This window comes from Hippopotamus amphibius, chromosome 8 (assembly GCF_030028045.1).
Source record: "Hippopotamus amphibius kiboko isolate mHipAmp2 chromosome 8, mHipAmp2.hap2, whole genome shotgun sequence".
NCBI classification, from domain to species: Eukaryota; Metazoa; Chordata; class Mammalia; order Artiodactyla; family Hippopotamidae; genus Hippopotamus; species Hippopotamus amphibius.
The window spans coordinates 134,989,742-135,565,037 of record NC_080193.1 but is presented as its reverse complement, the minus strand read 5'-3'; the positions used below and the strand labels follow the sequence as shown (position 1 = coordinate 135,565,037).

At 35.9% G+C, this 575,296-nt stretch overlaps 5 protein-coding genes and 1 pseudogene across 32 annotated transcripts; 4 read left to right on the top strand and 2 right to left on the bottom strand.

Moving 5' to 3' along the window:
- Nucleotides 1-29,793: 29,793 nt before the first annotated feature.
- LY75 (lymphocyte antigen 75) lies at nt 29,794-118,709 on the top strand. The gene is made up of 35 exons (XM_057745106.1): nt 29,794-29,980; nt 34,920-35,291; nt 40,169-40,339; nt 43,259-43,423; nt 50,638-50,748; nt 51,864-52,004; nt 54,205-54,399; nt 55,337-55,494; nt 57,319-57,429; nt 57,986-58,074; nt 58,223-58,392; nt 60,440-60,639; nt 61,209-61,351; nt 72,841-72,922; nt 73,840-73,908; nt 76,602-76,716; nt 79,889-79,924; nt 80,315-80,490; nt 81,175-81,242; nt 81,523-81,593; nt 82,183-82,322; nt 84,030-84,135; nt 84,352-84,512; nt 89,727-89,856; nt 91,008-91,234; nt 96,096-96,261; nt 97,705-97,872; nt 99,217-99,333; nt 103,487-103,681; nt 105,999-106,225; nt 107,484-107,652; nt 111,438-111,587; nt 113,721-113,843; nt 115,082-115,249; nt 117,019-118,709. Exons 1-35 carry the CDS (start codon nt 29,887-29,889, stop codon nt 117,195-117,197), a joined length of 5,163 nt encoding a protein of 1,720 aa, XP_057601089.1. The 5' UTR covers nt 29,794-29,886; the 3' UTR covers nt 117,198-118,709.
- Nucleotides 118,710-126,338: 7,629 nt separating this feature from the next.
- Nucleotides 126,339-154,481, top strand: CD302 (CD302 molecule). 4 transcript variants are annotated; one of them, XM_057745103.1, is made up of 7 exons: nt 126,397-126,408; nt 127,164-127,283; nt 139,976-140,086; nt 146,142-146,258; nt 147,087-147,260; nt 148,537-148,563; nt 151,678-154,481. In XM_057745103.1, exons 4-7 carry the CDS (start codon nt 146,150-146,152, stop codon nt 151,878-151,880), a joined length of 513 nt encoding a protein of 170 aa, XP_057601086.1. In that variant the 5' UTR covers nt 126,397-126,408; nt 127,164-127,283; nt 139,976-140,086; nt 146,142-146,149; the 3' UTR covers nt 151,881-154,481. The 4 variants fall into 4 exon arrangements, with proteins under 4 accessions (XP_057601088.1, XP_057601086.1, XP_057601084.1 ...); XM_057745105.1 differs by lacking the exon at nt 127,164-127,283 and having other exon boundaries at nt 126,339-126,408; XM_057745101.1 differs by lacking the exon at nt 126,397-126,408 and having other exon boundaries at nt 126,430-127,283.
- A 70-nt stretch (nt 154,482-154,551) lies between these two features.
- Nucleotides 154,552-201,550, bottom strand: MARCHF7 (membrane associated ring-CH-type finger 7). The gene is made up of 10 exons (XM_057745094.1): nt 201,358-201,550; nt 187,465-187,629; nt 175,595-175,790; nt 173,831-173,983; nt 171,113-172,217; nt 168,610-168,779; nt 163,153-163,262; nt 160,316-160,429; nt 158,787-158,835; nt 154,552-155,866 (listed from the first exon to the last, which is right to left on the bottom strand). Exons 2-10 carry the CDS (start codon nt 187,615-187,617, stop codon nt 155,808-155,810), a joined length of 2,109 nt encoding a protein of 702 aa, XP_057601077.1. The 5' UTR covers nt 187,618-187,629; nt 201,358-201,550; the 3' UTR covers nt 154,552-155,807.
- A 6-nt stretch (nt 201,551-201,556) lies between these two features.
- On the top strand, nt 201,557-566,587 carry BAZ2B (bromodomain adjacent to zinc finger domain 2B). 25 transcript variants are annotated; one of them, XM_057745056.1, is made up of 42 exons: nt 201,557-201,703; nt 203,089-203,276; nt 257,690-257,792; nt 285,960-286,323; nt 362,466-362,508; nt 439,765-439,911; nt 456,905-457,093; nt 461,480-461,647; nt 462,583-462,776; nt 468,944-469,141; nt 469,464-469,859; nt 473,587-474,193; nt 475,826-476,119; nt 477,331-477,391; nt 478,198-478,306; nt 478,576-478,677; nt 487,244-487,454; nt 493,037-493,129; nt 493,240-493,301; nt 497,744-497,809; nt 499,775-499,840; nt 501,160-501,204; nt 501,424-501,456; nt 502,704-502,769; nt 513,264-513,404; nt 516,121-516,375; nt 517,343-517,557; nt 518,392-518,466; nt 519,456-519,699; nt 525,735-525,797; nt 526,786-526,930; nt 539,871-540,526; nt 540,917-541,190; nt 541,371-541,526; nt 542,042-542,202; nt 546,507-546,817; nt 547,207-547,342; nt 550,816-550,962; nt 558,171-558,433; nt 558,695-558,838; nt 562,098-562,242; nt 566,159-566,525. In XM_057745056.1, the coding sequence occupies exons 6-42, from the start codon at nt 439,767-439,769 to the stop codon at nt 566,171-566,173; spliced, it is 6,651 nt and encodes a 2,216-aa protein (XP_057601039.1). In that variant the 5' UTR covers nt 201,557-201,703; nt 203,089-203,276; nt 257,690-257,792; nt 285,960-286,323; nt 362,466-362,508; nt 439,765-439,766; the 3' UTR covers nt 566,174-566,525. The 25 variants fall into 25 exon arrangements, 24 of the variants coding, with proteins under 24 accessions (XP_057601039.1, XP_057601042.1, XP_057601047.1 ...); XM_057745059.1 differs by lacking the exons at nt 201,557-201,703; nt 203,089-203,276; nt 257,690-257,792; nt 285,960-286,323 and adding an exon at nt 287,044-287,059; XR_009055068.1 differs by lacking the exons at nt 201,557-201,703; nt 203,089-203,276; nt 257,690-257,792; nt 285,960-286,323 and adding an exon at nt 564,599-564,696 and having other exon boundaries at nt 566,159-566,526.
- LOC130859252 (WAS/WASL-interacting protein family member 3-like) lies at nt 285,053-295,026 on the bottom strand. Its single transcript, XM_057746518.1, has 2 exons — nt 294,991-295,026; nt 285,053-287,346 (listed from the first exon to the last, which is right to left on the bottom strand). The coding sequence occupies exons 1-2, from the start codon at nt 295,024-295,026 to the stop codon at nt 286,498-286,500; spliced, it is 885 nt and encodes a 294-aa protein (XP_057602501.1). The 3' UTR covers nt 285,053-286,497.
- Nucleotides 312,878-313,768, top strand: LOC130858520 (oligosaccharyltransferase complex subunit OSTC-like; annotated as a pseudogene).
- Nucleotides 566,588-575,296: the final 8,709 nt, after the last annotated feature.

Genomic DNA, 575,296 nt, shown 5'->3' with positions numbered 1-575,296 from the left:
TGAGGGTGGTGGCAGACACACATAACTGAACTGGCCGAAGCTGCAGAACTACTGTCAAATACGCAGTGACCTGCTGATTCTGTGCCCAAAGGCTGTGGCTGTGGAGTCCTCTGCTATAATTTATGCATTGCTTTTACTGTGCAGTCTCTGAACCACTCAGCGATTCTGTGAGCTGCCTAATATCTCATAAGTTGCTTTTCTGCTTAAGCTAGAGTAGGTTCACTTTTTGCATTTCAGAATCCTAGCTATACCAAGAATTAAATTAGCATTATCTTAAAAGTGTTGGGTCAGGGACTCTCCTGGCGGTTCAGCAGTTAAGACTCCACACTTCCACTGCAAGGGGTGTGGGTTTGATACCTGGTCAGGGAACTAAGATCTCACATGCCGTGATGTGGCCAAAAAAAAAAAAAATGTTAATTCATCCTCACCTACAGCAAATCACATATGGAGCACCTCCTTCTTCCCACACATTTATCCACCTGAAACCCAATTAAACTAAGAGGTGATGGTAAACATGGAGTGGAAAAGAAAAGAAGGTGATGATATCAGAAGCATATTCCATTCAAAAAAATTGATCGAGTTACTGTATTCAACCAGAATAACAATGGGCCAAGCCCAATCCCTATCTTTGAGGAGGCAAAATGGGTACTTTAAAAATTGTAGAATAGTACAAAGTAAATAATATACAGTTCCCGTCTTGGTATGTTGCCCTATGGTTGAGTGAAAGAACAGGAGTCTCTCCAGGGCCTTGCTACTCCATGTGTGGCCCAGGGGCCTTCAGCATCAACACAGAGCTTGTTAGAAGTACAGAATCCAACACCTTACCTGAGACCTACGGAACCAGAACCTGCATTCTGACATGATGCCCAGTGGTGCACACGCATGTTAAAGGTTGAGAAGCACTTTGCAAGAGGACAAGGAGGAGGACTTCATGGAGGAGACGGCATTTAGTTTGGCACTTAAGTGGACTCTTGGGTTGAGCTACACAGAGAAGGAGACTCCGTGTAAAGGAAACACTCTAAGCAAAGGTATGAGGGTGGGCAAGTATGGAACATGATTGTGGGTCATAAAGTGTTTTTAAAAGTCCTACACATAGGACAGACAGGGCCGCCGGGGGCCTCCGGGGATGGAGAACAGCCGGCCGCCCAGGGAGGAGGGAACTCGGCGGGGTCGCGGGGGGTGGGCGGGGGAGCAGGACCCTGAGGCCCGGCCGGCGTCGCGGGCTTCTCGCCTCACTTCCTAGCTCATCTGGCGGTGCCGAGCGACGCGCCCCGGCGCTGAACGCCATGTGGTCGGAGAGGTTGCTCGCGCGCCTGCGCCCGCCGCCCGCAGCCAGGGTTCCAGCCGAGAGCCCGGGGCCCCTCGCGCCTGCGTGCCGCGGACCCCGCGGTCCTCCCCGCGCCCTGGGAGGATGACTTCCGGCCTCTCGGGACCGGAATTCCAGGGCACCGAGGACGCTCCTTGTTTGTATGAACTTCAGGCCTCGCAGAACCGAGTTCCTTGCTGCTGGTTGCCAATAAGAAAGCTATCACATCCCGCGATTTCCTGGAGTTTCTCCTGCAATAGAAACAAACTCTCTGTGGCATCTAAGCAGAACACCAGGTCATGAAGGGGTCTTGAGGTCCAATAACAAGATGACCGGGACTCTAGACCAAAGGGTGGAGCAGGATCCACGTCAAATCTGTGGTCTGGTGCCTGGAGATTAGCACCCATGAATGTCACCCATAGAAAATGTTATGGGAATTAAGCGATGGAACCTGATTTGTGTTCTGAGATGTATATAGAGCAGCCAGTCTTACTTTTGTTACCGTAATAATGGCTACTCTGTGAACCAAGGAAATAGAAATACGCAGACAGAGATTTTGGAGGAAGAGAAAGATGGCTTTATTTTTCTGCCACACAGAAGGGAAGACAACAGCAGGCTAGCGCCTCAAGAACTGTGCCCCTCTCCTCGGGAGTCGGGGAAGATTTTATATGTGGGGCTCGCACTCCGGGTAAATGATAAGAGTCCAGGTGGTGAGGATCTTGCATTGTTTTCTTCTGCAAATTCATGGCCAAAGCTGGCATCAGGCAGCACAGCAACCGGGTCTGGTGTCCCTGAAGTTATTGGCCCATGACCTTTCTGAAATGAAGAGTGCTACAAGGTGGGGGTGGGGAGGAAATGCCAGGTGCAAAGTGTAATTCGTATGGAGTCAGAGAGTAATCACCTTTGTGAAGGACAAGTCTAGCTACAGTGTTTGTTAGTAGTAACAGCTAAAGAATAACCAAGATTGTTTAATTCTTTCAGTCCAGGTTATCTTTCTCCTCTAGCCTGTTCGATGTTCTCTTTGTTTTCCTTGCTCTCAAGAGGAAAAAGAACAGTCACTTCTATTTGCATTGCAACACTTTGTGACGTTCCCTAGTTTCACTTGACAGATTCATTCTGTTTATTCCATGACCTTGGGTTGAGAAATGGTTTACACCATGCTCATCATCAGACAACACCTTAGCGGCAGCCAGCATTCTCTCATAGCTGCCTTGGTTGCCCTCACTCTGCAGTGCCTGGGATCTGAGCTGCTTGCGGATGCCAGACAGCCTTCCCACATGCTCACTGGGCTGGAAATGCAGGATCTCCAAGGTCTTCCAGTACTCAGGACGAGGTAGGAAGTGCTATGTTCCTCCCAGCTTCTCAGGAGACACACCAGACAAAAGCCGTGCCCACCCTCAGTGGTCACTGGGCTGGTGAAATAATCCAAGCAGACGAAACAGGTCAGTTCCTCCCTGAGATTCTCCATCAAATCGGCTGTAGACATTTTCTCAAAGAAGGACATCAGAGCAAGTTCACACCTCTGTTCTGGGATTAGAAAATCCTCCCCAGGGGTCTATTGTTTTGAGTAACAACTGGGCAATCTGTTGCTATGTTGTTATCATACGGAATTCTTACTCTCCTCTGTGACTGATTTCACCAGTTGACACAAAGTCAATTATGACTTAATGTGGAACTTCTGTACACAGGATTCCTCATCAGCCTCAAACTTTTAAGGGTGCTCATCGTGCAAGCCACATGCTGGGTACTGAGGATACTTGCTCCTAACAGCTGTCATTTCAAGAGGTGGTTACTGTATACAAATAGCACTGTGAAACCACTGAAACACATTGGTTTTAGGCTGGAGGGTTGGGTAATTTGATGTAAGCCAGTACGAGATTTAAAGTATGATGATCTCTGATAATATTTGAATTGGAGTCTCCTCCAAATCTTTCCACTAATGGAATCTAGTTGAGAAACTGAAGGAAGAAAACTATAATATATATTCCTTCACTCATTAGGCCCTTTTCTTTCTTTGACCAAAGCCTCCAAGCTTTTTGCTCCTTTATCAGGTACTGTGTCCTTTGATTTAATTTTATTCATCCCCAAAATGAGAATAATTCCACTGAAGTATTCCCTGACTTCAGATGTACAATGGATTACTAGCGTTATGTTTATTGCTCTGCCCTGTAGACTGTGATACTCACCTCTCTGCCACCAGAGAAAGCATGGAAAACCTCATTGTCATTGAAAGTTGCCGCAAGGAGCCATTACACTATGGAGTGGATGGAAAGAATTATATTTTCGAATAAATATAATTTTGCTCACTTATTTTCACTCTTTGAAAACATTTAAACTAGGCCTTCTTAAACCTCTTATCACTTCTTACTGGACAGAAGTTAAATGTGCAGATATTATCTTTAGACCGAAGAAAATATGTGTACAGCATGGAGACCATGTACAATGACCTCTGAGATTAGTGCCAAATCCTATAAATGTGCTGTCTTATAAAAAAAAAATTCCTACATATAGGATAAAGAAGGATGAAGTAGGTTAGGATCTGATTGTGGATGGCTTGAGAGTCAAGATTCTAAAGTTTTCACTTTAGCCTGGAGCACAGAAGATGCGTGAAGGAGCAGGAGAGAGGGTGCTGTGTCCAGAACTGTATTCTAGGAAATTTAATCTGACCACACATGTCAGATTGATTCAGAGGGACAACTACAGGTAGGAGCTCTGTGGGGAGCGTGTGACAATTGTTCAGGCAACGACAAGGTCATGACAGTACGAGGGGGAAAAAGGATTTGAGAGGTACTGGTCCACAAAAAATAAAAAGAATTTGGTAATATTGGGGGATGTGAGGGAGACATAGAAAGAACAATCCAAAGTCTGGGTGTTCGGCAAGAAAAATAAATTTGGAGAAGTTGGTTTATTAACGAGATGAAAATTGGTGAGTGTGACCTTTAGTCTTACTGGTTTGGATGCATCAGGACAGGCAGTGGGTGTGCATGCGGAAACATGAGATTAGATTCCAGCTCAGGAAAGAGGTGGAACCTGGAAAAAAGATTTGGGAAAAGTCATCATAAAGGTGATAACTGATACCTGGGAAATAGGTGAGCTTACCAGTGTTAACAAAAATGCGGACGGTGAAAAAAAAAACAGACAAGGAAAGAGCTGGGAGGTATACCTTCACTTAGGGGTCAGAAAGAGAAAGAAAAGAAAATGTCCTAGCCAGGGATCTTGGGCGCAAACCACAGAACCCAACTCTAGCTCAGCGAAGAAGAAAAGGAATGTATTGATAGGATATGGGCTCAGCCACAGGAAATGAGAAGGGGAAAACCAGGCCCAGGAAACAATGACCAAATGAGGCCAGCAACTGTGAAGCGGGACGAGTTCACACAGGCCAAGGGAGCGGTTTGGTGAGAAAGGGACTGCAGTGCTGCCTGCAGGGCACGCCCTGCAGAGGCTTTTAGTGTTGCCTCCACCTGCAGAAAACCTTCTGTCTCGGGCAGGAGCCTCTGACTGGCAGGGCACAGGCCCCGTGCCAGCAGACCAGCAGCCGGGCTGGGGGAGGGGAGGAAGAGGGGAGCAAAGGGCGAGAAAGGCGGCAGAGGAATCAGGTGTGCAGTCTCTCAGGAGAGAAGAGCAGTGGTCACGTGATCACCAGGGGCACACAACCAGGAAGCCAAAGAGGATGCGGGCAAACGGTTCCTGGATCAGTCCATTGCGGTCCCTGGCAACTTCAAGAGGAAACAAACCAGACTTTAAGAAAAAGAAGTGAGCAGATGAGAGGGGTGACAGCAGAGTGGCTGTATATAAACTTTTTTTAAAAGTGTGGGGTGGAAAGAAGGATAGCCAAGAAAGGTTATTTTAGGACAAGGGACGTTTGAAGATATTTCAGGCCACTGGGCAGGAACCTGTAGAAGGTGATTGAAACTTCCAGAAGAAGAAAAGGAGGGGGAAAAGATCCTAGAGAGTGTAAGAGGGGTTGAGATCAAATACCAGCAAGTGGTGGTGGAGGGAGGTGGCTGGAAGAGAGAGTGGAAATGGGGACGATCAAATCTTGGTGTGGTTCCTTTAATTCAATGTAACTAATATCTATGAAGTGTCTACCATAAGCAAGTACTCTGCTGGGAACGGAGGGTTTACAAATTTTGATAAGACAAGCCATGACCTCAATGAGCTGATAAGCTAGCCATATTAGACGACCTCTAATGTTCAGTCAACCTTACATATGCCATAACTTTAACATTTTTAACTGAAAGTATCAATAATGACGAGTTCGAATTTAATAAGGTCAAACAAGATACAAATTGCTATAGGAGTTCAGGGCAGGAAGCAGACCCTTGCAGCTGGGAAGGTTTCTAGGAGGAAGCTGGATCTTAAAGGATAAATATACACAGTGGGGATGATGCGCATTAGGAGGTTTTGCCAGAGAAGACAAAAGGCATAAACAAGGGCGCGCGCACACACACACACAAATCGGATGTTAGAGAAGATACGCATCAGCTTTGAGGCTTCCCAGCATTTGACTCTCTTGCCTAAGGCTCTTCTGAATGATGAGGCAGAGCTATCACTCTAAAAGCGGAAAGGTCAGATTCTCAATTGCCCTACCACCTGTAAGCCTAGGACAGAGGGGCATGGGTTAGATTCATCAATTCGGCACACCCACCACTGGCTGTAGCAGTGGCAGTCACTGCAGTGGCTCTGAGACACGATTGTATCCATGGTTTCCCATCCACTGCCTAGATTCATCTTCAGAGCCTGGTTTTCCAGCCCTCCCAGCAATTCCACATGCTCTCTGAATCCATTCAAGAAATTTCTTTTCTTTTTAAACCGCCTGTATTTTCTTTATCTTGCTTGCAACTAGCAATTCTGACAGATATGAACATCCTGACCAATATCGATGTGATCGTGGAAAAGCTTGTAATCCAGCTTACATGAAGAAGTGGGGGGGTGTATTAGCCAGGGCTATGTCAGGAAAACAAAAAGCTCTCTAAACACATCAAGTTAAAGGAGATTTAACACAGAAAATTAGAGGATTACTCAGTCTCTAGGAAGTCCAGGGAAAAGGTCAGAGCAAAGGTCAAGAAAGGCACTGTTGGAATTCAAGAAATTTAGAAATGCATACATTGTAGAAACCACTGCTGAGAACCTCAGCTCTCTGTAGCATCTCAGGAGGAAGCCTGGGGAGATCTTGGCATGTCTGCGCAGATGTCTGCCATCCACAGATGCTTGTGCACTTCCGTGTTCCTGCCGCTGGAGAACAATGGTTTCTCCTCTTCTACCTTGCAGATATCAAACCAGTGCCTCTCATATGAAGATTCTAAACTGAAACTCCACTGGCAAGGGAATCTGAGAAATGCAATTTACAAATTTCGAATCCTGCCATTAAGGAGAGCATTTAGAAGGATGGTCACTGGGGAGATGGGAGATAACTGTGCCCATTCTGAAGGCTCAAATGCCTGGATCCAACTCTCTCCTCTCCTTCAGCTTCCTCACTCTCCTGCTCCCCCTACATCTGCCAAACCAATAACCTCATTAAGACTTCCAAGACTCTGATACCTCGATTTTATCCATCTATTAGCTCCCTCCACTTTTCTTACAATCTTTGATTCCCTTGCCTCCTTGTCTTCAACCATTGCCTCTCTAAACAGTGTAAAATCCTAACATTGTACCAATGCAACTGTCAGGTTCTTAGGTCCAAGCTGGCAGACATCACTGGGGAAAAAGCTTTTATACCATGCAGATTGGTGTCATGAGTAGTTTATAGCCTCTGACAAGTCCCAAGTGAGCTGTAACTCCCATTCCCCACAGCTACTATTTAAAGCTTAATAATACTCCTATCAGGTCTGGCTATTACCCACTTGCTCTCTACACCACACACACTCTAAGCAATGGGCTTGTCTCCTATTCCACAGAGTAAAATAAATAACATAAACTTGGAATGTCCTTGTCTTCCCTTCCTCCTTCCCACATAAAACTTCCATACGTATCCTGTCTCTGTTTCCAGTTCCTACCACTTTTCTCCCCTTAGTGGGGGAGGCAACCTCCTCCTGCTTAAGACTGAACTTACCACCTAGATCCTCAGGGATTTTGTTATCAGTTATCATGTCTTGCCTAATTGCTTCAAATTTTCTCTCCTGCCTAATTCCCTTCACCGTATAAGAATGCTCAATTCTCACCCATCTGTAAAGAAGAAAGACCTTTCTTAGCCGTACGTTTAGCCATTTCCCTTTCTTTCTGCTCTTGTCTATAGGCAAGACACCTGGCTACCTGGAAGAGCAGTTGTCTGTACTCAGTCTCCATCTCTGCTAAACAACCTCACACTGAGAGATGTTATAACATACTATTATGGAGCTCAGCTTTTGAGATGGCCAAGATGGGTTCAAATTTTGCTAAAACCAAGCACTTAGCTGTGTGACCTAGTCCAAGTCACTTACATTCTGTAAGTCTCTGATTATACCTTAAATCAGGGGTAATCACAACCTCTTCTCAGGTTTATATGAAAATGCTTAGTTAGCGCAGTCCGGCATGCAGTGAGTACGTCGTATTGCACGTAACCTGTTACTGCTTACACCTTGAACCTCCATGATCTGGCTGCCCCCCTTCTAGTAATGACACTGCCCCCATCAAGGCCCCCAGTGACCTAGTTGTAAAAGGTGATAAACATTTTTCCATTTTTTTAAAGACAGCACTTTATTTAATTTCTTCAAGGTGTTCCACACTGTGGACCCCTGTCTCTTAATTAAAACCCAGTTTCCAAAGTGGTGGATACAGGGTGATTCACTTGGGTGGGAAAAGAAAATGTTGCAACTTCCATGGATTACAAGATGCACCATTATTTTGTGTATCAGTAAGAAGGAAAAACAATGCCAATTAAACATACAGTTTTCTTGTCATTTACAAGTTTAGTTAATATTTCTTACAAGAACTTTTAGATTTATGTAAACTTATACATTTACTTAAACTTACAAATAATACTGGTATGATTTGTTGTGACTAAATTCATATATGTGTGGACATTGATGGCATTTCAGCTCCCTGATGGACAGACATTAAAATGGGCAAAATATGCATCTTTTGCTAAGTAGAATATATTTAGTTTATATCTAAAACTTAGAGAAATTAAGTTTTACTAATAGTTAATTATGGATTGAAAATGTTATATGTATATAATGCATAAGTAAATATACACATATGGGTATTGTTCAAAAAAAGCTATCAATTGGCTACACACTTTTAAAAGTTTGGAGACCACTGATTGAAACCATCTCCAATAAGTAATAGCCTTGTGGTTTTCTTCCTTCATCTTTTCTGTTTGATGGTCTTCATGCATCCTCTCTCCCCTTCCTCTCTCCTTTCCCTTTCATGTTAGTATTCCCTAGAATTCTTCATCATTTAGACACTCCTATAACTCCTCTGTATGTTGATGACTCTCAAATCTCTGCCTCCAATGTAGATCCCTCCTGAATTCCAGACTCAGTGAATTTCCCCACATCCATACCATGAATACCTCAAATTCACCAAATCTAAAACAATTTGTCTTCCCCTTAAAACATCCCCCTCCTCCTGTTTCCCTTATCACAGCCAATGGTACCACTATTTGAGTTGCCCACTTTAGAAGCTTGGGAATTTATTCTTTCAACTCTCCCACTGTCAGATATCATACCTTCCAAATGACTCTAGAATGTGTCACCTGCTCTCCTTCTCCACTGTTACTGTTCTAATTTAGGCCCTGGCTGCAACATAAAATATGTTAAAGGCCAATAGCTTCATCCACAATGTAAAATTAAAATGAAAAAATAATTTGCATCATTAGTTTATCATGCTAGAGTTACTGAGATCATCAAAATGGTCCAAAACAAAGACATCTGCTGCTAAAGGGTGTATGCCAGGACTCAACACAATATTGTTTTAAGCCGATAATTAACTGGGATGCTGAATTGATTTTTTTCATCCCATAATTTGGTGTCTAGTGACTTAAGTATCTGGCTGTTAGAGAAAATCCCATTATTACTTGGCAAACGATTTTAGACTGGATTGATTAGCCATGAAATGAATGCAAGTGATTTGCACAGCTTAAATATGCACTTAATAGTTTAAATATGACATTGACGGCTTTCCAAATAGTGCTGATATTCTAATAGAGTATTCACTAACATATACCAATATAATCCTTACATAGTACCATTACCATCCCACTTTTTTCTTTACACCTCCAGAATTTTCCATTTTTATCTTGACTAAATTCCTAAATTCTTCATTCTGACACCTTTTAGTGACAATGGACTGTGGCAGATACAAGATAAGCTATACTGATGATTGTAGCTTTAGGGCTGATTTCATTTTCTTCTTCCAATATTTACAGTTTAAAATCATACAAGTTTGGTTGGAAAGTACAAAACCCCAGACCATAGTATACAGATTGGAGAGAAATGCAAAGAATCACAATTGTACATGGATTGAGAGTCATTTAAGTAAGTTTCTTTAGAATGGCTGGGAAACCGAATTGTACTATAAATAACAACTATTTCTCACCCTTTCAATAGCAGCTTAGAATATTCTATTTCCCTGCATGGTCTCCCCTATCTCTCATCTCCTCTCTACTCCCATCACTACTGTCCTAGTTAATACTTTCCTGTCTCTTGTCGGACTTTGCTAAGAGCTCTTCCAGGCTTAGCAAATTTAAATGTATCCACAGCTATCACAGTCATCTTGTCATCTTTTTAAAATGTAAATCTTGTTACATCTTTTGTTGTTGATGTTTTTGGTCAAAACCTTTCAATGGTCTGCAGTTCACAGAGGATAAAGTCCGAGCTCCTGCATGTTGCACACAGAACCTTCTCTTGACATGGCTCCACCTTCCCATCCAGCATCACCCGAGGCCACTTCCACGCCCACAGACCATGCTCCACTCCTGGGTATCCACTCAAGCTCCCAAATGCTCTGTACTGTGTCATGTCTTCATGACGCTGCATATACAAGTCTCACTACTAGAAAGCCCTTTAACCCCCTCCCATATGGCAATCTCTCTCAGCCTCCAGGGCCTCCTACTCTGGAAAATCTTCCACTACTTATCTCAGCAAAATTAACTGCACCCTCTTTTAAGCCAGGACCCTGGTGTTAACATGTCTCTACTATTGCACTGAGTCCTCCTAAATCATAAATGCTTCTTCACGTCTCATTTTCTATTAGGCTCAGAGCTACTTGAAGAGAAGGCCTGTATCTTATCTATTGTTTATATATCCAACACTGACTTGAGTAACTAGCAATAATAATAAATATTAGTGATTACACACTAAAACTGTCGCAGGTGCTAATCTAACTGCTTCCCTCATTTAATTCTTACAATGCCTTTATGGAGTGGGTAACATTACTAGCCCCATTTTATAGATAAGAAAAGTAAACCACCAAGTAGGTGCTCAATAACATTAATTAATATTGTTTCTTTTTAAAAAATTTAATGTAGTTGTATCATCATTACTCCTGAGAGCTCCTAGATACTATTACAACTGGAAGTGGACACCTAGGTGCAGCAGGGCATATGCAATGGCACGAGGATAGCTATTTGGTTTGGGAAGACCTAGATTATCTGCCATTCTGAATTCAACTCCACATATAATGGGCTTCAAAATTAACTGCTTTGTTTTCATTTTTATTTTTGTTTTCACATGCTATACTGGCTTTGTAAATCATTTTCCCCTTCCCTGATCTCATGTGTACCTAACCAACATGAATCATTGGCATTGGTATTTCTTGTATATTTCCTTAACACGTCCATTGCAGAGAAAAGGTTGCCAGGCCTCGGAAGAAAAAAATGCCCACCTCAGTACCACTAAGTGAGAAGTTCTTGTGCTGATTTAATATTTATCTGGTTTAAGTCCTCTCTCCAGCAAGTCTCATTATTAAGACGGATTTGAGACTTATCCTAGATCAAGGGTCCCCAACCCCCAGGCCGCAGACCAGGACTGATCTGCGGCCTGTTAGGAACTGGGCTGCCACAGCAGGAGGTGAGTGGCAGGCGAGGGGGGGGAGAGAGAGAGAGAGAAGCTTCATCTGCAGCTCCCCATCGCTCCCCATTGCTCACATTACTGCCTGAACCATCCCCCCCAACCCCACCCCGTTCGTGGAAAAATTTTCTTCCACGAAACCGGTCCTTGGTGCCAAAAAGGTGGGGGACCACCGTCCTAGATTATAAGAAACAGTTGTTCTATGAAACTAGAATTTTGCAATTCTTCAGCTACATCACTGCACATGAGCACATGAACGTAGACTGTTAACCAATATGGGTTATTTCCAGAAAACATTTCATTTTAACAACTCCAATATGCTGAACTCAAATGCATAATAAATGGGGGGCTGGTGCTTGGGTGGCTGAGGTATTTATAGTCCAAGGATTGGTGCCAAATCACATAGTTTGTAGCAACTGCCTACGGCCCACCATGAAGCTGGTCCCGCCAGTGAGGTAGATAAGTGTTACAAAAACACCTTCATTTTCTAGACTAATTCATCAGAGATACCCACGACCCATATTAAAAATCACAGAAGGATAAGTTCAGTAATAATCTAGTTAGTCCTTCCAGGTGGAATCCACATCTCACCTGACATAGACACGTGAGGAAAAGGGAAACCAGAAGCAGAATAATAAAGAAGTTGAACCCAAGGATTTGACTCTCTGGTTCTTCTGTTGGCGGAGTCATGCCTGTTATCTTTATGCTTAAGGTATTCTGTCATTACAAAAAGTAGTGATGGGGGAGTTCCCTGGTGGTTCAGCGGTTAGGATTCGGCACTTTCACTGCAGAGGCCCAGGTTCAATCCCTGGTTGGGGAATTGAGATCCTGTAAGTCACACAACATGGCGAAAAAAATTTTTTAATTACTTGAATTAACAAAAAAAAGCAGTGATAGAATCATGAGAAACTACTTCCCCAGGGGAATGAGAGAGTTCAGCTGAGTGAAACCAGGGCACATGCCCACATACAAAGAATTCTGTACACTTTTACATCTATTCCTTTCAACTCTCTCTGCTTTTTCTTGTTCCTGGATCCTGCTGCCTCATGCATTCTTATTAACTCTCTGTGTGTGTCACCCCCAGATCCCTAAGAGAGAGGATCTGATTAGTTCCAGGAATCACAATTGTCCCTGCTGAGCAGCCTCTCACACCAGGCCTGTAGCACCCAACAATAGTGCTCTGTGCAGATGCCCTCAGGTGGTTCTGCTGTCAGTGTATTTCAGTCCTGGAGTGCTGTCACTCCCAACAGTCAGCACCTGCATCTCTTTGCCAAGGGGCTGCCCTCAGGTTGCATGAGACCAAGCTTTTTCTGCGTGCACAGAGAGCAGACAGTGCCTGGGAACTTATATCCCCACCTCAGCTTCAGCTCTCAGCCAGACTGATGAGTATGGGAGTATAAATACCCCAGCTCCCTCATCCCTGAAGGTATTGTCTGTGATGAGACCCACATGTCTCCAAACCTCTCTACAGAATAGTTACAGTCACTTTCTGTGGGGCTTTGCTTGACATCCCACTCTTGTTTGTCTAACTTTTATCCTTGTTCCATGTTCCCATTGCTCTAGATTTTTCTGGGAATACTTCCTATCTCAAGAGTCCTATGACAGCAAGACAAACTCTACCTTCTATTTGAAGGTTCTTTTCACCGAGGCACTTTCACACAATTATCCCATCCCAGAAAAGGCCATTTCATTTTTTTTTTTTTTCTTGAGAGTTTTCAATCTGCCCTTCTTAGTAAACTGCCTTATGGATTTTGGCTTATGTTCATAGAAATGTATATTTCATATCCTGCTAAACTATGTAGAAATTGGCTATCTTTGAGGCAGAAGCCCATCTTAGATCTAATCAGCTGTGATCAAGGCTGAAGGGTCATGTGGAACAGAGTGCATCACAACCTGTGCATACCCTTTATCAGGGGCTTTGGCCATAGGTCTTGGCAGCCTCTGAGTACGAGAAGCAGAATCCCAGAGTCAGAGAGCTCCCCTGAGAACACATTCATATTTATATGGATAATGCCCGCTGGGCATAAATATGCCAAGGTGATAACAAGTGAAGGCAATAATTGTGAACCTTGTATGTCAAATTAAAGAGACCAAAGTGCTCTCTGTAGTGGAAATGATGAAAAAGTGTGGAAATGATGATGTGTCATTTGCGATCATAAAGCAGTACCTTAAAATGTGAAAGACAGAGATGTAAGAGACAAACTTGGGAGTAGCGGGTCAAGAGGGAAAGCACACCTACAGGTATGCTCATGCCTGCATGGTGCACGGGCGCACATACACACACACACACACACACACACACATCAACTCTTTTCACTAAGAGCATGAGGTTGAACCACATTTAAGAAACTTAACAGTATCTTCTTAGTTTTCCATTAACTCACTCACAGGGGAAGTCTGACCACCCATGGGGCAGAAACTGATTACAGCTATTTACAAGGTAGCAAGAGTGTATCTTTATTTATGGCTGTATTCTGCTTTTAATTTTTGAATTGTTAGGTATCTATCTTTCATTCTGTAAATTGCATAGAGCAACCTGGTAGGTGATTTACGGATTAAATCATTTAACTGTAAGAATAATAAAACACTAAAAAAATCCTTTAGACTTGATAACTACTTACCTTAACTCACACAGACATCACAATACAACAGTAACACTATAAAACAGCCATAAAATGAAAGAAATCACAAAATATATAAGGTACTTTTGAAGGAAATGAGAAGAGAAAGGTCCACAAATATTCCATGCCCCCCCAAAAAAATTCTACCCAAATTTGTTTGTGGTGACCCCACATAGCACAGTGGTCCAAACTCTACCCAGAAAAGGGAGGAAAAAACCCCAGTATTCATTATGGAACAAGAAAAGTTTTAATTTTTATTCTTGAATTATCATCTTGGTGCCTGACAGGATTTTTTCTTTGCATTAAAGGGAATTGTGGGACTTCCCTGGTGGTGCAGTGGTTAAGAATCCGCCTGCCAATGCAAGGGACATGGGTTCAAGCCCTGGTCAAGGAAGATCCCACATGCCGATGGAGCAACTAAGCCCATGAGCCACAACTACTTAGCCTGTGCTCAGAGCCCATGAGCCACAACTATTGAGCCCTCGAGCCATAACTACTGAAGCCCGCGCACCTAGAGCCTATGCTTCACAACAAGAGAAGCCTTTGCAATGAGAAGCCTGTGCACCGCAACAAAGAATAGCCTCCCTGCTCGGCACAAGTAGAGAAAGCCCACATGCAGCAACGAAGACCCAACACAGCCAATAAATAAAAAATTAATAAAAAAAAAAAAAAGAAAGAAAGAAAGAAAAAGAAAGGAAGGAAGAAAGAAATTGTGCCAGAAAGCAAGGAATAAAAACCATTAAGACTTGGGATTTCCCTGGTGGTCCAGTGGGTAAGACTCTGTGCTCCCAATGCCGAAGGCCCGAGTTCCATCCCTAGTCGGGGAACTAGATCCCGCATGCATACTGCAACTAAGAGTTCAGATGCTGCAACGAAGATCCCACATGCCACAACTAAGACCCAGTGCAGCCTAAATAAATAAATATTCTAAAATTAAAAAAAAAAAAAACAGTTAAAAAGAAAACCATTTAGACTTGGTACCAGCTCCTATGGAGATGGTGAACGTGCACGTAAGCATAATACCAAGGAAAACATGTCACATATTTTCATTCTAGCTGATTCTCATTTAGCTGATGTACTCAGGGTTAGCCTCAAGGAAGACGTCTACATATTTGAACTAGACTTCAGAGAAGGATAAGCTTTCAAAAGAAGAGGCATGGAACAGGAAACTCGACGGACTCATTCCTGTGGTTTTTCACTACCACAGGTTAAATTACCCCCTGCAAGTCTTAGCTTCTTTCTCTTTCAGAGCTTCTTATTCACCTGTCCTTAAGAAGAGTAGCAGGAAGCCCAACTGGGTCTTTTTCTTTCAAAAGGGAGTGGTTATTTGTTTCTGAAAAGTCTCTCACATTTATCTTAATCTCCATTACCACTTTTAGCACTGAAGTTCAGGCTTGTATTATTGTTCCCCTTGACCTTTGCAAGACTCCTGATGGATTTCTCTATTTCTAGTCTCAAAACGTTGCTACCAATCTCAGACCAGTATTACCAAAGCAAGGCTCTAATCACGTCCGCCTTTTCACTCAGAACCCTTCAGTGCAACCCAAACAACTGCCAAATCAAATACATATCCCTCAGTTTAGCAGTCAGACAGACGTAAATGAAGACCAAACTGAAGAAAGGGCAATACCATATTCACAAAGTAGGAAGACCAGCATCCAGAAGATGTTCTTTCTCTCCAAATTAGTCCTTAAATTAAGTGCAGTTGCAATGAAAAGCCAAATAAGGTTTTTTGTGAAACTTGACAAGCTGGTTCTAAAGTTCATATGGAAGAGCAAAAGGGAAGGAATAGCTAGGATAGTTTTGAAGAGGTAAAACAAGTGAAATATCTCTCCTGCCAGAAATTGAAACCTATTCTAAAGGTATAATATATAAAAAGAGTGTGCTACTATTGGTGCAAAGAGGGAGAAAATTTTTTTACATGAAGCTGTATTCACAGTCCACACATTGTTCCATGAATTTATGGAAATGTCTATATATGACAGAGGTGGCACTGTGAATCAATGCAAAAAACATAATGTTGAGACAATTAATTAAATTTAGGGGGAAAGTGATTCCTATTTCTCACCACTTACTTAACTGTACCCCAGGTGGATTAAATATTTAAATGTGTTAAGGAAAAAAAATTTGTGTGTACAAGAAAATATAGACTAATTTTATGATCTTTAAGTAGGAAAGGACTTCTTAAACAAGAGTGAAAAGTATTCATCATAAAGGAAAAGATTTATATATTTGACTAAGTTAAAGTTTAAAACATCTGGAAGGCACCTTAAAGAAAAAAGATATACATCAAATTTGTAAAAGACATATGTAATACATATGGTTTGGTATCCAGAATATATAAAGAACTTCTAAAAATCAATAAGAAAAATACAAACAAGTCAGTAGAAAGACAGCAAAACAATGACTATCTACTCACAAAGGAAGAAAAAGGTAGTAAACATAGAATGCTCAATCAATTGCTGACAACAATATAGAGTAGTGAAAACTGAGAGTTCACATTGATACAGTTTTGGTGAGCAACTGACAACATTAAAACTAGTTGAATACACATACCTTAATATCTAGCAATTTCTCTCCTAGCTGTATATTTTAGAAAAAGTTTCACACATGTACCCAAGGAGTTACACGGCCACAAGTTTCCTCATCATGTGTTCATCAAATATTAATTTACCTCCACTGTTTTCTCTGGAGTGGAGTTTCTCTAGTCCTCACGCATCTTTTGGGATGAGGGCAATGCAGTGTGAAAGGTGTGAGGGGAACCCTCCAGGTTGCTCTACACATAAGTATTACAGTTAAGAAAGATGCTTTGTTACTCATACCGTATACAAAATATAATCTCAAAAATAAGCTCAAAATGGCTTAAAGATCTAAATGTAAGACCTGAAACCATAAACTCCTTGAAGAGAACATAGGCAGGACACTCTTTGACATAAATCATAGCAATATTTTTTTGGATCTGCCTCCTAAGGCAAAAGAAACAAAAGCAAAAATAAACAAATGGGACCTAATTGAATGCAGAAGTTTTTGCACAGCACAGGAAAACATTGACAAATCAGCCTACTGAATGGGAGAAATATTTAAAAATGATATGACTGATAAGGAATTAATATCCAAAATATATAAACAGCTCATACAAATCAATCAAAACAACAACTTAATTTTTACAATGGGCAATAGAGCTAAATAGATATTTTTCCAAAGAAGACACCGATGGTTAACAGGCACATGAAAAGCACTCGGCACCGCCAATTATTAGAGAAATGCAAATCAAAACTACAATGAGATATCACCTCACACCTCTCACAATGGCTATCATCAAAAGATCTACAAATATATTACAAATATTGTCAAGGAGGTGGAGAAAAGGGAACCCTTGTATCAATACACTGTTGGTGGAAATGTAAACTGGTACAGCCACGATGTAAAACCTCCACTATGGATGTTCTTCAAAAAACTAAAAATAGAACTACCATATCATCCAGCAATTCCACTCTTGGGTATATATCCAAAAAAATCCAAAAACAAAAACATTAACTCAAAAAGACATGCACCCCAATGTTCATAGCAGCATTATTTACAATAGCCAAGACATGGAAGTAACACGCGTCCATCAATAGATGAGGACTATTACTCAGCCATAAAAAAAAAAAAAGAATGAAATTCTGCTATTTGCAACAATATGGATGGACCTAGAAAATATCATGCTTTGTGAAATGTCAGACAGAGAAAGACTAATACTGTATGTTATCATTTATATGTGGAATCTAAAAAATAAGACAAAGAAATATATATAACAAAACAGAAAAAAAAAAAGTTTTGCAGTGGCTCTTACCTGACTTTGAGTCATAGCTTTGCCATTTGCTAAGCATCTAGCCTTGGGCAAATTTTTAATATAAGTCTCAATTTCCCCATCTGTTAAGAAGGGCTAATAAAATCCACCTCGAAACCAAAAAACTAACATTGGTGCAATACTGATAACTAAACTACAGATTTTATTTAGATTTCCCCAGTTTTCTCACTAATATCCTTTTCCCCAAATCCAATCCAGGATACCACATTATATTCAGTTGTCCTATCTCCTTAGTATTCTCCTCTCTGAGACAATTCCTCAATCATTCTCTATCTTTCACAACCTAGACACTTTAGAAGAGTAATGGTCAAGTATTTTGCAGAATATCCTTCAACGTGGGTTTGCCTGATGTCTTCACATGATTAGACTAAAGTTATGGATTTTGAGAAAAAAAAAAACCACAAAATTAATGTCATTCATTACATCATACAGAAGGCACATGGTATCAACATGCCTTATTACTGGTGATATTTGGATATTTGGTGATATTTGATATAACTATATAGTTATATATGTATTATACATCACACATATATGTTATATAACAAAAACATATAAATAATTTAAATGTTTTTAAAGCTTAAAAACATAAACTACAGAATAGGGAAAGATATTTGTAGTATTTATAATTGAGAAAGAACTAATTTCTAAAATATGCAAAAGAGTTTCTACAAATCAATAATAAAAAGATACACAACTAATTTTTTTTCAATGGCCAAAACACTCAAACACATATTTCACAAGAGTAGATATCCAGTCAGCCATGGAAGGGTGCACAATCTCTTTAGTCATCACGGAAAAGCAAATTAAAACCACAGTAAAATACCACCACACATACACCAAACTGGCAAAATTTAAGTCAGAAAGTATAAGTGTTGGTTTGATTGCAGAGCTACTAAATCCTTCTATACTGCTGGTAAGAGAGTAAATTGGCAAAAAAAACTTTGGAAAATAGCATGACGTCATCTGTTAAAGTTTGATATATGCAAACCCTGTGACCAAGCAATTCCACTTTTGCAACATACTGAAAACAAACATATGCACTTGTACGTTAGAATATTTGTGCAACAGTGCTCAAAGTGCCTTATTTGTATTTGTCAAAAACTGGAAACATCATCAAATGGATAAACAAATTGTGGTATATTCATACAATGTGGATATACACAGCAACGAAAATGAAAAAAAGCACAGCTACACATAACAATGTGAATAAATTTTACAAATATAGAATTGAATGAAAGAAATCAGGTATAAAAGAATACATAGGTCATGAACTCATCCATATGTAGTTCAAAAACAGGCAGCACCTAAGGGGGTCTATTTGTAAGAGTTCCAACTGTAAAGTAAATCAAGAACATTGTTACCATGAAAATGCAAATAGTGGCTACCTTTAGAGAGGAGGGAGGGGTGTGTGATAAAAAAAAAAAGGGTGGGGGGACACAGAGAGAGCTTCTGGAGTACTGGAAATATATAATTTTTGCCTGAGTAATGGTTACATGAATATTCACTTTGTAATTTATTATACTGTACACTTATGCTTTATATACTTTTTCATATATATTATGTTTCAAAATAAAAAATAACAAGGCATCTCTGCCATCAGTGATGTGACAGTATTTCTGGGGAGAAGACATACGTATACGGAAAAGTTACTGAGACAATACAAAACATATGATCAGATACCAAAGATAAGAGGTATTGCTATAAGAGGCCAAAGAGAATAGGCTTTGAAGGATCAAAATCTGCACAGAAGGGAAAGGACAGTCCAGGATGGAGGAACATGAACAAACTTGCATATTCAAATTTCTGGTGCTTCGTATGGAAAAGTAATGAACGATAAGGTTGAACGGTGTCATTGGATCAGTGTAGTGAGACCCCTCTATTTGATAACACGCACACCTGTGTTAATGAAGACATGAAATGTTAAATTAATAGCTACTATTTATTGGTTGCTTATTTTGTGCTAGGCAACTTAAGGCTTGCAATAATCTTATGACTAAGTATCATTATCTATTCTTTTTTCAAATGAGGAAGCTGAGGCTCAAGTTAAGAACAGTGGGCCAGCTGTATGCATGGGTTCTGCATCCAAGGATTCAACCAACCAGGAATCGAAAATATTAAAAAAAATTCCATAAAGTTCCAAAAAGTAAAACTTGAATTTGTCATGTACTCCAGCAACTATTTACATAGCATTTAGATTGTATTAGGTATTATAAGTAATCTAGAGATCATTTAATGTATACAGGAGGATATGCATAGGTTATATGCAAATATTACACCATTTTATATTAGGAACTTGAGCATCCATGGATTTTGGTATTCAAGGCGGGTCCTGGAACCGATTCCCTGCAGATACCAAGGGAAGACTGTATCTTGCCTAAGCACACAGCTAGCAAGTAGTAGGGTGAGGACTCAGGTTCACATGTTGTGATTTCAAAGCCCATGATGGAAATAAGGGCAACCTATCAGGAATGAGTACTTCTAGTACATAGTTGTGATCTCTAAATACCATTTCCTATTTAAGGAAGCAAAGATCTTTAGAGAAGTGGATGATTCCAGCTCTGAGACAGGAAATGTACAGGTTAAAGCTGAAATATCTTGTCATTCCAGATCACAGGGAAACTATGAAAGGTTCCTATGGCCATGACTCTGCTGGTCAAAGTAGAACATGAATAAATATAATAACTGCAAAGGATTGAAACATAAAATATGACTAAATGATTAAAAAAGAAACTAAAATCTCATTGGTCGCCTTTGGAGAATGCTAGGGAACCACCTCCTTATTTTCAAAACTGATAAAGGGAAAGAATGAAGCATTTTCCTGCCTTTCCTGTGTGATCTGTAGCTCTGGGTAACCAGATAGTTGATATGGGAAAGTCTCTCTTTAAAGAAGCACCCAGTTAATAAGTGAAGAGAAAATAATAGAATTAGAACATCTCCCTTTTCTAATCCTTAATACACTAAAGGTTCCAGGTAATGATCATCAGTAGCTGATAATATCACCAAACAACAAGAAAAAACATGATATTATGTGCTTCCTGACAGAAAAGTACAACACATATGAATCTGAATCTTATAAAGCTACTAGTTTATAGGAAATATGAGGGATAATGGAACATGTTAAACACAATAGTGATGCGATAATAAAAAGCCAGGCTGTGAGAAGTTCTACAAATGAGCTGGCTCTTCCTCACACAAGTACAAGGGAAAAAAGAATGGAAAGACAGGGTGCGCAGAGATTAAGAGATCCTTAAGAGATATATCAACCGGTGTCAGTGTGAAAACAAAAAACATTTATCAACTGATTGGGGAAATGTGAACACCAATTGGATATTTAACAGTATTAAGGAATTGTTGTCAATGTTTTTAGGTTGCGTATTTTATGTGACCTTATCTTTTAGAGATGTATGCTGACATATTTACAGATGAAATACTTGATGTCTGAGATTTGAGTCAAAATAATCTGTGAAAAGTGGAGAATGGGTCACAGTACAGATGAAACAAGACTGGTCACATATTGATAGTTGTTGAAGGAGGAAAATGGGAACAGCAATTTTCTCTACTTTGGGTGTAGTTTTTACATTCTATAGTAAATGTTTTTTTTAAAATTTTAAACACGCTCAGAGTCTCTCTTCCTCTGATTCATGGAGAGGAAGAGACAAAAAATCTTAAAGAGTGGAGAAGTATGATTGGGAACATGGAGAAGGAAAGGGGGACTGGCTTTTCCTCAAAGGCTGAGACAAAAGATAAGTTTACAGAGAGAAAAGTAGAGACCCAGTGAACCCACATCGGGTGGCCTCTAGCCTATCAGTAAAGTGAGAGGAATGTTCCTCTCCACGGAGGAAGCCCAGGGGGAGATGGAACTGGGTCCTGAAGAGGAAATGGTTTGGACTATCTGCTTTATGGAGATATTAGTGAGTTGACAAAAGGCAAGGAAATGGTAAAATTGGTAAATATGGTAATATCATAGTGTCATACCTCTTGGTACTAGAATTTCTTAGTAGGATTCTCACTATTATACTTCATAAATATTTCTAAAAATTAACTATTCTGCATTCTTAACTTCACCCTTAACTAACAGGTTAGGTGGTCCTGAACTTTGCCCCTGGGTTATGAGTCAGCTTTGGTATACAGTCACATCACCTCTGATTTCCAAAGCTGGAAAACCTGACCTTCATCTTCTGCTAAAGTTGGGGGAAATAACTGTTCTACAGTGTAAACCTGATCAGTTTCCCCGAGGAGCAAGGACTCCTGAGCTTTGGTTATTTATCATTTGAACTGCTATTTTCTTGGAACAGATTTAGGCAATGGATTTAGTTAATCTGAGGAAATAGCCTCCAATTACATAAGTAAAAAGCATACACATCACCTCAGTTCTGGCCTCTTTGACAAAACGTAGTGAACGCATGTCTCTGGTAAAGTCAAAACTTATCCCTTCATCACATTTCCCACATCCAGAAAATCATCTGTGCCACTACAATTATTTCCTTATTCTTCAAAACATGCTCCTTTGATGAAAATGTTTCCTAGAGAATTCCCACCATGCTTGAGATACTGCACTCCTATCTGAATCACATCACTGATCTTTGCAACACACTCCTACCAACTACACAACTCCTACCAACATCAGCATCCTCTTGATCTGTGACCCACCCTCGCACCATAACCTCACACTCAAATTTTGCCTCTCCCCCCAGTCAGAAGTAGCTTGCTAGCCCTAAGTTGCTCTCATTGGTGTTTTGGACTCTTCCCATGAATATCAGGGGTCTACAGCTAACCCCTTTAATGTTTCTCATATCCACGATGGTCACTGAACCTTCTGAGCCTCAGTTTCCTCATCTATAAAGTGAGAGGGCAGATAATGGACCCCAAGATTTCTCTGAGCTCTGTAATTCCACAGTTCCTTGGTGCCTGTGCACAAAGCTAAGCCCAGCAAGTGAATAAGTCAGCCACACTGACTCCTTGACCAGTCTCTTGCATCACTATTCTGTAGACATCCTAACAGAACATTTCCTCATCTGAGAATTCTACAATTTAAAGTCTGTGAAGGAAGTTCAGTTTACTTTAACAAGATGAGTTTAATTTTGTTTTTTACGTGGATAGATTACAATCTTATCTTTGCCCTTTGGGGTGTATGGCCATGACTATAGTTCTCATGAGTTTAGTTATGACCAGGAATAAGCGCAGATCTTTATTGTCATAGTGTAGTGGGAGTTATTTAAAATTTATTCTTAGACCAAGCCCTTGCCTGGGCCTCCTGGGTCCTCCTTACTACACCTGGGACCATCTTTGGGCATCATCAGTTTAAACACATCCCACGCCGGCTCTCCTTATGCCACAACTCCTTGTGCGGTTGAGTACGCTCCACTTGCGGGTTTTCTTGTTTACATCCTACTCAATTTTAAGTAGGTACGATTTTTTGTAAGTTGAATCAGTATCACCAAGGTCCAATAAGGAGAACAAAACCAGTTCCATAGAAGAAAGTTAATGAGGGGAAAGAACTAGTTGCAGAGGTGTTGGAAGAGCTAAAAACAAGTGCTAATGAGGCTAGGGAGAAAGTAACAACTACAAGACGCTACAACTCCCCATGGGGCCTGAGGGACAGAAAAGGGCTGGTGTTATCAGCATAGAGCCAGGGCTACCCTGTGGGAGCTAGAATCTTGGAGGAGGAACCGTCCAAAAGGAGCTGGAAACAAAACAGGGGTTAGCTGGTGGGAACTGGACCACAAATGGTGAGGCCTCCAGGCAGGAGCTGGAACCACAGAAGGGACACAGCACTGCTAGACATACTTGCAAAGCAGAGAGGAGAGACACGCCTCGGGGCCTGCCCTTCTCAAACTTCCATCTCCTGCCAGGATCTCCCACTAGCTGCACCTAAGCAGAAGGCAGTGGGTGAGGGAGCCTACGAAATGCAGAGCGGCCCCTTGGGAGTCAAGGCAGGGAAGGGCAGGGAATGGATCCAAGAGAAAACAGACAACCTGCACAAGAATTGGGAAAGGAAATACCAATGACCAATCACCATAGGAAAACGTGTTCAACCTCATTAGCAATCAGGGAAATGAAACTTTAAACCGTGATCAGACATCATGTTGCCTCCCGCCAAAAATGTTAAAATGCCAGGGGTTGAGGGAGATGTTCAGCAGTGGGAACGTGTGCACATCACCGGGCATGCAGATTGCAAAGCCTTTTGACATCACCCAATAGTCTTTTTATTTTTTATTTATTTTTTTAAGAACTTTCATTGAGATCTAGTTAATAGACAATAAACTGCATATATTTAGAGCGTACAATTTGGTGTTTTTTTTCTTATTAGTAATGTATATATGGCAATCCCAATCTCCCAATTCATTCCCCCCCAACCCTCCCCGATTTTCCCACTTGGTGTCCATATGTTTGTTCTCTACATCTGTTTCTGCCTTGCAAACCAGTTGATCTGTACCATTTTTCTATATTCCGCATATGTGTTAATATACGATATTTGTTTTTCTCTTTGACTCACTTTACTCTGTATGACAGTCTCTAGGTCCATCCATGTCTCTACAAATGTCCCAGTTTCATTGCTTTTTACAGCTGAGTAATATTCCACTGTATATATGTACCACATCTTCTTTATCCATTCATCTGTTGATGGACATGTAGGTTGCTTCCATGTCCTGGCTATTGTAAATAGTGCTGCAATGAATATTGGAGTGCATGTGTCTTTTTGAATTATGGTGTTCTCTGGGTATATGCCCAGCAGTGGGGTTGCTGGGTCATATGGTAGTTCTATTTTTAGTTTTGCAAAGAACCTCCATACTGTTCTCCATAGTGGCTGTATCAATTTACATTCCCACCAGCAATGCAAGAGCGTTCCCTTTTCTCCACACCCTCTGCAGCATTTACTGTGTGTAGACTTTCTGATGATGCCCAGTCTAACTGGTGTGAGGTGATACCTCATTGTAGTTTTGATTTGCATTTCTCTAATAATGAGTGATGTTGAGCAGCTTTTCATGTGTCTCTTGGCCATGCGTGTGTCCTCTTTGGAGAAATGCCTATTTAGGTCTTCTTCCCATTTTTGGATTGAGTTGTTTGTTTTTTTGATATTGAGCTGGATGAACTGTTTATATATTTTGGAGATTAATCCTTTTTCTGTTGATTTGTTTGCAAATATTTTCTCCCATTCTGGGGGTTGTCTTTTCATCTTGCTTATAATTTCCTTTGCTGTGCAGAAGCTTTGAAGTTTCATTAGGTCCCACTTATTTATTTTTGTTTTTATTTCCATTACTCTAGGGGGTGGATCAAAAAAGATCTTGCTGTGATTTATGTCGACGAGTGTTCTTCCTATGTTTTCTTCTAGGAGTTTTATAGTGCCTGGCCTTCCATGTAGGTCTTTAATCCATTTTGAGTTTATTTTTGTGTCTGGTGTTAGGGAGTGTTCTAATTTCATGCTTTTACATGTGGCTGTCCAGTTTTCCCATCACAACTTATTGAAGAGGCTGCCTTTTCTCCATTGTATATCCTTGCCTACTTTGTCATAGATTAGTTGACCATGGTTTATCTCTGGGCTTTCTATCGTGTTCCATTGATCTATATTTCTGTTTTTGTGCCAGTACCATACTGTCTTGATCACTAGCCTTGTAGTATAGTTTGAAGTCAGGGAGCCCGATTCCACCAACCCCATTTTTCCTTCTCAAGATTGCTTTGACTATTCAGGGTCTTTTGCATTTCCATACAAATCGTAAAATTTCTCATTCTAGTTCTGTGAAAAATGCCATTGGTAATTTGATAGGGATTGCATTGACTCTGTAAATGGCTTTGGGTAGTATAGTCATTTTCACAATGTTGATTCTTCCAATCCAAGAGCATGGTATATTTCTCCATCTGTTTGGACATTACCTAATAATCTTGATGCTGAACATACCCTATGCTCCAGGAGTTCCTCTTCTAAGAACTCACCCTCAGGAAAATCCAGCAATGTGCACAGGAGATGTGTACAAAAATGCTCACAGAAGCGTTGCTAAGGACAGCAAACCACCCAACTGGAACCTACCCAAATGGCTACCAACAAGAGAATGGATAAAGTGTGCTTTATTCTTATAATGGAATACTACATAAAAACAAATGAAACATACACATGCCAACACAGATGAATGTCACAGGTGTAATTTTAAGCAAAAAGGATAAGTAGGAAAAAAACTTGAAATGATTCCATTTACATAAAATTCAAAAACATGCAAAGTTACATATACTGTTTAAAAAATGAATCATATATGGGAAACTGTAAAGAATGAATGATAATTCAGAGGAGTATTATTTCTATATGGGTGTAAGGTGGATATCATCAGGAGGTGGCCCACAAGCATAGCTGCTCTTTTTTAGGTATGACATACTTTATAATTAAAAATATGACTTTAGAGGTTCAAAAAGTTCATACTCCCTCTCCCTAATTATAGCTGGGAATAAAATAACAGTAACAACTATACACACTCATGCAAATTCTTGGTATCTTCACTTATGGCTACTGACCATTGCCAAGCCGTAGATACTGTTTGTGTTTCAGTTTCCCCAATGAGTAAAGCAGTAATAAAAAGTACTGAAATGAGGATAATAGTAGTACCTTCATAGAATGATTGTTAGATAACAGAGCTCACAGGAAATGCTCCATGAAATGGCCTGGCACCCAGCAGATGGCAGGTGTCTGTTATTTTGCTCACACGATTGCCTCAGCTCGAAGTGTCCTCCACACCACCTCTATCTACTGAATGTTACCCATCCAAGGCCTGAAGACCCTACCTTTCACCCTAGCTGATTTCTCCCTTTTTTAAATATCTAGACTTCCTGTTGCCTGCACCATTTATGAGGCATTTACCACGTATATATTTATTCATTCATCCCTTACAAGGCATTTACCATGTATTAATGCTTTTATTCTTCCAGCAACTCATGGACTAGGTACTGGGAACACAGAAGTGACTAAAACAGATACAGTCACCACATCTGTGGATCCTGTGGTCTGGGGAGGGAGACAGACGTTCAACAAATGCGCAAGCACATAATTATTTAATCCAGCTGTGTTAAGTGCTATCAAGACAAAGTGTGGGATGCACTGAGAGCCTGTCGCAGAGGAAGCTCACCTAGCCTGCAGAGTTAAGAAAGATTTTTTTGAGGAAGCGATATTCAAGTTGAGACTTAAAGGATACACTGCTTTCTACTATCACCAGGGACAATAAATATTTATTTAGGATCTATAACCTAGGTGGCACATCAGGGCACATGTATTTACAGAAAAAACAGCCACAGGAGGTAGCAGTACGAAGTGGACAGAATATATCTTATACAGATGATTGGACTCTTCAAGGTTAGACACTGTCAGAAATATTTTATATAAAACATGAGTTTGAGCAGGGCCTTAACTGGAAAGATGGAACTAAGACAAGGGTGGGGGGAAAAGAGAAATTCTTGATAGGGGAAAATATAAATATCTGGGCAGAGACAGGAAAAGGCAAGACAGATTTAGACAGTTTGCTTGAATCAAGGAGTGACATAGGAAGGTAATTAAAGACAAAGGGTCTGGTCGTAGAGGGGCTTGCTTTACCTTACATGGAATTTTCTTCCATGTAAACAAGGAAGGAAGGAAGGAGGAAAGAAACAAAGAAAGAAAGAAAAGTGCATTCATAAACCTGCATACAATTTCAGGGGTTCACAGTCCCTCTGGACTCCCATTTAGGAACCCCTGCTACAAGCAGGTAGCACTGAAAGGATGTGAATGAAGGAAAGGTGGCATGTTTCAAACCGTGTTTAGAAGGTTTCCCTTGCCTGAGAGGCTAACTGCTGTTGGCAGTGGGGTCAATTGAGAAACTACTGCAATACATTGCAAGCTGGAGCTCATACCGCCCTATGCTAAGGTAGCGGCTCTAGGCATTCAATAATTAAGTAAACTAATATTTATTGAGAGCTCACTCAGGGACAGGCCTGGTGCTCAGCGTTAATGAAGAAGATAAGATCGCTGCTCTCAAAGAGCTCCAAGCTGGGCAGGATCGGAAAGGTAAGCAGCCACAGATGTGGAGGGAATCAGAGCAGCAGCACATTGTCTTACCCGGAACTTTCCACTGCCCGTTCCCTAGAGAATCAAGTCAAAGTCTTTAATATCTGTTCAAGGCACTGCACAAAATAGCCACATCTCACCCTTCTGCTGTCATTTCCACTTAGGACCCCACAACAGTTTCTTTCAACGTGCACCTGCACCCTGCAGGGTGGCCACACTGGCCTCTTGACTGTCTTCTGACACTGCTTTGCCTTTTCCTGCCTCCGTTCTGTCACTATTTTCCTCCCACCAGCTGTGCCTGGTCAAATGCCTACCCATTACTTCAGGACCCACTTAAGGTGTTGCCTTCCTTAAAGCTTTGTGGAGTCTCCCCATTCATTCTGCCCTGAGTTACTTTGTGTGCCTCAGTGTCCTCTAGGACTCAGTAATCTGGACAGGGCAGGTTGTCATCCTCCAGTCTCATCAGGAGAAGTGCCCAGTTCCTGTGCTGACAGGTGCTCAATATATACTCCGAACCGAAAGGCAGGGCCCTGGGGAGAGAACAGGGCCAAGGGAGATTTGGGAGCCACCAGCCAAGCCTTGGTGGTTGGAATCAGAAAAGGTAAACTTCCTGTCCACCTCCTCCTGGAAGAATTCACCCTAGGGGAGGGCACATAATATGTGCTCAGTAAACAGGGGTTTAAAAATATAGGACATTCACTGTCCATCAACAGATGAATGGATAAAGAGGATGTGGCATATATATACAATGGAATATTACTCAGCCATAAAAAGGAATGAAATCGAGTTATTTGTAGTGAGGTCGATGGACCTAGAGTCTGTCATACAGAGTGAAGTAAGTCAGAAAGAGAAAAACAAATACCGTATGCTAACACATATGTATGGAATCTAAATTATGGTACTGATGAACTCAGTGTCAGGGGAAGAATAAAGTTGCAGATGAAGAGAACAGACTTGAGGGGGCAGGATGGGGGAGAAGCTGGGACAAAATGAGAGAGTATTGACATTTATACACTATCAAATGTAAAATAGATAGCTAGTGGGAAGCAACTGCATAACACAGGAGTATCAACTTGATGACCGGTACCGACCTAGAGGGGAGGGATAGGGAGGGTGGGAGGGAGCCTAAAGAGAGGGGGGATATGGCTGTATATGTATAAATACAGCTGGTTCACTTTGTTGTACAGTGGAAACTAGCACAATAGTGTAAAGCAATTATACTCCAATAAAGATCTGGAAAAAAAAAGTCAGGGAAAAAAATATATAGGGTATTCATATCCAGGTAACTTAGATCACCCTATTTATAATGATAGCAGTTCCCACAGGCTGAGAATAAATTCTACTCTCACAATTATTAGTTTGGATGCAGTCTTCCACATTTCTACTGGATTATTATTATTGCTGTTTAATTATTGATAAAAGAGCTTACTTGCAAAGGCCAAATGGTTATAAAGCCTAATCACCCTTGGAAGTATTATAGGGTCACCAGAACAGCTCTTGCTTTTAATTCTTTAACAACTACGGGTGGAACGTCGTTGTGCCATGACCTCACCTTTGTGTGCACTATCAAAATACGCAAGACGTTGCCAAAGACGACTGAATTCTTTGGCTCCACCGTAACCGAAACAGGATGGGTGTACTTTTCCCTCTCTGGGGTACCAGGGGATGTGGGTGCCTCTCCAGGCCAGCCGGGCAAAAGGAAGAAGTCGTGCCTGACGGAGATGCCAACTCCGAGCACTCAGTCTTACAGAAGAAACGAGGCGGCCCACGACCGCCCCCCGCGCCGCAGGGCCGCTGGTCTGCGCGCACCACCCGCCTTCTCGCGGGGCCGCGCGTCGCAGGTGCGCAGAGCTTCTTAGGTTTCGCATCCCGCCTAGTATCCCGCCTAGTATCCCGCCCCCCTCCCGGCCCCGCCCCGCCCCGCCCCGGGACCGAGGACGTGCCGAGCCGATTGGCCGAGGGCGGCGGGGGCGGGCCCGGGGCGACCCGAGAGGCCGGGGGCAGAGGCGCCCGCGGGGCTGACCGGGCGTACCGGGAGGGGTGCGTGCCGCGTGCCCCCGAGGACCCGGCTGACCCGCCTCGGCAGGCTCGGGATGAGGACGCGCCGGGCGACCCCGCGCCGCGCGGCGGAGCTGCTCGTGCTGCTCCTCCCGTGCTTCGGGCTGACGGAGCCCTCTGGCCGCTCAGGTAACCGCGGGCGCGTCCGCCCGCCGGCCGGCTAGGCACCTCGACGCTGCCAGGTCCGCCGACTTGTCTCGGTTCGGGTTAGCGCTGCGCTCCGAGGTCACGTCACCTCTGCTTTGCTCGGGGCCGGAGCCCAAGGGAGGTCTGGGGAGTAGGCGCCCCGTTGCCCCCTGGGGTCCGGGAGGAGGGCGGCGCGGGGCGTGGAAGCGCGGGGCTTTTCTCGCGCTGAGGGCCAGGAGCCCACTGCAGGGGAGGCACCCAGACTCTCTTCTGAACGAGCCTTCCGCTCCTTCCTCGTCCTCTCTCCTCTAAAATCTTGCTTCCCTCGAGTATAGGGCTCTTCATCCCCCCTTCCCGCCCCCCCCCCCCCACGCCCCATCCCGCTCATCTCGTCGCTTGGTCACCTTGGCCACTCAAGGTCAAAGAGGCGCTTTCCACCCACAGCGCCAGAATAAGTAACGTGTCCCTGACTTCACTGCGCTCGTGGTGCACATCAAAAAGCCATGTATCCTACAGTGACTATGGCCATGACTCTTATGATGCCCTCCCCCAGTGCCCTGAGCAGCGACCCTTTGTTCTGATCGACTTATCGGCTCCAAACGACTCCCGAGAGGCCGAAGGTCCGGAGGTGCAGCTCAAGTTGCTTGCCGGGAGACCTGCTGCCTCAGTTCAGAAGCAGGACCAGGAACAGACACCCTTCACTGATGCTCTGGGTGGTGGTGCCTGCCCCACCCTACCCCCCCACTAGCGGCACCCGGAGTTTGCTTTTACTTTCTCTTTTTGCCTTGGCAAAAAGTGTGCAGAGGACTTTGTTTCTTAGTCTGACTGCTGAATGGGCAATCAGTGAGCCGTCCCCACCTACCACTCCTGTCATCTTATCTGAATGAGGAAGTAAAAGATGTTCAGGGGAGTTTTTGAAACCCTTCAGTTTGCTTGCACTTACTTTCTTTGCAGTTAAACTAAGTTACTGTCAGATTTACGCTTTCTTCAGAGTGTGAGTGGCATCATCTTATTTACATCAAGAACCTTTTAGTTGACCCTGTCCTGAATCTCACTTCTGCCTTCTTTTTTGGTCCTCCATGTTGGAAACTACCAAAAGGCCTTTATTGCTGTGAGAATTCTGTTCTGCCTGCCCCATGATCCAGGGAGAAATTTTTCACTGTAGCAGCTAAGTATAGTCAAAACACACTAGCCTTTCAATCACTAAACTCTTGGTTTCCATCTACATTTGCTTTAGTTTTATCTGTTTTGTCTCTCCCGTAGAACTCAAGATTTCCTTAATTTTTGCATTTTCTGCAATCCCTGGCCTTTCTTACCAACCCAAAGCAAAGAGCACCAGCTTCACGCCACTCTTCTTGCACTAGGTCCCCGCAGGTATTTGTTTTCCTGCATCCTGCCCCACCCTGAGCAGCTGCTCTGGTGAGTTTACACATGTCCTCAAACCAGACTTGTGGCCCCGTTAAGAGAAGCACTGGAATTTTGAAACCCCAGCCATTTGGGTAGCTTGTTTGGCAGTGTGTCAGCTTCATGATGCTGGTGATGGCATGCACTTCATCACATGTAGGCAGGTGGTCTCCATTGGTCCGATGCTGGAGGAGTGCCTCGGTGTCCTTGGGGAAGTGCCAATTGCTTAGTTAACTTTCTTGCCTCCTTGGAGAGCTAACAGCTTGAAGTAAACGAATTCTTCAGAGACTCCTGAGGTTCTGACCAGCCCACACCCAATCTGAACCCCATGACTCTCTAACTCCTGGCACACATGTTGTGGACCCAGCTGTCACTTCAGGACCTGTTTTTGAACTGGCAAATCCAGACTTCTGAGTCTCTCCTCGTGTGCACTTTGCACACATGGTAGCAGCTCCACCATATGCTTAACAGTGTGTTTATGGAAGTTCCCCTGAAACTGAAAAAGCTGCAGTCTTCATCCTGCTTGACTTCCCAAGCCATCTCCTCTCCATTTGTCTGTAGTTGCAAAATGTTGAGGTCCAGCTTCTCTTTGGAATGTGCAAAGCTGTTTGGTATTACTTAACAATTAGACAATAAGAAATAGTTTTCCTGTGATGGTCTAAAAATTCGTTTTCAATTTATGAAATGCTGTGTAGCCATTTCCTCTCAAACACCAGTATAATGTTTATATAAAATGAAACATTTAGAAAGTGCTGCCAGGGATGATGAGGCTTCTTTTCATCAATCTCTGTCTTTAGACTTGTCCCAACATTGTAGGTAAATATTAAAGTTCCATTTAGGGCCAATATAAAGTGAATATGATGCAATATAAGGCTATTAGTAAAGAATCTTTTTTATAAATTGCTGTACAATCACCTTCTCAAAGTTTAATACATTTCTGAAATATTTCATAGACCCTTATTTAACAAATTTTCTAAATAAATTATTTTCACACTTAGTCCTTCTTCCTACGCTTCAGCCTACCCTCCCAGTAGGGTCACGAGACTGGGGCAGACTAAACAGCTTCCTCTTAAGGGTAAAGAAAGATATGGGGAAACATCATGAGACTATAAGACTCTCTCTAGATATTTTATATGAATGCTTACACATACATTATGTATGAAGGCTAGGAACAAGTTTCCTTAAATAATATCAGTAAAGTATTTGCTAAATGACCACTGTAGGTGTCAAGCATTGATCTTACATACTTGGTTAAAAGGCGAATTTAGAATGAGGCAAGTATCTACAATCATAGATGTCTGGAATTAGGTAAGAAGCTTGGCAACTCCTCTTCAACATAGCTACTCCACACCTCTCCTGTAGTCTTTTAGAGTTCCTACAAGCTTGCGAAGTCCATAGGTGTTCTAAAAGTTAGACATATAGTAAATGGGAAAGGATAAATTGTTTTTCTCTTCCAAAGAGTCCTTATAAAGCAGCACTGTCACCTAAGTGCACATGCCCAATACAGATGGAATTCAGATGACCTAAAATGCTGCTAGCATGACATAATAAAGGTATGGACATCTGTTTAAGAACAATATGCAGTGACCTTAGCAGAGACCTGTAAAGCCTACAAGGCTAGGAAAACTGAATTAGTGGAAGCATAGGATGTTTGTACTGGAAGTGAGCTAGATATCTTACATCCACTGCTTTCAAAGTGCCCAGGAAGGAGAGCGGGGAGATTACAGTGCAGGAGAGGGGAAGGTTCCAGCAGGGGTGGCTGCTGCCTCCTCTCCTGCAGAAGCAGACTTCTTTTTTTCTGCAGTAATTCCTGATACTTTGAAACACAGGAGAGGTGAAAGGGAAAGAGGTACATCACGGTCTGATAATCTTCTAAGATAGTACATTTTCCTTTTTTTTGTTAACTATCTTCCCAAACTGTGTCTGTAAAATAGAGAATGGCAGAGTGATATCAAAGAAGAGTGAGGGACGGAAGCTGCTATCCAAACAGATCTAGCTGCGACCCTAGGCAGTAATTTCAAATACCAATTTGAAAGCAGAGATAAAGTTTTAAGGAGTTTTATTCTTGTTGTTCCTGTTGTTTCTCTTGGTGCTGCTACTGCTATTTGAGACAAACAAGAAAAAATTCCGTCCAAAGTTCAAGCTAGAACTGGACTTAATTTTGTAGTTATTATTTGCATGGTGAAATTTCCCTGCAGGTCCTTAATATGAGAATTTTTAACTCTGCAAGCCTGTGAATTATTATTAGAAAAGGTGTTTAGTGTTAGTAAAACCACTGAATGTGAAGCTGGCATCAAAATGAAAGTGCCTTTTGCGAACTAAAATTTTATAGCTTCTTCTGCTGAACCCTTTGATTCATTGACAATGATTGCTTACGTTTGTCTAAACAATTTCAGCTTTACGTGTTCCTCAGTGTGAGGCTCTGTACTATACCTTCAAAAAATGTTTCTTTGTAAAAGCACTGACCACATTGTTCAATTGTAGTTTGCTGTAACAGATGTGAATCTTGCCCCACAAACTCAGGTGTGCAAGGAACAGGGCACTTTTTTATTTTCATAAAATCAAAGTAAATTTTGTTTTGAGGTCCCATTCTACCAGGTTAACAGATCTGCAGTGTCTGTCCTTCCTGAAGTCTTCCCCAGCTCGTGCAAAACTGCCAGGGGAACATTCAGGGGGATCCTTCCCTTTGCTCTTAGCTCACAGTGGTTACTTCTGGGTTTCCTGTTGTGCAGACCTACTGAGTCTTGCATGCCATGGCTCGCTCAGGTGATTCCTGGAGCTCAAGTTTGACCTTCCTGGGTAATCCAGAGGGTCAGTCCCCATGGCCCCTCCCCAGGGGCTTCCTGTCACTTTCCTGGAGGTGCGACAGTAGAGCTTGCCACAGGTCTCCCCCTACCCTCAGAACCCAGACCTGCATTGCCTCTCATTCCTTTATCCCGCTATTCCACTTCTAGCCCATCTCCTCTCCGACACATTAGTGTCAGATAAGAATTGACCCTACTGTAGTAGCCAGAGTGTAAGCAAGACAGCATTGTAGTCCTGAGTCAGCTCAGGATATTTTTTCACTGACTACATTGCACTTATCTAAAGAAGGTGAAAACTAAGGCACTTCTTCATCTCATTCAATGAGGGGGGAACATGTTTTGCTGAACGGCAGTAACAAATATGCATACTATTCTGAGTGCTTTGCATGTGTGAGCTCATTTTATCCTCACATCTACCCTGTGCAGTCCTGTTTTACAAAGGAGGAAGCTAGGCACAGCAGGTAAATAACACCCTGCTTGCGTGGCCAGTAAGTAGCAGAGGCAAACTATAAACCCAGGCAGACTGGCTCCAGAGCCCAGGCTCTTACCCAACACTGAACTGGCTCTCTGGCTGTCACTGTCCTCCAACCCTGTGCAGAACATTACAGTTTATACAGCTTGGAGAGTGCGAAGAGTCCAGGGGTGCTCAGACTTTCCTCAGCAAGCAGGGGCCCAGGCACGTTGACCACGTAGTCCTGAATCCTGAAATGTCTTTTCTGCCCGTCTTGTCTTAGGTGATGGTTCATTCACCATCGTCAGTGAAGACACTGGCAAGTGCATCACGCCACTGAACGACTGGTTAGTAGCAAAGGACTGTGACGAAACCAAGGACATGTTGTGGAAGTGGGTGTCCCAACATCGACTCTTTCATTTGCAATCCCAGAAGTGCCTTGGCCTAGACATTACCAAATCCACAGGTTCCTTGAGAATGTTCAGCTGTGACTCCAGTGCCATGCTGTGGTGGAAATGTGACCACTACTCTCTGTATGGAGCTGCCCAGTACCGGGTGGCTCTGAAGGGTGGACATGCCATAGCGAGTACCAATTCGTCTGATGTCTGGAAGAAGGGGGGCTCAGAGGAAAGCCTCTGTGCCCGGCCTTACCATGGTGAGTATTGGAGAAGGACGTCAACTCACTTGCTGCTGTATGTGGTGAAAGGGGCCTTGAACGTGTACCACTAACCACAGGCAGTCATACGCTGGTGCTGAAAGTGAGCCGGCTCTGAGGTCAGTGCTATTGCTCCCTTTCACAGGTGAGTCTGGGAGAGGTTAGGTGCCTGTCAGAGGTGTCACAGCCATTCTCCGGCACCCTGGGATTTGAAATCCCTCTGATGTGTGAGCATATGTACTTCCTGTGATTACATCCTGAACTCCAGAGAAAAGGAAACGTTAGAGTAACAGGAAGTCCTCTATATAGGATAAAAGTCATATGATCTAGTCAAGTTGTACCTATTCTAAGTTAAAAAGGAAGAAAAAGAAAGAAAAGGAATTTTTTCTTGTCTGCAGATTTAGATGTAATGGAAAAACTTTGAGTCTCGTGTGGCTTTATTTATTTTTATATTTGGCATGGCTATCACACTTTGATGTTTGTATTTCTAATTGAGCATTTTAAGAGGGAATTTAAAGTTCAACATTTTTTCCCCAATTGCGTCCAAAAATAAGTATATGAATACAGATCTTCCTCTACTTACAGTGGGGTTATGTCCCGATAAAGCCATCCTAAGTTGAAAATGCACTTAATACACTTCTAGTGAACTTCATAGTTCAGCCTGACCTACCTTAAATGTGCTCAGAACATTGACATTAGCCTACAATTGGGAAAAATCATCTAACGCAAAGCCTATTTTATAAACGTGTTGAATATCTCATGTAGTTTCTTGAATACTGTACTGAACGTGGAAAACAGAATGGTTGTGTGTGAGCTGTTTGCTCTCGTGGCCGCTACTGCCCAGCATCGTGAGAGAGGATTGTACCATATACTGATAGACCAGGGAGAGGTCAAAACTCAAAGCAGAGTTTCCGCTGAATGAGTATTGCTTTCACACCATCACAGAGGCGAAAATCATAAGTCAAACCGTCTGGCACTGTCTGCATTGCCTTTGTGGGAACTGATCATGAAATTTGTTTTGAGTCTAGAGACTCAATCATAACAAATTTCTGAGTTTAAAAAGAAAGAGTAGATTTATTTTTTCAACCTCTAAATGTAAACTAGCTATCACCCAAGCAAATCTTTTTTCCTTACGTTGCTCTAAATTACATCAAATGTTGTTGCATATATATATTTATCCAAGTCTTTATTATCTGGGCTCTTCTCTGTAAATTTACATAGCTTTACAGAGATTTTCCTTTTCTCTTAAGCTAAATTTGGCCTCCCATCCTTCTTGTTATCTGTACAAGTTTTTCTCCTGGAGGAATCTCTTTCTGTTTCCTAGTGAAGAGGCAGCAGCTTCTAAGATGTCAGGTTCTGTTGTTATAGGAAATCTTAGAGAATCAGAGATGGGGTTTTCCTTTCCTTCAGTCCTCAACCCTTAAATAGTTGAAAAGTCTGCTTCTGTTAGCCACCTTCCTCCTAACCTTAAAAAGCAATTGCTTTCTGGATATCACTTAATGCAAGCTTAAATTTGTGCTATAAAAACCTTGCTATAACTTGGCAGCTGAGAGGAAACATGGAACCGAACAAATTGCCTTTTGAACTGGATTTGACTTGTTTCATTGTATTTTTTCAAGGATCAGAAAAGATCATTTTCTTGTCAGGGCTCTTTCTGTCTCCTCCTAATTCTTTTGAGGGACATAGTTGTAATTATAAATTCCCTCAGTCCCCAAAAGGCCTTCATTTTAATATAATTCGTTTTCTTTGTAATCCTATGTGTTTTATTTTATGCATTTATAATATTCTCCTGAGAAAGGGGTTCGTGTGCTTCACATGGCTGCCAAAGTGATCTGTAGCACAAAAAAGGTTAAGAACCCACCTAAGACGTCACCCAGAGAAAGCTAAACAGTGCTCACCAGCAAGAGCCCACAGGCATAGAATGTTTCTTGGCCTTACCAAATTCAGTATTTGGAACACTAAATTTCCAAATAAGAAACTTAGAAATTTCTAAGAAAAGACGCGCATAGTTCTGACTTAACAACATATACCTAGAGTTTTAATTTGCACAAAGGCCAGGGCCAAACCTGCCTCTTCTCCATTCCTCTCCAGGTGACTTGTACCATCCAAGTTGCATATGTCAGAAATCTACAAGTCATCCTAGCGTCGCCCTGCTTTCTTCTCCCACCACTCATAAAATTTAATCAAATATCAAGTCCTGGCAATTTTACTCTTAAATTTATGCAGTCCCTTCCTGTTCTTGGGTTGGAGACTGCTGTCTTAAGTTAGGGACTTCCTCTAGGACTGTTCTCTCAGACCCTTCATATTGGTCCCTGCCCCCTGCTTCTTATTTAATTGTACAGAATAACAAAGATAAGACACCTGAGTCCAGCAAAGTGATGCTCCGGGTAACCCAGCTTGTTACACCAAAGCTAAGGCTCAAAACCTGGATTGTGTTCCCCAAATTTAGCTTCTTTATTTCTCCCTCGGCTTTTGCTATATGATTTATTTTCTTGCTTCTAACACAAGAACACTTATCAATTGTCATGTCCTGCGTTGCCTCTCTCCCAGCCCCCATCCTGTGTGAGTCGTGTTCCTCTCAGAGAACATTTCAGAACATACACATTTTATGAATAAACTGCTCTTGACTCGCATCCAGATATGCATTTATATCATGAAGATATCTTGACCTCCCTAGCATGCTTCGAGAGTTGAATGTTTGGTGAATCATGCAAAGGAAATAGACTTTTAGCGGAGGGGTGGCTCTACAAGTGTCTGAACTCTGAGCAGCTCAGAAGCCTGCCAAGCTCTTTAAACACTGAAGCTATCCTGTCTTATGTTACCAAAGAGCTTAATGTTAGTTTTCCGGGACTTTCCTGGCAGTCCAGTGGTTAAGACTCTGCACTGTAAATGCAGGGGCCACGGGTTCAGTCCCAGGTGGGAGAACTAAATCCCACATGCCACAGGATGTGGCCCCCCAAAATTTTTAAAAAATGTTAGTTTTCCACGTAAGCATCTCATCTCACAAATTTGTGCCCATTGCAGAATAAGCTGTTGTTTTTAGGCTGCCATCACCCTAAATTCATACGTTCAGAGAAGATTCTTCTCAGGAAAGCCTGTGTCTCTGGGGAGACCCTTGGGACTTAAGAGGTCCAGTGGCATCGAAGACTGTGTAAGAATAAAACTCTTAGTGAATAGTTAGCATAATTTAGTCGCTGCTCTTGTAGTGGTTGTTATATGCTTCTCATTCTTCAAATGAACAGGAGAGCTTTTTAGCTGAAGCCCTGCTTTGAGCTATGACACTAACTTGGAACCTGAGAAGGCAGCCGTTGAGGTCACAAATTGTCCTTTTATGTCAAGGCCTCTAATCAGAGAGTCAGTTCTCATCCCTGTCACAGCTGAGGGACTGAATGTTTCACTTAACGCCTCTGCAAAAAAGGGGATTTCACAAACAACTGTAATATTTGCCTTCCTGCTCTTGTGAGCTTATGAGAAAGAGCAAGTAAAAGTACTCTGTATTACAGAAACACGAGATTTTACCAAAAAAACCCTGATGGTTTTACAAATAATAGTTGTGTTCAGGGACTCTCCTTTTAAGTGTTGTAATTTAGGAAGAGAAATTGATCATGAGCTGTTGGGAGTTTTGGTATGGTTAAAAATAAAACGTAAGTAATAAGCAAGATCCTTATAAAATATAAGGTCAAATTACTCTTTAACAAATGTACACTGTTCAAAACCATTTATGTGTCAGAGGAAAACAAGGCCAACGTTCCTTAAAAGAGCATTTGCAAATAAAAGCATCTAAATTATTCTTCCTTTTGCTGTACTGCTGCTTAATACATTCTAAACTGTTGTCTCACACTTAAGTGAACATTTGAGAATAATAAAGGATGTGGAATCAAATTCTATCTTAAGCACCCTTTTAAGCAAATCTATGAGACAGTCTGAAGGGCCCTACTAGCCTGGTAGATGATGATAAGGTCTGATTACTATGCTTTACCTAATAGTCATTATTTGGTCTGGTAACAACCACGGTTTTAAACAAATTAAGGTTACTGAGAAAGGTGACTGAAATAGTTACAGGGTTAACTGTTCTATAAGACATCTCTGCAAAAGAACTGTTATCTACGTAAGTATTCAGCATGTCCTCTCGCATTTCCGGGCATATTTGAGGTTGGAATAATTTTTCAGTTCCTCTCCATATACCAGGAGAAATTGTTAAAAGGAAAAGCTAGTTCTGCTACCTTGCTGGCCAGCCGCTGGTTCTTCTTTCACACCCTAAATTACTGTGTCCCGCCCCTCTCCAAGGGACTGCTGAGAGATTCAGCAGTCCTTCCTCCTACTTCCTCAAAACCCACAGGGGCTTTGGTGCATCTCATTAACTCCACAGTGGGTTTCAAAGTCCACACTCAGCCTCAGTGATTCCAAGGTATTTTGCTGGCTTCACTCTTACTGAAGAAAATAGAGGGCAAGTTTAGTCTCAAGTGGGGCACCCCGTCTGGTGACGCGCTCTGCTACCCACAGTAGTCAGTTGGTCTTTACTTGATAAAAGCGGGGTCTTTTAGCTCTATCACAGCACAGCACACGCAGCTTCACACGGATCAGCTCACTGGGTCTCATGAACAACACTAGGAGCCACATATCATTATTCCTGATTTGCAGAAGCTGAAGCTGAGACTGGTAGAGGTTGGAGAGCGTGCCCACAGCCACACAAGTGGTCAGTGGGGGAGCCAGCATCCATGTCCTGAATGTCCACACTGTGCAGCCTGCCCAGAAACTATATTCTTCTAAGTGTGAAAACATAATCTTTCTTTCAACACAGTTTTAGAATTTAGTTAACTAAAGCTGATTATCCAGTTTTTAACTCTTCTTTCCTCTATTTTCTCCCCAACCTACAGAGATCTATACTAGAGATGGGAACTCCTATGGGAGACCTTGTGAGTTTCCATTCGTAGTTAATGGGACCTGGCATCATGAGTGCATTTATGATGGAGATCGCAGTGGGCCATGGTGTGCAACCACCTTAAATTATGAATATGATCAAAAGTGGGGCATCTGCTTACATCCAGGTATGTACGGGCTGGTACACATCATATGTGGAAAGAAAAGGATACTATTCCTATGACGCAAAGGGAGAAGGAAGAGTCCATGGGGAGTCAAAAGTGACAGCAGCAACTATCCTGGAGAAGGAGTATATATATGAGGAAAGTAAGAGAAGTTGTGTGTAGCTGAGAACTTACTTTCAGATGTAGGCCAGGAAGAGAACCAAATTAGCGTGCTGTCATGGAAGACAAAAGATGAGGAAGTGTTCTGTAGCACAGACACCTCAGGAAGAGGAAGTGGACCAGGCAGGAGCAGTCAGGAAGTTGCTGTTGGCCTCTAATAGAGCAGTTTCCAAAAAACCAGTGGTCAAAGAAGCTGGGTTATAGCGGACTGAAGAAGAGTAGGCTTCTTTTAAAATGATGGAGACTTAAGTATGTTTATAGCCTAATCAAAGAGCAGTGAACAAGAGACAGATATCCCTATCCCTCTCAAAATCAGCGACGTTGTGCCCTCTGCTGTACCTGTGCATTGGTCAAAGCATTTTTTTTAATTGCTTCTTATGTGAAGCAAACTCTTCAGGGTGTGCTAAAAAATTCATTGTTCTTTAGAAAGAGAGACCAAAGCAGCAGCTGCATCACTATATAACTGAGACGTCTTTTCTCGATAATCTGGTGGGAGTTACAGGGGATCACGGTACCTGACATGTGCTTAAGAAATATTTTTTAATGGGCAGTAAGTTAAAAGTATCTACAGTAAATAGAAGAGGAAAAGCTCCAGACCTAAGTAGTAATAGTTACTACTTGGCCCTGCCAAGTGTCAGGTACTATTCTAAACACTCAACCTTTCTTAACTCATTTGATCCTCATACAGTTCTCTAAGATAGGTACCATCATTTATCCCCATTTTACAGATGAGCAAAGTGAGGCACAGGGGAGTTAAATCACTTGCCTAAGGTCACACAGCTAATAAATTTCATAGCTAGGATTCAAACCCAGGACGTCTGGCTCTGAAATCCTTCCTTGCCTCAAACAACTGTGCTATTTTGCCTTATCCGGTAGCCCATCTGGTGGTATTGGTAATACTGATCTCTCTTTAAGGGAAGCTGAGCTTCCAAATGCAGAGTCCTAAACAACTTGAAAAGATTATATCAAGCCAGTGGTTCTCAAACTTCAGGTTGCAACAGAATCACTTGGAGAGTTTGTTAAAATGCAGGTTCCTGGGGCCCACCTCCAGAAATTGTAATTCGGTAGATTTGGAATGGGGCCCAAGAATTTGCGGTTTAGCGGCTTCACAGATGCTGCTGCTGCTGCTCTGGGGACCACACTTTGAGAATGACTTTTCTAGGTAGAGGCACACGCTTTTCAACACTCAAATCTCCTGAAAGATAAAAAGCCAATATTTACTTCAGCTATAATTGGTAACAAGAAGGGTTTGGTCACCCAGGCACCAATTTTGTTTAAATCTTACTGTAGTCTGGATCAGAAACTTTAAGGATTGTGAAAGGGAGCTAAGAGGTTGTCCAGAGCAAGCCCTCATTTCTCAGGTGAGGAGCAGCGGACCTGGATTGAGGAAATAGCCTGTCAGGGTCAGACCATATTTGTGTGGAGCCGGGTGGAGATCCCAGGCTTCCTGACCCTCATCCCCCAGTGTATTTATCCCATTCTGCCCTGCTGCCTTGACTGACATGTGTCTCGGTGCCTTTAGCCTACTTTGGATGCAAGGAGGGATTGGCAGTGCTTTCATGTGCCTCCCTTTCTACAGAAGAAGCAAGATTGTGAGTTTTTCAAACCTGAGGACTGCTAAACCATGGAGATTGTATTTTATAGCAAACACACTGCCATCCTGCTGGAAGGTTTTACAAGTGTTTGGCCTTAGTGGTAATAAGGAACCTTTAGGCAATGCACTTGCAAATCCACCTATTTTGTTTTTGCCAAATATCACAACAACCTCTGCTGTTATTTAGGACATTGAGAAGTGGCTGAAGAAGCAGCCTATGCCATTCAGAAGATCAACAAACCAGACTTAGGCAACAGTACTCTGGTTGCAGCTCTGCCACAAACACCTGTAGATCTTTGTTCCTATCTGTGAAATGAAGACATTACACAAAATGATCTCTAGGGGACCTTCTAGCTTGAGAGACCATAAGTTTGACTGGTTATGGGAGACCCTTTGGAAAAACCCCAAGTGAAGCCTGGGATACACTTGACATAAGCTATGTTGGTTTTTTCTTCTTGTTGGGAACACATGGGAGGCTCTGAGTATATTTTTGAACTAGTTGTATCAAGACCTACATATCTTGTCCCGGAAGGAGCTTGAAGGTTCTTCATCTGATATTGTACATGCTTTTTAGATATTTGTTAAAGAAAATGATGTTCACATGTGTACATGTATGTTTATATACATATATATGTACACACATGTACATATAGACATACAATGTGTATATAATGTTAGTTATATATTAGTCATATATTAAATCATCTATGAAAATATTAAGGAGAAACTGGACTGAGTTTCCCAAATAAGGTATCACTAGGCTTTAAATCTTGGGCACTTAAGCAGCATGTCTAAACACACACACATACACATCCAGTGGTTTCACCGCAGGCCATAGGCAAACCCCTCTGCAGTCTGCCACCATCTTTAAGTGAGCACAGTTGAAGACTCACACCTTTAGGCAGAGGGTAGGCATGGGCTAAAACATAGCATTGTAATTGATGGGGATAGGAGAGTGGAAGCTTTAACCAGCCTAAGTCATTTCCTGTCCTATGACTTCAGCTTTTCCTTAACCAAAGAATCAAAAAGTTGTCTAGTAGAACAATGACAGCTTCAATTTTAGCATATCCTAAGAGTATGTAAATTGAATGGCAGTATTTGTAAGCATTCTAAGTAATAGACAATATTATGCCCTTACTTTATGATCACTATCATCATTTTATCAACAGAAAATGGCTGTGAAGATAATTGGGAAAAGAAAGAGGAGATTGGAGGTTGCTACCAATTTAATACTCAGGCAACTCTTTCTTGGAAAGAAGCTTATGTTTCATGTCAGAATCAAGGAGCTGACTTACTGAGCATCAACAATGCTGCTGAGTTAACTTATCTTAAAGGTAGGTTTAAGTTGCATGTGGTAGAGCAAATTGTTGAGATTGTAAAGGTGCTGTCTGTCTTCTGTTTTCATATCTAGGTATGTTGTTTTCTGCATATGTTTAGCTTTTCTTGGGATTTAAACTTCAACACCAAAGCCCACAAGTAAAAATACTTAATATAATCCTATTTTGTCCACTGAAAATGCATCTCATGGGACTTCCCTGGTGGCGCAGTGGTTAAGAATGTGCCTGCCAGTGCAGGGGACGTGGGTTTGATCCCTGGTCCAGGAAGATCCCACATGCCGAGGAGCAACTAAGTCCATGCACCACAACTACTGAGCCTGCGCTCTAGAGTCCGCTAGCAACAGTTATTGAGCCTGTGTGCCACAACTACTGAAACCCGCACACGCCTAGAGCGTATGCTCCACAGCAAGAAAAGCCACCACAATGAGAAGCCTGTGCACTGCAATGTAGAATAGCCCCGGCTCGCTGCAACTAGAGAAAGCCCATGAACAGCAACGAAGACCCAACTCAGCCAATAAATAAATGAATAAATAAATTAAAAAAAAAAAAAGAAAATGCATCTCATGATAGAGACCAAGAGAGGTTAATATTCAGAAAATGTGGTGAGGTAGCAAGATTAAACTGCTACCTGAAGCCTAAGTGAAAGGTTGAAAAAAGGTAAACATTAAACTCTTTGAACATTGAACAGTAGAGAACTTGAGGAGGGTGGAGAAGATGGCTGTCATAGATTGCCTCAGTAAAAAATCTTCACATTTGAATACATGAATGCAATTCCACATCCATAGATTCAACCAACCATAGATTGTATAGTTCTGTAGTATGTATTTAGTGAAAAAAATCAACATATAAGTGAACCTGCATTGTTCAAACCCATATTATTCAAGGGTCAACTATAATGTAATCATCATTACAATGCCATTTTTATCCCCACTTACAGACTAGGAAGTGATGTTTAGAAATAATATACCCAACATCCCAGAGCTATAAAGTACCAGAATTGGGATTTGAATCTCAACATATGTAACTCCAGAGCCCTTACTTTTTTTTATAATCATACTTACTCCTCTTACATATCTTTCTTTCGTTGTTTTCATCATTAAAAGTCTACTGGACTTTTACATTCCCCCCAGCAGTGTATGAAGGTTCCCATTTCTCCACATCCTCTTCAACATTTTTTATTTTTTGCCCTTTTGATAACAGACATTCTACCAGGCATGAGGTGATGTCTTATTGTAGCTTTGATTTGCATTTCCCTAATAACTGCTGATGTCGAACATCTTTTCATATGTCTGTTGGCCATCGGTATGTCTTCTTTGGAAAAATGTCAATTCAGATCCTCTGCACATTTTTAGCTTGAGTTGTTTTTTTGTTATTGAAATGTGTGAGTACTTTGTATATTTTGAATATTAACCCCTTATAGGATAAATGATATGCAAATATCTTCTCCCATTTGGTAGGTTGTCTTTTGTTTTGTTGATGGTTTCCTTTGCTGTATAGAAGCTTTTGGTTTTATAGAGGCCAATTTGTTTACTTTTGTTTTTGTTTCTCTTGCCTAAGGAAACATATCCAGAAACATTGCTAAGACTGATGTAGAAGAACATACTGCCTGTGTTTTCTTCTAGGAGTTTTATGGTTTCAGGTCTTACATTCAAGTCTTCAGTCCATTTTGAATTGATTTTTTTGTGTGTGTGGTACAAGATGCTGGTTTAGTTTCAGTCTTTTGCACATGGCTGCCTGGTTTTCCCAATACCATTTATTGAAGAGACTATCCTTTATCCATTGTACGTTCTTTGCCCCTTTGTTATAAATCAGTTGTCCATATGTGCATGGTTTTATTTCTGGGCTCTCAATTCTGTTCTTTTGATCTGTTTTTCCTGCCAATGCTATACTGTTTTAATTACTATAGCTTTGTGGTATAATTTGCAACCAGGGAGTGGCTACCTCCAGCTTAGGTCTTCTTTCTTAGGATTTCTTTGGTTATTTGGGGTCTTTTATGGTTCCATATAAATCTTGTTTATATAAAATTTTGTTCTATTCCTGTGGAAAACATCATCGGAAAAATCTGAGAGTATTGTGTTAAATGAATTTAGTCAAACAGAGACAAATACTGTATGGGTCCAGTCATGTGAAATATTTAAATAAATAAATGCACAAACCAAACCAAACAAAAACAAACACATAGGTACAGAGAACAGAGTAATGGTTACCAGAGGGGAAGCAGGGAGAGAAGTGGGTGAAATGGGTAAAAGGGGTCAACTGTATAGTGAGGGATGGAAACTAAAATTTGGTGGTGAGCACGCTGTAGTGTATACAGAAGTTGAAATATGTTGCACACGTGAAACTTACATAATATTATAAACCAGTATAATCTCAAAAGATTCTACTGGTCTTCTGTCATGATTTTGGTTTAAGCTTTATTCAGACCTCTTTCTTATAACCTTTTAACCTTTTCCTGTGTTGCTCAGGACTTATAATAGTCAGACTTCTTGAATGGAAATCTGTCAAAGAAGCATAATGGGCCAGTGTTTGGCAATGGAATTCTATTCCAGACCCCGCTGAAACCTTACAAAAATACTGTTGAGAGTAGAAAGGGCCAATAAATTTAAGTCTCTCAAAATACTGACATTTGGAAACTGTTGGCTTCAGTGAAGGAAAAGGTGTCAAAGTGACTGTCACCATACCCAACAACCTAATGATGCTTTTGGAGGAATAAATGTTGCAGGATTTCTTTATGCATCAATTTCTTTAACAACACAAAAGAGTGAGATAATGTGTTAAAGGACCCGGTTGTCCCCTATCCCTGGCCAGACACTCCCCACATTTTTTGCCTATCAGTAATTTTAAAGGTACAGCCCTTTCTAATGATCCAAGCTTCCCTTTCACTGTGAGTGCTCTTTAGGGATATCAGTGTGCCTAATTATGATTGCTGGTTTCCTAAGACCTAAGAAAGCTATGCTTTAACACCTGAAACTCAGAGTATCCGAATCTGGAACATTCTTGAAGTCTCTATCAATGTTGTGTCCCTTCCCTAAAAGCTACCACATGTAAACAGTGGGCTAGAAACAGTGAGGCCCACAAAAGTGAACCAGAGATTTTGTGATCAAAGTGCTTGATCTAGTCAGGGAAATAAGAGCTGTATGTACGCAGAGGACAGTGGAGAATGTTATTCCCAAACGACCTCTGGGTTTGGTAGCTAGTGACTGGGTGGGGCTAGGGAATTTGCTGACAGAAATAAAGCAGAATCAGCCCTCTTGAAGATAAATCACACGAAGTCTAAAAGAGCTTTCTTTCTCTTTTGTGCCTGCCCTGCACCTAATTAGTTTTTGATTCTGTTTTACTAATACAGGGGCCTACCATGGGGGATTTGGTTTCCTCAGACTCACTGGATTTGTTTGGGTGCCAAATTTCCTATGCCTCTGGCCTTCCCAGGGACCTGTAACAGCAGATTCAACCCCAGAGCTCAAAGGAGGACCGACAGTCCCCAGAGCAGGAACAGCACATTTCAGTTCTTCCTAATTTGTCTCTGGCCTGAGGGGCTGCTCGCTTTGAACTACCTTGATAGTGGACCCAAGGCTGGAACACTCCTAGGTCAGGGCCTCTGCTGGCTGTGGCCTTTCTGGTGTTCATCCCAGGTGCACGACCATTATCAGGGCTTGCAGTCTCTCATTGTGGGGAGAGGAATAGAAATACAGGGTCGTGTCTGAATAGGGGTGTTAGGGACGGTCAAGAATAGCTAGATCAATGGACTCACCCATTTGATTAGATACAGGAACTTATGCTAAAAGTCATCTGATTCTTGATGGCAAAGATGGGCATAAATAGAGTTTCAGATTGGTCAATACCCTACCAAACAATCTAATGATGCACTTGGAGGAAAGCATCATAGCATTCCTCGCCTGGACTATATGAAGGAAAAAAGTCCAGCTCCAAATTGTCCAGGCCACATAAGAAATGTCTGCCCTTTGCATCTGCCCAACCGGGACCTTTAAAATTTATCACAGCCACCTGGCACAAGACGCATACAGAGCGTTTGCATTTACCAATACAGTCACAATTTTAAGCTCTCATGATTCTAGTGAGGAATAAGTCATCAAGTCAAATGAAACAGATCTTCAGATGAAGACTAAATTGTAGTTGGTGATCAAAAATGAGATTAAAATGTGCTCTATGCATACTTATTTTTGGTATAAGTATCACTTGCTATTAATAATGTTATCAAAAGTTTTAAGAACAACAGATACAGTCAAGATTGCCTGTTTCACTTTTTTTTTTAATTTAATTTAATTTTATTTTTTTATTATTTTTGGGGGGTACACCAAGTTCAATCATCTGTTTTTATACACATATCCCCGTATTCCCTCCCTTCCTCGACTCCCCCCCTTGAGTCCCCCCCACCCTCCCCGCCCCAGTCCTCTAAGGCGTCTTCCATCCTCGAGTTGGACTCCCTTTGTTATACAACAACTTCCCACTGACTATCTATTTTACAGTTGGTAGTATATATATGTCTGTGCTACTCTCTCGCTTTGACTCAGTTTCCCCTTCACCCCCCGCCCCCTCCCATACCTCGAGTTCTCCAGTCCATTCTCTGTATCTGCATCCTTGTTCTTGTCACTGAGTTCATCAGTACCATTTTTAGATTCCGTATATGTGAGTTAGCGTACAATATTTGTCCTTCTCTTTCTGACTTACTTCACTCTGTATGACAGATTGTAGTTCTATCCACCTCATTACATATAGCTCCATCTCATCCCTTTTTATAGCTGAGTAATGTTCCATTGTGTATATTTCACTTTTTAAAGAATTAAATTTTTAAAGAATTAAAAATACTTTTTTAACTTAAAAAAAAAAAAGAAGTCATCAATACAGATCACAAATAGAAGACTGTGATGACGTAAATAGGAGTCTGATACCCTCCAAACACCTCTTCCTCCCGTTGTAAATGTGTACTTGTCATGTGCAGGTGGACAATAGGATTATTTAGAGGATGCAATAGGATTATTCAGACGTCCTGCTAAGGGATATCTGAAAAGGCTTCATGGAAAAGAGGACATTGAATTTGGGATAGAAGGGAAGGATTGGTCCTCTGTCGTATCCCTGTTCAGAAATGAATGAATGAGAGGAATTCTGAATGTAAGGTATGGCTGAGTCTGGAGTACCGTAAATATGTCACGGTTTCCAGGACTGCTTTAGGAATGCTGGAAAATCAATCACATTTACTAAAAAGATTTGCATTAGATTAATTCCTCAAGGTCTTGCTATACCAGGGCTGGCAGCCCTTGCTTATGCTAACAAGGTGAAAGAAAAGGATAAATCCAGAGTTCCCTTCAGCATTCTCCTCAATCCATCTACCAAAACACCCACTTTCTCCTTCCTTAGTAGGGAGAGTATCCTTATCATTATCTCCTTGAGAAAAGTGAGACGAACCCTCACACTTATAAATTTATCTCTGTCTGTACTGTTATTCCTCCAGCTTGCTCAAGGTTAACTACTTCCCTCAAGCTCTTTGTGTCCACATCAACTGCTTCTTCTCTTCTATTTTCATCGACACTAACTCTATTGACTCTTCCCCAATAGTCTATAAACTTGTTTAAACTTCTACCATTAAAATTTTATTTTCCTAGATCCTGAAGCCCTGTTTCTAGCTTTCACAATGAAGCTCCTGGAACGTGCAGTGGAACCTTACAATTCACTCTTAACCTCACATTTATTCCTCAGCGGAGTGATAATTGGGCCTCTGTTCCTACCACCCTCTTGCCAGACTCCTGCCCACCCCTTGCATGTTGGTTCCCAGGCTACTGCTCTTGGCCCCTTTTGTCTTTGCTGGTGCTGTTTCTGCCCTACCCAGGGAATCTCCTCCACTCCCAGTGTCAGTTCCAGTGAAGTTAGTTGTTTTAGGCATTTGGGTTCTAAAGTGTGTAAGTAAGGCAAAAATTACTCTCAAAGAGCCCTTAAAGTATGGATATGGTTTTCTACATGCAGATCACACAGATATATCTGATATATACAGTGGAACAAAATCCATACTTTAAGAATTATTCATATTTATATAGTATAATATACTTATAAATTAATATAGAATTGTATTTTATATTTATATAGAGAAATACATGAATTATATATATAATACTATAATACATCATACATAATTCTCTGGGAGGAATTAAGAAACTGTTGTCATGTTTTTTACTGCGGGGAATATGTCAGCAAATTTTTAGAGATTCCAACCTGCTAGCTCTTCCTGTCATCAACATCATCCTTGTCTTCTGTAGATCATTTCAGTGGTTGCTTTATCTCTTCTACCTGGCCCTCAGTGTCTTCAGATTCTTCATGGTATTGATAAAGTCTTATCAGGTTCTTGAATCATGGGGTTGACTTTGTTGACAGTGGTGTGAAATTCCTTACACAGTTATTTGCGCATTCTTTTTTCAGTACACATGGACCTATACAGTAGGCATGAATTGCACCCATTGCTTGTGGGCATGTGCCCATTGAGTGGTATATCAGCAATTAGCTTCTCTACTTAAGTTATTTCTGCTTCTCTTTTTCTTTTATGCTAATGTCATCTGTTGTCAAATAATAAATTTAAATGATGCATCTCAGCTGTCACACGAGTGCGTGTGTGTGTCCCCCATTCTGTGTCTACAGCCTTAATGTCTCCTCTGGACTCTAGAGTTGTATATCCCTTGCCTGGCTCCGCACACATTTATGAAACAGTACTGGTTACCTTTCATCATTTGGGGCTCTATATGTGTGTCCTACTAGATTGAAATCCTCATGAGGTCAGGACTTTGTTGTTTTGGTTTTTATGTCCTTAGTACCTGGCAAATGATACGTACTTAATGAATTTAAACTGTCAGTCTAGAATGTAATTAGACCTTCAAAATTTAGATATGTAGTGGCAACTACTTTTTCTATATCAGTACAAGAGGGTTAAAAAAAGTGAGACAACTACTCCGAGAAGATTCTGTTCTTACCTTAGAAGAAAGGGAATTGGACAAGCTACTGGGAAAGCAGAACTGAATTCACTTAGCAGCCTCTGGGTTTCTCAGACGGAAGTTTTGTTGCCTCTCAGCATCTCCTGCCTTTGTTTGGATAGACAGCCTCCCACAGGGTTCCTGCCTTCAGATATTTTCCCTGTTAGTATAAACGTAAGTCTGACTTAGATAATAGCAGGTACTTTTGTCACTTTTTAAAATGTCTAATTCTTACAGAAAAAGAAGGCATTCCGAGGATTTTCTGGATTGGTTTAAATCAGCTGTACTCTGCCAGAGGCTGGGAATGGTCAGACCACAAGCCCTTAAACTTTCTCAGCTGGGACCCAGGTAACTGCTCCATCTTCCACTTACTCTGCACAGAGCACGGGCTTCAAAAAAAATCACAGCTCCCCGTCCCCTGAACGCTTACACAGATCTCACACCTTGACAACTCTTGTTACGGTTACCTCTCAGAAGAATTTTTTTCCCTATACCCTTCTTTATTGTGAGACCATTATAGGCAAGTTGACCCCCGCCGTGAGCAACTGAGCATCTGTCCCGAAGCTTTAGCGTGACCCTGCATTTTTAGGTAGGAGCAGAATGAGCCCCTCCACATGGCCCCAGGAACCATTCTGTGTCCCTGAGAGGACTTGACATGTCCATGACCAACCCATGTTGTGTTTCATCTGCAGCTTAATTCTAATATGGAAATAGTTCCCCATTCTCAAGCTATTGGGGTCTTCCACTGCAGCACCCAAGTACTGACAACATAATGGTTATGTTTTAATACAAAAAAAGAAAATTTTGTAGTACATAAAATAAGCAGAACCTAACTCACTAACTAGCCAAAAGGTCTTTTTTTCCCCTGGAAAGACGGTTTAGATACATTTTAAAAAAATAAAACCATAGGCGTCTGATGAATGTAGAATGTAAAAGTTAGCACTAACTTCAGTACCAAATTATTCCGCATACGTATAAGAAAAACAAGCTAATTGCAAAAAAAATACCAATACGTAGAGTATTTTAGTTAACGGAATTTTATTAGTAGTAAATAAATTTTCTATTATCTCAGTACATAGAATCTTTAGAGTTTAATCATAAAGCCTTAAAGGCATGGCAGAATCATAAATTAGTATTTTTACTGTGTAGAATAGCAAATTAAGAGCTGCCAACCACAAGCTATGACATGCAGAGGGGCAGAGGTTTGGTGTTCGGTTTTGTTTTTTTAAATTAACTACAACATATCAGAGTATTCCCCGCCACCCCACCCCACCCCCACATCCTATATTTAAGCACAGGTAAGCATGATTGTCCATTGCAGCTTATACATTTCAATTTAAAGCTTTAACTATTTTATGAGTTCCCATAAATGTAGAAAATTAGGAATATGAATTATTTTTTCTAACCACCACCCTTGCCCCCAACCTTCTTCTTTTAAATCCTTGAAAATCCTACCATTTAAGATGTGCCAAGTGCACCTATAATTGGTGGATCAAGCTGTGCAAGAATGGACGCCGAATCGGGTCTGTGGCAGAGTTTTTCCTGTGAGGCTCAACTGCCCTACGTCTGCAAGAAACTGCTAAATAACACAGTGGAGTTGACAGGTACCTTTCTCGCTTCCTCTGACAAAAAGGTCCCAAAATTACAGTTTTGTGAAGTCAAGTAAATCCATTTCCGGTACCTGTTTCCCCCTTTTCTTCACCGGATACTGCTAATGCAGGGAAGTATTTGATTTTGAACTTGTGGTTAGATATTATCAACTACACATGAATAAAGCTTTGATTTGGTATATGCCCATAAGAAGGCAGGGATATTCTAGATAGGAAATATATTTCTGTTCACAGGTGGCTCTTCTTTCTCTAGAGCCAGCGGGTCCCCAGACCAAGAGCATCAGCTTCACCTGTACCTGTAAGAAATGCAGATTCTCAGGACCTAGCCCAGACTTACTGAATCAGAAACTCTGAGGGTGGGAACCAGCGATCTGTTTTTTAAAAAGTCTTCCAGGTGATTCTGATACATGCTCAAGTTTGAGAGCCACTGCTCTAAGGCCAGGTCTTACATATTACCTGCCTCTGTGGGAAGTAAAAAATGATGGATACGGGAATGTTCCCACCCTCTTCCCCACAATGCCCATCCACCTCTCTCCTTCTTTGCCAGGCTGATTCTTTGTGTTGATAAATCAGGTAGAAAGGAGAGACGCAGATGGACAAAATATGTACACAGAGTGGGGTTTCTCCAGGGAGTCTGGGAATAAGAGAGATATAGGACAGGTGAAACTTCTGAGGTGCAGACAAGTTTGAAAATTTGAAAGAAAAGCCTTTGAAAGATTGGAGAAGAGAAATGCCTTTACAGTCTTTCACAGGGCCCACCGTGTACCTGGTATTTGATTAAATCCTCACTGAATAAGAAAAACTAATACTTAACGCTGGGAGGAGAAGAAGAGATTTTAAAATGTCTTGCTTTAAGGAATGTTGGGGGAAGAGACTAAACCATAAAATTTCTTATCATCCAAATAGGAGCATAAAGCTACTTTTTAAGATAAAAAATAATAGGGGAAAATGAACATTCATCTTCCAAGTTGATTCAAACTAAATTTAGTCCATACAACAAAAGGCATAGCAGAAAAGATAGCACAAATGAAAATAAACTGGGAAGACTAATGATAGATCAAATGAATATCCTGCAGTAGCAGTTATTAAGTAAATCAAGATGCTTCCACGTGATGGAACAATATGCATTTATTAAAATAACTGTCAGCAGGGAAATACAAAAAGCAGGACAAAATCATATGCCTACTTAATCATTTTAATCTTGTAAAAATATGTACTCATAGAGACAAAGACTAGAATATGAAAATACTTATTTTAAGTTCAATTATGGGTGTTTTCCCCTCTGTTCTTTTATAATAATTATTAAATATAATCATAAGAGTAAGTGCTATTTCAGAACCTTAAAGCTGAGTTATTTTACAAGTGGGAGAAGCTAAACTGAATTTTATCCTTTAGTAAAAAGCAAACTGTCCACATTTTTAAGATGCTGTGTTTTCATATAGTAAACTTTCCAGATGGTCCAAACGCATGAAGCCTGAATAGCCAAGCTGTTTTCTAGTCCTGTTAAGAGGAGTAGACGTATTTTGTATGATTTATACATTGCTCTTTTCCCCTGATCTTTCTTGACCATCACTTGAGTGAGTTTTACTATAGTCCAAACAAAGAATCCCTCATTCCGTGAGTACTGTAGGACTAGCAGAGGGGAGGGAAAAAGAGGTACAGAGACGCCCTTTGCCCTTTCCCTCCACTACTGCCGTTTCTTGGGTGCGAAGTGAGTAAATGTCTTATTCTGTTCCTTAAACCTCTGCCTGTTCTTTGTTCAACAGTGAGCGTTAATGCACATTCCCTCACTAAGCTGACCATACATGAAAAGAAGGCTCAACTTCATAATCTCTCAAAGGCAGAGACTGGAGGGGAACCTCACAGATCCCATACCCGGGAAGAGATGTGTCGCAACTGGCTTACCCTACACTTTTCTTCTGTCTACTAGGACTAAGGGCAGTCCCTCTTTAAATAGTCTGTGGCCAGCCATGTAGCGCGGTTGTATCACTTTACAGTCACATCTGAATCCCTACAGTCACGCTTATGATGCTATGTATACATTAGGCACCACATAAATTCATGTCACTGTACTATCTGACATCACAGTCTCCAGTTTTCCAGAAGCATTATGATTCAAAAGAAGAATTTGCAATGTTATTGATTCAAAATAGATGTATCTTTTCTGGAACATAAATAGCTTCTTTTCCTCTAGATGTTTGGACATACTCGGATACTCACTGTGATGCAGCAGGCTGGCTGCCAAATGATGGATTTTGCTATCTGCTGGTGAATGAAAGTGATTCCTGGGATGATGCACATATGAAATGCAAAAACATCAGCAGTGACCTCATCAGCATTCATTCTTTAGCAGATATAGAGGTGGTTGTCACAAAACTCCATGGTGGGGGTAAGTTTTTAAGATATCCCCTTTGAAAGGTTTAAAACATTTTAAAGTATCCTTATTCTCACTCTTAGTGAGAATGGAAAGCTCACAGTTTGATCCTGTACATCAGCATAGTCCAATAGAATTTTCTGCAGTGAGGGAACTGTTCTATTACCTGTGCTGTCCAATTCAGTAGCCACCAGCCACTTGCAGCTTTTGAGTCCTTGAAATGTAGCTAGGGCGACTGGAGAACTGAATTTTTACTTTCATTTCCTTTTAATTGATTTGCAGTTTTAAACAGCCACATGTAGCCAGTGGCTACCGGTCTGACAGTACAACCATTGATGGAATAATTTCCCTCTTCTCATGAGCTAAATGCTATTTAAATTGCTTCCAACACTTAAGTGATGATTATTTCACTTTTGTAATTATTTGAAAGCTGAGAATTGAAGAGAAAAACACCAGAGAGCCAGTAGTAAGACCTCCTCCCGGGATTCACCAGCAGTAATAGCAAACACCAGGTACCTGTTCTGTGCCATCATGGTGCCAATTGTTTTCCCTGGGGAAGCAGGATAGACATTCTGTGGCAGTGACGGACAATATTCTTATTCTAATTGGAATATCTATGACTGTATTTGTACAGTTTCATTATTTCTCATAAAGCAAGGTTTATCTAAACCAAGTATCAGCAACATCCAGCCTACGGCTCATAGGACAGCTATTCCACCTGTGTCCCCTACCTGCATAAATGACCTGAAGAGCCCTCATCATCAGGCCTGCCTAACTTAGCAACATTTGGACAGGTTAATTAAGAGTATCATTTTCTGAATTAAAATTCTAAGAGGAAAAGAAATACCATCAAGGCTCTTAAGACTTCGTATCAGAATGTAAGAATCAGTGGTAGTGTGTATATTGAAATATGTAATTGAGTAACCAAACAAATAAAGCATTTTTCTTTTAGATACCAAAGAAGAAATATGGACAGGCCTCAGGAACGTAAATACACCGACTCTATTTCAGTGGTCAGATGGCACCGAAGTTACTCTAACTTATTGGGATGAGAACGAGCCATATGTTCCCTACAATAAGACTCCCAACTGCGTCTCCTATTTAGGAAAGGTAGGAAAACTCCTCACCTTTACTTATATCCTTGTTGTTATACTTGATAATCTAATAATAAGGAGAAGATGACTTTTGTTGAGATATTTGTGTTTGAGCTGGGAAAGGAAAGGGTAACAGCACTGTGGATGGTCTTTCCAGTAGCTGCTGAAAAAAAGGTAAATAAAGCAATTTCTAAAGAAGCAATCCAATTCCTGTCTGAGAGTATCTGCTCTGGTGTGAAATAGATCAGGAGAATCCCTTTGGAGCTCAGAATCTTGCACCCAGTTGGTTCTGATAAGCTGCTTTCTCTCAGGACCACCAGTGTGATATTTAGCAGATAGCCACAGTTTAACCTGGAAAATCCCATCTTCTCATGTTCAGATCAAGTATTATATTAATCGTACTTTGAGAAGTGAAAAAGTAGTTATATTAAAAAATTAGGTCTGACTTTGTTCAGAGACTATCTTACTCCTATAGAATACGTAAATGTTTATCGAACATGCTTCAGTTAAGAGTCCAAAATAAACTATTTTGAGTCGAAAGGACATATGTGTCTCTGTATTTTTGTGTGTAGCACTTTCCTGTGGACCTCTAATTATTTAGGAGGCCTATTGTGTCACCCAAACTTCTAGAGACTTAAGTGGAAGCAAAAAACGGTAGGGCTATTTAGAAATGTTTCAGTAGGGACTTCCCTGGTGGCTCAGTGGTTAAGAATCTGCCTGCTAATGCAGGGGACACAGGTTCGTTCTCTGGTCAGGGACTATCCCACATGCCGCGGAGCAACGAAGCCCGTGTGCCACAACTACTGATGCTGCACTCTAGAGCCTGAGAGCCACAACTGTTGAGCCTGCGTGCTGCAACTACTGAAGCCCGCGTGCCTGCAGCCCATGCTCCACAACAAGAGAAGCCACCACAATGAGAAGCCTGCTCACCACAATGAAGAGCAGCCCCCACTCGCCATAACTAGAGAAAGCTCACGTGCAGCAACAAAGACCCAAGACAGCCAATAAATAAATAAATAAATTTATTTTTTAAAAAAGAAATGTTTCAATAGTAAAGCTGTAAAGCTGAATTTAGAAGGGTGTCACATTTAATGCTCTATTTAAAAGGATACACAGGATATCTTTAAAAGAGAATCAGAGAGAGAAATGAGGTCCCATAGATCAGAGTGAACTGATGGGACACCTAGACAGCTTCCAAAATTCAGAACTGACCCATATCACAATTGACTTAACTAAAATTTAATTCAAAGAAAACAGAGTGACTTAAGCAAAATAAGTAAGTAGCATGTTTGAAAAATAGAACTTTGACGTCTCAACTGGAGTAGAGTTGGAAGAAATTTTGATTCTACAATTCTTAGAGAGTAGCTCTTCTAATCACCTTCATCATCTTACATATGAGGAAACTGAGACAGGGAGGTTAGGTGACCGGCCCCAAAGTTTTTAACCTATGAACAAACTTTGGCTGTGTCACATGGAAGAAGACTAGCATGCTGGCAACTGTGTGGGCTGGGTCCTTCTCTCTTCAACTTCTATATAAGTGTCCTTTGGTGGTTTTATTGTTACACGTACAAGAAAATGAAATTCATCCCCACTGTGACCTTGAGGTGATGCTGAAATAACAGGCTTGCAGGCTTGTTGGGTAGCATTTTCTAGGACTATGTTCTCAGATTTAACCATTCATTTCTATTCATTTTCTTCCCCTCCCTTTCCTCCTCCCCCTCCTCTCCTTCTCCCTCCCTGATTGTGAGAAGGAACTGTCTTAATTTAAAACAACAGTTCAGTGCTAAGCATATGGCACATAATTTCTTGGGTGGGAAAATTATTTTCTGTTTTTTAAAAGCTAGGTCAGTGGAAGGTCCAATCATGTGACAAGAAACTTAAATATGTATGTAAGAAAAAGGGAGAAAACCTGAATGATACACGATCTGATAAGATGTGTCCTCCAGATGAGGTATGTAAAACCCCTGTGTAAATTTTTCTAAGCAATACTACACCTTCTTGATTAGAGGTGGTAGTTGAGACATAAATAATTTAGACTTGGAAAATAGAAGAAATTAATAGCTTCTGTTCATTTATACATTAGAGCAAGCCAGAAGGTGGTGAATCATAGCATATCAGCATTCTTACAGAAGAAAAAAAGTTATAGGAGAAAAGAATTACCTATTCATGAATTTCTAAAAATGTATATGATTATATCCTCAAAGCTGATTTTTTACTTCTCCTACTCATATAATTCTTGTTAAAAAATAATTGAACTAACAACTGTTACATTTTTATGATGAGCTAGGCATTAGGGATAAAGAAAGTGATTTAAGACATACTTTTTGTCTCGCACAGGCTCATAGGCTTATGCAGGTTTTATGTGAAATTGTATCCTGCCCTCATCATGTATTTGAATTCCCTGTCCATGTCCTTAGTTTCCATTAGTTTTAAGATGTTGCTTATGTAGCAGAACCTTGCTTGTCATCAAGTCCAGAAGACACTGTGATATTTTTCCTCTGATTTAGGGCTGGAAGAGACACGGAGAAACCTGTTACAAGATTTACAAGGATGAGGTCCCCTTTGGAACCAACTGCAATCTGACTATAACTAGCAGGTGTGACCATCAGTAAATTTGTACTAGTGCACCTTTAACTCTGGGTTCCTTTGCTAAATAACCTTCCTAAGCAAAAAGTACATCTTCAATTTATACAGTATTTCAGTCATTGTAAAAAACACCTACTAATTTGACTCTCATTTTGTAGATTTGAGCAAGAATACCTGAATGATATGATTAAAAAGCATACTCAGTCTCCAGAAAAATACTTCTGGACTGGCCTGAGAGATGCAGATGCAAGGGGAGAGTATACCTGGGCGAGTGTTGGTGGAATAAAGCGGGCTGTAACCTTTTCCAACTGGAATTTTCTTGAGCCAGGTGAGTGCCTTAGCCTTTAAAGCAATAGGATACAGTGACTTGTGAGATGCAGCATTCCTCCCAAATCTGTGCTTCACTTACCTTTGAAATATGAAGGAGATGATGATCTTCAGGGGTGGAGCCTATCTATGGAATCGTAAATAGATGCAGCGACTACGTCTTCCCTATGAAATCCTTGGGAATGACCCAATGCAAGCTAGAAAGCTCAGTTGTCAGAAACCACCATCTAATGGCACAGAGCTAGAAGCATCAGTGTGAGTTCGTTCTTTTCCATGTGAGTCTCAAACAGAACCTGGAAGCATCATTGTAGAGCACATTACATTTTCACCTCTCTGCTTCTTACTTAACTTCTTTCTCCAAAATTGAATGTGTTTATTTCTATTATTGTCAATGGGTGAGAATTAAGGAGGCAGTGTATTATAGGTATTGTTTATTCTGAAATGTAGTTTATCCTTCTTTAGCCTAAAGCATTGACCATAATTAGCCATAGAGTCAGAACATTTGAGCCAGAAAAGGCCTCAGACGTCCCTTCTGATTTTAGAGTTGAGAAAACAGAGGCTTCGAAAGGTGACTTACTTGACAAAGTAAGTTTACCTAGTTATTGAGTTGCTAAAATCCAGATCTGACTTCTAATCCAATGCTTTTTAGAGGATTTTGGCTTTTTATGAGACAGCATTTGACTTTTCTTCCTTTGAATTATTTATATTTTCTTATATTTGTATAATGGAATCATGAAGGTCATTTTTATGGCATAGAAATTGAAACATGAGTGTATAGTTAAACACAATATTTGAAATAGAGAATGCCCACAAAATTTGTAATACATGATCATCAGTATAAATCTGAGTGGTGTTGATAATAACAAGGTCATCTTTTTACTCGTAGAAGATGGAGGATGCAGTTGCTAATCCTGCTTAAATTTCATCTTAGATTAGAATGATCGAATATACAAAACACATGATTTCTTTTATAGACACTAAGACATTTTAGAGTCAATGTCACATTCTTCATGGATAAGCCTCAGTGGTCGGAGGGGTGCTCAGAAAGTAGCTATAATGGCTATTCTTTCAGTCTGTTGCCAGAAAGTCCTTTAAGTCCTCTCTATCATTATTACTCCCAGATTCAGCCAGTTTGATCTGCATTGGGCAAGCCATGGATGGGGGGTAGAAAAGTGGAAAATAGGACACCCATCCAGGGTAACACAGCATTATCTTTCCCAGTTCCTTGTTCCTCTTGCTGTCCCTGTGTAATGAGGCTTCTCTGTGTAATGGAATGGAAGTTGTCCTTATTACTTTGCAATTTATGCTTTTCTTGTCCTCTGCCCATTTTAAGCAGTGTGATGTAATGGGAAAGGGAGTGTGGCATTTTACCAGACAAATCTGGGTTCAATTTCTGACTCCGCCACTCACTAACTATGATTGTGGGCAAGTCACTAATTCTTCTTCTGGAAATGGATCTGGGAATACAGACTATCTTTTAATGTTGTAGTGAGTAGATAAAATTCTGGCTGCCATAAAATAAATAGTAAACAAATGTATGTTACCACACACCTCCTTTTACCTTTACTGTACCAGCTCTTCATTTGGATCTGAATCTGGGAGTGTTTTGCTTTGAGATTTACTATGTTGCTTAAAAACTGTGGAAGGCTACTAGGCAAATGTGAGCAATTTAAACTCTTCTGAGCATCACAGTGGTTTAGGGTACAGCTCTACACACACACCGCCTGGATTCCAGTTCTGGATCAACAACGTACTCACATGTGACCTTGGACAAATCACTAATCCTCACTGTACCACAGTATGACAATCGAATCCACTCTGTGAGGATCAATTCATTTAATCCTCTTAGACTAGTACCTGGCAAGTAGTAATCCCTTCTCTGTATTATTGTTATCATTATTATTGTGGACAACACATTTAATTTCCTCCATTTTCTTTCCTATTCTCTCTCCCCACCTTGAATCAAATAAAGAGTATAGGCACTCGGAGATGTTTGCACTTTAATTTTTTAATGTTATTCTTAACTAAACTTTTCCGTTCAACCCCAGCTTCTCCAGGAGGGTGCGTGGCTATGGCTACTGGAAAGTCTCTTGGAAAGTGGGAGGTAAAAGACTGCAGAAGCTTCAGAGCACTTTCAATTTGCAAGAAAATGAGTGAGTCCCCTCAGCCTGAAAAAGCAGTCCCCCAGCCTGAAGACTCCTGTCCTGAAGGCTGGCATAGTTTCCAGTCAGGTCTTTCTTGTTATAAGGTAAAGTAATGTTCTCATTCAGTCCCTCACTGAAGTTATCTCTCTACTATCCTAGTCCATGTCTTTGTACAAACTATGCTTCTCCCCAGACATATACATCACCTACCAAAGTATTTGGGAGCTCAGAGTCCTTGTCAGGGTATCTTGGAACCTCTGGTATCAGATAACTCATTCCCATGTGAACTCACATGCTACCCAAAAGAGCAGGGCCAGAGCCAGGAATGCCTCTTTCCTAGGGTTCTTTCATTTTGGGAAGTTGGGTGAGCTGGATGCCATGCTTATACTTTGCTTATAATTCTCATATCCCTCTAATTATTGTTGTTAAATGAAGAGTTCTGTCACTTCTTACAGGTCAAAACATTTATTTTAGGGTCCTTGTCATTCTGGCCTCTAGTTGACACCTTCAGCAGGACCTGTCTATATCACAGTATATGGGCCTTTTACCTCTACCTTTATTACACTTCTAAGAATCTATTTCAGGGGTCCTCACATTTGACTGCAATCAACTTTGAAATTATGAATACTTTATGATTATACCAGAAAACAAATTACTATTATATTTTGTTAAGCTATTTCATATAGAAAGAATTGTAAGAAAGAGGAACTGGGAAGAAGCTGAGAGATTCTGCCAAGCATTTGGAGGACACCTTCCTAGCATCAGTCACGTGGATGAAATAAAGGAATTTCTTCACTTTTTAATGGACCAATTCAGGTAATACTTTCAGAATGAGATCTTCTGTGCTAAATTTGATGTCCTCTACTTATTCAGAATTGACATGTTTTATTATCTAAAAGGGGTATTCAATACTTTAACAGTCATTCCACATCAAGCATTTTTATGTGCAAGACACTATGAGGGATTCAGAGATGAAAGAGACAGAGTTCCCACCCTTTGTGTAGTGTAATAACGTCCAGCAGTGCGGATAAGGAATGTATGGTGGAAAAATCTAGAACATTGGTAAGGAGAGGCCATGGGAATTCAGAGGAGGAAGGAAGTGTTTTGGGGAGGTGTAATTGGGGAAAATGTTATGAAGAAGGGTGGTTCTCAGCAAGTAAGGTAATATTTGAAAGTTAACATGGGAGAAAAAGCCAGGGAAAACAGAGCATAAGCAAAGAATATACAGATACGGTCAAGGAGAAATGAGCCATACAACTTAGATAGAAAATGGAATTTGGATATGAAATTGGAACATCCTTTCTTGCCAGGGAAGGAGTTTAATAGTAAGTCAATAAGCAAAAAACAAGCAAAAACAAAGTGTGTGAGTGTGTGTAGAGAGACAGACAGACAGACAGACAGACAGACAGGCAGACATGGTAGGTAGATGCAGAACAACTAATTATAAGGCTATTACAGCCCTTTTAGTAGAAAACTACATTGAAGAGGGGCAGTAAGATGGGACAATAAGGAAGTGATCAGAGATGTTACAAGGATGGAGTCAATCAGTCACTGTGATTTTGATGTTATGTAGAAGGAGGATTCCTGAACAGTTTTCCCGCTGTCCTTAAGGACAGTGTGGAAAAATATGGGCCACTTGTTGCTGTCATAGGAGGAAATTTTTTTCTGAAACTTTGGGGACAATCATGGGTATGAGGGACTTCTACTTCACTATTTTTCCCCTCACTTTTTGAATTGAAAAGAAGACCAAAATTTGTAAATCAAGGATTCAGGATATACCAGGCAAAATTATGGAAAAGAAATCACCACCTGGACATATCCTACAGAATACTTTCCTGATCATTTTGAATCAAAAAAACAAAGATTTCCAAGAAAAACAGCAAAAATAAAACAGGTACCAAAACACAAAATCCACCTAGCCTTATTTATATAAGAAGGCATTTTAAAAACTGACATCTGAAGAGTTTTGAGGTGGAAAATGTTTGCAACGTGTTGATTTTAGTTCCCAATTGTGTGGTTTTTCATTTGTGAAGATAGTAACGGGTAATGCTTCCTACTTGAAAAAAAATTCAAAGACATATTCCAGTTGAAAGATGAATAAAAATCAAAATACATGAGCTGTTATTTTGTTTTTAAAGAATAAGGAGGAAGAATACATAACATGAAAACATAGCCCCAGTCTAAATAATGCAATATATTTAATTATAAAATTAGGTTAAATTGTCCTAAGTTTAGAATGACATTATCCTAAATTCTGAAAGAGAAACAAGAATATTTTAATAAAACCAGATGTTAACTCTGGTTAATACTAGAGTTCATAACTCTATTTATAAATAAAAACTGGGATATAAAGAGAGAAAATTGTTGTGAAAAATGGAAAGTATAATAAATTCCTCATTTTACCTGGAAATCATATCTAGAAACATATATTTTGTATTTTTTAAAACTGTAAAGAGTATATTTGTCTACTGAATATGTAATGGGTTAAAAAAAAAAGGCCCATACAGCAAATTATAAAGTAATAAAATAACAAAGCATAAATTCCAGCATAAAGCAAAATGGCAGAAGACCAAATGTATCCATTATCAGTTATGTTTAAGTCCAAGTTTGCAAATATGTTCCGAAATGAAACCCAACTGTATGCTGTTGAAAGATACCTAAAATAAGTTTTGCCAATTAGTACCTTTCCAGCCAAAAGAGTGTTATGTTCTTTTTTTTTTTTTATTTTTTTTTTTATTTTTTTGGGGGTACACCAGGTTCAATCATCTGTTTTTATACACATATCCCCGTATGAGTGTTATGTTCTTTTCCTGGAAGAAAGAGGCCACAAAGTGCTTCAGCAAAACATTTTGATAAAAGTCCATATTTTTGACACTCCTTTTAAAATTAAAACAACTGGCAGCATTTTCATATTGCAGCAGTAATTAGTGCTGAGTAGCCAGTGACCCACTAAATTGGGGCACCACTCTCCAATTTGTTATGGTCTCCAATTTATTACTCCTTGCCCACTTCACTTGCTTATCTAATGTGCTTGTTCACCCAAGTTGCATTGAGTTAATAGTCACAAACTTAATACAAAAATTAGAATGGGAAAATGAAGATAATGGGCAAAATTGTATTGTGCAAATGTGAACCAAAAAGCTAGAGTCACAGTATTAATATTAGATAAAATACAATTGAAGTAAAAAGACATTAAATGGGAAAATGAGATCTACTTATTATTGATTAAAGGTACAATCTATATTGAAGTTATAATAGTTAAGAGCCTTTACAAACTTAAATAGCATCAAAATATATAAAGCAAAAATATTAATTATATTAGTAAAATTTTCCAATAAAAAATAGTAATAGGAGACATTAACACTCATCTCATTTATTGACAAATGAGACAGGCAAAATAGAAATAATATAGAACATATGAATAGTATAATTAAGGTTGGTTTAATAATATCCTCTTTATTTATAGATTAAAAAGTCTAGGGGCTTCTTAGGTGGCGCAGTGGTTAAGAATCTGCCTGCCAATGCAGGGGACATGGGTTTGATCCCTGCCCCAGGAAGATCCCACATGCCACGAAGCAACTAAGCCCGTGTGCCACAACTATTGAGCCTATGCTTTAGAACCTGTGAGCCACAACTGTTGAGCCCATGTACTGCAACTACTGAAGCCCACGCGCCTAAAGCCCATGCTCCACAACAAGAGAAGCCATGACAATGAGGAACCCGCGTACCACAACGAATAGTAGCCCCTGCTCACCACAACTAGAGAAAGCCCATGTGCAGCAATGAAGACCCAACACAGCCAGTAAATAAATAAGTAAATAAATTTAAATTTTAAAAAAGTCTATATATACTTCCTCTTTAAGCTCTTTGCCTGGGTCACTTAAAATAATGGATCTATTAGGCCAAAAAAAAACCAAAAAACCCTAACATTCCAAAGTGGTAAAATTATACAAGTTACATTAGAAGTGAAATCAAATCCCCTCTACCTAAAAATTCAGTGTTTTTAAAAATTTTTTATTGGCATACAGTTGATTTACAATGTTGTATTAGTTTCAGGTGTACAGCAAAGTGAATCAGTTAACACGTACACATAATCCACTCTTTTTTAGATTCTTTTCCCATATAGGTCATTACAGAGTATTGAGTAGAGTTCCCTGTGCTATACAGTGTGTCCTTATTAGTTATCCATTTTACACATAGTAGTACGAATATGTCAATCCCAGTCTCCCAGTTTATCCCTCTCCCTGCCCTTTCCCCCCGGAAACCATAAGTTTGTTTTCTACATCTGTGATTCTTATTTATGAAACAAACATTTAGTATTTTTAAGAACTCTTTTGGCAAGTAAATCAAAACTGTGTAGATGGTAATAAAAACATTCATTCTGAAATTCATGAGATATAGCCAAAGCTATAGTTGGAGGTACATTAATAGCTTTAAGGACTTTAGTTATTAAATAAAAATAATGAAAATAAGCATTCACCTAAAAGTGAAAATATCAATATAAATACAAGGAAACCATAAGAAAGAACCTAATATAGATAAAAGTGAATATAAATACAAGGAAACCATAAGAAAGAACCTAATATAGATAAAAGTGAAATGAATGAATTAGAAATTAGAAAAGCAGTAGAATTGACAAATCCTAGAGATTTATCTCTAGAAATAAAACTACAAAACAGAAGAAAACTATCTCCTGATGACTAAATCATAAAAACAAAAAAGAAAACAGATACTTCAAATGAAATCTAAGAGATTATAAAATCCATTCAATGGAGAATTTTCTTAATTGGTAAGAATCCTATGCATAATTCTGTTATTATAATTAAATTATTAAAGTGAACAATTTCTGGGGAAATATAAACTAGTACGTAATTGATTTAATAAGTGGAAAGCCTGTAGTACAATAGCCATGGAAAAAATAGAAAACGTTAACAAAGAATTTCTTCGAAGAAAGAGATAGGAATTACATATATGGTTCTATATGTGAATTCCGTCATATTTTAAAAAAGAGATCATTACCGTGTATTTCAGTAGTACAACCAAGAGATTGTATTTCATTACATAGAAACTGGTGCAAGCATTTAGTTCATTTCACAAATAGTCTAATTCTGATATCACAACCTGTCAAAGGTAGCACAAAGAACTATAGCCAACCTCATATCTAGACTTGAAAAAGTAAATACTAACAAAAGCCACAATACAAAACACTGATATAGTGCTTATTATGTGCCAGATAATGTCCTAAGTATTTTCTACTAACTAATCCTCACAACGGCCCATGAGGTACGTACTGTTACTATGCCTATCTTATCTAAATGGGGAGATAGAAACACAGAGAAGTAAAATAACTTGCCCAAGGTTATATAGTTAGTAAGTAAAGGATCCAATATGTGAACCCATTAGAGCCCACTTTCTTAACCCACTGTGTTATACTACCTCAAAATAACATGCCTTGATCATGTAGGATTTCTTCCAAGAGTACAAGGTTGGGTCAGTATTAGGAACTCTGTATATCTAGTCAAATATGTGATCATATTAATAGGTGCTGAAAATGCATCTGGTAAAATTCACTATTCATTCCTGATTTAATATATAAATATGTACTTAGCATATTTAATTAATATAGTTAACATATAATTTCTTATTAAATTAAGAAGTGTAGTTCAACCAATAGCCATGTCACACTTAATGATTAAACATTAAATGCATTTCCATGAAAGTCAGAAAAAAGATAAAGATTCCTAGTATCATCACTTTTATTGATCTTTGTTTGGAATTTGTCCTCTGTGCATTAAAATTTTTTAAAAAAAGAACATTATAACATGCAAATATTTATAATATATTAAGTGGGAAGGAGGGCAAATTATAAAAGAGTAAAAAATACACTATTTACATCAAAAAGTAGACTGCAAAAATACATCAAAAAAGATAATCGTTGTTACCTCTGGAAGATAAGATTTTGAATGGGAATTTAAATATTTGAACATCCCACACTTTCCAGATTTGCATTAATATACTCACTATTCATTAAAGCAAGTAAAGTCTCACTACAGTGTGCTTGGACTCTGATGAAAAATGCAATACATGTGTTCCATAAATAATCATCTATTAAGCATCTATTATATAGTTTCTAGTATTTGAGACTTCATTTTCTAGCATTAGAAATTAATACACAAAATTTCATTGCACTCTAAGCTAATTTGAATATACAAACCCTTAAGTTCTTTTTAAGGTGAGTGTTTCTCAGATACTCCCCACAACCTTGAGAGTAGAGTATAATGAATGCAAAATTCAGACTGAATCTTTCCAGACATACATTTATTAAAGTCATTGAAGCAGGCACAAAACATGTTATATAACCTGTCTTGTATGCTTACAACATCCTGGTAGTCGGTCCTTTTAGGTGTTCCAGTGACCATCTTCGGTGGAAGGTTCATTTGAGGTAAATGTGACAATGTTCCAGAGGCAGGATTCATTCTGTTCCCACTCTAGTTGGCATCAGGCAGTCCCGGTCACCTGACCCAGTGACTGGACATGGGAGCATTTAGAGATCAGGTCCCAGATCCATTTCCAGTGGTGCAGGCTGCCAGCCTCACCCGATTCTAAACACCCTTTCGTGAGGACCGAGAGGGTCTCTCAGTATTTTTAGCTGTTCCTCCTATCTTGAATAACTTCAGTTTTACCAATGAGAGCCTGTTTCTAACATCAAGCTGATTAACAAGCTACTGAGTTTGCTGAAATTAACCTATTTCTGACATTCACACCACAGCAACCAAAGCCTCGGGTATGGCTTTTGGACCACAGACTCCCTTGTGGTGGCCGCCTCTGAAGCATAACCTTTCTGATATGCTGCTGCTCCTCCCTGAAGAGAGAACCTCAGCATGGCAACTTAGACGCCCCTAGATCTCAAGCTTGACACACACAATATCATACTGTCTAGGCTTAAGTATTTTTAAGGAAAATACTGACATAACCAAACTGGATTTTGAATCAGATTCCTAGGGAAGCAAGAGGTTAGAAACCTTTATGTGGTTCAAGGAGCCATGAGGTTATGCATGCAGTCAGCCCTCCATAGCCACACATTTCACATCCGCAGATTCAATCAACTTCAAGCAGAAAATATTTGAAAAAGAATTCCGGAAATTTCTGAAAAGTAAAATTTGAATTCACCTTGTGTTGGCAACGATTTACATAGTATTGACACTGTTTTAAGTATTATAAGTCATCTAAAGATAATTTAAAATATGTGTGAGGTTATATGCAAATACTACATCATTTTATATAAGGGACTTGAGCATCTGTGGTTGTTGGTATGGGAGGGGGGGTCCTGGAACCAGTCCCCCCTGGATACCAAGGGACAGCTGTATTTGTAGGAGTCAATTGATGAAAAATGGAATATCATATATGATATAAATGATGATTAAGAGCTTCTATATACAGAATAGATTACACTAGAAAACAAAACTAAAGTCGGAGAGGTAATTAAGAACTCTTTCTTGATTTCTTTATTTCTGATCATGCTTGCTGGGTCCCCCCCAATTAAAAATTAATACAAGTTCATTATGTAAAATTTGGGAAATATAAGAAATCATAATGAAAAAAATTAAGATCACCTCAAACCCTAGTTATAAACATAGTCAACATTTAGTGCAAACCTTTTCCATTTTCTTCTGTTCCTATTCATATAGTTTATTTTCTGCAGAATATACGATGTTTAATTTTTTTTCTGATCACAGAAGCAATGCATAGTGAATTTAGAAAACAGGAAAGCACAAAGAAAGAACAAATCACCATAACCCTTTCACTCGTAGAGACCATATTTTGTTTGTACTCACCCCAGCAGCTATTACAGTGCCATGTTAAGTAGACTGTAACGTTTCTCCATTAATAGAGAGATCATTTGCCCATGTCATACTTAGACAACATATTCTAAAACCTATCCAATATTATAACCATGGCTTGAAGGGAAGAAAGGAAGCCAGCCCATTTATATCAGAAAATGATTCTAAAGCTTATTTCTTGAACACCTTAGCCTTTTATTGCAGGGATTGACCTTTCTCAGCAAGATGTCCGTTGCCCAAATTGTGTTTTGCCTGCCAAGGAATGAAATCAGATTACTGCTCTACTTCTCACAATCTAAGTTCCACATCTCTGTTTGTATTTCAATGAAAAGGGTTCGTGGTGCACCAGATCATTAAGGCTGTAAGATCTTTGCAACTCTTAACAGCAGCCTACCAGGGAAAGCCATTGCAGAACAAAAATGGTTTTGGGATTATGGAAGAAAGCCTTGTTTGCAGTGCGACTGCTGCTGTGTGCACTACCTCCAATGATGTGGCATGAATGGATTTGGATATAAATCTAAGGCTTTGCAGACTAAGTGCCCTCATCAAATAGTGTTTATTGGGGGTTATGGCTGAGATACTGGTTTCCTTAGGAAGAAGATGCAGCAGGAAATTTGATTGAGATTAGAAATTTTAACACAAATATACATAGTAATCTTTCATGCATTGCCTTTTTAACCTCATAGCCTTAAAACCACATACTTAGTGCTTGGAATAGAAGAAATTTATATACAAGAGAGATTTGCAGTTTGATTTCATTCCTCAGTTATGATCCATTTCTTCCCACAAATTTTTTTTCTTCCCTCAAATTTTAAAAAATCTACATTAGAGGTGTGCAACAATTAGTGTGATTTCCAATTTCTTCTTCTCTTTATCTACCTACAGATAGATCAGGCCAAATCAGGAATAAGTTACAAATGAGGAAGTATTTTCTACCTCTTACCACATCCACAAAAAAAAAAAAAGAAAAAAACCCACAAGTAGCTAATACTTTCTATATTTATAACACTAATAAATCTCTTGAAATGGAAGCTGAAAACTGTAAAGGTCTGAGTTGAAATAAAATTCAATGTCAAAAAGCAGTGAAGATTAGAAATTTTGGACAATAGGGCCAACTTCTCTCTAGGAACCTGCTCTCTGAGATGCAGCAGAGGAAGCAGAAATGGGCTTGAAAGCAGAGGCTTCTAAGGGAAGATGGGAAACTAAGAGCAGACTGGGTGGAAATGCTGCAGACAGACCTCTAAAGAGGCTTTTAGTGGGAGCTGACTATAGAATAAATGCAGATGGCAAACGATCTTTGATCGCCTTCCGGGTCATGCTGTTGATTGCATAAAGAAGATAAAATATCTAGTGCTTACCTTAGGGAGACACAAAATTCTACACACATTCTCCTGGCCCAAATACATAATCTACAAAAGTTAGAAAGATATGAAGTATGAGGAAGCAAACTTGACCTCCTCTTTATTTTAGCCATCTGACTTTAATTATAATATATATGGCCATTATCTAGACCTGGTGGTTTAGAAGTTCAACAATCGGGAAGTATGACACATTTGGAAGTCTATAGGAAAGCTCTGGTTAGTTGAAGACACAAACTGCAAAATCCTTTTTTAGCCGGTAAATTCAAACTAGACTTAATTGTCTCCACTGGATTTATCTTAGCTCTACAGATTGGTAACCTTTCTTGCTGAGAGAAAACAGTATAACAATAAGAACTGAAAAGGGACTGTCATATGCCATTGCAATAAGTTGAAAAACTTGAGGTTGGCAAGATAAAAAACATGCTTATTGATGTTAAAATATGAGGGAATGTTGAACAGGGGAGAGAGACGAAGAAGAGCAATTATTTTTAATAAAAAGTGTAAAATTAAGTTTGTTCCTGCCTTGGATTCACTAGCAAATATTTTTAAATGCAGACTTACTATATTTCCCAGCAGTCTTATAACTATACATTCCATATATTCCATATATTCTACTAAACTTGAGAGTAGGGATTAACATTAAATTAAAAATATTTTTTTATTTGTTTATTTATATTTCTTTATTTTTATTTATTGGCTGTGTTGGGTCTTCATTGCTGCACGCAGGCTTTTTTTTTTTTTAAAGCTCTTTATTGGAATATAATTGCTTTACACTGTTGTGCCAGTTTTTTCTGTACACCAAAGTGAATCAGCTGTATTTATACATATATCCCCATATCCCCTCTCTCCCGCGACTCCCTCCCACCCTCCCTATCCCAGCCCTCTAAGGCATCACCCGTCATTGAATTGATCTCCCTATGTTACGCAGCAACTTCCCACTAGTCATCTATTTTACATTTGGTGGTATACATATGTCAATGCTGCTCTCTCACTTTGTCCCAGCTTCCCTTTCGCCCCACCCACCAACCTCGTGTCCTCAAGTCCATTCTCTGCATCTGCATCTTTATTCTTGCCCTGTCTCTGGCTTCATCAGTACCATTTTTTTTTTTTAGATTCCATATATATGAGTTAGCATACAGTATTTGTTTTTCTCTTTCTGGCCTACTTTGCTCTGTATGACAGACTCTAGGTCTATCCGCCTCATTACATATAGCTCCATTTCATTCCTTTTTATGGCTGAGTAACATTCTGTTGTATACATGTGCCACATCTTCTTTATCCATTCATCTGTTGATGGGCATTTAGGTTGCTTCCACATCCTGGCTATTGTAAATAGTGCTGCAAAGAACATTATGGTACATGTTTCTTTTCAGATTATGGTTTTCTCTGGGAAACCCAGTAGTGGGATTACTGGATCATATGGTAGTTCTGTTTTTAGTTTTTTAAGGAACCACCAAACTGTTTTCCATAGTGGCTGTACCAACTTACATTCCCACCAACAGTGCAGGAGAGTTCCCTTTTCTCCACACCCTCTCCAGCATTTATTGTTTCTAGATTTTTTGATGATGGCCATTCTGACAGGTGTGAGGTGATACCTCATTGTGCTTTGACTTGCATTTCTCCAATGATCAGTGATGTTGAGCATCTTTTCATGTGTTTGTTGGCCATGTGCATGTCATCTTTGGAGAAATGTCTATTTAGGTCTTCCACCCATTTGTAGATTGAGTTATTTGCTTTTCTGGTATTAAGCTGCATGAGCCGCTTGTATATTTTGGAGATTAATCCTTTGTCAGTTGCTTCATTGGGAAGTACTTTCTCCCATTCTGAGGGTTGCCTTCTTGTCTTGTTTATGGTTTCTTTCACTGTGCAAAAGCTTTTAAATTTCATTAGGTCCCATTTGTTTATTCTTGATTTTATTTCCATTATCCTGGGAGGTTGGTCGAAAAGGATCTTGCTTTGATATATGTCTTAGAGTGTTCTGCCTATGTTTTCCTCGAGGAGTTTTATAGTGTCTGGCCTTACATTTAGGTGTTTCATCCATTTTGAGTTTATTTTTGTGTATGGTGTTAGGAAGTGTTCTAATTTCATTCTTTTACATGTTGCTGTCCAGTTTTCCCAGCACCACTTATTGAAGAGGCTGTCTTTTTTCCATTGTATATTCTTGCCTCCTTTGTCAAAGATGAGGTGCCCATATGTGTGTGGGTTTACCTCTGGGTTCTCTATTCTGTTCCATTGGTCTTCCTTTCTATTTTTGTGCCAGTACCATATTGTCTTGATCACTGTGGCCTTATAGTACGGTTTGAAGTCAGGAAGCCTAATTCCACCAACTCCGTCTTTCTGGTGTTTTTTAAAAATGGCCTCATATTTTCTTTGTTCATGTGTATCTTGTCTCCCTGACTAGTTTACATGCCACTTGAGGGTAGATATTATGTCTTGTACTTCTCTGTATCATCATTGCACATAGCTCAGTGTTTTGTACATAAAAGTATAATAGTTATGAGTGTTAAATATATTCACTTAAGTGATTGCTTAATTATATTGCTCTGGTATAACCCATGGAGTTTGGTATTTAGAAAATATTGATACTTGAATGCTTATTTTACTTTAAACTTAATGGGCAGGGGGAATTAGATTTAAAAAAAAAAATCTTGTTTAACAAAAGGTTAGTCAAGTGGTTTGTTCTTCATTTTAAAGAAAAGATATTTGATAGTTTTAGACAAATGCTTTTAGGAAATGCTATTGTTGTTTTTGTATCTGAAAACATTATCTAATATTGAAGCTCTTCAGTAAAAGTTTTGACATAATTATATGCTTTTTTTTTCCTCTTAAGTTCCTCTAAGCAGAATAGTTTTTGCTGTTCATACGAAGAAAATGACCCTAAATTTAGTTTTAAAAAGTCTGGTACTTTTTTGATAGCTACCCCATAATTAGGGTTCAGTTTCATTTCAGAAGACTTGTTTATATAGCTTGAAACTGTGTTTCTCAGTTAGTGACAAGGTCTTCCGAATAAACTTACATGTCTTAAGCATTTGAGACATGTGAATGCTAAATGTTTTCACCAAATGTTGTGCTCAAATTTTCTTAACACTTCTTTTTTACATAGTGGCCAGCGTTGGCTTTGGATGGGTTTGAATAAAAGGAGCCCTGATTTACAAGGATCCTGGCAATGGAGTGATCATACACCAGTAAGTTTAATCTTTCTTATTTGGGATAATATGGAAAGAGCATTTGCTTCAATAACAAGTAAGTTGATTGTTAATTAATATAGCCATACAACCATTAAAATTATGTGGAAGTATCTTTACTGAAGTGGAAATAGATTCACATATATGAAGTGGGGAAAATATAAGTTACTAATCTCATTTTTACTTAAAAAAATAACCATACTTGCAGTCTCTCTACATATAGTCCAAAAAACATAAAAATATAGATATATAAACAGAGCAGTCATTTTGGGGTAGTAAAAGTGATTTTTTTTCCTTTTTTTTCCTTTCATAATGAGCAGCTTTTATTTTTATTATTTAAAAATATGAGTTATGTAAAGAAGAAAAGAATCTTAATTGGTGGAAACAATTTTGGAGAACCCTAAGAAGTCCTTAAATATTATTTCAAATGTTTACATTATCCTAAGGAGAGGTTTTAGGTAACACTTAGAGGAGCAAATTATTCTCAAATATTAAATATTTGCTCCACATTACCATTGTGTCAAGTCATTGTGTATTCTTTCAAAAAGTAAAATTCCTTTACTTCATTTTCAAATTGGAGCATATCTGAGAATAGTTAATCGAATAACTAACATTTCCACACATGCAAAAAAAAGTATTTTGCAAGCTCCTGATTCTTTATGACTCAAACTGTGAACTTAATACATGATTAACCTCCACTTCTGAAACTGTAGCTTCCTTTGTTTGGAAACTGATGACATCATGACATTTTATAAGTCCTCTCATGCTTTAGCATCCTGACATAAAAAAAGAAATGAAAAAGTTTTCCTCCCTTGGCATATGAACGCACTTGAGTTATTAAAGCTGCCTAAATTACATCTAAATTGCAAATATTTATACATCAGTCTTAAATTCTCAAGCCTCTCTTGTCTTTTAAGGTGTCTACTGTTATCATGGTAAATGAGTTTCAGCAGGATTATGATATCAGAGACTGTGCTGCTGTCAAGGTCAGTACAATGCTGGGAAATCTGCATATTTAAAAAATAAATCTGGTAGTATGTGCAGTCAGGCAACAGATCCAGGGAGTGCCTTTTGCGCGTGGAGCATGCTATTAGGATTAGTGGGAAGTTAGAAGTACACCCATGGCCCAGCCCTCAAGCAGCCTGACACTTAATTTGAGAAGATAAAATTCGTATTCAAGAAAGACGACTCTTGTTACTGTGCAGTAATAAGTTCCAAATGAGTGGGCTGAGGAGGGCTAATGAAATTTAGAAGAGGAAGTGATTTCTCTTGCCTGTTTCCAGAAAGAGGTGAGACCTGAATTGGACTTTTAAGGATGGATAGAGTTTGTACAGGTAGGATAGGGTAAGGCATAATAGAAAGTGGGAGTGGAAAAGAGAGGTTAAGACGGTGAGGGGAACAGAGTGCAGATCAAGAATTTTATTTGGTGCTGTGGCTGAAAACAAAGGTGGGAAGTTAGATCGATGCCAGGTGAAGGAGTTTGTGCATTTTTTTGGTAGGCAGCAGAGCATGATGAGTGGTTTTTGACATGAACTAAGAAGGGTGTGAGAAGATTCATCTTGAGACAGATTTCAAAATGCAACAGAAAGGACCAGAAAACATGGAAGAACAGTGAGGCCTCTTCCTTCGCAGACTCCATTCATTTTTCATTCCATAAGTAGTATGTCCAAGCACCCTGCGATGCTCTGGAGGGTCAACAATGACAAGATATAAGACAGTTGTTGTCTTCACAGAATCTTAGAATCTAGTAGGAGATAAAGACAAGTAAACAAACAATTACAAGGGCAATGATAGACAAAGTCTAAGTTTTATGCAAGAACAAGAGTGCTATAGGAAAGTAGCAATGATGGTGATGATGGTGATGATGCAGTAGCTAGCACTTGATGTCTCGTGAGCTAGAAACAGTCATGTCACATGTATTATCTCACTTAACACTTAAGCAACCTTGTCAGATAGGTGCTGTTACGATATCCATCTCACGAGGAAGAAATGGGAGCTCTGAGTAACTTACATGATTACAGAACTGAAATTGAAACCCAGGTGTCTGGGTCTGCTATACTGTATGGCATTTATAGAACCAGTCAAAAGGGGTATTTGTTTATGGAGAAAATAGTGGTACATTTTAGTTTAACTGATGTTTTGAATCCAAGCTTGCAGTAAGAAGTATTCTGTAGTAAGTTAGAATCAAGGAACTGGAGTCAAAAGAAAAGTGTTCATTAAAAAGAGTTCTCTAAGTGAGAGAGTAGCATAGACATATATACACTACCAACTGTAAAATAGATAGCTAGTAGGAAGTTGCTGTATAACAAAGGGAGATCAACTTGATGATGGGTGATGCCTTAGAGGGCCAGGACAGGGAAGGTGAAAGGGAGTCACGGGAGGGAGGAGATATGGGGATATATGTATAAATACAGCTGATTCACTTTGGTGTACCTCAAAATCTTGTACAAAAGTGTAAAGCAGTTATATTCCAATAAAGAGCTTAAAAAAAAAAAAAAGAGTTCTCTGGTTGCCTAGTGGTTAGGATTCTGGGCTTTCACTGCCAGGGTCCAAGTTCAATCCCTGGTTGGGAAACTGAGATCTCGCAAGCCACACAGCGCAGCCAAGAAGAAAAAAGAAAAAAAATAGCGCAGAGGGCCAAGAAGTGGATTTGGCATGATTACCAACGTTATAAAATGTAAGGAGATGTGGAGGGAAGAGACATCTAGAAAATATCTTTGCTACGTAAGCCCAAGAAAGAGATTCAAGAAGCTGATTGACCAGATATATTGCAAAAAAAGTTGAGACAAACTACTGAGACCATTGGAAAGCATTATTTCAAAGTAACTGTTTTAGTAAAACACTCTTGTAGTATCATGCTATTTTTATAGAATTCCCATTTCAACACATGAAAGAGTGAAAACTTAATAGGTTTGTGAAGTTTCCAGTACACTGATGCAGTAAACCACATTTGCTGTAAGTTGAGACCCTATGTGTGAAGAGATTGGAAAAATCTGCCAAAAAAAAAACTAAATAGAAGAAACACTGATCAGGAGCAAGGCCATCTAGGGCAGTGTCTGGAAGGAGAATCTTACCTCACCTGCCACCATACCCTGCAGAATCTTCCCCTTGAGAAAAAACAGTCCAAAAACCAATGGATGCTCCTACCAGGTCTTGTCCTCCCCTTTCCTTTCCCTGTTGCTTGCTGCCTGGAATTTGCAGAGAGCCGTCTTAGACCACACAGAGGAGGGCAGTATCCCAGAAACGCAAAGCAACACCAAAGATGGAACTTGGGCCCCTGATGCCAGACTTTTATGTCACTTTTCACAGATCTGCTGTGATCACAGGCTGGTGTTTGGAAACCTCCGAACTAAATATTCTTTTTCTAGCTTGATCTTCCCAAAATTTAAAGTTGCAAAATTCTACAATTTCATATCAACAAAAACAGGGGGAAAAAAACAGTAATTTGCATTTTGGACGTAAACATGACCCTATGCTGTATTTTCTTTATCAGTCCCTTTGAAGGCTCTTGCTTAGACTGTTACTGCTTAAACACTGAATTCTTTCATGTCTTCATTCATAAAAATATATCTTAGGTGCTAGAGCTAAAGCAGAGTTAAAGACCATAGGGCTTACCATTCAGTGTTGTATAAGGGCTGCATCAACTTGAGAATATTCTACAATCCCCTTCTTCCTTTAGGTCGTTCACAGGCCATGGCGAAGAAGCTGGCATTTCTATGATGACAAAGAGCTTATTTATTTAAGGCCTGTTGCTTGTGATACAAAACTTGAATGGATGTGCCAGATTCCAAAAGGTAAGTGGTAGTTATTCCTTTTCACAGTCTTCTTATATAAACATTGTGAATTCTGAGCCAAAGTACCTAAGAGAGCATTTTAGTCTGTAATTATGATTTTAAAAGGCTTTGACGCTACAGTTAATATATTAAGCTCCATCCTGCCTGACTTCTACCCCTAGCAAAAGGCTGCCTTATTGAAATTAGATACTACCTGCCTCTTCTGTCATGAAATAATTTGTAGAGGGGATAAAATTTAAGGCTAATTTAGGGAGATTAGGTATTGGAGTGAAAGATTATTTCGAGTGAAAGGAGAGATGAAGTAAAGGCAATCATTTTAATTTTCATTTTGTTGCAAAATGAAGGACAATATGAAGACAGACTTGGGAAGAATGAAGCAAAAGTCAGGAAATCAAATTTGGGCAGGTCTCAAATCTAAATTTTACAATTTAGAAACAATTTTCAGTGCGCTCGAAATTACTGATAGTTTATCTGAAATTCAGGAAACCAGTTAGCTTGATAGTAGAGCCTTTGGTGACAAAAAAAGAGAGAAAGGGTAATAAATAGATACTTTACTTTTTCGTAGGAAAATGTCAAGGGTATATTAAGGAAAATGTTTAAAAGATTTTAACTCCCAAATTATTTTTAAGCAGATATTAGACATGTTAATTAGTATAATGGTAAATGCACAGAAAGTTCCAAAAGGAATTTCTGAACTGAATGTAAACAGATCATTGAAACTAAAGGGAATTCCTCTTACAAGTTCTCAAAGAACCCAAAGATTATCGCATGGAACTACCCATTAGAAGATTGCTCTTCTTTCCTAAAAAAAGGACACCATCTTGCCTTTAAAAGAGCTTCAGATGCAACATCCAGTACAGTAACTGGCAAGCCTCTTTCACAAAGGCAAACTGAGGGGGTCATTAATAAAAGGGGAGTTGTGTGTGTGTGTGTGTGTGTGTGTGTGTGTGTGTGTTGATGGAGTTTTTCTAAAGGAGAAATTATACCTGAGTTAGTCCTGATTATCGATTAAACCTGAAAGAGGAAAAAGGGAAATACCAGTTTGGACACCTTTCAAAGAGGTGGCAAAGTAACAAATATATAGTAAACTTGGACAGTGTCTCTGGCTTGAGGCATTAGTTGTGACACTCCTATTATTCTTTGACAGCTGGTATGCTGCAGACAGTGTCATTGCTGCTCCAAAGTATGCTCTACTGGTAGCTGTTTCCCTGCCTCATGTTTGAGTGGTGAGGCAGACCCTAGAGTTTACACCAGGAAAACCTTGGAAATGACAAACCAGTAACCACAGGAAATATTATGAAGAACATGTGGTTTTCTTTTGTCTTTTTAATATGTTTTTTATTTTAAACAAAAGAGAAGGGAATTAACTAGCTTAGCAAACATAAATCAAGTAACCAAATAAATCTTTTAAATAATTGCACCCCTGCTCTCTCCAATGCAGAAACAAAATTAAAAACTAAAGAACTTCCTGCCTCAGCCTATTTTGCAGTCGTTTGAAGGTTTGATCCAGGGTTTAAATGTTATATTAACTCCCCTTTGACAGTCCCTAAATTTCTGAGTTACAATGTGTCACATTCGCTAGTTGGATATTTTCTCAGTTATTAGAACAGCCAAAGCTTGCTCAACTGGATACTTCTGTATTAATCTGTGTTTTCTGGTTTTCTTAAAGTAGCTCACCTCTTTAGTAGCCCAAATCACCAAACTTTTTCTCTAGCTCTTGCCTTTTTTGTTACCTCATCCAATTGGTTCTAATTAGTCCCCTCCTTTCTAAAAGGGATATTTGACCACCTAATTTTTTTTAATTATCATAATCACCATGGATATATACCTTTTTAAATATTTTCCAGTTGACAAAACAGTATCAAAAATAAGGTTCATAAAAATATTTTTAGGAAAATAACCTATAAACAAAACTTTTTATATTGTATTTCTTGATACCTTGTATACACATGTATAAACGTTTGTAATCTTGTATAAAAAGACACCTTTTATTTTGCTTTTCTCACTAATTTAAAGAAATTTAAAGGTTAGACATAGCTTTCCCTCCACGTACAAATGAACAGAATTCTTTGACAAGATTACAAGCAAGAAACTATGTCCTTTTTTTAACTAATTTGCAGCATTGTTAATGGAAATTATCCAATATACAGAGGACTGAGTCAGAGAGAAAAAACATAGATGCTAGAATGTAGGCAGTCCTCTGAGTAGGGTTTTCTTATGCATTGGCCCTAAAACAATAGCAAAATTAAGAGCAGATATTTTACCCTGTAATTTCTAAAATTCATCAGATTACATTTTTGACTTGAAACCAGTGTGACCTACAACCAGAATGAAAAGGGAGAAGAAAGCAACCAGCATCCTGAGAGGAGCTTCTCTGTGCCTGGCACTGTGCAGGGTGCTTGCATGGGGCAATCTTATGTGATCTTCACACTGTCTTTGTGAGTTAGGTGGGAGAGTTTCATTTTTATAGACTAGAAAGTTGAGGCTCAGGGAGCTAAGAAGCTGATCCCAAGTAGCACAGCAGCAAAGAGTCTTAGGGCGTTTGGACACTGACTCACCCAACTTCAAAGACTGTAATTCTTTGCTCAGTACGATATTTCCTGCTGGGTGAATTTTATTATTTTCCTCCCAGATTTGTCTCTCATCCTCTCAAAAGTTTCTATACTGGATCACTGAAAAATTTTTTCCAGGGATATCTTGGGAGACAATAAACTCTACCAACCTAGGTGTATTCAAATTGCGTTAGATGGAGACATGGTTCCTGAATAACTTCATCCTACAGTGGTGATTATCTTGGTGCATATTCCTTAGTGCTTCTATATAATATATACAGTGTATTAATTTGCTTATTTGTACTTTCCAATTATTAGCTGTATTTTTTCCATCTAGTTTTCCTTTGTGACTTCCATGATATAAGGTAGAGAACTGCTAGTAATACTGTATTAATATTTAACAAATCTGCCTTTTTAGTTGTCACAAAAACAGCTTTAGCATAGGCCCCACAGAACTCAAATTGAAATGATCATAACATGAAAGGACATGATTTGGCCAGAAATGGACGAATTTCAGCAATACTGCAAGTCCTCTTGAGCTAGACTAAAGTCAGTTACTTGTTAGTATGCCATGGTCTATAATTGGATACTAAACTTAAGCCACTTCCTTTCTTATACAGGTCATAATCCAAAAATACCAGACTGGTACAATCCAGGTGAGTTAAGAAAACTAAAGTTTATTCAAAGCTGCTTTTACCTTTTCAGTGATGTATTTAGTTAATTATTTAAGCCCACGCCTAAGTGCCAGCTTCTTCTCTATCACGTCTTCAAATGAGATGCAATATCTCCAGGTAACGAAGGTGACTGGCTGGTATGGGATGAGATTTTGAGGCTGGATTTATCCTTCCCTGTGAGTACAGGTAGGTAACACAGTCACTCACTGGCTCAGAAATTCTTGGATCCTTCCAGGCAGCACTGCCCTGGCCACAGAGAGCCAGTAATCTAGATGAGTTATTATTTATAAATAGTTTTGAACATTAAAGCATGCGGAGAGGGTGCAGTTTGATTTACACAGCCATAATCCTGCTATTCTTTTTCTTCTTTAGAGCGTGCTGGAATTCACGGACCTCCAGTTGTAATAGAAGGGAGTGAATATTGGTTTGTTGCTGATCCCCGCTTAAACCATGAAGAAGCTGTCCTGTATTGTGCTAGCAATCACAGCTCTCTGGCTAGTATAACATCTTTTGCAGGACTAAGAGCCATCAAAAACAAAATAGCAAATGTAATTTAAAAGAATGCATTTTTTAAATATTTTCTTATTTTTACATTTATTCAGTTAAAAAAATTTTTTAAATCTACAAAAGTTAAATGTTCCTCTCAAGTAAAATTTGCCTAACCACATATAAGTTCATTGCTTCATGTTAGAAAAGTTAAATAGAATTGCTTAATGTTTTAAAATATTCAAGATTGATTATAAATGTCAGTTGATAAGATGAGCATCAGTAGATAATATAAATTCGTCTAATTCCATGTCACATTTTTTACTAAAAGTTGACTTTGTAGTTAGCTTGAGATTCTGTTTCTAATACTAACTACCTTTGCAAAATAGTTTTTTGGAGGAAAAATAATTTGTATATTTTAAAATTTATAATTAGTGGCAATAGGATACTATGTGTCCAATTAATGTATGCCCATAATTACAATGACCATATTTTCTATATGCAAAATTGGGCCTATGACTATAAAAAAGAGTTTCTAAACCACTTTTATCAGTGAAAGGACCTGCTTTATGTAATTTAGAGAACAAAGTAATGAATATCCGGAAATTTTAGTGGTTTGTGGTTATGATGGGCCAGGGTATTTAAATTAACACTCTTCTAGAAAAGTCAGCACATGTAAGGATAGGTGTTTAGTTGTTTTCTGTTTTGTTTTGTCTTTGTGGTGTTTTTTTTTTTTTTTTTTTCAGATATCTGGTGATGAGGAGAAATGGTGGGTGAGAACTACTGAACAACTAATGGAGCGTCGTTTTATGCAGTATGTGACATCCTTGATGGTGCCTCTGTAAAGTTATTGTTTAAGAGAAGCAGTCCCAAATCTCCTTTGAATAAATGGAGTACTATTTATAATTAGTTTTGAACATTAATCTGTAAACTACCTAGAGATACCAAATCCTTTTGCAAATGAGCATAAAGAAAAAAGTAGTATAAAATAATGGCCCAATGTTACATTTCAAATTGAAATGACTTACAGTAAAAGAACCAGAATGGAACATGTAACTACATAGTGAGCTGCCACCTCTCTCATTTTCTTTCAGCCCATGGCATCACTTTCCTATAACATTTGGAGAGGAATGTTTTTACCTGTCTGCCAAGACTTGGTTTAGCGGTAAGGTTAATTCCCAATCCTTTAATGTTGATTATGTCATACATGAACTTCAGCTTCAATTACTAGCTTAATCTTGCTTTCCTTTTGATTATATGTTTGGTAGCTTCATCTTATTCTGATTTATCGCTAATGACAGTAGGTCAAGTTCCAAATGCAAATAAGGGTGCTTTTCACTGTGAATATTTTGACTTCCTTTATCCTAATGTGGTTACTTAGAAATAAACTTGTCACTTTCATAACTGATAAGGATATAAGCAAATTCACAAAGATGAACAGGCAGCAGTTCTAAAATATAGTTTATGACCCATTCCCCTTCACTAGCCTTTTTCAGCTCTCTATTTCCTGACATCAGGAACCATGGTAACTGTGTGTACCAAGTGTGTGCATTTTTATAGACAGTATTTGTATGCTACAACCTACTGATATGAGTAATAATAATAGAAGACAAAAATAGCTAGGGAAGAAAAGGAATATATTCTAACCGTTTGGGAAAGATTGATTTAAAGAAACTTTCTTCACTACTGGATTGTTTTTAAAATGTGCTGAATAGAAAATTCTCACCGCAGTAATCCTGCTTTTCATTTCTCAGACTTAAGTAAACCAGCAGACTGTAGTACCAAGTTGCCCTTCGTCTGTGAAAAATACAATGTATCTTCATTAGAGAAATATAGTCCAGATTCTGCAGCTAAAATACAGTGCTCTGGAGATTGGATTGCTTTTCAGAATAAGGTAAAAAGAGAATGGCTACATTGTGCAAACGATGCTTGCTTTCATGATAGTTATATGGCCTGTGGCAGAATGGCATCCCACCAAATAACTTCACTAAGATAGACTCTGCATATTTCAATATCTCACCTGATTCTCCGCATTTTCAGAAACCATGTTAACTCTCAAGTTAGTCATGCCTACGGGTCTTTCAGAGTACCCTGTTCCTGTTCTGTTGCTACTAACACTTAAATTGCCTAAGTTGATCTTTCAATGAATGGTAATACATTGACTAGTTAGGACTATCTCTTTGGCATGTAGGAAACTGACTTAATTTCTGGCTGATAAATATTCCCCCTTAAGGAAAACATCCAAGCAGCATTTCCCAATCAAATTAAAGCAGCATTTCCCAAACTGCTTTTCGGGAACAAAATGTTCATCATTGATCTTGCTTCTAGAGCAGGGTTTCTGATTAAATAGATTTGAGGAAGGCCACATTCTATATTTGCTTCCTTAAGATGCACAATAGATATTGGTATATGTATCTGTTAGGAAATGCTTTTGGCTGTAAAAAGAGAGATTACTACAGTATGCTAAAACACTTATTCTCTCAGATAAAAGAAGTTTGAAGATAAGCAGGCTGCGGTTGGCATGGAAGCTCTGTGGTTTTCTGAACCAGGCTTCCTTTGTCTTTCTGCTCTGCCATCCTTAACTTAAGGCTCCCAAGCTCAAGGTCAGGGTATTCTCTCTAGAGTCTTTTCTAGAAGCCACACGGTGACTTTATATCTCTCTGGCCACTCCAATCTGTAAGGAGGCTGAAAAGAAGCCAATTTTATAGAATGTTTCAAGGAACACAATTTAGGACATACTACTGCACACTAACATGATCATAATATCAAAAAGAAAAAGGAAGAGAGATGTGTCTGACAGCTGAAAGTGTCTGTAGTAAAGTTAAAATATTAGGGGTATATGCTGACTTTTTAAAATTTGGATGATCTTTTTTTCCCCCAAGGTACTAGGACTAGATTAATTTACATAGTTGATGTAAATTTGTGGTTTTGTTTGTTTGTTTGTTTTTCCTGAAGTATAGTTGGCTAAAAATGTTATATTAGTTTCAGGTGTACAACATAGTGATCTGATATTTCTATAGATTACACAGCATACAAAGTTATTATAAAGTTATTCACTCTATTCCCTTTGCTGTACATTACATCCCTGTGACTTATTTATTTTATAACTGATAGTTTGTATTTCTTAACCCCATTTGAATTAAAATATCCTGCCAAGAGACAGGGGGATGATTTCTTTAAAGATGTGGGGTTTTTTTTAAATATAAGGTAATGACAAAGAATACGTATTTGAAATCAAATGGAGCAGAGTCTAAATGCTGACTATACCATGCTATGGCTATTTCACTTATGGGTAAAGTTACTTAATGTCCTTGTGCCTCAGTTTCCCCATTTGGTGTGAGAATTAAATGAGATAATACTGTGCACTGTTTAGCACAAGGAATCACTCAATAAATGGGAGATTTAAAAAAAATAGTTCAAGGACTACTCTTCAGTTGCTTAGATTAAGAGTGTAGGTCTGCCTTCTTGTGGTGCTACTTTGTAAATATCTATATCTCACAAACAGAAAATTAGCAGCCTTCTAAAAGATGAGGCATTTACTTCCTATGTCAGCTTTCCTGTGTCTGGAACCTTATACTTCATATGTGTTCTTTGTCTGCAGTGTTTTTTAAGGATCAAACCCAAGTCTCTCACATTTTCTGAAGCCAGTGATACGTGTCATACCTATGGGGGAACCCTTCCTTCAGTGTTGAGCCAGAGAGAACAAGGTAGCAGAATGTTTTATTCTGATCTGGGGGCCAAGTTCGTGTTGGGAGGCTGTGGGGAATTAACATATGCAAAGAATCTTATTAAGTTACTTTTTACAGAGTAGGTGAAAAATGATCTTGGTAGTTACATAAGCAAGAGCTGTTCATTGACATTTTTAGTATATCTTTAATTTGAATAAGTCAAATGCTTTTTTAAAATAAATATCTTTCTGACAGATTTTATTACATCATTGTTTCCGGATATGGAAGCTACCTTATGGATTGGTTTGCGCTGGACTAACTATGAAAAGATAAAGAAATGGGTGGATAACAGAGAGCTGACATACAGTAACTTTCACCCATTATTGGTTGGTCGGAGGCTGAGAATACCACCAAATGTAAGGTGTTGTTTTTTTTTTCGTTTGTTTAATCAGTAAACTATGTAGCTCTATGAAATACCCGAGTCTTCCACAAATTATTGGGTTTAGAACAAAGGTCTATTTTGTGAGTCCATTTATATCTAACATCCATATAGGCAAATTTATAAAGATAGAAAGTAGGTTACTGGTTGCCAGAGGCTAAGGAGGCTAGAAGGATTGGCAGTGATGGCTTAAAGCATGTGGGGGTTCTTTCTGAGATGGTGAAAGTGTTCTAAAATTGATTAGGGGTGATGGTTGCTCAACTCTGTGAATGTACTAAAAACTGTAGAATATATGCTTCAAATGAATGAATTATACCATCTATGAATTATATCAATAAAGCTGTCACAAGAAGAACAACAGAGCTTCCCCAGCTTTCATGTAGATGCTCTACTTTTTCATAGTAGCATCAGATTCCATAGCACTTATTTCATAACCATGTAAAACCATCAATAGTGAGTTGCAAATAAAAGCTAATATACATGCTTTACTTATCATCTTGGAATTTGGAGCTGTCGGCCTCAGTTTCCTGAGGTAAAGAGTATGACATTGTTGATCAGTGATCATTTTTCCCCTAAGATCTAAATGTAAAGAAGCTATAGAAGGGAAGAAGGCATTATATTAACAGTCGTTACCCTGTACCATGACATTGCTGCCTGCTGCTTCTGTCTTCCTTATTTGCTGGATACGAGCTACCTCTGGCACAAAAGGCAAAGATTAAGAGATTAAGGTTGAATTCCAAAAGTACATCCTAGACAACATCAACTCATATTCCCGATGCTGTGGGACTTTGCTTAAGGTCAATGCTGGTGGCAAAGGCAACTCTGAAACGTGTGTAATTATGTCAAAGTAAATATCAAAATACTGCTTGCTTGTTATAGAAAATGTGGAAGCTATAGAAGAGTAAACAAAATAAAGAAAAATATCAGCCCTTATCCTGCTTATACTTAGGCTGGTAGCTTTTAAACTTTTATCTCATGACCCCATAGTAAGAAATACTTTGAAATTACCATTCAGCACATAGATATAAATATAATATTGAATTGAAACAGAAGTTGCAGGAAACGATACTTACCCTTAGAGCTTATGTTTCTCTCCATTCTCTTCTAGTCTGGTCAAGTCTAGTCTAGTCAATCTATTCTCTGTATTCTATCCTATTCTATTTCATTATCACAAATGAGAATCAGGATCCACCGAACGGATTTCATGACCTACTAAATTTGTCTCAAACCGTATTTGAATCCTGATCTGGGAAATCACAATGAACATTTCAGCATTTTTCTTCTAGGGCCTTTCTATACATTGTTTTCTTCACATAGATAAGATCATAGTATATATATTATTGTATCTGCTTTTCTCACTTGGTATTTTATCATAGGTAGTTTCTTATGCCATTAAAAGACGGACTTGATAAGCATATTTGATGGTTGCACAATATTTCTTGATAGATATGCCCTCAGTTACCTGAACAGTGCTGGGTGTTTTGGTTGTTTCCAGTTTTGCATAATCCTAAATAGTTCTGCAATTAATATCTTTGTGCATAACCTTTGCTGTGTATTTCAGGTTACCTCCTTAAATTAGATTTAGGAAGTAATATAGCCAGATCAAAAAAATGTAAGTAGTTATAAAACTCTGGTTACCAAATTGCTTTCCAGAAAGGTTTATGAGTTTATATTTTTTGTCAGCAATATATTGTGATTACTCTTCTATTCATACCAGTATATTAATAATTTCCAACACTTATTGAGCAGCGAATATATGTCAGACACTCTGCTAATGCATCACATGCATTATTTCATTTAATCTGCACAATAGACGTGAAACCGTCTGCACTCCTCTCCTATCTTAGAAGTGTAGAGACAAGTGGAAAGTGTCCTGTAAGTGGCCAGACATCATGCAGGGTGTGCGTGCAGAGTCGACATTTAAACCCAAGTGTGCAGAGTCGGCATTCCTAGCTTCTCTTCTGCCTTCCTCTACTGCAGTGCTCTAAGGAGCAGTATCTTTTAAAACTTCTTGCTAATTTGGAAGTTTAAATGATATATTTTCATTTGTTGCTCTGATTTCTAACAAATTCGGTAATAATTTGAATTTCATCAAATGTGAATTTCTTATTCTTTGACAGTTTATCAAAGCCTTCATGTATCTCGTTGGTTTTATGACTGTAAATATTAAGTATGCTAACCCTGTTAGCATACTTATTTACATATTTATTGCAAATAGTTTCATAGTGTTTTTTTCTTTAGGCCTAAATACCAAAAATATTACAGAAATAAGTTTTGATTTTTTTGGTATGTGTTCAACTCTATTTCTTTTTTTCCCTCCATTGCTTTTAGGTTAGAAAGTCCCTCATGTAAATGTTAGTTAAATGTATGCCTTTATTTTCTTCATTTTGTTTTATATGAGGGTAAGTCAAAAATTAGCTGCACTCAGGCTATAGAACTTACAGTTTTAATATAACCAGAGTGCGGGCAATTTTTGACTCACCCTCATAGCTTGCCATTTTGTTCTGACAGCATGACCCATCCATGGTATATGGTACATGTTGTCAAGGGGTACTTAATCCTTTTCCCTAATCCTGGCCTATTGTCTAGCATCATTTATTGCATATACTTCCATCTGTTAAAACAAATATCAAATGCCTTGTTTATGGTATGTGGCGTGTACATGGGTGTGTATGTATGAGATATGCTGTTGTATAGCTCCCACACTGATCTAAATACTATATAATGTTGCCATATTTCAAAAAATATAATAGGATTAGTTATCCTTTATTATATGCCTTTTAAAAATAGTTTTAGCTATTTTTGTCTGTTCTTTAAGACAAACTGAATTATTTAGTTAATTTCCAATCTAAACAGTTAAGTAGAAAACTTCTGGTAAGAATTTGACAACATTTTAGGAAGAATTGACATCTTTTTATTAATCTTCCCTCAAGAGTATGGTATAACATATTTCTCCATTGATTCAAGTCTTCCTTTTAAATTCCTCAGTGAAGTTTTTATAGAAGTTCTCTTTCTTATTGCCATTGAGAATGGCAGCTTTTTAAAATTTTCTTATTGATATGTAGGAAACCTATTATTTGGGGATATTTGTATATTTATTTCATAGGCATCCATCTTACTAAAAGCTCTTATTACTTCTCAGAGTTTTTCACTAGATTTTCTTGGGTTTTCTGATTAAATAATTATAATTTGCAAGTAACAATTCATGCCTCACTGCATGTGGTAAGACTCGAGAACCATGGTAAGTACCAGGAGTAATAAGTAACATCCTAGACTTGATCTAGACTTTAGTGGGACTGTCTGCAGTCTTTCATTATTGTACTTGATATGGACTTTTTGTTTAAGATATATCTTTCTATAACTAGTTTGTTTAGAATTTTTATTCAGGAATAAGTAGTGGATTTTCTAAAACTTGTTTTCAACATCTGTTGAATTTGTCATATAGTTTTTCCCATTAGGCCTATGGATATGTGGTATAATACATGCAAAGATGTTATATTAAACCATTTTTGTCTCCTTATCATAAAATCTAGTTGCTGAGAGTAGGTTATTATTTTACTATTGTACGGAATTAGATTTGTTAGAATTTTATTTGGGAATGTTTTCATCTCTGTTCATAGAGTTAATTTTTTTATGCCATACTGTCAGAGTTTTCTGTTCTGATCATGTCAGCTTCATCAGATGAACTGGGTAGTGTTCTGCCTTTGTGTTTTGAAATTATGACTCAGTCTGGGGAATTATCTTTCCCCGAAAGTTTGAAGGAACTATGTACAAAACCATGTGATATTAGAACCCTGTTCAGAGATCATTCTTTAGTATTAAAGGGATTTGGTACAGTAGTTGAGGGCTGAACTCTAGAGTCAGATTGTCTGGGTTTGAATTCCATTCAGCCATTTAGTATGCCTTAGGAAGTTCACTTAATTTCTCTTAAGCCTCAATTTTTCATCTTTGAGTTCTGATACTGTTGCACCTACGACACAATGTGAGGATTACCTAAGATAATTCATTTAAAGCTTTAAAGCACAGGACCTGACATAGAGTTTTTAAAATGAGCATTATTATTCATTTTTAATTTCCTCCAAAGTTACTGGTACATTTTGGTGTTTCTACTTCTCCTTATAAGAATTATACTAATTTATATTTTTCAAGGAAGTTGTCTATTTCATTTAGATATTCAAATATATTAGAATAAAGTTGTGTATGCTACTATCTTTTAAAATCTCTATATCTTATTTTAATTGTTTTTACTTTTTTAATTTAGATTTTTACAAAAACTAATATATGTTACTTGTTTTTCCTTCCCCCTTCTCCACCCACTACTCCTATAGCTTGAGATATACGAATAGTACTACATTTTTCTATCCTGTTTTTCTTGGAGTTGTATTTTTGCTGATTTTCTAATCTCATATTGAATTCTTAGTTCATCTTTCCTTTTGAAATCAGAATGCATTTAATAATACATGTTTGCCTTCACATAAAGTTTTACTCATATCTCGTGTAATATTTCTCATACTAGTCTTTCCTGTAATTATTTCCTTCCTGTTTTGATGTTTATTGAATAGCATGTGAGTATGTAGTTTTTTTTTTTAAATTTGTAGCTCCTGGGTTAAGCTTATTTTTCTAAGTGTGATATGTTTCAAACATACAAAAAAATATAGGGACAATATACTTTGAATAAATTTTCATGTCTAATGTTATTGATTTGTGGTCAGAAAATGAAATCTAGATAGATACTTTCATTTATGGATGTTTTATAGTGACAAGTATAGGATCAAAGCTTTAAGGTGAGTTCTCTATTGTGTGGTACACCATTTGTCATTATAAAAAGTTTATAAACATCTAATAAGTTGAATTAACAGTCATTACTTTTTTGCTTACTTGCAATGTCAAGAATGAGAGCAGAGTGTTAAATGTGACTATAATTGTGTTTTTGTCTTCTAATAGTTTTTCTTTATCTGTTTTGAAGGTATATTTATCAATATTGCCAGTATTTTTTTATAATTTCTAAAGTTAATTGCCCTTTTCCCATGTGTTGAAAGTTTATCAGGATTTTCTTAGTGATTTCATAGTCAGGTCCTTAATGGATTTTTTTAGAGGAAGAAAAATCCAGTTTGGAATATAAGGTTCTCTTGCTGGGATCTTCAGACCCTTAGTTTCATGATTGCTTGTACATATTTGCCTTTTTGTTTAGATTTTTGATGAAGAGTCATCCTACCACTGTGCTCTAATGCTCAACCTCCAAAAGTCACCTTTTACTGGAACGTGGAATTTTACTTCCTGCAGTGAACACCATACTTTGTCTCTCTGTCAGAAATATTCAGGTATAGATTATTATTTAGATAACTATGATACTTTATGCTTTTAGATATGTACAGTACTTTTTCACAAAAAAAATCTTATAAATTAATTAATATTAATTTGTAATCATACAGCTTCCTTAAAATTTTAGCATGACTAAATCCATACTGGCTCAGTGAGTCAAATTAGCTCAAATAGAATGTGATTTTTTTTCAAGATCGTTGCCATAATTAAATATCAAAATTAAGTATCCAGTGGAATTTGTTAATCAGAGTTGTCTAATGACAGTAAATTATGGTTGCATTTTATTCTTGTTTCTACTATGGAATTTTTCAGATTTTACTTTCTATCATGAGGAAATGAGGAGAAAAAAATGTTTTTAATTGAGTTCGGTATAAACATTCATGGTTAGTTAAATTTAGCACTCAAAAAAAAAAAAAAGCTTGTGAATCATTATAAATGGACCCCTGTCTATACCTTCCTATAATCCAAATAAAAATAAAATGTCTGCTTAAAAATAGGAATCATCTATATTTTCAAAAAGATATTTTTAAAGGTATTAAATTGTTTTCATTGGTCACAGTGTTTTTAACAAATGATTAAAAAAAAAAACACCCTTTGTCACGTAATGAGAACCTCAAGTAGCTAATCCATGTGCTTCTGAAGAACGTTGTGCTAAATTAATCTTTGCTCATTTGTCTCATACTTTTTAGTAACTGCCTTACTCAGAGAAGTACTGTAAATCAATAATTCAAATATATACTCTTGGGGTGGTTTTATACATTTTCTGTGGGTTCTCCCAGATGAAAACTTGTAAGGGGACACCCAACACCTTCTCTTGTTGACGGTGTTCAAACAAAGGAAATATTTGACAGCAATCTGAAATGATAATCTTACTGCAGTCTACTTTTATCTATAGCTTTTCTCCTTCCTAAATCAGATCAGCTAAAACAGAATTTTGTTCTAATTTTAGAAAACAAATTTGTGGGTCACACATTTTACCTAAGGTATACAGCAAAACATGCCCAGTTCTCCCACCCAAAGTCTAAAATAAATGAATAGATAAGTAATATCTAAAGTGCATTATTACAGGGAGAAATTTGAAAAAAAGGTGCCATGACTTTCCAAGTCGGTGGTTTTGTGGTTTCTTTTTTTCTTTTCCTTTCACACACAGAAATTGAAAGCAAACAGACCTTGAAGAATGCTTCAGAAACTATGAAGTATCAAAATAATCTGTACAAAATAATCCTGAAGACTCTGACTTGGACCGATGCTCTAATGGAATGTCAGAAGGAAAACATGCACCTAGTGAGCATCACAGACCCCTACCAGCAGGCCTTCCTGACTGTGCAGGCGGCCCTTCATAACTCGTCTCTGTGGATTGGACTCTCCAGTCATGACGTAAGTTTTCGGTCCCAACTGCCAGGATTGGGTGACATTTTTTATTGCACACGGCATCTCTCATGTCAGCCTAAAAGAAACCAGAGATCATAAAATCTTACTCCAGTGAACGAATTTCATGAGGTATGTAATTTTTAGTGGCAGTCATCTTTCCACTGTTGAAAGATCTGGTGCTTTATCATTTAGCATAAGGAAATTGTCTAATGGACATCGGTAGCTGAGCACTTCTTTTCATTTATTCCAATCAAAGACTGAGCTGGAATCAGGAGCTGCCACGTCTCCTCAGCCAATGAAAAGAAGAGAGGGAGGGAAGAATTAAAAAGTCAGATGTGGTTGGGTGAGTGGAAGCCCGTGGGCGTTATTAAAGGGCTTTTTATCCCTTTCCAAGTCGGCAGGGTGAAATTAAGTCAACTCTACCAAGGGATTAGAATAGCATTTTGCCACATCTCAAGCCCTGATCTTGGGTACTTCTCATCCTTTTCATAGCCCAGCAAAGAATGCTTGTCTCCTATTAATTCCCAACACTAAACTACATACATGTAGCACAAACAGGAATATTTATGCTACTATAGCTTTTGGCTATAATTAATAGGGGGTCTTTTTTTTTAACAAAGCGGTAGCATTCCTCTCAGCATTGTAGGCCATTTTTGCCTCTTTTCTGAGCCTTATATGTAACAAGCTGATACGCTGCCCACAGAGGTGGATTGAAAGGTAAGATAGAGGGCTGGTGTATAAAGCTGCATACATTGTGCCATTTATTTACAAAGACTGTGATGTGAATTTTGCTTCCTGCATCTCTGCAGGGTGTGCCCCATAAAGCCCTAGTTAGAGAAGTGTCACCTAAACCAGTATTCCTAATGCAGTCTTGGAGGGAAGGTAATAGGAAGAGTAGGAGAGCAGTATCCGTTGCATCATGAAGCAAACCTGAGTTATGTAGACCATAGGCTAATCCTCAGTATACCAGGATGGTTTTAGGGCTGCATGGAGAGAATGTGATTGAAGACAATTGAAGTCCCTGCACAAACCCTAAGTTGAACTGGAGAATGGCTGAAAAACTTAAAATAGACTCAGAAGTAAACATTATCTTTGACAAATTTTGGGTGTATTACCACCAGCATTTGTCAGAAGCTCAGTTTTAAAAAAAAAGAAAAAGCAGTATTTAGACAATGCTTGAAGAATAGTTTCTCCAAAATTCTGGGTTTTGAAATGTACCGTCCGGTCAAGCCAGATTGTCAGCTTGAACTGCTTCCGTAGACCTCACAGTATCAATTCCTTCATAACATTGCTTTTACTTCCTTTCTCTCTTTTTTTTAAATAAATTTATTTATTTATTTTTTGGCTGTGTTGGGTCTTCACAGGCTTTCTCTAGCTGCGGCGAGCAGGGGCTACTCTTCATTGCAGTGTGTGGGCTTCTCATTGCTGTGGCTTCTCTTGTTGCCGAGCAAGGCCTCTAGGTGCATGGGCTTCAGTAGTTGTGGCATATGGGCTCAATAATTGTGGCTCGCAGGCTCTAGAACACAGCCTCAATAGTTGTGGTGCATGGGCTTAGTTGCTCCATAGCATGTGGGATCTTCCCAGACCAGGGCTTGAACCCATGTCCCCTGCATTGGGCAGGCGGATTCTTAACCACTGCGCCACCAGGGAAGCCCCCTTTCTGTTTTGTGTTTGGCATTATGTGTCTCTTGTGAGGATGGTAGTAAGTTATTACATTTCCTAGTTTTAATTACCTTAAACCTTTTTAAACAAAAGTGATATTGTCACTATAGAAAAATCATAAAGGTAGAATAAATTAAAAGAATGAAATTGAAATCACCTGTAATCCCAGTATCTAGTGATAAATGTGGTTTAAATATTTGGTATATATCCTTCAAATTATTTTTCTGTGTACATGTATTTACTTATTTATTTATTTTTATTTATTTATTTATTTATTGGCTGCATTGAGTCTTCATTGCTGCACATGGGCTTTCTCTAGTTGTGGCGAGCGGGGGCTACTCTTCATTGTGGTGTGTGGGCTCCTCATTGTGGTGGCTTCTCTTGTTGCAGAGCATGGGCTCTAGGCATAAGAGCTTCAGTGGTTGTGGCACACAGGCTCAATAGTTGTGGCTTGTGGGTTCTAGAGTGCAAGTTCAATAGTTGTGGTGCATGGGCTTAGTTGCTCTGCGGCATGTGGTACCTTCCTGGGGCAGGGATCGAACCCGTGTCCCCTGCATTGGCAGGTGGATTCTTAACCACTGTGCCACCTAGGAAGTCCTGTATTTATTTTTAAGACACTTGGGATCATACAGTTTTGTAACTTTTTTCCCTACTTGATGATTTTGGTCTTCTTTCTTATCCTATTTTCAATCTTCACCTGTGTTTCTCTTTTCCCTTTTGCTCTTTAATATATTATATTTTACATAGCTTTTTATTGTGTATCTTCATAAGCTGCCTTAAATCTTTGGAACATGGCAGGGGAATAAATAAATAAAATTTCACATTGAAAGCAATGGGAAGGTTTTGAAAGATTTTAGACTTGGTAGTAACGATATCAGATTTTGACTTGAGAAAAATTATGCTGGGCAGAAACCGAGGAAGGAAGTGAGCAGTCTAGAGATAGAAGACCAGTCAGAGTTTCTTATAGACATTTATGCAGGAAATGATGTTGGTCTGGACTGAGGCATGTTTACCATGTCTGCAGTGCAGCAGTCCCGGGTTATAGAAAGTTCAGAGTGTGGCTGTGACAGCAGGTCACTCGAGTACATAGAAGTGAAAGTCTGTAGAAGAGGAAGTGAAGAAGGCTTGGGACCGGGGCACATCATCTACACAAACATAGACATCCCTAAGTCGGTGGTAGGACATGAGGCATCTCCTTAGTGAATGTCAGGGTGGAACAAGGGGGCCAAGACCTCAGTGTCAGAGGGAAGCTAGGACTCTGAGAGTTTGCAGTGACAAAGGGGTATAAACCTCAAAGGAAATGACTGAAAGAGAGAAAAATACCCACTACCTCATTCTCACGGCTCTGTGGTTTGAGACTAAAAAAACAAACAGCCTTCCTTTATGGGTGCTGAAATGAACTCATTCTGTTGGAAAAGGTCAATCAAGGTCTAGAATTTATTGAAGAGAACCATAGTTTTAATAAAGAAATTCAGTATTCAGTAAAGAGATGGCGGCAGTGGGATGACTTACTTACAAGGAACAGAAGTTCCAGAGGCCCAGGGACCTGGATTAGTTGGTAGTGCAGCAAGGGGGAAGGAATGCAGGTTACTACTCAGTACAGGCAACATCACAGGGGCAAAAGGCCACATTTGAGGCCCCTTGATTCAGAGATTAACTGGCCGTACATTTACAACTGGAACGCTGGTGGAGAACAATTCTGAATGAAACAGTTGGTGGTGTTGAGGTTTGACCACATTTAGTATTTTTGGTTCACTAAGGAGACTTTGTGTGACCTTTGCCCAATGTTCCAAATAAACCAGTGATGCAAAATTGCCCCGGACCTCAGGAAAGCATAGCTCAGTGGGTCAAGGTGTAAGACCTGGTGCTCTGGCAGCACCGTGGGAAAGCTCAGGCAGGGCTGTACTTCACAATCCATCCCCTGCACGTCTGTACCTACCTTGTAAAGCCTCTCTCAAGACAGGTGGGTGGTCGGGCCCTTGTCAGGATGTGATAGATATTCACAGACTTCGGGTGCACCATAGAATGTAGTGAAAATGGGGGACTTCCCTGGTGGCGCAGTGGTTAAGAATCCACCTGCCAACGCAGGGGACACGGCTTCAATCCCTGGTCCAGGAAGATCCCACATGCCGCAGAGCAACTAAGCCCGTGTACCACAACGACTGAGCCTGCGCTGTAGAGCCTGAGAGCCACAACTATTGAGCCTACGTGCCACAACTACTGAAGCCTACATGCCTAGAGCCCATGCTCCGCAACAAGAAATGCCATCATACTGAGAAGCCCGCACACCACAACAAAGAGTAGCCCCTGCTCGCCGCAACTGGAGAGAAGCCCACACACAGCAACAAAGACCCAACACAGCCAATAAATAAATAAATAAATGTTTTAAAAACTAAACAGAAAAACAAAACAGACAAAAAGACCCATTTCTTTCTTGATAAAACCTTTAAACAACATATAGTGAATAAGGAAGTTTCTCTTCAAAGACAAGTGTGAAAAGAGTGGTATGAGATCCACAGGGCCGGAGGATTTAAGAGGAAGGGAGCCAACGTCTATGTAGTTCTTCTTGTGTACCAGCTAGCTACTGACTTGTGTCTTACATGTTACCCCATTAATTCCAACCCCATGAGATGAAGTGTCACATCCATTTAATAGATGAGGGAATGGGAAAGTGGCAAGGTAATATGACAATTGAAAGCTAATAAGTGACCAAACCAGAATTCAAAGCTAGGTATGCTTAGCTCCAAAGGCCATGTTCTTTCCACTACTACGTATTATCTCTAAGTTAAGCAGGGCTTACAGCGGTCCTCACTCCATTTTAGCTGATTTCCAACCACCAATGGTTCCAGTTATGTGTAAGGCAGCAAAGCATAAGGGTTCAGACCATGGACTCCAGGGCCTAATGGCCTGGATTTGAATCCCAGTACTGTGGTTTACATTCTGTGTGACTGCATATTACGTGGCTTCAGTTTCCTCATCTGTAAAATGGGTATAATAATAGTATCTATCTCATATGGTTGTTATGAGGATTATATAATATTTGCAAAGTACTTAAAACAATGCCTGACGTATAGTAAGTGCTATGTAAATATGTGCTAAACATAAGGTAAAATTAAAAATTGTTAGATTGACCACAAGGGTCAAAATCATACAGTAGGGATAATATGAAGTATTGCCACTTAAGATAAATTTCTGCTCCTTACAGGATGAACTCAACTTTGTTTGGTCAGATGGCAAACATCTTCAATTTAGTCGCTGGGCTGAAAATAATGAACAACTTGAAGACTGTGTAGTATTAGGCACTGATGGATTCTGGAAAACATCTGATTGTGATAATAATCAGCCCGGTGCTATTTGCTATTATTCAGGAAGTATGCTAACTTCAAGTATTTTAACTCTTACATTGTTATCGGTCTCATGAGTAGTGGAATTTTGAGGAAATGGTTCTGTAAAATCTGGTCTTAAAATTATAAAGCAATTATAATCATGTCCCTTTTACCGCAAAATTTGTTGTGAAACTTTGTATTCGAGGACAATTATTATGTGTTAAATATTTTGTCATTAATTTGTTATTTTGGATATGTTTTATCTTTATTTTTTTCAAGTGACGATAGTAATTGACCTTTGAGTCTGAGTCCTTGGTAGCCTCATTCTGCAGACGTTTTGTGTTTATATTCTTATGGAAAACTTACATTTGTGGGAATTCTTTTGTAATTCTTACCATCAATGCTTAACATTTCCTTTATGAGTCACTGTTAAGATTCATTTGTTTGCCAACAGTAATTAGCTCACTCTAGCTTAAGCCAAAAGGGGTATTTAGATCCTCGGAAATGGGAATAGAGCTGAGCCAGAGATGCTGTCTTCCACCTCTCCTTCCTGTTTCTCTCTGTGGATCTTCACTCTCCTCTTTAGGTTCTTTCTGCTTCTCTCTGCACATGGTGAAGCATGGCGGCTCTGCAGCTTTCAATTTTAGCCGTAACTGGAGATGAATTGACTCTCTCTTAATTCCACTTTTCAAATTTGTAGAGAGAATCTGATACACTCAGCTTAAGTCAGATATGCAGTCTCTAGCCCAGTCAGAGGAAAGTGGTTTTATCAATACAACTTCCAGGGGCCCACGTTTGTGGGTTTGTGGTTCAAGAAAAAAAGACTACTTCACAAAGGGAGCTGCTGTGAGTTGGCAGAAATACTGAATGGTCTCTACCACATATTAAGTCAGTTTGATTGGCTCTGAGTAGAGCATATCTCTATTTGTATCTTTTTGACTCTATGGCCTTTTCATAAAAAGAAAAAAAAAAAGCTGAATTCAGATTTTCTAGATGTCAGATTTTAAATTATTTCTGTTTGCTTTGGTTAAAGCAGTAACTTATTTAGAACATCAAGTATTTCATAAAATGTTCTTTTAAAGTTAGAAAGATATCAGTAACCAGAAAATTGAAGGTGAATTCTCCAAGTTAAATTTAGGGTGCCTATTATTAATCTTTGTACAGTTTCTCTGAAGTGGCCCCTTGTATTTGAAGTTTGGCAATACAGGAAGACAGAAACTGCATTTAACCTAATAACACCTCATTTTCCACGTTCTTCTACTCATTCCACATCAGGGGAAAGAAAATTGTATTAAATAATTTCCTTTCTACAGAAAGCCAGTTAAGAGGTGGAGCTCACATTTTATTTGAGCGTAAACAGAACAAACATCACCAGGCTATCATTTCTTGGCTTCCTGAATATTTCCTACAAATCAAGTCTAATTACTATGAACAAGATTTAACGTTTATATCTGAAATTAGAATTCTTACTGTTAATTCTTTTTCTAGATGAGACCGAAGAAGGGGTCAAACCAGTTACCAGTGTTCAATGTCCATCTCCTGTTCTACATACGCCATGGATACCATTTCAGAACTCTTGCTACAATTTCATGATAGCAAAGGACAGATATATGGTAACAACACAAGGTGAAGTTCATTCTGAATGCCAGACACTGAGTAAGTATGTTATATGGCCATTATATGTTGCGTTATGTTCTTTAGGAAACATATCTCACCCGAGTGTATTATATTCAGTAAATATTTCTAATTAGCACTAGTGACTAGAACTCAAAAATATCCATCTCCTAATTTCTGCGTTATCAATGACAAAGTATTAAAATCTGTGTCTAGTTAAAATGGAAAATATAGGAGTTACCTCCTTTTTTACCCATCCATTAGGGAACCAGTCTGTCTTTACATGTATAAATGGGTTCTACTTAAAAAGGAAAAGAAATGACACTAGAGAGCTGGATATTAAATCAAGTTAGGCTGCGGGCAAAGAGAAAATAGGTCCGTTTGAGTGGCTGAAAACTCAGATAAGCCAAAAGGAAGCAGCTGTGCTTAAAAGAAATCCATATTTCACACTTTCAGCTCTTGAGACTCTCCAGATATTTCCCATGAGATCCTCTGAGGATTTGTGACTTTTGAACAATGGACCCATCAACTCTGTAGAAAGTTCCTATGGAAAACATTAAACCATTATTCCCCAAAGTGTGCTCTGTGGAACACTACCCTTGAGAGATGTTCTACCAAAAAGAGATCCTTACAAGGTCGAGAAATACTGCACATCTTCACTTCCTGTTAAACATTATCAAGTGTACATCAGCATATACTTTAAGAAATACTGGCATGAATGAACTAGTTTAACTTTGGTTAACCAATGTTTGTAAAGTTTTTTTCAGTGTAGCTCTTTTCTGAGGAGCCCCTGAGGAACACACTTTGGAAAATATTAAACTTTTTAAATCCTGTTATAACCATGATCTCTAAGGAAAAGGAAGGTCTGTCTTTTAGCCCATCTCAGAGGTTTTTGTGCTTTTGGTTTTTTTTTTGTTGTTGTTTTAATTAATTAATTTGGTTGCACCGGGTCTTAGTTGCGGCATGCAGGCTCCTTAGTTGCAGCTCACGGCTCCTTAGTTGTGGTGTGTGTGCTCCTTAGCTGTGGCCAGCAACCAATAAGAGGTTTTATTTATTATAGTCTTTGACAGTGTATCATTAATATAGGTGGATTTGTACCAACTCAAGCCTTAAGTGAAGAAAAGTAGAGTGAATCAATGTTTCAAATTCTCTACTCAGCTACTAGTTTTCTACCATTCTGTGAGACCAAATTTAAGATCAAAATGTTTGAAAACTTCTTAACCTATTAATTTTAGTACAACAAGATAGTTTTAATTTATATGTCTTTCTTATTTTCTACTATTGTTTTAAGTTTTGAAGTGTATTAAACTGGGAAATAAAAATTACTAAATCTATCAAAGAGTTCTAAATAATTATTTAAATTATTGACTATTTTTTATCTAACAGATCCAAAATCACATATTTTGAGTATTCGAGATGAAAGAGAGAATAACTTTGTTCTTGAGCAGCTTCTACACTACAATTACATGGCCTCATGGGTCATGTTAGGTATAACTTATGAAAGTAAGTTGTAAATCTACTGGTTTTCTCTATTTATATTCATAGCTCATTATACACTACTTGTTTATCAAGCTGTAAAAGTATAGTTCTTCAGAGTATATGTTTATCAGTAATTATGCACTTAGCATAACTTAGACAAATACCCAGACAGTTTTTATGTCTCTGCTCTGCAGCTAAAATGCTTTTACCACCAAGCTTAGAGTAAATGGCAGAAAATAATTTCCTTTTTTCGCTCCCGTTTCTAGCAGTATAAGACTAACTAAAAATGACTGCGCTCCCGCATAAATCTCCAATACTTTCTTTGTATCTCTGTGTATGTGGGATGAGTGAGAACAGAAATATACTTTTTTTTAAAGCTCTTTATTGGAATATAATTGCTTTACCCTCTTGTGCCAGTTTTTGAGGTACACCAAAGTGAATTAGCTGTATTTATGCACATATCCCCATATCCCCTCCCTCCCGCAACTCCCTCCCACCCTCCCTATCCTGGCCCTCTAAGTCATCACCCATCATCGAGTTGATCTCCCTATGTTATGCAGCAACTTCCCACTAGCTATCTGTTTTACAGTTGGTGGTGTATATATGTCAATGCTACTCTCTCACTTGTCCCAGCTTCCCCTTTGCCCCCCCACCAACCCCGTGTCCTCAAGTCCATTCTCTACATCTGCATCTTTATTCTAGCCCTGTCACTGGGTTCATCAGTACCATTTTTTTAGATTCCATATGTATGAGTAAGGATACGGTATTTGTTTTTCTCTTTCTGGCTTACTTTGCTCTGTCAGAAATATACTTCTACTAATGTTGCATCTTTGGGTTTATATCATTGGCTTGGGTATACATTAGAAAAACGAGATACATAGTCTGCCAATATTTGATAGACTATTTGAGATTGTAAATGCCACAAATCCAAGATATAATTGCTATTAATTTTTTTTTATAACACAGACTCTAATAATAGGGGAAATAAGACCAATTTAGAAAGATACTCAATTCGAGGTGTCCTGAAAATCATAAAGTTTTGGAATTGGAAAAAAATCACGCTGTGGGTATAAAGCATCAAAAGCATATATTTACGCCAAAAAGGGGCTTAATAAGGGGCACAGGACAATGATAGCTAGAGGTAGGGTAGGCAAAGATGCTAAATTACTCAAATCTGACCATTTTAAAAATAGGCTTTTCTTTGCTATCTAACCTGTCTCTTTCTTAGAATTACTCAGGTTTTTCTTAAATGTTTATGGCTTGCAGATGAGTTTACAAAAATTAAGCCATCAAGTAATGGCTAAGATTTGGGTTGCCAGCTGAAGATGAGTTCATCATGGTAGGACTTAGTTGCCCAAGTCTTTTCTCTAATGATGCTTGAACACTCTTAAATTTAGGGGTGGAAAAAAAATGGAGAGGAACTAGGCAGAAAGTTTCCAGGCTTTACCTGAAAGTGACTGAGGAAACAGTGATCCCACGTTGAGCTGCAGAAACAAGACCCAGGATATAGTTAGAGATTGTAATTGTACCCTCTGCTGCATTTTGTTAGTTACATTATCAGAAACAACTGAAAATGTATTCTGTATTCTGAAAAGCATTTTTAGATCTCAGGTTTTCTTTTAATCCTCTTAACTTCTTTTATAAAATGCAGTTGTAACAAAACTTCTAATAAAATATACAGACATATGAAAGACATATAGAAAGATATTTCAAGCAAATAGTAAATTTGGTTTAAATCTAATTCTTACTGGCTTAATTTATATCCATAGGGTTTTTTATTACTTAAATGTACTTAAATAATATTTAATTGTATATACCACCTATACAAAGGATCCTATTTTTTTTTTAAATTCTGACTTTTCAAAAGTAGAGCCACGAATAGAAATTACTAAGAGAAGCCACATGTCAACTGAGAGATATTTCAAACCAAGTGAAAAAGTGACTGTTATAGCAACTTTAGAAATATACCATTGCCCATCGCATTGGCCAGAAAATTGTAACTTTATTAACATTTGGGAAGAGGGAAAGAGGGACTAGAAGACATGAGGTGATATAAAGCAACAAGCAAGAACCAATACGGTATCTCTAGTGTATCATGACTGCAGGCAGATGTTTAGGTAGAACGCCTTGGGAGATGGTAATCAGTGAATAGGAGAAATAACCAGGACAACAAGGAGTATGTGTAGGTAATAATGACATCACTCTTCAAACCAATTCATAATTTTAATAGGCCTAGCAACTTGGGTTTTTTTTTCCCATAAATTTATTTATTTATTTATTGGCTGCATTGGGTCTTTGATGCTGCACACGGGCTTTCTCTAGTTGCGGCGAGCAGGGGATACTCTTCTTTGCAGTGCGTGGGCTCCTCATTGTGGTGGCTTCACTTGTTGTGAGGCTCTAGGTGTGTGGGCTTCAGTAGGTGCGGCACACAGGCTCAATAGTTGTGGCACACGGGCTTAATTGCTCCACGGCATGTGGAATCTTCTTGGAGCAGGGATCGAACCCATGTCCCCTGCATTAGCAGGCTGATTCTTAAGCACTGTGCCACCTAGGAAGTCCCCTAGCAACTTGTTTTACCAAAAACTTTAATAAGGTATATTCACATAGCATACAATTCAGCCATTTAAGAAGTACAATTTAGTAGCTTTTAGTATAGTCACAGAGTTGTGCAACTATCGCTACCCCTCAAAGAAACATCATACCCATTAGCAGTCCTTCCTCATTCCCCATCCCCTCTCCCAACCCTCAGCAACCAATGATCTGTTTTCTGTCTCTGCAGATTGCATACTCTAGACAGTTCATGTAAGTGAGGTCATATAATATGTGACTATTTTGTGACTGGCTTATTCCACTTAGCTTAATGGTTTCAGGGTTTATGCATGTGGCACTGTAGCAAGTACCATTCCTGTTTTGGCTGAACAATATCCCATTGTATGGATATACTACATTTACTTATCCATTCGTTAGTTGATAGGTATTTAGGTTTTCACTTTTTTGGTTGTTATGAATAACATTCATATACAAGTTCTTATGTGGATATATGTTTTCGTTTCTCTTGGGTATATACGTAGGGGTGGAATTGCTGAGTCTTTGTGAAACCCTTTAAAGAACTAACAGACTGTTTTCCAAAGCTGCTGTACCATCTTCCATTGCCGGTTCCAGTTTCTTCATATCATGTCAACAGTTGCTTTTATCTGCTGTGTTGATTGTAGCTATTTCAGGGGTATGAAGTGGTATCTCACTCAGGTTTTTATTTCATGTCCCTATTGAGTAATGATATTAAGCATCGTTTCATGTGCTTATTGGCTATTTGTATATTGTATTTGGAGAAATCTCTATTCAGATCCTTTTTCCATTTTTAAATAGTCTTTTTTATTGTTGAGTTTTAAGTATTTTTATGAATTCTGGGTATAAGTCCCTTGTCAAAGAAATGATTTCTAAATACTCTCTCCCATCACTTTCTTGGTAGTATAATTTGTAGCACAAAACTTAAAATTGTAATGAAACCCAGTTTATTTTTTATTTTATTGCTTGTGCTTACCAAAGACTTTGCCTATCCTAGGCAGGAGTATGAAGACATACTCCTGTGTCCTCTTCTAAGAGTTTAATAGTTTCAGCTCTTATATGTAAGTCTTTGATGAATTTAGAGTTTTTTGTATGGTGAAAGGAGAGGATCCATCTTCCCTTTTTTTGCAGGTAGATATCCTGTTGTCCCAGGAACTATTCTTTCCCCCACTGAATTGTCTCGGCACCCTTGTCAAGATCAATTGACATAAATTGTGCACAGTTCAGTTCCAGAGAAGAGGTTTCTATCCCTAGTTTTATAATATGTTAATTTTTTAAATAAAATAGTTGTTAATTTACATCACAATTAAACATGTGTAGGGAAAAATGAATATGGGATGAAAAAAATAACAAAATGTTAAGTTATTTCAGGATGGTAGAATTATAAGTAAATTTTAATTTTCATGTTTATAATGTGTATTTTCTATATTAAATATAAGCATGGTTTACTGTTATAATTAGAAAATATTTTAGAGGGATACACATAATCATACAACCTTTTAGAAGGAGGGGAAAGAAGAAAGAACATTAGTTGAGTTTGAAATAGTAACCTTATAACTGTAATTCAAGTGGATTTAATCTTTAAGCATAGAAAAAAATGTTTCTTTTCTAGATAATGCTCTTGTGTGGTATGATAAGACCCCACTGTCATATACACACTGGAGATCAGGAAGACCAGCTATAAAAAGTGGCAAGTTTTTTGCTGGCTTAAGTACTGATGGCTTCTGGGATATTCAAACCTTTAATGTTGCTGAAGAAGTACGTTACTTTCACCAGCACAGTATTCTGGCTTGCAAAATTGAAATGGGTAAGTATGTTAATGTAGCATTTCTACTCCAGGGAAAGAGAATATAAAGCTATTACCTTTACTAGCGGGAATCATGCAATTGCATTTTTTGAGTGACTCCCCTGTATTCAGCCCTATGAGACGCGCTATAGAAGTTACAGAGGAAGGAAAAGACACACTCCCTGGTGTCATGGTCTTGATCTCACGGAATAAAATGTAGTTGGGGAGATAGCATTAAATGTTTATCATTGTTTTATGCAGGTTAGTATTAGGTTATTTGGTACAGGCTTACATTTGCTGGGAAGTCAAAAGAGACCAATGAAAACAGGAATAAAGAAAACGGAGGATGTATTGAGGAGGAGGAAAAACGTGGTTGAGCCTTGAAGGATGGGTAAGATTTCTATAAATAAGAAAGTGTGTTTGGATAGAGTCTTGACATTCCAGGCTGGAAGTGAATGTCTCTCCACCTTGCCTAATTCCTTAAATAAGTCTATTTTTAAATGCATGTCAGTTTTTAATTTTTCACAGCTTAAAAACTGTGATGACAGCCACACTGCTCTAAGCCCTCTGCTGACATGGAACCCATCTCAGTCGTCCAGGCCCATCTTCTCCCTTCACAGTCCTGCAGAGTAACTTTCTGATGTACCGTGTCCATCAACAATCTCCAAGGATTCCCTACTGTTAATTACTTTGAGTTCATGTAGGCTTTTGAGGCTTTTTAGAAACCAGAGTCTCTTCTAAAATTCTAAGCTTTCTGCCAGTCTCCATTTTTTCCCCCATTTTTGGTTCAGTAAGGATCTTTTCCTGTCAGGCTGATCTCTTAATTGTCCCCTGTTACAGTGTACACCCATTCTCATTTGCACCTTTAGTTATGTTTTCTTTTGTCCTGCCACGATGTCTTTTACCCTCTTTCTTATTTTTTGCCCATTTTTTAATAAAATTTTCATTTTAGAATAGTTTTAGATTTACGTAAAAGTTGCAAGGATGGTACAAGAGAGTTCCCATATACACGGTAACCAGTTTCCCCTGTTGTTGACATCTAACACTGGTATGGTGCACTTGTCACAACAGATTAACCATTTTCAGTAGATTATTACTACCTGATGTCCATACATTGTTCAGATTTTCTTAGTTTTTACTTTATGTCATTTTTCTGTTCAGGAATCCATCCAGCCATACCACATTACACTTACTCATCATGTCTCCTTAGGTTCTTCTTGGCTGTGATAGTTTCGCAGACTTTCTTGCTTTTCTTGACAATCTGGAGGAGCACTGGTCATGTATTTTGTAGAATGTCCCTCAGTTTGGGTTGGCTGATGTTTTTCTCATGATTAAACTGGGGTTATGGGTTTGGGGTTTAGGGAAAAAAACCACAGAGGTAAAGTGTCATTCTCATCACACCCTATGAAGGGTATGTGCTGTCAACATGATGTACTCATATCACTGCTGATTTTAACCTTAATCACCTGGGTCTAGTGTTTGTTAGCTTTCTCAGCTGCAGTTACTCTTCTTCCCCCTTTCCATATTGTACTCTTTGTAAGGAAGTTACCATACTCAGTCCTTACTTATGGAATGAGAGTCATTCTCTACCTTCCTGAGGTGGGGAGTATTTATATAAATTACTTGGAATTCTACACCAAAGATTTGCCTATTCTGTCCCATTTAAAAAGAATTATTTCATCATTTATTTATATCCATGTGGGCTCATGGTTATTTATGTTAGACTTTGGGTTATAATTTAATAGAGTGTATTAGTTAATATTTTGCTCGAATTGTTTCAGATTTGGCCATTGAGAGCTCTTTTACTTGGCTTCTGTGTCCCTTTGAAACACCTTCATCATTGGGGTTCTGTTATTGTTGTTGTTGTTTGCTTGTTTGTTTTTAGCTGACTTTCTGGTTACCTCATTTCTTTTTAGTCCTAATTTCAGCTAACCTGAAGTCTGGAGATCTAATTTATCAAGCAGGTGTTCTGACTCCCTTAATTCAGATGAGTGTTTCTCTCTCTAGGCAGTCACACATATTTTAGTGGTTAATTGCTTTGCCCTCTTTTCAGGTGTTGTTGTTTTCTGTGCCCGACTCATATGTGAGCCTCTTAAATAAAAGACAGTGTTTTTAATCACAAAGCCTTTTCTTAATCACTCAGACAATTGTAATAGTTAAGAGCCTATTATATATGCTGTGGCTGTAAGAACAAGGAAGCATGCATTTGACTTCCCTCATCAATAAGAAGCCCAGTTGTATTTACCTTTTGAAATGATTGCATGTCCAGCCTTACCCAAAATATGTATTTTAAATAATTTAAATGTAATCACTAACACTTCTAATTTAAACATTATAGTTGCCTACAAGGAAGACTATAACACAACTCTGCCACAGTCTATTCCACATGAAGATGGTATTTATAATGTTATTCAAAAAAAGGTAACATGGTATGAAGCATTAAATACATGTTCTCAAAGTGGAGGTTATTTGGCAAGTGTTCATGACCAAAATGGCCAGCTTTTTCTGGAAGATATCGTAAAGCGTGATGGATTTCCACTATGGGTTGGGCTCTCAAGTCATGATGTAAGTCTTGTTTTGTTTTCCAGAAATTTTCCAAATATGTTGGAGGGTTGGAAATTTAAGCATAAAATATTAATTCAAAGTATAACATCAGAATAAGTCCTGGGATTGTAGTTGCATACCATAGTGCTTTCTATCTTTTCACAACATAGAACAAATAGAAAATTATATTTGTAAAGTGCACCAGGGCAAATGGCCAGGACTGCAGATGCCCTAGACACTGCCAAGCCGTCCCAAGGACTCAGTAGATTAACATCTCAACAACATCTCTGTAATCTGTTGGAGATAGAGCAGTTGGAGAGCTGGTGAAAAGGGAATAGCACAGGATTGGGAAACCCTGAGTTCCAGTAGGAGTGGCAGGTCTTCTGTTTACGTGTTTGGTGATCACAAACAAGTTATTAAACCTTTGCAAGCCTGCTTCCTCATCTGTAAAATTGTGGTGATAATATTTTCCTTAATAGAGGATTATTAGCACAAAATTTATACTGTATAAAGGTGCCAGGTAAAACTCTTAACATTAGGACTAATAGATGTATATTTTCTTCCCACTTTCCCCCTAGAAATTAACACTATTTGAAAATAGTCTTCTGTTGGTAAACATCTTTTGTACCACTATTTGAATCTATTAATTAGCATATTCATGTACTGATAATGATGTCTACTATACAAAAAATAGACTTCTACTGAGATTAGAATTGAAGGCCTAATTTAAATAATCTTTAGAACAATATAAAAGAATGGCAAATTAGGATTATAGAAGCGAGGACAAATCAAAAGTAATCTTCCCATGTGAGTTTATTGGAAAGTATTTTTCTCTTCCAGCCCCCTGTTGGTTGATGACTTCCATAATATGAAAAAAATCTAGCCAGAGACACAAACCACAAAACTATAAAACACAAAAAACAATATTTAGAATAATGTGAAGTTTGGGATTGTAACTCTGTAATTGTAACAAATGGAAGCCGTTTGCATGTCATTTAATTTCAAGTGTTATATAAACTCATCTTTAAAAAAAATCTAGAGATAGAGTATAGTAACTGTCTAAATTTAAAGTGCTATTTAAATTATGCAAGAGCAAATGTCTCAAATCAATGCATCAAATGTAAATCCCTGATTTTATAAGTAGGTCCAGGTCTACAATACCTGTAAGCAAATAATTAACACTCTATTCCTATATTTCTTAAAGCATACATGTTCTTCTTAATGTTCTTTTTGAAGTCATACATCTGCATTCAGGTTATCTCTATTATTCTTAACACAGGGAAGTGAATCAAGTTTTGAATGGTCTGATGGCAGTGCCTTTGACTATATCCCATGGAAAGATAAAAAATCTGCTGGAAATTGTGTTGTCTTGGATCCAAAAGGAATTTGGAAACGTGAAAAATGCAACTCTGTTAAGGATGGTGCTATTTGTTATAAACCTACAAAACGTAAGACTTGATTTCAGATGGCTGTATATTTACTAAAACATGACATTTACTTTATGCACATGACTAAATACTCAAAGGAATTTTTTGTAGATTTCAAATAAGGTTTATTCACAAATCCTATCAAAATAATTTTGATACTTTGTGAAGAGAAACAAATATGATATGCCCATTCAAGGAATTTTTTCTCAAAGACTTTCAATTGTTCTGTCATTAGATGAGTTTTACTCTGGAATTTGTGAATTTTATTTTCACTTAGCAATGTTTTTCAAAGGCTGAGATGCTCCTTTTAAAAAAGGGTTCCACAGCATATAAATTTGGGAAAAAACCTTTGGTGGTTTACCATATTGATGGCTCTGAAAGTTTCTACAGTAAAGAGTTTCTGTAGTAAAGAAATGTTTTGTGTAACTAAACATTTTCCAAACTTACAGGATCCTTAAAATCTAAGGAAAGAGCCCCTTCCATCAGGGGCTGGACGTGGGGTCACCCCTGGTGGGTGGAGCATGAATCTTGAGGAAGAGCACAAGAACCCAGACCCTCCAGCGCTGCAGAGGTCCACTGGGCAGGCCACGAGATGCTGGCTGTGTGGCGTCTGAAGCTTCTGGTTCTCAGTGCTTACCCTATTGTCTGCTCTGAAGAATCCTCTGAAGAAGATTTAACATTTGGAATTCAGCAGATTTAAGCAGAAGAAAATGTGAACACCTTATGTAGAGATATAAGTGGATACAAGAAAAGGAGAATGATATAGAGAGTGAGGAATACAGACCCAATCAAGAACTGACATCTTAGTTGTTAGGTATAGAAAATGAATTTAATCTTTTAAAAAAACAATTGAAATACATGAGAAATATGATAAGGCATGTAGAGATGCAGAGGACATCTGTGTTAGAGAAACAGACTTTATAGGATGAAGGAGAATGACAACAGCTCAGACACAAATTCAGTGATGTACTGCAGTGGTCCCCAACCTTTTTGGCCATGGGGAGTGACAGATGAAGCTTCTCTCCTTCATCTGACCCTCACCTCCTGCTGTGCGGCCGGGTTCCTAACAGGCCTCAGGCCGGTACCAGTCCACGGCTCCAGGGTTGGAGACCCCTGATGTACTGGGTTCAATGGTATCCCCCAAAATGCATGTCCACCCAGAACCTCAGAATGGGACCTTATATAAAAATAGTCTTTGCAGATGTCGTTAGTTAAGATGAGATCATACTGGGTTAGGATGGGCCCTAAACCCAGTGAGCGATTTAAGAGGAGGGACGCAGACACACAGGAAGAAGGCAATTTGGTGACAGAGGCAGAGATTGTAGTGATGCAGCTACAAGCCAAGGATTGGCAGTAGCCACGAGAAGCGAGGAGAGAGGCGTGAAACAGGTTCTTCCTCTGAGCCTCCAGAAAGACCCAACCCTGCTGACACCTTATTTTCAGATTTCTAGTCTCCAGGACTGTGAGAGAATAAATTTCTGTCATTTTATGTCACCAAGTTTGTGCTAATTTATTATGGCAGCCCTGGGAAATGAATACAAGTGCAAACTTAAACTGGATCTAAAAAAAAAAAAAAGAAAATAACAGGTATTGGTGAGGATGTGGAGAAACTGGAACCCTTGTGCATTGCTGGTGGGACTATAAAATGGTGTGTAGCCACTGTGGAAAATGATATGACAACTCCTCAAAAAATTTAACTTAGAATTACCATATGATCCAGCAGTTCCACATCTGGGTATGTACCCAAAAGTGAAAACAGGGACTCCAACAGATATTTGTACAACCGTGTTCATAGCAGCACTATTCACGATAGCCCAAAGGTAGAAGCAAGGCAAGTGTCCATTGACAGATGAATGGACAAGCAAAATGTGCTGTGTACACACTGTGGAATATTATTCAGCCTTAAAAAGAAAGGAAATTCTGACACCTAATGCCACATGGATGAACCTTGAAGACCTTATGCTTAGTGAAATAAGCCACTCACAAAAGGACAAATACTGCATGATTCCACTTATACAAGGTACTTAGAGTTGTCAAATTCATAGAGACGTCAAGCAGAAGGGTGGTTGCTGGGGGGAGGGAGGAATGAGGAGTTATTATTTAATGGGAACAGAGTTTCAATTTTGAAGATGAAAGAGTTCTGGAGGTGGATGTTGATGAGGTTTGCACAATAATGTGAATGTACTTAATGACACTGAACTGTGCAGTTAAAAATAGTTACAATCGTACATTTTACTTTGTGTGTATTTTACCCTTTTCAAAAAAACTGAACCTTCTTGACAGGAACATAACAAACTTACCACAGTGGTGGCCCTTGCAGGGAAAAAAAAAATGCAAGTGTTAGAAGCAAAACTTCATGAAGAACAATAAGGAAGGATAATGTATGCAGTCTAAAACAGCCCAGTTGCAGCCCGGACTAGAAACAGACTTTGAAGATAAAGCATTTTCCTATGTTCCCAGTGTAAGAAGAGTTTTCTTAAGGCAGCACGTTCATAAAAGTCCACTAGTCCTAGCCATGCATTGGTGGCCAGTGTTCAACATGTCTTGCATCTAATGAAGCAAAACACATATCACTGCCTGTGGGTTGATGGAGTAGAAGCTGTGTATTTTTGGCAAAGAAACTATTTTCACAATGTGGTAGAATCAAGAGCTTGCTAGTAATGTCTTCCTCCTCCAGCAGCATTAATGAAGAATTGTCACAAATCTTACAGACTTTGCAGATGAATTTGCAGATGACCAAAAATTCATCTGCAACTAGGAAACTTACCCAGGAGTAATCAATTGTCAAACTGAAGGAAGACGATTTAGAGCTCAAACCAGTGGCATTAGTGGGAAGTGTGGAGGCAGAAGCCAATCAAATAACTAGATTTCAAAAAAGAACAAGCCCAAGTGGAGAAACAGAGGATGGAGAAGCAGTAGAAGGAATGGAGAGCCATCCTGAAGTCTCTTGATGAAGAAGGAAAGGGCAGCGCCGTTCTTCTGGAATCATAGGGATCATAAAAAGAATTCTACCAAAATGCGATGGGGGAGGAAAAGCCTTCAGTGACTGAAGCACAATGCAGGCCATACATCGTGCATACAGCGCAGTAGTTTGGGTTGAGATTACTGGCCATACAAGGTCAGATATTTGATTCAGAGAATCTGAATTCTGCCACAGGATGTTGGCAGTGTACTTTCCAGTTCTCATACTCACTTCTGTTGGAATTAACAGTGGTGTTAAGGAGCACGGGCTTCATTTCACAGGCTTCTTGTGTTTTACAGCACAATTAAACAGTTTCATTGGAAGCCAGGAGAATTGTTAAGAGCTCAGAAGCCACACCTACTTTTTTTGTTTGAGACAGATTTTGCTGTGCTAATGCATTGTGTTTTGTAAACAAATTACCAAAGTTTCACTTGTGGGTGTGATTTTTTTTTTCTTTATGTCAAGGTACAGCTATGTTTTTATTATCAGTATAAAAAGGAATCCAAAGACATAAAGAATTTTAATTATTATTTCAAAGTAGTTACAGGTCTACCCAGCCTGTCTTTTCTTCTTCTCCTATTATGTTTTTCCAGTTGTTTTCACTTTAGTCTGAATTCATCTTAGAGGGCTAAGTACTTCCCTCTGTATCCTCAGTTTTAAATGTGATGAGAATGCATACTTACAGTGTGTGGGCTGTAGCTCTCTCTGATATGTATTGACTTGAAGGCTTCTTACCCACAGGAACCACAGTGTCAACCACAGTGTCAGTGACATTTAATGAGATTTTAAAAGTCAGTGATTTTTTTTCTGTACATTTTCGCAGTTATATCTAACATTTTTACAGCTAAAGAGGTATCCTCTCATACATACTCGTCGAGATGTCCGGCAGTAAAAGGGAATGAGTCACGGTGGATTCAGTACAGGGACCACTGTTACACATCTGACCAGGCATTGCACAGTTTCTCAGAAGCCAGACAGTTTTGTTCAGAGCTTGGTGAGTTAAAATGTGTTGATTTTCTTTGAGTCAATAATTTAATCATTGGCATTTTTTCTTAAGGAAACCCTTTAAAACAAAGATTATATTTTTGGAAATATTTCTAAAGCAGTCACTAATAATAATAGCATTATAATCTAATTGCCCAGTGCTGGGGAAATGGTTAAGTATTTTATGATATATGAGCTCAGTGGAATATTGAAATAGCCATTAAAAATGATAAATGTAAGAATAAGTACATGGTAAATAAAAGTAAGTGGAAAGAAGTAGAATAAAAAATTGCTAAGTGAACTGTCATGAGAAAATACTGACAAATGAAACTGTTTTAAATATAGTTAGCTATGCTTAGATAAAAGGATTAAGAAGCTGATTTTTTTTGTAAAATTGGTTAAGCAGTAAATACAAAATTGTAAATTTTTCATTACTTAGTCATTAATAAGTACGCTTAGCCTGACCAGGGCAACAAAGTCTAAGAAGCATGGGTTGTTCCTCCATTCTGCAAAAGGGATGGCCCACATCTCTGGACACTCTAAGGACCCTTTGTCTTCAGATTTAACTAAAATGAAAGAGTAGCAATGATCCACTCCCTCCATGAGAAACTTGGCCTGTAGTCAAACTGTGAAACGGCTTCTAGGAAGACCACCTAGAGTAGCTAAACTGCTACCCAAAGACCTTCATCCTTGGGTAGCAGTTTAGCCAGACAGATGATGTTTATCTTATTTATTTTGCTAACTTGTGGAGGCACTTTACTGATGTAAAAATCTCCTTGTTACTGCTTAACTATATGATAGAAAGTTTTGTGTGGGAACTGTTGTGTGTTGTACATGTTACACGTGATGGGAACTGTTATGCGCTCTCTCTGTATATATGTTCTGAAAGTCAGAAGCCTCTTGCTCCTAAAGGAGTAAAGAGAAAGGTTTACTGTCATTGAAGTGTAGGGTTTGAGCACTTAAGCCTTGGAGACAGACAGGTCTGGGTTCAAACCCCAGCTTCCATACTAACTAAGCTAAATGATATTGTGGAAGCTACATAATTGTTTCTCTTTCTCATCTGAATGATGAGAATGAAAATACTATTCACTTCAAAGTTTGGCTAAAGTTTGGGTTGTTGTAGGATTCGAAATGGGATAATGGGTGCTAATATAGCACAGAGCTCTGCAAATAGAGAGCATTCAAAACTATTCTTATCATTAGAAAGATTAAGATTGACTTTCTGTTTCTAAAGTTGGCTAGCTATGAAAGCCTGACAAATTTAATCTTCTTGCCCCTCAATTTCCACATCTGTAAAATAGCGATAATACCTTTTCTGCAGGATTATGTAGTATTAAACAAGGTAAAGTACATGCACACTGTGGTGATCTGTAAAGGAGAAAAGGCTTTCCTTTGCCCTTCTTTAAATACTTCATACCACAAAAGAAATGCTTTAGTTCAAGTATGGATAAGCTTGTTTGGGTTCAAGACTGTTTGATTTCACATAGGATGGATTTCAAGTCTAGTTATTATTTTACTTCTATCCGTTGCCTGCTGCTGGTGACTGCTCTATTATCTCTGCGGGTTTAGGGCAACCTATCAAACTTCAAGAATACTCCGTATAGAATGCCATACTCTATTTAGGAACTTACAATGGATGACTAAGTACACTTATCTATCAAATAATATTAAAAGGAAGGCTAATGCTCTCCGATATCCCAAACCTATTCGTTTTTATTTTCATTTTAACAGAAGCAAATTTAAAGCTGAGTTATGATACAGAACTGGTTGAGGAGGAGGGAGTGTGGGAAATCTATAGGGGAGCACAGACGTCAACCATTTACATACCCCACTTCTTACAACTAGCTGTTGGTTAGGTAGTTCCAAGATCCAAAGATATTACCAGGTAAACATTTTGAGGAAACGTAAAATTTCTGTACATACAAAGTTTCAATCTAGAATATTTCTAACTTTTTTGGAAGCTGTGAATGCTATATTTTTAAAAACCTGAAATAAATATCAGATTTTAAGAACATTCTGTGTCAAGTTTGAATATCTTCGTGAGCTTGATCATGACAATTTTTTTCAAATGGCTGGTTGAGAATAAACCACTTCCCTAGTTTGCATAAAGCTAATTGGTTTGGGATTTGTTTTCCTTCAACAGATCATTCTGCAACTATCGTTACCATAAAGGATGAAGATGAGAATAAATTTGTGAGCAGACTGATGAGGGAAAATAATAACATCACTATGAGAGTTTGGCTTGGATTATCTCAACTTTCTGCCGGTAAATGACATGTCTGTGTGTGCAGTGTGCAAAGAGAGTTCTGACTGGTCCTAAGTACCAAGTCAGCCTCACTAAAGAATGTCAAGTGATGGCTAATTCGAATACTTCTTAGTGATGAATAAGCTAGGTCTGCTGTTTGAGAGGCTTATAAATTCCCAGTGAATAAACGAGGAACGTGTTAGTAACGACGGAGACACTAATGAAACAAAATCAGGTTAAATCAACTAGAATTGTTTTAGAGTCTTAAGATACTTGGGTAAACAGGATATTTTTTTTCCTCCTGGCAATATCTGTGTCCCTCGTGCCCCGCCCCAACCAAGAACGCTTAGAGTTCTAGGGTCTATCACCCAGTGTTTTTGAAGCTTTTTAACTCTGTTATTCAGAAAGTTCTCTTCTTATTGTTCCCTTCCCTCTTGGAATGTTTTCTACCATAGAGCAAAATTAAGTCTTCATGGTGATTTTTTTCACACTAGCTTAGTAAAACTGCAAAAATTTGGTTCAAAAGGTTTGTGGAAGAATTTTTCAATAAGGCATGATAGATATAGGGTTTCAGTGCACTTGGAATTGATCAAGAATGAATTAAGCGTACAAATTTGATAGAATAGGAAGTCTGCTTCACATTTTATGCAAATTTTAATTCTAAATAATTGAAGTAAATGTGAATTCCCAAGTATTAAGTATGTGTCAAAAAGTAAATAAATTTGAAATTGGCCATGTGATGAATTACAAATTGTGTTTATATTGTCACCACTAGGTGGTGCTACCTTAGCCGGAAAGCAAAAATGGAGTCATGGTGGGGAGGCCTTCTTGGACTCTGCTGGACCTTCTTCCCCCACTAGCACATTATGAACGATTTTTAATGGGGGGGTGGGGGGGAAGAAGGGAGAAGGGATATAGGTCTTTAAAAGTCTATCTGCCACACAATAAGGCATTCTGCACTTTAATCAAAACACCATATTCTACATCAATGCTGTCTGACAGAACGTTCTGCAAAGATGAAATTGTTCTATATCTGTGCTGTCTGACGTAGTAGTCACTAGCCATATTTAGCTATTGAACACTTGAAATGTGACAAGTGCAGCTGATGGGCTGCTTTTAATTTTTTCATTTTCAATAAATTTCATTTTAAAATAGTGACACAGCACAGTTCTAAGTAAATACATTATATGGGCCATGTGCCTTTTTACCTTAGTAATGTAGTTGCAATAAAAATACTTGTACTTAATTTCTTTCTTTAGATCATTCCTGGAATTGGTTAGATGGATCAAAAGTGACATTTGTCAAATGGGCAAATAAAATTAAGAGTGGCAGCGGACAATGTAGCATTTTGTTAGCTTCAAATGAAACCTGGATAAAAGTTGAATGTCCACGTGGCTCTGGAAGAGTTCTCTGCAAAGTCCCCTTGGGTAAGTATGTAACCTGTCCTTAAAGGAACATTTTTGCAGAACAGGTCAGGAAATAAATGTATAATTCAATTATGTGCAAAGTTTTATACTTTGTCCTAAAGTACTTTGTCCTTAGAGTATATGCAAAATCTTGATTAACTCATAGATTCTTTCTCTTGAAAAAATAGATTACAAATGACAGTAAATGCACAAGATGTCTAGGACTCCCAGAGGAAAGTGCTAAACTGTCCAAACTTTGTATATTCTTTCCTAAGAAAAATGGAAGCTGCCAGAGTATCAGGGAGGTTATTTCTTTGAAAATGTTAAGATGTATTTTCTTCTATAGTTCAAATATGTAAAAACTCAAAGGTTAATTCTGTAGTTAGTTTGTTTCCTTTCTCCTCATTCCCATAAAACTCGTAATTAATTTAACAACAATACAAAACTAATTACTTAAAATGTCCTGAGTATCTATAGGAGATTGTAATTTGAACTTCTGTTTCATCATAGTTGATACATAAAATAACGACAAAAATCTTATCTTAATAAGCTCTAAAATTTTCACATCAACATTTTTTATAGATTCGCATAAAATGTCCATTTTGGTGTATAAATATTAAAAATAAAACCACAATTCTAGGTGATCAGTGTCTATATTTATGCGTTGATTAAGCAAATATTTAGAGTATCTGTTTTATGTGTGGGGGTGCACCTGTGAACAAGACAGATAAGATTCCTTTTCTTACAGAGCTTACAAGCTAATGGGGGAAGACAGATAATAAGTAACCACGCAGGTCCATTTTTAAAGGAGAGGAAAATATCAAATAGTTATGAACTCTATATAATTGAGACTAGGGGTTCACTACTCTAAATCAGGTTATCAGGGAAGACATCCTAGAGCAAGAGATATTGAAGCTGAAATCTGAAAGGCCAGCCAAGGCTTTTGGGAAAGGTCTTGGGGACCAGGGGAGGAGTCACACCAGACAGAGGTACCAGTTGGAGCAAAGAGCCTAAGACAGAACAACTTGATGTGGGCTCAAGGAAGAGCTGGAAAGTAGACAGGTGCCAGACACTTGGGGCTTGGGAATGCTGAGTCAAGAGTTCAGGTTCTGTTCTGAGTGGAATTTTGGGGGTGGGTGGGAACAGGGTTAGCGTGGTATACACCAAGAGTTCTGTTTTGGTATTTTGAGCCATCCGTGTAGAGATGAGCTGTCCACACGGCATGCCTAGTGTGTGTCTGGACATATGAGAGAGAAGGGAGGTCAAGACAGAGATGATATTAAAGCCGTGGGGCAAAATGTGTCCATCTCAGCAGCATGTAGACGGGGGCCTGGGACAGTGCGTGAAGCTCAATAGAAGGAACTAAATGAGGTCATCCTAAAGGCTTAAATTCCTTTAAAGCAAATAAGACATTATTTGGCACTAGGTAAGTCAAACACAAACATTTACAACTTTTAGCAATTTGCTATCAAAGGAAGGTAACGTACTGGGAATGGTAATCTCCAAAGGGTGTCGGGAAGGGAAAGTAAGAATAATGATAGCACTTTTATTTCTTTGGAAGAAAATTGCTATAGCAATTAAGAGGATTTGAATGAAAACAGTGAAATTGGAAAAGAACGCATTTAAGAGTTTGATGAGGACTTTGAATTCTGTGTTAACACTGAAACAGTCAGGTATTTACTGTATCTAATTTGTACAGTGTTTATGTATGTGACACGGAGCCTAATGTATAATATAAATAACGATCACTTATATTCTCTCCTCCACTGTCAAACTTTTCTCTGTTCTAGGCCCTGATTACAGAGGAATAGGTATCACATTTGCTGTGCTGTGTGTCTTAGCTCTCATCAGCGCATTGATTTGGTCACTCTTCCAAAGGAACCGTTTGCACTGGGTGAGCTTCTCTTCAGTTCGGTATCAACAAGGAGCGAATGAAGATGAAATTATGCTTCCTTCTTTCCATGACTAAACTCTTCTAAAGGTTTGCTAATTTGCACTGATGGTTTAGGAAAAATGAGCCATTGAAAATTTTCCCAGTGTCAGTATTTACTCTGTTTCAATGTGGAAGTCTTAAGTACTTTTTCTTTTTTGTTTAATTGCTATGCTGGTATCTACAATTACCCACAAAATGCCATGTTTATAACTCTACTTAATAGAATGAAAAGGAACCAAGCTGGAAATACACTCCAAATTGTTCATAAGATAATAAGTTTAATGTGCATTTTCTCTGTAAGACTGTGGTTCGTAACTAGGATATGTACATTTTAGCGCAACGTCTTAGGAAATCAAAATTGCCATATTACTAGGTCACACATCTACCTTTTAATTTTTAAGAACATCCAAGCCAAATGCAAAATTAGTACCTCAAGGTAAAAACACAACTGTAAATAATATCCACATTGTTTTAAAATAGTCATTTGTAGCATTTGGGGGGAAGTTATTGAACAATGCAACATGCAAACAGCAAAATGGTGCCTGTTGGCAAGATTTTCTTACATTTATTCCAAAGATATTTCACACCAAAATGATTTCAATGCAAATGTTTTGTTCTGTTCATGGTTATTTTTTAAAGGCTTTTAAAGAAGATTTAGTACTTAATATTTTTCTAAAGTGTGGAAACATTTTTAGATTGATGACATACCTTGTAGCAGTGTGGTTTTTTGTTTTATGTACAACATATAATTGTTTTATTTTTAAAGGGAATCAGCTAAGGATAAGATTTTTTGGAAATTTCACAATTTATATACTTACATAATATGGCAACTTCTAAGAAATTTTTATTATTAATAATTTGTTGCCTTTTTACATAAGCTAAAGAGAGGTCTGTGAAGATAACTGTGCATCTTACATTTGTAAAAATTAAAATTTTACAATGAAACTCTAAACCTTGTGATTACTCCTAAAATATTTAAAATTGTGAATGGTTTAGGAAACACTGTTTTGTGGTTATCGTTTTGAATTTTACCACCTAGAATATATTCTTAACAATAGCTTCTACTGGATATGGTGAATGTTTCATTCAGTGTTTAACTTATATTTGTACTTTAGAATATTTTTATATAAAATCCACAGATTTATTTTTAAAATTTAGTGTTTATACTGTGATAACATTGTAAATAATTTTCTAAGACAATTTTAGCATAGTCTAAAACTCCATAGTACAGTTGTCCTGAAATATTTTTTATTGAATTTGTTAATAAACTAATTCTCTTGCTCTATGATCTGTACAATTTTAGTTGTTAAGACTTTCTTCAAAGAAATAAACTTGATGCAAAAAGGACAGGTATATATAGTAGTGATGCCATAATAAAGTCATTTTCTTTTATTTTGTAAGTAAAAGTATTGATCCTTGTTGAAAAAAATCTCTAGATTGGGCTTTTTTATGTTAGGCATATAGCATGACAAGAAATAAAGTGTCCAGATATTGTAAAGCAAGGCATCATTAATATTTTGTGTGCATTTTTAAAAGAATAAATGTAATCATCCCTACGTCTCTGAATGTTTGATTTTAGGCTCCTTTTTTGGATTCCTCTGACTCAGCGTTTCTTTCAATGACTGGATCAGTGGGGGTTCCACATATGATCCACTTGCTTCTCCCCCTTTGTTCCCCCCCTCAGGAGATCCTGTGAACCACCTCCCACTCCAGGGCATTCATCAGCCTCTTCTAAGTCGGTAGTTCAAGTCTCTAGTTCCAGGTTCACATGTCTAACTCCCCCTGAACAATCTCCATGAAAATCCTCAACGTGACCAAAACTGCCCATATTGTGTTCCCGTCCTTATTTCCCCTGTTCCAGATGTCTCAGAAGAGCTGAAGACAGTCTTCCTAACAAATCCAACCCCCACATGTGGTTTGACAAAATTGATCTTTCAAAACCAGGTGCCTAAAAAAGCAGGCAAATACACCTAGTGATCACTAGGGGACACATTTAGAAGTGATACCAGTGACTATCCCCTCAAAGCATGTTCCCTTCCCTGATCCCAGGGAAAGATGTTTCGTTATCTAGGCCATCTCCCCTGCTGAAGGCTGCTGCAGTGTGGGCAACCCCCAGTCCTGACCACTGCTGAGTTGAATCTAGCGGAAGCCAGAGATTCAGGTTCCTTTCTCTTAGGTTCATTTAATCCTAAAACCCTCTTGGAGAAACAAAGACCTAATTGTTATTAGCTCAACAACTTTTTACCTAAAAAGACAAATTTTAACTATGTATCAAAGACTTTTTTTTTTAAACTAGACCTCATGCTCTGTACAAAGTTAACTCCGATTTCCTGTATATTCTAAATTGACATTTTCACAATATTACATCTCAACAAATTTAGTATACATCTATTTCTCTTTTTTCTCCCAAGCTAACTTAATCACAAGCAGAATTTGAGACTTTTTTCCTATTCTCCCAAATAGCTCTTCTTATATTCTCCTTGAATTAATATGAAGACAGTTTACCCCTTGTTTCCCAAGCTTGAAACTCAGAAGTCATCCTTAAATTCTCTCTCATCTCTCTAATCCAACAATTCTGTCAGTTTCCCCCCACACTTCCATGGACTGGTTATCTCCATTGCCAGCTGTCTTAATTCAGACCTTTATCCTTCTTTTCTTCCTAGATTACCTGCACCAGCCTCTTCACTAGTCTTCCTCATCAGCTTTTCCTCTTCATCCCGTTCTTCCCATTCCTGGGCCTAGGGGGACGCCCCCTCTGTTTTGGTCTAAAGTTATCTAGGCCTAACTTATCTCAGGACAAAGGGAGCTCAGCAATGCCCAGCCCAGGACCCTCCCCAGGGACCTTATGTGCATTGATGTCAGTCCTGAGAAGTCCTAGGGTTTTGGTTCCCTGGCCAAATACCCTCTTAATACAACACAGGGTCAAGTCAATATTGTTCCAATTGCTAAACAACAAAGAGGCAAAGTGAGACAAAACTGAAATTCAGGAATCGGAAAGACATTGGTGATCTTAACCAACAGAAATGCAGATCACCAGAATCCAGATGGGAGTGGGCTGAAAAGTGAAAGCGAAATTAGCAAATAGAGAACATGAAATTTTGAGAAGTATGTAGAGATAGGCCATAGCTAGAGAGAGAAGGAGGGTTGAAGAAGATTTTTTCCCGAAGGAGGGGAGAAAGAGATTCACAGATTTAGAAGCTAAGAGGAAAGAAAACAAAACAAATCAAAAACCGAAAACAGTGGACAGAGAGACGTTGATGATGCAGGGGAGAGATGGGGAGTCATTAATGGGAGAAGATCTTGGAGAGGATGGGATAAGAGCGGCAGTTCTAAACCCACATAAAGAAGATCTAGGTTTGGATGCAATAGGAGGAAGCTTGCCTCCCTTTCTGAGGACAAAAGAGAAAGAGCTGTGTGCAAGAGAAGGGGAGAACGGATAAGTATTTGAAAATGTTTGTCTACACCTGATGGCCCCTATTTTCCTATTGAGTAGAAGGTGAGGTCTTCTGCTGAGAAAGACAAGTATCAAATGGGGTTTCAGCTTGACGAGCATAACACAAAATTGAAAAATTCTGTGTGGGGAAAGAGAGATGAGAATGACCAAGACAGAACAGTTAAAAGCCATATATTAGTAGTGACAACCATCAGGAGAATTAATAGATTTCCTCTACCTGTCGTCAGCTACTTCACTAACATTTAGGGAAAGGAGACTAAGAAGAAGAAAGAAGAGACCCCATCCTCAACAAATTAAAAATAGAACTACCATGTGACCCAGCAATCCCAATTCTGGGTGTATATCCAAAGGAAATGGAAACAGGATCTTGAAGAGATAACAGCACTCCCAAGTTCACTGCAGCATTATTCCCAGTAGCCAAGATAGGGAAACAACCTAAGTATCCATCAGTGGGTGAATGGATAAAGAAGATGTGATCACACACGTGCGCACGCACACACACACACAATGGAATATTGTTTAGCCATGAGAAAGAAATTCTGCCATTTGCAACAACATGGGTGAATCTGCAGGGTGTTATACTAAGTGAAGTAAGTCAGACAAAGAAAGACAAGTATTTATATCACTCATATACAGAATTGAAAGGAGCCAAACTCATAGGAACAGAGAGTAGAATGCTTGTTACCAGGGGTGGGAGGGTGGAGGGAAAAAGAGATGTGGTTTAAGGGTACAAACTTCCAGTTATAAGATGAATAAGTTCTGAGGGTCAAATATCCAGCATGGTGACTATAGTTAACAATACTGGGTAATATACTTAAAAGTTGGTAAGACAGTAGATCTGAAATGTTCTCACCACAAAAAACAAATGGTAGTTATGTGACAGGATGGAATGCTATGGTGGCAATCATTTTGTAATATATAAGTGTATCAAGTCAACACATTGTGCACCTTAAATTTACACAATGTTATATGTCAATTATATTTAAATAAAGCTGGAAATTTAAAACTTTTTTTAATTTTAAAAAGAGAAAAAAGGAAGAGACCCCAGGATTCAGAGTTGGCCAGGTGGCTGCAACAGAGGAACAAGAGAGGGTATGATATCCAGGCTGGGTGAAGAAGAGAGAAATAAAAGGCCAGGAAAAATGAAGTCAAGGGATTCAGGTCTGGAATGAGGTCCAAGAGGAAGTAAGCTGGAGTGAAAGAGATGGAAAAATAGAAAGTATGAGGCGTGATTGGAAAGCAGGATATCATAGTGAGAGATTTTGATGAAACACTGTATTATTCCATTCAGAGGGGGTAAGTAGTCTGTTTTGTCATATTAGCATAAAAAATGAGGAAGTGTGCACCAGAGTTAACAGTGGGGAAAATACGCCTTCCCTTAGTTAAAATGACTTAAAAATAAAAGACTGCTGAAATGGGTTATTTGCCTAAATTAAGGGTTGATTCGTTAAGATGCTACTTCTATTGTAAATCTAACCATTTTTGAAAATTAGTTTAACGCAAAGTAATCCACATTGATACAAGGGTGAGTCAAAAATTATCTGCACTCTGGTTATATTAAAACTTCTGTTGCCCACACTGTCTTATCAGTGCTTTTTGTTCAAGTCTACTGTCTCCCCAGTCACTGCTGTGCAGGTGTGAACGTGTTACATCAGTTCATTTGTAGCTGCGGTGCGAGCAAAAATGGATGCCCCACTTGTGATTTGCACAAAAGAAGAGCAGCATGCAGTGATTTGTTTTTTGTGGTCTGAGGATGTACCTAGTGCCCTTACTTATCAAAGCCTTTGTGTGCAGTATGAAGAAAGTGTTTTGTCGCAAAGAAGTATGTGCGAATGGATAGAAAAGTTCAAGGAAGGTCACACAAATGTTAGCCATCATGAAGGAGTCGGATGGACTTCCCTGGTGGCGCAGTGGTTAAGAATCTGCCCGCCAATGCAGGGGACACGGGTTTGATCCCTGGTCCCCAGATCCCACATGCCACGGAGCAACTAAGCCCATGTGCCACAGCTACTGAAGCCTGTGTGCCTAGAGCCCCGTGCTCTGCAACAAGAGAAGCCATTGCAACGAGAAGCCTGCACACCACAACAAAGTGTAGCCCCCACTAGCCACAACTAGAGAAAGCCCGCACGCAGCAAAGAAGACCCAATGCAGCCAATAAATAAATAATAAATAAGAAGCGGGAGAGTAGTACAGACATATATATACTACCAACTGTAAAATAGTCAGTGGGAAGTTGTTGTATAACAAAGGGAGTCCAACTCGAGGATGGAAGATGCCTTAGAGGACTGGGGCAGGGAGGGTGGGGGGGAATCGAGGGGGGGGCGTCAAGGAAGGGAGGGAATATGGGGATATGTGTATAAAAACAGTTGATTGAACCTGGTGTACCCCCCAAAAAAATAAAATAAAATAATAATAATAAAAAAAATAATAATAAATAAATAAAATTTACAAAAAACAAAAAAAGGAGCTGGATACCCATCCACATCTGATGACAACATTGAGTGTACACGTGAAATGATTCTGTCGAATAAATGAGTGACCGGATTATGTGACAAATCATTTGCAAATCAGCCATGGCTCTGCCTATGAAATAATCCAGGACGGACCTAGGTTTCAAAAAGTTTGTGCTGAAGCCTAAACTTTGGGTTAAATGCAGAGGACTGCTATCCAAGGGCCTTGTGATCTTGCATGACAATGCTTCTGCGCACACTGTCGGCACTCTGCAAAAACTTCACTTTGAGGTGTCAAAGCATCCTCCCTATCCTCCCTTGCTTCATTGGCCTTTCGCCTGTTTGATCCCCTGAAAGCAGCCCTACCAGGACAAAGATTCACTTCTGATGAAGTGAAGACAGCGGTGCATTTGTGGCTCACAGCTCAGCCTAAAACATTTCTTAATGAGGGAATATGAAAACTTGTTGACAGATAAAGTATTGAAAAGCAAGGAGATTATGTCAAAGAATGATGTATTTGTCTTTTCTAAAAGTTAATTAAAATTTATTCTACTGCCAGAGTGCGGATAATTTTTGACTCACCCGTGTACTTTGGTGCCTGAGGTGGGGTGGAGATAACTTTTTCAAATACATGACTTCATAGAACTGTTCATTTTACTTGTGTGGTCAGCAGGACAGAAGTGTCCAGAATCAAGATGTGTGAATATTTACACATTGTGTATTACATTTGGAAAGATTTGGTTTGGGTTTAGTATACAAACCCATCACTGAAAGTCTGAGAGCAGTGATGGAAATAAATTGAGCAAGACCTTGATACTTTGGCAAAGAGACTGAACCTGCAGAGGGTGGGAGAGTCCAGAGGAAGACCCGGGCTCTGGTTCATTTTTTGGTATTCTCTGTGTGCCCATGGCTAAGTCATGTCCCTTCTTTGGGCCTCAGTTTCCTTATCAGTAAATGAAGGTGGCCCCTACCACCTCTAACATTCTGTGACTCTCCTTATAGACGCCTTTGGTCAGATAGCTTTCCTTGGTGCAATCACTCCTTTTCCAATTGGACTATCAGAGGCATGGAAAGGGTTAGAAAAGATTGGAAAAGGTTAGACTTTTTTTTTCTTTTTTTGTTAGGATAGACTTTAATTTTTGAGCAATCAGGTTAAAAATTAAACAGAAAGTATAGAGAGTTCCCATATACCTCCTTACCTCTCCCCACCTTTCCCTCATTAGCATCTTGCCTTAGTGTGGTACATGTGGTAAAATTGATGATCCAATATGGATACATTATTATTAACTAAAATCCATAGTTTACATTAGGATTCATCTTTATGTTGTATATTGTATGGATTTTGACAGCTATAACATGATATGTATCTACCATTACAGTATCATAGAGAAAAGTTTCACTGCCCTAAAATTTCTCTGTTTCACCTATTCATGCCTTCCTTCCCCCTCCCGCCCCCAAACCTTGGCAACCACTGATCTTTTTTACTGTCACCAGTTTTACCTTCTGCAAAATAAAGTCGAAATTATAGGGTATGTAGCCCTTTCACATTGGTTTCTATCACTTAGAAGTATGTATTTAAGGTTCCTCCATGTCTTTTCATGGCTTGATAGCTCATTTCTTTTGAGTGCTGAATAATATTCCATTGTCAGGATGTACCACACTTTATCCATTCACCTATTGAAGGACATCTGGGTTGCTTCCAGGTTTTGGCAGTTATGAATAAAGCCACTATGAATATTTATGTGGAAATTCTTGTGTGTAAGTTTTCAGCTTGTTTGGATAAATACCAAGGAGCATGATCACTGAATAATTGTATGGAAAGAGCGTATTTAGTCTTGTGAGAAGCTACAGACTGCCTTCTAAAGTAGCTGCACCCTTTCACATTCTTACCCGCAATGGCTCAGAGTTCCTTTTGCTCTTCACCTTCATCAAGGTTGGGTGTTATCAGTGTTTTGGATTTTAAAAGCCATTCTGATAGGTGTGTAGTGGTATCTCATTGTTTTAATTTGCAATTTCCTAATGACATATGATGTTGCATGTGCTTTCATGTGCTTTTTGCCATCTGTATATCTTCTTTGTCAAAGTGTCTGTTCAACTCATTCGTACATTTTAAAAGTGAGTTGTTTGTGCTTGTATTGTTGACTTTAGACTCAATTTTACAGCACTCTTTTGCTAATGACATGAGCAGATGTCAGGGTTTGAACAAGAAGCCTGCATGGCCCTGATTGGTTCCAGTGGCCCTCCCTAGTGGAGCTGTAGTTGCATAGTTTATACATATAATAACAAGCATGGTTGTTTTTTGTTTTCTTAAACAACAGAAATTTATCGTGTCACAGTTCTGAAGACCAGAAGTTCAAGATCAAGGTATGCATCAGAGTTGGCTCCTTCCAAGGGGTCTGCAAGCATAGTTTAAAGACCCTTAATCCAGCAGCTGGTGACAGAGGAAAGCTGTCTGAGGGCCACAGTCCACTGAGCGCGGAGCCTTTGAAAAGGTTTCTAGCCGCCATTGGGTCCAAAGAACAAACACCATTTTAACCAAGTTATCAAAGTTAACATCACCAGTGATGACACACAATGACACGGTCTTCCTGGACTGGGCATATCACTTCTGTGGTGCTCTTGCCAAAAAAACAAACAAAACAACCAAACCCAAACCAAACACAACAACAAAAACCCCAAACCAAACAAAAACCCACGAACCACAAAACGAAAACGAAAACATAACCCGAATCCTGTTCTTCCACCCTTCCCTCGAGAGGAAACATCAGACTGAAACGAAAGGACATTCTGCACAGCGACCGGCGGCACTCTCCACACCTGTGTGAGAGACAGGCCGTGGCCCAGGAGCCGTCCCACAGTAAAGAGACCGAGGCGACGTGACCGGAGCGTGCGGTGCAGGGTTCTGGATGGGACTGTGGAACCGAAAAGGCATCAGAGGGGCAACTGGTGACGTGCTCAGGGCTGTGGAGGAGTCCACAGTATTACACCCGCGTTAACGTGCCGGCTTTGACCTTGGCCCTGGGGTTACACACGACGTTCGTATGTAGGAAAGCTGGCTGAAGGGGTACGGAAATCCCTTGTACGACTCGGGCAAGATTTTTGAGAGGCTGAATGTATTTCGGCTCAGAGGAAAAGTCTGCAGCATCACGGAGAGCCGGCCGGAAGGCCGCGCGGGGCGGGGGGGGCTCTCGGGCCGCGGGGGGAGGGGAGGCGTCGGGCGGCGGCTCCGCACTTCCGAGCAGCGCGCGCCCGGCCCGCAGCGCCGTCATGCCGCGCGCCGCGCCGCCCGCTCTCCTGCTGCCGCTGCTGGGCTTCGCCGCCGCCGCCGCCGCCGCCGCCGCGGGTAAGCCGGCCCCCTGCCTCGCCCCCTCCTCGGCCTGGGAACCCCGGGCCCGGAGCGGCCGCTTCCAGCCCGCGCCCGGCGGAGACCCTCCCGCCCCGCCGCGGCCGAGGGCTGCGTCCCGACGGGCCCGGGGCGCTCGCCGGCACGCCCACCGCCTGTGCCCCCGAGCGCCCCGGGGTCTGCTCGTGCCCCCTCTCCTCCGCGTCCGGTGGGTTCCGAGAGAGCGGCCCCAGGGAGGGGGTCGCCGGGGACCCGAGATCGCCGTCCGTCTCCCACCGCGTCCACATCCTCGCGCGGACCCCCGCTCGCGGGCAGGGGTCCCCACGCGCGGGCTGATTGACAGGAGAGCGGAAGGACCCCGAGTCACAGGATGAGCCCAGTGTCAGGGTCATGTGGGGCTGAAAGGAGAAGAGGGGAAGCTGGCTGCGGAGACTTCCCCCGGCCCGTGCGGCGGGGGCGGGGGAGGAAGCGGCCCCTCTTTTGCGCTCAGCACGGTTTGTCCAGTTGGTGGGTGTTCAAGTTGTCGAAACAGGGAGACAGTTCAGCCGGATAACCCCTGAGCGGAAGTGGGATGAGAACAAGCGAGGCTTGGATTCCACTTCAGTCGTGTGCTTTAGAAAATCTAAATTTAAAAGTCCAGTCTGCTGTTGAGCAAGTGACATCTGAAAAATTATTCTTGATTAGTCAGTCATTTCCCAAATGAGGAAAATAGACATTTCTCTTGAATATGTTTTGTGTTTTGTTTTTTGAACAAGTTTCTCTTGCAAGCATGTCACAAATGTTGATGGGGGAAAACTCTGGGGAAAGACTTCCATCCAAACCCACTATTGATTGAACAATTCCAGGAATTAAGGAGCAAAATAAACAAGGACCAAGTGAGTACTTGCGTGGGTTTGAATAAAGTGATTATGCAAGAGTTTGGCTTTTCTCTTGCCCCTGAATTTCACTGCTCTTTTATAAATGCCTGCTGGAAGCCTGCTGACAGGCAGGAACATATTAAAGGATCTCACTGTTGGAGGCAGCAGTAGGGTAAACCGCTCAGAACTTGCTTACAAACTCAAAGCTCCTATCCTGACACCTTTTGTCAACCAGCATTTATGACCAGTTATGCCATCTGCTGCCTGTGGAGGAGCAGAAACAAGAGTTTCACACTGTTGAGACTGAGCACATTAGGTTTATCCAAAACAAGGCTGGACTAGAGATTCTGCCAAGCCTTCCTTATGCACGCCCTCATTATGTTTGCCAGGAACATCCAAACACCCAGTTAAGCCACCCTCTGGGTTGCCATGCCTTCATATGTCAGGCTAAGTAAAAAAAATATTTTTCTTGTCAGATATTTGTTAAAGTTCGTTTCTAGATTTTGATATCTCTCTTCTTCAGAGAAGCTGTTTGGATCAGCAATAGAGGACAGGCTGTTACCCACTTGGGTTCTTGGGCTCCCTAATAGAAATTGATGAGGCATTCCTGCAAGGCTTTATGGGACTCCTGCTGCAGCGGGAGGGAGGGAGAACAAGTAACAGGTGCCTTTGCTTGCTCCCTAAATGGGGCTGGCTGGTCCCTTAAATGGGGTGAGGGTGGGGGTCTTCGTGGGTGGCTGGAGAGGTGGCTCAGGTGGGCTGCCCGCCCCCTGGGTGGTGCTGTGTGCAGGGATCAGGCGAAGTGCCCCACTTTTGCTCCTGATAGCTCAGAAGCGGCCAGTTGGGTTTTGATCTTTTTGTATCTTGTGGCTCATGATTTGCCCCAGGTGCCCCCGAGTGCAGTTATTTTTAGTCTCTTGTAGTTTCTTTGTATTCTGTTTCTGGAGGCGCCCGTTTGTACAGGTGCAAGCACTGCAGCAAAGGGTCCCAGGTCCAAGGTCCCAGCCTGTCTCCAAACTATGGTTGGAAAGTTTTGTTCTTTTTCCTTTTATAAGTCCAGTATGGTTAAATAGACTTTTCAAGAGCTGAAGAAGTGCTTGTTGAATAAATTAATGCTGTTAATTAATCAGCTTCTCTCAGGAGGTTTTTAAGGATTAATTTCGAAGGAGCATGAGCTTTGGAGTTAGGTACGGACTGTGTGGCCTTGATCGAATGGCCCAACTCACTGCATTTCAGTAAAATGGAGATAATACCCATAGGACTATCATGAATATTCAGTGGGAACTCGGTGTCCAGCACCTATTCCAGGCATGGTGAATCTTGGTTTCCCCTTTGTTCCCTTCACACGAAATGAAGGGTAATTATTGCAATTAGAAAATGTCACGAGTGCCGCTGTGTGTGCTGGATGTGTGTGGTTACTGAGCACATTCCCATACGTGTTGATAACATCGAGCTGAAAAACTGTGTCTCTGTTGTATCGTAACACTTCACAAATCTATCCAGACAAGAGCAGGAATCATACTTGGCTTTGAACTAAGTCAAGACAGAGCTTTTCAAGGTTATCGTGGAATTTGCTGAATGGCAAGATCTTAACAGAAGAGCTCCTGTGATGTGACATAAAGTATAAATGTAATATTGAAATGGAAATTATTGTTATTGTTTCCTGTTGTTTTGGAGTTTATTAGTGTAAATGATCTTATGTTGTTCTTAGCTGTTATCTTGAAAAATCACAATGAACGAAACATTCTTCAAATTCCTGAGTAAGGTTCCATGGCATCTCTTTTAAAAAGATCTTCTGTAACGGCACTTTTTGTACGTAGTAAATGATCGGTGTATGTTTCCTGGGTCAGTGATTTCCTGTGGGCAGCATGAATATAAGAGAACATCAGCATGTTAGAGTAAACCCCATTCTGTGGCCATTACGTGGATCTGAATCTAGGTTACTAATTTTGAATTACCATAGCCTACAAGCCCCTGCCTTCTTCCCTGACATCACCTCTTACCACCCATCCTGCCATTCACTCTGTTCATCCACACTGACCTCTGGGGGACTCAGCCACCTTCTGGCTCTTCTGCCCAGACCACCCCCCCTTCCCCAGTCCGTGGCATGGCTGCCCCCTCCCAGATCAGATCTCTGTTTACATTCCTCTCCTCAGGCCTTCCCTGAACACCCCACCTTCTCTATCACGTCCCCATGTTTTCTCTTCTTCAGAGCATTGAATTCTCAGAATAAATCTTGTTTATTCACTGACTTCTTGTTTTTCACTCCCCTTACCAGAGAAGCTCCATAACAGCAGAAACTTTACTGTCTTGTGGATTTTTGTTTTGCTTTAAAATGTGTCTCTGTGCTTTATTCTAATTTATAATAAAAGGACAAAAATTTAGATGAATGATTTAAAAAGTAGGGGGGATAGTGGGATTGTAATGTCTTTCAAATTATTTTTACTTCTGCGCATGAGCTCATCTCATAATTGAATTCAAAACATTACATCACCTTAATCTATTGATGTGACTTTTTCTGACCTCTGTGGATGGCACAGTGATGTTTCAGGGGAACTATTTCAGATTGTAAAATTTTAAATGTTAATAAGTGTTTATTTTTCTTCCAATGAAAAAGTGAAATTGTAATTAGGTATTCTCCAAGGACTTATTTCATCGTTGAGAAGCTTTTAAAAATGTGCTTATGTGCTGAAAATTAGTTTTGCAACAGGGTTGTCCACAATTTTTTATTATACATATCAAGTATTTGAGATTATTTTAGATTTGGAGGACACATCTTGAGATTGCATCTATAAGAAAATGGACCAGTAGTGCCCAGTGAGAAAGATGTAGAAAAACACTGGCACCCTCACTCTATGAATAAAAGTCATGACAGCTTTTCTGAAAAGGGACTTGAAGGGAGAAGATGGTGGTGGACATCTTGGAAGCTAGGTTGGGTGATGTGGTGAGGGGACAGAGTGTCCAAGTGGCTGAATTTCCTTGCAGTTAAGGGAAATCTTGCAGCCCAGGCCCTCTGGATCATCAGGGGCCTGGAACACCATATCCTCCTCCATGCTTAATACAGGTAATAACCAGAGCCTCTTTCTTCCTTTGCGTCTGCCACAGTTGCCCTTGTGGAAGGTAAGTGACTGACTCATATGTTAATGGCGGAGGGGCAAAGGTCTTCTTATTGACAAGGAAAAAAAATACAATCTTGCCTCCTTTATTAACATTTAGAATCAGTATGTCCCAAAGATCACTTCCTCTTATGCTGTGCCTGGTTCTTTAAAAAATTAATTACAAGGGAACAGAGAGTTACATTAGAACTGACTGGTAATGCATACTATTCCTGTGGCTATACCATTTTATTCTTTTAGCACATGATAATTTTAAGCAGAGGATCTAGTTGGAAACTTTTGGAGTTAAGTACAAGCTTTTTAAATTTTCATCAGGCTCCTAAATTTCTGCATATATTAAATCAATGGAATTATAAAATTATACAATCCATGAAGAGTCATTTAGATGCATTACTAATAACAACCTATCTTTCAGGAGCTGTGAAGAAGCAAGAGTAACAGAAAAGCACTTTGGAGAGAGCATTGTGGGCAGGATTTTTTTTTTTTTTTTTTGAGAAGTATATTTATTGAAATATATTTTCTAGAAATCATTGCAAAACCTGTAAGTGAAAACTTACGGCAGTAGTTTGGGGAGGCAGGTTTTTCATTGTAACGGGATTATGGCAAAGATGCTTAGCGTTGCAAAACACTAGTTTAGCCTTTCTGCTGCGAAAGGGGGTGAACCTCAGTAAGTTCGCTCACAGGAGGTATCAGCCTCTATTTGAGCACTCTTCTTCTCAAAATAAAAATGTATCTCTTGAGTAGTGCTTAAAGCTTGTTTCTGGGGCACACACTCTGGTAGCATGAGAAGAAGTGTTCAGTGCTACATTAACTGGAGTTATTGCTAATGCTGAAATGAGCCTAAGGCAAAGGCAGTTGAAAGTTTTAAGGATGTGAAGTTCACAGGTTTTCCACTTTTCTGCCTATAGCTTCTTGTTTTTATTTTTGGTTTTTTATTTTTTGGTCTTATCACGTATTGCTTATCTCATTATTCAACAAGCGTCTTTGTCAGTCAGTTATCATCACACTCACTCCCATCTCAGAGGCCTGTGTGACCTAGATAACCACTTGGCTCTTTTCCTTCAGCTCCTTCAGGTCTCTTTTATACATGTCACCTTTATAATCAGATCTTTCTTGGACACCTTTCTAAAACTTCAATCCCAGCCCCCACCCTGCACTTAGGATCTTGCATATCTTACCTGTGGTTGCTGGCCTCCAAGATGGCCCTAATGATTCTTGCCTTCTGGTGTTCATACTCTTTACTGAATAGGGCTGACCTGTGTCCTGTGTAACCAATAGGATACCGTGGGAATAATGGAGAGTGACTCCCAAGGCTGGATTGCAAAAGACATCGCACTTCCTCCTTGTTCTCATTTGAATCACTGGCGCTTAGGGAGGCCACCTGCCATGTCGTAAGGACCCTCGAGCTGCCCTGTGGAGAAGTCCACACGGTGAGGAACTGAGGCCTCCTGCCCACACCCAGCACCAGCTCAGTTGGTGGCTGATCCTTCAGCCCCAGTTCACTTTTCAGATAGATGAGGCCCTGACTGAAACTTTATGAGAGATGCCAAACCCAAATCACCCAGCTAAGCAGCTGCTTGTGAATTCCTGATCCAAAGAAATTGTGTGAGATAATAAAGGTTTTTATTGTCTTAAGTTGCTAATTTGTTACATAGCAATAGATTGCTAATGTACTATCTAAATAAAACAGCATCGAACATTATTTTACCTGTTTCTCTTGCCTTTTTGTATCTGTCTCAACTAGAATATAAACTCCAGGATGGCAGGATTTTTGTTCCTTTTTGTTCACTGTGGAATCCCTAGCACCTAAAACAACTTTCTCACAACAACCCCCCGACATAGGTACTTTTATTATCCCCATTTAACAAACAGGGAAATTGGAGCACAGTTAAGGTTAAGTAACATACCCGAGGTCATGTAGTCAGAGCCAGACGTTTCTCCACAGCTGGATGTGCTTCCTCAGCACGCTGCGCTGTTGCATGTCTCTGCAGGCTGTGTTACGTATAACACTCTATCATAGTTATTATTGGGGATACAAGTTAGGTTTCAGACATGATCTCTGTTGTCACGCAGTTAACAGTCCAATGGGGAAAACAGGGTAAGTATCAGGTAGCTACCATACAGAAGAGCAGGGTTTGATTGTTGCACGCGAATGTGTGCTGGTCATCAGAGGGTAACGCAGGCCCTCTTCCAGGAAGAATGACTGCCTGTGGTTCTCACACGTGGAGCCGCGCTTTGTGCCGTATTGTGTTCATCGTCCAGGCCACAGCTAATCAACATAAGGATAATCCCTAAATCAAAGGCTGGCTACTGTGAGCTAGGTAGCAACCCAAGCGGGTGGGTGCCTGGTATAAGAACCCTAGGAGGCCTATTTGACTGCTGGGATAGCATCCTCGGATTTCTTACTACCCTATATATCTTTGCAAAAAACCTCTATCATTTGGGGTAACCTGAACAAGTCTTTATAGTCTTTATAACCAGAAAAGCTTCTCACATGTTGTATAGTGAAAGTCCTGTAGAAGATCAGAGGGATCAGAGGTTATGGGAAAGTGAGGGTTGGATACTTCATGGAGAATTAACACATGAGCTGCCATTGAAAAAAGAATATATATAGATGGTTTGGAGATCAGAGTTCATTGTAATTATAAAGCTTAAGAACTACAAGTGTACAAAGAAATCGTTTATAAATTTCACTTGGTGTTGATTATATTTTTGTATACTCAATAGGTATGCTTTATTCCATTTAAACAGTACTTCAAAATTATTTTTGTATAATCTTGAGTTGTTATCAGTACAAAATCCTGTGTGTAGGTTTGACTGGAAACAATACTGGAGAGCATTTCTCAACCCATGGTTCAAGAACTTCCAGTGTTTCACTTCATAAAGGTGTTTCAGGTGTCGTTAAATGTGGTAATGGAGTCTGTTTCCATTTCCATTTCCTTTTTTTTTTTTAATTCCATAAGGCTAAAGAAAAAGCAATAAAGGGAACCAGAAAAAAATAGAAGAAAAAAAAGTCAAAAGTTTGCAATTCACTCAAAGGTTGCCCTTGTGAACTTTCAATTTGAGTTTCATTCTAGAAATGATTGCTTATTTTTTCTCTATGTGTCTTAATACATAAAACATCTGGTGGGAAGAGTGGGGGGAGGGAGAGACCCGCCTCGTTCACCCATGCAACAGATATTTGACTCCTTACTAGATGGTTGTCATTGTGCTTTTTATGGTGTTCCCTTTGCCTGGGATTTCTTTTTCTTCTTTCTTTTCCACCTGGTAAACTCATTTATCCTGTGACTTTGCAGCTCCAATATTGTCTGCTTTTTGAAATGTTTCCTTACTCTACCAGTTACTTACTCTTTCTTCTATATCTTATAGCATGTAACCTCGCATACCTTTGTTGTATATGTGTGTCTGACTCTCCTATCAGACTGAGCACTTGAAATGTAGGACCCATTCCCCTTAGATCCTTTTATCCTTACCCCTTAGCCCTAGCAGCTGTATCTGACGTGGGAGTTGCTCAGCAAATGATTGTTCGATGGATGATGGTAAGAGCAGCTATTGATAATTTGTTCAAAAGTGTGAAAGACGGACTTCTGCTTCTGGCTAGAGTGGAGTGGGATAGTAACGCTCCCACTAAGAACAACTAGAAAATCTAGATACAATTCTGTAATAATGGTATTTGCAGGCATCAGAGAGCTACTAAGGCAGCTTGTTAATGTGAGCCCAATATTTTGTGTATTACTTTTCCCTGTAGAAGAGTTGCCCAAATTTTAAGCAGCTACAAGCAGAGCAGAGTTTTTGGCATTCTCATGGTGTTTAGGAGACAAAAATTTGAGTTTTTACTTCCCCAAAGAGGAGGAACCTGAGCTAATATCCAGGCTTTGGGTTGGAATCCATGGATATTGTGCCTCACAAAGGCTGTAGCGCCCCCCTCAGGTGGACTCCACCCTTGATTGTATTAAGATAATCTTCCAAACTCCGGCTTCCTACCATGCTCCCTTTCTAGGGGAGAATGACATCATCTGGAGCCTCTGCAGTTTTTTTATTTTAAATATCAAATACCAGATACCGTGCAATTTTTCCTGCCAGGCATAACAAGAAACAGGCCAAAGTGGGGGAAATAAAACAGACCAACAGGTGACCCAGAAATTAGAATTTTCAAAAATGAACTTTAAAATAATTGTAATAAGTTTGAGAATATTTATAATATTGAGAATTTCACCAGAGACTCAGAATCTATAAAAATACAAACAAGTTGAAATTCTTTAACTGAAAAATAGCTGACATTATGAACTCAGTAGATGGGTTTAAAGCAGATTTCTTAACACTGAAGAGTAGATTAGTACACCAGAAGGAAGATTATGATATGGAGAGCCAAAAGTATTAAAAAAAGAAAAGAGCAAAGTGAACATATTGAACATGGTGAGAAATCTAGCATATATGTATTTTGAGTCCCAGAAAGGGAGAAGGAAAATGGAGGAGGAGAATTATTTGAAGTGATGATGGCCAAGAACTTTCCAAAAGTGACCAGTGAAAATAAACCCACAGGGACGTCCCTGGTGGTGCAGTGGTTAAGAATCCGCCTGCCAATGCAGGGGACACAGGTTCAATCCCTGGTCCAGGAAGATCCCACGTGCCATGGAGCAACTAAGCCCACACGCCACAGCTGCTGAGCCTGTGCTCTAAAGCCCACGAGCCACAACTGCTGAGCCCACGTCCCACGACTACTGAAGCCCGCATGCTCAAGAGCCCATGCTCCGCAACAAGAGGAGCCACCGCAGTGAGAAGCCCATGCACCGCAACGAAGAGTAGCCCCTGCCACCCCAACTACAGAGAGCCTGCGTGCAGCAACGAGGACCCAACACAGCCAAAGGAAGAAATAAATGTTTTAAAAAAGAGAAAATAAACCCACAGATTCAATAATTGCATTACATTATTAGCAGGATTAAAAAATATACTAGGCATACCACTGTCAAACTACTAAAAGCCAAAGACAAAGAAAATCTTGAAAGCAGCCATTAAAGAGCAATGATCAGACTGACAGCTGATTTCTCAATAGGAATGATGGAAGCCAAAACAATAAAATTATATACATCTTCAATGAAAGATAAGCTGCCACTTGAATTTTGTATTTGCAAAAATATCTTTCAAACAGGAAGGCAGTATAAAGACATTTACAGAAAATCAAGAATTGAGGGAATTTGTAGTAGACCTACTGTTAAAGAAACATCAAAGGGGTTTATTCAGGCAAACAGAAAATTATTGCAATTACTAATATAGAAATGTAAGAAGGAGTGAAAAGCAACAGAGAAGGTAAATATGTGTTTAAAATTAAATGGACATTGAGCATGCAAAATAGTAATACAACAATAATACAAAGGAAGGGAAGTTAAACTATTGTAACATCCTAGCATTGTCTAGGAAGTGGTAAAAGTACTAATTTACTTTAGGTACTAATAAATCAAGGTTCCATACTGTAATTTGCATAGAAATGAAATTAAAGAATATATAATTAATAAGCTAAAAGCAAAATGGAATATAAAATTGTTTAAGAATCCAAAAAAAAACAGTAAAGGGAAAAAAAGCATAAAATAAATAGGGCAAATAGAAAACAGTAAGATGGTAGGTGTAAACTCAAATACATCAATAACTATGTTAAATATTAATGGAAATACTCAAAAGACAAAGGTTATCAAACTGGGTTTAGTTTTTTAAACCTGCTTGCTATAAGGATTATAACCACTTTGGAAAAATGTTTGGCAGTATTTGCCAAAGCTGGACATATGTAAACTCTGTGGCCCAGCGATCTACTTCTAGAAATATACCCACAAGAAGGCGTGCATATGTTCACCAAAACATATGCATAGGATATTTATAGCATTATATATTGTAATGGCCACGAACTAGAAACTACTCATTCATCAACAGAAGAATGAATAAATTCATACAATATTATATAGCAATGAGAAAGAACAACCTACAGCTACACACTACAACATAAAAGAATCTCATAAAAGTAATGTTTATCAAAAGAAGCCAGATACAGAAGAGTGCATACTGTATGTATTAATAACTATAGAGTCCAAAAACAGGCAAAACTAACCTGTGGTGTTAGAAGTTAGGCGTGATTACCTTTGGAAGGGAGTGGACCGAAAGGGTTTGGTTAATGGTCTGTTTCTTCATCGCACTGATGAGTACATGGATATGTTCATTCTATGCAGATTCACCAAGCTGTATATATATATATGATTTGCACATTGAATGTTGTACTTCCATTAAAATAGTTTAATTTTTTCAAAGTATACTCTCTTGGTATCTGCAGGGAACTGGTACCAGGACCCTCTACGAATACCAAAATCCGAGGATGCTCAAGTACTCTAAAGTGGCATAGTACAGTCGGTCCTTTGTATCTGAGGGTTCCACATCCGCAGATACCGAGGGCCAACTGTACCAGTAAAAGTATTAGAACTGGCTGCAAGGTCAATCCAGTTATATTCCAGGATATAAGAAACAGCATGCTTCTAGAAGGAAAAGATGAATACACTGCAAAGGTAGTGTTTGAAGATGCTGAAGGGATGATAAATTAAGCTATTTAAGGATGAAGGGGGGGATAGGATTCATTCATTCATTTAGCACAATATTTTGGTCCCTATTATAGTCCAAGGAGCTGTCTGAGCTGTTGGGGATTCAAAAATAAGGCTCAGGTCCTATTTTCAGAGAGGTCACTGTCTCTAGAGATGGATACGGAGAATGGTAGAGTTAATAAAAGCTACAATATTTTGAGCACCTTCCTTGTGTTAGGCACCATGATGTGCAGTTTTGTTGCTTCTTAATGTTCACAACAACAACCCGATGAGGTTATTATCCCTTTTTGCCTGAGGGAACACAGGAAATAATCTGTCCAAGGTCTCACCACCAAGATAAAAATATCTTGACTGACTTCAAAGCCGTGTTCCTTCTGGTACTTTACATGGCCATTGGATGGTGGTTTAGAAGAGAAAGAACTGTGTGATGAAATTATAAGTAGAAGTTAAAATACATTCCAGTGGTGGTATCTTAGAGGAAGTGGTGTAGCTAAATGGCCTGGATCTCAAAGGATGAGGAGAGATTCATGTTTGATGGTCTGGAAGTGGAAGTGGAGGAATCAGTCTTTTCCTCTGAGTAAGGGCCAGACTTTCAAAGAAGGCAGCAGAGGTGTACAGAGAAACCGTGCTGTCTGAGTACTGTTTCTCATGAAGAGGATCTAAGGGTCTGCTCCACATACAGACTTTCAACCCAAGAACCTTGTTTTTAGGCCCTTCCTGAGCCTTCTTCCTACAAAGTGCTGGCCTTTCCAATTCCTCAACTTTTCTAAACTAACTAGCTTTTTTAAAATTGAATTTTACTTTATTTTTAAAAAATTTTTATTGGAGTATAGCTGATTTACAATGTTGTGTTAGTTTCAGGTGTACAGCAAAATGAGTCAGTCATAGATACACATATACCTGCTCTTTTTTAGATTCTTTTCCCATATAGGCCATTACAGAGTATTGAGTAGAGTTCCCTGTGCTATACAGTATTTCCTTATTAGCTATCTATTTTATATATAGTAGTATGTATATGTCAATCCCAATCTCCCAGTTTATCCCTCCCCCCATTACTCCCGGTATCCCAAGTTTATTTTCTACATCTATAACTCTGTTTTGTAGATAAGTTCATTTGTATCCTTTTTTTAGATTCCACATATAAGCGATATCATATGTTTTAGACTTCCTTGCTTTTTAAACATTGGAATCATACTGCAGATATATTTTTATAGTGAGACTTTTAAAAATTAATGGTTTATTGTGAGCATTTTCCCAAAGCAAAGTGCTTGTTGCTAAAACATCCCTATCCAACTTTAAGCCACCATTATGGGGAAGTTCTAGCTTCCTACCAGAGTTCAAAGCAAGGTAGTCATATGTGTAAGACAAGTACTTATAAACAGCACAAAGGAAAAATTAAATTGTGTCTTGGGACGCCAACCCTCATGCTAGTACATCTTGGATGGTTTAAGGACTAAATGTAGCAGCATGAGGCCAGGGAAAAACTCATGACTCACACATTGTGATAATTTTAAGTAGCCCATTGTATTAATTAGGTTATTGATTCAGCTGTTATAACAAGGACCTGAATTAACAATGGCTTAACAAAGATAGAAGTATATTTTCTCTCCCTTTACAGTCTGAGTGTGATATGTTGGCTTCACTTAGGATCCTTTTATCTTGTTGCTCTGTTATTCCTAGGCCATTTCCATTGTTTACATGATTGAAGATGGCTAACTACATTTTAGCCAGAGGGAAAGAGGAAATGTGGTCCAGGGAGCACACTCCTTCCTTTTAAAGGCATATTTTTGCACCTTTCACTTGTGCTTGCACCTCATTATACAGGAGCCACCAGAAGCCTGGGAGACAGTGTAGCTTGGTGCCTGTGCTCTGTGCTGTAGGTATATAAGAAGCTGAGGTCGGGTACTGGTGACAGGTGGTCTCTGCCATGTTCTGGGCTTAGTAAAGTAGAGGTTGTTGAATTTAGACTAACATAGCTGATAGATCTTTGTTGGAAGCCATTCTTCTACTTGTTTATATTAAAATTGTAATTCAGCGAGTTCCCTGGTGCTAGCTAGGTTGGTTTGGTGCTTTCACTGCTGTGGCCTGGGTTCAATCCCTGGTTGAGGAAATGAGGTCCCGCAAAAATAAAACCAGGTAAATCTTAGTGATTTTCCCTATACAGACCTAAGAGAATATGCAGTATTACGGTCTTATGTTCCTTTATTCACTGGAATTCAATAAAATCTTCACATCCTTTCTCCATTCTGGCCAGTGAAATCAAGCCCTTACAGGCCTACTTTTGCTTCTAATGCTAACTAATGAAATTCCAGCGCCAAGGCTGAAAAATACACACCTTTATGATGAACAACACCAAAAGGTAGAGATGGAAGGAGATGACCCTTACTCTGCAGCAAAAGAGGAAGAAATGTGGTTCTGTTTCACAAAACTAGTTCAAAGAATCTGCTTTGATGAAGTGTTCAAACATTCATGAAGACAAATCTTGTTTTCTTGTGCAATAGGAAACTTGTCTGAATATTCATAATCTAGTATATTGTTTTCTTCTCTGTTCTTGAAAGTATATTTTGAACAAAAAGATCTTGTAAGACTCTTTAAGACTTTCGAAATTGAATTGCTCCTATATACTGCAAAGATAACCTTGAAAGGAAACTTGTAATTCTGATTGGTTGTCTTCCTTGATAGTTTATTGCCTTGGTTATTAGCGTAGGTAATGCATGATAATTTACACGTCTGAGCTACTAAACACCTAAAAACTTGTAACTTTGGTCTGTCAAATCAGAAGGGGATCAGTGGCACATTTTCCTTTTCCCACATGTACAATGGCGAAAAATAAATTGCTATCACACTAGTCAGTTTATTTTAACAAAGACCAGGAGCCTTATGGCTGAAAAGCAAGGGAAATTGCCATTCTTTTTTTCTTTTTTTTTTCCCTGTGAAAATTTAATATCTAATATCTTTATCTTTAGGAATTCATGAAATTAAAGTTATTTAACAGTGTCTCTCTTTTGCCACATAGACTGCCCTTCATCCACCTGGGTTCAGTTCCAAGAGAGTTGTTACATTTTTCTTCAAGAAGCCATCAAAGTAGAAAGCATAGAGGATGTCAGAAATCAGTGTACTGACCATGGTAAGGAGCTTATTCTATTTTGTTTTTTCACAGATCAGTAAAGAGTGTTCACTAATTTTTTTAAAAAAATGGTTTTGTCGTGTCTCACTTTCACCTTGGTCCTTGCACTAAATGGGCTACATTCATTCTGTGATACACAAGACACAGGCAGTGGAATCGGGGTAAACCCTTGAGCTGGAAGACAGTTGTTGGGCAACACGGCCCAGAGCAGAGAGGCAGAACCCTAGCAAGGACAGTGTGTTTAATGTGAGAGCTCTGCGTCAGGCACTGTTGTTAAGCACGTATTGTACTTTAACTGGCTTTAATTAGTACAGCAAACCTATCAGGTGGTTTATTATTAGCCTCCTTTTATCAAGAGAATAAAACTAGTTCAGTTATTTGTTCAAGGTCACACAAGAAATAATTGGCAGAGCCAGGATTCAAACCAGGGCCTGTCTGATTTTAGGACCAGCATCCTTCATCACGCTGTTATTCTGCCCTGAAGGTACTGTCGCAGGCATACAGTGTGGGCAGAAGTCAGATTACATGGGGCTGTGACGTACGGTAGAGAAGTATATATACCGTTAAATAAAAATGAGGAAAAGGCTGTGTATTTGGTACATAATATGCTCAGCATTCTCTGGGAAATAGAACTTCACATGTTGAAATATTTTAAATAAAAATGTCATTTTAAAAAAAGGTGTGCTTGGGTGCTCTTTATATATTTGGCTGTTTGGCCCAAAGTGCATCCTTGTTGTTAAGCCTCTGATTGTTGTTGATACTCATCAGCTCAAACTAAAACTGTGGTGTGAGTTAGCATCTTTTTCAACTGAGATATCTATGATGGTGATGTGAGAGTCCTTGATTATGTAAAGGTGCTTTTTATTACGGTGTGAGATCTAAAAATCTCTTATTTCATTAAATTTCGTTACAAGCATATTCATAACACCAGCATTTAAAAATGTGCTGTACTGAATGAATTGGGAGATTGGGATTGCCATATATACATTACTAATAAGAGAAAACTAAGATCCTGAGTGCCGCAGGGTGCAGCCAAAAAATACATAAATAAAAAATAAATAAAAATAAAAATGCCCTTTACCTAAAAAACACAATTTCTAACAACCCACCAATATAACATTTTGGAAGAATATCAAATTGCATTAAGATGCTTTAATTAAAATCACATTCACTTATTATTGAAGGAATAAATATAAGCACAGAAGTTTTAAATCCTAAGAAGTGCCACGTACCACTCAATACATATTGTTTTCCTTGGGAATAAATGTAGGCAAAGCAGTTTTAAATCCTATGGAGTGCCATGTGATACTCAGTATGTATGTTCTTTACTTGCTAAATGGTGTTGAACATTGGCTCTTGGAAAACAAGACATTTTCAACATGCCAATATGGTTTCACTCTGAGGAAGCTGAGTAATAGGAATTTTGCTGGTCTTACAAGATTTTTTAAATGGCGTTACCCCTACAATTATTTTCTGTCTCTTTTTAAAAAACCATTTATATCAGGTATACTTAGACATGAACACAGATTTCAATGAACAAATTATATTGGAGGCTCGGGGCCAAAAAAGATATGTTCCTGTACTCCTGCTAGCCTGTGTGAACCACAGCGTCAGATTTCATTGTCCAGCTTTAATGCTTACCTTCAGCAGTTAAGCAACTGTATACTCCACAGAGGCATAGTTAATATTTGTTGACTGACTTCCTCTACAACTAAACTGCAGTTAATTGTATTTGCTTTTTTTTTTTTTAAGCAAGTGAAGCAAAACGAAATTGAAAACACCCAGCAACTTTGAGGCCTGATTTTTGATTACTTGTTTTGAAGTCCATTAACTCTACTTGTTCAAGCAGAGTAGCCTTTTAGGAATTTTTAATTGTTGTATATAGATTTGCTTATAAAGTTTATATTGTGTCTAAGAAAAATGGCTTTTTTCCCAGTTAAAAATCTATAAATTCAGTTTGTCTTACTGATTTCATTTTTAAAAACTTTCTCATACATTTCTGATAACCTCATCATTTATTTGATAATCCTCTACATTTGCTTCCAGTCTGGAAATATCCATTTCATTGATGAATCAGAAAATGAGCTAAGATTAGTTAATATTACCATTACTTTTTTTGGCTCGGGTAATGTTTTGGCTTACAACAGTAGGTAGACGTGAATTCAGTGTTTGCTATATATGAAGAAGGAAAAACATGGGGAATACTAGGATATTTACATATGGATGTATAAAATCTTCACAGCTATACAAAATCCTATTTTAAACCTATAATTAGGGGTATAGAAAATAAGTGACTTGTTACCTTTTGAACAGCTGAGAGCTATATTGAGAAATATTCCCAGTGCTTTGTGGTAATTTACATGGTGTTACTTGTACTTATTTTGGGTACTGTTATTGTTCATTTAGGAAAATAATTGTGAGAGGCTAAAATTTTTCTTATTTTGCAACATTTACCTTTGATTTAGATATTTTCATTATAAAAGAACAAATAAATGTTTTCAATCTTGCCTTTTTTGTGATCTGTGTATGAGCTATGTCACTAGCCATAAAAAGAATTAAAGACCTAAATTACATCTCAGCAGGTAGCATCACTGGTAATGCATTGTAAAAAAAAAATAGGCTTGAGTACATGCATTCTTCAGGGACTTATGCTATTATTTGTTAAAGAAAATCAAAGTGTGTCTTTTTTGCCTGACATAGTAATTTAAGTTTATACAGTATTTACTTAAGTTGCAATGTTAAAAATCATTCAAGTTCCATTGGCTGACATAAGGCAGAGAAAGGAATGAAAATCTCATCTCTGAACACACTTAAGCTTAAACTATAACCTAGTTAAATATTTACCTTGAGGATTTTTCTAAAATGGCATTTGGGTTACATTTCACAAATAAGTACAAGTAAGTGCTAGGGTAAAACAGATTAAAAGTCTATATGACATTTAACAGACGGGGTGATAGCAGATACCACTGATAAGAAAACCATCATAGAATTTTTAAAAATGGAGCTATGACTGAGAAAGAGAACCTTGCTAAATTCTAATTTTGGATTAAAGTATTACGTTTTTTAAAGGTCAGTCTTATTTTTTTCTTTTAAAACTTCTTTCTTAATTACACAATTAATGCACAATCGCTATATAGAAAAGCACGTAGGCAAATATTTTAAAAATAAAATTACCCTAAATTGTACCATCCTAAGGAAATATAATGACTTAACATTTTGGTAAGTATCTTTCTAGACTTCCAGTCCCCCCAGGCAGATATATTTTAATGAATGTTTGATATATATATATATATGCGTATATATATACACATACATACACACATGTATATACATATGTACATATGTCATATTCCTTAAGCTACATTTTCCCTTAAAAATATTCTCCTGTGGCAGTAATATGGAATATTTCCTAATAACTGTACACTATTCCTCTATATAGATATGCCATAATTGATTTAATCCTCTAATATTGGTTATTAAATTATTTCCAATCTTCCACTGTCGTAACTGTGATGCACATTAATGACTGTGCCTATCTGAGCAGAGCCCATGCCCTTAGCATACGTCGTTCAGTATTGCGGGGTCAAAGAATATGTACTTTTCTGTAGGGCTTTCCATACGCCTTGCCAAACTGTATCCAAAAAGGTTTTACTAATTTTTACTCCAACTAACCACTTCTGAGTTCCCGGTTTTCTACACCCTAAGCCAGCACTGTTTAGTCTGCACGTCTGAAACTCTGCTTCTTTTAATTTTCATTCCTTTACCAGTGAAACAGCAGTTTTCACACATTTCCTGTGTTACATTTCCTTTTGTGAGGGTAAATTGTCTTTTTTTAAATGGAAGTAGAATGGATGTACAATATTAAGTTACAAATTGTACAATATAGTGATTCACAATTTTTAAAGATTTTACTCCATTTTTGGTTACTACAAAATATTGACTATATTTCAGTGTTGTACAGTATCTCCTTATAGCCGATTTGACACATGATAGTACCTCTTAATCCCCACCCTTATGTTGCCTCTTCTCTCTTCCCTGTCCCACGGGTAAGCACTAGTTTGTTCTCTGTATCTGTGTCTATTGCCTTTTTAAGGTCTGAGACCAGTTTTCTTTTCTTTTTTTCTTCTGTTAAAGTGTTTGCCTGTTATTTTTTTTATTCATAACAGAGCTCTAGTCTGCCCACTTTGTGATTTTCTTCTTTAACAATGTGATATGTTTGGGGGGAGATTTCAGGCTCCAGTGTTTTCTTTTCCTCGGTAGCTAAGTTTATTTTTTAAGCCTCTTTTTAAAAATGTAAAAGTAATTGCCTAATACAGATTTTTCTTACCACGTCACGACCTAATAGCTCTTTCTCATCTCAGTGTACCTGTTCATTACCAAAAAATTGTGATGTTAGAGTGATGTCATGAATACAATAGCCTCTTGTTTCCTAGAATCTGAGTGTGTTCCTTGGTAACTGGTTCGGAATGTAAATTCTCAGGCCCCATGTTACTCCAGCCAGAACAGAAACTCCGGGTGTCGGACCCAACACTTTTAACAAGCCCTCCAGGTGATTCTGGTGCACACTAAAGTTGGTGAGCCACTGATCCAAGACAATATTCTGAAGTTTTCAGAAGTCTTTGTTAAGTCAGGATGGTTTTGGAAGAATGTAATTTATTAGTAGGAAAGACTTCCTCGCCTCTCCATGTAGTATCTGAATGAGTTGTAGTACCCAAAGCTTCCAAGATAACTTTAAAAATGTTTAGGATCAATGACTTCTCCTTGGAAAATTTTAACTTCTAATGTTACTGAGACTGGAGAGTCATGTTTCTTAGGAACATTTTGATGTTTATTCCTCAGTTAGCTGAGTACACTGGAGAGGATGTATTTTCCCCCAGGGGTTAGATGTACCTTCCCCACCAGATTTCTGGTTGGTATAAGCTTTGATGTCATCATTCATTTGTTTTCACTTGCAAAAACATAAAATATCATGAGAGAAACTAACTCCATTAGTGTTTTCTCCTAAATATTATCCAATTAAGACAGTGGAATGATTTTTTTAATTTGCAGGAGAATCTTTGTTGGGTTAAGAAACAAGATTAGATGTATCTGGGGAAAGTGAAGTTACTGCTAATTTTATAGGGTGCTATGTACCTTATAGATTGAAAGGATAAAAAATGTTAATGTGAGACATAAAATATATGTGGCTGCTCCTCTTTACTCTTGAACCAGGTGAAAGAGTCTCAGGAAAAATCAGCTATACAGTGAGAACAAGGAACAAGGACCTCCTTTATCACTTTCTCTAACCAGGACTTTTCTAAGGATGACCACAGAGGAAAATATGGGAAGGCATAGGCTTCAGGCAACAGGTGCATAGTGGCCAGTTAAGTGAGGCAGGTCAGAGACTGCTTGTGACTTGAATTTCACTAGGTCTTGGGACTGTTCTGGCAAGTTGCCCTGGTACTTTTCAGCTCTCCTCAGTGTGGTCAGAGCTACTCCTCCCTATAAATGTGAACTAGGGCACGAGGGGCCATGATTGCCAGAGGAACGGGTAATGAAAAGTTGAGATCCATGAAGTGTGTTTTACTGCTCAAGCCTTCCCAATATGTTTTTGTTTACATGTTATTTATGAGATTACCAACCCTAGGTGAGTGAGATAAAAGGTATGGTCCTGTTCAGTTTATCGTTAGCCTTTTACTTTTCTCGTATTTTCTCTTCAGAAATGTACATGACATTTTCAAGCTACTTTTGTTTTTAAAAGGATGTAAAATATATGTATCATAATAAGCAGTGGTCCCCAGCCTTTCTGGCACCAGGGACCAGTTTTGTGGAAGACAATTTTTCCATGGACGGGACAGTGGCGGGGGATGGTTCAGGTGGTCATGTGAGTGATGGGAGCCATGGGGAGCGGCAGAGGAAGCGTCAGTTGCTTGCCTGCCGCTCACCTCCTGCTGTGGAGCCTGGTTCCTAACGGGCTGCGGACCAGACCCCTGATGATAATGTATAATTTGTGTATGCGTCATGTGAGTTTCATTGATTTGAGGAACATGCTGACTTCTCCTTAAAATAACTTCAGGAGCTGACATGATAAGCATACATAATGAGGAAGAAAATGCTTTTATACTGGATACTTTGAAAAAGCAATGGAAAGGCCCAGATGATATCCTATTAGGCATGTTTTTTGACACAGATGGTAAGTGATATTTACAGTTAAATTGTTTCCTACATTTTTTCTTAATGTTAGTAAAACTGATAACTATCTTTTATAGTCTTCAGTTCTCTAGTTCAAGTTGCTGTTTCTTGCAGTTTCCAGGTATTGTGTTTTCAGTGTGCACCCATGAACCACAGCTTTTCCCTGAGCAGCTCAGTGTGTGTCACATATGAGAGTTGAAGTTGATTCTTTCATCTGATTAAAACATGGCTCTAGACCCAGTATTTTTGTAATATGGTAGCGTGATAAAAATTGGTACTAATGTCAACAATTAATAGGATAAAAAGAGACAACTGTCAAAGTAATATTATGTATTTACTGTCACTGTCGAAAATAGGGAAGTACTTATATATTTTTACATGAAATGAAATTACTAAGGTTACCATTAATATTTTAACTATCTTGACTATTTCTCCATGAAAATTACATATATTTTTAAATCAAAAATGGGATCTTCTTCAGAACCTTCTTGAACCAGTATCTTTTGCCTGTGTACAGGATATATTCCTCCTCCTAATTTAAATCCTACAATGAAAAGTTCAGAGCAGAAATACCTTAGTAACTTCCCACCTTTAAAACTAGACCCAGGAAACCCCTGGCACCCTGGCAGTCCAGTGGTTAGGACTCCATGCTTTCACTGATGATGGCCTGGGTTCAATCCCCGGTCAGAGAACTAAGATCCGACAAGCTGCAAGCGTGGCCAAAAAGTTTTAAAAAATAACCAAAAAATAATAATAAAGCCAGACCCTTTTCTTTGACTTTTACACATTTTATACTGTCATAATGTTAAAAATATTCCTTAACTGACAGATGCCAGTTTCAAGTGGTTTGATAAGTCAAATATGACATTTGTTAAGTGGTCAGACCGAGAAGATGGCGAGGATCTGGTTGACACCTGTGCCTTTTTGCACACCAAGACAGGTGATTGGAAGAAAGGAAATTGTGAAGTTTCTTCTGTGGAAGGAACCCTTTGTAAAGCAGCTAGTAAGTATAATTGAAGGCCTTTTTCCATTATAAGAGGGGTGGGGAAAATAGGGCTGGTTTTAAAATAATTTTCTTTGTGATGTGTCTCAATAAAGAGGAAGTAGGACTTCAGAAGATATTGGGTTCGTTTGCTCCCTAGACTTTTGGAAATCAAATGTGTAATCCTATTACATTTCAGAGGTAGGGGCACATCATGTGAACCAGGCATACTTTTATTCTACTTATTATTAACTAGAGCTTGTAAAAAGTCAAAAATTTCTTATGTTGTTCAGAAGAATTATCATAGTCTCTTTGCATGTGATTTGATTGAACAGTGGAAGTGGTGAAGAATAATCATGGCTGATTCCAGAATTCTAATGTTAGTTTACAAAGAATTTGATTCAGTACAAGGACATCCTTGATTAGGCAAAGAAAAATTGCATCAGTTTATAATTTATTCTGGACTAAAATATAAATTTTCTCCTTACAAATCACAATGATTTCTAATGAACAAAATTATCCTGTCCCACAATATTTTCATATTATTGTTAAACATTAGACAGTTTGTTCTTTTATGTTTTAGAATTGTTTTCTCATTAGACATTTAAATTTCAAAATATGATTTTAGGTTGCTTGAAACAAGACAAATAGCCATTTCCCCACATTGCATCCTTAATATTCCCCCTTCTACTCCAACTGCAAACCAACTATACATCTGCCTCTGATTATTTCCCTTCTTTACATCTGGATTTACATAGTTTTTTTTTAACTTGCCTCAGCAGGGTTTTTGACTGATCAGTCACACTTTTGTGGTAGTAGCATTCCAACTTCCAATATTTGTTGGATTTTCAAAAAGTTGATTCTTTTCATATACTGTGCCTCAGGGCACCATTATATAAGCCAAATTTTAAATTAAACTATAACTTCAAAATGTCAGAAATAGTGAGCAAATCTATACTAATGAGGTAAGGTCACCGTTGCATGCTTTAATGGTACTATGTTTCTATAGACTTTCCAACCCAGATCCTCTTATTTCCCCCACTTCATCACATTGTCTTCTTTCTTGAGTTCCCTTATTCTTTTCCCACTAACTGAGCTAATGCATTTTTAGCCCTCTTCATCTTTTTTTTTTTCAAAATCTAAGTTCAAAATAGATAATACAGACACATGACCAAGCAATAGAAACATGGGTAATACTGAGCTACTAAAGGGTCCGTTTTAAACTACTTCAGGTGTTTAAAAGCAATCTTAGAATAAGGCATATTTGAATTAATTATGATTTTCTTTTGTATTCTAGTCCCATATGAAAAGAAATATTTATCAGGTAAGTATGGTCTTTTGTTACATTTTTCCCACAAGAGTACATTAAGATTCTAGTGTATTAAAGTAGTACTAAAGACCTCTTTAAAAATTAATTATATGATAGTGTAAAGTAGAACAATTTTCATAAAAAGGCAGAAAGGTCTCTTAGCTTAGTAATAAGACTTGACATTCTAAATATATCTGCAAGTTATATATGAAATGAACATTTTTTTTAAAAACACCAAATTACATCTCATTGAACTCCATTATCTGTTTTTGTGGGAAATGACTGCATCTTTCGTTAAAAAATTTTTTTCTCACAGTTGTAATTACAATTCATGAAGCATCTGCCTTAGGGCTTACTAAATGCATTTTTTGGGGAAAAAACAGCTAATTTATTTACTTGGTTCAAAAAGCTAAACTATACAAGGCAAACACTGAAAAGTCTGTCTCCCACTCTGCCTCCATCCATCCCATTCTACCTGTACCCCTTGTTGGGCACTATTTCAATTTCTTCTTTAAATGTCTAGTGGTTCTTTTGCCAATATAAGCAAATTAAGATATATGACTGATTTTTTTATTTGCTAACAGAGTCTAGATATCTCTCCGTATCATTACCTATAGATAAATCTTCATTCTTTTTTAAAGCTCCAGAACCCTACTGGGTTGTTTCCAAACATTTGTTATTATAACAGTGCTGCAAGGAATGAATCACCTTGAAGAAACACATTTATCTTAGATTCCCTGAAATATAACTGCTGTATTGAACATGAATATATAACCTTGATCAATACTGATATTGTTTCAGAGAAACTGTACCATTCTGAATCCCCCCAAACCATGTATGAATGTCTGTTATATTTTTTGGATATTTTTGAATTGTATAGTTTTCAACCTCCATATTTTTGAGGTGTAATTAACATAGGGTGAAATGGAATCTTAAATGTATATACCTTGATGGTTGCTTATGTATACCTGTGTAACTACCACTCAAATCAACATAGGACATTCCCATCACAGCACAAAATTCCCTCATGCCCCTCCCAGTAAATGCCCACCCTACCACCATCCACCCCACAGGTAACCACTATTGATCTCTATCACCATAGGTTAGAGTTGTTTGTTCTTGAACTTCACATAAATGTAATTCTGACTGCTTTGTCAGAATATTTTGATTCATCAGTGTTGCATGTATGTATTGCTACTTTTTCTATTGCTGCATTGTATTTTATTAACATACCATTATTTGTCCATTCTCCTGTCTATGGATATTTCATTATTAGTCTGGCATGAATGTGATCGTGCTATGAACGTGCTCACACTGCTTTTTGGACCTATGTTCTCATTTTCCTTGAAATTCCAAAGAGTGAAATTGCAGGGTCATAGGGTAGCTAATAATGGTTAGCATTATTAGAAATTAAGTAATTTTTCAAAGTGGTTGAACCATGTTACATTCCTGCTGACAATGTATGCAAGTTCCAGTTGCTCTACATCCCTCCCATGATGGTCCTGTCAGTCTAATTTTAGCCATTCAGATGGGTGTGTAGCGATCTTATTTTAATTTCCCTGATGAAAAACGTCTTAGCGATCTTATTTTAATTTCCCTCATGAAAAACGTTGAGCACCTTTACATATTAGCCATTTGGATATCTTTTTATAAAATGCCTATTCAAGTCTTTTGCCCTTATTTTTCCCTTAGTATCATGAATACTTTCTCTCAGTTTGGGGCTTGCTATGACAGAAGAGGAAAGGAGAGTGTTTATGGGCTCAAAACTCACTCTTCTTTAAGAGGAATATATAACATCTTAAGAGAAAAAAAAAATCAAGCAAAGCACCACCTCACACTCAAAAACAAAACAAACCAAACCCAGAGGGACTCTCCTGGCGGCCCAGTGGTTAAGACTCTGCACTTCCACTGGAAGTCTTCAACCCTCATTGGGGAACTAAGATCCAGCATGCTGCATGGCATGGCCAAAACAAAACAAAAAACCAGAAAATAACAAGTGCTGACAAGAATATGGAGAAAGTGGAACCTTTGTGCACTACTGATGGGAATGTAAAACGGTGCAGCTGCTGTGGAAACAGTACAGTAGCTTCCCCAAAAATTAGGCATAGAATTACCATATGATCCAGCAACCCATTTCTGAGTATATACCCAAAAGATGTGAAAGCAGGGACTTGAACAGATAAACAACCATGTTTATAGCAGCATTATTCTCAGTAGCCAGAAAGGTGGAACCAAATCATGGTATGAACGGGTAAGCAAAGCATGGTATATACACTGTATGGAATATTACTCAGCCTTAAAAAGACAAATCTGACACACTCTACAACATGCATGAATCTGGAGGACACTAGGCTAAGTGAAGTAAGCCAGTCACAAAAGGACAAATACTGTCTGACTCTAATTAGGTTGAGGTACCTGGAGTAGTCAACCTCAGAGACAGAAGGTAGAATGGTGGTTGCCAGGGAGAGGGGAGAATGAGGAGTTAATGTTTAATATAATTTTCAGGTTTGCAAGATGAAAGTTCTATGGATGCATGGTGGTGACATAGCACAACAGTGTGAATGCTCTTAATGCTACTGAACTGTACCCTTAAAAATGGTTAAAATGATAAATTTTGTTACGCATATTTTACAATTTTTTTAAAAAGTTTAAATCAAAGAGCAGTGTAAGCATGCTTTTCAGAAACATGAAGGCAAATAAGTAACAGGAGTGGTTGCTTTGAGGAATGGTAATTAAGGGTGAGTAGTAGTAGGGCAGGAGGAGCACAGTATTTTCATTACATACCTTGTAGAACTATGAATTTTAAGCTACACACATGTATACTTTGGATAACGTAAGAGGATATACATGCAAATTGAAACGTATGGTGAACCCTTAACGTGGATAATTTCCAATTTAGGTTTAGAGTGGAGACGTGCAGTTTACTTCAAATTTTGAAGTACGGCAATTATTCAAGCTAAGAAATAGAAACTTTGATAGTAATGAATGTGTAATTTCTTTCTAACCAATGTGTGAAACTCTCAAAATAGGGAAATATTTATATGATGAAACTATGTTTGTGCTCCCCAAAAAAGCAATACTAGGAACTTGTATATCCTGATTTCCCATATTTTCTTGTCTTCTTTTCAGATAACCACATTTTAATATCAGCTTTGGTGATTGCCAGTACAGTAATTTTGACAGTTTTGGGAGCAGTCGTTTGGTTCCTGTACAAAAGAAGTTTGGATTCTGGTTTCACCACAGTTTTTTCAGCTGCACCCCAATCACCTTATAATGACGATTGTGTTTTAGTAGTTGCAGAGGAAAATGAATATGATGTTCAATTTGACTGAGATTTTGGAAATCTCAGATTAAGACACCAAATACCTTGACAGTGATTCTTATGCAAGATTTCAATATAGAACGTGACAATGAAAATCAGTTTTCATATTACCTTATTCTACTAACATTCACTATTCTCATGTAATCATTCATTGTGATAAAAAATAATCTTTAGGATCATTATAAGAACAAAGTTTTTTAAAAGGAATAATCTTAAATATAATTTAATGGTTTTAACCACCTCCCCAAATGCACCTTTCACTTGAAAAAAGTTTAAAGCCCAAGTATTAATAGCAAATCAGGTAAAAATAAAAAGCCAGGCTCCTTGTCTTACCTCCTCTATCTTCCCTCCCACGGAGTTCAACCACCTTAGTTATAGCTGAATTAAAAAAAAAAAAATCTACTTACCACTATGGTTTTAACAATCAATACATCTTTAACAATTTCTATGGTCTTTCTCCTTTATCAATATGGAGAATAATACTGACCTTAAAATATTTCTCTACATTTAGATATCAATCTTCCTTTGTGATGTAGAAAATTTTACAGATTTTAACACCCCATATGCCACATAATTATACAATTTCAGTACTTTTAGAACACTGTTTTGGACCACAAACAGTATTTAGCACTGATCACAAATGGTCAGAGTTTTGTAAGATTTAATAAAGTTTGTGAAACCAAAAGAATTACACCCATACCAGGAAGGTGTGGAGGAGGCTGACACCGTGGGTAACTCTTGGATCATAGTGCCCTTCAAGGATTTTTTTCCTACCACCATATCTGTTCCTATATATCTCATGCTTCCCAAACTTTGAAGTTTATCATTCAATGACATGAAAACTGTGTAAGCAATAACTGCAGAGAAAAACTACATACTACTGTAGTGATGGTGTTTAGTTTTCAATATGTGTACTGTATATTTTAAGACAATGGTGAAATAATCATTTGGGGGATAAAAAATGAAAACAGAAAAAAGCTGAAACAAGAATGGTTTCTTTAGCAACTTTTACGACTTAAAAACACAGTATTAGAAAATTCTTCACATAAAATTGTATTCACTATATGTAGAAACTTGAAAGTACAAAGAAAGTAATCTCTCTTCCTAACACATACCCCATCAGTCATCTTACGGGAACACTTTTCATATGGAGAGAGACACTGTCTCTCAAGCTTGACCAGTGGCAACAAAGTTCTAGCTTGCGCCATCTGTTCCTACTGGCCACCATTAATGGCAGTTTTCTTAATGGGATGAATAACTACAAAGTGATGACAATGTGACTGTGGTACTAAAGAACAAATTTTATACTAAGTGTTATTACACAATTATACTCTGTAAAAGCTTTGAGATTTTGTGCATTGATCGAGATGTCTATTTTATTGTGGATAGAGTATTAATAGTGCTACTAATTGTGAACATTAGACTGGAATTACTTCCTGCTTTTCTGACTCAAATTCTACCAATCCTTTAAGAACTAAGACCAGCCTTCTGTTCCTTAAAACTTTCTATCACAAATCTTTACAATATTTAATACAGTAGCCACTACCCACACGTGGCTATTTCACTTCCTCAGTTGCACTAGCCATATTTCAGATGCTCAAATCACTTGCATATTGCACAATGCAAATTATAGAACATTTCTAATGTCACAGAAAGTTTCACTGGACAATGCTGCTCTAGAGTCTCCCACTTCTATATAACTAAGTTTCTTCAGTTCATTTCAGTAAATTCTACCTAATGACAGACAGCTCTACCAAAATGGCTGTTTTAACTTACATAATTTCCCATGTTTAATTTCATTTTCAAAAAAGTCCATAAAGGTGCCGGTAATGCAGTGCTAAATCTTAGTCCTATTTATATACCGGAACATCTGTAACAAGCCCTTGTCAACATGTGGTCAACAGATAACTGGATCATTCAAGTCTGTATTTATTTTTAATATTAACAATAACATAAGCATGCCTGTTTACATTCAGAATGTATAAACTGCTTTTCTTCAAACATCTTGGTTCTACAATTTAATTCTTATGTTTGGCAGCTATTATTACTAACATTACTTTTAGCTACCATTTAATTTTAACTACATTTTATTAGGAATTTGCATTCTTAAAATCTTGGGAATTTGAGTAGTGTACGGTCTCTATTTTGTTCAGAATTTAAAAGTAATAACCAATGAAAGACTTTTCTTATTCCTTCTAATTCACATTTACAGGATATCAGAAGCTAATACAACATTGAAATACTAAGTGCTACTAAGGAACTACGAGAATACTATAAAGCTCAAGCCACTGTGTGCATCTCTGTCATTTAGCAGTTAATACAGCAAAACTATAAAATGTATGCACACCAATGGAATGTTTTCTACCATTTACTTAAAAATTGTAAATAAAAAATTTTGTGGGTTAAGAAGGCACTACATTTTCATACTGAGTACTATTAAAAGCATAATTGTTTCAAATTCAAAGCATCCCTTAAAGACCCATAGAATAGATATTGATACTGGCACCCTTAAATTTTGCATATCCGCTTTAAGGAAGGCAATGCACAAGGTAACAGGCAGAAGTTAAGCAAATGTTTTAGAAAATTATATTTCATATAAAATGGGATTTGAAGTAAGATTTTTGGCTATAAGGTCTGAAGGCTTCTCTGAGCACCAGTTTAAAAGGAAACATTTCAAACTATAAAGTAAATCAATCAGTACGCACTTTATTTCAAGCCAAAGTTTTACATTAAGACCAACAATCTGTGGGCAGACTGTTGATTCACATTTGAGAAATTACATGGTTTCTATTTAGGGTCTGAAAAAGTAGTCTGACATAAGACTTTATTTAACCTGAAACCACCTGAAGGCATTTTTAAGTGTATCCTAAGCGTGTTGACAGAGAAAATATACAGTGTTATGGACATATAACACAACTCAGGACTACAGTGTAGAACTATTCATGGTGAATAAGTAATGTTCATGTCTTCTCTAAAGGTAGTGAAAAATATTAAGTCATCAAATAAATGCTTAGAATTACCAAGGAACAGTTAAAAACGACCAGGATCCAAACAGGTTATTTATATCATATTTAGCTATAAAGAAGTGACAACACTAAAAAACACATTGAAAACCAGTGTTTTAAACTCTGAATGTGGGATTTAAAAATATTTCATTAACTTGAGATTGCAATAATTTTTTTTTAACCAAACAGCATTTGACTGGCAATTCTGATATAATTTACAGCTGTAATATTCCTAAAAGGAATATCTACATACTATGGCCTATCAAATATAATCTGCATTTTGCAAATCAATACAAAAATGTATCCATCATTTGTACACTTTATTTTTGTATACTTTTTCAAAAATTAGATTTTATTGCTAAGTGAATTTAGAATTCAAATTAAATGTGGATACCTAATATATTGCTCTTCTTAACTTTCTCCCCATTCTTATTTATTTAAACACTGGAAGCAAATGATTATGAAAATGAGACTGCAACTTAAGGCATTTTAAAAAGAAAAAACAATTAGGTGCCATGTGGCAATTTATTCTGAAAGCATATTCTGTCCCACTTTTTTCACTAACAAGAGACTAAAACACCAACCTTTTTTCATAAATATAACTACAGTAATCAGAACACAAAGGGTTGTCAGCATTGCTTAGATATTTAAAACAAGGGTAACACTTCCCCCACTCATCTAAAAGAAAAATACCAGTTTATAAACATCTGATTCACTGGCTATGTTAAAAGGCCCAGCAGAATTTTAACTCATCAACACCTGAGAATGAACATATATATACATGCATAATGTGTATATATATATTCATTCTATATATATATAGACAGATAGTAAATGTATTCAATAGGCATTTCCCCACAAAACTAATTCATATTTAATTGCCAGTTTTAATAAACACTTGTTCACAGAGCATCCATTTGTCTTATATGAAGTTAGGCAATATCAAATGTTCTGTTATGGTCTCCATCTTCTTCAGATTCATCCTCTGAAGCTGTTGAAAGAAAACAGGATGATCAAGAATGATTTTCAGGGGGATGAGAATGGAAGTGTAATTTTAAAGCCAGAATAGCAATGATTTGTAAAATAAAAATCCCAATTTAGTATACTGTTTGGTCAAAATGATAAGTTATTATGACAGGGTTAGGATGGTTTGACTGTGGGTGATGCCCATCCACAATGCCCCCACCCCCAACACCTTTTGCTTAATGTTAGTTTTTATTAAAATGAAAATGTTTAAAAATGTGACTCAAGAACATCTTCCAAAAAGTTTCTGAGATCAATTTGTGTTCATAGTATCTACTGTACTAGAGAAAGAGTAAACTTAAGGCAAGTGCTCTCACACACCTGAGTAGAATCTGGCTTATTACCGCTGCATGTTTGATGTATCCAATGAGAATGAAAAAAAATGTACATAGAATAATAGGTTATGGGTGTTTTTTCAATTTACATCAGACCTATGTCTATACAATGCCAAGAAAAAGCTTTATTTAGTCAAAAAAGCTTTATATAGACACAGCCTAAGTTAAAATAATTGGATTTACTTAAAAACCTTCTGTTGAGATTATTCTTATGCCTCCACATTGTCAGAAACTTATCACTGCAACATTTCTGACCTCAATTTATTTTACAGTCATGAGTGGCTCAAGAGTTTAATATAAAACATCCCTGAATGTCTTTAAGAAGGACACAGTAAGTACAAGACTGTATTCTGTAAACTGCATGTGAAAGAAAACTGAAGTTCACTAAACATCTAACCAGCATTTCCTCTATTATCAAGCACAGTATTTAATACTGGACAATTTAAGAGCACCCAGCAAATGGAAGCAACAAGAAAAAGATATGCAATGTGTATAGACACTTCAGTCTCCATAAATTTATCTTGCAGAAATTTTAAATCCATTTTAAATAAATGATATCAAGCATATACTTAACTCATGAAGAGTAAATCCTATGCTTAAGTTTTTTTTTTTTAATTAATTTATTTATTTGCTGCGTTGGGTCTTCATTGCTGCACATGGGCTTTCTCTTGTTGCTGTGAGTGGGGGCTACTCTTCATTGTGGTGCGCAGGCTCCTCACTGTAGTGGCTTCTCTTGTTGTGGAGCACAGGCCCTAGGCGCGTGGGCTTCAACAGTTGTGGCACATGGGCTCAGTAGTTGTGGCTCACGGGCTTAGCTGCTCTGCGGCATGTGGAATCCTCCCAGGGCAGGGCTCGAACCCGTGTCCCCTGCATTAGCAGGCGGATTCTTTACCACTGCGCCACCTAGGAAGTCCTATGCTTAAGTTTTATACAATATCATGGAGAAATGTCAAACTACAAAATAAAATAGCTTTTCAGAGAATATCTCATATTTTCTATTGGATTAACTGTACGAATGAAAATTCAGTCAGAACAAATTTTCAGAATATACTGATACTCTGGTACTTAGGAGTTTACTTGTAGCGCCCACAACGTCTTTCACTCTCAGTTGAGTTTGGGTATGTATTTCAACTCAATCTTTTCCCTCTCATTCACATGTTGAGAGTAGACACTCCTATATGTTTAGAAAACTAAATTCTAAATAAGAACGTTAGTTAAAAAAAAAAAAAAGGCAATCTGGTGAGAATGTACACTGAAACAAATTATTCATCACACTTGACAAAGTATAAATCATAATTTACAAAAAAGAGAGACCTTTGTATTAGCCAACATGATGGATCTGAACTAAGAAGTTATGAAGGAAAAAAAGATTTACCCTAAATGAAGTCCCACTTTCTTATACCATGTGATTCCTTTAAATACTATTTCCACACATACTAAAATTGTGAAAATGCGTTACTTAGTTGTACCTCAAATCCTTTTAAAACTTAAAAACTGTACAAACTTAATGACAAAAACCCATGACTTAGAATATTCTTAAGTCCTTCTCAGACCTTACTTCAAAGGATGCTAAGCTTTCTCTAAAGGTAAAAGCATTATGCACACTACAGATAACAGTCCAAGTATTTTGAAGATGAGTATAGAAGATAATCAATTGGAAAAATCATATTTATTATTTTTTTTTTGGAAAAATCATATTTAAAAACACCTCAAAGAGTGTACTGAAATCTGATCATGGGGAGCCAGTTGCTTTGGGTGAAAAAAAGCATAATAGGGTAATCTTGGATTCCCAGGAACTGTTCCAGAGCCACCAATATCTGTGCCCACCTGGTATGAAGCACCCTGGAGGTTGTAGGACTTTGAGAAGAGGGTAAGCTGTGCAGATGCCTGTAAAGATTTGGGCATTAAGTGCCTTCACATAGAAGCCCAGGCAGAAGTCCTAAAGCTGGAACGTGATCTTAAGAGATTGGAGCTGCTGGCGGAGCTGGCTGCCTATTAAAGGTCCATGAGGACCTGAACAAGGAGCAAATAAAAACAAAAAACAAAAACAAAAAAACTATGGCTTCCATTAGGGACTCAGAATTAGGGCTCTTTCACCCCTATTTTCCTAGAACTCTATATAAACCCAGGGAACTGCTTTTATGATCTAACAAAGCTAAATAACAAGTAAAATTTCATACACAAGATAAAAAAAATCTAACCAATTACGAAGTGTGTTTTGATTAGTGTTAAACATGACTTCTTTTAAAAAAGTGTTAACATTAAAAAAGTGTTAAAATTAAGGTGATTATGTATTTTTATTTTAAGTAAAATACTGACGGTTAAAATAACATCCTTCCATACATTAAAATTAATGTAATTTTTAAAAATGCTCTTAAAAAACTGATAGTTGCCCAACCCATCTTTCCCAAATTAATTATTCTGGTATTATTAAGCCTATAAATGAAGCTTTAATTTGGTAGAAAGAGTATATATATACACTTAGGTTTTGCTTTGTGGGTTTAATTTGCAAAAGTAAATTCAACAAGTCTGGGGAGGGGAAATTCCACCTACTTTCGAGATCTTCCATATGTGCCTGAAGAGTTCTTGCAAGGTTAATAAACTAGAAACAATGCAGAAAGAAATACAGTAGTTTAAATGTAGCAAATGGATCTAAAGAGAGAATCAGTATAAGAGATTCATTTCTACTTAAAAGTCAAACATAATTTTAAGCCTTTAAGGGGTCTTTCTCCCCCCACATCAAAAATTACAAGCTTAAGGATATGATTTTTTAAATGTCTTATATAATTATTAGCTATGTAGAAATTATGTATTAATCATGTAGGAACTGGGAGCAGAAACAATATAATAACCTTATTCAATGAATACCGTTGTCTTCTTGCATAAATATACTTCCAAAAACTATGGAGAAAAAAACTTAAACCTTTGCAGTTTGGACCCAAATGAATTTTAGTGGTCAATTAAAAATAAACCTGCATTTTCCTGCCTAGAAGTATTACATTTGATTCTTTACTTAAAAAAAAAAAATCATAAAATGACTTCCACTTTAATTTTAACTTGTATATACCTTTTACAAAGGCATGAATTCAAACGACCTTATTATATACTTTATGTGGTTCATTCATTCTGAAGAGATAGAGTGCCTTTTTAAAAATCAAGAGATCTTTGCTCAAATTCTGAAAGCTCTTGATAGTTCATCTCTTTTCTATGAATGATAATAATCTGCCAATTGATTCACAGGAATAACGTTTACCAGATTACAGAGAAATGTTCTACCCATATACACTGAATTAGGTATCTGATAATTTTCAAAACATAATAGAAACATTATACCTCAACATAAACTCTACTCAATTTTTATCACCAAAGAGAACATTTATATAAAGAATAGTTTCAAGGACATGTTTATGAACACATTACAAGATATCAGGTGTGCAGAATGCTACTGTAATGAGATGTAGACTCTAGTCCCTGCTACATAAAATGGGCAAGGCAGTAGAGTATAAATTTCCATAACAGTACCATTTAATTAAAAACACCTAACAAACAGCTAGCTTAAGTGTTAAATTAAGGGAACAGTGTATAGAGTAAATACCAAATAGTGCAAATCTAAAGTAGCTTGAAATATGGATGCTTAAAAACTACTACACTGGTAGTCTTTTACAGCACAGTAACAAATAAAGTGAAGTTAATTTCCCATACTCTTTCAGCTTTTTGGGTTGAATTTCAGGTTTCTAAGTTATAATACTGAGTCTTGTTTTGGTTTTTTAATTAAAAAGAACATTTTCCTTAGTACTTCCAATTCTATCCCTGTTTCTCACTGAAATATATTCCAATTACCTTCAAGAGTTAGAAAATTATTTCTTTTTCTAAAACAGCTTTATGAGAAAATTAGGCTGCTTGATACAGAAGGAAGACAGCAATTTCTATTAAATCTATATAGTATCTTTATTTTTAGGAAAGATTTTAATATAAGAACTCCCCAAAGGAAATCGAATGTGAACATATAAAACAATCTGCTTTCCAAAGCAAACATCTGTTGACTCACATCCTCCCTCTGCCCCTGCTCCAAGGTTACTTACTCGGACTCGTGTGCTTGGTTCATTCGTATTTCCCATCATATCAGAAAAGCTTTGTTCGCACAAGTGCAATAACACAACTAGGTAGAGACCAGAGCTGATAAACTCATATTCAGCCTTCAACAGGGAAGCAAACGAGAGAAAAAGAATACGGAGAATGAAAAATTAATAGACAGGAGATTGACATTCCAGTTCTTAGTAAGAGATATTATTTAGCACCACCTATTAAACTAAGAAATAAAAAGCCACCCTCCATAATTTCATAATTTTACTAATGCTATAAGGAGTACAAACAGGTGTATGAATATCCTCTTTATTTTCGTATAGTCTTCTTTTATGTAATGATTTATATAAAAGTGGGACTTTTAAGTAGTTTGATGGTAGAATGAATGCTCTGGTTCTATAAAATGCCTAACAGATTTTACTAATACAAATGGCTATAAATGTTTACTTAAAAATTACCATTTCATCTATAGCTAAATCAGTAAGTTATGCAATTAAAACCTATTCAAATGGGTCAAGTGTTTCTTACATAATTAACTTTAAGGCAACAGTAAATATAAAAATGAACTAATAAAGGTAATAGAGTAACTGTTCCTCGTATTATTCACATAGAAATTTATAGCAGATAAAAACTGTCCTTTGGTTCAAAATTGTTTTGAAGCTAAGAATATAAGTCATGAATACAATGTTATTAAAAATCTAACCTATCTTGTAATTTTTATACAGTGAACTATCTGTAAGCTATACCATTTTTAGCAATTAACTCATCTGAAGTTAAGAACTATATGTTCTTAGTACCAACTTCAGCAAGAAACTTTATCAGATTTCACAGAGCATTCAAGAAATTTGAAATTGATTTACTAAAACTTTCTTTAAATCTCCATTTACTTTTCTTATTTTTAACTTAAAAAGAAATTTAATGTCCAGAAATCTTTTTTTAATTTTAATGTTTATCACCTTGAAAAAAATGAAGCCACTGGATAATGAGGAAATAAACTGTATTAAACTACTCATTTAAAATGAGAGTAGTTCTTGGGCCCCCAGAATCCAAGATTCACACAGAACCAAGAAGTTAAAGCCAGGAAGCTTAATCAAGACTGTCACTGTCCTTACAATGACTCCACCTAATATTTCCTCACACTTGTAAATTATTTAAGATTGTGGGTCATTAAAATCCTTGGAGAACCACGAAAACATTCCTGACTGAACTGAAATGCCAAAGTACTACCTTTAAGAGACATGATGGAGCACCTAGAGAAGGATGAATGGCAGGAGAGAACCATCCTTTGAAACCTACTCTCATTTTGAGAAGACAAAAAAAAAAAAAAGATTTTCTTTCCATCATTCTACTTTTACAAACTCTTTCCCCTGTTCTTTAAAATACCAATGCTCAGCTGTCTACAGAGACTCCATGGGGACTTAAAAGACACTTCCTTGCTGAAAACGATATTCTCTTTAGACAACTGGCTCATTAAAGAATAAAATAATAATCAGTATAAACAGCACCTGTGCTACATCAACTGCCTATTTTTTCACTAATTAAATCAGTGATTCTTAACTTGGATCTAAGTAATCAGCTTCAAAGGATCTGGGAATCCCCTAAATCATATACAAATTTGGTGTCCAAAAAAGATCATGTTGCTTGATTCCATTTATATGAAATATCCAGAGTAGATAAATCCATAGAGACAAGAAGGCAGATTGGTGGTTGCCGAGGGAAGGGGGGGGTGGACAGAGAGCAAATGGTTAATGTCTATAGGATTTTCTTTTGGAGAGATGAAAATGCCTTGGAAGTAGATAGTGGTGGTGGCTGTACAATGTCACAAATATACCAAATTGTTCATTTAAAAATGATTTTTATGTTTATGTGAACTTTATTTCACCTCAATCAAAAAAAGGGGTGTGTCCACCACTCCTTAATTTAAGAAGTGTTTTTCAAGCATTCATGAATTCTCCCACCATTGTATCTCTTTCTATAACAAATATGCTAAGCACACTCGGATAGTATGGCTCTTGAGTCATCCTTGTAATCTCCTTTAACATCCCTCCCCCGCCGCCCAAGAACTTTCCTTTAGGAAGGAAAAAAGGGGGAAATATTGAATTCATTCTAACTATCTAAGCATCTCAAAATTTTTCTTAAATTTAAAGCTTCAAGAAACAAAAATTAGTGACCAAATCAATTATTAGGAGAGTAGTTATGAATATATACCAAAAAATCTGAGAAATGAGAAAATATTCGAAAAAATTTTCAGTAAGAGCAGAGATTACAGTGACACAGATATTAAGAGGTTTATAAACAATATGAACTTGGAATAAAAGATTTCATAAGATCAGTTGTTCAACATAAAATTGGAGGCAGGAATGAGGAGAGTGGAGGGAACCAGGATAGTAGAAGAACATGGGGGTAGACAGGCACATTAAAAAACTATTCCTAACATTAAAAAGAAAGAAAGAAAGGATGGTAGATCCAGGGCTTGGTGTTTCATTCATGTTCCAGGACTCAGAGGCATTCATAACTGAGGCAGCTCTGGGGAAATAAGATTACCATGCCTATTTGGGGACCACCTTCCTAAGCCTTTATTTTCAAGTTTATTTAGGAACCATATAATAAATTTTACCTTAATAACTTAAAACCCGTGACTTGATTTTCTGTCTTTCACTTTCAGAAAGTTATAGGAAAATAAAGAAAAATTGTACAATTATACCTAATGCAGTAAAAGAAAATTATGTTATTATTATTTAAACGCAGGTTTTCTGACCATGATTTAACCTTTTCTTCAAGAGTTGTCCTTTAAGCATAGAATAGACACTTACCAAATTAGGCAAAATATACTAACTTGTTCATTTGCATGAGCTCTATGTAGTTCATGAATATCAAAATCCTCCAGGTTAAGCTGCAACTTCTCTTTACAGAGTTCACAGGTGGTTACAGCCTCCAGCGAAGAACCTGGTAAAAAAAAATTACAAGTAAAGCTTAATTTTGCTATGTCTCCACAAAACATTTTTCCTTGTAGGTTTTAAGCTTAGAATATAGAAAAGTGAAAGGAAAGAAGGGAGGGAGGAAGATGTAGCAGGAAGATTGTGCTACGACCATAAACCAGTACTGTCTCCTAAAATAGCAATCAGTAACACTTGATGTGCATGTCAAGCCCTACTCTGTGGTACCTAAGCCTCCACCGATTATTTGTGTTTTGTTTTTCCTCCCACATACTCATACATTTTGATGTGGGAAGCTGACAATGGAATGTCATCTGTACTTCCTCCTTCCTCCTCAAGTACTCAGGGCAAGATGCCATGAAAATACAGTACCTAAAACAACTAGTTACATATACTCAGGCCAGTATCTTTGATGTGACAACTAAGACTTTCTGTGGTCTAAGGAATGTGTCTTCCCCACAGGATAGGAGGGAAAAAAAGGGATCCACCTTTGTTCAGATAAAAAGTTCCCCTCGGCCATAAAAAGAATGAAGTCCTCAGATGTCCCTGGTGGCACAGTGGTTAAGAATCTGCCTGCCAACGCAGGGGACATAGGTTTGATCCCTGGTCTGGGAAGATCCCATATGCTATGGAGCAAGTAAGCTCACGAGCCACAACTACTGAGCCTGTGTGATGCAACTACTGAAGCCCATGCATCCAGAGCTCTTACTCTGGAGCAAGAGAAGCCACCGCAATGAGAAGCCCGTGCACCACAACCAGAGTAGCCCCCGCCAGCTGCAACTAGAGAAAGCCCGAGTGCAGCAATGAAGACCCAACGCAGCCAAAAAATTAATTAAATAAAAAAAATCAAGAGCTCATAAAACTAAACTAAATTAAATAACACTAATTCTAAGAGTTTTACGAGCTCTTGATTTTATTTATTTAATAACAATTCTTTAAATAATAAAAATTTAGCATGAAATCCAAGATAGCAGTAGTAACTTGCATGCATTTTCTAGAAAATAGCTGAAAGGAAAATGAGTGAGTGCTATTTTGAGGTAGTAACATGTCTATCATCGTCCCAAAATGAGCTGCAGTCAAATTACAAATTTGGAGTATAGGAATAATACTGAGTCATTTTTTAGGAGTTTAGCATGCTTGAAAATGTTGAAATTAAAATGCATCTGGAATATTTTCTTAATTTTTAAAAATTAATATTATATCACTGAAATAAACTAGATTCAGCATAAGTCCATAGTATCATGACCTGATGGAGAATATGAGAATGTGAAACTTGAGAAGGCTTTCTCTTATCAGACATTTATTCTCTGATTCAGAAGAAGCGTGATGATCCTAAAATATTTGGATTATCACTTAATACAAAGTCTTTCTCATCTTAGGGCTTCATTTTTCTTGTTTATGGAACAAGTGACCTACAGAAGTTGTTCAAAAAGGCCAAACACAGTTGGGAGGAACCCATAATCTTTAATCCAGGACTCTGTCTTTTATACCCCACCTCACTCAGCAGGCCTTGAGTGCATTTGCCTAAACTTGTACTAGACTTATTCTATTCGCCTTTGAACATCCTGTAGAGTTCTAACAGTCCATATATAGCAGCTGCTTAATAAATGTTTAAACGAATCTCTACCAGAATGAATCATCTATCAGATGAGGTCTTTATGTAAATATGAGAAAGCCTTGCGAAAACAACAGGAAGGTTCAGTTCTTGAGATCTAAACATTCATTTGACCATGAATACTTATTATTACCTTAAAAATCTATTTGAGTACTTACTATGAGGCCAATACTGTGAGAAACTATCATAAACATTGTTGCATTTGACCTTAACAACAAGCTATTACTCAATTTTACTCATGATGGAACTGAGGTCCAACCCCAGACCTACTTAAGAATGTTTGGGGATGGATCTGAGGCATCTATGTTCTTAGAAACTCCAATGGGTAATTTTGATCAGCAACCAGGATTGAGAACCAATATTAAGAGACTTACGCAAAATCCTATAGTTAAGTGTTGAAGTATTATTCCAACCTAAGCATGTCTAACTCCAAAAATCCAATGTTCTTAAACAATATATTATATTACCTGTTTTCCTGCCTACACATAACAATCCAATTGCAAACAGAAGATGAGTCAAGGTGTTTTTCATTTGGGTAACAGCTAACATTTCTGGGCCCTTGCTAAGTGTCAAGAACCATGCTGAGCACTCAATCTCAATAACACCCGAGGGCGGTGACTATGAGGCTGTCATAATACCATACAGCCAAGAAGAGGCTGCTACAGGTAAGACGGCCCATCCCACAGGTCTGGGATCAGGTTAGTTTAGAAGAAAAGATAACCCCCTACCAAGGAGGCCTTTGCTACCCTGATGCAGGAAAAAAGTTTCCCACTAGCCTCACAATCTGCAGTTTGAACAGGTTACTCAAACTCCTCCAACAGATTATTAACACTAAAATTAATACCATCATAACTCACAACCTATTTGCCTATGTCACTCAGCTTTCATCATCAGACTATCATTTTCACACAATTATGTATATTTATTACTCTGATCTAATTTCCCATCCTACTAGTCACATTCTCACCCTACTAGTCACATTTCACTAGGTCCTCCGTACTCATGGTCTAATACAAGTAAACTCCTACCAATCTGCTTTCTGAATTATCTCAACTTCAAGCCTGAACCACAGTGCTTCACAGACTGATACATACTCTTCTGCAGCCATTTTCCCACAACAGTTTGTACCTCAGGACCAAGAAATAGGGATAAATGCCCCCTAACACATACTGCTGTTTTGAAACTCTAAGCCCCTCCTTAATGACTTTAGCACCTATCTTCTTTACCCAACTTATTTCTTGGCTATTTCAACATCCACATAGACCACATTGGATTCTGACTTCCTCAACATCGTTGCTCCCATAATTACCCTCCCCCACTTCAGCCACCCACTTTACAATCATACCCTTGATCCTGTCATTGCAGTTCACTGCACTACTCCTAAAATCTGAATTTTAAGCATCCTCTCCTGTGTACCTACAATTTTTCATCATTCTAGCTCACCTACTCTGGCAATTCTCTTCAATATCAACGAGATTCAAAGACACTGACTCTACCACTTCTCACTATCCACTTCTTAATGTCCTGACTCCCTTCCTTATTTTGTCTAATTTCTAGGCTCACCACAACTACAACTTTACAAACACTCTTAACGCCCTTCAACATATTTGCCTGGCAAAGGTCCCAACCCCACTGAACTCAAATCCTTGTCTGTATCCAAGCATCTGAAAACTGCTTCTAAAAAAATGTACATGCATCCCAATCCCACTTTTAAATCATATTTATGGCCACAGATTTTTATGGACACTAGTACTTCCTGAAAACCATGAAAGCATTTTAGAATGTTATTTTCCCCACACATGAAAATCTCTTAACTCATCCCCTCATCAGCTAAAGACTCTTACTAAGAAAACAGAAGCAATTATATAGGGAATCAAGCACCTTCTCACCAAAGCAACAAAGTGATCAATAATCCACATCTATACTAGCTTTCTAGAGACAAAGTACCCTTTTTCCTATTAAAGGCTAACTACTCATCTTGTGCTCTGGATCCCATCTTTCCCTTCTCCCGTCTTAATCCCAACCCCCCACACTGTATCTCTTGTTAAAATAAAAACATGCCCTCAGATTTTCTACCCTGAAACAAAAACAAAACAAAAACATGTACCATGACCCCATATAATCCTCCAATTCCTACACTGTATCTCCTATCTCCTTGACAGTAAAAAGCTTATTATAAGAAGGGGTCTATGTTGTTGCTTCCCCTGTCTTAGCCCAATTTAATCATTCAATGATACCCCCCCACCCCCCCCACCGAAGTCACCAAGGACATCCATGCTACCAAATCTAGCTGTCATTTCTTTGTTCTTATCTCTTTATTCTGACTTCTTTGCAGTACCTGACAGGGTTGATTACACCCTCTTAAAACACTTTCTTCTTTTGGCTTGCACAACAATACATTTTCTCAGTTTTCTTTGTACCAGACTGAGGCTGCTCCTCAAATCTCTTCCTCTGTTCCCACTAAACCTCTCGTGTCTCAGGGCTCTGTGCTGGGCTCATTTTTTTGATATATGCTCTTGCTCTAGTGACCTTACTTAATCTCAAAGCTTAAAACATTATGTGCTTATGATTCCTGACACTGTAACTTTCAGTGCTAAATCCCCTGAAACATCACGCTTATCTTGCTAACTGCCCAGTGACATTTCCATATGGTTATCTAATAAACAGTTCCTATATAATATTTCCAAAACAAATCTTGGTTTCCTCTCCCAAATTTATTCTGTTCTTAGTCTTCTTTATTTCAGTAAATGGCCTCACCATTTACTTAGTTGCTCAAGGCAAAAATATGAGCTTCTCTAATTGTTCTTTCTCCTTCACTCCACCACATCCAATCCATTGGCAAGTCTTATAGAATCTACCTCCAAAACATATCAGAATCCATCCATTTCCACCACCACCATCACCACCTCATAAGATAGATTCCTGGTTGGTCACCACAATAGATTCCTGGTTGACCTCCCTGCTTCTACTCTTGTCCCACTAAAATCCACTCTTCACAGAGCAGCCAAAATATAAATAAGATCATTTCACTCCCTTGACCTTCGATGGCTTCCCATAACACTTAGATAAAAATCTAAGCTTCTGACATTAGCCTTCAAAGTCCTAAACTGAGCTAGCCTCAGCTAACCTCTCCTCTCAACTTATTACCCTTCTCCTTTCCCACTAATTATATACTTCAGCCACAACTTCCACCTTAAAGTCTCTGCACTAGTTGTCCCAGGTGTTAGAATGCTCTTCCTCGCATACTAGAATAGCTAGCTCCTCTTCATTCAAGTTTAAACGTCCTCACCTCAACAAGGCATTCCTTTAACACACAATACCACCACCATGACAGCAAGTGACTTGTCTGTCTTATTCTCTATATCCCACATCTAGAATGATGCCTGGCTCCCTAACAGGAACTTAATAAACAGTAACTCCCTACAGTAATCTTATTGCTGTGTAACAACATTAAAGACAATCTTTCTCAAGGACAGCTGGTAAATAGTAAGAATATTTCTTTGATTCAAAAGCATCTTACGTGATATAAGGGTGACCAAGAATAACAAATTAGTTGTACTATACATGTATGGAAGTAAATAGATTGTTCAGTAAATGAAATATAAGAAACTACTATACTTTTGATAAGAGTATAAATTTGAGAATCAATAAATTATTATCAGATCTGTTAACTAAAATGCATACATACGTGCATCTCTTGGAAAATCTGTGAAAACAAAACACACAAAAGGGTAAATCTTACCAGAGTTAATTTTGGCCTGTAACCATTTTTTCATACACTCTTGGTGGACATACTGCAAACTTCCTGTGCACTTGCACGGCTCTATCAGCAAATTAGAGGATGATGCAGCTGCCATCTGACAAATTCTACATAAATCACCTTCTTCTTCTTCAGAGTCCTCTAAAAGGAGGCTGGAAAAGAAGGTACATTTCCTAAATACAGCTATCAAAACTCAACCTGGTTGGTCATTTCCAGTCATACATAATCCCAAACAATATCATGGTCTCTCTGGGCAGAAAAAAAGGCAAACAACAATAACAAACAGGAACTACTAAGAAAAACCATTTCAATACAAATAAAAATTATAATAAATATTTTAAAGGTAAATGAAGTAGGCTATCCTATTACTTATCTTCAAACTATTTAAGTAATTTTGTCTTTGGTACCACAGTTTAAGTTCTGTATTTTTCACAATCAATTTATAAGTTTTGCTATGATTTTAATTTCTGCAGTATCAGACTACTTCAATTCCAGTAATATAATGTACTTATATACCCGTCACTTTTGACCCCCCAAAACTTTTAAGACAACTTTGATGAACAAAAGATATTAACTTGTGATTTTTCAATTTACATGTTAGAAGAACCACATATTTAAACTGATAAGCTTGTTGTATTAAATCATGATAAAAAACCCAAAAGAATAGATTTTTAACTTCTTCATTTTCCCCAACCTCAGCAATGTTATTAAATCATCCTGATTTCTACATAGGTAGGCTTTTAAAGTGTGAAGCAGTTTCCATTAACCTATGTCCATTATTTCACAGGCCAACACTGTACTGTTTAATTTAAAGGCAGAATGATTACTGTAAAACAACCTTTTTGGTTAAAATCCTTATTGCTTTAGTCCATTGCTGACATGAAAAAGGTACTCAGTAAGTTGATGATACAGAATGCTAAACTGTTACTGAAATACAACCTGGATTATATGGGTTCCAAATGAGTTTAGCAAAAGATGTACGCAAAGAGGAACAGATGTACTTTTGGGTGACTTTCATGCCTAGGCTTAACCGGAGATACAACCTCAAGCATTAATGTTTATGCTTTACCTTTAGATGTAACTTTCTTTGGTTGACAGTTTTTACTTTGGGATATTCAATTTTTTTTTACACTTTTATTCATTTAATTGTGAAGTATTTTATAATTCCCATCTATAAGCAAAATATGTAATAAAGGAACACACGCATATGAACTCTATGTCAAAACAACCAACAAATGCTGCTTTTTAAACTATCTAACCAGGCAAGGTGGTGCTGGCTTAATTGGTTTCTCTTTAGAAATCACTACATTAATGTTCTGCCCTACTTATACTACTGCACTCAAATTAATCTAACTTTAAGCACAAGAAATACAATAGTTACTATATAACTCAGCAGACAGCTTGCAATTAGAGGGAGCTCTTGTAATAACATTAAAGCTAACACTATCAGGGCAGAGTAAATCTTTCTCCAAGAAAGAAAAAATAGCAAATTTTAAAAGAAGAGAATAATCACATGGTATAATTTGCCCTATATAAGGAAAACTGGGAATATATCGGTCAATGTTCAATATCTCAGAAAGCACGCGAAGCTCCCGTTATTCCACAGAGCAAGATTTGAATGTATTTCTTCTTAAAGACCAAAAAAACCTAAAATGATAGTAACAACTATGCTCCCCCACAATTCCATTACATGGGGCCTTTACAAACAAAGAAAAAACAAAGCCACCCAACAACCTTAGCTTTACATCTTTTCTTCTCACAAGTATATTTTATGTATACTATCCTATCCCATTTTACCATAAAAGTAATTTTAACAGATGGAAAAACTAAGTAACTATACTAATATGACAAAACAATTAAGTTGGAGTGAAAATCTCTGATCTTTCATCTTTTCCCAAAGATTTTTAAGCAACCTAAACTCTACAAAGGATTTCACATGAATAAAAAGATTCTAAGTCCTGAATTTAAACTGATATTTCTGTCAAATACTTGCAATATATAAAGAATATTCAGTATACATTTGGACTTCAAAAAATTTAAAAATTTGTGTAAATGATTTTACCTCATTCTAAAAAAGATTTGAAGTGACAAATACAAATAAATGTTAAATGAATGATCTGATTAAAGGCTGAAACATTGCCTTGATAATCCATGACCACTTGGGCTGCCTTACCAATTCCATTTAGCATTAGTCTACCTAGAAACAAGGTAAGAGATTAAGATTTTTGTCTTTGTATGTATCTGTATGCAAAGCTGGTTAAAAACAACCTTTAGCTTATTTCCCAATGCAAACTACACTCCCAGTGCCTATCTCCAGTATTAATTCTCATTCACTGTATCTCTGAGTGAGACCCTAACATCTTACTGGATGTAAATTTTAAGGGAAGAAATTTCAGACATCACTCTTAGGAGAAACCATTTTAGAAACAAATAGTTCTTTCTCTAATCTGTTTTTTACATGCTTAAGACAGGTATTCAAACTTACCTCTCTTTTATTTTCTGCAGTCTTTCCGGGTCTCTTGAAGGTACACTTTTAGTTTTATCATTCTTCCCATCAGATGAACTCCAACCTGAAGGAATAATATCTACAGTGATCATAACATTGTCAGTCAAATTATTTCCAAGTGCTGGGGGCACCGCAAATCGGAATAAGGAACCAGGAAGGATCCCTGTTATTCCTGTACTTCGTCCACTGTGGGCCGAATCTGATGTGGAGCCACCTGCAGCAGCACTGCTCGGTGCTGCAGATGCTTGTGGTCTGTTGGCAGTAGCCCCAAGGGGATCACTCTGTGCTTCAAGGTGAACCACTTCATTTGATTCTCTTCTAAAAATATGATGAGATCTAGATGGTATATCAGAGGTAGATATCCTTGAAGATTCATCTCGTCCCTCTCGTCTCCTTCTAGAGAACAAAGGTGTGCATCTATTTCTAAGTGAGGAAGATAACCATGGTCCTGTATTTCTACCCTCAGATTCTTGGTTAAAATTTTGGGAATCTGGCTCAGAGCTGTGATTTTGGCTAAGAGATGACAAACCCCATCTACGCCGAAGAAATCGAAATCCCTGAGAAGCTTCTGATGCTCTACTATCAGGAACATCAGAAGCTGATGCTGCATTACTACGAGACTGTGACGCTGTCAAGATTCTTGGAGAAATGTAAGAATTTTCAGAACTCAATGACCTTGTATTCAAGGAATCTTGACTAGACCTTCGTGAAAAGAAAGTAGATGACATACTAGAAGCTATACGTGATAGCAATCTCCTTGTTGTACGTCTACCTTCGTTGTCAGAAGATTCTTGAAATGATCTTTGAGATGAGCTAATCCTATCTGAACTGCCTACAGTTGAGGTTTCTCTTCTATTTGAAATATAAGAAAATCCAGGCTGTGTACTGCTTTGGGGAGATTCTAATTCTCTTGGAGAAAAATCTGATCTTAAAGAATTTCTACCAGAGTCCCTAGAACATGGTATGGTCTGTTCAGAAGGCATTTGGTGGTTTGCAGATGATGTATTCAATTGTAAAGTGCTCAATGAGTTCTCTTTTGGTCTTGCTCCTTGTGAATATGAGGAAGGAACTCTGTCTTGAACATCTATTTTTGAAAGAAAGGAAAGATAACCAATTACATGAATAATTTGTTCATTAAGTTTGTGTCTACTAACCACTAATTACTGCCAAAATTAAACACTGGATTCAAACTGAATACTGGCATATTATAACTACACAGCTTAACTATTATTACAGAAAAAAATAAACACATGTATCTATCTTTCTATACCTTCGGTAAAATCCAGTACTGCTGTATAAAATCTACATTATGAATTAAAAAAAAAAAGTATTGTAGCTTAGAACAGGCAAACATCAATCTACCAACTTGATGAAGGTAAAACAGTTGAATTTATTACTCAGAAATTGATATGGTAGAAGAATATCTAACATATTAAATGGATAAAGAATTTTAAATGGACCAAAAAATTCAATGAAAATGACTCATAATAGTAAAAGCAAAATAATCAAAGGGAAATGGTGTTCTGGAGATTTTTCTTAGTCTGCATTAAGTACAAAAGTTATTTCATGTAAATAGTATCACCCTTGTAATTTTCTGGCAAACCATGCTACCATGCTAACACGCTAACACTTCAAAATTTCTCCAGTCTTTTACTTCCTCAAGTTAACAGCAGTGATTTTTTTCCCTGGTTGCTCATTAGACATACCTATGCTTTTTTTTTTTTTTTTAATTACTGGCTGGGTTACTCTGAGTCAGAATAGAGCCATGGCATCTGCAATTTTAACAGTACACTACTAATGGTTCTAATCTTCAAATGGAATGAGAAATACCATACATTCCTTAATAAAGACTATTCATCCATACATCTAGTATTAAGGGCTAGATTGCTAATGTGCTAATACATGGTGTCTCATGAAAGGATAAACTGTTAGGGACTAAGTCTATTCTATTCTGTACATTTATACCCTCCAAACCTAGAAGCTACTGACACTGTCTATTAAAGTTCCTCCATCCAAAGCCAAGCAAATGAAAAGATGCTTTCATCTGTCTTAAATAAAGCAATGGCTTGCCCTAATAAGATTAAACCTTTAAACAGAAATGTGTTTTCTTCTTTGCAAATCAAATTCCACTTTCATCTGCTATATTAGTCAACTTCAATTAGCACCTTTTATCTTCAGTTGTTTAGTATTACAGTTCTATGGAATTTATTTTTTTAAGGTGGCTCTGTTGCGCAATGGATAGTGCATTGGACTTGTATTTTTTTAAAGTTTAGGCTTACATACACTGACAAACAGTATGGGTCTTTATTTCAACTAAATGAAAATAAAGACAAATTCATGTTAAATTAAACGAATTCTAAATTATGTCAAAATCATTTCAAGTTTTAGTTAATTCATAAGGCAATTTATATTGTAGTATATAAGAATTATCAAGTATATGTAAACCATATATATTCTTAAGAGTGAAAAAATTTTAAGCAGACAGAATCTGGATACTCATGTATACCTAAATATTTTAAATTGTTTACATTTTTTAAAGTAAATAAGGTACTAGAAAATATATCAAGCTATCCTATATTCTAAATTTTCATAAGTCACTTCATTTATTCCTTTGTACTGTGATTTTAAAGATGCACACAAAGAGGAAAATGTAACATTATTAGATAAATTATGCATAACAGTATAGTTTATACATACATGATGAAGTTGTGAAATCACCACTTCTGTGACTATAATCCATAAGATTACTAATGGAGGAATCTGCTCTCCTCTCTCTCATTAAGTCAGTTCCAAATGATCCAAGTACCACTGATGAAGATCTGGGAGCTTGACTATGCCTCCAAGAAGAATCTTAAAATAAATGAAGTTTTAATTCAGAGAAAACTTGCAAGGTTTCTGATGGCAACAAATCTTTAGTATTACACAGAGAGGTAATTACAGTTTATTATAGGAATCTCCAGTTATATAGATGAAATCAAAAGCAAAATTCAGCAAAACATAAATTATTCACTAATGAACTAATCACTTATAAAATTATGTCCTACTCAAACACATTCTTTTCTAATACTAATATCTATCCCCATCTAGGATGCCAATGTCTCAATCACTCTCTAGAACACCTGATCACAATATAAACATGATGTAAAATGATTACAGAACAAAAATATAAAGCTTGACAAAGATGCAGAATTTCATGAGAAGTTGATGAAAGTGTTATTGGAGAACAGCCAAAATCAAAATCAAAGGCTTCTTGAAAGAAGTTGTATCATAAATTATAATACTATTTTGTCAGAACTATTATTGCTGCCATACTTGGTTCCTTCTTATGCTAAGAATATATCGTTGCAATTATAATCTAAATTTTGTTAGATATGATTTCATTTAAAAAAAATTAAAAATTAAGTCTCAAAACTTGCCCCCCTCACCATTTACCTTGAAATTCTGGGTCTTCCGCTCCTACTCTTAATAGCCTTAATAACTTCCCTTCATTAAGGGAAACGGCCCAGGGTTAATGCTATGCCTTCACAGAGCAGAGGAAAACACAAGTCTTTCTACGCAATGGTATTTGTCTGCAAAGTTAACGCCAGTCTGCTCTTACCCATCACACTACTCTTAATATCCTTCAGACGGGCAGTGTCTTTCCCATGGCGGTCCTACCTTTCAAAATAGAAAAGAATCGCTTACACTAATTCAATTAGTAGTACATATACATTTCAAGAATTTTATTCTCCAACTGTGTCATCGTAAGTTCTATCTTACCTTAAAACTATTTTGGGCATTGGCTAGTGTTTCATTTGAAGAGAGAAGTATAAGTGAGGAGGTACCTCTCAACCAAAGATCTTTTCAATATGTACAACAAATGTGTGCCTTGTGAGTACAAGATACTAAGCATGGAGCTTTATGCATATGTCTTTCATACCAGAGTGGTTAAGTGACTTGTCCAATGCCACAGTTAGAGGATTAGAATCATAGCTTTCTAATTTTTGTATAAAACTTCCACTAGAATACCGCCAACTATTTTTTGTTTAACTAAAGAATTTCTACATTTTCTGAAAATATGTGTTACAGAGCACGTTTATTATTTACAAAAAATATGCTAAGGAAACATTTTTAACATGTATCAGTAAATTTGGCTCTCCTAGTAATTAAAAAATTTACCTCCTATAATAACAGAATACACACAACTTTCACAAATTTTATTACCATACATAATCAGCTAATTAAGTGAAATCTGCTAATATCCTGTTGTGTAAGACATCTGTATCAAATTTAGAACAAAAATCCAAGATGAAGAGTTAATTCCAGTTTTAGCACTAACAAGGTCAGATTTTGGAAACTCCACTCTATTTCTGATCTAGTCTTATGTGCAATCTCCTTGCTTAATATACTACATCTTGGGGAAAGGGCTTTTGTCCAAAATACATATACAGTGACTTATATGCACACAAATTTAATTATTACCTGATACTGCATTTAAACCATGTCCAACACTTCTCCCAGCTGAGGTAGATGTACAGTTTGTACAGGAAAGTTTAGGTCTTTTTGAATCGTGATCCCGTTGTGGGTTCTGCGATCTTGAGCGTGCTCCCTGAGTTATCTCAGACTCACTATACCATGCAGATTGAAATGGCGATGCAGATGCTGATGCTGATGTAGACTGTAAGTTAAAAAAAATGTTTTTAAAGAAACAAAACACTTGCAATTTTTAAATTATTAAATTTAAATATTAAATTTAATCAACAGTGCTCTAATAAATTCCCAAAGACAGTTCATTGCTCAAAAGCACAAATTTTTCTACCATGTAGGTTTTTCACAGTCTTTGTTCCCTTCTACCACTTGTCCCTTTACTTTAGACTGTAACTGTACTCTGTTAGGTAACCAATCTGATTTAGATTATGTCTTCTATGCAACTGAATATAAACACTAGGCTGGGAAACACTAAAGAGTAAAAACTTTATATGTAATCATTTTGTTCTCCTGCTTTAATACTAACCTTTTGAGGAATCCTGTTTCTTCTTCTTAGAGACAGACAAAACACCAAGAAAGGCACTAATAGATAAAGTGACTGTGAATACTCTACTACAAAAATAAGATTTTCGAGTAATAAAAAATATATCTGAATCTTATGCCCATTTTCAGGAATAAAGTCATACCACACACACACACACAGAAAAACAAAAACAAACCCTAATATATGGAATTTCTTCATCAGTGAAGCAAGGAAAAGCTAAAACCATGTATTTTAAAACTCCTAGCTCAAGGTTTTCTCTTTAAACATACAATTATATGTACGACAAAATGAGTAACACAGAAGTTACAATGTACAATCACACACACATACACAAAGAGACCAAGAAGGATGCATTTAGCATATAATCTCTGAATTTTCTGAAGATACTTACCACAAACATAAAAGTAATTTCTAGGGAAAAAAGGAAAAAAGACATCTACAAATGATTTTAACATGTAAGTAGATGGCAAGTAGTTCATTTTATGGAAGAATATTAAAATGAAACAACGTTCTTTAAAGTGTTATATTTCTTGACAAAAGAAAGTTAAAAACAGAAAGTTATCATGGGCCATAAATTCAGTCTATGTTAACTTAATAATCACATGATAAACATAAGAGCCCAAATAATGTGCTCCATCAAATAGTTTGAGTACTATTTAGAGTATTAGATAAATTAATAGTTATAAATAGGTACTATAACAGGAGGTATGTTGAAAGTTTTACAGAAAAGAAAAAACTATGTCTGAGGAAAGCAGGGGAGAATTCATTGAAGGTGATAACTGGAGTTCACTGAGTAGGCAAATGAGGAAGGAGATTATAGATAGATAACACAAAAAGATAAAAAGATGTCTTAACTACTCTGCCATGGTAATTCTTCTAAGGCATCACTACTTACTTGATCTCCTGTTATCTTTCAATTACGAGAAGCATACTGCATGCATTCAGGTAACTGTATTAGTCCATGGTAACTCTACAGAAGAAACTTTGCACATATATGGAAAAGCAGAAGATGCAAAGCTGAAAAAGCAGGAATGGGCAGATCAGGATTTCATCTATCCTTTGCCCAGAGAATATTTTGCTAATTAAATGTAGAACTCCTCAGCTTAGCACAAACTTGGCCTCACAAGCCTTCTGGCACCAAGTTGTCCACAGAAGCCCTAATCTATGAACTGGAATAGCACATGAGATGAAATTCATTAGATATTTCAAAATAAAACCATTTTATGTGCTATTGCCAGGGTATAAGGAACGTAACCCTGCGGGTCAGTGGTTCTAAGACCTTTGAATATCAAAGACCAAAATAAAAAACTTTTAATTTAAAATTTAGAAAGAACCACCACTTTTGACAAGTAAGGAAATCTAAAATAGCAAATACCACCTAACCCTATACCCAATCTTTTGAAGAGGGCATTTTATGTGCTCCTAAAACATGAAGAACATAACAGAATAAAAGAGACTTTTTAAACTGAATAAATTTTACCTGTACAAAATTCCTAACTTCTCCTTATTTTTTTCATTTTGCATTTGGACTGGACAAACTGTTATTGAATAGCACCTCCACAAGTAAGACTTCAGGAGCTACTGACAGAGGAAATGCCATCAGATCAACTCAGAAAAATGTCTAGAGCATTGTGGAAGATTAAAACGGTGGAATGGACAAAAAGTAGGAAAATAAGGAAGTCACTGGACTATCAAGAAACAAGTTCTTGCAACAAAAGTAATGGGAACAAAAGCCATTATAAAAGATAAAAATTCATCAAATTTAGAAACTGTGAGAAATGAACAAAAAGTCTATAAAGTCACTCCACGGTTTTCTAGCACTGGCCATTGGTGAGATAAAAACACACTGTTCGGCAAACAATTTTCATTACTCACAACTCTAAAAGGTAGCCTATGCAGCCTATATGTCACCCCAAAGACAAAAAAATATTTGTTAATCTCAGTACACGAAAGGAGAAATAAAGTCTGACCAGTTTTTCTGTTGGCTTAAATTCAAAATCAAATGTTTCTGTGGTTCCTAGCAATCCAGTTTTGGCCACTGTTCAAATATTCTCAGCCTAAAGCAATTAGCTTTTTTCCGCTCTGAATTCTTTTAACAATTAAATGAAGTATGGGATTCATTTATACATTATCTTATCTCTTTAGAACTACTGGTGGCCAAATGAAATCAGGAAGTCTGTCTCCAAAATATTCTGCCTTGCAGATACTGAATGTTTAAAAAAGTAATTCTGGGGTTGTTTCCACTTTTTAACTACTATGAATAATGCTACTATGAACGTTTGTGTTCAAGTTTTGTGTAGATGTATTTCTAATTTTCTTGGGTGTAACTAATGGGTCACATAATACCTCAAAGTTCAACTTTTAGAATAATTAATAAGCTGTTTTCTAAAGTGGCTGTACAAATTTAAAATCCCATGAGCAATTTATGAGGGTTCAAATTTTTCCACAACCTTGTCAACTCTTGTTACTGTCTCACTTTTTTATTTTTGCCATTCTAGTGGGTATGAAGTGGTGTTTGATTATACATTTGCATTTCTTAATGGCTGATGATGTTGAGCATCTATTCATGCATTCATTGGTCATTTGTACATCTTTGACAAATGTCTATTCAGGTCCTTTGCCTATTTTAAATTTTTTTTTTATCGTTAAGATGTAAGAGTTCTTTATATAATCTGGTTACAAGTTCCTTGTCAGAGAGTACATGGTTTACAAACATTGTTTCTCATTCTTTAAGTTGTCTTTTCACTCTCTTCATGGTATTGCTTGACTCACTAAAGTTTTTTAACTTGTTAGTAAGTCCAATGAATCTTTTTGCATTCATTACCTTCAGACTAAGCACATCCATATGAAAATAAGAAGTGGATAGTGTTCTTAAATATCCATTCAAGTCTCACGGAGTTCTCTCTCATTTTCACTAAATTTCCAGCCTCTACTCTGAATAGTAACAGATTTGGCTCCTGGAGTAAACAATTTTTATGAGTTACTTTCAACTCAAATAGCTATCTATGATTAGAAAGGAAAACTGTATGGTATGTGTTGGGGGCTATCTAGCCCAACCAAAGTAGCTGAATACCACTTTGTATATCTGAGAAATCATATAAAACAGTTTGAAAACTTAATGGAAGGAAGGGAAGTTTACAAACATTCTGTAACTACTAGCAGGCACCCAATTTTCATTTTATTTACTTATTTATTTTTATCTTCATAATACTTATTTAGGTTGTCCTTCCAACAAGAGGTTTACTGGAAGGACAGTCAAGGAAATCATTATTCACTTATCATTACTATTGTGTAAGTCAATAATAGCATTCAGAAAATAATTACTTCTAAAAAGGGTTTTAAAAAAATATTCCTAATGCAAATGCCCTTAAAACAGTACAGTGAAAAACAACCTTAATGAGAAAATATTTGCAAATCATCTATCTAATTAGGAACCTGTATCTAGAATATATAAAAACTTACAACTCATAAACTGAATCAATAATAAGCTTTCAAAACAGAAAGCATCAAGCCCACATGGGTTCACTGGAGAATTCAATCAATCATTTAAGGAGGAAGTTATACTAATTCTCTACAATCTCGTTCAGAGGAAAGCAGCAGAGAAAATACTTCCTAACTCATTCTTTGATGAGGCCAGCATTATCTTAATACCAAAACCAGACAAAAACATAAGAAATCTGTAGACCATTATTTCTCATGAACACAGATGCAAAAATCCTGAATAAAATGTTAGCAAATTGGGAATTTCCTGGCTGTTCAGTGGTTAGGACCTGGTGCTTTCACTGCTGTGGCCTGGGTTCAATCCCTAGTTGGGGAACTAAGATCCTGCAAGAGATGCATGGCGTGGCACCCCACCCCATCCCCCCCAAAATTAGCAAACCAAGTGCAAAAAAGTACAAAATCCAATACCCCTTTATGATTAAAAACTCTCAGCAAACTAGAAATAGAGGGTAACTTCCTCAACTTGATAAAGAATGCAAAATATGTACAGTAAACATTATACTTAATGGAGAGAAACTCAAAAGCTTTCACACCAAGATCAGGTACAAGGCAAGGATGCCCCTTCTCAGTGCTCCTTTCTTTTTCTGAAAGCTGACATATACATATACCGATACATAACATTATGTCAGTTTCAAGTGTGCAACATAATTACACACACACACACAGAAATGAACACAATAATTCTAGTTAACATTCCTCACTACATAGTTACAATTTTTTCCCTTGTGATAAGAACTTTTAAGATCTACTGTCTTAGCAACTTTCAAATATACAATATGGTATTATTAACTGTAGTCACCACTCTGTACACTACATCCTCATGACTTTATAAATGGAAGTTTGTACCTGTTGACCACCATCACCCATTCTGTACACTGCTTTGGGTAGTACAGATACTCTGAGAATATCAATTCTTCCCATCCATGAGCATGAAATATCTGTCCATTTGTTTGTGTCTTCTTCAATTTCTTTCATCAGTGTCCTATAGCTTTCAGTGTAGAGGTCTTTCACTTTCTTGGTTAAATTTATTCCTAAGTATTTTATTCTTTTTGATGTAATTGTAAACTATCTTTCTGATAGTTTGTATTAGTGAAGCAAAACAAAAGATTTACATACTGATTTTGTATCCTGCAACTTTTGTTGAATTCATTTATTGGTTCTAACGGTTTTTTGATGGGATCATCAGGTTTTTCTATGTATAATATCATATCATCTGTAAATACTGACAGTTTTACTTCTTCCTTTCCAATTTGGATTCCTTTTATTTCTTTCTTGTCTGCCTGCTCTGGCTTAGGACTTCCAATACTATTCGGTTGACCAAAAAATTCATCTGGGTTTCTCCATAAGATGTAACAGAAAAACCCTAAAGAAATTTTTGGACAACCCAATACATTGAATAAACGTGACAAGAGGGGGCATCCTTGTCTCATTTTGCTCCTAATCTTAGAGCAACTTTTCCACATTTCACCATTTAGTATGTTGTTAGCTTTGGGCTTGTCATATATGGCCTTTATTACAATGAGGTATGTTCCCTCAATATCCATTTTGTTGAGAGCTTTTATCATAAATTGATGTTGAATTTTGTCCAGTGCTTTTTCTGCATCTATTGAGATGATCATATGATTTTTAACATTCATTTTGTTAATGTGGTGTATCACATAGATTAATATGCAGATGCTGGACCATCCTTCTTGCAAGCCAGGGATGAAATCTCCTTTGACCATGGCACATGATCCCTTTAAATTACTACTGAATTCAGTTTGCTAATATTTTGTAGAGGAGTTTTGCATTTATGTTCATCATGGACACTAGCCTTTAATTTTCATTTCTTGTAGTGTCCTTGTCTAGTTTTGATATCAGGGTAATGCTGGCCTCATATATGAGTGTTACCCCTCTTCTATTTTCTGGAAGAGTTTGAGAAAGAGTGGTATTGATTCTTCTTTAAATGTTTGGTAGAAGTAACAAGTGATCTGATCCCAGACTTTTTTTATTGGGAGGCTTCTGATTACTGATTAAATCTTCTTAGTCGTTACTGGACTGTTCAGATTTTCTATTTCTTCATGATTCAGTCTTGGTGGACTTTGTGTTTCTAGGAATTTATCCATTTCTTGTAAGTTGTCCAATCTTTTGGTGTGTTATTGTTCATAATAGTCCCTTATGATCCTTTTTATTTTTTTATGGTATCATTTGTAACATCTCCTCTTTCATTTTTTATTTTGAGTTTTTTTTTCCCTTGGCTAGTCTAGCTAAAGACATGTCTATTTTGTTTATCTTTTCAAAAAGCCAGCTTAGTTGCGCTTATCTTTTGTACTTTTAGACTCTACTTCATTTATTTATGTTCTGATCTTGGTTATTTTCATTTCACCACTCTTTTTCAGCATTGTAATGGAAGTTCTAATGCAGTAAGGCAAGAAAATAAAGTAAAAGATATACAGATTGGGAAGAAAGACATTACCTGCAGATGACATGACTATCTATGCAGAAAATCTGAAAGAACTGACCAAAAACACCTGGAACTAACTGATAATTATAGTAAGGTTGCAGGATGCAAGGTTAATATACAAAAGTCAATTGTTTTCCTATAATATCAGCAATGAAAAAGTGGAATTTGAATCTAAAAACTTACAATTCAATAATAAAATGAAAAATAACCTGATTTTAAAATGAGCAAAAGATCTGAATAGACATTTCTCTAAAAATATAAAGACAACCAAACAGCACATGAAAAAATGCTCAGCATCACGCGTCACCAAGGAAATCCAAATCAAAACTACAAGATACTATACTTCACGCCCACCACAGGATGGACAGAATCAAAATGTAAGATAAGTACAGCAAGGATGAAGAGAGATTAGAACCTTCATAAATAACTGCTGCGGGTATATAAAACAGCCCAGCCAGTTCGGAAAACAGTGTGGCAGTTCCTCAAGTAACTGAACAGAGTTATCCTATGATTCAGCAATTCTGTTGGGTATATACTCAAGATAACTGAAAGCATTAGTCCACACAGAGACCTGCATATGAATGCTTATAGTAGCATTATTCATAATAGCCAGAAGGTGAAAACATCCTAAATGTCCATTAGTGGTTGAATGAATTAACAAAATATAGTATATCCACAAAATGGAATATTATTCATCCATAAAAATAAATGAAATGCTGATATATGCTACCATCATGTAGATGAACTTTAAAAAAACATGCAACGTGAGAGAAGCTAGCCATAAAAGACCCCACAGAATGTTTCTACTCATGTATATGAAAGTCCCAAATAGGGAACTCTACAGAGACAAAAAGTAGATTAGTGGTTGAGGGAGAGGAGGGAGACAGTTTAGTGATGGTTAAAAGATCTGGGATATTCTCTTGAGGTAATGACAGGTTCTAAAGTTGACTACGGTAATAGTTTGTACAATTCTGTGAATATACTAAAAATCACTTTAAATGGGCAAGTTGTATGGTATCTGATTTATATCTCAATGAAGCCATAATTAAAAAAAATAATCTTAATGATTGCTGCAAACGCAACCTATGTTATCCACCTGACAATGCTTAATCATGGGAAATCATATAACGCACAGTAATGGAAGCAAGTCCAGAATAAAATGCTCTTCCTTGGCTCCTCATTTCCATGAATTAATGCCTTCACTGTCATGACTGATAGTTCCCGCTTCGAAAATTTTCCAGACCATAAGCAACAACTTAAAACTCTGACCTCTTCTTTATTTTAAATATTCACATGCTGGAGAGTATCCATCTCCATGCTAATGCAAAGTCTTACATTTTAGTTTCTATTCAGAATAAACAGTCTTCTCAATTATTACAAAAAAGCACATCAGCTGATCTTAAGAATGTATGGATTCATCACGCCCAACTTTATGAGAAATCCAGGTAAGAAACCTTATATTTACACAAAATGGAATGACTAGGAGTCCATTTATCCCTCAAAATATCCTAGGATTAATACCTGGATCAAGACAGACTACAAGAATTTTAATATTTAGATCACTCCCTTGTCCCTTTACCGAACTGTTTTCACTGAGCTGCATTTTGGCATCACGTCCTTTGCATATACCATTTACTAAGAAATAGTTTCACTAAACTAGGTATATACTTTTGTGTGAATACTGCACTGAAGACACTGTCTTCTTTATCATTCACTGTCCCCCATTTCAGACTAAACTGCCAAGTATTGCTTCCTTTTCCTTATGAACATCTTACAGACTTGGTTGTCTTTCCCTGTAATCTTCCAAACCAGGGCCCAAGTTTAACTTTAGAATACTGCAAGGGCTTACAAATGCATATCAATGTTACAGCCAACCTTGACCCACTCTCAGTATTTTATCTGTATTTTCCTGATTGCATTTAAAATTGTTTTCATTTTCTTGTCTAATTGCGTGTATGTATGTATTTCCTTGGAAACCACCTCTGCAGCAGACAAATAAACCAAAACAAGCAAAAAGAAGGTTAATGACCATTGATTATTTTAATTCTTGAAAATACATACTATGCAAAATATGCAATCATACTGAGCTCTGTAACAGTTAATATGTAAACTAGAAAAAGATGTAAAAAAACTGTAAAAAGGGACTTCCTAGGTGGCACAGTAAGAATCCACCTGCCAATGCAGTGGACACGGGTTCGAGCCCTGCCCCACGAAGATACCACATGCCGCGGAGCAACTATGCTCGTGTGCCACAACTATTGAGCCTGCGCTCTAGAGCCCGCGAGCCACAACTACTGAGCCCATGTGCCACAACTACTGAACCCCCGCACCTAAAGCCCGTGCTCGGCAACAAGAGAGGCCACCGCAATGAGAAGCCTGCACACCACAATGAGGAGTAGCCCCCACTGATCACAACTAGAGAAAGCCCGTGTACAGCAACAAAAACACAACACAGCCAATAAAATAAATAAATTTTTAAAAAATCATATATTTTAAAAAAAAACTGTAAAAAGCATATAGAACCTCCATAAAAAGCCTATTTTATTATTTCATATTAAAAATAAATCAATCTCTCCACAAAGCAAAAAGTGGGATTAGGGGTTGCTTAAACTAAGTTTCAGAAAAACATATAAAAGTAACAAAAACAACTACATACTCACAGAATACTCCCAAACTTTCACTTTTAACAATATGAATTTAAATTTTCTTTCCCCAAATATCTAAAATTCTACTTACTGTTATCAAAGAGATAAGATGATGATAGTTTTCCACCATTCAAATTGTAACAAAAATTTAAAGATGGAGCAACAGGAATATCAGCAAAATTAAAAACAGGCAAGCCCAGCTTACCAATGGCCAAGAACCAAAAGATATTTTGAAAATCAATTGCTCGGAACTTAGAACCTGCATTTCCCAAAGACACAATGCTATCCAGAAGTCTTAAGATTCTTCAGCTCAGGCACACTGTATACTAATTCTAAGACAGGGAGAAACCACTTGTCTTATCAGATTTCAGATCTTTATTTATGAAAATGACCCAAGCATCTGTCCTATTTTAGTAAGATAAAAAATGAAAAATGTTTTGTGAAATGTCAAGCACTGTACAAATAAGGTGATTTCATATCATTTGATCCATAATATAAATGAGATTGACCCTCATTTCTGAAGCTTCAGGTTCATTAAGTGCAGTAAAGAAGGAGAGTGTTGTGTCGCAGACAGTTTTGAGTCAGAAAATAACAGCAATTAACTGAAAATGTTCCCTTTGATATTCAAAGGTCTCTTTCATTAAATACACATCTTGCTGAATAATCTTAAGAATATTAAATGAAACTAAATGTGTGATATATAATTTAAATATTCTGATAACATATTATACTATCCCCTAAAGATATTAATTATCTATTTTAACCAATGCAAAGCCAAGAAATGATAACAATAGCAATAACAATCATAATTATAACCATTAACATATGAACTCTTACCAGGTGCCAGGCACTGTTGTTCTAAGTGCTTCACAAGCATTATTTCTTCCAATTAATTTTAACAGTAATTATATGAGAAAATTACCATTATCACCATTTCACAGAAACGGAAACAGAAAAGTACTTTGCTCAAGAACACAGGAATTTCAATTTCTAAATCAAAACTAAAGAACAAAGTAGCCTAGGAGTAGCTGACTTAAGATTGGAAATGTTCTTAAAACTCATTAAAAAAAAACTGCAAGCCACTTAAAATGACTGAAAAACATTAAGAAAAATGCCAGATTTACAAAACTGATTAATCTTATTAAGAATCAATAAAACACTTAAAATTTTTTTACTGTTTGCATTTGTTTAACTTCCACAATGAAAAATTATAGACTTTCAGAATAATCTATGACAGGGTCCCCAACCCCTGGGCCACGGTCTGTGTCCTGTTAGGAACCGGGCCACATAGCAGGAGGTGAGAGGTGGGCAAGCAAGTGAAGCTTCAGCTGTATTTTACAGCTGCTCCCCACTGCTCACATTACCACCTAAGCTCTGCCTCCTGCCAGCATTATGGTGAGTTGTGTAATTATTTCACTGTATATTACAATGTAATAATAGAAATATAGTACACAATAAATGCAATGTGCTTGAATCATCTCGACCCCCACCCTGCCCCCAGGCCATGGAAAACCTGTCTTCCACAAAACTGGTCCCTGGTGCCAAAAAGGCTGGGGACTGCTCATCTATGACATTAAGAATAAGCTTGAAGAAAAAGTCTGAAAATAAGTATTCTAAAGTGAATGTCAGTACATTTTCTAAATATATTCAAGATTTCCAGTCTGGTTTCAGAGTCTGTGTTCCTCACTAATTAGCTACCTGAAAAAGCAGACAAAGATCAGTAGACAAAATTTTATCAAGACAATATAGGAAAAAACCACCACAACATTTCTGTAAAATTGAAAATGTGATTCTGTTCCTCTGGCAAGCATACTCTTTCCTAGCAACAGAGTTTAAAAAAATACATTATCAAAATGTATTTTAAATACTTATTTAAAATAAGTCCAAGTAAACAGTACGTATAACATCAGCAAGCTGGCAGTAGATATGGGCAACTAGAGATATTATTTTATTTCATTTGTCTTTGAGTATTTTATAAAGTGGTTATTACTACACAAATACTTTTAAATGACTTTGTACATTGCATGATATATAAATATATAAATATTTAAGACAGACATTTTTACTAAAGGATTCTTAAAGTCAATTACTGAAACATCAGACTTTTGCAAATCACATGTGATTTAATTAGGTGTTCAGCCAATAATGCAATAGACTGAAATTTGAAAGGTGAGCAAGATAAACTGCATTAAACTGACAAACCATGCCTCTGAGAGTCATACTATTTTATACAACCATTATTACACTAATAAGCTATTTCGAAAACCAAAGTGCTATTGGTCCTAAGGAAAATTAGGTACATAAGAGGAATTTATGTTGCTCTACGTAGATTATGAATCAATGCAAACTCGTTACTAATTGTAAAAATAAAACCCCATAATTGATGTAAAAGACTCTTAGTGATGTATCTTCACCAAAGGACAGCCTGTTAACTTAAACTGACACATGTTTTTAGGTTAAAAGGTTTCCAAGTCTTTGGAAGTATGAACATTTTATATATGAGCACAATCCCTTATTCAAAATTCTTAAGTAAAAAGTTTGAAAAACATTAAGTTTTTGCTACTTAGTGTGGAACAATCAGTTTGCTGCATATTTTGATTACAGAATGCCTCAGATCCAGCTGAGGGTGTTATAAACACACTGTACTACTTTTCTCAAATCCAGAAAATCACATGGCCCCAAGGATTTTGAAAATGAAACTATGTACACATATTCCAAATTAAGATGTTACCTGATATTCAGAATCCAGTCTAAACGAAGAGTCCCTTGAGTGATATGTATCATTTAAACTACTTCCTCTGCTTCCAGACATCATCCTAGCACTTAAAGAGCTAGAGGGTTGAACAGAAATTCTTCTTGGAATCCTGGAAGGTTTAGACTCCATTCTTAAGGTTTCCTGTGAAATGCAAATTTTGATTAATTGTCTTTGCAAAAACATGCAAACCTTTGATTCTGAATCCTCTTCCTTAATGATCAGCTCAAATCAGGAACTGACCACGCAAATTAACTAAATCTGGTATGGTAAACTGTGAGACTATCCTCACTCTCCTTCCACAAGGCATAGGTCTGAAGTCCATCAAAAGTTCCCTACTGTCCATAAAGTGGAGCAAACATGATAAAAATGGTGATGAGAAACTGAGGTTTGTTGTTTTCAAAGCCTGAGCTCTTTTCCTTACGTAATTTTATCTCTATATAAAATCCTACACAAATTTTATATCTCTATATAAAATCCTTGACTCTTGCTATTCCTATTATTAGTGTTCAATACTCGTATCATAAGCATTAGTTATATTGTAATATCTGTACATTCCTTAACACAATATGCTCTCACACGACTTTGTATGTTCATGCAAAGTCTATGCATTCCCCATGCAATTCCTGGACATAGTCTTAAAACAAGATCAACTGTGCTTCCACTTTGTACAAACTTTTATTAAGACATTATACCACATGCTGTAATTTGTTTTCCCCTCTCCCCTTATCAAAAGTAAGAATAATTTCTACATTTTCTTCACTAAACATTCCTCAACACATGCCAAAAGTCACCATTAGCTAAGCCTTATTTTTTAACACTCTCCATACAAATGGATTCATACAACATGTACTCTTTTAATATCTGGCTTCATTTGCTCAACATTATATTTGTGAGATTAATTCATGCTGTTGCATGCAGTTATAGTAAATTTATTCTAATTGGTTTACATAACATTCTACTGTATCAACACAACTTATTTGTCTGTTCTACTGTGGATGGACACTGGATTGCTTCCAGTTTTAGGCTATTATAAGTAGTGCTGCTATAAAAGCATTAATTTTATAAATTAAAAAAAAAACTTTTCAAGTTTTCTGGGGAAAGAATTTACAGTGTGGCTTCTGAACTGAGATGCCACCAGTCTTCAGAGTAGAAAGAGAAGAGCAAAAGAAAGTAACAATAAAAAGAAGAGAAATCACAATAATCTCTTCAACTTCTCCCAATTACCCACTTTCAAGGTCAAAAATTATTCCCTTATTTTTCTGGTAGTGGATTGAAATTAAGGCAAGTACAAAGAGATGCACTTCACTTGCCTGATATGCAGCCTAGATAGGCATATTTGCTGTATTAAAACATTCAAATTTAATATTTAAGTTAAAAATATCTAATTTACTTTCAATTCATTAACTTAACTAAGTTTTCGATCAATCACATTGTTCTACCTTAAAGGTTACTACAAAAGAGTTTCCTTTTTCAATATCTGCCTCAAAAACATGGTATCAAGCAATGACAGAAAAAGAAGACGAAGAGAGCAAAAACATCAACAAAACACATGGTCTATACTGCAGTAGGAGATATAACAAACATGAAAAAGATATAACAAGCCCAGTATCAATTTAAATTATTTAACAAAGAATATCTAGCTAATGAGAAACCAGACTAAAAGCTATACGCTGGGACATGATTAAATCAAAGATAACTTATCAGAAAAGGTCAGTTTCGAATAAGGTCCAGTTAAACATGACAAGGTTGTCCTTATGTATCTGTTTTGGTCCCTCTTTCCAAAACCACTATAAAATGACAGTCTATGAATCCAAAAGCTTTAACTATGAAAAGAACAGGAAAAGGGACCATAAAAGGCAAGATATTTCAATGTGTATTTGGAAAATCCAAAAAAGTCAAAGGAGAGGTAGAGTAATTTAGCAGAGAGGAAAAAAAAATGCATCCTAGGTACTTTTTAGAAAGAGGTAGGAACTGGAAGCAAAGCAGTTGGCCTTAACATCCTAGAAAGAATCAAGACCTGGAGATACAAGGTACCATAAAAAAGGATGACGCGTGGGGTTGTTGAATTAAAATCTGTACTCGGAGTGGTAAAATCGCCAATTCTTCCCCGAGCTCCATTCTTCGGAAAATAGGATATTCATTCTCTAGAGAATAAGGATCTCCCATGTACCCCGCCCCAATACACAATCATCTCTGCAAAGGTTAAGTATAAGGAATAAAAATCTATATATATTCAATGTTGAGACCCAAAAACTCTTTCCTGGTGCTATTTCTACAATGCTGTCAGAAAACCAAATAAAATACCAGAGATTTCCAGGTACTGACATTTGGAATCCTTCCAATTACAAAGCTAGCTTGCCACCTAACCATCCTACCCAAAGCAAAGTCCATGAGTCACCAAGAGTTTCTAATCAGCTTTTTTAGTGCTTCCCTCTAATAGACAAACACCAAGGATCACTAGGTATCCAAGGAGAACCTCCAATATAAAAGAAAGACCAAAGTAGACAACAAAAAAATGGAACTTAGAGAAAATCTGGGGAAAAGAGCTAATTAATTACTATTCTCAAAGGGAGCAAAAGACATTCATTCATAAAATAAGAATAGGGTGCTTGAGAAAGCAATCAGTACAATGAACATCTTGTGGAAATTCAAAATGTTAAACACTTAAAAAAGAAATGTGATATACTGAAACAAATCCAACAGAAGGACTGAGAGTAAACTGATGACACCTCCCAGAAGAAGAAAATGTAACTCAAAAAACAGGAGAACTGTTCAGAGGAGTTATTGATCATTTTACTGCAAGTATGGTTACAGAAAGAGAGAAAAAAGAAAATGAAGACAAAATTACCAAAGAAATGAAAGAAATTTTCTAGAACTGAGGGACACAAATCTCCAAATTGAAAAGGGTCAAGAATACTCCGCAGGATCAAAGAAAGAAAAGACCAACACTAATCCTCATCTATCATCTTGAAATTTCAGAACACCAGAAAAAAAAGATCCTATAATTTACAATAATGGAAAACGGGGTCATATACAAAAGAAAAGTAATCATAATGGCTTCTTAATTACAACTTTAAAAATTCTTAAGACAGTAAAGCAATGCCTGTAGTACTGAGAAAAAAAATTAGCGTTGAACTCCAATCTAGCAACTAAATGTGAGGTGGAGAAAAGAATATTCAGACATGAAAGATTTTAAAGAAACAATCAAAAAACAAACAAAACTACAAGAAGTTAGTTAACCAAAGAGCAGGTCCTAGGAAAATAGGAGTGTAAAGAATTAAAGAACCAGACAGAGAACCTAGGAAACAGTTACAAAATTATGTAGAAAGCACAGGGAGCAACTGATTAAGACTGGAACAGGATCACAGATAATGGAAGCAAAGTTCTCAGGAAAAAACAGCATCATATGGAAACTATTTTGGCTCACAGAAGAGATGATGATACAACTGGGAAAAAAAGGCTGAGTACTTAGAACAAATGGCAATTTAATACATTAATTTTGTAACTTGGGAAAATAGAGCTATTGTTCAAGAAAGGAGATACTGCAGCGTTTGGGGTGAACTCTTTAATATTTATATAGTTACAAGAGCGTAAATACAGACCACTGAATCAATAACCTCACTACAAACACGCTGTGTGACTAAGATGGGTAGGGGAAGTAAGGACAGTGGTGAATAAAAAAAGCACATAATACTGAGAAATCATGAACACATCGCTTAGAAATATGACGGTAAACCCTAAACAGCTAAGAGGTGAGGAACGCTGCCTATGGAAAGTGGGACTGGGAATGAGGTAAAGGGTGAGGCAAAGGACTGCCATTTTCCTTTTAAACAGGATGACCATATTTCCTGGTTTGCCTAGACCAGTCCCAGTTTATGGTCAGAAAAGTCCTAATTTGTGCTCATCATCCTGGGACAATTAACAGCACTTGCGTGGTCTCTTAAAAGTGTCCTGGTTTGGATGATAAAAGCATACAGTCACCTAACATTAATCTTTCCGACATTCAGCTTTTTATAAACTCTCTATATACATCCATACAAAAATTTTTATTAAAAAGGTGAATTACGAATTGGACATTTAAAGATGACATACATTAGTAGAAAGAATACTGAGTTAAATACTGACATGCAAAAGCCCACAAAAGACTTAATAAGCAGCAGATTCGCTATTTTATCAAGGCTATAAAAATAATAAACAAGGGACTATATTTGTTGAGGATTTTAAACAGGGAGATAAAATGTTTTAAAAAAGGTACAGGCCTATAGATGGTTCTTTAACAATAATGCTTCTTAATCATACCTCTTGTAGATTATTTTGATTATATTTATACCAAAGTTTTACTTGCAGACTTACTTGCAGAATGAAACTAACCTAGTATGAAATCTCTCAAAACAAAGCTCTTGGGAGAAGGCAAAGAGGCAGGGTCCTCCGAGAGCTATAATTTATACTGCATGAAACTATTTTTGGCAATTCCTCTGCATAAATTGATTGAATTTTGACAATGTAGGTGTTACCAGAAAACTTACGTAATTCGGTTGTGTAAGTTGTAGGTCAAAAGCATTAAAAAGTAGTAAAAAAACAAAATATTCAGTCCTTGAAAAACTTCTACTAGACCACGTACAAGGCATCTTTTGAAGTTCATTGAATCATTCAAGAAATAGCTTTTTACATGCTTAGTATGTGCTAGACACATTAATTAATACTAAACGAAAGGTCGGGGAGAGGGGACAACACTGAACCTACTGAGATAATGACTGAGGAAGCTGTAGTCTAGTAGAGAACAAACTACACCATATAACTTAAACAGTTATAAGTGCTCTAAAGGAAAAGGTGTAAATCAGAGTAACAGACTAGCAGGAAAAAAGTATCTGAAGCTCAATGCTTTTAACCAAGACTTAAAGAGTAAAGCATAAGAAGTTCATATGTACAATCTTTCCTCAATGGTCAATATAATGGCCTCTTACTTTCCTTTTGTCACTAACTAGTTTCTTCAAATATAAATCTCTTTAAATTTGATTCTAGAGTTGGACAGTTGAGCTCTCTTTCTTCCTGGTGATGAGATAAATACTAATCACCAGGGGTTGGCTTTATAGATGCCTAGGCAGACACAAGGGGCCCTATGCTTTATTAAAATCTCTACTGTTGACATCTTGAAATTATTAATACTTTAATCTTTGAACTTGTATTTTATAAGTGAAGTCAGATAGGATTGCAGAGCATGAGCTTGAGCAGAAGAGATATGTGCTTGTATGCCATGCCTTGCCACTCAACTTGCATGTAGCACTCATTGCTATGAAGCTTCCACTATTAACACACTTAATTTTTACTCACTTTGAGCCTCACTCAAGTCCTAGGCATCATGCAGCCACTTGACTTGTGTGCTCATGTTCCTTATCAACACATCTATGTCTGAGTAAGCTGAGGTACTGACAGCTCCAAGGTCATATTTTTCATTCTTCAGAACTTGTTTCAATTTCAAATGCAGAAAGAAGGTAATGAACCACAAAGCCACAAAAATCTTATTACCAATATTTGAGATTTTTACTGTATTGAACTTTTCAACTTGTGAAGATTCTCTGAAGCTGATCTTTAACTGCTAGTTTACCCAACTAGTTTTAATGTCACTGTTAAGTGTTCCCTTACCTTCCCGGGCATTTTCATAGTAACTGGCATGGGCAACAGGAGTGGAAAATAGATACTCATATCAACTCCAAAACTTATGTAGTCTGTCATCTCAAAAACCTGTGGCTTGCTAGCTACTTAAAAAATTGACTACATTTTTAATAGGTAATTTCATTCAGCCAGGCTTCTCAGGAAACACCTGAAGAGCTCTTTAAAGCAAGTTCATGTTTTTGGTGGCCTGTTAAACACTGTAAAGGAGTTTTGTTTTTTTCTTTTTTAATATGTATGTATGCATGTATTTAGGCTGTGCTGGGTCTTAGTTGCAGCATGCAGATCTTCGTTGAGGCATGTTTAGTTGCAGTATGCGGGATCTTTAGTTGTGGCATATTCATGGGATCTAGTTCCCCAACCAGGTATTGAAACCAGGCCCCCTATACTGGGAGTGCAGTCTTACTCACTGGACCACCAGGGAAGTCCCTATAAAGGAGCTTTAGAACAAAAAAAGTTTCCCCTACCTATAAACAGTACAACTCAAATCTATTCTATAGAAATAATCTTACCTTAAACTTTCTTAGTCTAGGTAAAAAGCCTCAAAGAATTCTATCATTACCTGACACGCAAAATTCCGTGCTGAATGCTATCTGCAAGCTAACAAGATTTCATATTCACATGTTAAATGCAACCTGTCACATAGCTTACACTAAAATACAAATTTAAATTGAATTTTACAATGTTCTTCAGCAAGACTTTACTTGAATATGAGGCCTACTCTAAGTAAACCAACACGGTTGGTCTGTAACACCTCCTTTCACCATGAACTTTGCTCCAAATAAGAAGGTACAGCACTTTACTGATGAGGGAGTTACAACAGCCTTAGAGCCTTAGAACTCTCTGTGGTGCAGATGTGCAGGGCCTGCAGGAAGTTGAGGCTAGTGAAAGAATACTGAAAGAAATCCTCCAACACTCCAGTCTCACACTAAGCACCATGCAGCAGCAGTCCACTAGTGGAATACTTTTAAAGTAAATAAAGCAATAATAAAGTTAAAACCCAGCTCAACTACAGACTAAACCAACTCAACCCACCACACTAACAGTCTCAATGACATAAAAATTTTATCTAGGCCTAAAAATTATTGACCTCAGTCTCTACTATTCTTTTATTTCCAATGTTTCACAATCAATAAAAAATTATATGACACAAAAACACAAGGCAAAAAAATCAACTCATCAAGAGATAAGAACAACAGAACCAGATGAAGAGATGGCCCTAATGTTTGCAAACTGGGAAACTGATGCATTTACCAGCAGCCTAGGCAAAACTGAAAAACTAACCAACTGGGAAACAGGCTAGAGGCAAACTAAACAGAATGAAGGATGGAAAACAGATGATGGTAAATACAGGAGAGGGTTTAAGAGACACTGAGGAAAGAGAAAGTCTATTGTACATTTAATTACAGTAACAGAAAGAAAGAACTAGAGCACAGAAAAAATCTGAAGAGAAATTGGCTGAAGTGATTCCATCACAGTCAGGAAGCCCCCAAAATATCAATTAATTAGTTATTACACTAATCACTAGATTAGATAGTTATACCAGACTGCTAAAAATCATTACACTTAAGAAAATTCTGAAAATGCTATGGGAGCATTGAATGGGGAACCAAAAGTTCCAACAAGATGAGACAGACTTCAGATGAGGTAACATTTCTGTTGACCTTTGAAGATTGAAAATAGAAAAAGAGGAAGAAAGCATAAAAATGTCAAAACATGTTAAAGAACTGGAAAATAGAAAATAATGTGTTAGGGATCAAAGTGAAAGCTTGGAAGAGGAGAGAGAACAGAAAGGACTCTCAAGGAAATAAATACATAAAGTAGATTATATCCAGATTAGGCAATCTTGGGTCCTTTGCTCGGGAGTTTGTACTTTAATAAGGCAATTCTGAAGCTTTTTACCACCAGTAAGTTGTGTATTATTTTTTTCCCTAAGGACCCCAGAAATTAAGTTCCTGACAAGCAATTAGAGCTTTCAAAGATGAAACAACTAGTAGTCCAACAAAACTTTAGTTTTGCCTAGCCTTAATAATAGATTTATATAACTTCCTGTATTTCTTATAATACTGAAAGTCAATAATTAATTTCATTACCTTTGTGGAACCATGGGGAACACACTACTGCTATAGGCTTTAGTAGGCTCCTTGGCTACTAAAAATTTTGAAACAGTCAGCTAAAAACACCCCCCCCCCCCCCAATAAAGACAGGTTATTAGAAAGAGATACATTGGCTCCAGACAAATGAGTGAGGGCCAAAATATGGACAGAAGGTACATTCAATACATCCCAAGTAGAAAAGAATTTACCTAATAACTGGGGGAGGGGAGGGGGAGGAATTATTCAGCATACTGATGAAGAACAAACATTTTTCTTTTTACTTATTTGCATGGAGTTGGGAGTGGAGGACAAAGAAGCACACCAAGATGAGTTGGTTTTAAAGAAACAGGTAGCCTGAGGTGCTCAGAAGAGGTCTAGAAGCATGCTGGAAATACTGTTGAAAACCCAGCAGAGCAATCTGGGCTACATGATTTTCAATCACTTATACTAATTTTACTTTTTCCCATTCATATATGCTACCTCCTTGCCTTCCGCTTGAATTATACCTTCTATCTCATCAGTCTTAGTAGCCCCCACCTCCAGTGAATGTCTAGTTAGTAGGATTTAGAGCACTATGAAAAAGTAAACTGAAAAACTTCAGGCAGTATAAACACTTGGAACAAAGGAGTTCTACATATTACTCAAGAGTAAAGTTTTCTCTGAGCACCACCACAAGCTGCCCACCAGGTAGGACTTGAATTTTTGTTCTACCAAATTTGGAAAGCTGTTAACTCCTAAGATAAGAGAAATAGCAGAGTAATGCTCAAAGGTTTTTCGATGATTCTGCTTATAAAGGGATCTCTCAAATAACAGGCATCCTCTCCCATCACTCTATAGATCACTGTGTCCCATTCTTACAATAACAGTGTGGTTCAGGATCTGTCAAGAGTCACATAGTAGTCATAAACCAAATGACCAGACTAACAAAAAGGCCCCAGCTCCATTCATATTAACAAATAATACAGCCTACACCTAAGACTTTCCCTTCATCTTAAATGTATTCATTAATAAATGTAATTTTCTCCAAAATAGGAAACAGGATAGGCAAGATTAAGCACTGCCCAATTTTTTCGCATATGAACCTACTCCTAACTATTTGTAAAAACACAGTATTAGAGAATGCAAGCTTTGAAGTCTGTCCCTTAGTTGGTGTAACTCTAGGCGTAATCTCTCTAATGCTTAATTTCTTCACCTGCAAAATAGGAACAATAATGCTATCAACTTTACAGGTATATCATGAGCTTTGCAAGAGCTCAGCAAATACTAGCTATTATTAAGCAATACCATCAGATGCTAAAAGATTTTCATATAAACAGGTTAGCAGGCATTATTGGACTTTTTCATTATTTTAAATTTGTTTTTAACACATAGTAAAAAGACTTTTTAAAGTCATTTAGGTTTATGTACAGGAGGATAATCGCTGCAGAGTAAAGAAAACATATACCTTACTTATATAAGTATATGCATACAAAAATGGGGGAAATAGCCATTATTAACATTTTGCTGAACATCCAGGTGGGTTCTGTTTTCTTAATTTAGTTTTCCAAAATTTCTTTAATATATTTCTCCTAACTTCGATAATTAAGGGAAAGTTACCGGTATATGAAAACATATATTTTTTTTAAATCTTACCATAAAATCTATATAAAGAACTCCAAAAGTAATTCCCTTTCTAAATTGCACTACTGCTTGGTTTGTACCCCTTCGTATCTATACACCACAAAGGAAGTAGCAAATATTAAGCAAAAGAGTACTATTCTATTCTGGTAAACAATAAATGGAAAATAAAGTCAAAGTCACTTTTCAAAATGGAGTTTAGATTACCTGAGTGTGCCTTAAAAATTTTTTTTACTATATAAAAATTTCAAACATACACAGAAGTAGAGACGATAATGAGCCTCCACATGCCAAACAAGAGTCTTCAACAATTATCAACATTTGACTATTTCACCATCCTCTATTTTAAAGCAAATTCCAATCATGACATCTTTAAGAATGCCTGCTCTTAAAATATTCTAAGCAACCTGTAGTAAATTACAAAGTGTGGCTACAAATCCCTCCCAGCTGAATAACCACACCCCTTTGCACACCCACTCCTCCAGGAGGAGGTGGTATCTATTTCCCCACCCCTTGAATGTGGGCTACCTTGTGAGACTCTAAGAATGCAGTGTGACATTATATGATTTCCAAGGCTGTAAGAAGTCTCACAGCTTCCACTTTCACTCCACTGGAATGCTGTCTTGGGACTCCCATGTCATAGAAGACCACACTGAGCAAGCCTAAATGTTAACTAACACCAAGGGCCAGAAATGTGAGTTGACGCCATCTTGGACCTGCCAGCCTGAGAAATCCTTCCGCTTATACACGAGTGAACCCACACAAAACCAAAAGAACTACCCAAAAGGCGCACAGAACTGTAAAAACACTGTAAACAGTTTTAATCCACAGGGTTTTGAGGAGGTGTGCTATGTAGCAATAAAGTAAAGCTTCGTTAACTTATCCTTTTGACTTTCTTGAAATTATCATTATGCATCCAGTCTTATGAAAAATCTGATTCGATTTCAGGGTCTAACTTAGACTTTGCCTTAAATATCCTGGGGAGTTACAGTTACTGAATTACCAAAAGCACAACATTACTATACAATAAATTCATGGCATGAAGACCAGAGTCACCACAGAAAATACCAACGTATTTCAATAGCCAAATAGTCTTTCAGAAATATGAACATAGTTACAATTCTTTTATTTACCTCTACTTGGTATATCCTTTTGTTTAAAAAATCTGCTTCTGGGGACAAATTTTTTTTCCTTAATGGGAAATCCTAGTGTTTTACCTATCCTAGTGAACATGGAGACATGAAAACTAAGGGGAGTCAAAGTCACATGAAGAAAACACTACGAAAGCACAGAATTTTGGGGGTCTTTAAAAAAATGCCTCTTCATTTTTAGCTGACAAATATTTAAAACACAAAGATACCCCCAAGTCTTAAAAAATAATAACTAGAAAAAAGTTCAACATCTCCATATGAAAATATGATGTGAAGTCTACGTTAGAATACTTTGAAATAATCTGTTCTCCTCTGAAGTGTATTTAATCTGTGTCAAGTTTCAATCTTCACTCAATAACTGGAAACCACTATAGAGTTAGTCTGAAAGCGGGAAACAGACTGAAGTGCAATGATCATAATGAAGCAATGACAGCTAGCTTTTAAGGTTCAAAATTTGCCTTCTTAAAGCTGTTGACAAAAGTGGGTGTATGACAGTAGGTAATTTTAAAACAAGGTGTTCAACTCATCTAGTCTAACCAGTAGAGCCACAGAGAAATACATCTGAGAACAAGAAAAACTAGCTTTGGCCACATGAGTTCAGACCAGAGGAGAAAAGTTAAAAATTAAGATCATGAAAAGTAAAACCCAGCCAACTCTCAAATTATAATTTTATCCTGCTCCCCCCTTTTGGGTTCATCTTATGATTAGCAAGTGTATTAAAAATAGAATTCTGTAAAATAATAATTGGGAGAAGATAAATTATTTCACTGTAATTCTGCTTTAGTGAATTCAAATAGATCTTAGTAAAAACTCAAAATCTTTACTCATTTTCAATTGTAATTACACTAATGTGATCAGTTGTTGACTTGGTTATTTAACAGCTAAAAGGTTCATTAGTTAAGTTTAATTTCTTGGCTAAAAATGAGGTTTGATATAAGCCTTTGCATTTCACTTATGCATTTGCCACCGTTCCTTATTACTAGCACTTAATTATCTGTACTAACAGCATGGATCAGCAAAGATAATTTAAAATCATTTTTTATTTGGTTTAGGGACACAACAGCTCTTTATTCCCAACAGCATAGAGCACTAACTTTCTAAAACAGCACAGAAGGTCTTTCATGTCATGCTCTAACCTTCCATTCAATTGTTTCAGCTATGGGGAACAAACTGTCCATTCCTAAAACAAACCACGATACCATGACTTTCAGTTTCCTTATCAGACTCCTAATCATCCTTCACATCTCAGCTGGAGCAACACTTCCTATAAAAATTCCCCCCAAGATTAAACACCCCTTTTCTGTGCTCCCACGAAATTACCATGTATCCATACTTACACTAAGATAATAGGAGTTGTTGTTTATTCATTAGTCTGATGATTTAAATTATGAGTTGTGGAAGGTAGAAGCTGTGTAAAGCTCCTTCTTGCAATGTGAAGCCCTAATCTAAAGGCTAAAATACAACAAATAAACTATCAAAAAGTGTTTTATATTATTTGATAGTTTTGCACCATTAAAATTATTTCCCTAAAATTAAGTGGGCAATTCTTGAACATATACCACATGAAGAGTTGTGTGAAATGAATATGTAGCTGGTTAAAAACTGGGGCCATGGTTGTCTTTTTATGTTCAAGCTGATTATCTGACATCTTCACATAGAACATATGTGCATGTCTATACAGGGGCATCTTTGTGCTTTATCTGGGAAATTAACCTCTCTCACCAATGTAGCAGAAACAAAAATTGCCTGTATTTAAGTAGGAATTTTTAACCTTTCTTATTCAAGACACCTGGCCCAGCATGCAACTTTTGGAAAAAACTCAGGACTATGCTTACCGACCATGCTTACATTACAACTGTGGTATAATTTAGGGCAAAAGAAGAGTTGTAAAAAGTTCTTACCTAAAAACATCTGTAGTATAGAACTTATATAAATATATATTATTGTGCGTATGAGAAGCGGTCAGTACTGAGAGACATATTACTGGGAGAGTAAAATTTGAAGAATGCACGAATATAAACAATCGGACTCGAGTATCAATTCCAGTTGTTTATATTCATCAAAAGTTCATTCTGCAAGTATTATGCTCCCCAGCGTGTTGACTGCTACAAACTGCTTCACCTAATTTAATCCTCATTTCAACTCTAGGAAGAGGTTAAATAAATAACTACGGCGAAATCAAGATTCAACCCAGATCTTCTTCCTCTAATGCCTTTCACGCCACTGCTGTTTAATAAAATGCTGTAGAGCTGTAAATGAAATACTGACCCCGTTTCTGAAACACAATTTTATCTCACGGAAAAGAAAAAATCTAGTTACAGTATGTGTCTGCCTTTTCAACAGTATATCGTTTGATTTTTAAATCAAAAATTCATCTTTAACCTCATCTTAGTTCTAGACGGAAACGAATACATGAGAGCCAGAAAAGGGAGATACTAAAATTATTTTAATAATGAAAAAAGAAAAATACCTAAAACATCCTGCAAAATAGAAAAAAAAATCTAACTGAATTCAATTACACTTGGCACTTTTGCTCTTAATAGCGCCAAACGACAGCAGTCGTGATCAATTTATTCCCAAGACAAAGATGTTCCCTATATAATTACATCTGTTCGTAGGGGAAAAGAACTGTAGTATTTTTGGTGTACACATTCATCTTCACTACGCAGCTTCATCAAAATGAAAGAGTACTGTATTCAACTACTAGTGCCTTCCATATTGTGCTATTTAGGCCAACAGGTCCGTTTTTATACATATTACAAGCCACTTCAATTTGAAGAACATACAGTTTACCACAACACAAAAGAAATTCCAAAGTATCACGATACTCAAGACCTGGGACGAGCAATGAGAAAATCTTTACCCCATCTAAGGGGCTGGCAAAGTCCTTTCAATTCGAGGCCGGGTTGGCCGAGCCCTAAGCCTCCCCGCCTCCAACACCTCGCTCACTAAATACCTCACTCGTGACGCTCCCGGCCCGCAGGGCTCCGGAGGACCCTCCTCACCCCGATCGAAGAGAAGGCCGCCAAAGGCCAAAATAGGGCTCAAGCCCGTCGCCCTCGCCCGCCGCACGTCCACAAGGAAGACGCAGAGCCTGCCCCCTCCACCCGTCACAAACTCCACCACGGGACGTAAGGCCACCGGCAGAGGAGGCCTGCGCCTGGCTCCCCTTAGCACCCGCGGGCCCGGGTCAAGCTCCTCCGCCCCAATCCTGAGAGGAAGGACGCGGCCTCGGCGTCCCCAGGCCAACGTTTCGTTCCTCCCCTCCCCCACTCGCGGCCTTGACTAGAATCCCTTCCCGGAGAGGGAGAAGCCCGAGCTCCGCAGCTTCTTACCCCTGCTCCCGAGCTGGCAGTGAACAGGGTGCGTCCCGCTCCCAGCGATCACACCGCCGCCTTCCTCCTCGGAAGTCTAGGCTTCTAACTGAGGCAGAAGAACCGGCGGCAAAGCACAATGGCGTCCGCTGGGCTCGCCGATCCGGCGCAGCACCAACCGCCACCGTTAAATGCCCCTCCCTTCTCCTCCCCCCACTTCGCGTACTCCGTCGACTTCTCGCGAGAGCAGTTGAGCTGCGCGGATCCGAGAGCTGCGGGAGGGCTCGACGTACCCCACCGCGGGGTGGTGCTCTGACTGCGGAAACCGTTGAGGGGTTGCCCCCTGGGAGGCAGCGAGGCGCTACCGGTAAGCGGCTGCGGCCGGGCGGCCGGAGGGCTGGCGGCTGGGCCGGCGAGTGTGCGGGCGTCGGGAGCGGGGCGCTGGAGGCCCGGCCCTGGTTGGCCGCCCTCGCCTGGCTGATGAAGGGCTCAGATCCAGCCCTGCCGCTCCCCAGTGCCCAAGCCCGCGCCGCTGGCTCTTGCCCCCTCTGGCAAACCTGCAAGGCCCACTGCTAGTAATACCAACAGCCTTTTTTTTTTTTTTTTTTGCGCCTAGTGAGTGGCGCAGTGAATGTTTATTGACTCGAATCAAACACTGCCTTTCCGACCTCCCCTCCTCCCATCCCCTGCCCATCCTATGGGATGGCAGCGAGCCCTCCCCTTGTAGGGTTGGAGCCGATTTGTCGTTCCTTGTGGTAGTTCAGTGGTGGTGGTGGTGTACTTTTGCAGTCATGTCTTAAAATCGTGATGCTAATCTTTGGTAGTGTAGCTACAGATTTTGCTGTCATCCGTTTAGAAACAGGGAGGAAAATTGTGAGGTAAACGGTCTGATGAGAATGAAACGAAACTTTCAAAACACTGTAAATTTGGTAAACCAAGATGTAAATGAATACTAATGAATAAAACGGAGTAGGTTGAAGGAAAAAGCCACAATTTCTATGGATTTAGGTGATGTGTGTGTTTTCAATAATGTATCAAGCACATGAATTCTTCACCGGTAAAGATAAGTAATTGAAACTTGGAGGCATACTGTTGACACTTGATTTGTAAACTGACCTATTTTATGGGGTTGTTTAAGCAATTCATTGGATCCAAATAATTTCAATAAGTGAAGTATGAAGTGTATGTGTATTTCTTTGTCATTTCACCTGGAGGGTGTGCACTATCAATATCTTCTCTATTTTACTCTGTCTTGAAGACTAACAGACCGTCCGTGCTTCACTATTGTAAGTTGTAAAATATTAAAGATTATTATTAAAGTTAGCACATCAATGCCAGTCTAACTTTTTAAAATGTGAGCTGAGGATTAACCATCTGGTGTGGGGTAAAGTGAACAGAGGTTAAGTTTGAGAAAATTAATTTGCCTTGTATAGAAAACTGATTTTTTTTTCTAACCTGTTTGAGTGTACCTATAGCATTGTGGTTATGCTGAAGCACCAGATTGCATGGGTTCAAATGCCAGCCCTGCCTCTTACTACCTTTGGTTGTCTTGAGCAATTCTTTAACCTCACAAGCCTAGGTTTCCTATAAAGTGGAGTTAATAAGACTACCTATAACTCACAGGGTTGTTGAAAGGATTAAATGAGATAATGTATCAGTTCCTGGAACATAGGAAGCATTCCGTAATTGTTAGTTATTACATTCCATGTCTAAACCACTACTAATATTATCTTTCTGGGGTTTATTGCATAGGTCCCTTAAACATCTTCTCCTGAAGGGCATTCTGCGCTGGGAGGAATGACTGCACCATTTTCCTGAGCTATGGCAGTCAGACCTGGTGGAGGTAACTTATCTACAAAAACCCCAAACCTGGCAAGGATGGTTCAGATTTTGGCAAATTGTCGCTTCATCCCCACCCAACACTGATAGTATCAGCAGAGGTGAGTGTGGCACAATTTCTTATGCTAAACAGACCTTCCAAAGTAGTTTCTTGTTGATGCTAGTAAATAAAGACCACTAATAAGTATTTTTTTCTTTCAGAATTATTAGTTGATATTGGTTTTTAATTTACTTTTTCTGATTTGAGTTTTCAGATCATTATCATTATCAGCAAGTAATTATTGAGATTAAAGGCAATTTGATACAGATTGTCGATACAAATAGGTACAATAGTGACTATATTTTCTGAATTTAGAATCAGGACCAATGACTTGACGACAAGTTGTTTGAAATTAGAACTGTTCTGACCATTTTAGACCCCACAGTTGCCTTTTTTTGCACAGTAACCCCACTTGACCTTGCTTTGCTGAACTTTTTATCCTTATGACCAACTCTGACATACCTTTTCGTATCTAAATATCTTTGTTCACCACTTGCCACGCCAACCCATTAGTTTCCATTTTTGACCTTGACTTCTTCTCTAAATTAAGGACTTCTTTACTGTTATTAATTTACCTCCTTTCGCTTTATAAATTTGTCTGTCATTTGGCTATGGTCATAACAACCCTCTACTCTTATGCTTAAGTATTTCTTCCGCTGCCTGATACATTAGAATTCTCTTTCAGATATTGGATTTCTCTTGTTTTCTCCATGTTTTATCATTTACAACCTAACCTTCCAAGAAGTTTCTCTATGGCAAGGGCAATTTTATATTCTCCATTTTGCCTAAATGGTGTGATCTTGAAAAGATGTATTTGTATTTGCTTTTTGTAAATCAAATTATTTTAAAATGTAGGTTATTTCTTAAACTTTTGAGGAACAGGAGGTAATAGCTGGGATGAAATAAGAGTGCTTATGGGGGGGGGGAGGTCCCTAAGTTGAAAACAAAGGATGCCAATTTCTTCTTAAATGGAGATTTTATTAATCTCTGAAGAAGGGAACCTTGTGGCATCAACCAAATTGAGGCTCTATTATTTAAAGTTATAGACAACTGTAAGTATATGGTACTTATATTATTATTGAAAAACAGTCTATAAATGGAAGGCCCTTCCTTGTAAGGACTATGTTACTTAAAAGGTCCTTTGCTTTAAATCTTGGATATAAAAAATTCTTCTTATTCCAAAAATAATAAATTCCTGATTTAGTGATTTTGTGAATTTTAATTTTCTCCTTATCAAGTTCAGTTGAAAGGGGCCCCGTTTAATAAATGAGCATCCAAAATATGCTGTTGGCTGACTTCTGTTGGATTAGCAGCAATAACTTTCAATCCCCAAAGCCAAAAGATAAAACAATATAAAAACAAATAAAGAGAATACCATTTGAAACCTTCTCTGAGAAACTCTTTCTTATGCTTAAGCTTATGGTCTAGATTTTACGGGTTTTAGGAAAATCATTCCTGCTTACATTGCTGCTCCAGAGCATCTGGCCTGGTCAGGAATGATTCTCAATTTATGGGGCCCTTGGAATCCACATGTGAAACACCTTTCACACTGCCTGAAACATAGAGTTTTTAATAGAAGCAACTATCTTTTATTATTAATAGTACTAAAGGTTGGAAAATTATGGTACAAGGCCAAATGTGATCCATTACTTGTTACTATAAATAGTTTTATTGGAACACAGCCATGTCCATTCGTTTATGTAGTATTATCAGTGTATAAGTCAGGGTTCTCCACAGAAACAGAACCAATAGTATGCAATACCTGTCTATCTATCTACAATTACTGTACAAAATATCTTCACTACCCTGCCTAAATTAGCATTTGATTAAGTAACTTGATACTCTAGCCTCCCCAAGTTAACACATAAAACTAAGCATGGAAGTCTACGACTGCTTTCATCTACAGCAGCAGAGATGAGTAGTTGTGGTATAGATGATATGGCCCAGAAAGCCTAAATATTTACTATTTTAGTTTTTTGTAGAAAGCTTGTTAATCCCTGGAGTAAACCATAAAACTGGATTGAACTGACCTCTGTCCCTTTAACATAGTCAAGCCGAACACATATGTAACAACTTTAGATTGGTAATAATCAAGGCCTGTGCTTGGCCTCCATGGCCACTTTGGACTATATTTTGTGAGACTGCAGGCAGAAGAGTATCTAAATACTAATATGCCCTTTGGAAAGTTTGGCTGTAACTGTCCTTTTTTTTTCATGTCCACATTTGTGTACAATTTTATAACAATGTATGCATGTGATTATATCATACATACTAGCTATTTTAGTATGTGCTGTTTCTTTTGCTTTTTTTCCTCCTTTTTCTTTTCTTTTTTTTTTCTCTTTTCTGCCCTTTTCTTTTCCTTTTTAATTTGGCCCTCTTACCCCTATTTACCACTCCATAAACATGGTTGCAAAATTACGGAGTATCCTTATGCATTTTTTTCTGCACAGTCATACAATGTTAAAAGAATAGTTATTTAACACACACATGCAGAGAGAGAAATACTCATACAGATTTTCTTTTACCATTTATTTTAAAAAACAGCATCAAATTTCAATGTGTATATTCATATTAATTTTTCAATCAAAAGTACCTTTTTCTCTAAATCCCTATTTATATTGTTTATCCTCTCTTCTGTGTCATAGATATTACTACTCTGCCCTGCCTTCACAGTGTTTTTTCAACTCTATCATCTGTCTGTTGACTTGCCATTTATTATCTTTTGCTATAGATATGTTCATATGGTAAAATGTGTCTGTGATTTCTTTTATAACTTCTGGGTGTCTAGCTTAGCTTAAAAAGTATTACCTATCCCTAGATTGTATCATGTAATATCCTAAATTTTCTAAACTATGTTTAGTTAAACTCAAATTATTGTTTGTATATGGAATAAGGTAATAGGATCTAATTTTATTTTCTCCTCAATAATAGCCAGTTTTGTGAGCAGCATTTCTTAAATAATCTATTCTTTGTGATTAGAAAGACTACTTTTGTCATGCATTGAATTTTCAGATTTATACTGGATTTAATCCTGGATTTTCTGTTTTGAAAACAGAACTATTCAGAACCATAAACTATGTAGAAAACTAAATATTGTTTTACTCCCTTTTGGATCTTTTTCATATATTAATATTGTTCTGCATTTCTGTTACCTACCTATTCAATTATAAGGAATGGTAACTGTTTCTTTCAGAATTACCCAATATACTTAACCAGCTTTACATTGTACAATGCATGTTATACTACCAACCTGCCTAAGGATTATCTTAATTTCTTTTTCCACTATTCTTGTTTCCTTTTCTCAGCAGTTTGCTGAAGCCACTGAATATACTTCAGTTATCTAAAAACATCTCATCAATATTTTTGTATATCATAATAATTAAAAAAAAAACTGTATACCTACGCACATACATACTACTCAGTTTTTTAAAATCACCCTATTCTCTATCCCATGGAGCCTTGGTCACTCTTGACAAGTTGGCTCTTTGTACCATAGACAATATAGAGGAAATCCTACATTTTTCTCTATTATGTCATCATAAAAGGTATGAAAATGGTGATGTGCTTTAAATCTTTCACGTTGGTTTAATGTTTGTAATTCTTAGCTTTAGTACATCAGACAGACATGGTGGTAGTTGTTGATTTTGTTGTGGTTTGAGTATTCTCTTCAAACCTAAGAGCTCTGTGCTTTAATTAATTATATTTTAATTTAGTTTTTGGAGGATATTAATTCACTGTTTTTTTGTTTTGTTTTGTTTGCATACGGTTAATTTTGCCTAAATTTGTGGAAAGGTTTTTCTCAGGAAAGTGATTGTTTCATTGTTTTCAAGTCCATTTAGTAAGATATTTTTAAATTTTATGAACTTTATCTCAAATAGTTACTTGAATTGAAAGTTTTGGACGTGTGTTTGCATATTAGTGTCAAGGGATATGAATGAAAACATAAAATATAATTTTAATGAATATTCGGTTTCCTCTATGTCTTTTAACAGACTTAAGAATAAATTGATATTACCATTTTGTTAGACTTTACTTCTAGATTGTTTGAAACCAAAGGTTTTTCTGGAACCTTAATTTTGTTACTCATCATAGTAATACAGATTACTAGAGTACTTCTAAAATACAATTATTTTTGTGAAGTTGTATATCAGGATTTTAATAGGCCTTACTAATAACTTTTTATCTAAATAAATAAGACATTAATCAAACTATAGCATTAAAAATTAAGTAGATGAAAATTTGTTTCTAAAAAGTTTGATAAAAAAATTTAATGTTAAATTTACATAATTCTTATTGATAATGTCCAGAAAGGAAAATGTTAGTGTTTAGTCTTACCTGTGCTTGTAAGAAAGTCACATGGAAACTATTACCATTTTTTCTCTTTAGTGAAAGAAAAATGTATACAAAGAAGTAAATGTGCTACCACACTTCTAAATCAACCAAAGTAGGAGAAAAGCACCTCCTAGACGTTGATAGAAGTGTTTATGCCGTGTTTAGAAGACTTTTGTCTTCTTGTTATCAGAAACACATTTGGAATTTAAGCTTTGTTCACAGCAAAATTGGCGCAGACTATCTTTGTAATATTCCTAACTTATTTTATACAAGAAAAGAATGTATTGTGGGGAAAAAATGAACAAAAATTATTAATATAAGGTAGATGAAAAAAATTGCTCTTAAGACAAATAGACTGTGAAGTAGATTTTTAGAATACAGATAGAACAATTAAAAACAAAGTAGTAGTAAGAAAACATTTCCCCTTTTTCCTGAATTTTTAAAAAATATTTTGAATTTAGCATTCCATCATTTCCTGCAGGTGAATGAGTTAATTACATTTATTTATAAAAAAACAACTGACACAGGTCTCCAGTCCTTAAGAATGGGACTGTGTATTTCTATTAAAAAGCAAGAAACAGTGGTTCCACTTTCCAGTTTCACATAAGGAGCCTAAAAGTCCTGCTTCTATCTTAACAACAAGTAAAAAGACGAACAAACTGCAAAGTCAATAACTCTTCTTGGATCCATAAAAGAGGGAAGGACAGAAGACAAACCACTACCCCCAAGACTGGAGAAGGCATTTAAATACAGGGAGTTGTGGTTTATGGGAGGAGAGACTCAGGCATTCAAATCACCACAGAAGACAGGGCCAGGTTAGAAAATCTGTACTGTAATTGATGAATTGCTAGAGGCTCAGTGTGGACAACTCTGAGAGTTTAAAATTCCAGGGAGACCCAGTCACCGGAGTGGGGGTGGGGGAGCACAATATTGTGAGGTTTACCTCCAGGAGCTTAACCAGATTTCCGCAATAAATATCAAAGAAAAATTCCATCAAACTTCTGGTAAGGAAAGAGGAAAAGGAACCATTTTGAAATATACCAGAGCATTCTATTCTTAACAAACCCTGCCATGAGGGGAAACTAGTTAACTAGAGCCTAACCAACTGAGATATTATCAGAGCTTAAGTAACCTTGGGAAGAGAAATAACCAGCTGTAGCCATTTTGTCCCATCTAAGGGGATAGAAAAAAAACTAAGAAACTCTTGAGAAGTTCATAGTCCAGAGGCATAGTCCAGAGGCTAACTAAAAGACTGAGACCTAATCATAGAACTACAGAATGCTTCCATGCCCCCATGCCTTACCACTACATTAATAAAGGCCTATTTATGGCTGTTCCTTTTACTCAGTATATTGTGTCTGGCTATCAAGAAGAAATTACAAGGAATACCAAAAGGCAAAAAAACATAATTTGCAGAGACAGAGCAAACATCAGAACCAAACATGACAGAGATGTTGGAATTATAAGTACAGGAATTTCAAACAACTATGATTAATATGCTAAAGGCTCTAATGGATAAAGTAGACAGCATGCAAAAACAGCTGGGCAGTATAAAAAGAGACATGGAAATCTTAAGAAGGGACCAAAAAGAAGTGCTAGCAATAGAAAACACTGTAACAGAAATGAATAATGTTTTTCATGGATTTATTAATAGACTGGATATATGGCTGAGTAAAGAATCTCTGAGCTAGAGGATATATCAGTAAAACCCTTGAGAACTAAGAATAAAAGGGAACGAAGACAAAAAAAAAAAACCCCGAAACACAACAGACTATCCAAGTGTTACCTGAAAATGGGTTCACCTCTTGGTGGGTGTCAAGCCAAAAGACACAATCAAGCCAAAAATCGGGAGAAGGAAGATTTATTACTTGCAATAAGTAAGGAGAATGCCGGAGATCTTTACCAAAGCAGTGTCTCCCTGAACAGCAAAACTGGGGAGATTTTTTTTTAATTAATTAATTTGTTTATTTATTGGCTGCTTTGGGATTTCGTTGCTATGCCTGGGCTTTCTCTAGTTGTGGTGGGCAGGGGCTACCCTTTGTTGCTGTGCGCAGGCAACGTCTCTTGTTTTGGAGCACAGGCTCTAGGCGTGTGGGCTTCAGTAATAGTGGCACATGGGCTCAGTAGTTGTGGCTTGCAGGCTCTAGAGCGCAGACTCAGTAGTTGTGGCACACAGGCTTAGTTGTTCTGCTACGTGTGGGATCTTCCCAGCCCAAGGATCGAACCTGTGTCTCCTTGGCAGGTGGATTCTTAAACACTGTGCCGCCAGGGAAGTCCCTTGGGGAAGTTTTAAGCTAAGGGTACACGCATATTCATGAAGGGACTTGAGCAGGAGAATTCAGCATAGATTTGGGGCAAAGGTTGACAGAGTCTAAGCTTTAGTTGATTGAAGTCACAACAGTCAGAAAGAATCTGAAAAAGAATAGGTATATTTTATATGTATAACTAAATCACTTTGCTGTACACCTGAAACTAACATTGTAAATCAACTATACTCCAATATAAAATAAAAATTTAAAAAAGAAGAGAGAGAATGTAGAATCCCCCAGATGTGAAAGATTTTTGAAAATGTTATTTTACTCTCTCTAGAAAAGACTAAAGCATCGTTTTATGTAAATTTCATAGGAAGAACCAAAAAATTAGAAGTAAAAAAGGCTTTTTGAGGCAGTTTTTTCCAGTAGAACATTGTCATACTATCTCATTATTTCTAAAATATTTTAATAAAATAAATGCTTATTAATGAAAATAAATTCTGATAGATAAAATATAGATTATTAAAAGAAAAAAAAAGTCAACATCATTATACCTTAGGTTCCAGTTATCTGGTGGTTGAACACTTTAGGCTAATCTTTACCATTGAAACAGAATTGGGAGTCTTTACAGTAGTTTTATATTCTTTCCTATTATTACTTCCTTTGCCTGATAAACAGTTGTTTGTTTGTTCTTGCATTCTTTTGTTCCCTTAAGATTATTAATTACTAAGACCTGTTCAAGGGCAAGCATTGTGGCCAGGATTAGATCACAAAATGGCTTAGGCCAAAAATGTCTTCCCTATGTCAAGAAAGCCATACCTGGTTCTCTTTTTCCAGAGACACTCCCCCCCCAACCTATCTGCTTACACAAGGACTGTGGGTTAACTAGAAAAGGTTCAACATAGGTGTAATGGGACTATCAGAAGAAAGAAAGGAACGGAAGAACTATTTGAGACAAAAATGACTGAGAATTTCCCCCAAATTAATGTTAGACACCAAACCACAGATCCAAGAAGCTCAGAGAACACCAACCAGGATAAAGGTCCCCCAAAACTATACCTTAGCATATCACTTTCAAATTTAAAAAATTAAAGATAAAGAAAAAAAAATCCTGAAAGAGGACAGAGTTAAAAATAACCTTACCCATAAAGGAACAAAATAAGAATGATATCCAACACCCCCTCAGAAACCATGCAAACAAGAAGAGTGTGGACTGAAATATTTAAACTGTTGGGAGAAAAAAATCCCACCAACCTAGAATTCTGTATCATGTGAAATTACCTTCAAAACTGAAGGGAAATTTGACAAACAAAAACTAAGAATTTGTTACCAGTAGACCTGCCTTGCCAAAAAAAAAAAAAGTCCTTTACAGAGAAGGAAAATAATATAGTTCAGAAACTCAGATCTACATAAAGAAAGGAAGAACATCAAGAGAAGGAAAAAGTGAATTTAAAATAAGAACTTTATTTTCCTTATTCTTAATTGAGCTAACAGCAGTTTGTTCAAAATAATAATACAAACAATATATTCAATTATGTATATTTCTGATGTGTGTATATATATGCTTAAGTATTCTCATAGGTAAGTGAAATGAATAACAGCAATGATATAAGGAATAGGTAGAAGGAATTAGAATCATTTTGTTATTTTGTTAGTATGAGGTATACTACATGTGAAGTAGTATAGTGTCATTTGAAAGTAGATTTGGACTGTTGTATATTGAAAACTCTATGACAACCAATAAAAAAGCAAAAACTGCAGTATAACTGATATACTAAGAAAGGAGAGAAAGTGGAATCATATAAAATGCTCATTTAAAACCACAAGAGGCAGATAAGAGAATACTGTAAACAGTTATATGCCAACAAATTGGACAACCTAGAAACATACAGCCTATCAAAACTGAATCAAGAAGAAATAGATAATTTGAACTGACCAATCACTAGAAGTAAAATAGAATCTGTAATTTAAAAACTCCTTCAAACAACAGTCTGGGACTGGATGGCTTCACCGGGGAATTCTACTAAACAGAGAACTTATACCTATTTTTCTCAAACTCTTCCAAAAGATTGAAGAGGAGGGAACACTCCCATAGTCATTCTATGAAGCCATCATCGCCCTGATACTGAGACCAGACAAAGGCACTACCAGAAAAGAAAATTACAGGCCAATATCTTTGATGAATATACATGCAAAAATCCTTAACATAATTTTAGCAAACTGAATCCAAAAACACGTAAAGGGATCATACACTGTGATCAAGTTGGTTTCATTCCAGGGTCACAGAGATGGTTCAGCGTATGCAAATCAATTTGATATACCACATCAACAAAAGAAAAGACAAAAACCACATTATCTTCTCAATAGATCCAGAAAATCATTTGATAAAATTCAACAACAACAACAACAACAACAAATATCAACATTTATTCATGATAAAAACTCTTGCCAAAGTAGGTATTAGAGGGAACATATCTCAGCATAATAAAAGCCATTTATGACAAACCCATAGCCAACATAATACTAAACAGTGAAAAGCTGAAAGTCTCCCTGCTAAATTCTGTAACAAGACAAGGATGCCTATTCTCACCACTGCTATTAAACATAGTATTGGAAGTCCTAGCCACAGCAATCAGAAAGAAAAAGAAATAAAAAGCATCCAAATCAGAAAGGAAGAGGTAAAATTGCCATTATATTCAGATGACATGATACTCTATATAGAAAACCCTAAAGACTCCACACAGAAACTATTAGAACTGAAAAATGAATCAAACAAGGTAGAGGATTCAAGATTAATATACAGAAGTCTGTTGCATTTCTTTACACTAACAATGAAATATCAGAAAGAGAAAGTTAAGTAAAATTTTGTCTAAAATTGCATAAAAAAATAAAATACCTAGGAATAAACTTAACCAAGGAGATGAAAGACATATGCTTATAACTATAAAACACTGATAAAGGACGTTGAAGAGGATTCAAGGAAATGGAAAGACAGCCCATGCTCTTGGATTGGAAGAATTAATGTAGTTAAAATGGCCATACTACCCAAAGCAATCTACAGATTTAATGCAATCCCTATCAAATTACCCATAACATTTTTCACAGAACTAGAACAAATAATCTTAAAATTTATATGGAACCACAAAAGACCCAGAATTGCCAAAGCAATCCTGAGGAAAAAGAACAAAGCTGGAGGCATAACCCTTCCAGACTTCAGACAATACTACAAAGCTACAGTAATCAAAACAGTGTGGTATTGGGACAAAAACAAATTTATAGATCAATGGAATGGAAAAGAGAGCCCAGAAATAAACCCACACATTTACAGTCAATTACTCTTCAACAAAGGAGGCAAGCATATACAGTGGAGAAATGACAACCTCTTCAGCAAGTAGTGTTGGAAAAGCTGCACAGCTGCATGTAAATCAATGAAGTTAGAACACTCCCTCACAACATACACAAAAAAACCTCAAAAGGCTTAAAGACTTAAATATTAGACATGACACCATAAGACTCCTAGAAGAGGACATAAGCAAAACAGTCTCTGACATAAATTGTAGCAGTGTTTTCTTAGGTTAGTCTCCCAAAGCAATAGATATAAGAGCAAAAATATAACAAAGATGACCTAATTAAACTTAGAACCTTTTGTACAGCAAAGGAAACCATAAACTAAACAAAAAGACAACCAATGGACTGGGAGAAAATGTTTGCAAGTGGTATGACCAACAAGGGCTTAATTTCTAAAATATACAAACAGCTCATACAACTCATTGGCAGGGGAAAGAAAATTAAGATATGGAGAGAAAAATAGACATTTTCCAAAAAAGACATACAGATGCCTAACAGACACATGAAAAGATGCTCAACATTGGTAATTATTAGATAAATGCCAGTCAAAACTACAATGAGGTATCACCTCACACCAGTCAGAAAGGCCATCATCAAAAAGTCTACAAACAATAAATGCTAGAGAAGGTGTGGAGAAAAGGGAACCCTCTTACAGTGTTGGTGGGAAAGTAAATTGGTACAGCCACCATGGAAAACAATCTGGAGGATCCTTAAAAAATGAAAAATAGAGTTCTGATATGATCCAGGAGTCCCATCCCTGGGCATATATTCAGAAAAGATGAAAACTCTAATTGGAAAAGATACGCGTACCCCAGTGTTCATGGCAGCACTGTTTTCAATAGCCAAGACATGGAAGCAACCCAACTATACACGTGCGTGTGTATAGTGAAGTATTACTCTGCTATAAAAAAGAGTGAAATAATGCCACTGCAGCTACATGGATGGATGGGGAGATTATTAAGTTAAGTGAAGTAAGTCAGAGAAAGACAAATATTATATGCTGTCACTTATATGTGAAATTATTTACAAAACAGAAACAGACTCACAGATATAGAAAACATATTTATGGTTACTAAAGGGGAAGTGGGGGGGGGGAATAAATTGGGAGTATGGAATTAACAGACGCATACTACCATATATAAAATAGATAAGGGGCTTTCCTGCTGGCACAGTGGTTAAGAATCTGCCTGCCAACGCAGGGGACATGGGTTCGAGCCCTGGTCCAGGAAGATCCCACATGCCGGGGAGTAGCTAAGCCTGTGTGCCACAAGTACTGAGCCTGTGCTCTACAGTCTGCGAGCCACAGCTATTGAGCCCATGTGCCACAACTACTGAAGCCCACACACCTAGAGCCCATGCTTTGCAACGAGAGAAGCCACTGCACTGAGAAGCCCGCAAACTGCAATGAAGAGTAGCCACTGTTCTCCGCAACTAGAGAAAGCCCGTGTGCAGCAATGAAGACCCAATGCAGCCAATAAATAAATAAATAATAAAATAGATAAACAGCAAGGTTTTACTGTATAGCACAGGGAACTGTATTCAATATCTTGTAATAAATAATAATGGGAAAGAATTTTTTAAAAAAAGAGTGTATATGTTTGTGTGTTTGTGTGTGTATCTCTGAATCATCATTTTGCTGTACATCTGAAACTAACACAATATTGTAAATCAACTATGCTTCAATAAAAAACACACACACGCATACACACAAGGCAGAAAAAGAGTGGAAGACAAAAATAGGAACAAAGAACAAGGGCAACAAATATAAAACAGTAACAAATATAGTAGATATAAATCCAAATATATCAGTAACTATGTTTAATGTCAGTGGTCTAAATGCACCAATTAAGACAAGAGATCATCATAGTAGATCAAAAAATAAGACCCAAGTATAAGTTGTCTACAAGAAACCACTTTAAAGATAATGAAACATATAGATTAAAAGTAAATGGATAGAGAAAAATATACCACGCTAACAGTGATTGAAAGAAAGCAGGAGTTAGCTATTTTAATCTCAGACAAAGTAAACTTCAAACTCTAAGGAAAGTTACCAGAGATAAAGAAGAGGCTTACATAAGTGATAAAGGGCTCAATTCTCCAGGAAGATATAACAATTTTTAATGTGCATACATCTACTAACACAACATCAACATGAGGCAAATGCTGATAGAACTGCAGGGAAGAATAGATAAATTCAGTAGTATAGTAGGAGACTTCTACACCCTCTCTCAGAAATGAACAATCCAGCAGGCTGAAAATCGGTAAGGACTATTTGAACTCAACAACGCCCTCAATCAACTGGATGTAATTGGTATTGATAGACTGCTTCATCCAAAATAACAGAATTCACATTTATCTCAAGCTTAAATGGACCATTTACCAAGATAAACCACTTTCTGGGACATAACACACATTTTAAATTTAAAAGACTAGAAGTCATACAGTGCTGTGGTCTCAGACCATCCATAATGGAGTAAACTAGGAATCAATCACAGAAAAACTGCTAGTAAGTCCCAAAATATATGGAAATTAAATGACACACTTTTAAATATGGATCAAAGAAGAAATCTCAAAAGAAATTTAGAATTATTTTAAACTTAATGAAAATGAAAACACAACTTATTAAAATATGTAGGATGCAGTGAAAAGAGTGCTTAGAGAGAAGTTTATAGCATTGAAGCAAATATTAGAAAAGAAAAAAATCTAAAATGAATGTTTCCACTTAGGAAACTAGAAATAGAACACATTAAATTCAAAGTAAGCAGAAGAAAAGAAACAATGAGAAATTGCTAAGTCTCTAGCCAAGCCAACAAGGAAAAAAAAGAGAGGACCCAAATTACTAATATCATATGTGAAAGAGAGGACATTACTACAGATCCCATGGTAATTGAAAGGATAATAAAGGAATACTATAAACTACTCTGTGCCCACAAATTGGATGACCTAGATGGAATGGACCAATTCCTTTAAAGATACAATCTGTCAAAACTCACACACAAAGAAATAGATGACCTGAATAGGCCTATATCTGTTAAAGAAATTAAGTCAATAATCCATAACATTCTAAAACAGAAAACATCAGGCCCACGTGGGTTCACTGGTTAATTCTACCAAACATTTAAGAAGCAATTAAACCAATTATCTACAGTCTCTTTCAGAGAATAGAAACAGAGGGAATACTTCTTAACTTGCTCTGTGAGGCCAGCATTAGCCTAGTAACAAAAGCAAACAAAGACATTATAAAATGAAACCAGAGACCAATATCACTTATGAACATAGATGCAACAATTCTCAACAAAATATTAACAAATCAAATTTACAAAAGTATAAAAAGAAGTATATATCATACCAAGTGGGATTTATCTTAGGTGTGTACAGCTGTTTCAGTGTTTAAAAATCAGTTAACGCAATACATCACATCAGCAGACTGAAAAAGAAAAACCACATGATCATGTAGATAGATATAGAAAAAACATGTGCCAAAATTCGACACCCATTCATGACAAAAATTCTCAACAAACTAGGAATTGAGGGGAACATTCTCAACTTGATAAAGACTCTGTACAAAAAACCTACAGCTAACATCATACTTAATGGTGAAAAACTTGAAGTTTTCCCGCTAAAATCAGGTAGGAGGCAAGGCTGTCTCTCTCTCACCACTCCTTTTGAACATTGTACTGGAACTCCTTGTTAATGCAGTAAGGCAATAAAAGGTATACAGATTGGTTCACAATGTATATGTATATCACATCACTGCAATGTACACTTTAAATATCTTACAATTTTATACATCAATTATACCTAAATAAAGCTGATATTTGGGGGGGAAAGATATATAGTTTGGCAAGGAAGACATAAAACATGCTTGTCTATGTAGGAAATCTGAAAGAATCAACAGAAAAAACCTCCTGGAACAAATAAGCAATTATAGTAAGGATGCAGGATAGAAGGTTAATATACAGAAGTCAATTGCTTTCCTATATACTGATAATGAACAAGTGGAATCTGAAAGTAAAACTCACTACTATTTATATTAACAACATCCAGAATGAAATGCTTGGGTATAACTATAACAAAATATATACAATATTTCCAGTGAGGAAAACTACAAAACTCTGATAAATGAATCAAAGAACTAAATAAATGGAGAGAGATTCCATGTTCATGGTTAGAATTAGTCAATATTATCAAGATGTCAATCTTTCCAACTTAATCTATGGATACAGTACTATTCCAGTTAAAATCCCAGCAAGTTATTTCATGGATGTGGACAAACTGATTCTAAAGTTCATACAGAATGAAAAAAAACTCAGAATAGCCAACACGATGTTGAAGAAGAAGAACAAAGTTGGAGGACTGTTGCTACTCAACTTCAAGACTTAAGTCTAGGGCTCCCTTGGTGGTACAGCAGTTAAGAATCCACTTGTGAATGCAGCGGACATGGATTCAATCCCTGGTCTGGGAAGATCCCACATTGCCACAGAGCAGCTAAGCCCGTGCCCCACAACTACTGAGCCTGTGCTCTGGAGCCCACAAGCCACAACAACTGAGCCCATGCGCTGCAACTATTGAAGTCTGTGTGCCTAGATCCCATGCTCTGCAACAAGAGAAGACACCACAATGAGAAGCCTGCGCACCTTAACCAAGAGTAGCCCCCGCTTGCCACAGCTAGAGAAAGCCGTGCACAGCAATGAAGACCCATTGAAGCCAAAAATAAATAAGTAAATAAATAATCAAATAAATCTTAAGAAAAAAAAGACTTATTCTAAAGCTACAGTAATCAGGAGAGTCTTGTATTGGTGACAGAATAGACAAAATAGATCAATGGGACAGAGTGGAGAGCCCAGAAATAGACATTCATAAATACAGTCAAGTGATCTTTGACAAAGGGGTAAAGGCAATACAATGGAGCAAAGATAGTCCCATCAACAAATGGACATCCACATACAAAAAAATAAATCTAGATACAGACCTTACACCCTTCACCAAAATTAACTCAAAATGGATTATAGACCTAAATATAAAATGTATGAGTGTAAAACTATAGAAATAACATAGTAGAAAACTCAGATGATCTTCAGTGTGGTAATGCCTTATTAGATGTAACACCAAAGACATGACCCAGAAGGAAATAATTGATGAGCAGGTCTTCATTTAAAACTTCTGCTCCATGAAAGACAATCACAAGAGAATAAGGCAAGCCACAGACCACAAGAAAATATTTGCAAAAGACATGTTTGATGGAGGACTGTTATCCAAAGTATACAGCGAAGGACTTCCCTGGTGGTCCAGTGGGTAAGACTCTGTGCTCCCAATGTAGGGGGCCAAGGTTCCAAACCTGGTCGGGGAACTAAATCCCACATGCATGCTGCAGCTAAGCATTTGCGTGCCACAACTAAGACCTGGTGCAGCCAAAATAAATAAATAAACATTTTTTAAAAAGTAGGCAAAGAACACTTCAACCTCAACAATAAGAAAATAAACAACCTGATTTTAAAATGGGCCAATGACCTTAACAGACACTTCAGTAAAGAAGATATACTGATAGCAGATAAGTACATGAAAAGATGTTCCACATCATATAGAAAAAAATTTTGCATGTCATCGGGGAAACGCAAATTAAAACAGCAGTGAGGTACCACTATATACCTATTAGAATGGCCAAAATCTAGAACACTGACAACAAGAATTGCTGGCAAGGATGTGGAGCCACAGCAACTCTCATACAGTGCTGGTGGGAAAAAATGTTATAGCCACACTGGAAGATAGTTTCTTACAAAATGAAAATGGTTTCTTACAAAATGCAGTGTACTCTTACCATATGATCCAACAATCACACTACTTTGTATTTACCCAAAGGAATTGAAAACCTATGTCCAGAGAAAAACTACACATGAACGTTTGTAATAGTTTTATTCATAATTGCTGAATCTTGGAAGCAACCAAGAAGCCCTTTAGTAGGCTGGAGAAATATACTGGCACAGCTAGGCAATAGAATATTATTCAGAGCTAAAAAGAAATGAGCTGTCAAGCCATGAAAAGACATGAAGGAAACTGTAATACATATTGCTGAGTAAAAGCAGCCAATCTGAAAAGTCTACATACTGTATAAATCCAAGTATATGACATTTTGGAAAAGGCAAAACTGTAGAGACAATAAAAAGATTAGTGGCTGCCAGAGGTAGGGATAGAGAGAGATGAATAAGCATACCACAGGGAATTTTTAGGGCAGTGGAAACATCTGTATGATATTATGATGGATGTATGTCATTATATGTTTGTACATATGCATAGAATATACAACACCAAGAGTGTAAACAATGGGCTTTGGGTGATGATGATGTAGGTTCATCCTTAGTAAAAAAAAAAGTGCCATCTGGTGAGTGAGGTTGATAATGGGGGAAACTCTGCATATGTGAATGGTGGGTGGTATAATGGGAAATGTTTATACCTTCCTCCCAGTTTCAAACCTAAAATTGCTCTTAAAACATAAAGTCTTTTAAAAATCAAGTATAGTAGAATAACCTTCATCAATACTTAGAGAAAAAAATAAAAATTAGATTCTGTGTATCTATAACTGAATGCTACTTTAATATTTGCGCTGTAAAATGTAAATATAAATTTTCCTTTAGAATGTGTCTTTTTCTTGGTGGCTGATGACTCAGATTAATCACATTTAGATTTAATTTATAGAATACATTATAATTTTTCTTTTTTAATCTTTTGGCGGCACCACACAGCATGCGGGATCTTAGTTCCCCAACCAGGGATGGAACTCGCGTCCCCTGCAGTGGAAGTGCTGAGTCTTAATCACTGGACTGCCAGGGAAGCCTCTAAAATATTCTTTTTGATTGCCATGATTAGAAAATTTTACTGTAGTTTTTATTAAATTTTACTGTAGTTTTTATTGCTCTATTTAGCACATCAAAATGAAGTTTGTAGTATTTTTCTTTAATGAACATTCGTTTGCCAGTTAAATTTACTCTAAAGTTATTTATGATTAGTAAATCACATGTTTAATTTAACCTTGAAATCTATTCACTTAGAATATATATAGGTAATATAAATTATACTTGAATGTCTTTTTTCTAAGAAAAATTAGGCTACACCGCTTTATGAGATTAAGAAATTTTTCATCCTGTCCATTAGTGTCACGGGCTGAATGTTTATATCCCCCCAAATTCATATGTTGAATCCCTAACCCCCTAATGTGATATTAGGTGGTACCTTTGGGAGATAACTAGGTTTAGATTATGTCATGTTAGTGGGACCCTCATAATAGAATTAGTGCCTCCATAAGAAGAGGAAGAGAGAGAGTCATGTGAGCATACAGTGAGAAAGTAACTGTCTACAGCCCAGGAAGTGGAACCTCACCAGACACCAAATCTGTAGGCACCCTGATCTTGGAGTACCTAGCCTCTAGAACTGTGAGAGAGAACTGTTGATTAAGTTACCCAGTTTATTTGTCCTAGAAGCCCAAGGTAACTAAATAAAATAGTATAAAATAAATAGTAACAGTAAATAAATAGTATAAAAGGATTCTGTTAAATGGAATTTACAATTAGTAGCATTTACTCTTTTATAATTATTTTGTAAATTGTAAGTCTGATATTAGGGGGAAAAGTAGTATCTTTGAATTGCCAGACTTTATTATTTAAATAATTAGTGTTGGGGTAGAAATTGCCATCTACAATTAAAATGTTAATAGCAAGTAAAATAAAACTGATTCAATTACTTATTTTGTATTCTAAATGCTTGAATAGCAATTCACTGAATCATGGTATCTTCCTATAATTTGAAAGGAGGAAAACGACATTTATAAACTTTATGGATTTCTGTTTTGAAGAAGATTTTTAAGTGGTTAAGCTGAAGATATAATTCATTCTCTAAATTTCTTTCCAATAGCCATTATTGGGAATTCCCTAGTGGTCCAGTGGTTAGGACTTGGCAAACCCAGGACCTGGATTTGATCTGTGGTTGGGGAACTAAGATCCCACAAGCTGCAAACAGCGGCAAAAAAAAAAAATAGCCATTATTATAGATTAATTTTTTTTTCAGATGCACTATTTTTCCTTTTTCTATCTTCTTGGGAGAGATTTGCAGTATTTTTTATATCATATTTAAATGCAAAATGCAGACTTCGGAATATATACATGAAACTCTATATGTCATTCAAAATTATCATAGATGTTAAAGATATGATATAGAAATATAGTATAATGCCAAATTCTCAAAGCTTTTTAAAAGAATATTTATCTGAAAAGTGAATAGCTGGCTAAGATTACTTATGTTTGTGATTTATTTAAAATAATTTTACAGATAAATAAATTTAAAAATAAATTAGTTTAAGGCAGTTGGTAAGATACAGAATTTGAAAACTTTATGTCCATATCCTTTGTTCTGTTATCATCTAACATACATTTAGTGTACTTTTCATTGATGTTTTAAAAGTATCTTAAAATAGTTTTCTATTTTAAATACTTTGAAAATTTTATTAGGATAACTTGATTAAGTGATTTATGCTAATAACAAGAGATAGTATTGACAGCTCATATATTTCAGACTCCAGAGACCATTTGAAGGTGGGCACTTTTTCATTACTTCGCATCTTTAATTTTTGAACAATTTCTAAAGATTCTTGTTTGACCTTTTTCTACCAGTAATGAGTTTGCACTGTAATGCAATATGAGTAAAAGTCCCTGAACTGTTGACTCCTATGATTGGGATGAGCAACTAAGATTAATACATAAGGTTCTAGGAATTACAAGTTGATAAAATGTGTTGTAGTACAAGATGAATAAAATCCATTGTAGGCTTTGTGGACGTTGCATTACAGCTGGACCTAGAAGTAGGGGTGAAATTCAAATAAAAAGAAGTGAGAAGTAGCATTTGAGGTGATTGATTAATCAAAATGTGGAGGCAAAATACCAAAGGACATATATCCACTGAAATTTATTATAAGCTCAGTGAAGAATAGAATTTGAGAAATCTAAGCTAATTTGTTTCTAATCATGGCTTTTTAATAATAGTATTGATGTGCTTGGGCCTACTTAAATATTAACTTGATCTATTCAATTAAAAAATCTTTAATGAAAGGGCACACTCAGTTTTTCAAGGGTTAATTGAGACTGTTCCTCAGTTGTATGTCATCATAACCCTCTGAGGATAATGGTTATGTCTAACTCCATCTTACATTCTATGCTCTGTTGTGATACTGTTTCTAATATTTGGGATAACCAGAAGACAGTCCTTGCAAGATGTAGGCACTCAGTATATGTTAAACAAATGAACAAAAAAGGAGATATCGGGGTTTTGTTTTTTGTAAGGTAAAGTAGTTAAATGGTAATTATCTGGTAGTAATGTATATGCCCTAAATACATTTTAGGCAGGATAAATATTGTTGCTGAGAAACCGTTAGTTCAAGATACTATTTAATTATGTAAGAAATGTTTATAGTCATTAGAAAATTTAAAATTATCATTAGTGCTTTTGGATACAACTGTAAAGTGAATAGACAGATTTTAACTCCCAAGGCCATTAAAAAGAAAGCATTGATTCAAGGTAGTATTAAGAAATATGATAGGAAGGACTATACATTTTTATTACGTGACGTAGCAGTAGCTCATATTAAAATATTTTTATATTAAGAAGAAAAAGACTGTAATACTATATAATATATAGTATTTGATAGAAAGGAATAAACATTTTTATGTATATGATAAAAGAGTACCTTTTAGTGAAATATTTTTATATTGAGAAGAGTTGTAGATTGTTGGAGATACTCTTAGCTTCATAAGATACCATGAGTGCACTTGCAGTGGTTGTTAGCATAGTAACATGTACTAGGAAAAATTGTAATTATTGGTAATTTGCTTTGAGTCTTTTCATTCTAATATTTCAAAGTATTTTACAAACACTAATTAAACCTTTCAAAATCTCTCATAATAGGTATTATCAAATTAGTTACATATCTCATATGTAAAAACAAAAGCTGAGTGGCAAAAGTATTTACTTATGATCACATACTGTTTAACTAATGGAAAATGATTAGTCCCAAATTCCCAGTAATCAATTCTAACTCCTATATAAAATAAAATCAATACAGTAATACCTAAGGAATGCTGCTGTAGCTCCAAGAATAAAAATACTAAGTTATAGCAATTTAAAGAGATATCAATATCTTTACAAATAACAATGTTCGAGAGGATATGGAGAAAAGGGAACCCTCCTGCACTGTTGGTGGGAATGTAATTTGGTGCAGCCACTATGGAAAACAGTATAGAGGTGCCTCAAAAAACTAAAAATAGAACTACCGTATGATCTAGCATTTTCACTCTGGAAAAAACAAGAACACTAATTTGAAAAGATACATGCACCCCAGTATTTGTAGTGGCACTATTTATAATAGCCAACATATAGAAGCAGCCCAAATGCCCATCAACAGACGAATAGATAAAGATGTGGTATGTGTACTAGTCATAAAAAAGAATGAAATTCTGCCATTTGCAGCAACATGGATGGACCTAGAGAATATTATGCTTAGTGAAATAAATCAGAGAAAAATACTATAAGATATTACTTATATGTGAAATCTAAAAAATAATACAAATAAATGTATATGCAAAACAGATTCACTGGTATTGAAAACAAACAAATGCGAGCTTCCCTGGTGGCGCAGTGGTTAAGAATCAGCCTGCCAATGCAAGGGACACGGGTTCGAGCCTTGGTATGGGAAGATCCCACATGCCTCGGAGCAGCTAAGCCCGTGTGCCACAGCTACTAAGCCTGTGCTCTAGAGCCCGTGAGCCACAACCACTGAGCCCACGTGCCACAACTACTGAAGCCAGTGTGCCTAGAGCCTGTGCTGTGCAACAAGAGAAGCCACTGCAACGAGAAGCCTGCACGCCCGCACATCACAACTAGAGAAAGCCCGCAAGTAGGAACGAAGACCCAACACAGCCAATAAATAAATAAATAAATAAATAACTTTATTTAAAAAAAAAGAAAGAAAACAAACTAATGGTTATCATGGGGAGAAGGAAGGGGGGGAGTGGCAATGAGATTAAGAGATACAAACTACAGTGTGTAAAATAGATAAGCAACAAGGATATATTGTATAGCACAGGGAATTATAGCCATTATCTTGCAATAACTTTTAATGGAGTATAATCTTTAAAAATACTGAATCACTATGTTGTACACCTGGAACTAATGTAATATTGTAAATCAATTGTACTTCAATTAAAAATAATAAAATAAAGAATAAATATCTTTACTAAAACAAATATTCCAACTTAATTTCTGTTAAATACAGATAAATGTGTTTTCATTCGATATTTGTATTTAAGGAGATAGTAATTTCATTTGATATTTTATTTTTAATATGGTCAAGTTTTTGATGATGGGCTCTGTTCTGGTAAGCAAAGCTCAAGAAAAGCCAAAAGTAGCATAGATTGAATCAAATAGTCTCTTATATAGACAGTATAATAAACTACTAATTTATTAAACTTGACTATTTAAAGAAAAATAATTTTCCTAATGGAGAGAAAACTGTAAGCAAAAGAAAGTAGCTCATTTTGCATATACGACTTTTGCATTATTTTGTATTTTAGTTAACAGTTTTTTTTCTTCCACTATTGTCATCACTGATTAGATAGCACATGATTTATTAATTGTTTGATATCATGGTAGAAGTACAGTATCTTTAATAAGAATTCACCTTACAGTATACTGACCATTGAGTCAATGAAGATTAACCAGTTGCAATTATCATCCACAGGTAATATTACCATTGCAATACTAGAGTAGACATAACCCAGACCATTAAGAACCCAAAAGTCCTTCATCCCAGAAAAACAAGCAAACAAAATGCTTATAAAAATATTAAAAGATTAACTGGGTAACTGAAGAAATGGCAAATACACGAATCTGAATTTCCCCCACACATCCTTCAAAAAACAAAGAAGAACATAAAAACTACACGTAACCCGTGTCTTAACATAACTCAAATATAGAAAATGTTCAAACTTCAGATTATCTGTAAGTGGAAGAATTCATAGCAAATCATTCACACTCCTGTGCAAGTGTTGGTGGAGAGCAGGGATGGTCTGGGAAAAATTGCATAGGTTAAGAGGGGAACTAGCTACAGGCTTGAGGCTGATTTAAAATCACTTGCCAGGAAAATAAATTTCTCCCAGAATACTGAAAGACATCCTAATAGAAAAGAATAGACTACAGAAAAGGGACTTTAATTTTGCCTAGGACTCAAAGAGGCAGTTTTGGAAAGGCAACTCTTTTGGGGAGAAGAAGGTTAAAAAGAAAGGAATAAATGCCTTTTGGAAACTAAACAGTTAAATAAAGAAGAGAGAGAAGAAAATTTAGGATCCTGCAAGGCACATGAACATTTTTAAAAATAGGAGGGCAGATTGTTTATACTGCCCAGCCCCCGAATCTAATCAGTAAAGAGACTGTACTTTACATAAGCAGAGGACATTTTTGAACCTAGGAATCTTATAAACTTCCCCAAATGGACAGTTCTATTCACAGACATGCAGAAGTGACAGCAACTTGAACTATATAAAGCTCATTTAAAAAGAAAAGAGAAAGCGAGGATAAAAAGAGTTCAATTGATGAAAACATCTCCCCCCCCCCAAAAAAAAAGAGGCATAAAAATAGACACATAGATCCATGGAATAGAATTGAAAGTCCAGTAATAAACACTTACTTTTATGTCAGTTTCTTTTCACCAAGAATGCCGAGAAAATTCAATGGGGAAAAAGTAGTATTTTCAACAAATGGTGCTGGGACAAATGGATGTCAACAGACGAAGAATGAAGTTGGACCTATATCTCACACCATGCACAAAAATGAAGATGTAAGAACTAAATATAAAATTCTTAGAAGGAAACATGGGTATAAATCATCCTGGCCTTAGATTCAGCAGTGGCTTTTTTAGACATAACACCTTCAAGCCTAAGCAACTAAAGAAAATGTAGATAAATTGGACATCATCAAAATTTAAAATGTGTGTGCTTCAGAGGACACCGTCAAGAAAGTGGAAAGACAGCAACATACAAGAGAAAAAAATTTGTCAGTCGTATATATCTGACAAGGGACTTGTATCCAGAGTATATAAAGAACCTCTTACAACTCAGTGATCAAAAGACAGCCTAATTTTATTCTATTTATTTATTTTTTCTTTTCAGTATGGTTTATTACAGGATTTTGAACATAGCTCCCTGTGCTATACAATAGGACCTGTTGCTTATCCATTCTGTATATAATAATTTGCATCTCCTAGTCCCAAGCTCCCAATCCTATCCTCCCTTACCCCTCCTCCCCCTTGGCAACTGCAAGTCTGTTCTCTGTGTCCGAGAGTCTGTTTCTGTTTCACAGATAAGTTCATTTGTGTTGTATTTTAGGTTCCACTATAAGTTATATCATATGGTATTTGTCTTACTCTTTCTGATTTGCTTTGCTTAGTATGATAATTTCTAGATCCATCCATGTTGCTGCAAATGGCATTATTTCATTCTTTTTTTATGGCTGAGTAATATTCTGTTGTGTATACTTACCAAATCTTCTTTATCCATTCATCTGTCGATGGACATTTAGTTTGAGGAAATGACTTTTCAAAGTCCCCTGCATCTGTCCTCCTGCTGAAGCAAGTTTGCATTCACATCAGACCCAAGTATCACACATTACTCTGTGACATATGCTTTCGTATGTGTTGTTTTTTACTACTGCCATCAAGAACAAGGCAAGGATATCTAGTAACTCCACTACTGTTTAACATTTTACTGGGTGATATTAGGCAATGCAATTAAAGAAGAACAATCAGAAGAGACATAATTGGAAATTAAGAAATAAAACTAACTCTATTTGACCATGATAAAATAGTATATGTGGAAAACCCTAGAGCAGAGATCAGCAAAGTAGCCTGAGAGCCACATCTGGTCACATCATTTTGTTTGTGTATTGCCTGCAGCTACTTTTGCGCTACAGTGGCAGAGTTGGATAGTTGTGGTAGAAGTGGTTTGGCCCATAAAGTTGAAAATATTCTATCTGACATTGTACAGAAAAAGTTTGTGAACTCTTGCCCTAGAGAATCAATAATGAAACTAATTCAAATAATAAAATAATTCAGTAACTAGAAGGTTAAAATTATCATTCAGAACTCAGTATTCTTTACATATACAAATATTTACCCTTTAGAGGATATAGTGGTAGGGAAAACCCCAGTTAAATAACAACAAAAAAGTTAAAATACTTGGGAATAAATGTAATACATGTACAAAAACTATTTGAGAAAAACATTAAAACACTTCTGAAAGACACAAAACTTGATTTGAACCAATGAAAAGACAATTCTCCCTAATTTTAAAATAATTTCAATAAAAATACCTACTGCTTTTTTTTTTTTGAGAGAGAGCTAGACAAGTTGATATAGAATTCATATGGAAATTCAGATATGTAAAAATAGCCAGGAATTATTTCAGGCAAGTATCATCAACGGATCCTACAACTTCACACAATGTGTGAAGAGGCAAAGGCAAGGAGGATATTTTTGCTGTTGTCAAATAACCTCCCCACAAGGTACTCACTAATGATTAATGGAAAAAAATGGCAACTTTACAGTGGAGACATCACTTTTACCATTGTCAAAATTAAATGTTATTAGTAATGGGACAAATAGACATCATGCACCCTAATAAGATGTACTGGAAATAGCATAACATCACTTCTGTGGCATTCCTGCCAAAATATATAACCTGAATTTGATCATAAAACATCAGTCAAACCCAAATTGAGGGGCATTTCACAAAATAAATGGCCTATATTCTTCAAAAACATCAAGGTCAAGAAAGATGAAGAATAAGGAACTTGTTCCAGATCAAAAAATACTGAAGAGATATGACAATTAACTACAGTTCTTACCCTGGAATAGATCATGGGCCAAGACCGAAAAAATTATTTTACTATTTTGTTCTATTTTTGTTATAAAGGACACTAGTGGAACAATTGGTAAAATGTGAACGTCTGTGCATTGGATAGTACTGTATTGTAGTGGTAATTATTTTGATAAATGTATTTTTAAAGAAGATACATTGAGATATTTAGGAGTAAAGGGGAATGATGCCTGCAGCTTGTTATCAAATTCAGAAAAAAATCTGTAGAGGGAGGAGAAAGAGACTCATAAAGCAAATGTGGTAAAATGTTAATGAGTTTGGGGAATCTGAAGTGTATATGGAAATTCTTTGTACTTTTTAAAAAATAAACTTTTTTATTTTAAAATAATATTTACAGAAAAATTAAAAAGGCAGTACACCCCTCACCCAATTTCAGTTTCCTCTGATGTCATTTTAAATTACCATGGTACCTTTTTCAAAAGTAAGAAACTAAGATTGGTACATTACTATTAACTAAACCTCGGACTTTCTTCAAATTTCACCTATTTTCCAGGAATGTTCCTCTAAATTCCAGATTTCAATCACATTTCACTATTTTTTCCTTTTTATTTAATTTAATTAATTTATTTTATTTTATTTTTATTTTATTTTTATTTTATTTTGGCTGCCAAATTTATTATTATTTTGGTTGGGTCTTCCTTGCTGTGCGGGCTTTCTCTAGTTGCAGAGAGTAGGGGCTACTCTTTGTTGTGGTGCACAGGCTTCTCATTGCGGTGGCTTCTCTTTGTTGCAGAGCTCCAGCTCTAGGCGTGCAGACTTCAGCAGCTGTGGCATGTGGGCTCAGTAGTTGTGGCTCATGGGCTCTAGAGCACAGGCTCAGTAGTTGTGACACACGGGCTTAGTTGCTCTGAGGCATGTGGGATCTTCCCGGACCAAGGCTTGAACCCGTGTCCCCTGCATTGGCAGGCAGATTGTAAACCACTGCACCACCGGCGAAGTCCTTACTAATTTTTCCTTTAATGTCCTTTTTCTGCTCCAAGATCCAGTCCAGGGTACCACATTGCATTTATTCATCATCTCTCCAGTCTCCTCTGATCTGTGACAGTCTCATTCTTTTCTTATTTTTCATGACTTTCATAGTTTTGAGGAGTCTTGGTGAAGTATTTCGAGGATATCTCTCAATTTTGGTTTGTCTTATATATTTCTCATAATTAGACTGGGGTTGTGGGCTATTTATTTATTTATTTACTTTTGGCTGTTTTGGGTCTTCCTTGGTGTGTGCGTGTGCACTTTCTCTAGTTGTGGAGAGCAGTGGCTACTCTTTGTTGTGGTGCACAGGCACTAGGCATGTGGGCTCCAGTAGTTGTGGCACACAGGCTCAGTAGTTGTGGCACACGTGCTTAGTTGCTCTGCAGCATGTGGAATCTTCCTGGACCAGGGATCAAACCCATGTCCCCTGCATTGGCAGGCAGATTCTTAACCACTGCACCACCAGGGAAGTCCCCTGTGAGTTTTTTAGAAAGTACTACAGAGGTGAAGTACCAGTCTCATCTCACATTGTGTCAGGGAGCAGATGCTATCAACAGGGTAACTCTAGTAATGTAAACCTGATATCTTTTTGTTTTAAGAACTTTTATTGAGAAACAGTTAACATACAATAAACTGCACATATTTAGAGTGTACAATTTGGTAAACTTGATATCCTGATTAAGGAAGTATCTTCTAGGTTTCTCCACTATAAAGTTCCATTTTTTCCCCCACTCTTATTTGGAAGGGAGTCACTAACTCCAGCCCACTTTCAAAGGCAGGGGCAGGGGCCAGGTTTAAACCTCACCTTCTGGATAGGATAATTTCTACATATATAATTTGGATTCCTCTGTAGGGAAGATTTGACTATTCTCCCCTACTTATTTATGTATCATTTATTTATATTTGTATGGGTTCATGTATTTTTATTTGGGGGTTATAATCTAATACACTCTTTGTTTTGTCACTCAAGTAGTTCCAGCTTTGACCGTCTGGAGTTCTGATAGATTCCTATGGCCTTTTGACATGTCCCCATCCTTTTGGTTTGTGAGCATTCCCTTGCTTTCTGGTAGCACAAAATGCTTCTGCCTTGTCTTGTATTGATATTGTCTCTGCTCCAGCCCTGCAATCTGCTGTTTCTTCAGAGCACTTGGCTTTTTTTTTTTTCTAACCGGAGAATGGTATTTAGAAACCATATTCTTGGCACTGAGTGGTTTGTACTGTTTTGTAACTTTTCTATAAGGCTGAAATCATTTCAAAATAAAAAATAAAAATAAAGAAATTGACTTAAAAGTTGTAAAATGCACATCCTATTTATTATTTTTAAGTGCTCTACCTTAGTTAAACTATTATGTAAGTTATCAAATGTTACATTTTAAAATTCATAGATGTGCATTCTTTCTAAATAAATTATATTTTGCTTGGTATCTGTAAATTATTAATAAAATTTCTACAACCTCTGTAGAACATTTTTGTATGTTTTAGGTGCACCTTTTAAGTAGAGTGGAAACACTTTGTCATATCTCCCTCTTCTTATGAAAGGCATAGAGTTCCATGATTAAATTCATAAAACTTTATATTACAAAACTGGTGAGCAGTCTAGTTCACTGTGCGTACATGAAAGGACATAGCAGGGACATAAAGAATGATTTTGACATTACTCATAATTCTTTCAACCAATGATACCTTCACCCTCAAGTTCCACTTTAGTGAATAAGTATGATGTGGACAGCTTGGCCTGTTTTACAGGAAATCTGCATATGAAAATGTAGCAGTTCTTGGGACTTCCCTGGTGCTCCAGTGGTTAAGACTGCACTCCCAACGCGGGGGGCCCCAGGTTTGATGCCTGGTTAGGGAATTTGATACTGCATGCCGCAACTGAAGATCCTCCATGCCTCAACGGAGATCCCATGTGCCACAACTAAGACCTGGCGTGGCCAAATAAATAAATAAATAAACAAAAAAAAAAAGAAAGAAAGAAAAGAAAAAATGTAGTATTTCTTAGGGAATGTTTTTAAAGTATTTCTTTGATCTATGACGTATAAGAAGGTTACTACTATGCCAGGTGCTTCTATCTGTGTCTTAGAAAGTCATTTTAGAAAATAATTTCTTCCAGAATATAAGAATGAATGAGAAAAGTGTGCAAATGTTTAGCTATGCACACAGCTAATAGCTATGCTTTAACTCTTAGTGACGCTAAGAGTATATTAGCAAATAATGTAAAAAGGAATATGAATAAGGATAGTTACATTGTAACAAAGGTACAACTTGTATAATATCATTTTTATATAAAAAGGGTGTACAGTTGTTCCTTGGTATCTGCAGGGAATTGGTTCCAAGACCTCCTGACAATACCAAAATCTGCAAATGCTCAAGTCCCTTATATAAAATGGCATGATGTTTGCATATAACATACACACACACAATCCTCCTCTATACTTTAAATCATCTCTACATTGGTTACCTAATACAGTGTAAATGGTATGTAAATAGTTGCTGGCACACGGCAAATCCAGGCTTTGCTTTTTGGATATTTCTGGAAATTTTTCTTCAAATGTTTCAGAATCATAGTTGATTGAGTCCATGAATGTGGAACCCTCAGATATGGAGGACTGACTGTATATACATGCATAGAAGATTTCTCAGTCCTTGTCAATCTACAGGTTGCTACCATTGGTGTGTCATGAAATCAGTTTAGTAAGGCACAACCAGCATTTTTTTCTAGTTATAATAAAACAGAGTGGAAAATGTCAGTGTTTAGCATATAGTGTAACTACTAATACTGCAACATTTATTTCAAGTGTATATGTGTGTGTGAGTGATTTCTGGGTTGTGGTGTAAAATACATTTCTTATTTTGAGTCTGAATTTTAAGAAATATTTGAAAAATATGGTTCTAGAATTGTAGAGCAAAAACACTTAAGAGTGGACCTCTGGGTAGTAGAAGGATTTTTGCAGTTAGATGTTTTGGGAGAAAAGGTCTGGAAGCTTTAACTTCTTTATACTCTTTCACATAAACCATACAGAGAAACAAGGTAACAAAATCATGCAAATTGGTGATTAATTTGCAGCTTCCAAACAGAGTTAGTACAGTTTATCAGATCTTCCCTACCATGATGTCCCTATCTCTTCATATCTCTGTGGAAGCTTCTGGAGCCTATTGTCAACGCTCTTCCTCTCACCTTGCTACTTAAGCCTTGTTCCTCAGAGCTGGCTAAGTGTGCTATGTAATATACAGTATGTGTACCGTATTAATTTTCTAACATCCCCTCTCTTCCCATAAAATTTATTCTGAAATATTTCTGGTCCTAATATTTCTCATAAAAAGTTGATTTATATTTTTATTATTGTCTGGCTATTGTTGATGAAATGCCTGCTGTCAGTCTTAATTTTCATTCTTTTAGGTAATCTTTACTTTCTGGTAGATTTAAGATTTTCTCTTTATCTTTAATATCTCACATTTTCATCATAATAAATCTGGTTGTGACTGTTTATTCTGCTTGTGCATTATCAATCTGTGGGCTTAAATATCTCTTCAGTTCTGAAAAATTTTCAGCTATTATCTATTCAGTATTGCCCCTCTTTTATTCTGTAATTTCTATAAGACTTTAGAACTATCTATCCTGTCTCTTAAGTGTACTTTGCTATTTTTATTTCTATATCTTTCTATATTGAGAATTCATCCTATCACTTTGGCAAACAGTGTTGTATAACCAAAATCTGTCTCCTCCACTTTTTCTTTATGAACACTTTTACATTGTTTGTTCAATGGGTGACTATATGCAGACATAAGGAATACAGACATTGGAACACAGTTTGGCAGTTTCTTAGAAAGTTAAACATGCACTTACTGTGCAACCTAGCAGTCCTATTCCTAAGTATTTACCCAAGAAAAATAAAAACTATGTTCACACAAAAAACTGCACATGAGTGTTTGTCAAAACTGGGAAACAACACAAATGTCCCTCAACTTGTTAATGAATACATAGTATTGTACATCTATGCAATGGAATACTTCTTAGCAGTACAAAGGAATGAGCTACTGATAAGTGCAATAATATGGATGAATCTCATGTGCATCTTGCTAAGAAACCAGGCTCCAAAGACAATACTGTAATAATTGTGTTTATATGACATTCTGGAAAAGGCAAACTATAGGGACAGAACTAGTGGACAGTGGTTGCTGGTAGCTGGGTGAGAGAGGAGTTGACTACTGTGGTAGACTGAATAATGGCCCCCCAGAGCTATCCACATCTTAATTTCTAGAACCTAAAAATGTTGCTTTATATGGCAAAAGGGACTTGCAGATATGATTAAGTTAAAGAACTTGAGATGGGGCATTTATCCTGGGTGAAACCTAAGTATAATCACAAGAGATTTTATAAGAGGGAGGCCAGAGGGTTAATAGAGAAAGTGGCAGTAGGACAACAAAACAGAGATTGGAGTAATGTAGCCAGGAACCAACAGATACTGGCAGCCTCTAGAAGCTGAAAGAAGCAAGAAGCAGATTCTTCCTTGAAGTCCCCAGAAGGTACAGACTTGTCAACATCTTGATTTTAGCCCTAAACAACTCATTTCAAGCTTCTGACTTGCAAAATTGTAAATTTGTGTTTTTAAGGCACCAGGTTGCCACATCTTGGCTATTGTGAATAGTGCTGCAATGAACATAGGGGTGCAGATATCGCTTTGAGATCCTGTTTTCATTTCTTTGGATGTATACCCAGAAGTAGGATTGCTGGTTCATATGATAATCCTATTTTTAATTTTTTGAGGAACCTCCATACTGATTTCCATAGTAGCTGTACTAATTCATATTCCCATCAACAGTGCACAAGGTTTTCTTTTCTTTATACACTGTTAGATTAAAGGTTTGTCAATTTTATTTGTCTTTCTAAAAAAACAGCTCTTAATTTTATTGATTTCTTTAATTGTTTTTCTGGTTTCTCTTTCATTTATTTCTGCTCTGTTCTTTGTTATTTCCTTCCTTCTGCTTGGTTTGTTCTTTTTCTAGTTCTTTGAGGTATAAAATGAGGTTGTTTTTTTGAGCTTTCTTATTTCTTAATATTGGCCTTTACCCATTTAAACTTCTCTCTTAGAACTGCTTTTGCAGCATCCCACAGGTTTTGATATGTTGCCATTCCATTCTTTTTTTCAATATGCAGGCATACCCTGTTTTATTGTACTTCACTTTGTTGTGCTTTCCGGATACTGTGTTTTTTTCACAGATTGAAGGTTTGTGGCAACCCTGGGTCAAGCAAGTCTGTTGGCACCATTTTTTCAAAAGTATTATTTTTAAATTCAGGTATATACATTGTGTTTTTAGACATAATGCTGTTGCACACGTAGTAGACTGCAGTATAATGTAAACATAACTTTTATATGTATGGGGAAACCAAAAAGTTCGTGTGGTTTACTTTATTGCGGTATTTGCTTTATTATGGTGATCTAGAACCAAACCCATGATATCTCTGAGGCATGTCTGTATTTCTTGATTTCCCTTTTGAATTATTCTTTGACTCGTTGGTTATTTAGGAATATATTGTTCAATATCTGCAAATTGTGAATTTTATAGCTTTCCTCATGTTATTGATTTCTAGTTTCATACCATTGTGGTCAGAAAAGATACTTGGTGTGGGTTCTAGGTACTTTCACCATAAGCATCTTTTGCCACAGACATCTTTGCCGCAGGCATTTCTGCAACGTAACTAATTGACCATAAGTCAATTTTCCCATGAAAGATAAAATAACTGGTTGACAGTTTTGGGGTTGATAGTTTGGTTTCAACTGGATGAAATGCGTTAGCATTTCTTCCAGTTAGCAACATTATTGATGGCTTTATCTAGCTGACAATGATTTGCCCCAAGCTTTAGTTTCTTATTTTGAAACACACTATATTAAAGGAGAATAAGGGCAGGGGCCTTGAAGGTGCATAGTTGAACCCACATTTCCCGTAGAACTTCAGCATGTCTATCAAAGGACATATGACAGTATATCAAGAACAGCTAACAGTGTAGAAGGCTTTCACAATGCAATACAAATCTCTTTTACAAATATGCATCCTAGTATTTGGAAACTGATACCTCTCAATGAAGTAAGAAATTTTAGCAATAAAGAAAAAATGCAATGCCAAAGGAGGAGATGAATCAACAAAACACATTCAAATACTTTGTATTTTGCAAGAAAGTCTTAATTTTGTTATTTATTTATCATGTTTCTTTATATCTTTTTTAATGCCCCTCTTTTATTTTTTATATCATCTTTTATGGCAGAATTGCCTTATGGGCAATTAGTTATATGGCAGAAATGTTTGTGGCAAAGATATCTGCACCCAAGACTGTGGCTTGTACTGAAAGTACCAGACATGCTAGGTGTGATTTCAAACTTCTTAAATTAGCTAAGACTTGTTTTTTGACCTATCTTGTGAATATGCTGGGAAATGTTCCTTGTGTACTTAAAAAGAATGTGTATTCTGCTCTTATTAGATGGAATTTTCTGTATATGTCTGTTAGTTCCATTTGGTATAAAGTATAGTTCAAGTCCAACATTTCCTTGTTGATTTTCTGTCTGGATGATCTATCTATTGTTTAAAATGGGATATTGAAGTCCCATGCTATTCTTGTATTATCTGTTTATCTCTTCAGATCTGTTAGTATTTGCTTGATATATTTAGATGTTCTTATGTTAAGTGCATATATATTTATGATTATTTTATCTTCTTGACGAGCTAATCCCCTCATGATTATATAATCACCATCTTTGTCTCTTGTTAGCATTTTTGACTTACAGTCTATTTTGTCTGAAATAAGTATAGCTACCTCTCCTCTCTTTTGGTTTCTACTTGCTTGGAGTATCTTTTGCCATTCCTTTGCTTTGGGCCTATGTATGTCTTTAAAGCTGAAGTGAGTCTCTGATGGGAAGCATACAGTTGGGTCTTGTTTTTTTATCCATCCAGCCACTCAGTGCCTTTTGATTAGAGAATTCAATCTGTTTACATTTAGAGTAATTATTGATAGGTGAGGACTGCTGCCTACCTTTGTGGATTAATGATTTCCTGTAGTGGTATGCTTTAATTCCCTCTCTTTATCTTTTTCTGTATCAACTGTAGGTTTTTGCTTTGTGGTTACCATAAGGCTTACATAAAATATCTTATATACATATAGCAGTCTATTTTATAGTGATAACAATTGAACACATACAAAAACTCTGTCCTTTTACTCCCCTCCTTTTATGTTTTTGATATCACCATTTATGTATTTTTATATTGTATATCCCTTAACAAATTGTTGAAGCTATAGTTGTTTTTAATCCTTTTGTCCTTTAACCTTTATCTGGAGTTAAGTAGTTAACACATTACTGTGATACATTATTAGAGTATTCTGAATCTAGCTATATGCCTACCTTTACTAGTATGTTAATATATGTTCCTATGTTTCGCATTACTAATTTGCATCCTTTTTTTCAGGTTGAAGAACTCCTTTCAGCCTTTCTTTTAAGGCAGGTTACTGGTGATAAATTCCTTCAGCTTTTGTTTACTAGGGAAAGTTTTCATTTCTAGCTTCAGTTCTAAAGGACAGGTTTACTGGGTAAAGTTTCTTGGTTGTCAGTTTCTTTCTTTTAGCACTTTGAATAGTGTATCATCCCATTCTCTTCTGGCCTGCAAGGTCTCTGCTGAGAAATCTATTGATAGCTTTATGGGGGTTCCCATGTATGAGAGCATTTTTTTCTCTTATTGCTTTTAGAATCCTTTTTTTGTCTTTGGTTTTAAACAGTTTTATTATGATGTTTTGGAGAAGACTGTTTTGTATTGAAATTTTGAGGTGACCTATGAACTTGTATGTCCAAATATTTCCCAAGATTTAGGACATTTTCATCCATTTTTTAAAAAACTTTTAAATGAAAGTTTTAATAATATATACCAGATAAAATTTTTAAAATAAGTCAAGTGTGATATCGATATTAAATAAAGCAGAATTCAGGCTAAGGCAGTTATAGATATGACAAAGAAATGCATCTATCCTTAAAATATGGAACTAAATGGCATATATTATATAATACAATAAAGTAAAAATTATTGCAATGGAGAAAATGATCAAAAAAACCCAAGCAATACATTAACACATTCAGTTTATGATATATATATCAAGAAAGCAATTGTTAATGAGATGTGAATAAAAGTATTATACATTTTAGTTAACAAGTACATTTACAACATGAAAACCTATAGAGGACAAAACTGCCTCTGAGCCACTGCCACATAATCTTTACTTGTATGGGCTTTGTAGTCAGAAGGTTCAGGGTCCAGCCCTGGCCTTGGTTGTTACTGGCAATGCGAAATTAAGCATATTACTTAATTCTTCTAAGATACAATTTCTGTACTCATAAAACATATTAGTATAAATTATACATTTGATACATATAATGTTGCCTTCACCATAAGCCTGATTTGAGGAGTAAAGAAATGCATGTGTACTTTATACAGTACCTGACATATATAGAAAACATTTTTCATAAATACCAACTCTTGAGAAAGTGCTGATGGAAACTTTTTAAAACTTGACTCTTTTCTAGGTAGCCCTCAAGTCTAATATTTAATTTAAAAATTCTAAGTATTGAATGAAAGTTTAGCAAGTTGAGGTCATATAAAATAAATACCTAGTAATTTTAAAAGTTCTTTGAGTCCTTGAATTATCCACTAAAAATACAGGGTAACGAAGATTTTTGTCACAATAGCAACTAATATATGGAATGTATAGCAAAATGTTTACTGAAAAATGTGTGGCTCTCAAATATAGCAATTCCACAACATTGCTAAATCTTGTAAAAAAGATGATGCCATAAATTTTTGGTGTTAGCATGCTGTATTATATAGAAGTAGAAATATAATGCTGTTTTATCTATTATTTTTTAAAATAAGGATTTTATTCCTTTCTCCCTCTCTTCCCCTTCTAGGACTCCAGTGATGCATATATTATTTCACTTGATGGTGTCCCATAAGTACCATAGGTTTTTTCTTCATTCCTTTTTATTCATTTTTCTTTTTGCTTCTATGATTGGATAATTTCAGTTGATCTGTCTTCTAGATCTCTCTCTGCTTGGTCAAGTCTGCTGTTGAAGCTCTCTACTGAAGTCTTCAGTTCAGTCACTGTATTCTTCAGCTCCAAAATTTTTGCTGCTTCTTTTTATGTTTTCTATATCCTTGTTGAAGATCTCTTTTATTCTTCTGTTGTTTTCCTGATACCATGAAATTGTTTTCCTGTGTTCTCTTGTAGCTTTCTAAGCATCTGTAGAAAAATTATTTTCAATTGTTTGTTGGGCAGTTCCTGGATCTCCATTTCTTTGGGGCCACTTACTGGAGATTTACTGTATTCCTCTGGCAGGGACAAACTTCCCTGATTCTTCATGATCCCTTGTAGCCTTGCATAGGCATCTGAGCGTGTGAAGAAGCAGTCACCTCTTTCAGACTTTAGGGACTAACTTCAGTAAGGGAACTCTTTCACCTGAGGGGGGCACACTAGATCAAGTTGTGACCTTGTGGTGTGGGGTATCAAGAGCATGGGCATGTGGCAGTACCAGATACAGCAAGGGCATGGTGTCTTTTTGACTCAGGCTGTTGGAATTCATAGCATAGAAAATTCTGTGGGCCTTGGCAAGCACTGCAGGTGATTTACAGTGACATCAAGGGCTGTTGGTGTCCTCAGCGACTCTTCCAGGTCCAGCAACTAGGGACCAGGGCAAGCAGTGGTGGGAGCTGGAGTCAATGGTGTGCTTACACTTGGCTGCGGGGGTCAGCTGCAAGTGCCTATGTAGTGGCACAGGGGCCAGTTGCAGACATACATGTGATGATAGGGGCCAGGGCAGGTAGCGAAGGCCAGGGCCAATTATGGGCTCACTGGCAACTACGGAGGCCCTGACTGTTGGTATGCTTTCCTGTGGCTGCCCACTCTTATACCAGGTGTGCACACTGCAGTGATGGGAGCCAGGTTGGGGGCATGCAGGTGCACAGCTGGAGGCGCTAGCTACAAGTGAGCACTGTGGTGCCAGCTAGTAACAGGAGGCAGGGCTTAATCTCGCCCCACAGCAGCTGCAGGGCCCTAGCTTTCTGGTGCCCACCTGTGGGTGTACAGGCTCCCCCCCCCGGGCAAGTGCACAATGGCGGAGGCTGATGATGGGTGTCAGGCCAGTGGCCTGCAAGTGCACAGGTGGAACGTCTAGCCCTGAGCATGGCAGTGGAGGTTTAGGCTGATATCTTGCACTTATGTAGTTGTAGAAGCCCCAGCTGGCTGCAGGTGTGACTTGTGCAGCTGCAGTGGGCTGTTTTTAACAAATGCTAATTCCTATAAGGCAAAATCTCATGGAATCTGTGGGGGTCTTCAGAGGCTATGCTGACCATTGGATTTGTCAGTAGTGAAATCTGCTTAGTTTGTCTGTAGAGCAGGTCTCTGTGAATCTACATCACTCCTGCTGCAAGTCTGCTAGTAATAGCCTCTGCTTTTCTTCCTTATACCCAGCTGTCTTAATACGTCTCCGTTTAGCTGGTCTGGGCCAGGTGAAAGCAAAGCAGTACCTTCATGGAATGCTCCTAGAGGCTGGAGAAGCTGATTGTTCACCCTGCTCTTCCTTTCCTGACAAGAGGAACTCTTTCTATCTGGAAAGTTCCTTCTTGGTGTTGAACAATACTAGCTTGGGGGATGGGATGATGCTGCCAAAATGAAGCTGCCTCCCTTCTCTTCAGTTTGTTTTGTTCCATCGTGTTGCTAAAACTTTCTAAGTGACTGTAGAGGTCTCCTAGAGCTAATTCTGTTTGTTGATAGCTGTTCAATCCTTGATCTTTCTGGGGGGCATGGGGAATCTGGGTTCTCCTATGTTGCTACTTTTTCTTACAACCTCTCCTTGAAATTTTATCTTCCATTTTTGTGTTTGAAATATAAGAAGAGAGTCCACTATTATAATCTAACGTTGATGTTTAACAAAAGTAGTATGAAGGCATAAAAACACAGACTTATCAAATAAGTGCCAGACACAAAACTGGAAGAATTAGCTAACTACAATGGGTGACAAATACGATTTTAACAATTTCTCAACAAACTGTAACCTCCTCTGCCTCCTACTCCTCCTCCCCCTCCCCTCCTCCTCTCCCCTCCACCTCCACCCTCCTCCTCCCTCCTCCTTCCTTCTTCCTTCTCCTCCTCTTCCTTCTTCTCTTCCCATCCCCTCTTCTTCTTCCTCTTCTTCCTCTTCTTCTTTCTTCTCCTCCTCTCTGTTCTTTTTTCCAAGATTAGGCTTCTTTCCCTTGTATACTTTGGGTTTTGCTCTGGTACTAATGGCTGTCTGGAACTACCCTGTCAGTGTTTCTCTTGCTCTTATGAAAAATCACACATTTAGAAGGTAATAGGCCTAGGATTAAGAGTGCTACAGAACATTATTTTTTCCCTAAAATAGTTTTATACACGTTGTGCTTTGTTGAGAATAATTTCCCCTAAACCAGAGATGAAAAATTTGTTACAACAGGAGTCCCAACTCTGATTATGTAGTAGTGGCAACTACAAGATCTATTTATTGAGCATTCTGAGGCCACGTCAAGGCTCTACAGCAAAGTGTGCCTTGATTGATTATTGACATATGCCATAAGCAGAAGAAGAGGCAATAGTGACCCATTATTTGCCATTCCCTTCCTATGTGTTTAAGTAAATTATGATGTATGCCTGTGTTTAAAGGAAGTTTGATTATTCAGTCTTTCTATTTCATGTTTTCCACGTCTAAGTAGAAATAATTGTCCTTTTAATGCTAATTCCTGAATCCTGATGAAGTAATTTAGACATTGAAAGTATTTATTTAAATTCCTACCTTTATGAAAGTTATATTTTTGTGTCACATTTTTGTGTAAATATGACTTATGAAATGCTTCTAATACTAAATCACCTACATTTAAAAATTAGAAAAGAGCCTAGACACAAATGTTTATGGACTCTTTATTCATAATCAACCAAACTAGAAACAACGCAAAAATTCTTCAGTGGCTGAATGTGTAAACAAACTGTGGTACTTCTCTTTACGTTATTCTATGCTATATACCATCCCGTATATTATATAGTATACTACAGAATACTCTTCAACGATAAAAAGGAATGAACTGTGGATACATGAAACAACTTGAATGAATCTCAAAGGCAACATGCTGAAATGACAAAGCCATTCTCAAGAGGAAGCCATTCACAAGAGGTTATATTCTGTATGATTCCCTTTATAAACTATTCTTGAAGAGACAAACCTGTATTGATAGAAAAACATCAGTGGTTGCCAGGAGCTAGGGATTATGGGAATGTGTGATTTCGAATGTATAATACAAGAGAATTAGGGGGTGGAGGTTGATAGAAGTGCTCTGTATCCTGATTATGGTGGTAGTAACATGAATCTATACATGTTAAAATTCATAGAACTACCTACTCCCAAGGAAAATCAATGTAATATAATTTTAGGAAATTTTTAGAAAAGAATGTAGAATAGTAGTTTGAATTAGCTTCAGGTTGTAAGTGTGCTATGGTATAAAGCGAAAGGAAAATTCTGAGGATAAAAAGATCTAAAAAAAGAAAAAAGAAAAAAAAGAAAAAAAAAAACCCAAAACCCCAAACAACCTTCCACTGTATAGCTGTTTGGCATTTGGGGTTAGTGTTTTATGAACTTGAATTTGTATTTTATATGTCCTTGTATTTTGTAATGGAAAGGATATAAAACATCTTCATTATTGATATCATTCTATTATTATCTGGTTGAATAAACTTGAGCAAGTCATTTAATTGCTCAGGCCGTTAGGTTCTTTTTCTATAGAATGAGAAGTTTGGATCCTGTGCTTTTTAAACTGAACTACTCCTAATAAGCATTTTACTCCAGAGTATGTGTTTGCCTTAATATATAGCATTAAGTGAAATAGCATTTTTTTTTTCTGATGGCTTCACATAGTTCCTGACATCACATTACATCCTCTAGTTGAAATAGCGTGAGACTAGGTGATCTAATAATCCCTCTCCTAGCTGTAAATTTTTGGTTTGTTTTAATTTTTTCCAGATAAGTTTTTTGAGTTTTCATTTTCTAAGTATTCAGTTTTTAAATACTAGGCAGAACAGAAATTTAAGACCACTAGGTGGGGATGTAAACAATACAGTGTTTGTTGTTTGTCTTGTGCTCAGGAGTAACTTGATACAGTCTTAAGCGTTAAGTCCCTGAAGAAAGGAGAAAACAAAGAACAAATCCACACAAGTACTTGTTTTTATCTTTCTAAATGTTGGTAATATGGATCTGGGAGAAATGAGCCTTCTGAATTAAGAATAAATTTAACTGTGCTCAAGTAACATATTGTGAGACTGTAATTTCTTCGAATGACTCTCCATTGTCACAATATGTGATATTCATTGTTTTATGATTTTTTTTGTCCTGCTACATATTTAATGATAGGTATGAAATCAGAAATAAAATGTAACAATTAAGATATATTGTAATTTCTTCTTCTGGATTTTTCCATCCTGTTTTTGATACTTTAAAAAAGTGATCATTTGTGTCTTTAAAGATATGTTTCAAATTATGTTAATTTCATGGTTTATCAGTAATTTTTAGTTTTCTATATATAATTAGCAAAAACATAGCTACACAAAAATTAAGACTATCTTTAAAGAATTGCTTTTAAACAAAATACTGTTGTGCTATATTAAAAGACTGTGCAAATAGTCTTTTAAAGAGTACTTAGGAAAAAATTAGGGAAAGGGAACTTTTTTTTCCTTTCTTATCTCTAAAAGGAGAGGCGTTGAAATTGTCTTATTTCTTGAGAATTTTCTTATCTCTTATTGTATTTTTTTTTTACTTTTCAAGCAAATGCACATGGTTATTGATAATTTTATGAGTTTTGATATCTATACATCATGTCACTATTGAAGAGTCCCTTTCAACACAGTATAGGACTTCTATCAAATAAGAGCTGACAACTTTTTTCTTTTAGGAGTCTGTCTTAGGTTTTTAGTTGTTCAATATTTCATCCTCAGTATTTTGGCTCAGCTAAAATCAAAAGGTTTTAGCACATTTATTATAATTTAAATTATTTAACAGGGAAAACTATGCCAACTTCTGGAATAATTGGGATGAATTATAGATTATTACATATCTGTGAAATTCTTAGGTAAAATCTAGCCCAGAAATGGAAGTCTGAGACTATAATATACTTAATATTTACATCTTAGATGAGTAAATGTAACAATTTTTAAGGGATTAATCCTTCTGGTAGGTGACTGTCCATTTTATTAGGACTGTGATTAAAATACATATAACATAAAATTTACCATGCTAACCATTGTAAAAAATTGTGGTAACAAAGACATAACATAAATTTTACCATTTTCACCATCTTTAAGTGTACAATTCAGTGGTATTAATGACATTCACACTGTTGTGCAACCATCTGCTGTTTCCAAAACTTTTTCATCACCACAAACAGAAACTCTGTAACTATTAAGCAATAACTCCCCATTCTTACCCAGTGACTGGTAACCTCTAATCTACTTTCCGTCTTTGAATTTGGGTTGAATGACTCGATTTTAACATGATTGCATATTTAAAATTTTTCCACTTGGATGAAAAACATCTAATGTGGTAAAGTCTACTGTTGTCGTTTAGAAGTAATAAAATATAACACTGGACAGTACTGTGTACGTACTGTCCAGTGTTATATGGTAACATAGAAAATAGAGGAATATTGGAGATAGGGTCAAGATGGCACTCACTCCCTCTTGCAAGACCACTGGAATTACAACTAACTGCTGAACAACCATCGACAGCAAGACACTGGAACTCACCAAAAAAGACACCCCACATCCAGAGACAAAGGAGAAGCTTCAATGAGACGGTAGGAGGGGTGCAGTCATGTTGAACTCAAATCCCATAAATGCTGAGTGGGTGACTCACAAGCTGGAGAACAGTTATACCACAGAAGTCCACCCACTAAAGTGAGGGTTCTGAGCCCCACATCAGGCTTCCCAACCTGGGGGTCCAGCAACGGGAGAAGGAATCCCCAGAGAATCAGACTTTGAAAGCCAGCAAGATTTGATTGCAGGACCTCCACAGCACTGGGGGAAATGGAGACTCCACTCTTGGAGGGCACACAAAAAAGTGTGCTCACCAGGACCCAGGAGGAAGGAGCAGTGACCCCATAGGAGACTGAACCAGACCTACCTGCTGGTGTTGGAGGGTTGCCTGTAGAGGTGGGGGGCAGCTGTGGCTCACCGAGGAGACAGGGGCACTGGAAGCAGAGGTTCTGGGAAGTGCTCATTGGCATGAGCCCTCCCAGAGGCCGCCATTAGCCCCACCAGAGAACCTGTGGGCTCCAGTGTTAGGTGGCCTCAGGCCAAAGGACCAACAGGGTGGGAACACAGTCCTACCCATTGGCAGACAAGCAGATTAAAATTTTACTGAGCTCTGCCCACCAAGCCCAACCCACCACCAGTCCCTCCCATCAGGAAACACCCACCAGCCTCCTAGACAGCTTCCTCCACAAGAGGGCAGACAGCAGAATCAAGCAGTATCAGCAGTATTTCATCTTGTGGAACTGAAAGCCACAGTCACAGAAAGAGAAAATGAAAAAGCAGAAGACTTTGTACCACATGAAGGTACAGGATAAAACCCCCAAAAACAACTAAATGAAGAGGAGACAGGCACCCCTACAGAAAAAGAATTCAGAATAATGATGGTGAAGATGATCCAGGACTTTGAAAAAAGACTGGATGCAAAGATCGAAAAGTTTACCAAAGACCTAGAAGAATTAAAGAACAAACAAACAGAGATATGCAACACAATAACTGAAATGAAAAATACACTAGAAGGAACCAATAGCAGATTAACTGAGGCAGAAGGGCAAATAAGTGACCTGGAAGACAGAATGGTGATAATCACTGATGCAGAAAAGAGTGAAGAAAAAAGAATGAAAAGAACTGAGGACAGCCTAAGAGACCTCTGGGACAACGTTAAATGCACCAACATTCGCATTATAGGGGTCCCAGAAGGAGAAGAGAGAGAAAGGACCTGAGAAAATATTGGAAGAGATTCTAGTTGAAAACTTCCCTAACATGGGAAAGGAAACAGTTCCCCAAGTCCAGGAAGCGCAGAGAGTCCTAGGCAGGATAAACCCAAGGAGAAACATGCCAAGACATAGAGTAGTCAAATGGACAAAAATTAAAGACAGAGAAAAGTTATTAAAAGCAACAAGGGAAGAACAACAAATAACATACAAGGGAACTCCCATAAGGGTAACAGCTGATTTCTCAGTAGAAACTCTGCAAGCCAGAAGGGAGTGGCACGATATATTTTAAAGTCTATTTTATCTGATATGAGTATTGCTACTCCAGCTTTCTTTTGATTTCCATTTGCATGGGATATCTTTTTCCACCCCCTCACTTTCTGTCTGTATGTGTCCCTAGGTCTGAAGTGGGTCTCTTCAAGACAGCATATATATGGGTCTTGTTTTTGTATCCACTCAGCCAGTCTGTGTCTTTTGGTTGGTGCATTTAGTCCATTTACATTCAAGGTAATTATCAATATGTATGTTCCTATTACCATTTTCTTAATTGTCTTGTTTTTGTTTCTTGTTTTCTTCTCTTATGTTGCCTGCTTAGAGAAGTTCCTTTAGCATTTGTTGTAGGGCTGGTTTGGTGGTGCTGAATTCTCTTAGCTGTTGCTTGTCTGGAAAGCTTTTGATTTCTCCCTCGAATCTGAATGAGATCCTTGCTGGGTAAAGTATTCTTGGCTGTAGGTTCTTCCCTTTCATCAGTTTAAATATTTCATGCCACTCCCTTCTGACTTGCAGAGTTTCTGCTGAGAAATCAGCTGTTAACCTGATGGGAGTTCCCTTGTATGTTATTTGTCGTTTTTCCCTTGTTGCTTTTAATAACTTTTCTCTGTCTTTAATTTTTGTCCATTTGACTACTCTATGTCTTGGCATGTTTCTCCTTGGGTTTATCCTGCCTAGGACTCTCTGCGCTTCCTGGACTTGGGGAGCTGTTTCCTTTCCCATGTTAGGGAAGTTTTCAACTAGAATCTCTTCCAGTATTTTCTCAGGTCCTTTCTCTCTCTCGTCTCCTTCTGGGACCCCTATAATGCGAATGTTGGTGCATTTAACATTGTCCCAGAGGTCTCTTAGGCTGTCTTCAGTTCTTTTCATTCTTTTTTTTTTATTCTTTTCTGCATCAGTGATTATCACCATACTGTCTTCCAGGTCACTTATTCACCCTTCTGTCTCAGTTAATCTGCTATTGGTTCCTTCTAGTGTATTTTTCATTTCAGTTATTGTGTTGCATATCTCTGTTTGTTTGTTCTTTCATTCTTCTAGGTCTTTGGTAAACTTTTCTTGCAACTTTTCGATCTTTGCATCCAATCTTTTTTCAAAGTCCTGGATCATCTTCACCATCATTATTCTGAATTCTTTTTCCAGAAGAGTGCCTGTCTCCTCTTCATTTAGTTGTTTTTCTGGGGTTTTATCTTGTCCCTTCATCTGCTACAAAGTCTTTTGCCTTTTCATTTTCTCTGTCTTTCTGTGGCTGTGATTTTCAGTTCCACAGGATGAAATACTGCGGACACTGCTTGATTCTGCTGTCTGCCCTCTTGTGGAGGAAGCTGTCTAGGAGGCTGGTGGGTGCTTCCTGATGGGAGGGACTGATGGTGGGTTGGGCTGGGTGGGTGGAGCTCAGTAAAACTTTAATCCGATTTGGTGGGTAGAGCTCAGTGACACTTTAATCTGCTTGTCTATGGTGGACTCTGGAAGGGCTCATGCCAATGAGCACTTCTCAGAACCCTTGCTGCCAGTGCCCCGTCTCCTCAGTGAGCCACAGCTGCCCCCCACCTCTACAGGCAACCCTCCAACACCAGCAGGTAGATCTGGTTCAGTCTCCTATGGGGTCACTGCTCCTTCCTCCTGGGTCCTGGTGAGCACACTTTTTTGTGTGCCCTCTAAGAGTGGAGTCTCCGTTTCCCCCAGTGCTGTGGAGGTCCTGCAATCAAATCTTGCTGGCTTTCAAAGTCTGATTCTCTGGGGATTCCTTCTCCCGTTGCTGGACCCCCAGGTTGGGAAGCCTGACGTGGGGCTCAGAACCCTCACTTTAGTGGGTGGACTTCTGTGGTATAACTGTTCTCCAGCTTGTGAGTCACCCACCCAGCATTTATGGGATTTGAGTTTAACATGACTGCACCCCTCCTACCGTCTCATTGAAGCTTCTCCTTTGTCTCTGGATGTGGGGTGGGTTTTTTTTGGTGAGTTCCAGTGTCTTTCTGTCGATGGTTGTTCAGCAGTTAGTTGTAATTCCAGTGGTCTTGCAAGAGGGAGTGAGCACACATCCTCCTACTCCACCATCTTGATTCTTCTCTCGGCATGATATATTTAAAGTGATGGAAGGGAAGAACCTACAACCAAGAATACTCTACCCAGCAAGGATCTCATTCAGATTTGACAGAGAAATCAAAAGCTTTCCAGACAAGCAACAGCTAAGGGAATTCAGCACCACCAAACCAGCCCTACGCAAATGCTAAAGGAACTTCTCTAAGCAGGCAACATGAGAAGAAAAGGACCTACAGAAACAGAAACAAAAACAAGACAATTAAGAAAATGGTAATAGGAACATACATATTGATAATTACCTTGAATGTAAATGGACTAAATGCACCAACCAAAAGACACAGACTGGCTGAGTGGATACAAAAACAAGACCCATATATATGCTGTCTTGAAGAGACCCACTTCAGACCTAGGAACACATACAGATGGAACGTGAGGGGATGGAAAAAGATATCCCATGCAAATGGAAATCAAAAGAAAGCTGGAGTAGCAATACTCATATCAGATAAAATAGACTTTAAAATAAAAACTGTTACAAGAGACAAGAAAGGACATTACATAAAGATTGAGGAATCCATCCAAGAAGAGGAGATAACAATTATAAATATATATGCACCCAATATAGGAGCACCTCAATACATAAGGCAAATGCTAACAACTATGAAAGAGGAAATCGACAGTAACACAATCATAGTGGGGAACTTTAACACCCCACTGACACCAATGGACAGATCATCCACACAGAAAATTCATAAGGAAACACAAGCTTTAAATCACACAATAAATCAACTTGATTTAATAGATATCTATAGGACATTACATCCAAAAACAGCAGATTACACGTTCTTCTCAAGTGCACATGGAACATTCTCCAAGATCACATTTTGGGTCATAAATCAAGCATTGGTAAATTCAAGAAAATCAAAATCATATCAGGCATCTTTTCCGACCACAATGCTATGAGATTAGAAATCAATTACAGGAAAACAATTGTAAAAAACACAAACACATGGAGGCTAAACAATATGCTACTAAATAACCAAGAGATCACTGAAGATATCAAAGAGGAAATCAAAAAATACCTAGAGACAGATGACAATGAAAACACAAAGATCCAAAACCTATGGGATGCAGCAAAGGCATTTCTAAGAGGCAAGTTTATAGCAATACAATCCTACCTCAAGAAAGAAGAACAATCCCAAATAAACAATCTAACCTTATACCTAAAGAAACTAGAGAAAGAAGAGCAAACAAAACCCAAAGTTAGTAGACAGACTGGGACATTTGTAGAGACATGGATGGTCCTAGAGACTGTCCCACAGAGTGAAATGAGTCAGAAAGAGGAAAACAAATATCATATATTAACACATATATGTGGACTATAGAAAAATGGTACAAATCAACTGGTTTGCAAGACAGAAATAGAGACACAGATGTAGAGAACAAACATATGGACACCAAGTGGGGAAAGCAGGGAGGGTTGGGGGGGAATGAATTGGGAGATTGGGAAAGCAAATTGTACAATCTATATATATGCTGTTTATTGTCTGTTAAGTGTAGCTCAATAAAAGTTCTTTAAAAAAAAAAAGAAAATACAGGAATATTGAAGAAGGATTTTTAAAACATCTTTCATTTTAAAGGTGTTTCCATTTGTTTAACTGTTTCAGGTTGTACACAAATACATTCATTTAGAAATGGTAATAGAAGCAGCAAATAAATAGTATAAAAATATTTTTACTGATTTTAAGATACTGCTTCTCAGATGAAACTATTTTAAAGAAAGGGCTTGCACTGTAAGTCAAACATAGCCACTGGAGTTTTTCTGAACAAGAGTCAATAGAGAATTATGAAGACTGGTGTCAACTATTAACTGTTAATACCTAGAGTTTTCTGAAGGGGAAATTTAGACACTATTCATAATGTAATTAAAGGCTTCAGATTTTGGTGTTGCTAAATGGGAAGAAATACAGTAAACAGATCAATGAGTGAACAGAGTCCTTATAGAATTTTCTGTGCTAAAATTTAAATTTGATTCATATCATAACTAAATATATTGAACAACACTGGTAGATGAGATAATTGAAGCCTTTCACTTAGACAAGCTAATATTTTGTTATTCTCTAATAAGATGATATTCTGGGAAATATAAAAATGGATGGATAATAAATCATTTGGGGAAATGTGGATAATTACTTTTCTGTACATTATTTTAGATAAAAGTATACCTTAATTATCCCAGAAAAATAATTACTTGATATGTTTTTTACTATCTTTTTTTAAATAAATTTATTTATTTATTTATTTATTGACTTTGTTGGGTCTTCATTGCTACACAGGGCTTTCTCTAGTTGTGGTGAGTGGGGGCCACTCCTTATTGTGGTGTGCGGGCTCCTTATTGAGGCGGCCTCTCTTGTTGTGGAGCATGGGCTCCAGGCACACAGGCTTCAGTAGTTGCGGCACATGGGCTCAATAGTTGTGGCTCACAGGCTCCAGAGCACAGGCTCAGCAGTTGTGGCGCACGAGCTTAGTTGCTCTGTGGCATGTGGGATCCTCCTGGAGCAGGGATCAAACCCATGTCCCCTGCATTAGCAGGTGGACTCTCAACCACTGCGCTACCTAGGAAGTTCCTATTTTTTACTTTCTCTTGATGGCCTTTCTTAGGTTTCATAATTCTGGAAATGTTTTTTTCTTTATAATGTTTCACTTATGTTGCTGTCACATTATTTACCCTGAACTTGTCCTTCATATCCTGACTTGAGTAGAAATGGAGAATAGTTCACCAATGCATACAGATTTTCCCTATCTCCGATTGAGGAATCAGAGGGATTTTAGAGTTGTTTGGCTCACTCAACATCCATTAAATTACATTCTGTTGGTGCCTTCTTGTACTGAAGAGACTGGGAAGCTGAATATTACATTTCCTGAATCCCTTGCTGCTACAGTTCTGAATATACATTAGATACCTCTAATGAGATGCGTTTCTGAAAATGTAGAAAGAAGAAGTGAAGTAAAGGCTTTCTGCTCCTCTTGGCTGTTGCTGCTATCCAGCAGGTTCAAGAAAACATTCAGAGTTTGTTCTGGGAGTCAAGTTTTTATTTTTAATATTTTTTTCCTTTTTTTTCATCTTTATTGGAGTATAGTTGCTTTACAATGTTGTGTTAGTTTCTGCTGTACAACAAACTGAATCAGCTATACGTATACACACATCCCCATATCCCCACCCTCCTGAGCCTCACTTTCACCCTCCCTATCCCTCCCCTCTAGGTTTTCACAAAGCACTGAACTGACCTCCATGTGCTATGCAGCAGCTTCCCACTAGCCATCTACTTCACATTTGGTAGCATGTATATGTCAGTGCTACTCTCTCACTTCCTCCCAGCTTACCCTTCCCTTCCTATGTCCTGAAGTCCGTTCTCTATGTCTGCATCTCTATTCCTGCCGTGCCACTAGGTTTATCAGTACCATTTTTCTAGATTCCATATATATGTGTTAGCATATGGTATTTGTTTTTCTCTTTCTGACTGACTTCACTCTGTATAACAGACTCTGGGTCCATCCACCTCACTACAAATAATTCAATTTTTTTCCTTTTTATGGCTGAGTAATATTCCGTTGTATATATGTGCCACATCATCTTTATCCATTCATCTGTCACTGGACATTTAGGTTGCTTCCATGTCCTGGCTATTGTAAATAATGCTGCAACGAAGGCTTTTTAGAACCCCTTCCTCCAGCCCTTCCTGCAGTTTTGTATTCATCTAATTCCCTGTGTTAAATATCTTTGTTATTAGGGAAACAATAGGAGCATTGCCACAAACTCAGGAAAAGATAAGAATGCCTAATATTGCCATGGAAAGTTTAGAAAGACAAAGAATTTACAGGCATAAAAAACTGGAAAGGAAGAGGTAAACTGTTTCTGTTTGCAGAGGGAATAATTCTATATCCAAAAACCCCAAAAGAATTACGTGGAAAACCTAGTGAAAAAAATGAGAGAATATAAATATCAGGCTATAAAATCAACATTAGAAAATTAACACCTTCATAGACTCAAAAATAAGCAGTTAGAAGATGTAATGGAAGAGGAGACTAAAATTTTAGTAGCAAAACAAAAATAATGCCAAAAAAATGTAGGCATTAACTCAATACAAAATGCCTAAAACCATATATATACACACACACACACACACACACACACACACACAACAGAAATGTCCCAAAGAAGCCATGAACCAATAGAAAGGCATATTATATTTTTGGATATAAAACATTAACATCATTAAAAAGGTCAGTTCTTCTTAAGGTATGAGTTGAAATGTAAACCTCAGTACAAATACCTTCTTTTTTTGTTTCTTTAGATTATAAAGTTTATTAGGAATAACAAAAAAAGCAAGAATTACCATGAAAATTTTGAAAAGAGGAGTAATGAGGAGAGGCTAGCTTTACCAGGTATTTTAAAAAATGATACAAATAAGCTTATTTACAAAACAGAAACTGACTCACAGACATAGAAACCAAATTTATGGTTACCAGAGGGGAAGAGGGGGAGGGTTAAATTAGGAGATTGGGATTAAAGTAGACACACTACTATATGTAAAATAGATAATGAACAAGGACCTACTGTATAGCACAGAGAACTATACTCAATGTCTTGTAATTACCTACAATGGAAAAGAATCTAAGAAATGAACGTATAATTGAATCACTCTACTGTTACCTGAAACTAATACAACACTGTAAATCAACTACATTTCAACAAAAATATTTTTAAAACGTCTATAAAACATACAATACAGCTACTATAATTGAAACAATGGTTCGAGCTCGCTAATACAATAGAAAATCCATAATTAGACCCAATGTGTTCAAGTAGCATTTAAAATCAGTGGGGAAAAGAAGGTCTTTTAAACAAGTATTGTTGGAATAAACTAGATATGCACATATAGGAAAAGCTATAAGTGAAATGTTTCTCAGCCATCCATCAGAATAAATTCCAAATTGAACTGTGAAAAATGGAAAGGTACGAAGTGAAACCATATAGTTACTAGAAGAAAACATGGGTTAATTTCTTTATTACCTAGGAATGGATAAGTCTTTTGTAACCATGATAATAAAGTAAACTATTGATAAAACTGACTATAGAAACGTTTTAAATCAATAGTTTATGATAATAAAATAAACTATGGATAAAATTGATTATAGAGAAACAAAAAATTGACTTTCAAACTTATACAAGAATTTTCTCTTTTATACTTTTCACCTCAATTCATAACTATTAACATTTTCCACATTTGCTTTCTCTCTCTTTCTATAACAGACACATTATTAGTATTATTATTATCATTATTATTATTGACTTTGGTGAACTATTTAATAATAGTTGCAGGCGTCATGACCCCATACCTTTACTTCAGCATGTATCTGATAAAAACATGGATATTCTGTTTCATTACTGTAGTATAATTATAAAAATCAGGCAATTCAGCATTGACACAATACTGCTGTCTAATAACATGCAGTCCTTTCAAAATTTGTCACTTTTGTCTCAATTGTTCTTTATAACAATTATTTTTCTCATGTGTAGTCACATTCCATTAATTGTCATGTCTTGTTAGACGTGGAATACTTCCTTAGCCTTTGTGTTTTATGAAAGTGACATTTTTGAAGTATATAGTCCAAAGTTTATATAATTTCTTTAAAATTGGATCTGCCTTATTGTTTTCTCATTAAATTCAGATTATGCATTTTTCATAGCTTTATTGAAATGTATTTCACATACCATAAAATTGACCCACTTAACTTGTATAGCTTAGTGGTTTTTAATATATTCACAGAGTTGTACAACCATCACTACTATCTAATTTTAGAATATTTTCAAACTCCAAAATGACATTAGCAGTCATTCTCAATTCCCGCTCCTCTCCACACCCCTACTTTCCCAGTCCTAGGCAACCACTAATTTATTTTGTCTCTGTAAATTTGCCTCTTCTAGATGCTGCATCTAAATGGAATCACAAAAATGTGGAGTTTTTTTTTTTTTACTGGTTTCTTTCACTTAACATAATGATTTCAAGGTTCATCCTTGTTGAAACATGTACTGGTATGGCATTCTTTTTTTCTTGCCAATTAATATCCCAGTGTACAGATATACCCCATTTTGTTAATCATTTCATCAGTTGATGGACATAGGTTGTTTCTACTTCTTGCCTATTACAAATAGTGTTTCTGTGAACATTCTTGCACAAGATTTTGTGTGAGCATGTGTTTTGAATTCTCCTGGGTATATACCCAGGAGTGGAATTTCTGGTTCACATGGTAGTTCTATATTTAACATTTTGGTGAACTGCCAGACTGTTTCAAAAGCAGCTACACAATTTTACCTTGCCACCAGCAGTGTATTGATATGAGGGTTCCAATTTCTCTCTGTCTTTATTGATGCTTGTTACTGTCTGTCATTTTCATTTACTATCCTAATGAGTATGATGTGGTATTTTATTTTGTATTTCCCTAATAATTTATGATATTGAGCATCTTTCATGTGTTTATTGGCCATTTGCATTTCTTATTTGAAGAAATGTCTATTTAGACTCTTTGTCCATTTTTAATTTTTAGTTTTTTTGTAGCAGTAAGTTTTTTTATATATTCTGGATAAAAGTCCCTTGTTAGATATATAGTTTGCAAATGTTTTATCCCATTTTGTGAGTTGTCTTTTCACTTTCTTACTTGTGTTCTCTGAAGCACAAAAGGTTTTTATTTTAATAAAGTCCAATTAATCTTTCTTTTTTTTCAGTTGCTTTTGCCTTTTTGGTGTTGTATCTAAGAAATTGTTGCCTAACTCAGTGTAATGAAGATTTACTCCTATGTTTTCTTCTAAGAGTTTTATAGTTTTAACTATTATACTTAGGTCTGTGATCCATTTTGAGTTTGATCCGTTCTGAGACCATGTTTAATTTTTGTTTATGGTGTGAGGTAAAGGTCCAACTAAATTTTTTGGGTGTGAGGTAAAGGTCCAACTAAATTTTTTGTGTGTGGATATCCAGTTTCCTTAAGACCATTTGTTAAAAATGTTCTTCTTTCCCCACTTAATTCTCTTGGTACTCTTATCAAAAATCAATTTACCATAGATTATAACGGTTTAGTTTTGTATTCTCAATTCCTTTTCAATGATGTATAAGTGTCCTTATGCCAGTACCATACTTTCTTGATTACTGTTGCTTTGTAGTAAGTTTCAAAATTGTGAAGTGTGAGTCTTTCAACCTTGTTCTTTCTTTAACAAGACTGTTTTGGTTTTCCTGGGTCCCTTGTATTTCATATGAATATTAGGATCAGCTTGTTGATTTCTGGGAGGAAAAAAAAACAGCTCGGATTTGGATGGAGATTGTCCTGAATCACTTAATCAGTTTGGGGAACATTGCCATTTTAACTATGTTAAGCATTTCAATTTGTGAATATTGGCTGTCTTTCCATTTGTTTAGATCTTCTTAATTTCTTTCAACAATGTTTTATAGTTTCAAGTGTACAAGTCTTGCACTTCTTTTGTTAAATTTTTTTCTAGGTAGCTCATTTTTTTTGCGTACTTCTTTTCTTTCTGTTATAAGATACTCTATGCCTCTCTTGTTCGTTTCTTCACCCAGACTTAAAATGAGCCATTTCTTCAAGGAGCCCTGGTTCTGTATAATGGGTAATGGTATTTAGAAAACATTATCTGAGTGCTCAGTGTGTTCTAAAATACTCATTGTACAGAGGAAACTAAATCTCTCTGAGTTTAAATATCTTCTTTGTTGGCCTTGTGCAGATACTATTGTCAACTAAAATGAGCCAGAATTCTTTGGAGAACACTGCATTTATGTTTGCCGTCAATAAAAATAAGACTGGTCTGGAATATATTATTGTTGTGAAAAAGCAAGAATAGTTTCCAAGAGGTTTAGTAAAGTACTGACAAAGACCTTTTATTGGCTGAATTTTGATAATTCAAACATGAAAAGATCATGATTATAATAACTAGAACTAGTTGAATCTGTAAAAAGCCCTAAGCCCATCATGATGGTCAAAAGGAACAGACTGTGTTCTGTAAAATCATACCTATATATGTCTGAGGATCTATGATCCCCAGTTACAAAATATACAAAAATATATACCTCATGATTACCAGCTAAATGATAACTCATCAAGGATCAAGGTGTGGACTGTGGAGAAATGGATTTGTAAGTGTGGTCCTTTGAGCATGTTCAGTTCAAGAACCTCCCCAATGCAAGTGTGGTTGCACATATGTTGAGGGAGCCTTCAAGGAAGTCTGGGACCTAGTTCTGGACAAATGGTTAGGGAAACTTGGGATTTGACCAGTAACTCACCTACCTCTCAGTAAACTCCCCCATGCTAGGTGTATGTTGTATACATATATCTGGTTAGCTGGCAGACACTTTCCAGAATCTCAAGCAATGGGAGAAGTTAGGAAGCTATACACTCCCCTCCTCACAGAAGTATAAAGTAGGTGCTGTTTATCTCTGGAAAAAACCCTTCATTCTGTTTGGTTAGTATCACTGGCAACTGTGTTATTTCCATGAGGATTCTAGGGACCCAGGATGCTGTACAGGATGCAATGTTGTCTAATTTCTATCTTTCCTATTTTAATGAAAGCCACATATTTCTATCTTTTTGTGTTTATCTTTCCCAATTGAGACATTTATAGGAAAGAAAAAGTGGACAATTTTGACAGCTGTTGAAGATTCTTTATGTACAATGTGAGTCTTTGGAACTAGCAATTAGAAGGTTACAATTTGCATATTGAACTGGTAGAATAATATAAATTAACTAAATTATAATCCTTAAGTATATTCACAGTTGTTATACCATTTGATCTTCAACATTTTTGAAATGTGTACCATAAATCCCATTGTTTGATTATGAGCATTCATATTTTTGAACAAAATTACTATTACTATTTTTTTGCCAACCAGAAAACTATTCTTATATCATATACAAAAGTTTAAAATGTTTATTTATGGAAAATTAAATAATATTCACTATAACATGATAATGATATATTAAAAAAAAAGACAAAGGGTTCCTGGGATGAGTGTGACGTGAAAAATTCTGAGGTCACCCTGTAGTCTGAGAGCATGGTCACTCTGAGGTCTCATCATCTCCCAAGTGAACCATTCTAAGAGGAGTTGAACAATATTATATGCAGTTGGGATTTGTTGTTTTATAAAATAATTTATTCATATGATTACAAACTATATCCATGAGAAGTGGCTGTCAGTGAAGAAAATACATGCTGAAAGGCATTTAGCATAAGCACATCCAGCCTTTGATCTTAGTGATATAAATATATTCTTTACTAAGAATATGTGAATGCTTTGTTTTTATTAGTTGGACCAATATCCTGAGTATTCCTGAGCAGAAAAAGTTCATGTTCACCTGTTGAGCAGGTATCTGATGACTTCAGGAAGACTGGACAATTTTTTCTTTTGTCTAATTGGTGAAATCACCCCTTAAGTTCTAATTATCCTATCTGATCTGTTCTCTTCTTTTTAAAATTGGAACTTCCATCTCAACTTATTTAAAAGATACTACATTACTCATTTTTAAAAGGATTTAATGTAGCATCTTCTAGAAGGAGTTAGTTTTTGATGTCCTGTGTAGCTACTAAGTATTTTCTATCTTAGTGTGTATCTCTCCTTCATGTGTTTTTTTATTTGGAATGGTCCTTTGGAAGAATTAAAGTGTTTTCCAGGAACTCTGATGACTCAGTTAAATTATAAAACATTAACTTATAAATCAGCAGTTCTGATCATTCCAACATTGATAAGTTATGAGTAAAAATAGTAGATAGGACTAGCTTTAGAGGACTGATATATTGGATATAACAGGAAATCAAGGGATGAGGTGTGGTTAGGTCCATGAGGACTATTCTAAGAAAACTATGCCTAGATACATTACAAAATGAAACCGTAAGGTAAAGAGAAAATCTTGAAAGCAGACAGAGGAAGGTGATGCTTTATATAAAAAAAAAACAATGATTCAAATGCGAACAGATTTTTTACCAGAAATCAGTGGCCATAAACAAAAACAAAAACAAAGAAAGGAAAAAAAAAAGAGAGAGAGCATAGTGGCCAGAACACTTTAAAACTGAAACAATAAATCAGTCAACCCAAAATTCTGTGTGCAGTGAAAATATCCTTCAGGAATGATGGCAAAGTTAACACAATTTTATCAATGGAAAACTAAGAGAAATTTGTCTCCAGCAGACCTGTACTACAAGAGATGGTAATGGCAGTCCTTCAGAGGAAAAAAGAATGATATTAACAGAAAAGTTGGATCTTCAGGAGCAAATGAAGAACATCAGAAATGGTAAATATCTGGATAAAAATAAAGACTATTTTTATCCTCTTAAGTTCTTTAAAAAAGACCTGTGGATGTTTAAGGGAAAATTATAACATTGTTCTTTGGGATTTTCAATGTATGCAGATGTAATCCATAAATGTATAATAAAACAAATCTATGAAACTACTGGGAGATATACAAAACTATTACAGAGTGTGGTTGGGGGGAGGTGGTTAAAGGGACCTGTGTGCTTGTGAAGTGTCTGTACTTTACTTGAAAATGAACAGTATTCTGGTTGGATTCTGATGTATTGTGTTTCTTAAATAAACCACTAAAAGTATACAAAGAGATATATTTAAAAGCTGATACAAATACTAAAATGTAAGATTAAAAATTATTTGTTATATTTTTAAAAGATAAGAAGGAAGAATAGCAACAACAGCAGAGAGGATAAAAAGAAAAATAATAAAATACTGAATGAAATCTAATGATAATAGTAATTATTTTAAATACCAAAGGTCTAAACACTGCAGTTAAAAAGCAGACATTGTCAGAGTGGATTAAAAAAGGAAGACCAAACTATATACAGCTTTCAAGAATTATCTTTTAGGTATAAAGACACACAGGTATGATGAAAGTAAATGAATGGACAAAAGTATACCAGGCAAACAGTAAGCATTAAAAGCAAGGAATAGCTATATTAATATCAGATAAAATAGCTCTCAAGATAGAGCATATTATCAGAGATCAAGAAGGATATTTCATAATGTTAAAAGGACATTTCAGGGTGAGTGGATCAAGATGGCAGAGGAGTAGGACATGGAGCTCACCTTCTTCCCACGGATACATCAAAAATAAATCTGCATATGGAACAACTCTCATAGCACAGCTACTGAATGGCGTCAAAAGACCTCAGACCTCCAAAAGGGCAAGAAAATCTCCATGTAAACTGGGTAGGACAAAAGAAAAAAGAAAAAAAAAAAGAGAGAGAGAAAGGAATTGGGAAGGGATCTATGCCCCTGGGAGGGAGCCGAGAAAGAGGAAAGGTTTCCACATGCAGGGAAGTCTCCTCACTGGCAGGGGAGATCAGCCAGGACAGAGTGGGAGCTTCAGAGCCTCAGAGGAGAGCAAGCAACAGGTTTGTGGAGGGCAAAGCAGAGAGAGACCTGCACAAACTATCCGTGCCAACCGGCATTCCCCAGCTTGAGAAGCTTTTCTGTTGGGGCGGATGGGGCTGGGTGCTGAGACTAGGGCTTCAGAGGTCAGACCCTAAGGAGAGGACTGGAACTGGCTGCATGAAGACAACGAGAGGGGGCTAGGCTGTGGTGCGTCACAGTTGAGGGAGTCTTGGAAGAAGCCTGGGCATGCCAGAGAGGCAAGGCACCATTATAGGGGTGTATATGAGGAGAGGGGTGGGCTTGTCATAAGAGCTTCTTTCTCCATGTGCTCTCAGGCAATAGGCCACTGCCTACATGAGCTGCAGGGGTCGGTGCAAGCTGTGGCTGCTGTCTCAGACTCCAGAAGTGGGTACGGATGTTGCCGCTGTGGAGGTTCCCATGAGCGGGTACAGGTCACTGCCCCCACCTTCCCAGGAGCTTCTGTGGTCCACCAATGTCAAGGGTCCCAAGACCCGGCACCAACCACTAGAAGTGAAATACAATCTATTTTAAAAAAAAAATCAACAAAAAACTCCATACAAACAAAAGTCTAGGACTAGATGGCTTCACAGGTGAACTCTACCAAACACATACATACAAAGAGGAACTTGTACTGATTCTTCTCAAACTTTTCCAAAAGATTGAAGAGGAGAGAACATTCTTAAAGACATTCTATGAACCCACCATCACCCTGATACCAAAAGCAGACAGAGACACCATCAAAAAAGAAAAATTACAAGCCAATATCTTTGATGAATGTAGATGCAAAAATTCTCAACAAAATATTAGCAAACCAAATCGAACAACACATAAAGAAGATCATACATCATGACCAAATGGGATTCATACCAAGTTCACAAGGATAATTCAACATTCTCCAGTCAATCAATGTAATACACCACATTAACAAAAGAAAAATCAAAAACCACACGATCATCTCAATAGATGCAGAAAGAGCATTTGACAAAATTCAGCATCCACTCATGATAAAAACTCTTACCAAAGTGGGAATAGAAGGAACATTTCTCAACATAATAAAAGCCATGTATGACAAACCTACAGCCAATGTAATACTCAACAGCAAAAGCTAAAAGCCTTCTCACTAAAATCTGGAAGAAGACAAGCATGCTCACTCTCACCACTGCTGTTCAACATGGTATTGGAAGTCCTAGCCACACCAGTTAGATAAGAAAAGGAAATAAAAGGTATCCAAATTGGAAGGGAAGAGGTAAAATTGTCACTGTATGCAGATTACTTGATACTATATATAGAAAACCCTAAGGACTCCACACAAAAACGATTAGATCTTATAAATGAATTCAACAGAGTAGCAGGATACAAGATTAATATTCAGAAACCAATTGCATTTCGTTATACTAACAATGAAATATCAGAAAGGGAATGTAAAAAACCAATACCTTTTAAAATAGCACCAAAAAAAAAAAAAAGGAATAAACCTGACCAAGGAGGTGAAAGACTTATATGCTGATAACTATAAAACATTAATAAAGGAAATTAAAGAGGATTCAAAGAAATGGAAAGATATCCCATGCTCTTGGATTGGAAGAATTAATATTGTTAAAATGACAATACTACCCAAAGCAATCTACAGACTTAATGCAATCGCTATCAAAATACTAATGTCATTTTTCACAGAACTAGAAAAAATAATCCAAAATTTCTATGGTACCGTGAAAGACCCAGAATTGCCACAGCAATCCTGGGGGGAAAAAAAACAGAGCAGGAGACATAACTCTTCCAGACTTCCGACAATATACAAAGCTACAGTAATCAAAACAGTGTGGTTTTGGTACAAAAACACACATACGAATCAATGGAACATAATAGAGAGCCCAGAAATAAACCCATGCACCTACAGTCAATTAATCTTTGACAAAGGAGGTAAGAATATAAAATGGAAAAAAGATAGTCTCTTCAGCAAGTGGTGCTGGGAGAGTTGGACAGCTGCACGTAGATCAATGAACTTAGAATACACCCACACACCATGCACAAAAGTAAACTCAAAATGGCTTAAAGACTTAAAACATAAGACATCACACTGTAAAATTCCTAGAAGAGAGCACAGGCAAAATATTCTCTGACATAAATTGTACCAATGTTTTCTTAGTCAGTCTCCCAAGGCAAGAGAAATAAAAACAATAATAAACAAATGGCACCTTATTAAATTTACAAGCTTTTGCACAGCAAAGGAAACCATTTGAGGAAAATATTTGCAAATGATGTAACAGACAAGGGCTTAATCTCCAAAATGTACAAACAGCTCATACAACTCAACAACAAAAAAACAAACTATCCAACTGAAAAATGGGCATTTCTTAATAGACATTTCTCCAAAGAAAGACATACAGATGGCCAGTAGGTACATGAAAAGATGCTCAACATCACTAATTATTAGAGAAATGCAAATCAAAACTACAGTGAGGTACCACCTGATACTGGTCAGAGTAGCCATCATTAAAAAGTCTACAAATAACAAACGCTGGAGAGGGTGTGGAGAAAAGGGAACCCTCCTACACTGTTGGTGGGAATGTAAGTTGGTGCAGCTGCTATGCCAAAACAGTGTGGAGGTTCCTCAGAAAACTAAAAATAGAATTACCTTATGATCTAGCAATCCCACTCCTAGGCATATACACAGACAAAACTATAATTCAAAAAGAAATGATGCACCCCTGTGTTCATAACAGCCCTATTCATAATAGCCAAAACATGGAAACAACCTAAATGTTGATCAATAGATGAATGGCTAAAGAAGATGTGGTACATATATGCAATGAAATACTACTCAGCCATAAAAAGTAATGAAATAATGGCATTTGCAGCAACATGGATGCAACTAGAGATTATCATACTAAGTGAAGTAAGTCAGAAAAAGAAAGACAAATACCATATAATATCACTAATATGTGGAATCTAAAATATGGCACAAATGAACCTATCAACAAAACAGACATATAGACATATAGATATATCACAGACATATAGAACAGACCTGCGGTTGCCAAGGGGGAGATGAGGTGGGAGAGGGAAGGACTGGGAGTTTGGGACTAGCAGATGTAAACTATTATATACAGGATGGATAAACAACAAGGTCCTACTGTATAGCACAGGGAACTCTGCTCAGTGTTATGTAACAACCTAAATGGGAAAAGAACATGAAAAATAATAGATACATTTATATGTACAACTGAATCACTTTGCTGTACACCTGAAACTAACACAATATTGTTAATCAACTATACTCCAATAAAAAATAAAAAGTTTAAACTTAGGTAAGATAGATGAATTACTTTAGAAAACATCTTACCATAATTGACACAAGAAAAATGAAAATCTGAGAAATTTAATGTCATATGTTCACAATCTTTTCAGAAAATAGAGAACACTGCCCAACACAGTTTATGAGGTGAGCATAGCCTTTATCCTTACAATGATATTTTGAAAAGACAATTACACAAATCCCTCATGAACTTAAATACAAAAATACATTGTACAATATTAGCATATTGAATTAAGCAATATATAAAAAGGACAATATATCATTAAAAAAGAGATTTTAGTCCAGGAATGCAAGACTGGATCAATATTCAAAACATTATCAATGTTAATTTACTGTATTAACAAAATAGAGGATAAAAAAATGTTTGCTCCAAAATGTGAAGAAAAAGCAGTAACAAAATTCAACATACATTCATGATAAAAACTCAGCAAAGTAGGAATGATAGGGAACTTCTTAATCTGGATAACGAGTATCCCTTGAAAACTCAATTAACATCATATTTAGTAATGAAAGACTGAATATTCTACCCTAAATTTTAGAAACATAGGAAGAATGTCAAGTTTTGCTGCTTGTATTTAACATTGTACCAAATTCTGTAAGCATTGCAGTAAGGCAAAATAATAATAATAATAATAATAGCAATAATACACATACATTTCATAATGGAACAAGTAAAACTGTCCCTCTTTTCAGGTGATGTGATTCTTTCCTAGAGAATCTAAGGAGTCTGCAAAACAATTGGAATAAAGAGGGAATTTAATAATGTTACAGGATACACAGTTAAAATTTAAAAAATCAGTTGTACTTTTATATATCAGCAGCAAGCAATTGGGAAAAATTTTTAAATTCCATTTACAATTGCATGCCCCCCCCAATAATACTTAAATATAACAAAAGACATCCACAATTTCTACCCTGAAAATTTGAAAACGATAAGAGAATATAAAGATCAACTAAATTAATACTGAGATATACTATGTTCATGGATTGGAACATTCAAGATAATTGAGATGTTATTTCTATCCAAATTAATCAATATATCCAACATAATGTCAATCAAAACTTCGATCAATTACTTTGGTGGAGAACAACAAACTGGTTCTAAAATTTGTATGGAAATGCAAATAAACAACAGTAGGCAAAGCAATTTTTTAAATGATAAACAATGTGGGCGGGCTTACCCAAAATGATTCCAGTACTTCAGATAAGGTTACCGTATTCAAGACCACTTGTTACTGGTGAAATGACAGGCATTTGGATCAATGAAATTGAATTGAATCTTAAACTCATACATACATGATTAGCTAATTTTTATAATTTAGTATAAAATAGAGAATCTTTTCAGTAAATAATGTTGATGCAACTGGCCATCCATATGGAGAAAATTATTAGATCCTACTTGATATCATGAAGAAAAATTAACCATAGACTTAAGTGGAAACATAACATTATAAATTTTGGAAGGAAAAACATAGGAGAAAAAGCTTTACTGTCTTGGGGTAGGAAATGATTAATAAGGACTCAGATGGTATGAACTGTAAGAAAATATAATAGGTGGATTTTTTAAATCAAAATTTAAAATTTTTTGCTCTTTGAAAACACTCTCAAGAAAATGAAAAGGCAGTATGTAGTATGGTGGGAAATATTTGCAAATATATTTCAAAGAACTCACTTCCAAAGTATAAAAAGAACTCTTACAACTCATTAACAAGAAGACAAATGATCCATTTTCAAAATGGGCAAAGTTTTGCAAAGGCACATCACAAAAACAATATGTAAATAAGCATATAAAAATATGCTCTACATCATTTGTCAACAGGGAAATGCAAATTATAATCAAAATGAGACTCTTCACATTCATTAATATTGTTAAAGTTAAAAAGATGTTAATACTAAATGTTGGTTAGGATTTGCAGTAAAGAGAATTCTCAGATACTGCCGGGGGACACATAAAATGTCACAGCTACTTTCAAAAATGGTTTGACAGTTTATTAAAAAATAGCACTAAAAGAAAAAATAGATAAGTTGGACTTCGTTAATATTAAAAAGTTTTGTACTTCAAAGGATACTATCAAGAAGGTGAAAAGACAGCCCACAGAATCAGAGAAAATACTTTCAAATCAAATATCTGATAAGGGCTTTGTATGTTGAATACATTCTACATATCAATTTGAATTGATAAAATTAACAAACCTGATCATACCAAGTTTTGACATGGTTGTGGAGGAATTGGAACACTCATTCACTGCTGGTGGGAAAGTAAAATTGTAAAATCACTTTGGAGAACAGTTTGACAGTTGTGTATAAAGTTAAATACATGTCTATCACATGAATCAGCCATTCCACTCTTAAGAATGTGCTCAAGAGAAAGGAGCATATGTCCACATAAACTCTTGTACTGGAATGTTCACAGAACCTTTATTTGTAATAACCCCAAATTGGAAAACATCTGAAATGTCCATCAGCAGGTTTGTGGATAATCAAATTGTGATATAGCTATATGGTGGAAGACTCAGCAATATAGAAGGGTGAACTGTCAACAAACACATGACAATATGAGTGAAGCACAAAATAATTTTGCCAAGTGAAGAAAGCCAGCAAAAAGAATATATACACGCCATATGATTTCATTTATATAAAACTCTAAAAAATACAAACAAATCTGTAGTGACAATACATAACTGGTTGTCTGGGGCCAGGGATTAGGCGCATAGGGAGAGAAAAAGGATTACGGAGGGAATGAGGAAACTTTGTGGGGTGATGTATATATTCACTATTTTGATGGTGGTGATAGCTTTACAGGTGTATTCATATGTGAAGACATCAAATTAAACATTTTATTATTGATTGATTGATTGATTGATTGGCTGTGTTGGGTCTTCCTTGCTGCACACAGGCTTTCTCTAGTTGCGGTGAGCAGGGGCTACTCTTTGTTGCAATGCACAGGCTCTTCATTGCTGTGGATTCTCTTGTTGCAGCACACAGGCTCTAGGCATGTGCGTGGGCTTCAGTAGTTGTGGCACATGGGCTCAATAGTTGTGGCTCATGGGCTCTAGAGTGCAGGCTTAATAGTTGTGGCACACATGCTTTGTTGTTGATGTTGGAAATATAATATCATACAGTCACTTGAAAAGACAGTAGTTTCTTACAAAGCTAAGCATACACTAATTGTTTGACTCAGCAGTAACACTCCTTGATATTTACCCAAATTAGTAGAAAACCCATGTCTGCACAAAATACCTGCACTTAAATATCTATCACAGCTTTATTCATAATTGCTAAAAACTTGTAAGTAATCAAGATGTCCTTCAGCGGGGCAGTGGATAAACAAACGGTGGTATATTCACACAGTGGAATATTATCCAACATTAAAAAGAAATGAAGGACTGGGGCGGGGAGGGTGGCGGGGACTCGGGGTGGGGAGTCAAGGAAGGGAGGGAATGCGGGGATGTGTGTATAAAAACAGTTGATTGAACTTGGTGTACCCCCCAAAAAAAAAAAAAAAAAAAAGGGCAGGACACTGAAGAAAGAAAAAAAAAGAAATGAGCTATTGGGCTTCCTAGGTGGCACAGTGGTTAAGAATTCGCCTGCCAATGCAGGGGACACGGGTTCTACCCCTGCTCCAGGAAGATCCCACATGCCGCGGAGCAACTAAGCCCATGCGCCACAACTATTGAGCCTGTGCTTTAGAGCCCATGAGTCACAACTATTGAGCCCATGTGCTGCAACTACTGAAGCCCACACGCCTAGAGCCCGTGCTCCGCAACAAGAGAAACCACGGCAGTGAGGAGCCCGCGCACCACAATGAAGAGTAGCCCCCACTCACCGCAACTAAAGGAAAGCCCGTGCACAGCAAAAAAGACCCAACATAGCCAATAAAACAAATAAATAAAAATAAATAAATTAATTAATTTAAAAGAAAAGAAATGAGCTATCAAATCGGAAAAAGACTTAGAAGAAATTTAAACACGTATTGCTAAGTGAAAGAAGGCAATCTGAAAAGTCTATATACTGTATGATTCTAACTATATGACATTCTGGAAAAAGTGAAATTATGGAGGCAGTGATAAAAATCAGTAGCTGCCAGGGGTTTGGGGTGGGAAGGGCGAGATGAATTGGTGGACCACAAGGGATTTTTAGGGCAGTGAAACTATTTTATAGAAACTATTCTGATGGTGGATACAAGTCATTATTTGTCAAGACCCATAGAATGAACAGAAATAGTGAATCCTAATGTAATATATGATTTTAGATTTTAGTTAATAATAATATTTCTGTGGCTCATCAGTTTTAACACATATACCATAGTAATTCAAGATATTAATAATAGGGGAAATTAGAGAGGATGTGTGAGGAGGATATTGGAATTCTCTGTACTTGCCCTCATTTTTCTTTAAAACTGCTCCTAAAAAAGTACATTAATTTTTTAAAAAATTTTAGGAGTCATCAGTGGTACACATTGCAGCATAGACACATTCTACAATTTAAGTTCAGGCAGGTTACTAAGACAGAAAGTTTCTGGAAAACAAAGCTGAACCCATGCTTTCTAAAATGTTATTTTCAAAACTACTAAACATGAAAAGAGTGACACATAACAGGAAGTAAGACAGTCAATAGCAACTAACTCTGGGTCCAAATGTTAGACTTAGCAGACAAAGATCTCAAAGCAACTATTAGAAATATGTTTTTAACATTTAAAAAAACTTAGGTTTAAAGAACCTAATGGAGAACATAGTAGTAACAACCCAACAAAAAGGGAATCTAAATAGAGAAATACAATCTGTAGCAAAAGAACCGAATAGAAATTCTAGAGCTTAAACGTACTGTTACTGGAATGAAAAATTCACTAGATGGGCTCAGTAGCGAATAGAAAGACTTCGTGAACTTGAAAATTATTAGAAATACCCCAATGCAAGGAATAGGGAGACAAATTGAAGAAAAATGAAAAGAATCTCAGAGAGCTTTAGAACAGTGTGAAGTACCTAACATACATGTAGTGGACATCCTAAAATAAGAGGAAAGGTGGGGGGTGAGCAGAAAAAAATAATTGAAGAATTAATTAATGAAAACCCCCCAGTTTTGATAACACTAAACTACAGATTGAAGAAGCTCAGCAAACCCCAAATGTGAAAAAGACGAAGGACCACACCTGGATACCTTACAGTGAAACTGTTGAAAGATAAAGACAAATAGAAACTCTTGAAAGAAGCAGTGGGAAAACAACTCATCATGAGTAAGGGAGCAACAGTATGATTAATAGCTAACTGCTCTAATCAGAAACAAGAAGAGCATCAAGAAGACAATGTAATGACATATTCAAGGTCCTGGAACTGAGCTTGGGAGGGGAACTGACAACTGAGAATTCTATATGCAGTAAAAGTATCCTTCAGTGATGAAAGTGAAAAACATTCCTTCTAAGAAAACAAAAACTAAGATTTTATTGCTTAGCAGATCTATACTACAAGCAGTACTTAATGAAATTCTTCATCATTACTTACTGATACTTAACAGTAACTCAGAGCCTAAAGGAAGGAAGAGCACTAGAAATGGTACATGTGTGGGTAAATACAAAAGACCGTATAATATTTTTCCTTGTCTTCTTATTTCTTCAAAAAACAAGCGTTTAAAGCCATAATTAATAGTACTTTATTGTTGGATATATAATATACATGAAAGTCATATAATTAACATTAATGTTACTAACAAGGGTGGTGGAAATGGACCACATAAGAGCACATTTGTTATAATAGAATTAAGTCAATATTTATCTGAAATAGATTGTCATAACTTAAAGATTCATTTTGTAACCCCTAAAGCAATGACTAACAAGAAACTTTAAATGAAATCTAATAAGTAATCGAAAGAGAAACTACCATGTTACATTGAAAACATACTTATTTTATGTAAAAGACCCTAGAGGAGTAACAGAGGACCGAAAAAGGACATCTAGAAAACAAATATCAAAATGGAAAATAAAATCCAGCCATATCAGTGATTACAATACTTGTGAATAGACTTCAATTGAAAGAGATTTATACGTCTTTTCTTTATTCTTATAAACAGTGTTATGACTGCCTTCCATTTGCCCTTCCAGATCTACTCTTCTCCTTAGTATACTTTGCTTTTTACCTTATGAAGCTTATTTGTTTGGATCATATGGGTGTACATGTCCTCTGGCACCTGGTCAGTTTTACCAATGAGGGGACCTTCAAGAATACTGAAGGGAAGAATAAGTAGACAAGTATTTATTTTCCCTGTCTCCCTGTGTGGGCACATCAGGCTGTCTGTGTCTGTATACTGAAAATGGCCTTTTCTACACTGTTGCCTTCTTCTGATTACAGTGATTAACCCCTCTACTTAAACCTATGGGTATAGGGAAAGGGAAATTTCTTCTGTTATTAGCCGTGGGTTATTGTACTTTTCCTTGTGGTTCTTCCTTGCTCTTACTTTTATAAATAGTACCTCAGTACTTTAACCTTCCTTAGATTGTCCCAAGTTGAATGTGCCATCTGGGTCCTAAATGAACCCTGGCTGATATATCTATGATTTTTTAGGTAGGATATTTGGTTTTTTTACTCCCTATCAGCCATCTTCTCTTTTAAATCTTTTTCAATATTATTTATATTTTTCTTCATTCTGAAAAATATTCAAAACTCTTTTTCACATCCTTATTCTTAAGTTTTAGTGTGCCTGTAATGCATATATTAATTATTTTATTTGTTATTTTGCATTATGTAATTCTTTATATTGACATTGTTTTTCAATCCATCTTATCTTTTTTTAATTTCTTTACCTCTCCTGTTGCATCTCCTTTGAGGTAACCAAACAGATGAAAACTGTATGTTTACGTTTTGTTCAGAGGAAACCATTTACAGAATATATGCTATTTTACATTTGCCACAGTGTCTTTTCAGAGCAATCTCACTCTTCGTCCCATCCTCCCTTCCTCTCTTCCTTCTTCCCCTCCTTCCTCCCTCCCCCTGTCTTTCTTCTCATGTACCCCCATCTGGCATTTTTTCAATACACAACATTGAAAAGGGACCCCTGTACATTCTTTCTTTCTTTCTTTTCTTTCTTTCTTTTTTTTTTAGCATCAATCACTTTATAGGCTGCAGTGCTCTCAGGTGAAGGACAGACTCCCTGGGAGCAGGGTGAGCATCTCAGAGGTACATGCTAACTTTAAAACAACTGCTGGCAAAAAACAAAACAAAACAAAACAAAAAAACAACTGCTGGCAAATAGCCCTCTAAGCATTAACTTTGAAGGCAAGTTTCTACCTCATTTTGAAATACCCACTGACATTTGTCTTGTATGGATTAGTTGACCTGTCTTGTGATTTTTGTCTTGGGTTTTCTAAGTTAGTGTCACATCTCAGTTTACAATGCTTAGAAAATATGTGCTATATTCAAGTCTATCTTTCCATCCTTTTCCACTCCAAGTATGCAAAATTTTGTGGGTTTCCACCATGTGCCCCTGCTTCTTTATGTATTTCATGCTGGCAGTTTTAGTCTCTGAAGATATTACGGAGAGAAGAAGCTAAGGTGGAACCTTTGGCAGGCTTCTGATTCTGGCTGCCTCAGTATATCATTCTGTACAATTGAGAAATGCCTATCTTTTTATTGATCAGTACATTACAACATGTAGTGGTAGTTGAGTTCTTTTTCTGTCTGTTCTGTTCTTATTCATGGAACATACTACTGATTTCATTCCCATTGTTATAACAGTGAAAATTCCACTAAGGTTTTATTGTGTAAAGTTTCTGTACTCCTTTTTTAGGTCGACTCCCATGTCCAGTTACTCATGCTTTTTTGTACTCCACTAATTCCCAAAGAATTTTAGGTGTGGAAGAATTCATTAGAGATTATCTAGTAGAATTTCCTATTTGATGAAGATATGGTAAAGAGGTTAAATTAGGATTCTAGGAACAACCAAATATAATAAAATACAGGCAGGTCTTCTGATTGCCAGTCCACTGCCCTTGGCATATTTCATGCTACATCTTTTATTATTTAAGCTTATTTGTCAATGAATTCCATTAGAAGGAATACTAATATAGGGATCAGCATATCTAGCATTTAGTTATAGATATGTCATTTATTAGCTGAAAGATTTTGGAAGTCACTGAACTTTATTTGTAATTACAAAATAGATCATATAACCCAGCTGATCCAGGTTTCCTTTAAGATCTGTTTCAGTTTTAAATTGAATTCCAAATAGTTTTCATGTATAAGATGCCAAGCAAAGACTACTTTGTGTTTTTTTAATTAATTAATTAATTAATTTTATTGGCTGTGTTGGGTCCTTTTTGCTGTGCGTGGGCTTTCTTTTAGTTGTGGTGAGTGGGGGCTACTCTTCGTTGTGGTGCGCGGACTCCTCATTGCCGTGGCTTCTCTTGTTGCAGAGCACGGGCTCTAGGCACGTGGGCTTCAGTAGTTGCAGCACATGGGCTCAGTAGTTGTGACTCACAGGCTCTAAAACACAGGCTCAGTAGTTGTGGCGCACGGGCTTAGTTGCTCCACGGCATGTGGGATTTTCCTGGAGCAGGGATGGAACCTGTGTCCTCTGCATTGGCAGGCGGATTCTTAACCACTGCACCACCTAGAAAGCCCTACTTCAAGTTTTGGTGAAAGGGACCAGGTGACACAAAACTTATAAGCTATGATTCTTTCCAACTCTTTTATATATTCTTTTAAAGGAATTATAGAATATCTATCTTATCTGTGCACAGTTGAGACTATATATACATTTGAACAAATTCAGAAGTAATCTAATAGGAGCAATCTTGCAGAAGTGACAATTTTGAAAAACTAGTAACGTCAAATGCTTATCAGGTATTTGTTAAAATTTTTAAACTGTTTTTTTATAAAGAGGTAGTGTAGGAGATTAGTTGAAAATGCCATCTTGCACACTCAGCATAATTAATTATGGTGAAATGTAAACAAAAAGCACTTTACACTCTTTACACTCATTAGGGATGGTTATAATATCAAAGACAGAGAGCAGCAAATGATCCTGAGGATGTGGATAAATTGTAACCCTCATATGTTGCTAGTGGGAGGGAATACATACATTAGAGCTACTCTGGACAATAGTGTGGCAGTTCTTAAAAAAGTAAAATGTATATGACTTAGCAAATTCACTCCAGGTATATACCCAAGAGAACTGAAAACATATGTCCATGCAAAAACCTGTATATGAATGTTTATAGCAGTATTATTCATAATAGCCAAAAGGTGGAAACAATCCAAATGTCCATTAATGGACAAATGGAAAAATAAAATGTGGTATATCCATACAGTGAAATATTATTCAACAATAAAATGGAATGAAATATTGATACATGCTACAATATAAGTGAACCTTAAAAACATTATTCTATGTGAAAGAAGCCAATCACAAAACACCACATATTGTATGCATCCGTATATATGTAATGTCCAGAATAAGCAAATCCATAGAGACCGCAAGTCGATTGGTGGTTTCCAGGAATTGGGTGAAGAGGGGAATTGGTAGTCACTACTAATGGGTATGGGATGTCTTTTTAGGGTGGTGAAAATCTGGAATTAAACAGTGGTGATGATTGTACAAACTTGTGAATATACTAAAAAAAAACATGGAATTGCATACTTTAAAAGGGTGAAATTTATGGTAAGTGAATTATATTTCAATAATAAAAAAACATCTAGGGACTTCCCTGGAGATCCAGTGGTTAAGACTCCGCTTCCACTGCACAGAGTGGGTTCAGGGAGTGTGGGTTCAATCTCTGGCTGGGGAACTAAGATCCCACATGCTGTGCAGTGCAGCCAAAAATAAAAAGAAATTTTTTTAATTAATAATAATAAACATCTAAAACATGACAAGGTATGTCATCATGAAATTGTTCACAACCAGTGATAAAGAGAATCTTGAAAGCAGTTTGAGGAAAAGAGACATGTGACTACAGAGCAACAAATATCAGAATTTAAACAGATATATCATCAGAAACAGTATAAAGAAGAAGGCCATAGACCAACATCTTTAAAATAGCTAAAGAAAATGCTTTTAACTGAGAATCTTATACCCAGCAAAAATCTTTCTAACATGAAAGTGCAGTCTTTTCTAGATATACAAAAGCTGAAAGACAAGTGATTTTTGATAAAGGTACAAAGTCAACTTAATGGAAAAAGGGTAGTCTTTTCAGTACATCGAGCTGGGAAAATTGGATATCCATATGCCAAAAACAGATTTTCATATATGTTGTATGATATGTAAAACATAACTCAAAATGGATCATAGACCTAAATGTAAATAAAAGCTCAAGTATAAAACATCTAGAACAAAACATAAGGAAAGGAGAAAATCTTCATGATTTTCTACTATGATTTCTAAAAGCTGGATCTATAAAAGTAAAAATTGATAAATCATTTTTTATCAAGATGAAAAATAAACTCTGCTCTTGAAAATATACCCTTAAGGGAATGAAAAGATGTACTTATTTGACTGGTCACTCCTGAATTTCTTTTCCTGGCTTTTCTTCACATCTCCAGCTTCTAAGTATTGCAGTATCACAGAACTTAGTCTGTGTGTAGTCACTTTTTGATCTCACCATTTCATATTTTAAATACTATAAGCAAGGAACTCCCAAATTTGTATGTCCAGCTAGGACCTTTCCCTGGACTTGAAACTTACGTAGCCATCTTTGTGCTTAACATCTCCACCCTGATATTTAGTTAGTATCTTCAGCTTAACAAGTAATAAACAAACCTACTGATTTACACCAAACCACAACTCCCTCACTCAAAACAGCTCTTTTGCAGTCTCTCTGTGTACATAAATGCTAACCTTTGCCTTCTAGTTGCTGAGGACAAAAACTGTGGAGTCATCATTCACTGGAAATCTTTCTCTGATAGCACATATCCAATCCATCAACAGATCCTTTACCTCTACCTTCAATAAAAATAAAGAATTTCACCACTTTCTACTACTTCAATCACTACCATCAGTTCTAAGCCTAGTATGATCACCCTTGGCTGGAATTTTTAGCAACCTCTTATATGGTCTAACTTCCATTTTTGTTTCGCTACAGTCTGTTCTAATACTAAAGCCAGAGAGAACTTTTTCAAAGGTAAGTCAGACCATGTCCTTTCGTTGCTCAAAACCACACAGTGGTTTCCTACTCAGGGTAAAATTCAACATCTTTGTATAATGGCTTCAAAAGCCCTGCAAAATATGACACCATGTATGGCACTCTGTTGACCTTATCTCTTGGTGCTCTTCTTGACCACATCAGCCTATTTATTGTTTGTTGAACAAACAAACAAAATGCCACAGGACATTTGTAAATCTTGTTCTCTCTACCCCGGAAGCTCTTGTGTACATACCTTATTCCCTCACTTTTAAAAAGTCTGCCCTCAGATGTCTTATCAGTGATGCCCTTTTTCACCTTTCCTAGAACTTCTTGTACATCTTGCTTCCCCTACTTTTCTCCATAAGACCTGTAAAAATTATATATAGCGGGAATGTGCAAACTATGGCCAGTGGGCTAAATCTCAGCTACCACCTGTTCTTGTGTATAAAGCTTTCTTGGAACACAGCTCTGCTCACTTTTTTATATGTTGCCTGTGGCGGGTTTTTCACTACAGTGACAAAGCTCAGTAATCTCACCAGAGACACATGGTCTCTAAAGCCTAAAACATTTACTATTTACAGAGAAAAGTTGCTGATCCCGATATATACTATGTGTTTGCTTGTGTGTTTCTTGCCTGTCTCTCCCCATGAGAAAGTAAGTCCTATGAAGGCAGTTATTTTTTTTATTGCTGCATCATTAGCACCTAGGATAGTATCTGGCACATAATAGGTGTTCAGTAAGTATTCCAGGAACAATTAAATGGCAATTAGAGAGAATAAATGATATGGTCTAGTCATTAAAGGATATATTAAAGGATTTTAGGCTCTAAAGGTAAAAATTCCTCTAGATTATAAGCTTTGTTATTATGTATCATCTAAAAATAATTAATATGCCTTCAATTAAGCATACTTGCAATTAAGAAAAGAGACTCCTTTGTATGGGGAGTTCCCTGGTTGCCTAGTGGTTAGGATTCTGGGCTTTTCACTTTAGTGGCCTGGGTTCAATCCCTGGTTAGGCAAGTAAGATCCCTCAAGCTACACATGTGGCAAACAACAGCAACAACAACAAAACAAACAAAAACTCCTGTGTAACAATGGTAGAAAGAAGCTACAGATTTTCCCTCCTCTGATACCTAATGTTATGATCTTCAACAATAAAAAAAAAAAAAGAACAGCAGAACCAGGAGGAAAAAATAAAAAACCATTCATCAGCAGTAACCAGAAATAAGAAACAGGATAAAATCTCAGTGTCATATATTTCAAAAGGTGATAGCCAAGGAAAGAAAACAGAAGATTTACCAAAGCGTGGAATGGCACCCAGCCCCACATTTACTCCCCAAAATCTTAATGTTGAGATTAATGATGATCTTGAGATTCATCATTAATACAGCTGAAATAGTAGAGGAATGACTGTATAGAGTGTCCTTACATTTTTCTTTTTCTTACTGTGTGAAAGTAGAAAAAGCTGCTGGGAAGAGATGTCTGAAAGGTGGAAAATAAGGATTAGGGATGATTTCCTGGCAGAAGCAGAGGCTTCAGGACTCCTGAATTGAGGGAATGGTCTATATCCCAAGGGCTCTCTCTCCCTATAGGAATAAGGTTGTTCCCTACCTGAGTAGTTAGGGTGAAACTCCAAGAAAATCTCAAAAGAACTGAACCCAGTTCCTCCAACAAAAGCCACACATAAAAGCTGCCACAAAAACTCCTCTCTTCTTATTCTTTGGCCATACTAAAAAATTCACAGTACATAAGTTTCTTTTTTTGCCATTTTAAAAGATTCAGCTTATATTATCTCATTTCCAGGTGATCTCTATCACTTGATTTGCCTCAGAGGATAATTTCTCTCTGTCTCCAATTGCCTCTCTTCAGTCAAGAATGGGAAAGAGAGAAAGGTTATAGATATATAGGGGGAGAGAGTGAAGTAATAAAAGGTAATTTTAATGCACTTGGGCTAGGATGGCTGGATATATATATATATATATATATAATGTGTGTGTGTATATATATATATTTTTTTTTGTCCACACTGCACAGCATGCTGGATCTTAGTTCCCCAACCAAGGGATGAACCTGTGCGCTCTGCAGTGGAAGCATGGAGTACTAACCGCTGGACCGCCAGGGAATTCCCTGGGCTAGGATATTTTAAAGTCATTGACTCCCTTTTAAACAAAACATGACTTTTTTGAGGGTAAACTATTCTGGTAAAATAGTAAAAGCTTCCTAGAATAAGCACAAAATAACGCTTTCCAGTATTTTGGTCGCTAAAAGTGGAGAAGACACTAAAGCTAAGGAAACATTAATTCAGTGTTGCACTTCTCAGACCAAAAGCAGATATAAAACCATACAGTTGCCAAGTTTATTAAACCAGAAGCAAAATAATAAATATTATGTCTGGCAAGAACTCAGAATCAGCTATTGACAAAATTCCTTTAGTGTGATACTTTTATATCAATGATATACAATAAGAAAGCATAGTTACTCTACCTCCTCTTCACATGTACATATTCATAGATACTTTACAGTTGGATGAAACCTTCCATGTAAAGAGCACACATGAATGTTTTACTATTTATGAAGGAGAAGTGGTTGACAACTTCGTTTATTTTTCCTTTTAATCACTGAAAATCTATGCTTAAAGGGGAAGAAATTTTTAAAATTTGGTTTGTGATTATTTTTTGAGCCAAAAGTTTTTCTGGAAAAGGTTTGTTGGATTCAGTATTGACAGAGTAGAAGCAGAGTATAGGAACAACATCACCACACTAGTTAAAGAGTTGACACTTGAATATTATTTCTCATAGTGCATTATTCCCAGAGCACAATTGTTTATAAACAATATGGACTTTGATCTTGATTCAGTTTTTAAAGGAAATCAGGAGCATTGTGCCTATGATTGAATTTTGGTCCCTGAGTGTATATTTTTCAAAATGCTATGAAAATAAATGAGCAGTGAATAGAAAACTGTTGTTTTCCAGCTTGAAACAGGCTGGCTGTTAAGAGGGAAGGTAGTCATATGAATATTTGAAATCAGATATGAGATAAAAATATTTCTTTATGGGAATTCCCTGGCAGTCCAGTGGTGAGGACCCAGCACTTTCACTGCAGGGGCCCGGGTTCAGTCCCTAGTCAGGGAACTAAGATCCTGCAAGCCACGTAGCCAAGAAAAAAAAAAATTCTTCATGACCCTAAAAGAAACCATTTCTGTGATTTCAGAGGCTTGACCCAATGGCATATATCAGTACCTTGAAGAGCTTAAAACTGTCTTTCAGGGCTAAATTATTACAGAGTTTAGTGCTGAAAATAATATATTAGGACAAACTATAATGCAAAGAAGTCTTTATTACTATTGAGATGGACTCTCTCACAAATTAGGATATGCATTCTCCTTCCCCCATCTCCACACAGAAAAAAATAACCACTTCTAATGTGTACTTGTTTCACTTTGAATACCTCCATTAGAGTATTTCACCCATTGTATCAGATATTGTGGAGTATTTACATTTCTCAGTTAGACTGTGCACTCCTCAAGGGCTAGTGATTGTGATCCTCCCCAAGAGAAGTGTGCTGGTAAATCTTTCTGGGAATAACAAATATATACAATTTACAAATAATAATATATACAATACTGTATTGTAAGATCCATATAGCCAATTGATTCTTACAGAATACTTTGGTTGATTTTTACCAGACTCTTGTTTCTATAGCCCTATCTATAGCCAACCTATAGTTGTGCAATTGTTGAAGAATGTAGTGCTAACATAAATTGTCATTGATATTTTTGTCTAAGTAAAAGAGTAAGATGAAAATTAAACAACTTTACCTTTTCATCAATGATGTGACTTCTTGCTAACTTGTTAACAGTTTTAAAATAGTATTAGAAGATTATTATTTCTCAATTTTTGTTATTCCAATGTAACACTTTAACATTTTTTTCTATTACTTTCTTAAGCCTAGACTATCACTAAAACAATAAGCTTGTGCCCTGATTTGTAGTGTTTGCTGATTTCTAGGTTGTAAACATTCCCACTGTGGTCTCTTTCAAGCTACCAATGTGATATCATGGTAATAGAGTTGGGAAGAGATGGGCTATAGTTTTTTCTGCATACTACAATGGACGTCACCTCAAGGGCATCAATAATAGTAAAGCATAATAAAACAAGAAGTGCTTAGTTGTATTTATTTGTTTTTAATATAAGTTTGAAAATATTTGTTTTTGGTAATGGTTGTGTTTAACAAGTAGCTTGCAAAATTCCTGAAGATTTAATTTGTGACTGCATGTGCTTGTGTGAGTTGGCTTCATCACACTGCTGCCCCTGGAGTGGTCCCATGCATAATCTACACAGCCTTATGTGACTAACTTGTTAACTGATTTAATGCAATCAACTTAATTATATTCATCATTAAGCCCTTGGCTTTTATGGAGGGTTGTATGAGAAAGACCATATAAATGTCTATGCGTTGGCTATAAGATTGCTTCAAAACTTAGATATTTTACTCCAATGTTTTAAGTTTATCTTAATGAATTGATTACTTTCTTATTTACCTGACAAGAATAGTATCATATTCCTTCTTTGTTTTATCTGCCTTGAGACTCACACGTAAATTGTATCCTTGATCACAATAACTGTTAGTACAGGCCAATAACATTTCATTTTTTAAAAAACCTTATGTTCAAAATTTAAGATATATATGTATGTATATGAATGTACATATACATACATATATACATATAATATATATATGTATACAGACAAGCACAATTTTAAATTAGGTTTCCTAAAGTACATTTGATATGAAATATTGAATAAAGTCTTAATTTGTTTCCTTTACCAGTTTTCAAAATAATGAGTGGGTTCTCTAGCATTTTTCAAAAGTTAATGAGTTTTTTTTTTAAAGTATCATTATGAACTCATGTATTAAGATATATTTGTTATGTTTCAATCCATTGTAGTTATTCTTAACAAGTTCAGATTGTCTTATCTTTGGCCAGTGGGGACCAATTCAAGTTGGGTTCTTCAAATTTACTCTCAAGTCCTTTTTATATGACCCCAGTAATCTTTGATAAGTTTTCATGCTTAACGGTATGATAGGGTATTTTAGGCTTACCTTGGACATTTCCTATCCCAAACCTAGAATCAGCCTTTGCTTCAGGAATTTGTTTCAGGGGCAAATGATGTTTAGTGTCCATGATTGGATATATAAGTATGTGCTTGTTGCTACTGAAGTGGTCCCTGTTTCTAGGCATTTACAGTGGGCAGAACTAAGAAATATATATTTTTAAATATAAAATATGTGATGAATTCATTCTAATACATCCAGTTCAAATTCATGATCACAGAATTTTTACACTGATTTTTACATTTCTTTTTTGTCCCGCATCAAAAACACCAGCTTGATTATCCATTTGCTTTTTCTCAGTCTGTGAATGCATTACTAAAACACCACCAGTTAATACCACAAAACTGTAGCTAGTGATAACAATTTAAGTTCCTATTTTGTTGCTGCTTTAAAGTTCATTTTCTTAGTTTAAATCCCATGAGGAAAGTACTGTTAAATTACTGTGTATGTGATTTTAAAAAATACTGTTTAAAGTCACTTAGAATATTCTTCTCTGTATGTTTATGCCACCAACTCCAACAATTAAGTTCATTTATTTCATTTAGATGGGGTTAGTTTTAAAATTTAATGCATTTTTGTTTTATAATTATGTAAATTGTTTCCAAAATCACATTTTTATGAGAAACCTTCCTACTATTCTATCTTTACTACCCTGCTACTTTCCTTTTTACAGGTAACCACGTTTTTTAAGGTTTTCACTTTTCATTTTATTTAAAAAGTAAAGTAAATATAGGTGAACGGTAGCATGCCGTAGATGCTTTTCTCTACTTTGATTTTTTTATTAACAATTTATACTGGAGTTAACAGTGAAATACTTTATATTCCATATATTCTTTATTCCTTTTTAAAAATTGCATAGTACTTCACTGTATGTGTGTACTATAATTTATTCAACCATTTCACTACGATGGACATTTGGGTTGTTTCCAGCTGTTAACTTAAAACAATAAACAGCCAGTTATTTTACCAGCAAAATGGGTTTATTTGGGAGCAGCAAAGAATTGCAATTCGGGACATGCAACTATGTGAACGACATGCAAGTCCAATAAAGCAGAGGAAAGAAAACTTTTTTATGGAGGAGAAGGGGAACTTGAGAGAGATGCTATAAAAAGTCCTTTCTCGGAAACTGGGAGTTCAAAGTATAATGGCTCTTAATGGCTGAGCTGTGACAATCTCGTTGGCTGAGCTGTTGCCAGGCAAGGAGGAGATCTTTCTTCCTCCTGCTGGCACTGGTAGTAAATAAAACAGTGTCATTTCCAGCTGGAGACGCATGGTATGTCCCTTCCTGTTGGGATCTGTATGGACCTTGACTGGTACGTGGGTGAAAGCTCCCTCTTTTGGCCTTCAGACTCCATTTTAATGAGGTTTCTCTATTAAATTTCATACAGACTTTTCCTATAAGAAACAATGCTTCTGTGTATAACTTCTTATATACTTATTTTATATTTTTTTCAGCTTTGGTCAGATTCTTGGAAGTAGGATTTGCTAGACAAAAAATAAATGCATACGTGACTTTGTTAGATACCCTAAAATTCTCTCTCGGAGTTTTTTTATTTTTCACTCTAACAAGGAATATTTGAGGGTGTTCCTTTTCCCCACAACTGCCTCACTAACAGGCTGTGTTGTGAAATTTTTGGATTTTTGCCAGTTTGTTGGGTGAGACAGTATCTCAGTGATTCTTAATTTGCGTTTCTCTTATGAACAAGGTTGAGAATGTTTCTATTTAAAGGGCATTTGCATTTCTTTTTCTGTGAAATGTCTGTTCATATATCTTGCCATTTTTCTCAGGGTGTTGGTGTTTTATTCATTTTTAGATGCTCTTTATATGTAGGGTTATTAAATTATCTCATGTTACAAATTTTTTTCACAGTTTCTCATTTGTCTTTATACTTCACTTGTAGTATTTTTTTCTTTTTTGCAGTACAAAAGCGTTATATTTTTATGTATTGAGATTTACCTATATTTCACTTTATTGCATCTAGTTTTGACCATTGCTAGGAAGATTTTCCCTACTCTCCAACTATAGAGGAATTGACCTATAATTTCTTATAGTACTTGTGTGGTTCAAATTTTTATATTTAAATATCTGATCTTTTTGAAATTTATTCTTGGAACAGATCCAAATTCATCTTTTTCCCTATGACTATCCAGTTATCCCAACAGCACTTATGAAAAAGTCCATCTCTTCCTTACTGCTTTGAGATATAACTTGTATCTGTGTTAAATTTCCATATGCATTTGGATAATTTCTCAAATTTCTGTTGTGTTTATTGGTCTTTTTTTCACGTACCAATGCCACTGTTAAATTATTAAGCCTTTATAGCATATTTTAATATCTGACATTACACCCTCCCTATACTCCTGATGTTCTTTTTCAGGGTTTTCTAGGCCTTTCTTGTTTTTTTTTTAATTCCAAATGAATTTTATAATCAACTTGTGCTCATAACAGTGTTCTTTTTTTTGGGGGGGGGGGGCGGGGATCTTAGTACGCTGACCAGGGATCAAACCCGTGAGCTCTGTAGTGGAAGGATGAAGTCTTAACCACTGGACCACCAGGGAAGTCCCATAACAGCGTTTTTAATCAGCAGTGTTTATTAGAAGCACCATCAGAGTTTAAAAAAAAAAGTAAATACTTGGCCCCCACCCCAGACCTAGTGAATCTCTAGATATTGGGCCTGAGTATGTACATTTTGAAAAAGCTGTCCAGTTGATTTTAATAATCCCATTTAAAAATGACCTATAAGGACTTCCCTGGCGGAACAGTGGTTAAGACTGTGTACTTCCAGTGCAGGGGGTGCAGGTTCAATCCCTGTTCAGAGAACTAGGATCCCATATGCCATGCAGCATGGCAAAACAAAACAAAAAAGAAACAAAAAACAACCCTATGGAGCATAAATTCAAGTTCTAATTCCAGACTACCTTACGATTTGTTTTCCCTTACGTATTCTGGACCTTACTAAGTGACGGTAGCATTTATCCAGTTCCCTAAGCCAGAAATCTCTCGAGTTTTCGTTTAGTCTTCTTTTCCTTGAACTCTGTTTTCAGTTGGTCATAAAATCCACATTTTACCTCAAAAATGTCAGACTTTAAACTCCAGTACCACTGTCTTTTACCCCTTTTCTCATGGACTGTTAAGCAATCTCTTCATATTACAGTCTATCATCTGCACTGCCTGGATAGTTATTTTTCCCTAAAAATAAGGTTGATCATGTCACTTCATTGTTGACCTTTGTTGGCTCTCAGGATAAATTCAACCTTGGTATATAAGGCCTTTCACTGTCAGGTCCCAGCCTCCTTTTCCTCCTTAGTTTCTGTTATTCCACACATCACACTGAGTATTCCTGTTACACTGAATTTCTCACTAGTGGATGGACTTAAGACCTAGTAACTCTTTGTATTTAAATTTATGGTTTCTTTCACTTAGAATCTGCTCCCACCTTCCTTGCCTGGTAAACTCTCAGTATTTGGGATGCAGTTCAAATGGCATTTCTTTGATAAAGCTTTTTGTAGACTCTCAGTTGGAATTAAGTTGCCCCATCCTCGTTATTCTCGCAAAACTTTATTATTTGTATCTTTATAATGTGATTTTTGTGAGCCTCTAATCTCCCAGGAATTTCACACTTTCAACATCAACCAGAATGTGAGTGAGCCTTTCATGTTTTTCCAGCCTCTAGCAGAGTGCATAGCATACAGCAAGCACTTGAATGTTTGTTCAGTGAATGAAAACAAATAAAGCTTCATTAGTCTGTACTGATTGAAACAGAAACAAGACATGACAGTGGCCAGCTTGTTCTACTATTAAGATCTCTCGTTCCTTTGGCTTTTTGTAGTTTGTAGTCAGCTTAGACTTTGTTCTCTGTACATGGCAATTCCTTACTCTTTGAAGGTCCATGTACAATACCTACAGTAGTAAATTAGATACCCGTTCATCTTTATATCTGTTTAAAAAGTCCTGTCTTGGTCCTAAAAATACATGATGCTTTATAGAAGAAAGTGCAACAATTTAGTCTGTAGTGGTGGAATAATTAGTTTATGGTATTATAATTTAGTTACATTTACTGGTATGAGTAATTAGTTTAAGTATATATCACATAGAATTTCAGAAATAATTATCAGTTATATTGGAAAAGATCTATTTGATCATTAAATTCTTTTACAGTTCTGTACATGATCAAGTATTAATTTAGATGATGACCTTGAGTAGAAGACCAGGTGCTATGGGAGCCAAATATTTTAAAACTTGTAATTATTTTCTCTTCCCCCCCCCCAACTCTATGACTATATTGTCATCTTCTGATATGATCAAATGTGATAACATGGAAGAAGGGAGGAATCATATTAAAAAACAATTTAAGCACAACTTCTTAGTAAAGTGGATATCAAATCCTGGAGTAATCTAGTTTAAAATTTTTAGTGTATCATTATTTTTAAAAATCAGTATTAAAGGTATAGATTAAATTGGATAATTAATATATTTTAAATAAATTATTTTAAAGATAATTTTTATATAAAAATTGAAGCTTTTTTATTGAAATATAGAATTTCATTTTATGAATTTTAGATATCTGTGTGAGTTTTTCATTTGTCAGCTACTTTATTAATTATTGATTTTCATTTAACTGTATTTCATCTTTTAAGAATGTTGCAAAAATATTTTTTGAACTATGTAAAGAGCCCTTGATGATAATAAAAATATAGTTTTTAAATATTTTAAAGACACCAAAATCAAGTTCTTCGTTGTCACCATTTATCCTTTATTCTATCCTTTGATGACACTAAGTCTTGTTTTAAGTTACTTCATCATTCAACCAAGGAAAAGACAACTTTGTTATATGTAGCTTCAATTTGAAATTTATATATACACACACACACAGACACACTCTCTTTAAAATTTTTTTTGAACTATGGTTCTAAAGTCACCCAGGGGAATGATAAGAATTTTTAATGTGAATTTTTCTGTAAGTTAATCACTTTCATTTTCTGTGTACCATTTTTTTCTATCGATTAGGCATATATCCAAACTTTAAATTACTAAATTAGTTTTCTTAAATAGTTTCCCCCACAGGTTTTTTTCTCTAAAAACTAGGCAATGTAAAGTACATATTCTTATGAAACTTATTGTTTGGAAAACCAATGTGCCATCTTCAAACCCAGTATTATTTGAAAATATTATTGGAACCAAAAATTGAACTATGCTTTACAGTATACTGTTTAAAGTATTTAAGTAGAAGATACATCCTTAGTTATCTAAGGTATTCAAGTGTGCTATTTAACCTTATTTCAAGAGAAATGTTTTAAGAGAATTCTTTATCAAAATTGAGACAATTTGAATCTAGCTGTTTCTTTTTATCCTTTCAAAATTGAATATTTTCAACAGTAATGCTAGACATGAGAAAATGTCAGAAATAGATTGTTGAAATGTTAATATTAAAATACTTTATTTACATATAGAAATATCAGAGAATTGTCTTGTTTACTTCTAAATATTTTAAAATACTGTTTTGAGTAATGATCACTATTATATAAAATGCATGAACTTTTTCACGTTACTTTGCTAAAGTAATATATAAATGCTAGCTTTCCACACATATTGTAATCCATATTTTTCTTCTGTAACATTATTAGTAAATTTTTGATATTGTGGAGCTGTTGACCCAGTCATACATGTACAGAGCTTGGCCTCTGAGTTAATTAAATATGAGTTAATAATATATTATAAGGAAATTATTATCCTTATTACAGTTATTAGCTAGTTACTCAAATTATAGCTTCAAAGGAATGCAGAGCATGGAAAACTCAGGATTAAATTATGCATTTGAACCTTAGGCCAGCTTTTACTGTAGAGACAGTTTTCTGCTAAGGCCGAAATTGTATGTCATTGAAATTAAATGCTTTTCTGGGGATGGAAGGTTCCAGTTTTTAATGAAATTACTGAGTGTGGTGTAGTGAAATGATTAAAATCTGTATTCCGGGAATGTGACAGGGGAAAAAAATCAATAAGTGCTAGCACAGCTTTGCTGCTCAATGTGAATCCTGAGAATGAAATAAACTACTACAAAAATAATAATTAAAAACATATCAGCACATTAATTTATTTAGCATCAGTCTCCTGAGACATCATCTTCACTAATTTTTAGCATACATTTTACTATGTAATGAGCAGCCTTCTTTTCAGATATCCTTATTAGACAGGCAGTATTTCTGCCCTTCCCCCAGTGCTCCTGCATTGCAATCATTGTACTTGCACTTATTATGTTACAAATGACCGAGGTAAGGCTGACATTCTCAGTGCATGCAAAAAGACCTAGTCTGCCAAGCTTTTTTTTTTTTCCTAATGAAGCAGCTTTGTGAAATCTCCCCATGTGTTAATACTAATGAAGATCCTCCAGCACAATTAAAATCACAGCCAGTGGCTGAAGAGGAAACATAAAACAATAGCATCTTTTAAGATACATTTATCCACATATGCATGTACAAAATATACATATATGGTCAAATTATTTTTCTATAGCTTGCCTTTCACTTGCTCTTCATCCTGAAAATTAAGTTATGCAATTTTTCATTATATGAACTTTTGAGACTTTAATGTGGCCCAGGGGAAAAACACCATCTCAATGAAAAAAATTTTAATTATTTATCTTCTTGGGTAATAAAGCGTTACCAAGGTTAAGGCCTTTTTTAAAAAAATCATTTTTAGGAAGCTGCGGGGTGGTGTGCTGTAGGAGGGAATTGGGTGTACTTCACCTTTAGTTTATTGGTTTCAGGATGTTGAAACTGGTGGGGGAAAATGGAAGGGTAAAAAATAAGAAGTTGGAAGAAATTCTGGAGGCAAACAAATAGCATACCTCGTGTGTGTAATTTAAAAATGGAGCAATGGGCTACCCAGTCTTAACTTGATTTTTTAAGTGTTCTAATTCCTACAATTAGCTATCCTCCCCCCTTTTTTTTTGCCCTCAGAAGTTCAGGGGAAAAAACTATTGAGGTTACCTTTTACAGTTTTAACTTATAACTTTAAAACGATTTACTATTTTACTGTTTTATTTAAATTTTAACTCAATGCATAAACATTACAGCAGCTTAACTTGCCCGTGTTAGGGCAGCAGCGTTTTATCCCGGGACCATTTTGCGTCCTGCTTTTTATTTTGAGTTCTAAACATCCACGAATTTTTGGCATTTTACATTATTTGGCTTTTAGACTTTAACCATATTCTGAGTTTACAGACAATAAAGTTTAGGTGGAAATGGTTAATCTATGTTCCCTATTCGCCAGTGTACTTTTTTTTAAATTACGTTTTCAATCCTATTTTCTTTCTTCTCTACTTTTAAAAGCAAAACAAAACGTTTGAGTTCCTTAACTTTTTTCTGGGACAAGGATCGGTGCAAACTCAAAGCTACAGGATTCTTGGGAGGAAGAAGCAACCCCCTCCCTCCCTTGGCTACTTTAGGATCTGATAGGTCATTTATTATTGGAACCGAAATGGTATAAACAATTCTCTCTCTTTTTTCCCTTGTTAACAGCAACTTTCATTGTTAGAGAGAGGAGAGAGAGAGAAGCCTTGTTGGTTGACGTCACTTGGTTCATGAAGCCTTCGCCTAGAAGTGAAGCTGCTGAACAAACCTTGAGAAGAATCATCTCCTGCTTCAATCTGCTGCTGGATAGGAACTAATCAGAGAGAGAGAGGCGGAAGACGGAGAAGGAGGGCGTCCACGGCTTTCCCGAGCACAAATCTCACCTCCACTCCAACTCTCTTTAGACTTTTCTTGCAAAAATAATAACAGAAATAAGGAGGTGGTGGGGTTTCCAAAAACAAAAATCGTAACCTTCAACCATCTGGGGAAGGCAAAAATCCCATCCACCGCAACTCTCAGTTCGAAAGTAAAGGTGAGTTTCAAATCCTCGGGTGTGAGGGGTGCGGGTGAAGATGAAAATTCCAAATATTGTAAAGCCGGTTGAAACCGAAAAGGAGAACGTACGCTCCCGAGAGCGGGTTAGGCTCCGGAGTCGCTTCTCTCGAAGCGCTCGCCCTGCCCGCCCTGCTCGCCCCGCCGCGGCTGTTTACCCTCGCCGGTCGGTGTGTCTCTTTGTTGTGCTGGCTGGAAGGCTGGGGTGGTGCTCGGGGTCCCGAGTGCAGTTTGGGGGAGGAGGACGCGGAGATGCGCGGTCCCGGGTGGGAGGTGGGGGGTGCGGTCTCAGGAGAACGTAAACTTTATTCCTAGCTGCCAGTGCGGGACTTCGGTCCAGCAGGGCCGCGGGCCGTGCCTCCGCCGGCGCGGGCAGACGCGGCCGCGGCGCGTCCGCCTCCTTTGTGCCGGCCGCCCCGCTCGGCCGCCCGGGCTTCGCGTGTCCTTCCTTCCTGCGGCTTCCAGCGCTCCGGTCGCCGCCAGCAGTTTGGCTTCTCAAAAAAAAACAACCTCTGGCACTGCTGCGGTCGCCGTTCCTACCCGGGAATATCCGCTGCTCCCCCCAGCCCCGCCGGGGTAGTTTCAAGATACCCCCCCCGTCCCCCCCCGTCCGCCTACTGCTGCCCTTTTTTGCCTCCGCCCCCTCTTCCTTGTAGGACTGATCAGCTGCTCCTGCCACCCCCACCCCCAACTCGGGCCTCTCTTGCTCGCTCTCGGTTAGTAGCTTGGAGCTCAGGAGTTTACAGAAAGTGAGCTGGGGGGGGGGGGGGGGGGGGAGTGGGGGCAGGTGGGACTGGGGAAGGATCTGGATACCTGGGAAGGTCTGTTTCAGTGCGCAGAGGGTTAGAGGAGCATAGCTTCTCCTACTGTAATGTCTGTCTCCTAGCAGTTCTTGCCCGGGAGCTGCCTCCTGCTCGCAACTCTTGTTCGCTCTTTTAATCTTCTTGTTGCTCCCCCTCCCCCCCCCCTTCCTTTTGGCGGCTTCTCTCCTCTTAAAATAGTTCTGCGAACCCCAGAATTGGGACTTGGGAAAGGAAGGAAGTGTTTGGAGAGTCAGAGCTGGCCCTGCTGTTGGGGAGATTTTCCCTTCTTTCCTCTCCCTCTGTATTTATCTTTTGTGTGTTGCTTCCTTATAAAGAGAGAAGCAGCTGCAGTCCTTGGCCGAGTTGTTGAAATTTATCCCTTTGTGTATATTACAATATCCTCCATTTTTTCCCCTGCCCTCTAAACAACAAGCGTTTCGCCATCTTGGGCAATTTTTATTCCCAAGTCCCTCTTTTTTTTTCTTTTTCTTTTCCCTTTCCTTTTTTAAGGAATGGAAAGAAGCCTTAGCAAGTCAAAAAGTGTGTCTGGGTAAGACTCAAAGTTTAGGGAATGTTCAGGGGGCCCAGTGACGTCATGTAAACTTTATGGGGAAATTTTCCCAGGAGTAAATTTTTTCTCTTAATTTTTTCCCTGTTTTAAGCGACCGTGTAAAGGACCATGTAACTTACAGGTTAATGATAAGCTGTGCTGCTTATTTTTGTGTTCCCTCAAAATGAGGCCTCAGTGTTTGCACATTTTATGTTTTGGTAACAGGTGGAAAATTATGTGCAAAAAAAATGGTGGAAACTTTTGTAGTGTCCTCTGGTGTTCGCTTAGCTTTTGTCTACATGTTTTTTATTCTTTAAAGGATTTGAATGTTATTTTTAATCAGCATGTTTCCTTTCTTATTTACTCCACTCGTTTCTGTGGATTTTTCTTTAATCAGTTTGGTTAATATTTACGTATACTTATTTTAGGTGACCTAGATCCCTGTCTGTAATTAATTGTTCTGATTTTTACATATGTCTTTATATTTTGAAAAGACACAACTATTAAAAATACCTGCAGGTACTGGATACTTTCAAAGTTTAGTAGCACATATTAAGTAAAACGATTGGTGAAAATGTAGCTAGCAGAATTGATTTTAAAGTATATTTAATAATCTCAAGCTGTATGCTCTTTGTCAATCATTATGAAAAGATAAACAATAAAAACTGGCGTTGTTTTAATTTGCTTGTCTAAAATAGTTTTTCACCTCACTAAAGTTCGGTTGGTCACATGATCAAACTTAATGATACACTGACTGGTATATAAATAAGAGGCACTGTAAATTGAATGGGAAAGTGGAATTCTGTCTCCTGTAGTCATTTTCAGTCAGCATATTTACTTCTGTTCTAACAAGGACATGAAACTGTCTGTATTTAATTTGCATTCTCTTTGTCTTCTGGCTTGGGGAAAAACATTGACTACAATTAACTCAGAAAAAGCTAATAGAAACAATTCTGAGTGCATTGAAAAGGTTTGTGTAACACATAAAAACTTATGTTGTATGTGGTATGTTTTTATCTCTGTAGCAGTCTTATTTGGTGTTATCTGCTATGCTATTTATTCAGGAATTTGCTTTATATAAAACGCTATATAGAAAGCTTGACTGAATTGAGTCTGCCATTTATGTGAATTGTAGGTAGGTGAAAATGTTTAAATAGTTAAAAGCACATAGAACAGATGGTTCTAAATTATACATGCAACAAAGGACTAGAAGATTTGGCAGATTATAAATGGCAAGCAACAGAGGATAAGCAGTTTAAGAAAATGGTAGTTAAGTACATTTGATGTCTCACACCTATTGTAAACACTGTACATATTGTCACTGTGCTGCATAATCAATAACTTAGACACATTGAGGCACTTGTAAGTTTCAGATAGAAAAAAGTAAGATTTTGCAAATGTTTGAAATGAATGGTTGAATATAAAATTATTTTAAGCCTGTGATGACAACAGTTTTTGGTTTTTTTTTTAGAAAATGAAATTGTATGCTTTAAAATAGCAAGTTATTTGTAAGAACTTAATATTGTTATACTCACATAATGGTTTGGAGGGAAGCAGGAATAGATACATATTTTGAAATACACAGAATAGTGAATTTATTGTTATTATATGTTAAACTAGGGCTGAACTGTGTAGCAGCATTTACTCTTTCAAACACTACTGAAAAATATTTTTAGACCGTTAAGTCTCAGAAATGCATTTATTAGAATACTGTTGGCATAAGTTACTAAATCCGTATTAAATGAAAGGATATATTTTAGTATTAATTTTTGAGTTTTGTACGTAACATAATAAGGTTTTACTTGGTAACTATAGTTTACTCTCAATTTAAAAAATGGAAAGAGTTGTATGTAGGCTTTGCTTTTCTAGAAGAATCTGGGTAATTATATTTTGTATTTTCAAAAGATTTAAAATAAAGTATTCAACTTGGCAGAATTTGTTTTTATTTTTATAAGCCATTTATTTAAAATGCATATGAGACTGTAATAGAAACCTTGGAATTTTAATTCTGTTGCCCTTTCTCCCATTTCTTTGTTTGCATGTTTATTATAGAACTGCAGTGTAAAGGAGCAGATGTTTTGCCAAACATCCTGATGTGTTGCTTTTTCTTATGGGAGTGCATAACTGTTCCTTCTGATGCATCAACTTGACAGCTGGTTGATTTCATGGAGCTGCTAAGAAGCCATTAGTGGTGTCATTGAATTGAAACAGAACAGTCACTCCCAGCTTGAACTGCAATTGTTAATGTCTTTGTTGCTACTTTTGTGTTACTATACAAGATGTAGGATATCACAGTTGCATGAAAAGTTCAGTTTTTTGTCTTATCTCCATGAATTAGTGAAAGTATGGTAGAACTTGATCACTTTTAGGTTTAAAGATTTCTCAAAGAAAGATTTTAAGTTGTAGTTTCTGAGGTTTTGACCTAGTCCTTGCTAGAACTACCAAAAGAAGACATGGTTTAGCATAAAGTAATGTGGTGATTTTGACCCCTAGATGAAAGTATATCATTAAGGTTTAATGATTTTTAATAAACTTGATATTCTGAGGGATTAATTAAATTACCTCATGAGGTATTTTAAGAAGTTTTTGATTATATTTAATTAAATGTTTTATATCATAAGGTTTTTAAAATATTGTGTTTTATTTAATAAATGTTGACTTGTTTGATTAAGCATTTCTTTAAACTTTTGTTGCAGAAGATAATCAGAAGAGAAAAGAATTATTGAGGGAAAGGGCAGTTTGGGGTTTAATTTTCTTTATAAGGAGGTAAAATATCATTAAATAAATAATTGACCAGTAGTCATTTAATGATTTTAAAATTTGAAATTATATTTTTATTGTACTAGTAACTTTTATTGGTTGCTTCAACTATCATACTGTGCCGAAGGGTTTTCTACTTTCTAATTACTTGCCCACCCTTTTTTTTTTTTTGATGGGAAAGGAGATAGGAAAGAGGGAGAATAAAGAGTGATAAGCTCAACAGAAAAAAACACACTTAAAAAAGTTTGTGTAAAAAAGCAAGGATGATAAGTTGAAGGATGATGTTATCACTGTTAGGTATTTTTCTAGTTGTAATATTTATTGATTTTTAATTTAAAATCTTTAAGTACACTAACAGTTTTTTGAAGAGCATGACATTTATAACATACTTAAAATAGTTTGCCTTTAAAAGAAATTCTTAAAATGTGAAATTGATGATTAGATGATTTGCTGACTTAAATTCCATTAAAAGGACTTCTTATACAATATAAACAAATGTAAGCACTTAGAATAAACTGCTGAGTGATTCCAGAATAATAATTTCCTGAAATCATAAGTTTATGAACATGCTTTTCTTTTAAATAGATCACACATTACTGAAACTAAAGTAAAATTTATATTCAGGTAATAATGCTTTTATATAACCTTTTAATATAATCTCCATGTAGTTTCTTAAAATTATCCTATACCTTAACCTGTGATTCAATTTTTGAGAAATATATTTACTCATAAAATAGTTGTGTCATGGCAGATATTTATATAAACTAAATGGTAAATTAAGTTGTATATTAAATGTGGACTTCTTTTGAAAGGAGTCTCAATGCTTAGCTCATTTTTAGAGATGACATAATTTTAATTGTAGTGCAAATAAGCATCCCATAATTTAAGTAGGAATTTTTCCACATTGGGTTTCTTTCTAAACAGAAGAGTCATAAAAAGTTTAAACTTTTATCCATAAATTTTTCTGTTGACTCTATTAACTTTGGAATTATGAGCAATAAATATATTTGATTAATTTACAGTTACATATGGAGCTTAAACTAAAAATGAATTTACATGACTTAAATGTGTTTTGAATGCTCTGTGATTTGTGGCAAGTCATAATATAGTTTGAGATGTAAAATATTTGAAACCTGATATTTTAAGTTAAACATTGAGTTTTTTTTTTTTTGAGCTTTTTAAATGAATAGCTCTTACAAGAATGAGGTAAATGGAAATAGTTTTTAATCCCACATATTTAAAAATTTACTATGTAAGATAAGGTGTTTTTGTTTTTAAAAATAAAATTCTTTAAAAAGTTGTTTTTATAATTTATGACATTTGGCTTGTACTTTGGTTTTTAATGCCTTTCAGATAAAAATTAAATGTTAGAAATAATATTAATAATGAAGATAATACATAGATCAGAACCTTTACTAACTTCATGTATGTACATGTGTGCATGTATATGTAAGGAAAAAGGAGCGTTTGCAGATAATTATTGTGCTTTAGCTATGTGTAGACATAATTTTGTGGGTTTCCTCTGTTTTCTCCTCTTAACACTTTTCCACAAGCATGCACTCATTAATCAAAGACGGTGCACTCCTGCTGAGGGCAGAGAGGTTCATCAAATTGGCAGTCAGTTTGGTGTAAAGAACGGTGTCCTGAAGCTCTTAACTCGCTGGGACATAAATAAATCTAAGGTCTTTGTATGCAAACCCTGGAGGTTAATACTGTATAATTCAATGTCCTGTCTTTGTTTTTATGATTGATGTTTTTAAATGTTTCAAGCTTGATGCAAGTCTTCTAGTAGGTCAGGTCTGACAATCTGATTGGCTGAAGTAAGAAAGCATTAGGTTGTCAGAAGGACTTTGAGTATGCTGTAGAGATTTTGATTTTTTTTCCTACGAGATCATTGTCATATTGCCTGAGCTGTTATAGGAATGTACCAATGATTGACATCCCCTGCTGTGATAATGGACCCAGTGCATGAAATGCCAATAGTTTGGTCCTATTTGTTCAGAAGCTTACTGCTATTTGTATCCTTAACAGAGCTAACATGTAGAACAAGCAAAACTACTGGGATTTCTCTGTAGAAATAGTGCTGGGATTTGGCTTTAACATGAATTGGTTGCATATTCATAATTTAAGAACAGCTGGTTACAGCATCACACAGTCATTTGCAAGCTATTATAAACCATTCCACTCACACATGGAGCCTGTGCTTGGTGGATTTCTTTTTTTTTTTTTTTATTGATCTACCTGCATTTAAAATCTGGTCACTGCTGCTACAGAAGCTCTTCATTTTAGCTGTGTTTGCAACATAGAACAGCTCCAATTTTAAATATTTAATTTAAACTAAATACTGAATAAAATGAAGAAGCTTTGAAATGTAAAAAGTCAATAATGTATTACTTGTATGTCTTATCTTGGCTGGCCCAAAACAAACAGACAAACCTAGATTGTACAACCATTGTAATTTTTGGAATATGTGTTTTATGATTTTGTCCATAGATGAATAACCAAATTATCTTTGATATGAAAATACTATTAATTATATTTCACTAGTTAGGTATAGTTTTAAGAAATAACACAAACTGTGATTAGTTAGCCTGTAAAACAGTTTCATGTAATATGTAGTAAAGTGACATTACTTTTGTTTTGAGTGATGTGAGGCGAGATAGAAAGGAAAATCAACAAGACATGATAATTGGATTAGAATAATGCTAATCCTAAAACTATAAAGCTACTCATAATTTTTAGAAGGCATCTAATGAGGAGTCTCTTCTGCTTTTTGGGTCACTTATGGAATGTAAAGCACAGCTGTGCTGTTACAATATTGAAATGATGTGTAAGCTAGTCCAGCTATAATAGTTTCCTGCATGTTGTGCTGCCTAGTAGTGACTGAAAAAAGAGGAGAAAACCACTATATCCCAAGTTTTCAATGAGAAGACTAGGAGGAGAAAATGTTAAATGTGATTTCAGATATCCTGGTAGGAATCACAGGGAGCTCTGCCTTGATTTGTGTATGTTAAAATAAGTGGATACATGAGTGATTTACACTGGTGGTGATTATATCAAGCTTTCCACAGAGCACAGTGTTAGATTCACATGTGCGTGCATGTGTTTGTCCCCACACTAGATGATGAAGTAGCTTTCAGCACTTCAAGGTTGAGTACCAGTCCTAAGAGTGCATTTTACTCTTTCTTGGTTTCACAAATGGCTGGATATGTTGGTAATATAACAGAATATATGGCCAAATTTAATCTAGCTGCTAGTAGGCTGTACTTTTTTCTAAATAATAAATTCAAAGGTTATTAAAGGACAATGTGTTAAGTTTTAGTTTTGTATTCCATAGGATAATAACTTTGTATATGTAAATATATATATAACCATAATTTGCGGTTATATTAGTCATTTTGGGAATTATTCTATGCCCTTTTTTTCCTCTCCCTTTTGACTATTGGCCTTTCAGTTATTTCCCTGCTCTTCACCGTCTTAACACAGAATAAGCCAAGGAAATAAAAGGAAGTAAATTTCAAATGAGTCTGGTTTCCCTTCCTCTCCCACTTCTTGGTAGATCAAATGGAGAGAAGTCCTTAGATTTTCACCAAAATGTAAGTTTAGAATTTTATTTGTCTACCTTTTCAGGTTCTCATTATAACAGATAATTATATTTAAACAGAAAGGTGAGATAATGGATTCAGTTTTTAAAATACTAGTAACCCGACAAAACAGTAGAAAATTTAGCCATTACTTGAACACTGAATTAGACTCAAAAACCACAACTACAAGAGAATCACAGGTATTTGAAACACTTTTATTGTTCTAATACTAATAATAGGGGATAAGGAGGGCAGCTACCTTCATTCATCAAGTTTGTACTGAATGCTGTCTTCAAGCATACTTTTGAAATAAAGTTTGTGAAAGCTCAGAGTAGGAGAGAGATGACTTTTGTTTGGAATCATTGGAAAAGGCTCTTTGGTTTAGGCAGCTTTGAATTAGACCTAGAAGAATGAATAAACACTATTCAGAGATCTGGAAGAAAGAATCCAGCTAAAATAGGACAGCTTGAGCCCCCTCTCGAAGAAATTAATTCAACCTAGGTCTGTTGGGCACCTGGAGTAGTTGTGGAGCCTTTTTGGGGTCACCCCAGAAGGAAAAAAACTGTTATGGGGTCCTGCTTTTCCTCCATTACTTTCAAAATTGATTGCTTGGCTTTCTCTGGAGAAGGCGGGTTAATCAGTTTCAAATCATCCATTTCAATGATAGGGTTGTTGTTTGTGGAAGCCAGGTTAAAATTGACAGAACTGCCCTTTCTGGTCAGAGTTATTCAAATATTGTGTTTAATGTAAGATTAACCAGAACCACTCTCTTCTCCCTTATTCTTTTCCTATGCTTTTATGAATGTTTTTTCTTGAAACCTAATGCACGGTCATACCTAGTAAGAACATTGAGCAAAGAGGACATCACCTCTGTTTCCCTTTTTTAGATTTGGTGGTGACTAACTAGCCTTTCAAGGGGATTTGATGCCTCTGACTCAAAGAACACTTACTTCTTTTAGTTCCTTTGGATGAATGAAGACAGACATACTGGCTGTACTTCAGTAATGGGAATATCCATAAGGACAAAAAGCAACAAAATGTATAAGCCCTTATTTTAGATTACATCAGTCCTGAATTTTCACTCACAATAGAAATCCCATGAAGAACAGAGAATATGAAAAGGAAAGATTAAAAAAAAAATTCAAACACGGGTGTATGAGAAAGTCAGTCTTAATTTTCAGTGATTAGACTTTTCTACCTTCATTGTTGCTGTACTAGGATAATGAAGTTTATTTCATTTTCCTTATTTGCAATATTGTGATGAACATTTACTTGAAGGGACATGTTAGAAGAAAACCTTAAAACTTTTATGTAATAATTTCTTATCTTGATGAGTTTTGAGTAAATGAAATGTGGAAGTGAGTAGAAATGGAAGGCTGTCTAGTATGAGTTTAGAGAGAAGCCATACTTATTATCTTTTCTGGTTTCTATGATGACATGGTTGTCGAAACATAACTCTGTACTTCCTTGGGAAAAGGGTCATTGTTAACAAAAAACCATTACGATGACATAAGAAGGAGCAAAGCCTATCTTGTGCATCTGAAAAAAATCAGGGAGCAGCCTGTAAGTCACAGGATAATGTATTTCTCCTGTAATGGGTTGTTAGCATAGCAGACTGAAAGAAATAGGGTCTGCAAGGCAACAGAAGCAGAGGTTGTGGGTCAAATCTGTTTTTAAAAGAAGGGTACTGCACAGCTAAAGGAAATGTTGGGGGTAGACAGTAACAACAACAAAAAGAGGAGACAATTTTAAAGAAGGCTTTTAAATGGGTGTGGCAGTGTTATGTAATTGAGTCCTGTTGGAAAGTTTCAAGATTTTCTTCATTCTGGTCTAAATATCTTAGCATTAAATTCCTGTGCGTCCTTATTAATATTTTTAGCAGCTTGTTGAGAAAATAACTTATCTACAATCATACCTTGGGGATTTGAAGTAGGAAGTTGAAGGGTTAGGGAAGGGCTGTGTAAACAGTAAGATAGTTGGTCCAGGAAGAGAACATGTGATGACTTTGGTCAGTCAGGTAAAAGCTCTTTCCCCTTCCCTCTCCAGAAAAACATGTACTTGCCAAAACTCATAAAAGAGAAACATTGGTTTAAAGAACATGTAAATGCTTTTGTACTAAGTGTGAAGTGGGAGGGTAGGAGCAAGGCATGCTGGGGGGAGGAGCTAAATAGAATGTGACTATAATTTCCTTGCTTTTGTTTCAAATGAAGTGTTCTATGACATAGTACCTTGAATTTGACCCTTTTCATTTTAATGTGCAACACCATTTGTGGAATAGGTCATTTTTGGCAATTTATTGTAAATATTTTATTCTTAGTAGGGAGCATTTGGTATGTTGCAGCTGAAGTCCAAAGAGACAACTAAATTAAGTACATGTGCCTAGGTAAAAATGAACGTTTGTTTCTGTATTTGTAATCTCAATGCTTCACAAGTGAGCGAAAAATGATCCTGTAGCCACCCATGGAAACAGTCACTTATTAGTTTCTCATGTTTAGTATTGTTGTGATACACTAATAGTTCTGTGTTAGGCAGCAGTGATTAGTTAAATAATTGGTCATTAAAGTGAGAACAAGAATTGGGTCAGGATCTATTTTTTAATAACTAGAAACAATTCAAGGTGCCCAGAAATAAAATGCATGGTCCATAATATGCTGAAGGATTTAATAATTTACATAGAAAGCATGTACATAAAGTCTCATCTTTTGTGATTTTTATATTAGAAATTCAGTTACTTATGTCAGGAAAAAAATTTGGGGTGGGAAAGGAAAAACAATGTCAATAGCCATTGACTCAGTGAACTTAAGCTTCAAGTGGGATACATGTCAAGTGTTCTCTGTTCCTGAGTAATTCTCACAGTGTGGCATCTTACACTAAATGTGGCTGTTATGTCTTAATATAAATTTTATTTGTATATCATAGCTTATAAATGCAGGCTAGCTATCGGTATCTGGAGCTCAATTACATAAATGACATCTGCTTTAATGTTGGTGGTAAAACTGGCTGTGTTGGACTTACGAGGGACAGTATAATCTCTCCAGTGTGGTCCATGTCAGTGATATGTATATATATTTTACATATATATATACATTTTAATAATATTGGAGTATGGTTGATTTACAATGATTTTAATATTTTAGTACAGTCTACTGAATAGAACTTACCATACTCCCCAATCCACCAATAAGATGAGTTTCTACTGTATATGAAGGTTGCATGGTTTGAGATAGTTTATATGTGTAAGTATTCCTGTCCCCAGCATGGTAAAAAAAAAATTGCTTTAGAATTAAAAGGATTCAGGGAGATAGTGAAACTTCAGTTGGGCTTTGAAGGAAGTAGTAATATTTTAACTTAGAACAGCAACCTGAACAAAGGAGAGGATGGAGGGAAACCTACCTAACTAAAATTTTTTTGAAAACAATGGGAGATAAAGTTAGAAAGGGGATTGGGTTACCTAATAGATTTTCAAGCAGAGGTGTGACAGGATTGAAAAAAGTTGTTTTAGAAAGATAGATTTGGAAGAATTCTGTTAAATGTATAGAAAGAAGAGGCTATTAAAAGAAAGATCAGTAATTTATTACAGAAATTCCAGTGTTAGGTAGTAATGGCTAGACTAAGAGCAATGTAAATGGGCAGAGGATTGATGTGAGGTACATAATTTAAGGAAACGAGGTTGAGCTAGTTGGGGGAGGTAAGAAATTGTATTACCTTACATTTAAATTTATTTCATATGACCATAACAGTAATTTTATGTAGTTGGAAGCTTATTTCCTCCTTTTCAGATGATGAAAGTGAAAACTAGAGAGACTGGCTGTGGCTTAACACTTGCGAGTGGTTAGATATTCTTTCTAATACTCCATACAATCTCATGATGAATTTAGCTTAAGACAAATTCTCATCTGTTTTGTAAAACCCCTCTCCTTCCCTCCTGGTATATCACGTTATGTATAGATGAATAATCACATCCAGTTAGCCTAATATTTTTCATTTGCATTTGTGTTTATAGCTCGGTATGTGTTTATATCACTGCCAAATGTCACTTTCTGAAAACCACTGGGAGACAGGAGACAGCATGTTGTAAACATATTAGAGACATAGCGTATATTGTGGATCCCTGAGTGTAGACCTTCATGACTCCATGATTTTGCATATGATATTCCCTGTAGACAGTTATTATTTTCTCTCTTTTTGCTTGTTAGAATCTGCTGATTTTCTTTTCTTTTCTTTTTTAATTTATTTTTTGGCTGTGTTGGGTCTTCATTGCTGCACACAGGCTTTCTCTAGTTGCGACAAGCAGGGACTACTCTTCCTTGTGGTGCGTGGGCTTCTCATTGCAGTGGCTTCTCTTGTTGCGGAGCATGGGCTCTAGGTGCGTGGGCTTTAGTAGTTGTACCACGCACGTGGGCTCAGTAGTTGTGGCTCTCGGGCTCTCAGGCTTAGTTGCTCGATGGCATGTGGATCTTCCTAGACCAGGGATGGAACCTGTGTCCCCTGCTTTGGCAGGTGGATTCTTAACCACTGTGCCACCAGGGAAGTCCCAGAATCTGCTTATTTTCTACTATCCTTCTGAAGAGTTACTTTTGTGAAATCTTCCTAACCCTCTACCTCCCCACAAGATTAGCTGATTCTTCCTTTGTGCCCCAGTTGAGTGCTAATGGTGGAGTACATGGTTGTGCAAATAGATTCTTTCCTTTCTACCTTTATAAATAATGCTTCAATGAACATTTTTTATTCATAATGCTTTTATTTGTTGTTGTTTGACATTATTTCATAGCACGAATTCCCAGAAATGCAGTCGCTGGGTCAAGGGCTAGGTACATTTTAAGGCTCTTAATATATGTATTGTGAATCTGGCTTTTGCAAGGATCATATGATTTTATATCTCAGTGGCAATATATAACTTTGCTTATTTATCACACTTTCATTGGATTGGGTATATTCATTCTTTTTAGGCCTTGCCAATTGCATTGCAAAAAACTGTACCTTATTTTTTATTTTATTTTATTTTTTTTGGCTGTGCCCTATGATTTGCAGGATCTTAGTTCCCCTACCAGGGATTGAACCCAGGCCTTCAGCAGTGGAAGCACAGAGTCCTAACCATTGGACTGCCAGGGAATTCCCCAAAATGTATCTTATTTAATTTACATTTCTGTGAATAACTAGAGTGACCATTTTTCAGTGTCTTAACCTGTTGTATTTCTCTTTTGTAATTTATCTTTGACATTTACCTGTTATTGCACTGAGATCTTAGTATGTTTATTATAAACTATTCATAAATTATTCTGTTAATGATATTATGTTTTTATTATATTTTCTATAATTATTTGGCTTTATAATATGGTTTTAATTTACAGAAATGTGAAATATTAAATTGTCAATTCTTTAGATTTTTAAAAACATTTAATTTCCATTTTTAAGCTTAAAAATGCCCTTGACAGAGTTTTTATAGTCACTTCTCATTTATTTATTTATTTATTTATTTATAAAAATAAAGTTTGGAGGATTAATATTTTCTCAAGGTATAAATCTTTCAATTGAAGAGAAGCAGAGTCTTTTAAAAATTGAAGTATAGTTGATTTATAATATTTTGTTACTTTCAGATATAGAGCAAAGTGATTGAGTTATATATATGTATTTTCAGATTGTTTTCTATTATGGATTATTATAAGATATTGAATATAATTCCTTGTGCTACACAGTAAATCTTTGTTTCTTATCTATTTTATGTATAGTAGTTTGTTTCTATTAGTCTCATACTCCTAATTTATCCCTCTCCCCACTCCCTTTCCTCTTTGATAACCATAGTTTGTTTTTTTGTATAACTGTGAACGGTTCCTGTTTTACATATAGATTCATTTGTATTATTTTTTAGATTCCACATACAAATGTTATCATATAATATTTGTCTTTTTCTGATTTAGTTCACTTAATATGATATTCTCTAGGTCCATCCATGTTGCTACAAATGGCATAATTTCATTCTTTTTTTTATGGCTGAGTAATATTCCATTCTGTGTACATACCACATCTACTTAAACCAAATGTGTGTTAGTGAGCACTTGGGTTGCTTCCATGACTTGGCTATTGAAAATAGTGCTGCTGTGGATATTGAAGTGCATGTATCTTTTTGAATTAAGAGTTTTCATCTTTTCCAGGTATATGTCCAGGAATGGGTTGCTGGATCCTATGGTAACTCTATTTTTAGTTTCTTGAGGAATCTCCAGGCTGTTTTCTACAGTGGCCGTACCAATTTACATTCCCACCAACAGTGTAGGAGAGCTCCCTTTTTCTCTATACCATCTCCAGCATTTATTACTTGTAGATTTTTTGATGGTGACCAGTGTAAAGTGATACCTTACTGTAGTTTTCATTTGTATTTCTCTAATAATTACTAATGTTGAGCATATTTTCATATGCCTCTTGGTCATCTGTATGTCTTCTTTGGAGAAATGTCTGTTTAGGTCTTCTGCCCATATTTTGATTGGGTTGTTTGTGTTTTTGATATTGAGTTGTATGAGCTGTTTGTATAGTATTTTGGAAATCAAGCCCTTGCCGGTCACATGGTTTGTGAATATTTTCTCCTAGTCTGTAGGTTGTCTTTTTCGTTTTGTCTAGGGTTTCCTTTGTTGTGCAAAAGCTTTTAAGTTTGGTTAGGTCCTATTTGTTTATTTTTGCTTTTATTTCTATTGCCTTGGGAGACTGACTTAGGAAGACATTACTACAATTTACGCCTGAGAATGTTTTGCCTATATTCTCTTCTAGAAGTGTTATGGTGTCATATATTTAGGTTTTTAAACCATTTCAAATTGATTTTTGTGTATGGTGTGAGGATGTGAGGGAGTGTTCTAATTTCACATGGCTGTCTAGCTTTCCCAACACCACTTGCTGAAGACATTGTCTTTTTTTCTACATTGTATGTTCTTGCCTGCTTCGTCTTAGATTAATTGACTGTAGGTGTGTGGGTTTATTTCTAGACTCTCTATTCTGTTGGATTGAGCCATATGTCTGTTTTTGTGCCAGTACCACACTGTTTTGTTTTGTTTTTAATAAATTTATTTATTTATTTATTTAATTGGCTGTGTTTGGTCTTTTTTTGCTGTGCGCGGGCTTTCTTTTTAGTTGTGGTGAGTGGGGGCTACTCTTCGTTGTGGTGTGCGGGCTCCTCATTGCCGTGGCTTCTCTTGTTGTGAAGCACAGGCTCTAGGCATGTGGGCTTCAGTAGTTGCAGCACATGGGCTCAATAGTTGTGACTCACGGGCTCTAAAGCGCAGGCTCAATAGTTGTGGCGCACGGGCTTAGCTGCTCCGCGGCATGTGGGATCTTCCTGGAGCAGGGATCGAACCCGTGTCCCCTGCCTTGGCAGGCAGATTCTCAACCTGTGCCACCTAGGAAGCCCTACCACATTGTTTTGATTGCTGTAGCTTTAGAGTATTGTCTGAAGTCTGGAATGGTTATACTTCTAACTTTGTTCTTTTTCCCCAGGTTTAAAAAAAATTGCTTTTATTGAAGTATAGTTGATTTCCAATATTATATTACTTTCACATGTACAGCATAGTGATTGAATATTTGTTTAGATGATACTCTAACTAAAGTTATTACAAAATAATGGCTATATTTCCCTGTGCTGTACAATATATCCTTGTTGTTTACTTATTGTATACATAGTAGTTCATATCTCTTAATCCCATATCACTATCTTGCTCCTCCCCCTCTCTCTACTGGTACCCACTAGTTTATTCTGTATTTTAGTTTTGGCATGAAATTCTTCCCCATTCCTTTTTGCTAGTAAAACTGTTTTTTAATGCCCATATTAAGGCTCAGCTTACCATCAGTACTTATTATCTATACTACATTTCCTCAAACTCTGTATTATAAGGAATGTTAAACCAAATAACTAAAGGTCAGCTTTTTAAAGCATTGTCCATTTTTTTTATTGTTTTGTTTCTACTTCTTGTAAAAGGTCTTTTTATAAAAAATATTAATTTTATTAGATAGATCTGAACATACTAAAAATAAATTTTCATTGATAAGGTAGGGTCGTCATCCTGGTAAATAATTCTATTACTTATTAGATGCCTGAATTAAGACTACTGGAGAATATAACTTGGACCTTTAAAAAATAAATTCTCATATTTGCACTGTTTGCCTGTTTATGATAAAAGTAAATTGTAAATGCAGCTCTACAACTTGCCAGTTTATTCCTTCTTACAGTTAATCATGTTCATTGCCCTTTGATTTTTCTTTTTTCTTTATATTCATTTTATTTTCTAACTCTTAAAAAAATTGAGGTATAATTGACATATAACATTATATTAGTTTCAGAAGTACAATATGACTTTTCTTAAAATTAAAAATGTATTTTTTTACTAAAAAATATTCTCAAGTTTTTGAAAAATACAGAAAAGTATTAAGATAAAACTTTCAAATGTCCAAAATTCTATTATTTGCTTTTAAAATTTATTTTATGTTGAAGTTCATTTAGTGAAACAAACGTGTACATAAATGAAACAGTAAGTTAGTGTTATGAACCTCTTCTCTAAAAGGTATAAATGAGGGGAGTGGGCATGGAGGGAAATGCATTTGTGATATCAACTGCGAAAGGACCAAAAAAACCCACTGGATTAAGCAATAAGAACATTGGTGACCTTGGCAATAATAGTTTCAGTGCAGTGGTTTGGACTAAAGGTGGAGAAATAGAAACATGGAGTTTAGATAGCTTTTTTTTCTTTCCTTCCTTCTTTCCTTCCTTCCTTCCTTCTTTCCTTCCTTCCTTCCTTCCTTCCTTTCTTCCTTTCTTCCTTCCTTCTTTCTTTTTGTTTTTGTAAGGGAAAAGGAGAAGAGATTGGGAAGTGTTTAGGAAGGAAATGTGGGCTTGAAGATTACTTTCTCAATAATGAAAATAAAGATATAGCGGCAGGGAATATAATTCACAAATTCTTTGAGAAGTGGGAAGAAACAGGTTCCAAACCCATGTTAGACTGATTGACATTAACTAGAAGGAGGAGTACTTCTTTAATTAGAGGGAATGAGAAAATCTGTGGATGTATATAACAGTGAGATTGGAGCTGTGGTGGAAAGAAATTCAAGAGAGTTCAAGTACCAAATGTCAGAAATTCTTCAACCAGAAATGTCTCTTTGCTGTTTTTCAGTAAAACAGTTTTAATTTCTAATCTTTTTTCTATATATGCATATATATATACACACAGACATATATATACACATACATTTTACAAAATAGCAATGATATATGTAGTTTTGCATTCTGCTTTTTACACTATTTTCTTTTGGATTATATTATGAGCATTTTCTCATGTCATTAAATATTTTTAAACAGCATATCAAAATTGATACAACTATCCAAATTTGGGACATTTAAATTGTTTTTGATTAACATGTATTATAATATATAATGAAATAATATTACATCAAACATCCCTAAGCCTTTTAGCACATTCTAATTTTTTCCTTATGATACATTCCTGGAGATTGAATTGCTCTGTCAAAGCATATGAACATTTCACATATATGCAGTGGTATTGTAGTAAATGTTAACAATTGGCTTGTGTGTCTGGTGAAGGGAGCCCTGATTTGTAGTGTGTGCTGTTTTCTTTGGTGTAAATACTCGAAACATGGTCTATTTCAGTCCAACAACTTAATACCACTGAACAGATTTGAGATGTGCAGTGGTACAACCATTGTTTAGTATTTACACCAAACTGATACAATAGACATAAATAATGTGAATAACATAGGGAATAATAAAATGTAGTAAAATAAGTGAGGTAATTAGGGAGTGATCAGTTTTAAGTGTTTATTACCTTACTTTTAATATAATTTATTGAATGGTAAGTTTGTATAAATTTTTTTTAATATATTTATTTATTTATTTATTGGCTGTGTTGGGTCTTCGTTGCTGCACCTGGGCTTTCTCTAGTTGTGGCGAGCAGGGTCCACTCTTTGTTGTGGTGCGCAGGCTCCTCACTGCTGTGGCCCCTCCTATTGCAGAGCACGGGCTCTAGGTGCATAGGCTTCAGTAGTTGTGGCACACGGGCTCAATAGTGGTGGTTCACGGGCTCTCAAGTGCAGGCTCAGTAGTTGCGGCACATGGGCCCAGTGGCTCCGTGGCATGTGGGATCCTCCCGGAGCAGGGATCGAACGTGTGTCCCCTCCATTGGCAGGTGGACTCTTAACCACTGCGCCACCTAGGAAGCCCCTAATTTAATTTTTAATAACAACTATGTTTAAAAACTGGGTTGTAAAATTACTGAAATTTTAACAATTGGCTCTTGTGAGATTATCTTGTGGATAACCACTGCTAGGTTACCTTTTTTTTTTTTTTCTGTTTTATCCTCCTCTTCCTTTCCTCTTCTTCCTTCTTCCCTTTCCTGATATTTATGGTGGAATTTTTCTTCTAAGATTGTAGTTTTCAATAGAGGAAGAAATGTAAATACTTAGAAGACAGACGTTTTATTCTTTTTGTTTATGGCTTCAAGGTTAATCTTCCTTTACACTTGAATTTTATTATAGATGGACTCTAAGTGAAAAAAGTGAAATGTGGATTCCCAGCTTTACTTTTTCCCCAAAACTCTCTTATTGCTTCTAATTTTTTACTTGATTCTCTAGGATTTTCTGGATATATAATTATATTATACAAATAAAGATAATTTTGTTGCCTCAGTTCTAATATTTGTAACTATTTTTCTGTGTAAAGAATAAAGTTGGTTAGTACCTACAAACCAGTGTTAACATTGAGCATCCTTATTTTTTTCCTGACTTTGGAGATGCTTCAAATACTGTATCGTTGTCTATTGGCTGTTGGCTTCTTCTTTTTTTTCTTTTTAAATTTTTATTTATTTATTTTTAAAAATTTTGGCTCAGTTGGGTCTTCGTTGCTGCACATGGGCTTTCTCTAGTTGCGGAGAGCAGGGGCTACTCTTTGCTGCGGTTCATAGGCTTCTCAGTGCGGTGGCTTCTCTTGTTGCAGAGCACGGGCTCTAGGTGTGTGGGCTTCAGTAGTTGTGGCATAAGGGGTTAGTAATTGTGGCTTGCAGGCTCTAGAGTGCAGGCTCAGTACTCGTGGCACACGGGCTTAGTTGCTCCTTGGCATGTGGGATCTTTCCAGACTAGGGATCGAACCCATGTCCCCTGCATTGGCAGGCAGATTCTTAACCACTGCACCACGTGGGAAGTCCTATTGGCTCCTTCTTTTTTTTTTTTTTTTTTAATTATTATTTATTTATTTATTTACTGGCTGTGTTGGGTTCGTTGCTGCGCATGGACTTTCTCTAGTTGTGGAGAGCGGGGGCTACTTTTTGCTGTAATTCATGGACTTCTCATTGTGGTGGCTTCTCTTGTTGCGGAGCACAGGCTCTAGGTGCACAGGCTTCAGGAGCTGTGGCACACGGGCTCAATAGGGCTTTAGAGCGTAGGCTCAGTAGTTGTGGCACACAGGCTTAGCTGCTCTGTGGCATGTGGGATCCTCCCGGGCCAGGGCTCGAACCCATGTCCCCCGCATTGGCAGGCAAATTCTTAACCACTGCACCACCAAGGAAGTCCCCCTGTTGGCTTCTTTAATGATGGCATTTCCCTCCCTAGGTTTGGCCCTTTTTGGTGGCTTTTGATTTATTATATGTATTTTTGAAAATCACATTAAGCAAGTACTCATTTATTTCTATTTTATTAAGACTTAAAAAGTTCAGAAAGGAAGTTTAATTTTATTTAAATGCATGAGCAGCTTGGTAATTCTGTGATGACCTTCTCCATTTACCTTGGTGTTGTTTAAGTTTGGTTGGTTGGTTTTTGGTTTCTGTTTTGTGCTAGAGGTTTAGATATTAATGGCGTTTGATATTTGGGGTAAGCAAAAAGGTGACCTGAGCAACAGAGAATATAATTCAGATGTGTTTTCCCCTAGGACTTTTTTTCTCTGAACCTCTCTGAATGTCTTCTCTGCTGTGGGTGTACCTGTGATTCTATGTTTGAGGGTCAGCCTTTGACTTTAGCAGTTCTGCTGCTTCAGCCTGGCCTGCCTGTGGATGGGGCCATGGGAGGAGGAAGCAGGAAGGGGAGAATGGCCACTCTAATACTGTGGGTTGTGAGTTTTTATGGTGAGTCATTGCTTACTTATATTTGCTTAGTCAGACTTGATCATCACCTGCAAAAAGCTGGCTCTTTTTCAGCCCTAACGACTGGCTGAGGAAAATCAAAACGAGGCCAAAATGTACTCCACGATGTTTTTCTGCTATGTGAACCTGGGTCCCAAGCTCTGTGATTCCCACTTCTCTTATAGGCCTTCCATGTCGCTAAACTTTTAACTCCGAAAGTTATGAGTTAGGGTATTTCAGAATAGCCTCACATATTTCCTGAAATCTACACCTTGTATTCTTGGAGTATATATGTATAAAATAAAAATCTTGTTATAATGTTGGTATTTTCCCTGGCTTCTTTAATAATGGCATTTTTCTCACTAGTTTTGGTCCTTTCTGGTGGATTTTTGGGAGTGATTATGTGAATGGATGCTATCTTATTCAGATTTTAAAGCTCTTTTTACATGTCTACAAAATTCTCCTAAGTAGAGGTTATACCATTTTAAACTACTGCTTGCTGGACTTTGAGAATTTTTTTCTTATTGTATTCTTAATGGGAGTAATTTCATTTTAATTTGTATATCCTTAATTGTTACAGATAATCATATGTTCCTAAATATATTGGGGTATGGTATTTGTATTTGAATTGTTTAGAAGGAGTGGTGTTGGTAAGATTTTTGGAGTGATGTGATAACAGTAATCCCAAAACAGCTGTTCTCATTATAAGGTATGGCTGGTTATTTTCGTAGGTGCAACAAGAGTGTTAACCACATAGGCCTCCTTGAGTTGGCTTTTGCAAATCTAGAGCCTATACACTATTGCACAACTATTAAGGCTACAACATTAACTTGACTGTAACTTTTCATAGGGAATCTCAGCTAGGACATTTAAACGCTACTGTTATTTGCTTTCCTCAGGCTAGGAAAGCAAGCCCAGGACACTACCAGATTTCACCTACAGAGGTACCCTTAAATTCCTTGAATTTCTTAAGGTTCCTAGCCTGCCAGGAAGTGATCTTTCTTATCACATATAAGGCTGAGTCTTATAAGCCAAGGACCAGGCCAGGTTTCCTGCAAGGGCTCTCTAGGCATTGGACCCTTAAGTAAAACCAACCTTAGTTCCTTACAAATATCTGTTTAAATGAGCATTGTTCCCAAATACTAGGTAAAACTTTGGTCACCTAATAGATTTGTCCAATTATATCCTAATAAAAAGGAGGACAGATTCTTATTGTATCTATGTAAATATCTTTATTGTCATGAAAAAGTGATTCTCTAAAGAGTTTCTGAATTCTAAGGATTAGTAAGAGTCAGATAATATTTTTGAATGTTTCATTTTGGTTTACAAAAGAGTTTCCTAAAGTGTTGTGGTTATAGATAGCTTAAGAAGAAAGAAAATGGAACATTAAAACATCATCAACAGTATTTCAGTCAAATAAGCTTTGTGTAGTAAGTTCATTCAGTACTATGTATGTGGTTTTTGTTGTTTTTTGGGAGCTTGGGTTAGCTGTCTGTTGTTATGAAGGTGTCTGCTTCTAGACTAAAAAGAGTCATGGTAATTTTTACTTAGTGCAAAGATGGTCTGAAACTTGAGAAATGTCACCAAAAAGCCTTACAGATATTTTGTTCTTTGATGTGTCAGTAGTTAGAAGTACCTGGCACACTTCTTTCCACAAGCTCTGAATGTTTCTGTTGAAGACGCAAACTCTCGCTTATGGCTTATGGCAGAGCTTTCAGGAAAACAGCAGAGGAAAACCAAAGCTCTCTGTGGAAAACAGACTTAAGGGCTGTGGTTAACTTGTTACTCTAATTCATAATATGAAAATAGAGGAATGTAAAATCCTCCATTGAGGTCTAGTATGTAAATATGTCATGAAAGTTTTGATTAGCATTTCCTCTGACGGTGAAAATATAATGGACAGTGAGGTCATTGACATATCTCCAGGGATTTCTCACAACGCAAAATTTCTGAAATATTCACTACATTTTACCTGTACAGACTTAACCTAGGAAAGGGTGTGTCTTTTTTGATTTGACAGCTTTTCCCATGTGACTCTTAGAATAGTAACATATAAAACAAACCTAATTCTTTCTAACAGCCCTATTTTTGTAAGGTGAAGCAACAGATCTTTTAGGCTTTCTTGAGGCACACTGGGAAATCTCAAAGATAGGTTAGTGTAAAATATTGTAAAAAAGTTTTATATTGTCTGTATTTAGGATATGATTAGGAAAATGCAAAATTGAGAGTTGTTAGAAGATTTGGGGCTTGATAAAAATAGAATCATGGGTACCTGAGAAATAATACTTCGTTATTTATTTAAAGTAACATTAAAAATAAACACAGAAGAGATAATATGCTTGCTGATTCATAAGTGAGGAGGAACCTTTATTATTATTTTCTTTAGATAATTAAGGACATAAAATCAGCATAAAGCGCAGAAAATTCTTCTGGTAGAGCACAGCATTTCTGCTATTTAGGCACACTACACAGAAGGTATGGAATAGCCTTTCATGTTGAAGATAAAGGTATTAATCAGTACCTCAAGGAAGCAAGCCCATCAACACTGAATGAAATTTGCTAGAATTTAAAATGTTTCATATCTTCTTTTCAGAATTGGCTGTTATAAATCAAGGTAAATAAAATTCACTTTCCAAGTTAGGTCCTTCTTTACTGTCTTTCATGTTCTGGAACAGACCCTTCACTTGAGGTTAGTGATCCTCTCTAAGAGGATCTATGAGGTCAAAGAAATATTTGTAACAATACTAAGATGTTATTTGTATTAATGTGAAATACATTAATCATTGCTATTTTCAAATGTATCAATAAATAAGCATTTAAAATAATATCTCAGTTTTAATTTCCAGTATGGTAAACATCAATAGCTATAATCCATGTAAAATAAAAGCCCTTTGGAGTCCTTAATAATTTCTAAGAGTGGAATGGAGTCAGGAGACCAAAAAGCCCAAGAATCCCTCCTTTGGGATAAATCTTTTTCTTTTTTTTTTTTTTGACAAATAAATGCACATACTCAGTTGTACTTCTCTGTCACTGTTGCTGCTGAGGTAGCCTCAATTGCTCATATTGATTGTAACTTTTAGCTAAAGTAACTAATTTCTGTTTCACAGAGGAAAGTTAGGGGTGCGTAACTGAGAACTGTCTGCCATACACTAGCATTTTAGCAGACTAGCAGAGCTCTTGATCACACACAATACAACTTTTTATAGTCATATAAATCCCTTTAAACCTTAAAGAGGCAAAAATTGACACTGTCATTAACATGACCCAGAACTGTAGCCTGTCAGTAATAAAATAAAAAGCAAAAGTGTATAAGCTTAAAACTATGCTTAGTGATTAATGTTTCAGTATTTTATCTTGGTTTTTTTCTAAGAATCTAATAATCATCATTTAGTTAACTCAATTTAATATCAGTCCAAGGTTTTAGGCTACGTAAAGATCTTGAAAATTACCTTTAAGCTGCTATGCTACAAAATAGTTACTGTTGAAAAAAATTTTTGCTGAAATAGTGATTCAATTTATTTGAACATAGGAATTTTTCAAATTATAAACATTGTATGGGTTTAGTTTTAGCTTATTTGGTTAAAGCCATAACTTTTTTTTAAACAAAAATTTATTAAATTAATTTACCAAAGATTTGCCTTAATTATGCAAACTTGGGTTCTTAAAAGGTCCTGTTGTTATTTTTATAAGTATTTTTAAAATTTGTTTTCTAATGCACATTTAAAATATTAGAAGTTCAGTTTTTTTATTCTCTGAGGAATTTGCTTTAAAGACAATGAAAGCCCTGGAAATGGATGGTGGTGGTACTGCACTATATGAATGTACTTAATACCACCGAAATGTACATTTAAAAGTTGTTACAGTGGTAAATGATGTGTTATATATATTTTACCATCAAAAAAAAAAAGGAAACGAAAGACACAGGTAACTTGGTAAGATGTCCTAGATGGAATATCAGCAATCCTTCTTTGCCTTTGCTAAAGTCTTTCACAATTTTTCGTCTTAGGAACATTATTATAACAGAGGTAAATTTGGAAGTGGAGAACTAAAGGTACAGTTCAGGTTGTCTATAGATAAAGATAAGATGCAAAAATTTGGCCGATGTTTAAATGTTCATTGTGGAAAATAGTGGTAGATTGGATTGAAATATAGATTGTGGACATACTTTTTGTTTTCTGATGTTTACAGGTTAGGACAACACATGTTTTATAAATGAACATTAAAAAAATTATTTCATTTGTCACAAGGAGATGGGGGCTTTCAGTTTTTTCTGTTTTCCTTAGCAGTAGGGCAAGCCCATTTGGTAGGAGTTTGGCCGAGTATTTGCTAAAGGCGAGGAACTCTTAGTTGGGATGGGAGAAAATAAAAAGATGAATAACAGACTTTATTGATTATCTAATTATGTTTAGCAAAAACATTTCTAAGATTTAGCAGCTGAAAACAAATATTTATTTAGGTTTCTGTGGATCAGGAATCTGGAATTAATTCAGGTGGTTTTAGCTCAGGTTTTCTCACAAGGTGGCTGTCAAGCCTCCTGTTGGGATGGCAGTCACCTCAAGTCTCAGCTGTGGCTGAAGGACCTGCCGCCAAGCACACAGGTTACTGGCAGCCCTCGGTTCCTTGTTGGCTTTGGCAGGAGGCCTCAGTTCTTTGTCACGTGGTCATTTCCACAATTCTGCTTCTGACATGGCAGCTTGCTTCCCCCAGAGTGAGTGATGAGAGACAGAGACTCTTTGGAGTGACCATATTGTGAGAGAGGAAGAAAAGTTTGAATATAAAGCAATTTGGAAAAGAATTAAACAGTTTAAAAGGTCTGATAAAGTCATCATTTTGGATACTCACAAACTTAAGATGATCCCAGAAATACTTAGAAAATATAATGAAGAAATTTCCATTCTAAACACGTTGTATTTATTTCACTGGTATATATACAATGTGTTTACATATACAGACATGTATAGACATATATGTATATATTCCTATATATATATAGGAAAGGTTCGTGTCAGTATTAACAGAAGGTTTATGTTCATTCTTTTATTTTTTCATTGATTTAACACTTATTTATTGGATAGCTACTATGTGCCAAACACTTTACAGCTGTAAAGACTACAGACGAGGGCTATGAGGTAGAGAGCACTTGGTATATTCCAGGAAAAGAAAGTAGGCAGACACAATCAGTGGGTTGGATTGGGCCAAAGTAGAAGAAGAGGCTGTTGCAGGCATTGAGGTGAGAAGTGATGATGCCTGGAACTAGGACAGCGGCAGAGCAGCTTATTTTCATTTTTAAAAACAGCTGCTTTGCTTGACTTAAAAAGTCCTATTAGTATCACTGTTTCAAAGGAAAAGTCTTAAAATCAAGTTCTACTTAGGCTCACAAAATATGCTATATGCGATCATATTTAAAAGCCTTAAACCTAGTACTGTGAATTTTGCGCTAGAAAGTAAATCAGGACACTTGGTGATTCTAGGTTTTGGTTTTTGTTTTTGTTTTTTTGGCTTACCCATGGTGGGAGTGGAATCAAATTTTTAGAAAAATTAAAAGTAAAATGTAAATACTTTAAAATGAAAACAATCAAGGGAAAAATACTGGACTGATAGGCACCTCCCTTTGAGTATCTTTAAGATTGTATGAAGTATGAGTCCCTTCTTTTTACGTTTTAGATTTTCTTAAAGTTAAATTACTATATATGCCATTCAATACTTGACTTTCCCTACTTAACTGTTATCTTAAAGTATTTACTTCTGTTTCCTGATTCTACCTTTGTTACCATAGAAACAGAAGTGGACTAGGGAACTTTTAAGACAGCCAGCAACTGAAATTAATGAGCATTGAGTCATCATCTATACTTATTGTGTCCCATTCCTACTCCTGCTTTAATAGAAATAAGCAGGCAACATAAGGCCTGTTGACTAGGAGGGGGAAAAGCCTGGAATTTAACTCTCATTTGCTTCAGGCTTCTTCACTTGCCTAGAAAGCTACAGTATTATGAAAGCTTTTCTAATAGCTTAGAAAAGAGCTTTTCATTCTTGTGAAATGCTTAGACCACTTCCCATTCCATACTGTTATACATTAAAATGTTTATAATGTGCTTTTCATTCATAGGTATGAAAATAATACATGTTTTCTAGGGGATAAGTTTTGATATTGATAGCTTACTGTGATCAAAATTTTTAAAATGTATTTATTTATTTAGTTTGTTATTGGCTAAGTTGGGTCTTGTGTGGGCTTTCTCTAGTTGCAGTGACTGGGGGAGGGGTGGGGGGGGTGCGGGGGGCTACTCTTCCTTGCAGTGCATGGGCTTCTCATTGTGGTGGCTTTTCTTGTTGTAGAGCACGGACTCTAGATGCACTGGCTTCAGTAGTTGCAGCATGTGGGTTCAATAGTTGTACCTTGCAGGCTTTAGAGCGCAGGCTCATTAGTTGTAATACAGGGCTTAGTTGCTCTGCAGCATGTGGGATCTTCCTGGACCAGGGCTCGAACCTGTGTCGCCTGCACTGGCAGACAGATTCTTAACCACTGCACCACCAGAGAAGCCCCTCCAATTTTTTTACACATTATTTAAGTGAACCTTGAAAAATAGATATAGATCTTAAACTCTGAGAAGACAATATTAAAAATATTATTAAATTAAATCAGATTGTTACTTGTTTATCATGTCAAGAAATAAATATTTTTAAATAGTTAAATTTTAGAAAATTCCCTGGCAGTCCAGAGGTTAGGACTCAGTGCTTTCACTTCCAGGGCTGGGTTCAGTCCCTGGTCCGGGAACTAGGATCCTGCAAGCTACATGGAGTGGCCAAAAAAATAAAAGTTAAAATTTAAAATGTAAAATGCTGTTTTAAGGCTAGTTAGCAGCTTTTAAAAAGTGCTTCTGAGTTTCGCCTGCAGCCACCAACATGGAGAGTTTGTACCGATTCCCTTTCTTAGTGCTCAGATGCCCCAACCTGAAGCTGAAGAAGCCGCCCTGGGTGCACATGCCATCGGCCATGACAGTGTACGCCCTGATGGTGGTGTCTTACTTCCTCATCACCGGAGGAATCATTTATGATGTTATTGTTGAACCTCCAAGTGTCGGCTCCATGACTGATGAACACGGGCATCAGAGACCAGTAGCTTTCTTGGCCTATAGAGTAAATGGACAATATGTTATGGAAGGACACATCCAGCTTCCTGTTTACAGTGGAAGGTTTAGGTTTCATAATCCTGGACCCATCCAATGCACCCAACATTCCCAAACTCAATAGAGTTTTCCTTCTATTCATTGGATTTGTCTGTGTCCTACTGAGTTTTTTCATGGCTAGAGTATTCATGAGAATGAAACTGCCGGGCTCTCTGATGGGTTAGTGTGCCTTTTGAGAAGAAATCAGTGGATACTGAATTTGCACCTGTTAATGAAGTTTTAAGGCTGTACCAGTCCTCTGATATGAAATATGGAAAAGGATGAAAAGCAGCAGAAAAGAAACATCTCGTGAAAACATAGGAAGTATATTATAGCTTGGACTAGAATGTCTTCGTATCAAAGAGACAAGCTTATCAGTATTTTTTCCTACCTATACTGACGTACCAACGATATTAAGTGGCATTTTCTTCTTCGTTTTTTCATTTCTTAAAGAAAATATGCTTCATTTCTACAACTGTAATATTGAATAAGGTGCTTTTTTATATAAATTTATTTTGTTTATTAATTGGCTGTGTTGGGTCTTCACTGCTGCACACGGGCTTTCTCTAGTTGCTGCAAGTGGGGGCTACTCTTCATTGTGGTGTGTGGGTTCCTCATTGTAGTGGCTTCTCTTGTTGTGGAGCATGGGCTCTAGGCACGTGGGCTTCATAGTTGCGGCACACGGGCTCAATAGTTTTGGCTCATGGGCTGTCGAGCACAGGCTCAATAGTTGTGGCGCATGGGCTTAGTTGCTCCGTGGCATGTGGAATCTTCCCAGAGCAGGGCTCGAACCCATGTCCCCTGCATTGGCAGGCAGATTCTTAACTACTGCGCCACCTGGGAAGTCCTAAAGTGATTATTTTTTACAAACCCCTTAACATTTTTTGGAGATGGCATTTCTGAGCTTCAGAAATTCATGTAAAATCAGGAAGTGAGATCCCATAAGCTGAGGACTCTGGACAGCTGATCAGGTTTACCTGTGGTGTTTTACCTTTAAACAGAGTATGTGGCAGTACATCATTTCAGATATGTATGTAAGACTGTTTCGTGAACAATAGGATATATGAAAGAAGCAGAAATAAATAATTTTTCTAATTAAAAAAATAAATGCTTCTTTGCCTTTTTTGTTTTCTTCTTGAAACGTAGATAAATCTGATAATGTCCACATTGGAAATAGATTATTAGAGATTGCTAGACGTTTGCTTCCTTCTCCTCCTCCCCCTTTTTTTTTGCAATTAAGAAATATTATAACTTTTGGAATTTCTTGCTTTAGAAATCTAAATTAAAATTTTCTTCCCCTGGTTGTTACCTTCAAAAAAATTAATTTTTATATTGAATCTATTTTGTAGATTTATTTGTTGTTTGGTTTTTAAGAACTTTTACTTGGTTTTCCTTTGAGTGGGTGGTTAACAAAACAGTGGTCCCTAGGTTGGGCATTGTTTCCAGGACCCCTGTGGATACCAAAATCTGTGGATGGTCATGTCCCTTACATAAAATTGCATAGTATTTGCACATAGCCTAGGCATATCCTCCTGTATTATCATCTCTAGATTACTTATAATACCTAATACTATGTAAATGCTATGTAAATAGTTACTGGATTTGGGGCAAATTCAAATTTTGCTTTTTGGAACTCTCTGGAATTTTTTTGATCCTCGGTTGATTGAATCTGTGAATGTGGAACCTGCAGATAGGGAACCTGTGGATACTGAGGGTCAACTGTAGTTGCTTCTTGCTGGGTGACCTTTGTTTGGATATTGTCTTTAAATCTGGTTCACTCTAATTCTTCTTAGACTACATAGTTTTTAGGCGCCAGTCTTCTGTGGTAATGGTTTTGTTCTGAACTATTTTTGATTGTGCATCCCTATCAGTAAAAATGTTTTGGAGTAAAAATCACCAATATATGTACATTTCTAGTGAATTATGTAAGTTTAATAATATTCTAATATATTATGTAGGATATAGTGTACTAATAAATGTAAATGAAAATAAAATGAGATAAAGATGACATAAATAGGATCTTAAAATATTTTGCTAATGATGAAGCCTTTATATTATTAGTCAGTTTCTTAAAGTGCATTGAACACTTAAGGGGGTTAGTTGTTAACAATAGTTGATATCTATATTTAAAATAATGTATTGTTAAACTCATAGTAATTTTTGGCTGAGGTCATCCTTGTTTTTTCCTCATAATGTGGCTGATAACTCGGAGCAGAAGCATCAGCTTTGGCATTTTCATGTTATTTCTTGTGACTTTATTACTAGTATTATATTCTGTCTTAGTCCATTTAGCCTGCTGTAACAGAATACCATAGACTGGGCAGCTTATACACAACAGAAATTTCTCACAGTTCTGGAGGCTGTGAGATCAAGATCAAGGCACTGGCAGATTCCAAGTCCGGTGACAGCATGATTCCTGGTTTCGTAATAGACCATGGCCATCTTGTTCTGCTATGTCCTCATACGGTGGAGGGAGCGAGGGAGCTCTTTGAGACCTCTTTTTATATAGGCATTAATCTCACTCACAGGGCTCTGTCCTCATGTCCTAATGTTACCTAGCAAGGGGTCACTGCCCGATTCACACAGTAGCCAGTATTATGGTACAGGCTTTTGAGAAAAGAAGAAGCTTTATTATGATGTTGGCCAGCAAGGAGGTAGGAGGCAGGGCTCAAATCTGTCTCCCAGATTTGAGGTTGGGTCAAGCTTTTATGAGTTAGCTGGTAGGGTTGGTATGTGGATCTTTCAGTTGGAGAGCTTTGGAACCTGGCCATTTATGGTAAAGGGGCTTCCACAACATATCTTCCTGAAGGATGGACCCTTTTCTTCAGAATGTGTTCTAGCGTTCAGGTTCTGGTCATGTCCTGGTCCTTTGGTTCCATGGAGCAGGGGTACCGTATGTGATGCATAAATGCTGAGTGTATTTGAGGTCAAAATTTTCTCTTCTTCATGGGCTTCAGCTGCATGATTGGTGGTTTTGTTCTGCAGTCTCTTAAAAAACAACTCAGTATCTTTTTAGAAACAGGATAGGGTCAGTTTGGGCTGGTTACTCTAATTATCTCCCAGAGGCCCTCCCTCTTAATACCATCATGTTGGGAGTTAGGATTTCAACATAAATTTGGAGGGGGTGGCGAAACAAACATTCAGACTGTAGCATATTTAATCGATTTTTTTTAAAGGAATCTTTTTAAGCCCCTCATTTTGTGAAGGTTGGTTTAAAATACAGTCATCTCTTGGTATATTTGGGGATTGGTTCCAGGAGCCCCATCAGTTCCAAAATCCACAGATGCTCAAGTCCCTTAGTCAGCCCTCTGTATCTGTGGATTCAGCCAACCATGGATCATACATGCAAATGCAGACTGGAGGCTATGGAGGGCCCTCTGCAGTTGATGTAATTTGTAAATCTGGTTTACCATAGACCTGTATAATTGTGATTCTGGACAGTATGCTGACAAATGATTAAGGATAACACTGTGAACTCTTCTGCTCACAGTCCTCCCACAGGCTAGCTTGGGTACCGTATGTGATGCATAAATGCCTAACATTCAACCCCACGGGGGTGTCTCTAGTTTCAATTCATGTATTAAATATTAGTGTTAGTATTTAGCAAATTTTTCTTATATTTCCTTAATAAATTGTACTTTTTTTTTTTTAGAAGATCTAATTGGCTTTATTAGGCGATATTCATGAATCAGCCAACATCCCATTAGCAACTAGAAGGGCACTCCAAGGGATTGTACAAAATGGAAAGTTTTTATAGGAAGAAGGGTGGGGCAAGGGAGCTATTAGCAAAAGAAAAGAAAGAATTATTTTTAGGCCAGGACATCTTTTTGAAGTCAAGGGAAGGCAGGGATTTTTTTATCATGCAGATTGCTTCTTTTTCCTCTGGGGGCTGGCGTCGGGGTGGGGATGGGGCAGCTTGGATGGAGAGGACCCATGTGGCAGATTATCTCATTGGTGCTTACCAGAAACTTCTGAACTGGTTGATTGAGGTTACATTTCTAGGGACGGGCATAACTGCATTTGTTAGGTATTAAGTCTAGGTTTGGTAATACGGTGGGCTTTAGCACAAGTGATGCCATTTTGGGCCAGTGGTTTTCTCTTTAACAATTCCTTCCTCTTTGATCAGACCTTCAGCTTAATAGAGAAATGTGATTAAAAATTAATGTATTATGTCACTCTCAGCTACTGTGCAGCTTTGTCGATTCTTGGTGTGGCATGAAGTTTTTGCTTAATTTCCATGACATCTATAGATCATGGTTCCAGGTTCACAAATTTTAAAGTTGGTCATTCTCTTGGTTACTTTCCTGACATTCCAGTCTCAGGGATATCATTTGCTTGGCAGGTAGCTGCTTCAAAATGCATTTAAAGTTTTTGAGAGAATACAGCACCAGCGAGATTATTATGATATAAGTATAAGCAGGATAATTCCCAGTGTTTGGAATGCACTTCAGAGCTCTGGCCCCCAAGACCCAAACCAATCAAAGAAAGACGCCTTCGAAGGAGTCAGTGATTTTATGTGACTGAGTTTTAACTTTCCCAGAAATTTCAATCCAGATACAGCAGGTGGTATTGGCCATAACACACATATCTTCTTGCTTAGCTAGACGATAATAAAGGGCTATTATATGATCAAGAACATCTTTGGCCAGAGAGTGTTAGGATCTTTGCTGGACAGCTAATGCTTTTAGCAGTAGCAGATTCTGCAATATTCTCAAGAGTTAAGGAGAGGCTTCTGATTATATTCTCATTCATATTTACTCCTAACCAGGGAGATATAGCCCTGTCAAAGGAAGTGAACCCTGTATCATGAGAATCCTCCTGGTAGGTTAAGAACAGTTAGGAGCACAGTTAAATTACCTAAGAGACATTGCCCAGCTGTGTACTGGCCATCTAAACATTCACAAGCCCAAGGAGAATGATAATCACAGACGAAGATAAATCCTATTGGGGGACAACTTCCCATTCAGGCCGAGAATAAGTTCGATTTTCTTCTAGCCTGAAATAAAGGGTTATTCTAAATTCCAGAGGTTACTCCCCTTAGCAATGGCCTGGGAGAGACATTTGAAGGTGTTACCTTTCTAAGACAATGTCAGAGTAAAGGAGAGAAAGAAAAAAAGAAAGAGTTTCATGTTTAGTCAGAGTAGGGAGTCTTGATCCAACATCTAGGGCAGAAGCTGTCTACATTGTTATCAGCTACCTCTCTTCCTTGTCAGTTTGATTTGTAGGTCTCCATTGTTTGTACAGGTGGGCCTTTTTCAGCTGTGAGATGTGTACCCAAGACTCAATACCTTCTAGTTTTGCAGCAGTGTCAGTGGTTAGGAGCAGTTGGTAAGTGGGGTTCCAGGGTTGACTTTATTCTTACTGATTCCAAATCAGAAGTGTGGGAGAAAATGGGAAATATTAGTTTGGTAAGTCTAGCCAGATATTTGAGGAAACTCGAAGAATTCAGATCTAGTCCAGTTTACAGGTGTATAACAAAAGCTCAAAGACAGTTAACAGGACTAGAATCTAATGTCTACAAAGGTGCAAACATAATTTTTCTCTCTACAATTTTCCCACTTTTCTCCAAAGATAATCATAGTGAAACAGATCTGTTTGTATTAAACTTGGCCTGATTAATTTATAAGTACAGCAAGAATAGTGATTGACCATGTAAGTTTTTTTAAAAAACTGTTTTGCCTGGGACCTTGTAAGCAGGTTGATTTTTCCGAGCAGTTTTTTGAAGCTGTCTGGTCATATCTGAGTCTATGCACGTCTCTCTCAAATGTGACATTCCAGTCAAAGCCTTGGTAATGTAGCCAGTGTTTTCCCCAATTGGACTCTCTATGATTTCTTCCTACATTTAAATAAATTGTTTAGTCTTTTTTTGCTTGTGTCTATTTCCTTAAAGTAGAGAGGCTAAATATTAAATCTGTACCTCATATTTGCAGAAACAATTTTCTTTTAAATTTTTTATTTTTACATATATTTTAATTTTTAGTTTTAAAGATGCACAGCACCTATTCTCTATGGAGTAGATTTATTTAGAAGTAAAGTTGAACAAAGTCACAAAACGAAGCAGGAGTTATCATCTCAAGGGAGAATCATTCAGCTAGGGGGCACTTTCAGGTATGCAGGATGTTTTGAGCTCACGATGACTGAAGGGGAGTTGTGGACACTGAGCAGACAGGGCCAGCAGTGTTAACCACATGCGAGGTTTGGAGCAGCCTCACTCCAGTGAAGAGTGGCCCGTCCAGAATAGTAGCAGTAACTGTGAGACACAGCGCTGAAGTCACATTTTATTTATTTATTTTCTCTTTAAGAACTTTTATTGAGATACAGTTGACATAAAATAAACTGTATATATTTTAAATGTACAGTTCGATTTGTTTTTCTTATTAGTAATGTATATATGGCAATCCCAATCTCCCAATTCATCCCTCCCCCCCGCCACTTGGTAAAGTCATTTTAGAGTTATCATTTGTTAAGAAGACTCACAATTAATTCATAGATTAATTTTTCTATACTATAGATTAAAATTAAAGCTTATTTGCTTATGTTTATATAATAGCAAATTATGACTGTAAAAGATATTTTCCTCACATTGGCAAATTGTTTTCGCTCATAAAATTCATCGTAGCATTGAGCAACTACTATTGGTGTAATTCATTTGGCCAGATGCCAAGACTATAGAGGTAAATAACAGTTCCTTTTCTCCCTGTTCACAGGATAGTGTGAAGAAAAAGTCATAAATAATTACAGTAAAGTATGATAAGCTCTGAGAAAGGTAGCTCTGAGAGGGGTAGGGTTTTGGGGAGAAAGTCACCATTTGTTAAACTCTTTGAGATAAAGGACTGCCTGCATCTTTTCATCTAAAAGTTACATATTTACAACACGTAGCACTGGACCTTAAACTTGGTATATGTAATCAGAGTCAAGAAATATTAGTGATTAAACAAGTTGATATCTTAGCAATTTTTTTTTTTTTGGCTTTGCCACCTTAGCAAATTTTGGAGAATTAATTGAAATGTGGCTAGGTAGGCAAAGTGGGAAGGGACAGGCAGGCTTAAAGAACTTAGGCATTGTAGGAAGTGTTCTCAAATAATGTTGGAAGATGAGGCTTAGATAAGCAATGAATAAGCTTGCAGGTGATGGGACATCATTAAAGTTATGGGTTTTTTTAATTATTTAGAAAGGAGGAAAGATATGATTAGATTTAGTCAGGTTTAGGTTTCAGAAAGATATCCCTCAGCACTGTGGAAATGGAGAAGAGTGAGACGTTTTCATTTCTTAGTTGTGAACTTAACACATGTAAGACCTTATAGTAGGATTGAAATGTTATCTGAAAATCAAGCTTTTATACTTTATATTATTTAGTTTTAAAGTTTATATTATTCTAGTCTGTATTTTGTATTGAATAATTTTAATTTTTCAATACATTTTTATTTATTCTTTATAACTAAGTTTTTTAATATTCAAAATAACTAATTCGTTTATACCAGTGGTGTTTGGATACAAACAGGGAGAATAATTAGTCATCTTGCTTATTTTTTTTTTAAGTAAGAAATTTATAAGCCTAAAGTTATTAAACTGGTTCAGCTGAAGATTAGTTAACATTTTTAAGGTAGCTTGAGAATAAGCTTAGTAGTAATTTGCAAGAAAAATTCTGAATTTTATGTAGAATTATGTGATTTGATTATTTCTACTCAGCAGGTTTGTATATAGCCTAGCACCTTTCACACAAAAACCCAAACAAAGAAAACTATTTGGGTCACAAAATGAAAACATGTATTCCAGAATCAAGTAATAACTTTTAGTCTTGAGATTCTCTAAAATCCTTTTTTGCTATGGCTGAATGCAACTTCTGATGGTTATATAATTACCACAAACCCCTGATCATCAATAAATTAACAATTAAATGGCAATTAATTTTTTAATGTGATTTTTCATGTTAAGGCTGGAACTGTGAAATAATTATATTATTGTAAAAACAATAATCTGCATCTTTACCACACATAAAATGACTTAATACATTTAAATTCTAAATATTAAATCTGCCTTACTCATACTTAAAGTAAAAAGTTTCTTAATAAACAGTGTAAAGGTGACTTTTGCTAAAATATGGAATTAAGTAGGCATGTAAAGAAGAAAGCCATTTAGGTCAATAATGTTAAAAAGGTTATTTTTAAGTAAGCATTCAGGCAGCAAGCAGGTCCCAGCTGACAAGCCTTCTCATAAGAGAGAGACTTGGAAAACGTGAAAGCTGTCTGGCTGGTGCCATTTAACACAGGGACAAAGTCCGAGTCATTTAATGAGAGCATCAGCACATTGTAGCCATAAAACTAATACATAGGAAATATCGAGTTGATTTGTTAGGTGATTCTGAGTATTAGAAAAAAGACAGACTTTTAAGGAAGAAGGGCAAGTATCTTAACTGTTTTATTCAGGATATTTAAATATGGATACTTAAATTTTTAAAAATGGCTTCTGTTATTTGTAGAATTTACAGGAACGAAAACTTATCCGATGTATTTTGGAGCTGATAGCTACTCATTTAATCCTTTTAGTTCAAATGGGAAATCATAAAAAAGACATATGCATTTAGGTGTAAGCATTTAATAAATTGAAACGTTCACGTTCATTTGCAAAGTTTTTATGTGTTTGTGAGGACCAATCCACACTTTTTCTTTGAGGATGGATTCCCTAATTGGAAATTATTGTTGTCTTTCTTGAACAAACTTCCAAAATAGAAGTTCCATGTCACATTCTTTCAAGTGGAGCCAGAACTTAGACACTTACTACAATCTCTGGGTGCAGATCCCTCTACATTTTTATCATGTTTCCTGCCAATATTTTGTACTTGTTTTACCTACATCTAACTGAACAGTACGTTTTTTAAAAAACCCACTTTTATCAAGTTTTTCAGAGTCATTGACTTTTCAGGGAAATACCTTTCTTTTTGCACTCGTTGTTTTATAGTATAATTAATTAAATTATATAAACTCATTATCGGATATTACTAACTTTAATAGGTTTGAGAACAAACAAAATTTCTTAGGCATGCAAATCAGATAGTGGGAACAAAAATATGATGGCCTACTTGAAAGAGAAAGAAATAATTGCCATTAAGATTTTTGCCTTTGCAAAAATTCTTTGTTCCATGGGCCTAGTATTACCCACACTCATCATCAGATCAAATCATCTTTGAGAGGTTTCTCAAAGAGATCTGCCCTGAGGTAGTTCTGGGAGGTCAGCCCTGGTGTACTCACCTTCCTCTTCCCCCATATCCCTAAGTTTTTATTAGATGGATATAACCTCTTCCCTTCTGTTTTCCTATAGTTTCTTCATATTACTCACACATGTTCCTCCTGCATCATAGTTTTTCCCTTTCTTGGATTATTACCATTAACATACTAGGAAAAAAAAAATCCTTTCTTGTCCTTTTCATTCCCCTCATTATTGCCATCATTCTCTATATTTGCTACTTATACTGCTCTCCTACCATTCTTTCTTGATCTGGCTTCAGTCATGCTTTCGCTTCATAGCAACTTCACTGAAACCGTTCTTGCCAGTGTCTCTGGTGACTTCTGTGACTTCAGTCTGTTCTCAGTTCTCATCTTCTTGACAAAACTTGTAGCATTTGACATTTTACTCTCTATCTTCCTTGAAACATTTTTTTACTTTTCCTCCCAGAATTTCATATTTTGTTTTTTCTCCTAGTTTTCTGTTCTCCCTTTTTTTGCTTGTTCCTCTTCATCTCTCCATCCATGCCCCAGGCCTTGGTCCTTGCACAACTTCTGTTCTTTCACTGTCATCACTGTATTGGTGAAATAATTCACTCGCCTGGATGTAGATAACATCTAAATGCTAATGACTCCCAAATTTGCTTGTTTCTTTTTTAAAAGGGGAATTTAAAACATTAAGAAATAATTGACACATAATATTATTTTGGCTTGAGGTATACCACATACTAATTCAATATTTGTGTATATTTTGAAATGATCACTACAGTGAGTCTGGTTAACATCCATCACTACACATAGTTACAGATTTTTTTTTTCTTGTGATGAGAACTTTTAAGATTTCCTTAGCAAGTCTCAAATATACATTACAGTATTATTAACTACCATCACCATACTGTACCTTACATTCCATGACATTTATTTTATACTCAATTCCCTTCACCTATTTCACCCACCACCCCCATCCATTGCCTCTGGCAACCACCAGTCTGTTCTCTGTATCTATGGGTTTGGTTGTTCTTATTGTATTTTTGTTTTTTTTTAGATTGCACATATAAGTGAGATCATGTGATATTTATCTTTCTTTGCCTTACTTTAGTTAGCATAATGCCCTCAAGGTCCATACAGTTATCACAGATGGCAGGATTTCATTCTTTTATATTGCTGAATAATATTCTACTATATATATATCACATTTTCTTTATTCGTTTCTTTATCTGTTGATGGACACTTGGACACTTAGGTTGTGTCCATGTCTTGGCTGTTGTAAATATTGCTGCAGTGAATATCGTGGTGCATATATCTTGTCCAGTTAGTGTTTTCATTTTCTTTGGATAAATATCCAGAAGTGGAATTGTTGGATCATATGGTATTTCTGATTTTGAGGAACCTCCATAATGGTTTCCATAGTGACTGCACCAATTTACATTACCACTAACAGTGCACAGTTTCCCTTTCTCCACATTCTTGCCAACACTGTTTTTCTATGTCTTTTTGATAATAGCTATTCTAACAGGTGTGAGATTGATATATCATTGTTTTAATTTGCAATTTTCTGATAATTAGTGATTTTGAGCACCTAATCATGTATCTGTTGGCTGTATGTCTTCCTTGGAAAAATGTCTGTTCAGATCTTCTGCCCATTTTTTATTCAGATTGTCCTTTTGCTTTTGAGTTTTATGAATTCTTTATATGTTTTGAATGTTAATCCCTTATCAGATATATGATGTGCAAATATTTTCTCCCATTTGTTAAACTGAGTTTTTATTTTTTTGGTGGTTTTCTTTCCTGCATAGGAGCTTTTTAAGTTTGATTTAGTCTGGCTTGTTTATTTTTGTTTTTGTTGCCTTTACTTTTTGTGTCGAGTCCAAAAAGTTATTGCTAGGACCCATGTCAAGGAGCTTACTACCTATATTTTCTTTTAGGAGTTTTATGGCTTCAGGTCTTACATTCAAATCTTTAATCCATTTTGAGCTAATTTTTGTGTATGTTGTAAGGTGGTAGTCCAGTTTCATTCTTTTGCATATGCTGTCCAGTTTTACCAGCACCATTTATTTAAGATGCTGTTCTTTCCTAGAGAGTAATCAAGATGGTGGAGTAAAAGGACCCTAAGCTTACCTCCTCTCACGAGCACACCAAAATCACAGCAATCTGCAAAACAGCCATCATTGAAAAAGACTGATACCTACCAAAAAAGATCCTCTACAGCTAAAGACATAAAGAAGGAACCACAACTAGACTGGTTAGAGGGGCGCTTTGTATAATCAGATCCCATACCCCCTTGGGTGGGCGACCCATAAACTGGAGAATAAATATATAACACGAGATTCTCCCGCAAGAGTGAGAGTTCCAAGCCCCATGTCAGGCCCCCCATCCTGGGGGTCTGGCACTGGGAAGAGGAGCCCCTAGAGCATTTGGCTTTGAAGGCAGCAGGGCTTGATTACAGGAGCTCCACAAGATTGGGAGAAATAGAGACTTCACTCTTAAAGGGTGCACACAAAATCTCATGCACACTGCGACCAAGGGCAAAAGCAGTAATTTGATGGAAGCCTGGGCCAGACCTACCTGCTGGTCTTAGAGGGTCTCCTGGGGAGCTGGAGGTTGGCTGTAGTCTACCCTAGGGACATAGACACTGGTGGCAAATATATAGGAGAGGATTCTTCTGTGTGAGTTCTCCTGAAGGCTGACATTTTGGCACCAAGACCTGGCCCCACCCAGGATCCTGTAGGCCCCAGTCCTAGGATGCCTCAGGCCAGGAGAGACACCAGAAGGAAGAAAACTACAGTCCTGCAGCCTGCAGACTTCGTCTGCAAATGTAGGCCAGACACCACCCTGGGACCAGCTGGCTTCTGGCCCTTGGGTAATGAGAGGGGAGTGCACTGCTGGGATGCCAACCTGCCACATACATAAAAATACAAATAGCAATTTAGGCAGAATGAGATGACTGAGGAATATGTTTCAGAAGAAAGAACGGAGTAAAATGCCAGAAGAAGAATTAAGTGACGGGGAGATAGGCAGTCTACCGAAGAAAGAGTTTAGAGGTGATCAAAGTACTGGGGGGAGAATGGATTTACAGAGTGAGAAGTTAGAAGTTTTAAACAAATAATTAGAAAATATAAACAATAACCAAGTAGTATTAAAGAATGCAATAAGTGAAATGAAATGTGCATCAGAAGAAATCAATAGTAGACTAAATGAGGAAGAACAGATCAGTGAGCTTGAAGACAGAATAATTATTGCCACTGAACAGGAAAAAGATAAAAGAATGAAAAGAAATGAGGACAGTTTAAGAGACCTCTGGGACAATATCAAGCATGCTAATATTCACATTATAGAGGTCCCAGAAGGAGAAGACAGAGAGAAAGGGCCTGAGAAAATATTTGAAGAGGTAATACCTGAAAACTTCTTTAACCTGGGGAAGGAAACAGTCACCCAAATCCAGAAAGTGCAGAGAGTCCCATAGAGGATTAATCCATAGAGGAATACACGACAACAGTCCCAAAAGTGGTGCTGGGGTAACTGGACAGCTCTGTGTAAAAGAATGAAATTAGACCATTCTCTAACACCATATACAAAAGTAAACTGAAAATGGGTTAAAGACCTAAATGTAAGGCCAGATACTATAAGACTCCTAGGGGAAAACATAGACAGAAAGAACACTCTTTGACATAAATTGCAGTAATGTTTTTTTGATCTGTCTCTAGAGTAATGGAAATTAAAACAAAAATAAGCAAATGGAACCTAATTAAACTTAAAAGCTTTTACACAGCAAAGGAAACCTTGAACAAAATGAAAAGACAGCCTATGGACAGGGAGAAAATATTTGCAAACAATGCTACTGACAAGGGATTAATTTACAAAATATATGAGCAGGTCATATAGCTTAACATCAAAAAACAAAAACAAACAAAAAACAACCCAGTCAAAAAAATGGGCAGGATACCTAAGTAAACATTTCTCCAAAGAAGACATACAGATGGCTAACAAGCACATGAAAAGGTGTTCAATATCACTAATTATTAGAGAAATGCTAATCAAAACTACAATGAGGTGTCACCTCACACCAGTCAGAATGACCATTATTAAAAAGTCTACCAATAATAAATGCTGGGAAAGGTGTGGAGAAAAAAGAACTCTCCTACAATGTTGGTAGGAATATAAATTGGTGCAGCCACCATGGAGAACAGTATGGAGGTTCCTTAAAAAACTAAAAGTAGACTTACCACACAATCATGTAATCCCACCCCTGGACGTATATCTGAAGAAAACTCCAAGTTGAAAAAATGCATGCACCCCAATATTCATAGCAGCATTCTTTACGATAGCCAAGACATGGAAGCAACTTAAATGTCCATCATCAGATGAACTGATAAAGAAGATATGATGTATATATACAGTGGAATATTAACATAAAAAAGAATGAAATAATGCCATTTGTAGCAACATGGATGGACCTAGACGTTATCATATTAATTGAAGTAGCTCAGAGAAAGATAAATATCATATGATATCACTTATTTGTGGAATCTTAAAAAAATAATACAAATGAACTTATTTGCAAAACAGAAACTGACTCACAGACATAGAAAACAAACTTATGGTTACTAAAGGGGAAATGGAAGGATAAATTAGGGGCTTTGGATTAACATATACACACTACTGTATATAAAATAGGTAGACAGCAAGGACCTACTGTGTAGCACAGGGAGCTATACCCAATATCTTGTGATTACCTATAATGGAAAAGAATCTGAAAAAGAGTATACATAACTGAATCACTGTCCTGTACACTTAAAACTAATACAACATTGCAAATTAACTATACTTCAATTAAAATAAAGAAAAGATGTAGGAAATCACGGGGAAAAAAGATGCTTTCCTTTCTCCAATGTGTATTCTTGGCTCCTTTGTTTAATTGATCATATATGCTGGGCTTTCTTTTCTGTTCCATGATCTATGTGTCTGTTCTTATCCCAATAACACACTGTATTGATTACTATAGCTTTGTAATAGTGTTTGAAATCAGGAAAAGTGATGCCTTCAGCTTTATTCTTTTTTTCCTCAAGATTGCTTTGGCTTTTTAGGTCTTTTGTAGTTCCATACAAATTTTAGGATTGTTTATTCTATTTCTGTGAAAAATGCCATTGGAAATTTGATAGGGGTTGAATTGAATCTATAGATTGCTTTGGGTAGTATGGACATTTTAACAGTATTAATTCTTCCAATCCGTGTGCATGGACTGTCTTTTCATTTTTTGTGTCTTCTTCAGTGTATTATAGTTTTCAGTGTATAGATCTTTCACCTCCTTGGTTAAATTATACCTAGGTATTTTATTCTTTTTGTAAATGGGGTGGTTTTGTTTATTTTTTTTTAACTGAAGTATAGTTGATTCACAATGTTGTATTAATTTCTGTTGTACAGCGAAGTGGTTCAGTTATACGTGTGTATACATTCTTTTTTTATATTCTTTTCCATTATGGTTTATCACAGAACACTGAATATAGTTCTCTGTACTATATAGTATGACCTTGTTATCATCTTAATTTCTCTTTCTGATAGTTCATTTTAGTGTATAGAAACACAACGGATTTTTGTACATTGATTTTGTATCCTGCAGTTTTACTGAATTCACTTTTTAATTGTAACAGGTTTTTTTGGTACAATCTTTATGGTTTTCTATATATAATATCATGTCATCTGCAAATAGAGACAATTTTACTCCTTCCTTATGATTTGGATGCCTTTTTAAAAATTAAAAAAAATTTTTTTGGCTGCATTGGGTCTTTGTTGCTGCACATGGGCTTTCTCTAGTTGTGGTGGGCAGGGGCTACTCTTCATTGTGGTGCACAGGCTTCTCATTGCGGTGGCTTCTCTTGTTGCAGAGCACAGGCTCTAGGCTCGAAGGCTTCAGTAGTTGCAGCATGCAGGCTAGTAACTGTGGCACGAGAGCTCTAGGGTGTGTAGGCTTCAGTAGTTGTGGCACATGGGCTCAGTAGTTGTGGCTCTCAGGCTCTAGGGCACAGGCTCAGTAGTTGCAGCGCGCAGGCTTAGTTGCTCCATGGCATGTGGGATCTTCCCAGACCAGGGATTGAACATATGTCCCCTGCATTGGCAGGTGGATTCTTAACCACTGTGCCACCAGGGAAGTCCTGTGTACCTTTTATTTCTCTTTCTTGTCTAATAGCTCTGGGTAGAGCTTTCAATACAATGTTGAATAAAAGTGGTGAGAGTGGGCATTCTTGTCTCTTGTCTTGTTCCTGATCTTAGAGGAAAAGCTTTCAGGTTTTCACCATTGAGTATTACATTCACTGTGGGATTGTCATATATGGCCTTTATTATGTTGCGGTATATTCCTTCCATACCCATTTTGATGAGAGTTTTTATCATGAATGGAATTTATGTTGAATTTTGTCAAATGCTTTTTCTGCATCTATTGAGATGATATGATTTTTATCCTTCATTTTGTTATTGTGGTGTTTCACATTAATTGATTTCTGGATGTTGAGCCATCCTTGTATCCCAGGAGTAAGTCCCATTTGATCCCTTTTCATGAATTTTTATAATACAAAATATATTTTGTTGAAGAATTTTTCACCTGTGTTCATCAGATTTAATTGGTCAGTAATTTTCTTTTCTTGCAGTGTCTTTGTGTGGTTTTAGAATTCAGGGTATTGCTGGCCTTATAACGTGAGTTTGTGTGTGTTTCCTCAAACTCATATTTTTTGGAAGAGTTTGAAAGGGACCTTTTTTTTAAATGAAGAAATTATAAGTTGAGATTTTTTTTCTTGAACTCAGATTCTCATAGCTAACTGCCTTCTTGACATTGGTACCTACATGTTTACAGGGCATCTCAAATTTAACATGCTCAGTGTTAATGTTGGAGAAATGATACTATTCAACTTGAAGACATACTGTAAGGCTATAATAATGAAGACAGTGTGGTATGGGCAAAAAAATAGACAAATAGTTGAATTGAACAAAATGGAAAACCTAGAAATAGATTCACATAGGCAACTCGTCTTTGACAAAGGAGCAGAGCCATTAATACAATAGAACTAAGATAGTCTTATCAACAATTGGTGCTATGATATCTGGACATCCACATGCAAAAATTAATGTAGACACAGACCTTAGAACCTTCACAAAAATTAACCTAAAATACAAACCTAAATGTAAAAGGCAAAACTATAAAACTCCAGAGGATAATATAGGAAAAAACCTAGAGGACCTTTGGTCTGAATACCTTTTTAGATACAACACCAAAGCCATTATTCATGAAAGAAATTATTGATAAGCTGGATTTTATTAAAATTAAAAACTGTTCTATGAAAGACACTTAGAAGAGAATGAGAATATAAGGCACAGAGTGGGAGAAAATATTTGCAAAACACATATATGATAAAGGACTGTTATCCAAAATATATAAGTAAGTCTTAAAACTCAACAAAACAGCAGTAAACAACCTAATCAAAAAGTGGGCCAAAGATCTTAACGGGTAATTCACCAAAGAAACATTGAAGGCATATAAACACATGAAAAGATGTTCTGCATCATATGTCATCAGGAAAATGAAAATTGAAGCAACGAGATACCACTACACACCTATTAGAATGGACAAAATCCAAAACATTGACCACAGTAAATTCTGGTAAGAATGTGGAGCAACAGGAACACTTATTATCTTTCTTTCTTCTTTTCTTTTTTTTATGGTAGGAATGGAACACAGTGTAGCCACTTTGGAAGACATTTTGGCCATTTCTTATAAAACTTACCACATTCCTACCATACAATCCAGTGATCGCTCTCCTTGGTATTTACCCAAATTAGTTGAAAACTTTTGTCTACACAAAAGCCTGCAATTTCATTCATGATTACCAGAACCTGGAAGCAACCAAGATATCCTTTAGTAGATGAATGGATAAATAAACTGTGGTACATCCAGACAATGGAGTACTATTCAGTGCTATAAAGAAATGAGTTATCAAGCCCTGAACGAACATAGAGGAACTTTAAATGCCTGTTACTAAGTCAAAGCAGGCAATATGGAAAGCTAGAGACTGTACGATTCCAATTATATGACATTCTGGAAAAGGCAAAACTGGATACAGTAAAAAGATCAGTGTTTGCCAGAGGTGGGTATGGGGGTGGGGGGAAGAGATGAATAGGCAGAGCAAAGAGGTTTTGTAGGTCAATGAAACTACTCTGTATAGTGTTATATTGGTGGATATATGTCATCATACATTTGTCCAACCAGTAGAATGTATAACACCAAGAGTGAATTCTCATGTAAATTATGGACTCTGTATGATAATGATGTAATAATGTAGATTCACCTTTGTGACAAATATACCATTCTGGATGTTGATAAAGGGTGTGCATGTGTCAATGGGGGGGGGGGGGTATATGAGAAATCTCTGTACCTTCCTCTGAGTTTTGCTGTAGACCTAAAACTGCTCTGAAAAATAAAGTCTACAAAAACCAACTAACCAACCAAGCCATATGAGAGTCCTTGCAGCAACCTGCATGGCCCTGCAAGGTCTTTCTTACAGCCCCTTACCTCTTTCACATCATTTCTTGGTACATTTCCTCCTGTTTACTCTTGGCCAGCTACACTAGCTTCCTTGTTGTTTCTTGTATACATGTCAGATACACTCTTGTCCTAAGATATTTGCATTTTCCATTCCTTCAAATAACCTTATGGCTTGTTCTCATATCTTTCAAACCATTGCTCAAAAAGATCTTTTCACATGACTCTTTCCTTTAATACTCTAACCCAAATTGGAAATCCTCCGCTCTGCACTTACTCTCTATCCCTTTTTCTGCTCTGTTTTCTCATATGGCATTTATGGTCTTCAAATACTTTTATTGTAGTTTTTCTCCAGAAGAAGGCAAGAATTATTTTCATTTTGATTCACAAGCAAATAGCATCTAGAAAGCACTTGGCACATAGTAGACACTGAATACATTTTTTTGTGGAATAAATGAATCTCGTGTTATTATAATTGATTTACTTGTCTGTATTTCACTTGACTATACGCTTGGTAGGCAAGTGCTGCAACTTCTGTCTGTGTCTTCAGGTTTAGCACGCATGGTTGCGTATTTTTGTTCAATTTATTAAAAAATATACTTCTCATTTTACAAAAGTATAATTATAACAGAATTACACGTTGAAATTTTTTCACTTCTGTTTACAAGTATTTTTTTAGTTGCTGTAGATTCTACATACATATCATTTTGTTGAATTAACTTTCAAAATTCTTATGAAACCATGTAGGCAATTAATAACGTAGATAACACTGAAAAATTCTCTTGGGTTGATGTTTAGTCCTTTACTTAATGTTTACTGTTATGAGCATTTGAATTTTTTACAACTTGTGTTTATTACAGGTAACGTCTCAGTGAACATTTTAGAAAGCCTTTACTTCAGTAACCTGGAGGTATACCATGTTATTAAAAAAATGCATGAAACTTCACATTTATAAAAGAGCCAATATATTTCTGTTGTGAAAAGATTCACTTTAAATAGTATTAACTGCCCTAATGCATTTATATTTTTTCTTGACTACATGTTTTTATTACAGAAAGATATACTTTTATTTGGAAAAACTCAAATCTATCAGTTTATAAAGTAAATGTTTCCGCTTTGGCACCGCCAATTGCCATTTCTAGAATCACTTTTAAAAAATCTTTGCTATGTATCCTTTTAGACCTTTTTATATACATATGACTACATATAAATATATGTATATATACAGTTGGTCTTCCATATCCAATATCTGTAAATTCCACATCCATGAATTCAACTAACCACAGACTGAAAATATTCAGGAAAAAGACAGTACAGAAAGTTCCAAAAAGCAAAACTTGAATTTGCTGAGTTGGCAGCTATTTACGTAGCATTTTTAAAAAAAATAATTGATTTATTTGGCCAGGTCGGGTCTTAGCTGCAGCATGTGGGATCTTCATTGCAGCGTGTGGGATCTTTAGTTGCAGCGTGCAGGCTCTTCATTGCAATGCAAGGGCTTCTCTCTAGTTGTGGCACATGGGCTTCAGAGCACGTGGGCACAGTGTTTGTGGCATGCAGCCTCTCTAGTTGTGGTGTGCAAGCTCCAGAGTGCATGGGCTCATTAGTTGCAGCATGCAGGCTCTCTAGTTTTGGTGCTGGGCTCTAGGGTGCGTGGGCTCAGTAGTTGTGGTGTGCGGGCTTAGTTGCCCCATGGCATGTGGAATCTTAGTTCCCTGACCAGGGATCGAACTTGGGTCCCCTGCATCTGAAGGCCGATTCTTAACCACTGGACCACCAGGGAAGTCCCTACATAGCATTTACATTGTGTTTACTGCTTTTTACATAGCATTTACTTTGTATTAGGTATTGTAAATAGTCTGGAGATGATTTAAAGTATACTGGAGGATGTGCATAGGTTAGCAAATACTGTGCATTTTATATAAAGGACTTGAGCCTTTTCAGATTTTGGTATCCTTGGGGGGGTCCCTGTGGATACAGAAGGACAAGTGTATACACAAAAACTAAAATTAAAAAAAAAAGCTAGTTAATATCTGTATTATCCTCTAGTTTATCTCTTCTAACTTGTGTCACAGAAATATACCGTCAATATATAAAACATCTTCTTTGTAAAGATTACACAATGATGTACAATTTTTTAATAATTTCTTTATTGATGGACATTTAATTTATAACTAATGATCATTAACAGTAGGTTATACAAAGTTAAATATTTTCTTTACCGCATCACAGTGCATTATGAACCTCCAAAGAGGGTACATTATGTGCAAAATTTTCTGAACTTATTTCACCAGTATTTGCATGAAGCATGTAATTCTTTCAAAGAGCTTGTTATATCTCTGATGCTCTATTAAATGTATTTGGAGCTGTAGTCAATCTTCCTATTTTACTTATAAGGAAATTGAGACTGAGGTAATGGAAAATTGAAACTATACCCTTGGTTTCTTGATACTTGTTCTATGTTGTTCCTGTTGCTTTGTTTATTTTTTGTTTGTTTTTAATAAATTTATTTATTTATTTATTTATTTGTTAGCTGTGTTGGGTCTTCCTTGCTACACACGGGCTTTCTCTAGTTGCGGCGAGTGGAGGCTACTCTTCATTGTGGTGTGCAGTCTCCTCATTGCAGTGGTTTCTCTTGTTGTGGAGCATGGGCTCTAGGTGTGCAGGCTTCAGTAGTTGCAGCACACGGGCTCAATAGTTGTGGCACATGGGCTTAGTTGCTCTGTGGCATGTGGGATCTTCCTGGAGCAGGGATCGAACCCGTGTCCCCTGCATTGGCAGGTGAATTCTTAACCACTCTGTCACCTAGGAAGTCCCCTGTTGCTTTGAATTTAGTCTTCATTTAGTGCTTTTTCCTGAATTCAAATAGGAAAGTTAAACACTGGAATTTTTTATAAGGGAAAAAATAGACTTCGTGTGTTGATGCTATGAGAAGTTAACATTTGTGTGTCTTCAGGTTTTTCTTTATGTCAGTATGCTATGTCTTGGTAAGTAATTAATGACAAGTGAAAAAAATTGATTCAATCAGATTTCTTTTTGGAGAATCATAATGCACTGTACTGCAGAAAAGAAAAAATTTAACTTTATATAACCCACTCTCATAATTAGAGACAAATAAAAGAATTATTAAAAATTATACAACTTTCCTTAAATCATTTAAGTCCTGTGGCATAAATGAACTACTAGTTCATTTCTTTTTATTTTTTTTATTTTTTTGGGGGTACACCAGGTTCAATCATCTGTTTTTATACACATATCCCCATATTCCCTCCCTTCCTTGACTCCCCCCCCCCTCGAGTCTCCCCCACCCTCCCTGCCCCAGTCCTCTAAGGCATCTTCCATCCTCGAGTTGGACTCCCTTTGTTATACAACAACTTCCCACTGACTATTTTACAGTTGGTAGTATATATATGTCTGTGCTACTCTCTCACTTCGTCTCAGTTTCCCCTTCACCCCCCGCCCCCTCCCATACCTCGAGTTCTCCAGTCTGTTCTCTGTATCTGCATCCTTGTTCTTGTCACTGAGTTCATCAGTACCATTTTTAGATTCCGTATATGTGAGTTAGCATACAATATTTGTCCTTCTCTTTCTGACTTACTTCACTCTGTATGACAGATTGTAGTTCTATCCACCTCATTACATATAGCTCCATCTCATCCCTTTTTATAGCTGAGTAATATTCCATTGTATATATATATGCCACATCTTCTGTATCCATTCATTTGTTGATGGGCATTTAGGTTGCTTCCATGTCCTGGCTATTGTAAACAGTGCTGCAATAAACATTATGGTACAAGTTTCTTTTGGGATTATGGTTTTCTTTGGGTATATGCCCAGGAGTGGGATTACTGGATCATATGGTAGTTCTATTTGTTAGTTCATTTCTTATGTTGAATAATTCTTTCAGTTACTTTGAGTACGAGCTACTTGAAAAATAGTATTAAGTTTGAATGTGCCTAGTAAATTGCTTAGCTATTTCTTTGCCTTTGTCTTCATCATTCAAGTTCCTAGTTTTAATTATTGTAGTATATAGGAAGACTAGTCAATCTAGATTAATTCCAGGTAGGTTTTAAAGTAGAGATACTGTTGAATCTTGTCACCTCTGTTGATCTTACTTTTGCCTTTCCCTGAGCTGTCAGGTTCCCTTCCTTTTTGTGGATATGCTCTAAATTTGTTTAACCAGTCTCTTATTTCAGGAAATGTTAAGTGTCTTGTTTTTCACCGCTAGAGAAGTTCTCATAAGAAATGTGTGTGTGTGTATTTCCTTAGATGAAGTAGAATTATTGGATCGGAGAGTATGTACATTAAATTTTATCTATTTTGGCAGATTTCTTTGTAGAAAAGTTGTGCCAATTTATATTTCCATTAACTGTATGAGAGTTACCATTTTCCCACCTTTTAGTCCTTACCAATCTAATAAGGAAAAAATTATATATTATTTAGATTTGTGTTTATTAGACCATTAGATGTAAATCATGTCAGTTTTCTTTGGTATTTATGTTTTCTCTGGAATTTCCTGCCTGTATATTTTGTCCACTTTTCTTTTAGGTAGCTGTCCTATTTTATTTATTCATAAGAATGAAAATTTTACCAAATATGCTATAAAAATATTTTTCACAATTTGTTGTTTACATTTTTACTTTGTATAAATAACTGTATAAATTTAATTGTATACATTTTCCTTGTGAAAGATTTTCATTTTATAAGTACTAAGATTTTTTTCCCCTGTACCTTTTATAGCTTTGATGTTAAAATATAAGCTAACCTGCTATAACAAAGAGAACAAAACAGCTAAATAAGATAAAACTTTCTTTTACACATAAGAGCCCAGAGGGAAGTGGTAGAGGAATGGCTTTGTCATCCCTACCACGTGAATTCCATATGTAAATCCAAAGTGACTTTACTAGTTGTTGGTTTTGCTTTCTCCCAACATCAGAAAGGGAGAAAGAAGTGGAAGGTAGGCCTGTTTTAAGAATATAACTTGGAAGTTACACAAATCACTTTGTTCATATCAAGTTGTCTGAAACTTAGTCACAAGACTACAAGAGAGCATTGGGGAATGAAATTAACAGCTGATGGTGAAGTGCCCAGCTAAAATTTGGGTTTCTGTGTGGTGTTGAGGGGAATAGAGTTCTGTCACTAAGCTAAAAAGGAGAGAGTGGACAGTGAGGGGATAAGGAGTAGTCTGTGACACAGGTGGCATGCTTACTTAGCAGGAGGTTGTTCTTTGTGCTGAGGTGATTCTGCTGATATTTTTAAATGTTTTCCTTTTAGTCCAATTTGGAAATCTGGAATTGTGTGTTATGGATTCAATTTAATTTTTCTCTTAAATTTCTAGTCATTTGTCCCAACACTATTTATTGAACACTTATCCCTTTTTTCACTAATTTGAAATACCACTTTAAAGATATATGCTAAATTCGGGACTTCCCTGGTGGTCCAGGGGTTAAGACTCTGCACCCCAGTGCAGGGGTTGCGGGTTTGATCCCTGGTCAGGATCCCTGGTCAGGATCTGGCATGTGTGTGGCGTGGCAATAAATAAATAAATAAATATATAAATTCACAGGATTGTTTTTGTATTCTTTGTATTTTTTTCATCTTCTTATTTCTTTCTCAGTACCTCACTTTTAATTGCTAACTGTATAAGTTTTGATATTTCTTAGGGAAGACCTCTCATCTTTGCTCATTTATTTCAGAATTCTTCTGTAAGTTTTTTTTTCAGGTACATTTTGACCATTTTTGTCAGGTTCCAGAAAATAACCCTTTGAGTTTTGATTGGGATTGGATTAAATTCATAAATTTTGATTCATTCTGTTTTATTTCATTTTATAATTTATAGAGACAATTTTTCTTGATTTTCCTGGGAATAGAGTAGTCGTTCATTCCTGTTTCCTGATATACATCTTTTTCATTAATCTTTCACATACTGTGTTTATTGCATGCTTTTTAATGACCGACGTTTTGTTCAGCTTCCTTTTTTTTCTGGTTAAGTCGTCTTTCATACAGGGCAGATTTATATAGACCTATTATTAAGAATAGGTAAGATTCTTGATTTCCTCCGTTTATTGGATACTGTTTTGTATCCAGAGAGCTTTGATAAGAGAGCTTTATTCAGTCATTTAGTTCCTCATTCTATGGCCTGAGAGGGTTAAGGAGGAAATTTAATCTTTGACTTTGTTGATTTCTTTTCTTCTTCTTCTTCTTTTTTTTTTTTGCTTTGAAACACTTGCATTCACATCTAGGCTCATACCTTTGAAAAACTGCCTGCCAAGGCTGCAATTCTGTTTTCATTCCCACTTTAGAGTGCCCACTTGGTAAGAAGATGGTTTGAAAATTTATCCTGCTGCCTAAGAGCTCTCTGTCTGGTGAGACTATATCCATCCTTGCTGTCATCCCTAACCAAGTGTAGCCTCTATTGCTGTTATTCTACAGCTGTGAAAAAACTCCAGGAAGGTTGGTGTCTCTCCTATAGTGTTTCTCCTTATATATTGCCAACTTGAGAGAGTCTCCCTCCAGCCACACCCCATGATCAGAGCAAGCACTAACCACTCTTTCGAACCTGAGTCAGAGATAAACACTGAGGACTAGCTATGTTCATTCTCTTTCAGCCCTGCTGCTGCAACAATGATGCTTTTGATCAGCAGCAAGAGTAAGCATATCCCAGTGTAGAGGACCAGCCTTTTTCCATGACTCTCTTCTGTCTTCATTTCTTGTTTCTAACTCATTTGATCCTTTATTTTCTTGGTTCTGAGTTATAATTACAATGATGCAGGTTAAAACCTTCTCACTGAAGAGCTTATCTTGAAAGAGAACTAATGTATATTACACCATTATTAACTATTTGCTCTCCTGTTGGTTCTTCCACACCTGTCCCAAATAAAAAGCTTTTAAAATCACTGTCTGATTCAGTGTGTTCCATATAGTAGAAGTTTTGGAAGTAGAACATGTTTGTTAATTGCAGAGTAGCACAAAATGAAGTGCCAAGGTGCCTGTGGTTCTATGAGGCACCTAGCAGATATTATAAGAGAGAATCTTGATGGTTTAGATCTAGTGGGATAGTCACACTATACTGCTTTTGGTTCTGCATAACCATTTTTTTTAATATTTCCCTTCACCTGCTCCTGTCACATGACCAAGAGAAGGGTTGTTTAGGTTTGGAGAACATTGGTGTTGAAGTCCTCTGTGATCTGCTACTTCACTGTCTGTATAATTTTGGTAATCATTTAATCTCTTTCTTAGCTTCAATTGCGTTTCCTGCAATGATACTTGCTCTATGTACCTCATTAATATATTGAGAAATAATATGAAAATGTATGTAAGTTATTTTCATAAATTGTGAGATTTTGTTCAGATACACAAGATTGGAGCTATGACACTATAAAGCAATCTCAGGAGACAGATTTGGAGTTCTTTCAGAAGATTCTTTACTAGTATTTTTTCTATAATTAAACCAGGGCATTAAGCCCTTCCGTGAATGTAAAGTCTCACTCACCTTTTTGTAATGTACATTGTTTGTAGAGCTTATCTAGTGATGATATAAGGCAAAAACGAAGTATGGTATATAATGTGAGAAAGCAACACTGTCCAGCAGTCTATGTATGATATCGGCACAAAATACCTTAATGTTGTAGGAATCAGTTTTTGTCTGAATGTATAACTTCTAATTTAATAAGGCTCAGATTTTGTAGAAGGTTAATATAGAAGTAGATGGGAAAAAGCACTCTAATCTGCTTTGCTCATGTGTTCCTGGTTTGTGTCAACCATTTTACCATGCTTCCGTCTCATCATTACAAAATGAGACTAAACGAATAATAATAAATAATATATAACTTACAACTGAAAGGAAACGTAAGATTAAAAAATAATGAAAGAAAAAACAAAAAGGCTACTGAAAAATTAAAACAGTGATGCAGCAAAGAAAATAAACCAAAAGTAAGAAAATAATTTTAAACAGGTAGAATAAAAATAAAGCACTTAGGAGTCTCGTAAGTATCAGACACAGAATTTGACATTTTACTCATTATGCTGTTATATTTGTCAATAACCACATTGGCTGAGTCAACAAGAAACTGATTCATTTTGACCCATGAAGTGTTCATCAGCAAGAACTGAATTCAGTGATGCAAAAAAATGTTTTTCCAACATTTATAACATAAAGAAACATAGCTTGAGATAATTTCCCACAAGTACTGAATCTTAAAATTACTGATCAAGATACAGAATGTCCTGACCGCATTATATCTGCCCAGTTTCATGAAAGGCACAGATCTGACACTGTTCATAATTAGGTGTGATAAATTGATAGTGCTTTGAAATTACATGTATTTTTTGTATTTTTTAAAAATTACTTTTGTAAGAGCTATATGTTAATAATTCCCTGTATTCTTTAGTGTTATGAATTAGAATTGTATATGTCACTTCTACCTAATTAAGCACAATTTTTAACTCTTTATAATAATTTCAAACTACAGAAAAGTTGCAAGAATAAGAATCCTGGAGAACACCCAGTAATAATAGCCTTGATCCCTTTTTCCAAATTCACCTACTTTTGTTGTTGTTCTGAACCATTTGAGAGTAATGGTCCTTTACTCCTAATGCTTCAGGGTTGAATCCTTAAGAATAAGGGTAAAGTTATAATCTCCTGTGCATATTTCTGTTTAATAAAAGGAATATTATCCTTTGTATTTTTCCTTCATTTGATACAGAATCCATTCTAGGATGAAGTTTTGCAGTTGATTGTCATTTCTCTTTGGTTTCCTTTAAGCTATAACTTCTCTACAGCTTTTCTTTATCATCTTTTGTATTGATGTGTTTGAAGAAAATATCCCCCCTTACTTTCTTTTCAATGGAGTGCTCCTAATTTGGGGTTGTCTGATGTCTCCTCATGGTTAGATTCAGGTTACACATTCCAGGCCAGACTACCACAGACTACTTGTATTGTCAGTGACCACCTTTATGTTCTATTCATTGCAATTAACTCATTGAACTTTCTTTCTGCTTTGCGGTTTTACTCTAGTTGTACTGCACATAATCAGGATGTTCCTTAAGAGTGCTCTTGAAAGAACACATGGTGTTACAGGGATGGATGGTGGTGATGGCTGCATAACAATGTGAAAGTATTTAATACCACTGAACTATACACTTAAAAATGGTAAATTTTTTGTTTAACACAATTTAAAAAAGAAAGAAAAGAACATATGGTAGACCTAGGTTTTATATTTCTTGTGAACCTAATTAGCAACTAGTTGCCTAGAATATAGTCCTATACGTATAATATAGCCTTAGAAAATACTTAGTAATAATTTGATAATTATTAGCATCATGATTTAAATTAGTAGATATAGTACAGGAACAAATTTTATTCTGTTATGTGATCTCCTTTTTGTATGATGGTATACAATTCCTTTTGTTTACTTCTTGCCAACCATCTTGTACCTTGTAATTTGGAGTTTTAGTCCTCAGCATTAAAATGTTTTTAATATTTCTTCCTGTTTCAGGACAAAAATTAGAAAAATAAAAAGTATTGTAATAAATTACTGTAGTTTATAAAGAAGTTTTCCAGCTCTCAGTGTTCTTATCTGATCAAAATGAATATGAAATATACTAACCTCAATATGTACCTTTTAGCTTGACTTAAATAGTTATGTAGAATTTCTTTTCTGTTAAGATTGCTCCTTTATTGTGGTATTAACACTTAGTAGAATCAGCAACATAGTCTATACATATAAGAAATCTAAACTAGATTATTATTATTTTAATTAATTTATTTTCTTAATTTTTTGGCTGTTTTGGGTCTTTGTTGCTGTGTGCAGGCTTTCTCTAGTTGTGGTGAGTGGGAGCTCCTCTTCATTGGGGTGCATAAGCTTCTCATTGCGGTGGCTTCTCTTCTAGGGCACTGGGGTCTAGTTGCATGGGCTTCAGTAGTTGCCCACTCAGTAGTTGTGGCTCACGGGCTCTAGAGCACAGGCTCAGTAGTTGTGGCACATGGGGTTAGTTGCTCCTTGGCATGTAGCATGCTCCCAGACCAGAGCTCGAACCCCTGTCCCCTGCATTGGCAGATGGATTCTTAACCACTGCGCCACCAGGGAAGCCCTAGATTATTATTAATCATCATATTTATAAGAGGTAATTTGCCTTCTGTTCGCACTACTTTACTGAAATAGTTCCTTTGTGCATCATGAGTTATATTCTCTTTTGTAAATTCAGTGACCTTCACTCAGTCCTCATCATCTCATTACCTGTGTTAGCAATGAATCTTGGCTTTTTGAAGCAAAATGAAGTGTGAAATTCCCACGTATATAGTATTTTTAAAATTATATTTTAAAAAGCTGTTGTTCTTCTGCCTTCAAGGAAATTGTAGTTCCAAAGGATTTGCTCATTGCCTGAGGTATGAGAGAAGTAAGATTAAGACTGCAGCACCTGAGAATAAATAACCTCTCCAAATAATTTCCTGAATCTTAAGCTAAAAGAGCCAGTGGGTCTGTCCCACAGTGGTTGCTTTGGTTCTATAATCTCTTGCAGAGATTTTGAGACTGTGTCTGAGCAAGGGGCTAGATAGATGCATTTCATTTATTCAACAAATGAGTATTTATTGAACACCTATTATGGATTAGGCATTAGGAAAACAAAGATGCACAAAACACATTCCCTGCCCTCAAAGAGTAGGGAATAATTAACAAATAACCATTTGAAAGATCAGGTAATTATTGTAAAGATTAGACTCCAGAGATCAAAGAGATGAGGTAAAAGTTCTAGTTGTGTTAAGTGTAGGGCCATTATGACAAATTTTTGTCTTTTAATAAATTCTAGCTATTTTCAATAGAGCCTGAAACTATACAGTAATTTTGAAGTTTAGAATTTGGAAGACCTAAGAGGATTTTCATAGATCTCCTTTAAATTGTGTAGGTTAATAAAATCAAAGCATTTTCCATTCAAATATTGGTATCAAGAATCCACAGCACTTTAATTACTGTATCTTTGAAAAGAGATATGTCTTTTAGAGTAGATGTAACTTAAAATTTGCTAATAGAATCAAAATATATGTGTATAAATTTATATTATGCTTTCAGAGATTTGCCTTTGATTATACAATTGTCTGTTTTCTAGGGCAGAGAAATTCAAGTAGAATGTTTTAGTTTTTTTTTGATTTATTTATTGACTGCATTGGGTCTTCATTGCTGTGCACAGCAGGCTTTCTCTAGCTGCGACAAGCAGGGGCTACTTTTCATTGCAGTCAGCGGGTTTCTCATTGCAGTGGCTTCTCTTGTTGTGGAGCATGGGCTCTAGGCATGCAGGCTCAGTAGTTGTGGCTTGCGAGCTCTAGAGTGTAGGCTCAGTAGGTGTGGCTCACAGGTTTAGTTGCTCTGCGGCATGTGGGATCTTCCCGGCCCAGGGATCTAGCCTGTGTCCCATGCATTGGCAGGTGGATTCTCAACCACTGCGCCACCAGGGAAGTCCCTATAATATTTTGTAAATAGACATTATTAAATGTGTTAAAGGAACATCTTTCTAAAAAGACCCCGTTTTGAATCTTTCTATACGTTGCTTCCATGCTGTCCAGTTACTGTATTTTCACTGGCAATTATAGCACTCATTTCTAATAAACTGAACTTAGTACATTCTCCGCAATCAAGACTCTAAATTCGTTTCACTTTTCTCAAGCCCTCAACCCCTCTACAGTCCCTCGCAATGTTTTTTAAAACTTAAATTTTAAACAGTGCAAACATACAGACTATAAAATAATACAATGAAAATGCATGTATTATACCTATTCTTTTGGGTTTTTTTATTTTTAAAAAATTTATTTATTTATTTATTTATTTATTTATTTATTTATTTATTTCTGGCTGCAGTGGGTCCTCATTGCTGCATGCAGGCTTTCTCTAGTTGTGGTGAGCAGGGGCTACTTCTCATTGCAGTGCGCTGGCCTATTGCGGCAGCTTCTACTGTTGCGGAGCATGGGCTCTAGGCACACAGGCTTCAGTAGTTGCGGCGTGTGGGCTCAGTAGTTGTGGCTTGTGGGCTCTAGAGCGCAGACTCAGTAGTTGTGGTGCACTGGCTTAGTTGCTCTGTGGTGTGTGGGATCTTCCTGGCCCAGGGATCGAACCTGTGTCCCTTGCATTGGCAGGTGGATTCTTAACTCCTGCACCATCAGGGAAGTCCCTACTACCTTGTTTTAATAAAAGTTAATCTTTTGCCACATATGCTTCAATTTATTATTTTAAATAAATAAAAACAGATACATTTGAAACCTCGTATAATGGGATACCCAATCCCATTCTCTCTCTTCCCTCTATCCACAGAAGAGATTTATGTTGATCATTCCTATGAAAGTGTTTGTACATTTTTGTACCATACATGTATGTGATGTGTAGCATTGTTTTGGCATGTTTTAAAATCTTATATAGCATTATACTGTATGTATCATTTTCCAACCTATTTTTTTCACTACTTGTTTTTTAATATTTATCCATTTTTATTCATGTATTATGTCATTCATCAAAATTGCTGAACAGTATTTCATTGTATGACTGTTCTCCTAGGAGCATTCTTGTACTTGTCTTCTTATGTATAGCTGTATGAGTACCGAAGGGTATGTATCTAGAACTGGATTTGCACTTTGAAATGATTAGCTGTTGACAAATTGCTCTCTCTCTGATGGTTGTACAATCAACATTCCACAGACCAGTCTGTGTTGTGATTTGGGACAGCTTGACCTCTTGGCTGCCAGTGGGCCACACCCGTCCATCCCTCAAGAGTGTTCCCTTCACTGTTCCCAAGTGACCCTCAATTCCCCAATGCCTGAACACGGGCGAGTAGGGGACAGGGTCTGGAGCTACTGTCCTGGCAGTGGATCCCGGGCTTTTTTAAACATCATCATTCAGGGGAAGTCACTGTGAAAAAAATGCATGCAGGTTTTCATTTCTTTTGATACTGAATGAATTTGATATTCAGACTTAAATTTTTTTACCAATCTGACTGGTTATTAAATGATAGCTGATTAGTACTTTAAATTCTTTGATTTTGTGGTTGAACAGTTTTCATGTGTTTACTTGTCATCTAAATTTCTCCTTTTGTGAATTGCTTATTTGTATTCTTGGCCTATTTTTCAAAATTAGGTCTATTTCTTACTCTACATATATCCTAAATGCATTGGATATGTCTTCTCTCATTCAGTGCCTTGTCTTTTCACTTTAATTGAACTGTCTTTGTTGTATAGAAGCTTAAAAATTGTTGATTTGCAAAAAGTTAGTTTTTTATTTTATGATTATGCTTTAAAAAAAATTTCCCTATTGTTTCACTGTTCCAGTGAGAACCCAAAACTTAGTGGCTTTAATCAACAACAGTTATTTTATTATATATCCTGGTTTCTGTGTGTTAGAAATTCAAACAGGGTATAGAAGGTTGCCATGTTTCTGCTCCACATGCCTCAGAGGGGGCGATTGGAAGTCTAGGGTGGCCTGATCCCTGTGGGCTGGAATTATCTGGAGATACCTTTGCTGGCAGCTTGTGGTAGATGGTAGTTGTTGACTGGGACTTCAGCTTGCCTGCCAACTAGAAATCCTACACACCTAACTTATTTCGTTGAGTAGGAATTATTAAGTAGAAGTGGTAACAACAAACATTTGGCTTTTTTTTTTTTTTACCTTATTGGGAATGCTTCTTTATTTTAATGATTATTTGTAACTATTAATATGTTGTTAAAGAAATTCTATACTGTTCCACTAAGTTGGGTAAGAGTTTTTAATCACAGCTTACATTTTCTCGACTTTTTTTTTTTGCATTTTGAGAAGATATTATAATTTTCTCTTGTTAATTCATTAATATTGTGACCATAATTAATAGCTTTTCAAAAACAGACTCATCACTGCATTCTCTGAATGAAACCTACTTAATCATGATTTGTTAACAGTATTTTAATATTTTGCTTGATTTGATTTATTAGTTTATTTAGAATTTTGCAATTGAAATTGGTTTGGTTTTGCTTTCAAAATTAAACTAGATTCATAAAACGAGTCCTTTCTTCCTTGTCTTTCCTCATTTTCATAACAAATAATATATATGTAATCCAGATGAAGGCAGGAAAAAGAGAGAAAAGGAACAAAAAACATAGGACTAACAGAAAACAACTAGAAACAAGGTGGATTTAAATCCAGCCTTATCAATAATTATATTAAATGTAAATGATCTAAATACTCCAATTATGAGGAAGAGATTGTCAGATTGGATAAAAGTATAAGGCCCAACTGTGTGCTATTGAAGAGAAATTCATTTTAAATATAAAGACATAGATTAAAAGTAAAATGATTTAAAATATATACTCTACAAATGCTAATTAAAAGAAAACTAGATCATATTAATTTCAAGCAAAGTAGATATTAAAGCAAGCAGTATTATCAGGGCTGACAGAAATTAATGATAAATGGTTGCTTTCATCGAGAATTATCAAGATATAAAAATCATAAAATTATGTGCACCTAAAAAAATAACAAATAAAATGAATAGCTTTATCTCAGTAAATTTGAAGTCTTATATAAAATGTATAATTTCCTAAAAAAACAAATTTGCAGAATTGTTTCAGAATTTTTAAAGACCTGAGTAAATGAATAATCAGGAAAGAATCAGTTTCAACAATTATAGTTACCCTCCCCTAAAATAAGAAAAAATAAACAAACTAGTCATTAAGGAACAGATACCTGTATTTTATATAAAATTTCTCACTTTGAAGCTATTACTTTATTGTGTTTTGGTTTCTCTTGTTGCTGAAGTATGGTATGTCATTATTCTTTATAAGGTAATCTGTCTTTTTCCCTTTGACATCTTTTATGATTTCCTGTTTATCCTGCTTTGTAATTTAATCTTGAGGTGTCTAGGTGTGGATGTATTTTTATTTATCCTTTTTCAGACACAAAATGTACTTTCAACCTAGAAACTTATTCTTCCTCTATTCTAACAATCACTTAGTTATTAACTCTTCAAATACTACTTCTTTATCATTTCCTTCATTTCTTTCCTATGGCCCTCTTAATATCTCCTATGTATCTCTTAACTTAAAAAAAAACAAAAACAAAAAAGAAACAAACAAACAAAAACCCCAGGGGCTTCCTAGGTGGCGCAGTGGTTAAGAATCTGCCTGCCAATGCAGAGGTCACGGGTTCGATCCCAGCTCCAGGAAGATCCCACATGCCGCGGAGCAACTAAGCCCGTGTGCCAAAAAAAAAACCCCAAAACAGATTTATTGAGATATAACTCATATACCATAAGATTCACCTTTTTAAATACAAACACATTTCAATGGTTTTTCATATATTTTCAGAGTTGTATACCCATCACCATGTAATTTAATTAAATTAATTTATTTATTGGCTATGCCACATGGATTGCAGGATCTTGGTTCTTCGACCAGGGATTGGACCCAGGCCATGGCAGTGAAAGCGCTGAATCCTAACCACTGGACTGCCAGGGAACTCCCTTAGAACATTGTATCATTCCATGAAGAAATCTCATATAAACTAGGAGTCACTCCCTATTTCCCACTCTCCCAGGACCTAATAACCAATAATTTACCTTTTATCTCTATGAATTTCCCTATTCTGGACATATAAATGGAAGCTTACAATATGTGGTCTTTGTGACTAGTTTTCTTCATGTAATATGTTTTCCAGGTTTACCTGTGTTGTAGCATGTATCACTACTTCCTTCCACTTTACTACCAAATAATCTTTCATTGTAGGGATATACCATATTTTCTTTATCTATTTATTAGTGATGGACTTTTGAATAATTTTGAATATTGAATAATTATGAATAATGCTGCTATGAACACTCATGTATAAAATCTATATACATGTAGATTTTTGTATGGACATGTGTTTTCAGTTCTCTTGGGTAATTTACCTGGTAATGGAATTGCTGGGTGGCATGGTAACTTTATGTTTAACTTACTGAGAAACTGCCAAATATTTTCCAAAGTGGCTGCAACATCTTCAATCCCACTAGCAATATTTGAAATTTACAGTTGTTTTACATCTTCACCAACACTTGCTATTTTATGTATTTTTCATTTTTGCTATTCTAGTGGGTGTGAAGAGTAGTATCTTATTGTTTTGATTTGCATTTCCCTGTGGCTAATGATATTGAGCATATTTTCTTGTGCTCATTGGTCGTTTTTATATCTTCTTTGAATAAATGTCCATACAAATCCTTTCCCCATTTTAAAATTGTGTCATTTTTTTTAAATTATTGAGTTTTGAGTTTTAAATATATATTTTGTATATAATCCCCTCATTAGATATATGATTTCCAGGTATTTTCTCCCATTACATTAGTGTCTTTCTACTTTCTTGATAGTGTCCTTTTTTAAAAATAAATTTATTTATTGGCTGCATTGGGTCTTTGTTGCTGGGCGCGGGCTTTCTCTAATGGCAGAGAGCGAGGACTACTCTTCATTGTTGTGTGTGGGCTTCTCATTGTGGTGGCTTCTCTTGTTGCAGAGCAGGGGCTCTAGGTGCGTGGGCTTCAGTAGTTGTGGCACGTGGGCTCAATAGTTGTGGCTCATGGGCTCTAGAGCACAGGCTCAGTAGTTGTGGCACACGGGCTTAGTTGCTCTGTGGCATGTGGGATATTCCTGGAGCAGGGATTGAACCCATGTCCCCTGCATTGGCAGCCGCATTGTTAACCACTGCGCCACCAGGGAAGCCTGGATAGTGTCCTTTGAAGCACAAAAATTTTGATTTAGATAAAATTCAATTTATCTTTCCTTTGATTGCTTATGCTTTTGACTGCTTTTACTTTTTTTTTTTTAGTTATGTAATATTGTGAACTTTATAAAATTAAAGATTTCTACTCTGTGAAAAACCTTATTCAGAAAATCAGAAGACAAGTCACAAAATGGAAGAAAAATATTTGCAGATACGTATCTATTAATAGATTTGTCTCAAATATACAAAGACCTCTAACACCAGTAACCTCGTTAAAATTATGTAAAGAAGTAAACAGATACCTGGCCAAAAAAGACATACAGATAGTACACACAAATATACTCAACATCATATACCGTCAGTAATTACCAATTAATACAGCAATGATATATCACTGTTCACCTATTAGAACTGTTACCTGAAAGCTGGGTTCCCCTCTTGGTGGGTGCCAAGCCAGAAGACACAACTGAGCCAAAGACGGGGAGAAGGAAGGATTTATTACTTACAGCAAGTGAGGAGAACACTAAGGATCTTTCCTAATGATTGCTTTTACTTTTAATGTCAGATATAAGAAATTATCGCCTAATCCAAGGTAGAAAAGATTTACACCTATATTTTCTTCAGAGAGTTTTATAATTGTAGCTCTTACGCTTGGGTCATTTGATCCATTTAGAGTTAATTTCTATGTATGGTGTGATGTAGGGCAGGGGTCCTCAATCCCCAGGACTCAGGTGCGTACTGGTCTGTGGCCTGTTAGGAACTGGGCCACACAGCAGGAAGTGAGCAGTGGGCGAGCCAGTGAAGCTTCATCTGCTGCTCCCCATCGCTTGCATTACTACCTGAACATACAACCTCCCCACCCCCAGTCCATGGAAAAATTGTCTTCCACAAAACCAGTCCCTGGTGCCAGAAAGGTTGGGGACCGCTGATGTAGGAGGTTCAACTTCATTCTTTTGCATTGTGGTTATCCAGTTGTCCCAGCACATTTTTCTGAAAAGACATTCTTTCCCCATTGATTTGTTTTGGCACTGATGTCAGAAATCAATTGACCATAAAAATAAAGGTTTATTTCTTGATTCTCAATTCCATTTCATTGATGTAAATATACAGCATTAAGGCATTACCACTCCCCTTTGACTGGTGTAGATTTGTAGTAAGTTTTGAAAGCAAGAAATGTGAGCCCTCTGACTTTGTTCTTTTTCAAGATTGTCTTAGCAACTCCGGGTCTCTTATTAGCAGATTTCTTGCATCAAGTTCTCCTCTTACCTCTGTGTGGTCTTGTTAACCTTTCATGATTTTTTTTTAATCAGATTATTTTGTTGAGGATCACTTAAAATATTCTTTGGCCAAATTCAGTCTACCCCCTAATCCCCTCTCCCATCCTGTCCTTTTTTTTGTTTTTTCCATTTCCTCTCTTTCCCCTTTTCTCTTCCAATTTGCAGAGTTTTTTCCTAACTTTTTTTCTCTTACAATATATTTTTTCTCTTCCAGCTAGTTAGTAAGTATCCTTCATGTCGGTAGTACTCTGTTAATCTCTGGGAAAAAAATTCTTTTAGACACAATTCTTATTCTTCAGTTGCTTATGATAAATAATATGAGACAGGTAAATAAATCCATGCTGGATTCTCTTTCATAAAGGAGAATCAAATTTTTGTTTTTGATTTTGATTTTGATAATATGCTTTGGTTTAAGTTTTGGTTAACTTGAAAGTAATATTCAGTTTAGAAGAGAGTGCTTTTGTTAAAATAATTATAAAAGATAAAAGCAAGCATTGTCTGTGTGGAAAAATTGAAATATAAAAGCAAAGCAAAAGGGAAAAGCAAACTCTAAAAAGTGACACAGGAATGATTATACTTGTTAATAAATGTGATTCACTTCTTTTGTATTTACTTTTCACTTATTTATTTCTCCAAAGATAAATGTATTGAGTATTGTTGTTTTCCAAAAATGAACAACGAATTCTCCAGTTCTTCAATACCAACTGGTCTCCAAGAATTTAGTTCAATTTGTACTCAGGCTATTCAGAGTTAGTACAGATTCCATAGTTTTTTTTTTTATACAAATTTATTTATTTTTGGCTGTGTTGAGTCTTCGTTGCTGAATGTGGGCTTTCTCTAGTTGCGGCAAGCAGGGGCTACTCTTTGTTGCAGTGTGTGGGCTTCTCATTGCGGTGGCTTTTCTTGTTGTGGAGCATGTGCTCTAGGTGCTGTACAAGGCTTATTATTTTATCATGGAACATTTTTTGTATCTTAGTGTATTGACCTAGCTTCTTTGGAATAAGGTAGACAGACAAACAAAAAATCTCCCAGATGAATTACTTGCTAAAAATGATGACATTTTAATTTATACACATTTAAAAAATATTATGACAATAAAGCAAATAGGAAAGTGAAATCATGTTTAAATTTTGAATCAAAAATACATCTTTATCACAAGAAATTTAAGTATCTTTTATTATATATTTTTATTTTAAAAAATCCTAAATAATCCAACTTTTGAAAAAGCAAACATATTTGCATCTTATTATATGATTTCTGCTTAATATTAGAAAACTTGCTAATGAAATGTATAAAGATAGAAGTTCAGCATTAAATATCTTTTATATTTTTATTGAAGCTTCTTTGCTCATTTTGTTTAGGTAATGATAGGAAAAGGAAGAACACAGTCTGCACATTTTGTAGTTTGTGGTTATTCCTTGCATTGCTCCAAAACAGTCATTGTTTCATTCTGAATAGCTCACTTCACAATTTTTTAGAAACTAAAGGCAGCTATTCTGTTTGAAACATTACAAGTTTCATGCTTGTTTAATTCACTAGCAGTTTTAAGGTCAAGAATCTGTTTTTCACTTAAACCATCTTTTAAAATTGTTTTGAAAGCAAAGCTGGGTGGTATTAATATGTAATGATTATGTATCACTGATACTATCACAAATATATGTTGGAGATATAAGGCAAGATATATTTGTTATGATATTATGATGATATATTAATTGTTACTTGATAAATGCTGCCTGAACATCACTAGGTAGAACAGCCAAGTAGTGTGAGGGGGTAGATCATGGAAATCCTAATATAAGCAAAAAAAGAGTAAATAGCATAATAAAACTTATTTAGTGTGACAGTAGTGAATTAAAATTATATCTAATAAAACTTAGATATTCAAGTGATTAAGCTTAGCAGCTTTTCATGATCCTGTTCTCTACTCCCAGCAAATTCAGTATTATCTTTGTTTCAAATTCCAGCTCCTAAGAATCACAGTCAGGAAACTCAGAATCGTTCTTTTCACCATCTTTTTTACCATGAATTCCAGATGCTGGTTGAATCTGGTTAACTAGTTTGATGATCAGTAAGGTACTTTTTTCTAATCCTAGAACTTAAAGAAAAATGTTACCTGTTCAGGCAGGCACTGGCATGTTGCTGAAAAAAGTCAAAGCCAGCATTCTCTTTAAAGCTCCAAATAAGAGACCTTTTAAATTTTTTAAAGCTTTTCAGTCTGCATAAGAACTCAGTGAGCGTGTAAGTATTATGTGCTTTTACTTTTTCAAACTATAATCCATTTATTTTGTTAGTTTCTTTTGAACTCCTGCAAGCTGTTTTAGTATCTACCCTTTTTTCTGATTATTTGACAATTGCCAGTTTTTGTTGAATGTTAAAACAATATGCCTCCTTATGGATATCAACTATTCATTAACTAGGTAGTACATTTGATGGTGAGGAGGAAGAGAATTTGCAAGCAGTACTATGATTTAGTGTTGACATTAATATTGTACAATAGATCCTTGTAATATTGAAATGTGTTTTCTGCCGCAAAGTAATTTTGATCTGCCATCTTCATTTTCACAAATTATAATCTTTTATGTTTTGTCACTCTTAATTTCAAAACTGTTAACAGATGACAATCTTTAAAAATTCATTATGAACACAACAGTGTTCACAGTGTGAACTCCACAACAAAAACGATAAATAACCCAATTAAAGACTGGGCAAAGGATTTGAATATTTTTCTAAAGAAGTTATACAAATGGCAATAAGCACATGACAAGGTGCTCAACATCATCAGCCATCAGGAAATGCAAATCAAAATCACAATGAGATAATACTTCGTATCTACTGATATAACTATAAAAAACAAAAACAATGAAAAATAAGTGTTGGTGAGGATGGAGTGTTTGGAAGTCTCATATACTGTTTGTGGGAATGTAAAATGGTACAGCCACTTTGGAAAACAGTTTTGCAATTACTCAGTAAGTTAAACACAGAGCTACCATATGACCCAACTTCCATTTCTAGGTATATATCTATGAGAACTGAAAATTTATGTCCACACAAAAACTTGTATATGAATGTGCATAGTGTTATTCATAATAGCCAAAAAGTGGAAACAACTAAATGTCTATCAACTGATGAGTGGGATAAGTAAAATGTATATATAATTGGATATTATTCAGGCATAAAAGGGAATGAAGCACTGATATAAGCTACAATATGGATGAGCTTTGAAAACATTATGCTAAGTGAAAGAAGCCACACCCAAAGGGTCATGTATGATATGATTCCATTTATATGAGATGTCCAGAATAGGCAGATTCATAGAGACAGAAATAGATCAGTGGTTGCTAGGGCCTGGTAGGGAGAGTGGAGAGAATAAATAATGACTACTTAATTGGTATGGTGTTTCTTTTTGGGGTGATGAAAATGTTCTGTAGTTAAATAGTGGTGATGGTTTAACAACATTGTGAATATACTGAAAGCACTGAATTGTACACTTTAAAATGGTGAATTTTATGTGAATTATATCTCAAATCTAAAAAATTCATTGTAATTTCTAAAATTTCAATATTTGGAGGAAAAATACCTGAAACATGTAGAATACTTTTCTGAATAGTTCATATCTTATCCTTGAATTAAACTTATGTGTGACATACTTGAAGCATATTGTTTTAGCTGCTAAAATACTCTCTGGTATCATGCCAATGTATGGTCTTTGAGGGAAGTTAAAGAAATAGTCTTCCAAAACTCATTATTTGGGAATTGCCTGGTGATCCAGTGGTTAGGACTCCACACTCTACCTGCCGATGGCCTGGGTTCAGCACCTGGTCAGGGAACTAGGATCCCACAAGCCAAGCCACGTGACGTGGCAAAAAAAAAAAAGAAAAACCCACAAAAAACCTCATTATTTTGTTTATTGATGGAATATTTTTGACCACTCAATAAAACAACTTTCCTCAGGTCACAGTGAAAAACGAGCTGTGCTTTCTTTAAGGAAATTATTTCTTTTCACTTTATGAGTACTGTGGAGAATATACATAAACAAAAGCTGCATATGACAGTCATTTCTTCTTTGCATTGTTTATCAGGAAACTCAAAGACATGTATTTCCTCCTTCAGTAACAAAGCGTACAGGGCCTTAATGGCATGAAGTTTTGAAACTAACCTCTTGGCCTGATCTTATTTTTCTCACTCTCAGGTTCTTATTTTTATTATAGATATTATGTACCTTATTAATAGATTACCTCATCTTAGTATGTTACCTCATATTTTGGAACAGTATGGTATAAAAATATACAGAGATAAAGGATGTTATAATTAGAGGGAAAAAAGCCTGAAATCAGCAAATGTGTTTGAGTAACTTATCTAAGTTAATTTACACTAATATGTAATTAGTAACTGTCTCTATAACTTTCAAATTCTTCATAATTATCTGAGTTTTAACTTTTTTAAGGAGGCAAGGGAAAATGGTGGGAATTAATAAGCAAAAAGAATGGGACTTTGGAAATTATAAATATTTGTATGAATGATTGATAACATGAATTGCTTTCTATTTTAAATAGAGTGATAAGTTATAGAATAGAGTGGTGCTGGAAATCCAAAAGTGGAAATGGGTCAATACAGAGGAGTGGAAATGCTTTTTGAAATTGCTGGCTTTACTTTTTGTCTAATGTTGGTCCTATTTAAGCCCCATTGTGCATAATCAAATAAGGGCTGTGTATGGCAGTATTTTTATACTGTGCAGCTGTATGTGTATAGCTTAGAAGGACATTGCCGTAGCATCATAAAATATGTCAACATTGCATTCATATTTTTAACATGGCAACCTCTGTTACAAAATAATATTGTTTGTAAAGGATTTTTAATTTGATTATATGTGGTATTTTCCCCTATAATTTTTAATATAGTTTCCATAGAATTATTAGATTAGTTCGTATCTTATATTTATTATCTTTGCATTTCCAGCAGCAAGGACAGATTTATCCATTTATTAGGTGCTTAGTAATTGTTGATTTTGCTTTTGTAATTTTCCCTATCAGCATTTTTCCTTCCATAAATCCATCTCGTCAGCATATAAACATACTGTAGTATTCCTCCATCTTAATACAAAAACCTTTCAAGATCCTACATCTCTCTCAAGCTACAGTGCTGTTTCTCTACAATTTTTAGAGCAAAACTTCTTCCATACATACTGCTTCTACTTCCTCATTGCACTTCCTCTGCTTTACTTATCCTGTTCAGTGCTTTTGTCTATACCACTCATTCTTGTCATGGGCAACAGAGAAATTTTTCTATCTAAATCCAATGGTCATTTCTCAGTCCTTAGGTTAAGTGTTTTCCCAGCAGCATTGTCACAGTTGATCATATTTTTTTCCTGAAACTTTTCACTTGGGTATTTTGCCAAAACCAAATCCTTAATTTCTTAATACTATCACTACTGCCATCACCAAACTTATTCCTACCCCAGTCTCTCCATCTCATCCATGTTGTTACTATTAAATGCTTTTAAGTGGCATTTTTTTCAAGCACATAGCAATCAATTGTATTTGAGCCTTACACCTCTCTTTCATCTGTATGCCTCAAAAAATTTTTATAAGCATAGTTAACTAAAACTTCACAACATCCTTGTGAAGTAGATAATTACGGTATGGCAAATTGAAGTACTAGGAGATTGCCGAAGATACCTTATGAGTGTATGCCACAATTCTGAAAGTGGACCAGGGTAATACAGTCGCTTGTTAAAAGCATTAGACCAGATTTCTTTTTTATGATGAAATCATTCCAAGAGTTATCAGAAAAAATAAAAGAGCAGTAATGATTCCTTAATATCCCTAAATATTCATAGCTAAGTTCTTTTAATAGAAAAGAGTAAAATGTATATTATCTGAAATCCAGTATTTGTTAGTGATGGTAACTTTAGTTGTTATATCTAATGAAATATTTTTTTGATTGCATGTTGTTAGATTGCTTAATTGCTTCACCAAGTTTTCATAGCCATAATCTGAATTGGATCTTTGAGGGTTTGGAGTGGAATAGTTTCATTTAAGTCTTTTAGCTATGGTACATGAAACCTTAACAAAACTATGAGCTTACGTTTGTCTTGATTGCTGGCGTGTTCAAGTGAGGTGATTTTTTTCAAGGTAATATTCTCGGTGGCAAATTACTGATTTGGCATTTGTTGACAAGACTAAGGTGGACTTTAAAATAGATAAAAACTGAAAGTTCCCCATAATTTGTATTCAAATAATGTATTTTAGTTTAGTTAATAGTAATTCCTAAAGGCTTTACCTCTCTATTGCTACAAAATTGAGTTGAATTCCGTAAAAAACTTACAGTTAAAGAAATAAAAATACAGCCAAATAGCATATAATTTTTCTCAAGTGAAGCCCTTCATTATATTACTTCACCCAAGTGATTAGTTCATTTTTGGATGTTGTGTATATATTAGCCTCAAGAATGTTTCAACAGCTGTTGACAGTGCTACCACTTTCTTCCTCTGCTGGATGCCCATTTATGGCTCTAAAGCAGAAACTCATGAACAAGGGATAAAGATTTTGAGAAGTACTAATTAGTGTTGAAAGAATAGGGTGGTAAACTTTAGAAAAACTCACAGCTTTGTGTATACTTAAATCAAAAACAAAATTCACCAAGTCTAATAGCCAGTTTTGCTTTGTTAGCATGGTTTTTATTATCAGCAAAGTTATGAAGTTGCCATCTGAGCTCTAGCTAAACTTCATTGTAATAAGGCTTACGTTCCTTGTCTAAAAATTTTGTGAGTTAATCTGTGGGAACTATAGCTCTTCTGGAGGAGTTTCAATCACATAGAATAATAATGACAAGTGTTGCAAATGAAGGATATGATATATTTTGAGGGAGTGACAGCTTTTTGTAGTAAGGATAGTGAAATTATTGATATATTTTAGAAATTTGTGGAAATGTAATTTTATTTTATAAGAAATGTAAAGTCATTGACACTACAAGAAGTGCTTTTTAATTTTATTTATTTATTTTTATATTTATCGAAGTATAGTTGATTTACAGTGTTGTGATAGTTTCTGGTGTACAGCAAAGTATACATATAGCTCCTTTTCCATTATAGGTTATTACAAGATATTGAATATAGTTCCCTGTGCTATACAGTAGGACCTTGTTATTTATCTGTTTTATATATAGCTGTGTGTATCTGTTAATTCCAAACTCCTAATTTATCCCTCTCCCCTTTAGTAACCATAAGTTTGTTTTCTATGACTGTGGGCCTATTTCTGTTTTGTAAGTAAGTTCATTTGTATCATTTTTTTAGATTCCACATATAAGTGATATCATACAATGTTTGTCTTTCTCAGTCTGACTTCACTCAATATGATAATCTCTAGTCCTTCCATATTTCCACAAGTGGCATTATTTCATTCTTATTTATGGCTGAGTAGTGTTTCATTGTATTATATAATTTCATTGTATAATATTTCATTGTAATATATATATACACCACATCTTCTTTATCCATTCATCTGTCAATGGACATTTAGTTTGCTTCCATGTCTTGCCTGTTGTAAATAGTGCTGCTATGAACATCGGGGTATATGCATCTCTTTAAATTTGAGTTTCCTCCAAGAAGTGCCTTTTTAAATGCTGTCTGTTTACATTTTACATTTGGTTTTATCTGAAGTAGTGTTTAGTAGTTTAGTGTGAAGTAGTTTAGCTGAAGAGAATGGTAGTTTGGAAAGGGTGATAAAAAGTTAGAATCCTGGTAAAACCTCTCTTTAAAACCTTAAAGAGATATACAACTTTTTGGTTTTGCTTTTGGTTTTCTTTAATACTTAAAGCAGTTCTCTTAAGGGGAAGCTCACTTTGTCTTAGGTTGTGATATGACAAAGTTTGGTGTTTTAAAATGAGAAACTATCATTTGTTTTATTTCTAGACTTCTCTCAGGAGGCTATAGAGTAATCACTTTTTAACTTCCTGGGTATCTCTAGTGTAGATAGTGGGCTTCTGGTTGTTTCTAACAGCAGGCATTGAATTACAGTTGTCCCTTGGTATCCAGGAGGGATTGGATTAATATGCATGGATTAATGTGCAGTGGCAGAAGTCACTGGAACTCGGGCCTTCATAGCTTCTCTGAACATTAAGGGAAGACACACATGTAATATTGTACTGAATACCCTGCTTAGACCTACAGGTAAAACTGAGGACAGAAAGCATTCAGTGAGTATTATGCACCAAAATATTGGTTGGAATTGGAACTATCTATTCAGACTGGCTGTTTTCTTTCCTTTGATGTCTTCCCTTCATGAAATCAGAAAAGCAACTTTTAGCCAGACACCAACATAGTCACTGTTTGCATAGATCAGGAAATGATTTCTATCACTTTAGAGCTTTGTTGCTTGTAGATAAAGTATCTAAATTGGTTGTTTTATAATTTGACAAAACTGCTTAACAAAACTTCTGTTAATGTTATATAAAGTCTTCTATTTATACGCCCACTCTAGACTAGATGGTAGGTGTCTTTCTTACACAACTATATTACATGTTTAGTTAAAACTCTTGCTGTTTTTTTCCTTAAAACATAATAAGAAAGGGAAAATAATTGTTGGCAAAAGAGGTTCCCAAGGATTAGGACTATTAAAATTGTTAAAGAATAAATTTCTTTTTTTTTCTCTCAGTTCTGCTGAGGTTTTAGTGCATGAGTGAATGAAGTAAACCTCTTCTACTCATCTGATTTAGATTTAAATTTAGAGAGATTTAAAACTCAGTTCTCCAAAACTCAAGACTATTTCCTCTTATAAGCACTATGATACATTAAGAATTCTGTAATAAAATAAACCTTCCTTTCCACCCAACATAAACTTGAAAGTTATTTGAAGATAAAATAATTTCCCTCCAAATTTGGAGCAGTGTTCCTGAATGGAACATATTCTACCTAACACAGTTGAATGTTTTCTCCCTATGTCTAAAAAAATTGGAGAAAATAAATTTTCACGTATTTTAGGAGGATCATTTACACTTCAATCTTAGTATAGTTTCAGAAATGGCTAGTTGTGCTGTGTAATATGGTAGTCACTAGTCACTGGCTATACGTGGATATTTAAACTTAAATTTAAATTAATTAATATTTAAAAGTCAGTTCCTTAGTCACACTAACCATATTACAAGTACTCCATAGCCACATTTGGCTATGGGCTAGGTATAGGACAGTGCAGATGCTAAACTTTTACATTATTGCATTGTGCCATTGCACAGCTCTGTATAGAATAGAGTTGTCCCTTGATATCAGTGGGGGATTGATTCCAGGACCTGACATGGATACCAAAATCCGTGGATGTTCGAGTCCCTTATATAAAGTGGCATAGTATAGTCAGGCCTTCCTTATCTGTGGGATGCGGGACCCACATCCAATGGATATTGATACTGTATTCCATTAGTGGTAGGTCACTTTTTTACCAGTTTTCCTGGTTTATAGATTTCCTATTATTTACAGGTATCCTTCCCCCCCCAAAGTATCGCTTATCAAAGTATGTGTTTTTTTTTTCCCTACCAAATAATTTCCCCAAGTAATAAAAATAAAAAATAATAATGGACAGGATTTGAAATAGCTAGATGATGGTAGAAGCATGTTTAGATTTTTATAAAGTTTGTTATTAACTTTAAAAACATATGCCAAATTGTGCATAGTTGTGATTCTGAAAAGAGAAGGACAAAGATAGACTTTCCATGTCTACAATCCAGGACTGCAACACTGAAATAGCCTACAAGTAGCATATGGTTTATGAGATTACTTTTCACATGCAAATTTTAGAGATAGTTTTTATTCTATAACCACACCTTGAAATGAACATAGGAACATAGAGAAAACATTAAACTGATATATAAATGAATGATTAAATATTTTAGTGACTATTACTTTAAATGAATTTTAGGGTTAAGTAGCATATATTTCCATGTTCAGATTGAGTGGGGTGAGAAAAAGCCAGTAGATTTTTTTAAAATAAATTTATTTATTTATTTATTTATTTATTTATTTATTTATTTATTTTATTGGCTGCATTGGGTCTTCGTTGCTGCATATGGGCTTTCTCTAGTTGCTGCGAGCAGGGGCTACTCTTCATTATGGTGCACAGGCTCCTCGTTGTGGTTTCTTTTGTTGTGGAGCACGGGCCCTAGGCACGTGGGCTTCAATAGTTGCAGCACTTGGGCTCAGTAGTTGTGGCTCACAGGCTCTAGAGCACAAACTCAATAGCTGTGGCGCACAGGCTTAGTTGCCCTGTGGCATGTGGAATCTTCCCAAGGCAGGGCTTGAACCCGTGTCCCCTGCATTGGCAGGCAGATTCTTAACCACTGCGCCACCTGGGAAGCCCAGGCAGTGGATTTCTGATTTATTTATTCCTTTGAATCTTTTCAATAAGCTAGGTAGGGATAAATATTCTTACTTTGTATGTATTGAAACTTAGGTAGGGTTATGAAGTAAAGGTAAAGTCTTGAGTATGCTAAAATTGATTACATAAGGAAAGACTTTTTCCATTTGGGGGCAGAGGAAGAAGAAAAATATAGTTACATGCTGATTACTGAAAGCACGTAGTTATAACTTAAGGTTCTTTTCCCATACTTTAACATTAGTAGGTATTTTCTGAGGGTAAATATAGTTGAGATTTTCTCTGTGTGTATTTACTAAAATGGTGTCTTATAGGGGAAAAGTGCATAACCAACACATTAGTTGAATTATGTTTTCCTAAAATGTAAGATTACTTTTTATATGTCTCATTTGAATATATTTCCTAGTTTCAAGATGATTTTAAAGAATTACCTTTTCCTTGTAAAAGCCACCAGGCTTTTTATGAGAAGCCTAAAGATTTGTCTGGCTTTACCCTCTAGTGTCATTTTAATTTCATTTCTTCTTCCTCATGCATTTGCAACTATCCAGTAAGTTATGTGTACAAATTGCTACCATGATGAAGGAATGCTTTTACTAGGTTTTTATACTATAAGGATTAGGGCTTTAAATCAAGTATGCATTTTGAATTATGGACTTAGTCTTAATTTTCTTGTTTTTTTCCAAAAAAATAAAAATAAGATTTATCTCCAAAAAAATAAAAAATAGAAATTTATCTTTTTATTCAGCTACTTATATTATTTGAATGTAACTATTTAAAAATATTTAATGTCTTTTTTAATTACAAGTGTTATAGAAAGTATAATTGGTTCTTTGACAAGACTTTTTGTATTCACCCTTTACCATCACAAGCCTGTTTTTTTGTATTGATTGAAGTTGAGAGCACAATGCTTGGAAGGAGTTCCCTGAAGGCAGGTCTTTGGATACAGAGAGTAATGTGTTCCATTTGGTGGGAACATGGATAGTTTAGAGAAAGTAAGTTTCCAGTCTTATATTGTCTTATCCCTCCATGCATCATTTAAAGCTAACATGTTCTCCTCCTTAGAAAGCTTTCCTCTTTCGCCTTCAGCATATTTTCCATTTCTCTATTTCTTGGACTTAAAACACTGTACGGTGTCACCTCACTTGCTTCATATGAGCCTTATGTATAGGTATCCCCCAAATTCTGCTGGGTAGCCTGTCCTTTCTTTATAGTCATTCCCTTCGTAAACTCATCCACTCTCTTGGCTTGAATTGTACATTTTTATATGACTGATTTTTAAATCTTAGAGTGTTCTAAATAGCAATTTCTACCTGTTGTTAAGTGTCTCCATTTGAACAGCCTGTAGTAACACTGGGCTTACTTACTGTCCAAAATAAAAGTCACTCCACCCTACCACTGCAGGTTTCTTTCATTGTGTCCCTGGTAATCTTTCATTGTCTCCTGTCCTCGTTCCTGTACTTAATTTAGCATGAAGTCCTCTTGTTTCTCCATGTAAGATGCGTCTTGGGTTTCCCGTTCTCTCTGCACTCCTCTTCGCTATCCAGACCCTCACTGTATTACACCTGTAACTCACTACACCCACTTTCACACCACCCGCTGCTTTGCCCTTTTTGTTTTATTTTTTTTAAGCTTCCCAAACTCTCCCTGCAGTGACTTTTTAAAATGTATACAAAGTTGTTATGGCATATTTTCCTTAAATAGAAATTGTAAGCATTTTAATTTATACATCCCTCTGGGCATAGTGCTATATGCAGTAGGAAATCAATAGGTAATTGTTATCAGACCTGAAGTGAGAAAGCCAGTCCAGTAAAGATGTGGGGAATAGTTGTTCCAGGCTGAGAAAACAGCAGATTTCAAGGCACAAGTTTGGTGTATTTGGGGACTATCAAAAAGGTCATTGTGACTGGATCATAGTAGAGAGAGAGTGACAAGAGATGTAGTCAGGAGACCAGGTTACATGGTAGGTATTATGGGTTTTATCCTAAGTGGTGGAAAAGCCATTAGGCAGTTTTGAGTAAGGGAGTGATATGAGCTGATATATTTGTCACTGAGTTAAGAATGGAAGTAGGGAGACTATAATAGTATTATAGGAGAGCAATATCTTGAACTAGTGAGGTAAAAAGCAGTAATACATGTTTTTGAATTAAGGATAGAATGAGGAAGAATAATTGGCAGGATGGATTGGATGGGAGGTGTGAGATAAAAAATGAACCAAGGAAAACTCAGTTCTGTGTGCTTGGGCAAGTCATGTATCCTCTCCAACATCTATTTTCCTGGGTGTGTAATGAGAAATACCTCTTTCTCACTTCTTTGAAGGAATTGTTATGAGGATCTGATGAAATAATATATGAAAGCTAATTATGAATCTTAAAACTGTTAACATTGTATTACTTTTTAACACTAAACATTTAAAAGCTAACCTTAAATTAAATCATACCTTGTTAATTAAGAAATTTCTAAAAGCTTAGCTTTGACAGGGATAAGAACTCTAAGCCGTATATAGCTTAGGAAATAGTTTAACTTATAACTTCCCCTGGGTTTGTAGTGTATGGTTCCTTTCCAATGATATTTTCAATCTTTAATAGTTTTGACACTATTCATAAGGATTAGCATGAGGCAGTTTCTCCTATTAATTGATAATAAGTGGATCGTGTCTGGCTATAGATTGAGCTGCTAATCTAATCATAGAGAAAAATATATCTGTAAATAATATGTGGTTGTCTTTTGTTTTGTAGTGTATTTAAGACAGTGTAATTCTCTTCTCGGTAAATATTTGAGAAGAAATAAGACTAACCCAAATGACCCATAGTTTATTTACTAATAGGTTATACTGTGTTAACCCTGGGGTGTTGTTGATTATAAACAAAACCTAATTTACCATAGTATAATAAAAAATGACCTATAAATAAACTCCAGGTGTTTTATGCTTATTTGTGTCATGCCAGTTGTACTTTTTGTGACAATTTTAGATAAATTGTATGACTTATGGCATCAGGAAAGACAAATACTCTAAACAAACGTTTTAGTTTCTGAAATTACTCAAGTATGATTCAGCTGAATGCTATTTCTGTTTTCCTATTGCAGATTTCCCAACAGTGATGTCACAAGATTGACCACATTGATCACAGTAAGACTAAAATGATAATTAAGCTTTTAAGGATGTTTTGTTTTCTCTGAGAATGAGAATTAAGTTAGAAAATATTTATGATTTTAAATTGTTATTCTTTTAACAGCCAATTGAATGTTTACATTTAATGATTCACATCTCACACTCTAGTTACTTAAATACTTCTTTAAATGATTTTAAAACATTTTAAATGAAAATTACACTTAATTTATAACTGAAATTATATGCCTAATTATATTAACATATTTCAGTGTGAATCATAACCTGAACATCATCTTTTTTAGTTTTTGTTTTTATTAAAATATGGCACAAAATATTTAAGGTGACTCCACATTAGGAAAAAAATTACAAAAATAAAATTACTTGGGACTGTAATCACATGTTAAGGAAAGACTGTGAAAACAGCATTGAAAGGATTCTTAGACTTCTTGATTAAATTTTTCATTGCTGACTTAAGTGATTTATAAACTATCTTCCAAACATGGAGAGGTGTTGAAAAGGATAGTTCTCTTAAGAAACTGAACTTTTCCTCTTTAATTCTGTTTAAAGTGTTAATTTCTACTGTGTATAAGGAAATATGTTACTTAAAGAAAAACTTTATCCAGGGCCTTGATCTACATTATTAGAAAATTCTAACTAGTAAAATCTGAATTGCAGTAATGAAATTTTACAGTCGTTTTGAAAACTTTTTAAATAACAGAGAAATTATCAGAAATGTTAACCCGTGTATATATAATCTTTATGTTTTAATATTTTTTTGGAAAACTAGTTCATTTGTAAAATTTAATATTTTTCAGAGAGGCCAGAGAGAACTTTTATTGTGTTTTTAAAGGCTTAAACGTCATCATTGAGTCTACATATGTTTATGGCATGTTCTTTCATTTTGCTAAGGGAGCATTTTAGCTATCTCTGATTTGTAGCTCTTGTTTGTTTTTTCTTAATCAGAATTTTATTGCCCTAACTGAATCATTTACAACAAAATATTAACATATTTCTGTAGTACCCTTCTGTTTTGCATCTAGTGTTTTACAGTCGAGGAAGTTAAAATTAGCATTGGATGAAAAAGGTGTTTTTTTTTTTTATTAAAAAATGCTAACTCAGTACCTTTTTAGGGCACTATTAAGAGAACATTTAATAGCAACGGTTCTGAATTCAAGAATTTTAGGAAGAGAGGTGCTGTTTAATATTATCAGATGTTAAATACGTTAAAAACGAAGACGTATTCCTTTGAGAGTTTCATAAGTGACTGAGAATAGAAACCCTTTGTGATAATGTTAGGATTGTGATGCTTTCTCTAGCCCCTTGAGTCAAGAGGAGAGGGTAGATTTCAACACTGATTCAGGCTAAAGGTATTGAGAGAGTAGTTCAAGTGTTGACCATGGGAATGGAATAAAATGAGGCCAGAGAAGGGCCAATGTAATCAGAGAAAATGGAGAGAGTAAAGGACCAGTCAGAGGTAGATAAGTTGGTGAAATGAGATGATAAAGAACTAAAAGAGTAGAATGTTGTGGTTAGAAAAGGGGATATTATAGATTGTTTCAGAGCTGAAGCGGTAGTGAGTATTTATACATTGTATGATATTTCTTTTCTTCAAAAATATTCAGAACTCAGGAGAATTTCTGTTTTTACTCAAGTTACATGGCTCTGAAATGTCAGGATCTTCTAAATGATCTCTTTTCTTCCTGGCCATCGTCAACTCTGCTGAAGCCTATACATTGATCCTCAGTTTAACTTTTTAAAAGCATTGCTCTGATTCTTTTATTTCTCTACTTGAAGATGTTTAGTGACTTTGCATTTCTTATAAAGATCAAATCCAGACTTCCTAACTTGGTATTCAAGACCCCTCCTTAGTTTGGCTGTAACATATTTCCCATACCAACATCCTATTCAAGAAGAAGCAGCCTGTATTCCACACAATGTGAACTACATACTCCACCTTGACTATACATTTTGTCTCCATACTTACAGTCATGTCATTCCCTTTTTCTAGAATATTCTTTTTCCTTTTCAGGTTTTTGTTTCTCCTGATAAAATCACACTTCCTTTCTAATGCCCTTTCTAACATGTAATCATCTCTTTGAGGCCTTCCCTAATCATCTTAATTGAAAGTGATATTTTCTCCTTAGTAGTTTGGTAATGCTTAATTTTTATTATTCCTGTGTAACTGACAACATATATTCCCTTGTATTTTGCATATTTTAATATGTATTTTCCAGTTGTACTCAGCAAATGAGTATTCAGCAAATGTTTGCTAGTAATCATAAATACCCTAGAAAGAACTAAATTAATTACTATCTTTAGTTTTCTTATATAAAAATCAAAACAAGGATATTAATATATGCATATCCAAAATTGAACCATAGGAAGCAGGGTGGGTAGAAAACAGTATAGGTTTTGGAACCAGAGCAAGTTCAAGTACTGATGCCACTGTATACTGTGTATGTGACCTTTAGCAAGTCAGTGTCTTGGTGCCTCAGTATCTGCACAAAATGATTTATACGTATATTTAAAAGAAGTTTTATAAATATTAGTTACTTTTCTTCACTCTTACTTGCTTAACTTTATGGTTTGCTCCTTTATTGATGTGAGAAGGAGTAGGATATCAAACTACAAAGATCAGAGATATAACCAAATTGACCTTATTTACATGTTGTGATCCTTTCATCTATACATTTTAATATATGGAGTCTTACTTTTTACATTACATATAATAATGATAACTTGGTTGAGTTACATAAGTTCCAGCGAGGAGGCTGATTAGGTCTATTGATATAATCTGCTTTTTTGTGGGGGGTGGGGAGGGAGTCAGACCTCACTAGAATACCAGTATCTTAAAAGGCCAGAGTGAACTTTAAAACGGTGCATTCCCCTTATATAACAGATGAGGAAACCAACATCCAGAGAGAGTTTGAAGGGAGGTAACATGTATAATGGTTAAGAAAAGGAACTGGGTCAGAAAAACCTTTACGTTTGTGCTGTGATATTTATATAGCTATCTTGATCTTGAGTCAGTTACAAAGTCTAAGATCCAGTTTTTTTCTCTCTAAAGCAGAGTAATGTTTATACTTCAGGAGTGTTGGGAATATTAAATGAGAAAATGCTCCTTACGAAAGAACAGCACAGAGGCTGACATGGTAAATTCTGTGGACCCCTTGTCATAGGCATCATCATCTATCTGTAAAGTTACTTGCTCAGAGTCACATAGTGTGAGATCTTGGTCTAAACCTGGTTTTGCTTTATTCTATTATAATTTTTACTTCTGTTTTGTGATCACTTTTTACTTGATTAAAAAATCTCTGAATGGCATTTGTAGGAAGTAAGTAAAATAACTCAGTCTTTTTTCTCCTCAAATCTCCCCAAATCCTCTATCTTCTCTGAGAATAGTCATACAATTTTGTTTACATGCAGTTTTGTTTATATGTAATTTTTATTAATACAGTGGCTATATTTTATTTTAAATATTCTTATTTAACATTTTGCTTCATATGTAGCAACCTGTTACAAAGCAACTTTTAAAATAAAGCAACTTTTTCTGTTTTTCTTAAAATTTCTTTTTTTCCTTTGGTAATTTTATTGTGAATATTATTTGTTTCATAGAGATTAATCTCTACCAAATATTTAACTTAAAAATTGAAATTTAGAAGAAATTACTATATAATTTTACAGCATACACACTATTAGAAATATTGGTGTTAGGTAGTAAATTTTAAATGTTAGGTACCTACTGCAGATGAGATATAAACAAGCATGGCAATGACTGATTCTTGCACCCTAATATCAATTTTCCCCATCCACTAATTTTGTTCGCAGCCTATCACTACCTGGAATAAAAATATCACTTTCAGTCTCTCTTATAGCTAAATGTGGTCATGTGACTAAGTTTTGACTAGAGAAACATAAACAGAAGTACTGTGTGCAACTTGCAGAAAGTATCCTTAAAGGAAGGGGGGTACACCCTCTTTCTTCCCCCCTTTCTCCATGCTTGCTGAGATGTAGACATGATAATTGAACAATGAGTGGAAACCACAAGCTGAGAATGGGCAAAGCAATAAGATGGTCCCTGATAGCTTCAGGATGTCACCCTGCCCACACTGACCTGTTTCCATCTCTGACTTGAGTGAGATAAACTTCCATCTTGTAAGCCACTAAGTTTTTGCTTTCTGTCACTTGTGGCCAAAATTGATCCTGATTACATCAAGATAATTTAACAAAGTTTACACCATTGTTTAAATGTCTTTGATTTGTTTACACTTAAAAAATATTTATTTATTTATTGGCTACATTGGGTCTTTGTTGCTGTGTGCAGGCTTTCTCTAGCTGTGGCAAGGGGGGGCTACTCTTCCTTGCGGTGCGCAGGCTTCTCATTGCCAGTGGCTTCTCTTGTTGTGGAGCTCGGGCTCTGGGTGTGTGGGCTTCAATAGTTGTGGCACACGGGCTCAATAGTTGTGGCTCACGGGCTCTAGAGCACAGGCTCAATAGTTGTGGCGCACAGGCTTAGTTGCTCCGTGGTACGTGGAATCTTCCCAGAGCAGGGCTTGAACCCATGTCCCCTGCATTGGCAGGTGGATTCTTAAGCACTGAGCCACCTAGGAAGTCCCTTTCATTCTTTTTCTGTAAATACACAAAGGAAAAATGGTGGAGGAGAAAAGATTTTGATAAAAATAGAAAAATTCTTATTGTATTGCATCAAAAGGGTACCTAAAATTTATAGATGTTAAAAAAATATCTAACTAGTACAAATATTCCTGATGCTTTCCTTACGTGAGTATATTTAAAAAACATTACCTCAATAGGTACATTTCCATCATAATACAAGATAGTGTGTGTAAACTTTTCCATATGCAAAGGATGCTTTTTATTTTTATAATGCTTACAGTTTTATTATCTGATTTTCTTTCTTCTCAGAAAAAACTCCTCAACTTTTGTTCATAAAATTCATAATTATTGTTTCTTTATTGCCTTTACCAATGAATATTTCTGTGTGTCTTTTTTTTACTCTAGTTTGTTTCATATTTTCAGTGTCAATCTTATGGAAAAGAAATTTTGGAAAACTTACATGCTTGGTACCAAACTCAAATGTCACAGCTCCCCTCAAACGTTACCTCTTGCATAAAATTTCTGCAGTCGGAATTACTCTCCCTATCATTTCTGCCTGTCTAGTATTTGTTATTTCTATCATAGCGTTGTTCTTCAACACTGGAGTCCTTGGACCCGAGTATATATATTCTCTGTGGGGGAGAGAGTTTGCTACAAGAATTTACAAATTTCAACATTAATATAAAAGAAAGATTCTTGGATCATCTGGGATGCTTACCTTATAAACCGTTACTGCCATAGACTTTCAGGGCTATGATTATATTTAATTATGTCAGTTTAATGAGAAAAGAACAAAAATAGAATTGATATGCACAAATGGTTCATTTGTACCAAGTGAAGGCCAGTTGACATCAGAATGAACTAAATTAGAGCTTTGTGGTAGTTTGAGTAGAAAGAAATAGTGGGAATATTAAATTGTTCAATGAACACTGTAAGATACGCATCCCAAACTCAAAGGTAACTGGAAAATAATGGCGAGATAGCAGTCAGTACCATATTCATGTTGAGTACAGTGATTTTAACAGAAACCTCATATTGATAACAATTTGAAATCTGTTAGTTTTGTAGTTTTTATGTGCATACTTGGCAAATTTGTTTTGATACTATTTTTGAATAAGATCTGGAAGCACGAAGAATTTATCCTTATCCATAGTTTTACTTTTCTAGGTCTTTCTGTGATATAATAATTTAATTAATCTGTCAACATGTGTCCACAACACCTTTTTTTCACTCTTTATAAGGATTTATATATAACCTAAGTTTCAGAAACATTTTTATACAGCCTGTATCTGTCTTATGAGGTGACTTGTGTGTTTGGCTGTTTCAACTGTTAGATTGTAAAGTCCTTACAGTCTAGTAAAGCCACAGATTATGTTTTATTCATTCTTGCAGTCCCCTGAAAGGCTATTACAATGTCTTATCCCCAGTAGTGGCACAGCAGATATTTATGCAAAAAACTGACCTAAGTAGGTTTGCTTCTTTGTGTTGATAATCTGTTCTATTGAACTAGAATGGATAAATATATAGAAAACAGTATAGGGAATATACATTTTAACAGTTTGAAATTCACACAAGTTAACAAATTCCTATTGTAAAATTAAATGTCCTGATTTTGGTCACTTATAATGTTGTATGAATTACTTTAATTTGATAATCAAAGGATCTGTAGGATGACAGCAGGAGAATGAAGGTTTCATGGCAGGCTAGAACTGGATGTGGAGATGCAACAGGAGTGCTTCAGGGTGCATACATCATTGCAAAAATGTAGTTTTATGTAGTTAGGGCAGCTGGAGAGCATTGGTTTCCCAGGGAAGAGGAGACAAAAGAGAAGGGGATGGAGAGGGACATGGGAAGGTACTAAAGACACCATCTCCCTCCTTTTGGGTATTGGCCTAAAGCCACAGTGTTCCCTTTAGCTTAGCCGGAAGTAAAACTGGCATAAATTTAAATCTTCTATAATAATATAGCAAGTACATTTTCTACTTTTGTGTAACGTTGACGTAGCATAGAGTTCAGTTGTCTTGCTAATAACTTCTTCAGGGTATTCCTGTTTCTTATTTAAATTGAATTCCCTATTCCTAAATTTCAAAGCCGTTCAAAGTTAGCCTTATTTTATCCATGTAAGTTCATTTCCGTCTGCTTTTCCAACGCAGTTTGTTTCCTAGTCGAAACAGTCCTATAGCCACCACAAACAGTAATGATTTTGTCTACATGTCTTTTCCCATACGTCATTTCTTTTTCTTGAAGCGCTGTTACCTTTCTCCAATGCCAATTCATTCTTCAAGGGGTCTTGTAATCTTTTATGACAACTGTGACCTTCACTGAGCTCCCTTTCCTGTCAACATTTGATCTCTATTTCCTGACCACAGACCTCTCTTTTAAATCTTAGAACCCCTATTTCCAGCTCTGTATGTGACATTGTTACCGGCCATCCCACAGGCACTAATTCGGGATGTCTAAAGTTGAACTCATTTTCTTCCAATTCCGCAGAAACTTTTCTCTCTTTATATATTTCCTGTATTGATCAGTGATATCATCGTCTACTCAGCCACCCAAGCTAGAAATGTTAGTTAACTTCTTCAAAAACTGTTATCTAATCTGACATCAAATTCTGTTGGTTCTCTACCTGTGGTGTAATAATAAGAGCTAATGTTTATGGAGTGCTTGCTCTCTGCCAGGTACTAATGTAAGTATTTGACCTGTGGTAACTCATTTAATCTCCCTAAGAACTTTATTTTTCATTCATATTTTATGTAAGAAAATGAGACTTTGCTAACAAAAGTACCATAAAGCTGTCCATCCAAATTAAAAAAAAAAGAAAAAAACTTGAATATGATTGAGCCTAGTTTATAAGAAATAGTAAGGACAGAGGGACATATTAAATGACACCAGGGGGATAAAGTCAGGCAAGTCCAGACTGGGAAACTCTAAAAGGCAAAAGATCTATTTTGTTAAACTGAAAATATGAATGGAAAGAAAGCCTAGCATGGAGATATGGTAGGAGCAGTTACAGATTAAAAGGGAGTAGAGAGAAATATCAGCCAGTTCTAATGTATGGATCATATTTGAGTCCAGATTCAAACAAATGCTTTTAAAATATTATAAGACAAAGAAATGTGTACACTGATTGAATATTTCATATTAAGTTATTGGTGTTGGAAGTTATCTTAGGTTTGATAGTAGTGGTGGGCTGCTTGTTCATGTAGCACAAGTCTGTGCCAAGAAGCATAAGCATCTTTGTCAGAGGCTGAGCTTGAGGAAAAAAAAGTACATTCACCAGTCCCTTTTTTTCACTTGGCACCTCTGATAAAAGAGAATTTGCTGAAGGGGGCGACAAAGTGTTTAACCCAATACGATTGTTACAAATAAAATACAGTTTCGTGATTTTACTAAGCATAATTCTCATAAAAAAGATAACTTGTGTCATACTTTCTCAGTATTCAGTGTTTGTTTCACAGAGATATAGGAAGTTGAGGGGAATAAAAACTAACATTTCTAGAACCTCTATAAAAGTGATGATGGTGATGGTGGTGGTGATAGTCAACATTTAAGTGCTTAATTATGTACTAGGCATCCTTTTATGAGTTTATTGTTTTAACTTATTTCATCTTCCTAGGACTTCATGAGGGAGGTATCCTCATTTTACATTTGAGAAAAAGAGGTTAAGCAAATTGTCCAGGGTTACATAGTTATTAATCAGTGAAGTTCAGGGTTCAAATCCAGACAGTTTGACATGGAGCCTGCATCTTTACTATGTTACACTGCTTCTCTCTTCACAGTGGTGCTAGGTGCTATTAATATTTACCTCATTAATTTCATTTATCTGGAAATGTCTTAATTCCTCCGTCTTTTCCAAAGTATAGTTTTGCCAGATATAGAATCCTTGGTTAACAGCTGTTTTTATTTTAGCACTTTATATATGTCATCCACTGCCTCTGACCTCCATGCTTTCTGTTAAGAAATTGGCTATTTTAATGAGGACTTCTTGCACATGACAAGTGGCTTCTCTCTTGCTGCTTTCAAGATTCTGTCTGTCTTCAACAGTTTGACTATAATGTATCTTGACGTGATTCTCTTTGAGTTTCTCCTACATGGAGTGTATTGAGCTTGTTGGATGTGTAGATTCTCATTTTGTTCATATTATTTTCCATGTTTCCTTTTGTTCTTTGTCCATGGTTTCTTTTAGCAATTTTTAACATATTTAAGACAGAGAATTTGTTGCTATTAGATCTCCCCTACAAGAAAGAATAAAGGTAGTTCTTTAGGCTGAAATGAAAGGATGCTAAGGATTTCCCTGGTGGTCCAGTGGCTAAGACTTTGCTCTTCCAATGCAGGCGGCCGGGGTTCAATCCGTGGTCAGGGAACTAGATCCCACATGCAGCAACTAAGGGTTCTCATGCCATAACTAAAAGATCCTGCGTGCAGCAACAAATATCCCATGTGTGGCAACTAAGCCCTGGACCAGCCAACTAAATAAATAAATAAGTTATTAAGTAAGTAAATAAATATTAAAACAACAACAACAACAACAAGAAAGGACACTACACAGTAACTAAAAGCCATATGAAGAAATAAAGAACTCCAGTAAAGCAACTACACAGGTAAATGGGTAAAGAACACTTTGAACGAAAGAATGGGCCAGTGTAACTAGAGTACAGAGAGCAAAGATTATGGTTTGAAATTAGCAACCAGCAAATATAGGACATAGTAGAGTAAGATAAGGATTTTTTTCCTTTACCTTAAGGGCAGTGAGAAATGTTTGACTACCAAATTTTGGAACTGTTTAGGGACTTCCCTGGTGGCACAGTGGTTAAGAATCTGCCTGCCAATGCAGGGAGGGGACAGGGGTTTGATCCCTGCTCCAGGAAGATTCCACATGCCGTGGAGCAACTAAGCCCGTGTGCCACAACTACTGAGCCTGCGCTCTAGGGGCTGCAAGCTGCAACTACTGAGCCTGCGCACTGCAACTACTGAAGCCCATGCGCCTAGAGCCTGTGCTCTGCAATAAGAGAAGCCACCGCAGTGAGAAGCTGAAGCACCGCACTGCAGTGAGGAGTATCCCCTGTTCTCCACAACTAAAAATCCGCACTCAGCAACAAAGACCTAACACAGCCAAAACTAAGTAAATAAATAAATAAATAAATTTATTTATTAAAAAAATTACTAAGAAAAGGAGAAATGTTTAAGAAATTATAAGCTTGAAAGTCTGTGACTTGATAACTAAATGCCTACTACGTTTGTGATTTTACCCTTTCCAAATGCAGTCATGGTTATATCAATTTTGTTAGTTCTGTTTATGACCTGTTGCTTCTCAGTAAACATATGAAATTACACAGTGTTCCACAGTGACCATTAGAACAAACCTGTATTTGATCTGTGCTTATCATTTCTTTTACTTTCAATTTCTGCCCCCAAGGGAGAATTAATAATGAAGGCTAATTATGTGCCACACAGTTTCCAAGTATCATTTTATCTTAGACTTATTGATATTGGATAACTGCTGCAAGTTGACATAATTAGCTATGGTTGTAACTGGGATTCAGGTTCACATTTCTCTTAACTATAAAGACAATAACGTTTCTACTACAACTTATTCTTCTGAGGTCCTCAACTGGGAGCTTAGATCTTTCGGTGGTGAAAGAAAGTATTCTTCTTCTTTATTTTAGGAGGAAGGCATTTGGTCTTTCACCATTTACTGTGATGTGTTTTCCAGAATGCCCTTCTCATGTTGAGAATGTTCCCCTATATTACTAGTTTTCTGGGTGTTTTTTTTAATCATGAAAGATTGGTGGATTTTGTCAGATGTTTTTTCTGTGTTGGTTGAGGTACTCATGTGATTTTTCCCCCCTTCCTTCTGATGTGGCATGTTACGTTGATTGATTTTCTTATATTGAACCATCTATTTATTCTTTAAACTTATTTGCCTTCTCAAGTAAGCCTTTTCTTACATTCCCAAATTGAATAAAATATCACTGTGCTCCTCTCTAGGTTGGAGAACCTTGACTATGCTTTTATTATTTCATTTAGTTGCTATTTATAATTTATTTGCTTGTATCATTTTTAGTATTTTTAAAATCTCTTAAACCTTTTTTAATAATAATGGATAACCTTATGATCTTTAGGAAATATAATCTCTAATCAGTTTTTGTGTAATATATAATAAGTTGATTTTCAGTAAAAATGCTTAATTTTGATCAGTAAATCAATAAATAAATATCATCATTTGAATTTAATCTTTGATAATTTCCTAATATATAAAGACAATTTTTTTCTACTTTGCAAGGGACACAGTTTTAATTTATTTTTAGTTATATAAGACATACTTTATCAACTTCTGAGCCAGGCATCTCTGCATAGGCACCTGAATGTCTTTTTTTTAAACTGCATTAAAAATGTGTCATGTAGAATTTACCATCTTAACCATATCTGTACAGTTCAATAGTGTTAAGTATATTCACAGTTTTGCAACCAATCTCCTGAACTTTCTCATTTTGCAAAACTGAAACTCTATACATATTAAAACAACTCCCCATATCTCCTCTCTCTAGCCCTTGGCAACCACCAATCTACTTGCTGTTTCTGTGAATTGGATTACTCTAAATACCTTGTATTAGTGGGATCATACTATATTTTTTTGTTTTGTAACTGGCTTATTTCACTTTGTATAATGTCTCAGGGTTCATGCATATTGTAGCATTTGTCAGAAATCCTTCCTTTTTAAAGCTGAATAATATTCCATTATTTATATATATCACATTTTCTTTATCCACTCATCCTCCAGTGGACACTTAAGTTGCTTCCAACTCTTTACTATTATGATATCAACATTTTAAAATGCCATTTTTATTTGGTTTATTAAGCATAGGTTTAAATGTAATGGTATCACAACAGTTTAAAAAGTTCAAAATTGCTTTCATTTGCCAATGTTTGAAGTTCTTACAGTATCAACAAGTACACTCGTTTAGTTTTACAATTTTTGTCCTATTTCAGAAAAAAGATAATTGCACCCAGTTTGGCTTTTCATTTAAAGAGAATTATCCTTACAGTTTTTCCCCTTTATATTGGTTTTTGAAATAATAAAGACATCTTGAGGTGCTGTATAAGAACTTCATGAGATGAATGCAACTGCGTTTTGGTGAAAATGTTCTTGGGGTGATTTTGCTGAATTGTCATTTCATGTCCTCATTGGCTTTCATGTCTCTATTAATACACCTCATGCTTCTATTCTTTAACAAATTCAAAAATGTAAAAAAGCATCAAAACCCCATGGCACCTATGCCAGTGTTCAGGTGTGATTTGGGGATTATGCTGAGCACTCATAACAGTTGTCACTCGTTACCATACTTGATGTACATGTAAGGTTCTCAGTCTATTCTTTTTTTCGTACTGAGAAAGTTATTTTCTTTATTATTAAAAATAGATTTTTAAGCTTGCTATTACCTCATTTAAAAATATGAACACTATGAAACAATTTATGAAACTCCTTGAGAAGTTTTAACTTACAGTATTCAATTGTAAGCTCTTTGTGGACAAAACTGTCTTATTCACATATATCTGTTCACAGTGTTGGACTTAAGCCCTAAAACTTGTTTCCAGTATTTGTTGGATTGAGTAGGTTTCTAAATGTGTATGTATAGTTATTTACTCATGTATTCAGCAAATCTGTGTATGATTTTACCCACTGTGATCCAGTTACTTTCTATTAATTTTTCTTTTCTAAAGCACCACTTAAAGAGGGATTTATATATGAGGACTTGGGGGCCAAACCAATTATCAAATCACTGTAATAGCAGTAACTCATTTAGACTGTTGCCACACAGATATCATCAGCATTGGTTAAAGAATCTACTGGACAATTCAGTAACTCCAGACCACTTTTTTATGTGGATTTCACTTGGAGAGGTGGGAAAAGAGTTGATTTTATTTTAGTTAAATGTTAATAATGAAAAGAGTAAATTCATATCTTTGAAGAAAGTGGGTTCTTTCTTATCTGAAGTTGTACTTGGACTTTTATAAGTAACGCTCTATTTCTGATCTATTTTCTTTGTCTATTTTAAGTATTGTATTGCGATCCTTTTTGTATACTGAATATTGGACTTATTAGGCAAACCAGAGAAGGTTGATTACCAATGATTATACTCTTCAAATAAAATAAAAGTATATTTAATAAGAACGATATCATCTTGGAGATTATAATCTGTAAGTGCATAGAAATATTTTTTCCAAAGAATAAACTTTATCACACTGTAACGTGTAGCACCTGCCAATTTAATTATATCTTTGAGTATAATGTTAATATTAAGTAGTGAGTAATTAATAGTAATAAGCTCTGATATGCTATTTTAATTATTTATTATAAGCATACTTAAGGGAAGAAATAAGGCATTACTAGAAGTTGACTTCCTTCTTTTGTATGTTTGTTAAATTGAAGTACTTGCCTGAAAAAAATTAAAATAACTTAATATAAAAATTATTTTTAGAGTACAAATTATTTCAGAATATGATTTAAACTGTAATTTAACATTTAGAAAAAAATTGTTCTATTTTGTTTCACACATACCTCTAGAAGCATACTTTGTAAGACCTCCATATATTTTTAATCATGACATTGGAATAAATATGAGGTTTTTTTCTTTAAATTATGAGTAATCAATATATAAAAATAAGTATGAAATAGGAATAAATTTTTGATTTGATTATGGCCTCTCTTTTTAAAGAAACTTTCTAAGAATATTTCCCCTTTAACCAAAGTTTATATCCATTACATTTTTTAGATTACACTTCAGGGTTCATCTCCCCTTTGAAATGATGTTAAGGAATGATTTTCTTTGTATGTGGGTTGGCCTATATCAAAAGGCAAGTTTTTAAATTGTTTTACATACATTCAGTTTATCTTACCAATAACGTTATAATAAGCTTAAACATGGAAACTGTTCTGTTTTGGTTTTCCCTTAGTTCCTAGTGAAATGTGTTTAATGAGTTAGCTAATGAGTAATGTAGGATCAAAAACGCAGGGTTAATTCTGAAATTGCTGCTTTTGCCTTTAGTTTTGTGGCACTTGTGTTTTGGTTGTACTTGTAGGTGAAAATAATCATATTAATTATTTTTTGGATGAATTACTTTGTATTTCTCAACTTTTCATATGTACAAAAAATGTTAAATCTTCAATCATTCATCATTAAGACTATTTCAGAAGATTGCCTCTACAACTTAATTTGTTCAGAAATTAATATGATGTGTTATACATAAAACTGAAAAGAATCTTAAAATCTTATTATGTTCAGTACTCTCATTTTAGAAAACCAGACCTTAGAGTGATTTGTATGTTACACAGCCAGTTTATGGCAGAGACTCCAGCATCGGTAGCTAATTCCTAATCCAGTTATTTTTTTGAAAATTAGATGACTTTCTTTTTAATGTATTATATTTTTTTCCATATTATTTTAGAAAGATGGTCACTTTTCAGGTCTATTTCTGTTAATAGTATCACCATTTCCCACATCAGTATATGAACCCTGTTATCATTTCGCAGGCTCTAGATAATCCAAACTTAAAAGTGGCTGTGTTGTAGCTTCTGTGTTTTTTGCATTCTTTTCTTCCTGTCATTTCCACTACTGCCCTATTTAGGTCATGGTTAGATCACTGTGCTAGTTACCTACTGGCTTCTTTGTCTCCAGGATCACTTCTCCTCTTCTTACTCCTTACGGTTAACATTGCCATATAAACAAATCTGAAATCACGATTTCTTCTTCCATGTCTTTGTTTATACTCTTCCCTTTTTTGTGAAGATTCGTTTTCTACCTCTGCATATATATTCAAATGCTGCACATCCTTCAAGACCCAACTCAAATCTCATTTCCTTTTCAGTTCTAGCCATATCTATCTAAAGGGAGTGCCACTTGAAAATCTAGGGTCAGTTAGTATCTGTAATCATTTGATGTCTAGACTCGTGGTATCCTATTATCATAAAGTGCTAGAGCAGGAGGAGACTTTAGATATCACTTATTCTAGTCACCTTACTTTACAGGTGAGTAAGTGGTTTTTCTAGATAAATGACTAAGTACTTGGAATGTAATTAGACTTGTCTCCTAACCTATAATCCAGAATTACTTCCTGTGTAACACACTTCCACTCACTGTAAAATGTCTTGTCTTTTTGTTTGGTTTTTCATGAGTGCGTTTATTATTTCTTCTCCTTGAGGCCAAGAATTTTGTTTTAAACTTCCTTATACTCCCCTTAATATTTTGCACAAAGTAGGTCTTAATTCATTATTTATTTTGTAGAGAATTAATTTCACATAAAAGCAATATTTTAAGTAAGGTTATTTCCATTTTTATAAACATTAATGACGAAGGATTATATTGGATTTTCTTTTTGTTTTGTTTTGTTTTGTTTTGTTTTGTTGGCTGCACTGTGCAGCATGCGGAATCCTAGTTACCCAACAAGGGATCAAACCTGTGCCCCTTGCAATGGAAGCTTGGACTCTTAACCACTGGACCACCAGGGAAGTCCCTATACTGCTTTTATTTAAAAGGAATAGAAGAAGAATTTTTAATAGTTGTTAGCAGTTTGCATCTATTTCCACTAAACAAAAATAATAGAAAACAACAAAATATAATCAAAAAAATTTCTCTTTCATTGCTAAATAAATGGGTTTCACTTGTTTACGTTAAGAACACAGATTTGAGAACAAAACTAAAAATTTTATCAACATTTTTTCATTGCTTTAATGTTCTCAATTTTTAAGGAAATAAAATGTTTTATATGAAATAATTTAATACCAGGTTATATTAAATGGAAATATCATATAGTTCTGTTGTCTTAGTTATTAAGCCATTATTGAAGACTACCTAATACAGTCTTTTCAGGTTTTAAAGTTTTATGAATATATCTGATTTGAAGCAAGTAGGTAAAGCAACAAGAATTATAGCAAATATATACACTTTAAAATTCCTTTACAACTCAGTATGAATAAAAATGGTACATTAGAGGGCAGTTTAAATACCTATCAGGTGAATAAAGCATGGGCTTCATGCTTATAGCTGGGAATATATGTATCATCTGCGTTAGATGTATTACAGAGGTGATGTCAAGGTGAAAGCAGGCTTGCAGAATGGTTGGAAATCATTGATATTCTGACTTGGAGGCTGTAAATGGCTCAGTGGCAGATGGAGTCTTTGTCAGGAAAGAAAAATGGCAGCTTTGGAGCATCATAGATGTTTTGCTAGCAGCTCAGCACACAGTCTGTGACCTTCTAGTATTCAGGAGTCTTTCTTATGCTCTAATAAATTGTCCTCAGCTTTTATTCACCTAACGTAGATAAACAGTACTTATCGTATTTCAGTACAAATTGAGGTGTTTCGTTATGGAGAAATATAAATGTGTTTTATTATCTAATTCCTATAGAAGTAAGCTTTTAAGGGAACATGCATTTCTTGGAATCAGAAATGTTTCTCAGTTAGTTTGCAAGAGTAAAAGCGATAGAGTTTAACTGAAAAAGAATAGTTTTAGAATCACAGAATATTACAGCTAGAAAATATGTTAAAAATCCTAGACAAACTTTCTCATTTTACAGATGAAGGACTTGAGTCTCATAGATTGTGATTCAACCAGGATCACTAAACTAGTTCATGAAAAATGTTAGGTGATTCTTAGATTAATACTTGTTATACATATAAAATGCTTTAGTTATGAAGGTAAAAGAAACTAGTCTCTTTGAATAAAACTTAGAATACCATAGAGTACATCTACTTATTCATGACAGCTGCATAGTGAGTATACATAATTTCAGAGACTTTTATTTACTATTCAGTTGCACATATTTTTATTGGAAAGAATTCAAGTTTTTCATCTTAATCATCGCTTGACTGCTGTACAGAAAAATTTTGGTTAAGTGGAGTTTATACCTGGGTCAAATATGTATCTTGTGTTGATTTATTTGTATATTTTTTAAAGGTCCTTTCTTTTAGAAATAGTGTTTCATATGAAAATATTTGAGGGTTTTGTAGATTTTGTACTGAGATGTTTTGAACTATTATTGCATGTATCAGTCAGAAATCCAGGTTTTAGAGGAATATAGGTCCCCATGAGAGTATACTACCATGCGGAGTATAGTCAATTGGACAGCTGATATCTTTTATTGAAGAATAGTAAGTCATGGCTAAAATTAAAAGTGGAAGCATTACACACCTAAAACCTACAAAAGCATTTGACAGTTGCTAAAGTTATAGAAAGGAATCTCTGTGCATCATGGAAGAAAACTACCCTTTGTTCTAGAAGGTCAGGATTGCTGTATTCAATACTTCAATTTGTAGTCTTTCTCAAGCCAGTATCTGAAGATGTAAAGTTAAATTTTAACAACAGTTATTCAAAATGATGTCCATGCATTTTCTAAAGATAAAATTATACAGTTCTACAATTGTTCTTGATTAGGAAAAAAATTTGAAAGATTAGAGCTGAAAGCTCCCAAAGTCTTGAAGAAAGTTTTTTTCTTTTCTTTCTTTCTTTTTTTTTTTTTTTTGTATAAAACTGGTTAGACCTTTTAGATGGAAAGTTGGCATAAAAAATATTAACCATAACATCATAAAGGAGAATACTTTTCCTATCAATGGATATGTTGATACGTACCTATTTCACCTATAACCTACTTTATTTTTTTTAACTTTAAAAATTTTTTAAATTTTAAGTTATTTATTTTATTTTTGGCTCTGTTAGGTCTTTGTTGCTGTGCATGGGCTTTTCTCTAGTTGTTGCGAGTTGGGGCTACTGTTCTTTGCCATGTGCAGGCTTCTCAATGTGGTGGCTTTTCTTGTTGCAGAGCAGGGGCTCTAGGTACACAGGCTTCGGTAGTTGCAGCACGAGGGCTTGGTAGTTGTGGCACATGGGCCCTAGAGTCACCTGGGCTTTGGTAGTTGTGGCGCACAGGCTTAGTCGCTCTGTGGCATGTGGGATCTTCCTCGACCAGGGCTCAAACCCATTTCCCCTGCACTGGCAGGCAACTTCTTAATCACTGTGCCACCAGGGAAGTCCCTAACCTACTTTAATATGAAGTAAATACACTCAGATAGAGCCTAAATGATGGTTACTAAATTATTCAGTAACTAATTATTAGGTGCCTGGTACATGCAAGTGCTGAGGATAAGGCAGTGAACAAAACAGCCTCAGTACACATGGGGCTTACAGTCTGTGACTGAAAGAGGTAACAGTAAACTAATATTTACTATGTTAGATGGCAACCAACACTATGAAAAAAGATAAAACAAATTGAGAGTCATGAGTGCCAGGGCTGTGGAGTTAGTATTTGTTATAGGGTAGTTAGTGAAGACCCTTCTAAGAAGATGACAGTTTAACAGAGATCTTTGGAAAGTGAGGAAGTAAGTCATGCATATATCTGGGTGATGACTATTCCAAAGAAAACAGCAAATGCCAAGACATTGAGGGAGATTGTACTTGGTATATTTCAGTAACAATTAAGGAAACCAGTGTGGCTGGAGTGGTGTGAGTAATGAAAGGGAGTAATAAATGAAGCTAGAGAGATTTCACATAGACCTACATTTAAGAATTGTCTTTTGAAAAAGAGAATATTGAAAAAAATTACACTGTAAGCTTAACCAAAGCTCACGTTGCTGCTAAACCAGTGATCCCCAAAGTAGGTTTGGTAGAGCATTAGTTGTATGCAGTGAGTATTGCTTGATAAAAAGATTCTGGTCAAGTAAGTTTGGAAAACCTAAGGTTAATGTTAAACGAAGGTAAAGAGGTTGTGTTTTGTTTAACAACTATTTAGGCATACCTTTTAATGTGCTAATGTGTATTTTGAGTCTCCAGCCTTTGACCCTTCCTTCAAAGAACCTCTTAAGGGGAAGGTGTTTTTCAGTGCTTTGGTAAATGCTGTATTATATATTTCTACAGATTAACTCTTGGTTACTAAAAAGATTTTCCACAATTGCTGTTTCATAACCTTAATGCTCCTTAAGCCAACATTTCTCTTTGCCTGCTTTTTCAGTAAAGATGACATTTCGTTTCTGTTTTCCTAAATAATTCTCAAATCCATCCTTTTTTTTCTATTCTTGCTGCCTAAATCTCCATGCAGGTTTGCATCATGCCTCACTTGGGCTGTCACAGTAGCCTCCTAACTGGTGGCTCTGCCTCTAGTCTTGCTGGGTCTAGATTCAGCATCCTCTTCAGTGACCATTTAAATGGCATCACAAATCTAACTAGATTATTCACCTCCTTAAAATCCTTCACTAGCTTCCCATCACTGCAGAATAAAATTTAATCTCATTTACAGGGCATATGAAATCTTCCACCGTCTGTCTCCTGTCTACATCTAAAATTTTGCCTCAATTTCCTGTACTTAGTATTCTCCAATTTTGAAACCATTTATACTTCCTTAAAGCAGGCAATGGATATATAGTCCTTTTGCCTTTGTTCAGTGCTGTTATTTCTTCCTGACACAGCCTTTCCTTTGTGAGTAGCCTAATTTCCCATTCTTAAAGGTTTAGAACAGACATACTCTTCTTCAAGAATACCGTGCAGCTCTTCCTGGCTAAGTCAGTACACTGATATACAATTCTGTCAAAGCACTTAAAACAATGAACAGAAATGATGTGTTTTCTCCATTTTCTATATCTGATAGCTTGTATCTATATCTTAAGTGCTTCACACTTTAAGTGGATACCCAATAAATGTGGAAAATAACTCTACTAAGTAGTTGAAAACTTTCTGATCAAGAGATCTATCAGTTTCCCTCTTTTCCAGTTCAAAATCTGTTTGAATTATAGATTTAAATGTAAAACATAAAACTGTAACAGAGAAATCGGTAAGTCCTAACTTGGTGAAGCGTTCTTGTGTTGATACATGACACAAAAAGCACAACTCTTATAGGTAAAAAATCAGTAAATTGGACTTCACAGAAATTAAAACTGTCTGCTTTGTAAATACCCTGTTATGACGATGAAAAAACAAGCTCTATATACTGGGAGAAAATATTGAAAACCACATATCTGACAAAGAACTCATATTTAGGATATATAAAAACTCTCAAGATTCAACAATAAAAATGCCAACTGCTTAACTAGAAAACTGGGCAAAAGACATGAAGTAACATTTCACCAAAGAGGATATCCAGATGTCAAATGAACACATGAAAAGATATTCAACATCATTAGCTATCAGAGAAATGCAGAAGTGAACTATCACTAGTCACCTATCAGAACAGCTAAGATAAAAATTAGTGACAACATCAACCACTGGCAATAATGTGGAGAAACTGAGCCCTTATGCATTGCTGGTGGGAATGTAGAATGGTACAACCACTCTGGAAGAGTTTGGCAGTTTCTTAAAAAAAACAAAGCAAACAAACAAAAACTAAACATATACTTAGTACATGACCCAGCAACTGCACTCCTGGGCATTTATCCCAGCAAAATGTGACTGTACATGGTTGTTTATTAGCAGCTTTATTTGTAAAAGCCAAAATTGGAAACTATCAAAATGTCTTATAATAAGTGAATGGCTAAACACAGTATGCTGTGTCCATACCATGCAATACTACTCAGTAGTAAAAAGATATCAACTGTTGATACACAGATCTCAAGGACATTAGGCTTAGTGAAAAAAGCCAGTCTCAAAAGGTCACTTAATAATTCCATTTATGTAAAGACAAAATTATAGAGACTGAAAACAAATTTGTGGTACCAGGAGTTAGGGATGATGGAGGAGAGAGGGGTTGGGTGTGATTGTAAAGGAGTAGCATGAGAAAGATCTTTGTGGTGATGGACTAGGTCTGTATCTTGATTGCAGTGCTGTTTTCAGGCATCTACATCTGTGATAAGATGACATAGAACTACAGATACACGTTGTAGGTAGTTTCCTGGTTTTGATATTGCACTATAGTTTTATCAGATGTAACCATTAGTGGGACCTGAGTGATGAGTACATGAGATCTCATTGTATTATTTTTGCAACTTTCTGTAAATGTATAGTTATTTCAAATTAAAAAGTTAAAAAATTCTTTTCTTTATTCTACCTTCCCACCCATCTCTGAAAAAAAAATTGTTTTACCTTGTACCCCCATGTTCATTGCAGCATTACTTACAATAGACAAGACATAGAAACAACCTAAGTGTCCACTGATGGATGAATAGATAAAGAAAATGTGTTATATATTTATACAGTGGAATGTTATTCAGCCATAAAAAGAAGCAAATCCTGCATTTGCAGCAACATGGATGGACCTTGAGGGCATTATGCTACATGAAATAAGACAAAGACAAATACTGTTATGATCTCACTTACATGTGGAATCTGAAAACAAAAACAAAAAAACCCAAACTCGGACTTCCTAGGTGGCACAGTGGTTAAGAATCTGCTTGCTAATGTGGGGGACACGGGTTCAGTCCCTGCCCCAGAAAGATACCACATGCAGTGAGCAACTAAGCCCATGCACCACAGCTATTGAGCCTGCGCTCTAGAGCCTGTGAGCCACAAGTATTGAGCCCATGTGCCACAACTACTGAAGCCCTCCTGCCTAGAGCCCATGCTCCACAACAAGAGAAGCCACCACAATGAGCCCATGCACCACAACGAACCCATGCACCACAACGAGCCCATGCACCACAATGAAGAGTAGCCCCCGCTTGTGGCAGCTGGGGAAAGCTTGTGTACAGCAACAGAGACCCAACACAGCCAATAAAATGAATGAATGAATGAATGAATAGATAAATAAATAAATTTATATTAAAAACAAAAAAACAACCCAGACCCATAGATACAAAGAATAGATTGGTGGTTGCCAGGGTGGGGGTGGGGTGGGTGAAATCAGTGAGGGCTGTCAAAAAGTACAAACTTCCAGTTATAAAATAAATCAGTCCTGGTCAAAACAAACAAACAAAAAATGTTTTGTCTCCTTACTAAACCTATGACTTTATTCATGCTTTTTGATTTTTATCCTCTTCTGTGTCCTCCAGAGACTCATTTCATTGGTCCTTCATAAAACATATCCATCTTCTCCTTTCTTGACTGATTCATTTCGGATTGTCCTATCTTAAATAAAATGATAAATAAAAGTAAACAAACCAACAAAACCTTTACCTCCCTCAAGTGGTTGTATTTGTATATTAAAGATATATGTCCATGTTAACATGTGTAGCTCTAGTTCATTTATTTTAACTGTTATGTGTTTCAATATAAAAACACACAGCAGTCTTTTATTTATTTTTTAGTATTTCACTATACAAATAATGTTGTAGTTTACATATTTGTATATGACTCTTTATGCATATGTATGAGAATTTTTCTGGGTTACATATCCAGAAGTGGAATTCCTGTGATATTGACTACATACAGCTTTGATTTTACTAATTATTGCTTAATTTCTTTCTGCAGTGATTATATGAGTTTACACCATAAGTGCATAAGAGATTTCCTGGTCTGCATTTTTTCCCAAGCTTTGGATTTTCCATAATTTATGCCTTCCCACTTCATCTATGTAGAATCTGCTATGAAGTCCAATAGATTTTACATCTATAATTTTCTTGCTCTACTTTGACCAGTCAAGTAAAAAAAGAATTGATTCATCTTATCTTTCATATTCATATTCATCTCCATGTTTCTGATTCTGCTGCCACAGTCTTAGTTAAGACCCTTACCTGCTGCCTAAACTGTTTACAGCAGACTGAATATTGTAATACCCCTCTTGGAAATCTCTTTCTGCTCCAATTTATCTTACTTAAAACTGCTAGATCAGTATTTCTAATGCAAGTAGTTTACCACTGTTTGCAGTGGTAAATAAATTTAACACTTAAACTGATGTTCAGGGTTGTCTCTAGTAAGGTCCTAAACTACCTTTTCAGCCACATCTCCCACTATTTTCTATATGTGCCGTATTTACTAGCCAGACTAGATTACATTCATGTATTTATTGATTAATTCATTCAAACAGTAGATATCGAAAGCTTTTATTATACTATACAGGTATATTAGCACTTGAGTTTTATAAGTGCTACTACTGTAAAAATGAATAACTCATGCTTCTTGTTATTGAGGGATTTACAAGCTACCTCAAGCTATTCTTTGAGCACATCCAATACTTTTCAGCTTCGGCCCTGAGCATATTGTTTTCCCTCCATTTAGGATGCCTTTTTTCCTAGTTCCACCACCTAGCCATCTTTGCATTTCAAAATCCTAGGTACTTTTCAAGGCCTACTTAAGGTGTTAGCTTTCCTTGAAGTCTTTCCTGGTATCCTCAGTTAATTTTGCTCCTATAGTACTGTATTTCTATTGCTTTTATGGCACATACTGTATTCCTTCTGTGATCAAAAGTAGGGTACTTTGCCCATTCATCTGTATTGCCCATATAGCACTTAACATAATGTCTTATACAAAGTAGGCAAACTATTAACTAAAATAATTTAATTGAAGATAACATATTAGTTAAATCCAAGTTCACGAGTTAGACCTATTTGGGGAAAGATCAGTTGAACTAAAAAAAATGCTTAATTATGTAATTTTACCTAGCGTTCTTTCTTTAAAACAGTGTAAACAGTTAAACAGTAGGTTTCTGTATAGTGATCTTTACAACCTGCTTTGATGAATAGTAAACTTTGTGATTAGTATAACAGTTGTTCAGTTTGCTTTTAGACTCTTAAGTAATTCCCTTAAATCAGTTTTTCAAACTGTACTCTGAGGAATCATATGAGTCGGTTCTGTTGAGATGTCTTGGCTACCTCTGGGTGCTTCCTCTGCCCCAAAGAGCAGCCCTTTATTTATTTTTTTTACTATACAGGGCTTTTTCACAGGATTTTATGTAAGAAAGTATTCTTTTGCTGAAGTAGTTTAAAATAATTGCTGACTGTATAATATTTCAGTTTTATCCATTTATTTAATATTTTTCAAGATCTTGCAAAAATATATTATTCTTGCCCTCTTATTTTTTGTATTACTACAAATTTAAAATCTGTAGTCCATGTGAATATGAAACTTCAAATAATTGAGCAAATAGTAGGTTATGGGCTGTGAACATGACAAATAGTTTATTCTCTGAATATTTTGCATTTTAATATGGATTTTTGAGGAGTTAGAATATCAGAAGTTACTGTAATATACAAATTAGGTGGGCTAAAGAATTTTCTAGATCATGACTTCTTAAATTTTAATTTGCATAACATTCTGATTCAGTAGGTCTGGGCTAGTGCTTGAAATTCTTTATTTCTAACAAGCATCTGTTGCTGGTTTGCAGACCACATTTTGAGTAGCAAGAAGCTTGATAATCTTCCAAAGCCTATCACCACATTTTATTAGGATTACATCCTTTGCCTTAGTAAAAGTAGGTTTTCAGTATTGCCATAGACAGTTTTCTACCTGTCTCCCTACAGTCTGATTTATATTTTGCCATTTTAATAGAAATTTCTGGCTTTTTAGGGAAATACTTTGTGTGTGGATTAATGACTGCTCTGTGATTATGTAGTTCTTTGTTTAAAATTATCCTTCAATATTTTTAAGATAGCCTTGAGAACTATTAGACTGTCAGTGGCAACTTTCAGATAATTTAAGTTTAAAAAGGAATATCTGTTGGTTTACTTTTCTAATGGTACTGTAATACATATTGTTGTTATTTTGCAAGATATTGTTTGAGGTTAGATATGAAGTTATTATAAAAATAAAAATAGGAAACAATTTTGTTTGGCTAAAGTTGTTTTAGCTGGTATAAGTACTGCTTTAAAAAAAAAAACTATTATCATGAATTAGTAGTAATTATATACCACAGCAGGTTAGGCTGTTAATGTTATCTGTAGTACACATGAATTGAAAGCTTAATTTGTGTAAATGAACAACCAATATGACAGTCATTTAGTTAAATAGCTTATACTCGAAAAGATAGAAATCAATTCTGAGGGACATTGATGCTTTTCTTTAAGACATATAATATCAAATATTTTCATAGTTTTTTGGGCTTTTATAGAAAATTATAATAATTAAATCATAAATTTAAATCATAAATCTTTAAGAAAATTCTCAGAATTACTTATTTTTGATTCATGGAAATTGGTAATTAATTTTGCTGACCAGAACAGCAGAGCATTTTGGGGGGGAAAGTTATGATTTTTATCTAAAATCATGGTCGGTATATCAGCCTTACATTTTTTCACTTACTAATTGTCAGTAGTAGGAACTGCTGGAAGAATTACATTATTACAAAAGTGACTTTAAGATGTATTATTTTCTTATGTCTTATTAAATACTAATATTGCTATAAAAGTTTTTGTATGGAATTTACGTCAAATGTTGATAAAAGTTTTCTTCAGACCTTATTCAACAATTTTGTATAGAAATAAACCTCCTTTGTTTCTTCTGTTAGCATCCATTGATTTTTTTTCCCCAAAGATACGTTAATAGTGCTGATAGAAGCAGAACAATTGGAATTTACATTAAAAATAAATGTGATGAATAAAAAGCAGTACACTATAATATTATAGTCTTGATTTTGCTTTACCAAAGTTCTAAAATGTAAAGGACAAAAATACTGGCAAGGTCAAGAAAAAATGAAAGAAAGAACAAACGATGCAAAAAGAAAATGACACTGAGGTCTTGGTTTAATACATATGTATTCCAGGTTGATGGTTGATTTCATTAGCAACTCTCATTGTTATGCAATGTCTGTTCTTCTGCAGCAAAATGAATATTGTATTTTTACAGGCTCTGTGTGTATCTATTATGTTACAATAAATGAAGAAATATATATGTGTAGCTTTCTTTGGTTTGCTCTTTCTAGTTTGTCTTTTAAGAAAAGAAAGAAAATTGAATTATATTCTTTCTTTTGTTGTTAAATTTATTCAAAGATTTTCACTTTGTTATAGATATATTTCCTACTTTTGTTCCCTGAAATAAACAATTGTAAGGTGGTTAATGATGTAACTATTTAAATTATCCTATAACTTTTTAAATGAATAGAATATAATATTGATTGATTTAAGCTGATAATTAATATGAGGTTAACTGTGATTTCTAACATATTTTTAAATGTTAGGATGGGTTTTCTTGTTGCAAGAAAAATGGTAAGCAGGTGTACATATTATGCCAAATGTAAATACTGCTGCCTTTTGCAATAGCAAAAATTGTATGTTGAGATTACTATGGTTAGATTTGAATTTTCATGAGATAGGAAATTTAGAAATAAAAAATTTCAATGGCTCCACATTGAAGAGTTCATTTAATCAGGTTGAAAACTGCATGACTCTTAGGATTATGTATATGAGTTCAAATATAGATCAAAGTGTCCTGTACACAGTTGTTTAATTTCAGTCATTTAGAGGTCTGACAATAATTTACAAAATCTGTTTGGTTTTTGGTAGTGTTCTCAAAAGTTGTCACAACTAAAACAAAAGTAGAAAAGCCCAAGGTTTGATTTAATATGGGTTGATTGTATATCACTTAGAAGTTATCTATATAGTAAAAATTGGCCTTCTGGCTCACTTGATACATTCCTAACAATTATCTTATTTATGTTGGACAAACATGAGCTGTTATAAATATGTACAGCAGTTTATTAATGCATCATCTTAAGTTAATTTGTTCTTGGAATGTTTGCATTTTATTGTTCACAATGGGTAATATAAAATAAGAAATTTCAAAATCTAGTAAGGGAGATCCCTAAAATAATTCAAGAGTAATATAGAGCCAAGTCATGTGGAGAAAGAAGGTTTTTTAGGCTCAGATAGTTAGGCTCTGAGAGAGGGGCCTCCTGAGAGTGATGAGATCTAAGCTAATAGCATGGTAAGGAAGCAATGGGAAACAATGTAAACAAACTGGTAGGTAAGAAAACATAACCTTGGCATCTTTAGAAGAGAGAGACCAACACAACTGTAATGGAATATATTTGCTACTATTTACCCCACATGAAAATTAGATTGTAGCATTGTTAAATTTTAGTAGTATAAAGTCCAGATATATGGTGTATTGAGGTGCTACCATTGTGGATCTTCTTTTATCTTGTATAACGAAATGGGAAATAGGAAATTGCTTTTATATTAATTTTACTGTCTTTCTCCCCCACCAATAATATAAAAAGTAAATGCTGTAAAAATATGCAAAGATTCATCCTCTAAAATAAATTGAAATTGGTGCAGAGTGACAACATAGGAATCTAGAAACTCTAAGTCAGATTTCTCTACCATAGTTACAAATACCAAACTGAGGAGGATTAAAAATCGTCAGAGACTGGGCTCCAGGCTGTTGAATTGAGCAGGATCATAAAAGGTCACCAAAGAGGAAGAGCGGAACTGTTTTGTTTTGTTTTTTAATATTTATTTATTTATTTATTTATTTATTTGGCTGCACCAGGTCTTAATTGTGGCATCTTCATTGCAGCATGTGGGATCTAGTTCCCTAACCAGGGAACAACCATGGCCCCCTACATTGGGAGCACGGTGTCTTAGCTACTGGACCACCAGGGAAGTCCCAGAGAGCAACTGTTTTAAGTCAAAAGAGAGATTTAAGTGTCTGGACCTATCTACCAGTGTCTTCTCCTTGATCTGGAACCACAGTTATCACTTGCATGTTCACTTTATTTACTCATCCAGCAGAGAAGAAGAATCTGAATTTAGAAAATGAAATATGAATTTGGAATGTGAAAATGGGGTGTGAATTTACAAAAGATCCTAGAGATTGTTAGTGTTTGTTTAAAGGTCCCAATTAGATAAATAGCATAAGACTTCCTAGCAAGATGGCTCATTTTCTGGATTCCCTTTCAGCATGTTATGATCCCAGCTTGCCCTGAAGAAAGGTTGAAAGGAATTTCATATGAAATTTGTTATTTAATTTCTTTAAAGATGCTATTGATAAAATTATTGTTTTGTCCAATGTTGCATTATTGAAAAGTATGAAGATATTTCCCTCAATTCTAAGTACTAGGGAAAGCTTTGGTACTTATTTGTAAAATGCAGTTTATACAGAATGAAAATTTTATAATTTGATCTTGTTTCCCACTTTGATTGCTAGGAAGCTCAGAGCTGAACCACCCACATTTTAGAGTTGTGCAAGGCCTTATGACAGGCGTTTCTGTGTTCCAGCTTTACTTTGCAGTTCAGCTTTCTTGCTTCCCATTATTTAACCTTTATTCATATTAATTTGTATTTTGAAATCATTCTGTTTTACCAATCATATGTCCATGAGTCACCTTAAGTTATTTTGGAATAAGATAGGATATAAATAACTATGGAAAGCATCTTATTGCCTGTAGAATGTAAACAAATAAAAGTAGGAGGCTTCTTTCTTCTGTCCCCTTTCCTGTCTTTCATTTTCATTTTGCATGAATTTTTAAAGTCATGGAGGAATAATCTTCTCTGGTTTCTTAGACCTGCCAGGGGCAAGGGAATCCTTTCTGAAGGTTTTTCCCTGTACAGAACTACGGGTATAGTTTGTTGTGCTAAGTGTGCTTTACGCAAGAGTGCCTGAGAGAACAAGTAGGGCTGAAATATATCTAAAGGAGGAAAAGGTCCCCTTTTCTCACGTTAGCTCAGAGGGGGTCTTTTTCTAACTCAAAAGGTATCATATTTACCTTGGTTTTTGTCCTTACCCTTTTGACTGAATTGTAAACTCTTAACACCAAAATTTGCTGACATTTGATAAAAGCTACCTTGAATGAAACAATTTCAAATTTATTTTCTTTACTTCTGTATTTAATTTAATTATCCATTAAATTTGACCCATTATGGGAAACTGAGATAGTCATGGGTCTTTGAAATAATTGATATAATAGTTTTCCAATTTAAAATTTTATTTTGTTTCCATATATGAATTACAGAGTCAAAGCCACCTATTTAGTAGGAATTATATCTTAAATTATCTTTAAAGGAAATAAGGGCGATGTTTTGCATTCCTGGTTAACTATAGGATATTTGAATAATTGCACCAGGAAATTCAGCTGAAACTTTTAACTCAGTCATAGTTTCCTGAAAATTTTCTATTTCGTGTGTCATCATAGTAAAGATGGTGATTAGCAGCTTGCATTAATGTTGTTCAGTATTAAATATGTGCTCCTTTCAAATGGTACATATTAAATATTTATAATGTGACGTGTTCCGATATTTTGTGTTCTTGGCACAGTCTTATCTATTTGGGTGTTCTTTTTGTTGTTATTGACTTTATTGTCACTTTGTTTTGTTTTCTGTTTCAATACATTAGAATTTTATTTTGTAAATAGAGTAAATATGCACCTGATTTAAGTTATATAATTTAATGCCTTGATTATAGTGCTGTAAAACAATCGTTAAGAGTTCTTTGCGTTAAAATTAAAGCATGCTGTGTTGTTCATAATAGGACACAGATGCAGGGCCTTAGAATGTATAGAATTTTAAAGATAAATGAAATTTTGTAGATTAAAAAAATTTCCTAAATATTTTCAAATTAGTGAATTAGTTTGTCATTTTATTTTGACAGAGTGTGTGTTTTTTTTCTTTTATATCCTTAATTTAAACCAATCTTCATTCAACTATATTAGAAATTTCAGAGAGTGAAAAACAGCAGTTTGGGGGGAAAAACTAAGAACAAAGAAACTTCATTTTCAAACTAACAATATATATTTTTAAGTGCTCACAGGTGAATATTTTAGGTTTTGTTTTCTTTTTGAAATATGAATTTTAAATGATGCAGGAAATAGCTTCAAGTTATGTAAACCTTTTGATTTATATAATTGAGATTTTTTTCCAAAGACTGCCACATGATTAGTTTTATTTTGCGAGAGCTTGTCTTTGATTATAACTCAGAAACTTCTTTTATCTGTTTTCTTGAAGGAGTTGAAATTTAAAGACTTTTCCCTATATTTAGCAGGTTTTTGAACAGTTCATTTAATTTTTTTTTTTAACACCTTATTAGCTAACGTTGCCTTGTTTTTAAATTTACCTGCTGAGAAGTAATTTTTAAAACCTGCTTAAACAGATTCGTTTCTCAAGCATTCCTTATTATAAACTGTGTGCCTTCGCATGTCAGGAATAAACCCTCCTTAAAAAAAGGAAGAAAGATAGAACTCTTTATTGTCTGTTTTGACGTTAATAAAATTAAGAAAGATTGAGACATCAACCTCACCTGGCTTAGTTTTGTCACGTGAGCATTCACGTTTACTGCTGATCTAAGTGCTCCACCTGCCTTTCAGTTTGTTTACCAGGAAATCAAGATGTGTAAACTGCAGGAAGTACTATTTGACCCTCTCCGACAGTATCTCATTACAATAATTGCTAATCTCTGAATAAGACAGCCATGTTTTGTGAGTAACTGAGAGAGAGAGGTTGTGTTAGGTAGATTTTAGGTGTTTCAACAAATAAAGCATTGTAAATGCTTACTTGGATTATGTTTTCATGATAGCTTTTGATAAAAGACATATGGTGACCTTTGGGGTCAGCAAAGCTAGGACACAATAGTAGGTATTCTTTCATGCCTTTTAACTGAAAAATATCACGGCTTGTTGTTTTGGAGTGCTGTCACTGCTCTGAATCGAAAGGATAATGGCTACTTCCTGATTAAACCCACTCTCCACAGTAAGCTGTTAATGTTATACTGTATGTCTTTTTCTCCTGTAAGTGCAATAGTATTTGGTGTTTTCTTTACTTTTTATCATTGTCTTTTCATAGATATATCTGTTGTAAATATATCCTGAAGTTGAAGTTTACTATTAGAGTAGAAACTACTATTTTAAGTTTGGAGGATTTTTTTTTTTAATGAAAAAGTATTTTTGTTTGGTATTAAATCCAACCTTCTCATATACTTAACTGCAGATTTTGATTACAGAAATTCGCTTTTAAAAAAGACATTGGAAATGATAAATTATATTAAGCTGTCACTTTCTTGGCACTCAGCAAAATTTTAAAAATAACTTATGTAGTAAATCAGATTACTTTTTTCAGGGAATATTTGGATAAACTAATTTTAATCTTATTTAATACATTTCATAAATCTATTTAAATATATTGTCAGAATTATTAGTAATTGTTTTAATTATTAAATTAAATTAGTATTCTTAATTATGAGATCCTTGTGATGTAAAAACAATATTAAGTACTCAGAACATAAGAAGGGGAATAATGAGCTTCTTAGTTTTAATCCTAAAGCTGGCAGTCACTCCATCTGTGGTCTTGGGACAATCATTTAAACTGCTTACCTCGGTTTACTTGTCTACTGTTTGTATGTGTGCTAAGTAAAATGTGTGTGTGTGTGTATTTTTTTTATGGTAGTACAAATTGTAAAGAAAATGATTATTCATAAGTATTTTATAAAATGGACAACTGACTGAACATAGAATAGGAAAACATTTAGGAGTCACAGTAGACAAGGAAATAATAGAAAAATTATTTCTATTGTAAAATAGTGGAAAGTGAAGTTTAAAATAAATATCATATAACTGCCCTTTTAATTTCAACAAAATTGTTAGTTTTGCTAAATCCCTAATATAACACTACCAGAGGATTCTAAACATTATTGGATACATGAAAAAATAAGAAGTGGAAAGCTTGGAGGTGATTTAGTGAAGAGTCACAAATATACTTAAATTATTTAACTTTTTCTCAAAAAGTCTTATTCCTAGAAATGAGATTATTCAAAGTAGAGGGAAGAAGGTATGTATATATTATAGGCCAATAAGTATAGTTCATCTAAGTAGTTAGATGTTTAATTTTTAAACTCTAGTACTAGGTATCCTGGTTATATAAAAAATATTATGAAATTATTAAACGTTGAAGGCTAGCTACTGAAGATGGTCATAGAACCTTACATTCGGAAATACTTTTAATATATTCTGGAATAATGTAAATACTTTTGTTGAGAGAGTTAAGTTACCTTCTTTTGCAAAATGCTTATCAAAGATATTTTAGGTAACTCGGTAATTTATAAGTTATTGGTTCATTCTAAGGAGATTCTAAAGATTATATTTAATGAATATTCTAACTCAGTCAAGTTATTGAAGTAGAACTTATAGTAGTGCCTCTGTAATTTGTAATAACAAATAATAGATGTCACTTATTGCATGCTCAATATTTGCAAACTACTGGGCCAATTTTATTGTAGGAGAGGCAAACTTTTACCTTTATCCTCTTAGAGTTCTACTTGGCTGGGCCTGAGAATTAAATTGACATAAGAGAGATCAACAGGAGAAAAGCATATACATGTATTTAATACATGTTTTGTGTGAAACGGGAGTCTGCAAAAGGAATGAAGACCTAAGAAATGGTGAAATCTACTTATTTTATGTTAGGTTGAACAAAGAGAGGCAATTGTGGAAAAGTGACTAAACTATGTGGGGAGACTAAAGGAAGATAAGAATTATTTTAACAAGGTCTGTTGGTTGAGAATTCTCTGAGTCTCAACTTTTCATCCTTGATGATAAGAATGTTACTTTCCTCCTGGTATAGGGAGGACATCTTTCGTATAGTAATTCCATTTCCTGCTTTTAAGAAAAAGAAGGAAGGTCAGAGCGTTTTTCTTGTATTTGCTGTTTTTCAAGTGCCTTTAACTCAAAACTCAATATGCCAGAGCAGCGTGTTTTGGATAAGCATGTTCTGGATTCCTTCGTTATCACCTTATTTTACATTCATGATAATCACAAGGTGTAGGTACCATCATTACCCTCATTTTTACTGATAAGGAAATAGTTGTAGAGAATTTAAATGGCTTCATCAGTGTCTTTTAGCCAGTAATTGCCAGAGCCAGACCAAAAACTCTATAACAGAATCCAGAAAGAACTCAGTCTTTAGTGTCATGCGTTTAAGCATTGTGTTTATATTTTGGAGATAATAAAGGTGCTAAGGACTTTGATTTAGATAGGTTTTTTCCCCATCAATTTACCAAATATTAGAATCCTTACTACGTGTCAGGCATTATAAGGAAATTCTGCGATAGTAATGGAAAGCAAAATAAAATCCCTTGTTTCGAGAAACAGTTTAGTTGAAGAGACAAAAATGTAACAGGCTATTACAGTACAATGTGATAATTGATATAATAGGGGTAGGTGCAGGATACTAAAGGTGACACAAAGAAGTATGAGGCTAAAAGTGACACAAAGAAGTATCTGATGTCTTATTTATATATTTAATTTATATTTGGGGTGCTTTCTAGGGATATATAAGTAAATAAAACTCAAAGGTCTCTGCTCTTGTGGAACATATATCGGGTGTGTGGAGTAAACAGTAAGCATATATAACATGTTAAAAGGTGACAAATGTTATGGAGGAAAGAAAAAGTAGAGAAGGGTGAGAAGGCTGTGGTGGTGATGGGTCGGGTGATGTTTGAGCAAAGATCAAGGAAGTTAACTATGCGGAAATCTTTGGGAAGAGCCTTCCAGGTAGAGGGCTCAAGACAAAAGCATACCGGGTGTGTTCAGAGTAATGAACAAAGGCCAGTGTTATTGGAGTAGAGTGAGGGAGAAGGGACAGTAGGAGGTTTTGACAGAGGTAGTTGGGACTTTACAGAACACTTGTAGGGACTTAAGGAGCCATTGCAGGGCTTTCAGTAAATCTGGCTTATATTTTTAAAGGATCACTCCAGTTGCTGTGTTGAGAACAGACTATAGGGAGGCATTGACCACCAGTTGGAAGGCTCTTAGAGTAATCTGATTGAAAGTAGTTGCTTAGGTAAGGGTGGTAGTAGTTAAATTCTGGATGTTTTTAAGGTACAACCAAAACGTTTTTCTGATGGATTGGATGTGGGATATGAGAAAAAGAGAAGGCAAGATGACTCCAAGGTTTTTTGCTGAGCAACTGGAAGGATGGTGTTCCATCAGCTGTGAGATGGGGATGGTTTTCATAGGGAGCAGGTTTGGGACAGGGATGGAGAATTAGGAGCTCCGTTTTGACGTGGTAGATTTTTAAATGTTTAATGGATATGCAAGTGGAGATGGTGGGAAGATTTTCCAGAGAAGATACCGTCTAAATTGAGGCTGAAGAATGAATTGGTGGTGATTTATGATGAACTTTGAGAGCATTCTTTATACATTTAAATGAATCCTGGCTTTTTCTATTTTACGTTATTTACAAACTAGAGTAACGTCTAAACATCTAAAAAGTAATAACATTTAAAAGTAACAAAATTGTTTATCTCAACATATTATTCTAAGTAGTTAAGTTTTCAGAGTATTTCAGTAGCTCCTATATTCCTGAGTTGTGCCGAGTGCTTTTACAAATATTGATTCTTACCATAGTGCTGTAAGGTAAATTTTATTTCCATTTTACATTTGGAGAAACTGGGTCTGAAGGTGATTACAGTTGCCTAAGGTCATTGATATATTAGGTGATGGGTCTGGATTCAAATCTAGGTCTTTAGATTGTATTGTCTTATTTTTAAAAGGTATATCTAACCTTGCATATTTTTAAACATTTGTTTAAGGTCTCAAGAGTTGTCTTTTTGAGCGTTAGTTATTCTGTATTGTAGCTTAATGATACCCTTGAGACATAAGATTTTTAGATTCTTGGTTATGGAGTCAAGCCATTTGTTGGTCTTTTTTGAGTTCCTACACAGCTTTCAGTGCAGTTACCTCGTACAGGTATTCTCTCCATTCCTAGCCCTCGTCCCCATGTGTAGTGCTTAGTATGTGCTTAGAAACTTACAGCTGCTGTCATCATCATCTTTATCCCTCTTTCTATATGCTGTGACCTTGGGAATCTCAACCCAAGCTTGTTGGATCATGTGTAAATTATAAAACTTAGAGATTAAGGGTATGAGGACTTCCCAAGTAATGAAGAGTGAGTCTGAATGAACTCATGTATTTTGTCTGACGGAAACCATGTTTTGCTTCCTTTCCTTTATTGATTTTTCTAGGGAACTGAACTTGATAAATAGCCGTGTTTCTAACTGGAAAAGCAATATTCTCTGAGACGCCAGTGGGTATTTTCACTATAAAAGTGAACATAAGTTGTTCTACTTTAGTAGGGAATAGAAATGTAGTTGTTCATTGAAACAGATTTACTTTTGAGTTAATGATGCCATATTTTAAAAACTTAAACCTTTTGCCTTTAGATCAAAATATAAGTTATTTCTTAAATTTCATGTGAGCTAATACTGTTTACATTTATGATATGTTTTTTAAGACATACGTAGCAAATCATTCAGACATTCTTCAGGAAAAAAATATTTTAGCAAACATATGTTACAGATTTTTTAAAGTACCAATTAAAAAAGAAAACTCTGCTGTGGGTGAAAATAGCCTCTAAGCCTCAAAGGTCATTTTAAGCATACACTAAGGACATAGGTAGACAATTTACCTAGCCTTTGTATTTGTGTTCTATAAATATATAACTCTATTCCAAGTATGCTATGTATTTCTCAAGTTTTCCTGCTATTTTCCAAAGGAATACCACATATATATATATTCATTCTTCCTATTCCTTTCTCTAAAGTCTTCCTTCTCTTTCATCATTATACCCTAAATTCTTATGTATAATTTATTTTAAGATCACTATAATCATTAAATGAGATTTTTAAGTAAACGAAACTTTTGGTTGGCCCCCATACGGCTTTTTTATTATAATTAAATTATCTGTGTAATTTCATATTTTATGTAAAATATTTGTATATATGTTAAATGTGTATTCCTCACCTTTTTCTGTTTCATTTTTTTTGTTTGGATGGTATCTTTAATTCACTTGGGGAAAAAGAAAAGTGATTGGTCAAATAGAATTTTCTGTTAAAAGTATCCTGCTACCTATTGTTAATACTTATAAAACTAAGTCTATTACATCCTTTAATTGGAGTGTCCAGGGAATGAGTATTCTGATTATTTTTTCTGAGAATGCTTTCTCTTAAAAGTTGTTATTGAAATTCTTAATGTAGATGTGCAAGTGTAAAGTTGAGTTATTTTTTGATGATTTGAAGATGATAAAGGGCTATTGGGTTCTGATTTGACAATTTCAGCTACTAGTTATCTCATTTGGTAAAAAAAAGTACAAATGAGTCTTGATTTGATAATTTGAGCGGCTAATCTTGTTTTGTAAACAAAGCATAATCAAATATTAAATATGTAAATAGTAATTTAAAAACACCAGAGATTTCAAAAGGAGGATGAAATCAGTTGCTAAGTGAGTGATGTAAACAAATAAAATACTATGAGTTGAAAGTAAGAGAAGGTCACAGAATGACCAGGGAAGGCTCTTTTAAGGAAAAGGGACCTGAGCTTCAAGCATTGAAGAGGGACTTCAAACATTAATTGTTATAACATTTTTATTGAGTTATAATTTATACACCATGCAGTTCACCCACATAAAGTGTACAAGTCAGTGGTTTTTGGTAAATTACATTAGTAAATTTTTAAAGTGGTAAAATATATAACATAAAAGTTGCCATTTTAATCCTTTTTATGTGTACAATTCATTGTCATTAATTACACTCAAAATGTTGTGCGAACCTAGCCAGTAAAACTTTTTCATCACTCTAAACACAAATTCTGTAACTGTTAACCACTAACGCTCCATTTCTCCCTACCTCCTGCCCCTGGTAAACTTGAATCTACTTTCTATCCTGATGATTTGCCTATTCTAGATATTTCCTGTAAGTGAAATCATATAATATTTGTCCTTTCGTGTCGGGTTTATTTCATTCACTATAATGTTTTCAAGGTTCATCCATGTTACAGCATGTATCACAACTCCATTGCTCTTTAGGACTCAGTGATACCCCATTATACATATAAACAAATATTTTATATATGTATTTATATATGTATATATATCTATCTCACATTATTTGTCTATTCATCTGTTGATGGACATTTGGATGTGCAATTATCTGTTCAAGTCTCTTTGAATTTTTTTTGGTATGTACATACCTTGGAGAAGAATTGCTAGGTCATGTGGTAATTTTATGTTTAACTTTTTGAGGAACTCTCAAACTATTCTCCATGGTGAGTGCCTTATCAAGCATTAATTTTTATTTTATTATACTATAGATCTACTATAGTGTAAAAAATTAGGCTGAATGAATACTGGCTTCATTACTTAAAATGAACAAGGAAAGAAAAGAAACAGAAAGCCATGTGTTATGCATGAGAAAATGTGTATGTATAAAGAGCTACCTCTTAAAGTGAGTTTTAATAAAATGATTAAGGCTTCAGATTGTATGTTATCCAAATATTGCTGTAATATTTTATAAAACATGGTTACCAAATTTCTATTTCTCAGTCCCTAGGCATCTATTATAAATAGATAGGTACAGATGTTTCCATGAGTAATTAGTGCAGTTTAGTTTATTTCTGCCCAATTTTAAGATATTTATTTTTTTAGTTGCCTTTTTTTTGCATTATAAAGTAAAATCACCCTTAATTATACCTAACTGGAAAATATTCCCAATATATTCTATTTAGTCATTTTATATTTATTTACTTCCTATAGGCTAGCATTTTATATTTTATAAGTCTGAGACAAAAGACTAGAGGTATTTCAGTTAACATTTAAAAATGACTCTTAAAAGTATAAATTCTGGAATTCCGTGTGACTTAGCAGAACAATGTTTACATATCTTTTTTTTTTAACATTTATTTGTTTACTTATTTATTTATTTTTGGCTGCACTGGGTCTTCCTTGCTGCATGTGGGCTTTCTCTAGTTGTGGCAAGCAGGGGCTGCTCTTGTTGTGGAGCACAGGTTCTAGGCACACGGGCTTCAGTAATTGTGGCACTCTGGCACAGTAGTTGTGGCGCGCAGGCTTAGTTGCTCTGCAGCATGTGGGATCTTCCCGGACCAGGGCTCGAACCCGTGTCCCCTGCATTGACAGGTGGATTCTTAACCACTGCACCACCAGGAAAGTCCTACCTATCTTTTCATAGATCAGTGAGGAACCACTAAGCCAATAGAGGCTTATTTCATGGACTTAATAAGATCATATGACCCAGGAAATGGGAAGCAATATTGGGATAGGGAAACTTTTTGACCTAATTTCAAATTTCCCTTGGAGGGATAGGTAATATCACAAGCACACATACAATAATGAATCACACTTGTGGACTCAATATGGAAATAATAGTAGCAGATGTAATGGGTCATCCTGATAAGAATATTGTTTAGGATATCAGAGAGGTAATTTCTCATCAAAGGGTTTACATGTAAATATTTGACACATAGGGAGTTTGAAATAGCCAGCAATTTTGTGAAAATTCATACCGGATAGCTCATGGAATAATGTTTCTTTTTCTTTGTTCAACCTCTGAGGCAGATTCCTTAATACTGATTTGAACTCAGTGAGTCTTTCCACACCTAAGTAGGAACTGAGAATGACGTTATAGCGTGTCTAAATTATCAACAAACGTTAGGCTTAGGGAAGACTTTGGGAATAATTGTCCACTTGATTAAAAGACAGTAGTCTGTTGAGTACATAATTGTGGTAGACTTAAATACTTTGAATAACCTACTAAAAATTAAATAATTAGATAAAATATTTAAAAGAAAGTTTTTTTAACTGTGGCATTGTTGAGCTACTGAGAAAGTAAAGAATTTAAAGGGATCAAAAACTAAGTGAAATAGAAAATTTAAGGAGGGGAATGAGAAGACAGTATTGTCAAAATGTCCATAGTACTTAAAGTGACCTGCAGATTGAAAGCAATTCCTATCAAAATTCCAATGACATTTTTTACAGAGATAGAAAAAAACAATTCTAAAATTCATGTGGAACCATGCAGGATCACAAATAGCCAAATCAATCCTTAGAAAGAACAAAGCTGGAGACATCACATTTCCTGATATAAAAATATATTACAAAGCTACAGTAGTCAAAACAGTATAATACTGGCATAAAGGCAAACATATAGACTAATGGAACAGAATAGAGGGTCCAGAAATAAGTCCATGAATATACTGTCAACTAATCTTCAAAAAGGGTGCCAAGAATATTTGATAAGAAAGCCTAGTTTTTCCAAAAAATGGTGTTGGGAAAACTGAATATCCACATACAAAAGAATGAAATTGGGACACTTACCTTACATCATACACAAAATCAACTCAAAATGGATTAAAGGCTTAAATGTAAGATCTGAAGCTGTAAAATTCCTACAAAAAAACTTAGGGGAAAAGCTTCATGACATTGAAGATATCATGGATATGACACCAAAAGCATAGGCAACAAAAACAAAAAATAAATGAGGGAGACTGCATCAAACTAAAAAGCTTTTGCACAGCAAAGGAAACAGTTATCAGAGAGAAGGCAGCCTGTGGAATGGGAGAAAATATTTGCAAACTATATATCTGATAAAGTGTTATTCTCTAAAATATATGAGAACTCTTACAATTCAATAGTTAAAAAAAAAACTAATAGCTTGATTTTTAAAATGGGCTAACAGCTTGAACAGACATTACTCCAAAGAAGACATACAAGTGGCCATCAGGTATGAAAAAATGCTCAGTGTCACTAATTATCAGAGAAGTGCAGGTCAAATTCACAATGAGATATTACCTCATACCTTTCAGGGTGGCTCTTATCAAAAAACAAAAGACAGTAAGTGTTGGCTAGGGTGTGGAGAAATTGGAATCCCACACACTGTGGGAATGTAAAATGGTGCAGTCACTTTGGAAAATAGCATAGAGGTTCCTCGAGAAATTAAAAATTGAATTAGCATATGACCCAGCAATCCCACTTCTTGGTATTTTTCCAAAAGAATTCAAATCAGGACCTTAAAGACATATTACTGCTCCTGTATTCATTACAGCACTGTTGACAGTGGCCAAAATGTAGAAACCACCTAAATGTCCATCAACAGATGAATAGATAAGAAAATGTGCTTATATGAATACAGTGCAATAACTTTTTGGCCTTAAAAAAGAAGGAATATCTGCAGTATGCAACAACATGGATAAACCTAGAGGACATTATGCTAAGTGGAATAAGCCAGTCACAGGAGGACAAATACTGCATGATTCCACTTATGTAAAATATCTAAAACAGTCAGACTTATTAGACTCAAAGAGTGGAATGGTGGTTGCCAGGGACTGGGGGGAGGGGTAAATGGGGGGTTACTAGACAATGGGCACAAAGTTTCAGTTAAGCAGGTGAATAAGCTCTAGAGATCTGTTGTACACCATTGTACTTACAGTCAACAGTAGTGTATTGTACACTTAAAAATTTGTTAAGAGGGTAGATTTCATATTGTGTGTTCTTCCAACAAGATAAACTAAAAAAAAAAAAAAAATTATAAGAAGGTAAAAAAACCCCACCAAAGTCAGCTTTCTTTTCAAGGTACTTGCTGAACCCTGGTGATGGGAGCACTTATTAGGCTGTGTAATATTCCATAGTAGAAATCAAATATATCTTGCTATTACATCTATTTCAAAATATCTCTACTTCCAATTAGAAATAATATGGTCCCTTTTGAACTTCACTTTTTCAAACTTCTAAGTTCCTTCTTTTTAAAACTATCTGTACCTTTAATATAATTAACTCTTATCTACTTTGTCCCTTCTTATTTTTGTTCTTTTAATTATTCTTTTATCATTCAGTTTTAAAAGATTACTTGTCACATGGTCAGAAGCATCAGATGAATCCTAGATCTAATTTGAATCCCAGTATCTTAGTTCACCGATTGAAAAACACATCTAATTTTCTAAAATCAAATTAATCTCTGATAAACATGTAGACACACATTCAAATAGACTTAATGCCTTAGAACTTTCTGAAACTAGTGTATATGAAATTCAAATGAAATTTTTTTAGAAATACCACTGCTTTTTTCCTAGGAAGGATACTTTTCCAAGTCTTAGTTTTCACCTAAAACTTGGAATTAATTTTCTTTCCACATATAATTTCTTTACTGCTATTTCTTGAGAGGTTATATTCTAGAGTCTAGAGCTTCTACACTTTTTACATACAAAAAACAAAAAAGAAAAACTGTCCAAATAGACTTCAAGGTTAACATTCCAATTTGAAGAATCCTCTCCTTTACTGGTCCAAGTAATGTTTCCATTCACTTTGAAAGTTTTTCAAGGTCCTCTAAGGAAGTATGGTTAGTGTTAGTGTAACTTTGTCTCTGACATATTCTCTGAGTCTCCCACACCTATCAGTTTTTCCAGGATGCTACCCTAGACCTTGTTGCCGGTAACCCTATCAGACTGGATGGAGTGGTGGTCAGGGTATGTTTCTGGCCCTTGCCTACTATACAAACACTGGCATTTTCCAGTGTAACATCAAATGTGGGTGACCTCAACAGCTGGGGAGTGTCTTTGTTTGCCTGTCCCTCTTCCCAGGTCCCCCCTTTTATCTTCCTTCTTCCAAGATTGTCCAGAATTCCTATTACCTTGTTACTCTCTTGTAGTGATTTGAATTCTGAATTTTATTACTGAGTCAGCCTAATAAAGTTTTTCTAGAGTCCTCAGCAGATTTCTCAAGGTTTTGGGCTTCTCTTCAGTATATCAGGCTACATTTTAGAAGAAAACCTCAATTTTTTGTCCCCAGAAACATTGGGATCTCCTTACTGCCATCCAGGTTTTCTTTGATGGCCGTCTAGTACCCTTCAGAGGCTCTCTCTCTTATTATTCCAAACTTAGTTGGGGACCCTATGGATCTATGATTTTCACTGCCATAGTTTAGATACCTTATTAAGAGTACCATGACTTCTCTGTTGGCTTATCCTGTAAAGTATCATACTTGATATTGAACAAGGGGTTTGTATGTGAGTGATGGTCTACTTATCAGTCCTAGTAATAGTGCCAGTTTTTGGACTCTTTAACCCTCTTTGAATATTTTATCTTTTTAAGATTGTTTTACTTACCTCATTCTTTCCCTTTCCTTTTTCTTACCCTCCTCACACCCTGGGACACAACTTACTGAGGGTGGAAATGGACTCAGTACTCTCAATTATTCAACTCTGACTCCAAAAAGAAAGTTTTCAGGATCTCAAAAATTGGAAAGTGGAGACCAGGAAATTGGTGGTAATGATGTTTCCCTTGCTGGCCCTGTACTATAATGAATATATAGTTTCTAAAAGGCAGGTCCTGTTTTGTAAGCTGTAGCCTAAGTATTAATAGTATCCTTTCTGAGGTTTGGGTTATTTCCTGAACCAGGCCTATCTGGCTCTTTATGGAATTACTGCCCAAGTACCAGGAGATATTTCTCCATCTAATAAACAGCTAACAGAAGTCTATATAATCCCTCTCTAGAAGCTTTTCTAAATTTTTTTTTGCTTAAGAAGATTGGTTTGTTGTAATCTGTTTATTTCATTAATCACTCCTTAGGCGTGATAGTGAAACTGAACTTTATGAATATTCAGTTATCTTAGTATAATATGGTGCATTATAACTCAAATCTCTTGACTGTTGGGGACAAGAGGTTCCATTGCTAGGTCCAGTTACCCTCCCATCATGCTGGCTTCCTCTGTGTGTGGGTGAGGTGGAGCCTTAAGAAGTGATAGACCATGGTAAAGTTTACCTGGTAAGGGATTTATGGGTGGGTGGAGAGCCTTACCCAGGTAGTCACATGTCCTTGTAGAAACTTTTCTGGAGGAGTGGTGGTTCTGTTTTCCCTGCTTCCTTTCAATATGCTTAGGTATATGTAAACCTCAGTTTAAATACTCTACTTATAGGAGATGTACCAGCCAGCTTCTGTAAGAGTTCTTTGAGAAAAAGTGAAAGGAAAGATCCTTGGTTCAGATTTCTCTGTCCTTACTATGTATGGCAGGAAGATGGCTGGAAGTTCTCATACCTGCCCTTGTTACCAACCATCCTGAATGCTCACCTGGGTACAGGGTAGACAGTCTGTAATATATAGTTAGCTTATGCACATATACCTATTCAGAACCTTTGTGTAACAGTAAAGCCAATTATAGAAGCTCCCTTTACATGTATTTGCTGTTATGTGTGTGAATTATTCTGCTTTTATTTTCCCACTTGACTTTTGGACTTTAAGATGATGATCATTTCTATTTTATTCCCCATCTTCTCATGAAGCTCTTCTTTTCTACACTGTCTGTATATTTTTCCTACTCTTCTTATACTCATCTTAATCCCTCTCACCACCTCATTTTAGCAGATCTTTTTCTTTTTCTTCTTTACATTTTAATCAGATTTATAGCATCTTTAATATTATTAATATTATATACCAGGCAACAGTGCAGTCAACACTAGTTGACTTATTTTCATTTGAATCCCAATATTGATATTATCTAGTAATGTTGAACTGAAGCTTTGTAAAGCACTATGGCAGTGATTCCCAACCCTTCTTGCCCATTAAAGTCTCCTAGAGGTTCTGATATAATTAGGTCTGGAGTTGGGCTCTGCGTGGGCATAAATATTTTTAAGATCCCCCAGGTGATTCTAATACACAGCCAGGGTTCAGAATCATTGCATTGAAGAAAGTCTAGGGTAAAACTTCTTTGTAGTCAGAAATTCATTTAACAGTAAATATTTGAAAACCTAGTAGTTGAAGGCACTATGCTAAGTTCTCTTCTGCTGTGAAATAAATCATATACTCCTTTGTTTCACTAGATTCTAAATTAAGATTTGTTTATTGATCAGATCTTCTCTAAGTGGATGAGTCCTTCATTTGTAATGGCTTATTACTTTTATCTGAGGATATTGTGTAAGTCATTTTCATAATGTTACTCCTGTTTATCAAGATTTAAAATAAGTTTATAGAGAATCAAGGTGGTGGAGTAGGAGGACATGCGCTCACTCCCTCTTGCAAGAGCACCGGAATTACAACTAACTGCTGAACAACCATCTGCAGAAAGACACTGGAACTCACCAAAAAAAACCCACCCCACATCCAGAGACAAAGGAGAAAGCTGCAATGAGACAGTAGGAGGGGCACAATCGCATTAAAATCAAATCCCATAGATGCTGGGTGGGTGACTCACAAGCTGGAGAACAGTTATACTGCAGTAGTCCTGAGGGTTCTGAGCCCCACGTCGGGCTTCCTAACCTGGGGGTCCAGCAACGGGAAGAGGAATCCCCAGAGAATCAGACTCTGAAAGTCAGCGGGATTTGATTGCAGGACCTCCACAGGACTCGGAAAAACGGAGACTCCACTCTTGGAAGGCACACAAAAAAGTGTGCTCACCAGGACCCAGGAGGAAGGAGCAGTGACCCCATAGGAGACTGAACCAGACCTACCTGCTGGTGTTGGAGAGTTGCCTGCAGAGGTGGGGGGCAGCTGTGGCTCACCGAGGAGACAGGGGCATTGGAAGCAGGGGTTCTGGGAAGTGCTCATTGGCGTGAGCCCTTCCAGAGTCCACCATTAGCTCCACCAAAGAGCCTGTAAGCTCCAGTGCTGGGTCGCCTCAGGCCAAACACCACCAAAGTGGGAACACAGCCCCACCCATTGTCAGACAAGCAGATTAAAGTGTCACTGGGCTCTACCCACCAAATCGGATTAAAGTTTTACTGAGCTCCACCCACCCAGCCCAACCCACCATCAGTCCCTCCTATCAGGAAGCACCCACCAGCCTCCTAGAAAGCTTCCTCCACAAGAGGGCAGACAGCAGAATCAAGCAGTATCAGCAGTATTTCATCTTGTGGAACTGAAAATCACAGCCACAAAAAGACAAAGAAAATGAATAGGCAAAAGACTTTGTACCAGATGAAGGGACAAGATAAAACACCAGAGAAACAACTAAATGAAGAGGAGATAGGCACTCTTCTGGAAAAAGAATTCAGAATAATGATGGTGAAGATGATCCAGGACTTTGAAGAAAGATTGCATGCAAAGATCGAAAAGTTGCAAGAAAAGTTTACCAAAGACCTAGAAGAATTAAAGAACAAACAAAGAGATATGCAACATAATAACTGAAATGAAAAATACACTAGAAGGAACCAATAGCAGATTAACTGAGGCAGAAGGGCAAATAAGTGACCTGGAAGACAGAATGGTGATAATCACTGATGTGGAAAAGAATAAAGAAAAAAGAATGGAAAGAACTGAAGACAGCCTAAGAGACCTCTGGGACAATGTTAAATGCACCAACATTCACATTATAGGGGTCCCAGAAGGAGAATAGAGAGAGAAAGGACCTGAGAAAATACTGGAAGAGATTATAGCTGAAAAATTCCCTAACATGGGAAAGGAAATAGCTCCCCAAGTCCAGGAAGTGCAGAGAGTCCCAGGCAGGATAAACCCAAGGAGAAACACGCCAAGACATAGAGTAGTCAAATGGACAAAATTTAAAGACAGAGAAAAGTTATTAAAAGCAACAAGGGAAAAATGACAAATAACATACAAGGGAACTCCCATCAGGTTAACAGCTGATTTCTCAGCAGAAGCTGTGCAAGCCAGAAGGGAGTGGCATGATATATTTAAAGTGATGACAGGGAAGAACCTACAACCAAGAATACTCTACCCAGCAAGGATCTCATTCAGATTCGAGGGAGAAATCAAAAGCTTTCCAGACAAGCAACAGCTAAGAGAATTCAGCACCACCAAACCAGCCCTACAACAAATGCTAAAGGAATTTCTCTAAGTGAGCAACATAAGAGAAGAAAAGGACCTACAGAAACAAAAACAATTAAGAAAATGGTACTAGGAACATACATATCAATAATTACCTTGAAAGTAAATGGACTAAATGCCCCAACCAAAACACACAGGCAGGCTGAATGGATACAAAAACAAGACCCATATATATGCTGTCTACAAGAGACCCACTTCAGACCTAGGGACACATACAGACTGAAAGTGAGGGGGTGGAAAAAGATATCCCATGCAAATGGGAATCAAAAGAAAGCTGGAGTAGCGATACTCATATCAGATAAAATAGACTTTAAAATAAAACATGTTACAAGAGACAAGAAAAGACACTACATAAGGATCGAGGGATCAATCCAAAAAGAAGAGAGAACAATTATAAATATATATGCACCCAATATAGGAGCACCTCAATACGTAAGGCAAATGCTGACAACTATGAAAGAGGAAATCAACAGTAACACAATCATAGTGGGGGACTTTAACACCCCACTGACACCAATGGACAGATCATCCACACAGAAAATTAATAAGGAAACACAAGCTTTAAATGACACAATAAATCAGCTTGATTTAATAGATATCTATAGGACATTACATCCAAAAACAGCAGATTACATGTTCTTCTCAAGTGCACATGGAACATTCTCCAGGATAGATCACATTCTGGGTCATAAATCAAGCCTTGGTAACTTCAAGAAAATTGAAATCGTATCAAGCATCTTTTCTGACCACAACGCTATGAGATTAGAAGTCATTTACAGGAAAAAAAACTGTAAAAAACACAAACACATGGAGGCTAAACAATACGCTACTAAACAACCAACAGATCACTGAAGAAATCAAAGAGGAAATCAAAAAATACCTAGAAACAAATGACAATGAAAACACAACAATCCAAAACCTATGGGAAGCAGCAAAGGCAGTTCTAAGAGGGAAGTTTATAGCAATACAATCCTCCCTCAAGAAACAAGAAAAATCCCAAATAAACAATCTCACCTTACACCTAAAATAAGTTTATAGTATTTATATAATAAACATGTAGCTTTGTAAATCAAGTTCTGTTTACTAAGGCAGATTATGAAACGGATTTGCTGTCTGTATCTTTAAAATATAACCTTTACATAAAATTGAAGAGTAGACCCAAACAAATTCGTGTGAAACTTTGTTAGAGGAATATTCTAGACCTGTACTTTTATATATTTGTATATAGTATTTTATGTTCATATAAAAAGAAATCTTACGGTGTAAGCTGAGTGGAATCTCATTTATTTATCCTCTATGGGACTGCAATATATGTCTTAAGAGAGAGATGTTCAATGAGATTCATAAACCAAATATGACTCAGCTGACCCCAGGGTGTTGCTGTGTTTTAAGTAAAAGTAAAATTAGCTAACTCAAATGAACTAGTAGACCCTAACTCCTTACCTTAATGAATTTGAGAAGTTTGGTATAAACATGGAAAAGTTTACTGGCACAAATATATCACATGAACGGCAAGTTACATTTTTTTTTCTTTTGGTTTCAACACTTTATTAAAATTAGGAAATGAGACCTAAGTGCCAACAGAAGACTCTGTACTGTGTGCTTTACAAGTCAGGTTTAGTGAATGATAAACAGGATAAATTAATAATCAAGAATGATGCTTTTACTTTATCATGTTTATAGTATGTTTATGATATATTTAGACAAAGTTAAAACAAAGTATAGACATTTGTTGTATTTAATTTACTTGACTAGTTTGTGGAAACTTTTTGAAGAAATTTTCTGATTTACTTTTTTAGTGACTGAATTTTTGGAGTTAAAGAGGTCCTCAATTTGTCCATCTTCTTGGATTCATTCATTTATTCAGCAGATATTCTTTGAACACATTCAATGTGCCAGGACTATTCTAGGCTGTGAAGATACTGTAGTGAACAAAATGGATATATTAGTCAGTAGTCTTGTGGGGGAGTCAGACAAATAAGAAAAGTAAATGAAATATTTTAGATGGTTATAAGTGCTAAGGAGAAATGGCACTGGTGATATAGTGGTGGTTTTTAAATAATATGGCTAGAAAAGGCCTCATGGAGCAGGCAATGTGATAGGACGCTTGAATATTCTGAATGAAATTTTCCAGAGAAGGTTAAAAAAAAAAGCATTACTGGTGTATTTTTAAAAAGTAAAGTCCCAAGCATGTGGAAAAACTATAGCTTAGAGATGTTGAATCTCCCAGTGTCAGATGCTATTGACTAGTATCATAACTGGAAATGGAATTCAGGCTTCCTAATTCTCTATGCTCTTTTCTTCCTTGTTATTTTACTCTTTTGTTTGGGTATATGAGGATTAGGTGAGGTTGGTTACTAAATATGTTATTGTTAAACCTTTCTGCTATTTATTTAGAAGAGGTATAATCACCTAAAAATTGATATTTTAGATAAGAAAACATAAGCAATGATAAAATTTATTGCTTCTAAATACAAAGTTACAGAAGACCAAAAAGGATTAAGTTAATAAAAACAGAGTAGGTACTGCTTCAAAATAAGGATGAGTGATTTTTTTCTACTATTATTGTAGTGAGATTAGGTTAACTGATACAAGACTTGGAATGCAACATAAAGACTGCTTTGTACTAACTTTAACAAGGTTATGGGAGGTGTCCAACAAAGCAGCCAGAAACATTGGAGTTAGTATAGGGTATCAAAATAGTTTTCAAGGGAAGCCAAGGTCTTACACAATAAATGAAACCATCAAATCAGAAAAATGAGGAAGAATGAAGAGTTGATAGTAGTGACAGCACTAGAGTAGAATCAAGTAGACAGAGTGGGTTCAGAATTAGGATCATGATTGGCAAGTATAGTCTGTCCCTCTTATAGGTCTTTAATATTTGTTGTTGACTTTGGAGTGATAGATTAAAGGAAACGTGTAGGCCTTGTTGGTCAACGTTTTTCTACTTCAGAAGCTGAAAATTGATAAGCAGTTTGTGTAATTATTGACAAGTATATTTAAGAAAACTTATTTTAAAGTTATTCCAACATAAACAGTTTATAAGAAGTAAGGAGAAACTTCTAAATCTTAAGTTTCTCATTTTTTTAACTGACTGGCAATTGGTGTTAGATATTAATTCATAATTCCTCATCTGTAAAATTGAAGTAATAATGACAGGTCTACCTACGTCAAGATTTGTCCTTAGAGTAAAATGAGAACATATGTGCATACTTTTTTTGGGTAAATTATCAAGTTCTGTATAAATTTTAATGATTATTATACATTTTCATTCCAAGCCTTTTATCAAGGTCTTACATTCTAGGTTTTAAGGCTGTAAAGATGATAAGCAGTAGTCCCTGCTTCTCAAGGATCACAGTGTGGTAGGAAGTCAGATATCAAAACGGAAAATTGCTGTACAGTACAGTGCTATAAGTGCTTTAATTAGGAAATATATGAGAGCAACAGGAAAGGAGTATCTAAGACTTCCTCAGTGAATTAGAACCGTTCCCCAGAGTAGGTAATAACATGAGATGAAACCTAGAATATGTAGAGGAGTTTAACAGGGAATGAGGGAAGGACATTTGAGGGAATTGAATACCATGTACCAAATACATGGTGTGGATGCATGGGAGACCATATTATATTTGGGGAAATGGGGAGAAGTTTAATTACTTAGTATTTGAGAAGAGAGTGAGACCCAAGATGAAGTCATTAAGAAGAGCTTTTTATGCCAAACAGAGGACCTGGGATTTTATCATATATTTGATGTAGAGATAATGAAAGATTTTTTAAAGTGGGAGAATGGCAGGATCAGATTTTTATATGAGAAAGATTACTGTTAAATAACATTGCTGTGTCTGTGTGGAGGATTGGAGAAGAGAAGCAGAGGAATCTTTTAGAATAGAAGGCTCTTTCAGTATTTCCAGTAAGAACTGATTTAGGATTGTTTAAGATGATGGTGGGAATAGAGAGAAAATATTTAGGAATCAGAATCAGCAGAAGAGAGTGAATAATTTGTGATTTAGAATCTCAGGCTTATTTATCTCTGTTAAATCCCTCTGTTATAAAAATCTAGCTAGTCATGTGACTATTGGAATGAAGTTGTGGAACAAGTCTGGTAAGTACTTAGGAATTTATATGTTGGATAAACCTGTTAGTTCCCAAACTGAATTAATGTAACTTTAGCAAGTTAAAAAATTATTTCTGTATCCATATCTGTATGTATATATCATATCTAAATCTATAGAGAGGGAGGGAGGGAGGGAGAGAGATGCAGAATTAAATGGATGAGTGCCTGAGTTTGATAAGTGAAACATGAAGGGTCAAACTACATTTGGTCTTTGAATATGGAGGCTAGAATGGAGAATACAGAATAGAATAAAATTTAAATACAGAATGCCTTATCAACACGAGATCCAATTTTTTTTTAATATAACAGATTTATGGACATATAATTCACATACCATGAATTCACCTATTTAAAGTACGTAATTCAGTTTTAGTATATTCAGAGTTGTGCAACCATTATCATGGTCAACTAAAACATTTTCATCATCCCCCAAAAGAAACCCAGTACCATTAGTAGTCACATCCCATTTTTCCTCAACATTCCTATGGCCCAAGGCAACCCTAATCTACTTTTTCTGTCTTTATAGATTTGCCCTTTCGGGGCATTTCAAAAAAGTGGAATCATGCAATCTGTGGTCCTTTATGACTGGCTTCTTTCACTTAATATAGCATTTTCAAGGTTCTTCCATTTTGTAGCACATATCAATACTTCATTCTTTTTATTGCTGAATAATATTTCGTTGTATAGATATTACCACATTTTATCTGTTTATCAGTTTATAGTCATTTGGATTATTTTCACATCTGTGTACAGTTTTTTGTGTGGACATATTTTTAATTTCTCTTGGGTATAAAATTAGGAAAAGAATTGCTGGGTCATCTGGTAATTCTGTTTAGCCTTTTGAGGAACCCAGATATTCTTAACATTTTGAACATTTGAAGTAGAATATTCAGATGGGCATTTAAAGTACAGACAGTTTTGTAGTTTCAGTAGAGTATATGGTTCTATCATTATACTACATTTATTTTAGTAATCAGTAAGCTATTCATAAAGGATACTTAATTTTTTTTATCACTTTAGTGCTCGTATTTAGAATGATCTTATTGAGTTGGTACACTTTATTTTACTTTGTAGAAATACTAAAAAAAAGTGGCTTATATTTGTTTTTATTGTATCACTGTATTAACAGTTAAATGATGTTTTCATGTATTTAGTGCTGGTCATGTGAAGATACATTTGGGATGTATATTTAGAACCTTGTATTATGAAAGTAGGCAAATTCTCTCTGAGCAGTGTTACGAAGGGTCTTGAATCTTCCAAATGAAAAGTTAGGAGTATTATTATATTAATATTTTGGTCTGTTAGTACAGTGAGAAATGGACAAATTATATGCAGTTCAGAAAATAATAAAAAATTGAGAAGAAAATGGAAGAGGCATCTTTGGAAGGATGTTAGTGCATAATTTGACTAAGTTTTATAGCTAAGAGAATGGTGTAGAGAATTACTGTAACTGAATTTTTAGAGATTATCAAAGTCAGACAGGAGAAAACTTGGTCTTTAAATTATTTAAAAAAGGAGTTAAGTCTGAAAAAAATTAATTTTTTGAATAATGAAAGTTATAAAATTATGCATTATCTTCTCAGGAAAAAGCAATTTTAATATTTTGCTTATCTAAAAACTAAAATGAAAATGTCGCTGTTATCCAAAAACAAAACTTTAAATTATAGTATTATCTAAGCTAAAGTAATGATAACACTCTTTTGAGAGGCAGATTGGCAGGGGATACTCTAATATACTTCTTGACCATCTAGTCAAGTTTACTTGTGAAAGAAATCTGCTTGGAAATGAAAATGTTCTTGACATTTTTAACTTATTTTTGATCACATTGAGTTTATGAAAGAAATAGTATTAACTTTTAATGAGCTGTTTTCCCACTCTTGTATATTTAGTTTGAAGAAAATAAAGATATTTGCTTCTGAATTTTGGCCAAACACTTAACAACAAAATACCTATCAGGAAGTGTGCTAGTCATTCTCTTTACAGTAGCTGTTTGAAGTAGGTGTAATTAATCCGTTTTACTGATTCAGAAACTAAGACTCAGCAGACATACTGGCTGTTGAATAATACGGTGAATTCATAAAACAAATAAAGAGCAGTAAAAAGTCCGTGTAATTAGCAGCTTCCTGGGTAGAAGCTAAAGTACTCTGTAGTTCAAAGATGGGAAGTTGTGACCTAAGATTAGTCAGGTACAGCTTTATGGATAAAATGATTCTTGGGCCTATATTTGAAGGAATATAGTATTTAGGTTGTTGGAAGGGAAAGCAGAATATGTAAATAGCATGAGTAAAAACAAGAAAAGAAGACTAAACATGACATTTGTTAGGATGTTTCTGCCAGTCTCAGTTGCAAATAACAATAACCCACTAAAACTCAGTTGAAAGGATAGGTATTTGGAAGGCTGCAGAGAAGTCTCAGGTAATGTAGGAAAATCAAAAATGCAGTCTTAAAAAAAAAAGAGATGCAGTCTAAGTCAAAAAACTGAGATTGGCCATACTCTTCTCTCCTCTCTCTCAGGACCACTCAGCTCTCTGTACATCTATTCTTTTAACCTTTTTTCCAACCCACTTTTCTTTAGCTTGTATATCTTCAAGATCCATAGCCTTTATGATCTCCCACTCAACAACAACTTTTCCTCCTTTTAGTTAAGGCATGTCAGGGAGAGTCTGATTAGATCATATAGCATCTTTCAATGGCAGCTAACACATGTCATAGATTCCTGGTCAGCCATTATCTCCTTGGGTCATGTCTGGTTCAGACAGCTTTGACCACAGGTGTGGGGTCATATGATCCAGTGTTGAGGGTCAAGGATTACCTCAATAGGAAGAAGTCCTATCTGGTATATTAGATGGTCTGTATAGTGGAAGCATGAGTGAAGCACAGGGAAATCTCAGTGGGGCATGGACCTTCTACTTTCTGGATGTGGGTGAAGGGTAGAATTTTACTTTCAGGAAAACTATCATCATATAAAAATTACTTCAAGGCAAAGATCTTTTTTTCTTCCTGGTTGTGTAGTCTATCAGTGATGTTGTATCTCTCCAAAATCTTAAGTTTCCCCACTCCCTTGCTCCCTCCCTCCCTGCCCACTCCTCTCATCACCCTAGCTCTTTCCCGCTACTTCTTCACTCATCTGATCATAAAGATAAGGAGGGATTGGACAAAAGTCTTCAGCTATCTCAAGGTTAAGAGAAAACAACAACAATGCGTGTCCTAGTGCCCCACACAGGTTGAAGACTTAGACATTTTATGTGGTATATGAGGTGGCTTTGAAAAATTTTCTTGCTGTATTTTTAACATATTTTCTGAATTTAGTAAAGTTAGCACGTACATTTCTATTTACTAGAAAAAAAATTTTTAATTTATTTTTTGGCTGCTTTGGGTCTTTGTTGCTTCGAGCGGGCTTTCTCTAGTTGCAGGGAGAGGGGGCTACTTTTTGTTGCTGTGCACAGGCTTCTCAGTGCCGTGGCTTCTCTTGTTGTGGAGCATGGGGCTCTAGGTGCTCAGGATTCAGTAGTTCCAGCTCGTGGGCTCCGTAGTTATGGCTCTCGGGCTCTAGAGCGCAGGTTCAGTGCTTATGGTGCACCAGATTAGCTGCTCCACAGCATGTGGGATCTTCCCGGACCAGGGATCGAACCCATGTCCGCTGCATTGGTAGGTGGATTCTTAACCACCGCACCACCAGGGAAGCCCCTCAGTTCCTAAGTCTGTACCATCTTTAAATACCTGGTTATCACTGTGACAGTCACATAGCTCAATTTCTTGCAAGTAAGAATCTGTTTAACTTAACTCTGATTAGATTTCCACCATTGCTTCTACTTATTAGACTATAAAACCTTGGGGTAGACTACTTAACATAATTAACTTATTTGTTATATCCCAAACACCTAGCATCCTTCATGGTTTAGTAAGTGTTGTCTGAAAGGTTGAACATAGAATGTTTTCATAAATGAAGTTTTAAACTTTGTATAATTGATGTCACTTATAGCATCTGGGTGAAAGAACTTTATCCTTAATTAGCTGAGTATTCAGAGTAGAAGACTAGTATTTAGGTGGCATCCCAGGTGCCCAGCTAATATAATGTCCTATATTTCTTTGTCATAGATTGGAAAATTAGGAATATAGGTCCCTAGGTCCTAAAGGAATTCTAAGAATTTTGTATAACCACTCTCATTTTAGTGGACTGTGTACAAAAAACATGGATCCTGCTAGTGTAGTAGTATACACACAAACACACACAGTAGTGTGTAAATACTGGTAATCATTCCAGTATAGTAGCTAGTATGACTAGGGATTGTAAATGCCTTCTGTGTTTGCCTGTAAAAATCATACATTACAGGGAAGACAAATAAATCAGTGTTTTTCAAGCTTCTTTGGTAACAACCTAGAATATTTCATTTTTTATGATTCTACTATGTGGATTTCATGACCCTCTAATGGGTTATGACCCACAGTTTTAAAAACATGGCTGCAACTGAGACTAAAGAATTCAGTAAACAGAAATGACTTAAAATTTTAGGATTGGTGGCCAGTGTTTCCTGTGTATTATTTATCTTTTCTTCTCTCATTGGAATAGTGGGTTCTTCTGAAATTCTCATATAAGTTCTAGTATAAAGAGTAGTGGTTCACCAAGTCTTTAGCTTCTTCTCCAACTCTTGAAAGACCCTACCTATACAGAGTGTTATCAGCATCAGTGGAGGGGCAAGGGAAAACCCAGACAAAGAAATCCTGTATCTGCTCCTGCTCTGTGAAGCCATTTTTTTTTTTTTCTGTTAAATTCTGTCTAACAAAACACGTTAAGAACTTTTAGCAGGTATATATGTATGACCTCTCCTGCCAATAATAATTGGACCTACAGTGTTGCAGATAGAACACAACTCTTGTGAATTATGTTAGGAATATTTTAATGGAAACATTTAAGAAGTAATGGAAGATGTAACGAGAGTTATTTGAAGTTACCTTCTAAGTGAATAGTTCAAGTTTTTAAGTGAATAGTTTATAAATAGCTCGGCTCCATTTAAAAAACTCTCCAAGTGATTTTACTGATATTTTCAATATTTTGGTAAAATACTCTATAAAAAAACCACAATAGCATAATAACTTTTAATTTCTTCATGGAAGTAGCTGCTGACCCAGATAACTTCTTGTCCATCAACCTTCCTCTAGAAAGGTAGTTTCTGCCCTAACGCTGCCAACTCATGCTTTAACAGTTTTAACAGCTGTAGTTACTCAATATGAAGCAGGTTACCTCACTAAGCAAGATTTCAGTGTCTGAGGGAAGAGAATCATTTAGACAAGTGCTATGCAACAGAACTTTCTGTAATGATGATGTAATATCTGTTAGCACTTGAAATATAGCTAGTGTGACTTTTAAATTTTATTTAGCTTTAATTAACTAATTATCTGCATGTGGTTGGCTAATGGCTACCATATTGGACTGTGCAGATTTCAACAATTGCTTTTGATACATTGGTCTTTGGTTCATCAAAATTGCTTGTCTAAATAGCCAGGACATGGAAGCAACCTAAATGCCCATCAACAGATGAATGGATAAAGAAGATGTGGCACATATATACAATGGACTATTACTCAGCCATAAAAAGGAATGAATCTGAGTTATTTGTAGTGAGGTGGATGAACCTAGAGTCTGTCATACGTAGTGAAGCAAGCCAGAAAGAGAAAAACAAATACCGTATGCTAACGCATATATATGGAATCTAAAAAAAAAAAAGAAAGAAAGAAAACGGTACTGATGAACCCAGTGGCAGGGCAAGAATAAAGATGCTTATGTAGAAAACAGACCTGAGGACTTGGGGTGGGGGGAGGGAAAGCTGGGACGGAGTGAGAGAGTAGCATTAACATATATACACTACCTGATGTAAAATAGCTAGTGGGAAGCTGCTGCATAACACAGGGAGATCAACTAGATGATTGGTAATGACCTAGAGGGGTGGGATAGGGAGGGTGGGAGGGAGGCTCAAGAGGGAGGGGATATGGGGATATATGTATAGATACAGCTAATTCACTTTGTCGTACAGCAGAAACTGGCAGAACAGTGTAAAGCTATTATACTCCAATAAAGATCTGAAAAAAAAATTGCTTTTCTAGTTGAATGATGTCCATAAAAACTGGAATGAAGTGTAGTGAAAAGACTTGATTTTTTTAAATCTAGTTACAGGTATAACCACACAGAGAAGAGCTATTTAAGGTGACTTTTAAGGTTTATCATGGCACTATCCATAATGCCCTCAAGGTATATCTCTAGTTGACTATATTCTGAGGACCAAAAATACTGTGTTTTCAGTGACCATATTCTTTTTTTTTTTTAATACTCTTTATTGGAATGCATTTGCTTTACACTCTTGTACCCGTCTCTGAGGTACATCAAAGTGAATCAGCTGCATCTACACACATATCCCCATATCCCCTCCCTCCCGCGACTCCCTCCCCACCCTCCCCATCCTGGCCCTCCAAAGCATCTCCCATGAAGTTGATCTCCTTTTGTTATACAGCAACTTCCCACTACTTATCTTTTTTACAGCAGGTAGTGTAAATATGTCTATGCTACTCTCTCACCTCGTCCCAACTTCCCCTTTGCCCCTCACCCCAGCCCCATGTCCTCAAGTCCATTCTCTACTTCTGTATCTCGACTCTTGCCTGTCACTGGTTTCATCAGTACCATTTCTTCAGATTGCATATATATGTGTTAGCATACAGTATTTGTTTTTCTCTTTATGGCTTACTTCACTGTTTGACAGACTCTAGGTCTATCCACCTCATGACATATAGTTCAATTTCATCCCTTTTTATGGCTGAGTAATATTCCATTGTATATATGGGCCACATCTTCTTTATCCATTCATCTGTTGATGGGCATCTAGGTTGTTTCCATGTCCTGGCTATTGTAAATAGTGCTACAATGAACATTATGCTACTTGTTTCTTTTTGGATCATGGTTTTCTCTGGGTATATGCCCACTAGTGGGATTACTGGGTCATATGGTAGTTCTATTTGTAGTTTTTTAAGGAACCTCCAAACTGTTTTCCATAGTGGCTGTACCAGCTTACAATCCCACCAGCAGTGCAGGAGAGTTCCCTTTTTTCCACACCCTCTCCAACATTTATTGTCTCTAAATTTTTTGATGATGGCCATTCTGATTGGTGTGAGGTGATACCTCATTGTGGCTTTGACTTGCATTTCTCTGATGATGAGTGATGTTGAGCATCTTTTCATGTGTTTGTTGGCCATCTGTATGTCTTCTTTGGAGAAATGTCTATTTGGGTCTTCTGCCCATTTGTGGATTGGGTTATTTGCTTTTTTGGTATTAAGCTGTATGAGCTGCTTGTATATTTTGGAGATTAATCCTTTGTCTGTTGCTTTGTTGGCAAGTATTTTCTCCCGTTCTGAGGGTTGTCTTCTTGCCTTGTTTATGGATTCTTTTGCTGTGCAAAAGCTTTTAAGTTTCATTAGGTCCCATTTGTTTATTCTTGATTTTATTTCCATGATTCTAGGAGGTGGGTCAGAAAGGATCTTGCTTTGATGGATGTCATAGAGTGTTCTGCCTATGTTTTCCTCTAGGAGTTTTATAGTGTCTGGCCTTCCATTTAGGTCTTTAATCCATTTTGAGTTTATTTTTGTGTGTGGTGTTAGGAAGTGTTCTAATTTCATTCTTTTACATGTTGCTGTCCAGTTTTCCCAGCACCACTTATTGAAGAGGTTGTCTTTTTTCCATGGTATATTCTTGCCTCCTTTGTCAACGATAAGGTGCCCATATATGCTTGGGTTTACCTCTGAATTCTCTATTCTGTTCCATTGATCTTGCCTTTGCTGCATCCCATAGGTTTTGGATTGTTGTGTTTTCATTGTCATTTGTCTCTAGGTATTTTTTGATTTCCTCTTTGATTTCTTCAGTGATCTGTTGGTTGTTTAGTAGCGTATTGTTTAGCCTCCATGTGTTTGTGTTTTTTACAGTTTTTTTCCTGTAATTGACTTCTAATCTCATAGCGTTGTGGTCAGAAAAGATGCTTGATACGATTTCAGTTTTCTTGAATTTACCAAGGCTTGATTTATGACCCAGAATGTGATCTATCCTGGAGAATGTTCCATGTGCATTTGAGAAGAACATGTAATCTGCTGTTTTTGGATGTAATGTCCTATAGATATCTATTAAATCAAGCTGATTTATTGTGTCATTTAAAGCTTGTGTTTCCTTATTAATTTTCTGTGTGGATGATCTGTCCATTGGTGTCAGTGGGGTGTTAAAGTCCCCCACTATGATTGTGTTACTGTTGATTTCCTCTTTCATAGTTGTCAGCATTTGCCTTACGTATTGAGGTGCTCCTATATTGGGTGCATATATATTTATAATTGTTCTCTCTTCTTTTTGGATTGATCCCTCGATCCTTATGTAGTGTCTTTTCTTGTCTCTTGTAACATGTTTTATTTTAAAGTCTATTTTATCTGATATGAGTATCGCTACTCCAGCTTTCTTTTGATTCCCATTTGCATGGGATATCTTTTTCCACCCCCTCACTTTCAGTCTGTATGTGTCCCTAGGTCTGAAGTGGGTCTCTTGTAGACAGCATATATATGGGTCTTGTTTTTGTATCCATTCAGCCTGCCTGTGTGTTTTGGTTGGGGCATTTAGTCCATTTACTTTCAAGGTAATTATTGATATGTATGTTCCTAGTACCATTTTCTTAATTGTTTTTGTTTCTGTAGGTCCTTTTCTTCTCTTATGTTGCTCACTTAGAGAAGTTCCTTTAGCATTTGTTGTAGGGCTGGTTTGGTGGTGCTGAATTCTCTTAGCTGTTGCTTGTCTGGAAAGCTTTTGATTTCTCCCTCGAATCTGAATGAGATCCTTGCTGGGTAGAGTATTCTTGGTTGTAGGTTCTTCCCTGTCATCACTTTAAATATATCATGCCACTCCCTTCTGGCTTGCAGAGCTTCTGCTGAGAAATCAGCTGTTAACCTGATGGGAGTTCCCTTGTATGTTATTTGTCATTTTTCCCTTGTTGCTTTTAATAACTTTTCTCTGTCTTTAATTTTTGTCCATTTGACTACTCTATGTCTTGGCGTGTTTCTCCTTGGGTTTATCCTGCCTAGGACTCTCTGCACTTTCTGGACTTGGGTAGCTATTTCCTTTCCCATGTTAGGGAAGTTTTCAACTATAATCTCTTCCAGTATTTTCTCAGGTCCTTTTTCTCTTTCTTCTCCTTCTGGGACCTGTATAACGTGAATGTTGGTGCATTTAACATTGTCCCAGTGGTCTCTTAGGCTGTCTTCAGTTCTTTTCATCCTTTTTTCTTTATTCTTTTCCACATCAGTGATTATCACCATTCTGTCTTCCAGGTCACTTACTCGCCCTTCTGCCTCCATTAGTCTGCTATCGGTTCCTTCTAGTGTATTTTTCATCTCAGTTATTGTTTTGCATATCTCTGTTTGTTTGCTCTTTAATTCTTCTAGGTCTTTGGTAAACTTTTCGATCTTTGCATCCAGTCTTTTTTCAAAGTCCTGGATCATCTTCACAATCATTATTCCAAATTCTTCTTCTGGAAGAGTGCCTATCTCCTCTTCATTTATTTGTTTTTCTGGGGTTTTATCTTGTCCTTTCATCTGGTACAAAGTCTTTTGCCTTTTCATTTTCTCTGTCTTTCTGTGGCTGTGATTTTCAGTTCCACAAGATGAAATACTGCTGATACTGCTTGATTCTGCTGTCTGCCCTCTTGTGGAGGAAGCTGTCTAGGAGGCTGGTGGGTGCTTCCTGATGGGAGAGACTGATGGTGGGTTGGGCTGGGTGGGTGGAGCTCAGTAAAACTTTAATCCGATTTGGTGGGTAGAGCTCAGTGACACTTTAATCTGCTTGTCTGCCAAAGGGTGGGGCTGTGTTCCCACCCTGGTGGTCATTTGGCCTGAGGTGACCCAGCCCTGGAGCTTACAGGCTCTTTGGTGGAGCTAATGGTGGACTCTGGAAGGGCTCACGCCAATGAACACTTCTCAGAACCCCTGCTTCCAGTGCCCTTGTCTCCTCGGTGAGCCACAGCTGCCCCCCACCTCTGCAGGCAACCCTCCAATACCAGCAGGTAGGTCTGGTTCAGTCTCCTATGGGGTCACTGCTCCTTCCTCCTGGGTCCTGGTGAGCACACTTTTTTGTGTGCCCTCCAAGAGTGGAGTCTCCATTTCCCCCAGTCCTGTGGAGGTCCTGCAATCAAATCCCACTGGCTTTCAAAGTCTGATTCTCTGGGGATTCCTCCTCCTGTTGCTGAACCCCCAGGTTGGAAGCCTGATGTGGGGCTCAGAACCCTCAGGACTTCTGCGGTATAACTGTTCTTCAGCTTGTGAGTCACCCACCCAACATTTATGGGATTTGATTTTAATGCGATTGTGTCCCTCCTTCTGTCTCATTGTGGCTTCTCCTTTGTCTCTGGATGTGGGGTGTTTTTTTTGGTGAGTTCCAGTGTCTTTCTATCGATGATTGTTCAGCAGTTAGTTGTAATTCCAGTGATCTTGCAAGAGGGAGTGAGCGCACATCCTCCTATTCCGCCATCTTGATTCTTCCTCTTATAGTTTTTTTATGGAATCTTTAGGTTTTTTTCTTTATGTAGTATCATATCACCTACAAATACTGACAGTTTTATGTCTTCCTTTCCAATTTGGATTCCTTTTACTTCTTTTTCTTATCTCACTGCTGTAGCTAGGACTTTCAATACACTATGTTGAATAAAAGTGGTAAGAGTGGCATCCTGGTCTTATTCCTGATCTTAGAGGAAAAGCTTTCAGCTTTTCACTGTTTAGTATGATGTTAACTGTGGTCTTGTCATTATGACCTTTGTTATGTTGAGGTATATTCCTTCTAACCCATTTTATGAGTTTTTATCATAAATGGTGTTGAATTTTGTCAAATGCTTTTTCTGCATCAATTTGACATGATCACATGATTTTTATCTTTCCTTCTGTTAATGTGTTGTATCACATTGACTGATTTGCTGGTGTTGAACCAGCCTTGCATTCCTGTAATCATGGTGTATGTTCTTTTCAATATATTTTTAAAGTCTTTGCTAATATTTTGTTGAGAATTTTCACAACTGTGTTCATCAGAGTTATTGATTTATATATATATTTTTTTCTTGTGGTGATCCTTGCCTGCTTTTGGTATCAGGTTAATGCTGGCCTTGGAAAGTAAGTTTATAAGAGTTCCCTCCTATTCTATTGTTCGGAAGAGTTTGAGAAGGATTGGTGTTAATTCTTCTTTGAGTGTTTTGTAGAATTCACCAGTAAAGCTGTCTGGTACTGGATTTTGCTTTTGGGAAGGGTTTTGATTATTCATTCAATCTCCTTGCTAGTAATTGGTTAGTTCAGATTTTCTATTTCATCATAATTCAGTCTTAGTAGGTTTCATGTTTATAGGAATTTATGCATGTCTTTTAGGTTGTTCAGTTTGTTGGTGTTTGATTCTTTGTGGTAGTCTCTTATGGTCCTTCACATTTCTGTGGTATGAGTTGTAGTGTTTCCTCTTTCATTTCTATTTTATTGACTTAAATCTTTTTTTCTTGGTCAGTCTAGCTACAGCATTTTCCATTTTGTTTTATTTTATTTTGTCTCTATGTGCATCTTGTGGGATTTTAGTTCTCTGATCAATGGTCAAATCTGGGCCCCTTCAGTGGAAGCATGGAGTCCTAACCACTGGGTCACCAGGGAATTCCCCATTTTGTTTATCTTTTTAAAGAAGCAGCTCTTAACTTTGATCTTTTGTCTTGTCTGTTTTCTCTCTATTTCATTTATTTCTGCTCTATTTTTTTTTTCATTTCGTCCCTTCTATTAACCTTGGGCTTTTTTTTTTTTTAATTTTATTTTATCTTATTTTATTTTATTTTTTTACACTCTTTATTGGAATATCATTGCTTTACACTCTTGTAGCAGCTTATGAGGTACACCACAGTGAATCAGCTGTATTTATACACATATCCCCATATCCCCTCCCTCCCGCGACTGCCCCCCAACTTCCCTGTCCCTGCCCTCTAAAGCATCACCCAGCATTGAGTTAATCTCCCTTTGTTGTACAGCAACTTCCCACTGGTTATCTATTTTACAGTTGGTAGTGTATATATATATACATTTTCATATATATATATGTCTCTGCTACTCTCTTACTTCATCCCAGGTTCCCCTTCTCCCCCCGCCACCCCAACCGTGTGTCCTCCAGTCCATTCTCTGCATCTGCATCCTATTCTTGTCTTGTCACAGGGTTTGTCAGTACTTTTTTTTTTTTTTTAGATTCCATATATAAGTTAGCATACAATATTTGTTTTTCTCTTTCTGCCTTACTTCACTCTGTATGACAGACTCAGGGTCTGTCCACCTCATTACATATAGCTCTATTTCATTCCTTTTTATAGGTGAGTAATAGTCCATTGTATGTATATGCCACATCTTCTTTATCCATTCATTTGTTCATTTGTTGATGGGCATTTAGGTTGCTTCCGTGTCCTGACTATTGTAAATAGTGCTGCAATAAACATTACGGTACATGTTTCTTTTTGAATTATGGTTTTCTCTGGTTATATATGCCCAGGAGTGGGATTACTGGATCATATGGTAGTTCTAATTTTAGTTTTTTAAAGAACTTGCAAACTGTTTTCCATAGTGGCTGTACCAACTTACATTCCCACCAACAGTGCAGGAGAGTTCCCTTTTCTCCACACCCAGTCCAACATTTGTTGTTTTAGATGTTTTGATGATGGGCATTCTGACTGGTGTGAGGTGATACCTCATTGTGGCTTTGACTTGCGTTTCTCTAATGAGTAGTGATGTTGAGCATCTTTTCATGTGTTTTTTGGCCATCTGTATGTCATCTTTGGAGAAATGTCTATTTAGGTCTTCTGCTCATTTGTGGATTGGTTTTTTGCTTTTTTGGTATTAAGCTATATGAGCTGCTTGTATATTTTAGAGATTAATCCTTTGTCCATTGCTTCGTTGGCAAGTATTTTCTCCCATTCTGAGAGCTGCCTTCTTGTCTTGTTTATGGTTTCTTTCGCTGTGCAAAGCTTTTAAGTTTCATGAGGTCCCATTTGTTTATTCTTTATTTTATTTCCATTATTCTAGGAGGGGGCTTTGTTCTTATTTTGGGTCCATCAGGTATAAAGTTAGGTTGTTTGAGACTTTTCTTGTTTATTAAAGCCAGCTTTTGTCACTGTGAAATTCCCTTTTAGAACCACTTTTGCTGCATCCCATAAATTTTGGTATGTTACATTTCCATTTTCACTTGTCTCAAGATATTTTTTGGTTTCTACTTTGATTTCTTCTTTGACCCATGGTTGTTCAGTAGCATATTTTTTAATCTCCACATATTTGTGAATTTTCACGTTTTCCTTGCGTGATTATTTTCTAGTTTCATAGCATTGTGGTTGGACAAGTTGTGTGATATTGTTTCAGTCTTGTTAAATTTATTAAGACTTATTTTGTGTTCTAATATATGATCTATTTTGGAGAATGCTCCATGTGCTTTTAAGAAGAATGTGTATCCTGTTGCTTTTGGATAAGTGTTCTAGAAATATTTGTTAAGTCCATCTGATTTAACATGTCATTTATGGCCAGTGTTACCTTATTGATATTCTGTCTGGATGATCTATCCTCTGGTGTAAGTAGGTATTAAAGTCCCTTACTACTATTGTATTGCATTGCATTTCTCCCTTTAGGTCTATTTATATTTGCTTTATATATTTAGGTGCTCCTATGTTGTTTGCATAAATATTCACAAATATTTTAATCTTCTTGTTGGCTTGCCATTTTATCATTATGTAATACCCCTCTTTGTCTCTTATTTCAGTCTTTATTTTAAAGTCTATTTTGTTTGATAAATTATAGCTACTTTAGCTTTCTTTTGGTTTCTGTTTGCTGGGAATATCTTTTTCCATCCCTTTATTTTCAGTCTGTGTGTGTTCCAACATTTAAAGTGAGTCTATAGATGGGTCTTATTTGTTTGTTTTTTAATCCATTCAGCCACTCTACTTCTTTTGATTGGGGAATTTAGTCCAGTTAGATTTAAAGTAATTATTGATAGATATGTACTTGTTGCCGTTTTGTTAATTGTTTTTTTGCTTTTTTTGTAATTCCTCCCTGTTTCTTCTTCTTTTGCTCTCTTCCTTTGTGTATTGATTACTTTTTTGTGGTATGCTTATATTCTTTTCTTTTTCTCTTGTGTATTTATTCTAGGTTTTTGCTTTGTGGTTACCATGAAGCTTATGTGTAACAACTCATATGTATAACAATCTGTTTTAAAGTTGATAGCAACTTTTTGATTTCATTGTGGAGCTCAACATTGTTATTCTCTCTACCCCACCCCTATTTTGTGTTTTTGGTGTGCCATTTTACATAAATTTATCTTGTATATCCCTTAACTAATTGTTATAGTCATTTTTTAAAATATGTATTTATTTATTTATTTTTGGCTGCATTGGGTTTTAGTTGCGGGCATGTGGGATCTTTGTTGAGGCATATGGGATCTTTTGTTGCAGCGTGCATGGGCTCTTCATTGCAGGCTCTCTAGTTGTGGTGTGCGAGCTTCTCTCTAGTTGTGGTGTGTGGCTTTTCTCTCTTTAGTTGTGTCACACATGTTTCAGAGCACATGGGTTCTGTAGTTTGCAGCACACAGGTTCTCTAGTTGAGGTGTGTAAAGTCAATAGTTGTGCCGTGCAGTTGCCTTGCAGCATGTGGGATTTTAGTTCCCTGACCAGGGATTGAACCAGCATCCCCTGAATTGGAAGGTGGATTTTTTTTTTTTAACCACTGAATCACCAGGGAAGTCCCAATCATAGTTATTTTTACTACTTTTGTCTTTTAACCTTCATAGTTGCTTCTTAAGTGATTAACCCACTACCTTTATTATATACTTACCTTTCCAGTGAGATTTATTCTTTCAAATGTTTTCTTGTTACTAATTAGCACCCATTTTTTTATCAGCTTAGAGAAGTCTCTTTAACATTTCCTGTAAGGAAGTTTTAACTCCTTTAGCTTTCTCTTATCTGGAAAACTTTCTCTCTCTTCAAATGATAACTCCATAGGATAGAGTGTTCTTGTTTGGAAATTTTTTTCTTTCAGCACTTTGAATATATTGTGTCAGTCCTTTCTGACCTGCAAAGTTTCTGATGAAAAATCTGCTTATAGTCTTAGGTGCATTCCCTTGTACATAAAATTATTTTTCTTTTGATTCTTTTAATATTCTCTCCTTGTCTTTAATATTTAGTTATAATGTGTCTTGGTGAGGGTCTCTTTAGGTTCCTCTTATTTGGAACTCTCTGTACTTCCTGGATATGGATATCTGTTACTTTTCCAGATTAGGAATTTTTCAGCCATTATTTCTTCAAATAAGATTCTCTCCCTCTTGTCCTTCTGGGATTCCTATCATGTGAGTGTTAGTCCATTTGATATTGTCCCAGAAGTCCCTTAAGCTATCTGTACGTTTTTTTTTCTGTTTTGTTGTTTATTTTGCTGCTCTGATTGGGTGAGTTTCACAGCCTTGTCTTAGAGTTGACTGATTCTTCTGCTTCATCTAGTCTGCTGTTGAACCTCCTCCCCCCATACCCCCACTCCGTGTATATTTTTATATTCTTCAGCTTTGTGACATCTGTTTGGTACTTTCTTATATTTTCCATCTCTTTGTTGAAGTTCTCACGAATTACTTATCTCTATTTCATTACACTTTTTTTTCCCTCAGGTTTTATCTTTTTCTTTCATTTGAGACATATTCCTCAGTTTCTTCATTTTGCTTGACTTGCTGTGTTGGTTTCTTATATAGTAGGTGAAACAACCACCTCTCCCATTCTTGAAGGAGTGGCCTGTAACATGAGATGAACTTTGTTATTCAACACTGCCTCAGCCCTTGGTTTTCTCTCCAACCTTTGTGCTTATCCACATAGCCTCTTTTAAATAGCTCCCAGTATTTGAGAATGTGCTCCGATCTGTCACTGTCCTAAAGGGGAGGATCTCAGCACCTAGATTTAGGCTGACTAGAAGCCAGACCCTCAGACATCAGTTTTTATAAGTGTGCAAATATATAGAGACAACAAGTGTAAGCCCTACTTGCCAGCAGAACCAGGTGACCTGGAGGTATCCCCTGCACAGCAGTCAAAACAATCAGCCCTCCAGATGAGTGTGTAAGCTCTTTTCTGGGTTTTACCAGCAAGCTGGAGTTAGGCAGTAGGAGAGTGCCAAGATGGTTTCCACAGCTTATATTCCTTAAGAGCAGGTCTGTAGGCCACAAAATATGTGCCAGACCTGAAGTCTGGCCCTCAGGCCAGAGTTTCAGGACAAGCAAAGAGGCCTTCTTACATAAAGACTGGGACAGGGAGGTGCCTTAGTTCACTGTCTGCATGCACTGGTGATGGTAGCCTGTCCAGAAAAAATCTCTATGGTTGCCACCGTCCCATAGGATGCAAGAATGCAACCTCCCACACACACATATCTCCCTTCCCCCCAGCCTGCAGAGCCAGGTGATAAAGGGTGTCCCCTGGGTTACAGCTGCAAAAACTGGGCCACCAGACATAAAATCCGGGGCATCAGACATTTATAATGTTCCCCTCCAGGAGACACTGGCATTGTGAAGCATGGCAGAGGGCGAGCATGAATTTATGACACCTGCCCTCTGAGGTGTCTGGAAAGGGTTACGGTCAGCTCCCAGATGCGTGTTTCATTAGATGCCTGCCCTTCAGGCCACAGTCATGATTAGCTAATAGGCCTTCAGAGAAATACTGAGCTCCTGGGTCTGTTGCCTCTTGCTGTGCTATTTAAGATCTCTTTCTTCAGGTAGCTGTTTAAGGTGGTAGCTGTTTAAGAACTCTTTCTTCGTTGGTTATAATCCTGTGGGACCCACAAGCATAAGCCCCACTGGCCACCAGAACCAGGTGATGAAGAGGTGTCCCCTAGATGACAGCCACCAGAATTGGGGCATCTTCCTGGAGATACTGGTGCCCTGGAGCACAGCAAAGGGAAAGTGCGAAGATGGAGCCTGCATCCCTGGTGAATGTTCTAGCACTCTCGTAGATGTGTGTGTTAAATTAGGTGTCTGCCCCTCAGGTGAAAGCGTCCTTCATTTTTTAAATCTGGACACCATAGACTGCCTCTTAGCTCGGCCCTGGGGTCTCAGCACGTAAGTTCTTTCAGAGGGCTTTCTGAGATCTTTACAGTCTTGTGGGTCTCGAGACAGGAGCCCCACTGGTTTCCTTTTTTTGTTTTAATTTATTGGCTGTGTTGGGTCTTCCTTGTCGCACGTGGGCTTTCTGTAGTTGCAGTGAGCAGGGGCTACTCTTCATTGCGGTGTGCAGGCTTCTCATTGCAGTGGCTTCTCTTGTTGTGGAGCACAGGCTCTAGGTGTGTGGGCTTCAGTAGTTGAGGACCATGGGCTCAATAGTTGTGGCTTGTGGGCTCTAGAGTGCAGGCTCAGTAGTTATGACGCATGGGCTTAGTTGCTCCACAACTTGTGGGATCTTCCCAGACCAGGGCTCGAACCAGTGTCCCCTGCATTGTCCGGCAGATTCTTAACCACTGCTCCACCAGGGAAGTCCCTGGTTTTCTTTTTTTTTTGTTTGCTTGTCCAGATCTTTATGGGAGTATAATTGCTTTACATTGTTGTGCTAGTTTCTGCTGTACAACAAAGTGAATCAGCTGTATTTATACATATATCCCCATATCCCCTCCCTCCCACCCTCCCTATCCCCTCTAGGTCATCACCAATCATCGAGTTGATTTCCCTGTGTTATGCAGTTGCTTCCCACTAACTATCTATTTTACATTTGGTAATGTATAAATATCAGTGCCACTCTCTCACTTTGTCCCAGCTGCTCTGCAGCCCCTCCCTGCCACCAGCCTCAAGTCTGTTCTCTACATCTGTGTCTTTATTCTTCCCCCGACACTGAGTTCATCAGTACCATTTTTTTTTTTAGATTCCATGTATATGTGTTAGCATACAGTAGCCCACTAGTTTTCAAAGTTAGATTTTTTAGGGATTCATCTCTCAGTTATACAGGATGCCTGATGTGGGTTTCGAACCCTCAACTCCTCAGGAAGAAGCTCCAGGTTTTGAGTTCCTTCTGCATTGTGGTTTGCTGCACCAATGGTGGGGTTTATGGTGAGATTGTATCCCACCTCTCCTACTCGCTTCAGTGTGATTTTCTTACTTGCCCAATGTGTAGTCATCATTCACCCAGCCTTTAGGTTTTTTTGAAAGGAAATTCTTCCATATATAGCTGTAGACTTAATCTGTCTGTGGGAGGAGGTGAGCTCAGGATTTTCTTATGTTACCACCTTGAACTGGGACATCTGCACAACATTTTGAAAGTTAATTTCTTGCAATAACAAACCAGTAGAAATCTTTTTTAAAAATTAATTTAACTGTCATTTATACTAGCACATTGTAAATCATTCAAGTGGTTAAAATTAAAAAAAAAAAAGATATATAGTGAAAAAGAATTCTCCCATCCTAGATTCCAATTTCCTAGTCCCTTTACCTGGAAGGAAACACAGTTACCAGTTTCTTATATATTTTTCCAGAAATATTCTGAGCATGCATTCATAAGAATATATCCCCTTTTTTCGTTATCATACATGAGATCTTGCTATTTCTATTCTTCCTCACTTTACTCTTTTCATTCAGCAGATTAGCTAGTCTAGGTCTACTTCGTTCTTTTGTAACACCTGCATAGTATTCTTAGAGGGATGTACCATAATTTAACAGTTTCTTACTGATGGAGTTTTTTGTTTTTAAAAGGCTTTGCAGTCAATATGTTGTAATAAATATTCTTTACATATATCTTTACCCATATGTGTGATATGGGTAAATTGAGGACTTTTGAACAGGAGAGTGATAATATTAGATAGAGTTAGGGTGACCAGGACAAAAGTATTTTTGCATGATGCTTGTAAACTTTTACCCTCATTTTGTTCTTTAAGAAGTGTGTTGTTTTCCTTGTTAGGTTAGCTCTACTTCTTCCCCATTGAAAGGGAGTTTTTATTCTAGTTTATCAGTCATGTAGTACTTGGCATCTTTCTTTCCTTGACTTCAGAGTGTGTGTGGATATTTTACATAGAGTTACTTGATATCTGTTTGTTACTCTGCTTTATTTTCTCAATCTGTTATTCATCTACCTCAGTTACCATCCAGAAATGTCAGAAATTTCAGTTAATTGTAATTGTGTTTCTTAGTTAAGCAAAGATTTAGGTCTTTTTGCTTCTTCTTTGGGACCCCTTGCATTTGTAGGTAAAAGGATCAATTAATCAGACATTTTCTCTCTTTTTATCCTTCTAACATTTGTAACCTTTTTAGAAATTTCTAATTCTCAATATTTAAATTTACAGACTCTACCTACAGTTTAGTTCATCCATATATGCTGTCTTGCTCAATATTCCTTTAATATTCTTTTTGTATATTTTCTTGTATCTTAGGATAACCTCTTCCTCACAGATAGCTCTTTGCAAAGGAATACGTAATCCTTTGGATGGAAAAATTTACTCCCTGAATAGATATTTACTGAGCAGTATGAAAATCAGTGCTTTACTCTTGGATAATTTTCTCATCATCAAGTCTCTTGAGGTGTAAATAAGACAAGAATAAATCTTTAAAGATTTAACAGAAATACGTAATTTAGAATGACACATTTGAAGATAGAACTAAGGAAAGTGGTAGGGAAGATAGGGGAAATGAGGAATTAAAATTTTAAATATCAATGCAATATGAAGGGGTTTTTTGTTCTTTTTCATCAAGTTGATAAAACCCTGATGTGGACTTGAGGGCTAGTTTAATTCAATCCCATCATTTTTCTGATGAGGAAACTGTTATTTGGAGGTATTGTCAGAGGCTTGCTCCAACTCATAGGCTGCAACCAGAGCACCTGATTGCCAGCCCACTTTTGTTTGGGGATGTAATTGCTTGCCTATTTACAGTAGTAGTTAAAATGTGTCAGGCAGCAAAGGAAATTAATCCCTGTTATATACTTAATGACTTGAAATAACTATTTCTGAAAATGTAGGTAAATAAAAATTTTATAAATAGAATCATTTTCCTTCAAACATATTATATTCAGAAAATAATTTTGTTTGTTGTCTCATAAGGTATTTGTGCTTCATCTATTTCTTTAAATCCTTTAACAGAAAAATTTTTGTTTGTTGCTTGTTTTTTGCTTTTGCTTTGCTACTTAATTTTTTTTAAATAAATTTATTTGTATATTTATTTTATTGGCTGTATTGGGTCTTTTTTGCTGTGCACAGGTTTTCTTTTAGTTGCGGTAAGAGCAGGCTGCTCTTCATTGCGATGCACGGGCTTCTCATTGCCGTGGCTTCTCTTGTTGCAGAGCATGGGCTCTAGGCGCATGGGCTTCGGTAGTTGCAGCACATGGGCCCAATAGTTGTGGCTTGTGGGCTCTAAAGCACAGGCTCAGTAGTTGTGGCACACGGGCTTAGTTGCTCTGTGGCACGTGGCATCTTCCTGGAGCAGGGATCGAACCCGAGTCCCCTGCATTAGCAGGCAGATCCTTAACCACTGCACCACCTAGGAAGCCCTCTACTTAATATTTTGAAGTATTATTTATCCAAATGTTCAGTTTCCTGGAAGTTATCTTTAAAATAGTTATATAAAAGCCTTCGTCAGAACTTTGAGAAAACGGTTTGGAAAGCACTACTGTTAGTGATCCTGCTAAAGCAAAAGAAGCGGCATAGTGAGTGTCTCCTGGTATTCTTCCCAATTATTGTTCATCAGGTGAGGTTATATTGTAAGGAAAAATGAGAGTTCATCAAATCTACTTTTGTGCTTCGAACTCCCAAAGAAAACTTTTAGTATTGCTAGCAAAGATAAAGATACTCTGAAAAACCTCCTTGCAGGAGAAATATCTTTCTATTTATGTTCACTTTCTGAACCTTCAGTCTATTCTGTAGCTGTACTTTTCAAGGATTCATGCTGGGGAAATACAGGGCAGCTGATCATGTTTACATTTTGTAACCAACTTGTCTTGCCCTTCCGTACTTGCACCTGTTCAGATTTACACCTAGCAGCTGTCAGTGTTCATAAGCTCTATATTTACACAAAAAGGAACATTTGATATGTATGAATTTGGTAAGTATTATCATTAACAACTGATCATTGAATTTTTTTGGAGTATATAAAATCATTATGCAGGGAAGTTGTTTGTGGTAATTCTGATTTTTGTCTGCTCTCAGAATTGTTATAGCTAAATATCATCTCAGTAAAATACAGTAAATTCATGTTACCCAGTATGCGTGAGCGCTGTGATGTACATTAATTGTATATTATTCATGATCAGTTTTAAACAATTAGGACCAAATGAGGTTGAATATAATTTTGTCAGTTATTGCAGTGCCGATAAATCAGCTTGAAATATCTTCTTGTAATTATAAAGAATGACTACTTAACAGAAAGTTTTGGTTGATTGAATTCCAAATAATACAGTTTTTGATACTTTAGATCAGAATTTCTCAGGCTTATATAGCACTGTTGCCATTTGGGGCCAGGTGATTATCTCTGTGTGGGGATGTCCTGTGAATTGTAGTGTTTATTAGCAGCATCCCTGCCTGGACTCCTTCTACGTGATACGAGTAGCATCCTCTCAGTTACGACAATCAAAAATGTCCCCAGACATTGTCAAATGTTTCCTAGTAGATGAGGGGGTATTACAGTGTCACCCCTGATTGAGAACTACTGCTTTAGACTGTGGGAAAGATCTCTAATGGGTCAAATCATTTAGAATCCCTTCATTATCTTCTGCGCATTTTTCTCCCATTCACATCAACTTTTTTTTTTTTTTTTTTACTGTAGTGTTTGTTATATGTTAATTTTCAGTTGTAGTAATCTTTACCCTACCTGATTGACTTTGTAAATAAGGAAATCCTGAAGTTATACATTAGAAAATATCCTCTCATGAATGGCCTTAATCTAAGTGACATACCTACTAATTGATATTCTCCCATAGGTGAGTGTGTTGTGGTGTGGGTCGTATTATTACAGTCTGTTCATTTTTATCTTATATCTGGGCTGTTTTGGGCCACAAAGAATTGTCTGGATGGTGTTTGTTTGGACCTGAAATGAAGGTGGTATTCTTGACACGCAGAGTTGGAATGAGAGGCTATTACAGGACTGCAAGCTCTGGCCAGAATTGCAATCTGGAAATAGATGGTTCTTGGGTACTATTTTTATTTAAATGAATGCATTTTTCTAAGATGGTTTGAATAAATGGATTTCTACCAACTTTTATGTAGTATGCTTGAATAATGAATAATAACTCGTGATCAAAGAGTAAATTTTTTCAACTAAAAATTAACTTGTTAATTTTCATCTATATTTGTGCTTCAGTTTATTTTGAAAGTCTTAAGGTAAAACATCTTATCATTTGTACTTATGCAATTGTGAGGCATTTATTTTAAATTTTTATCATAATTTATCTGGCTGAAAAATGTCAAACATGCCATGCATATACATATAACCTATAAACAGATGTGACTCAGAAATATTTACTTCAAATGAATAACATAAAAATACCTTTTACTACCACACACACCCATGGATGATTATATACACAGACATTCACTTATTAAAAACAATTGCTGACAGTTATTGAAGGCTAGGCATTCAGAACTTTATATGCATTATTATCTCACTTAATCCTCCCAATTATACCTTCATACTACTCATGGGGGGGTGGAAAGTTCACTGAAGTTACATAATTTATACAAGGTCACAGCTAATAAGGTTCAGATATAGTTTTTAAACCCAGATAACATCTGTTATCACATGTCTTGCTGATACAATGTAATCTCTGTCTTCATTTCTTCAAGGTTTAAATTTACACTCTTCAATCTCAATCTCTGTGTGTGTGTGCGTATTTTTAAAGTGCTTACCATATGCCACTGGTTTTTGTTTACTTTTTATTTTGAAACAATTTTAGACTTAAAAAACAGTTAAAAAACAAACACAGAGTATTCACCTATATTTTTTACCCAGCTTTCCCTAATTTTATTAATTTGTATAACCATAGTACAATTATTAAAATTATGAAAATCAGAAAGTCTGCATTTATATAATACTATTAACCATAAACTGCATATCTTAGATGAATTTTACCAGTTTTTCCATTAATGTCCTTTTTCTGTTCCAAATTCCAGTCTGATCCCACATTACATTTAGTTATTGTATCCCCTTAGTCTTCAACCTATAGCAGTTCCTCAGTCTTTCCTTTCCTTCGATGACCTTGATACTTGATGAATAGTAGTCAGTTATTTTGTATATGGTCTCTGAATTTGGGTTTGTCTGATGTTTTCTCATGATTCAACGGAGATTGTGTGTTATTGGGAAGAATACCACGGAGGCAATATGCTCTTCTAAGGGCACCAGAGGATACATGGTATCAATATGTTTTATTATTGGTGATATAGTTTCTTCACTGTGAAGTTATACTCTTTTGCCCTTTTTAATTAGTAAGTATCTTGAAGGAGATACTTTGACACTATACCCATACCTTGTTTCTTCTCTGACTTTCACCTATGCTTTCAGTGTCCTTTGGTGCACATGTATTTTAAACTTTCTTCTTTGAATAGTTCTTACAATATGGCAAGCCAATGATTGTTTTGTGAGTTATTCACTATTACAAAGGCATTGCCTTCCTACCTTTTAACTTTCACATTGATGACTAAGATTCTTTCCAGAATATGCTTAGCGGGGGATAATAGTAAATAAAATCTGAATTCAATAATATTTAACTTAAAAAGAAAAACTTCAAAAGCTAATCCTTGTTCATTCAAGCATATAACAGTCTTCAGTCTAGAGTAGCAAAGGCTAGAGGGGATTTGTTTAATTTCTTTAAAATGAAAAGAAAGATACCTATAAGATGAACATGGAATAGTTGACCAGATTTTGGTCACTGGCACTAAGAAATACCTATTAAAACATGAGAAAAAAAGTTTTAACTTAAGGCCAGTGTAAGAGAAGAGTACTTTATGTATGAGAAGAATACTCAGCCACTTAAGAGATCATATTGGCTCAAAAAATATATATATCTAAGATTAAAACAGTTGAAATAAAAGAATACATGAATAATGTATATAATAGAATTTCTAAGGAAAATGGCTGCATAAGCATGTTTTTTTTTAAAAAGAGGTTAAGTTTTCCCACTTAAATGAACAACAAGAGCAACAAGAATAAAAGTGAAAACTGCAATTTTACTGAAACTGAAAAAGGCCCCCAACCTCATACTTCTAGCTGTAGTTCTACAGTTTTGTACTGCCAGATTTCAATTTTATTTTATCTTTAAACAATGTTATAATAAAGAAACTGTTGGTGCTTTATTTCTATAGAATAGAGTCTCAAAAGTAGATTGGTAGGTCCAAGTACATGTTTATTTTTTATTTTAATAAATATTTCCAGGAAGAGTAATCGCCAGTGAGCAATATGCAGAGACTGCTCACTACGCCTTCTGGGTATTCCTTGTTTTAGACTTGAGTGAAGTTATATCAGCAGAAAGAAATATACCTAGAGCTCATAACCTATTATCCTATAAAAAGTAATGACTTTTATTCATTGAGCTTTTATATACCAGGTACTCAGCTAAGGTGCTTATCTATATTATATGCCAAATTACTTTTGCTGTGGAGTACAAAGGCAATTTAAAAAAAAAATCTTTCATTATTTTTTAAAACTAATACATTTACAAACTTCCAGCTACAAAATAAATGTCACAAGAATGAAATGTACACCATGGGAAATACAGTCAATAATATTGTAATATCTTTTTATGGTGACAGATGGTTAACTAGACTTATCCTGGTGATCATTTTGTAATGTATAGAAATTTTTGTTTTAATTCATGTGTTTATTTATTGGCTGCATTGGGTCTTCATTGCTGGGTACTGGCTTTCTCTAGTTGCAGCGAGCAGGGGCTGCTCTTCATTCAGGTGTACAGGCTTCTCAGTGTGGTGGCTTCTCTTGTGGTGGAGCTCGGGCTCTAGGTGCTCGAGCTTCAATAGTTTTGGCACATGGGCTCAATAGCTGTGGCTCGCGGGCTCTAGAGTGCAAGCTCAGTAGTTGTGGTGCACGGGCTTGGTTGATTCGTGGCATGTGGGATCTTCCCGGATCAGGGATCAAACCCATGTCCCCTGCATTGGCAGGTGGATCCTTAACCACTGCGCACCTGGGAAGCCCCTAGACGTATTGAATCACTGTATCATGCACCTAGAATTCACATAGTGTTATAGGTCAGTTATACATAAAAAATTTTTTTTAATTAACAAAATGAAAATACAATCATTTAGAAGCCCCCAAAATACATTTAAATAGTACATTTTAGAAATCTTTGAGACAGTAAGGTTACCAGCTATAAATGTTTAAAAACAGCCTTTTCCTGTAAACTCCATGTTTGGTTTTTGGGTGTGTTTGTTTGTTTTGTCTTGTTTTGTAAATATATTTTTTTGTACTTAGTGAAATGAGACTTGTTGGTGAAGATAGTTTATAGAGGAAGTTGTCAGCCATGGACCTTGCTGTCAGACAGCCTTGTGTCTCAAAGCTTATTAGTAACTGTTTGATGACCTAAAACCTGCCTTTTAAGTGTTAGTTCCATGTAGCTATCAGTGCCAACTATGCCTTTCCATATTGAATGCTGATAAAGAGAAAGAAAAATTCTTTAAGATTATGGGCATGCTCGTATAGCAGTACCATTATCTTTGGAGGTAGCTGACAGCAGTGTCCGAATATGAAGAGAAGTTCTTGAATTGTATATGATTGGAAAACTCATTGAAATTGCCCTATTAATGATGCTGTTTTGTCAACCTGAGATTACCTTTACCGTATGTATCTATCTTAGAAGAATCATCTACATATCATATGGGTTCAATCATTTAAACGTTAACCTTGCATTATTTTAATTGGCCAATATTTTATTTTTTAAATTTATATTATTGAAGTATTGTTGATTTGCAGTGTGGTGTTATTTCTGCTATACAGCAGTGATTCAGTTATACATGTATATATATATTCTTTTTTCATATTCTTTTCCATTATTGTTTATTACAGAATATTGAATATAGTTTCTTGTGCTATACAGTAGGACCTTGTTGTTTATCCAGGATATATATAATAGTTTGCATCTCCTAATCACAAACTCCCAACTCATCCCTCCCCCCACACCCCAGCAACCACAGTCTATTCTTTATGTCTGTGAGTGTGTCTATTTCATAGATAAGTTCACGTGTGTCATATTTTAGATTCTACATACAAGTGATATCATATGGTATTTGTCTTTCTCCTTCTGACTTACTTCACTTAGTATGATAATTTCTGGGTCCATCCATGTTGCTGCAAATGGCATTATTTCATTCTTTTTTATGACTGAGTAGTATTCCATTGTGTGTGTGTTTGTGTGTGTGTGTGTGTGTGTGTGTACGTACCACATCTTCTTTATTCACTCATCTGTCACAGACATTTAGGTTGTTTCCATGTCTTGGCTATTGTAAATAGTGCTGCTCTGAGCACAGGGGTGCATGTATCTTTTCAAAGTATAGTTTTGTCTGATGTATGCCCAGAAGTGGGATAGCTGGAATCACATGGCAACTGTATTTTTAGTTTTTTAAGGAACCTCCATACTATTTTCCATAGTGGCTGCACCAATTTACATTCCCACCAACAGTGTAAGAGAGTTTCCTTTTATCCACACCCTCTCCAGCATTTGTTATTTGTAGAGTTTTTAATGATGGCCATTCTGACCGAGGTGAGGTATACCTCACTGTAGTTTTGGTATGCATTTCTCTAATAATTAGCAATGATGAGCATCTTTTCGTGTGTTAATTGTCCAATGTTATTAAATGAAATCAAATTATTTTTCTTAGAAAATATATAGTAATTATGTGAATTGGCTATAGAATTCCATACAAAAATCTTTTTATGGTTAGATTATTTGAATGATGAAAGTTTACTTGTGGTTGATTATAAGTTCATGTATAGGTGAGTAGTATATTTTTTTGTCTTTTCCTATATATATGTACACCTCAAAGCAACTGTGAGCTTCACACTTTCCTTGCTTAATAGTGGTATTCGTGTATGCAGGGTATTAAAATGACCATAACCTAGTCTAGATTTTAAAAATGTATTGAGATATAATTGACATGTAACATTATATTAGTTTGAGATATACAACATAATAATTTGATATTTATATATATTGTGAAATGAACACCACAGTAAGTTCAGTTAATATTCATCACCACACAGTTACACATTTTTTCCTGTGGTGAAAACTTTTAAGATCTACTCTCTTAGCAACTTTCAAATGTACAATAAAGTATTATTAACAATAGTCACTATGCGGTCCATTACAGCCTTTGAGTTGTTTTGTAATTGGAAGTTTGTGCTTTTTGACTTCTTCATCCATCTCCATTCTAGATTTTTAATATCAACATAAACTATTGCAATAAGACCAATTAAGGTTGCACCCAAAGTACCTAAGCAAATTAAAGATGCTTAGAAGTGGTTGTCATTATAAATGAATCATACTAAAGCCATTTTGAGGCCATAGTTCAAACTAGACTCTAGTATAAACTCTAAAATATATATATATTTTTTGCAGGAGTGTGGGGGGAGGCAGGTTCTTTCGGGGAGTTATTGGGGATTTCCAGGTCAGATTCATGGTTACTTAAGACCTACAAGTATATTGCTCTCTGGATTTAGAAGACAGGGTTACATTTCACTCAAATGTGGTAGTATTTTCTTGATTTATTAAGATAATATGGGTGTTATGATGTAAGTGAATAGATGATGAGGTGATTTAAGGAGAATAAGAAGTTAATATTGTTAGTTTTCCTAAGGTTATGGCAACACACAGTTGTATGAAGTTACTGCATTTAAATGACTATTATTTTTTTTTTTATATAAGAATACTCTGCAAGTCTATTAGAAGAAGATTTGGTATACTTAACATTAAACTTACTTCATAAACTGGTATTTTAAATTATATTGTTTTTATTTATTCCATATTTTACCTTTCTGAAGAACATGTATTTCTAAACTTATTTCATATTGTAAAAAATTATTATTAAAAGTTTGACTTATTTTAAATATATTTAATTCTTTTGCATAATTCCACTATTTAATACTGTAAATTAACATTTGTCTCTCTCCTGCAGATATGGAGTCTGGGGAATGGTTACCATCCTCAACAGCCTCCTCTACGACACCGACTTCATCTTCTATACCTTCTGTGGCTTCATCAGTTTCAAAAGGCAGCCTTTCCACTGGAGCTGCTTCACTTAGCTCTACAATCAACCCATGTGGTGAATACCCTTTATTAACTCAATTTTAGAATGCTGTGCTTTTGCTAATTTGCATTCATAGTGTTTTATTGAACTCTGAATAAAATGTTCTCGTTACCACTGTTGACCTGTTGAACAATAGCTAGGTTAACTAGTCTCTGTTTTTTCTGTATTTTATCAGCACACTGGAGTAGCACTGCTTATTCCATGTTTTCTATGATTTTTAGAAGCTCTCTTTGAGAGTTTTAACTTAATATCTCACTTTGATCATTTTAATTAATAAATTAGTACATGCAAACTTTTAAAACACTAGGCGCGTGAGGGAGTGAAGAAATACAAAGCAATGGTCGATGGCAAGATTAGGTCCCAATGCTGTGGACCCTTTGCTCTAAATTTGCTTCCAGTGTTAGAAATGACCTTCACCAATCCCTAACTACCCTAGTTCAAAGATGTATGTTAAGGCATATCATTTACTTGATGGAAAATATTTTAAACTTTTAAATATTTTGAAAAATATTTTGGGATATTTTGACAAGTTTTTCTTAAACCTGAAGTTTGTACTGCTAAAAAGAGAACTTTATTTCAGAGGTGAAAATATCCTTAATTTTAGTTTTATGTAGCAGGTGTATTTAATAACCCCTCAAAACCCCCCTTTTTTGCCCAAACACATGTTTGGATATTTGGTGGAATACATTTTTTTTTTTAACCTAAACTTGATTAACTCATTGCTTTATCACTAGGAAGATTTTTTAATCTTAAATATATTTTATCTTACAGATTATTTCATATGTATAAGCATAGACCTAAATTATATTTTACTTTTTCAAAGTTAGATTTATAATTTTGGGTAAATGAAATACATAGATATGGAATGTTTGCTGACAAAATACCCTAGCAAATTGTCAAATATACATTTGTTGAATTATTGTTATTTTTTCCAATCAATGGAATGACAAGTATGTCATTTTGTCATTTTATCAGAACAATTTTCTAACATTTTCTTAGTGATTATAAAATAACTAAAATAAAGTACCATTACATTTTAAAAATAAATAACTAAAATGCCTGTTCTCCTGCACCCTGTACAGTCTTGGTAAAGTCGTTTAACAACTTCATCTACATTTCCCTTGTGTATAAAATGATAGCTATATATAAAATGATGAATGCCCTTGATGATAGGCTGTGTTCAAAAATAGTGATGCCACAATTGGCATTTTACCTTAAGTTTCTTTGTCTAAATGATTGCACACAGCTGTACTTTTGTAATTATTCTTTCATGCTTTTTATAATTCTTCTCCTTTCCTTTCATTGTGTTCTTCCAATCTGCTGTCTGTCTTTGTATTTACTTGTGAATTAGTATTTAAAATATATAATGTTTCTAGGGAAGTTTCCTCTTTTTGATGTTGAAGGTTTCAGTCCTTAGTACAGAGCCTTGAGTCTTTTGGACCCTTTGCTACCATCTATTTCTCACTTAGTTTTCTGAATTAGCGGCATTTGAATTGCTTAAGATCCTGAGTAGTCACATGTTGGGCACTATTTTTTGTTGGTGGTAGTTGGGAGCTGCAGAAGGGTGGAGTATGCTTAGTTGCTGAATAACATCAGAAATTTCCTTATCTAGAAAGGAATTAGTGTTTATCATTTATTTGCCCATAAAATAGGTTGTAGAGTTTTTAAGTGGAAATACTTAAATTGAATGAACCTATAGTTTATTTCTATGTTTATTCAGAAATATATCACTTATTAATTAACATATTATATACTTCTAGTACCTGCAGCATGAGTTTTTTTTACTTTCTAAGAAAATGATTTTTTGTTTTTTAACTTTCATAGTGTTGTGGTTTATGTTTAAAGTAGAGCCTTGCAATGCTTAGAGAATGCTCAGTTGTCCTGCATAATTCAGCTTATCATATTTTTCTGTCTTATTTGATTCATTGTTTTTGGCCTACTAATTGTCTGATAATTCTCTCCTTTTAAAAGTAAAATACAGAGTGTTAATGGGCCTGGCCTCTTCAATGTTTTTGATGTGTAGAGACAACAAAACAGAATTTTCATCTTTAAAATGTCAAAACCTGGGGGGAACTCGAGGGGGGGGGAGTCAAGGAAGGGAGGGAATACGGGGATATGTGTATAAAAACAGATGATTGAACCTGGTGTACCCCCCCCCAAAAAAAAAAGAAAAAAAGAAAAAAAAATAATAATAATAAAAATAAAATAAAATAAAATAAAATGTCAAAACCTCACCAGCTTTTTAACAGTCCCTTTGAGGACATTCTGTTGTTTTAAACAGTTATTTTAATTGGCCTTTCTCTGTCATCTTTATTAATGATATGTCCATAGGAACTCCTCTGAGTTACAAAGGATTTAATTGAAACCTGCTTTCAAACTTTGAATGATCAACTAATTTCTTTTGAATCAATAATACCTTATCAGGGTCTGGGATTATACATACCTACAAGTTAGCCTGTTACTTTTATGATGCGGGCAGAAGACGTGAGACTCTGGGGTCAGAGATTTGATCTCTGTGGCACAGCAAATAGCATACACGTCATGTTGGCTTGGTTCCCCATGTCTCCCAAGTCCCACAGGGGCAACACGGAGGGGCCCAGTTGAGTCTTATACATATAGTAGGATTGTGTCGCAGCTGAGGAATACTGAGCTTAGGCATCCGGCTGCTTTTATAGTAAATGAAAGCAAACCCACACCTTGTCTGTAAGGAAATGCCACTTCATCCATCAAGGTTGCTCAGTGCAGTCCTGAGAAATGGCACAGTTTTAAAGAGTGGTCAAGACCTTGCATTCTTGGCATACCCAGCAACTACATGCAGGGACCTTGGAGGACTGTCCCTCACAACACACCTTTAATTTCATTACAGTAACTTGGACAGAAAATAACACTGCAGTAAAGATTGATTAATCTAAGGCTATCTGCATATAATGGGTCTTGTTGGTCTTATCAGAAGAGTTACATTTCTTTTCCCTTTAAAGTATAGTTTTTAAAAAATAACTCGCCTACTTCTAAACAATAATTTGGGACAGCTTTCAATAAATGTATTGACACAATAAACAAAACAATTAACTGAAATATCAAAAGATAGGCTCTAAAAAGTATAAATCTGTTAGCCGAAGAAAGCCCCAGGTGTTGAACAAAAAATTTAACTAATTAGCTGTCAAAAATAAAATGTAGTGGGCTACATGGCTCACATACGAGTGCTAGTGAACATATCCGTTCCTTAGAGAAAAACGAACTTTTTTCTGGCCCCGAGTTGTTTGGGGAATATAATAATACCAGAACCTTTGTATAAAAGGCCACATGATACAAAGTATTCTATATGCCAAGTTCATAGGTATTCAGATATTATTTCACATGTTATCTCTGGGTGAAAGCTGAAAGAATAGTATTTAAGCATAATTTCAAAATTAAACTTTGCAGAGTAGATTTCTTTGAGATTTGCGCTCATTTGACCTTATACAAATAAAGCATAGAACTTTCAGAAATTTCAGTGATAGTTAAACTGTGCCATAGACTAGTGGTTTTCAATCCATTTTTGAAGTAGAACTCTTCAAACAGAAGCTTGTAAAATGCTGAATATATAAAACAGAGAAACTGTTTAAAACTTCTCTCCTTAAAGCTGTAGTATGCCTACTTTTCTTTTAAAATTAGAGGCTGAATTACACATGTATCTTAATTACAGGCCTGCCTCTGTAGAAGTGTCCCAAGTCATGGCATATTGAGGAAATTGCAAGTTGATCAGTAAGGCCTCAACTTAGCGTATGTGTCAGTTACAACAATGATTAACTATGAATAGAAGCACGTGGCAAATAAACGTAGCAGTCCATAGATACGCAGTTCTGAGGTGGATAATGCCATCACAGACCTGGGCTTCTAATTTTATATCTTGTCTTCTGAGGTATAAGACTTTCATGCTCATGTGTCTGTCTGTTAGGAGTGCATGATTTATTGATTAAAAGTAAGGACTTTGCAATTGAAAGACCCTGAAACTGAATCTTGGCTTGTCCACTTATTAGCTATATGAATTTGGGTAAATTATGCACCCCTTTCTGAGCTTCGGTTACCGCATCTATAAAATAAATGATACCCATTTTATAAGGATAAATGAGATAATGCCTGACATAGAGTAGGGGCCTAGTAAATTGTAACCTTTATTTTTATTCATTATTGATCAAGGGTAAGAATTTTAATGCTTTGAAAATGATAGCTTTAGCAGCATGTAGAGGATCAGTTTGCAGTAAGCATGGAACTAAAAGCAAAGAAGACCATTAGAAGGTATTTAAATTCATCTGGGTGAGAAATTATAAGGGCCAAAATTAAGGAGTTATTGGAGATGGAGAAAGAAAAAGGTTCCAGAGATATTTTGGGAGTAGATTCTTATGGGATATAATGACTGGATTTGGGCACAATGGTTAGAGAGCAAGAGTGAGAGAGAGAATCCCTGACATGACTTGGATAACTGGGAGAAGGGCGATATAATGAGAAATGTGGAGGAAGAGTACATTTTAAAGTGTAAAAGGGTGGTTTATCTTTTTGTGTGTTGCATTTGAATGGACTATACGTCCATGTAAATACTCTTGGTAAGTATAGAGTTGTTTCCAGCGTTTGACAATTACAGTGTTACGACCGTCATTATGTATCAATCCTAATGCATATGCATAGGATGTCTTTTTGAAGATGTCTTCAATTTTACCAGTAGTACCAACTTATTTTCTCATCAGTTGTGTATTATAATTCCTGTGGTTATCATTCATGTTGACACTTGTCTTTGCCAGACTTTTTGAATTTTGTCATTGATGAATATGAATTAGTGTTCATTTAAGGTGCCTTTTAAAACATTTTTAGCCTTTTGGTTCTTCTCTTTTGAAGTGATTGTTTAGGGCTTTGGTGCGTATTTCTATTGGGTTGTGTATCTTTTTCTTATAGATTTGTGAGTTCTTTTTATATTTTGGATGCTGGTCCTTTTTTTAGTTATCTTTGTGGGAGATAGCTTTTCCCACATGGTGTCTTTTTTATTCTATACTGTCTTGATGAACAGAAGTTCCAATTTTAATGTAATAAGATTTATCAATATTTTTATTTATGGTTATGCTTTTTGTCTAAGAAATTCTCCTCTACCTCCAAGGTTATGCATGTATATGTTTAAGAGTTTACTTATCTCTCATTTAATATTACTTTGAAAAGTATATGGTTATCAGATATCAGGCCAGTTGTGATAGATTGAATGATTGCCTTTTTGGTTTTGGAACTGTCACCAGTTGGGATTGTTGTTTGATGTATCAGTGAGTTCAGCTAGTGGTAACATAAACCACTAGTGCTGTTTTAGGCAGAAAGATTTAATACAAGGAATTAGGTACTTATAAAATTGTTGAGGAGCCAGCCGCTATGAGTGATTTCAGAGCATTACCGTTGAATTGACCTGCTTAAGGAAACTACCTCTAGTTCAGTCAGGACAGTGTCATTCTAACTGATGTCTGCATGGATCGTACCACCTAAGCTGCAATCCAGTGATCAGGGACCACTGACATCACAGGTACCAGGGCTGTTCCGTGCTGCCTGAAAGATCTGCACCCGCAGAAAGGATACCTCATGTACTCCCAATCTGGCAGCTTAACCCAGTGCCAAATACATCTGATTGGCAGAATCTAAGTTATATGCAGAATCCTGCTACAAGAGAGACTGGGAAATATACTTTTTTGGCTGATCGGCTTCTGCATCACAGGAAGGTACACTAAAAGGAGGTTGGGACACATGTTAAATTATAAGCCAATTATCTATCCATTTGAGCTCACTTGGTGATAGCCTCCCTGCCATATCTCCTGACCTTTGTATTAGGATAAACTTCTGATACCTATACATGAGCTTTATTCCAATGTCAATGGTTCTTTTCTTCTGAGAAAAATAGTATTTCATTAGTGCATCTAGTAGCTCATGTATGCTTACTTCAAATCTATATGGATATACTATTCTATGTAATGATGGAAGTTAAACCAAATAGAATAAATGCTTAACTCAAAATGATATTGCTCTTAACTGTCACGATAGCAAATACCTATCAATTCCTTTCAGTGATGCAAAAAACTTTTCAAGGACTCCATTCCTCCTATATAGTATCATTAATTTTTCTGTATTTATTGGATCATGTCCATTAGTATAAAAGCATGCTCTTAGTATCTCCCATCTTAAAAAATAATACATAGCAAAAACCCTTCCCTCTTTCACCCCAAACACTCTTCTGGCTATTACCCTGTTTTCTGCCTCACTTTATAAGCAAATTTTTCAAAATATATAGCTGTATGTGCTTTCTCCTTTTCCTTGTCTTTTATGTATATCTCAGTCCACAACACCGATGTCACTCAACCTCTCAGAAGAATTGACCCAATTGACCAGTCCTTCCTTCTTAAAAACTTTTTTAGGCAAGCGTTTGTATCAAATTGATAATATTTCTTCTCTAAAAGTTTGGTAGAGTCCACTCTGAAGTCATCTGGGCTTGGAAGATTGTTGTTGTTTTTTGTTTATTTTAATGTTGTAGTTGGAAGATATTAAATCAGGAGTTCAGCTTTTTTTGGGGCCTTGCTGAGCGGCTTGTGGCATTTTAAACAGAAGTACAAAACTATTCAGGTTATCTTTTTCTTTGTGAGTGAGCTTTGTTAGTTGATGTCTTTCAAGGAATTTGTCTATTTCATCTAAGTCATTGAATTTACAGATACAAAGTTGTTCCAAATAGTATCCTTTTATTAATCTTTTTGACAAATTAGATTTTGGCTTCATTGATTTTTTTTTTTTTTTCAGTATTCTGTTTTATGTTTCACTGATTTCTGCCCTTTATTATTTCCTTCTGTTTTTCCGTGGGCGTGATTTCCTCTAATCCTAATTTCTTAAAGTGAAAACTTAGATCATTTATGTTAGACCTTTCTCTTTTGCTTATATATGCATTTAATGCTACAAATTTCCCTTTTAAATACAGCTATAGGTGCATTCCACAAATTTTAATGTTTTCATTTCATTATCATTGTAGTAAAATATTTTCTGTTTTCCTTTGTGACTTCTTTGACTGATGGGTTGTTTAAAAGTCAGTAATTTAAGATTAAAAAATTTTAATTGATGTCCATTTTAGTTTTATTGTGGTCAGAAAGCATACTAATGATAATCTGTGCACTGTTTTTTGGCTTCCCACTGCTGCTTTTGCAGACTGGCCCCCTGTGGGTCTCCTCTGTGCCTGTGAAAATTGTTGGGTCAGCCAAGTACTTGGCAGAGATGCACCTCTTTCTCTTTGTGGTTTCCTTGCTTCTAAGATTAGCCCCTGATTTCCAGCTGCCCTGCCAGCTTTGGACTCTGTTCTCTGACACTTCAGGCTTTCTGCTGTCTAAGCTAATCATGGTGAAGGTATGCACTCAAGAAATATATCAAACTGAGCAGATCTGCTGAGTGTAGCTCTGTGTTTCTCTATGTTCTCTCCTAGCTATTTTGTGGTGTCCCATGCATAGTGTACTTGTAGCAAGGCATTTGGAAAGTTTAAGCTCCAAATTTGAGTCTCATTCTTTCTGTGGTTTGATCACTGCCAAGATTTCCCCTTAAATTTCCTGATTTCCCGATGTTCTTAGCCCTGGAGTCTGACCTCTGACATCTTTAGTCTATGAGCCTACTGTTTCATCTTCCACTGTTTGCTGTAGTTATAGGTGTGAGGTTTAGACAGGAGTGTCAGACCAGAAAGCCACAAAGTCACACTTCTAACCCCCTCTTGCTACCATTTTTTCCAGATTAGACTTTCCCCTGGCTTTTCTCTGCTTTTGGATGCTTTCCAGTATCTTTAGTCTTATTACTGTTGGGTTTTCAAGTTTTTATAATTATTTTCTGTGGATGATTGTGTGACCACTTCACTACTACCCCACCATTAACTGAAGTTGTCCCCCCCGCAAACGAATCACTTTCTTTTTTAAAAAAATTTTCATCCAAGACTCCAGGGGTGACATATAACACAATGTAGCCAATCCAAACATCGTATTTCCCACACAATGATGGTTAAGTGACTGGGTGAGGAAGGCACATGAGACTAATCAAAGGCAAAGAGATTCCATTCCGGGATTTTTATTGGGACTGGTGAGGGGGGATACCCTTTTGTCCCACAAACCTAAAAGGAAGGGCCTATCAGAGGAAGTAGAACCAAGAGAAAAAAGACAGATTAAGTCCTAGTAAACTTTCAGCCAGTCTTCTTTATCTAAAGTGTGCCTTTTACAAATGCTTTTATGTTATGTGAATCAATAGATTTACCTTTTCACTTAGCCATTTTGAGTTGGATGTTTTGTACTTTTCAACCTAACTGATACACCCTCCATGATCTAATCCCAACTCACGGCCTCAAACATGATCTCTCTTTGTCTTAGAGGAACTGCATAAGGCTGATTTTCATGCTTTGTCTCAGGTTAAATGTCCTGAGACATTAATTAGAGAAGTCTCCTCTGTTCATAGTGTCTAGGTAATTGCTCTACTATTACCTGTTTTTTGCACCTAGTAATTTCCGCCATAGTACTCTTCACAATTTATAGATTTGGTGTTGTTTTACTTATTTGTCCCTTCTTCTACATTTAAAAGGCAGGGACCATACAGTTTTCTTTTATTGGTATGTAACCAGTCAGTGCCTGGCACAAAGTATATACTCAAGAAGTAATTGTTGAAGAAAGGGAGGGAAGGAGAGATGAGTTGCGGGAATAGGACTTGCAAATTAGATGATAAATTTACTCTACTTAATAAGTTTTCTAGGCTGTCTTATGCTTTGCTCTGGTAATGCCAAATAACTGTGCAGATTTTAGTTGAAGATGGGCATTATAAGCCACAGGGTAAAGAATCTTTAAAGATCAGTTGTCTTTACTGAAGAAGCATTGAATAAATAAAACCCTAAAAGTTCAAAGTTACTAATTAGAACTTTTTATTTAAAAGATGGAACTTATGTTTACAGTAAGTAGAGAATCGTCAAGAGAATGAGATAGGCTTATTCTTGAGGGTTTGGGGATAAAGCCAAAGTTTCAGTCTCTTTGAGTATTATAGTATAGTGTGAACTATTATAACAGTTTTCTTTTTTAGTTGTCTATATTCTAGATATCTGTACGTCATAAATAAAGGCCCTGAAATGTTCAACTATCTAGCTTTTTTTTCCCCTTTCAGTAGATTTATTTAATGAAGGGTTTGATCACAAGGCACCAGGTATTTTTGAAATATATTTTACCTAACTTTTATGAGTAGAACTTCAGAGTTTTAGTTAGAATTTTAGCAGTAAATTACTAAAGAAAGGTAATGCCTTCAAATCAATTAAGTAATCTTAAAAATCAACCTAGGGTTATGGATAAAATTATTTCATCCTCCCAGAAAACATATGTTGGAGTCCTAATCCCTGGTTCCTCAGAATGTGATTTGGAAATTGGGTCCTTCAAGACGTCAAGTTAAAATGAGGTTATTAGGATGGGCTCTAAACCAAAATGACTGGTATTCTTATTAAAAGGGGGAATGTAGACACAGAGATATGTATAGAAAGAAGCCCATGTGAAGACATAGGAACAATGCTTGAGGTTACCAGAAGTTAGGAGAGAAGAGTGGAACAGATGCTTCCTTAGCACCTTCAGAGGGAGCATGGCCTTGCGCACACCTTGCTTTCAGACTTTTGTAGCCTCCAGAACTGAGCCAGTTAATTTCTGTTGTTCTAAGGCACCCAGTTTGTGGTACTTTGTTATGGCAGCCCCAGCGAATTAATATATGCCCTTTATTTGAATGCACTGCCATTTTTGATGATTACCTTTAGTTTGCAGGTTGTATACCGGAGGCTGATTTTGCAGTGTTGTAAAATATGCTTATAGTTTAAAGAACTAGAGACAAGAGTTTAAAGATATGTTGCGACAAATTTATGGTAGCAATGAAAAATGTGTGTTTTTCAAAGTTGATTTTGGTAATTTTTGTTCATTATGGGAAAACTGAGACATTTATTGAAACATAAGTAAAATAAGATTTTAGAATTAGATTATTTTCATAGATTTTTGTATTTCATTATAAAAATAAAGTACATCTATATTTGGATATAGAAACAGATATAGAATATAGTGTAATTTTAGTATTTTAATCTGTGAACTCTAAATTCTTTCATTAGATCTAACAAAAATGCTTTTTTACAAAAGAGCAGCTGCTCTTATCTTTTAAGTATAGTCATTTGCCTGAGGATTGATACATTATTGGCTGAACTGAATCAAAAGCTTGTTCACCATGTTCAGTGTTATATAGAATAGTAGCTTTTGTTCCCAAGGCTACCTAGGCTTTTAATGATTTTTTTCTAATAGAAAGACTGTTTGAAAGGAAATTAGTAACTTTATATTGAATCCTGGCAGATACCAACTTAACCAAGTGATCAAAGTTAATATCACCAGTACCACATAGCAACATCACAGACCCCAGATATGTTGTGCTGAGGAGGACACGTTGGGTACTCTTCCCAGTCATGTTTAACCTCTTCTAATCGTGAGAAAGCATCAGACAGACCCACGCTGAGATACATTCTACAAACTACCTGACTAGTACTCTTTAATGTATCAAGGTCGTGAAAGACAAGACTAAGGAACTGTCACAAGTTGGAGAAAATTAAGGAGACGCAGTAACTAAATGCAGTGTGAGATCCTGGATAGCATCTTAGCACAGAAGAATGACACTGGTGGAAAAACTAATGAGATCTGAATAAATTCTTTATTTTAGTTGATTAATCAGGGTTAATTTCTTGACTTTGAAAATTATTTTTTATCATATAAGATGTTAACATAAGGGGGGTAGGAACTCTTTACATTTTTGCAACTCTTGTGAGTGTAGAACAATCTCAAAATAAATACATAAAATAAAAAATACTTTATTTCCATATCATGCATTTTTAATGTTAAAATATACAGGTTAACTACTGAAAAAGTTATAAGAATAAAGGAATGAAATGAAGATTATTGGGAGGAAGTGTTTTGTCACTATTAACTATAGAATTCTTTCTGTTTGGTCTTTAATCAAAGTTCAAGTGTGTGGAATTTGCACATTGTGAGTTTCAGAATATTTAAACATTTAATATGTTTAAGAATTTTAATATATGGGCCAATAATTTGAGCATTTCTTTACAGTAATTTCACTTTGTTTATTATACTCAGTTATTACTAGTGTTAAAATACTATTGGAACCTGTATTTGAATGTGCTACCATTGTTGATGGTTAACTGTACTTTGCAGGTTGTATACTAGAGGCTGATTTTGCAATGCTGTACAATGTGCTAACAGTTTAAAGAACTAGAGATAAGAGTTAGAAGACGTGTTGCAACAAGTTTGTGTAGCAATGAAGAAGTAAAGACATTTTTAGCACACAGAAAGCAGCATATGTGTAATTCTATCATAGTAAGCAGTCTCCTTGTTTTTTTTAAAAAAATTATATGCTTTAGCATACTTATTTCTTATAATCATTTTGTTTTCATTTTCTATTTGGACTTTTCCTGATTGACAGGAGATTTATCCACTCGTAGTATAGGTTCAAGGCATTAGTACAGTATTTATATTAGTTTGTTGTTCTGGGGCAGAGCCCTTATTGTGTTGTTGCATAAAGTTCATTAATATTAGTAAAGACACTTGCAGTTACCATGCATTGTTACTGAGACACTGGCGTTTTGTGTAACTGCTATTAATCACTTATATATATAGTTTGGCTAGTACAATCTGAAAAGCGCTGCTAAAAAATAGTCAGCTTATTATGGTGTAAGTTGAGAATTTAGGCATTACAGACCTATGTTCATTTTCATCACGCAGTACGTGCACATTGTCACCTGTCAGCTAAAATGGAAACTAAAGTTGCATTGGTACTATTGAAAGTATGCTTGAATGTTAATAACTGTAAAAAGGAATAATCATGGTCTTCTAAAACTTTTCATTTTATGATGTAATTTATCAGTTTGCAGATGTGTTTGCTGAGCAAAATTTAAGAGTTTTAATCATAGCAGGTTTTTATTTGGGAGGATCTTCTGATATTAGATATAGTAATGTAAAAAAAAGTAACTGATCCAAAAGTAGAGCATTCTAATATCCAAAATAATTTAATTTTGTAGTCATAAATTTAACAGAGCCAGTTTGACTTGTGTGTCTTGTTTCCTGTAAGAAGATACTCTGCTTTTTTGTTACTACAGAATATGCTTTGTTTTAAATGTAGTTGTAGATTTCCCTGAGTCATCTCCAGTCTATGATCAAAATCCCCTTGTGAATAGTAGCTTAGTTACAAGACAATTGGAGAAGGCTAAGGACAATGAAACCAAGGGTATAATCTAAATAGCACCCTCTGCTGTATAACAAGATTAAAGCCACAACATAGATGTTAAATCAGCTTCTAATTACCCAAAAAGCTTTTAGTAACATTGTGAATGGTTTTTTTTATAACTGGAACAGGGAAAAAAGTGAGATATATTTTTATCACTTAAGAATGACTCCTGGTTATTCTACCTTTATAAAAGAAGAGAGAAACAAAGAATTGAAAACTACCATTTAGAGTTATCCACAGCAGGTATTATGAAGTGTTGTCCCTGCAACTGATAACAGTTTGCTTTATGCATTGTTTTGTAGAGAGTAAAGATGAGTAAGAAATGACTCTTTCTTTTATAACTTTATACGCTAGTAATGGTATGACGAAAGATCGTGAATAATCATGAATGTTCAAAGGAGGTCCAAAACATATCTGTCTGGGAGATTCAGGAATACTTCTTGGGCAATATTTTTTTGAGATGCTTATGAAAGGATAGTTAAGATTATAAAAGGCAAAAGAAGTCCAAGTGCATGTTATATAAGCATCGAGGGTCTGAAGAAGAAATAATGTGACCAGAAATGCAACAGTGGGAAACATTTATTAAGTTCCTGGTGTGTTTCAGACTATGCCAGATATTGGGGATTACTGAGATGAATGAGATTCAGTTTTTGCTCTCAAGGAGCTAAAATCCTAGTTTAGAATTCATGTGCATAGAAGTTATAGTTAAAACAGTGGAAGCACATAAAATGAGGAAGAAAGCATAAAGAGAAAACAAGAGATAGTTGAACAAAATCTTTAGGAATCATACATTTGGAAAAGAAAAGAAAATCCAATAAAGCGGGCAGTAGTATTATCGAAAAATATACTTAAGAAGAACATCAAAACATCCATGACCTGGAGCTTAAGGGTAAACATGGGTTTTAATAAGGAAAAGACCATCAGCAATGCCAGATTTATAGGGACAGGTTAAGATTGAGAAGAGCAAAGATTGATGGAATCTAGTGGTTAGGAAAACTTAACTTCCTTTACAGACGGAATGGAAGGGAGGCTTGGACTTGGCACAAATATTAAAGATTCTGAGAAGTGAGGAGGAAATAGACATACAAGTGTAAGAATTTTCTTTCAAGGTTAACCAGGAGAGATGGTGCGATGGGATTGAGAGGGAAGGAGATAGATACGGTCAAGGGAGTGGTAGAAGACTGAGAGAGACCAAAGGTCATACTGAGAAATAAGGAAGTGGAAATGTGGAAACTGTGGTGAGAGTGAAATTTAAGAGTTTAACATCTTGAGAGTAGAATTTTGTGTGATCAAATCCAACATGTGGCCTAAATGGAATTAAGGAGAAGTAAAAGGCCAAGTGGTAATTTAAAAAAAAAAAATTAGGACTTGGGGTTGGTGAAGTGTAAGGCAAAAAAGAAACTAGTAAGAAAGCATCCTTGCAAGTTTAAATGAAAATTCAAGAGAACTTCCTATTCTGATGAAGACCTTTGGAATCAGTCCCATGGATGTGCCTCTTCTGCTCTTAATGAGTAATAAATTGATTCATTCAACAACTATTTATTGTATATCTACTATGTACAAGACACTGTTTTAGGCATTTAGGATCTGTTACTGAATCTTGTATGTGACAGTACCAGTTTATAATATTAAAATATTAACTAACTTGTTTTATACATTGTATGAAAAACAGTCTTATACCATTTCAGTTATGTTCAAGCCATTGAGTTCCTTAAGGCTAGGGATTATGTCTTATTCATCCTTGTATGCTAATTACTAAACAGAGCACCTGGTTCTTAATAGATATGTTCTGAAAGGGTCTGAATTACTGAAACTGTTGAATAAAGAACAAAATAATTCTGGAAAGTTTTTACATGGAATTAGCAGCTGTTTTTTTTTAAAAAAAGTGGTGGAAAAAACAATACTAAAATTATATGTAGTATTTCAGAGTCTTTTAATGAGAAAAATACACTTTTTCTTTGTATCACTAACTTCTTATATTCTTGCTAAAAAGGCAAAATTTAGTAAAGATTATTAAATGTAGTGTGAAATTATTTCACTTCTGTGGTATAGCTTTATCCATGTATAGCAAAGAAAGTCTCTAATGTGTATTTTTAATACTGCATGGTATCACTATAATTATTGTAATGTGGGCCTGATCTTTTTTATTAAGTACAAAATTGAACCTTTTCTTACCAACAAAGAATAGGCCCTATGGATTCCATTGTCACTTGAGTACTTTCTATGCTTTGATTATCATCACCAAGAGTTTTATTAGAAAGAATAAGACAATAGAGTAAGGTAGCTTCTTTGTAATTTTGCCAAACATAGATATAACTCTGTGTACAAGACTCTACTTTTTTTTTGCCATTTGAGTATATGGTGAATAAAGCTCATATTTTGTTGAAATTTTATATTCAGCTCTTTCTAGATAGCGTTCTTTTCAGAGTTAAAAAAAGAACTTTTTTATTATCAGATTGTATAAGATTGATTCTTAATTTATTGCTGCAGGAGTGACAGCTTCATTTAGGTATTACTCAAGTTTTCTGTCCATGAGACTCCAAGGTTTAAGCTCATTTATTTTTTCACAATAACTGTAAGTCTAAGAATCTGCTTACTAGCAATTAATAGCTATTGTAGAAGTATATCAGTTTCTGATCTTTTATATTTTCAGTCTGTTCTGAATTTTTATAATACTTTGTGTAGTTTCGAGTTTACCTCACTAAACTTTTTGTATTAAATCACTGCTACACAGATATAGTTGACAAATATAATTTAAGAATTATTATTTTGTAAAATATAAATGAAAAATGAATCTAAAATCCACAAACTGGATGTTCAGTTCATCTTGCTTATCAAGAAAACTGATGTAGAAGGAAATGTAACTGATCATAGTATGTTTGTAAATAAAACATTTGATTAAGGACATGTGATTCAGGAATTTGAACTGACTAAAGAGAAGCGGGGATTTTATAGGCAATCATGTGAAAAACTGATTTTTAACGTTACAGGCTCCTTTTTTTTAAAGAAACTAGCTGGGTTTTTTAGAATTGCCCCCCCCCCTCAATTTTTTTTTTTACACAGTCTTTCTGGTGCCATAGCGCTAGCCTTAAAAATAATGATTCTTGAATAACCTCCTTTTTTCTAGTAGTATGCCCTAGTTTGTTTGACTTAACTTCAGTGCTAATTGCAGTCTAGAACTCTGATTACACAAAAGTACCAAATTCACAGATTTTTAATTTCGGGTTTGATGAACAAAAACTAAGATTGGCTGACTTAGAAAATATACCCTTCCCTTGTTCTCCTCCCTCAGAGTTTCTTTGTGGGCCTCTCTTGTAAAGACACTTTGAAGATCTTCCCTATGAGACCTACTTATTGCTTTGTTATAGTGGGACCTCAACCCTCAATCAGAACTTTTTACCTTGTAGACTGATGTAAGATATACTTGATACAATACAAAATTTAAATCTTACTGCTTCATGAAAAATATAGTGTTATTTCAGTAAAGAATGTAGGGCTTATATTAGTCAATGAGAGTACACTCTGACCTCTTTGATGACTTCGTCGTAGTTTTCAGGGAATAAAAAAGCAAAGAGGAGAGATTGTGTTGAAAACTAAATGATAACAAAAAGTATACTTATTTTTAAGTTGTATTTTTAAATTTACTTCAAACATATTGTATTGAAACTATATTGCAATGCATAGTCAGGTCTGATATAAATGGAATAATAAGGAAGCTTTATATTTATTTTAACACAGAGCATAATAGCTTTCATGCAATGAATTCTTAATCTAGCCTGGAGTGTGGGTTTTGATATTCTGTTTTCACTGTATCAAGCCAGGGAAACTTAATTATTTCCCGGAAGTAAAAGGAAGATTTCCAAGTATTAACAAATTTTCTTCCAAATCCCTACAAAATATGAAAGATAAGTTGTGTTTTTGATTGCACCTTGGGGTTATGACACTTAGTACTAGATTCTCTTTCGAGTAAACATAGAGATTGGAAAATTACACATTTGAATTGAATATGAACTTTCTATCACAGTGTTTAAAAATGATTTTTATATCGATAACCACCCTTGGATGCATTTAGAAATAAATTAGTAAGTTTATTAATTAAATCATTATGTTGTCGGATATATTGCTTCATCAGGCTAGAATATACTCCCTTTTTGGTATCAATTCTCCTCACCTAAAAGAGGCTGGATAGAGGACATAGCTTCAATTCTGGCACATAGAGACTAGGAACTCTTTGCCTAGAATGTATGACAATTTGAGTAATGACTTGGTAACAGATTCTGGATTTATTTTATTGATTTTCAATTTTGGATTAATAGGATGTTTTTATCTTCCTTCTTATGAGTAAAAAATTTTGATAAAATATTAATGTACATGTATTAGTGGAAAGTTTGCCTCACTTCTGTAGGTCAAATTTTATAATTAGTGAAAATTATTTACTTACAGCCTCATTCTCAAATCTCAAAATTCAAAGTAAATAAGGTTATACCATTCATTTTAATTATTTTTAGAATACTTTCATGTTTCTAGAAACGTCTTATTCTGTAGGATTTTAAGAACAGAAATGCAAAAGAAAAAATGTATAATAAAAATTTAATAGATAAACAATTATAAATTTTAACACACTATGAACGCTGAAATCAGATAAATCTCATCTGTTTTTATAGTACAACTTTAAGTGTGTTTTTTTCCCTCCCAGGACATTTTTTCAGAGCAGCTGGGGATCAACCGTTTAACCTGTCCACAGTGTCGAGTGCCTTCCCAATGGTCAGCCACCCAGTCTTTGGTCTACATTCAGCCAGCTCAGGGCATTCAGAATTTGGTGGTTTGGGGACACTTGGTACACCCACAGCCTTAGCCGCACATCCCCAACTAGCGTCTTTTCCAGGTAAACATCTGTTACAAACAGTGTTCAAGGAAAGGAGGAAAGCTTCAAAATGTTCAAGCAGTAGTTTTGTTTATTAAATTGAACAAAAAGAACAGTCTTATGCCTGGTATATTAAAGCTCATGTGCAAGAATTAGCTCAATCCTTTTCATCATGTGCAAAATAATAAAACACACTGTGTGTGCTACGTGGCAATGCAATTAATTAGGTATTCAAGTGTTAAGTTAGAAAAACGACATCTGCCACAAAAGTGAATAATTAGGCCAAGTTTTTCTCATGCTTTTTATTGAAGTAGAAAAGTGTATGTATTAGAAGTGTAGAGTTTGATTAATTTTTCTCAGCTTTAATTTTTTTAAAAATTATTTAACTTACAGTGGAAAACTAAAGTCCAGTTCCTATAATGATTATATTTTTAAGTTCTCATTTCTCTGCATTTATAAGTAAGATGAGCTTGGCTCTTAAATTTGTATTTTTTTCATATTTCATTAAAATAACCATAGATTTGCACCACTTACATGACAGGAAGAACAGAATTAGCCCAAATTCTACAGATTATGAGGATTCAGGAGTTCAGTAGGATACTAAGTAAAGCTTAACTTAGACAAACATGCTATAATTTCTTTTGTTATATTATTTTGAAAGTCTAAACTTTAACGTGTTTCCAGTGATTAATTTTACCTTAATAAATTTTAGTTAAGGATGCATGCTTTAGTGTTATGGAAATAGTTTTAAAATTAGAGCATAAGACAGACAAATAGATCTGAATCTAAATCTGGCTTTGTTTTACCTTTTAGCTATGTGACCTTGATTGAACAAGTAATCTGACCTCTCAGCCTCAGTTTCTCATGTGAAAAATGAGAATAATAATAATAATAATAATAATAATAATAATAATATCTGCCTCTTAGAGTTCTTGTGAAGATTAAAGGAGATAAGCCATGTTCAATGCTGAATGCAGTGTTTAACACATATAATTAGTATGTAAGTGGTAGCCATCACTATCTTTCCTCTTGTCAAGTATTTCTTTAAAAGGAAACAAGTATCTTGTTTGAATTATATATGTAGAATGGAAAGATGGTTAAATGTATATCAAGTACTATATCGTGAGTCATATTTCTTTAATTCAGAAAGGAGATAGTGAGGAGGAGTAATATGTCTAGAAAGTTAAAATAAAGTCTTAAACTAAGTCTTGACATTTGCTTTAAAAATGCTAATAGGAATTAGGAGATTGGGATTGCCATATATACATTACTAATAAGAAAAAAAATACCAAATTGTACACTCTAAATGTATGCAGCTTATTTCATGTTAAAAAAAAATACTAATAGGAGTTTATTTCAGGCAGTTTTGAGCATGGTTGCTTAGCAAGCTGAGTATTCAATAGATACTTGATGAAATATAGGATTGCTGGATAAAAAATTAAAATAGATAATGGTAATATAGTTACCAGTATCTTAAATTTAAAAAATTGTTTTATCATAGTTTCTTACATTTTATGTAGTTTGATATATATAAAGTATTAATTACTTCTGAGCATTTCTAAACCACAATGTAATTTTTGTATTATTAAAATCAAATATCTTCTACACTGAAAACATGGTTAACAGGTGTAAAGAATTACTCATCTTGACTTCAATAATGTTGATACTTCCACTGTATAGAAAAAAAATTGATAACTTCCCTAGTCTATATAAACTATTCACTCATTCATTTATTGTACAAAGTTTTTTGAGCATCTACTATGTTCTGTGCACTAGGCCAAGCATTGAGGAATACACTAACATAGTATATGTTATGTTGTTTATGGTTTTTAGGAGATAGATAAATAGGCAATTACAAGACAGAGTCTTTAGTGGTAAAAGTATGCCTGTATAAGCATACTTGTTTGGCCAAATGAACAGAGAATATGCCTTGTTTTAGAGGACTCATTTAAGTTGTACATTTTATATAACTTAAATTTTCTATAACTGTTTTACTCAAAAGGGTAACCAAAATGTCAAAATCTTTAAATCACCTACTAAATAAATGAAGACACACAAGGAAGAAATTACTAGGAATTTTAAATGAGAAATAGTTTATTTTTAAATATTATGCACTCTAAATTAGTCTGCATTTCAGGTGATTAAATCAACACATGGAAGTTAATGGATATTAGTATAATAAAATTCTTTCCATTTTATATTGAAATAATATTTCATGGTAAGTTCTTTTAAAATATTTACAACTTTTAATCATTATATTTTTATGTTATTATGAATTTTTGTGAGGTATCTGGCTCTATCAAGTATGAAAGATTTTAAAATTCATTCAGTTACTGGCGTTGAATACATTTAGAAATTCATCAACTTCTGGTTTAGGTAATTTATTTAGTATATTTCATTTCATCAACAAGCTAGTTTGTGAGTGACTAAATTTTGTTTTGTTTTGTTTTGTTTTCTTAAATTTGGAAGAGAAATAAGCTCATCACTTAACAAAAATTCTGTTATTTCCCATGAAATATTAGACATTTGTGAAACGTGATCAGAAGCACTACCATTTTCATCTTTTTATTTGATTAATCTTATTTACTTGTATTTATAACATACACTTTTTCCAGTTATTTTTTTTTTCTAACTCCTATTTTGTGCTTATTGACCATTGACATTCTAAAGTACATTTTTATGTTTTTTTCTGAGTTTGATTATGTCTAAAATATTTGAGTCTTACTACACTTTGATTACCTTACCGATTTGTTGGTGATTTACAAAGTCTGAACATTCAACTGTAATGCTTTAATTACAGACTCTATTTTAAATAACATAAATATTTCAGGACACTGAAATTTCCTTGTTTATCAGCTATGTAGAACCTAGTTTTCAAACCTATAAATAACAATAAATTCCAGCTGTGCTAATACAAGCCCCAAATACATAGTTTTTCTTCCTATCTAAATATAGTTCTTTCATCGACACAGTAGATAAATGATTTATGGTTTTGTATAGTTATTCTTGGTTCAGTTCCCATCACTCAGGCACTGCTGAGTATACATTGGTGTCATTTCACTAGCAGTGCCTTCCTGCAGTGCAGAAGAATAGCTTTCGCAGTTTTTTACTTATACAGTTTTTCAGACCTTTCAGAATGTCAGTTACCATGAACATTTCACTTTTTTTAAGCTAGACTTTTGTCTTTATATAATGAAGGTGCACATCACTTTACATACTATTTTTGATGAAGAGATATTCCTAGAAAAGCTTTAAAGATCATGTAATATAGTACACTGACAATATTGAATTTTTCCCATATTATATTATTGGGGTTTTTCCTCTAATTTTTTTGTGGTTATCAAGTCAGTGAAAAATATACCACATCTCTTGGAAGATTAGCCTGAAAGGTAATAACCAGTTTGGTAATCTAGCTGGTTAGCCAATTGGGAAGCATTCTTTCTGAGATTTTAGGTGGGGCAGTTCAAGACTGTCTTCTGAATTATTTCAATTTCTTCTTAATCTTCACCCTTCCCTCAATAATGTATTCTATAAAATTTGGCTTCTATCATTTTCTAAAAGCTTTAACTAAAAACCACTGTTTGAATATCTAAATTGTATTTGATGATTTTCTCTCATTTAGTCATTTTACATTGATGAAACAACATTCTCATCTGTAATTTATGAGAGGAAGTATAAATAAAATTCAGGGTGTCTTCATTAACTTTAAGGGTAGAAACTTTATAAATCTTTTATATTTTAATGTGACTTAACTTGTTTTGGAAGTCTTCTTTGAAGCACTTTTCATTTCTTAGACAAAAAAACAAAGACTTTCTGATTTTGCTATCTCTATTGTTTTGTTTGAGTATAGGATGTTTTCTTCCATAAATGCATTTGAGTTATGCTGGATTACAGTGGTCTTTGTATTATTGTTTAAACCACCTGATTTATCAAAGCTAGATTTATATTGTGTGTAATTTAAGGAAATTCTTAACATAGGTTGTAGATGGATGGTAATCTTAAATTCTAAGGTCTTAAAATAGATTAAAATAGTCTTAAATATTCTGTTTCTTTACTAATTTAGAAAAATTATGATGTAAGTCATCAAAGAATCAAATAGTTCTTTAATATTTCGAGTTTTCCATTTTATTTTTAAAACCATAGACTACCTTTGTTCTTCATAAATTTGAACTCAAGGGATCTGCTAAGTGAAGATCCTTGGATACTGTCTTAACGAGCAGAATGATGAGTGTATAACTTCTAATCAGCTGTCTTATAATTAGAAAGATGTTCAGAAATGTGTAATTCAGTGATTCTGTTCCAAGATGAAACTTGAAATTATTTTCAGGAGTGTAATATAAAAAACACTGTTAAATTAACTAGAAAGTTAATTCAAATACTTGTGCTTATTTGGTGTTTGGCTTTGAGGTGCAGAATGGTGGCGAACAACAGATGTTCATACACGTGCAGGGGCAGCCTTCTTTCCACCATTACTGGGAATTCCACCACTGTTTGCTCCTCCAGCCCAGAATCATGATTCTTCTTCATTCCATTCAAGGACTTTGGGAAAAAGTAATCGAAATGGTCCTGAAAAAGGTATCCATGTTACCTTAAGTGAAGTACTACAAAGCCTCCATTTCAATACCTGTTTTCAGTAGAGTTCAGATTTAGTAACAATTATGGGGCATTGTCCTAGACACTTTCAAATTGCCTTGTTTAATCCTTATAATAACTCTTTGAGATTGGAAGCATTCTCGTTTTGCAGCCAAGGTTAAATAACTTATTCAAGGACATGCTGTTCACATGTTAACATTGCATAGCAGAATTTAACCCAGGTTTTCTAACTGCCAACTCCGCTGCTTTTTCTTCTGTATCTCATTACCTCCTTTATGTAATTCAATAAAATATATTACTTCTGTAATTAAGTATTAAATTAATTAAAACTAATAATGTGTTAGTATACCTTTTTTCTTTTAAATTATCATTAATATTTCATAGTTGATAACTGTTGTTAGAATACATTTGCAAATTATAATAGCATTTCACATGGTTTATTATTATCTTTCTTTTCACTTAAGTAAGTGGGGAGTTTGCTCTGAAAGGGGGAATACTTACATTTAATTATCTTTCTAAACGTTTTTTAATTGAAGTGAAATTCACATAAATGTAAAATTAAACATTTTAAAGTAAACAGTTCAGCGACATGTAGTGCATTCGGAGTGTTGTGTAACAACTACCTCTTCTCTAGTTTCAAAACATTTTCATCGCCCCAAAAGGAAACTTCATATCCGTTAACCAGTTTCTCCCTGTTCTTCCCTCTCCCAGTCCCTGGCAAGCACTAGCTTGCACTCTATCTCTATAGATTTACCTGTTGTATCTCATATAGATGGGGTCGTACAATTTGTGTCTGGCTTCTTTCACTTAGCATAATGTTTTCAGAAGTCATCCACATTGTAGCATGTCATTACGTTATTCCTTTTTATCGCTGAATAACATTCTCTTGTATAAACATATTTATTTTTACTTTCAAGGTGTAAATGGGTCAATAAATGGAAACAGTACATCGTCTGTATCTGGTATCAACACATGTGTACTATCCACTACTGCTTCGAGTTCTGTGGGACAAGCTAAAAGTGTAAGCTCAGGTGGAGGAAATCGAAAATGTAATCAGGAACAAAACAAAACCCAGTCTTTGGAGGCTAGAGCTGACAAAATCAAAGATAAGGTAAGGTGTTCTTTGAGGGACAGACATATAACAGATCTATGTAAGTGTTCTAAAGAGCAAGCACGCAAGTCTATGGAGTCACTTGTTACGAATTATCAAGTCCTGTTTTTATAGATACTTATTTTTATGGGGTGGTTTTAGTATTGTGCACCTAAAAATTTAAAACTGCCAGCACCAGGATAAATAATACAAATAGTAATCATAGGTAAGATTTATTGAGAACTTAACACATACCAATTCTGCTGTAATTGCTTTGCATATAATATGTACTTCAATCTTCCCTGTACCCCTAATGAGGTAAGTACTATTACTATGAATTGGGAAAAAGTGCCCCCAAATAGTTGGCCATTAAGTGGTCAGGATTTGAAGTCAGGCAGGTTGACTCCAGAGCCCATGCTTTAGGAAAACAAAAACAAAAAACCTTTCATTATGGAAAATTTCAAATGTACACAGTAGACAGAATAGCACAATAATCCTGTGTACCATTATTCAGTTTCAGTAGTTACCATCTCATGGCCAATTTTATTTCATCATAACCCCAGCTGTGCAGGGTATCAATTTAATGCTTGTCAGCTCTGAATTCTCCTTTTCTCCTTTGCCAGTTGGCACTGTGTTAGACCTTGTCAGTAGAGGGTCTTGGAGAAACACTGGAAGAGAAAAGGACTTCTGATCCTGGTTCAAGCGTTTTCTTCTTGGGCTTATGCTGTGACTGCCAGTGGGTGGCTTCCTCACCAGCTGGCAGCTGTTCAGCCAGTTGTGTTCAGGAGACCCAGTAGCATATACCATCTAGTGAGTTTCACTGACATTCCAGCAGGCAGCTTATTAGTGAATTTTCCTGGGATGGTTGGTTGTCTAGCTAATTTTACTGTCACCCTTGCTAGCAGATTCCCAGCAAGTTTTTCTGGCACTCCAGCAGGTGGTATTTCCTGTGTACCAACCTTGACCTCTGATACCACAGTGAGCTTCTCTGTCATCCAGTGGGCAATAGCCATATTCTTTCCAACAAAATCTGAAGTTCAACCTTGAGTGAACGAAGGGTTGGAAGAGAGAGACCCTCTTCCAAGTTTATTTTAGTACTCTACCTCAGCCCTACAAGGAAGTGGCTATTCCCCACGTCTGCTCTTCCAGTATTCTTTAGAGGTATCTTTCCCTCTTAGTAGTTCATATTCTATTACTAGTTATTACTTCTTTATGATAAAATTTCCCTGTTCAAACTGCTAGTGTGGTTTCTGCCTCCCGACCAGACCATGCCTGCCATAGAAGCAACATCAGGAGTAGGGTGGGTGTGCAGATTGCTGTGGTAAATTCACTCCAGTATTCTGGTCACTCTAAGCCTTTGGATTTCCTCTTCCACATCATGCCAGAGAAGCTGTGACATTTCCTCTTTATTAAATATAGTCCACCACTGTGTCCAGTTTTCATTCATCCAACAAAGTAAGCTGAGATACCTCCAGCTACGTGAACTAACACATTATACCCAGAATTTCTAGTAAGTGCACCTGAATGAGTGAATTTGATCTGCTCCCATCTGTAATTTCTTCTTGAGAGAAAAGTCTTGGTTTATTCTGAGTTAAGGCCTTAGCATCATTTGGAAACAAAGATAATCACTAGAGCAATGTCTTTTTGTCTACATTTAAAAAAGACCACTTTCAGAGCCTGATTTTTCTGGGTGAAGAGAGTCAGGAGTTTGTGATCTTGTAACATCACTTTCTCCATTACCTCAGATGTAGTATAAAGGGATTGAGAAGCTTCTGACACACCGTAGCAAGAGCAAGATATGCGTAGCCACTGATTGTAGATAGCACTGATAGGAACTTTGAATCTGAACAACATGCCTCGCAGGCTCCAATTTTTAACCCTGAGGAACTATTTTATCAAATTTTTCTTTGTCTTTTCTCATGACAGCATCAAGCTCCATATATTTTCCAGGATCAGCTAAACCAATAAAGGTTTCTTTCCTTTTGCCCAGCATATTTTACAGAAATATTTCCTCTAGATCTTTCAGTTCCCTCTCAACAGAAGATAAATGTTTTCCAGAACATAGCAAGATATATGAGGGTCTGGGGGAAGGTCATCTGGTGAAGCCACAAAGCCTAATGATACCCATCACAAAAACTCAACAGGACTCTGTTTAGGCCTCAAGACGAACATTTACTTTCCTCTTCAAGCCACCCCACTGGGCACTTGAGCAAATGCGATCAAAGACTCTTGGTTGTTTCCTTCCAGGGACACAGGTTTTAGGGTCATACTTTCCACCTGTTGCTCTTCAACTGCTCTTTACTCTTTTCCCTTATGATTTGTTTCAAGGGCATTCCCATTAGCGTGAGGTCCAAAGGCTTATCTCTGCGCTGCTTCCAGCTTCTCTGCACGCCGGACGCTGACTGAAAATACCACCCATTCCTTGCTTCCATGGTATTTCGAAGCAGGTCCTAGACGTTGTGTATCATGGGATATATTTGTATCTATATGTATTTCTAACACATGTTTTTAAACCTTACACTATCCTACCTCTCAGAAGTAATGCTAAATCTAGTAAAATCTAGTATCTCTAGTGCCTCCACAGTATACAAGGCAAGACTTTGGAGGAATGGATATGAAACAGATCCTGTCCTTGGCCCTAGTAAGGAATCTATATTGACGTTCCTAAACAAAATCGGTGCTGTTAAAGTAGAAATTATTTCCAGGAGCAGGTATTAGAAACTTACAGAGGTACCTCTTTAATGATATAAAGAAAGAAATTCCAGGTACCATCGGGATGTCTATTTACATATACATAGAATAACACTAGAGAGAGATTGACTAGCAATGTGAGGATACCAGAACTTAAGGTTTCAGAAGAGTACCTTTGGATAATACATGGTCTGGGATGAATTTGTGTTAGTAGGTTGTTCAAGTACAATGAAGATGAAGGGAGTTGAAACTGAAGAAGAAAATCCTATGTTTTTTTACCCAGTGGTTTTCAGTTTTAAAAACTTTTTTAAAAACTGTTTCATCAGCCCTTTTCATGTGTAGTTTGAAAAATGTTTTTCATCTAATTTTGATAATCCCTTCAGCGGGGCCGGGCAGGGTTACTTATCTCAGTAGTACTCATTGAAAATCATTGATTAAATCTAATTCCCTCACATAATCTAGATGTATGTTTAGAATAAATACAGGTATTTTAAATTAAACAAAGTAAGTCAATGCAAACTAAAATATACAAACATACAGCCTGTTGAGGAAAAAAATTAGGCAATTCAAGGTTAAATTCCATTCCTGCTGCCATACAAGTTACTATTAGCACAGCAGCCATAACAGTCTTTTAAAACCTAAGTGATTTTTTATCGTTTTAAAGTATCATATGTTATCACTCTCTCTAATAATTTCCTATCCCACTCAGAATAAAATCCTTGCCATGGCCTAAAAGACCCTGCCAGTCCGTCCAGCCTTATTTCCTATGGTTCTCTCCCTGGTTTCTGTGCTGTAGCAGGTCTAGCTGACTTTTCTATTCTTTGAACACGTCAGACCTGTTTCCAGCTCATGACTTTTGCCTGTGCTATTTCCCCTGTCTTGACAGGCTCTTTTATCTTCTGTGACTGGCTCTTGCTCTCCATGTAGGTCTCAGCTCAGAAGAGTCTTACCTGACAACCACATCTGGATCTTCGTCCCGCCCCAGCACACACTGTCTATCCAGTTCTCCTGCTTTCCCCATGGTGTTTATCACTAGAAACCCTCATTTAATGTGTTGTTTGTTGATTCTCTTCTCCCTGTTCCCATGAGAGCAGAGTTGCTGTCTGTTTGTCACACCCTTGTGTCCCCAGAGACTATAGCAACTATGCCTGGTACATAATAGCCTTGAATATGTATTTGTTTTGCTATTGAAAGAAATAAATATACAGTGAAATGAAAGTTCGGGGAGAGGGTTCTGAAAAGCTTTCCTAGATTGGTTGGGAGTGGGGGGAATTAATAAACTCTCCTTTGATCATTTTTTTATGAACCTAAGAAGACTCATTTTTAAAATGTTTAAATGACAGAAGAAAGACATACTACCTAATTGTGAGAATGCAAAAGAACCACACACTCCCCCCACACACACATTAATAGGGATTAAGGAGATGAAATTGGTGATATTGAAACTCATTTTTCTCTTTTTCTCTGATATGTGGACTTGTCTACTCGTGTCTTTTTTTTTTAAACACGGAGACTATATTTGTTACCTTATAAAACACAAATTCTTTGCACAGTGTCCGAGTATGTTCTGCAAAGACCACCTGCATCAGAATCACATTAAGGGCTTGTTCATACAGATCCCCGTGTCTTGTTCGGAATTGGGACCCAGGAATCTGCTGGTTTCGGCAAGTTCTGCAAGTGAATATTATGCTCCCTAAAGCTCTAGAAACTGCACCTCTAGACCCACTCTTGAGGAATATAAGACCCATCTGTCATGCTATCTTTAAATAAAAACTACACAGATTACTTGGACATTGAAATAGTTTATTTTTTTCTGCCAAATCACCGTAGCTCTCTCATTCCCTTCCTTAGTTAGCCTCTACTAAAACCGTAAGTGATAACTTCAGTTTAGATTCTTTATGATTTTCATAGTCTTGCTATACATGCTAAGAAACTCACAACAGATTTTGGTTGCAAAGAAGAAGATGTTTCTCTGCCAAATAAATGATAGGGTTAATATTATTATGTTACTATTACTTCCCTTTAATTTCTGCCTTGGTCTTTCTCATCCTGTGATTTCCCTTATTCCAGTTCACTTTCTGCTTTACTGTGAGGGACAAAGATAGCTCAGGGAATGATGGAACTGTTAGCTTCTTGGAGGGTATGTCCGTGGAGGAAGCCTTATAGTTGCTAGTTTGAAGCAGTTAACACAGTACCATGGCAAGCAGAATATACCAGGAGTGACTCTCCTCATTCATGTATTTTATGCAATTTAAATCAAATTTCAGAAGACAGACAGGAAGGAGTATAGATCTGCAACCTGTAACTACGACTTCAACCTAGCATCCTGTTGTAGAGATGTGTTATTGTCTTTTATTCCCCAAACCCAGTAGTTATGAATGGCTGTATTTCTATTAAGGTCATAACTTTTGTAATTCATTGCTTTTATAATTTATTGCTGATTTTTTCTGTATCTTGTTCTCTATTTTATCTGCCAGCAAACTCTATAGAAATGTTCCTAATTAACTTTGGATTGTACTCAATCTTGTTGCTCTGTCGTTTTGACATTTCTCCTCTTTATCTTCCTAGTGGCAGAATTTTAACTTTTCCATTGTTATGTAGTTATTAGTTATAATTCATCTCATTATATATCCTCTTTTTATCCACTATCATTGTTTGTTCTTTAAACACAAAACTTTCCTTTTATGAAAATGTCCCTTTCCAGCTTTGGATTTTCTTTGTCCTGTAGGATATTAAATGTTCCAGAAGTTAATATCCTTCTTTATCATATTTTTCTGTTTTTTCTGATGTGGAAAAATTTTTAAGACTTTAATTCCTTGACCCTAACTAAAGCAGCCCCTTAAGCCTTTTTCTACCTATATTATCTTCTCTACAGTACTGTTTACTATATGCAATTATTTGGTTTTAAATTAATCATCTGACTAGTCTACCACCACCACCACCACCACTAGAATGTAAGTTTCTTAAAGGCAGAGACTCATCTTAGACTTCACTGTAGTCCAGCGCCTAGAAAGGTATGTTTGTCTATTGACTCACTATTTGCACAAAGAAAGACCAAAGCTAGATGTAGAACATCAATGTATGTAACTCTTATCATAATTAGAATTATTATTTTGTAAATGGCTCTTTTTAATCTGTCATACATTTTGAAGCGTGGCAGTCCTGTGAGTGTGTATATATGTGTATATATATACATATATACACACACTATATTGATATTTTCAATATTCTATATAGAATATATTATATAGCTTATTGAGCTATGCAGTATTATATAGTTTATTGAGCTTATACTTTTTACTGGCGAATTCCTGTCATATAAGTTACTTTATTCAGTTTGTTGAATAATTATCCTTAAAATGTGACTTTTTACTTTTTTCGAAAATGTCATTTTGAGATTGAAAATGTTATTTAAAAATTAAAAGAGCATACCCCTTACTGAAACTTGAATTTTTTCCAAAAATAAAGATCTTGTTAAAAATGTTGTGTTTATCCAGAAACCAAGGAAGAAAGCTATGGAAAGTTCTAGCAACAGTGATAGTGATTCGGGCACATCATCAGACACATCAAGTGACGGCATTAGCAGCAGTGACTCAGATGATCTAGAGGAGGATGAAGAAGATCAGAGTATTGAAGGAAGTGAAGATGATGATTCTGATTCAGAGAGTGAAGCACAACATAAAAGTAACACCCAGGTAGGTACAAATAGTTTCAGTAGTAGTTATCTACACATTATTCATGTTTAGGAATTAACTGGTTTATCTTAACTCTCAAAGTCTCTAAAGTTTAAAGTTAATCATTGCCTTTAGTTCTTCCTTTTGCATAAGAAAAAAGAGGAGATGGAGAAACATTTTTAAAGGGACATCTTGTGGATTTTTTAGAGAGCTTTATAGATCTATCATAAGTCATTAGGAACACTTTTTTAAAGTACCCTTTTATTTTTCCTCCATGTTTTTCTGCTTGATGTTCTTTGTTTTAATAGATGTTAAGAAGCTGCCTTTTAATTTGTATTTACAGGTGCTATTACATGGTGTTTCAGACCCAAAAGCAGAAGGACAGAAAGCAACTGAAAAAGCCCAGGAAAAAAGAATACACCAGCCATTACCTCTTGTGTCTGAATCCCAGACTCACTCATCATTCCAATCCCAGCAGAAGCAGCCTCAGGTTTTGTCACAGCAGCTTCCATTTATTTTCCAAAGCTCTCAGGCAAAGGAGGAATCTGTGAACAAACACACAAGTGTAATACAGTCTACGGGATTGGTGTCCAATGTGAAACCTTTATCTTTGGTAAATCAAGCCAAAAAGGAAACTTACATGAAACTCATAGTTCCTTCTCCTGATGTACTTAAAGCAGGGAATAAAAATACCTCTGAAGAATCTAGTCCTTTGACCAGTGAATTGCGTTCCAAACGGGTGAGTTAAAAATTATTTATAGAAGAATTTTATTATTAGAAAAAAGGCTTTTATATAGTCTAACAATATACAAGTTTAAACTGAATTCTGCTCTTATTGCTATACTTTTTTAATCACCAGGAATAGAATATGCACATCAGAAAACTAAATTTCTCTGATTTTATATTTACATACATACCTGCTTAATGTATTTTTGGCAACACAGTCTTGTCATTTTTTTCCCCCAGGTTTAATGATTTAGCAGTAAGGGGAGAATTATGTTTGTATTGACATACTACAGTCATATGTCCAGAAGAATTCTAGTAATTAAATGATCAGTGCTTTTTATTCTAGAACTCACCCAGACTAGAGAAAAAATATTGTTTGAACACAATGCCCTGTCTTTTGGTTATAAAAATCATCACTAGGCATGGAAAAGACTTGTAGAGCACTTACTGTTTTGCCAGCCTTTCATTGTTTTAAGAGCTGAACATACATTTACTCATTGGATACTAACATCTGTGTGTCACTAATAATTTTATTTCCATTTTCAGATGATCAAATTGAGATTCATAAGACTTAAATAACTCTCCCAAGATCACAGTGCTAGTTGGTGATGGAGCTAGAATTCAAACCTAGGCAGTGTGGTACTAAAATCCTTGTTTTTAATCACTGTGATATGCTGCCTTTCTTTCTCAAAAAAGTCACAATGTCCTTGTCCACTGACTCTTATTTTACAGTGAAGAATTTAAGAACAAGGTCAAAGAAAAATGACTTGAACAAATCAGGCTCTTTTGAGAAGCTAAATCTCAAGCCTAAGTGTACATTAGAATCACCTGGGAAACTTTAAAAATGAACTAACCACCTCAGAACAATGTAAAATCAGGATCTCTTGTGTTGAGCCTGAGGTATTGCGTGTCTAAAAATCTTGCCAAGTGACTCAAGTGTGCAGCCAGTTTTGAGAACCACTGATGTAAATGGAATGGCCAGTGGTATCGTAATATCACACATGTGATGGCTTGTAATGAGCTGGTCAATTATAAGGAATTATTGTTATTGGCGTCACATTATTGACTCTTCTTGAGAAATTAAGCAAATTAAAAATTACGTTGTTTGGGTTATTTTAATTTTTCATTACTATATATTCCCCTTTAAGATGAATGAATTTACAGAGCCACATCGTTATTTGCATTATGAAAGTTTTCTTAATTTTTTCAGTCTCAAATTCTTATTTAAAGATTTTCATATGACTGCCTATTAGAAAGTCATTTATTAAACACTTGCTTAATAAATGTAGCCAAGCTAGGCTTTCTACACATCTGATCTTATGTAATCCTTACAAAATTGTGTGAGGTAAAGAAACTAAGGCTCAGAAACTAGGTTGTCACTTCTCAACATCATATAACAAGTTAAGAGAAGACAGGTTTTAAACCAAGATCATTCTGATTTCAAAGTCCATGATTAAGATGAAATAATTTGGTGTTTCTGAAATGATAATGGTTGTTAATAGGAAATATTTTATGTGAATGGACATTCACAGAAGACTCAACTCCAAATGACTTTATCTACTTTTTATTGGTATCTAGTATTGAGTTAAAGGGTATTTTTAGAAATACTTCTCTCACATCAGCTCTTTCTTTATGCAACAGTCTAACATAGAATATTGCTTGATTTATGATAGTCTCAATTGTTTCATGCTTCCTGCTGTGTACCTGCCTCCCAGACTAGTCTGATTTCTTCAGTGTTATTTAATCATTGGATCCTTTCATAGCCTTGCACTGTACACGTTTAATTTAAATCAATATACATTATTGTATGTAAAGACCAGGAGTGAAAAATCTTTAGCAAGTTTGGCCTAGAGGATTTTTTGTGGTCTACAGAGACACAGGTAAGAACTAGGGGAGCAAGAGCTTGGAGGTAGGACAAAGCTTCAAATCTCTCTTCCAATACTCCTGTCACCCAAGGGGATATCTTAAAGTAGCAAGACATTTGCTACTATTCAGGTCTCTTTTTTCTCCCCTTCTAGTTTATGTACACCCCTAATATCAAAAAGGATAGCATGTTTGCTGTAAAAGAGTGACTGATACTAGTCTTGGGATAAAATAATCTTTGGTTATTTTCAAAAACCTTCCATCATATTTATATATCATATAAATATTAAGTAAAATTAAGTATATTAAAGTATTTTATGTAAAAATTTGGCTATAAAGTTCTTTTAAAGAGGTAAACACAATTATGTAGTATAATATCCATATTTTATTAACTGAATAAATAGCAATTAAACACTTTCTCTTTGTGAGGCATTGCCTTATATATCAATACAAATATGTGACAGTCTTTGTTTACAAAGAATTAACTTAATTTTCTAAACAAATACAATGAAGATAAATAAGATAAAGAAGTTTATATGGGAAGTGCTTACTGCTTTTTAGTACTGGTGCATTAAAATATTTAATGTCATTCTATGTGGCATTCCATCTGCATTTATACGTGTGAAATAATCCACCACAAGTCTTTGTTGACTTGAGTGTTAAGAGCCCAGGTCCAATTCTGACAGTACTGCTGATTTTACTATCAAGGCAACCATTTTCATTCCAGAATTTTACCTTTCAAATTTCAACTCTATTTCTATTAACTTGATATTTTAATCATTCTACTTGTTTGTTTTTTTTAATATTCTAATTATACAAATTTAATGAAATTCATATGATGTTATTCTTTTCATGAAGATTCTGATGGGCAAATAATTTTTTGTTTCTCGTTTGCAGGTATAAATTTTATAGCTTAATGGTTTACAAATTAATTTTTCCCAAGAAAAGTATAATTTTTCTAAACTGTTTTCTAAACTCTTTCCAATGCTAATGTGCTGAAGGCATTGAAAAGTAGATCCCACAGAATGTTGAGCCAGCCTTCCCTCTAACTTCAAATCATGATTACTGTAGGTAACACAAATAGAATATAAGGGGGTATAAAGGAGCTCAAGGAGAGGGGCAATGTGTGCGTTTGGCTGGGACAAACATGGAAAGCTTCTTGGGGTGGATTTTGAACAATGAATAAGACTTCATCAGCTTGAAATTTATTAGAGGAAGATATTTCATACAGAGAAAATGGTTATAGCAAAATGTGGAAGTCGTGAAAGTATGACATGCACAGGTCATGGCAAGTAGTCCAGTTGGACTACAAAGATAGTAAAAAGTAATTTGAGTATCAGATTTAAGTATTTAGGGTTTATAAAATTGGCAGTGATGGGAAAGAGGCACTAAAGTTTTTGACCAAAGAACTAATATAATAAAATACAGCTTATATTACGAGAAAACTGGCATTGGCATATAGCGTATATTGGGACTTGGGTAGGAAGAAGTGATAGTATAATTTAAATTTGAGCAATATTTCAATGAAAGGATCCAAAACACATAGTAATATGGCTGACTTGGAAAAAAGAAAAGTAAAAGAGGTTTATAGAGTTTCAAGTTTGGGTTATTGAGAAAAATGGGAGCTATAGTAATAAGAGAGGGGCAGTCAGGAGACATATATTTTGAGGGGGAAAGACTAATTGAACTTTTAAGTATATTATGTCTAGCAAGGTTCAGCAACCAACTCGTCATTAATGCCACTACTTTTATAGCACTTGTATATCATGATTTAAATATGTATATGAGTAGCTGTTGTCAGATACGGAAGGCAAATAAAAGTAATCTTTGTTCTTATGGTACATTATTGTTTTGTTTTTTAACTTATGTTTCAACAGGAACAATATAAACAGACATTCCCAGCTCAGTTAAAGAAACAGGAGTCATCTAAGAGCTTGAAGAAGGTTATTGCAGCTTTGTCAAATCCAAAAGCAACCTCTAGTTCACCAGCACACCCAAAACAAACATTAGAAAACAACCACCCTAATCCATTCTTGACAAATGCACTTTTAGGTAATCACCAACCAAATGGAGTTATCCAGAGTGTCATTCAAGAAGCTCCTCTGGCACTTACTACCAAAACGAAAATGCAGAGTAAGATTAATGAAAATGTTGCTACTGCAAGTAGCAGCCCCTTTTCCTCACCAGTAAATCTGAGTACAAGTGGAAGAAGAACCTCTGGCAATCAGACAACTGTCATGCCCTCTGCCTCGCCCATACTGCATAGTCAAGGGAAGGAAAAAGTGGTTAGCAATAATGCAAACACAGTAAAAACACAGCGTCACGCTCATCCGGCAAAATCTTTAGTGGAACAATTCAGAGGAACAGATTCAGACATTCCTAGTAGCAAAGATTCTGAAGATTCAAATGAGGATGAAGAGGAAGATGACGAGGAAGAAGACGAGGAAGATGATGAAGACGATGAGTCTGATGACAGCCAATCAGGTTATTTTCTATTTTTAAGTTTAAAGTATTTCTCTAAATGCTATGTGAACCAAAGTATTTTAAAGAGGTTCTTAATTCACAGACTTAACATCATTGTCATTCCCTGTGTTTCACATAGCTATACACCTTTCTATAATGAGTTGTAAAATATAGGAATAGTTGAAATTGGAAATCCTAAGTTCTCAGCTTTGTTATTCATTTAACATTAAACAAATAACTTTAAAGTGAACATAAATTATTCATGAATTTAAAAAAATCAGGAACTTGCTTAATTTTCATTTAATTCATGACCACTCTTTTGTTCTTTCTTTTTCATCTCTTCTGCTACTTGTTAAATTGTGTCACTAGTTATTTTGAAGAAAGGTGAAACTGTAGTCACTCATTCAGAAAATACCAAAAACCTAAATCTCTATGAATATTTGTTAACAGCACAGAATTTATTTAATAACACACAGAGTAGTCCCTGATTTTATTTTGATTCACTTTCCAGGTTTTTTAAAATTTCTTTTTGTCTTATTCCCTCTTAACTCTCCTTCATGTTCCACAGAAGATTGAAAACATAAAATATAAGATAGCTTAAAATTTAAATACAAAGATGAAGTACAAATTATAAAAGTTCTTGGGTTTGTTCCTGGTCATCCACAAATCCAATTACAAATTTTCTATCTACCAACATGAATAGGAAAATATAGTCAATGATAGAACTTAAAAAGTGCCTTATAAAGGTAAAAACAATCTACTTGCTCAGGGTAAGGACAGCTTTTCCTGATAATGTTGTTTTCTTAGGGTTCCCATAAACAACTTTGCATGATTGGTAATGAATATCAATATTAATAAATTTCAAAGATAATTTTCATATTGAACTTCAGTGTAGACAGCTAGTACTACACAAAACAATTCCACAGAAGCTATTGTTCTGGGAACCATTTAGATACAGTCCAAGTATCAGTCCTGTGTTATGAAGTTTAATCCAGAAATAGATTTTGAAGCATTTATAGGACTATATTGCTAGCACAAATTTAAATTATTAAATCATTAAATTATTCCCTACAGTTATTTCTGTAATCCTAGTCTTTTGTGAAGCCTGAGAAGCTTGATGAAATCTTGCAGCTAAATAGAATAACTGCAACCCCCAAAGCCAAGCATCTCCCCCTCAAAATTGTTTTCTTTTGCCTCAAAGTCCAGCAGAAAGGATAATGGTAGTTCCAGAGTTCTCTTGCTCATACTGAACCTAGTGTACTTAAGCTATTGGAATCTATTAATTTAAATTATCAATTCTGTTTCTTCTATGCTTTATGTAGCTCCTTTATTAAATCAAAAGTGATTTTGAAACCACTAAGTGGAAACTCATCATGTGAATAGTGTCATGTGAGAAGAACTGTTTTATGATTCAAGTTTTATGATTTGAGTAAAACAGTTACTTTTAATAAAGAATTTGAGGATTTATGGCCTACACATATTGTACTCAAATAGCTTTTAAGATAGTAATTTTTACATTTATTCTTCAGGAAAATTGCTCATTTGAGTTCTCAGTCACAGATGCTGATTCCTGAACTATTCCATTTAGATGCAAACTGCAAACTGTTGGTGATTATCTAGTTATAATATACAAATGCTTCTTTTACTTCCCAGAATCAGATAGTAATTCAGAATCAGATACAGAAGGATCAGAAGAAGATGATGATGGTGATAAAGACCAAGATGAATCAGATAGTGATACTGAAGGAGAGAAAACTTCAATGAAACTGAATAAAACAACTTCCTCTGTCAAAAGCCCTTCCATCAGTCTCACAGCTCACTCAACACCTCGTAACCTCCACATAGCAAAAGCCCCAGGCTCTGCTCCTGCTGCCTTATGTTCTGAATCCCAGTCACCTGCTTTTCTTGGCACACCTTCTTCCACACTTACTTCAAGTCCACACTCTGGTACCTACACTTTATTTTTATTATTGTGAAGTAGAAGTCAAACCATAACAAGAGTTCTTATTTATACAGTGTTCTGGGGATGATATCATTGGAAGCAAGGGCTAGATTTTAGGTTGGCTGAGAAAGGTCAGTGTGTATTTTCAAAGGATATGACTCATTACCATTTCTATTCTCTGTGCTTCCAATTTAAGAACCTGATTGATGGCAGCTCTTGAGTTTGAAAATGTTCCTGTTTTTGTGTTTAGTTTACTCTTCTAGAATTTAGAATTTGACTGACAGTTGGACTTTTCTTATAATTTATAAAAGTGAGCTCGCTTGGTTACTTAAGATACAATTGCATATCTGCCCAACACGTAGCCCGTATCATCTGTATCAGTGGCTAGCATTGTTACCCCATTAACATGCCATATCTTTTTTTCCTACTTGACCTTTTATAAACTTTTAGAGGTCCTCATTAAAAGGTTTTACATTAATACTCCCAAATTAATCTCTATTCTCATTCAATAGCTAAGAAAATATAGATGTGTATAGTAAAATATTATATTGTTTTACATATTTCATTCTTTTCTTGAAAATTTCTGGTTTTGCTTTCATTTGCCACAAACCAATATGATATCCTACTAATTTAAGATGTATGCATTTGTATTGGTGAAGCTTGATCATTGTCTATGAAAATTTTTCTGTGTAAACATAATCCTATTCTTTGTACTTTAGATTAATTAAAAGTTTTTGACTATAAATTTATATGGATATAGAAGTTATATTATTTTTAAATATATGATCCAGCTGTTGAAATTTTTCAGCATCATAAAACTCATACTTTCAAAGAAAATAACTGTACATAGTTTTCTGAAATCTCTATCTGCTATTTTCCTCCTACTTCTTTAGCCATTTCATTAATGACAAGATGAGAGGAAAGCTGTATATTTTTACCTTCCATTTTCTTTTCATTAGAGAGAAATGCTAGTTATTCTGTTATGCAGACCAAAGGAAAAAAACCCTCTACTTTATACAATGTGTTTTGTTGAAAAGAATCTAAAAATAATATACAAGTTGCAGAAATACACTAAAAAATTCAAGACATTAAGATATATTATTCAAGATATATAAATTCAAGTCATTAAGATACATAAGAAAAGTTTCAAAACTATCAAAAAATTTTCATGTATATAAACTAATCTTTTGTATTAACGGGCTGAATTTTCTTGAAGGCACTTCCAAAAGAAGAAGAGTAACAGATGAACGTGAGCTGCGTATTCCTTTGGAATATGGGTATGCAAAATAAGATTTATCCTTATGCCTCCCCCCACATATTTATGCATGTTTGATTTCTCATTCTCTACTATTAATAAAAGCAAATATAGGCCTACATAGTATTTCTTAGAGCAGAAGAGCAAAGCTGATATATCTGAAGTTGATACATCAGAAAACTGAAATTAAGACTAACTGCTGGGTTTAGGTATGACAGAGCTGGGATGGGATCACGTGCATCCAGGTAGGAATATGGCTGAAAAAGTCGCAAGAGCAAATCGTTTGGCAAAGAGCAGAGACACAGTTAAGAGCGTCAGAGGTTTTTGTGAAGATAGACTTCGAGGATGGTGAAAGCCACTGTGAGCGAAACTGAGGGACGGGAGCAGAGTTTGGCTAAAATGGTTGAATAAGAACTGAGAATTTTCACACTGCAAGTACCTGATCCCCAAAAAGCAGAGAGCCGGCTTTTCTTTACTCTTCTCACTTAAAGCTTTACAGATGTGAAAAATCAGTACGCACTGACATGTTACTGAACGTGTCCGAATACCCAACATAATGCCATTATGATCTCTTAAAACTTTAATGGAGTTTAATATTTATAAGTTGAATCTTTGATTAATTTTTGGTTGAAATACTTAGCAAAAAAAAAATCCAAGTTATTTTAGTAGTAAATATGTCTGAATTGTATGACTGGCTGTTTATATTTGTTTTCTTTGTATTTTTCATGTTTTCTGAAGAGCATGTGTTCTTAAATTTTTTTTAACTTTTATTTTTAAAAGCTTTCTTAAAATTACGTATGTTATAACCCTCATTTCTATTATGTGTAGCTGGCAGAGAGAGACAAGAATAAGAAACTTTGGAGGGCGCCTTCAAGGAGAAGTAGCATATTATGCTCCATGTGGAAAGAAACTTAGGCAGTACCCTGAAGTAATAAAGGTACATACTTTTCACCAAATAAGACACATTCGGTGCCTATTAAGCATGCTTATGGAAAAAAAAGTACACTCTTTTCTCAGATGAAGTTCCTTCATACAAAATATTCTCTCTTATGGGACTAATGAATGTGCTTAACCTAAATCGATCTCCTGTAAATCCACAGCCCCTTGATAGAATATGCAAAACAATAGTGTCCTGAAGATAGCTGTACATCAAAGCTGGGTTGTAATTATTAAAACCTGAAGTGGAAAAATATGTGATTTTTTCAGTATCTCAGCAGAAATGGAATAATGGCTATCTCAAGGGACAATTTCAGCTTCAGTGCAAAAATAAGAGTGGGTGACTTCTATGAAGCCAGAGATGGACCGCAGGTATCCACTTTTTAAAAAGTATAGTCTTTGAACCAAAAAGTAGTAACATAACCTAAATGAAGTAAATTTCACTACACCCTGGAGCATTGCCTTTTGTTAGTGAATTCATATAGCTATACGTATAATTTTGTGGTAAACACTCACAAGGCCTCAATTTACTATGTTTCAGTAACAAGGAGCTTTGACATTTTTTTCAAATTTCTTAAACCTTTTCCTGTTTGAAATTAATGTTTCCTGTCATTAATTTTATAGTTTATACAGGTATAAAAGTATCTGCATGTTCATGAGAAATATAGGAAAACATTAGTTCCCTGAAAGGTAAACAGTTTTTAAAAAATTAATTTGAATAGGAAAAAACATAAGTCAGTCCAAGAGAGGATAAATTAAATATGCCTTCATTCTTGGAAGGATCTTGTCCATTTGATTATGCCATACTACATGATCCATTGTCACAAGTTTGATGATTTTTAATGGGGTTGGGGGAATTCCATAATATCACATGAATGAGATTTCTGCTTTTTGCAGAAATTGAATTCTTAAATAACTATACGCATTTCAGAAAAAACCACCACAGCTCCCTTTGAGCTTGAGGGTTAAGTAAGTAGACAGCCTCACCAATCAGTGCAAAGAACTCACCACGGAAACCTCATTTCCTGTATGTTTCCTTTAATGGTTTGCCTTTGTTCCTTACTTAGATTCAGCTGCATATGCTTATTATCCCCTTTAACTCTATTAGCTCCATTGAAAGAGGTCTTACAGAGTAAGGAGACCTAGATTCTTATTAATCCATGAAATAGTTTTGTGATTTCAAACAACAAAATAACGCCCCCTTTTTCTTCAGTTTCTTAATCTGCAGAGTAGAGACAATCCTAATTTTACTTATGCCTCATAGGATTATGGTGAGGTTAAAATGAGATCATGTGCATGTTTCAAAAGGTTAATAAAATGCTCAGCCAACTGAAGTTGATATTTTCTTTCTTGATTGAACTTTTCTCTCTTTTGGCCCATTATAATGCACAGAAATTTTTTTTCTGACAATATTTTCTATTGTGAATAAGCAGACTTTTCCATACTATCTTACCCTTTAATTTTATAGTTACAGAAGTAGAAAAGGCCTTCTTTATTCTACAAGAGGTTCATTTTGAGAGCTCAGAGATTTAGAGAGTTTTCCAAGATTACACAGCCTCAACCAGGCAGAGACATAATTGAACTCAAGATTTCTGACAAGTGTTCTTTTTGTATTCATCATGTAACCTATTTTCCATTGTTGTCCATGACTTTTTATGGAACAAGTTATGTCAACATCCACTTGTTTCTTTACTAGTAATTCTAAAATGCCAAAATATATTCATCTCAGTTTTAACTTATTTGTGGAAATACGTTCTGGGATTTTTCTTTTTTTCCTTTTCTTTTTTAAACTTAAAAAATACCTCAAACTTAGACTAAATTTGTCACCAGATTCTTAGAATTGTAGTGAAACACTGTTATTTTACACTCCATATATGCTAGATCAGTTTTTAAGTCACAGAACATATTAGAAGGCAATAAAAATTTTATTTAAAAATTCTCATTTTTTAAATCTTTTGGTTCTTATCGTAACCTTACTTGTTTCATTTAAATATGCCAAAGATAACTTTAGGTTTTTGAGTTCAATAGAATTTTGTTCTGAGAGGAAGCTGTTTAATACATAAAGGACTTTAGTTTTGTATCAGTGATGATTAGACTTAGTCTATAAAGCCTCATTAGGCAGAGCAGAATGTTCTCTGACATCCATTCACTTTTTATTAAACATAATCAGTGCTTTCCAAAGCATACTGTGTTGTTGAGAGATCAATTCCAATCAAGGAAATATGATGAATTACTAAATCTAGACTATGTTAAGCTGCCAACATTTCAGCAGACTGCTAAGGGAAAATAGTAGCAATTTTGAGAGCACTTCTCTTGGTTAAAAAAATAGTAAGTTGAATTCATTCCAGGATACTTTTAGAGAACAACAGTTAAAGGTAAGTAATCAAAACAATGTTTAGTCAATTAATTAGAGATGCATATAGTTGAAGAATCATATATTTTTTTATTGTAGGATCAACATGTATAAGCATGTCGTTAATTAGAAATGTATATAATTATGTAATAATTTTCTATGAAAATGAACAAAGATTACATATTTTTGTTAGAGTAACTGTAATGTGCAACAACTTTGGCCTAAATTTTGTAGAAGCTATAAAATATAATTTTGTGCCAAAATTTTAATAATGGGTGTAATGATTGGTGGTACAGTGGATCTTTTTTTTCCTATGTTCTTGCATGTTTCATATTCTAAAATTTGCTTGTATTACATATATAAGGTGAAAAACAATTTCCTATTTAAAAAATAAATACATCTACCCCTCACAATCCAATAAAGCTAAGTATTCAGTTTTCCAAATGCATGGAGATTTTACATTATGATTTTAAATGTTGCTGCTACAGTTTTCTAAGCTTAGTATATTTATTTTGTGTGTTCGATAGCAAATGAAATGCTGCATTTGTAGATTTATTAGTACTCAATCACTCTCCTAATAAAACGTTTGCATTGGAAAATATATTTTCTCCATCATATTTTTCTTTTTTCTCTTAAAACTTACCAAAAAAACCCCAAAACCCAGTAGTTCTGTAAGTTCTGATTTTGTTCAAGGTATTTCGAAAAATTGCAGCAGTGGTATTCCAAAGCTCTGTATTTTACAAATGAAATTTAGGGACTGATAATTTCTGTTAGAAAATAGCATCTGCAGTAGAGAACCATGGTTATTTTATATAAGTTAATCATTTTTGTCTCAAGGTATTTCTGAGCTTAAGACAGTGATTATACATAAGTTTATTAACAGCAAACATTTGTTGAAAGTGTTGACTAATTCTGTGTATAGTACAGTAAGATGAGAGGTATGAGGGTTCATATTTATTGAAATGTAGTAAATTCATCATTAACTAAAGGACAACAATCTAATGATTACCTTTAAAAAAAATTAGAAAGAGAAGCCTTTAATTAAATAAGGGTTAACACAGGAAATTGGGGTTGGGGGGGAGCCTTTAATCTATCCATTATCAGTTTTGTTTGTTTCAGTCTACAAATATGGTAAGAGATTTATAAAATCAGCTACTTGTTAGTATCTACTGATCCTTAGATATCAAACACTTCCTACTGGCTTCTATAAAAATCATGATTTTAAGGACGATAGATTTCATGGAACAAAATGAACCATAATACTCTATATAATCATATGATATACTGGCTGGCTACCTTTTTAATGAAATTCTTTTAATTATTTTACCCAGTGAAACCCCTTTGAAAAGGCTGGAAGGTAAATATATTTCTTGCAGACTTCTCCATCACATTATAAAGAACTAGTTGAACCTAATGTTTATCATTTTCATTTCATTTTGTTTTTGAGTGTTAGAATAATAGAAAGTAAGGTTGAGCTAGACAGATTTTGATCATTATAAAATAGGGTTATTTTTATTTACCTAAATATGATACTTGGGTAAAAAGGTTAAAAGTATTCACATTTTTGTTAGCAATATATGAAGATTTAAAATGAATTGTTAATGGCAAAGATTATTTTGAAATGTATGATAATCTACTTTGGAAAGCATGTTTTTGGCGAATGGTAGAGAACAAAACATTTAAGCATAAATATAACAATTAAGTTTATTTTTTTCAACCAGAAAGTTCACAAGCAAAGGTTAATGAATGTCTACTGTATTCAGGCCAAAAAAGCAAAGAAAAGGGAAGATGCAAAGAAGGAGCAATTAAAAATGACTTAGGAAAAAATATTGCTTTCTCTATTTGAGATTTTTTTTTTTTAAGATTTGTTTTTTAATGGCATAATGCCATGAGAAAAGAAAAATCTCTATACTTCTTACTGAAAAGAGCCTTTTTTCTTAGTCATAATCAATTAATATCTGTGGCAAATATTTAATGTTCCCTAAAGGCATTTTCCATAAAGAAAATTGTGAACACATTTTACTACACAAATGAACATGAAAGCCTGGCTTTGAGGAAAAGCTAATGTTCATAGAGAAACTGAAGAGTACAGAAGAAATAGAAGTTATGACCACTGGTTTAGAGAAGCTCATTGTCTAGGTATGATGAAACACTAAGCACAATGACGTTCAGCTAAAATCAGGGTTTTGTCAATAAGGAATAAGGGGAGACTTCACAAGAAAGCAGGCCACGGGCAGTCTCTGGCAAGACTGTAATGCTGGTAATTATTTCAGATAAGTAAAGGACAAGAGGTTGGGAGTCAACAACCAGGGTTCTAATTCAACTCTGCTGTTAACTGTCACACCTAATGCAACATAGCTATGGGCACATATGGACACTGAGAACATGAAAGATCAGTACCAGAAGTCTAAAACTCTGGAAATCTATGTCACTAATATACCAGGTAGGAGTTTTGATGGCAAGGCAAGGCCTATACTAGGAAGATATTTGACAGTCATAACTCTTTTTTTTTTTAAGCTCTTTATTAGAATATAATTGCTTTACACTCTTGTACCATTTTTTGAGGTACACCAAAGTGAATCAGCTGTACTTAGACATATATCCCCATATCCCCTCCCTCCTGCGACTCCCTCCCACTCTCCCTGTCCTGGCCCTCTAAAGCATCACCCATCATTGAATTGATCACTCCTTGTTATACAACAACTTCCCACTAGCTATCTATTTTACATTTGGTAGTGTATCTATGTCTATGCTGTTCTCTCACTTCATAACTCTTTGAGGGTAACCTACTGTGAGTAACTGGAAAGCATAGTCAGTATTGTGGAAACAATTGTATCAAACCACATCTTTCTCAACTGTTTTTAGTAGGTGATACCCATCTCCCAGTATAAGTAACTATTCTTACTCTTTCACATCTTTAAAGTGCTATTCAGTATATGATATTAATAAACTTTATTTTAAGATTAAGAATTCCTAGTGCTGTACAGTTTGTAGTATATAAGGCTCTCACTACCTACCTCTGGCACCATAAAGTAGCTAAAAATAATGCTAAACTGTGAATTAGGTGTAAAGAAATCCAACAAAATTCTGATTTTTCTCGTGAAAATAACTAAGATTTTTCTTAAAATATGAAATGTCAGGTTCTATGAAAAATACTTGATGCCCTTGCTTGCTTGTGCCCTGATTTTAACTTTAGACAATGTTATGCCTGTACAGAGTAGGTGCTTTAACAAATGTTCAAGTAGTGGAAACTATTTTTATTATACATTACAGTCTTATAGTGTGCTTTTATGATGTATTACCGTGTATAATGTATAGTGTACTTATTCACTTAACCTTAATTATTTTGTTAAGTCTTCTGAAATAAAACAAACCCTTTTTTCCCTTCTCTTTATAGTATTTACAGAAGTATGTTATTGCTAAGGATTTTAATTAGTAACTCTTGAAAGCAAAATTATTATGGTATAAGAGACTTAATCTGTCACCGTCTCTGTCACGTTGAATATCTGTTTTCTTTTTATCCATATCTTTTGAATCTTGGTCAAAAAAAGATTATTTTCAGGAACCATTTACTATCTTAGTCTTAGAAATTAAGAAAAAAATTAATAAATTATCTCTTGATGAATAATTTCAAAAAATTTATAGCATATGAATCAAGTGATATAAGTTATATTTGCTTTTCCTACGGAAAAGTTTATTAAGAAAAATGCTTCTTGTTTTCCCCCTTACTCCCAGTTATTTTGGCTGCTCAGTGAATTAAAGCTGTGATAGAAGCTTCAGATTCCTAACAACCATTTCTCATTTTCTGAATTCAGGAGTCAAAAGACATTATATGTAGTCCAATATATGCAACTCCTTTAGAAAGCATTTACTTTATAAATGCCAGGGACAGAAATGTAACGATAATGTCACTATATTTGTTTGGTAAGTTTGGGGCACCAGCGTATTCTATTCCTTTTTTTGACACAGGTGTATTTTCCTAGCTGAATAAAATATAACTGTGTAAAACTGTAACTGGATAAAAAAAAGATAAATTGATCAAACCCTTTAAATCTTGGCTAAAAGTTGATTTTATTATTAATAAGGTACTGTAAAAACTGAATGCAGATTCCTTTACGGACTCTTTTATTAGTCTTTCTCTTCTACTTCAAGTGTCACAAATGTCACTTTTATATTTTTCAATTTATGTGATGCACGCTGCCTTGGTGCCTAAGAGCATAATAGAAAAATGAAAACCTGAGCTAATCAAAAGCTTCCCATACTAGTGAACATAAAAATGTTTTGATGGCTTTCTTCTTAGTGGTTTATGGTGTGAAAATGCAGTTAGTACAACTGTTGTTTCTGTCGACTTCATTGAAATCTCAGCAAAAAAAAAAAATCTTATTTTACTCAGAATTAATTTCTAAAATTATGTTTAACCTAGGAATCACTGGAAAGGATTAGTATTGGTGTTATTTTAAACATATAGATAGGGATTATATGCATTGTTTTTTGTTTTTTGTTTTTTTTTCTGAAACAATCCTGCCTTGCCATCATCTTGGCTGTGCTTTCCTGGCAGAATATTGTGATCAGTCATTTATTAAGTATAAGAACATCTTTGTAACATCAATTAAGTACATGTAGTGGTTAAGAGCACAGATTTTAGAGTGAGACAGTTGGATTCAAATCATAGTTCTGTCACTTATTGCTTCCGTACCTTAGGAAATTACTCTACTGGGACTGAATTCTCTCAATTGTAAAGTAGGTAAATAAAATCCACCATATTAGATAGTACTGTTGTAAAGATTAAAGTGCATAATATAATCGAAATGCCTGTAACTAAGCATAGTACTTGGCATGTGGGATGTAACCATCATCTATTATGGTAGCAGAAGTGGTATTTGTATTTTTAGTACCCATTGAAAGAGATATTCATAGACTCCTTGTCCCAAGTTAGGTATCATGGCAGAAAATATAACTCAAGAACTTTTGATTATTTTTGGTTGAAGAATTGCCCACTGGTTCAAGCTAAATTCCTAGTTTGAGATTCTTTTAAGAAAAAAAGCACGTTTAAAACATTTTCTCAAACTTCACACTAAAGGAATTATCTCTTTTTAAAAATAAAAAAAGAGATAAGAAATAAGAAAACAATTATTTTAGAAGGATTATTTTAAAAGGATGCCTTTTCTACATCTGAATGTATTGATTTGGACTATGAGTTAGGTAATATAATAATGTATTTTATTTATTTTATTTATTTATTATTTTTGGGGGGAATAATGTACTTTTTAAGAAGGAAAGCAGCTCATTATAAACGTAATGTATTTGTTTTGATTGACACGTGAAGGATGATGAAAACCAGACTCTGGTGGTATCTATACACCGAACAGGATTATTCATATACTACATGAGCTTTGTGCCGGCGCATGTGTTTCCATCAGGAGATTTATAATGGGAAATCTCAGATGTATGCCAAATATTCATCATCAGCTTTAGAAATTATCATATGGCCAATATTATTTTACATATACTCCCATCTGCTTCTCCTCTTCCATAATTTGTTGAAGCAAATAGTATACATCTTATTTCCTCTATAAATGTATCCATTCGTATCTCTAAAAGATAAGGACTCTTGTTGTCTACAAGAGTACCATGGTACCATTATCACGCTTTAAAAGAATAATTCCTTGATACCATCAAATAATAGTCATTGTTCAAATTTTCAATTGTCCCTTAATTATAATTTTCTGAACAGTTTGTCTGTTTGAATCAATATCTAGATAAGGTCCACACATTGGGCTTGCTTGGTACATCTTTTAAGAGTCCTTTAATCTTCCCACAGTTTTTTACTTCTTGAAATTTATTTGTTGAAGAAACTGTTGAAGAAATTTGTAGAATTTCCTAGACTGGATTTTACTACGTAGTTAAACATAGACTTCTCACCCTGTTTTTCCTGTGAAGTTATATAGTTAAGTCTAATCTAGGTTTGATTTCCTTTTGCTGGGGGCAAGACTAATTTATAGGTGATGGACTGAACTTCCATCAGGAGGCTGATGTCTGTCTGGTTGTCTCTGTTTTTGGTGATTGGCAGCCATTCAAATTCAATGCTTAGATTCATTAATTCATCAGGTATTACAAAATGCTGATAGTCTAACTCTTACACTCCTTCTTGATTTATTAGCTGTAATATTTCTATAAAGAGAACTTTCATCTTTTATTTGGATAGCTTAATATTTGGCTTAACTGATAATTCATGAGAACAATCCATAGAGGTGTCCTCACACAACTAATATTTTAAAATATCAGCCAAATTTATGGTCAGTATAGTTCAGAAATGGTAATTTTAAAATGTCTCTTTATGGGTTTATAGATATAGATATAAATCTCTTTGTATTTAAAGTTGAATTCATTAAGAATGTCAAAAATATGCCAAGTCCGTGAATAACTATAAATATAAATTTAATTTTTAAAATAAAATTCCTAAAGTTTGTACCAGCTCTACAAATTTCAAAATATCTGTGAATTTGCCTAGAATTTTCTGACATATTGATCACTTGTGTTTATTTTGTTCGTAATATATTATTTCTATAAAATGTTAATTAAAAGGGAATGCAGTGGTGCCTTTTGAAAGAAGAGGATGTCATTCCCCGTATCAGGGCAATGGAAGGTCGTAGAGGAAGACCACCAAATCCAGACAGACAGCGAGCAAGAGAGGAATCCAGGATGAGACGTCGGAAGGGTCGACCTCCAAATGTTGGTAGTGCTGAATTTCTAGATAACACAGATGCCAAATTGTTAAGAAAACTGCAAGCTCAAGGTAAGAAACATCTCATTATTATCTGACACTGTAATAATCATATTAAAAAAGTATAAATATTTCTTATATTTTTGACTTATGAATGATTGACACTGCTCTCAATTTCTAAAAAGTAGATATTTTTACTACTGTGTTAGAATCAAAACGAGAAAATAAGAAGTCCCACTAGTAACTGGAGTTCTTTGATTAGGTAAGCTCCTTTCAAGAGCCATACTCATAATTACAACATACCCTGTGTGTTTAGAATCACAAAGGAGGGTGATAAGCTTTAAGGCTTGCACTGAAAGGGACTCTACCAGCACTTGGCACATGCCTTAAGGTTGTGCCAACCTTCTGGAAATTCTCATTTTAACAGCTCCCGATTCCTTGAGGTGGTACAAGGGGATATCTCCAAAGTATATGGGTCTATGGAGTAACTTGTCAGTCAGAGAACTCCAATTACTGGTAAGTAACCCCAGTCTTTGGGTTCTTCTGTAGTATGCACATATTACAGATATTTTCAAAATGCCCAAGTAATAGACTTCATTCAAAAATATTTAAGAGCACCAGAAGGTATCACTATCAAGCATAAAGTACTCATAATAACCTCAGATGTATTCATGATTCAAAATTGCACAGAAATTATTAACATTAAGTTCTCAGGCAATGTCTGACACAGAAAAAGCTGACTAAAATAAAATAGTCCTGCTATGAGTTTGAGTTACTAGTTACAACTGAGAAGCCTCTTCTTGTGAAGTTTATCTGCATATATGTATTGGTGTCTTATATTCACAAGCATACATGTAAACATATGTATCAATGTAAAATAAAGGTTTAATAATAAAAACTGACTTAAAAGACTTAACAGGATTTTACTTCTCATGGATTTTTCTCTGGGGGAAAGCCTAACTTGTTTATTGTAAGCAACATCAGAATGACTTCTTTGTAGCTTGTTTTTTATTTTAAGACGAATATTGGTGATGAAAGCTCGTAGAACAGAATGCTTTCTGTAAAAGATGTTCATGAGTGCAATCATTAACAATTTTTGTTAATCTACCAGTGATGTGTACATGTAGTCTTACACACACATGCCTTCAAACACTCATATGTGTGTATATATACACACATATGCATATATAGTATGTTGTATTACATATATATCCTTTTTGATTTCTAAAATAAATGACTTACAGTGTACATACTATTCAACTTGCCTTTTTTGCACTGAATTTATCTTGAACATCTTTGTATATCAGCACTTAAAAATCAACCTTATGCTTTCAGTAGCTGAATAGTAAGTGATAATATGTATGATTCCCCCATACCTCATTTAATTAGTCTCCCTTTGATGACTGTTACAGCTATTTCCTGATCTTTGCTATCACAAACAATACTGCAGTAAGAGCATGTTATACATATCCACACATCCTTCTAAAGGTGTGGCTCCTATAGTATAAAATCCTAGAGGTAGAATCTGAATCAAAGGGTAGGTGCATTTTCAATTTTGGTAAATAGTAGGCAAAGAGTCTCTCCAAACAGATTGTACCAATTCATACCTCCACCAATGGCATGTAAATTAACTGCCTGGTATGTAACTTAATGTTGTATAAGTTTTTCCCTGCCTTAGTGTGTTAGTTAAATATTTTTCATGTTATTCTGTTTGGTTTCTATTAAGACATCTCTCCTGGATAGTTTTCCAGTGAAGGTCAAAAAAAGTTAATATATTAACAGATATAGCCATACATGATGAGTTTTTTAAATTAATATTGTCAATTAACCACTGCCTCTTCTGAAGAATGTATGATAGTGAGGAATGTGCATTGTTTACGTAAAACAAGAAAGCTTGAATTAACTGATAACCAAAGTATGGGCTCTTCATGCATGTCTTATACAAATGGCATTAATACTTAGGATCCAAAATGGCTACTTTATATTTGCAAAATTAACTAAATTTTTACAAAATAGAAGTTAATTATTCAACTTTTACTCAATGTTTTTTCTCCCTCTAGATTTCAGATTGATCTGTGTTCCATTACATAGCTTTCCCTTGTTGTATTATGTTGCATTTTGAAAATTCTTTACCTTTGACCTTATTGTGTACATGTTCTTTCTCACATATATATGTAAATACTAAATAAATAATAATTATTAATATGTACAAGTAAATATGGTATACTATGCATGCTTTTTTCTTGGGAAGAAAAAATAGCAATGAATCACTATCACCACTTTTATTTCTAAAAGGCTTCTTTCTGCATTAACAGTTTGAGGCGGTTATCTGAGGGGGTTCTGTAAGTTTCTGTGATACACTGTCATCATACAAGGACTTAACTAGGCTGATCAACTGGACTTAATTTGGAGAAAGATTCAGAACAGTAAAATAAATGCAAACTTTGAGTGTACTTTCAAGCATTGTGAAATGAGACGTCTCTAATTTCTCAGAGAATTCAAAGAAGAATCTGACAGAGATTTACTATGAAAAAAACTTTCAACCTGTCTAAATAAACCTACTTTTTAGTTGGCTGATACCATTCATATCTCGAATTTTCTAAGATATCTAGTAACACCTGTCCATTTCATAAGTTGTAGAATCTGAGATGCCATAGTCTATACAAAGCCCAGTTATTTTAAGATGTACCACTAGCAAAGAAAAATGATGCCAATTTTTAGACATATTCTGATTTTAGATATATATAAAAATGCATCTTAGAATCAAAGAAATTTGGTATATGTAAAATGCCCTAATTCTAAGTGAAAAAATTTATTTCGAACTAAATTTTTATCTTTAAAATTTAAAGAGACAGATTCTTCAACCATGAAAGATATTTTCCAAATTAATATTTCAAATGTTCTTTACAATAGATAATATATTCATCAACCATAAGCCAAATAAGTGAGAAGATATTGGGAGCAGTTTATTCCTCAGAGCCTGAGTGAATTTTTCTAAGTCTCTAACTCATTCCCCTTCCTCCATAGTGTCCCTAATTTTTTTAAACTTTTTTTTCATGTTTTCTCCAACTGTTCATAATATAAAAGTTAAGCTATATAAATTTTAAATGATTAATCCATGTCGTATCTTCCTTGCTAAAGTGAAAAGATATGAGTTGAGCTTTTTACTGTTTTTCTGTTCTGAGTTTAAACATAAAAATTACTATTAACTTGTGTTGAGTTTGAAATTGACTGACACATTCATATACAAAAATATACCTATATATTATAAAGTTTCCTTATTATAAGCCAGTCCTTCTATTAGAGAGCATAGGTTTGGCTTGGAACAAAACATCATACTTATGCCACATTTTCTAGGAAATACTTTTTTGACCACTTAACACACCTTTATATTTTAAGGCATATTTAGGTCTTTAAAGCAGAATTCAGTGAAAGCCTTCAGTTCTTAAAAAAAAAAAAGTTTATCTGGATCTATCATAGTTGAGAACAGTGTCCTTCAGTTGTTTTATTATCAGAGTTTGCTAACTCTGAAGGCCAGTTTATACATTTTTATTTCCCAGAATATTTCGTGAACAGAAAAGTTCTTTTTTGCAGCCCAGAAATTTTTGATGATGCTTAAAACTTCTCAATATTGAAAATTATTGGAAGTTTGGAGGTATACTTTGGCTTCAGCTTCTATCTCATCTTCAAGTTTCCTAGATAAAATCAAACCCTCTTATATCCCATCCCCTTTTTTTAAGGCTTAACGGTAGGAAATCATAGTAACCAACTTCACCTCAGCTGTTACAAGGACATAGGGTTAAGTTTCCTTCTAAAATGTCAAACATACAAATTTCCCTAAGGGTTTTAGAAGTAGTAACATATAGACTGTGAAGTCAGAAAGTGCTGGGTGTGTATCTTGGCTCTTTTCTTTAACTTATGTGAGCCTTGATTATTTCATTTGTAAGCTGGGCATAGTGTTGACTATCTCATAAGGTTGTTATGAAGATTAAACAAGATCATGTAAATTTAATACAACAGTTCAAAAAATGGTGGAAGTTATTAGTAGAGCTGAAGCAATTCAGGTGTTACCTAATCATAGTCATTATTTGTGAATATAATATATGTTTCTTTTTTAAAAAATTTAATTTTATTATTTATTTATTTATTTGCTGCATTGGGTCTTTGTTGATGCACACGGGCTTTCTCTAGTTATGATGAGCGGGGGCTACTCTTCATTGTGATATGTGGGCTCCTCATTGCGGTGGCTTCTCTTGTTGCAGAGCTCAGGCTCTAGATGCGTGGGCTTCAGTAGTTGCAGCACATGGGCTCAATAGTTGTGGCTCACTGGCTCTAGAGCACAGGCTCAGCAGTTGTGGCACACAGACTTAGTTGCTCCACGACATGGAATCCTGCTGGAGCAGGGATCAAACCCATGTCCCCTGCATTGGCAGGCAGATTCTTAACCACTGTGCCACCTAGGAAGTACAATATATAAATTTCATAAAATTCTTCTTCTGCTGCAAAGTTGAAAACAATGTCTAATGTAAAATGGTATTTTCTAAAATGATTTTATGAATGATACTATGATACACCACTTTTATAGTTAGAAGTATTTCAGCAGAAGAAAGTGTGACATTACATGCTTTCTGTTTCTGTTATCTGTTGCCACAATAACACTGGGAAACAACCAACTACAAAACCTCAGTGGTGTACAACACTAAGCATTAATTGTGCAGATGGAATGAGCTAGTGGTAAGTTAGGCAATTAGGCATCTCTTCTGATCTTGGCTGGGCTTTTTCACATTTGCGGAGTCAGCTGGCTCCATGTGTCCTAACCTCCAGCAGCCTAGCCCAAACATGTCCTCATAATAAAGAGCAAGGCACAAGAATAAAAGTAGAAAGAATACAGGTATAATTCCAGACTTGCATCATACTGTGTACATCCCTTTGGCAAAAGAAGATCACATGGCTGAACCCAAAATCAAGGGACAAGAAGATACATTCCATGTACGTCTTGATGAGAGGGACCGCAAAGTCACGTTACAAACGACATAGATAGTCAAGAAATGAAGAATTGGGACCATTAATTATGTCAGTCTATCCCAGTTTCATAAATTTGTCCTTAAAAAGTATGAGAACTAGGTTGTCCTTAAAACTCATTGACATTCTGTACTCTTTATTTAGGAGATTTAGTCTCTTTCCTTCATAAGTAAAAATATCAGTGGATTCAGAAACTTTACCATTTATAGCAGATTGCAATGCTAAGTTTGGGGGACTTTGTTCTATTTTGGGTTATTTTTCTTTTTTAATTTATTTTGTTATTTTTAAGACTGAAGCTAGATCACTTTTTTAGCATATTGGCAGCTACCTTCCTACGAAGTAAGGATTACTTGAAATGTGAAAAAAAAATGTACTTATGTTAGCCTCTGTGATGAGGATTAAGGGAGGCATCGTTTTTGTTCTGTATATGGGACGATGCTTGGTGAAATAGTTTGGCAATTTCTAGGGGAAATGAACATGGCATTTTCTGCCATTCTCCTACTTAGTATCTATTTGGCAATTTTCTTAAAAATTATGTCCTTCATGATGATACCAGTTTCACAGTTATGGTTTTTAGGTTGGCAGTTATGTAAAGTTGTTAATAGCATTCCTTGAAATTTTGTGTTTTTTAGAAATAGCCAGGCAAGCAGCCCAAATAAAGCTTTTGAGAAAATTGCAAAAGCAGGAGCAGGCTCGGGTTGCCAAAGAAGCTAAAAAACAACAAGGTGGGTGATATAAATGGTAGCATAAACTTATGAGTATTGGGTAATTCATAAGAAGCATCTCATCTTTGCTCCTCTTCTGATGATATCTGTGCTTTGATTTTTCATCATAGCAATAATGGCTGCTGAGGAGAAACGAAAGCAAAAAGAACAGATAAAGATTATGAAACAACAGGTATGTTTATTCATTGGAACTGATTTTTAAAACAGGCATTATCTTGGGGATCTATTTGTATATTTCTGTATGTGCATTATTTTCATTTTGATTTCTGAAATAACTATTTCACATTAATGTTATGTATCTTATTTAGAAAATTGTCTTCTTTCATCAATTAAAATTAACCTCATTTTAAAACTAAGTCTTCTACTTTCAAGATTTTTTTAAGGATCGATTACCAACCAGTGTATTGTATGAGTGCTTTTAATATCCTGATAGACTTTGAACATAAGTTGACATCATGAATAACTCTCAGACTTTTAACATTAATGTATCAGTAAATGAAGGCTATTCCTTAAATATTCAAATTTTAATAAAAACTTGTCCTAAAACATGTAAAATACTAGTAAAAAATTAAATTCAAGTTTTATAGCATAAGGTTCGCCTCCATTGCTTGTGAGTGCTTTCAGAGTTACTAAAAATTTACTGTAGTCGTCCCTCAGTATCCACAAGGGATCAGTTCCAGGACCCCCATGGATACCAAAATCCACAGATGCAAGTTCCTTATGTAAAATGGTGTAGTATTTGCATATAACCTATGCACATCCTCCTGTGTGCTTTATTTATTTATTTTTAAAATAACTTTATTTATTTATTTATTTATTGGCTGTGTTGGGTCTTCGCTGCTGCACACAGGCTTTCTCTAGTTGTGGTGAGCAGGGGCTACTCTTCATTGTGGTGCGTGGGCTCCTCATTGCCGTGGCTTCTCTTGTTGTGGAGCACGGGCTCTATGCGTGTGGGCTTCAGTAGTTGCCGCAAACGGGCTCAATAGTTGTGGCTCACGGGCTCTAGAGCGCGGGCTCAGTAGTTGTGGCGCACGGGCTTAGTTGCTCTGCAGCATGTGGGATCTTCCTGGAACAAGGATTGAACCCATGTCCTCTGCATTGGCAGGTGGATTCTTAACCACTGCTCCACCTAAGGAGTCCCCTGCTGTGTACTTTAAGTCATCTCTTGATTACTTATAATACCTAATACAATGTGGAGGCTATGTAAATAGTTGCCAGCCTGAGACAAATTCAAGTTTTGCTTTTTGGAACTTCCTGGAAACTTTTTTTCCTGAATATCTTTGATCCATGGTTGGTAGAGTCCATAGATGCAGAACCTGCAGATAAGGAGAGCCAACTAAAGTGCAAAAAAATGAAAAAAGTATCATTTCAGCAGCATTCTATTGTATATCTCCAGTACCCCTCCTGTGTGTAGTTTTCAAAATTAAGTATAGGTAAATGAAGTAATTTTAAAATTCTTATAGATAAAGTATTACATGGCTAGATTTTCAACTTTATTTAAGATGGGAATGTGTGAACTACTCTCCCATCTCCATATATTCACTGTAATCACTAAAGCAGAAAGAAAATGGGGATAACTACTATTCTTTAAAAAATTTTTAAATGGTAAGTAGTTATTTCTGAGTGTGAAGTGAAGTCAACTGTGTTATGTAAATAGTTGCTAAATAAATGGCTTGGGTTAGATTTGATGTGGCTGTCTCTATGGTTCTGTCCAGTGTTGACTAAAGCAGTATGATTAGAAAGAGTTGATACAGAATTGGGATTCAGAATTTAGTTTGTAGTCAGACAGCCTAGAGTTGAATATGGGCTCTGCTACTTAAGCATTTCATAACCTTAGATGAATTATGTAACCTCTAAGTCTCTATTTCCTTCACTATAAAAGGAAATAACTTCATTATCTGAAGATTAAATGAGGTAATGAATGTAAAGTGCCTACGACAGTGCCTGACACAAAGCAACTGCTCACTTTTTAAAAGATGATATAAAACACCAAACTGCGTGGTAAACTCTTTCACTGTAATTTGAAGTAGTCAGCTATAAACTTGAATTCCTTCCTTAGTTTGTTAATTGTCACTGATAAAGACACTGTAAGGTTGACTTATAAATAGCTAGTCTAATGAATGCCTTTATTAAAATATAAATACTTATTGTATATTACATATATGTAAAAATAAGTTTATATCTCATTTAAAAGTGAAATACTGTTGTTTTATTATACTTTTTTATAGCTTCTCCTAGTTCCTAATGGCTAGAGAGCCATAACATCTTATCAGCACTTTAAATTCAGCCCTGTGATCCTAAAGTCTTAAAGTGGCTACAACCTAAATATATATAGTTTTTGCTGCTCATCAAAAAAGTATTGGAGTCCCAATGTTCCAGCAACGTTAATACAAATGAGCTGATCATAGATTTTCATCAAGATATTTATCTGAAGCTAGTTTCAGAATACCATCTGACTTATTCCTTTTTCTCAACAAAGTGAATCAAAGTATAGCTTAGGTCTTCTCACATACATACATAATGCCTATTTTAAAGTCAGCATTAGATCTAGAATATGTGCTTCTGGATTATTTTTTCTACCTAGTAGTCCCGTATCACCAGACAGTCCTCAAGGCAATATTCTGGAAGCTTGCAGAGCATTGTTATGAAGCAGAAGGAACAAAGAGGCATTGGAATATGACCAGGGCTCTATATTTACTGTTTGATTTAAGGCAAAATATTTACTCTCTAGGGACTTTAGTTTACTTATTTTTTAATTTTAATTTTTATCTTATTTTTTATTTTTATTTATTTTTATTTTTTATTTTTGGCCACGCCATGTGGCATGCAGGATCTTAATTTTCCTACCAAGGATTGCACCCTGTGCCCCCTGCATTGGGAGCACGGACTCTTAACCCCTGGACTGCCAGAGAAGTCCCTAGTTTTCTATTAGGTAAAAAGAAGATAATTTCAGCTCTTTTTATGATCAATAAGATATCGACATTTTATGTAAAAAGCCCAGTTCAGGGATTGGATATCCAATATTATAAGCTAAACCTGTGTTATAGTATTTTATAGATAATGTTTATCTCTGCTAATGCTTAATGACACTGCTACCAAGTATATATATATATATATATATATATATATATATATATATATCACTTGTACAGTTAAGATAAAGGTTTAGACTGAGTGTACTTAAGATGAAGATTTCATACCTATCTATGTACATAAGAGAACAGTGTATGACTTTTGCTGACTTGAGAACATATCACCTTATATGATTGATAAAAGCAGAAAAAATAGATCAAGAGTATGCTTTATTTAGGTCTCAAGTTCCAATCTAAATAAATATTTTAGATGTGGATCAAGTACAGCCTTCTCTAAGACTTGGAAATGAAACAGAAGATACATTTGGGGTTTTGTTTTTGGCAAGCTGTGTTTAATATTCAAAACTAACATAGGATCACCAATAGCAAAATCATAGAATGTGAACAGTCTTCTAAACTCAGAAGAGTAATTCCAGAAATCTTGTTACCCTGCAGTAGACCCCTGCAGGGGATCTATAACATCAGTGTGCAAAAAAAAAGTATAGCTTGAAAAGGTATGACTAGCATCTGGAAGTTGGAGCAGATAATAGAATATTCAGCAGTATAAATAAAGTGTGTTGGCTCTGAAATCCCACAACAAATGCAGTTTGCCAGTAGGAAAATGTGGGTGTTTTGGGGGCAAACTATGTCTTACTCTCATTGAGTGCCATTTGGGGACTTTCAGAGGGGTTTATGACCATGAGGTTGTTATCATTGTGGTTACAGCATATGAGATAATGTTTTTAAATCAAAATGTAAAGTTTTATCAAACTTTAGGTGACCACCAAGTTCTAAAACACTAACTAGTACAGTAAATTTAGACAATGTGAGCACCAAGTATGTCATATGAATCAGTCTCCAGAATGTTAAATTGTAATTCATCCTTTTTAAAATAACATTACAGATTATTTCTGAATTTGACTTATCATAGTAGTTAAAAGCAATGTAATATTATGTTATTCACCATGTCAAGTAAGAAATTATACTAGCATAGAAATTGCTGATAATAATCTGTCACAGTGTGAATGGCACCATACGCTTTTCTAAGCATTTTTAATTTATTCATGACGTAGTGAGACAGAGCAAGCGCCCCTCCCTATTTTGTACAAGAGTAGTTATTCTTCGCTCAGGATCATCTGGTGAGTGACAGCAACTCAGCATTAGCCTTAGGTTTTCTCACTCCTGACATACTGTTTTTCTACTATTCTGTCCTATATTTATTTCAAAATAAGTTTAATTGTAATTGCAAATATTTGTAAAACTCCACAGGCTAAATGAGTTTAATCAGCTTGGTTTACCTGGTTTCTGTATACTTATGTAGCATTTGTATTTTACAAATTGTTTTGAGAAATTTTATAAAATCATATTAATTTGATGTGAACATATATATGATATTAAACTAAACAGTTAAATTTTTTATCCACCATGGGCTACCTTTGGTAATTCTGTACTTACATCTTAAATTGTGTGATCCACTTAAATACTTTTCACCTAGATATTTAGTTTATTTTATTATCTTAAATTATTATAATTTTTTTTACAGGAAAAAATTAAGAGAATACAACAAATCAGAATGGAAAAAGAGCTTCGAGCCCAGCAAATTCTAGAGGTAGAATTCTTAAATGTAATATGATTAAAGCAATATAGTCATATATTTTAAAGTCTACAAAAATAAAAATCTTACCTTACATATTCTCTCACTCATACAAATTGAATATGCCCATCAGAAATTCTCTTTAAGCAAAATGCATAGAGTAAGACCTTACCTGAACCTTATTTAGCAAACTCATCTAATCCTAACAACCTGGAAAATAAGACAAAAGGGAAAGAGAAAAAGGGAAAACTTCTGAACAGCCAATATAGGTGTCATAAAGTTCATGTGCTGAAAGTCGTGTTCTTTACTTTTAGAAAAGTCATTAGGACTTATAGCCAGATATTTACTTTTAATTTAGAAATAAAACATTGCAAAAGTGAAAGTAAATTTTAAATGTAGAAACAGTTTAACCAGCTTGTTTTTCTGGTTTCTAATATACCCTGATTCCCCACATACTGATAGAACAGAACTAGAGGACATATGTTGGAATCAGTAAAATAATAGCCACAAGATGGCAAGGGAAAGTACAGAAAAACTCCAGCCAGCATATATAGGAATTCAAAAGCCTAGCAAGAGTCTGTAATCTTTTATGAATAGCAAGCAATTTTCAACACCTTAATAGCTGAAAGGCATTACTCTATCAAACTGTACAGTATAACTGATGTTCAGAATAATTGCCCCAAGTCATCAAGAAAAAGCCAAATTATATTTAGTATACTGTGTCTAAGCAGTATATATTTCAAAATTATTTCCATCTAAAATAGTGAAAATAAACTTTTAATGTTTAAAATTACTATAGCCTCCCAGCTATTCAGGAAACTATTGCTATATAGAACAGTTTGTTCCCTGAGGGCATCAAATAGCTGAAGTTTTCTATGTTACATGATTTTTCCTTCTAGAAATGTACACATATTTCTTTACACATTTCAAATTAATTTAAATAAACCCAAATCAAAAATACTCCTGTCTGAAAGTAAATTGACAATAACTACTAGATAGTTGTGAAACTACTAGATAGTAAATGACTTTAAGATTATGAAGCTCAGATTTGGTATCATGATCTTGATATTCAAAATATACTTCATGAAAGATTATGTTTCCATTCTATCTTTTTAAAAAACCTTGAATTCAGTCACAATATACAGCTAGAGAAAATCATATTTAATGTGTTTCATTTATGTCAGCTGAGTAATGGATTACTTTATCTCAAATTTCAAATATTAAAAAAAAAACAAAGTGGATGTGAATTTTTAAATGTTCTTGATTTATCCTTTAAGTAACTTTTATCAGTTAAAATCTATTCCACCTTCTAAATTTTTTTATGGTGATCATGTTTTACTTTTAAAACCAAAACCAGGCAAAGATGTCACAAAAAAAGAGAGTAGCACAGACATATATATACTACCAACTGTAAAATAGATAGCCAGTGGGAAGTTGTTATATAACAAAGGGTGTTCAACTCGAGGATGGAAGATGCCTTAGAGGACTGGGAGGGGGAGGATGGGGGGGACTCAAGGGAAGGTGGGGGGGGAGTCGAGGGAGGGAGGGAATACAGGGATATGTGTATAAAAACAGATGATTGAACTTGGTGTACCCCCCCAAAAAAATAATAAATTAATTTTTAAAAAATCAGAAAAAAAGCAAAAATTACATAAAATAATTTTTCTATGATTGTTTCAACATAAAATAATAAACACTCAATTATTTTAGACTTTTAATAGAATTTGAAGAAATCAAGAAATGCTGACATAATCTTATGAATTTAATAACTTTTTATACCTTAATGCTAATCTATACATTAGAAATGAAATTAATATGTTAAATATAATATTAACTGTGGGAAAATCTGTAATTGTCTACATATATGTTACATGTTGTTTTGTACCTTGTGAGGTATGTAGCTCCATTTTGAAATCATAGATTATTTTCAAGTTGCAGTGGTGCTGTTGCATGACTTTGAGACCTGTTTTGCATGCACAGGCAAAAAAGAAAAAGAAGGAAGAAGCAGCAAATGCCAAATTATTGGAGGCCGAGAAACGAATAAAGGTTAGTTTAGATGAGAATCAGTTTCATTTTTCAAAAATAAAAACTATATGATATTATACCAGTATCAATTATATTAAAAATAGTCCTCCTCAAAATAACTATCTTGAAAAATGTTTAGCAGAGATAAAACATGTGTATGTCTGTTTTTATTGTATGTATATTATATGTGCTTTTTATTTTTCATTATACAGGTTCTGTGTGATACTTTGAGCTCTTTAAATAGCAGACATCAAATCAGAAATGCAACCTATTGCATAATACCTGTATATAGTTTTGATGGACAAGGTCTCCCCAAAGCTGTTTTGTATCATTTATGTTTATAATCCAAATCTGATTCTCTCCTTGATTATAACTCTCTTTGTTAGTGTCTAGCAACTGTTTTAACTATTAAAAAGTGAAGAGCCTACAGAAACAAAAACTTAACTTTATCAGCTATTATTTACCAGTGGTAAAATTAGCCATTGTTATTTATTGTAACCTCATGTATTGTTTGGGGATGTTTTGGTTTTGCTATTCTCGCATGAAGCATAAGAGAGTCGGACCCTCATCCCCGCTCCAGCCACCATCCCCCCACACACATTCCACCCCTTATCTTCCATTTTTTCTGATAATTGTTTACTGAAATTGAGCAGCCACGTGGTCCTATAGGTTTAAGAAACAGCCGCTACAACCATATCTTATAAAGCCAGGGAACTATTCATTGCCTTTTCTACATAGACTGTCTTAACGTTATTCTTTCGAGTTCTACTCGTTTTCATGACTGCCCTTAATATTAATTTCACCCATATTTTATCTTTATAAAAATATTCAAATTGGTGACATTCACAGTGGGCATAAAAATCTCAAGCTTATACCTTTGTCTCTTGTCACTCTGATTTCTATACAGATGCTCTTAATCGTAGAGTGTATTTAGGAATTTATATTCAGAGTGGAGAGAGTATTTAATGAGCTAGATTTGAGGGTTGCTTCATTATGTTTGTTTTGTTTTGGTTTGGTTTTTAAAGTGCCAGTTGTATCTGATGCTCTGTCTAGCTAGTCAGTTCAGTGAATGTGTCACTGAAGTGTGCAGTTAGGTAACTGAATTTCAACTTTAAATGGCTACTGAATAAAGATCCTTGCTCCTATCATACAGTCTTTATGTATTAGGTAGAACTATATGAAGTTACCACTTTATAAGTAAAAAATTATTGGATATTTGCAATTTCATATGGTTCAACCTAATGGAAGACTATAGAATCTCAGAAAAGCAACTTTTAATACTCATAGTATGTTCTAAATTTTCCCTAAAAATCACATATTAAAAGTTTCTTATTTTTAAGGAAAAAGAAATGAGAAGACAACAAGCTGTTCTTCTAAAGCATCAGGTCTGTATACACATAGTTATACAATTGTTGAAATGTACATTTTATAACTTTTCTTAAATCTATTTTTGGAAAAATCTTCAAGATGTTTTCTTAAAAATTGCCAGTATAATTCCTGCTTAAATTCCTTGCTTTGGTATTGGTGTCTTTTGGGGGGTTAAAAATTGGTTTCATGACTCTGTGATTTCTGTTTCATAATGTTGTGCCAACTCTTTCTACCAGGAGTTGGAGAGGCATAGACTAGATATGGTATGGGTATGTTTATTTTTGTACATCTAACACCGCATTGTGATTTGGTTGTGATATGGTTGTCATAGCAATGCATAAAGTGTAGCACTGGCTGCTGTCATATTACATACTGCTGCATGGCTTTACAGCACAGTGCATTGCATACATCTGCTTGTCTGTCTATAAAGAAATATGGTACATTTCCAAGATTTTTAATTGAATTGGGCAAGCCTTATATAAAGGCTGCTGTCTAAAAGTTTACATTACTGATGTCACAGTGAAAGTTGGATCACTGTAAAATTAGATACAACTATGACCCATATTCTCCCATCATTCTCAATGCAAAACTGCCATTGAATACAATGGGAATTTTGAGTTAGGTTGATGAGAGAATATGAAATATATTCTGGTTTTATGGACAAATTTTAGAAATTTTTAGAAATATCCCTTTGGGGGAGCTGCATGTATTTAAACAAAAAGAATTGATTCAATATTATAGCTATGTGATTTTTTTATTTTAAAATAAAGTGAGACTATCAAAGTAAGCTAGTGCTTACCTTATTTTCATACTGTGCCTTTTAGATTCCACTTATGAGCCCATGGTGCAGCTTTTGTGGCTTTAAACAGTGCATCAAGTGGAAGACATCAGTAAACGGGAATATCCCATTTCATTGATGTTGTTATATGAACATGACCAATTTAAATTGGTATAAAAGTTTAAAAAAAACTTTCTAATTTGTCGGTGGCTCATTGAATTTACAAAATGATAGTGTACTTGAAATAAAAATAACTAATTCTAAAACCATGAAGTGAAAGTGATTATAAATCAATTTCTGCCTGATCTAAAAATTTTGAGAGTGCAACACAGCCTTTAGTTTAATTGGCTATAGTACATATTTGTGGTTTTTTCTAATAGCAGATGTAAGGTAACTGACCTGTTCCAGCCAACCATTATGCTTTTTGTTCTGCCAGCTTTTGAAGGAGCATCACAACTGACCATAAGTAAATCTTGTATGCTTCTGTTTACACTGTCTCCATGTTCATTGCTTTACCTTTTTGCTTTTGATTGTTCTTGTATTTGCTTTCTAAACCTGAACTAAAACATGCACAGACTGGCCATTCTTGTCTTATATTTAGTATTTACTGTGACTTGTCTATAAATGCTAAACATGCTTTACTGAGTTTTTTTGTTTTGTTTTGTTTTGTTTTTCCATTTGAAAGTCAAACTATTAACTATGGTTGAGTTATGTTCCTAATTTTATCTGGCCTAATAGGAACGAGAGAGAAGGCGACAACATATGATGCTTATGAAAGCTATGGAAGCGCGTAAAAAAGCAGAAGTAAGTGTATGTTTCTAGAAAAATGTTGTCTTGTCATAAATTAATATTTTTTCTTAAAGCATTGGCTCTTCTAAATATAAATTTTTTGGAGTATGGGTTTGTCATGATTTACTGACTTTCATAAGCAAACCAAAGATTAGAGATAGTAACTAGGTGTTAGAACATAAAAGAATGTAGGAAGGATTCCAATGTATGAGTTAATTTTCTTGGCTGAGATTTTAATTACCTTTTTAAAATATAGTGAGTGGCATTTGTTTGGACAAAAGAAGGTATTTCTTTCTGTGACCAGTGTTTCACAAAATTTGTGTTACAGCATGCCTAGACAAGTCCTATGTGTCCTAATTCAAACATTAGTCAGCTCAGCCATGGCCTTCTGCTCTCAAAATTATTCTTTAGCATCTGATGTGTAAAATTAGCCTAAGTACTATCCTTGAAATAGACTTTTACCATATAATTCAGAATCAGAAAATTATTGAAATAAGTCAAAATGAGCTTATACGGATTTTAATAGAAATCAGTTAAAGGTTAAAATATGTTACAAAGGAATGCATTCTGCATTAAAACAGTTGAATAGAGGTATGGCCATTACAACCAGGGCTTTGATGCTTCAGAGACTCAGATATCCATACTGGCTCTAAATCAGCTTGTTTTAGCTCTTCAGGTTATTTCTTCCCTAAAATTGAGATAATGAGTCTTACCTCCTAGGCTTATAAGATTATCAAGTGAGATAAGCATTTAACAAATAATTAATGAAAATGAGACTGTTTGGTCTAGAAGTTGAGAGCCCTATTTTTCAGTTTTTTGGCCTCAGCTGTGGCTTAAACTATCATTATAGATTTCTAATATGAAGGCACAATATGTGTATTGTTTAGGAAACTGGACATTATAACCAAATGATCAGAATTTGAATTCTAATTTCAGTGCATTCCAGCTATATGACCTTGGGCAAGTTATTTAACCTCTCCGTGATGCAATTTTTTCATCTGTAAAATGGAGATGATACCAATTCCAATTCATAGGGTTTGTAGTTATGATTAAATGGTTGTGTGTTTGTATGAGTGTATGTGTAAAGTTCTTGGAACAGTGCCTGGCACCACATAGTGCCTACTTACTTATTACAATAAGTTACTTATTACTATATAGGTGTTTTTTTCCTTACATGTTAGTTATCCAGGGCACTGACAGCTTCTACATCTAACATAACAAGGGAATCTATGCGTGGATTTGTAACCATTATCTCTGAAAAATGACAGGCAGGGAAAGAGAGAGGTAACAGATTCCAGGAATGGCCATGGCCGCGAACTCTGTTCCCTTCTGAAAGCAATGGTGGGAAGAGTAGGGAAGGTGATTAGTTAAAATTCTAAGAATTCAACCTAATTTTCTCCTATCTGGAGAGATGGGAACTGAGGGAATAACTCAGGAAAAAGACCTGGAAAATCCCTCAAGAGACAAGTATTCCCTGCCAAGTATTCTTCTTACTGGAAGGACTAAGAAGAATGGGGCTTGTCATTCTGATTTTTCCTGTTGGAGAGGAAAGCTAAAGGAAGAGAGAATAATGAAAATAACCCAGAGCATTATCTCCAGACATACCAGGATTTAGTAAAAGGGGATACCGTAGAGAATAGGAAAGATAAGATCATGCAAGGGAGTGAATACTCAGGTTGAGATACCCCCAAAGGCCCAAAAGTCGTGACCTTTCCACTGGTTTTTCATATTTGCTCTTGTGGCCTGGAAGGAGAGTAGAAAAAGCTGCTGAAGAGAAGTGAGTAAGGTCTGCATTGAGTGGAAGGCAGCAGCCATGGGATAAATGAAGATAATTAAAATGAAATGATGTGTTTAAGGGATTTCTAAGAATTCCTCAAGACCCAAGAGCATCTTTCATAGGAAAAGGATACACCTTTGACCAAGAGAGAAATCAGGTACAGTGTTTCCAGTAAAGGGAAAGGGATATGAGAAACCAGGTACAGCTCTCCCTCTTCTAACTACCTTCATCTTCAGAAAAAGGAAACATTAATAGCATACAAAATACTCACTCTTCAATTTGAAGTACTTAGAAATATAAAAACAATTATCAGATAAAGTGAGAAAAAACTAAAGGAAAATTAACCCACCTATCTTGGAGCAATACAAGTTCTTGATAGGGCTGCCCATAGCAAGCATGAGTAATTAGAAAAGAAATGTCAGGAAAGCCATGCCAAAATATTAAACCAAAAATATGTATGTGTATAAAGTAATAGCTTAAAGCATAATAACTTAAAGAACTTGTTTTCCCTGCTTTCATTCTTGCTTTCCTCAGGACTCCCTATGCATTCTCCACAGAGCAGCTGAAGTGATCTTTTCAGAAGAGAAACCAGATTATATCTTAACACTATCCAGTGGCTTCTCATTACAGTTGTAGTAAAGTCCAGATTCCTCACCGTGACATACCAGACCCACATGCTCTGACCCCTCTGCCAACCTCTCCAACTTTACTTCGTACAACTTGTGTCTTATGTACTGTGCTCCAGTCATTTTTGTCTTTTTATTATTCCTGATCAAAGGATCTTTACTGTTGCTGTTCTTCCACCAAATATTCAAGTGGTTCTTTTTTATTATTCAGTCATAGATCAAACAGTAACTTATTAAAGAGGCCTTCCCAGAACACCTAATTTTGCCTTTTCTTATACCTCACCTCTGGAATTTCACTCCTTTATCTTATTTATTTTATACTTGTTTATGGTCTGTCTTCTCCCAGACTGTAAGATCTATGAGGACAGGAGTCTTGTCCTTCTTGTCTACTGTTGTATCACCAGTGCTTAGAGCCAGGTATATGGTAGGTGCTTAGAAAATTGTAGTTAAAATGAAAGTGACAGTTAAATGCTAAGAAAACAAATTGAGGATAAAACAAAATCATTAAAGAAAGTACATTATGTTTTTCTTTGTATAATTTTCTTTATGTAATAATAACAAAATCATTTTATTTTATTCTAGGTGATTTTCTTTTTTTAAAGGTAAACACTTAAGGAACTATTATTTAAAATAACAATACAATAACATATGTCACAAATAATCCTTTATTAGAATATTTGAGGAAATCCCATAGGTAAAACTGAATTCTTGAAGTGTTGTTATCCTCTGATAACTATAGACCTGTGAACAGGACTAGATAATTTTACCAGTTATTCAGATTTTAAATAGTGTTCCTCTGTTAAATGATACCTATAGATCCTAGTAATCAACTAAGTTTTTTTTTTTAATTTTTAAAAATAGTGTTGTGTACACAGCATTAAATTAGATGCTGCAGGAAAGCAAAAAATATTAGAGATGCTTTTTTATCATATCAGAGAGGTAAAACTTTACAGTATAAACAGTTAAGCAGTGACTAGGCATGTATTTTTACTGATAATCCAGACTTTCACAATATCTCTTACATAAACTTACACCTCAGTGAATATTAATCAACTCTTCTTATGTGTACTTGTTCATTTCTTCATTATTACTTAATGTGCACAAGATGTAACTAGTATGATGCCAATAATGGGCATATCTTGGCTTCATATTCTGCCTCTTGTTACCTCCTAATAGCTCAATTGCAATTCTTTCTGTTATTAACTGTTAAAAGAACAAACTTTACTATAAAGGTAAAGCCACATGATACTTAACCAGGGCCAACTCAAAATTCTGAAATGGCCTATATGTAACCCTTGATTCTAAACTTTAATACTTTCAGATAGTTAATTATTAAGTTGTGAAGAAAAAAGTAAGAGAAACAAAAATGCAGGTGTTATGGGTAATGTTTAAAGAATTATGAGGTTAAAAAATTAATTGCTTTCACCTTGTTGATTAAAAATCTCCTATAACATCTGAATTTATTCCAAGAAACTCCCCATAGTCATTAAAGTAAAAGTAACAGAAACACCATTTTTATGTTTCTTTGTGTACACTACACTGGTCTTACTTTTTTGTTTAGTGTTAATATAGTTTTCACTAGAAGCATCCCAAATTTATGTTGGTTCCCTAACTTAGAAGTCTAATTTCTACAGTTTTTCCTTTATATAAAGAAGCTCTATAGTTAGTAAGAATATTCAGATGTGTAATTTACCTTATTATTATCACATTAATTTTAGTATATCATCATAGTTCAAAAATATTTTCATAACAATGTAAGAAAGAATAATCTTTAACTTCATGAATAAAAAAGGCTTATAACCTAGTATAATTCAAGTCTTATGAAATATATGTGCTTTCATTATTACTAATCACTGGAAACTTAGGTTAGTTTAAGCAGTGTGACAGAGTAGCTCAAAATCTCCCTGTTTCATTTATAAAAACTTCAAACTGTGTCAGTCACAAATTTATAAACACTTTACTCGTATTATCTGACTAATCAACCATAGTGTCACAGAGTCTTTTGTATATCTCCCCAAGGATCAATAAACTACAAAAGCTCGTTAAACATGCATCTATTACAGAATGACTATGTCAGCACTTTAGGTGACACAACCATAAAATAGAAGAGAGTAGTGCAGGTTTCAGAAGTCGTGTAATAATTTGAAAGCAGAAAAAATGTATAACCCCCTCAATGATTCAAGTCATGAGACTATTTTATAATCCTGTATTTATACTAATCATTACTTAGTGAAAAATAAAAAGTAGAATTGCCCATGTAGACAGTTTTGTTTAAACAAACCCTTTTTTAGTTGAAGATGTAATAAATGTACTTAGATGACATGCTTTTGTATTTTACTTTATATAATGTACTTAGTTTCAATTTTAAAATTAGATTGTCTTTAAAAGCATGTAAAATGATTTTATATTAACTATTCAGTAAAATGTTAAATGTCATACACATTTAAAAGATACACAATTTTGAAAAGAATTATTTTCAATGTAATTTAGGTGTATTAAAATCTCAACTTATCTGAATCAAAAATTATTAACAGTTTTGATTTTAATTTAGGAGACATTTGTATAGTAGTAGCTACTTTAAAACTATTTAATGATACTTAATCTAAAGTAAGTACAGACTTTTGTGTAATACTTTGGTGAATTTTATGAAAATGTGGTAACTGGAAGTTTTTATTCTTTTTAAATAGTATTTTATACTTGTAAAATATAAAATGTAATATAAATATAATTTTTATTAAAAATTTAAAATATAAGAATTTCTTTTATCATGGATTCATAATTTTTTCATTTGTTTAAACTTAACTTTTATTACATTTTAAATGTAAAAATAGGACCTTTAAAAAAATAGACCCAGATTTTTCTACTCATACTTAATATGTGACATAAAATAGTATCACTTTTATTCTTTATATCTGTCTTCTATAAATGGTTTGTGTTATTAATCTTATTTACACTTTTATTCTTCTTGCACCCTGAGGTAAATCTGTCTCTCTTAAATAATATTTATGTCTTTGAAATTTAAGTACAAGTTGCTGTCAAAAGAAATGTATTCTCCTAATTATGCCCAGAGCAAACACCTGAGAGACCCAGTAGACTCGTAAAATACAAAAAAAAATAGGCATCTCTGCAACATGGCCTCTTAAAAATGGCCTGTTTTGCAATCTGATACGTTGTAAAACTTTATAATAACAAATCCTCCTACCACACTCATTGTTTAGTTTTTAAACTTCTGTAATTCTAAAGTAGAATAAATTTATTTCATACCTTTGTTGTTTTGCTGTAGATTTCTGGAAAAGTTTCATTTATGCTTTTAGAGTCCCTAAAATAATCTTTTTATGTGAGTAAAAAGCTGCTTTTTAAATTTTCACCCTGTGTATCTTAGTATTATCTAAATTTAACGCATTCGCTATTTGAAAGGTGTTTCAACTTTGAAATGAAATTTAAATGACTTCTTAACGAAGTGTTAGTAACATTTTGATACAGAAAATTTCATTACTATAATTAAGATGAAAAGATGTTTTATTATATATGACATATATTCCAAGAATCCACATTTATCTCATAAATTTCTACATCTAGAAAACTGGGCGAGGAAAGGGAAAGCTGGGAATGAAGGCCAAAAAAGATAGGAAGGAGGCATTCTAATTTGCTTGTAATTGTTTGTAATCAATCTAAAATATAGTCAAGAGCTATATTTCATAGTCATTGGTAGACAGTGTAAATTATTGCCCTGAAATTTAAACAGTGTGGCATTAGTAGATTTAATTATTCAGCAGATTAATCAATGCCTAAATAATTTTCATATGCTAAGGAACATTGTATATGTCCATTAGAGACATATGATAACTATTATAGTTGAAAATAAGAACAATATTTAGACCAGTGGGAGAGGAAAATTGAACTGTTACAGGCTTGAGTGTCAGAGAAAAACATAATATCATTAAAAACTCTCTAGAGGGTTTCTGGCAAATTATACTGCTGGGAATTGAATAGGTTCATAAAGAGGTGAATGCGTTTGTTCCTCTGACCTCTGTAAGCTCATACTACAGTGGAAAAGATCAACTTTAAACAAATAATTGTCACTCAGTGCAATAAATGCTATAATAAGATGTGGAAGCTCAAAAAAGCAAGAGTATTAAAACTCCTGAACTAGTTGTGGGAAAAATTAAAACACAGGCTTTATTTTTGTGTAAAGGAGGAAGGGCTGTGCATTCCAGTCAGAGGAGATGGCAGGTACATAGGGACAATGTTGTAACTAAACAGGACCTCTGGGGTTGGGGGTGGGGGAGGAAGGTACAAGGAGGGGGTTAGTGAATTTTAACCTTGTGTATAGGCCTCTTTTGGCTTTGTTGCTTCTCCTCCTCTTCCTCCCCCTCTCCTCCTCCTCCTCCTCTTCCACCTCCTCCTCCTCCTTCTCCTCTTCTTCCTCCTCATCCTCCTCCTGCTCCTCCTCCGTCCGGATCCTCCTCCTCTTCCTCTTCTTCCTCCTCCTCCTGCTCCTCCTCTTCCGCCTCCTCCTCTTCCACCTCCTTTTCCTCCTCTCCTCTTCTTCTTCCTCCTCCTCCTCTTCCTGCTCCTGCTGCTCCTCCTCTGTCTTCCTCCTCCTCCTCATGATCATGGTCATCATCATCCAAGCAGTGCCTCAGACTGGTTACACTGTCTTCTCATCACACAGTGTGCCTAGAGTGTGCGAGAGACACTGAGAATCACGAGCTATGAGACCAGAACTTGTGTGGGGCTAGATTGTGACCGTCTTTATATGCCATTTTAAATATTAGTTGATTGTTGAGGGGATCCTAGAAGCTCTGGTTCTTTAAGAGTCATTTTGTACCAGAACCACAGAATTTGTATTAGTCCTATACAATTTAATAAAAGTCACTAAATCAATTAGTGAATAAATTCATTAAATTTAGAGAATCCGTGTTTCCCTTAAAGTATCCCATTGAGGGAGTGGGTGCTTGTCTTTAAGTAATAAAGGTCCTATAAATTTTTAAGATTTCTCACAAATCTGCATTTTATCCTAAAATATAGATGTCACTTTTACATTCTATTCCATATTATAGCCATGCTTTTTTAATTTGAAAAATATTGCATATCACTAGGTAAAAATCATATCCAAGAGTATAAGACACCTTTATCTCATGGCATTAAATGCACTCTAACTCACTGTCTATGCATCACGGAAGGGTATATGTACCCTCACATTGCCACTAATGTGAAGTTGGCACAGTGAAAAGAGTGTTAGTGTCACACAGGTCCTTTTTCTCTTTTTGAAAAGAAATGATAACTATTTTCAGCCGTTCTTAGTGAATAGTAGAGAAGTCTCAGATATTTATGATTACTATTAAAACATCATTAAGAATTCTGGGTTAGTCCTATATAGTAGAAAATCTTATACCAGCTACTTTGAAATTTATGAGACATTTAGTACGTTTTTTCTGTTAGTGATTGTAATTAATTACTCTCGTAAGTGACAAAGAAGTTTGTCTTCTCTTCTTTGGGAAAGTACTTAGAGCAACATCTAATGTGTTCAAAAACTGCAAGTCCAATTCTGGAAAACAAAATTGCTCTACCAATGATGATTTGATTTGAAAATCTATACTGCATTGTGGGAATGTTACATGTTAATTGTGTATATTTTATGTCATTAAACCCTCAGAACCTGCTTTTAGTTTAGAATTGATAAGATCAATTGTAGAACTTTTTTGGTGTCAATAATTTCTTAATATAGCTTTTTATCATTTCTCTCCCAAATGTCTGCGTGAATCAGTAACCCAGAAATTTAGAGGCAGTGTAAAAGTGAGCAGTAATTTGAGCATATCATATAAAATAGTCGTCCTGACCTGACCTCCTGACCTCTGGCTCTGTATCACAATATTTAGCAACTACCCAGCATGCAACCTACACTCCAGTCGTGAAACTGCTAGCAATTTCTCAGACACATCGTGCTTTCTCAACTCCTGGCTGGGAATACTCCTCCACTCCTCCACTCCTCTCTGTCTGCCCCTCGGCATGTCCTGCCACAGCAGTCAGCGTGCTGTCCTACTAGTGGTAATTGGGATGGAGATGGTTAAGATATGGGCAGACATGCTGATATACTACAGGAAGTGTTAATGCTAGGTTAAAATTATGGGCAAGGGCTATAATTAGGTAAGAGAATGAAGAGACGTTAGTAATAGGAAGGAGGTGGTGGTTTTAAATTAGCAATGAGATGCACAAGGTGGGAATAATGACCCTGCTGGTTGGAGTGCACCAGTATACAGAGGTAAGGAAACAATAGGTGTTTATCAGGAATAGCAAATAGTTTGACTAAATTTACATAGAATATAAAAGTGGGAGATAAGAAGAGAGTCCTGAATTCAAAAGTAAAGATTTGGACTTTATTTTGGGAAAAATACAGAAAATTAAAAGACATATGAGGTAATAGTTTAGAATTTCCTGTTGATTCTATCACTATTTCTCCTCTATTAAATAAGAGTTTTATTTGATTAGATTGTGGGCAGAGGACAATGAAATGTAACCTCACACCAATAAAATGCCTATTATCAAGACAAGAAATAACAAGTGTCAACGAGGATGTGGAGGAAAGGGAATGTTTGTCCACTGTTGGTGGGAATGTAAACTCGTGCAGCCACTATAGATAACAATATGGAGGTTTCTCAAAAAATTAAAAATAGACTACAATATGATTCAGCAATCCCACTTCTGGGTATTTATCCAAAGAAAATGAAAACATGAACTCAAAAAGATACATGCACCCCCATGTTCATTGCAGAGTTATTTATAATAGCCAAGACATGGAAGCAACCTAAGGGTTCACCAATAGATGAATGGATAAAGAATATATGCCATGTTTATATATACACACACATGTGCACACACATACACTATAGAATATGACTCAGCCATAAAAAAGAATGAAATCTTACCATTTGTGATGGCATGGATGGACCTAGAGAGTATTGTGTAAAGTGAAATAAGTCAGACAAAGACAAATGCCATATGATTTCATTTATATGGAGAACCTAAAAAGCAAAACAAATGAACAAGCATAAAAAAGAAACGAACTCGTGGGTATAGAGAACAAACGAGCGATTGCCAGAGGGGAGGGGAGTTGTGGGGAATAGATAAAATAGGTGAAGGGATTAAGAGGTTCAGTTATAAAATAAATAAGTCGTGGGAATGTAATGCACAGCTTAAGGAATAGAGTCAATAATATTGTAATAACTTTATATGGTGACATGGTAACTAGACTTGATTATCATTTCATAATGTATGAAATATTGAATCACTGTGTTGCACACCTGAAACCAACATAATATTGTAAGTCAGTTATACTTCAATTCAAAAAGAGAATTATATTTGAGGTATGACACTAAATTAATGACACCAATATTATTATAGAAAATCACTTCTTCCAAAAGAATGTCGTCCTCTACAACAGGGAAACAGGATGATTATTTCCATACTGTTGCCGTTACCCAAAATATTTGTAATGCTTTTGGAATTGCCTTTAGAACCCATTTTACATTCTTTTAAGTGTTGTTTAGAGTGGTAAATAATATTTTTATTTCATCATAGGCACACATCTTAAGACTAGCTAATTCGCTTTGACAGAGCTACTTTTGCATATTCAAACATGTTGCTTCCATTTTCAGGCTGTAAATCTTCTTGTGCTTCCTGGGTCCACAAACAAATTTTTGTTAATACTGGTTAACTTTTTAAATAAATATTTACTTGCCCATGTGCATTCTATAGACCTGCTTTTATTAGTAAGTATTTTATTCTCATATTATAACCGGGGAAAGGATTGAATAAACTTTGAATAATGAAATAATCTGGGTTGAAACTAATATATTGATGTTTTGTATATGTACATATATGTATACATACAGTCATAAGATTATTTTGAAACTCAAAGGGTGAAAACACTGAAAAGCAAAATAAGTCATTGTTTCGGTGTAATTCCAAGTCTTTTCCTAAACATCCTAAGAGAGTTTTGTTCATGGAAATAACACTTTGATCACTTCTTAAATTTTAACTGGAGGTTTTTTAAACACATATAATGATTAAAGAGACTATGTGGACATGGTTTTCTTTTTTAAGGAAAAAGAACGGTTGAAGCAAGAAAAACGTGATGAGAAAAGATTAAATAAAGAACGTAAACTAGAGCAACGAAGATTAGAATTAGAAATGGCAAAGGAACTAAAGAAGCCTAATGAAGACATGTGCTTAGCAGACCAAAAGGTAATTTATGATGTAAACCATTTCATTGATTAATTTTTTCTCTGTTCTCACCTGATTCCTTTGCCAGGGCTGCCATTACGAAAGCCTTGTGTTTTTAACTAGAGCAGTGGATTTCCAAGTCTAGGTCAATCTGTCTCTCCTGGATGACCATAGTAAACCTCTCTAGAGCCCTGTGCTGATAATGGCAGTTCTTAGTATATAAATGGAGCACAGCAAACTTTTTTAATTTAAGTAGAAATACTGCAGAAATCTATAAAAATGAATTACAGAAGTAAATAGGATTGCTGTGTTTCATTTGGTCCTTCCCAGGCATTTAGGTACAGAAAGATCTAACTTCTCCCCCATGCCTCCACAGATATTTAAATAAATTAGAATTTATAATCTATAGCCTCCTTCAGTGTTTTAGTGATGGTAGCTAACTATTGAGTATATTTAGTACATGCCAGGTACAACGCTAAGTGCTTTAAATAAATTTTCTCATTTAATCCTCACTACAGTCCTGTAGAACTGGTATTTATGCCCACTTACAGATGAGAAAACTTGAGACACAGAGAGGTTAAGGAACTTGCCCAAGATTATACGGTTTATAAGTGGCAACTTGGATTCAGGCCCCAGTTTGTTAAACTCCAGAGCGCATACTGTTTATGATCCTGAAAGCCAAGAAATGCATCCAAAGTACCTCGTGTGTGTCTTCTCTTCCATCATGCTTCTCAGATTTGTAATGTTGCTAAAAATACGTGAAAGTAGCAACTTGGAAAGAGCAAAATCATCGTGATAACTGGAATACTTTCACATACATATGAGTAGAAATCAATTATGTTTGGCTATAATTAAGAAAATTGTATTCCTAGAAAATTGTATCAATAATGCATATCATCTCTATAATACTGCCTCAATAATAGATTATTATACTTGGTGTATAGCATCTATGTTTACTTATATGCCATATGATATACAGATAATGATTGTCTCTTGGTTATGCAAGCTCTTTTCTTAAGTGCTTAAAGCAAACTTTTAGTACCCAAGTGGAAAATTTAATGATATTAATATTCTGTTTATTTACCTAGCATAAATGCTTTTAAATAAAAATGAAAGTATACATTCTAGATTTAGTCAATAGGATGTTTAAAATTTCCTAAGTGCAGTATGGGTGTAGTGGTTAGTTAAATAAGCTCATAGTGAGCGATTTTTTCAGTCCTGAGCTTTATTTTCTTGCTAATCCTAAATGATCTTTTTTTAATCCTAAATTATCCTAAGTGATCTTTTATTTTCATTTAAATCCATATGCACTATATCAAATATTTGTAAGTCCATTTTAAGCCTTACTTTTGTTAGCTTTATCATATAAATTTTTAGAATCATATGAAAATGTGTATGTCTATGATTCAGGAAAAAGGAAGACTCAATTAAATGGTCTTCATATGTAACAAAAGATTTGTATGATATCAGCAATTATCCATAGTTCTGTGTCTCCACACACTATTAGTAGAAAAAGTCTTTGGTTAGTTATTTCAGTAAGTGTACAGAGTGGAGGAAAAATTTTTGGACGAGGACCAATTCAGATAAATAGAAACGTTTACAAGCCACATTTTTCCCAATCAAAACTGAAAGTGCTGTTATTGAATCCCATTCATGGACAAAAATGTCTTTAACATAGATTACTTATTTAATTTTTAAAATGTATATATTTAATTTCTAAAATGTCCATGACAACTGGTAATACAATTTAGTCATTAAAATGTTAATATATGAGAAATAGCAAAAAGAGACAGCTCTCTAATTTTAATACTGAAATTCAGTCTTTCGCTATATATAGGAAACCTAAGCACTGATAATTGCAGTATTACTGGGTTCTTGATAGGGTCATGGATTCTGGTCATGTGGGCCTGGTAATTTATCTGTATTCATTAACCAAAGATGATACCACTCTCTCCAACCATACAGCCCACAGATGCGCACTGCTAGTTTCTGAGCTCCCAAAAAAGTGTAAATTATAAATCAGTCTACATCATTAGAAGAAACGATTGCATGTGCCCTATTAAGTACGTCCATGTTAAAGTACTTTTGAGATATTTATTTCTTATGTTATCTGATTTTTGCTTCAGTTATATAACCTATCTTTTGTCAATATGTAAGTTAAAATTAGTGTTCTCTTTTGCAGAGATCTAAGTTCATGTTGAGTTCAACCAAAATTTATTAATGGTTACTTGTGTTCAGGATTCTATACTTAGTACCCTGGGGTTATAGAAATGCCCCCAAGGAATTTACAAGCCAGAGGGAAAATCACTGGTACAATGCAAGAGAAAAATAGCAACTTACCTTACTTTATTTTTTTTAAACATTCATTGGCTGCATTTGGTCTTAATTGCTGCGTGTGTGCTTTCTCTAGTTGCCACAATCAGTGGCTACTCTTTGTTGCGGTGCAAGGGCTTCTCATTGCAGTGGCTTCTCTTGTTGCGGAGCACAGGCTCTAGGCACATGGGCTCAGTAGTTGTGGCTCGTGGGCTCTAGAGCGCAGGCTCAGTAATTGTGGCACAAGGGCTTAGCTGCTCCGCAGCATGTGGGGTCTTCCCGGGCCAGGGATCGAACCCATGTCCCCTGCATTGGCAGGTGGATTCTTAACTACTTTGCCACCAGGGAAGTCCTTACCTTACTTTAGAAGATATAAAAGCATGGCTTTTTAAATTACTTTTCCTTTCTTTGATTTTATTTTCAGCCTTTGCCAGAGTTGCCTCGTATTCCAGGACTTGTTCTCTCTGGAAGTACATTTTCAGACTGTCTCATGGTGGTGCAGTTCTTACGAAACTTTGGTAAAGTTTTGGGCTTTGATGTGAATATTGATGTTCCAAACCTGAGTGTTCTTCAAGAGGGATTGCTAAATATAGGGGACAGCATGGGTGAAGTTCAAGACTTGCTTGTGAGGCTCCTCTCAGCTGCTGTATGTGATCCAGGTCTAATTACAGGATACAAGGTAAAAAAATATATATGTAACTGTTTTTAATTTGTACTATCAGTGCATTGATAGCTGGCTTTTAGCATATTAGCAGAAGATTGTATAGACTGATCCAAGTGTTTCTACGTAACTTCTCACAAAGTTAAAAGTAGATTTGCTTCAGGTTCAATTGGTACAAACTTAGAAAAACCTGGTTCATAAAGCCTAAGGAATGTACATCATTCCCAAATCACTTTTTTTTTCCTCTGGCTTTTGGCAAAAACCAAGCTGATTTAAGGAAGTACCCAAGTGATATTCAGCAAACCAAGGAATTCTTAATTCATAAAGCAATTAGAACTTAAGTCTGCCTCCTGACATTCTTCTGTGTTCTCTGTGAATCACTGTGAATAACTGAGGCTCATCAAGGCCCCTACAGACCAGCATGTTAAGGCTGCGTACTGCTAGGTGGATACTCAGTGAGTTCAAATTTATCTTAATTCCAATTAAGATACACATTTCAGTCAGCTTTGCTCTAGATATTATTGTAGAGAGAGAAGCTTCCAGATGCACCTGTTACTTTTTCCTCCATCTCCCTATTCATTCAGCGTACCAGGCAATAAAATCCATGATTCCGTAGAGCAAGAAAACACGTTGATAGGACTCTTCAACCTCTCCCCCACCTCTGCTGATAGAGAAAGCCTGGAAAAGCTTGGGTTAGTGTCTGTAGTCAAAGAAGGTATGATGAGACCATTTTTAGCCACAAGTTTACATACTCTTCTCCCCACCTAAAACTTTTAACCAAGGGTTTGAAGAAGGAATAGAAAAATTACAAGTACTTGAAAACTTTATCATCTGTTGACTATTTTTATCTCCACTTCATCAAAAATGTGAATAAAGCCCTTGTCAGTAATATCTAAATCCTATAATACAAATATTTAAAAGTCTTATTGTTTACATGGTATGGGTCGTGATGGTCAATACTGATAAAAATGCCAAACTTTTATAGGCCAAAACAGCTCTTGGAGAACATCTGCTGAATGTTGGTGTGAATCGAGACAATGTTTCCGAGATTTTGCAGATTTTTATGGAAGCGCACTGTGGACAGACTGAGCTTACTGAAAGCCTGAAGACCAAAGCTTTTCAGGCTCACACGCCAGCACAGAAAGCCTCAGTTCTGGCTTTCCTGATCAATGAACTGGCATGCAGCAAGAGTGTGGTGAGGTAAGCATATGCCCATATGTTCATATCATTTCTGGTGATTCTTTTCTCTTTCAAATTTGTCTAGTCACAAAGTAATACAAATTGCTTACAGAAAATTTTGAAGTTGCAGACTACCACACACACACAAAAAAATTAAAATTACACTGATCTCACTATACAGAGATAAGTACTACTGCTAACATTTTAATGTATTTCTTTGCAATCTGTTGAAAGAAATCTTGGATCATACTGCATATAGTCTTTGTAACCTGTCTTGTGTATTTGGTAATTTTGTTATTTATTCATATACTGAAATGTAAAAAATTTTTTCTTCCGTGGCTCCAGCACTGTTGCAAGAACCCAGAATTTTTCTTTTTATCTTTTGATGATAGAGGACTACCTGATTTTCCTTAGTAGCCATTTGTAGAATTATACACTTTTTATCGTGTGCTAATACAATTTTAATATTATTTATTTATTGTGTATTAATTTGAACTTTAAAAAAAGTACTTAAGTCCTCCACTATAGTGTTTAAAGATTTGGTGAACAAATCCATGTTCATCTTATTCTTGCTATTCATTATTTTACAGATTTTAATTATGTTACTTTTATTCCTTTACCTTTCTAGGAAAAGAATCAATCCAGATATTTCAGAGCCATGCATTTCTACCATTGCTGGACATTTTAAGTTTTCTATGCATCTCTTAGCTATGAATTAATAAAATTTTTAATTGGTTTTTGCTGCTCACTGGCAATCATTTTTACTTGTGCCAAAATGGCATCATTTTGCTTACCAAATTAATGTATTGCATAATGGATTAATTTATGTTTTCTAATAAACTTTTGCATTGGCAGTGAAATTGACAAGAACATTGATTATATGTCAAACTTGAGGAGAGATAAATGGATGGTAGAAGGTAAACTGCGCAAGTAAGTCTTGTTTTATTAAAATTAATACACCATTTTCTTTTTTTACAAGTTTCTGAGTAAAACATACAAATTGCAGAGACAGAATTTGAACTTTATTTTATCTAAGAATTAGAAAAGGTAAAACTTAATTAAGCTGAGATATGAAATTAATAAAACTCAAAGCCAGAATTTTCAGTGGACAAAAGGTATAATGAGATTTATTGAGCGCATGTGTTTCAAACTTAGAAGAAAGTCTGTTTATCTTTTTTCTTTCAAAGAAGTCAAGCAATCACATATTCTAAGATTGTTGTTGCTATCAGGTTACTTTTGTCATAAATAGAATCTGTTTGGAACTACCACTTTTTTCCTTAATTGCTTTCTAATTAAAGTTTGCTTTTACAGAGAGTATAACATATCGAAATGTATTCGGCATTAAAACTTAATTAGCTCCCTGCCAGGAAATATAATGCTGAAATTATTCAACTTCTATGTTAAGAGGATAGTTTCTTTGCAGTAACTTGAATTGAAATTTTTTTTTTTTTTTTTTTGGCACACGGGCTTAGTTGCTCCGCGGCATGTGGGATCTTCCTGGAGCTAGGATCAAACCCGTGACCTCTGCATTGGCAGGCGGATTCTTAACCACTGAGCCACCTAGGAAGCCCTGAATTGAAATTTATTCAGTCAGATAGTATAGGATCAGGAATTATCACTTGACCCTTCCTGAGTTAATCTTCCCAGTTTTCTGGTTTTTTTGGGTTTTTTTTTTTTAGTGTATTCTGATTCCAAAGAGATAGCCAAAATAATTCTTGAAAGTTAATACATCTTGTAATTTCTGGGCATGTATTTCTAATTTAAGAAATTTATCCTTAATTCTAATTTTTATTGTCATTGATTTATTGATGACTGTGAGAAATACCATAAAGCATTTTTGCCTGAAGCTAATAGCATGCTCTTTAAAAAGTATGGAGAGAAGCCTTTTCTTCCCCATCATCATTTTCTCATATTTAAAGGCTCAGAATCATTCATGCTAAGAAAACAGGCAAAAGAGACACTTCAGGTGGCGTTGACCTTGGAGAGGAACAGCAGCCATCGGGCACACCCACTCCAGGGCGCAAACGGAGAAGGAGGGGAGGAGACAGCGAGGACGACGAGGACGAGGACGAGGACAGCGAGGAGCAGGCCGAGGGCGACGACGAGGACGAGGAGGACAAAGAGGACAGCAAGGCGAAGAGGCCGGAGATCTGTGAGGACGAGGTGATCACGCCCAGGCCGACTTTAGTAGCTAGCTAACACTGCGTGCCGCTGAAAATAACACAGAATTTGAAGTCAGGTGGATTTGGGTTTGAATTCCACTGTGACACTTGACTCAGTTTCTTCACCTGGAAACTGAATATTACAGTGTTACCCCAGAGCTTTTGTGGTGGTTAGGCGGATGTTGAGTAGAGCCTCTCCACATAGAAGGCGCCTACACTGAATGACAGAAGTTAAGTTTTTCCATCTGTATACTAACTTGAGAGTTCTTCAAATAACTTGGCAGATCCTTAATTTTGGGTATCCTTTTTCATTCTATTAACATGCTGTCTTCTGTTTATTTTGTACGATACTTCATGCCTTACAAGTGTTGTTACGTTTACTGAAACTATTTCTCAAATCTGAGTTTATTAAGTGCCTAGGCACCTTTGATCAAAGATAAATCAGACACTGACACTCTTCTCTCAGTTTACAGTCTCACTGAGGAAGATTTACAATAACAAAAGGTAATGTGTTTAAGTGTTAACTGCTTTGATAGTGGTGTTTACAATGTACTAGGCAGGTAAGAAGGAAGGACATTGAACCTTTCTGAGGAACAAATTTTCACAAAAGCTTCCTGGACTCATTAGCTGAGGCTCCAAGCTGGGCTGAATGTCAACCTAGAGAAGAATCCAGGAATCCATGGAAAAGTAAGCCTTGAAACCACAGTGTGCTTTAAGGGACGTGCAGGTACTAGAGAGCCTCATATGCAACAAAACTGTAAACTAGGATTTTATAGTTCTGCAGTGATAGGAAGCCACTGAAGGGTTGTAAAGTGAGGGAATGACATGGTCAGACTTGATTTTTCAGTGGCTCACTATGGCAGCTCTGTGGAAGATAGAAATAGATTTGGATAGAGCAAGATCAGAGGTGGGAAGATCAGTCAGGAGGTATTGCAGTAGTCTAGGTGAATTGTGAGGGGTCTGAAACTAGACCAATGGAAGGAAAGGATTCAGTAAATATTTAGGAGGAAAAATGAGTAGTATTTGAAGATGGACTGTGTGGGTTGATGGCGGGAGAGGTGGGATTGATTCCAGCTCTCTGCCTTGGGACTGCTTGCTACTGTCGCCATTAACTGAGACAGAGGTCTGTCTCAGAGCAGAAGTAAATAGATGGAGCAGAATAAATAGGTGACGGACGGGAGGGGAATGTGGAGCAGATAATTGAAGACAGGAAATGATGGTAGGTTTATTTTGGACACATTGAGTTTGAGGTGCCTGCACAGAAGCTTAGTCAGTGGATTTAAGAATCTAAAGCCTGAGGAAGAGTTCAGTCTTGGAAGTGTAGATCTGGAAGTTATTAGTACATAGACAACAGTTTAAAATAACAAATTGGATACGTTTGCATAGGGGGATTGGTTTCTTAATTAGAGTAGTGGACTGACATTGGAACCCCAGGGAATGTCAATATTTATGAAGAGCCCACAAGGCTTCTTGTTGAAGAGGGAACAAAGAGGTAGAAAACTTCTGTAGTGGCTCAGTGATTTCCGATACCAAGATCGCCTCCAGAGTCAGAGTGATTCACTAGGATGACACACAGAACTCAGCATCTAGTCATGCTCTGCCTATGAGTTATTACAGCAAAAAGAAACAAAGCAAAACCAGCAAAGAGAAAAGGCATATGGGCCAAAGCCCAGAGGAAACCAAGCCCAGCTTTCAAGAGTCTTTTCCCAGCTGAGTCACACAGGATGGGCTTAATTCTCCCAGCAGTGAATTGTGACAATCTGAAATGCTGTGTTCCAAGGACGCTCATTAGAAACTCTGTGTCGAGAGTTTTTTATTCAAGGCTGGCCACATAGGTACCCTCTGCATAGCATGTGCCAAAATTCCAGATTCCCAGAAGAAAAGTAGGTGTCCACATTGTTAGCACAGTTTAGGTGCAGTGAGCTATTTTTATCTGTTAGGGTGGGGGAGCCCTCCAAAATTCAAGTTCCCGGACATTCGCCAAGGGCCAACTTCATAAGCTGACCTTTCAAGGGCCTGCCATGTTAGTTCTTTTGTACACGTGTAATAATAATAAAAATCTAGAAAATCAAACATTTTAAAAAGGAGGCAGTGATAAGCAATGTTAAGGGAGCCAGAGTCTAGCATGATGAGGCCTGAGAGTGTTCATTGTATTTGGCAACACAGAGGTCATCGGTAACCAATGCCAGCACTGTTTCGTTAGAGGGGTGAGAGCAGGAAACCAGACTATGACTGATTGAAAACAATAGAAAGTGAGAAAGTAAGCATAACTGTTTCTAGCATTATTGCTCAAAAGAAAGGGTAGTTCCTAGAGGAGGACAAAGACCAAGGATTTTTCAGATGCGAAAGACTTGAGATGATTTTTGGTTGAAGGGAAAGAGCCAATTAAATGAGAGAGGGGCATTGAAGATTAAAGAGATGAAGAGAATAGTTAATGGTATAAGGTCCCTGAAAATATTGGAGGGAATTCAGTTAAGGTAAAGAGAGGGCTAGCTTTGAAGAGAAGGCTAAAGGGAAGAAGGCACGGTCATGGTGGGGTGGGAGGGTGGTATTTAAGGAAAGCTACCATAAGCCATGGGAATGGACATGTATAAAAGGGAGGTAAAGGTTGATGTTTACCTTTTACCAGAAAAGAATGCTAGAAATATTGATAGGGTTGCAGAATGCCATTCAAAAAACAATATACAGCCAGATATTCCTTCTGCCCTCGATGCCAGGATTATTTAGTGAAGGAAGTCTAGAAAGAACTCTTTTCCTTTCTTGTATCAACTCAGTACTGCTGGAGAAATAAAGAAGGCTTAGAGAGATGAATTATTGGTGTGATGTGTGAAAATAATTTCTAATCAAGACCAACAACAAATTACTGAATCAAATTTTTGACTTAATCTGGATAATTATGAGATGATGTGCTATATAATTCTAAGTAAAAATAACATAAATGCAAAGTGTTGCCATACATTCCCCCCGATGTTTTATTTTAAACCAGAATGTTAAAAACCACTAGAGTGAGCTTTACTTCTTTTAAGAGTACCAGGCTGAAAAGGAGACTATATTGAGATTCTTTGCAAAAATTATTTCATAATGTTAATACTTCTGAAACCATTTGATCAAATACTTTCATGCTGGACAAATAATATGAAGGGTATATAATTCGGGTATCAGAATGGTGATTACCCAGAGATGCTATTTATAATCAGTATGCTTCATTTGGCAAGTAGACCTGTTTCCATAGCAGGAATTAAAACTTTTCTCAGTGTTAATCACCTTTTTATAGAATTAGCATCCCTTTTCAGCACTCCATATTATAAATTGTTTTAAGGTGGTAACTCATAAATTTGACAGCCTTGTTTTGGGATTTCATCCCACTAAATTGGAATTTATTTACAAAAGCTATATGTTTCACCTGGCCTTTTTCACATGGAAAATTAACAAGCTATGCATTTTTTTTCTTTAAGGGAGATAAATACCATTAAAATCAGTACTAATGACTTAAAAATCATTATTAATGTTTTAAGACTGGGTGTATCATTTAAAGTAGTATTTTATTTTTAATGAATGTTGAATTATAGAGTTAATTAGATTGATCAAAATGCTGGAAAACATGTCTTGTTATTAATATGAGAAAACAGTTTAAAAACGTTTGAAAATAATGAATATTTTAAGACCTAAGAAACCAAATTAGCATTTCCTTTAAATGATCTGAGAGATTTTCTTTGTAATGAAGAACTGGTAGCCACTTATCAATTTCCTAATAAAATTAAATGTTAACTATTTAATGAACCTTACTGATAAGATTATCCTCCAAAAATAGGTTTAGCCTCTTGATTAAATTATAGGTAGAGTGTCAGTAGTGATACTCCTTAAAGGACTAATTGCAAGAGCCTTTCCACTGAGACCCATGTGATCCCTTTCAATTAGAAGATACTGTGCTGAGATTGTCACAGCCCTTTGTCTCAAGGGTGATTTCCTCTTTTCTTCACTCATCATTCCTTCAACACATGGACTCTTTCCCTAATACTCAGGTTTGTGTTGAAATTTATGTGAGCTTTAACTTCACAAGTTGGTGTGGGAGGTTATTCAACTTTGGGACATGTATAGGGACATATAATAGCCTTCTCTTTTGATTGGGAAACCATGGGGAACCGTGGCAGGGATAGATTCTGTGTTCTTAGTTTTGTTGTTGTTTACTTTCTCTCTGGCCTTTCAAGTTCCTTCATATCTCTTAAAAGCATGAGGACTGTTAGGCAAAACTCCTTTAAAAAAAACTTTAGTAGATATTTTACTTCTTTTTCATCATAAGAAAAGCCTTAGAAATGGTAGTGAAGTTGGCTGATACATAGCTACTTTAATGTCTTATTTCAAATACTTGTTGATTGAATTGATTTTTATGTAAGCAAATTATCAAACATTTATTCTGCTGGTCAAACAATCATCGTACAATCATTTAGCTGTTAAATATCTATTTGATTCAAGAGTCAAGATTTAAGGGTCATTGAGCCTATTCTCTTTTAAATAGAAATGATGTTATTATTACCACAAATAATATGCCTAAATGCCTTTGTAAATTGGTCCTCTAAGTTTGGATAAAGAGTAGATAGATAATGGTTAAACTGTTGAAGTCTTCCTTTCATTTCCTTTTATTGGGGAGATAACTGTACTGGTTTAGAAATGTCTGTTTGTGAGAGTGGTTGGTGGCAGTGTGGTTTTTTTAAAAAGCTTATGAAAAGCAAACATCAAAAACGATTGCTTATGTTTTTTAAACCTGAGATGTACCTGCATTTTCTCATTAAAGCACAACTTTCAGAAAGAAGGAAGGTAACCTTATTTATATGTTATGTACCAGGAACTCTGCTAGTTGCTTTCAGATCTGTTCTTATTTAGTCCTCACAAAAATCCCATGTTACAGATAATGTTATCACAAGGTAATGTTATCACTAATTTACAGATTAGGAAACAGTTTTAGAAGAGTTAAATGATTTGCCTATATGAAATAGTGCAGCTGAGGTCCAAAGAAGCACATACACCTTACGTTATGTCATGCTTTCCCTCTAAACATATACTTTGGGTGTAGCTTTCCTATATTCATTTTCTAGAATGAAAAATTTTATGTAATCACAAGATTTCTATTTATGAAATCAGTACTGTATACAGTAGGGATTATTTTTCTTCTAAAAGGTCAGTGTGTTCAAAATATAACTTACCCTTTTTGGTTCTAAAATGACTTTCAGTTAATGATACCAATATTTTTGCAGTGTCCCAGATTTAAACCCTTAATATCGTAATTTACGCCTTCTTTCATCTCTCTCACTCCTTTCTGCCTCGTATCCATGAGTTGCCAGGACTTAACAGTTCTAACTATGTACTATCTCTTATGTCCCTTTCCTTTTCTCCTTCTCTATTTCTTTTATCCTAGTAAGACCCACGTCCTCTCTTCTTCTTGCATCACTGCAACAGTCTACTAACTAGATTTGCCAATTGTAGTCCTTTCCCTGCTCCAGGCCATCTTACAACTATTACCGTACTAATCTTTGTAAAGCATAGTTCTGATATTTAATCTCCCTCAGAGGATCATATTATTGTCCATTTCCAAGCATTTACAGCTGTAAACTTATCTTTGCCTCATCTCCTACCTTACCTCTTCATGTCAAACTCTTTCTGAAATTCCCTGTCCTCTTTTCTCTGAGCAGTCAATTCCTAACGATTCTTCAGTAGCTAATTAAAATACAACTTCCATATAGCCTCTCTTGTATAGGTTCCCATTAGAAGTCATCTCACGCTTCTCTGAGCTCCATGACTCTTAATCCCTACGTCTCCTGAGGTCCTTATAGCTTTCTGCTATCTGACAGTTTTTATTTATTAGTGTAATGTTTTCTGTGTGTCCCTACCCAGAGGAATGCTTTATTGAGAGCAAGAATGAGTCTTAGTGCCTATCCTAGTACTTTGCATATATAGGAGGCTTTCATTAAATGTTTGCTGATTGATTGAATAAATAAATCTTAAAAACAGGTAAATGATACTGTATTTTGTTATGTATAGGATGAAGGTGACCAAGCAGCAAGTGTTGAAGAGCTAGAAAAACAGATTGAAAAACTGAGTAAAGTAAGCACTTTTCAGATTACAGTTTACATCTTTTTTTTTTTTTTTTTTTTTTTTTTGCAGCATTTCAAAAATCCACCTTGTATGGGATTAGTTTTTCTGGCTGCTAAATAAAAACAAACTTTTTGTAACTAATTAAAATGAGGCGCTTTAGAAACATTCTCACAATTAAACCTTAAAAGTTTAATACCAAGGTTAAAAACCTGCCTCTTAAGACATGATACTAAACTTAACCAGGGCCTATATTCTTCAGCTCTTCTTTTAAGTACAAAATACCAATAAATGCATGGGTTTATTTCTTGGAATTAATTACTTTTAAAATTCATTCGAATTTTATGATCATAATTTCAACATATATTTTATACCAGTTAGTATCTTTGTGGACTTTGCATTGGATTTATAAACTATAAATATTTATGAATTTCTCATTAAAAATTGAATTTCAGTAGCATTAGTGAAGTTTTAGGTAAACTTTTTGTTAAAAAAATGAGTTTTTAAAAGTATGATGAAATACCTGTATATTTATGTCCCTGCTAGATTCATCACAAATTTATCCCAAAATTTAGTCTTATGTTACCAAGTTTACAGCATCAGTATAAAAATAGGCAAATACAGGTCTGGTCAATTACACATATGAGTATTATTTATTATATATTGTAATCAATAGAATTAAGCCAATTTGCTTTTGCTCAATGAAATACCTAATCACATTGTTTATTAACAAGTATAAGATATGCTTTACCATACAATACGTGATAAAATAAAACTTATCTTTTTAATCCATGGCAACAAAAATATTCCACTTACCCTCAAAGTAATATCTGTATTTATGAAATTGAAGTCAGGCCTGTAATATTTAACTCTTTTGCTATCTTTTCCCAGTAGTGAAATTTATCTGCTCTAAAGGCTTAATAAGTGTAAAGTCGCTTATATATTAACTTTCAAAGCATTTAACACCCATAGCTTAATTATATGCATCATTTTTTAACAGCAACAGAGTCAGTACAGAAGGAAGCTTTTTGACGCTTCTCACTCTTTACGTTCGATGATGTTTGGCCAGGATCGTTACAGACGCCGGTACTGGATTCTTCCCCAGTGTGGGGGGATTTTTGTAGAAGGCATGGAGAGTGGTGAAGGTAGGAACTATTAATCTGTTACAAAGTAATATAAGGAACCATATTTTTTAAAACCCTGTTACTCCTTCAGTATGTTTTGGGCTTCCAGAGTCAAATTTGCTTTACGGATAAACATTGTAAAACCTTGATTCCCATTCCTTTTGAAGTCATGATGCACCTTGCTCTGATAAATATTCCTTCTCTCTCCATGACTTTTCTTCTGCCACTCTTTATGACGTCGAACATGAACTGTTCTTTTTCTTATTTAGTGGGCAAAGGTCTTCACCTGTATTAATCGTTTATAACTGCTGTTCCACTTCTCTTCCTTCCCATTGTCAAGTTTTCCAACACGTGGTTTAGTCTCTAACCTTTGCACCAAGCATCTATCCTGACAGTATCCCTCGAGGTAACTTGCTTCAATCTAAGACCCTTATTGTAATCCTCATTCACCTTGAAATCTTGTTCATGTTTGAAATTTGTGATCACCTCCTCCTCCATTAAACTTCTTCCTTTCTTGAGTTTTGTATTACCACACAATTCTACAGTCTATGTTTGGAATATTTTTTTGCTGGCTCCATTCCTGTTTCATTAACTAGCACGTACCATAATGCATATATGTGCTCAATCTGAAATGAACCATCTGAAATGAACTTTTCGGAATTCTGTATCTAGACATTTCCAAATATTTAGTGCTGATGGGGCCAAAAGTGTTATGTCAGTGCTTATGAGTTTCAGGATACAGTTATTGCCCCATGGTGGTACATGGAGGCAAAAGCTTCTTGCAACACATTTGTTTTGAATACCCACTATGTGCCAGCCATTTCTAGGTACTGTAGGAGGTTGAAAGATATATAAAACATAATCCCTGCCATGTAGAAATTTAATAGTCCATTGGAGAGAGGGGATTGATTAATCACATAAACATCTAGAACAGAAATCATATAAAGTAGCTGTTTTTAAGCTTCTTGTTTTTAGCAATGGAACCAACCTTTTAAAAAATTTATTTATTTATTTATTTTATTTATTTATTGGCTGCATTGGGTCTTCGTTGCTGCGTGTGGGCTTTCTCTAGTTGCTGCGAGCGGGGGCTACTCTTCATTGCGGTGTGCAGGCTCCTCATTGCAGTGGCTTCTCTTGTTGTGGAGCATGGGCTCTAGGCACGTGGCCTTCAGTAGTTCTGGGACACAGGCTCAATAGTTGTGGCTCATGGGCTCTAGAGCACAGGCCCAGTAGTTGCGGCCCATGGGCTTAGTTGTTCCACAGCATGTGGGATCTTCCCAGACCAGGGCTCAAACCCATGTCCCCTGCATTGGCAGGCAGATTCTTAACCACTGCACCACCTAGGAAGTGCCGGAACCACCCTTTTTTAAAAATAAAAATCTTATGGGGGGGAGCAGGGCAGTTCATGAAATAGTGCATTTAATGTGCTTAGAATAACAGCTGGCATGTAAGCATTGTTGGTATGTAGTAAACTGTATTGTTATTGTTTTGCACAATAATATATTTCCTATGAATTGAAATTATATGAATTAAGAGTATAAAATCATGTACTGGAATGATGGGTGTAAGTCATGCTCTGCTTTTCTCAGGGCAGGAGTAGCTGATGGAATCAGGGATGGTACATGGAGGCTTCAATTCTGTTTTATTTCTGTTTTAAAATTGATGTAGATGTTGATTTAATAGGGTAATGTGGTGGGTTCTTTTTTTAACTGTTTGCTTAAAATATTAAAAAATATTTTTAAGCCTGGAAAATTAGTTAAAATAATGTTAATATAATAAATAAAAAATAAATAATGGGACTAATTTTAAAAAGCTTCTATACAGCAAAGGAAACCTTCAACAAAATGAAAAGGCAACCTACTGACTGGGGACAAATATTTGCAAATTATATATCTGGTAAGGGACTTTTATATATCCAAAATATATAAAGAACTTATACAAGTCAATAACCAATTTAAAAAAACACCCCAAAACAACAACAACAACAAAAAAAAAAAACGAGGAAAAAAACCAATCTGATTTAAAAATGGGCAGAATATCTGAATAGACATTTTGCCAAAGAAGACACACAGATGGTACATGAAAAGATGCTCAACATCATTAATCATTAGGGAAATGTAGATCAGAATCACAGTGAGATATCACTTCTTACCTGTCAGAATGGCTGTTATCAAAAAGGCAAGAAATAAAAGTGCTGGTGAGGGTGAATGTAGAGAAAAGGGAACCTCTATGCACTGTTGATGGGAATATAAATTGGTATAGCCACAATGGAAAACAGTATGGAGGTTCCTCAAAAAATTAAAACTAGAGCTACCATATGATCCATAGAAATCTAATATAGAATGACAAAATTGTGAGTCTCTTGAAGGTTAAGAGCCTTGGTAAAGCTAAAAAAGCAAATAACGAAATGTCTCAAGTCAAGCTCTTTGCAGCACTACTGAAATTGTCTTTATATATATATATATATATGTATATATATGTGGATTATTACCACTGTCCTCAACTTCTCTCTACACAATCCCCTCCTTCCATTGCATTCCGTCATCATATCATGTCTCTACCCCAAAACCTCAAATGACTCCCTGTTGCCTATGAGATGTTGTAATAAGTCTGTGTGTAGCCTGGCATTCAAGGCCCTCTATAAATCTGACCTCAGAATATCTTTACAATGTTCTCCAAGGAGAATTTACACAGACCAGTCTTTCTACTGTTGCTTAACACATGCGTATTCCTCCCTCTGTAACTTTCCATGCCGTGCTTTGCCAAATTCTGTTCAATGTAAAGCTGATTTGCCTTTTCTTCAAACATCTAAATTTGCCTATCTTTCTGATCCAGCTTAAATCCTAGCCCTTTTATAAACTCTTCCCTAGCTTATTTAAGTGGAACCAATTTTTACTATCTGTGACCTCCTAGAAAACCAAATAATCATACCGTTTTCTTGGCATGTTGATATACGTACTATTTATCTATTTTACTTAAATTTTATAATCTTCATATGTACAACTTTTTATTCTCCATAGTGTTAAGCATAGCACTTTACATACCTAGGCACACTAAAAATGCTTTAATTAAGAAAGGAAGTAAATAATTAAATGTCTATAAAGTTTACAAGAATAGCTTACAGGAGACTTTCTTTTTTTAAATGTTAGGCCTCTCTGATTATATAGCATTTATTGAATTTGTAGTTGTTAGATCTCAGTTTCCATTCAGACCCTACCACTTAACCTCTCTAGACTCTGATTTTCCTCTCTGCAATAGGATTTTAATAGGCTCTGTAAAATTCTTTGGTTGTTATAAGGATCATGTCATATAATGGATCTAAAAGAGTTACAAGATAATATTTAACTATTAATTGTACCTTATACTATTATTTGTGGTCATTGCACAGTACAGGGGAAAAGTAGGAATAATTTTTCACTTAAAGATTATTTTTTCCTAACGTTTTTATTAATTCATTGATGAATGTGCATCTGGTGTGTTATTCTAAGTGCTATGGAAGTCATAAAATGAATAACAGATGTAGATTCCTTTTCTTTAATCAAATGTTTAATATGCTTTTATGCTGTGCCTTGTACTGAGTACTATGGAAATACGAAAGAATCAATTAACCTGTCTCTGTACACAAAAAGATCACAATCTAATTGGAAAGATGTAGCATACATGAAGACAAAGAACAAGAGCACGTAAATATGTAATACTATAGGCAAGTACTATATCTGAAAAGCAAGGCTGATAAGTGGATAATGAAAGTTAATACACTGTTAACAACATGCATGTTTGTATTCTGCTCATTCATCACTTTTTAAAAGTTCTCTAAAAGCACAATGTTCTTAATAAAGTTAAATATTCATCTATTTAAAAGTTTAAATGCACAAGTTTTAAAAACATCCCTATAATATCATTATTATCAATAATATTACATAAAGATGATGATCAGATCTTGGACTACCTATATGAGTATAAGGCCTGCAGCAAAATCTTCCACTTCTATAGTGAGTGTACAACAAATTTTGAAACTGTTTGGAGTGAAGAGAGAATCAAAATTGCCCCTCCGGTAGGTGTAGCTAGCAAGTGTCATCTGGAAAGCAGGAGAATATCTACATTTGTATCCATTGATTCATCTGTAATATGAACAGTAGGAACCTCCCAACCACCTGTTGAAAGCATGACAGGTACCAACAAAGGAGAGGAATATTGAGGTGTAAAAACTCAGTATCCTGGCATACCAAATAGAGTCTTCATTTCTGCTCTTCAACTCCAGGAACTTCACCAAAGTGGAAGGACCTATATGAGGTATAGCAGTATTCAAAGTAAAAACAGTCCAAGGCAGGTAGACCAGACAAGTCTTACAGAGGTCGTTGTTGAAGGGGTTGGTGCGGCTATCTTTTATTTTTTTATTTTTTTTTTAAACACAACGTGATTATTATTTATTTTTTTTTTTTTATTTTATTTTATTGGCTGTGTTGGGTCTTTTTTGCTGTGCGTGGGCTTTCTTTTAGTTGCGGTGAGTAGGGGCTACTCTTCGTTGTGGTGCACGGGCTCCTCATTGCCGTGGCTTCTCTTGTTGAGCACGGGCTCTAGGCGTGTGGGCTTCAGTAGTTGCAGCACATGGGCTCAATAGTTGTGGCTCATGGGCTCTAAAGCGCAGGCTCAATAGTTGTGGCACACGGGCTTAGTTGCTCCACGGCGTGTGGGATCTTCCTGGAGCAGGGATCGAACCCGTGTCCCCTGCATTGGCAGGTGGATTCTTAAGCACTGCACAACCTAGGAAGCCCCAACATGATTATATTTTAATACACAACCAAAATACAAAACACCATAGTAAGTTGATGGCGATAAAATATGGTATTGAATATTTCATTTGCATTGCATGACAAATGGTTAACATCCTGAGTCGTAAATGAGTTCTTAGAAACCAGTAACAAAGACATTAACAAACATAAAACAAAGATATACCAAGGGAAATTAAAACAAAAACAAAACAAAACAGCAACAAAAACAGAAGAAAATGAAGTAACACAAGTGACTAGTAAGAATTAAGCATGTACAAAGATGACAGAGCTAAACAGAGCTAAACAGTAACAGAAGAAAAGCAATTTCTTTATAATATCATATTACCAAAGATTAAAAATCTAACATTTGTACAGTTTTAGGAAACATACCCACATAAACACCAAGTGACAAGATTGATGAGGTCTTGACTGTATAGCAGGGGAGAATCTAGTTTGGACTCAAAACTATAAATTTTGGGTATCCTTAGTTCTAGCACTTCCAATTCATTGGAATTATTTCAGCAAATTAGTTGGATAAATTTACAATTTATATATAAACCATGTTTACTGCATAGAAAATGTGTCGCTAGTATATAGACCCCTCAAAAAGTAACTTGCATATTAATTTATCAATCCACCCAAAAGCATGTGCACAAAATTTCATTAATAGTAGATAATATACACGGAGGTGGCAGAATTAGAGGAGGAAAAAAGGCATTTAAGAAGTAAAATATTATACTTCACAAATTTCCACGTCCTTTGAAATCTTGAAAAAGATGATTTTTTAATGAATCAATTTTAAATTTCCCTGTGAGAAGTGAAAATTTTAAATATGTTCACTTAATACTTATGGGAGCATTGAAAAGAAGCCTCAAAATTACATCATTCTGAGCTTCTCTGTGTAATCATGCCTCCACCATTCAAGCTCCTGAGATTGAGTCCAGTGGCAACAACGAAAACAGTCAACATGCCTGGTCACAACTGCAGCTATCTTTTAGAATGCTACTTCTGCACTCTCTGCTGCCTGTGGATGTGAGCAAGCATGAATCAGCCACCCAGTACCATGTTAGCAAGCTGTGAAATGGCAGCAGCTGTGAAAAAGAAATCCCAATTGTTTGACTGTATCATTTTTGGAAACCCCAATATAGAACAAATATGTTTCAGCCTTAATAGCATGTTTATTTTCTGCACACACAAGAGGCACAGTAACTCCATATCCAGAGAAAGTGTATATTATTCAGTGACTAGAGGAAATCAGATATCTGAAAGCTAACAAATGCCATCAGCATCTCTTTGTCAGAGACTTTAGTCATAGACACTTGTAGTGCTAGTGTCAAATAGAGTTGACTAAACAGGGTTCTTAAATTGTGAAATGAGGTTGCTCAGTACCCCTGCCGGAAACTATGCTTGTTTAAGAAATGCAGTCTTTTTCTCCTCCAGGTATGCAACACCGTTGCACAATCTGGCCTTGTAAGTATAGCTGGGTTTTGGGAACATACCTGATCAACAGGTATAGAAGCTACCAGTAGAGGTCACAAAAAATAAGTACAACTTATAGGTGAGCATACTTGTGGAGGACTTAAATACCCCAGTCTATCCATGCCAGTATGCAACCTGAGAAAGGGACAAGTCCGTGCAAAAGCTTGTGCAGTGATTGTGATTCTGGTCTCCCAGCCATGGTGAACATGGAATCCCAACCCTAGTAGAGAAACGTGTTCACCACGGCTCTGTTGCATTCTGGAACAAGAGATACTTGGTTCCTTATTTCTAGCAAGCCCATAAACGTTTGAGGCCGTTCTTCTTTCCAGCGTAATGAACTGAGGAGTATGGTTAGTGATCCCTTAGAGGAGACCCTGGCGACTGAACACAGCCCTGGTCTTCCTTAAGTTTGAAAGAGCCCAGGTCAGGGGACAGAGAAGCCTGGCTTCGGATGTTGAGTCACACTCATAAGGTGGAGCTGATGTAATCCCATTTCAAAAGAGTCAAGATAATGTAGGGTATTTCCCTCAGTTTTGTTCTCTGAGTCCTTTTCTGAGAAGTGAAGTGGTTATGAGATCTTACCAGATGCTTTGTGGGAGTGAGGCTTAATAGCTCTAGTTCCTGAAGGAGATTCCTCACCAGGGACCTTCTCCATCTAATCTTCTGGTGTCTCCCACTCTCCTAACAGCTCTTCAGTATTCTTTGTCTTTTCCACAGTCTCAGTGGGTCTTTCAAGCTTTTAAATAGGACCACATTCCCACACTCTAGGATTAAACTAGCATCAACGTCTGTCTTAAAAACCCTTCTGTTTATGAGCAGTACCACACTTAGCAGTGTGTGGGAGCCTCTGCCAGAAATCTCGCCTATCTTTGATCCTTTTTTCCTTTTATCTTCTCTTTCCTTTGTTCCTTTTTTCTTTTTATTTTGTACGGAAACCTGTGCCACTTACTAAGCTCCCTGTTTCCATTTCCTCCCCTGAGATGGGGCTTATGTGACCTAAAAGAACTGTTTCATTTCTATCAGTGCTTCACACATGATGGAATAAAGTCACAACAATCGTCCACTTAGGTGGACCTGTTCCGATTCAATTATCCAGCATTCTTTGCACCAAGAACATGCTGTCAGGCCTTCCCCTCTCAAGCCCTGGGTTTTCTTATAATCATGCTAACACAGCCAGCGTCTCAGAACAGCTGCATCCTCTGTGGATCTAGTCCCATTCACATCCAAGAGTCAGGAGAATCACAAGGATATATTTTATCAACACTACCAAGCATTCAGTTTGGAAACAGGGTGGCAGCGCCTGTCTCAGCATTATTAGTCAACCCAGATGGCTCATTCTGTTACAGAGACATGCGTTCCCTTCTCAGTTTCATTTAATGTCACCGTTGTCCCTCCATCATGCAAACAAGCAAGCCAAACCTCGAAGGGTCCTTCCAAGTGCTTATGGTAGTGGACCTCTTGAGAACCTAGTTCTTAGTCTGTACACTGCTGGATTTCCTCCTGCTTTTGTGTGCCACTGACTCCTTTAGAGCATGCCTCACTATAACTGGCTTTTCACATACACAGGGACCAGTTGCTTCATATATTATAACAGAGGGATAGAGGGAGTTTGCCTCACTTTCCCTTCTAAAGGGGCTGCCAACACCCTTTTTAGTTTACCCTCTCCCTTAGGGCTCATGAAAATCTCTAAGCTGGTAAGGAGGAGAGACAGGACTGAATTTCAAGTCAGCTTATCACCATAGTCACCCTCTTTAATGTACCACTTTTAGGGCTTCTGCCATCTTCAGGCATTGCTACTAAGACCATCCTAACTTACCAAGTGAATTACCACTGACCCCAAGAAGAAATTCTTCCACCTGTGGGTGCTCCCCTTCCAGATATCTGTGACATCAGGATTTTGTCGGACACCAACTGTTGTAAAAGATGCATGGTCATAAAAATCACTAATGACATACGTAGAGCTAATAGCAGCATAGTTTATTAGTGAAGGCAACTTACAAGCAGGGAAGTTAAAACTACGTAGGATCTCCCAGCTCCCATAATGGTTCCATAGGACTTGGATGTGTGACAGGAACACTCCAAGAGACAAAACACTATATCCCACACCTTGCTCTGTATTTATGGCTTAGTGTAAGAAAGGGTAGGAAGCGCTTAGTTTCTCTAAGTAACAGTAAACACGTCAAGGGACCTTTGGGTCTAGGAACAGTGCTTGCCGGTATGCACACCAAGAATCAAAGTCTACACACCAAGGATCCTGAGAACCGTGTTGACATTAGCTGGCTAAAGGCCCTGCTCTCCTTCTGCTGGTCCCCAGGAAAGTGGGAAGGAAGAAAGCCCCATGGCCACTCAGCCAAAACCAAGGATTTTTTGCCCTTCAGTTCACGGTTCTAGCTGTTTGGGATATGTTAGATTGTAGATAATTCATTCAGTATTGGAAGGAAAATGAAACAAGTTTTCTGTTCTGTGATGTGACTATTACTCTTCCATTTTGTGTTAGGATATGGTTACAGCATTAGTCTATACGTATAAAACCTAATTCCTCTTAGGATGTGTGGGGGAATCTTACCTGAAGGATGGAGGTATTATGGTAAAAGGCATCTTTTTAAAAATTCCTGGATCAGACTGGGAAGGAATAATCCTAGATGGACCACTGATAAGAACCTGCTTTCTTGAGTCTTGTCCACAGAAATAGCAAGATGTCTCCTAGGAGCTGAGTTGTGTCCATGTGCAGACAGGAGCTATGAAAAGTGCTCCTGAGGTTAGGCTATACTGAATGGGTGAGGGCCTTTGAACCTGGGAGGAAGCCACTGAATAGAGACCTGTATTCTAAATGCCAGTGTTTTTATGTTGATTGTGTTCTTTATCTGTGTTTCACTTAATGAAATCTATTTGAAAGTTTTAGCCTGCTTCAGCCCAACTAAAGAGAGCCAAAGGAAAAAAATGTTACCCAAACTGAAAATCGTGGACCCCTAAGGTCCAGTGACAACTATTAGGTAAACTAAAGGGTTTCAAAGTGATTCTGATAAAAACTTAAGAAGACGTAGCCTCTTTCCAGTAGCAAACTTGCTCTTTTTAGGACTGGTTTCAGTTGGTTTAAATGGGAAATGTTATTTTCTTTATCATTATATACTTGCAGTTACTACCAAGGAAATTAATCAAGTGAATGGCACTCCCCGTTTCATCTCTTACTTGTTCTCCTCTTCTTTAATCTGTTTTGAAGATTTTTTTGGGGGGGGTACACCAAGTTCAATCATCTGTTTTTATACACATATCCCCGTATTCCCTCCCTTCCTTGACTCCCCCCCCTTGAGTCCCCCCCCACCCTCCCCGCCCCAGTCCTCTAAGGCATATTCCACCCTCGAGTTGGACTCCCTTGAAGATGTTTTTTAATACTCATTGGTACCTGTCAGAGAAGTAAGGGCTGGAAAGAACGTGGGGTTATGTGAAATAGGAGATAGGTAACTATTTAAAATTAAAAAATCTGTTTATACTAAACATCCTAAATATTTTTCAAATCTTTAAAAATAAGTTTACATTTCTATTAGAGGTTTAATTGTTTATAATTAAGCAATTTGAATATAAAAATTAAAGGCAACCATGAACAGGCTATTAAAATGTATCATCAGCTCACTTTACTAGATGCAAATGGGAAGTCATCAACTAGTCTCAAACCAGTAAAAAGCTTGTTGGTTGGTTGGCTAGTCTATTTGTTTTTGGCTACATGACAGTGGGTTTTGAGATACTAGTTCTCAGAATAAATTAAGCACAAATATTAATATTTCCTTACTAGCAAATAACTTGTGTAAAGTTAAGGAAATTTGTGAGCACAGGTATTTGAAAAGAATATTTGTGACCCTTTTCACGTGTGCCTAATTGGATATGATAAAGTAGGGTAGTCTTCTAAGGGTAGATGTACAGACGTGCATAAAGACCATATGAGGCACAAAAGTTTTTCTGGCTGCTTTTAAGGTTTTCTCTCTTATTGGTTTTTGAGCAATTTGATCATGATATATCTTGGTATAGTTATCTTCATGTTTCTTTTGCTTGGAGTTGAGTATTTTGGCTATGTACCCTGTAGTTTTCATCAAATTTGGCAATTTTTCGGCCATTATTTTTTTTAATTTAATGTCCTTGTCTGTTAATTTTACTGTCTTGTCAATTTGAGGTTAGTTTTCATTGATTGGTTTTTCTCATTATGCGTCATTCATGTGTGTCTTTTAATTTTGATTGTATGCAAGACGAATTTTAGCTTGTTTGGTGCTGGATATTTTTGAATTTCTATGAATATTTTTGAGATTTGTTTAGCTGAAACACAGTTAAGTTACTTGGGAAAAGTTTGATCCTTTCAGGTCTTTCTTTTAAAATTTGTTAGACAGGACTAGAACAGTGCTCAGTCTAGGATAGATTATCCCTAACTAGTAAAGCAAGATCCTTCTGAGTACTTCACCTAATGGCCTTGAATCTTGAGGTTTCCCAGTCTGGTTGGTAGGAACAGTACCAGATACCCAGCCTGTATGAGCACCTGGCACTGTCACCTCTAATCCTTTCGGGTGATTCTTTCCCTGGTCTCAGGGGTTCCTCACACGTACACGCTGCTCATGATTCAGCTGAATACTGCACGTCTCTGCAGTTCTCTCTGCGTGCAGCGCTCTCCTCTCTAGGACTCTCTCCTGAGTACTGTAGCCACTTTGATCTCCCTGGACTCTCAGTACCATCTCCGTATCTCAGGGAGTCTGCCAGGCTCCACCTGGATTCTTCTTCCCTATGCTATTGCCTGGACATTAACCCAAAGCGATAAGCTGGGGCAATCATAGGTCTTACAACATTTGTTTTCTTTTTCCGTTGCTGGAAGTCCAGTTTCTTGCCAACTATGGTTTCACATATTTTGCCAATTTTTTTGCGTTGTTTCATACAAGAGTATAAATCTAGTCCCTGTTATTCCATATTGGCCAGAAGCATAAGTCTGGAGTATAGGATTTTAATATGGGGTAGAAACTAATTTCAAGAGAAGCATGTGAAAGCTATTTCAAACATTAGTAGAGAATTGATTAAGTTATGACATAGCCATAAGATACAAGGATGTATTTTACAACACAGGGAATATAGCCAATATTTTAAAATAATTATAAATGGAGTATAACTTTTAAAAATCGTGAATCTCTGCATTTATATACCTCTAACTTATATGATGTTGTACATCAACTACACATCAGTAAAACAAATAAGTAAAGTGAATGGGATAGGGAACCTACTTTAGATAACATGATCAGAGAAAACCTCTGTGAGGAAATGACTTGATCTGAGACATGAAGGAGAAGGAGCCAGTCAACAAAACAGTATCCCAGCCAGAGAGCGCAGCAAGTTCAGAGTCCCCAAAAAATGAAAGAACTGGGCATGTTTGATAAACTAAACAAAAAAAGGGAGAAAGGAAGAGCAAGGTTAGCAAGGACAAGAGTGGTCAGAGGTTGTAGAAATTTTCAGGAACCGGACCATACAGCATTGTAGGCCTTACGTAGGAGTTTGGATTTTATTCTGAGGTGCAGAATAGAAGTATCCCATTTATGTAATACTGCAAAATGATAGTCATGTATATGCATATAAAATTTCCAGAAGGTTATATAGACATGATTGATTAAACATGATTACCTCTGAAGAGTAGAAATAGGGACTAGGGGAGAAGGGTAGAAAGGGTTTTTTTATATCTCTCATTACTGAATATTTTACCTTGCACATATATTACTTTTCAAATTGAGTAAAGTAGTGAATTTATATTTTTTAAAGAGTTCTTATAAATTATTTTTAAAACATTGTTCATAAATATGAACCAGAAATTCACAAAGGAGAAATGCTGATAAACCCATGAAAAGATATTCAGCCTTACTGGCGATCAGAAAAAAGGCAGTTTAGATTTTTATCTCCCAGATGTTGACAAAAACAAAAAATATTGACAGTATTTAGTTTCCTTGAGGGTGTAGGCAAACAGATGCTCTTGCTTCCAGTTTGAACGTGTACTGATCTAGACTTCCGGTTTGACAGCATAGTTCAAAAACTCTGAAAAGTGTATGTCTTAGGGCTCAGTAAATTTTTTCTAGAAATTTATCCTAAGGAAGTGAATTTAAAAAAAAATTTGAGTCCAAAGATAGAGATACAAGATCATTCATCATTTACAGCATTGTTTATAATAATGAATAATTGGGCACTATTAATAGCCATCAGTTGAAGATTATTTATTTAAATTATGATATATTCCATTGAATATTCCATAGCCATTAAAATTTATGATGTAGTTATATATTTATTGACATATGAGGATGTTTACAGAACAAAACATGTAGGTTAAAATATTATGTATATAATAAGATTTCCTTTTTTCTTTTTAATTTATAGGTTTAGGTGTGTATGTGTGTGCATATAGAATACCTAGAAGGGTTTATACAAAAATATTAATAGTAATTTTTGCTGTGTATTAGGGCTTTTAAATTTTGTATATTTTAGTTTTTTCTAAAGAGTAGTTACAAAATTACGTTAATTTTCTAATGATCAAAAAAAAATCTAATCTATAGAAAAGAAGAAAATGGAGAGTATTGAGTAATCTAGAAAAGTTTCCTAAAATACTTATGCATATAACTTGATAAGTAGTAAAAGAATATAATTATAGTATTGGTTTGATCTGGAATAACAGATTTTTATAATGCTTTTCAATTTTTTAGGACTAGAAGAAATTGCAAAAGAAAGAGAAAAACTAAAAAAGGCAGAAAGTATCCAGATCAAAGAAGAAATATTTGAGACTTCTGAGGACACTTTAAATTGTTCAAATCCAGAACATTGTGAGCAAAAGGAAGATACTAAAGAAAAAGACAACACAAATCTGTTTCTTCAGAAACCTGGCTCTTTTTCAAAATTAAGCAAGCTTTTAGAAGTAGCTAAGATGCCTCCTGAGTCAGATGTAATAACCCCCAAACCAAATAGTAGTGCAAATGGGTGCACATTGACTTATCAAAACAGTGGAAAACATTCATTGGGCAGCATTCAGTCAACAGCAACACAAAGCAACGTGGAAAAGACAGACTCTAATAATCTGTTCAATACTGGTTCAAGTGGTCCAGGGAAGTTCTCTAGTCCTCTCCCCAATGACCAGTTGTTAAAAACACTGACTGAAAAGAATAGACAGTGGTTTAGCCTTTTGCCAAGGACACCTTGTGATGACACATCACTTACCCATGCCGATATGTCAGCTGCTTCTTTAGTGACCCCTCAGTCTCAGCCACCATCTAAGTCACCTTCACCTGCCCCAGCTCCTCTTCTTGGATCATCTTCTGCTCAGAATCCTGTTGGCTTAAATCCATTTGCTTTATCACCTCTTCAGGTTAGTGCTGCTAATTGTAACTCATTTTTATGTTGCTTTATTTAATCCTTGACCCCATAAAGATTTTCTCTCAAGGGAAATCAGTCCCTGACATGGTGTGAAAACTGAAGAGTCAGAATTGCTGTCACTAAGCTTCATCAAAACTACTGATGTCTAAGTCAAAGATTTCTTTAATTACTTTTTAGCTTATTACTGTTACATTATATCTAAAAAGAAATTACTTTGGGGAGCAAATAAAACGTGAAATTTGTTATTACTATTGTATTTAGTTTGCCTCTAATTATAAGTGAAAGAATATTTTCTCAGAATTTTAAAAACAATTTCTGGTTCTAAGCACGTTTCCTAACTTCTTAGATTGTTCTACTTTTAAAATGTTTTGTTTCTTTGCAGATGAAAAGTGGAGTACCTATGATGGGACTCCAGTTTTGTGGGTGGCCCACTGGCGTGCTCACTTCCAATATTCCATTTACATCACCTTTACCTAGTCTGGGATCAGGGTTGGGATTATCAGAAGGAAGTAGTAATGCATTCTTGACTCCTAATGTTGCTTCAAGTAAAAGTGAATCTCCAGTACCACAGAATGAAAAAGTCTCTTCAACTCAACCTGCAGCTGTTGAAGTAGCAAAACCAGTAGATTTTCCTAGTCCAAAACCTATTCCAGAAGGTAGGTACATTGAGATGGTTTATAGCTACTTACTTACGTTATTTTATTGTTATAGATTCCTACATTATAACTGAATTTTTGATGGTTTTGCATTTAGTTAGAAATCTTTTGATTTGCATTGTGCCATTACTTCTTATTCAAGATATTTGTAAAAAGATCTACATATTTATCTTAACTTAGAAATGCAGTTTGGTTGGTGGAGAATTATTGACCCAGAGGACCTAAAAGCTTTGCTCAAAGTACTCCATCTCAGAGGAATAAGAGAAAAGACATTACAAAAACAAATTCAGAAACACTTGGATTATATTACTCAAGCTTGCATCAAGAATAAGGATGGTATGTACCTAAACGAGATTTCTGCTCCTTGCTTAGTTATGAGAATTATCTTAAAACATATTTAGTATATCGTAATTCTTAATTTATTACTGATAGACATCTTTTTTCTATTTTGCTCAACAAACAGTAACTCTTTACGTTTCATAAATAGGTATTACTTTCTTATAATTTCTCACAACCTGCAGACATATTTTGTTTCTTAAAGAAGAATATTCCTACTTTTAAGAGTAATCTGCTGGGAATACCCTAGCAGTCCAGTGGTTAGGACTCCGCTTTCTCACTGCCAAGGGCCTGGATTTGACCCCTGGCCGGGGAACTAAAAAATCCCACAAGCTGTGCATCATGGCCAAAAAAAAGAAAAAAAGAAAAAAAAAGGGCATCTGCCTACATGTGCACAAGTACATTTGTGTGTGTTAAGTTACATGTATGTGTTATCTGTGGAACCTTATTCACTTTCTAGAAGAAATTGTTGAGGGATAAAGTGGATGTTAAAATTAATTTCTTTTCAACTATAGTTGCCATTATTGAATTAAATGAAGATGAAGGAAACCAGGTAACTCGAGATACTGTGGAGAACTGGTCAGTAGAAGAACAAGCAATGGAGATGGATCTGCGTGCTCTGCAACAGGTAGAAGATCTAGAAAGGAGAGTTGCATCAGCAAGTTTGCAAGTGAAGGTAAAATTGACTTGGAATGAAATCTGTTTTTAGGATGATGGAAGGTAACTATTATTTGTTACATGCCTGGTATGTGCCAGTGACTCTGCTGAATGTTTTCACTTTATCTCATTTAATTCTCAACACAATCCTGAATTAATTTCCCCCATCTTACAGGTAAGGAACAAGACTCAAAGTAAGTAACCTGCTGGTGGTCATGTAGTAAGTGGTTAAATATGGATTCAAACCAAGTCTGTCTGACTCCAGAGCCTGGGTTCTTTTTACTAAATCTTGCTGCTTCCTTAATGGTATTCAAAAGTGTCATTTCTAGTGTGCAGTTCTTTACCATAAGCAGAATTTCACAGTTTTACCCATGATAAATATGATGCTCTATCCAATTCCTATTATGCTGTTTCATATAGAGGAACTTTCTTACATCCAAGCCATGTTATATGTCAAAATTTCACTTTATATAGTTTAAAATTGGAGAATATAGATATATCCAAATATACATTGTATTATGATACACATACACACACCCCCTACACACATATATATGTAAATTTTAAATTAATTTATTTATTAGTAGATTACCATGTCACAAGTATTACCATGATCAGAACTGGCTTCCATTGGGCAGGCGAAAGGAAAGCTTCCCTTTGTGCAAGAATTTTTAGTTTTGGAAAGAAGGGTGTAAAGGTCTTCTCAGTTGATAGTAAGGTGATATCTATGAGAATAAATGGATGGATGATGAATAAGTGTGAGACACCTGGAAAGGTTTAGAAAATGTAGTCTCCAGGTAATTTGATTTGATACTTTATGTTCTAATGAACGTAAAATGAGAAACTTATGCCATAATACTATCCGATGGTATTTAGAATATTTTGAAGTTCTCCAAAAAAGTCGTTTTCCAGAGCTAATAAATACCCTTTCTTGCTGCAAACATAGTTACCAACTTTGGGAAGCAAAATTTATCATTCATTGAATCTATTTTGCTAGCAAACTATATCTTCCTCCTAGTACTATAATACAGTATAAAAATGCCTCATTTATTTGGCATCTTCAACAAATGAACTCTTCTACACAAGTTAATTTTCTAGAGAAATGAAAATTATTCCATTTAGTGCCGTAATTTTTTAACGTTTCTTGGATCGCTTATGTTGTGTATTACACTGCCTTCTTAAATTGAGAATAATGAGTTTGATTTAAATTATCTTGGTGACACAGGATCATCAGTGTGAAGACCAATTATTAGATAATGATTCCCTCAGGCAATGTGAAGAGGTTTTGCCCCTGCATTAAATGATCCTAGCGTGCTTTGCTTTAAACGATTGTATCTGCTTTCTATAGTCTGTTTCTGTCCTCCCTCATGGTCAGTTGCTACTACTTGCTGGTTTAAATTTGATTGGTTCTACTAGCCCAGTTTTCCTCATACTTCCTTCATCTGATTTGCTAGTTCTAATGGGCTATTGGTTGGGAAAGCATATCATCAGTCTTCTTTACATTAAGTGCACAGTCAGGGTGTGGGCCTGAAACATTTTCCTGGAGACATGCTCATATCTTTCTGCATTAACCTTATCCCATTGACTGGCTGCTTAGACATTCTTGACTGTGTTCTAAGTATATAAGAAAAGTAGAATTTGTTTTTTAAGTGAAATGTTTTAACATTCTGTTATTAAGGTATTACTGAATTATTCTGTATTATTCTAAAAAAAGGAATTATATTATTCTTGAAGAGTCTAAAAACACAAATGATGAAAATAACTACAAAACATTATTTTAACATCTATAGAAGATTTAATGATTTTTTTTAATGAAAATAGAGTTATATGTTTAATGTGGGAAACTAGCCATTGTGAAGACTCATTAAGCAGGTGGCCTGTGGGACTACTTAGGTACATTTATTTATATTTTTAATATTGCTTATAAAGAATTTGGAAATTCTTTATTATTTTGTAGGAAAATCTGCAAGTCTCTAGTCCTAGTTCTGTTGTTGAGAGTATACAAAAAAACCTAATCACTCTTCCAGCTCCTCTAAAGAGAGCTCCTGTGTGCCTCTTTCTAAGTTTTCTCTTTTACAAGCTAATTAATTCCTTCAAGCATTAGTCCTGTGAAATAGGTTCCATGTACACAATTCTCTTCTGAATAAACACGTGTCCGTATCCTTCTTAAAATGTTGTATCCATAACTGCACATGGCGCTGTCTGAATATGTGCATGGGACTTGCACTTTCTTTAATCCGGCACTATACTTCCATTAATGCTGTTTGAATTTTTACTAGCTTTTTAGCATCCACGTCATACTGTTGCTTCGCTGAGTACACACTGTAAAACAAAACAAAACAAAATAAAACAAAAAACCCGGCTCTCTTTTGGAGAGGTTTTAAGTGAGTTCTATCATATATAGTATTTCTGTGATTAGTTGCTTAAACTTCAAACCTAAAATTTATATTTATCATTATTTTATTTTTATTAATTTCATTTGGGTACATTTTTCAGTATATAGATCTGTTTTTATCTTAGTCCTCTCATACAGAATATTAAACTTTCTTCCTAGTTTTAAATCATCTGCAGATTTAATAAAATCAACCAAGTTACTCATAAGTGTATTAACAGGACAAACCAAGTACAGAGCCTTTGGACATTGGCACTGGGGACCTTTTCTGAGGTGACACCAGCTCTGTCAATCAGCATTTTTTGGATACAGTTTTCAACCCTCTAGAATTCTTTAATCGAGTCTTCATTTTGTGTCCTGTTGGTTGCTTTGCAGACATTGAGATATACTATATTTACAGGGTTCCCTTGATTTAGAAATTTAGTATCCCTTTCAAAATATGGAAATGAGGTTCATTTGACATGACTTGTACCTCATGCATTTACGTGTACTATTCATAATTCCATTCTTCACAAATATAAATGTTCTACTGAGTTAAAGAGGAATTGATCCTAATATATAAGATAAAATAATTATCTCTAAAGAAGTTTAATAAAAAGGATAGTATTCATTCGTTTTTTCATTTAATATGCATTTACTAAGTACCTATTCCACATCAGACAGTAGGCGCCACAAAATTGGATAAAATGTGGTTTCTGCCTTCAGAAAGGGAGATTCTGCCATCTGATAGGGAGATGCCACATGTATACATCTCTGCAGAATCTGTTAACTGATGGTAGAGAGGTACAGAGTCATACATGAATTTAGAAAAAGAATACATAACTTCTGGTGGAGACATGGGAGAAATCAGGGAAGATTTCATGTAGAAGTCGGGACGGAATTTGACAAGATGAGCCAGCTTTTGACGAGGCATACCATACTAGGAAGAGGGAACAGCGTGCCTGGAGCACCAGGATCCAGAGGCTTAGGACATGTTTGTGGAGTTGCAAGTCGTGGAGTTTGACTGCAGTGTAGGATGTGTGAACAGGACCATGAGAGGAAGAGGTAGGTAGAGGTACTTGAATGTCATGGTGAAAATGTGGACCTTGTTAAACAGTGGGGAAACTTGGAAGGATTTTGAGGTAGAAGGTCAATATAAGCAAACTGAGTTATAAGATCATTCACTTATCTGATCAACATGTATGTATTGAGTGCCTGCTGTTTGCCTTCAGTGTGCTAGAGATAAAATGAGTAAAAGCAGATGTGGTCCCTGCCCTCATGGAATTTAGAGCTAGAAAGATGTTAATTAAATAATCACAATAGTATAAAATTGTGCGTACCACAAGACTATGGAGTATCACACAGTCTTTGTGAGCTTGTAATATGGAGACTTACCTCCTAAAGGAGGTCAGGGAAGGATTCCCTGAGGAGTTTTAACATAAGAGCTGCAGGATGGGTGGAATTAACCAGGTTAAGAGCAACAGAGAAAGGCTATACAGACAAACGTAATAGCTCACGCAAAACTCCTGCGGCCGAAGGAAAAGTGGTAAGTATTGTACAAAGCCCTCTACGGAAGAGAAGCAGAAGGAATGGAAATGGAAATGGAAATGGAAAGGAAGAGCTAAATTTAGAGACCACTGAGAGATTTCCGTTAAAGTGGTCCCATGAAATGAATAAGCATTTAGTCTAAAATCTCTCAGAATATTTTGCTGATTTTCATTATACCTTTCATAATATCAAAAGTTATTAAATTTTCTTCTTCAAACTTCTCACAACTGTTTCTTTTAATTTTTTGTTCTTGCTTCTACCTAGCATTAGGAAACACAAGGTAGAAACTTTTAGTAAAGATCCTTGAGATCCGCTGGTGTCTGCTGCTGTATGTTAAGTAAAGGTAATTCACCCCGCAAGCATTTTAAGAGGAACCACAATAACATTATTCTTTTGATATATAGGGTTGGATGTGTCCAGAGCCCGCATCAGAAAGGGAGGACTTGGTATATTTTGAACATAAGTCATTTTCTAAATTGTGCAAGGAGCTTGATGGAGAATTTACTGGCGAAGAAGAAAGCAGTGTACATGCGCTAGAACGGAAGAGTGACAACCCCCTAGATATAGCTGTAACCAGGCTGGCTGATTTGGAGCGGAACATTGAAAGAAGGTATCTGAAGAGCCCCTTAAGTACCACCATTCAGATCAAACTGGATAATGTGGGCACAGTTACTGTCCCTGCTCCTGCACCATCCATTAGTGGTGATGGTGACGGGTAGGTTATTGAGATTAACTTGAAAAATTATTGTGCTTCTTTGCTAATTGGAGCCTATTTTCTATTGCCTGTTATCTATGTATCTTCTTGTATGTCTGTGATCCATATGGATCATGCTATTTGCATGGTGCTTTGTAAAAACTTTTTTTTTTTTTGTCATGTGCGTTGATAATCCTGCAAAGTGATCTTACATTTTACCTGGTCGTGACTAAGCTTTGAGGCACGTAGCCACAGTCTGTGCACTACATCAAATTTAGTTGCTTAAACCTTATACTTATTGGCTGTTACATGTTTTTGTCATTGCTTGGCTTTCAGTGTGATGATTGTTTCACATTCAGTAACCATAAATGTGGACGTGACCTACTTAATTTTTCTATATTTCAATGCAGAATTGAAGAGGATATTGCTCCAGGGCTCAGGGTATGGAGAAGGGCATTATCAGAAGCTCGCAGTGCTGCACAGGTAGCTCTGTGCATTCAGCAGTTACAGAAATCAATAGCATGGGAAAAATCAATTATGAAAGTTGTAAGTGTTTTTATTTAAGAAATACTATAACTAATTTACTTTATCCTGTTTTTTTCCAACCTTCAGATGTTTCTGAATTATACATTACTTACTGTCAAAAGAATGTATGCTGTACTTGAGAATTTGCTTAATTCTTATATACTGTATGGTTTCTAAGTACTTTCCTCCTTATTCTGAGCTTTTTGAAGGAACCTACCAAATGTTATCTATTGTTCTTTAAAATCTTGTTTCTCTCTCCTTTAAATATTGTTTATAACGCTGACTGAAGTTGTCTTCTGCATTCTGTTAAGCATAACAGTTGTTAACCTGAATGTGTTGAAGGCCCTTTCGATTTTGTAAACATTCCAGTTGCTAACATTACCTGCTACGTACATTCACTTCATTTCTAAAATGTCTTTATATTGGCATCAGTTTTCTTCTTTTAATGCTAAAAATACTTAGACAAGTAAATACAAAATAAGCAGAGAGCTCTTCCTTTATGCACTGATATATCGTGTATTTGATGTAGTTCGCATTAAGGATAGATCTTTTAGTCTTTTGTCTAACAGTTAAAGATGTTTTATCACTTTTGTTCACGCCCAGTTAGTTATCATGTAGTGGCCTCTACTTTGTACTAAGCAATGAATGCTGTATGTTCAAAATAAAAGCGACATTTCTTATATTTTCCAGAGAGATATTTGTTTTAAATCATGTATGTGTCCCTTTTGCCTCTTATGTATCATATATAGAAATATCTATTATATGCAGACTTTCATGAATTACTTTAACAGTTGCTTTTGAATTACAAATTAGCTTTAAAATTCAAACATTTGAGATTTCTTTTCTTGAATGACTAAGGGTAAAGTTTCTATTTTAACTAATCTTCACCAAAGAAAAGAAGTAATCCTTAAATAATTTAGCATTCTTGCCTTCCTTTTTACCTCATGCTTAGACTACTTAAGACTTTATTCATTCTGTACAAATAAATTTGCTCTCTTCTATGGTTTTTTCCACTTTCTAAAATAAATGTCCATGGAATAATGAATCTGCAGTTTTCACAATATGCTCAAATTTAGGTCTTTCCCTATAATAGATTAGAATTTACCATAAGTTTTGAAGCATTGTTCAGGTCGTCTGGTAGTATTTTTACCAGATAAAAATAATTTTTCTTCTAAAAATTATTATTAAAACCAGTTTTTAAAGTCATCTTAGACAAATATATTTGGGGAAATCTAGGCTATATGTTAAAAAAAAATTGAATTCCTATATCAAAATGAAATTTGTACATTTACTTTTCTCATCTGCACCAAAACAATCATCACAGGGTAGTCAGTTTTGTTATAACCTATACACAGAATCCCAAAAGTTGTACCAAAATCTGCCTTTATATTAGTATACTTACTTTCTGCAATCTAAAGCTTTATTTCAGGTTTTGCAAACTTCTCTTCCATTGTTATCAATAAATTAATATATATTCATCATTTAACTCCATCTCATAATTTTCATTTCTTTTTTTTTTTAATGTTTCATAATACATTATGTGCTATAAAGCTACTTTGAAAAGAAGGCAGAGTTTCTTATTCAAAGATTACTGAACACTTGGTAATCTTTCGTTAGAAATGTAACAGAACCTATACTAATCATCATCATAAGTCCCAAAAAAATATTAAAGTGCTCGATATCTTTAGAAATACCCTCTTTGCCAGAAACCAAGCTTATAAGGAAAGAAGGAGCTGCCATGATTTGCCTCCAGGTACTTCTCAGCCCACAGTATGCTCTCTGTGGTTAGTGCTAAGCAGTCAGCAGCATCCACTGTGTTTTTTTTTTTTTTTTGACTGTGGTAGCAAAGGAATTAAAACCAAATATTACTACATTTGCTCTAACATATTGTGAGCTATTACTGTGATTTTTCAAAAATGTTGTGAGCTTGATATCTGTCACCCTTTCTTAATAAGTATCAGAAAATAATTTTATTTTTAAATCATAAATGTGAGATGTAAGACAGACTTGAGTATTTTTAGTTATTGTAGAAAAAGAGTGAGAATTAATGAATCTGATTTTTAACTTTTATTGTTATAGGGATTTAAATATAACCTTCAAAATGTTATTTCTCAATGAATTTTTTATAATAGAAGTTTTAAAGAAATAACTCAAATTTGGAGAAATAACACCATATTATTTAGTGATGTGGTTATTAGGAATGGTCATAAAATAAATACTGTTGGAATATTAAACTCTACTGCTTTTGCTCTTAGTACACATGCAAGTTTTAATATTACATGTATATTACAGGTTGGATAGATATTTGTTAAGGTGAATAGCGTGTATCTGCTGTTTTGATAAGATTCTTAAGCTATCATTCATTGGTGTATATATTGAGTTATGAAAGTCTTTTAGACTTTTACAGATTAAGATTTAATGTTTTATTGAAATTAAACAAATTAAGTTTGAACAATTAAGCTATTTTGTTTTTAAGAGTATGTAAATATGTAACTTAAAATTAGTATAAATGATTTATAATTTAAATGTTCTAATTATTTTAATTGAAATATAGTTGATGTACAATATTATATTAGTAATGTTTTCATTTCTTTGAATATTGATTACAGGACATTTTCTACTATTGACTGGAAATAAAAACTAAATGTCAAAATATAATGTTAGTACTTACCATTTTTTAAAGCCATCTTTAAAGTTTTTACCTGTCTAATCTTCCTTCTTTCCCTTTGTGAAACTGTTATACAGAATATATGTGCACGGGAAAAAAAAATCTTCTCTTTATAGATTTTAAAGTTCTTAATGGTGTTAGAAATTTTTCAACAGAGAAGAAATAATTTTTAGTCCTAGAAAATAATGACCTCTAAATTGCTTTATCTAATTTATTGTATCAATTATTTTTCCCTCAGAAATCATTTTGTAGGATCCATTTTCTACATTTGTGACACATGTTTGATTTGGGTTGATTTCCAAAATTTCCTGGTTTGGACATAGTCAAAATATAGGGACATCTTATTATTTATAATACTGATACTAATACAAGTTTCCTAATTTGATCTTAAAAATTACTCTAACTCTTACTTATTTCTTTCCCAGGACATCATGAGGATGCTAAGATAAGCAAATGATGAAATACATTAAAAAGTTAAAACACCATGTATTAAAGCTGTTCATTGCTTTATGTGCTCTAATGTCATGTTAATTATTTCATATGTTAATGTGTACATGCTTCTGAAGTGTGTGCAGGCATTCAACCTCTAGCTTTGTTTTTTGCAGTGTACCTGAAATGTGCATTTACCCCAATTGAACTGCTCACCCCGTCATGTGGTCCATATCTGTGTAACGAGAGATACATAGATGTGTATGGCTACCGTATATTTGTTAGCAAGCGGAATGTTCATTACTAATATACATTAGGAATTATGGTGTGTTTAATATCCCAAAAACTATTATTCATAGCAGAGTGTTAATTTTAAATGATTTTTCATGTATTATAGTACTGCCAGATCTGTCGAAAGGGAGACAATGAAGAGCTGCTCCTCCTTTGCGATGGCTGTGACAAAGGCTGTCATACATACTGCCATAGACCCAAGATTACAACTATACCAGATGGGGACTGGTTTTGTCCAGCTTGCATTGCTAAGGTAAGACTGATCTAAAACTAAGTTTTTTTTAATTGAAGTGTAGTTGATTTACAATATTGTGTTAGCTTCAGGTATACAGCAAAGTGATTCAGTTATATATATATTTTTTCAGGTTATTTTCCATTATAGGTTATTACAAGATTTTGAATAGGTTCCTTGTGCTATACAGGAAATCCTTATTGCTTATCTATTTTACATATAGTAGTTTGTATCTGTTAATCCCATACTCCTAATTTATCCTTACCTCCCCATCTGTACCTTTCCCCTTTGGTAACCGTAAATTTGTTTTCTGTGTCTGTGTGTCTGTTTCCATTTTGTATATAGATTCATTTATATTATTTTTTAGATTCCACATATAAGTGATATGATATTTGTCTTTCTCTAACTTACTTCACTTAGTATGATAATCTCTAAGTTCATTCATGTTGCTACAAATGACAATTTCATTCTTTTTTATGGCCGAGTAATAGTCCATCATATATATGCCACATCTTCTTAAACCAGTTATCTGTTGATGGGCACTTGGGTTGTTTCCATATCTGGCTATTGTAAATAGTACTGCTGGGAACATTAGGGTGTATGTATCTTTTTGAATTAAGAGTTTTCATCTTTTCCAGGTATATGCCCAGGAGTGCGATTGCTGGATCATATGGCAGCTCTATTTTTAGTTTTTTAAGGAAACTTCATACTGTTTTCCATGGTGGCTGCACCAATTTACATTCCCACCAACAATGTACTAGGGTTCCATTTTCTCTACACCCCCTCCAGCACTTATTATTTGTAGACTTTTTTTTTAATTTTTTTTTTTTTTTAATTTTTAATTTTGGCTACATTGGGTCTTCGTTGCTGCACATGGGCTTTCTCTAGTTGTGGTGAGCAGGGGCTACTCTTCACTGCAGTGTGCAGGCTTCTCATTGTGGTGGCTTCTCTTGTTGTGGAGCATGAGCTCTAGGTGAGCAGGCTTCAGTAGTTGCGGTGCATGGGCTCACAGGCTGTAGAGCACAGGCTCAGTAGTTGTGGCACACGGGCTTAGTTGCTCTGCAGCATGTGGGCTGTTCCTGACCCAGGGCTTGAGCCCGTGTCCGCTGCATTGGCAGGCGGATTCTTAACCACAGCACCACCAGGGAGGTCCCTTTGTAGACTTTTTGATGATGGCCTTTCTGACTGGTGTGAGGTGATACCTCATTGTGGTTTTGATATACATTTCTCTAATAATTAGTGATGCTGAGCATCTTTTCACATGCCTGTTGGCCATCTGTATGTCTTATTTGGAGAAATATCTATTTAGGTCTTCTGCCCATTTTTCGATTGTTTGTGTTTTTGATATTAAGTTGTATGAGCTGTTTGTGTGTTTTGGTTATTAACCCCTTGTCAGTTGCATCATTTACAAATATTTTCTCCTAGTCTGGTAGGTTGTCTTTTTGTTTTGCTAATGGTTTCCTTTGCTATGGAAAAGCTTTTAAGTTTGATTAGGTCCCATTTATTTTTGCCTTTGAAAAGTGATCTAAGAAAATATCACGATTTATGTCCAAGAATGTTGTGCGTGTGTTCTCTTCTTGAAGTTTTACGGTATTATGTCTTACATTTAGGTCTTTAAACTATTTTGAGTTTATTTTTATATATGGTGTGAGGGAGTGCTCTAATTTCATTGATTTACATGTAGCTGTCCAGCTTTTCCAACACCACTTGCTGAAGAGACTGTTTTTTTCCTCCATTGTATATTCTTGCCACCTTTGTTGTAGATTGACTGTAGGCGTGTAGGTTTATTTCTGGGTTCTTTATACTGTTCTGTCGATCTATATGTCCGTTTTTGTCCCAGTAGCACACTTTTGATTACTGTAGCTTTGTGATATTGTCTGAAGTCTGGAAGGGTTATGCCTCCAGCTTTTTCTTTTTCCTCAAGATTGCTTTGGCAATTCTGGGTCTTTTGTGGTTCCATATAAATTTTAGTATTTTTTTAGTAGTATTACTACTTAAAACTTTTTAATTGCCAGATCAAAATGAAGAGTTTTATGGGGATTTTTTGGAGATATAATTTGTATACCATAAAATTTGTTTTGAAGTGTGCAATTCAGTGGTTTTTAGTGTACTCACAAAGTTGTACAACCATCACCACTATCAAATTCCAGAATATCTTTATGACCCCCCCCAAAAGTATCCTTGTACCCATTAGGGTTCAATCCCCATTCCCCTTTTCCTCTCAGCCTTTGGCAACCGTTACTCTACTTTCTGTCTCTATGGGTTTGCCTATTCTCGTCAATACATATACATCAAATCATACAATATGTGGCCTTTTTCTTTCACTTAGCACAATATTTTCAAGGTTCATCTGTGTTCTGGCACTTCCTCTTTAAAGTCAAATGATGTTCCATTATATGGACAAGACTACATTTTGTTTATCTGTTCAGTTGATAGGCATCTGGGTTGTTTCTACATTTTGGCTTTTATGAATAATGCTGCTAGGAACAGTGATACACAAGTTTTTGTATGAATATATGTTTTCACTTTTTCTGTTATATACCTAAGAGTAGAATTGCTAGGTCATATGGTAGTAAGCATATGCATTTTAAGTCACTTTCCAGTCACATATAAATTGGAAACTTATGAACCTGTGAACTCTCATACTAATTGATTAAAGAAAAGCAATATGATAAAGTAGAAAGAAATGGGTTTCAGAGTCATAAAGTCAGGGGTAAGAAGTGTGAAAGGGTTAGAATGTACTGAGGGCCAGACCCTTTGTTTTGGTTTTTCCTATCTCAGACACTCTCTTCCATGTTTAATCTCTTGATGTAATTATTACCAGTAACTACTGCCTCTTCATAAACTGCGTTTAAAATGTCCGTATATCCACTGCCTCCTTTCTTTCCTGTTCACTCCCTCTAGCACTCCAATGCCAATAATTCTTTGATCTCATCAGGACCTTCAATTCCTCTCTCTTAAGATCTTTTCATTGTCCCTCTCCCCCTTCGTGTCCTCTCTGTCCTCCTGTAATCACTGCATCCACCCGTAGCTCCTGTGCCTCTCTCACTTGGTAAAACCATCATTCTGGTTAATCCAACTCTGACTTCTCCAGCACTTATATATTCAGATGCAAAGGTATCTTGAATGTGGCTGGAGAAAACACCCAGCCCTTTAAATTTAAGGCTTAGAGGGCCTTTAAAGGTGTCTGATAATTTACTGTCTCCTCCATCCTCAGTCTCAGCTAATGACGTTACTCACATTTCACTATGAAAACGGAAGCCATTAGAAGAAACTATCACAATAATACACCACCACACCTACTATCCTTCCCTCCTGTTGCCATGAACTGCTTGTGGCCCTGACTAAGCCAATTACCCCAGTTGTACTTCAGATCCCCTCTCACCTCCTTAGGAGAATGGCTCTAGCAGTTCTGTCTTCTGCACCATCAGTTTCTCCTCCACTGGATTCTTTCTCATCAGCCTACTAACATGCTACCATTCCTCCCATCTTACAAAAACTAGACAAAAACCCTCTTTTGGCCTCACTTCTTCCCTGACCTACTTCCCTCATTTCTCCCCTTTACTGGAAAGTTTTCTATTCTGGTTCTCTCTAATCTCTCTCCTCCTATTCACTCTTAAACTCATTCCAGTCATATCTTCACTTCCACAGCTTCTCCAAAATTGCTCTTACTGTGCCCACAAATGACTTCCACATTGCTCAGTCCAGTGACCAGGGCTTACTTAGATCTCATCTAACCTATCACATTTGATAGAGTGGAATGTTCCCTCCTCCTTGGAATCCTGTCTTCATTTGTCTTCTAGGATACCATACTCCCCTGGTTTTCTTCCTGCCTTTGCTCCTTTCAGTCTCCTTTGATGGTTTCTCTCACCTCCCAGATCTATAAATATTGGAGTACTTCCTTAGCTTCAAAGTTATATTTGTAAACTGGAATAGTATCTACTTTATGGGGATTTGTAAGGATCAAATATCATTGTATATTTGAAGGTTTTTATAACTTTAAAATCCTGTGATATTAACTTTTTGATATATTAATAACATATTTTAGGCTGTATTTTACAAAATAGAGGTTTCACTAGTAATTGCTTTTTTATTTCTCATTACTTGATCATTTTTGTTATATATAGTTAAATGTAGTTTAATAATAATCTTCACTGGTTGTACATAAATTATCTTTTAGCTTTATAACTGTCAAGTTATAGAAAGTTTCTCTAATACTTTATGAATTACCAACAAGTCAGTATTTTAATTCTTGGGGTTATCATCTGGCAGGCTATAGGAGGTTTCATTTTCTGTAAATTTGCTTAAATTCTGGCTGTCTGTAATTTCAGGAGTGGCCTAGAAAATGTGAGGTGTATGATCTCATCCAAGCCCTTCTAGTAAAAGCAGCTTTCTAAGCCTCTGCTTTTTTTGTTTTTTAAGTGTGGTTGATTAGATGTTATGTTTCTTACAGCAGTAAAAAATGTTATAAACATTTGATTTTGGTATATAAAGGTTTTTAAAGTTAAGGTTTTAAAAATATATTTCTAGTAATTCAGTTATATACAAATATTTATACATCTTGCTCTAAAATAGCTATTTCTGCGTACATCGTTGTGACTGGTTTTATTCTATGTATATGTGTGTTTTCCTGCCAATATATATACATACACGATATGTACATACACTATACACACACACACACACACACATGCTCTTTCTCTCTCTCAGGATCACAGAATCAAAAAGACGTGTGTGTATATATACATACTTATACACACTCGTACACACACACACATACACACACAAAATTTTAAGTTCTAGTGCCTACAAAAGCCAAATAACAGGAAGGAGTTGGGACTGTAGCAAACAGGAAAGTCAAGTTAAGCCCCCATTTATATGTGACAGTCATCACTCAACTCCAGCCATCATGTAGACATGGGGGCCCAGTGTTCCAGGATCTAACAGTATTTCAAGATTATGGATTTTTATGCATGCCCTCCCAAATGTTAAGTGTTGGAAACAAATTTAGAATTTTTACAAGCATTATGAGCCAAACAGCAACACATTCTGTGGGCTGTTTACAGCCTGTGAGCCACTAGTTTGCAACTTCTGATATATAAATATACAAACGAAACAGAAATGGGCCCTTGTATGTGTACTCTGATAGGCTCTACTTAAGACATCCTAAAGTTCCTCTTTGGATTTGGGCTCTAATAAGAAAGTGTGGGGAAGGGGGTGCTTCTCTGTACAAGAACAAAGTCATCAGGTAACAGAGTAACTATGTAAAAGCTTGCTTTTAAAAGTATGAGTACGTGCGTGATCTAATGAGGTAAGCTGATAAACATCATTTATCAAAGAAATAGAGAGGCTTCGTTGTCTTTTTAAAACATCAAAAAAATCTTTTATTTCTGTGGATTTAAATTTCATGTTTTCTTACTATGAGTATTAATTTGTTAGAATATGATCCTAAGTATTGGGATCCCATAACATCTTACGGAAAACCCGGGGTGAACTTTTTGGCCAACCCAACAGTGTTTTAGTTCATATAGGAACTAGAAATTTTGGCCCATCATTCATGAAATTTTGTTCTTTTTAAGTAACACAATTCCTCTAACTTAATTTAATCTTCATTAAATAGACCTTTTCCTCATGAATTAAACATTCTCTTTCTCTTTTCTATGATTTCAGAGTGCTAAAAGCTCAGTGTAATATAAAAACTCAAAGTAATCAGGTTTTAGTGAATAAAAATTAATAAACTAAATGGAGAAGAGACTTAGTGAAACATTTTAATTAGTCCAGTTAGTTTCCAGGGGCAGTGGTTCTTTCGTATGGTATGGGGACGGTTAGATTTATGCTTTGTCTCATTATTTTAGCCAATTAAAATACCTCTTAACTGTACTTTTAACCTACCAGTAGAGAACCAAATAATTTTAATTGCTTGATTAAAAGCAATTTTTAAAACTAATGCTAGAAGAGGTCCTGAAATCCTCAAAAAAATTTATATGAAATACTCCAGAGAAGCGTTTTTTCAGCCAAATTCAAGAATACATCCAACTTTAAATTATAGCTAGATTGATATCTGACTCTAAGTCTTAAGTCTAAGATTTCTTAATCATCTGGGTAAGAGAGGAAATAATTTTCTAAAAAAGGATAAATACTATTCTGGAAAACTAAAACAAAAACCTTATATTACCATGGTCTTTGCACTGATACTCTTCTATGATCTTCTATTATATTTATTATAATATTGTATATTTATTGTAATATTGATCTGTTATATTCACTGCAATATTGTAAAATCTGAAAATACAGATTTATTTCCCTATTTCTGAAGTGGGGGGTAGGGTGGGAGCTTCTTGTTACATCAGTGTGCTGCCTGCACTCTGTAGTTAGATTGCATAAGGCCATGTTGAGTTTTTTTGAGGGTTTTTTTCCCCTGTGTAATTTTAGAGCTAGAATGACCTTTCTTATTTTAGAGGTGAGAAAACACGGACTCACAGATGTTTTTGTACAAAGTTCCATAGCTAGTTACTGACAGAGCAGTAGCTGGAATTCATATTCTTTGATTCCAGATATAATCTCTTTTATATTATTTCTTTATTGTTTTCCTCAAAAACAGACATTTTTTTCCCTCTTTCCATCACTTCTGCTTTGTTCACACCTGGTAATCACAAGTTTGTGGAACTCTATTCTTATAGAAAATGCTTTTTTTTTCTTTATCTAGAAAGAAATATCAGTTTCTTTCCAGTAGAGTTGATCATTTACAAAGGACTTTTTCTCTATTTGACACTTCATGAGCTATTTTCCTTGTTTTGCCCTAGCTTTTTGATTCTCTCTTCAACTTTCTTATTAATAAGATCTATATTTTTGTGTATATTCACCTTTGTTCTTAATTATATTGTATTCCAAAATATAGTACTTTTGTATCTTTAAACTCATTCAGTTGGTGACCTAAAGAAATACCACTGATAAGTTCTATAGTACCAAAAATGGATTACCATGAGATCAACGTCTTCAAATTTTAAGAATTCCTAAAATAAATTTTTCATGCTTTATTAGATTTTTGTCTCATGTTATGGGAGAACAAATTCATAGATCTGTCTTGAAAACAGTAGAATTATCAACCTTCTAGATCAGAGACAATAATTCTTTTTGTGTGCCCTGTCAGACTTTCCTAATTTAAAATAATACAAAGTCTGTAGACAGTTATTTTTCTTATACCTCATTTCCTTTTTTTTAAATTAAAGGCAAGTGGTCAGACTCTAAAAATCAAAAAACTTCATGTCAAAGGAAAAAAGACTGAGGCAAAAAAAGGCAAGAAAATAACTTTAACAGGGGATACTGAAGATGAAGACTCTGCATCTACAAGTAGTTCACTAAAAAGAGGAATCAAAGACCTGAAAAAAAGAAAAATGGAGGAAAACACTTCTATTAACTTGTCAAAACAAGAAAGTTTTACTTCTGTTAAGAAACCTAAAAGAGATGACTCCAAGGACCTAGCTCTTTGCAGGTATTATTTCAGTTTTCATGTCCTATATATTTACAACTTCCCATTTTATTTGCTTAGACATCTTCTACGACATTAAAGGCAACTTTTTGACAATTTGTATAAACAGGAAATGAAAGCCTACAGTATAAGTAAATATATTCTTTTATCTTTTTAAATAATTTAATTTGCATTTTTTACTTGAAAGATTGTGAAAGCTGAATTTTTAATAAAAATAGATATTTCTGAAGCATAGATACTGATTTCAGACATTATTTTCTTTAGTATGATCCTTACTGAAATGGAAACTCATGAGGATGCATGGCCTTTTCTACTTCCTGTAAACTTGAAACTTGTTCCTGGTTATAAGAAAGTTATTAAGAAGCCTATGGATTTTTCCACAATTAGAGAGAAATTAAGTAGTGGACAGTAAGTAAATCATTTCAGTTCAATATTTAATGAATGTTTGGTATATGCTGGGTCCTTTTCTAGTGAGCCAAAAATACATTAATAGCAAAGATACAGTCTCCGCCTTTGGAGAGGGGGTGTGTATGTGTTTGATTAGGGTAGTATAGTTTGTAAGACAAATCAATTAAAATTATTTTAAATAATGAAAAAGCAGTGTGATAAAGCTTTTTGACATTGGAAGGGCACCAAACCCAGCCTGGAAGGTAAGGAAAAGTCTCAGGAAAGCCTCCCAAAGTAAATAACATGTAAGCTAGAGCTTGTATTGTACATCAGTGGAATATTGACACTATCTCATGTGGATTTAATAAAAATCGACTCTGTAATATTTTCAGATTATTACAACGTAGAGATAGAAGATCACTAGAAATTTTAAATACTGAAAGCTTTATTGTGGGTTGTTGGAGAATACTAAAATTGGATTTATTATATGTGGAAGAAAATTATTATTTGCTCCTCTCTACCATGTTCTCTTTGTGATCCTATCCAAAGAGCAAGATGACTTGTGGCCACAGTTAATGATCTTTGTTAGATTGCCTCAGACTTTTGCCAGAGCGTAGCAGCTGTTAGATAGTGGCCTTTAGTTGGTTCTGGACATCGGACACTGGTTCTAGATGTTTTGGAGCCACAAGAGTAAAGCTGTTCACTTACAAAACAAGCCCACACAAAAGCATTCCACATGTGAATGGCCAGGAGCTACGCATCTACGTTCTCCCTGCTCCCTTTGTTCCTGCATACCAGTTTAGCTTAGTGTAGCCGGTGCCCATCACTTCAGGCAAAGTCACAAAAAAAATATGGAGAAGGAAGGAACTTTACATTAAAAAAAACTATAAAATGTATTTAATTACATTATTAGTGTTATCATTATTATGTTCTTCCTGGATAGTCTTTAGGTGAAGTCACTAATCTATAATTTACACTCAATTTAGAAGAGCTGAGTAGAACTTAACTCATAAAGATCTGTATCTGTGTTACATGTATCACATGATTTACAAGATTGGCCAAATGACTAGTTTATTTCTCCAGAGGCTGAATTGTCAGTCTTTTAAAGAATGATGTCTGTTCCATTTTATTACTTTTTTTAATTTCCAAAGGGACCTGCCCAAATTCAGAAAACATTAAAACTATTGGTTCTAACATGATCCAGATAGCAAAAACTTCTGTCTATATATGAACTGGTTCTTTTGCTTTTTCTATCAAAATAATCAGACACTGAGGGGGTAGCAGTGGACTTCCTAGTCATCATGGTCAGGACAGAGACTTATGCAGGAAAGCCCTCCCAGCGTTCAGTTCCCGACTTTAGCTTCCATAATGCTCCAGTTCCTGGATAGAGGGTGAACCTAAACCTCAAAATAAACAGGCTTACACATTAACACACAATTACCAGAAGATCTGGAAAACCAAGCTCCCTTTTGAGAATGGGTCGTAGTGCATGGAGGAGGGCATAGCGGAGGCAGGCACAGAGAAGCAGCTCTTTATAATCCTGTTTGTGATGCCAGCAACGTGGGAGGCAAAATTCAGAGAATTCAGGCGCCTCTAACTTCAAGTTGCTTTATTAAACCCAGATTAATGAGTTGGGACCCAAACTCACATACAGTATTTCAGATTTTTAAACTAGAAACTTAGAGAACAGAGGGGAGAAAGTGCCTACTTTAATGAATCTTTCTGGGTTCCATCAGCTGCCCCCTCCTTCTATAAAAGAAGGGCACGGATGTGGCTTATGCACTTATTTCACCTAGAATCTCACTTAGAATTCTCTCCTGGATTTATCTCCCTAGTATTAATCATTAACCTTTACTTATAGTAAGGAACAGTCTAAAGAGATAAATATTTCTCAAGGTAACTTTAAAATATCTTATAAAAATTATTCCCCCACGTTACATGATTGCATTTATGTGAAATGTTGAGAGTAGGTAAATGTATAGAAACAGAAAGACACGTTGGTTTCCAGGGGCTGGGAAGGAAGGAATAGAGAGTAAGTGCTTAATGCAGGTAACTGGAGGTAATGACAGTGTTTTGGAACTAGGCAGTACAATATTGTGAGTGTGCTAAATGCCTTAATTATCTACCTTACATGGTTAGTTTGATGTTATGTGAATTCTGTCTCAATTAAAAAAGATAATAATTCCTGGAAGAAAAGGAAAATGGGTGAGGTTACATAGAGCTGACAATTCTGTGAGCTCATTACAGATAAAGAAATTTTCTTCTTTTATTATTGCACATATTAGAAGAAAGGATTGAAAAGACTATACAAGGTATTTCATCAAAGAAATAATTCCACCTTTAGCAGATCTCAGAGCTTCAGTGTGTGCTTCATAGGTATATCTAATGGGTAAATTATTTTAGTATCCAACTTATCATAAATTAGAATTAATTTAAATTTGAATTTCCAAAAGCCCTTTTTCAAAATGTATTGATTTGGCTTGAAATGCACCACTTCTTCCTTATTAATAAATTTAGGAGAATTCATGCACCTTTCAGTTCTCTTCTCTGTGTTCTTACAGGGAAAGAGAACTGGGCTTATCCCACCAAAAAAAAACACTGAGTTCACAGTGCCTCTCATTGAAAGGCAGTCCCTGATAATGTTATCTCCAGTAAAGAGAGAGCACGTGCTTTTTTTTTTTTTTTTTTTTTTGCTTGTTTTGGATCATCACATGCCAGTGTTTGAGCAAAAGAGCATATCTGAAGAGAGAAGAAGAGAAATGGGAAAGGACTGAGGTTTAACACAGAGTGATCTATCCTGGGATGTATGTAAAAGCTACAGGGCAATTGTCATGTTCATAGTGCATAGGAAGCATTTGTTATTTCTACTGCAGCTAAATATTTTTGAATGTGAATCCTAGGGTACTACAAGTGATACAGTTGGTCAGAGTTGATAAACTCATCAAGTGGGTTGAGTCCTGTAACAGAATTGTGATACAGGTCGAACAGGAAATTGGATATAAGAAAAATGCTAGTTTGTTGAAATATATCTTGATCTTCAAGAGAAATATATTTTCTATCTAACCTGTCTTTAAATTCTATATGTCCAGAACACATGCAGTTTTTTAACTGTCCCACTTATAAGAGGGTGTAATGTTTTGTCAGTTTAAATGCAGGTATCCTAATCTTTTTCTTTTTCCTTTCAGTATTATGTTTTCTTTTATCTTTTATTACCTCTTCATTTGTTTGCAAAGCAAAACCACCCTACAAAAGCAACCTGTAATCGTGTGTTTTCTTCCAGGTATCCAAACCTTGAAACTTTTGCTCTAGATGTCAGGCTTGTTTTTGACAACTGTGAAACATTTAATGAAGATGATTCTGATATAGGCAGAGCTGGCCACAGTATGAGGAAGTATTTTGAAAAAAAGTGGACAGATACTTTCAAAGTGAGCTGAAGTTATAATAATCTCTCTCTCTTTTTTTTTCCTTTTAAACAAGGACAAATGAGACCAGCAATGTGAACTATATTTACATACATGTGCAAGGCACATACATAATGACTTTTTTTTCCTTAAAATAAGTATCACGAGAAAAAAAGGTATCAGAAAAATGATACCATTTTTAAAGGCTTCACTCCTACAACAACCAAGGCCCTTGGTTATTGGTTTGTGTGATTTATCAGCTAATTTAGGTAGAACAGGGAAGCACACCCAAAGAATTTTCAAAGGAAAGGGTGTTATAGTGCAATAGCAATTAAAATATATCAAATCGCACTGAATATTCAACACCAGAGCTCTAACGTGGGAAATGGTTCTCCTTTCCCTCTCAATAAATATCTATTTTTCATTTTTTTACTTTGTAGTTTATTTTTTAGTGAATGTATTTAATTTTATGAATTATTTATGATTAAACCACATCCAGAATCTTCGTTTTCTGTGAAAAGGAAGAACTAGAAAAATTGCTTTAAATCTTGAAAATACAACAAGGAATGTTTTAAAATATAAAACAAAGCCAAGTTAAACTGTTTACACTGATGTGCTATAAAAGCACCAAAAATAAACTTTACTGTAGAGTTACAAGTACATTTATATATATATATATGTCGCTGCATCACTTGTGTAGTTAAATTGTATTTCAAGACAGTGAAGAAAAATTGACATGTATATACTGTTCATTATTGTTTATATTAAGTCTTGTTTTAAATATGTATTATGTGTATATATTGTTTGCAGACATTATTGTTTATGCCTTAGAAGGATTGTAGCATTTTATTTTAGTCTGAAGGTAATTATAGCTATACAGCTTGTACAGTAATTATCCTCTACCAACACTGTGGCGTCTCCTTGATCTTGGTAGTGCCTGCCTTTGAAACAGGGTGTAGGGGATATTAGTTTTCCATTTTTTCTATTTTGTTATATAATTTTAAGCCACCAGGGCCTAAATTAAAGTATAATCATTTGTATCCATGTGGAATAAAATTGTGACAATTTCCTACGCACACAGTATTTTTTCATAGAAACATTTCCCTCGCATTTGCCTTGCCTCAGAAATAAATTGAAAAAACATTTGTAACCACTGTGTTTTATCTACTGTGTGTTGTGGTGGCCTGTTGGAGGCAAATAGATCAGAATTTTTTTTGTACCTATGTAAGAGTACTTGAAGTTTTATTTAAAATAAAATGTTGTGGAAAAGGTAGCATTCTTTTTTTTTAGGAGTGTTATTTTTCACTACTATATGTGGCACGGATACAATAAAAGACTTTTACAAACTAGTTTTTTAGTTTTTCTTAATCAACCTGGAAATAGTTTTTTTTTTTTTTAAAAACTAGTTAATTTAAGTTTGCTTTTTCAGAATCATAAAGGAGGGGCAGCAGAGTATGGTTCAAAGAACATTGGGCTGGGTGGAGGAAGGCGGTCTTAAGTCAAGTGATGTGACTTTCATGAGTCTCTGAACCTCTGTGGACCATATTTGATTGTTTATTTCACAATTTCAGTATGAAAATATTAGAATTTTTTAAGATCTTTTTCTGATAGGTGAAATATCTCTGTTGTAGACATACAATCCAGTTGTCAATAAGAAAAATTGATCCTATAAATTTGTCTAGTATAAGGCATGAGATACAAGTTCAAGCATTCATGAAATATAATTTGATGCCTTGCTAGGATCTAAGGAATCACTGATGAACAAGACAGGCACAGGCCCTGCCTTCATGGAGCTTACATTCTAGTGGAGAAGTGATCCTTAGATAGTGTCCTTCGTAAAGGGCTTTTAATAAGTAGTGAAGGGAGAATAGAAAAGTTTTGAAGAAATATTAAACTTTAAAATGCTTCATAGCCACAGAGTGTTTTCCAAAATTCCTAGATTGTTTGTGAAGGTTTATGTGAAAATCAGCTGTTATTATGTAAATATGTCAGTTTCTGTTAACCAAATATTACAGTGATGCCTTAAGGAGCTGGTGCTCAATCAAAAATACCATGTGGAACAGAGAAGAAGGTGATGCTGTGAATAAAGTGTGTGTGTTTTGTGTTTATAGAACTGGCTTCCAGATGCTCCGTGGGGAGTCGTCTTCATGGGGGTGTTCTGCCTTAGGGATCATATGTGCTTACATTATACTAGGTGGCATTTAAGGGGTTGATATTAACATGTCTGATGTCCGAGGGGTAAATGAGAAATAAAATACTTACACACAAAGAACAGTTTTTCAAGAGTGATAATTTTCTGAAAGAAAAGAATAAGCTGATAAAAAGAAAGCTTGGTGACTATTGGCTACCTTAGACTGGTGTCTTCACTGTTGTTACTCAGCAGGAGTAGCTGTTCAAGAAGTAGTGGCCATGATCTCCAAAGGGCCACAGTCGGTCTCCAGAACAGCTGTTACAGTACCCGTGTGGATCACTTGTTATGTGAGTGACTCCTGCCTTCACAGTGCCGCAGGTTCAGTGTATCCTCAGTAAAAGCAGTATTATTATTCTCCTCAAATATGAAAACATTTTCCTAACCCTCTGCTATCATACAGTTACAAGCATACACAACATGCTTTCACCAAGATAAATTAGGCTTTAACCTGAATCTTCTCCATTTTAGTTCTGATTGCTCTATAAATTATAAAAGACAGGCCTGCCCTAAAGTTTAGATTTTGATTTATCCTAAGGATAAACCAATCAATCCACTACTACTAAACCCCCAAAAAAGTCATCAGCTTGAAACAACATCCGGAGAGTAAATTAATATATTTATTTAGTTGTTAACGTGAAAAATTAAACACGTGAAAATTTATCTATGGGTGTACCTTGAACTCAAAAGAACTAAATTACCATAAATGCAAGGTGATCTCTTTTTCTTTCAACTCCAAAATGAAATTTGTTAAAAGCACTATTTTTAGTCAAAATCATGAGGGATCTGATCTGTCTTTAGTTCTTTAATGCACCCCCTCTGTGCTCCTTCTCTTTTCTATCCTCTCCACCCCCCCCACTCTTTCAAGAAATTTAAAATCCTATTCATTTAGCCTCCCATGAAACACATCCTTAACATGGAAGTCTGATATCAATGATTTACTCCTTTTTATAAATTGTATTTGTGAGCTACCTCTCTCAAGGTTATTTGCATTTGAGAAGCAAAAGAAGTTGTGTTCTGTTAAAAGAATTTCATTCCAACAAGGGGATAAGAGAAGTATTTTAAGAGAATTGAAATTTTCCTTCCACAGGAACATCACTCATAAAAAATACAACACAGGGAAACTAGTAGAACCTTATCTGCTAGGAATTTTGCTTCATTTAGATCTCTTAGGGCTACTTGGGCCACGTTACAACTCATCTTAAAAAAAAATTTTTTTTTAAACCTCAGTTACATAGAATTGAGATAATTCCTTTCCTCACTTCATGATACACTTTTCAGATGATTCTTGCAAAGCCCCTCATTCCTTTCATTTTCGTAGTTCTTCCTTCAGCTCCTCTTCAATTCCCTTCCCTCCCATATACAACCACATATGTCTTTTATATATGTATTCAGCAACACATCCATCTTTAAGAATATATAGTGTGGAAAAAATATATATGCAGTTTTTTAAACTTGTATCAGTTGCATTATGCTATACATCTCATTCTGCTTTTCTAATTGTGTTTCTTTTAAGTTGAAAAAAGAGTACATAAATCTGGTTCATTATTCTGTCACAGGCATGTACCACATTTTACTTTCAAATGTCTCTCAGAATGAAAACCTAAGTTGCCTGCAACTCCTTGTCCCTGCAAATAATATTGCAGTGAATGTTGTCATACATGTCTTCTGTGGACCCATGCGTGTAAGCTGTTTCCTAGATGGTCCCAAATGATTCATGCCCTTGTGTAATCCCTTCCCACACTGTATCAGGTTTCACCTGTGTGACCAACATAATACGGCAGAGTGATGTGTGAATTCCCAGACCAGGTCATAAATACATTGCTGTCTCCACCTTGTTCTCTTGGATCACTGCGGTGTTGTTGAGGACACTGTAGCCACCCCATGGGACAGTCAACAGCTAGCACCAACATGCAAGCCATGTGACAGCGGCATCTTAGAAGGATCCTTCAGCTCAAGTTAAACAGGTGACAGGAGCCCTGGCCAACATCTGGACTGCAACTTCACAGGAGACCCTGAGACCCTCTTGAATTCTTGACCCATAGAAACTGTGGAATAATAAATGTTTATTGTTGTTTTAATTCACTCCGTTTTGAGTAATTTGTTACACAGCAATAGAGAACTAATCGACGCTGTCAAGAGTTTCTCTAGGATCTGTATGCAGGGGAAAACCCCCAAGTTGTTAGGTACGTGCACACTTACTTTGCATGCTGTTGCCATACTGCCCTCCAGATGACTGCACCAGTTTACACTCCTGCTCGCAGAGGAAGGGGATCCTTCCCCCTACCTCTCAACCAGTATTCAATATTTGTTTGGATTATTTTTCACAATTTATTACAGATTTTGAATCTGAATACCATGTTTTGAGGAATATGGAGCAATGTCTCCAACCTTAGCAGCAGCTTCAACTTTGATTTGCCTTTTTGTAGTTTCTGTTTTATGTAGACATCATATCTAACCCTATCTGCTTTTTAGGGACTATAAAACTGCCCCAAATTTTATTTTCAGCTAATGATATTCAAGAGACGGAACATTCAGGAGGCGAGCAGGCAAAAGCTCAGGTAAATGGAGGTGAGTAGAAAATATTGAGAGTTCTTAGGTATTGTTGGGGCTCGTGTAGACTTACGAGTGATTGTAGCAAAAGCAGTGCTTGGAAGTGTGATGGAAAAGGAGTTGGCTAAATGCAAGGTTAAAGGAAAAGATATTTTTGCTCCTGTGGGCCTTCACTGGATGAGAATTTTGCACCTTAGCACTACATCTAGGGAGAGGCAGTGGCAAAATTAATACTGAGATCTGTTTGTACTTTCTCTGCCCTGACCATACATACGAATATCATTTGGGTTTTCTCACGTGGATGACTAAATAAAAGCATTATGGGGTATACTGTGAGTTGTATGTCGTGCATTCTTTAAAAAAAATTTTTTTAACTAAGTATCAAGCTGGACTTCTAAGAGTACGCTTATTCTCTCTGAACAAACTTCTTACCATGTTCTTTAATAAAAAATAGCCCCAATAATCATGGGTAATGGATATCAAAGAATATGGTTGAATCTTAAAGAGGAATTCATTAGTGAATGAAAGAGACCTATATATAGCCAGTTGGGAATAAGCCTTGTGTGGAGATGAAAGGAAAGTTCAGCAAGGTCAGGTTACATCACCAAAGGCCTATGAGACATTTACATGGCAGGTTTGTATGCAGACAGTAGAAGGCCTTGAAAGGTATGTACTCATCTCATGATTCTTCCAATTCTCCAAATATGTTTACAGCTCCTTTTTCAATATTGTTTTTCTGAATACCTTCATTACAGCTAATCTCAATTCTTTTGAATATCAAAGTGACTTTAAAAACAAAGGCCAATTCTATTTAGCCATTAAAAATGATGAAAATCTATATTAATATTGGTAAATTAAGTGAAAAGCCTGGTTATAGTATAGAATGTTAAACTATATTTAATGCACTCAGCATGGGGCAGACATTGCAGGGATGTATATACTAAAATGTTAGTGCTTTTTTCCTGCAGGGATGTATATGTTAAAATGTTAACTGCTTTTTTCTCTGGTTGGTAGAATTTGGGAAGACTAACATCTTTGTCATCTTCCTTATCAATATATCACAACATCTCTGCAACAAATGTGCTTTTTTAATATTTAAAAAGTCACAAAGCAAGTGTGGTAAATTTAGCTGGTAAATGTAACTCGTGAAAATACTGAATGATGCCGTTTGAGGATTAAAGGTTGAGGTATAACATTACATAATAATTGAGATGTGGGTTACTTTCATATATATTATTTCACTTAAGTTAAGTAGCTTTTTACTGTATAGGTATTTTTCATGTGGAAGACACTTTAATTGCCTATTCAGTAGCTGGCTGTCTTGTCTCCTTCCTTCTGTCCACTCTGTGGATGTTGGTTGGCCATACGCTTCATAGGCAAGTGGACCCTTTTTTAGCCCCAGGAAGGTAAATCTTTTAATTAGTAAGCCAACCATGGTAATTCCATTCTTGTTGTAAGTGATTGCCTAAAGAATGAGCATGTGCTGCAATTCTGAGCAGTGACATATGAGAGAAAGTTTCCTGGGGGGACTTCTGGAGAAGTTCAGAGGAGAATTTCTGTCCCTTTTGGTCTTTGGAGATGGTTATGGGAGGCCATGATGCAGCCACCACTTAGCTATGCAGAGACAAACCTGAGAGATGATAACGGTATCGCTGAAGGTGGGGGGAGTGAGGGAGATGGAAAGGACTTGGGTTCTTGATGACATGAGCCATCAAATTAATTCATCTTAGAGCCACACTACCTCTGAGCATTTTGCTAGGTGAGATAATTTATTGCATAAGCCATTTTGATTTGAGTATTTGGTTTCAGATGAAAGCATCTTGATATAGCCTGGGCTACTGCTTTGCAGCTATCCAGGCTACATGCTGCACAATTCCAGAGGGCCCCATTCATATAGGCCAGGATATAGCCCATTTTACAGACGACAAAACCAATACCAAAAAGGTTGAATAACTTACTCATTGGCAGCGAACTTAGTAAATTTCAGTTAGGAAGGTCTTTGGCCTTCGATAGAATTCCTGAGAACGTGATAAGACTGATTTTCTTGATTACTTTGAACATTATTTGAATTCGTTTTCTCCCCAAAATATTCCAAAACAAATTTGAGCATTGGTAGCATTATGGAATAATAACAAGATGGTAATTTTTAAGAGATGAACGCATTCTAGTTTATTTAGAAATAGTTCCATTGCTTTGGAATCAAAATCTAAAAAGAATACTGAACACTAAGTTCACTTCTGTACATGAGGAAGAAACTGGCATTATCTTTAGCCTCCTGCTGTAAGCAATCAGGCAACTGATCAAAATATATGAAACAGATATTTTCAGACATTAGACTACAACACAAGACTAATTCCTGAAATAAGATTAAGAAATGAAGCTGGCCTTACCATTACCCTGGCTAAAGATTTAGTATCTGGATGTGCTACAGTCTTAATTTTATTACCTTACCCATTATTTTTATATACTCAGCACTTTACAGCATGTGATGCAGTATCTTCCAGAGGTAGAGGATTTTCACTGCAGTTCATCCTTCGGTGTTCATGTTTTTCATTATGGGGCTGGTGCTGTGATGGCATAAAATATGTCTAAATCCTTAAGGTAAGTTAAGAGTCATATTACATGAAAGACAAGTGGAAAGGAACTTCCTTTTGTAATGGGGGGCAACCAAGCTTTGCATATGACAGATTGATGCCTTATGTAAACTGGAAATAAAAGTTATATTCGTTGCTCATCTTCATATAGATTCAAGTATTACTTCTATAGTGGTTCCCAATCTTCACTATTAAGTACATCTGTTGTTGTTATTTCCATGTTGCCATGCGTGAAGAGTTTTATTTACATAGCAATGGCATTTTAAAAAATAATACCTTGTGCATCATAATTACAGGTACACAGACCTTTCACTTGAGACTATTTGGATCATTAAAAATAGCATAAAACCTCTAGTTATAACATTCAGAGTCTCTCTAGAAGTTGGAAAACCTCAGGCTTACTTATCATTGATGATTCCTGTATCAATAAGTATACTCTGTATCCTTCTTCTGACCTCAAACTCTATCTTAGGATATGACACACATAACACAAACTCAATACATCTAAATATGATCTCATTGTCTTCCTAATTTTCACACTTGCTCTTTCCCTTACATTCTATACTACAGTTAACAGAATCAACATACATCTAGCCACCCAAGGTAGGAAACCTCAGAATTCCTTTGGACTTCTCACTTTACCCATCTCTCCATGACATCCTGAAGAATCTTCCTCTAAAACTCCTATGGTATACATTTATTTCCAATTTTCATTCCCACTGCCACTGTACTAGTTTAGGCCTCATCCTTTGCTATGTACCAGTATCTCACTTTTTCTAGCCACCCTCCTTTTTTAAAAAAAATTGTAGTTAAATATACATGACATAAAATTTACCATCTTAGTCATTTTAAAGTGTACAGTTCCATGGCACACAGTACATCCGTGTTGTTGCACATCCATCACCACTCTCCATTCCAGAACTCTCTTCATCTTGCAAAACACACTCTATCCATTACACAATAATTTCTCATTCTCTGCTTCCCCCAGCCCCTGGCAACCACCACTCTACTTTCTGTCTTTATGAATTTGACTACTTTATGTACCTCATATAAGTGGTATTTTACAGTATTTGGCTTTTTGTGCCTGGTTTACTTACCATGTCTTCAAAATTCATCCATGTTGTACCATTATCAGAATTTCCCTTCTTTTTAAGGCTGAATAATAATATCATTGTATATATAGAGACCACATTTTGTTTATCCATTCATCTGTTGACGGGCATTTGGGTTGCTTCCACTCTTTAGCTATTGTAAATAACGCAGCTATGAACACGGTGTACAAATATCTCTTCAAGACCCTGCTTTCTTATTCTGGGTTTATACCCAGAAATGGAATTGCTGGATCAGATGGTAATTCTATTTTTAATTTTTTAAGGAACCACTTAATGGTTTCCATAGCAGCTGCACCATTTTACATTTCCTTCAACAGTACGCAAGTTCCAGTTTCTCCATGTCTTTGCCAACACATTTGTTTGTTTGCTTTATAATAGACATCCTAATAGGTGTGTTGTGGTGTCTCATCATGGTTTTGATTTGCACTTCCCTGATGGTTAGTAAGGTTAAGTATCTTTTCATGTGCTTGTTGGCCTTTTGCACATCTTCTATGGAGAAGTATCTATTCAAGTCCTTTGCCCATTTTAAAATCAAGTTGTTTTCTTGTTGTTGTTCAATTATAGGAGTTTTTTATATATTCTGAATATTAACAACCCTTATCAGATATATGATTTATATACAGTTTCTTCCATTCCATGGGTGCCCTTTCACTGTGTTGATTATGTCCTTTGATGCACAGAATTTTTTAATTTTGATGTAGTCCCATTTACCTATATATTTTTTTTCTTTTGTGTGTGTTTTTGGTGTTCTATGCAAGAAATCATTGTAAATCCAATGTCATACATCATTCCCCCTGTGTTTTCTTCTAATAGTTTCAACTCTTACAGTTAGTTCTTTTATCCATTTTGACTTATTTTTTGAACATGATATAAAGTAAATGTCCAACTTCATTATTTTGCATGTGGATATCTAGTTTTTGCCATACTATTTGTTTAAAAATCTCCTTTCCTCATTTAATGGTCTCAACACCCTTGTTGAAAATCATTTGACCATAAATGTGAGGGTTTATTTCTGGGCTCTCTCTTCTTTTCCCATTGTTGTAATAAGTTTTGAAATCAGTCTTCCTCCTTTTGTCCACCACTCTGCCATCTTGAAACCCAGATCTGATTCTTTCAGTCCCTTGCTAAAAATGTACTTGTGTAGCATTAAGGCTCTTCAGACTTAGCCTCAGCCTATTCTTAGTCTTTCATCCTATCATAACCCCATCCTCTCTTCCCTACATCAGCTACTCATCCCAGGAAATTACTCCAGAACACATCGTATACCTACCCCCCATCTGCTGATCTATTATCTGTGCCTTCCTCTACTCTCCTTCCCACCCTCCACCCCCAGGTGGCAGTTATTTTTTACCCCTATAGAATTTTGTTACTATCAGAGCCATTATCACATCATATCATAACAAATTATATATGCATGCCTACTCCCACCAGTAAAAGTTGAGCTTATTGATGGCCCTTCAAAGATTAATTTCTTTGTGCTGGCCTTGCCCAGAAGTATCACACCTGTCTATGACAGTTGCATAGAGAAAGTGGTGTTAATATGTATACAACACTAGGCTAATACTGCATGTGCAGCGTTTTGTTTAATCTTCAGAACAGTCCTATGAGACATATGACATGTGAGAAAATCAAGGCATATAAATGTTTGGTTACACAGCTGGTTGGTTGTCAGGACTAGGATTCAAACTTGCAGTCAACTGGCCCCAAGCCATGCTGTTATCACTAAGCTATGAAGACACTAAAGAGAGATGGGTAGTTAGTCAAATACCATAGGGTCTGGTGACTTACCTACTTTCTTTTAGGCCTGGATGTGATTTTAGCACAACCTCCAAAGTTGATCAGACTTAGAGTTGTTGATGTGCACCAAGCTCAGTAAGTAAATCATAAACCAGAATATCAACTAAATTATAATGGGAGAGATTCCTGTCAACTCACTACAGTACCATGTCCAGGTTTCCAGTGTCATGATATCTAAGAAAGAGACTGAATTATCTGAAATATACAAGGTGAGCATATAGAGTCAACACACTGATAATGAGATATACTTGAGAGTGTTTTATCCAGGCATGGTAAGGGCAGGTGAATCAGCCCTTCTCCACAACACAGCAAACCACGTGGAGTACTCTCTGACAACTTCTGGGGTTCCTTCCTGGACAATACATACTGAACATATTTTATACATATTTTATCCCTCAAACTCCTCCTTCTTCTCTGTTTCATGATGTGTATCCCTATTTTTTGTTCCTGAGAAACTGAAATATTTCAGCTTTCTTATCACATTCTCCAGTTGCCTATTTAAAATTATTTCTAGCCATCTGATTGGAACTCTGCACATTTCATGAGTCATGTGTTATACTGACATGCTCTTATTATATGAATAGAGATAATTGCCCATTATGTATGGATTTAATTGGCTTTCTTACTCCTCCACTCAAATTTCTTGTGAGCAGCTAGAATTCATATTCTCCCATAACTAAGGGTATTGCTGTTATGGGCTATGTATCTCCCACTCTCACCCGACACAGTTCCTCAAGAGATTGTGTCTTACACATTTTTAAACATCCAGTATCTAGTATAATGTCTGACATATTAAAGGCACCCAATAAAACTTTGTCAATAAGGCCTTCCCATCAAGGATGATATTGAAAAGAATGAGCCACACTCTGAAAGCAATGCCAAAATCTGGGGTCTGAATATCTTTTAGGTAGCAGCTATGCTGGAATAAATGTTTGACTTTCCAAAATGATTGCTTTGAAAAGGATAGTTCTTATTGAATGTACAAGTTGGATATTTCATGAAATATACAGTCATATTACTTTATAATCATATCTTGAAGCCTAGTAATGTTCTAATAGCATACAGCTGCTTCCTGGGACGTGTTAAAGAGGCTCATGTCTGTAATAAAAGGCCTAAGAAGTCCCAGGTGAATTAAATAGGTCAAAAAGGGTGGATCATCTGGTACAAAGTGAAACTTCTTTATAATTTTCCAGATTGCTTTCCTCTGGTCTCTAACTTTGATCTCATTCCCTTTCAAGGGGATTCTAACTTTGATCTCATTTCCTTTCTAAGGGGACAGCATCTACCATCTGGTATAGCCATTAATACCATAAAATCAAAGACTTCTAGCTTTCCATCTTCCTGGGCACATGACGGAATTGTATTTCCTATACCCCCTGTGGTTGAGTGAGGCCATTTGACAAACTAGTTCTGGCCAAAGAGAGCTGAATGTAAGTATCATGTGCATCTTGTTGGCCAAAGTATGTAATTTCTCTCTTTTTCCTCTGGCACAGCTACTATTAATGCTCAAAATGACTCGTGTTTTTTCAGCCCAGGTCTCTGATTAACGATATTAACTTGAACATAATTCCCTACCAATTCACAATGGACACATAGCATAAGCAAGAAATAAACCTTTGGACTTCCTAGGTGGCACAGTGGTTAAGAATGCGTCTGCCAATGCACGGGACACGGGTTTGAGCCCTGCTCTGGGAAGATTCCACATACCACGGACCAACTAAGCCCGTGTGCCACAACTATTGAGCCCATGTGCCGCAACTATTGAAACCTATGTGCCTAGAGCCTGTGTTCCGCAACAAGAGAAGCCACTACAATGAGTAGCCCCCGCTCTCAGCAACCAGAGAAAGCCCGTGTGCAGCAATGAAGACCCAACGCAACCAATAAATAAATTTATAAAAAAAAAAAGAAATAAACCTTTTTTGTTTTAAGTCTCTGAGATATTGGGGTTCACTGTAATTGCCCCATATCCTAGGCTATCCTGATACTCACAGACTGGTTATTAAACCATTGGATTAGAAGAAAAAGGCCCAATAGGGCTTAATATCTTACCTCTTTATATCCCATCACTTATGAAGGCATCCTTGAAAAGAACTAAAGTACACAATTGAAGAAAGTGTGATGAAAGATTAATAGGGTCTTGGAAAAGTAAGTAGACTGAACTGTAGTAATCTCTCATGGTCAGGAAAGACTGTTCATATATTTTACCTTAGGTTCAAACCAAGGTAACTTCCTTTGCACACCGAACACCTCCACGGAGCTTTTTACATCTTGTACTCTACCTTGCCTGCTTGTTTTGGAAACTCTGGCCTTAATTTGCCTGCAAAGCAGAACAACCTGGCTATTTCCCAAGCTCATCCCTCAGTTGGCCCATAATTCAAGACTGTTTACGACCCATTCCTACACCCACCTTTTCTAATTACTTCAGTGCCTATCACCTCTCTCCTTTGAGTTCTTGGTTTCTCTCGACTACATATTTGAATAATCACTGACTCACTGATTCACACCTATTCTGTTCCCACTGGATTGTATTTTGAGAGCATGTATTGCTTACTATTTAATTGAAAAGTTAGTTTTCCTTTAAATACAGCATTTAAAATTGTTTTCTATATTCCCCAAGTAGCATTATTATAAGGAGCAAAACTAGAAATCTATGATAAAATAGGATTAATTATTGGCCACAGTTATATAATTAGAGCAAAAAAATCTATAAAATAGCCAAATCTTTAATATTTCAAGTCAAAATTCCAACTATTTGACACTCTGTCTTATGAGGTAAGATAACCAGTTCACTCATGTGATCAAAGATCTCTATAAATTCTTAAGTTTCTCTACTA

Coding starts and splice junctions, on each gene's coding strand:
- LY75 (XM_057745106.1), top strand. CDS start 29,887: ATGAGGACGCGCCGGGCGACCCCGCGCCGCGCGGCGGAGCTGCTCGTG. Junction 50,749..51,863: donor CTTTCTCAGCTGGGACCCAG/GTAACTGCTCCA, acceptor CTACCATTTAAG/ATGTGCCAAGTGCACCTATA. Junction 52,005..54,204: donor TAACACAGTGGAGTTGACAG/GTACCTTTCTCG, acceptor CTTTTCCTCTAG/ATGTTTGGACATACTCGGAT.
- CD302 (XM_057745105.1), top strand. CDS start 146,150: ATGATAAGCATACATAATGAGGAAGAAAATGCTTTTATACTGGATACT. Junction 146,259..147,086: donor CATGTTTTTTGACACAGATG/GTAAGTGATATT, acceptor CTTAACTGACAG/ATGCCAGTTTCAAGTGGTTT. Junction 147,261..148,536: donor AACCCTTTGTAAAGCAGCTA/GTAAGTATAATT, acceptor TTTGTATTCTAG/TCCCATATGAAAAGAAATAT.
- MARCHF7 (XM_057745094.1), bottom strand. CDS start 187,617: ATGGAGTCTAAACCTTCCAGGATTCCAAGAAGAATTTCTGTTCAACCC. Junction 175,791..187,464: donor GACTGGATTCTGAATATCAG/GTAACATCTTAA, acceptor TTTAACTTACAG/TCTACATCAGCATCAGCATC. Junction 163,263..168,609: donor ACAGGCCAAAATTAACTCTG/GTAAGATTTACC, acceptor TTTTTTTACCAG/GTTCTTCGCTGGAGGCTGTA.
- LOC130859252 (XM_057746518.1), bottom strand. CDS start 295,026: ATGTCTGTCTTCATTCATCCAAAGGAACTAAAAGAA. Junction 287,347..294,990: donor ATCCAAAGGAACTAAAAGAA/GTAAGTGTTCTT, acceptor TGGGGTTCGCAG/AACTATTTTAAGAGGAGAGA.
- BAZ2B (XM_057745056.1), top strand. CDS start 439,767: ATGGAGTCTGGGGAATGGTTACCATCCTCAACAGCCTCCTCTACGACA. Junction 474,194..475,825: donor GTCTGATGACAGCCAATCAG/GTTATTTTCTAT, acceptor TTTACTTCCCAG/AATCAGATAGTAATTCAGAA. Junction 558,434..558,694: donor AAGGACCTAGCTCTTTGCAG/GTATTATTTCAG, acceptor TATTTTCTTTAG/TATGATCCTTACTGAAATGG.